The sequence below is a fragment of the Gopherus flavomarginatus genome, chromosome 1 (assembly GCF_025201925.1).
Source record: "Gopherus flavomarginatus isolate rGopFla2 chromosome 1, rGopFla2.mat.asm, whole genome shotgun sequence".
In the NCBI taxonomy this organism is placed as follows: domain Eukaryota; kingdom Metazoa; phylum Chordata; order Testudines; family Testudinidae; genus Gopherus; species Gopherus flavomarginatus.
The window spans coordinates 65,589,360-66,032,649 of NC_066617.1; the positions used below are offsets into that span (position 1 = coordinate 65,589,360).

General features: G+C 42.2%; 2 protein-coding genes across 5 annotated transcripts; both read left to right on the forward strand.

Annotated features, from left to right (window-relative positions):
- The first annotated feature begins 85,152 nt into the window (after positions 1–85,152).
- On the forward strand, positions 85,153–103,182 carry RXYLT1 (ribitol xylosyltransferase 1). 3 transcript variants are annotated; one of them, XM_050923889.1, is made up of 7 exons: positions 85,153–85,340; positions 86,808–86,978; positions 89,033–89,135; positions 91,785–92,099; positions 94,912–95,082; positions 99,195–99,358; positions 102,542–103,182. In XM_050923889.1, the coding sequence occupies exons 1-7, from the start codon at positions 85,196–85,198 to the stop codon at positions 102,553–102,555; spliced, it is 1,083 nt and encodes a 360-aa protein (XP_050779846.1). In that variant the 5' UTR covers positions 85,153–85,195; the 3' UTR covers positions 102,556–103,182. The 3 variants fall into 3 exon arrangements, with proteins under 3 accessions (XP_050779846.1, XP_050779840.1, XP_050779850.1); XM_050923883.1 differs by lacking the exon at positions 102,542–103,182 and having other exon boundaries at positions 99,195–102,264; XM_050923893.1 differs by lacking the exons at positions 85,153–85,340; positions 102,542–103,182 and having other exon boundaries at positions 86,892–86,978; positions 88,974–89,135; positions 99,195–102,264.
- Positions 103,183–158,982: 55,800 nt separating this feature from the next.
- SRGAP1 (SLIT-ROBO Rho GTPase activating protein 1) lies at positions 158,983–413,615 on the forward strand. 2 transcript variants are annotated; one of them, XM_050923345.1, is made up of 22 exons: positions 158,983–159,583; positions 280,728–280,923; positions 295,654–295,816; positions 311,682–311,744; positions 329,636–329,818; positions 330,292–330,420; positions 341,764–341,985; positions 343,080–343,181; positions 346,165–346,362; positions 346,476–346,560; positions 359,216–359,243; positions 361,279–361,312; positions 364,841–364,901; positions 365,072–365,149; positions 366,773–366,907; positions 383,255–383,360; positions 386,717–386,941; positions 389,360–389,439; positions 405,362–405,542; positions 405,892–406,026; positions 406,163–406,505; positions 410,356–413,615. In XM_050923345.1, exons 1-22 carry the CDS (start codon positions 159,517–159,519, stop codon positions 410,731–410,733), a joined length of 3,192 nt encoding a protein of 1,063 aa, XP_050779302.1. In that variant the 5' UTR covers positions 158,983–159,516; the 3' UTR covers positions 410,734–413,615. The 2 variants fall into 2 exon arrangements, with proteins under 2 accessions (XP_050779302.1, XP_050779310.1); XM_050923353.1 differs by having other exon boundaries at positions 405,365–405,542.
- Positions 413,616–443,290: the final 29,675 nt, after the last annotated feature.

Sequence of the window (443,290 nt, forward strand, 5' to 3'; positions counted from 1 at the left end):
CCATGTATGGGCCGATACTGGTGGTCGGTTCTTACCGGTATACTGGACCGGCCCACTTTCACCTCTGGTAATTATGTTTTTTTCTAAATAGAAGTGTTAGTTTGCAGAAATGTATTTGTAGCAGAAAGACATCAGTACAGCAGAAACACCACAAGGCTAATACTGCGTTTAGAAGACAAATAGCAATTGTTCTAATGAAGGAGTCAGGTAATAACTTTCTCCCATGTGCTATGGACTCATTAGGCATTTGTGAAGGTAACCGGAACAGACAGTTATCTTAATACCCCTAAAGTGGGGGGTCTCACAGGTTTGGTTCTGTAATGTGACTCTGCATCAATAATATCTGTAAGTACCAAAAATTTTGAATAGGGTGAATGGTTGCTATTGATAGACCAGTTAAATGAAATTGAATATTTTTATATCCAGCTGCAGTAAAGTAAAACTGAGAAAATATGACTCTCAAAAAAGAAAAATATGCAAACCAGAGACAGGATTAAAATATTGACAGTAATTAATAAATCAAGATTTGCATTTAGAGTGTTGGTCGTAACATAATCAGCATTTCATTGTGCTATATTGATTTTTCAGAAAGCGTGAAGGACTGCTGCATATATTACAACCTTGTCAATTGTGAAAAGGAAAATAAAGATTGCACGATGGTAAGAAACAGAATTGTATCAGAAACACACACCATAACCTGCCTAAGGACCAGGATTCTTGTAAAAATTCCACAATAGTAAACATTTTCATCATGCTGATAGGCATATCTTAGGTAATGCTTACATGTGGAAGGAATAGCATGAGTGAATGGAAATTATATGTAACATAACTTCTATGATTTCATTTTCTCTATTGTTACTTATCAAATGTCCAGTGAGTCTTGAAAGAGGTGGGCACATATACCCTGCATTCCAGAAGGAACCAATCAAGAAAACATGACTGATAAGAAGAAAGAATACAAGTGCAAAAAACGTGCATAGTTCAGTTCCTTACAAAAAAGTTACATTATGTGTAAATGCTTGTTCAAAACATCTTGGAACAAAAAGCAAACTATTATAATCTGGTACATAAATAAAAAGTTTTAAAATCTGAAAAATACTTCTCTGTATTTGTGTCCATGTGTATAATGCAAATTATATAAGCACCCATCCCTCCGAATTTTCTACCCCAGACCAGAGGATGTGAAAGGCACCCCTGGACTCGGGACAGGAGCATGGGTAGTGAAGTCTGATGGATAGGGACCCACTTTGCCACAATTTGCTATCCTTGGAAGTAGCCCTCTGATGGAGTCATGTCTGTCATCTGTACCCCCAAGTCTCATCTCACTTTACATGTACTTGCACACAAAAGGAGACAGCACACTGCAATAATCAAATAAATCAATTGCAAAGTAGCAAGGAGATAGCAAATTCTGCCAGTTGTCAAGGCAACCCCATCCCTCTGAATTCACTACCCCTGAACCACAGGAAGTGAAAGGCACCCGTGGACGGGTGACAGGTGCATGAGTAGCAAAGTCTAATTGATGGGGCACTTTGCCGCAATTTGTTGCCCTCTGTACCCCAAGTCTCAGACATATAAAAATGCACGTGCCAACAAAATGAGACAAAAATGCAAAGGTGACTCAGCACAGCACACTGATTGAATGCAAAAGTGTCTCTCTCATTTGAAAGAATCAAATACATAAATTGCAAATTGTGTCAAGGCAAACCCCCATCCAGCCAAATTTGTTACCCCTGGACCAGGTAGTAGCAAGTTTGAGGGGTAGCCAAAAAAGCCGTGTTTGTATGGCGGAAGCTGCTGTTGGTACCAAAATTGGATGGATGCTTTTTCTGCTGCTACACTGGAGTATAAAAGTATTATGGCAACCCACACACTAATGTAGAAGTTACAAGCCATACTAACATTCCATGAATGTAAATTGTAATAGCAGTGGAAAGTTTGTAGATGGCTAATGGGAGACTTACTTCCCAAACTACTTTTAACCAAAAGCTATTCAGAGTAGAGTACTAATTTAAAAATGTTTGTATTAGCAGTAATTATCTGTATAGTGAGCTATTGTGTGGTACTCTCTTTTAAAGGTGACTGGGAGCTGTGAATAAGATCTCAGTAGGGGTAAAAGTAAGTTAAAGGACTTACCCATACGCTAGAGTCCTGAGCAGGGGCGTGGCCTCAGCTGGAAGAGGCATGGTTTCAACTGAAAGAGGTGGTATCTTTAAATCAAAGTTTAAAGACCCGGGGCTCCGGCTCCAGCTGAGAGCCCCAGGGCCTTTAAATTACCCTTGGAGCTACCAGCTGCAGAGATGGCTGGGAGCCCTGAGGCTCAGAGGTGATTTAAAGGACCCGGGGCTCTGGCTGCCGCTACTGCAGCAGAACCCCAGGCCTTTTAAATCACTGCCTGAGCTCTGCTGCCGGAGCCCCAGGGTAGCAGCAGCAGGGCTTAGGTAGTGCTTTAAAGGGCCAGGGGCTCCGGCCACTGTGGGGAGCCCCCCTGGCCCTTTAAATCACCAGCATGGGGAAGTACAGGCTTACTTTCACCTCTGGACCTCAGTTCAGTATTTGAATACAATGTATTATGCTTTTCAAAAGCAGAGTGCAGCAATTCAGAAAGAATAGATGGAAAGTAACTATTGTTACTTACCACAACCATCTAGTGGTAAGTAACGTACTGATATCACTAAAAAAATGAGAGGCGGTTGATAGGTTAGAGTGGTGATAAGAATATTGAAGAACTACTGTGGATTTAATTAAATGCTTAGCTTAAACAGAGGGGTATTTGTAGAATTTAGGAGAGATCACCCTGATGTGACAAAATAATCTCTATGTCCATGTGTCATTGCAGAATCACTAAACAGCGTGCATAATATTCTCTGATCTTGAATAAAGAGGCAGATGTGGCACGTGCAACTCTGCTGAGTAGTATACACAACCCTCTAACAACCTACCTATAGTGATATTAACTAGCACTCATTTATATAGCCAGGATTTATTATTCCTTCACAAACTCACAATGACATACTAAAAAGTAGGTATCAGCAAATTTTACTGGTGCTTTTTTTTTTAATCAGCAATAACTACCGATCAAATATAGGTGTTATGCCAAAACCACACTCTGTGATACAGAAATTACAAGCCAGATATTCCATGGACACATTGTTTTATTGCTGTTTAATATTTTAAACACAGGTTGTAAACAAGACTATCATCCTCAATTTTTTCAGTAATGTAATCCAATTATATAACCTCCACCTCTTCATATGAAGATACGTCACTTCTAATGGCTATGCTATACAATATTCAGAGACCCTAAATGATTAGGGTTAGTAGATGTTCAACATCTTATCAGATTTTTCTCAGTATCAAAATACAATTTAAGAGATTAAACAATTAAATCCTTTTCAGCTTGTGGTTCTGAGAAACCCAGACCTAAATCAAGGCTAAATTACACATTTTCAGGAGACGCAAGGGAGCTGGATCACAGGCCTTTGATGCCAGAATCCCACTCTATGTTTAGAGCCTATTGTCACAATGTTTGTTCATGGGGTAGGCTCTCCACAAGTGAGCCATCAAGTGAGGAGGTCATAAAACAGAACATGACTTCAAAGGGCCAGAAAGATTGAAAGAGATCCCCTTGAGGGGCAGATACACTGCCCTGCTCCACTCTGTACTGTACCCCAAAAGCAGCACAGAGTGGAAATCATCTGCAGCTCCCAGCACCTGTAGAACTCTCTCAATACAATGTTCCCCACAATCCTGACTTAGGGGCAGGGAGGGAGCATTGCTGGAGCACATTTCATCTGTCTCCAGCTGGAAGTCAGTCCTTTGGGACTTTGTCCCTGAACTAGATTGTCTAGCCCTGTGCAAATGCATTGGTGTAGGACTAACCAATCCTCTGTGCATGGTCCTGGAAGAAAAACAGCACTTCTATCCAGGCACAAGTTTTCTAGGAACTGCCAGCCTGCATGAACCCTCTCTACACTCTAAGGGGAGGCAGGATTCCTTATAGTTGCAATTTTATCCTAAGCATATAAAACTCTGCTACAGTAGAATATATCATGAGATAGCTTGGGTTTTACCACTGTGTAGAACCTACGCATTAATCATTGATAGAGTAGAAAATGTGTTTCACTATGTATTTATTCTGTAGAAGTTCTTCAGTCTCATTTTTAAATTGCCAGTATGATGCAATGCTCTTTTATAACAGCCAACATAGTATGTTTTCCAAGAGGCTGTCACAGTGATGTGGTAATGCTATCTGAATTTAGCCTGCTAATCAGCTTAATATTAAACTCCTTGTTGGATAAATATTTAGTTGAACTGATCAAATATGCATTTGAATAGTCTGTTAGTGGGATGAAATAAACAAACAGATAGAAAAAAGTTAATATCCAGTTCAACATAAAAAGATCATTTGGTTAAGAAAATGTAATCCCAAAAATTATAAATAGTTTGCTATTTCTCAAACTACTTTATTCAACAGAAATTAGCACAGAGAAAATGCAGGAGTGGCAGTATCTTGCCATTTGTAGAAATATCTACTCTTGGAATCCTGACATCCTTATACTGGGTTGGATTGTCTCAGGAAGATTTAATGGGCAGGTAATTCCCACACGTGGAGAGATGTCTATTACTTATGAACATTGCGATGGGATATCCTGGACAGGGAAACAATCACACAAAGGCTCTTGCTGGAGGCCTTGCGGTCCTACCACACCTTGCCCCAGAAAAAGTGCTGAAGAGGTGAGTCCTTCAAGCTGCTTAGAGAGGCTGCGTAGGAAGCAGCCAGTTAGAGTAGAGAGGTTGCAGGGAGAGGAAGTCAGAGCCCAGCAGGATCATATAAAAGGTGCTGCTGGGTCTGAACAGATTCAGTGGCTGGCGGCAGCCAGAGGAGCAAGGAAGGTGTTCCTGGCTGGTAGCAGCAGTTCCAGTACCTGGACAGAGAGGTTGCCGGTGTAGTGTCAAACTACTCCCTGCTTAGGTTGTACTAAGCATGCTCAGTAACATCTGCTGAAGCTGCTGCCCTCACCTTGCCCCTACTTGGAATGAGATTCTACTACGTGCTCTTTAGAGGGGCTGAAAAGGGGCAAAGGGGGCAAATCAGAGGGGTGGATCGGCAGGGTCTAAGCAGGGGGTGGAAGTTTACTGGCCAGAGGGATCAAGCAGCTAGAGGCAGGGGTAGGAAGGGGGCTGAGGGGCAAAATCAGTGATGGCAGGGTAGGAGCTGGGGTTAAGGCCCCGGCACTCGGAGGAACAGAGGAGGTAACACTCACCCCAATGGGATGAGCTACCTGCTGTTTTGCAAAAATAGGGAGGGGGCAGAAGGGCTTTTTTATTTCCCCTCCTACAGGACAGTACATCTCAGCACAGGCTTCCCATGGCTGAGTTTTTAAAGGCACAGGCATCCTAATGCCTAGACACAGCAGCTCCTCTGTCTGATATAATGTGCTGAGGTGCCCTAGGAGACTGGATTCAGTGAAATCTTTTCCACAAACCCCCTCAAAATGGTGTGCCACAATTCTGAATATTTAAAAGAATCCTTTTTCAGTTTATACATCTACATGATGTCTCAACCATTCACAAAACTTGTCTTTGCTGCTGTGATTCCTTGAATTGCATTCTCTTCATTGTAATCCATTTTAAATATAGCTTTGCTCTTCTTAAAATGTTATTTTTATTCCTCTTTCCTGTACAGATGCATGTCATTGGGCTATTTAATTTTTATTTTAATAGCAAATGCTCAAAAATATTTATAAGTAAAGAGTTGCTAGTGGTTTTAGCAAGGAGGTCTGTGTTTCTAGTATAGTACTGGCTATGTTTCCTACTATGATTTTCAATTTGGAATTTTTAATTCTAACTTTATTATTTTTATAGCACAAGTTTATTCTGTTGGATCAAGTGACTTCCAGTCTGACTGATTTCCTGGCCTCGTGTCAAAACTTGGTTTGCATTTGATCCAATAGGGATTGCCTTTTGTAATTGTTATCCAATTTGATTCTCAAATATTCAATAAGGGAAGTATACTATCTCATATTACCTCCTTCTCAAGGGCAAAAATCTTCTGTAATTTTTGCTGAACATAATGGCCATACTGGGTCAGAATAATGGTCCATCTAGCCTAGTATCCTGTCTTCCAAAAGTGGCCAGTGCCAGGTACTTCAAAGGGAAAGAACAGAACAGGCAATCATTGAGTGATCCTCCCCTGTTGTCCACAACTAGCATCTGGAAGTCAGAGGTTTAGGGGTTATATCCCCGATCATCTTGGCTAATAGCCTCTGATGGACCTGTCATGAGGAACTTATCTAATTTCTTTTTGAACCCAGTTATAATTTTTGGCCTTCACAACATAATGAACACATATCTACAACCCCAAGATAGCTGACAACCACAAGAATTCCAAAATCACGAGTTATATGCCCTCAGGTCATGACATTATAAAAAAATTGGTAGTGGGTTCTTTATGTGCTTATTTGTTCCTGAGACTTTAGGGTGCAGTAGGCCTGGTTCCACAAAAGCAGGAGCCTAAACATCTGAATTAATTTTGGCCTATACTCATACTTTTCCTGGTACCTCTCCCAGACATTTCATATACCTAAGGCCATAGCTACACTACAAACATATGTTATCTCAAATTACTTCACCATAGAATAGTTAGAATAGACAGTATGTCACATGTGCACGTGCCTATGTGACTCATGTGTCAGCACTGAGCCTACTCAGGAGAAATGCTTTATCGATCCAGAGCATGGTGCACCATGAATAAGTATCCCACTGTGCAACTCACTGTCCACCGTACTGTATTTTTGGCAATGCATGCTGGAGCCAAAATGGGTTGCACAGGGATCAAGAGGGAACACAAGGAGCAGTGTTCACCATCCCCTACATTTATCCATATACCATATATAAAATTATACATGTTTTTGCACCTTTTTTCCCCAAATCCCACAAACTTGTGTGACTCTCCTTACTGTCTATCTCTGACAGAACCATGGAGCCTTCACGGCTCTGCACTATTGTCATGAGTTGCAAGCCCAGGGTGCATAATCCCGTAATATTTGCATAACCACAAGAATAAAAGTGGAGGAACGTGATGGTTCTATGTAGAACAGATTGCTACATGGGCATGACAACCACCAATTCAAAATTGTTGGTGGTATTCATGGAGCAGCTGCAGATGATGGAGAACCGTTCTGGGTCCAAGAAACAAGCTCCAACTGGTGGGATCGCATCATGATGCAGGTTTGGGATGATGATCAGTGGCTGCAGACTGTTTGGATGCACAAGACCACACCCCTGTGTCTGTGTGCCAAACTCACCAAAATGAGAACTGTACTGACAGTGGAGAAGTGAATATAGATTGCACTGTGGAAACGTGCAACATCAGATTGCTATTGGTAGGTTAGAGGTCTCCCTACTAAATACAAGGTGGAATATTTTAACTGTAAGTAGTTAACATACTGTAAGAGACCATTCCATGTTCAGTCCTTTGCTAACACTTCTGCAGTCAGAACACAGCAGCATTAGTGGGTTACAGACTGTTGTCTCTTACAACTTCATGTTTCCATAGCAATATTTATGAGTTGATGATTGTGATAGCCCCAAAGGTGTGACAACACATTCTTAAAAGCTGCAAGAAAGATGTTTTCAACTCACTTATAAAACTCTGTGATGATGTTGTCTGCATATGTGCATGGCTATCATTAAAACAGAAACATCCAGAAGTAGGGTGTGGCAGTTACTAGACTAATTATATACATTTGTTTATTTGCATAGGCAGTTTCTGTTGTGGGCAATCCACCTGTCAGGTCATTCACCTGATAGCTGAACCAATGAAACTGCAAAGGGGAAAATGTTAGAAATAAGTCATCTTAAAGTCACATCAAGTGACTATTCTTCCCTGCAGGAGTTAGCACATCTGCTGTGAGGGCTTCATTTGGTGACAACACTGTGGTATTTTGGAAAGAAAGGAGCTGGTATTATCAACAACTGAAGACATCTACGTTTCTTCAGAAATTTCTTTTTCATCCTTTCCATTGTCAATACATTATGAACATTCTTAATGCAGACCATATATATATATATATATATGACAGTCTTATTCGTTTCTTTAAAATGAGTAAGAAATCTTTGAAAGAAAGAGTCTAAGGTAATTGTTTATCATCCATTTTTATTATTGCTACACAATGAAGCTTTTAATTTGTAAAAAAAAAAAAAAAAAAAGAGTGCAATGCATATTAATGACAGACCACAGTGCACCAATGAGCAGTATTGCTCCTTGCACTGGCATGGCATATTTCTGCAGGTTTATTCTTGTATAGTTTTCCCTACCCCAATCCCTGTACTACTTTGTTTCTTTTTCTCGATTCTTATAAAATGGTCATTAGATTCTGATTCTGTGGCTGTTGAAACCACATTAGAGTGCTTACTCTGCTTACTACATATGGGCTTCTTGAGAACATTTAATAAGAGAAAAGTGAGTGTGACTGTAACCAGTACCCTTGCATATAGGTCAGTCAGCCCTGGGAACTGGTGGGAATGGATTTAATAGGGCCATTACCAGCAAAAAAGAAGGGATACAGTATATAACGACAGCCCTGGATTATCTTACCAGATGGGTGGAAACATTTCCACTTAGTAATAAATCAGCATAGGAGGTTGCAAAGAAAATATCATACCAAATGGTTGTTTGGATGTCCAGAGTAGATATTGTCAGATCCTGGTTCTGAATTCAATAAGAAGATAAAGACTTATTTTGAGGTTATTTTTACTATTTGTTCAACCACACTACTGGGTCACAGATTATGGTGAACATGGGCTTCACTGCCCTGTGATTTATTTTTTTTTAAATGTCCATTGTTACTGACAAGTGTTTGTGAACACACACCTTATTTTTTGCAAATGCAGCTCTTGGTCACTGCATCAGGATTGCTATAACATTTTTTGGGATATCTTCACAACCACCAAAAAAACCCACACATTATTCCAGGTAGTAATAGTAAAAGATAGGATAGTAAACCGCAGTAATAAAAAGCAATGCCAAAGAGGTGAAGGAACCTTCTTTTGGACAGGTCTCTATGTAAGTTTATCATGTAAGTTATTCTTTCACTTTAACCTGGATATTTGCAAAAAAAATGGGAACAGAATGAAGCTTGACCAACCCATGCCACCCACAAACCAATGGGCTGGCTGAAAACACTAACAAATCCAGCAAAGGTAATTTTAGGAGTGGGAAAATTAAATTACAGTACTAAGGCAAGTAGATTGCAACATGCCAGAAGATGCAACTTGCTTCTAAATTTTCAGAGTCAGTGTATTACACTGCAAATCTTTTTACTGTATCAAATGTGAAATGAAAAAATAATACCAATGCACTGTGATGGCCTCTTCCTTCCGTCATTTTGATTACATATGATTTGTCTCAGTCAAGACTGTATGTTTACTTTTTTCCTCTGCACAAACTAATGAATCACCATTTGTTACAGAGCATTTTAGAAACTGGTTGATGACATTGGGATGAATTTCTTGATGAGATTTTATTTTCTTTGTGATCTGAACTGAACATAACAAAAAAATGTCAACCATTTGACTAATGTATGGTTTTGAAGCAAGATTTCTAGACCAAGTCTCTGAGAACGACACAAACTGCATTTCAGTCCCGGCAGCTTCCATGTGAATATGTTATTCTGAGTCTTCATTTTACAAATACCCCTTCTCCGTTTGCTTACAAAAATTACCAAATTTCAGTGAACTCTGTGAAAAATACTACAAATAGTACTGCATAAATTTGAAATCTAGAAAGAATTCTGACATTGCACTGGCTCTTACTAATATTTCTAAAACACAAAACAATATACTAGAAAAAAGCATTCTAAATATGGGAAAGGAACATTTGAGGTTGCGGACTGTGTTGTTACTGAATGTGAGAAAGAACAAGAAAGGGCGGTCTGCTGCAACCTACCTATTGTGGTCCATACAAAGTTACCATTATTGTGGTATAACAAAGTTAAATTGGAAACTATCCCAGTGAAACTTTTAGGATCTATGTACAGTATCTCCCACTTAAAACCATTTAAAGGCCCAGCAACATAAGGTGCTGAAAAAGATCACAGGATAATACTGAAATGGAAACTGCTGTGGGTGACATTATGGGGGGAGTGGGGAAAGAACCCTCAAGAGATGGGGAAAATGGATGGCATTATATCTCAAACCCCATGACAGCAGAATGATAATGTGGCAATCGCAGACAGAAGAGGAGTATGTAGTGGAAGAAGTTGCAAGCAGCAATCAAGTGATGCAGATAAGATTGAGGATGGGGAAGACAGAGAATGGTTTCTGAAAGGTAATGCTTACCACACCTTTTTTTTTCTTAAATAGTTTGTTAACATACTTCCATTTATGAAGTATGTAAAGATTTTATATAAAAATGGCAGCATGCTAGAACAGAGAAAATGGAAATAATTACAACATATATAATGTGTTACTTTTTTTTTTCCTAGTAAAATTTCTACAGCCCCACCATGTTAAAAAGAGACTGGAGGCCAAAATGAGAACAACTGGTTTGTATGAATTTTCATTTCATGGCCCAAAGCCAAGAGGATGGCTGGGTGATGAGGTACATTTAAATAACAGGAAACATGGATGGTGACTGGATTGACTCCTCAATTATTGAAATTTTATCTATTCTTTCATCATGTTTTGTGGGTTATTGATGTGTTTGTTGTGTGGTTGAGAAAGCAAGTGGAAAGGTAGGCCACGCATTGTAATGGTACATGGAAATATCAAGTATCAGTAATTAAACCATAAATATGTTTGACCACAGTCATTTGAAGTCCAAATAGCCTTGAAGTGTGAATATAAACTTCTAATTGCATCATTTTACTGTACTTACTGCTGCCAAATGTGCTCAAAAGTATGTTGAGGTACATATCTGACTTTACAATCCTTCACATTTAGGGCCACATTAGTTTTGCTATATAGTTCAGTGGGGCCAGAACTTCAGCACAGGTTGTCAGTTTTTAAATTAAGTTAATCACAGCACATGGGGTCTGATTACAAATCTTTTCTTTTTATCTTGTATATCTGATTTGTAGCAGTAAGGATCCCTTGCGTTTGTGTATTTATGATGTTCTTTGTGTGCCACAATGATGAATCCATTAAAAACTTATTTGAGATGGCTTGTTCTTGTTGACACTCATCAGTAGTTTCCACTAGCATTCTAGCAGGCAGATGAAGACAAATAAAACTGAAGGTAAATATTAGTAAGCTTTCTTGCCCAATAAGGGCATAACACATTGTCAAAGTCAGCAAAGCACAGTCTTAAGAAACAGCAAATACAATGCTTTGTTGCGGAATGAGTAATAGTAACGCTGTAATGAAATTGAGAAATACAGTATAATCTACATTGCATGATTTGCTTCATTGGCAACTAACTGCATTTCTAATTATTTTTCTATCAACAAACTGGAATTAGGCCAAGTGATATATTATTGCTTTCTCTCAATGCATCAAAGCATTGGGCTATTGTGGTAAGATGTTTTCCACTGTTATACTTTTGGATTGCCTGCACTAAATATAGTAATACACAACAGGTTTCAAACACAGCTGTGTAGCAGTGATAAATTTCCTTTATTGTGGAATACCATACAAATGGAACTTCAGTGTAACTCTTGAAATTCTGAGGACCACATTTTAAAAAATAAAAGAGTGAGTATATGTAGGTAATGTAAATTTAAAGAATATAGTCTGTAGTGTTTTAATCAAGGAATTCATAATATGATTTTCTCTTGTGTTAGTAAGACATTACAAATGAGAATATCTGCATGCATGCAATGTTTTGAAAAATCATTAACAAATGGTTGAAATCATTACCAATAACATGTATATGTATTTACACTAACAGATAACATTAATGGAAACTAAAGAATTGTTAATCATTGACCTCTTGTGTGGTGAGACCACATATGTAAGATCCTTCCTGAGGAAGTGGAGGTGATTTTTTTTTTTAAAGATACTTATTTGCAGAGTTTACATGTAGCGTTAGTGTGAAACTATTTTCAATAAATGTAACAATAGGGAGGCTAATGTCTTCCTTAAAAGAAAGATGGAAACAGCATGCACTTGTACTGACCATGCTTACTAGTGGACATTGAGTGAATTTGTGTTATTCGAGAATGGCTAACTACTTCATTGAATGTGCACACAAAAAACTAGCATTTAAGATGAGTGACAAGGTGCTATTGGCAACATGGGACAGCATATCAAGTGATATCAGGCTTGTGCTATATACACACTTGTTTTCATATTATTGTGTGTGTATATGAGCACTAAGTCGTTACAACCATCTATTAGAGAGAGAGAGAAAGAATTAAACATGTACAGAAACTAAGAAAAAGAAAAACCCATTTACACAGTCAGCTACTGTACTCCATGGGTTTTTCTTTTTCTTCATCTACGAAGTAACTGGAAAATCCACAGCAGATTAGAAAATAATAATTGTGGAACATGAGAAACAGATGGGCACACCTGTGGACTCATCCTAAAAGGTATTGAATACCAAATTTTCCTTGTCATTTGTTAATCTGTATTTATGATGTCTTTTCTAAATAGAAGTATTAGTTTGCAGAAATGTATTTACAGCATAAAGACATCAGTACTGTAGAAACCACACAAGAAGCTCTGACTATGCTTAGAAAAATGGCAACTCTTCTAATGAAGGAGGAGTGGAATTATGTCACAAAAAGAGTTCTTAATACACCTACAGTGGGGTAGGTCACAGGTTTGGTTCTCTAATGTTGACTCTGTATGAATAATTTCTTTAAGTACTGAAGCTTAATGGTGAATGGTTGCTATTGACAGAACAGTGTCAAGCGGTTGGATATTATTATATCCACCAACAGTCAAGTTAAAAAGTTTGAGAAACAGACAGGTACCAAATATAATTTAATGTATACCCCCCACACCCAAAACATTGCAAACCAGTTAATTGAAATAATTGATTAATGAATACATCAAGGTTTCTATTTAGAGTTTTGGTCACGAAGTAATCATTTAAGTACATCGTATTGCTTTTTCAGTGAGCATGGAAGAGTACTGCATATACTGCTACTTTGTCACTTGCAAAAATGACAATGAGGACTGCATGATGGTAAACAGAAAGTTGTAAGAGAAACATACACTATATGTTGCAGCAGATAAATACGCAGAATATGACTGTTTGTGGTTCAAGAACAAAAAAGTCATGTCCCAACATCTTGCCACTTGCATATAGACCCAACATAATAACCTGCCTAACAGAATTCTTGTCATAATTCCACAGCAGTAAACATTTTTACCACTGCTGATAGATCTTGAGTTATTCGTATGTTGAAAAAGATTTTATAAATGTCATTAATAGAAATTATGTTTAGCATTATTAGGTCTGCAATTTCATTTTCTCACCTATTACTTATCAAAAGGTCCAGTTTGGCTCTTATAAGAAGTGAGCACATATGCCCTGCCTTCCATAAGGAACTAATGCAGAAATCTTTACTGATGAGAAGAAAGTACAGGTGCAACAAGTGTGCATAGTTCAGACATTTACCAAAAATGTGCATTGTATAATTGTTTTAAGAGTAATACTTTGGTTTTCTTGGAACAACACTGTTCATTTCAGTACAGAAAGGTGTTCACAACTGTATCTATACATATGTATAGAGCCTTGGTTTTGAAAAAAAATGTTGGAATGAAAAGTAAACTGCTCTTGTTTATATACCTGGTTGTAATAAGTTCTTAAATTTTGAAAATCTTTGTATCTCCACATTTACAATAGCAATTTCAAAATGGTAGAAAATTGTGACAGGATGTCAACATTCATCATGGCTTGCTACCTCTCACCTTGTCATCTTCTGTTCAAGGGGCAGCTAACTGTGATAGATGGCTGATGCCCTGTCAGAATTTGCTATCCATACTAGAGGATGCAAAAGGTGAGAGGTGGTAAGTTGTGACAGAGGCCCCCCATCTGTCAGAATATACTGTCCCATTCTCAAATTCCATTGTTACCAGCCGTCAGAATTTGCTACCCTATTATAAGTGCATAGCTGTGATTTGTTGTTCTAGCCCACGTTCTCCTTCATCTCATCCATCTCTACTGTTACATGCATCATGTCTTTCTGCTTCTTCTGTAAATAACCTAGCACACACTGGGGTACTGTAAAAATATAATCACCACCTACATTTTCACTACTTCATTGAGAGCATGTCATAGCAGAATTATAAAGCCAAACACACTTCCATTGCTATATATGCTGAGTAGATATGATGGGGAATCTGTGGCATTATCCTGTTAGCATAAAAAATTCATTAAATAGCTACCCTAGTTGTAGCAAGCTGTACAGCTGAGCTATAAGGGAACGCTCTAGCATCTCACAGCAAGAGAAACAGTCTATTAAGCAGAGCTTGGTCAGAGTTTTTCCTTTTTCCATAGTTTGCAAAAACCAAAAAACCTTTTGATTTCAGACTGGACAGGAATTGGATTTGCCTGCACACCTGTTGGGGGGGGGGGGTTTACTGGGACGAGAGGGAATGGAGAACATCCTGCCTGTGGGAGAGGGGAAAGGGAGAGTTGCAGCCATAAAGCATTCACGGCAGGAGAGGGTCCATGCTGCTGTCTGGCAGCATTGGAGTTTGGGTGAGGGAAACCTTCACACGTGACCTGCTACCTCTGCCAGAATGGTGTGTGCAGAGCTGCTGGTATGGGGACCAGTAACCTCTGGAGCCATCTTCTATACAGGCAGTAATATGAAGACTGTGCCACTGCTGTGGGCCAAGTGGTAGAGCCACCACCTGCACAGCACCAACACCAGCCTTAGAGCTGTTACATAAGCAGGGTTGAATGAGCTCTCCCCTGACACCTAGTGAGGAACCAGAGGAAGAGACCTGTGGAGCAGACCACATTTACAAAGACACACCTACTTTGCCTATGTGATCAGCAGACAAACCTGCTTTAACAAAGTAATTTTGGTTGCTTTTGTCTAAATATCACTTCAGTAGTCAATGCAGGGTAATCAAATGTTACCCTGATTGTAGGATTAAAGGGCAGCAGAACTGTACTTATTATGCCTAGACTGAAGGATCACTCTGACTGAACCTCACTTGCTAAGTAGAAGTCAGAGGGGTAGGGAAAAGCTCCTGCTAGGTGGTGTGCACTGTGTTTAAAGAGTCCTGGATCCCATCTGATCCTTCCTCTGTGGCGTTAAAGACAAACTTGATCAGACTCAATTTAGAATCTGTTTTTCTACTCATTAATTACTAGAGCTGAAAACAATGAGGAGCAGATTGAGTGTCACAATGAGACAATACAGAGGCTGTAGTAGCAGTAAGGTTACCCACTACTCAGTGAAATCAGTAAGCTGAAACAACAAAGAAGTGGGCTAAGTGATGGAACCTCAGAACAGTGGTGAGCAGCAGAAATAACAGTGACAGAAGCGACCTGCAGCAGAGGCATTGCGTGATCCTTTAGGGTAGGAGGTGAATCCACGTGCAGGAGCCCCTGAATTCTGGGACTTCACTGACTTCAAACAGCCAACAGTGAGTCGGTGCAGCAGAGGAAAAGGGAGTGGTGTGTTCAAGGGACACTTGTCCATTGGACTCACACTGCCAGAAGGGAAACTGAGGCAAGGAACACTGCCCAATATAATGTGGGGAAAGTTTTTACTTATGGTTTGCAGGCTTTTGAATCTCTGTTGCAGTGTTTTCCCAAATTAGTGCCAAGTTCTGATACCAGTCAGCTCTGTGTTCTTGGGGAACTGGACGCAGTATCCAGCCTGACTCATGAAGGATACCACCACCATCCAGCCTCTGCTTGAACCAAAACTGATCAGATGAAAGATTTACAAAAAGCAATGAAAAGGAAGTGGGAGACACACCTAATCCCCTCCTGAAAAGGGTGATAGGATTAAGGCAACTCCCCTAGCCTCATCTACATGAAAGATGGGACAGGGAGGCATCTCCATTAGCATACAATATGGAGAACAGAGATTCCAAGGCAGGAACCACACTGAACTCTAGGACCAGACAAGTAGGGAAGCACTGCATCATGGGGGCATCTCTGCCCCAGATGTTAATGAACCTACCCCTGCACACACCCAGCTCAGCAGTTATCAGGCCAATACTAGTGATGAATCCTTGATTGATATCCAAAATACTGAAGCTGCCTAATTACCTTGTGAGCTCCATTGAAGGACCACCACCCAGGAATGATGAGTTTCTATTGTCTAGCCTAAAGAAAACCCTTGAGTCATCAGTTTACTTGAACCATTGTTGTTTCCCTACAAAAAAACCCTACCCATGCTTAAGCGTTCTGATGCATGGATCCAAACTCTGGATCAGTTTCACTAGGATTTCATCTTCTCCTGACTGATCATACTGGGGGCTCTGCCTGTCTCCAGCACTTAGGACCCTGAGCTACCACTATCACCTGGGAACCCCGACCAGCCAAGCTTCACTGAGTAGTGAGACCCCAGCTCGCTCTGTTTTCTTTTCTACCTCAGGTATAACTTTCTAACCCTCACTTGTTTGTTCAGGTATAGTTGTCTAGATGAGAGACTTTTGTGATCTTTAATAATGAAACTATTATGTTTGTTTCGGCTCTCTTTGTGTGGTTATCACTATTATTCAATAAATAACTTTTATGGTTAAGCTGGTTGCTTCCCTCTCTCTCTGAAATTTACTCGTATTTTTTGCTTCCCCATTTACTCTGCAGCAACGCTCCTCTTACCTAAGCTAAAGATCCCTGTAGCGCCCCAAAATGCTGTGGGGTTTGCTCATCAAGTGGGTTGCTACCATTACAATTGTAACATGAAAGTAGGGATAGGGACATGCTGAACCTGTGACATACGAGGGTGGCAGCTTTAAAGTGCTGCTCTACCCAGACTACTGAGTCCAGGGGCATAAGGTTGACAGCTTGAAAGTGTCCAGGGGAACAGTCTACTTTCACAAGCTGGTCATCTCCTACTCAAATGCTTCCTCCATTCTGTTTATCCCTCTATGCTAGAGGCACATTGTCCCTCCACGTTGCATTAATGGGAGAGGAAAGTTCCTCTTTCCTTCTAGCAAAATACTTCCTTCTAGATTAGAAGGACTGTTCAACCAAGAACCAATTAGCTGAGAAGGTGAGGTAAAGCCGTCCTTTTTCCAGAGGCAGCAATTCAATTCCTGTTAAGGTTGTACTTGAAAAGTCTGTTAGCATGAATATAACATTAACTCTCAAAGGTATTCTAAATCAATCCCTACACTTTTCCTAGTGCAGGGAGTTATTTCTGGATTTTATTTAATATACATCATTGATTTTCCAAGTACTGCACAGTTTTATTAGCATGTTATATAGCTATAAAATATTGTAGCTTTGCCAAACACCACATTTGTTAACCTTTAATTTGGTTAGGGTAAAATATTCATCTAAAGCCATGTCTGAAGCATGTTCTATTTAACAGAGCCCTCAACATCAACAGGAAGTGGTACCAAACACTGCCAGCTATAAAAGTGATTACCATTTTGGGACAATTCAGAAGAGTTTTAAATGGAGGACTGACCAAAAGCACCCCAGTATTCATACTCTACACTACTGTAATAATCTCTGTACAAAATATGCCCTGTGAGGTATCATTTGAAAACTAAACTTGCCGGTCAATATCACAGTGAAATGTACGTAGAACCGTTATAAGTAAAGATATGAAATGTCCCTGTATGATGTTAGCATATGTTCAAAACCACACAGCCTTGCCTAGGCAAAAGTTGCTAAACAAGTCTGTCCTAAACAGAGGAATACGTTTACTACTTGTGTAAATTGGGGTAAACAGCATCTGCCAGACAGCAGGGTGAGGTATTGGCAGGAGACAAAGCAAAATTTGCATCTGAGCAAACACAGGTGGGAAGGAGGAGTCTGGTGGTGAAAATACATGGAGCTTCCGTCACCTTCTTTACTGTTTGAATAAACTTTGCTTTGAGGGATATTCTTCAGAAAAATCCACATCAAAGGTTCACTGGACTTTGAGAGGTGGAGAGAATCCCGAGTTCTCCCTCTTTTACATAAGATAAAGGCACTAGCACCTTCAGGCCTCTGCGGGAGATCCTAACCAAGGAAATGGGTCAGTCACCTGGAAGACTAGGGGTGAGAGGCCATCTCGAACAAAAGCCTTGAAAAGTTGCTAGATTAAGTTTTAGATGTTCTGATTATTTGCTTGTGACCATATCTAACTGTCTCATATCTGAATTCACTTAAAATTTTATGTTCTTTTGGTACTAAACTTGTTTTATGTTTTAATCTGAACCAAGTCAGTGCTGTGTTTAAACTGAACTGTTGGGTAGTTCCAGTTAAAGTACCAAAATATGGAATATTGGCTCTTTACCAGGGCAATGCCCTTTTTAATAACTGAACTGTCCAGGGAATGGTGGGGCAGTGCAGAACACACATTTTGGGGAAGATGCAGGGTGACCCAAACATAACTGGAGTCCTGAAAGAACCAGCCACGGCTGGTGGAAGCCAGAGTGTGGCAATGCTGACAGGTTGCTGCACCAGGGTTGCAACCATACACAGACACTCAGGGTGTGACCTGCATTCCAGCAGGCTGTTTTTGAGCGGCATGCATACAGTTTGGGAGCTACAGCAGCAAAGCATTGAGGCACCCAAGATTGCGGGTGCCAACCTATCACTGGATTGCACTCTGGAATGTGACAGGGACATTCTGCAAAACACTATTCTGCATGTGGAAACCTGCCCATGATTTTGGCTTTGTTCAAGAAGCAGCCTACTAAGCAAGAGTTAGCCTACAAAAAGCTGTATTTTAAAAAGCACAATTTTGCCTCACCAGGGCTAGATTATGCACTCTAGAGAACTGCATGGGGGAGTAGAAACTCAGGCTCAGAAGCTCTTGACTGCTTTGACTACCCTCCCCCTCGCCGCCATCGCACACCGTTATTAAAAGTAAGGTCTCATTCTGAAGAACTCAAACACTTTCTAGTCCTAAAAAGGCAGTTGCTGTTCAAACTTGGGAATGATGCCACCAAGTACTCACAGATGGAAAGATATACCTGACAGGGCTGTTTTTAAAATGCCAATCTTTAAAATAGATCTTTTCTTATTGTTAAGTAGGTTTTCCACCACCTAATGATTGATTCATGCTTCAAATCAATTTCAGATTTTAGATCCTTCTTCCCAGGAGATAGAGAGACCCTATCTGGGAATGCAGCCCATTGGAGCCATAAATACTGCAATATTGCCTTTGAATCCCCATAAGTCTGTTTAAAGTAACATTTCAGAGGCTTTATTGTACATTAAACATTGCTTCAATCCTCAGGAAGATGAACTTTCTTTAACCTTAGAATCCAGACTCAAACAATGCAGTGTGACGGTTCATCTAATCTCTTTTGGTGTATCTTCTGCTTTTAGATCCATTTGATTTGATTTTTCCTCAGTTTATTTTTTGTGCTAGCAATCTAAAGCCCTGTTTAAATAGTTCTAATCAACAGTTAATGTGACTGCACTGGAAAAGTCAGAATCTTGTTTTTGAAAGAACAAGGTTCACAGAGGATGAGAGAATTAGTGTTATGTTCTGACCATAATTTTATTACAAGAATGCTCTTAGAACTCCCCAAACATAATATTGTATATTTCAACATATCTCTTTAGTAACCCAACCAGCTGAGACCCGACAATAGGCAGCCAGATAAAGGGACATGTAAATCTATTAATTTGTCGTTTTGAATTCATAACTTCTTTAATACTTATAAAAAAAGCTAAGAGGTTTATAAGTCTTTGCCATGTAAATATCAGAAATAAAACATTAATTACAAAAGAACAGTACTAAGTTAGAAATTTGTTCTCAGAGGCAGGACTGCAGCTTGGATCAACTTAGCCGTACTAATCAACCACATCCAGATGTAATCAATGGCAAGGTGGCAAGAGTTCATAAGCATCATTAACCAGCCACCTTTTATCTTTCATTTGAAAAATATTACACCTCCTTTTAACAGACAAGGTGATTTAGGACTGCTGCATATACAAAGCAGTATAGAAAAGCAATAGACCTGTGCATGGACTTGGTGGGACAACCTAGGAGACTGAAGTGATTTCTACATTCCATGTATAACATGAGTAATTGAGCAGCAGCTCTGAGGACAATTCTGGTGTATCTGATGGAGTTAAGCCACCCTGATTTTCTGCATTACTACTTGACAGGACCTACTTTGGGAAATGGGTGGGGCAGTAAGGGCCACACCTAATTTCCCCGTGCTTCGTTCCTTTGAAACAGCTGACAAGATTGCTGCCCTACAAAATGATGTTGACCTAATTTACATCAGCATATGGCCACTGCAGTTATTAAATCACTTGTGCGCACACTTCACTCCTTGTGTCCGCAATGCATGTCCTCGCTAGGTGCACTTGTATTGACTGTATTGTCAGTGTAGGGCATTGCAGGAAGGCCCCTGAAAGCCATTATCAACCAACACAAGCAGTAAGGGTCCAAAACTGATGCCGTGTCAACCTAATTACATTGACAGGGACTCTTCATTGCTCGGGGAGGTAGTGTCACTAAATTGGAGTAGAGAGGCACTTGTCAGCAAGACCCAAATTTAAGTGAAGAAAATTCCACAGCTAGGTGGACACAAGGAAGCTTCCATCGACCTAACCCTTTAGTGTAGCCCAGGTGTCTGAATTGCTGATCCCATCGCTGTCGCTCACGCAATATGTAGAGCACCACAAGGATAAACAAAGATCTCAGTGGGCTATAAGTGAAAATAGACTAGCAGTTCCTAAGGAAGATACAACATAAATCTGTAGATTTGCAATGGCTGTGTCAAAGCAGCAAGGGCTTGCCCAAGATCTGCACTGATGCAATAGTCCCCTATTAGCTTGAAAAGTGACTTCTCCACTCTGAACAAGTGGTTTGCTCTGAACGGTCCCAGACGCATCAGCCAATAGGCCTCTCAGCTGCTGAGATTTTTTCCTCTCCTATTCCACCTGTCTGCAAGACCTCGGTGACTAACGTATTGCATCTATGTAATACACCCTGTGAGAACCACACCAGGGCAAAGGGACTGCCATTTCTATGATTTAGATGCCAGGCCATAATCTTATATATGAAATATCACAGAGAGGATAAGCATGAAAATAGGAAGAAAGAGCATATCATTCTTAGATTAGTGACATCTTTGCATACTGGCACTGTGTGTTTGGGGAGAGAAGCCTCGTGGCTGTTCTATTTTACACTCGCTTTCCCCAGGTACCCAGCAGGACAGCCATACATCTTTTTGACTCACTTTTTGGAACTTGTACCTTGATTCAGTGCCAGAGTAAACTGCAGCTACTTTGCACAAGGGGAGAAGCAAATGTAAAGTGGGTGCCACATACAAGGGTAAGAGTTAACACCAGCCCAACACAGGCCAGCTACTCAGTGGAGAATTAAGCCTCATGTTAAATGTTTAGCACCCCAATGCCAGAAAACAGACAAAGCTAGAGGGAATTTAGAGAAACAAATGTGACCTGCCACCACCTTCTCAGATATACCAGCCTTGACACCTTTTTTAATATTCTCAAAGGTTCATGCTTTCTTCAATGCTACCCTGTAGGCTTGAAATGCTCCTCTAAATTCTGTTTTCACAGCCTCCTTACTCATCTTAGTCAAAACATATCGAAAGATCCATTATTGTAACATCACTTACAAAATATGAATGTGTTTTACCCTAATAGTAAGTACACTACCAAGGCATTGAGTCCTAACTTAAGTAAACATATTACAGTAATTTATTTTCCTTCCTTACTCTTCCCTGCTGTGTATATCTTAGACTCACTTATTTGTCAAATCCATCATTTTTATTATATGCTATTTAAGACTTGTGTTTCTCATGTGCTATATTATAATAATAAAAGGAATTAGAGTATGCTGGCTTTTTGCAACTAACAAAAGCAAAACTTCTAATTAGAGCATTAAGCCAACATAAAAAGATTTCAGTCAGCTTTGTTCCTGAATGAAATTAGTTAAAAAAAAAAAGCTTCAATATAGCCTAAAGCTAATAAAGACCATGGTGATACAGCTTGCAACCCTAACTCCTAATGCAGACTAAACCAGAAAACTGTGTACAACCTGCCTCTTTTATACTGTGTTGGGTAAATACTTAATTCATCACAGCTGGCCCAGAACTACTACTCTGACAATCCCTGAATTTAGGGCATACAGCTGTGGTTTCTTCAGCTCAAGGAGAGACAGTTTTAACCCTTGTCTTGCCAACTGCAAGTTGAGGTCTAAACATCCTGTCCCAGAAAGGAGTACATATAGTGCCATTAGACAGAATAGTGTTGAAGGTGTTAAAGACTAAGGGTAAGACACAAATAAGTTCTTTGGCCCATATCTACAAAGTGATTTAGATGTTGCAACACCTAACTTGTAGGCACCTAGAAAATCACTGGAACCACAATGGGAGTCCCCAAGCCTGAGTTGGTGCCTAAGGCTTCTATACAATGAATGGGGAGAGAATAGGTACCTAAGAATGGGATCCATAAAAGCCAGCATGCTAGGTGGTGACACTACAGAAATGTGTCCCGTCCCTATAACAGAATTAGGCACCCCAGTCTGGGATACAGAGAGCCACATATCTCTGCTTGTGATCCACAGCCAGAAACCTCTCTCCTGGAGTCAGGCAGCTTAGGCATCCAAGGGTATATCTACACTTCAAGCTGAAGCTATAAATTCAGGGTGAGGAGACATCCCCATGCTAGCTTGATCAGATGCTAGGCCAGGGAGGGGAAGCTGGAATTTACACCTTCAGCTCACAGTGCTGACATTCCCTATGGTGTTTCTGGTTAGAATAAGTTAGGTGCCTGCCTCACTCCACCCAAAAGAGCCAGAGGCCTTATCCAGCTTATATTGTTTAGTCCAGTGGTTAGAGCAGTCCTCTCTGATATAAGAGACCTAGGTTCACTTCCTTCTCTGCCGGGAGGGAATAATTTGAAGTGGGGAAGGTGTGTCTTCTATCATTTGGGTGGGTACTCTAACCACTAGGTTAAGTGGGGGGTGTTCCTATTGAAGCTGTTCTACAGTACTTTGTGTAAATAATTAAAGCATTAATGGGAGTGGACCCTGGGTCCCCAATTTTCCAGGTGGATGCACTAACCACCCGATTATAGAGTGATTCTCTTTATTGTTATCTTTTGCCTAATGACTCTTTTATTATTTAACTTCAAAAAGGAAGAGATTGAGAAAGCTCCACGTTTTTAGATCACTCTTCTAAGAGCTTGGAGCCCCCCTACAAATCTCCTCTCCTCAGCAAGGTATTGAACCTGGGTCTCCCAAATTCCAGGTGAGTTCTCAAACTACTGGGCTAAAAGTTATAAGAGCTGTCAGCTGCTGCCACCATGGACTTGCCCATGACTTTTACTAAAAATACCCTTGAGAAAATCTTAACCTTAGTGATTAGAGACTGAAGGTGAAAAATTTTTAAAAGCCAAATTAGAAAAGATACAACTCTGGCACTGCTCTGGGAACACTGGAGCTGAATGGAGGTCCTGGATGACTGGAAAAAGGCTACTGTAGTGCCCATCTTTTAAAAAGGGAAGAAGGAGGATCTGGGGAACTACAGGCCAATCAGCCTCACCTCAGTCCCTGGAAAAATCATGGAGCAGGTCCTCAAGGAATCAATTCTGAAGCACTTAGAGGAAAGGAAAGTGATCAAAAACAGTCGGCATGGATTCACCAAGGGCAAGTGTCATAAACAGATAGTTAAGGGTTAATAGAACAGGAGTACTTCATGTCTCTTTTGACTGTAAAGGGTTAATAAGTTCAGTGAGCCTGGCTGTCACCTGACCAGAGGACCAATTGGGGGACAGGATACTTTCAAATCTTGAGGGAGGGAAATTTTTGTGTGTGCTGTTAGTTTTTGGTGGTTGTTCTCTCTGGGGGCTCAGAGGGACCAGACATGCAACCAGATTTCTCTCCAATCTCTTTAATACAGTCTATTATATGTCCAGAATAGTGAGTACTAGGTAGATAAGGCAAGTTAGGTTTATGTTTGTTTTCTTTATTTGCAAATGTGTATTTGGCTGGAAGGAGTTCAAATTTGTATTTTGCTGAAGGATTTTACTTTGTACTTGTACACTTAGGCTGGGAGGGTATTCCCAGTGTCTATAGCAGAAAGACCCTGTAACATATTCCATCTTAAATTTACAAAGATAATTTTTACTGTTTTCCCCTCTTTAATTAAAAGCTTTTCTTGTTTAAGAACCTGATTGTTTTTTTATTCTGGTGAGCCACCAGGGAATTGGTGGGGAGAAAGGAGGCAAGGGGGAGAGAAAGGTTATTTTCTCTCTGGGTTAGGATTACTTTCTCTTTCAAGGAGAGTCTGGGAGGGGGAGAGAGAAGGAGGGGGAAGGTGTATTTTCCTCTCTGTTTCAAGATTCAAGGAGTTTGAATCACAGTGATCTTCCAGGGTAACCCAGGGAGGGGAAGGGTTTACTTTCCTTGTATTAAGATCCAGAGGGTCTGGGTCTTGGGGGTCCCTGGGCAAGGTTTTTGGGGGACCAGAGTGTACCGGGCACTGGAATTCCTGGTTGGTGGCAGCGCTACAAGTACTAAGCTGGTAATTGAGCTTAGAGGAATTCATGCTGGTGCCCCATCTTTTAGACGCTAAGGTTCAGAGTGGGGATTATACCATGACAGCAAGTCATGCCTGACTAACCTAATTTCCTTCTATGATGAGATAACTGGCTCTGTAGATGAGGGGAAAGCAATGGATGTGTTATTCCTTGACTTTAGCAAAGCTTTTGACACAGTCTCCCATAGTATTCTTTCCAGTAAGTTAAAGAAGTATAGGCTGGATGATTGGACTATAAGATGGATAGAAAGCTGGCTAGATCTTCAGGCTCAATGGGTAGTGATCAACGGCTCCATGTCTAGTTGGCAGCCGGTTTCAAATGGAGTGCCTCAAGGGTCGGTCCTGGGGCCTGTTTTGTTCAGTATCTTCATTAATGATCTGGAGGATGGCGTGGACTGCACTCTCAGCAAGTTTGCAGATGACACTAAACTGGGAGGAGTGGTAGATACCCTGGAGTGTAGGGATAGGATACAGAGGGACCTAGACAAATTAGAGAACTAGGCCAAAAGAAACCTGATGAGGTTCAACAAGGACAAGTGCAGAGTCCTGCACTTAGGATGGAAGAATCCCATTCATTGTTACAGACTAGGGACCGAATGGCTAGGAAGCAGTTCTGCAGAAAAGGACGTAGGGGATACAGTGGACGAGAAGTTGGATATGAATCAACAGTGTGCCCTTGTTGCCAAGAAGGCTAATGGTATTTTGGACTGTATAAGTAGGGGCATTGCCAGGAAACTGAGGAATCTGATCATTCCCTTCTATTCGAAATTGGTGAGGCCTCATCTGGAGTACTGTGTCCAGTTTTGAGCCCCACACTACAAGAAGGATGTGGAAAAATTGCAGAGGAGAGTCCAGTGGAGGGCAACAAAAATGATTAGGGGGCTGGACTACATGACTTATGAGGAGAGGCTGAGGGAACTGGGATTGTTTAGTCTGCAGAAGAGAAGGATGAGGGGGGATTTGATAGCTGCTTTCAACTACCTGAAAGGGGGTTCCAAAGAGGATGGATCTAGGCTGTTCTCAGTGGTACCTGATGACAGAACAAGGAGTAATGGTCTCAAGTTGAAGTGAGGAAGGTTTAGGTTGGATATTAGGAAAAACTTTTTCACTCAGAGAGTGGTGAAGCACTGGAATGAGTTACCTAGGGAGGTGGTGGAATCTTCTTCCTTAGAGGTTTTTAAGGTCAGGCTTGACAAAGCCCTGGCTGCGATGATTTAGTTGGGAATTGGTCCTGCTTTGAGCAGGAGGTTGGACTAGATGACCTCCTGAAGTCCCTTCCAACCCTGATATTTTATGATTCTATGATTCATCCAGATTATATAGCAGCTGTACAATTTGAATCTTTGAAAATAGCAGTTAAAACAATTACATTAAATTAAAAACAAAAACAAGACTGCCCAGAGAGATGGGGCAAGTCACTCTGATTTCTGCAGACATATATGAGACTATGAGAACCAAAATTTAAACTCATACAATCAGGGGCGGCTCCAGGCACCAACATGCCAAGCATGTGCCTAGGGTGGCAAGCCATAGGGGGCACTCTGCCAATTGCCGCCAGGGCGACAGGCAGGTTGCCTTCTGCAGCATGCCTGCAGAGGGTCCGCTGGTCCCGCAGCTTCGGCGGACCTCTGCAGGCATGCTGCCGAATCCGCGGGACCAGGGACCTCCTGCAGGCAAGCCACCAAAGGCAGCCTGCCTGCCATGCTTGGGGCAGCAAAATACCTAGAGCCGCCCCTGCATATAATCATTATGCACCTACCCATAAACCATCACAAGATAACATGAAAGCTGGTGTTGCTCTTAGGCAACAGAATTTGAGGGAGAAGGTAGAGAGATGCCACCAGTGTCAGCTATAAGAACAAGATAATTGTCCACCCTACATTCATTGTCTAGCTCTCAGGGGAGCAAGGATGGTGTTGTGGTTAAGGCACTAGTGTGGAACAGTAGAGATGTGGATTTGATTCCTGGCTTTGCCAAATGCTGTATAACCATGGGTGGTAGATCACTTGATCTTGCTGTATCTCACTTTCCCCCTATGCAAATAGGAGTGATAATGCTTTTTCTCTGTTAGGCTGTAAACTCACTAACAAAATATAAACTTTTACTGTGTGTGTGTGTGTGTGTTTGTGTGTGTGTGTGTGTGTGTGTGTGTGGTCTACCTTGGGCTGAGTGCAATGAAGCCTCCTTCACTATTACAAACAAAGGCTTTCAATGTGCCTTATATAGAGAGGAGTAATGTGTGCCAAGCCAGCATTAAATACTAGCAATGCAAGTACAGTAACTCCACACTTAAAGTCATCCCAGTTAATGTTGTTACATTGCTGATCAGTTAGAGAACATTCTCATTTAAAGTTGTGCAATGCTCCCTTATAATATTGTTTGGAAGCTGCTTGCTTTGTCCACTGCTTGCATAAAGAGCAGCCTGTTGGAGCTCGCTGGTGAGGACTTGGAACCAGGATGGACTGGCAGCCCCCCTATCAGCTCCCCACTCCCCTGAGCAGCAGCCGCCCATCAGGCTACCAATTGCTGGCAGTTCAGCAGTCCCTCCCCTCACTGTCATATGCTGCTCCTGCCCTCTGTCTTGGAGCTGCTCCCAGGAGCCGCCTGCTTGCTGTGGGGGTGGGAAGGGGTGCTAATGTCCATAGATCAGGGGGCAGGGACACAACAGGGCTCAGGACTGAGGGAGCTGGCTGATCTATTTAAAAAGGCAGTGTACTTAGAGTGGGGTCAGCATACTTAAAGAGGCAATGCGCATCTCTATCTTTCACACACACAGGATGTGTGTCTCTGTCTCTGTCTGCCATGCTGTCTCCCCTTCCTCCATTTGTGCTGCCTTGTAGAGTATGAGGCTATATTAACAACGTGTTAACCCTTGAGGGATCAGGGGCTTAAATTGCAAATGCTAAGTGCTAGTTCATCATTTTGCAGCAAGGCATTCCCTGGGAAATATCCCTCCCTCTTCCACCCTCTGACTTCACCACCTCAACCAAGTCTTTTGTCTGGTGAAAAAGAAGTTCCCTGGAACCTAACCCCCACTATTTACAGTAATTTTTATGGGGAAATTGGATTCACTTAACATCATTACACTTACAGTCGCATTTTTCAGGAATATAACTACAAGGTTAAGTGAGGAGTTACTATAACTTTTGTGGGATCTTGTGAAGATTTGTGTCTCATAGACTAGCTTTCTCTCTCCACCTGGACACAGGACCCCCATAACCCAACCTCCTCCGCTAGCAGTAGGAGATGACTGTCTCCTACCTGCAGAGAGATTAATTACATCTTCATTGTCAGCTTCCATTTAAATGATAAAACTTTACAACAAGCAAGAATTCTTATATGCCAGTATGTATCACTGGTAATAACAGAGTTATGGGTTTTCCTAAGTGTCTAAATTCCACATTACCATGATAGCTCTCAAGAGACCTTGGACACAGATAGCTAGATCAGTGAAAGATGTTACAAAGAAAGATTTAAGGAAATCACAAAGCATTTCAAACATTCCAGAGGAATATCAATTTAACATATGTGGGCATGTACTAACAAACCTCATGTTTTGGAAAAGAGTTCCAAATATCATTAAAGATATTTCCTTCTGCCATAATCTCTCCATGTATGAGAAGCCAGCACAGCTATCCTTCTTTCAGCTTATTATTGCTAAGGAATATCTTACTCACCCTGGCTACAGGGCAGCAAAAGTAAGATCTATTGACTTACAGTATCACTAGTGAAACTTAATTCTGCTGATTTTACTACTGTAATCATTTCACAACATCACTGCTCATTAATTTCCTCTTCTGACAACTGCTGGCTGCAATGCAGCTGATTTATGTAATGATCTGAATTTGTCTTTGCGTATATGTATATTCCAGACAATAGAAATCCAGTCATGCTAGAAAGCACTTTTGACAAATGCAAGGTATCTGTAAACAGCTTATTGTATTTTGTAAAAGACATTTGAGATGAGCAAAATGTGGTGCTTTTCTTGGAAGGAGCACGCAGTGCTGGTTTTTTAAGAATGCATCTCCATTAGTGCATCAATCTTTCATTTGAATGCCATGAGATATACTGGAGGGGCCACAAATGTATTCACCTTAGTTAATACCATCCCTAGCTCCAAAATCAAGGATCATGGTTACCTTGTAGATCTGGCCAGTTTACATCAAATTAATTATTGAAATAAATGGAGTTGCACTGGTGTAAAACAGCCGTAACAGGGTGGAGAATCGTCCCCAAACCACCTATCCCTCATCTTAGAACACTAAACACAGGCCCAGTGTCACATGCTGATTTTTATTATATCAGCATATTTTCAGGGACTGTAACATCTTGAAACTGGCTGGCTCAGTTTCATGCTCCGTGGCTGATTTTAAGTTGCCTTCTTGGTTATTGTGAATTGAAACTAGAATGAACATAAGTGAATTTCCAAATGCCTATAATTGGAAAACTACCAGTGAAAATCCAAGGTGGGGCTGGTTCTCTACTGCAATATTTTCAGAAGTGGTGCTATCTCTTTTAATGATCACGTTGGTCCACTGATGAGAAGTAAGTCCTTCTGGAGCTGCTTGAAAGATGCAATTGAATATGTTGTTTTATCTTCATAGGAGGCTAGGTGGCTGAAGGAATTAATAAGACACAAAACATTTCACTTCTAAGTTTCAATGATTAGTGGTTGAAAGTCATTAATATGATGTGACCTATTGCAGAATGATAGTCTCAATCCAGCAGTTAATGCACTTGGTGTCCACCTCATGAAATTCACCATTTATGAGAGAGGCTTAATTGTCATCAAATGCAACTCTCTAGGATTCAGTGAAACCTGTTTTTTGAGGTGACCGCTCCAGAAGAGACCAGAGGAACATTGGTTAGGCACCATGCCTATGCCATTTCCCATTCTCTTCATGTTCTATGGATAGAAAACTTCATTCTCTAGGACTTTACAAGCGTGATAAATGAAAAGTGGCAGTCAGAAAGATTGATAAATTAAATCCTACCCCCTCTTCTGTTACAATGGGTGTCCTCAGGCATAGTAGAACCAACGCAGTGCCATGGCATGGGGTGGGCACTATTTGTGAGGCCTGGACGAGAGGACCACATATCCTCAATTATTGCACAAGGACTCCTTGCTCATGCATATGCAGCAGGGATGGGCCTGTGGCTCTAACACTAGCTACATCTACCACCCATTTACCCCTTCAGAGTGTAGGACTGAGGAGGAAAGATTCCTTCACACACATACCATAGCCTCATGCACCTCCCTTGTGCCAAGCTGGGTTACTCTAGCTTGCTGAGACAGGAAGGGTTTTAGCTCAAATTGTTTTTTAAAGTCTCCTTTTGATAGTCGTTTTTATGTGGTGCTGTACAGTGTTGAGATGATGTGAGATCACAGTGGGAAAGGTTAATGTTTGTACTGCTTAATAAAAATGTGTTTGGGAAAATAATCCATCTCTGGTTTGTCTCTTAGGTTTCTTATATATCCCACGCACTGCTCCAGGTGTCTTCCTTTGACTAAAAGCCAGGAATAAACACACTGAAAATAAAATAATAAAAACTTTACTTTTTTAAAAGTCACAATTGTTCACTGTACTGGGATGAAGGATCTGAGGAAAATGCTTTCCAGTACAGTAACTGCTCACTTAAAGTCGTCCCGGTTAACATTGTTTCATTATTAGGTTGCTGATCTATTATAGAACATATTTGTTTAAGGTCGTGCAATGTTCCATTATCAGGTTGTTTGGCTTGCCCTGCTCCACCAGGGGAGCAGGGTCGGGGTGCAGGGGTTTGCCCCATTCTACCCGCCCGGCATTCCAGACAGGGAGTGGGCAAGCCCCCGACCCTGCTCCTCAGCTGGTACACCAGGCAGGTGGAGAGGGAGAAGCCCCCATGCCCCAACCCCACTGCATGGCAAGAGTGCCGGGCAGGCAGAGTGGGGCAAGCCCCTGCCTCAACCAAGCTTCACAATCATCATTTGTGTGTACAGTATTAATTGTTTGTTTAAAATTATTTAAAACTTATACTGTATATGTATATCATGTCTTTTGTATTGTACAGTGGGGCAGTTGCCCCACTTTGGCAGAGGAGAGGTTAATAGCAGCCATTGAAGCGACTGTGCAGAACCCAGCCAATCAGAGAAGGGCAGAAAGGCAGCCAATCAGGGCCAGGCTGGACCCTATATAAAGGCTGCAATGCAGAAGAGACAGCAATATCTCCCTAAAAACCAAGGGAGGAGAACTGGGTCCCAGGGATAGCACCTCTGATAGAGCAGAGGGAAAGCTCCAGCATGATACAGGCCAGGCTGAGTCCCTTGAAAAAAAAGGCCAAAAAGTGCAAGGGACAAAGGGAAGTGGCCCAGGGAGTGCAAGCAGTAGAGGTACCTGGAAGATTACTGTGATTCAAACTCCTTGAATCACAACACAGAGAAATCAGGTTTGTTCCCCACCCCTTCTCTTCTCCTCCAGGTGTTCCCTTCCTGGGCTCCTGGAGAGACAGACAGATTCAAGCTCCGTGAATCTAAAACAAAGGAGTTCCACCTTTCTCCTTCCCTGTTAAGTACAGACTCAATTCCCTTGAGCCTCAACAAAGGGGAAAAAATCAAACAGGTCTTAAAAAGCAAAACTTTTAATAAAAAGAAAGAAAAAAAGTAAGTTATCTCCGTAATTTAGATGGTAAAAATTACAGTCATACAGCTTATAGACACTAGAAAGAAGCCTCTCTCGCCCAGCAAAAGTACAATTTAAAATACTTCCAACAAACTACACATTTGCAAATACAGAAAACAATCAAAAGACTATAACCGCCTTTTCTACTAAATACTCACTATTCTGAATATATAAGAGACTGTAGCAGGGAGATTGGCAAGAAACCTGGTTGCACATCTAGTCCCTTCCAGGACCCAGAGAGAACAAAGCCAAACCAAAAAACACAAACAAAGGCTTCCGTCCACCGAGATTTGAAAGTATCTTGTCTCCTGATTGGTCCTCTGGTCATGTGTTTTTGGTTCCCTGTTTGTTAACCCTTTACAGGTAAAAGAGACATTAACCCTTAACTATCTGTTTATGACAGCAACCCATTAAATCTGGCAAAAAAATAAAATTCCCTGAACCCTAACCCTCCATTTATATTAATTCTTACAGGGAAATTGGATTTGATTAACATTGTTTCACTTAAAGTAGCACTTTTCAGGAACATAACTACAACATTAAGTGAGGAGTTACTGTACTTCTATTCACCTTAATGGCAACAACCACTGAAGTCAGTAGGACTGCTCATATACATAAGTACTTCTGGATTCATGCTTTTATAAACTGTTTTCAATTTGTACAGAAAGTTTGATTCAATTCACTGTCTCATGGGTCCCAATCCAGTAAAGCACTTAAGCATGTGCTTAACTTTAAGCACTTGAGTAGTTCTGCTGAAGGATAAAGTTAAATTTTATACAGCCCAGTATAATTTAAAAATAAAAACAAAAAAGGTACTTCAAAAACTAAAGTCAGAAAAAACCTCCAAAACCAAACAAATAAACAAACCTACATGCTGGAACTAGGGGTGCTGCCGCACCCCCTGGCTTGAAGTGGTTTCCATTATGTACTGGGTTTACAGTTTGGTTAAATAACTCTCAGCATCCCTCTGAAAAATTGTTTCAGCACCACTGCAAACATACATACAGTTAGTACCTGACATTCTGCTGTGCACTAGAATTTCCACCCCAGCTAACTAATGCACCAAGTGGACAAGCCCATAGACTGCTCAGGAGGATACTTCCTTGAGTTTTATGCATGCCATTCATTATAAATTAGATTTCTTTGAGGCAGTTAAAGATCATAATAAATATTCAGTACTAGGGTACATTTTAAACGGTTACGATTCAGAGAATTAATGCATCTTAGTTAACTAGCAGTGGGAAAATAAATCTAGTAATCCTTTCTTGTCAGATTCCCAAGTCTTTTAATTGTAGGCTGAAGTAGGGGAGGAGGGAAGGATATGAGATGGGGAAGACAGTTCAGCCAGTCTGTTCAGCCAGTCTAAAATGTTTTGATCAATGGAGCTGTGTCAATTGACACCTGCAGAGTGCTTGGCCCTGTGAGTTCAGCCAGATGGGGATGTGAGGATTTGTTCAGCCAATCATTCATTGTAAAGTGAACTGACATAATAAGCATCCTACACACCTACTTATTGGCCCCACAGAGCATTTAAGTCCATCCCTAATGTTAAATATGTGCTTATGTGCTTTGCTGTACTGTGGCTATTAGGGGTCGTATTTTGTCCAGCAGCCTTTGATTTTGTGTACATAAGAATATATGCTTATTAACCTGCATGTACAGAATCTACATTTGCTCAACACAAATCTTGTAGCTAGATATGCAATAACCTGATTTGTGTGTTTAAATGTAGAGGCTGTTTAGTGACCAGCTGAATATTTGGTCATAAATAACACTATGAATTATAAAGAAAATCTTTGAGCAAGCATGAATAGAAGGAAAAAAGATGGCACAAAATCACTGAGTTGGAATAATAATATACACCCCAGCTCAGGAAGGTACCTAACGTAAGCAAACAAATAGTATCACTGACTTCAGTGGGGCTACCCATATGCTTAAAGTTAGACACATGTTGAGGTACGTTCCTATATCTAGGCCAGAATAAGGAACATTTCAGTATAAAAATAGAATTCCCAGGACTTTCTAATGTCTGTAGAGAAGACACATTTGACAAAAATCATTCCCACCCTTGAGATGCATGAAAATTGCAGCCCATGATTTTCTCCTGTTTTAGAAATACAATAGGCAGGGATTCATCTCTAGGCAACTTTGAGAATGAGGTGATTAGATAAGAATTGTGCTCTTTTATTGACATCACCATGATTATATCCCAATACGGCCAGAATGGCCAATTGGATGGTCTGCACAATCCATGACTGATCTTTTGTACAAAGATGCAGCTTTAGGTGCCTCTTTCAAGAGCAAATGTGAAAGCATTGCTGCTGATTTAAAAAGTGTTTTACTGCGATTTGTAACAATGAAGTTGTTCATACAGCAATCAGAATAATAGCACGAAGGTACTTATGCCACCTTTTTTTACGCCACAGTTTTTACTGGATTATTTGAGGCTCAATTTCAAGAGCAGTTTTGAATATGATCCTACTGCTGTTGCTTCTCTTATGGGAAAATAGGATGTGAGACAGAAAATTCTGAGTCTCCATGTAAGAAGACCCTTATAAAAAAGAACAGTTGAAACTCACTATAATCCACATTAAGGATAAGGAGTTACAGCCGTAAAAGTAGTTAGGCATCTAACTGCTACGTCAGGTGCCTGATCCAACATTTAGGCACCACTGAGATCCTCAAATCCCACTCAGAGTTAGGTGCCAGCTGTAGGCACCTAAAATTCCAGCATTAAAGTCCCTCATGTATCTAAGTTCCTGCCCGTGAGCACATGCACAGCTGCCTCAGTGTAGGCACACATCTCATGTCATAGCTCCAGTGGGATCCTCAAACTAGAGTTTCCGTGCCTAGCTTGCCTTTGGGTCCTGCTCTAGTAAGTGTTCTCAGAGCACAGATAATTAGGGTTCAAATAGTGTATAGGAAATTCTCAACAACTCTGTGAACTCAAATACTTTTCTCATTGTGCTTGTGTAGATGCCTGGAATTAAGAAAGTAGGAAAAATATTCATAAAGTATAAAAGATTACCCATGAAAACACAGATATTGTGGATGATCAGCCTGAGTTTCTAAAGTCATACCCCAGTTGAGTTATGTTACTGAATTACCCATGCAACACAACAATAACTCACAGCTATTAACATCTGACAAATGAAATGTTTGAGGAACTTTCAAGGTTGTTTTTTCTGTAGTTCCCTATGAGTTATCACTAAGATCTCTGGCTAGCATCAGACACTCAAGCAATAGACTCATAAATGTAATCTCAAATCTTCTCTTCAGGGTAGGATATAGAGGCAATCACATTCCTGATAACAATGGAAGTGGATGCTACAGTATAGAAAAAGAAGCTGAACCATGATATGTGTAATCCTCTTCAATATATAAACTCATTTGTAAACACATGGAAAATGGAAGACAGAGATCGCCAACTGATATAAACTAATATTGCTCCACTGATTTCAGTGGTATTATGCTGATGTAGACCAGCTGACAATCTGAATGGTAAATACATAGTACACAACAGCAAAGCATGAAATAAGTTAGACTTTCTGGAGGAGAAATGAAAAATATTGATATGCTGGCCAAGAAAATAATGGAACAGCTTGTGAAAAAATTACATATAGTAGATATGGAACTCTATTAAGACATTGCTAATTTGAAGGCTTTATGTATGGCATTGTTTCAGTCAACAGTTATGCCTGATAGTCTGTCTAGGAAACCAATTCATAACAAGAGTTTAAACATGTCACTTTCCTTGCCTTCACTGTGTCTAATTACATAACATTATTGGTACTACTATACACCTTATAACAAGACAAAAGGAGTATATACTTATAGTACTTAACATTAACCTTCTCATATAAAGAATAATATTTCTTTCAGCTCTTTTAATAACAGATCTCGAGCTGCATCCTCAAGTTCACCCCTTTTGCATAAGTGAAGAGTATACCTTAATTATCCATGTGCTATGGACTTTGCACTCACTGTTGTGAAGCCATAAGTCCTTTTTTATTTTCCCTGTTTTCTCAACTTAAATGTCATCTGAGTGTGTTATTTCTTTCAGGACATTTTCTTTTAAATATATCTTTAATCTCCAGTTGAATCATTTACAATTAACTTTCACCTCCAGTCTCTTTTATAGTATATTCTACTATATTTTTCATCTTTTGTGCTGGTGCATGCATAAATACATCTTCCGAGCTTTTCTGCTGCAAATGTTTGCATCAGAAACATTAGGAGTCTCTGGGCCTGGAGAGAATCCATGAGAAAGAGCAGCTAATCTATATCACACATGATATTCCCAAGTAGTTGGCTAATACAAACACACAAAGAGGAATTTTCAGTGTTTATTAGCATCGAGCAGATACACATCTCTTACTGGGTGCAACTGTGATGAAAAAGAATATGACTGTGGTCATCAACAATACAATGACTCCAAGTTTGAGACTGCAAATCAGTTTCTATTATGATTCAGCATTAGTTTCAGAACTCGCTGTTTGGGAAATTATTATATTTCTTTTTTTACTTGCTCATAATTGTATATAGCACTATCACTTGATACATTGCCATCATCATGAAATATCTAGCTCTTATATAAGACCTTTCATCTCAAAGTGCTTTACCAAGAGGTCAGTATTACTATTGCCATTTTACAGATGGGAAAGTGAGGCACAGGGAGGTAAAATGACTTGCCCGATGTGACGAAGTGGGAATGTTCTTAATGTTTTCTTTGAATACCGAGTGGGGAGTATTGACCTGGGAAGGTTGCATTGGGGATGGGAGACTTTCCTTGAGGGAGGATACCTGAGCACGTAACATGAGAACCCAGGAGGGGGGGTGGAGGCCAGGTGACACCTTTGCCCAGAAAACTGGACAAAGGCGGGGGGAGGTGCCAGGGGGAGGCTGAATGAGATGGCTGGAGGGAGGTTCAGTTTGGAGCTGGCTTGGAAAAGGGAGGGGAACCCAGACGAGGCTCTGGCCTCCCAACAGGGTTCTGGCCTCCCTGCCCTCCCCCCCCAATGGACCCAACTGGGAAGGTCCTGTTGTCTGTACCTGCAAGAACTGTCTTGGACTGTGTTCCAGTCATCTAAATAAACTTTCTGTTTTACTGGATGGCTGAGAGTCATGGTGAATCTCAGGAAGCCGAGGGTGCAGGGCCTTATCTCCCTTGCACTCCATGACACCCATCATCATGCAACAGGCCAGTAGCCGAGCTAGGAAAAGAATGCAGAGCTACTACGTCCCAGCTCAGTGCTCTGTTCATTAGGATGCACTGCCTCTGCAATCAAGATTAAAAAAATCATAAAAACAGGAAATATTTTTGAAAGTCAGACAAAATAAGCAGACCTGGACTGGCACCTTGCAAATGGGACCAAGTGAGGGGCACTGTCTAGGAGCAGAATAGGGCACAAACTGTAACTTTGAAAATCACAGTTCAGTTCTTGATTACATGTTTGGAATGAAGGTCACCACCAGCCCTATCCCGGCACACCTACTTCCATCTTTGTGCCAGCTCAGCTGAGCTGAACGGTGCCCTGGGAAGTTGGTGCGAGGGTTTCACCTACTCCCTGCCCATCCAATCTCCATCCACCTGTGTGGGAAGAAGAGTAGTACTCCAATGGCTTCTCTCCCCATCACACACAGACTGTGGATGCTGGTAAGGAGAGTAAGGGGCCACCTTATATTCCCTTACTCTCCTACACAAGTGCAAAGCAACCTTATGACTGAGTCCTCAACAACATTTACGCATGTAATTTAACATACAGATGCATCTTTCAGGGTACTGAGCATTTCCAATTTCCACCAATTTTAATGAAAGGTGAGGACACCCTGCTCCTCCCAGAATCAGTCCTGGCAATTAAGCCCCAAAGTAGGATTTCCACATTTTCTCAGAAGTCCTAGAGAAGCCTGTTATTCTATAAACTGCCTTTTCCACTGAGAAGCAAGCATCAGGGATATTAAATTTGTTCCTCTACTGATTACACTGATTTTCTCCAGTAAGGTATAATACAGTTCCTAGCTACTGAGAAGGCATCTCCAATTTATTTGGTTTGGTTTATACCTGTCTAAGCCAAGTTTGGATAGATCATTAACAATGCAAACTGTTGTCAGCCTAGCATGTCTATGATGCCTTCAAGGCTTTCAGACACTGCAGTCCAGAATGGCCCTGCTTGGGGAGCACCTACTTAGCCAGCCAGCCAAAGGGCCAGTTGGGGGCAACCAATCAAGCTGCCCACACTGAAAAATGTCACTATGATTGAAAGGAGAGACATCCCTGCTGCTTGTGCTGGTGACCAGCGCTGTAACAAGGGTGAGGCGAGTGAGACACTTGCCTCAGGCGCACAAAGCTGAGGGGCACAGAAAAGCCCCGGAGTGTCCCTGCCAGAACGAAAGCTGCTGCTGCCTATGGCCACAGGACGCCAGCAGCCAGCTGCTGCATGTCAGGAGGGAGAGAGGGGAGAAGGCACACACATGCTTCACAGCCCTCCTCTCTCCCGGCATCCACCTGGAGGAGACGCCGAGGGGACTTCCAGTGGGAGACAGACAGGATCATCTGCAGCCAGTGGACCTCACTCACCCGAGCAGCTGCTGGGGCTTCACTGAGTGTTTGACCCTGTGATCCATCCTCCTCCCTTTCCCAGCCACCACTTCTGCAAACAGAGCAAGGGGCAGCCCCATCCCCCACCCCCAGTGAGGCTATGGCGAGGGGCAGCAGGGGAGGCCACATGTAATGGCAGTCCCCTCCCCCCCAGCACCCACCACCCCCTCACAGAGCCCACACTCCCTCTTCAGCCCCCAAACTCTGTCCCAGAGCCTGCAACCAGCCCTCTGCACTCCTTCCCAGAGCCTGCACCCCTCCACCCATCCTGCACCCCACCCTGGAGCCTGCACCCAGCACCCAAACTTCATCCCAGAGACTGCACCCCCACCTCTTCCCACACACCCTCTCTTGCTCCCAAACTCCCTCCCAGAGCCTGCACCCAGCCCTCTGTACTCCTTCCCAGAGCCTGCACTCTTCTATCCATCCTGCACCCCCACCCCAGAGCCTGCACCCAGCACCCAAATTCCATCCCAGAGCCTGCACCCCAGACTCTATCCCAGAGCCCAACCTCTCAACCATCCTACACCCCAATCCCCGCCCTAACCCAGGGCCTTCACCCCAGACGTCCTCCCCGGACCCAAACTCCCTAGCAGAGCCTTAGGCAGGTGGGGGGCAGAGTTCAGGGGAGGGGGCTCTAAACGTTCTGGGCATCACCAAAATTTCTACAAACCTGCTGCCCCTGATACTTGGAGGTGGGGTGAGGCGGTGGCTGGAGGGGGGCAAATCTCCCAGATTCAAAATCTGGGACTGTGTCTGTTGGTCCTTTTTGCTGCTTTTCTGTGGGCTGGGGGTTGACCCAATGCTGCAAAGAGCGTGTTCCCAAAGGAAAGTGCTTGCTTTTTATCCCCCAAGGCCGTCAGTATGTCTGCTCTTCTCTAGTCAGCCCACTTGACAAGTTTGATTGTCCTTGGTCTGGCTCCCAGCCCCTCTCCAAGGGTTGCAGCTATCTGGAGGTGCTGCCTTCCACACCTTCCTCAGTCACACCTCATTCATTCAACAGGGCAATTGATTACAAAGTGGGGGGAGAAGATCTTATTCTACTTCTCGCAAAAAGACATTTTTCTTTTACCTAAATTATACTACCTTAGGGGCCCGCTATAACATATTACCAAGATTCAATACAAAGTCATATAAAAATTATACAAAAATGCATAATGCAGAGATTTACCTACAACTGCATTGATTGACTACTGTGTGCAGTAATATAGTGACCCTAGGGGTCTTTGAATGAGGCTTTATACTTGGGAGGGGGGCGAGTGAGTGGGCAAGTGGCAGGTGAGCAACGAGGCAAGCAGTGAGCCTGCAGGGGTTCTAACTTAATATTAATCTTTCTAGCTTTTAAGTCTCCACCTGGCCAGATCCTCAGCTGGTGTAAATTAGCATGGAATCATTGACATCAATGGCCTTATGCCAGCTTACACCAGCTGAGGATATAGCCCAGAGTCATTTTATTTGGTGTCCTTGCTTCATATATTAGGGCAGTTCCTGAAGACTAGAAGAAAGTTATTGTCCCAATATTCAAAAAGGATAAATGGGATAATCCAGGTAATTATAGACCTGTCAGTCTGACATTCATCTCATGCAAGATAATGGAGCAGCTGATATTGGACTTGATAAATAAAGAATTAAAAGGAGGGTAATATAATTAATGACATTCAACATGGGTTTATGGAAAATAGATCCTTGCAAACTAACTTAATATTTTTTGATGAGATTAGAAGATTGGTTAATAAAGGTAATAGTGTTGATACAATACACTTAGATTTCAGCAAAATGTTAGACTTGGTACTGTATGTTTTGATTATAAAACTAGAAAGATATAAACTTAACACGGGACACATTAAATGAATTAAAAACTGGCTAACTGATAAATCTCCAAAATGTAATTGTAAATGGGGAATCATCATCGAGTGGGTGTGTTTTCTAGTGGAATCAGTAGGGATCAGTTGTTGGCCTTTTGCTATTTCGGATTTGTATTAATGACCTGGAAGAAAATATAAAACTGTCATTGATAAAGTTTGCAGATGACCCACAAATTGGGGGAGTGGTATATAATGAAGAGGACAGGTTAATGACACAGAGCAATCTAGATCACTTGGGAAGCTGGACTCAAGCAAACAATATGCCTTTTATTATAGCTAAATGTAAATGTAGGCATCTGGAAAAAAAGAATGTAGTTCATACACAGGATGGGGGACTCTACCCTGGGAAGCAGTGATTCAGAAAAAGGGTTATGGTGGATAATCACCTAAACATGAGCTCATAATGCAACACCAAGGCCAAAAGAGTTGTTGAGTGTATTGGGTGTATAAACAGAGGAATCTTGAGCTGGTAGAGAGATTATTTTAACCCCTGTATTTGACAGTGGTGTGACCACTGCTGGACTACTGTGTCCAATGCTGGTGTCAACAATTCAAGAAGGATGTTGATAAATTGGAGAAGGTTCAGAGAAGAGCCACAAGACCGATCAAAGAATTAGAAAACTATGATTATAGTTATAGACTCCAGGAGCTCCATCTATTTAGCTTAACGAGAAGGTTAAGGGGTAACTTGTTTACAGTCTATAACTGCCTGCCTACATGGGGAACAAATATTTAATAATAGGCTCTTCAGTCTAGCAGAGAAAGGTATAACACGATCCAATGGCTGGAAGTTGAAGCTAGACAAATTCAGACTGGAAATCAGGTGTACATTTTTAAAGGTGAGAGTAATTAACCATTGAAACAATTTACCAAAGGTTGTGGTGGATTCTCCATCACTGAGAATTTTAAAATCAAGATTGGATGTTCTTTTAAAAGATGTGCTCTAGGAATTATTATTATTATTATTATGGGGAAGTTCTATGCCCTGTCTTATATGAGAGGTCAGACTAAATGATCACAATGATCACTTCTTGCCTTGGAATCTATATATCTCTGACTAAATCAAATTTTATTAAAAAAAGAGTGCTTGTGGGCCACACAATATCATTGCAATGAGGTTTTTATTAAACTGATTGCCCCTGGTAATGGATTAAACTGTCACTACATTTCTTAATACATATACCACAGGAATAATCAAACTTAAACAGTAAGTAGCCTGATTAATAGATATGGGTAATGTAGGACATTCCCATGCTATAAATAATTTCAACCCACTTGTTCCTATTGATAAACATTTAGATAGAACTGTCAGTGGATATTTTAACAAAACATGGAGTAAGATACATTGATAGATGATTTACCACCTTTTACCATCTAACTATTTAATTTCCTATGAGAAAAGAGGCTTCACAGCCCATTTTTCTGCCATGTGGCTTAGGAACAAAATTTCTGATAAGTTCTTAAGAGAGAGATTTTGTATTTCAGAGACAGGCAACATTGATACAAAATCCCATCAAATAAAACTGCAACAAAACAACAACAAAAAAGCAGCATTAGTTCTATTTCACTTATTCTAGGTTTAGGACAATGGGATTGACAATAGTCTTCAGCTGTAGAGCTCCATCTCCTGGCTTTAGGTAGCTATAGTAGCTGCTTCAGACCTGCAGAATTTCAGAAAAAGCTGAGACATGTTGGGCCAGATTCATCCTTGATTTCAGTGAAGTTATATACATTTGGTCCATTGTATTTAAGATGTGTTTATTTTATTTCTTCTTTCACATTATTTGATAACTCCATTCAAACTATCTGATCTTGGCATTATATAGTATGAGTCCTTTCCCTGCTTCCTCAAGTTGAACCAAATGAAATTTTCTGAAAAAATTAAGTTTTCTCACTTTAAACAGACAAAACTTCTGTTATGTAGACAATCTCAAAGCAACAGGTTGTTATCTGTGTCTGAGAGAGACAGATGCACAAATTGGAGTACATGGACACACAAAAGTATGCATGCTTCTTCTTAAAATGATCCTAATGTATTTCAGTAGATTTTTGGTGAGATCACTGTTTTGTCCCTACCTCTCTCCATGATAAATGTGGTTAGGGTGACCAGATGTCCCAATTTTATAGGGACAGTCTTGATATTTGGGGTTTTTCTTATATAGGTGTCAATTACCCCCTATCCCCTGTCCTGATTTTTCACACTTACTATCTGGTCACCCTAAATGTGGTAAACAAAAGAGTTTTTAGCCCTGTCACCTAAAATAGAACAAAGGAGTATAAAAAATAATTAAATACATTAAGTTTTTACTGGAGTATTAGAGCTGGATTCTCTATCAGCCACCACCCAGGCTGCACGAAGCAACTACATTTTGGACAGAGGTCAGGGCTCTCTTTGCCTGCGGAGGTGGCATAGCCAAGCCACCTCCTGCACATTCATTTCACCCCCACCTCTGGCATTCGGGGAAGGAAGAGACATGTGAGGGCAGGACAGAGTGGAGTTCCATTATGCCTCTCCTTCACTGGTGTAAGGTCATAAGGAAGGACATTATAACAGTTAGATGAGCTCCTCCAGGTGACACGGGATTGGGGAGATGCAACCATCTCCCTGCAGTCCCCTCTGCTCTCAAGCTGAATTCCATTCATATCAGGCCCAGAGGAGATTTTAGCCCTTAGAATCTCATTCCCAGTCACGCCCCCAAGGAATTTACCAGTTTATTCTCTTTGGGATTTTATCACAGTAGAGTGAAAAGAGAATCCATTGAGATATGTATCGCATGTGTAAAATGCAGAGTTGAGCTGGATAAAATATTTTTGGCAAGTAGCTGGAGCTACTCTGACATACACTGGCTGAGGATCTGACACATTCCTTCTTAGTTATTCAAGAGTCTTTTTATTCAAACTCCCTACATGTGTGAATGATTTTTTTTTACTTAAGCCTACCAGTTAATAATAATTCACAAGGCAATATTAGCTGGGAGTGTTTGCTTGCAAACGGGTGTGTTTCTAGTGGGATCCCACAGGGTTTAGCTCTTGGCCCCAAGCTATTTAACATTTTTATCAATAATCAAGAAAGAAAAGATAAAATCATCACTGGTAATGTTTGCAGATGACATGAAGATTGGGAGGGGGGGTAAATAATGAAAAGGGCAGGTCATTGGTACAGAGTGACCTGGATCACTTGACAAAGTGAGAAGAAGCAAACAGCATGCGTTTTAATACAGCCAAATGTAAAGTTATGCATCTATAGCAGGGTTCGGCAACCTTTGGCATGCGGCTCTCCAGGGTAAGCACTCCGGTGGGCCGGGCCAGTTTGTTTACCTGCTACATAGACTCACAGACTCATAGATTCTAGGACTGGAAGGGATCTCGAGAGGTCATCGAGTCCAGTCCCCTGCCTTCATGGCAGGACCAAATACCGTCTAGACCATCCCTAATAGACATTTATCTAACCTACTCTTAAATATCTCCAGAGATGGAGATTCCACAACTTCCCTAGGCAATCTATTCCAGTGTTTAACTACCCTGACAGTTAGGAACTTTTTCCTAATGTCCAACCTAAATCTCCCTTGCTGCAGTTTAAGCCCATTGCTTCTTGTTCTATCATTGGAGGCTAAGGTGAACAAGTTTTCTCCCTCCTCCTGATGACACCCTTTTAGATACCTGAAAACTGCTATCATGTCCCCTCTCAGTCTTCTCTTTTCCAGACTAAACAAATCCAATTCCTTCAGCCTTCCTTCATAGGTCATGTTCTCAAGACCTTTAATCATTCTTGTTGCTCTTCTCTGGACCCTCTCCAGTTTCTCCATATCTTTCTTGAAATGCGGTGCCCAGAACTGGACACAATACTCCAGTTGAGGCCTAACCAGCGCAGAGTAAAGCGGAAGAATGACTTCTCGTGTCTTGTTTACAACCCACCTGTTAATGCATCCCAGAATCATGTTTGCTTTTTTTGCAACAGTATCACACTGTTGACTCATATTAAGCTTGTGGTCCACTATGACCCCTAGATCTCTTTCTGCCATACTCCTTCCTAGACAGTCTCCTCCCATCCTGTATGTGTGAAACTGATTGTTCCTTCCTAAGTGGAGCACTTTGCATTTCTCTTTATTGAACTTCATCCTGTTTACCTCAGACCATTTCTCCAATTTGTCCAGATCGTTTTGAATTTTGACCCTGTCCTCCAAAGCAGTTGCAATCTCTCCCAGTTTGGTATCGTCTGCAAACTTAATAAGCGTACTTTCTATGCCAACATCTAAATCGTTGATGAAGATATTGAACAGAGCCGGTCCCAAAACAGACCCCTGTGGAACCCCACTTGTTATACCTTTCCAGCAGGATTGGGAGCCATTAACAACTACTCTCTGAGTATGGTTATCCAGCCAGTTATGCACCCACCTTATAGTAGCCCCATCTAAATTGTACTTTCCTAATTTATCTATAAGAATATCATGTGAGACCGTATCAAATGCCTTACTAAAGTCTAGATATATCACATCCACCGCTTCTCCCTTATCCACAAGGCTCGTTATCCTATCAAAGAATGCTATCAGATTAGTTTGACACGATTTGTTCTTTACAAATCCATGCTGGCTATTCCCTATCACCTTACCACCTTCCAAATGTTTGCAGATGATTTCTTTAATTATCTGCTCCATTATCTTCCCTGGCACAGAAGTTAAACTAACTGGTCTGTAGTTTCCTGGGTTGTTTTTATTTCCCTTTTTATAGATGGGCACTATATTTGCCCCCTTCCAGTCTTCTGGAATCTCCCCCGTCTCCCATGATTTCCCAAAGATAATAGCTAAAGGCTCAGATACCTCTTCTATTAACTCCTTGAGTATTCTAGGATGCATTTCATCAGGCCCTGGTGACTTGCAGGCATCTAACTTTTCTAAGTGATTTTTTACTTGCTCTTTTTTTATTTTATCTTCTAAACCTACCCTCTTCCCATAAGCATTCACTATACTAGACATTCCTTCAGACTTCTCAGTGAAGACCGAAACAAAGAAGTCATTAAGCATCTCTGCCATTTCCAAGTCTCCCGTTACTGTTTCCCCCTCCTCATTGAGCAGTGGGCCTACCCTGTCCTTGGTCTTCCTCTTGCTTCTAATGTATTGATAAAAAGTCTTCTTGTTTCCCTTTATTCCCATAGCTAGTTTGAGCTCATTTTGTGCCTTTGCCTTTCTAATCTTGCCTCTGCATTCCTGTGTTATTTGCCTATATTCGTCCTTTGTAATCTGACCTAGTTTCCATTTTTTATATGACGCCTTTTTATTTTGTAGGTCACGCAAGATCTCGTGGTTAAGCCAAGGTGGTCTTTTGCCACATTTTCTATCTTTCCTAACCATCAGAATAGCTTGCTTTTGGGCTCTTAATAGCGTCCCTTTGAAAAACTGCCAACTCTCCTTAGTTGTTTTTCCGCTCAGTCTTGATTCCCATGGGACCTTACCTATCAGCTCTCTGAGCTTACCAAAATCCGCCTTCCTGAAATCCATTGTCTCTATTTTGCTGTACTCCCTTCTACCCTTCCTTATAATTGCAAACTCTATTATTTCATGATCACTTTCACCCAAGCTTCCTTCTACTTTCAAATTCTCAACGAGTTCTTCTCTATTTGTTAAAATCAAGTCTAGAACAGCTTCCCCCCAGTAGCTTTTTCAACTTTCTGAAATAAAAAGTTGTCTGCAATGCAGTCCAGGAACTTATTGGATAGTCTGTGCCTTGCGGTGTTATTTTCCCAACATATATCTGGATAGTTGAAGTCCCTCATCACTACCAAATCTTGGACTTTGGATGATTTTGTTAGTTGTTTGAAAAAAGCCTCATCCACCGCTTCCACCTGATTAGGTGGCCTGTAGTAGACTCCCAGCATGACATCACCCGTGTTTTTTACCCCTTTTAGCCTAACCCAGAGACTCTCAACACTCCCATCTCCTATGTCCATCTCTACCTCAGTCCAAGTGTACATTTTTAATATATAAGGCAACACCTCCTCCCTTTTTCCCCTTTCTATCCTTCCTGAGCAAACTATACCCATCCACACCAACATTCCAGTCGTGTGTATTATCCCACCAAGTTTCAGTAATGCCAACAATGTCATAGTTGTATTTATTTATTAGCACTTCCAGTTCTTCCTGCTTATTACCCATACTTCTTGCATTTGTATATAGGCATCTGAGATACTGGTTTGATCTTGCCTCTCAGCTTTGCCCTGACCCTCCTTTCTCTCTGCCATTATAGCCCGTGCTCCCTCCTGTTTCCGACCCATCTCCCAGGTCTTGTTCCCCACTTACCTGTGGGCTTTGCTCACCTGTCCCAGTCGAACCTAGTTTAAAGCCCTCCTTACTAGGTTAGCCAGTCTGTGCGCAAATAAGGCCTTTCCCCTCCTCGAAAGGTGAACACCATCTGTGCCTAGCAGTCCTTCCTCGAATAGCATCCCGTGGTCGAGGAAGCCAAAGCCCTCCTGGTGACACCATCTTCGCAGCCAGGCATTCACCTCCACGATGCATCTGTCTCTGCCCGGGCCCCTACCTTCGACAGGAAGAATCGAAAAGAATACCACCTGCACTCCAAACTCCTTAACCCGTACTCCCAGCGCCCTGTAGTCACTCTTAATCTGCTCAGTGTCACACCTCACAGTATCATTTGTGCCCACATGGATGAGTAGCATGGGGTAGTAGTCAGAAGGCCGGATAATCTTCGACAATGCCTCTGTAACATCTCGGATATGTGCCCCTGGCAGGCAGCATACTTCCCAGGATGAACGGTCAGGGCGACCGATGGGTGTCTCCATCCCCCTCAGCAGAGACATCCTCAGGTTCGGCTGATCACAGCTCTCACTGGCCGCGGTTCACCATCTCAGGCCAATGGGGGCAGCGGGAAGCAACGGCGAGCACATCCCTTGGCCCGCACAGCTTCCTGGAGCCCCCACTGGCCTGGAGCAGTGAACTGTGGCCAGTGGGAGCTGTGATTGGCTAAATCTGAGGATGCTGCAGGTGAACAAACTGGCCCAGCCCACCAGGGTGCTTACCCTGGTGAGCCGCGTGCCAAAGGTTGCCAACCTCTGATCTATAGGAACAAAGAACGTAGGCCACACTTACAGTATGGGGAACTCTATCCTGTGAAGCAGGGGCTCCGAAAAGGAATTGGGGATCGTAATGAATGGTCAGCTGAACATGACTTTACAGTGCGATGCTGTGGCCAAAAGGACTAATGTGATACTTGGATGTAGAACTAGGGGAATCTTAAGTAGGAGTAGGAAGGTTATTTTACCTCTGTATTTAGCACTGGTGCAAAGGCTACTAGTATACTGTTCAATTCCAATTCCAGAAGGATGTTTACAAAACAGAGTTGGTTCAGAGAAGAGCCACAAGAATGACTAAAGGACTGGAAAATATGCCTTATAGTGAAAGACTCAAGGAGACAAATCTGTTTACCTTAACAGAGAGTGACTTGATCACAGTCTGTAAATATCTACATGGGAAACAGAAATATGATCGTAGAGGGCTCTTCAGTCTAACAGACAAAAGTCTGTTATAGCACGATCCAATGACTAGAAATTGAAGCTAGACAGTTTCAGACTAGAAACGAGGCATACATTTTTAACAGTGATGGTAATTAGTGATTGGAAATGTGGTGGATTCTCTATCACTGGAAATTTTAAAATCAAGGAGGAGAGGTTTCTTTTTTGTACAGTAACTGGAGTTGTTTTGTCTCTAGGAATGGTCCACTTCAGGTGTGCATGCACCCATGCATCTATGATAGGAGATTTTCAGGAGCAGCATCTGTGTAGTTCAGGGGTAGGCAACCTATGGCACACTTGCCGAAGGTGGCACACAAGCTGATTTTCAGCGGCACTCACACTGCCCGGGTCCTGGCCACCAGTCTGGGGGGCTCTGTATTTTAATTTAATTTTAAGTGAAGCTTCTTAAACATTTTTAAAACCTTATTTACTTTACAGACAACAATAGTTTAGCTATATATTATAGACTTATAGAGAGAGACCTTCTAAAAACATTAAAATGTATTACCGGCATGTGAAACCTTAACTTAGAGTGAATAAATGAAGACTTGGCACACCACTTCTGAAAGATTGCCGACCCCTGGTGTAGTTCATGCCTGAGCTCTATAAACCCTCTTGTTCTTATCTGAGGACATAGAAAGCAGGCAGAACCTGCCAGCACTCCAGTTCCTTCTCCACCACAAAATCTGGCCCTATGCCAGGACAGGAGAGCGAGTATATCATAGAATATCAGGGTTGGAAGGGACCTCAGGAAGTCATCTAGTCCGACTCCCTGCTCAAAGCAGGACTAATCCCCAGACAGATTTTTGCCCCAGATCCCTAAATGGCCCCTTCAAGGACTGAATTTACAACCTTGGGTTGTAGCAGGCCAATGCTCAAACCACTGAACTATCCCTCCCCCGGGATTGAGATATCTCTCCCCCCTCATATGAGCACCCATAGGAACAAAACTTCTCAAAGAACTCCAGTTAATTCACAAGGTGAGAAACCTCTCCTTCTTCAAGTAATTGTCTCTATGGGTACTCCACTTAGGAGACTTTTGAGCAGAGCCCATACCAAGGGAGTGGGTGCTGAGGAGTCCTATCTAGTATAGTCTGGAGAACAGCTGTCCCAAAGACTGCATCTGACCCAGAAGCACACACTATAGCATAATGCTAGGAAAGGGGATGGACAGATGTGGTGTGTCACCTTTACAACTGTCCTTGATGACAACATTCATAAGTTAATCATTAGAAGTGGACTGCGGTAGGAAGAAATGGTGCTGAAGTGAATAGCATAGCCTTATGTAATGACTTCTATTACCCATCTGTCCAATGTGATCTTTCCATGATTGTTTGAAGTAGGAAAGAAGGTCCCCATAAGGGAGGAAGTGGGAAGTAGAAGGGTGGTGCGGCGCAAGATCCAGATAATGGGGTGACTCATTTCTCTTGATAATAAATGAAATGATCTATTGGTCAAAGCTGATGACTGGGTGACTGTGGAGGTAGAGGTCAATGGTCTTTTCCTTTGGAATCTAGCACTTTTCCTAGGTGGTTCTACGGCCCTGTGATGTGTTTGAAACTGGATGGACCTTTGGGCTGTTTCTGATCTGACTGTACCTTCTTTTGATTGCAGGAGTGTAGACTCCTGGTGACCAGGGAGTCATTCTGGAGTCGTTTAAGGAGTGGAGATTCATCTGAAATGTTTCTGAAGACCTTAGGGCCTACAAACAGAAAATCCTTCACTGTATTCTGGACCTTCTTAGGGACACCTGAGATTGTAACCAGGATATGTGGTACATTAATATTGGCTTTGCTGTAGACCAGGAAGCTGTGTCTGCTAAGTCAAAAGAGACCTGTAATGAAGCTTTGGTGAGTAGCTGGTCTTCAGAGATGAGTGTCTGGAATTGATCTCTTTATAAATATTCAATAAAATGAGTGAAATATTACTGTAGTTTGTATAGTCATATTTACAAGTATGGCTTGGCAATTAGCTGCCCTAAATTGTAAGGAGGTCAAGGAGTAACTATTATGCCTGAGAAGGTCCAGCCTCTTGTGCTCTTTATAGTGTGGTATGCATCTGGAACGATGCTTTTGTTTATTTGTTTAATTCATGGTATTAACCACTAAGGAATTTGGACAGGATAGGAAACCAGGTATTCTCTGCCTTTGGAGGGCACATACTATTTCTTGTCCACTCTTTTGCAAGGGGGAGTAGCGGAATGGTGGCCAGTGTTTACCATACTGTTCCCTTTGGATCTAGCAAAGTATCACGCATTGGCTGAGGGGATGGTATGGTGGATGTCCACCAAGCTATGCTGTAACTCCTGTACCTCTTCCACAGGAATTTGCAGAAACACAGCTAATCTTTTAATGAGGCCTTGGAAAAGTTTGAAGTTGTCTGCATAGGAAGGAAGAGGAGGCATTACAGCCTCATCTGGTGAAGAAGTAGACTTATTCAGTGGCGTTACCTGTCTACCAGCCCTCTGTTCTTGCTCCCTGTGAACATAACAGCATCCCATTGCAAAAGGCCGTGGGGCTCACTGATATCTGGTAATATGTTTCAGCTGGCCTGACCAGTTGAATGTATCCCAACTCACTAATGTTATAACCTGTAATCTAAAAAGTGTGATGTCCCAACTCACTAATGTATCCCAACTCACTAATGTTATAACCTGTAATCTAAAAAGTGTGATGTAAATATCAATAGAAAGTTAATATCATACTGATCATTAATATTAGTGTGTGCTGTAAGAATGGAAGACACATTCAAAAACACAAACCTATTGGGAATTGTGTTCTTAAAGTATGTCTGCCAGGCCAGGCTAAAGTTACCTCACCCTAAACAAGGGAATGCAGTTCTGCCACCTTGAAAGTATTTCACAAGTATAGTAAGAGGCAATGGGAATGTAATTTACATAGACAGTAAACAGGACTGTCAAGCCAACAAGGGGAGGAGATAACCACTCAGCATCACAGCAAGAGGATGAGATTGTAGAAAACGAATAGATTTGCATTTTAGCAAACACCAGTAGGGGAAAAAAACAGCATGAAACAAGATTCCATGTCTCCGTCTCCACAGCTTCAATGAACCTTACTTTGGGGTTCTTCAGAAAAATCCATTTGAAAGGTTCACTGAACTATAAAAGAGAGGGGAAAAGAACCCTAGGTTATCTTTCACCCTAAGAAAACAAAGAAACTGAGCACTTTGGAATTTGTGGGAGATCCTGGCTGGGGAGTTGGTCAGTCATCTTGCTGGAAAGTAGTGTGATAAGAATTTTACCTTGAGTAAAGGCTATAGCTTGTAATTCTTCCTCTCTACTCCACACTGATTAGGCCTCAACTGAAGTATTATGTCCAGTTCTGCACATCTCATTTCAGGAAAGATATAGACAAGTTAGAGAAAGTCCAGAGAAGAGCAACAAAAATGATTAAAGAGCTAGAAAATATGTCCCATGAGGAAAGATTGAAAAAATGGGGCTCGTTTAGTCTGGAGAAGAGAAGACTGAAAGGGGACATGACAACAGGTTTCAAGTACATAAGAGGGTGTTAACAGGGGGAGGGAGAAAAATTGTTCTCCTTAACCTCTAGGGATAGGACAAGAAGCAATGGGCGTAAATTGTAGAAAGGGTGGTTTAGGTTGGACATTAGGAAAAACTTCCTGATTGTCAAGATGGTTAAGCACTGGAATAAATTGCCTAGGGAGGTTCTGGAGCCTCCATCACTGGAGATTTTTAAGAGCAGGTAGGCAAACAGCTGTCAAGGATGGTCTAGTTAATAGCATGAGGGCAGCGGACTGGACCTCTTGAGGTCCCTTCCAACCCTACAATTCTATGATTCTATGAAATCCTATGCCCTTTTGTTAATAAGCTGGTTTTACTTTTAATCTAAACCAACCCAGTGTTGTGTTTGACTTAAAGTGAATATTAATGTGGTAAACTGAAGGGTATTGTATCTTTCAAGGAACAAACAAACCGTAATCACTCTCTGAATGGTCCAGAAGAGGGCTTGACATCGCAGAACACATGGTTTGGGGAAAATGCTGGACTGGGGGAATCTTGGGGTCACATTGCCAGGTGTAACCAGAGCTGGTATATGTCGGAGAGTCACTGAGGTGTAACAAACAGGTTGCTGGAATCAGAGTTGCTCAGTCAGAGCTGTTTAACATACTGAGTGTCTGTGTGTTAGCTTATGTGTTGGCTAGGAGCATCCAAACAAGGGAACTTCAGCAGCAGAGGATTTTAAGGCACTCAGGGTTACAAGGCAAGTGGTGACACAACCCTTCCCTGGTCCAGATTGCACCCCCAAAAGTGACACTCCTCAAATGGTTCCTCCTGACAAATTGAGAGATGGGGGGTGGGATTCTGAGGAACAGGCTGCTCTCTTTCCTGATGTTCCTCCTGAGAGAGGACGCTCTTTGTACTGATCCTCTTATGTGGTCTGGGTGTTCCAGGAGGGCCAACGAGATGGGGCATAGAGCTCGTCATATCAAGGAAGGTGTTTAAGGGCTGCTTGCATATGCCTGGTTCCTGATGGCCTTTCAGACTAGACCTGTGGAGAGGAGAGTCTGAATGGTTAAATGGTGAACCCCTGAATGGAAATCTCCTAGTCCGAAGAGGTGCTTTCCCCGGTGTCAAAGGGGGAAGCTAATCTCATCAGTATCAGAGGGTGTGTCAGTAACAGAGGAGAGTGTGGGCCAGCAGAACTTCTTTCGGTATCCATGATCAGGGGTGGAATCAGATTTTTTGGAAATGAGGAGGTCTCTTGGTAACAGTAATCTGCTCGGTACCAAGCAGGCAGATCACTGGAGAGATGATTCAGTTGTTTTTGAAGCTGTCAGTTACAAGGATGGCAAAGGGCTCGATCAGAATGCCCATTGTGCTTGCATCCTACTGGAGGAGCAGGTAGCTTGGGATCTGGTGCCCATACCAACCTCTTCAAGATGGTAGAACCCTTCTGCCTGGCTAGATCTGAGCCAGGTGCCATCATCACTACTGGATGGGGACCTTTCAGTGTGGAAAGCACCAGCAGTCTTCTTGGTTGGTGCAGGAAGCTTGGTACCAAGGGGTCTGTGATTGGGACCCTCAACTGTACCATACCAGGACTGTCCTTACTGACAGATGTTTGAGGTAACTTACCCCATTTCTTCAAAGCTTCACCATCTCTTCTTTTCTGAGGCCTTTAAGGTAGTCCCTGGGGCTATCCCTTACCGGACAGAGGGGGAGCCACAGACTTCAAAGCAGCTCTCTGGCTAGTTGGCCCTGTAGTACATGGGGGTAGTCAGGCTCCAAGTCAGAGGATGGTATCATAGAATGTTCCATAAGGAGCAACTTAACTCTGTCCTCCCTCAGTTTCCTGGATCCACTTCCAAATCCAATGCAGATCTTGCACTTCAGTGGGATATGTTTCTCCCTGGGACAGCAGAGACTGTTGGAATGATTGTCACTGAGGGGAAAAGACCTTCTACAGGTCTGGCAGGGTCTTGGGGCACACCCACTATGAAAAGGAAAGATGATACCTCAAACAAAGGGAGATACTTGGTGGCAAGGGGCACCACAAAAACACACAGAGATGTGCAAGGTAAGTACATAAAGTAAATAAAGTATAAATAAAACAAAAAAAGTATAAATTTAAGAATAAAGTTGAGGAAGCTAGCTAGCACTAAGAAGGCAGACACTACAAATCAGGGGTGCTGGAACAATATTTATAGTGGGGGTGCTGAGAGCTATTGAACCAAACTGTAAACCTTGTATATGATGGAATCCACTTCAAGCCAGAGGATGTGGCAGCACCTCCAGCACCTCTACTTCCAGCACCTATGCTACAGAGCTTCATTTTAGGCCATGGGTGGTTGAGAAGGAACTGGAACAGCAGTTATATGCCTGCCTTATGCCTTCGGATCAGAGCCCAAGGGCATGTGTACACTGCTACCAAATATCTCCAGTCAGAGTACACACTTGAAGTGGAGCACTGTGAAAGTAGAATGAATTATATTGTAGAAGTAGAATGAATTAAAGAAATGCTGTATGTTCCTTTAAAGCAGGAATGAGGAATGTTGAGATACAGTTGTCAGGAAGAGGAACATTAACATATTGAACAATGAGTCCACTTAAACTGATGGTGGGACATTAACAGGAGCTTGGTGAGAGTTAATAAGGACATGAGATATGTGTCTAGCCCCAGGTAAACTTATCAGTTCTGCTCCCTTTGTAATCTTATTAATTTTGCGTCCTTTTATCTGTGTAAACAAGATGGTTTGAGCCTTGTATGGCAGTCACATTTTCTGGGTGTATTAGCAGAGCGCTTTTGCTAATAAACAGAGTGATCTAACAAATTGTGAGTCCTGAGTCTGACTTTGACAGCACTCATAGGCACAATCACTCAAAGAAAAATTGATACTTTTCTGTAGTTCAAACAGGAATTAATTCAGAGAAGTTCTGTGGCTTGTGTTATGTAAGAGGTCAGACTAGATGATCACAATAGTCCCTTTGGGCGTTATAATCGATGACACTGTTACAGGGTGGTGGGCCCCTCTAAATGAAGCAGGTCCAGCTCCCCTGTGCCAGGTCAGGTGTTCCCAGTTTGGCCAGTTAAAAAGGCAGTGCAGCACCTTGGGCTATGAAGGACCAGAGAGCCTGTTAGAGGAAAGATGCCCAGGCCATCAAAGAGACCTGGTGAATCAGAGTGGCTTGGTTCTCAGGAAGAGTGCAGGTGAGAGCTGCCTGGCAGTGACCGATTGGCAGATCTGAGCTACCAGACACCAAAGGACCACAGAAGATCCGTGATGGAAGCTATAGGTGGTTCCTGGTGGTAGACTGAAGGAGGGAGAGCAGCAAGAAGGGTTTGCCATCTGATCTCCCCAAACCATAGAGCTATGGCTGAAGGCCAGAGAGCAGCAGAGGGAGCTGCCTACTGACTTCTTCACCAGAGAGCAGAGCTGAGAGCCAGAGAGGTCTGAAGGCAGGGAAGTAGCGAAGGCGCTTACCACTGATGTCTCCGAGATGGACAGCTGGACCCAGGGGAACAATAAGAGGGTCAGTGGGAGTGAGCAATGCTCCCTGAGCGAGGATGAACTCCCAGCAGAGAGGCTGTGATGGGTCTTGCTGGGAAGAGAAGGGTTGCACTCCAACTGGAATGGCTGGAGTGGCTTTCCTGGCAGAAGAGGACCAGCAAAGAGTCTAGGTGCACTTATCGTGGTATGACATTTTGGGGTTTACTCTGGCCAGTAAAGGGTTCTTGTAACCCTGGGTGGCTTGTGGCTGTGCAGCTTTGGTTCACACAGCTCTGACCCCACCAGCCTACCAGCAGCTGACAAGCCTCATCCTGAATTTGCCCATCTTGGTTTCTCCTTACAGGCTGCACTTAGTACTCTTTCAGACCTGAATTCACCCCAAAATTGTGAGTTCCCTCTCTGTGGGCCCTCACCGAAAAAGCATTAGGTTTGCTGCCTCTACAGAGCATTCCAACCTGACAGCTTTCTAAAAACACACACTTTACTGAACATACACAGCAGTGATGATTTATAATGAAAGCCACATGTTTATTAAGAAAAGAGCATGGATGAATGATACCTAATAAAAGAGATAAAAGCAGCAATGGTTACAAGCAAATAAAAGTAAAAACCTGCATTTAAAATGTGCATTCGAGATGGTTTCTCTCACTCCCAGTCTTCTTTTCAGCTTTTCTCTAGATGGCCTGGCCAGGACCCACTATGGAGATCAAATCATGTGGTTTGTTTGTCTCCTTAAATTGAAGGACACCTTAGGGGTTTGCTCCCCCAGTCTTTATAGTCCAGTGAACCTTTGAAACATATTCTTCTGAAGGGTACCCCCAGATAAAGTTCATTATTTCATGCTGAATAAAGGAGCCATGATGTCTGGAAGATAAGGCTCCATGCTATTTCCTCCTCCACTGGTAGTTGCTACCATGCAAATTATTTTTTCCTTCTGTGATCTCCCATACAATGAGTAGCCCATTGAATTTGGGTCACACCTGGTTTCAGATGTCAGCTTCTTTCCTTTGTCTGGAGAAAATCTGGTTATCAACTCTCCCTGACATTCCTGATTTAAACACCTTTTAGTCACAGACTTTAAGCATAATACTAGTGAGTAACCATAATTTCACATGCAGCATTGTTACATATCTTTTACAATGATACTATTGACCACCCACGCAGCCACCCACGAGGCTCCCGCTGTTTGTGCGTAAGGAGCCACTTTTACCTTAGAAGCAGTAAGTCTCACCAGACTGCAGCCATTGCAACAGATTGCTACCAGCACTCCCTAAACATCAATCCCAAAACATAGACAAAGCAGAAGGACCTCTAGGATGCTTCAGAGGGATTGTTAAGAAAGTGCTTGTAAGTCCAATCTTTATTTACCATCCTAGAATATATGGGTTTTGATTGTAAATAAAGTTGGATACTTGTGGTCTGAGTGAGATCTTCTCCTACCCATTTAGTAACTGCCAGGCCAGTGCTTACTAGATGTTTAGTTTTAAGGGTTTAATACTGAATATCAGCAACATGTTGTTATAACAATATAGCAATTAAACAAACATAAAGGTATAGAGTATTAATTGAATGATTTTATTATTATATTGATATATATGCCATAGAGTTCATTGAAACTGTAATTAAAGTGTTGTCTTTATTTGCTGCGCCCCTTCATTTGCTTTTTTGTAATTCTATTATCTCTACTCTTCTCCTGTAACCACTTACTTCTAAAAAAATATATTCTTTGTTTTCGAAGAATTTTACTGCTTGTTTGCCTATTCTTGATCGGAGGGCTGTATCCATGACCTTTCAAGGGAAAGTTCGCTAACTGCGGCTCTTCCTAGAAATTCTTTAAGGCAGGCCGCAAGCTTAACTACTGGAATAGATTAATATTTGTAAACAAACATCATTGGCTTAATATAATTGAATAAGAAATCTTCCAGTAACACTGTCAACAGTCGGTATGATTTTTGTCCTTATTTTCTCTACATGTATCTCGGATGCCTTAGTAGGGTGTCACCTCAGAGGGGTTGCAAGTGCTTTGGAGAATAGGATTAAAATTCAAAATGATCTAGACAAACTGGAGAAATGGTCTGAAATAAATAGGATGAAATTCAATCAGGACAAATACAAAGTACTCTACTTAGGAAGGAACAATCAGTTGCACACATACAAAATGGGAAATGAATGCCTAGAAAGGAGTGATGCAGAAAGGGATCTGGGGGTCCTAGTGGATCACAAGCTAAATATGAGTCAACAGCGTAATGCTGTTGCAAAAAAAAGGCAAACATCATTCTGGGATGAATTAGCATGTGTTATAAGCAAGACACGAGATGTGATTCTTCCACTCTACTCCGTGTTGATCAGGCCTCAGCTGGAATATTGTTTCCAGTTCCAGGTGCCATATTTCAGGAAAGATGTGGACAAATTGGAGAAAGCCCAGAGAAGAGCAACAGAAATGATTAAAGGTCTAGAAACCATGACCTATGAGGGAAGATTGGAATAATTGGGTTTTTTTAGTCTGGAAAAGAGAAGACTGAGAGGGTACATAAGTTTTCAAGTACATAAAAGGTTGTTACAAGGAGGAGGGAGAAGAATTGTTCTCCCTAACCTCTGAGGCTAGGACAAGAAGCAATGGACTTAAATTGTAGAAAGGGTGGTTTAGGTTGGACATTAGGGAAAACTTCCTAACTGTCAATGTGCTTAAGCACTGGAATAAATTGCCTAGGGAGGCTGTGGAATCTCCATCACTGGAGACCTTTAAGAGCAGGTTAGACAAACACTTGTCAGGGATAGTCTAGATAACACTTAGTCCTGCCATGAGTGCAGGAGACTGGACTAGATGACCTCTCAAGGTCCCTTCCAGTTCTATTATTCTATTATTATTTGGTTAAAATTGGCAATATAGGACTTATATCAAGATACACACAGAGATGTATATTATCCACTAAAGCTCATTGCTAATTCACCCCAACAGTCCAGCTTCTGAGGAAATACAGAGGATGCAGAGTTTTGGTAAAGTCTGTTTCTGGATGCTCATCTTTCCCTCAAGTTTTTAAGAAATGAACTACAGAGTTCCATAGTTATTGCTACCCATTTTAGGGTTAGGCAAAGTGTTTAAATATCAGCATTTACACTTGCCGGTAGTTTTAAGAAATAATTTTAAATATTAGTTGCTATTGTGGTTACACCCATCTTTGGGGAAGTTCTGAGTTGTGTTACAGTAAAAGCAAACTGCAATGTTTTGACATTCACTGATTTTCACTAAAATGGTATAATAAATTTACTCCTTTGAGTTAGAGGGTAGGATCCTCAGCCATGTTGCAGCCTCTTTATGCTGCCTAGGGATTCCCCTGACATAGGCACTGTGATAGTCAGCCGTAAGGCTGCCAACCAAAGACCCTCCCCTCTCTAGCCTGGGCATTCTGGGTGTGCCAGAGCAGGAGGAGAGTATCAAGGACAGGGTCACAACACTGCCAAGTGTCAGGGCAATGCTACATTAGCGTAGCCCGGGAGGCTGGTCCAAATTATGCCAGGAACCTCTCCAGCTCCTGGGGCAGCCTAGACTCAGAAGCACATAAAGCTGACTTAAACCCCCCATTATCTTATCCCCCATCTTCCAGAGTAGTGAGCACTGGGCTGCTCCTCGTAGTGGCATGGCCCAGAATTCCACCTAGAGTATTTTCTAACATTGTGATCCTGTTATTTAGGCCAAATAATATGATGATTTTGCATCTCAATTGTAATGTAAGATTTGCAGAAGACAAAAAACAATAGCAGGAGCTTGTTTACTTTCTAATGTAATCCATATTCAGGACCCACTCCACCTGAAGACACTTATACCCTGAATATGACATATTGTTATTGACAGTGGCTAGAATTCAGTGAGTGGAACCAGCATAGCTTCTTCTCTGACTGCAGCCTGTCAGCATTTTCTTCTTGATCATCAGCATAAATCTACTCTGGAAGTATCTCAGAGCAGGCTGAAAAAAATGCAAGAGTTTGCCTGACCTGACCCCAACTCTACCCACTTTGTGAATTCTAATTCCCACTACAGCAAAATTCAAAGGCTCAATATACTGGAGATGATCCCTAGCTCAGAGAACAAACTTCCTGCATGATTTTGGCATTTCTCAACTCTGAAGTTTACTTCACATAAGGGTACAGGATTGGGACCATCATCCTTTAAGGTCTTCCAGTCTTCACAGGACTATTCACAACCTTGCTAATGGCTGAAGGGATGCAACTGAAGCTCAGAATCAAAGCTGAACTTTGTAATACTGAGATTTGTAACAGAGGTCTCTTTTTAGTTAAGATAGTTTTAAGTAAAGACAGTTTGAAAATTCTAGCTTAGGTTCTAAAATGATTTGACTACATTATAACTTAAAATAATAAGAATGAGGATTAAATATTCTCCTCTGCTCTTTTTTTAACCTTTTAAGGAGAATAGACATGGCATTTATTATATAACCATAGATACCATATTAACTCCTACAACAACACTGCAAAGATTAACTCCTGTCATATTAAAATTACACATGGTGTACTTGTTAAAAAGGTGACTAACACATAACGTTGGCCAGAAAATTAAAAATACTTGTCAATGTAAAACTGAAAACTCCAATAAAATTTATGATTACCAGGAACTGAATATAAAAATAAATATACATGGGTGAGATTGAAATAAACTCAGATACTGCCATAAAAATCCTTGTCAGTGCTTTGTCTGTTTTATACATATATGAAATGCACAGTTGTCAAGGTTTTTTCCCCACTTTGAACTTTAGCATCCAAAAAGTGGGGGCCTGCATGATCACTTTTAAGCTTAATTACTAGCTTAAATTTAGTACACTGCCACCAGCCAAAATATAGTGTTTGGCACACTTCCTGTTCCCCCAAAAACCTTCCCTGGGGAACCCAAGACCCAAACCCCTTGGGTCTTAAAACAAGGAGAAATAAACCATTCCCCCTCCTTTTCCCCCGCAGACTTTCCCCTCCCTGGGTTGCCTTGGGAAGTTATACAGATCCAAACTCCTTGGATCTTAAAACAAAGAGGAATTAACCATTCTCTTCCTCCTTCTCCCCCCTGCCCACCAATCCCTGATGAGTTTAGACTCAATCCTTTGGATTTTAAACAAGGAAAAATCAATCAGGTTCTTAAAAAGAAAGCTTTTAATTAAAGAAAGAAAAAGTAAAAGTTATCTCTGTAAAATCAGGATGATAAATGGTACAGGGTATTCAGATTCATATAGACTAGAGGGACTTCACCCCACAACCTGAGATTCAAAGTTACAGCAAACAGAGGTAAAAATCCTTCCAGCAAAATACACATTTACAAGTTAAGAAAACAAACATAAGACTGATCCGCCTTTCCTGGCTAGTACTTACTATTTTGAAACATGAGAGACTGATTCAGAAAGATTGAAGAAAACCTGGGTATGCGTTTGGTCCCTCTTAGCCCCAAGAGAGAACAACCCAAAACAAAGAGCACAAACAAAGACTTCCCTCCACCAAGATTTGAAAGTATCTTGTCCCCCCATTGGTCCTCTGGTCAGGTGTCAGTCAGGTTCACTGAGCTTCTTAACCTTTAACAGGTAAAAAAGACATTAACCCTTAACCATCTGTTTATTACAACAGTGTTACTTTTAAACAAGACATTTGGAGCCCTTTTTTTTCCATGGCTTATTCAGCAGCTGAACATCTAACGGTGGCTCAGTTTAAATAAATATCTTTTCTCACATTGTTACCTTAGGCCATATTGACATTTGGCAGCAGGGGGAAGAGTCACATAAAGTGTACCTGACAGTTGGAAAATGCTTTTTCCTGTCAGATCACAAATATACAATTTGTATATGCTGTAATGGAGGAGCATCTTTGGGAGCACAAGTTGAAACAAAACTGTCTTTCATTCGCTTTACACCTAATTCTTACTAGAGATGGGTCTAAACTGCTAAATCTGATCCCAGGATTTTGCAAAGGATACGGTTGTTAAGATCCAGAATTTTTGTTTAGCCCATTAATGGGAGAGCCAATGGCAAAGTTTGGATCTGAACTTCCTGAAAGGTTAGGAGTCTTCAGAAGCAGTGTTTAGGTTTGAGCCCATATCTAATTCTCCCATGCATCCTCAAGTTCTTGCACAAAGGGTTGGATCTGAAAGATACAAAGGGTGTGGCAGTGGTCACAGAGAAGCCATTCATTGTCTGTAGAGATAGCAGTGCATCAAATCTCCCATCCTTCCTTACCTGAAAACAACCTGCAAGGGAAGAATTCTTCCCATCGACAAAGTGGGGGAAGGAAATGGGAGTTGGACTTGTCCTCACTTTAGACTTTGACTACCTCTGCACACTGAGTGGATGTTTTCAGAGAACTATCCACAATTACTCCAAGATCTCTCTCTTGAGTGGTAACAGCTAATTTTTTATGTGTAGTTGGGATTATGTTTTCCAATGTACATTACTTTGAATTTATCAACATTTAATTTTATCTACCATTTTGTTGCCTAGTCACTGAGTTTTGAGAGATCCTTTTGTAGCTCTTTGCAGTCTGCCTGAGACTTAACCAGTAGGAGCGCCACCAAATCCATGTGACCAGCGGACAGCCCACAGGTGCACTGCTGAAAGCTGCCTGCCTGCCATGCTTGAGGCGGCAAAAAACATAGATCCGCCCCTGCTAGGATGTCAGCAGTGCTCTACAATTTTTGTCTACATTCAGATACAAAGAATATGGTCTACAGCAGTGGTTCTCAACCAGGGATCTGGGGTCCCCTCGTGGGGGCCGTGAACAGGTTTCAGGGGGGTCCCCAAGCAGGGCCAGCATTAGAGTCGCTGCGGCCCAGGGCAGAAAGCCAAAGCCACACCACATGGGGCTGAAGTTCAGGGCCCTGACCCCTACTACCCGGGGCTGAAATCAAAGCCTGAGCAATGTAGCTTTGTGGGGCCCCCTGTTGTGTGAAGCCCAGGCAACTGCCCTGCTTGCTGCTCTGTAACACCACCCGTAGCTTTTATATGCAGAAAACCAGTTGTCGTGGCATCACTGGGCTGTGGAGTTTTTATAGCACGTTGGGGTAGTGGGCTCAGAAAGAAAAAGGCTGAGAACCCCTGGTCTACAATATCAGCTCAGCCTTTCCAAAGAATAACATAGATATGCAATCTAACCATTTTTCACAGGCAAGCCAAACATAGCAGGGAAAAATAAAGTGCTAAATTTAGCTGTATGTATTTATAGTGCAGTGCTTATCAACTAATACTACTTCTAACTCATATTTGAGGGTTTATCAATGAATCTGGACTTGAGAAAAAACTTTCTAGAATAAATCACAAGAGGGGCTGTTTCACACCATCCTTAAGTATTGACTGAAACCTGTATATCCAGCAAATAGCTTAACTACTAGATTCCTGGAAATTATCTGTAGTGTAAGGCAGCTACTGTGCTGCTGAATGCCTCAAGTAGACCCTAACCTTCAATCAGATAGCAAGATAGCTTGAATAGCACAAGCACAGAAGATAACTGGAAGGACCAGCAGCATACAGAATTAATGTAGATTTATATTGGTTTTATACTCCTATATAGATACATTTATAGTCATATAATCACTGGTATTTCTTGGTGGAGTCTATGCCCACATCTACACTGGACTAATGTACAGTGTTAAAAAGGTGTTGACTAACATGATATTAAACACAATTTAGCAAGTGGTGGAGCTGATGATTAATCACTGACTACACAAGCCCAAGTCCACTGTGGTGAATAATCACCTGAACATGAGCTCTTACTACAATGTGGTGGTCAAAAGAGCTAAAGCAATGCTGGGAAGCATGTACAGGGCTCAGAGAATTTATTTTAGCTCTTTATTTGGCACTGGTGTGACTGCTGCTGGAATATCATGTCCAGTCCTGGTGCCAACATTTCAAGAAGGATGTTGTTAAACTGGAGAGGGTTCAGAGAGGAACCACTAGAACAATTAAAGGATTAGAAAACTTGCCTAGTCCTGATAACTAAATTGAGCTTCTTGAGGGTAGCGGTGGCTTCACTGCAGTCTAGAAGTACCTACATAAGGAACAAATGTTTAATGGCTTCTTCAATCTAGCAGAGAAAGGTATAACACAATTCAGTGGCGGGAAGTTTAAACCAGATAAATTCAGAAATAAAGTGTAGACGAAAGGGGCTGTGGGGGGACAATTCCCTCACTGACAATTTTTCAAATCAAAATGATTTTTTCTAAAAGAGGCAAAGAGTCCCATGGCATTTTATAGACTAACAGACATATTGGAGCATGAGCTTTCGTGGGTGAATACCCACTTCATCGGATGCATGTAGTAGAAATTTCCAGAGGCAGGTATAAATATGCAAGCAAGGATCAGGCTAGAGATAACGAGGTTAGTACAATCAGGGAGGATGAGACCCTCTTCTAGCAGTTAAGGTGTGAACACCAAGGGAGGAGAAACTGCTTTTGTAGTTGGCTAGCCATTCATAGTCTTTGAAAGCTCATGCTTCAATACGTCTGTTAGTCTATAAGGTGCCACAGGATTCTTTGCTGCTTTTACAGATCCAGACTAACACGGCTACCCCTCTGATACTTTTCTAAAAGATGCCCTAGGAATTATTTTGGGGAAGTTCTAAGGCCTGCGTTATATAGTAGGTCAGACTAGATTGTTTTAATGGACCCTTCTAGCCTTAGTATCTGAAAAGAAGGAACTCCATGATGCCACTGTTGGTCACTTTTCAAAGTGAAACCATAGAAGATTCTTTTAAATACCCACTTTGTGTATTTAAAAAAAAAAGTGTACAGCAAATGACTTGATCTCTTTTGGTTTTGATATTCCTAAATATTTCCTCATTTTATGCTATTGGGATTCCCACTCCAGTCTGTACCAGCCAATAATTAAAAGCCATAAATAGACATTAGTGGGAGAAACTGCAACAAATGTTTGGGGAGTGTCCAGATTAGTCTTTACAAAGATATTTATTTGCGATCAGTTTACTCAAGGTAAAACTCTAATGAGTACAAATGGCTACTCTAAACTAGATAAGCCATGAGGCTATTATGCTTGTAGTTACACAGCTGACATACAGGGATCCCATTGAGTAACACCCCAAAATATTAGATGTTATGCCTTCACTGCAGGGTTAACTTGGGATCTAACTTGGGTGTTGCCCCAACCCTCTGTCCCACATTTCCACATATATCACCCTCTCATCCACAGTTAGTGGTGCTTTCAACACATGCTAGCTGGCATGGCTGAGACTATAGGCCAGTGATGTGCAAACTTTTCTGGTCGCATCCCCTGCCCCTTACAATTAATGGAATCTGTCTGCACCCCCCTCCCGCATTACTGCACAGCCCAGGCTTCCTCAGCAGCAGAGCAGGGCCTGGGGGTGAAGCCAGTCTAGAAGCGTGGCACTCTCTCTCAACCACCTCATGGGGGCTGGCCCAGGCCTGGAGGCAGAGCGGGGTTGGGGGAGGAGTGAGGCTGGGGGTGCAGTGGGGCTGCAAGTGTGGTTCTCTTTCCCTGCTCACCGAGGGGGCTCATCCAGGCTCTTCTGAATGCCCCACAAATGTTCCTCTGTGCCCCCTGGGGGGCATGCCCCACAGTTTGGGGACCACTGCTATAGACTAAAAGTTGAGTGAGGTTTTCACTCAGGATGGTAACCCATTCATTTTACACTGAGAATTTAGGGTAAATTACTCAAGTGCTGATTGTCTTTCAACACCCTCTTTCAATTCCTCCTGTGTATCCAGAAGGACAGACAAGTTCTTTCACAGTTCACTGAGAAATAATCAAAATATCTCGTCTTACTGCAGCCCAAAGAACCATGGGATATGCCCCTGGAAATCCTAGCAACACATGAGTGAGTGCAGTACCAGTGAGGACACAATTGGGTAGGGCTTTGCAGTGTGGCCACTTACATCCAGAGTAGGCTAACCCAGGTGCCGATCACCCAAGTTACCTCTGTAGCAAAGAGGTACCCTAACTGTCAATTTCTAGATCTGCTTCTCTGTCAATGTCTCTTTCTTTTCATCCTTTCCTCTCTCTATAGCCCTTTCTGTATAAGATGATTCCCTGGCAGGCAAGCTACTTACACAAATTACAATCAGTTTTTTTATAATATGGATGCTCACCCTCACAGAATGTAGCTGCAAGGGAGCAGTGTGCAAAAAACAGAGGATCTGTGGGATTGAGAAATAAATTGTAAAGCTTCTGGGAAGATAATCAGATGGTAAATTAGGACTCTTAAATGGCAAGGGCTAACCGAAGTGGTAAGTGTTGCTTTGTGAGTAAATACTTGACAATTGACTTGTTGCAGATTTTTGGGCACCACGGTATGGTTGTAGCACAGGAGTGGTAAGTTTATTAAAAACACATTTCCTCATCGTCTCTGTTTACCCTTCAGGTGGTCTCCATGTTCCCTGAGCATCAGCGATGCTGAATTGCTGGTCCCAATACCCCTTCAAGCTGCTGCTGCAAGGCAAGTGAATGATCAGAGGGGAATGAGTTCTGGTTTCAAGCAGGGGTGCAATTTAGGGAGTCCATGGGGGGGGCTCCTGCCCCCACCCCGAGTTTTGTATAGTAGGTGTACTCCCAAGCGGAAGGAGCTCTTAACTATAGCACAGCATTAGTGCAGAATATGAGTTCTGCAGAGGAAAGGTGCCCCTGGGGCAGGACCGCAGGGAGTCAGTATTTTGTTTACAAATAGAGGCTGGGAGATAAGATTAGAAAGGGCTGGTAATTAAATTAAGGAACTGGAAGTCATTAGATGAGCCTGTAAAACAGGAATCCCTGGAGGTGGGGGGCAGGAAGGCAGGGTGTTGACCAGAGAACACAAGGGAATTCAGAAGAAATACAGCCAAGCAAGGGCGGTAGGTTTGTAGAAATTTTGGTGGTGCCCAGAATGCCCAGAGCCTGCCCCCCAAAAACTCCATCCCCCACCTGCCTAAGGCTCTGGGAGGGAGTTTGGGTGTGGGGAGGAGGCCTGAGGTGCTGGCCCTGAGCTGGGGCAGGGGATTGGGGTGCAGGAGGGGTGCAGGGTGCAGGCTCTGGGAGGGAGTTTGGGTGGGGGAGGGGGTCTGGGGTGCAGGCTCTTGGATGGAGTTTGGGTGCTGGGTGCAGGCTCCGGGCTGGGGCAAGGGGTGGGGATGCAGGAGGGGGTGAGGGGTGCAGGCTCTGAGGGAGAGTTTGGGCATGGGAGCTGGTGGGGAGAGCTGGGCTGCAGGCTCTGGGAGGGAGTTTGTGGACAGGAATGGGTGTGTGAGAAGTGGGTGGGGGTGTGAGCTCAGGGGGCTCTTACCTGGGGCTCCTAGGCAGAGCAAGCTGCGGGGCCTCCACGTGCTGCCCCCGCAGGCACTGCCCCCGCAGCTTTGTATTGGCTGCAGGGGCACTTGGGGCAGGAGCAGCATGCGTAGACACAGACCAACCCCACCCAGGGGCTGCAGGGAGGGGGCAGCAGCCACGTGGAGTGAGCAGGCAGGAACCTGCTCAGCTCTGCTGCACTGCTGGTGGTGGGTGGGGGCCCTCAACCATTTTAAATCATGGGGAGGGAGAGTCTGGGGGCGGAAGGTGGGGCCGAGGGAAAGACCCAGCCTCAAACAGTGCTGGAGCCGGGCCCTGGGCCAGGAATATTCCTGGTGCCCTGGCACCACAGGCCCATAGAACTCACCGACTATGCAGCCAAGCCCTCTGAGCCCAGGTTTCCTTCAGAAAGGAAGGAGATTTGAGGGGCGTAGATGAAAAGAAAGGGCCAAAACCAAAGGAAGGAATTGCAGTGGTATAGAGAGGTTCCCACTCTACCTGTGGTACTTATGTGGCCCCTCACAGTGTCCAACCTATTTCTCCTCACAGCCCCTTGGTGAGGTAGAGCAGTGCTGTTATTCCCATTGTACAGGTGTGGCACTGAGGCATACACACAGACTAAAGGCCAGATTTTCAAAGGCATTTAGGCACCTAGCGGGATTTTCAAAAGTGCCTAAGGTTAGGTGCCTTGTAAACCCCATTAGATGCCTAGCTGGGGTGCCTAAAAACCTTCGAAACTCTGGGTCTAAAGCACTGGCCTGAGGTGAAACAGGAAGTCCATGGTGGGAGTAAAACCCAGGTCTCTGAGGGATAGCTCCCTATCCACTGAACCAGGCTATCTCTCTGCTGCAGGCTGGGAGTGGGGAAAGGGGAAGAGGATTTTGATAGATGGGAGCAAAACCAAGAAAACCAGCTCTCTGAGACTCCAGTAAATGATCCCAGGCGGTTGCGAAGGATGTCATGGTTGACTGCATGGAAAGCTGCACAGAGGTCAGGAAGGCTGAATAAAGAGAAAATGAGAGTCAGAGAAGAGGAGATCACTTAACTTCCAAGAGGTGGCAGATTCTGCCCTATGCCGGATTTTAGAGCAATGGCTGCTGAGCAATTTTACATTTTCACTGAAAACCATTTTTTTTGTCATTTTTTGTTCTGAGTTTGAGAAACGGAAGGAATGAGAAAATGTCACATTGAGTATCAGATGTGTTTGTGCCTCAAATTCTCAGGGTTTCAGCTGTATCCAGGCCAATTCCAGAACAAAGAACAGAAATTGCATCCACAGAGTCCATAAAGTCGACGATTGTCATGATTTGTATAATTCACTGGTACCATCTGTCTGTGTTCAGCACTGTTCAGAATATGCCAGAAAATATAGTCCCTGAGCCAATGTGTATAAAATGTGTAGCCCTGGATAAGATGGCTGATATTTAAGTATGAAGTATATAGATATTGAGCACATGTTAATATCTATGAGTGGAGGTGCTAACTTTTACTTGATTGAAGACTAGAACAGGGGTTGGCAACCTTTCAGAAGTGCTGTGCTGATTCTTCATTTATTCACTCTAATTTAAGGTTTCGCGTGCCAGTAATACATTTTAACATTTTTAGAAGGTCTCTTTCTATAAGTCTATAATATATAACTAAACTATTGTTGTATGTAAAGTAAATAAGGTTTTTAAAATATTTAAGAAGCTTCATTTTAAATTAAATTAAAATGCAGAGCCCCCTGGACTGGTGGCCAGGACCTGGGCAGTGTGAGTGCCACTGAAAATCCACTCGTGTGCCACCTTCGGCACACGTGCCATAGGTTGCCTACCCCTGGACTAGGAGATTTGACCTTGAAACTTTCTTTCAAGAGGAAGAGCTGCCCAGAGTTCCTGTGCCTGTTTATTTTCCTTTCCTGCCTGCAGTGGTCCTGATATATCTTGGAAATCTCAATTTTTTTGTCTGAACTTTAAAATCTGGAACTTCTTGGTGTTCGGTTTTAAATATTCTCCTGTGAGAACTGCAACTCCATCACTGTAGTGTTGTATTTAACAGCCTTCCAGAATGTAACTAGCCTTGAAACAGAAGTGACAGCAGTGTTGCCAGCTCTCATGATTTTGTCATAAGTCTCATAATTATTATTTTCCTTAAAGCCCCAGCTCTAGGATTCAAGTGGGTATGTGGTGATTTCAGCCTTCAATCTAAAAGAAAAATTAAGTTTCTAGCCCTTATGGCTGTGGAGAAAGCTTCAAAATGTGACCCCCGTTTACCCTAAAGGCTCAAAAAGCAGATGGTAAATTAAAAATAATAGATTTGGTGTTCTTTTTCATAATCTCATTTTAAAGCCAATCTCATGATTTTTGGTGAGCCTTATTTATAATTTCTGAACAGTTGGGGTTGGCAATACTGTGAGAGTAACCTGAAAGTGTCAGTTTTACTCCCGTTTAAGGGCAGTTTGTGGTCTATTTGTAGTGGGGTAACACCCCTAGATATCCAGGCAGGTGCAGTATAAACTCAAGAGGCCTTGTCCTAGTAGGAGTTTCCAAAAATTAAATGGTTCATTGCAAGCTTGATGAACTGCAAAAAAATGATAGAAAGTAATCTAGATTTTTCTACAATTGTTGTATTCAAGAATTAGTAACAAAGTAAGAATATACATTAAAATTTTAAACCTAGCCTGTATCCCTTAAGTGACTTCACATAAGATGTGAGAATGTTAGTATTAGAGCTGAGTGGGTCTAATATTTATTTAATTTTCTTTGTTATATAGGAATTAGATACAGTGCTCCTGTTAGCTAATTTCTAAATTATTATCGGGGAGGGAGGAACCCTAGAATTTTCAGGTGTCTAAGTAGTCCCTGGAATCACAGTTAAAGCTGTCCCCACTACGACCACCAAAATATGAAATGATGCCCCTAGTTGCAAGGCCCACAACTTTGGCTCCTCCTGTTAAACTAGTTCTTATCTATAGTTGTGCATTTCTGGTCTAAAACCTATCAGAGAATCAGGACAGTATAACTTAAGTCAATTATACCAGCATTATCTATGGAACTGCATCTGTGCCACTTTCTTTACATATGCAAACTAGAATAAAATCCAGTAAATCTACTTTATCAGAATATGGAAAGACACAAGCTTCAGAGCTTCTAAAAGTATCCAAGGAGGGGGTGAGTTAGTAGAGCTAAGAAAAAGAAGCTGAGTGTGAAGAGCCATTACAATATAATATAGTTTATATTTAGAAACCTTAAACCACCTTTTGATTTTTGAGCATCTGATCTTTCCAGTTTAACTCTTGGTCTTTTCCCTTCCAACAGCAAAGTTTTTTGATTATGTGGCGAATTTTTTAAAGTAACTGAATGGATTTTAAGTGCCTGCATTATAAATTAGTAATTTAGTGTCAAAGCTACTATTATTTTGATCATTTGAATTTGACTACATAATGAAAGCACTTTGCTACTATTTCTGGAGGCTTGTGAGCTGCAATTACCATTGGTCATTTACTTGTTCTGTCACTCTTCATCCTATAGTGGGTTATTTGAAGCTGAGACGGTTGGTTGTCTTGTGTTGATGCACAATGTGAATTATGCTGAAAAATTTTGCTTTTGACAAGGATAATTTGTCATCATGGAATTTGAAGATGTCCTGTTCTTTGACAAAAGGCATGTGGAAATGTACTCAGTCAAAAGGGTCCAAACCAAAGGAATCCTAGTGTTTATATTTTATGTAATCTCACAAATCCCTAATGATTATGGAGGCAAGGAGGTCTATCTAAATTAGAACAAAATGTTTCTCTTTTAATATAGGCAGACTGAAGGAATGGGGAGGACAGAATAGCTGCAGAAAGGATCTCAAGAGAGAGAAATCACAAAGTCTATGAAACAACAAAACAAAATCCTGGGAACAGACTTACAAATCCTTATATGAACATACTTCCTGAAATGAAAGATGCAAAGGTCAATGTTTTTATTAAATGTGGGTGGTTATTATTACTGTTAATAATGAGATTTTGTCAAGATGAATGAAAATTAATGGTGCTCCTTCTATTTTTATAGGCAGAGCACACACACATGCACACACACACACACACACACATGAAAAAAACCTTCCATTGATGATCAAAATTTAGATAGGCAAAGTAAGAAATGCTGCTTGAGAACTTTGTATACTGGTTAATGTGTTTTTTCAACAATTCTAAAGCTTTAACTTCTTGAATCTCAATGTCTATTCTCATGAAATAATTGTCTGGAACCTCCTTCTACCCCCCCCCAATTCTCACAATTGTAAAAATTTAAATTGGTAAAAATAGGGGAGAGAATTAGAAATAAACAGAGATTATCCATCAAAATAATGATGAAAAATAAAAATTCTGCCAACCCTCCCTATGTCCTGTTGACTGTCAATGGGGTTTTGGCTCTGCAGTGCCTAAATTCAAGTTTTCAAAAGGTTTTAAGGTCCTAAATCAGTTAGGCACTGCAATGCTGAGCACAGCAATGTCTAAATTCCTTTAAAAATCTGAGCCTAATGCAAAACCCGTTTAAGTAAATTGGAAGACTCCCATGGACTCATCTTTACTCTTCCAGACATTTTTTTTTAAAGGTGTGGGGGGGATCCTTCAGCAAGATCCTCTGTCTCCCTCTTCAACACTGCAGGGGCAGTTCCAGTGGCTCTTCACCCCACTCTGCCCCTTCCCAGGCCAGGTGTTGCAGGGAGGGAGAGGAGGAAGAACAGAGGAGTGCCCTCTGCTGCTCTTGCGGTGTAGGAGGGGCCAGAACTGCCCTGAGCTGCTGGGCTCTTTTGGCTCTCTCCATCCCACTTCCCTTCTGTGAGAATGGCTTCAGGTTGCTGAAGGGAAAGTGGGGAGAGATCTGATTGGCTGCCTACCACTTGTGCACTTCTTGATACAGAGTAATATATCAGCTAAAGTTCACCAGAGTTCTGGAGCTTCTCGTGTCATTGTGAGACTGGCTCTGCATCTAGCCTAGACAAAATCCTGTCACTTACAAAAAAGTCACAAGAGTTGGCAATGCTGTGACTCCACCAACTTTTGTCATACATTTCACCAGCAATGACCTCTTTTTTGTTTTTTCTAGATCTTGGATAAATATATTGAATAGCACTAAGCCAAGAAAAGAAACCCCTCATTTGGTAATGATCCCCCATTAACTCTTTTTTTTGCACTGTGATAATTTTTAAACAGAATGTTGTACGACCCTGCATTGATTGTTTTACAGGGCCCTTATTCTCTGCAGTAGATTAATATTGCCCATATTTGTGTCAGAGTCAAAAAAGAAGTGAGAATGTTAAACTTAAACTAATCACATTAGTATCTTTTAGATCCTGGCCAAATGTACATGAAAAGGGTTCAGATTGCTATTGGAACAGTGATGCACGTGGTAATGGGCAAAGTTTCTGTTGGACAATAACTATGTATTTGTGCTTTTTTGCTCCTGTGTCAGATGTGGTTCTTTACTGAGTTCCTAATTAACCAGATTTACTGATCCAGTGCCTACACCTTACTATCCATATGGTCATTTTGGTGATTCTGATCTCACTGAGTCCTTATTTCAATCCAATTTGCCTGCTGCTTTATGCCTCCCTTCATGACCTTTAGATGCGTTGAAGTTCATTTCTGTATTTCATTCTGTAACAAGATGGCCTGTCCCTTAAGGGGTAGGGCTGTCAGTTAATTGCAGTTAACTCATGTGATTAAAAAAAATTAATCACAATTAAAAAAAATTAATCACGATTAATTGGAGTTTTAATCACACTGTTAAATAATAGAATACCAATTGAAATTTATTAAATATTTTGGATGTTTTTCTACATTTTCAAATATATTGATTTCAATTACAACACAGAATACAAAGTATACAGTGCTCACTTTATATTTTTATTACAAATATTTGCAATGTAAAAATAAAAGAAATAGTATTTTTAAGTTCACCTCATACAAGTACTGCAGTGCAATCTCTTTATTGTGAAAGTGCAACTTACAAATGTAGATTTATTTTTTTTTGCTACATAACTGCACTCAAAAACAAAACAATGTAAAACTTTAGAGCCTACAGGTCCACTCAGTCCTACTTCTTGTGCAGCCAATCATTAAGAGAAACAAGTCTGTTTACATTTATGGGAGATAATGCTGCCTGTTTCTTTTATTTACAATGTCACCTGAAAATGAGAACAGACATTCGCATGCACTTTTATAGCCGGCATTGCAAGGTATTTATGTGCCAAATATGCTAAACATTCGTATGCCTCTTCATGCTTTGGCCACTATTCTAGAGAACATGCTTCCATACTGATGACACTTGTTAAAAAAAGAATGCGCTAATTAAATTTGTGACTGAACTCCCTGGGGGAGATTTGTACGTCTCCTGCTCTGTGTTTTACCCGCATTCTGCTATATATTTCATGTGATAGCAGTCTCAGATGATGACCCAGCATGTTTGTTTTTAGAACACTTTCACTGCAGATTTTACAAAATGCAAAGAAGGTACCAATGTGAGATTTCTACAGATAGGTGCAGTACTCACTCCAAGATTTAAGAATCTGAAGTACTTTCCCAAATCTGAGAGGGACAGGGTGTCAAGCATGCTTTCAGAAGTCTTAAAAGACCAACTTTTAGTAGTTTCCAATGTGGAAACTACAGAACCAAAACCACCAAAAAAGAAAATCAACCTTCTGCTAGTGGCATTTGACTCAGATGATGAAAATGAACATGCATTGGTCTGCTCTGCTTTGGATCGTTATCGAGCAAAACCCATCATCAGCATGGATGTATGTCCTCTGGAATGGTGGTTGAAGCATGAATGGACATATGAATCTTTAGCACATCTGGCATATAAATATCTTGCAATTCTGACTACAACAGTGCCATGTGAATGCCTGTTCTCACTTTCAGGTGACGTAAACAAGAAGTGGGCAGCATTATCAGCTGCAAATGTAAACAAACTTTGTCTGAGCATTTGGTTGAACAAGAAGTAGGACTGAGTGGACTTGTAGGCTCTAAAGTTTTACATTGTTTTATTTTTAAGTGCAGTTATTTTTTGTACATAACTCTACATTTGTAAGTTCAACTTTCATGATAAAGAGATTGCACTACAGTACTTGTATTAAGTGAAATGAAAAATACTATTTCTTTTATTTTTATAGTCCAAATATTTATAATAAAAAATAAATATAAAGTGAGCACTGTACACTTTGTATTCTATGTTAAAATTGAAATCAATATATTTGAAAATGTGGAAAACATCCAAAAACATTTATATAAATGGTATTCTATTGTTTAACAGCACAATTAATCACATGATTTTTTTTAATTGCACGATTAATTTTTTTAATAGTATGACAGCCCTACTTATTAAAAGTCAGACTTGGCCACATCAGGGTTTCTGGTTTCAAAATGTGGTGCAACTATATTAACGAGTTAATAAACTGGACTTAAGATCAGTTCTTTATTTCAAAGAATAATATTGGGATAAATCCCAGACACCACCCCCGCATCCTCATGCCAGCTGCTTTCTGCCACTCCAGTAGTGCAAAGTAGCTGGAAACCTGATAGATCTGGTACCCTAGAGATTTCCCCATCATACGGGGAATCTCTGGCTAATACAGCGCTGGCAGTTCTATGCCACTCCATTGTGACCATCAGCCCAGACACCACAGGGAAAAACAAAGGGCCTGAATATCAAAGAATAAGCAATTGAATTAACTGGTTGTATGCAAAGATGAGGTCTTTTATGAAAGCTTGTAACGTTCTGAACTTGGGACACATGGGGATGGGGAAGGAGGCTTCAGAGACCTATGGGGATCGGGGTGCGAGGACAGGGGCAGATATGCCTCACTGAATGGGAGAGGCTTGGGGTCCCTAACAATCCCACCCCTCCCCCCCCAAAAACCCTGTTCCCACGCCCAACAACCCTCCAGGTTCACTCCAGGTTGCTTCCCTCTCCCTCAGTTCCTCTGTTACCCGACTCCCCCAAGCCTTTGTACTGCTTCTGACAAGTTCAGGAAATACAGTTCTGTATTGTAATTTAAATGAATTACTCAAAGTTCTGTATTAATATGTCTAGTAAGGAATTTATTTGCCAAAAAAAAATACCAGAATCTTTTTCTTGGCCTGTATTGTTAGACATACTTGCTGACAGATATTTTGAAATAAGTTACCAAAATAATTTAAACTGGCATGATTATACTGTCATTTTGATAAATAAAATATCCAGAATTTTGCAGTATTTTAAAATATTGTGCACAGAATTTATTTTTTGGTCCCGAATTCCCTTGGGAGTAACTTAAAACTGAAAGAGAACCCCAGTCTTGGGAAAACTAAAAGGAGGGAATTTCCCTCACCATGAATCACCATAAAAAGAAAGAAAAGCAAGCCCTGCAAACCCTATTAAAAGGAAAAGGGTTTGAAATGGACACACAGAACTGAGGGACAGTTTTAAAGGCAGGAGACTATGAACACTAGATTCTCCACACCCCCTCTAGTGCTAGGCGTCATGCTGGGAAACTGAGTAAAGGCAATAGGTAACTTTTATTAGAAAAGGTTAATGTATAATGTAAAACCTGAGGTTGAATCTGTATATTTTCTGTGTAACTTGTGTGTTTGCTTCCCTTTACTGTTTCATCTTTGAATCTGTGGTATTTCTATTAAATATAGCTTTCATTTATCTCTTTTTAACCCCAATACAGGTCTCTGTGCAAACTGTGTAGAGTGTGTTCCCCAATGTGAACTGGAAACTAGGGGCATGTTTCAGTCCTTTGGGGGAAAAAGAGGGAAAAAGTCTGAGTGTCTGGTAGTTAAGAACTTGGGATAGCTGGATTTGGAGAGATTTGGGATTGAAAGGGTTGCTGAGGTCACCCTGCAAGGAGTAACTAGGCCAATGGCAGCCAGGGTAAGACCTTTATGCTTGTAAGCTAGCTACTGATAACAGGGCTTTGAGCCATAGCAGCACAGCATTAAGTTACAAGGCAGGTGATGACACAATCCCTTACTGGTCAAGGTGATTCCCAAAACATCACACCCCCCTCACAGCACCCTGATATGGCTGAGTAGAAGAGTGCCACTGTGCTCTCATAATCCCTAGCTGTTAGAAAAGCCTCTCAGACTGTGGGCAGCCTGCCATAATCTAAAGTAGCCCTGGAGTTGCATTAAATTATGGTGGGTTGAAGTGACACTGGACAGCCCACAATCAGGGAGCCATGAAGGTATGTGAAGCCACTTTTGCACTAAACCCCTTCTATGCCAAGTAGTTTGGTCTTGGTGAAGGGTCAAGTCCAATGTCTTTAAATTCTTTAGGTGCTCCAAAACGTCTCTGTTAACCATATCTCTTGAAAGCTCCATTCCACAGTGAACAGTTGAGAGCATCAAAGCCTAAACTGGGAGAACAACTGTGTGTACTTCTAAAGAGATGAGCGTTCACATGAAAAATAGAACCCATCTAGTTAGTTCTGGGAACGTTCTAGTCACACACAGAATGATCATCTTAAGGAGAATCTTTTCCTCCAAAGTTTAATTCACCAATGTAATCACCAAAAATGTCTCCTTTATGGTTGCATTGATCATTGAATCATAAAATCATAGACCTGGAAGGGACCTCGAGAGGTCCCCTTGTAAGTATTCTCATGCTTCTTATCAAACTGTCTGTACTGGGCTATCTTGATTATCAAATCAAAAGTTTTTTTCTCTTACTTAATTGGCCTCTCAGAGTTGGTTAAACAACTCTCACCTTTTCATGCTCTCTGTATGTGTATATATATCTCCTCAATATATGTATCATTCTATGCATCCGAAGAAGTGTGGCTCTCAGTCTAAGGCACCTATCTCTCCCTACTTATTGTATTAGGAGCCTAGGCACCTATCTCAGGCTTTGTGGATTGTAGTATTGTTCCTGTGATTTTTGTAAAAGCCTAAAAGTTAGTTATGGTGATGCTCAGCATCACAACATCTAAGCCCCTTCATGGGTCACACCCTCGGTGATGTGCCCAAGGTCTCACAGCAAGCCAGTCCCAGGGCTGGGAAAAAACTCCAAGGGTACATCTATAATACCCGTCGCATCAGCGGATAGTGTTCGATGTATCAGGGTGTCAAGGTATTTTTCCCACTTTAAACTTTAGCGTCCAAAAAGTGGGGACCTGCATGTACTCTTCTAAGCTTAATTCCTAGCTTAGATCTGATAGCGCCGCCACCAGCCAAAATATAGTGTTTGGCACACTTTCTGTTCCCCCAAAACCTTCCCTGGGGAACCCAAGACCCAAACCCCTTGAATCTTAAAAACAAGGAGAAATAAACCATTCCCCCTCCTTTCCCCCTCCCAGACTTTCCCCTCCTCGGGTTACCCTGAGAGACTACACTGATATAAACTCCTTAGATCTTAAAACAGAGAGGAATTAACCTTCTCCCCCACCTCCTTTCCCCCCACCAATCCCTGGTGAGTTCAGACCCAATCCCCTTGGGTCTTAAACAAGGAAAAAAATCAATCAGGTTCTTAAAAAAGAAAGCTTTTAATTAAAGAAAGAAAAAGTCAGAATTATCTCTGTAAAATTAGGGTGGAAAATGTTTACAGGGTATTCAAATTCATATAGCCTAGAGGGACTCCCTCCCATCTAGCCTGAAATTCAAAGTTACAGCAAACAGAGGTAAAATCCTTCCAGCAAAATACACATTCACAAATTAAGAAAACAAACATAAAACTAATCTGCCTTTTCTAGTTAGTACTTACTATTTTGAACATGAGAGACTGTTTCAGAAAGATTGGAGAAACCTGGGGTGCACATCTGGTCCCTCTTAGCCCCAAGAGCAAACAAAGAACAAAAAAAACCAGCACAAACAAAGACTTCCCTCCACCAAGATTTGAAAGTATCTTGTTCCCCCATTGGTCCTCTGGTCAGGTGTCAGCCAAGTTCACTGAGCTTCTTAACCCTTTAGAGGTAAAAGAGACATTAACCCTTAACCATCTGTTTATGACATGCCCCCCAAATCTCCGACAATGTGGAACCACACTGGCGGTGATTTCTTCCTAGAACTTTAGAATAAACAGATTAATAAAACACATGCATCTTTACATATACTACTAATTATGTAAAACTACAAGATTTTCCACATTTTAAGGACACTTTTTGACCAGTTGATTCTGGGAAACTTTCACGAGAGAGTGCATCACCTACTTTGTTAGAAGCTCCTGAAATGTGTTGAATTTCAAAATCAAAATCTTGGACAGCTAAATTCCATCGAAGAAGTATTTTGTTGTTTTCCTTGGCAGTATGAAGCCACTTTAGCGCAGCATGGTCAGTTTGTAGCTGGAAAAGCCGTCCCCAAATGTATGGGCGTAGCTTTTCCAGGGCATACACAATGGCGTAGCATTCTTTTTCACTGATTGACCAGTGGCTTTTCCTCTCAGACAGTTTCTTGCTGAGAAACACGACAGAATGGAAGTTTTGATCCGGTCCTTCCTGCATTAAAACTGCTCCCACACCACGCTCAGATGCATCTATGGTTACTAGGAATGGTTTGTCAAAGTCTGGGGCCCTTAGCACAGGGTCAGACATGAGTGTCGCCTTAAGCTGGGTAAAGGCCTTCTGACAGTCATTAGTCCACTTAACTGCATTAAGCTGGGTCTTTTTGGTCAGGTCTGTTAGTGGGGCAGTGATTTGGCTGTAGTGTGGTACAAATCGCCTGTAATACCCGGCCAAGCCTAAGAAGGATTGGATCTGTTTCTTTGACGTTGAGACAGGCCACTTTTGGATAGCATCCACCTTGGCCTGTAGGGGGTTTATGGTTCCTTGACCCATCTGGTGTCCCAGGTAAGTCACTCTGTTTTGGCCTATTTGACACTTTTTAGCCTTAACTGTTAGTCCTGCCTGCCTGGTGCACTCAAAGACTTTTTCCAGGTGTTTTAGGTGTTCTGCCCATGAATCAGAAAAAATGGCCACATCATCAAGATAGGCAACTGCATATTCTCCCAATCCTGCTAGGAGACCATCTACAAGTCTTTGGAAGGTGGCGGGTGCATTTTGCAGCCCGAAAGGAAGCACATTAAATTCATACACCCCTGCATGGGTGATGAAGGTTGACCCTTCTTTGGCGGGTTCATCTAGCAGTACTTACCAGAACCCCTTGGTTAAGTCTATTGTAGAGATGAACTGGGCACGTCCCAATTTCTCCACTAGCTCATCTGTGCATGGCATTGGATAGTTGTCGGGACGAGTTACAGCATTTCGCTTACGGTAGTCCACGCAAAAGCGTATTTCCCCATCTGGTTTGGGTACCAGAACCACTGGAGATGCCCATGCACTGGTAGAGGAGCGGATTATACCCATCTGTAGCATGTTTTGGATCTCCCGTTCTATAGCAGCTTGGGCATGAGGAGACACTCAGTAGGGTGGGGTTCTAATTGGGTGAGCATTACCTGTGTCAATGGAGTGGTATGCCTGTTCAGTCCATCCTGGGGTGGCTGAGAACAATGGGGCGAAGCTAGTGCACAGCTTCTTGATCTGTTGCCGCTGCAGACATTCCAAGGTTGTGGAGAGGGTCACCTCTTCCAAACTACCGTCACACTTTCCTTCGTAGTAGACACCTTCAGGCCACTCAGCATCATCTCCCTGGGCTTTAAACTGACAAGCCTTTAAGTCTCTGGAATAAAAGGGCTTGAGAGAATTAACATGGTACACTCTAGGCTTTAGGGAGGAGGTGGGAAATGCTATGAGATAATTAACAGCTCCCAGGCGCTCTTGGACCGTGAATGGCCCTTTCCATGATACTTTCATCTTACAGGCCTGTTGCGCCTTCAAGACCATAACCTGGTCTCCTACCTTGAAGGAACGCTCTCTGGTATGTTTATCATACCAGGCCTTTTGCTCTTTCTGAGCATCCTTTAGGTTTTCTTTAGCAAGGGCTAAAGAGTGTCAGAGGGTGCTTTGTAGGTTGCTTACAAAGTCTAGAATATTAGTTCCTGGAGAAGGCGTAAACCCCTCCCATTGCTGCTTCACCAACTGCAATGGCCCCTTAACCTCATGGCCATACACAAGTTCAAACAGTGAAAACCCTAAACTGGGATGTGGTACAGCCCTGTAAGCAAAAAGCAACTGCTGCAACACTAGGTCCCAATCATTGGAATGTTCATTTACGAATTTACGTATCATGGCCCCCAAAGTTCCATTAAACCTCTCCACAAGGCCATTGGTTTGATGGTGGTAAGGGGTGGCAACCAAGTGATTCACCCCATGAGCTTCTCACAGAAATTTCATGGTCCCTGCCAGGAAATTAGTTCCTGAATCTGTAAGGATGTCGGAGGGCCAACCTACCCTGGCAAAGATGTCTGTTAGGGCCAGGCACACAGTTTTAGCCCTGGTGTTGCTTAGAGCTACTGCTTCCAGCCATTGGGTAGCAAAGTCCACTAAAGTCAGTATGTACTGCTTTCCTCTGGGGGTCTTTTTTGGGAAAGGACCCAGAATATCCACAGCTACTCGCTGAAATGGGACCTCGATTATGGGGAGTGGCTGGAGAGGGGCCTTGACCTGGTCTTGGGGCTTTCCCACTCTTTGGCACACCTCACAAGACCGGACATAACTGGCAACATCCTTGCCCATCCCCTCCCAGTGGAAGCACTTCCCCAACCTGTCTTTGGTTCTGTTCACCCCAGAATGGCCACTGGGATGATCATGGGCTAAGCTTAAGAGTTTTCCCCGGTACTTAGTTGGAACTACCAACTGTTTTTGAGGATGCCAGTCTTCCTGGTGTCCACCAGAAAGAGTCTCCTTGTATAAAAGTCCTTGTTCTACAACAAACCGGGATCGGTTAGAAGAGCTGAGAGGCGGTGGGGTGCTCCGTGCCGCCGCCCAAGCTTTCTGAAGGCTGTCATCTGCTTCCTGCTCAGTGTGGAACTGTTCCCTTGAGGCTGGGGACACCAGTTCCTCCTTAGACTGTGGACTTGGTCTTGGTCCCTCTGGAAGCGATGTAGGTGATGGGGTTGTTTTCGTTGTCGGTGAACCGCTTTCCGCTGGTGCACTATGCAATATTTCAGGCTCTGGCTGAGCCTCTTGGGTAGGGTTGTCTGCTGCTTCTGCCAGTTCAGGACCACTGGCGCCCTGTCGCGTTGGGGTTGGAGACAGGTTTGCAAGCACTGGCATCAGTGCTGGCAATGGTTCTGGTGCTGGTTGCTTTTCCATTTCCGGTTCTGGAACTGGATGCACTGTGGCTGTTGCAGTCGTTGGCAGGGGATCTGAGTCCACCACCTCTGTCTGGGTCTCTGGTAACACAGACGGGGCCCTTGTGAACGGCTCAGGAATAGGGATGGGTCTGGAAGCTTGCCTGGTTTGGCTACGTGTAACCATTCCCACCCTCTTGGCCCGCTTCATCTGGTTGGCCAAGTCTTCCTCCAGTAGCATGGGGATGGGATAATTGTCATAGACTGCAAAAGTCCACATTCCTGACCAGCCTTTGTACTGGACAGGCAGTTCAGCTGTAGGCAAGTCTACAGATTTTGACATGAATGGGTAAATTGTCACTTGGGCCTCTGGGTTGATGAATTTGGGGTCCACTAAGGATTGGTGGATAGCTGACACTTGTGCCCCCATGTCTCTCCATGCGATAACGTTCTTTCCGCCCACTCTCAAAGTTTCCCTTCTCTCCGAGGGTATTTGAGAGGCATCCGGGCCTGGGGATCTTTGGTGTGATGGTGGTGTAATGAACTGCGCTCGGTTGGGCTTCTTGGGGCAGTTGGCCTTTATATGTCCCAGTTCATTACATTTAAAACAGTGCCCAGCTGACTGGTCACTGGGCCAAAGTGGGTTACTGGAGACTGGTGAGGTGGGAGAATAGGGTGTCTGTGGCTTTTCTTGGGTTGTAGGTGGGGTCTTGGGCTGCCCTCAGTTATAGGGTTTATTGTCGGTGTGCCCCCTGGGGTATTCGCTTCCCTTGACAATTCACTTTTTTCTTTTCTGCCACTTCCATCCATTTGGCTCCAATCTCCCCCGCCTCGGTTACCGTTTTGGGTTTCCCATCTAGGATGTACCTTTCTATTTCCTCAGGAACACCCTCTAAAAACTGCTCCATTTGCATTAGGAGGGACAGCTCTGGCAGAGATTTAACGTTTGCTCCTGATATCCAGGCATCCCAATTCTTTCCAATCTGGTAGGCGTGTCGGGTAAATGACACATCCGGTTTCCACCTTAGGGCTCTGAACCGCTGACGGGCATGCTCAGGTGTTAGCCCCATTCTGATTCTGGCCTTGGTTTGAAAAAGTTCATAATCGTTCATGTATTTCCTTAGGCATTTCAGCCGCTACCTCTGCTAAGGGTCCACTGAGCTCTGGTCTCAGCTCTATCATGCACTGGTCTGCAGAGAAGTGGTACCCATGGCAGGTCCTTTCAAAATTTTCTAAGAAGGCCTCAGTGTCAGCACCTGACTTGTAGGTGGGAAATTTCCTGGGATGGGGAACAGTACCTGGAGAAGGATTGGTAGGATTGGCTGTGTCATTCTGCTTAGCCTTTGCTAATTCCATGACCTGCTGGTGGGCCTCCCTCTGGAGCTCCAGTTCTTTTTGTTTCATCTCTCTCTCTCTCTCCTGTGGGCAGCCTCTTTGGCTTGTTCTTCTCTTTTGTGGGCCGCCTCTTTGGCTTTTTCTTCACTTTCTCTCATTTCTAGCTCTTTTTGATTCCTCTCCTGTGGTCAGCTTCTTTGGCTTGTTCTTCTGCATCCAGTCTTGCCCGTTCCTGTTAAACTGCTTCCTTGGTGCTCTTTTTTTTTTACTTGTGCTGGGCACACTACCTCTGCAGCTTACTGACTGCTTGATTAACAGAGATTTTCTAACTAGCTATGCCCGAGAGCTAGAAAGAAAAAAAAACAATTCACTTGTAAATGCCTTTTGCTGGTTGTGTGCTGGCTCACAGCTTGAGCCTCCTCTTAACAAAGACCCTTGTTAAAAAAAACTTAACACCTCTGCCCTCAGGCTGCCTTCTGAACAGCCAGAAAGGAGAGAAAAAACACCTCACTGGCTTTTGGTCCTAGAAATCCCACTGCTTCCACCATGTCAAGGTATTTTTCCCACTTTGAACTTTAGCGTCCAAAAAGTGGGGACCTGCATGTACCCTTCTAAGCTTAATTCCTAGCTTAGATCTGATAGCACCGCCACCAGCCAAAATATAGTGTTTGGCACACTTTCTGTTCCCCCAAAACCTTCCCTGGGGAACTCAAGACCCAAACCCCTTGAATCTTAAAACAAGGAGAAATAAACCATTCCCCCTCCTTTCCCCCTCCCTGGGTTACCCTGAGAGACTACACTGATATAAACTCCTTGGACCTTAAAACAGAGAGGAATTAACCTTCCTCCCCCTCCTTTCCCCCCACCAATCCCTGGTGAGTACAGACCCAATCCCCTTGGGTCTTAAACAAGGAAAAAAATCAATCAGGTTCTTAAAAAAAGAAAGCTTTTAATTAAAGAAAGAAAAAGTATAAATTATCTCTGTAAAATTAGGATGGAAAATGTTTACAGGGTATTCAAATTCATATAGCCTAGTGGGACTCCCTCCCACCTAGCCTGAAATTCAAAGTTACAGCAAACAGAGGTAAAATCCTTCCAGCAAAATACACATTCACAAGTTAAGAAAACAAACATAAGATTAATCTGCCTTTTCTAGCTAGTACTTACTATTTTGAACATGAGGGACTGGAGAAACCTGGGGTGCACGTCTAGTCTCTCTTAGCCTCAAGAGCGAACAAAGAACAAAAAAACCAGCACAAACAAAGACTTCCCTCCACCAAGATTTGAAAGTATCTTGTTCCCCCATTGGTCCTCTGGTCAGGTGTCAGCCAGGTTCACTGAGCTTCTTAACCCTTTATAGGTAAAAGAGACATTAACCCTTAACCATCTGTTTATGACACAGGGATTGATTTATTGTGTCCCATCTGGAAACGATAAATCGATCCCCAAATTGATGCCCGTACTCCAACTCGGCAAGAGGAGTAAGCGTAGTCAACAGGGGAGCCGCAGCAGTCGACTCGCTGCCATGCAGATAGCCAGGTAAATTGAACTAAGAAACTTCGACTTCAGCTATGCTATTCGCATAGCTGAAGTTGTGTCTCTTAGTTTGAAACCCGGCCCCCCTCGCTAGTGTAGTACCAGGCCCAAGAGCACTGAGTCTGTCTCTTACTCTAACCATTAGACCACACTCCTTCTCAAAGGCTCTGATTCAAGAAAGAATTTAAGTATGCTCTTAAGTCCATCCCTGCTCAGAAAGCATCTAAGCATATGATTATCTTTAAGAAAATACTTAAGTCCTACTGGCTTTATAAAACATTCTATTATTGCATGGAATGCCCTCCCTGGATTTGTCCTTTAGACCACTATCCCCAGTTCTCCCGCTCCCTCTCCGCTATGGTGCTTAGAAGAAATCAGTGAACCAATAATGATTACATCAGTGGGCATTGGGAACTTTTAAATAATTCAGAGCCATCAAGCTGTGCACGTTGCAAGCCTGTGTAACTACGTGAACCACATCCTTCTTTCCCGTTCCTTCACATTGTTTATTATATTCTCATTGTCACATTTTATTTTAAATTAGATAGTGAACTCTTTGGAACAAGGACAGTTCATTCACATGTTTGTACACCTGTCACAAATGGGTCCAGATCCTGACTGGTACCTTTGGGTACTACCACAATACTTTAAATAATGTGAATATTAATAATACCAATGTGTGTCTTAAAGTTTAAGGAAAAGAGCACTAAAAAGTAAATAGACTGCAGCTAGTAAAGATGTCTGGTTTTTGTTATTGTAATATAAGTTATATGATGCAAATATTCAAAGCCAGCCTTTGGTCTTCTCAAAGCCCATGACTGCATGCCCTTCAACCTGACTTAGAGAACTAGAAATACAAAAGGAGAAGTTCAGCTTTTAAAAAATATATATATTTCTAGTTTGTTTCTTTGCCCTGAAAACACAAACCAATATAAAGTGATCATGAGCATTTAAAGGAATAAGGAGATAGTCTTCACTTCTGCAGCAGAAAGATGGTGGGGATGCTCAAGGACCCCTACACGAGCACAAACTTGTTATGTAACGGTAGTCCATTCACTCTGTGTTCAGAGCTGCCATCCATCTCTGTAAATTTATCACAATTTCATGGTACTGCTGAGACTTGTTCTGAGTTCATGAATTGTGCTGTACTGATTATAGTCACCAGAGGCTGTTATTGGCAGCTCTGGGCTGGCCTCCCCACAAGAGGGTCCTTCAGTACTTCTGCTCATTGCTGTGCTTGTGTATGGGGGAAGGAGCCACTGGGCAGGGAAGTGAGCAAGAGACAAGCCAGAGGTATCAGGCAGCAAAGGCAGCTCCATCCACCCCATCCCCAGGTGAACCAAGGGAACAAATAAAAATAAGTGTCAGGAATATTTTTTCTTTTAATTAGGCTGGCTACAGCGGAGAAGAGGTGCCAGCTACATGTGTTTGCAGTGCTGCTGCACCAATTTGCAATAGGGTCTGGATATTTTGGTACCTAGGAGCCGCTACATTTTCTTTTTCTCTCTACTTACACTGTAGATCGGGGTTGGCAACCTGGGCACACGAGCTGATTTTTACTGGCACCCTGCTACCAGCCGGGGTTCTGGCCACCAACCCCACTCAGCCCGCTGCTGGCCTGGGTTAACAGAACCCCCAGCCAGCAGCAGGAGCCAGTGGAAGCCCAGATCAGCAGCCGGTGAGCCGCTGCCGGTCTGGGGTTCTGTCTGCCACCCCGCTGACGGTCTGCGGTTCCAGCCACCGGCCCCTTGCCAGCCAGGGTCCCAGCCATCAGCACCGCTCAGCCTGCTGCCAGCCTGGGATACCAGCTCCGCTCACCCAGCCCCCTGCCAGCCAGGGTCCGGGCCTCTGGCCCTCCTCAGCCCGCTGCTGGCCTGGGGTACCGGCAACCAGCCCAGTGCTCTGCTTCTGGCCCAGGCCCAGCGCTCTGCAGCCCCCTGCAGCCCCCAGCTTCTAAAAAAAATTTTACACCCCAGGTTAAGAACCACTGCACCAAACTGATAAGAGCTACATTTTAATTTTAAACGAAGCTTCCTAAACATTTTAAAAACCTTGTTTACTTGACATACAATAGTTTAGTTATATATTAGACTTAAACAGACCTTCTAAAAACGTTAAAACATATTACTGGCACGCAAAACTTTAAATTAGAGTGAATAAATGAAGGCTCAGCACACCACTTCTGAAAGGCTACCAACCCCTGCCCTAGATGGTGGTGGTTGGGACCAGACTGTATCAGGATCCAGCAGGATCTAGGTACCATGAACCAAATGTGTTTTTCCAGGGGTTTTGTACCAGGGTGTGTCAGACTTTCCCAAGCAAGCAGAAGTGGCTCCTCTTGCTTTCTGCGCTGTACAATTCAAATGGCCCAATGCTGCCACGAGCAGCCAGGGTCTGGCTCTTGAACCGGGAGGCACCAGCGGTGGCTTTGTGCAACAGGAGCTTGTCCTCGGGGATGGGGTGGGGGGCGGACAAGTGTCGGGCCGGGTTTTGCTAGGCCACTGCACCGCCGTGGGGGTCCCGCCTCTGGCCGGACCAATTCCGGCCCGGCGCTACCCTTCCCCGCCCGCCTCCAAGCAGGCGGGGGCCACGGCAGCAGCCCCCTGCTGGCGCGTGACGGGACGGGAGGCGGGCCCGGGCCAGCCACGCGCGCGGCCCGCAGGCTGCGGCAGGATGCGGGCCACGCGGAAGCGGCTCTGCTCCGCGCTGCTGGCCGCCTACGTGCTCTTCTCCCTCTACGCGGCCTACAGCGTCTTCCTGCGGCCGCGGCGGTCGCCCGCCTCCCGGAGCGGCGCCCGGCAGCCGCGGCTCGGCAGAGGTAACGCGGCGGAGGGGCCCGGCCGGCGGCTGCGCTGTCACACGTACCCGGGCGTGAGCGGGGGCCACGCTGGGCGCCAGCTGCTGCTAGGCAGCAAGCAGAGGGTGTGAGGGGGACGCTGTGGTGCCTTCCGGCCCCTTTGGCACCTGCCCTGTGAAATATCCCCCCCGAGTGGCGAGCCTGGCGCCCGAGATGCTGGGGACCGGATAGCTGAGGCTCCTGGCAATTGGGCTTTAATACAAAGGGGTTGGGGGGAAGCTTTGCCCCCACCCGGCAGCGGCAAGAGGTGCCGCTTATGTAGCAAGCTGGAGACGTGGGCAGCCAGCTAAGCCTTTTGGGTTGGTGGGGGTTAGCTAGTAGCCACCCGTACGGTCTAAGGTGACTGAGGCGCCTGCCCGTGGCATCTGCAGGTTTCAATTGCTAGTGAGAGGCCCCTGCCCAAAACCTCGGTGTATGTTTATGTCTATGCTTGGAAGAATTAGCCCTTCAGCAGTAAATGTCAGCAATGCTAGCAGCACAGTTAGGGTGATCAGATGTCCCGATTTTGGGGTCTTTTTCATATATCTATGATCCTATTACACTGCACCCCCTGTCCCGATTTTTCACAATTGCTGGTTGGTCACCATAAGCACAATGAAGCTTTTGTTGATAAGGTCCGCTTTTTCGATGGCATGTAGATGATCCATGGTGCCGGTGTGACGACAGTCTGAAATTTTCTCCTTTTAGGGCCAATTTGTTTTGAATATGTGAGGTTTTACTGTAGTAGCAGTTGTTCTTAATCTAGCTGTCAATTCAGAGGATTAAATACAGGCCTGGCTTCTAGAGCTAGTCACTCTCCTAACTTTGGTGACAGAGTCTTTGTATTTTGTCATCAGTGAGACATAACTTTATGCCCATGAGTCACCTGGGTGGAAAATGCATATTTTCTGAGTCTTAAATATAGTTCCTATAATATGGAAAATAGGTCTCTCTTGGTTGTTTCGTCGTCCATGCTACCCCTCCCCCCCACACACACACACACCCTTTCAATCTTTCATTGCAGGAGCTGCTTACTGGAACCTCCGCAAAGAAAATTCCTCATGCCCTGGATTAAAAAATTCACAATTTATTGTGGTAGCTGCATAGATACCCAGTAGGGCTCAGGATAGCATTGTGCTTTGTGCTGTACAAGTGTAGGCCCCAATGCTGCGCAGGCAGACCTGAGCCCTGTCTACACTAAAGCTTCCACTATTGCTACCTGTGGGGAATTAGACGTCTAATTTTTGTCACTGTACGCTAATCCAGTGAGCACAGATGCAAGCTATGCTGTAGCCATGGTTGGGCATAAGTGTGTTTTGAAAATAGTCTTGCTGTGGACAGTACCTTAGAAAGCATCTACTAAAGTGAGACCTGTTATTTCTGTAACAATTAGGAGTAGACTTGTAGACCTGAGGTTGTTAATGCAAAATGTGTGTCTTTTAAACATAGAACGCTCTTCTTTGGGAAATGAAGAATGGAATCCCTGGGAAGGAGATGAAAAAAATGAGCAGATTGTTTCACAGCAGAGATATGAAACTAATCTTCAAATGTTAAAAAATATGAAATCCCAGCAAAAACAAACAGACCTTAAAGTGCAGATCTGGGGTAAAGCAGCTATTGGTAAGCATTTGTGATTAATATGTTTAATACTGCTAAGTGACCTTGCAAGTCCCTTAACCTTTCTGTGTCTCCCTTTTCCTTTCTGTAAAGGTGAGTATAACAGAGTTTGCTTACCTGTTTAAAGTACTGTGCTGTCTTTGGATGGAAGGCCTGGTATAAGCGATAAGTATTTATTATTCAGAACTGCATAAATAACACAATGAGAACTTCAGTTCTTTGGTGTACTTTGATCATTTGCTTATCCTATACTGCTGTCAGGGACTCTCTTTGCTGGATTATCCTAAGCAAATTGCGTAGTGTTGCATTGTTCATTCCAGAGCACATAGTGCGATACAAAAAACTGAAGAGTCCTGGTGAATACTTTTTCATGCTGACTTCTAGATCAGAAGTTGAGAGAAAGAAACACTATGTGGGTTGTGCAGATTTGTTCCCTTTACAGACTTTTTACTAAGAGGACTCACCAACTACATTGTCTTGTCTTTTCTTTTTTCTTTGTAACCCACCATTACATATTTGCACCACCTTCTGCCCTAGTACCGCAACCCAGTGCGGAGGGGAGGCCAGGGAATTGGGGAGAGTTGGAAAGTGAGCCTGCCCCTGCTCACCCTTCAGCGGTGGCTTCTGTCCCACAGGGCTAGGTGAGGGCTGCATGGGCTGGTAGGATCTGAGTAGAGCTGTGGCTCCATGTGCCATCTCACAAACCCAGAATGCCCACCCTGTGGAACAGGAGCTGCTGCTTCGGAGTTTGTGTTTGTGGGCTTAGTCTCCCCTGCCCTCTAAGACCTCCCCTCTGCATCAGGCTGGTAAAGTGTATGTTTTTCTAGGCCAGGGCCTACTGATAGATTAATATTGCCCTGGACACAGCGACCCATCTAGAACCTTCCCATATGTAACTTAAAATACTTTAGTGTTTATATTGAACTGATGCATGTAACTGTTTGCAGGACTAGGGCCTTAATTATCTAAAAGTGAACACCTTTTCTTGGCACTGCTAGCAATTAACTTGAAAGTTGCTCCATTTTAGAAGCTACTGCATTTCCTCTATCCATAAAACGCCAAGAACCTTGACCTTCTTAGAATGTGAATGGAACTTTTGGAGGAATTTTCATTGAAACTGCAACAATGCCATCTTTAGATGGGATTTTTTATGGTGGTCTTTTGTATTCATTGACATACTCTATGTGGGTATTTTTCCATTGTAAAAATATTCCATGTTTCCAAGGGAGAAACCTCACCTCTCTCTCGCAGCTTCAAACGGTGTTGTAATTGGGCATGACTACACTATAGTGCCTCCTCCTTGCCAAGTGTGGCTCTGCTGAGGCCTGCCTCAGTTTCCCCTTCACTCAGTGCTCCTTAGAAGACCACAGTCCAAATTCAAAGCATTCACTTTCAGGTGCCAATTTATTTATTCTTTCAAAATAGAATTCAAACAAGTCTTCATTCCAGTTTCAGCTGGCCCACCACCTCCTCCTGGAGGGTCTGTTTCCCTCCTGAATCAGGGCCCTGCAAGAGCCTTCTCATTCCCTGTAGTGTCTTCAGGCATCTGCAAACTGTCTCCTGCCCCCCACCCCAGCCAGCTGTGTCTGCCTTTATAGGGTCCAGATGCTTTCCCTTAAGCCCAACTAGGCAGCAGGTGGTCAGTCCAGGTACACTGGATCCCCTTGCTTCTTAAAGAGGCCAGTCACCCTGTGACAAGTGTACTTGTCTTAAATCTGATAATGCTTAACATTTTAACAAATATATTTACACAGTCATTTTTTGTTTTCCTGTCCAGCAGTTAACAGGACACTGCCTGCCTACAATTTAAAAAATAACTGCCAAATTTTGGCCTGATGTAGAAAATCCTCCCTTTCTAATTCCAAAGAGTGTGGATGGGTTTGTTTATTTTTTGAGGGTTGAGCAACCAATCCATGTTAATAGGAAAATTTGACATCCACATCCCACCATCATTGCCACACAAATCCTGAAAAATTCTTTTTGATATGATTTTTACAGTAGACAGGAGATGCCATATATGCACCAAGTACTCCAACCGCTCTTCATTATTTATGTAGGTCTTTACCTCTGGCAACATATTCTTGAAGGTCTGCTTGAACCTGCTGATGTGACTGCGCAGTGGAGAGAAGGAAGCATAAAGGAAGGAAAAACACATTTCAGGTACCAGTTGCATGACACTGACCTTCTCTTGTGTTAACTTTAGCAGTCTAAAACATAAACAGTGTAGGAAAAGGTGTCCAGTTGTATATTTTACCCTCCCACTCCAACAATTGTAAATATTTTAATCTGCATAAAGGGAAATGGTATAACAATAATGCTTGTTTTGGTGATTCATTCTGACCAACCATGAACATATTTATTGCCATACTTAATTTCAGACCTTGTGTTAAATATGTTCTGTATGACAGTTTGATTAATTTAAAATGTAATTTCTAGAAATTACAAGAACAATCCTGTTGCCCATCACTGCTTAGAGTCAGAAGAATTAGGCTTTGTGCAAAGAACTCAGTGGAAGCTGGCAAGGTTGGAATTCACCCTCTTCTGTGGCCACTCTTCCCGCCTACAGATTACAACTGTGGCTTTAACTAGTGATAAGAAATATTTTGTTACACTTATGGATGGGTTTTTAGAATCTTGACTAGTTAAAAACATTTTCTTCTTTAAATTATCTGTCATTTTCAGGTTAATAATACTTAACATATTTACATAGTTTCTTAATGTCTATCTCATTGGGAGAAAGGACTTCTATATTGGCATTTAAATAGGTTGTCTTCTGGGTGTAACCAGATTATCCTAACCTCTTTGAAGGAGAAGAGTTTGCCAAGTCTCCATTTTAAGCAAAACCTATTCACATTTCAGATACGTCCAAAATACAGAGTTAAAAAGTGGAAAGTACCAATACAGCAAAAATTAAAAATTGGATAGGTTAGTTATCAAGTATAAAAATTTGAATTTTCTCATTCTATCTATGATTGATCTATTTTTTCCTTAATCCGAAATAGCCCAACTTCATGTCTTCCAGTCACAATACAAAATCCACTTGTGTGATAGGATTTTGTGAGGAAGCATGAGGGTATGTTGTTAGGTGTGATGTGGGAATGCGGAGTTTTTTTCATTTTTATTTATTGGCTGGCTGAAGTAAATTGTTATCTGTATTTGACTATTTAATGTTGCTGGCTCATGGGGTTTGTGCATTATTATTATTATAGTCTGTAGGCTGCTGGGAGTGTGGGTGGGGAGGCATCTTGCTAATGTTAAGTATTGGTGGGGCACTGAGACCTTTACATATGGGTATTTTTTAGAGGTATTAACTCTAAAGACATAATTGCCAAAATATCAGTTAAAATGGGCAGGTAAATAAACTCAGGGTGTTTCTTTGTTCTCATTGATGGAGAATATGATGGCATAACAGGACATGATATATCTACCCCAAACATTTTCAGAGGAATAATTTAACATTCCTAGAACTTTTCAAATGTAAATTTAAAAAAAAAAACAAACTTTAAGAATAACCCACCTTCCCAGTTCTAAGTTACTCTCAAGGAATTTTTAGAACATTAACGCCGACTTGCTTTCCAGATTGTTTGCAGGATCAGAACCCAAGTATTTATGGACATGTTTAACTTCACATATGTGTGTTGTCCCATTTACTTCAATGAGACTACATACATGCATAGGTGTTTGCAAGGTCAGGCCTTTGGATGGTTAAACAAAGGTGAAGTGCAGTATCTGGTAGGCACTGTAATGATCTCCATTACTGTAGTAACTGAGCACCTCAAAATTTATTAAAGTATGTATCTTCACAATCCCCCTTCCCATTAGAAAAGTGCTATTATGCCCATTTTACAGGTAGATAATTGAAGCACAGAGTTGAAGGTCACATAGGAGGTCTGTGATAGAGCAGACAATTGAACACTGGTCTCCTGAGTCCCAAGCTAGCGGCCTAACCACTGGACCATCCTTCCTTTCATAATAATGTCTGTCATAATACAGTATTACAGATTTCTCATATGAAACTGAAGGTTTTCAGTCCCTATGGTAGTATTTTGTATTCTGTTGGTTTTGAAAAGAATAAAAGTTTTTGATCCATTTCACAGATGACTAATTATTCTAGGGATTCTGTCTGGTTTCAATGAGTTCATTCAGATTTTCAAGACTTTTCAGTAGTTGAATATAGTAAAGGTTCTGACGTCCCTGCACTATACCATGTTTGCAATTAATTTTTAATCTCTTTATTGTTCAGGTAAAAGGCCAACACGAGCTTTACTAAAGTTTAAATTGTCATTTTAGACTCTGTACCAGGGCCGGCTCCAGGCCACAGCGCGCCAAGCGCGTGCTTGGGGCGGCACGCTGCGGGGGGCGCTCTGCCGGTTGCTGGGAGGGCGGCAGGTGGGTCCGGTGGAGCTGCCGCAGGCGTGGCTGTGGACGGTCCGCTGGTCCCGCAGCTCTGGAGGAGCATCCGCAGGCATGCCTGCGGCAGCTCCACCGGACCCGTAGGACCATTGGACCCTCCACAGAAACGCCTGCGGCAGGTCCACCGGAGCCGCGGGACCGGCGAGCGGCAGAGCTCCCCCCGCGGCATGCCTCCATGCTTGGGGCGGCGAAATTGGTAGAGCCGGCCCTGCTCTGTACATCTGAAATTTGTCACAATAGCAAAAGTATTTTGCAGTACATAATGTCTGTTTTAATGAAGAAACAAAATCTCTAAATGCTGCAGGCAGATTGTTTACAATGCAGTGAACAGAATATGCATAAAAGTTGGTAACATATCTCATAAGAGGTCAAGTGTTTGTGTTTTATTATTCACAGTTTCATCACTGGTCCAGCCGTAGTCCCGGGATACTTTTCAGTAGAAGCTGATAATGTGGTTCTAGTTCTGAATGGAAGAGAGGAAGCAAAGATCACTTACGCCACTCAGTGGTTGCATTATGCACAAACTTTAATACAAACTCGCAAGCTGAGGCATGTTGCCATTGTGCTGCTTGGAAGTGAACAGTGTAACAATGAATGGATTCACCCATACCTGAAACGACATGGAGGATTTGTGGAACTACTTTTTGTGGTATATGACTGTACCTGGGTAAACGAAGAAGATATTTTCCAGTGGCCTTTAGGAGTAGCTACGTAAGTGTTAAACATAAACAAATTACAGTTAAGGAATCAGTTATGCATGAACTGTACATGCCTAATGTTTTTAGCAGTTAAATCTGTAACATTATTTCTGAAACATTTATAGTAAGAAGCCTTGCAATAAATGTTTACTACATTTTAATCCTGTTAGTGTTGTAGAGTGGATACAGCTATGGGAGAGTTATCTTCATCCTTTCCTGTCTTACTCATGTCTTAACAGAATTATTCCAACTGCAGAATCTCTATTATCAATGGTGATAATGCAAGCCAGAAAGCTTAATTTTCAGATCCATGTTGAATTTGCAATGCTGGCCATTAGAAAACATGTTTTTATTGGAACCAAAGGAAATTTGCTCAGGATGCCATTGACAAAAAGTAAACATGGAGCCTCCACAGTGGCAAAGAATCAATGTTTGTAAGGAAAGATATATTCAGTTTTGAACATGTTAAGATGACAATGAGGCAACTAGGAGGAAATGCCCTAGAGGTAGGTTGGGATGCAGGGGTGAGGGGGTGAGAAAAAGAGGGAGAGGTCAGAAGTGGAAAGGTAGATTTGCAGTCATTGATGTAAAAGTGGAAGTTAAAGCCATGTAAATGGATGCAATTACCCAAATGAAGAGTGGGTGAGGGAGTGACAGAGAGAAGTGGAAAGAAACAAGTACAAAGTCTGGTAGGAAACCTACAGAGAAAAACAATGGCAAGGAAGAGAGAGAACCTCTGAAAGAAGGGCTGAATTACTGTCCAAAGAAATAGCAGGGGAACCAGGAAAGGACAAAGGGCTTGGCTACGCTCAAAACTCCAAAGCGCTGCCACAGGAGCGCTCCTGTGGCAGTGCTTTGAAGTGCGAGTGTGGTCGCAGCACCAGCGCTGGGAGAGAGCTCTCCCAGCGCTGCAGGTACTCCACTTCCCCGTGTGGATTAGCTTACAGCGCTGGGAGCCGTGCTCCCAGCGCTGGGGCACTGCTTACACTGGCGCTTTGCAGCGCTGTAACTTGCTGCGCTCAGGGGGGTGTTTTTTTCACACCCCTGAGCGAGAAAGTTGCAGCGCTGTAAAGCGCCAGTGTAGCCAAGGCCAGAGTCATGAAAGCCCCAGGTGGGGGTGGGGAATAAGATGTTCAGAAGGGGAGCGTATGATCAACAGTACCAAAGGTGGTGGAGAAGCCAAGGAAAGTGAGGATGGACTAAAGTACTCCTTAGGGCATTCTGCACCAAAAAATAAAAAATTCTGCACACAATATTTTAAAATTCTGCAAATTTCTGCAAATTTTATTTGTCAAATAAATGTGGAGACTCCAGCATGGCATTGCGGAGCGCAGGCCACTGGCTGCACAGAGCGGGGAGATCACTGCAGCTCTCCCCTGGGACATGGACTCAGCGGTGAGGTTGCACCCAACCCTGACACAGAGCAAGTACCTGGCCTGCCCCAGAAACATCCTCCGGCCTTGCCCCTCCATGCCAGGTGTGGGCAGGCAGGCTTAGCCTGGCAGGATCCAACCGTGGAGGGGCTCAGTGTGGGGGAATCAAGGTGTGGGTTGAGAGGGTTCTGTTTGGGTCAGTCTGGGGTCAGGCTGCTCAGTGGGGGATCCAGGTTGGGGGGGATCTGAATGCACAGAGGCTTGTTGGGGGGGTATGGGTGCAACATTAATGGGACTCCGAGGGTGGGTCTGACCTGGCCATGGACGCTGTGCAGGGGAAGAGGAAGTCCCATGCTTCCCAGCCAAGCCGGGACTTGCAGTTGAGCCCGGCGCAGGGTAGGATCCACCAGCTGGGTCTTCCCCAGTCCCACCCCCTGCAGTGATTTACCTCTCTGCTGGCTGCCCTGGGCACCTAAAACATTGCTGGGGAGTGTCACATAACTGCTCTTGTGGCTTCCTTTTGCTTCCCCCATCAGAAAGTCATTTTTCTCTGGGGAGCAAAGAAATCTGCTGGGGACATGAATTCTGCACATGTGCAGTGGCACAGAATTCCCCCAGGAGTAAGACTACAGGCTTGTTTTGAAACTAGGTTAATTTTGTGATCAATGTATGGTTTTTTCCAAATTGTTTCCTTACTCTAATAATATAGAAAAAATATAGAAATAGAAGGGAAACTAACAGTATTATTGATCCACTCTCTAAAAGTAAAAAAGTTAGAAAGAAAATCATAGCTAATTTTGAGAATGTGACAGCTGTAAGAGGGACACGTAGTTTAATACTAACGTACAAAAGTGGGTTAAATTAGATTTAGATAATGCAAATGACTCTGCCAGCCCTTTAGCTGAACCATTGGTGCTGTTATGACTAAAATCAGTAACTTTAAGTCTAATTCACAGATTAAATTGGTGAAGATGCACAGATTGTAGGGACAGAGTTGAGTTTCCATTTGAGAGTATACCAATGGCATTGTTTTTACAGCATACACTTTCAGCTGATTCAAATAACTGAGACATCAACTCCAAAGGAACCACTAACCCAGCAACTTCAGCCAAAAGAAATGGTGGTATTGAGAATAGCTGCTATTGAAACAGATTTTTTTTTCTGATTCACACCCTAGAAGATCCCTAACTTCTTTTTGATAGCACCAAGTGGAATTATGTACACATTCTACAGAATGTTAATCTGAAAACAAAGGGATAATGATAAATATTATCCATCAGTGTTTGGCTATCTTTGTTTTTTTAAAATTCAGTCAGTAGTTAAATATTGGAATTGATTACAAAGCTATTCCAGTTCTTAAAATCTGCTGCATAAACATGAAATGGTGCAAAAACCCATCTTTTTCCTTTGACATAAAAATATTTTCATCTAATGTATGCATTGTTGTTACAGATACAGGAATTTCCCCATTGTAGAGCCCAACTGGTCAATGCTACGTTCTCCAAGATCATATCTATGTAATTTTTTAGGAACTGTGTATAAGAATTCATCTAGGGAGAACCTAATGGAAGTTTTGAAACAAGACGGGCTTGATAAACTCTGTTGGATTGCAGCCAGAGAACAGTAAGAGCTATGATTTACTTTTGTAAATGTATAGTTTGCTAGCTGAATTATTCAAAGCCCCTTGCCTAGATCATTGATGACCTAGGTCATCTCTTTTAAAATATGTTATAAATAAAATAGTATAAATAATGACAATGGTCAAACTTAAAACAATGAAAACCTTGCTGAGCTGAGATTTTCATACAGATCTTGGATGCCTTAACTCCTTGTGTGCTACAGTATTTTACATTGTGTTTGTGTCTTGAAATAGTTTGAAAGAAATATCTAACATAATACAGCCAGTCCTGTCTCCTCTCACACATACCCGGTTTTGGTGGAAGGGGCAGTGGGTATTCAAAATCTGTGTCATACATCCTGTGGATATTATCCACCTACCAGAAGAGGGAGACATGAAACCAGAGCTTTATGTCATCAACCACATACAAAGACGATGGCTTCAGCTAAACAATATCATTCATTTCGTGTCTTCAGGAGGTAGGACGGATCTGCTAACTAACTGAAATAAGTTCTAATGGTACTTTTTAATTTGCTTTTAACAACTGCTACCTTAAACTTTGGCAGAATTCGATAGATATTCCTGTAAAGAGGAGGTAATGCTTTTAAAAAATCTGAACAGTCTTTCATCGATTATTTAAACAAAAAAAAATTATGATTAAAATAAATTAATCACGATTAATCACAGTTTTAATTGCACTGTTAAACAATAGAATACCAATTTGAAATGTACTAAATATTTTGAATGTTTTTCTACATTTTTCATATATATTGTAGTCTGTTGTAATTAAAATCAAAGTGTATATTATTTTTATTACAAATATTTGCACTAAAAATGATAAACAAAAGAAATAGTATTTTTCAATTCACCTCATTCAAGTACTGTAGTGCAATCTATTTGTTGTGAAAGAGCAACTTACAAATATAGGTGGTTTTATTATATACCTGCACTCAAAAACAAAACAATGTAAAACTTCAGAGCTTACAAGTTCACTTGGTCCTACACTTTGTTCAGCCAATCGCTAAGACAAACAAGTTTGTTTACAGAGATAATGCTGCCCTCTTTTTATTTAGCGTCACCAGAACATGAGAACAGGCATTTGCATGGCACTTTTGTAGCTGGCATTGCAAGGTATTTACATGCCAGATATGCTGAACATTCGTATGCCCTTTTATGCTTCTGCCACCGTTCCAGAGGACGTTTCCATGCTGATAACTCTCATTTAAAAAAATAATGCATTAATTACATTTGTGACTGAACTCCTAGGGGGAGAATTGTATGTCCCCTGCTGTTTTACCCAAATTCTGCCATATATTTCATGTTATAGCAGTCTCTCATGATGACCCAGCACATGTTGTTCATTTTAAGAACACTTTCACTGCAGAGTTCACAAAACCCAAAGAAGGTACCATGTGAGATTTCTAAAGATATTTACAGCACTTGACCCAAGGTTTAAGAATCTGAACTGCCTTCCAAAATCTGAAGGGCAAGATGTGAATCATGCTTTCAGAAGTCTTAAAAGAGCAACACTCCGAAGCAGAAACTACAGAACCCGAACCACCACAAATCAACCTTCTGTTGGTGGCATCTGACTCAAATAATGAAAATGAACATGCATCAGCACTGCTTTGGATTGTTATCGAGCAGAACCTGTCGTCAGCATGGACACATGTTCCCTGGAATGGTGGTTGAAGCATGAAGGGACATAAGAATCTTTAGCGCATCTGGCACATAAATATCTTGCAGCGCTGGCTACAACAGTGCCATGCAAACACCTGTTCTCACTTTCAGGTGACACTGTAAACAAGACGCAGGCAGCACTGTCTCCTGCAAATGTAAACAAACTTGTTTGTCTTAGCGATTGGCTGAACAAGAAGTAGGACTGAGTGAACTTGCAGGCTCTACAATTTTACACTGTTTTATTTTTGAGATTACACCACAGTACTTGTATTAGGTGAATTGTAAAATACTATTTATTTTGGTTTTTTTACAGTGCAAATACTTGTAATTCAAAAATAAATATAAAGTGAGCACTGTATACTTTGTATTCTCTGTTTGTAATTAAAATCAATATATTTGAAAATGTAGAAAACATCCAAAAATATTTAAAGTGGTAGTCTATGATCGTTTAACAGCACGATTAATTTTTTTTAATCATTTGATAGCCCTAGTTGCAATGTATAACTAACTCTAGCTGAGACTGCAGTGAAGGCAGAACCAATAAAGGCACAGGCAAAGAAATCTGCTGAAAAGAAGATGACCATATCAAAGAAGAGACTGGAAAATAGACATAGAAATAGAGGAGGACTTGAGAAAAGGACTCGGAGGTAGACTGCCAAGAAAAGAAACAATCCTGAGGCAAGACCAATAGAATACGTTTATAAAGATTGGTGGTAAATTACAAGGACTGAGAGAATATAAATTATAAGGACTCAGAGTAGAACTAAATCTGGTCTGGCTCTGTACATGGTCCCTGGCTCAAAACATCTTTATAATGTGTTTTGACATAGGTAATGTGGTTCCGTGCACAGTCTAGATGAGGAAAAAAATGTAAATACAAGCTTTGTTTTTTGTGTGACCATCTCAATACTGTAGCAGGACTATCTTTTTGACTATTAAGTGGGTAGACCAGGGGTGGGCAAACTTTTTGGCCCAAGGGCCACATCTGGGAATGGAAATTGTATGGCGGGCCATGAATGCTCATGAAACTGGGGGTAGGAGTGACGGCTCAGAAATTAGGAGTGGGGCCAGAAATTAGGAGTTCAGGGTGCGGGAGAGGGCTCTGGGCTGGGGCAGGGGGTTGAGGTGGGGGGGGGGTGAGGGCTCCAGCTGGGGGTTCAGGCTCTGGATTGGAGCTAGAGATGAGGAGTTGGGGATGCAAAAAGGTTCTCTGGGCTGGGACTGAGGGGCTCAGAGGGGGGCTCAGGAGGGGGATCAGGGCTAGGGCAAGGGGTTGGGGTGCCAGAGGGGGTCGGGGTGCAGGCTCCAGGCAGCTCTTACCTCAAGCAGCTCCCAGAAGCAGCGGCATGTCCCTCCTCTGGCTCCTATGCATAGAGGCAGCCAGGGGGCTTCGCACACTGCCCTGTCCGCAGGCACCACCCCTGCAGCTCCCATTGTCCGTGGTTCCTGCGCATTGGGAGCTGCGGGGGCGGCGCTTGGGGCAGGGGCAGTGTGTGGAGCTCCCTGGGCTGCCCCTACGCATAGGAGCCGGAGGGGGGATATGCCGCTGCTTCTGGGAGCCACATAGAGCTACGGAGCAGGGCAAGCCCTGGGCCCCGCTCCCCAGCAGGAGCCTGAGGGCCAGATGTGGCCCCCAGGCCACAGTTCACCATCCCCTGGGGTAGACTGTCATCATGATTGAACCAAACAAATTAATTCTACTCTTAATTAGTTTATACAGTTGTTCTCATGGAAGGTTTAAAAAACCTTTATTATAAATATTAAAATGCAATTAATAAAACTAAAGGCAACAACGCTTTTTCTGAAAATTTTAGACAAAAGAACTTGAGAAGCTAATATAGAATCTAGAGAGAGATTATTCAGTATCCATGGCCTAGAATGCTGTCACACAAAGTACCTCGCACCCTCTGAGGAAATTAAAGAGATTGACAATTGCTGCCTGACATTCTCATTTCTGAACAGCAAATCCCCCTGCTAATTTTAAATATTGAGGGGGGGGAATTATTCTTGCTTCAAAAAGTCTGTCAGAGCATTCTATCTCTAAATGCCTATTTTTGAGCCACTTAATAACCTTCTAGTTTTGCTTATGAAGTAAATTGATAGGGACTTCCAGTGCAAAATATTTTTCTAAAAAAAATTCTCTTTTCGTGGGTGCTTGAAGCATTAATGCTTCCTTTAAAGGCCCTCAGTTGAAAACTGTTCTTACAGCATTTATAGCTTACAGGTGAACTTTTCTATAAATACCCCCAAAAAATTGTTTAGGAATATGTGGATTGAAACATAGAACCTTGCTGATTCTCAGATCTGTTGTTACAAACCTTGCAGCTCTGCAACATTTATATATACTAAAATAACATAGATCTCTATTTTTCATTGTAATACATCTACCCTTGAAGGGAAAATGTAATGTTAATTTTCAACTTCTGTATTTTTCTAGGTGGCAGCCTCAAGAAACAAATGAAAGTTTTAGAATCTATCAAAATGCATTGCTGCAGAGTGATCTCACATTGTGCCCAGTGGGAGTAAATACAGAATGCTACAGAATTTATGAAGCTTGTTCATATGGCTCTGTTCCTGTTGTAGAAGATGTAATGACACCAGGCAAGTGTGGAAATTCATCTATATACCACAGTGCTCCATTGCAATTACTAAAGACCACGGGGGCTCCATTTATCTTTATTAAAAACTGGGAAGAACTTCCTGCTGTTTTAGAAAAAGAGAAAAATATGAGCTTACAAGAAAAGATTCAAAGGAGAAAAAAGCTTATAGAATGGTACCGGCACTTCAAAGCACAAATGAGACATAAATTTATTAATATCTTGGAAAATTCATTTTTACCAAATGCTAAAGGAGGTTAATTGCCCCCTTTGAAAGTCAAAAATAGATCAAAAGTTTAATTTTCACTGACCTTCAAGTCAGATTTTATGTAAAAATAAAAAATAAATGAACCACTTCCAGTGCAGGTGCAATTTCTTTGAAGTCAGTAGAGTTGCACCAGCTTATCCAGGGCTGATTTTCACCCTTCTTTCCTAAATTACGTTCAGAGAGGATGCAGTCTTACAGGATAGTAGTCTGGATGGATGACATCTATTTTATTATTATTTTTTGCAATGACTATCTCTCATTCTTAGCAAGTCAATACTTCTGTGTTTTAATCTAGATATGGAAGCATTTCAGCAAATACATCACCCAAAGATAAATGTTTCACAAAAAGCATAATAAGTGGTCGCTCCCCTTCACTGATATTTATACCTTAAGCATTCTTTCCTGAAAGTCTCCTGCTATCATATTTCCTTATTTTAAAATATAACTCTATTATAGTTTTCTTTAACTGAGGAAAAAGAGAACTATAGTCAAGCAGGTCTTGAATGACAGAACTTTTAACAATATTCTAATAAAGTCTTTAAACTATTGCAGATGACGAGAGCTCTTTTCTCCCCCTCCTATTTTTGGCAGGTACAAAATGAAGCCATTTAATAATTTGGGCTCCTCCTATTTGTCTAGTGTCTTAGGGGGAGATGTTATGTATTGAAAAATTTAATTTCTGTGAAGTTTCCTCTCCAAAACTGGCCGTTGATAGATGGAATATTCCCTGCTACCCCACTCATCCTCACCACTGCCCACTTCTTTGACTAGCTTCCTACCATATACTAAAAGTATCTCCAACAATCCTGGAATAAATGGTCATTAAATCTTTTTCATCCAAAACACTTCTGTAAAGGAACATCCTCATATTTTAAATGTGTCTAAGCTCCTTACCCATCCCTGTCCCACCAAAAAGTAACAGTTTACCTTTTATTGAAAGTTTTTCCCTTTAATGTTTTGGTGATTGTGTATGATGTTGTCAGAGTATGAGTACAGTGTGTGAAGATGCATTTGGGCAACATTTTTAACAAAAACAGAGACCCACTTGTTCAGATACAGTTATAAACACAATTGTGCTTCTATCGTATAGCTTTGAGGCCAAGAATTTAGAAAGATTCAAAAAGGGATTGAGAGTAAAAATGTTCAAATGTGCCAGCATAATCTAAGAGCCTGCTTCCCATATCCTTGCTCTTCCATCTGAAGCATCTGGTTCTAACCACTGTCAGAGACAGAACACTGGACTTAGTGGACCACCAGTCTTCTCTAGTGAGGCAATTCTTGCATTTTTGCATTTGTTTGTGATTGCACCTACATGTGGCTATTTAAGGTTTTGTTTTTAATTCAGTTCTACTGTAGAGAGGGTTGTACTCTCTGCTTGTCAGATTCTCCACATGTCTGGGTGTAGTATCCCTTACTCTCATCTTTTCCCCTGTGCAAGGATCTGCAGAGCTTCCTCCACAGCATCTTGGCACAGGAGGTGGCAGGATGGTGAAGGGGTGGCACATTTTCTACTGTGACACCCTGGGTAGATCCAGGAATGTAGGGTTTCTCTTGCAGGTGCAGATCTATGGATCACTATCTGCTCCAATAAAAACAGACAAAACTAATTTATCCTTATAGTATGTCCTTTGTCTGTCCAATGAAACTGCTGAAGACTTGAAGCTTCATTACATTATAACTTAATCTTTCCATAAAAAATGGAAAAGTGTAACTAAGAAAGAAGAGAGCATACTAGATTTCCAAAGGAAAAGTAGTAGATGGTGGTTCTTAACTCAAAGAATATTTTTAAATAAAAAAGATTGTGTGTGTGTAGCTTCTTTTATCCAACACCATAGCACTATCAAAGGATAACAGGAACTGGAAGTTATATGGTGCAGAATAACTTGATTGTGAGGAGATGTAAATAATCTATGACCATTGTAAAATAACCAGGCTTCGGTTATTGGTGATTAAGATGGTAGATGTGTGTTTTGAAAAATGCAAACTTTCACCTGATTGCTATGTTTGTTATCAAGGAAACTGCTGTAAAGCTAATTAAACATGTATTGTATAAAAATGGTGTAACTGTATTTCAGTGTAGAATTTCTGATCCTTGACTTATGCAGAGACTCCTGAGAAAAAACTGTATCTGGTATCAGATTTTCCCCCTCCATTTGAAAGAAGCTTATCTTCATTCTCATCTGATATTGGGGCATAACTTCGAGGGGCTGAGCATCTGTAGTTCTCACTGACTTCAGCTGAAGTTGTGAGTTTAACAGGCTATAAGTGTGCACCTTCATGTGGCAATTTTGAGCATTCTCAATATCTGCTGAAGTTGTCAACATTCAAAGGGGATTTACAAATATAATACTGTCTAGACAAAGAGCTTTGAGTGTCTGAGAGTAGCCAAGGAGCTCTGGTACTATTTTGCTGTGTAAGAAATATTTACTATGAACTGTTGTAATCATTTCAGTGAATGATATGGCCTGGGCTGCACTATACGACTCGCAATACTCCCGTATTTTGAATGTAGTTTAGTCAGTTCTCTAAATGCTGTACTGTCTCTAAATGTAAGAATGCCATATAGTATCAATTGCATGCATGAATTCAAGAGCCAGCTCAATTCTGTGCAACTAAATAGTAAAACATGTACCATAATTTTATCTTTACCGTGATATTTTCTGTGTTTAGACTATACCACAGCAAAGCAATTTTGCAATAGATATTCACTTTTTAATGGTTCCCACAATAGCTTTTTGTGGGAACAATTAAAAAGTTCCTCTCATATAAAAGTGATGAACAGTGTGGCTTAGTAGGTTTATATTATGTCATAGAGTTTGTCTACCAGAATTTTTTTCCTTGCAAATGAGATGCCAGAGCGAATTGTTTGTGTATGTAAAAGTGTTTTATGCGAAACATTAGCGATACCATTTTTCATAGGAAATGGCTATTAGTACATGGGGGATGCAGTCTACAAGTAGAACCTCTAAAGATCATCTTGTTTTCAAAGCAAATTGGATCACTTTTAGCAAAGGTATGCATGACTGCCAAAATGAGTCAAGTTTGCTTCAAGAAGGTCTCATGCCTTTTATGTATTTAAAAATATTGAAAGAGTGTTCGGCCTGGTCCACACTAGGAAGTTAAACCGATTTTAACAGCGTTAAATCGATTTAACGCTGTACCCGTCCACACTACAATGCACTTTATATCGATTTAAAGGGCCCTTTAAATCGATTTCTGTACTCCTCCCCAACGAGAGGAGTAACGCTAAAATCGATATTAGCATATCGATTTAGGGTCAGTGTGGCCGCAAATCGAAGTTATTGGCCTCCGGGCGGTATCCCACAGTGCACCACTGGCTGCTCTGGACAGGAATCTGAACTCTAATGCACTGGCCAGGTATACAGGAAAAGCCCCGCGAACTTTTGAATTGCATTTCCTGTTTGGCCAGCGTGGAGCTCTCATCAGCACAGGTGACCACGCAGAGCTTATCAGCACAGGTAACAATGCAGTCTCCTGAGAATCGAAAAAGAGCTCCAGCATGGACCGCACAGGAAGTACTGGATCTGATCGCTATATGAGGACAAGATTCAGTGCTAACAGAACTCCATTCCAAAAGACGAAATGAAAAAATATTTGAAAGAATTTCCAAGGCTATGATGGGAAAAGGCCACACTAGGGACGCAGTGCAGTGCAGTGCAGAGTGAAAGTGAAGGAGCTCAGACAAGCCTACCAGAAAACCAAAGCAGCAAAGGGAAGATCAGGGTCAGGGCCAAAAACATGCCGCTTCTACGCTGAGCTGCATGCAATTTTAGGGGGCTGCGCCGCCACTATCCCCCCCTTGTCCGTGGATTCCGAGGTGGGGGTTATAATCTCAACCATGGATGAGGATTCAGCGGAGGGGGAAGATGAAGAGGAGGAAGAGCTTGCAGAGAGCACACAGCACTCCATTCTCCCCAACAGCCAGGAGCTTTTTATGACCCAGACGGAATTACCCTCCCAGCCCTCCCAAGCCACTAGCCCAGACAGTGAAGCCATGGAAGCGACCTCTGGTGAGTGTACCTTTGTAAATATAAAACATGGTTTAAAAGCAAGCAGTTTTTAATGATTGATTTGCCATGAGGGCTTGGGATGCATTCATTACCAGCCAGTAAAGTTACTGGAAAAGTTTGTTAACATGTCGGGATGGAGCGGAAATCCTCCAGGGACATCTCCATGAAGCGCTCCTGGAGGTACTCCAAAAGCCTTTGCAGAAGGTTTCTGGGTAAGGCAGCCTTGTTCCGTCCACCATGGTAGGACACTTTACCACGCCATGCATGTAGTAAGTAATCGGGTATCATTGCATGACAAAGCCCAGCTGCTTATGGTCCCGGTGATTGCTGGCATTCAAGAAACATCCGTTCTTTATCTCGCTCTGTTATCCTCAGCAGAGTGATATCGTTCATGGTAACCTGGTTGAAATTAAGGAATTTAAGTAAGGGGACAGAGAGATGGGGGAGGGGAGGAAGGATAGTGCTGAGCTTTTTAGCGTTTGGCCAGCAGGAATCTTCCCAGCTACCAGCCACGCGGTGGGGGGGGAGACGGGGGTGATTAGCAGTGATCTTCCATGATACCAGCCATGTGGTGGGGGGAGGGTAAACCAATTCTAGAGAATTGGATTGGGGAGGGGAGGGGTTGGCGTCTGCTGCTCCTTGTTAACAGGAAAGAGGCAGCAAAGGGAGAAGCTGTGGCTTACCATGACTGCATGCAAGCTGAATTGTGATGCCCGGACCTGCGTCTGTGTTGATCTGTAACACCAGAGCCGCAGGCACTCCATAGTAAAAGATGCAAAATGTGACCTTGTAGTGAAATCACACGTGCTATGTAAGGTGAATAGTGTTGTTCACTGTGAAAAAGTATAACCATTGTTCTGTAAAATGTATCTTTTTAAATCCTACGCTCCCTATTTTCCCCCACTCATGCAGCTGCACATTTTTCAAGCCTCCTTACTCCATCCCGAAGGCTAGCTCAGATAAGGCGGAGGAAGAAGAGGACGCGAGAAGAAATGTTCTCAGAAATCATGGAAGTAACCCGCAATGAAAGAGCTCATCTGAGGGAGTGGAAGGACGTGGTAGCAAAGTACAGGAACGATGCCAGTGAACCTGTGGATAGGAGGGACAAACGTGAGGATAGGAGGGACGAACGTGAGGATAGGAGAGACGCTCGAGATGAGAGGTGTAGGCAGGAAGATCAGCGGTGGCGGGATGCAACGCTGGAGCTGCTGCGTGATCAAACTGACATCCTCAGACGTCTGGTGGATCTTCAGGAGGAGCAGCGGGGTCACAGAGTGCCGCTGCAGCCCATGTTTAACCACCCTCAGTACTCACCATGTTCCATGTCTTCCTCACCCATACGTGTAAGAACGCATGGGGGAAGGCTTTGTGCACCAGCCCACTCCACCCCTGTGGACAGTCCAACCAAAAGGCTGTCATTACATTGAAATGTGCTTAATGGCCTTTTCCTTCCCTCCTATCCTCCTCCCAAACCACTCCCGGGATACCTTGTTAATTCTCTTCCTCTTTTTATAATTACATGCTTTTTAAACGAAGGGGGAGGGTGGGTTGCTTACAGGGAATGACTTTTAATAAAGAATACATGCTTTTTAAACGATAGTGACTTTATTTCCTTAAGCAAGCTGTAATCGAAGGGGGAGGGTGGGTTGCTTACAGGGAATGACTTTAATAAAGAATACATGCTTTTTAAACGATAGTGACTTTATTTCCATAAGCAAGCTGTAATCGAAGGGGGAGAGAGGGTTGCTTACAGGAGGAGTCAATAAGGGGAGGAAGGTTCATGAAGGGGAAACAAACACAGCAGTCACACCGTACCCTGGCCCGTGATGAAACTCGTTTTCAAGGCTTCTCTGATGCGCACCGCTTCCTGGTGAGCTCTTCTAATCGCCCTGGTGTCTGGCTGCGCGTAATCAGCGGCCAGGTGATTTGCCTCGGCCTCCTACCCCGCCATAAAGGTCTCCCCCTTACTTTCACAGAGATTGTGGAGCACACAGCAAGCAGCAATAACAAAGGGGACATTGGTTTGGCTGAGGTCTGAGTGAGTGAGTAACGTTCGCCAGCAAGCCTTTAAACGGACAAATGCACATTCTACCACCATCCTGCACTTGCTCAGCCTGTAGTTGAACAGCTCCTGACCACTGTCCAGGCTGCCTGTGTATGGCTTCGTGAGCCATGGCATCAAGGGGTAGGCTGGGTCACCCAGGATAACGACAGGCATTTCAGCATCCCCAACTGTTATTTTCTGGTCCGGGAAGTAAGTCCCTTGCTGCAGCCGTTTAAACAGAACAGTGCTTCTGAAGATGCGAGCGTCATGAACCCTTCCTGGCCATCCCACGTGGATGTTGGTGAAACGTCCCTTGTGATCCACCAGTGCTTGCAGCACCATTGAAAAGTACCCCTTGCGGTTTATGTACTGGGTGCCCTGATGCTCCGGTGCCAAGATAGGGATATGGGTTCCATCTATCGCCCCCCCCACAGTTAGGGAATCCCATTGCAGCAAAGCCAGCCACTATGGCCTGCACGTTTCCCAGAGTCACAACCTTTCATAGCAGCAGCTTAATGATTGCTTTGGTTACCTGCAACACAGCAGCCCCCACAGTAGATTTTCCCACTCCAAATTGATTCCCGACTGACCGGTAGCTGTCTGGCATTGCAAGCTTCCAGAGGGCTATTGCCACTCGCTTCTCCACTGTGAGGGCTGCTCTATCTTGGTATTATGGCGTTTCAGGGCAGGGGAAAGCAAGTCACAAAGTTCAAAGAAAGTGCTCTTACACATGCGAAAGTTTCGCAGCCACTGCCAATCGTCCCACACCTGCAAAACTATGCGGTCCCACCAGTCTGTGCTTGTTTCCTGGGCCCAAAATCGGCGTTCAATGGGTAGAACCTCCCCCATTACCAGCAGGAGCTCCAAAGCGCGGGGGCCCGCGGTTAGGGAGAATTCAGTGTCCATGTCCTCATCACTCTTGTCGCCGTGCTGCCGTAGCTGCCTCCTCCTCACCTGCCTTTGCAGTTCATGGTTCACCATAGACTGCACAAGAATGCGCGAGGTGTTTACAACGTCCACAATTGTGCTATTGATCTGAGCAGGGTCCATGCTTGCTGTGCTATGGCGTTTGCTTTCAGTTCACCCAGGAAAAAAGGCGCGAAATGGTTGTCTGCTGCTTTCAGGAAGGGAGGAGTGAGGCTGTACCCAGAACCACCCGCGACAATGATTTTTGCCCCATCAGGCACTGGGATCTCAACCCAGAATTCCAAGGGGCAGGGGAGACTGTGGGAACTATGGGATAGCTACGGAACAGCTACCCACAGTGCAACGCTCCGGAAATCGGTGCTAGCCTCGGACCATGGACGCACACTGCCAAATTAATGTGCCTAGTGTGGACGCGTGCAATCGACTTTATAATATCTGTTTTATAAAACTGGTTTAAGTTAATTCGAAATTACCCTGTAGTGTAGACGTACCCTTCTAGTTGGAGGCTCTCCAGCAACCAACTTTATGAGGATAGCTTTCCACGCAGCAAGTAGAGAAACTGAAGGGGCAAGAAGTTTCTGTCCATTGCTAGTTATTTACATTCCTAACTAAAATAACCTGGGAAACCCATGGAGATAAAATCCAATTATTTCCTGGTAAAGCTTATTTATTTTCAGCAGACACAAAATAGCTGGATAACAATGTACATACTGCCTCTGATAAAGTGGGTGTTCACCCACGAAAGCTTATGCTTCAATACTTCCCTTAGTCTATAAGGTGCCACTGGACTCTTTGTCGCAATGTACAGATTATAGCTTCCAAAAATATTTCCAGACATTGTGTGTGGAAGTGGAAGAAATAAATGTTTATTGAATAAGGTTAAATTTGTTTCTTCGGTATCCACAAAGGTTGACAATGGAGAGATGCTACTGAAACAGACTTGAGAAATGCAATTCCAACTCTGTCTGAGGCAGCTCTTGTTTCCAAGGACAGTGCTATTCCGAAAGATGGCAGAACCGGTGTTTTCCAATAAGCTTGAAAGGGAATCTAGATGTTGTTTATATAATGCTGTGAGTGTACAGGATGTTACATAAAGGGTAGGATGAATCAAATAAAGAACAGAATGCCTGACCTGATGAAACCCTGCCTAAAGGCACGACCGAATCTAGCACAGATCCCAAGGCTTAAAATGTATTTATTGGTCCAGATAACAGCAAAGCAAAGTTCAAAAATAGTTTTCATTTTAGGATATTCTGAGATCAACCCTAAATTTATCCCAATGCCCAAAACTCCATGTTATCCTACAAAAATTAGGGCAGTTCTAAGCTTGTTTTCTTTGCTTTCATCACAGATGCATAGGCAGAAAGAAGGAATTACATAGATTCCTTGTTAATCAAAAGTCCATAAATCTTGGCTGGTAATCCTCCAGATAAGGAAGCTGCTTGCAGTAGGTCAGGCAGTTGATCATTTATCATTCTTAAACACAGTATGTCTACACAGAATTTTGTAATGAGCCTCCCAGCCTCGGTTGACATACTAAGACTAGGGGCTTGTGCTAAACTCTAAAAATAGGTGTAAAGGCAGTGCTTTGAAGTTGTGGCTCAGGCTGGATCTCAAGTTCTGGAGCCTAGGAATGGGGGGGATGTAGACAAACCTGCACATGAAGATGCTGCAACAGCCTTGGTGGATCAGGATGGGGGCCGGTCAGAACTTCGGGAGGGGGCGCAGGTGGCATTCCAAAGTGTAACTCTGAAGTCATGCTTGGGCTCATTTGTTTCCTGACTGCCTCCAAGCAGGAATTCTTGATGACACATAGTGAGTGTGTCTCTAGCCTTACTGCAATAAAAACACAAATTGTTGCATCTGTGCTGTTTCTTTTATTGAGCAGTCAAACACCTTTGGACCAGGTCAACTTGCGTGGGCTGGGGCAGCAGACTCTGGGATGGAGGCACGGTGTTGGCATGACCCCCCCCTCTTCTCCTTACTCTGCTCCCACAACCAGTTATCAATGTGGATGGATAAGTCAATAAATGCATCCACGCCCACATGAGTCTTCACACAGATTAATTTGTCTTTGATCTCCTCGCTCGATCCCATGTGGAACTGGTGCAGTGGGGCTGCCTCATTCTATTCTGTGTCTGCTGTCAGCCAACAGAAAAGTGTGACATGCCTTGTGGCTGACCTCTGCCCTTGTTGGAGCTTCCACGGGGCAGCTTCAGCCAAGTGTGTGTGGTGGAGATCATCAAAAATTGTGAAGAAGGTCCAGAGGAAGTGTGATGCTGACAGACTGGAATCCTTATCTTGTTCCAGCAAGGGAGAGGCCCAGTCCAAGACTTCTATGTTTAGTAGACTGAGCAACAGTCCCACCTGGGTCCAATCAGTGGGATAGGTCCAGGGACAGAACATAAAGAGTAGGTAGCACTGATTAAGGAATCCCCCGAATTTCTGACGGTTCCTATAGAAACATTTGGGTAAAGGCACGGTGGCCCCCTGTTCCAATGGCAAGGCAACAGCCTAAGCCTGGAGTGTTGTGTTCCCTGCTTCCAGTTGAAGTAGCTGTTCCCAGAGGGCTTGGTTCTCTGCCAGAAGTTACATCACACAAGCACACAGAACGTGGTTCTTTGTTGGAAATGAGTGACCAGCTCCTGAAAATGATGCTCCGTGGGATTTGCTGGGCAATGGGGTACCAGCTCCCTCCCTAGAGGGGTCCAGGTGGTCTGAGCAAACTGTCGTGGCTGGGTCATGGGTTGACAGGTCCACTGGGTGGAGCCAGAGTGAGTAGGGCTGAAGCCATGGGTCAGAGGCAGAATTGGAAACCAGGAACCAGACTTAGGTAGAACATAAGAACGGCCATACCAGGTCAGAACAAAGGTCCATCTAGCCCAGTATCCTGTCTACCAACAGTGGCCAATGCCAGGGGCCTCAGAGAGAGTGAACCTAACGGGCAATGATCAAGTGATCTCTCTCCTGCCATCCATCTCCTTCCTCTGACAAACAGAGGCTAGGGACACCATTCCTTACCTGTCTTGGCTAATAGCCATTTATGGACTTAATCGCCATGAATTTATCCAGTTCTCTTTTAAATGCTGTTATAGTCCTACCCTTCACAACCTACTCAGGTAAGGAGTTCCACGAGTTGACTGTGCGCTGCGTGAAGAAGAACTTCCTTTTAAACGTGCTGCCTATTAATTTCATTTGGTGACCCCTAGTTCTTGTATTATGGGAATAAGTAAATAGCTTTTCCTTATCCACTTTCTCCACATCACTCATGATTTTATATACCTCTATCATATCCCCCCCTAGTCTCCTCTTTTCCAAGCTGAAGAGTCCTAGCCTCTTTAATCTTTCCTCATATGGGACCCTCTCCAAACCCTTAATCATTTTGGTTGCCATTTTCTGAAACTTTTCTAGTGCCAGTACATCTTTTTTGAGATGAGGAGACCACATCTGTACGCAGTATTCGAGATATGGGCGTACCATCAATTTATATAAGAGCAATAGTATATTCTCAGTCTTATTCTCTATCCCCTTTTTAATGATTCCTAACATCCTGTTTGCTTTTTTGACTGCCTCTGCACACTGCGTGGACCTCTTCAGAGAACTATCCACGATGACTCCAAGATCTTTTTCCTGACTCGCTGTAGCTAAATTAGCCCACATCATATTGTATGTATAGTTGGGGTTATTTTTTCCAATGTGCAGTACTTTACATTGGACATGCATCCCACGAAAGCTCATGCTCCAAAACATCTCTTAGTCTAGAATGTGCCACAGGATTCTTTGCTGCTTTTACAGATCCAGACTAACACAGCTACTCCTCTGATACTTTACATTTATCCATATTAAATTTCATTTGCCATTTTGTTGCCCAATCTCTTAGTTTTGTGAGATCTTTTTGAAGTTCTTCACAGTTTGCTTTGGTCTTAACTATCTTGAGCAGTTTAGTATCATCTGCAAACTTTGCCACCTCACTTTTTACTCCTTTCTCCAGATCACTTATGAATATGTTGAATAGGATTGGTCCGAGGACTGACCCTTGGGGAACACCACTAGTTAGCCCTCTCCATTCTGAGAATTTACCATTAATTCCTACCCTTTGTTCCCTCTCTTTTAAACCAGTTCTCAATCCATGAAAGGACCTTCCCTTTTATCCCATGACAGCTTAATTTACGTAAGAGCCTTTGGTGAGGGACCTTGTCAAAGGCTTTCTGGAAATCTAAGTACATTATGTCCACTAGATCCCCCTTGTCCACATTTGTTGAACCCTTCAAAGAACTCTAATAGATTAGTAAGACAACGATTTCCCTTTACAGAAACCACATTGACTATTGCTCAACAGTTTATGTTTTTCTGTGTGTCTGACAATTTTATTCTTAACTATTGTTTCGACTAATTTGCCCAGTACTGACGTTAGACTTACCGGTCTGTGATTGCCGGGATCACCCCTAGAACCCTTTTTAAATATTGGCGTTACATTAGCTAACTTCCAGTCATTGGGTACCGAAGCCGATTTAAAGGACAGGTTACAAACCTTAGTTAATAGTTCTGCAACTTCACATTTGAGTTCTTTCAGAACTCTTGGGTGAATGCCATCTGGTCCCGGTGACTTGTTAATGTTGAGTTTATCAATTAATTCCAAAACCTCCTCTAGTGACACTTTCAATCTGTGACAGTTCCTCAGATTTGTTACCTACAAAAGCCGGCTCAGGTTTGGGGATCTCCCTAACATGCTCAGCCGCGAAGACTGAAGCAAAGAATCCATTTAGTTTCTCTGCAATGACTTTATCATCTTTAAGCACTCCTTTTGTATCTTGATCATCAAGGGACCCTGTCATAAACAGATAGTTAAGGGTTAATGTCTCTTTTACTTGTAAAGGGTTACAAGCAGTGAACCTAGACCACCTGACCAGAGGACCAATCAGAAGACAAGATACTTTCAAATCTCGGTGGAGGGAAGTCTTTGTTTTGTGTTGTTTGTTTGTCTGTTGTTCTCTCTGGGTTCTGAGAGTAACCAGATGTACCTACAGGCTCTCTAATTTTCTGTTCAAATAGTAAGTACAAGTACAAAGGCAGTTTAGTCTTTTTGATTGTTTTCTTTATTTGCAAATGTGTATTTTGCTGGAATGATTTTAATGTGTATTTGTGCTGGGGAGAAGGCTCCTCTCTAGTGTCTTTAAGCTGAAAGACCCTGTAACATTTACCATCTAAATTACAGAGACAACTTTTACTTTTTTCTTTCTTTTATTAAAAGTTTTTCTTTTTAAGACCTGATTGATTTTTTCCCCTTGTTGAGGTTCAAGGGAATTGAGTCTGTACTCACCAGGGAATTGGTGGGAGACATGGAGAGAGAAGGGAGGGGGGAAGGTGGAATCCCTTTGTTTTAGATTCACGGAGCTTGAATCTGTATTACCTCTTGGGGAGGGGGAAAGAGGAGGGGGCAGGGTGCACTCCTCTCTGTTTTTAGATTCAAGGAGTTTGAATCACAGTGATCTTCCAGGGTAACCTAGGGAGGGAAAGCTTGGGAGAGGCAACGGTGGGGGAAAGAGTTTACTTTCCTTGTGTAAGATCCAGGGGGTCTGGGTCTTAAGGTCCTCTGAGAAGGTTTTGGGGGACCAGAGTGTACCAGGCACTGAAAGTCCTGGTTGGTGGCAGCACTACAAGATCTAAGCTGGTAATTAAGCGTAGGGGGATACATGCTGGTACCCCATCTTTTGGACGCTAAGGTTCAGAGTGGGGATTTATACCATGACAGGCCCCACTGGTTGTTTAGCAGGCTTCCTGCTTCTGATGTACTTAAAAAACATTTTGTTATTACCTTTGGAGTTTTTGGCTAGCCGTTCTTCAAAATTCTCTTTGGCTTTTCTTATTACACTCTTGCACTTAATTTGGCAGTGTTTATGGTCCTTTCTATTTGCCTCACTAGCAAAGGTTGCTCAAAGAGCAAGGTTTGTCAGAGCAGCTGGCTGGAGATACTCATAGTTGGACAGATAACTTCCTAGTATCCCCTCCTGGTTTAAGTAGTGCACCTGGAACCAACCAGGCACCCAGGAGAACTGCCAATCAGGCCCTTTGTGGCTGGCACATCCTGTTGTGCCTGGGTCCACAAGGCTCACAGTCCATCGATCACTACTCTGCCAGAGATGTTGTGTGGCAGCTTGAACGTGACAATCTGTCAGGGATTAGCAGACTCAGTTTCTAGGCTCTGGATCCTCCCCCTCATCCATTATATTAAGGTTATGTAAACATGCAGACTCATCCCTGCAGCGCCTCCTCCTGCTGGTCTCTCAGGGAATTAGCTCATTCCAGCTCTGGAGCACCCCCTGCAGGCCTGTGAGCCGCCTTACTTGTGGCCCTGTGTCCCTCCCAGGACCCTGGTGCCCCATTTACCTGAGGTGCTGCCCCCAGCAGTAACCCCTCTCTGTTTGGGTCTCCCCTCTCTGGGAAACCCCCACCCACTATCCCCACATCACCTCAGTATCAGGCTACTGCCAGTCATCATCTAGCCCCCACACCCTGGGGTAGGCTGCAGTATCAGCCTACTCATCACTGGCAAGGTTGGGTTTGGACCTGCTGCCTTTGCCTACCCGTGGGCTGTCCTCTGCATCCCCCAATACCTATTAGCCCAATGCTAGACCACAGCCTGGGACTTTCCAGGCTGGAGCTCCCTGGTTCTTCTGCCTTTCCCCAGCCCCTGCTCCACTTAGATACCCTATCTCTAGCTCCCTGCAGCCAGGCCCTTCTCCCTCGACAGGCAGAGAGAGATTGATCCTTCTGGCTTCCCTGGCCTTCTTATAAGGCCCTGTTGCTCAGTTTGGGGCATGGCGCCACCTGCAGCCACTTCCCCCAGTCAGCCAGAGTTTTACCGTGCCCAGCCCCAGCCTTCTTCAGGGCTTTTCCAACCCCTTCCAGGCTGGAGCACGTGGTCACCCCGCTACAGGTTGTATTGTGTGTAATACCTGATTTACAGGGAAACTATGTATATTCTACTGGTAACGGCAAGAGATCAGCTATTGTGGGGACACACATCAATTTGTTAGTTATAGCCGCGTGCCAATTTTCAGTCTTTCCTTGAATAACAGGGATCCGACTTTGGCTCCCCCTCCTCACTTCACCTGCCCCTCAAAGCTCAAACTGAGCTGGACTATTGTTATCCAGCTGACTCTTCTTTCCATGTGATTCTCAGATTATAAAAACATCCTATAATCTAGTGGAAATAATATTCCTTGTCCCTAATGAGAATTTTTCCTAGCTAGTGACTCAGCATAAGTGTAATTAGGGTTTTGTTGAATTTCTGCCATAGTACAGCTCTGGCTGTTATATTGCTTGCTGTCAGAAAGCATCTCTGTAGGATATTAACTCATCAGAGTGCCTGCTTCTGAAACATTTCTCGGCCATGCCTCAAGGTTTTTAGATGTCTGTGTTAAAATTTTGGTAAAATAAACTGTGTTTTGGGGAGCACAAAATAGGCACAACCTCAAATGCCCAGACATCTTCATTTTTCAGTACAGGAAATGCACTTTATGCCCTGAATGAAAGAAACTTTACATAATATTTGGGTCATGGATATCTGAGGACAATATATGCTATTTGGTGCCCATCTGTCCATCTTTGGAAATCTAGCTCCAGACTGGTAAATTTAGCTTCCTCAGTTTCTCCTATGTCTTATCTTCAAATGTTGTTGTCCTCCTTTGTATTTTCTCTGCTTTTTCTATATATTTCCTATTCTGTGTTGTCAGATGCTACCGGTGTGGTGCTTTGCTCTGTTCAATGTTGATATCAATCGGCTGCATGCATGTGTTCCCTCTGTGTGCTGTCCCAGCTCTACGCAGATAGCTGACACAGCAGACCCGAGAGAACCCCCAATGACCACAGACTCTAGTAAGGTACAAAGGCATGTCAGCCAGGTTTATTGTCAAATGAAGCACAGTAATAGTTCCCTCTAGACTTTACTCTATAGGACATACAACGAATATGTGTCCACTGGCAATGGACTCAGCTCAGTCACTGGTGGGACTTTCCACTGCCCCCTAGGCTGGACAAAGACATCCACTCAGAGGTGCATTCTTATACAGAGGTACAAACAAGTTACACATCACTCCTGACGTATTGATGTGCAACCCCTCTATGTAGCAAGGTGCCGCCTCTCACCTTGTACATGTTGGTTCGAATAAAACAAATCTATTCATCATATTACCCTTCTAGCCCTGTCATTGGGCTGGGGCAGCTTGTTCCTTGTTATCTATGTGGAGTGTGCAAGTATGTGAATGTTCTGATATCTGGTGTCCAGTACCTTTTAGGTATGTCTCTTTTTGCAGCATCAGCCCTTTCCTTGCCAGCTTCTGTGAGCAGGGCCTGCCTCTGACTCACAGCTTAACTTTGCTTTATGTTAGCAAAGTCTTGACTATTACTTTAGTTCGGGCCTTAGGCCTTGTACCGGGCCTCTGATACCAACGTTTATATCTCAGGGCCTCCTCTTACTACAGCCAGAACTCTACCCAGTATACCAGAGGTGCAGGGGGAGGGATGCTGGGTTTCATTTTAGGGCAAGATATTACTAGAAACGGACAGAGATAAAAGGAGGTGCCACCATACTGGAAATAGAAATATATGACCAGAGGAGGTCAGCTAGAGAGAAATGACAGTCCAGTGGTTCAGACAGTAGCCTGGGACTTGTGAGACCTGGGTTAGGTTCCCTGCTCCACCACGGGATTCTTGTGTGACCTTATGTAAGTTATTTGTTTTTTCTGGGTATATCTAAACTGCAAGTAAATACCTGTGGCCACTGACTTGGGCTCAGGCTGCAGGGCAATAAAATCGCAGTGAAGATGTTCTGGTTGGCTCCATGACTATTTCCTTAGCTGTAAACTAATAATATTGCTACTCATCTACGTGGCAGCTGGTGTGGGGCTGACTTTGTTAATATGTGCACAGTGCTCTGAAGAGTTAAGCTATTGCACTGGTTATTAGTATGAAATCCACGCATTGGATAACTGTTTTAAGATGTTGAGCTTCTGAGAATAGTTTTTCTAGTGATATGACACTGATTTATTCTGTCACTCTTTAGTTTCTGATAGGGATTTCATATGTGGCTCAGAAATGAATTAAAGGCGCACTTTCTTGAATAGACCTAACAACGGAGCAGGGTATTGTTCTTTCCAATGCTTAAACGAAGCACTTAGTGATGGTCTATACCTATAACCAACAAGAAATCTCTACTGCCTGTGAGAAATGTCAATCCTCTATCTTTTTTTTTTGTTAGCACTAATTAGTAACTCAACACTTTAGCTATAGATTGTACAAGGAATTTCATCCATTCCACTTAGCGTTTGAAAAGTAGATCAATAAATTACCTTATCAGAAGATGAAAACTTTCCCCCTGTGAATTCATAAGCTACTAACAAACGATTATCTAGGTTGCAACACTCCTGGGTTTGGGTTAGTGGTATCTATTCATGGTGCAAAGCTGGATGGTCTCTTGGTCCAGAAATAGTTCCTAATCCATGCAGCTGTTCAATCTCCCTGCGAAGTCTTTACCACCTTCTGCTAAAATTTATGGAAATAAATGATAACAAAATAATGCTTTCCTTTAGTATGATCCACACTCTCAGAATGAATATATGTAACTTTGATATACCCATTCTCTGTATGAAAGAGTACATCTTTCAAAGAGCCTATTACAATTTCTCAGCTGTTTAATGTAGCAAGCATAATGTAGCTTTCTTGTGAAGGGTACATTAGATGGTAAAATGAAAACAACATGTTTGACTTACAACAGTCCAGGAGGCAGAAAAGAGATAATATACTTACTGATTATTTTATGAATTTGCAGCAGAACTTGACAAAGAAATATCTGAGTTGCTGAGCAATATTTTTAGTCACAAAATAAAGATATTGTATAAAATATTTTCTTTTGACCACCCATGTCCAAATACATGTTAATATTCTGTTTTGATTACCTTATTCTTAGTGCAAATTTTCCTGTCCATTTGTCTATCTGCCAACATGAGCCAGGGGGATATACCAAGCAATTTCCTATCCTCAGTAGCTTTCGGGACAGAGCCTGTCCACTTGTGATTATTAAAGACCTCGTGACAGATTTCTAAGCGTAAAGGTGTTAACTCATGTATCTTAGATACATTACTGACATATTATGATGGGGTTTGTAAACCCCACACTAAGGCTGAGGCAGGGGAAAGGCTGGACCAGAACTGGGCCAGAAAACCTCTGCTCCTCAGGCACTACTGGGAAAGGAGCAGGATAAAGAGAGGTCCAGCAGCCCAAGCAGGGTGGGAGGAGAGAAGTCACTTCCAGGAGGAGGAGGAGAAGCTCTTACTGAGGAGGTCTGATTGTGAGTCTTTCCCGTGACTCTTTTGGGAGGTCACCCTGGAGTAAGGAGGACTACTTGCAGGGTTACCGGAGAGTCATCTGCATCAGCTTTGAGACTCTGGGTTTGGAGCAAAGGATAGTAATTAAATAGTAGCCATGCCCAAAACCGAGGGAGGGGGTTGGGTAGGAAGTGGCCTGGGGAAGTTGAGCAGGAGGTGGGCCAAGCGTAGGCTACCCTACACTGTCACACTTTCAGGTCTCAGCCAGGACGTGGTGGAGCAGGAGGGCCTGGATCGTCCCCTACCTAGCCCAGATTCCCCTGTGCCTAGCACTGGGATGGGCAGGACTGGGAAGGAACAGACCCAGCTGAATCCTGGTCAGAAGGTCTCTGATACATTGAACTAAAAGAGAAACTGGAGCAGCGGGCCCTGACCACTAGGCCAGCTAACCAAACAGATAACCCCACTATAGCTATTTCAGCTAAACTACAAATCAGTTGATTACATTCTACCTTTCTCCCCATCCTTTCAGTCCTCTAAACAATAGCTTCACTTCCTGTACTATTACGTAGCGTTGGCAGGCATGATTAGTCACATTGCATGTACACCCCAGAAGTTGCTGATTTTGGTGGTCACTGAAGTGGCTCCTAAATGAACAAGTACATCATTAGCAAAGCATGTTTGAGAGAGTGGTGTGGTCTAGTAAGCTGGCACAGAACTCGTTCTTCCAAAATTTGAGTTACGCAAAGGGAACAAGATCAGGTAGGGAATTATTATGTCTAGATGTTTCCAGTGTCAGATAATCAAGAGAAGTCTAATAAACTCCCTGAAATGGGAACACCTACGGTATTTCACTGCTAGCTATGTGTGCCAATAAAGGGCAAGGAGCACAGACTTTGCACCAGAGAGCAGCCACACAAAAAAGTACTTGTCTTCTGATTTTTCCTGTTATGGTGTTCTGTTTTCTCCTAGCATGTGTTGAATAGCAGTAATTAGGCTTAGCAATATTCTATTTTGTTAAGATAATTTATACATGATGAACTGTAGTGATATTTTGTGTGCTTGCAGATGGCTTTATCCACAACAGCTTTAAATAGAAATTAATTTCATCCTTCCTTTTTGATGAGCATGGTCCCTTCGTTCACACTGCAGGTGCCTAAAGCCATTTATGCATATTTGTTCCAGTAATTTTCCTCTGTTGATTACATTTACCAATTTTTAAATCCTAAAAAACTAATGACGTGCCTTCATTAGTGTATGCATTCTTACAGTATTTCTGTGGAGCTGAAATGGAAGCTCCCTCTGTAACTAATAAGATAAAGTACAAAATTTGTTCCTAGAACTAGATTAAAGATATACTTTGAGGGCTATTTTATGAAAGATCTTGTCGGGGTCTTGAAACAGCCATCAGAAGTGGATTTAGTGGAAGGAGCCAGAGTACAAAATTATCTCCTCCTTTTTAGGAGTCACAATGATTATTGGGATATCAGAATACTATTTTGCTAAGGCAATGTGTGTAGGACAAAGGCAAATATTTTCAGTGATTACACAGTGGTATTGTAGTGAATTATGAAAATCTATCAGAATCAGGCATTTCCTCCAGACTACTAAAGACAAAGAATACGTAGCTCTTACATGGTGCTTTTCATCCATAGTTTTCAAAGCACTTTTTGTTCTGGGAATCTTGATTCTCTGTATATTTTGCATAGCATGTATCAACACCACCAGCAAGAAGACCAGGAGGAATTTCACACAGATAAAGTATCCAATCAATATCAGGTTCTCAGCATGGAAATCACAGAAAATATCTTTGGAGATCCAGTTGGTGGAATGGAATAGAGAGCTGTATGGAACATAGGTGAGGATGACTACTCAGACCAACCTGCAAGACTATCAGATGCACTCGTGAAGAGATTTCCATCCAGTCAAAGAAGACAGATTCTCTGCTATGAAGAAAGAAAAAAAAAACACACTGCAAGGGAGACAGACAGACAAAAGGACAATGCGTTGTCTTCCCAGATCCATGGCACGGATGTGACTGAAAATTTGGATAGGCTTCTGATGTCAGCAGACAAAGCTACACTAGTGAGGGAGCATTTCAGCACTAATGGCACAGCTTCATATGCTGCCTCCCTGATTCTAGGGAACTCTGAAGGATGCTGCAGGAGAGGAACGTCCAAGTGACCTTCTCAGAGATCCGTCCTCTCCCATGAACAAAGGAAGGCAGAAAATTCTGGAAGTGAACCACGGGTTAGATGAGTGGTGTAAGGTAGAGGGTTTGGATTTTGTGGAACTTTGGGACATCTTCTATAGGGAAGGAGCTCTATATAATTTGGATGACCTCCACCTCAGTAAAAGAACCAATCTTCTAGGAGACAGGTTGCCTAGACTAGTCAGGAGGGGGTTAAACTAATAACAAAAGGGGAGGATGGACAGGGGAAACAAGCACTCATTTCACACAAAGTCAATATGCCAAAAACGAAATTAATCAAAGCACCAAGGCATGTGAACAGAAGAAATTCTTAATTATATACCCCAATGCTAGGGGCTCGGATAATAAACAACAGGAATTGGAATTGCTTGTTTATGAGTATAAATTCAATGTAGTTGGTATTACTGAAACCTGGTGAGAAGATTTGCATGATTTGAATGTTAAAATCGATGGTTATAACCAGGGCTGCCCAGAAGGGGGGGGCAAGTGGGGCAATTTGCCCCAGGCCCCACAGGGGCCCCGCGAGCCCTGGCCTAGCAGCGGTTTGGGTCTTCAGTGGCATTTCAGCGACGGGGGGCCCTTCAGTGCTGGCGAAGACGCAGAGCAACTGAAGAGACTCCCACCGCCAAAATGCTGCCAAAGACCTGGACCGCCACCGGGTGAGTACAAGTGCTGCAGCTCCCTCACTTTACCCCAGGCCCCCTGAGTCCTCTGGGCAGCCCTGATTATAACCTATTTAGGAAGGATTGTCTAGGCAAGAAGGGTGGGGATTGGCATTGTCAAAAATGGCATTACTTTTTTTCAAGTAACTGACAACTCAGAGGCAAATTATCTTGAATGCTTATGGATCAATGTTTAGCAGATAAAGCACAAGACAAGGTACTAGTTGGTGTCTGCAAGGGCCATCAAATCACACAAACAGGATAAATGGCTCCTTAAGAACCTATCTATAACGTGTAGAGGGAGGAAAAAGCTGCATTATTGTGGGGGAGTTCATTCTGAGTGATATATGGGGAAGCAGTAGATGTGATCTATCTTGATTTTAGTAAGGGGTTTTAATACAGTCCCACATGACATTTTCATAAGCAAACTAGGGAATGTGGTCTAGATGAAATTACTAGTGAGTGCCCAACTGGTTGAAAGGCTGTATTCAAAGAGTAATTATCAATGGTTTACTGTCAAATTGGGAGGGTGTATCAAGTGAGATCCTGCAGCGGTCAGTCCTGAGTCTGGTACTAGTCAATTTTTTCGTTAATTACTTTGATAATAGAGTTGTGAGTATGCTCATAAAGTTTGCAAATGACACCAACGTGGGCAGGGATGCAAGCACTTTGGAGGACAAGATTAGAATTCAAAATGATCTTGAGAAATTGGAGAATTAGCTTGAATTCAACAAGATTAAATTCAATAAAGATAAGGGTAAAGTACTACACTTAGGAAGAGAAAAATCAAATGCACAACTACAAAATGGGGAATAACTGGCTAGGTGGTAGTTATGTTGAAAATGATTGGGGTTATAATGGATCACAAACTGAATGTGTCAACAATGTGATGCAGTTGTGAAAAAGGCTAATATTTTGGAGGGTATTAACAGGAGTGTTGTATGTAAGACCTGGGAGAAATCGTCCCACTCTACTCAGCACTGGTGATATCTCAGCTGGAGTGTTGTATCCAGTTCTGGGCACCACATTTTAGAAAAGATGTGGACAGATTGGAAAGGGTCCAGAGAAAAGCAACAAAAATGATAAAAAGTTTAGAAATCTGACCTATGAGGAAAGGTTAAAAAAATTGGGCACGTTAATTCGGAGAAAAGAAGACTAAGGGGAGATGTGGTTAGTCTTCACACTGTGTCTGACTATAAAGCAGCCCAATCACTAATCAGTTGAGATTAAGGTGTTCTAGTTTGGGGGTTGCTGATAACATTCTGGAGAAGTTCTCTGGCCTGAATTATACAGGAGGACACTAGATGATCACAACGATCCCTTCTGGCCTTGGAATCTCTGAACATGTTAGGTGGTGTTATAAAGAGGATGGGGATTAATTGTTGTCCATGTCCACTGAAGGTAGAACAAGAAGTAATGGGCTTAATCTGCAGGAAAAGAGATTTAGGCTAGATATTAAGAAAAAACTTTCAAACTATAAGGGTAACTAAGGCCTGGAATAAGCTTCTGGGGTACGGGGAGGCGGGGAGCTGTAGAATTCCCTTTATGAAGGTTTTTAAGAACAGGTTAGACAAACACCTTTCAGGGATGGTCTAGGTTTATTTGGTTCTGACCCAGCACAGGGGACTGGACTTGATAACCTCTCGAGATCTCTTCCAGCCCTACATTTCTCTGATTCTATTTTGGAGGTTTCATGCTGCCAGTACTCAAACATCCTTGGAATTACTAAAAATTAAAGAGGACAATTTGCTAACTCGAGAAGCATTGCGTCCAATATGGCAATTCTATATCAAATCTCACCTTAACAAATAGAGATGAATTGATCATAACTAAAAATTCTTGGTTGCTTAAGTACAAGTGATCATGACTTCATCACATTTATTATTTACAAACAGAATAAAATCACATTTTTATATATAATATACACACACACATACATATGTACATATACATATATACACATATAAGTTGGTGCTTTAAAAGGGCCAGTTTCATAAAACTGAGAACAGGTATGAGCATAAACTGGGAGAAAACGTTTTAACAAAACATGAATGACAGTAGGGACCTGCTTAAGAATATTTTACTAGATGTGCAAAAGGCACAATCCCAAACTCGACAAAGGCGACTATATTGATTATATCTAGATTCAAAAACTGTAGGTCATACTTCCAGGATGGGGGACTCTATCCTGGGAAGCAGTGATTCTGAATAAGACTTGGGGGTTGTGGTGGAAAAATCAGCTGAACTTGAGGTCCTAGTGTGACACTGTGGCCAAAAGAGCTAATGCAGTCCTGTGATGCATAAACAGGGAAATCTTGAGTAGGAGTGGAGAGGTTATTTTAGCTCTGTATTTGGCATGACTGCAATGCTGGTGGAATACTCTGTCCAGTTCTGGTTCCCACGGTTCAAGAAAGATTTTGATAAATTGGAGACGGTTCAGAGAAGCGACATGAGAATGACTGAAGAAGATGATTCAATCTATCTTAATAAAGAAGTCAAGGTGTGATTTGATTACAGTCTATAAGTGTCTACATGGGGAACAAATATTTAATAATGGATTCTTCAGTCTAGCAGAAGAAAGTATAACATGATCCAATGGCTGGAAGCTGAAGATAGACAAATTCAGACTGGAAATAAAGCATGCCTTTTTGACAGTGAGGGTAATTAATCGTTGGAACAACTTACCATGTGGATTCTCCATCACTGACAATTTTTAAATCAAGGTTGAATGTGTTTCTAAAATATGTGCACTAGGAATTATTTTGGGGGATTTCTATGGCCTGTGTTATACTGGAGGTCAGACTATGTGAACACAGTGATCCCTTCTAGCCTTGGAATTTATGAATCTATATATCAAAGGTTAGTAATGTTGCAGTTTTTATACTGGAGACAAAAACATGGTTTCTGTGTGTTTCAGTCATTCAGATCTGTTTGCTAAAATCCCAGATGGTCTTTTACTTGCAAATATCATTAGAATCGCTCCTTGACAGAGACAGAAATGTACTAATGTATTTCTATGCACCCATGGGATATTACTTTTTGCTTTTCCTCCTGATAATCTAAACCATCAAAGCATTTTAATTTTAATCCAGTCAGGTGGAAAAATTAAAGCAGATATTTCTGATCAGCCTCCAAGCCTTACTTGCAAATAACCAGGAGAATGCTGGCAGATAGATACCTGTTCTGCACAAAGAAAGGTCGATCTAAAGTTGCATGCAGCTGCTTACAGACTTTCAGTTTTTGCTCAGCAGGGTCTCCCAAGTGACACTGCGGGGGGCAGAGGGGAAGGATGAGCAGGGAGAATCAGTTTCCTATCAGACCGGACATAAGCCGTATTTTTCCAGTTTACGGGAACACAGGACATTTTTCTCGATCACTGTGATTAAAAAGTAGTATGTGTCATAGTGCACTGATTTTATTTTGAATGTTAATAATTTAATAGCATTCACTTTTGTGCCATTTGCTTTGTTTGCTGTCATTCAGCTGACGATCATGGAAACACGTCCAGGGATCTTAATTATCTTAAATCTCCATCATTATTAACAGTTGTAGTAATGCTTGTTTTGTGTTTTATATTCAAATAAAGTCATAGCCCACAATCCTGCAAATCCTTAGGCATGTGAGTAACCCTCCCATGTTAGTTGTGACAACTAACTCAGGGGTACTATTCACATTTGTACAATTACTCACATACATTTGTAAAAATAAAAGGTATTCTTTACTTTTTAATGATTCTCAATCTGCCTGATTCTTATCAACTGTGTAAAGGACAATTTCAGTTTCAGCCTTAATAAGTATTTATCAGAGTTTAAAACTACCTAGGAGAATCATAGAAAATTGGAAGCTAAAGATGAAAGGGGTTTTTTATGAGAACAGTGTCAGAGTATTTGCTAGCCCCTTTAAGGGAAGGTACTGGCCCAGCACAACCCTGTCCCCAGTTCAGCTGAAAAATAAGGCATTCTGGGAATCATAGTTACAGGGGCTGATCGGAAATGTAGGCCTCACAGTAAGGAATGCTGGGAAATAAGCTGTATATATAAAAACTCCCTTTTGCTTAGTGAGATGAAGGAGACCTAAATGAAATAGGAACTGCTGTGGGGTCTCTCCACTTCCTTTTGATGAGCCTGGGAAGAGGAAAGGTCTAGGGGGACAGTCACGGAGCTAAGGAAAATACCCCAACAGGAACGGTTGGTGTTTTGACCACTAATTCAAAGAAATCCAAGCCCCAAATGTGAAATTAAAGGACTGTCACATAAACATGGATAGTTTGAGGACAAATACCATTGTTTAGGGCCCTGCTGCTGGAGCATTTATATAAGGGAGGGTCTCTTTGCCTCTGAGGGATCATCCTGGTGTATTGTTGTGATACCCTAATAGGACCTTAAAAGTCAATAGGTTTATTGTTACTGCTTTCCAGCTGTTTGGAACTATTATTCTTGAATGTAACATTATAGCTGATTTAAACAAACAGTCATCTCATCTTAGAAATATTTCTCATATTGCATATTTTTCTTTAGAAACTAGTACTACATAACAGCAATAAGACATGACAGGATATGTATAATCTAATATTAACACCTTGTTGACCTCCAGCCTTGGGCATAGCAACTACAAAGCCTGTTTTTGATCATAGTGCACAGCCCATTACATCTTAATGATTAAGGGCCTGAAACGGACAACAAAGCTCCTCCCCAACTTCTGTCATTGAAAAGATGTTTTCCATTTTATTGCCAAAGATGGAAAGGCCAATGAGTTCAGAGAAGAACAGATTATAGTTAATCAAATGTATCTTTTTATTAGCTGAGTGTCTGGGAGAGGAAGATCTTTCCAGTGAGTAGGGTGCTAGCATAGGAATTGGCAGACCTGGGTTCTGTTTGCTGCTCCACTACACCTGTCCTGGGCAAGTCCCTTTTTGTTTCTCTGTGCCTCAGTTCCACATCTGCAAAATAATGCTGTTCTATGTCCCAGGGTCTTTGAGAGGATAAATGCACTACGAGATTATCAGGTGCTCATACACTACCATGATGGGCGCCATATAAGTACTTTAGATAATACATACATAGATGGGAACACTGTAGTGAGTAACTAAATGTTTTCTGCTCCTTGTTAACTCTCAGCAAATCACACATTTATTTTAAGCACTTGGCCCCTGATTCTCAGTGGTATTTAGGCACCCAAGTCCTATGGAGAGGTGAGTGCCTAAATATCTTGGAGGATCTGGGCTGGTCACTATCTGCGGTAGGGCCACCATGCTGTACAATAGAATGAATAGGACTGTATTCTCCCCTCCACCCTTCAAACTACATAGCAGGAGAATGCAAGCTTCCTGAGATGCACATCTCTAGAATAGCCAGGAATCTGCTTCATCATCCAGGTACTGATACAGGCCTGTGATTTTCAGCGGTACAAATGGAAGACTCTTTAGCTCTCAAGTTATGAGGAGGAAGGGGAGTCCCTTTCCTCCTGAGCCTTCTCTGACACCACTCTCCCATGACTGTCAGCATGGCTCACAGAACTCTGCTTAGCACTCCTGTGCTCTAACCTGTTGTGTGGTCTTTGAAAGCCATGGAGTGGGAGTGACTGCTGCTCTGGGAAACAGTTTACAATGCAAATTGCATACTTTTTGCTGCTGTTGCAAAGTGGGATATGCCACACTGAGTGTCCATGCCCTTGCCCCCCTCTTCCACACAGAACACAACAATCCCTTGTGGGGACCAAGGAGGGAAGAGGGGTGGTTATCTGATGGAGCAGCAGTAGACATTTCAGTGATGGGGGTGTATGTGCCAGAGCCGGGTAGGAAAGGAACAACTAGCCATGAAGACTGGCCTGGGATTCTAGGCTTGGAATGAACAGCTGGCAGTTAGGGCTTGTTAAACCACAGGGAGGTGAAAAAGAGAGCTGCACCCCATCCCCTGCTGAAGTGGAAGAAGCAATAAAAATACAACACAGATTGTGGGGGAGAATGAAAAGTATTCTTAGGAAGGAACAGGAGCTGCTCTCTGATCTTTACCTAACCCAGGAGACTCCTGAACTAAATCAAAAACAACCTGCAGAGTTGTACAGGGAAAAGAAAAAAGTGTAAAGATGATAACAGTAAATGGCTGCTGGGATAAAGTGTCACCCTGTATATTCAGTTTGGAAAAAGCTATAATTTCATTAGGGTATCAGTATATAGGACATAGCACTTTCCTTCTCATACCTGGTGAAATCATTCACATTTGTCCTCACTCTACTATGTACCTACAAAGAAGAGCTTATCAGAGGTTCACCATAATTAACAACACCCATACAAAATAAGAGTTTTGCACAGCTTAAGTTGGAGAAGTATCCTTTTGAAAACAGCAGCATCAAACTTACTAGAGCTTGAGCACAAAGAATTTCCAGATTACTTTGAAACCACTTGAGTATCTTACAGTTGCAGAGAATAAAAGTTGCCTTTATGTAGGGTGGAGTCTCCCATTACCAACCCCCAAGGGGCGTTAGTCAAGTAAGAAAAATATGAAATATCCATTTCAGTTTGCTAAGCTAATCCTTTGGTGTGGAGACTTCCAGTGAGGTTAGGAGAGTGCGTTTTTGAGATTGTTTGCTTCCCCTGTTTTCCAAATTGTACAGTAGAACGTTATTCCTCTTGCACAATATCATTTTATCATCAGTTTTAAATAACCCTTCAACATGTGAAAATTACAGAGTACGCTGGCATGCAATATTGCCTAACAACTTTGTCAGAAGGATTGTAGGCAACGCTGCTTCTCTTTAATTTTTAAACAAATACCTTTCTGCCCCACTCCTCAAGCATATCCAGAGTTTTCTGACTAAGTCAAGTAGCATTTTTAATCACTTTTCATTTATTAATCTTACCATATTCAATTTGGATTTTAAAGATGTGACACTACCATATGGTCAGAGCTTCCTCCTAACTAGTTGCATTGACAGTGTCCACATAGCACAACAACCTACATACTCTCTGCCCACTCCTCCAGTTCAGTCCCGGTATTTTTGGGAGGGACAATAAAAAAAAAGTGAGGGGGTATGAGGGTTCCATGTATTTTTAGAGTTCTTCTTCACCACTTTCCAGGCTCTCCACTTTTTCCTGTGTAATCTTCTTTTCGTGGCATGACTGAACTGTAATTAGAATCCTAACTACTCTAAAGCAAGAATGAAGATGGCAAACTACAAAGGGTGGTGAAGGTTTAAAAAAGGCACTTTGTGGTCTATGTTAAATGTAAAAGAATGTGCTTTTAAACAAAATACATATACCAATCAAAATAAAAATTATACGGCTTTGGCATGACAGACAAAGTGACTGTCCACTAGCTTAATATTTTACTGGTTGACAACACAGCTGAAGGTATCTAGGATCTACCCCAAAAAATATTAACTACACAGAACATTTAGGAATATAGAGCACCTCTTACCCAAGCATATTTTTTTTCTTAACCCACACGCTCCCTTTGATTCTGCTCCCACTGAAAACCATTGGCCTCATTTTCCATTGGCAGAGCCAATTGCAACAAAATGTCCAGAGTTTGAATAAGAACATAATATACAAACTTCTGAATGTTCATTTTCAAAATAATAATCCACAGTAAAAGTTCATCTGATCTATTGAAAAGGTTAATCAGAATGGTATTTCTGACTGTAATACTACAGCGTCAAATGATGACTGTATATAGATTTATTTTATTTATAAATGTAACCCTTCTGCCCCTCTGAGTTGGCAGCAACAAGGGCCGTGTTCAGTATCCAGGGGTTCCGTTTCAGTAACACAATGCATAACCGGCTCGAGCCCCCACCCAGTGACCTGGGACACCCACATATCACACAACCCTGGGCGCCTCTAGGAGGCAATACTTCCCTTCTCGCAAGCACGGAGTCTGAGTGTGGCAAAATCTTTTTAATAAAGGAAGGAATCAATGCGGCATCCCATTGGAGAAACACCACAAACAGGGTTATAACACAAACCATAAACAAAAACCCACCTCCAAGTACGTTTGGCACCGTCCTTTTTCCCCTTAGGGTTTTAAGTCCAATCACCCCAAAGTCCAACAACCCAAAAGTCTCTGGTCAATGCCACCCCAGAGTTCGAGAATTTATCTGTAGAGGTCCCTCCCCCCAACATGGGTAGAAAGGGGCACCTTACGTGGTCCAGGGCCAACTGCCCTGCCTCTCCGTGGGTTCTGCTTCCGCCTTCTCCACGAACTGCTCCGCTTCACCAGCCGCTCCACTCTGCTCCTCCAGCCGTCCTCAGAAACTGCTCCGCTCCACCAGCTGCTCTGCTCCATGAGCTGCTCCAGTTCTCCCTGCAAACTGCTCGGCTCCGCTCACTCTGTGGGCCGCTCCACCCGTCCCACAGCTACTCCGCTCTGCCAGCCGCTCCGCTGTCCCGTGATCCGCTCCAGCCGTCCCCACAACTGCTCCACTCCGCCAGCCGCTCTGTTCCACAGCATAGCTTCAGGCTCCCCCACTAGTTAGCACAGTACTCAGTGCTCTCAGCTCAGTAATTTCAGCTCTTTAGTGATTTCAACTCTTAGTGATCTCAGCTCTTAGTAGGGGAGCCCCAGTGCTAGTGCACCATTAGCCCAAAGTGAATTCAGCTCAGTAACCTGTATTTAGATTCTTGAGGGAATAAAAAAATCAACTCTGACATTCCACAGTGGAGAGAGAAGGGGGTAGAACTGGTGCTTCTGGCTCCACAAGGAGACTGCACCACCAGGCACAGATACCTGTCTCCAGCCTCTCTCAATTCACTGGGTTTGGAACTCATGTCCCTTGTCTAGCAAGTACTACCCAACTGAGGGTGAGTCATTTGTCACCGAGCAGTCCCACAGCTCAGCAGTCTGGGATAGGGTAGGCGTGCCTATGCAAATACACTCTCTGAAATTCTTTCCACCAGATGTCAGGGTAGAGCTTATCCTGACTCTGCTTACATCCTTCCCCCAGCCAAGAATTTGTCGTCCCGACAAATCACATTCCCTACTATACCAACTTATTGGTCCCCTCCAAAAGGCATTAGATAGCCCACTTTCGCTTTCACAAACCTGTGTGCTAAATGTATAGGCTCCTCACTAATCACCCCAGGTGCATCGTAAGTTAACCGTCTCACTGGTCTTATTACCCTGTCTTGCCTATTGAGAATCTCTGTTGCTATGGTAGGGGGGACATCCTCTTGAGTGACGGATGGGGAGGTTTCCTGTGAGTTCCCCTCGGATACTGGCATAGGCCCTTGCATTTCTAGTTCTAACAGTGGAGGGTCGCAGGTGCTCTGGACATCCTCCATCTGTATGTCACCACTGTCCAATAGCCTGTGTAAGTCATTACACGGGGGTCTCACCAGTGGCTCAGGGATGTCAGGAATGGGCCTAAATACTTCTGCCATAGGGTTTAGGGCGGAAGAGGGTGTGCTCTCTTCTGATTCAGCGGATCGAGACTGAAATCTTGTCTTCATCCCAGGATACACCATGGTTGTGTCTTCCTCCTCAGACTCACTCTCAGATGTGCTGAGTAGGGGTAGGTTAGCTGCAGGGAGCCGGCTGTCCACGTTGGAAGGCGGCTTTGGCACAGCACCTTCGTTCTGCCCAGTTGCCGCCAATCTCATAAGGGCTGCCTACCAATTCCCCCACAGGGAGCAAAAGGTTTCTGTGCACGGTCTTTGTCTGCCCTGTACCCTCTTCAGGTTTGATCTTATAAACCGGCAGGTCTCCTAGCTTTTCCATCATTAGGTAAGGTATTGCCTTCCACCTGTCAGCTATCTTGTGTTTGCCAGCAATACCCAAATTTCGCAGCAGGACTCTGTCCCCTGGCTGGAGCTCTTGCAGACGCACCCTAGCATCATATCGCTGTTTGTTGCGGTCTGCGTTCTTCCGAGCTGCAGACGTAGCTAAGTGATAAGCATCCCGTAGCTTTTCTCGTAGTTGGGATACATATTGCTGATGGGTTTCATAGCTATCACCATCCTCTGATACACCAAAGCACAGATCTATGGGTAGTCTTGGTTCTCGCCCAAACATCAAGAGATATGGGGTGACCCCCGTAGCATCGTTCTTTGTGGCGTTGTAAGCGTGCACCAGAAATGCAACATGTTGGCTCCAGGTTGCCTTCTGCTCTGGCCGCAAAGTCCCTAACATATCCAATAGGGTTCGGTTGAACCTCTCTGGCTGAGGGTCACCTTGTGAGTGGTAAGGCGTTGTCCTCGACTTTTTAATACCTGCTATCCTCAGCACCTCCTTCAGAAGGTGACTCTCAAAATCTCGTCCCTGATCCGAGTGTATCCGGGCTGGGAATCCATAAACTGAGAAATATTTTTCCCACAGTACTTGAGCGACAGTGGTGGCCCTCTGATCGTGTGTGGGATATGCCTGTGCATATCGCGTGTAATGGTCGGTCACTACTAGGATGTTCCCAATATTCCTCTTGTCCACTTCTAAAGACAAGAAATCAATGCAAACCAGCTCCAGAGGTTTGTTGCTGGTGATGTTCTTCAGATATGCAGCCCTCGTGGGCAGAGTTTTCCTTTGAACACATCGTGCGCAGGTCTCACATTTCCTGCGAACATCTTCAGCCATCCGTGGCCAATAGAATCTACTGCGGATAAGTTCCAGGGTCCTCTCCATCCCTAAATGTCCAAAGTCATCATGCAAGGCCCTCATGGCCAGGGCTCTGTAATCTTTTGGCAGCACTAGTTGATTCCGTTGCTTTTGTAGAGGGTCTGTGGTCGTGCGGTGTAGCACTCCCTGAATCAGTTTTAGTTTGGTCCATTCTCTCAATAGTAGTTTGCCCTCTGGGGTAGGTGGGACAACCTCAGCTGGGCCTCGCCCCTCTCTTTTGGCAAGTAGTGTATCACGAATGTCAATATCTTGCAGCTGGGCTTCCTGCCAGTCAGCCGCATTGAGCATGGGCAAGGGAGATTGGTCCAAAGCGATATAGTTCACTGAAGCAGAATGCACGCATTCAGGGGGTAGGCCCAAAGTTTCAGCAACACATCCATGAACGCTCTCATGGGACTCTGGCTCTCGGCGGCTCACACTGCAAATAGCTCTCACTCCATCCATGGGTATCACAGCAAGTCTTGGTGCCTGTGGACGCCTGGACAATGCATCTGCATCTACATTGCTTCTCCCTGATCGGTATTGAATGCTGAAGTCATAGCTAGCCAAAGCGGCCACCCATCTTTGCCCTGTAGCATCCAGTTTAGCACTTGTTAACACATAAGTCAGTGGGTTGTTGTCTGTCCACACCTGGAACTGAGCCCCATACAAGTAGTCTCGAAATTTCTCAGTGATGACCCATTTCAAGGCCAAGAACTCCAGCTTGTGGGTGGGATAGCGGGTTTCACTATCAGACAGTCCTCGGCTGGCAAAGGCTACAGGTTTACACTTGCCTTCCACCTCCTGGTACAGTACCGCCCCCAGACCCTCCAAACTGGCATCAGTATGCAGGATAAATGGCTTGCTTGGGTCAGCAAATACTAGGACTGGGGCATGAGTTAGGCAAGTAATGATTTCTCGAAAAGCCCTTTCGCATCTCTCATCCCACCGTGGCCCAAAGGGTTCGAAGGGGCCATAGTGTGTCTGCACGGAAGGCCCTTTATTGTTGGTCTTAGATTAGTCCTTGCTGGACTGATATCCCCTGGTAAGATCATTGAGGGGTTTTACAATTGTAGCATAGTTTTTCACAAATCTGCGGTAATAACCACTAAACCCAAGGAAAGTCTTAAGTTCTCTGTAGTTGCTTGGACGTGGCCATGTAGTGAGTGCTATTTTATCAGGATCAGTACTCACACCCTCTTGGGACACGATGTGCCCCATATACTTCACCGAGGTCCTTCAGAACTGGCATTTGTCAATTGAAAGCTTCAAACCATAATCCTCCAGCCTATCAAGCACTTTAAGAAGTCTTTCTTCATGCTCCTCCAAAGTTCTTCCAAACACAATCAGGTCATCCAAATAAACTAACACTTGCAGTAAATTCATGTCTCCCACAACTTTCTCCATAAGACGTTGAAATGTGGCAGGTGCTCCAGAAATCCCTTGGGGCATGCGTTCGAACTGATAAAACCCTAATGGGCAGATGAAGGCTGTCTTCTCCTTATCTTCTTCACCCAGAGGGATCTGGTAGTATCCACTCCAAAGATCCAACACACAGAACCACTGGCTTCCCAGCAAACAGTCTAAGGCATCTTGAACTCGAGGCATTGCGTACTGGTCAACCACAGTACGGCAGTTTAGGGTGCGGTAGTCAATACACATCCGGATTTTCCCATTCTTTTTACGGAACACCACAATGGGTGAGGCGTATGAGCTGCGGGACTCTGTAATGATGCCATTTGCAGCCAGCTCTTGAAGATGTTGTCGCACATCTTCCATCTCGGAGAGAGCAAGCCTCCTAGATCTCTCTCTGAAAGGTCGAGAGTCATGTAGTCTGAAGTTGTGCTCTACTCCTTTTGCACATCCCACATCCCACTCATACAATGAGAACACCTTGGATCTTTCACAAAGTTTCCTTCTTAGGCGATCTTTCCACTCCTCGGACAATGGTGAATCTCCAAAGTCAAACTTTGCTGGGTCTATTGTTGGCACTTGAGTCTCACACTGGGGTTTTACAATTGTTTCAGGCTCAAAGAGGTCTGCTATCTTTTGGCCTTGCCTCACAACAACATCTCTACTTGTTTCATTAGTAATCAGTATAGTCACCTTTTCCTGGGCTTCAGCAGGTAGGGTTATGACTCCACTAGGGACCAGCACTCCTTCTGGGAGCTCTCCTTCAGCCGGCTGCTCTATCATTGCTAAATGCCCCTTTACTGCCTTTCAGCCTGGTATTCATGACAAGTACTTCTTGCTCCGTCCTTGCAGGCACTACTAAGGGGGTTGTACCCATGTACTTCAGTGCCCCAATCGGTAGCTCAGATGTCTCTTTTTTAGCGCTCTCAATTTTCCTATAGGCTTCAGCACAAAGCGTATGGATCATCAGGGTACTCAGGTACTGGTCCCCAGCCCGTTGTCTGCAGTAATCCGCGAGCACCTTGAAGAGGCTGGAGTTGGTCCCTATCAGCACAGACACATCAGAGGTCCCTTTCGGGTCAGGGCATATTAAGGCAGCGGTGTCCACCTCTTGCTTTACCCCAGCAACCTCCTCTGGGAATTCCAGGTGTACTATGACATATCCTTGATAGGGGTATTCATCCATGCTGAGGCCACACAGACCAATGCCAGTCAGTGGCTGTATGGGCAGGTGCTTAAGCATCTGTTGGTAGAATGACTGAAATATAATAGTCACTTGAGATCCAGTGTCAAGCACAGCTTTACACTCCACCCCTTCAATCCTCACCATGACCTCTGCTCGAGGCCCTATCAGTCCTGCAGGGATCCCAGCTGGATGGTCTCTTCTGGGGGAATCTTCAAATCCTCTAGGCCTAGGTGGTCTCTGTCCCCGGACCTTCTGGGAGCTACTGGATCTCTTCCAACTAGTCCTCAGCTTTTCATACACTAAGGAGGGGTTCTCTTCCTTATGGCAGTTAGCAGCACTATGCACATCCTGACCACACCGATAGCAAAAGAATTGTCCTTTCTCCCTTCGGCGAGGTGGAATGTTGACTCTAGATACTGACTTCTCTATCGTCACCGTCTGAGGCTCCTTATTCCTGGAAATCTTAGCTCGGTCAATGATGCTTTGCAGCTCAGCTATCCGTTCTGTCAGGACCTGCATTTGTTGGGCAAGTTCCTCTGTGGTGCTCACCATCAGTACCCTGGCCATTGGCAGTGGCGTTGTGCTGCCTGGTTCCAATGTTTGGGCTTCTCAACACTCGCTGGCCGCCTGCCCTTCTTCTTCTTCCCTGACCTCCTTTATCAGCTGGGAGTAACTTGGGGGATGTTCCTGCCGTTCTCTTAGTCGGAGATGAAGTAGGATCAGGTTCTGATACTGAGTCCCTCTTACAACCTGAGCCAGTCTGGTCTGATCCATCTGCTCAGCAGTCATTGCTCCCCTCATAACAGCTCTCTGAAGCAGTCTCTCCAGCCTCTGTATATAGGCTGAAATTTTCTCACCCCTTTGCTGTCTGGAATTAATGAATTTACAGTAACTGTCCTCAGGGCCCTCTACACTCCCAAAGGTATTATCAAGGGTCTCTAGGCAGTCCTTCACACTGACCTCAGGGTCAATGAGCTTCAGGGTGCGAATTACATCTAATGCTGGGCCACTAAGGCTCTCTATTAGACATCGTCGCTTTTCTACATCGGGTACGGCCCACTCCCGCAGCATTTCAGTAGTATGCTCCGACCAGAGTTCAAACTCCTCTTCCCTATCAAACAACCTTAACTTACGACAAGAGTTCGACGTAGCATAGGCCAACATAATCTTTTCCAATATATGCCCCAGTGCTTTTGCCCAATCATAGGCTGAGTCAGCCGCCCCTGAGCTAGAGGCTGCAATACTGGGGCCAAACAAACCCGACATATTAGCCATTATACAAACAGTAGTTTCCTCAAAATATAAACACAATTATTTCCCAGTAGAGTGGAACACTCAACAGGTGCTTGCGAGGGGTACTGACCCAGGGATCCCGGACGAGCCCCCAAAAATGTAACCCTTCTGCCCCTCTTGAGTTGGCAGCAACAAGGGCCGGGTTCAGTATCCAGGGGTTCCGTTTCAGTAACACAATGCATAATCGGCTCGAGCCCCCACCCAGTGACCTGGGACACCCACATATCACACACCCCTGGGCGTCTCTAGGAGGCAATACTTCCCTTCTCGCAAGCACGGAGTCTGAGTGCGGCAAAATCTTTTTAATAAAGGAAGGAATCAATGCGGCATCCCATTGGAGAAACACCACAAACAGGGTTATAACACAAACCATAAACAAAAACCCACCTCCAAGTACGTTTGGCACTGTCCTTTTTCCCCTTAGGGTTTTAAGTCCAATCACCCCAAAGTCCAACAACCCAAAAGTCTCTGGTCAATGCCACCCCAGAGTTTGAGAATTTATCTGTAGAGGTCCCTCCCCCCAGCCTGGGTAGAAAGGGGCACCTTATGTGGCCCAGGGCCAACTGCCCTGCCTCTCCGTGGGTTCTGCTTCCGCCTTCTCCACGAACTGCTCCGCTTCACTAGCCGCTCCACTCTGCTCCTCCAGCCGTCCTCAGAAACTGCTCCGCTCCACCAGCTGCTCTGCTCCATGAGCTGCTCCAGTTCTCCCTGCAAACTGCTCGGCTCCACTCACTCTGTGGGCCGCTCCACCCGTCCCACAGCTACTCCGCTCTGCCAGCCGCTCCGCTGCCACCAGCTGTCCCGTGATCCGCTCCAGCCGTCCCCACAACTGCTCCACTCTGCCAGCCGCTCTGTTCCACAGCATAGCTTCAGGCTCCCCCACTAGTTAGCACAGTACTCAGTGCTCTCAGCTCAGTAATTTCAGCTCTTTAGTGATTTCAACTCTTAGTGATCTCAGCTCTTAGTAGGGGAGCCCCAGTGCTAGTGCTCCATTAGCCCAAAGTGAATTCAGCTCAGTAACCCATATTTAGATTCTTGAGGGAATAAAAAAAATCAACTCTGACATTCCACAGTGGAGAGAGAAGGGGGTAGAACTGGTGCTTCTGGCTCCACAAGGAGACTGCACCACCAGGCACAGATACCTCTCCCCAGCCTCTCTCAATTCACTGGGTTTGGAACCCATGTCCCTTGTCTAGCAAGTAACACCCAACTGAGGGTGAGTCATTTGTCACCGAGCAGTCCCACAGCTCAGCAGTCTGGGATAGGGTAGGCGTGCCTATACAAATACACTCTCTGAAATTCTTTCCACCAGATGTCAGGGTAGAGCTTATCCTGACTCTGCTTACATGTATATGAAGTAATATCAAAACACAGTTTCCTTCCACTTTTCAAGTATGTACATAGGAGCTAATTGCTCATTCATATATTGACCCTTTACTAATTAAAAGACCAAAAGGTAATAAAAACAACATGATTTATTTTTTCAATATCAACTTCTTTTATTGGAAGTGTGATGGAAATCTGACAAAATTATACTTCCCCATGCCAAATAATTGTTTTGATGTTTGAGTAAAATATCATTAAAAACTTTATCATAGCAAACAGGCCAAACAGGTTTTTGTAAAATTTCATTGCATCTTTGCACAGCTGAATGATTCATATAATGGAATAATGCTGGAGATTATTAAATATTCTTAAGAAATGTAGTTAGCAAAATATCTATCTTGCCCACTACTTCTGTGACATCCATTCTGACCTGATATAAAGCCCCCTGAAGTCAATAGAACTATTCCAATTTATTTCAACAGGCTTCAAATCATTCCCATAATGACTAAATGCAATGCTCCTTTAAGGATGGTATCTGTGTTGTATAATGCCTAATTTGCAGGGGCCTGGGCTAATCTAGAAGAAAATAAAGTTTCTTAATAGTGAAGTCAGTGGTATCATTTTGTCCTGCACCACATCTGACCAAAAATGGAACAAAACAAGGATTAAACGAAGGGAAAGAAGAGAAAAATGAAGACATAGAGAAGAAAGTATAGCAAAGCAAATATATCAAATAGCAACATACTGTCATGTAGAAGAAGGAAAAAATTGTTAATTGCATGGATCATTGCCACTATGAGAAGATCATGATGATCACCACAATACTACACTAGTGTCTGGTAAACTGCAAGAATAGCTATTATTCCTGTGGAGCCTACCAGGAGTGCAGAGTTCCACAATGTGAACTTGATTTGTGGTTCCCTGAAGTGAGTCATCGCATGCAATATGTCCAATTTTAATATAAAGTATCAGAGGGTAGCCGTGTTAGTCTGGATCTGTAAAAGCAGCAAAGAATCCTGTGGCACCTTATAGACTAACAGACGTTTTGGAGCATGAGCTTTCGTGGGTGAATACCCACTTCCTCAGATGCATGTCATGCTCCAAAACGTCTGTTAGTCTATAAGGTGCCACAGGATTCTTTGCTAATTTTAATATAAAGACCTTTTTATTACATCACCTACAGGTTAACTATTAAATAAACAGTTGACACGTTTATAATTGGTGGTAATTGCCTTTCCTGACTTTTTGCCTAATTAGCTCAGATTTCCTACATGATCTATTCACAGGAACTGAAGGATGCCTTCAGAGTTGGAGGATGATAAAGAGGCTACACTTTTGTAAAATATCAAAGAGCTCTTCTGTGACTTCACATTCCTCTTTGCTATAAAGATAGCTCGTGGAATCAAGGCTTTAGATACAAAAAAGAAACAGTTAATACACTGTAAGGTTAAACTGGCTCCTCTCGGTGCTGACGAGGTTTTAAAATAGATCTCTTTTCTACAACCGATCCCTATTTCTGTCCCTTTTCTTCTACCTATCCCTAGTTCTCTCCTATCAAGGCCAACTTTGAAAGGTCCACAATGTCAATGGCTGTTAATAAATGCACAAAGTGTTTTAAAATAGATGACCTGAAATGCATCTTTCATATATAAAGCTATATATGGCATCATGATTGCTCTCTTTGTATCATATCTCAAAGTCATTCTCATCTAACTCTTATACCTACAACTATGAAGTAAAGCTGATTGAAACAAGTGACCAAATACAAATACGGTAGAACTATCTTATATTGATGCTTTGATAATCACGCTCTTTCCTGACAGAATAGATAGGGTGTTCCAGTTGACACCCACCACCTCATTTTAAATGTTTCAGAGCTGGGCACAGGTGGGGCTTGAGTCTCAGCGAAGGGCTTTTGACTCTAGAAGTGGCTTCCTCTACTGGTCCAACTTAGATAACTTTCAGGGCCTGACTATACACGCAGGTGCTTTAAGTGGTTTGAGGCTCTCTTAGAGAGGCGACTGTTGAGTTCCCAAGTAACAATGGATCCGTTTCTGTATATGTATGTGAATCTGCATATGTGCTTAGGGGTGGTGATAAATTAGGCACATTTCATAAATAAATGTTATAAAATTAAATAAGGTTGACCTACACACGAGAGAAAAATACAAATAATAAAACTTATTACAGGTAAGACTCTTGAGCTATACTGCTCTATACTACCTGAAGATCTGGCCCTCGGTTCCTTATGTAAGCATGAAGTTTAACAGCTGCCCAGTGCTGCATGTAGCATGCTATATGCAAAACTACAGAGTTAGGATGGTTCAGAAAGTCTACAGATATGACCAGCAGAAGATCTGTATGTGACTTACAATACTGTAATTTTAAGTGGATTCTTTTTAAAGGCTTCCAGGCATAAATGATTACTAGTGTTCCATGTTTTCAGTTTTTACCAATTTTCACTGATAAATTACCAGGGTTTTTTTTTTTAATTAAACAAGTTCAGTTTTTACTGATTTACACCCATTTATCAATCCACTCAATATTTTTGCGGTACTTATTTTTGTTAAACACTAATGCTTTCCACGATTGTTGTGTCCTGCTGCTCTGAGATTGAAGCAGTTCTGCAGTGTAAAACACAGAACACATACACAGTGGAGGTTGGAAATCAAACAACCTTAGTATCATGCTATGATTGGCTCACAAGGAGACGCTGTCCACCTATTCCTTTGAGTCCATTTAGTGTGGTGCTTAATTTAAACAATCAATCCTCCACAGATGAAGATACGGTAAAAGATAAACTTGAGATGAAAACATAAACCTACGCCTGAATGCCAACAAGAAAATCAGTGCTTAGAAATTTTCAAGAAAAGTAACGACGGGAGTGAAGACAATGTATTGCGATGCAAACACTGCAGCATTGAGGTCAGTGCTTGTACTGACAAAATAAAGGAGCATGTCAAAAGCAAGCAGTACAAGAAGCTTAAAGAAGAAAGTGAGTGTCAGGATAAACAGTCAATACCAGGAGCCCTCACCAGGGCTTTAATGAAAAGGACACAGCACAATTGTGTCAATGAATTTGTGCATGCTCTTTGTTTTGCTGGACAACCCCTGTCTGTTAGTTGCAGAGAGGCCTGTTGGTGACTTTGTGTAATAATACTTCCAACAGCAAAAACCATTCCTAATGCAGACAACCTAACTCATAAATATCTTAAAGAAAATGATGATGCTTTAGTATCTACACTGATGGAATTAAATGCTGGAAATGTGGTATCTAGTCTGATTTTTGACAAGTCTCCTGATGCTTTGGACTGTCAGATTCTTGGCCTTTTGTTTTTTTTATTTGAAAGCAAAGAAATCCACATTGTTCTGTGCTTATGTGACATTCATTCTCTCTGCTGACACCCATTTTGTTGATGCAGCAATAATTAATATGTCTGAGCTGTACCAAGAAACTTGGGAAAATGTAGCCACAACTAAACACAGAATCTGTTTGCAGAATCTCCCATTCTAAGATGGTTAAGTTTGCATGTGAGATTAAACTCAGTCAGAAACCAAAGCAGAAGCTACAGATGAAATGAAAGATATGAAATCTTGCATCATTGGATTCAGGGCCATTTTCAAGCTTGTAAAGAAGCTGAAGCCTTTGTTTTACACAGCGCAAGATGAGTACAAAGCCAATTGCTGATTACCTACCCCTGTTATGCCACATTAGTGGATGAGCTTGTACTTTGCTGCCTGTCATGTAAATCAGTGGTTCTCGGCCAGGGGTACACATACCTCTGGGGGTACGCAGAGGTCTTCCAGAGGGTAAATCAACTCATCTAGATATTTGCCCAGGTTTACAAAAGGCTACATAAAAAGCACTAGCAAAGTCAGTACAAACTAAAATGTCATACAGACAAAATGAGAAAGTAAGCAATTGTTCAATAATACTGTGCTGTGACACCTTTGTATTTTTATGTCTGATTTGCAAGCAAGTAGTTCTTAAGTGAGGTGAAACTTGCAGTACAGAAGACAAAGAGGTACAGCAGTCTGGAAAGGTTGAGAGCCACTGATGTAAATAATGCATGGACTGTGCTAAATGTGTCTCCTAGATCATCCTGAGTTTGTTGGTTATAAAGAAGAAACTCTGAAGAGACTGGTAAAGAACCAAAATGACTGCCAGATTCTCCACAGCAAGGTAATGTTCATTGCTGAAAACCTGAGACACCCAGAAAACCCTAGAGTTTTCTCCAACTATTGCCAACATGTTTGCTAAGACAGTTACTGGATCCTAACAACCAAAATCTCAGCTGAATTGAGCATAAAATCTGCAGGAGAAACATATGGCGAGACAACCCAGCTGTTTCTGGAAATCCTTCTGACCCCGGAATACGAGAAAACCAAAAAAGCATTCAAAAGCTTCAACACAACACTCAGCAAGAAATGGGAGACAACTGTGGCCCATTATCTGAACCCTGAAGTGTGTGGTGCTGAAGATACTTTTTGGAATGTTATCAAGGTGTTGCGCCCCTTCCTCAAGGTTAATTTGGCAGCAGACTATGACCATTATGCCAGAGTGTTTCAACTATTTGCCCCTAAAGATGAAATTTCAAATTTAAAAGGGGAATTTACTACTTACATGAAGAAGCCTGAGCCTGACGGTGTGAAACTAGATGTGCTGGCTTTTTGTAACAGTCATCAAGACATACTTTCCAACTTCAGCAAAGTGGCACAGTGAGCTTTGAGCATACCCCCTGAATCTATTGATGCAGAGCACTCAAAGTTTGACTACCTCCAAGACAGCAGTACTGTATGATCAACACGAGTGAGGATACTCTGAAGAAAATTATGCGAGCATACACAAACCAGGATTTCTGCAAAAAACTACTAGCTCCGAGACAAAAAAAATCTTTGTACATAAAAAAGTTTCAATTATACTGTAGTAAAATGTGTATATTATTAAAGTTTTATTAGTTTTTCTTTTTTCTCTGATTTTATTTAATTTATAAACCCAATTTCATCCCAGTTTTAATGTTTGGAAAATAAATTGAGAAATTCCCAGAATTTTTTTTTACAAATAAAAATTAAAAACACAGCACACTAATGATGACCAACAGCTACTATATAGCTCTAATGTAGGAAATTACAGGCTCGGCAGCAGTATTACAAAAAAGGATCTATATCCAATTTTGAGCACTAGACTTCAAGAAAGAGGTGAACAAAATGGAGGGAGTCTAGAGGAGAGCAACAAAAATAAGAGGTTTGGAAAATGTGACCTTTGAGGAAAGGATTGAAAGAACTGGGCATGGTTACTGTAGAGAAGCAAAGGCTGAGAGGGGGCATGATAACAGCCTTCAAATATGATAAAGGTTATTGTAAAGAGGACAGTGGACACTTGCTTCTTGTCCTACTCTTGGTGGACATGGAGAACAATTGGCTGCATTTACAGCCAGGAAGATTTAGTTTGGATATTAGGAAAAAGTTTATAACTGTATGATAGTTAAGCACTGGAATAGGTTTCCTGGTGATGTTATAGAATCCTTGGAGATTTCTAAGAGCAGGTTAGACAAACACCTGTCAGGGATGGTCTAGGTTTACTTGATCCTTCCTCAGTGCAGGGGGGATAAAATAAGTAACCTCTTGAGGTCCCTTTCAGCTTTACATTTCTATGATTCTATTTCACTATCCTGAATAATCGTGTTTTTAATGTGGTGTATGTTAGTCCTCAAGCATATTTTAAATTCTCTCTTTATCCTTCCACCATGAAAACCATTCTAAAGAAGTATCCTCTGATAATTAATTACTGGCTTAACTATTGATTATGACCCAAATTGGTTTCCTCTGATCTGCATGTGAAATGGACCCTGTAGATCTCAGTGGAAGGATGTGTCAGCTACTGTCATGGCACATCCCCTCCTACTAAGGTATCACACAGCACATGGTGGCAAATGGGCAGCCCTGGGTAGAGCCATTGTCTCCTTAACAGCTTTGTATATCCTACCAGAAAAAGGTAATCCATCTTCAAGTTTTATTACCCTTTCCCCAGAGTCCCAGGAGAAGCTGCAGTCAGGGAAGCCCCCAATGGCTCCAGTGAAGCCACGTTGCCCTAGTGGGTGCCAAGGCCAGTGCCCATGGTCTTAGGGATCTGCAGGGTGTTCCAGAGGTTCCTCCCACACCTATCCCTCTCATTCCCCAATGACATGATTTGGGGAAAACTCCATGAAGGAATCCCAATGTAGCCTTCCTTCTCCCATCCCACCTCCCATAGCTATTTTCATAGGAGAGTGATCCAGCTCTCAATTATTCAAATGTAGGCCAACTGCCTTAACAGACATGTAATCATGAAGGAGCAAACTCCCAGTAGGGACTCAGCACACAAGACAGACAAAGCAGCCAGCAGATCATCTTTTAAAGCAATTAAATGGAAACACCTTAACATCCAGATTTTGATTGAGAATAGTTTGTGCAAACCACATGGACAGTTGGTGAATAGGTGTTAAAATAACATCTCTTCACAGATGTCAGTAGTTCATCTCATTAAAATATACATAGGAATTTTAATTTCAAAATTCATTTTGGAAAAATGTTCATTTTTTTGTCCTTTTTGAGCTACTGTACACTAGCCATAGTTTACAACTACTCTCGGCCATTGTACACGTACAGACTAACTTCTCAGAAGTCCTTAGCTCACACCTCCAATTGAAGTCAAACGTAATTTTATTCTTAAGATCAGGCCCATAGCGTTCATAGGTGCTGTGACCCCTAGTGCAGTGGTTCTCAAACTTTTATATTGGTGACCCCTTTCATACTGCAAGCTTCTGAATGCAATCCCCCATTATAAATTAAAAACACTTTAAAATATTTAACACCATTATAAATTCTGGAGGCAAAGTGAGATTTGGGGTGGAGACTGACAGTTTACAACCCCCACATAATAATCTTGCAGACCCTTGAGGGGTCATAACCCCCAGTTTGAGAACCCCTGTGCGTGTTTGGAAACCAACCAGTAGAAGGAAGGACCCTTTTAAAGACAAGGGAGAGGAACTGAAACTAGGAAGTTTTCCATTTGAAAAAATTTTATACTTCGTGCCTTCAAAGAGTTTTCCCTCCAAAACTGAGTTACCAATCAGGAAGAGCTCAGATCCATATGAATGATACCATATATTTAGCTATTGAGATAGGACAGGGGCAACTGACATTCATGTTGCTGCTTTCTGCCTAGAAAAAGCAGGGGTCCAAGCAACAAAGATGCTTGAAGAGCAGCTTCTCATTTTTGCACTCTGTGAGTAGGAAAATGTGAGCAGAAACTGATGGAAGGGAATAAAAAAGGAGCTGCATCCTGTGATTACATGGAGAGCTTTATGTATCCTATGATTTCTGGAATATTTTGTGTGAAGAAAACAGCTGCTGGAGAGTTCTCCTGGAGCTGCACTATTGTAATTAGGTACTTAGAACAACAGCTGAAGCACTGGAACTTTGCATGAAAAAAAAGGTACAGATGATGTGAAAATGAAGATTATTCTTTCAATAAATGTCATTTCTGAGGTGATCAAAGAGATTGGCTGTTCTCACGCTTAGGGTCATGTCTCTGTGGTACCCACAAAGACACAATTAAAAACACTAAGTGGACAGAGCTGTGAACAAACATGAAACTATACAGTTGCCAGGCAACATCCTATGTACACTGAGAACATATACCAATGCACATGAGTTATATAGTGCTGGTGTTGTCTTCCCTGCTGCTGCCACCATTATACCTGACTCAAATTCCCATCTGCTGAGCTGTTGCCTAACTACAACCACCATACTGAGCTACCTCTTGGTTTACCAGCAACATCCATTAGCCATAAGCCCCTTGTCCCCAATTGTGAAACCTACAGCTTAGTCTGCAAAGGATACTGCTCCTGCCTCCACAACTGCTGTAAGTGAATGAGGAGGGAATAATGAATGACATTCATTAACTTTTATTAGTTAAACATGTTTTATAGGAAATTATCTAATATTGAATTTAATTGCTGATGTTTACCATAGTGGGGAAAAAATTTAAAATGTTTAGAAAAAATTCTTATCCTACAAGGGTTTTCCCAGAGCCTTCAAAGGATTCTGTAATGTGAAAGTCAAAGGAAGAAACAGTGGGTCGTTTTAGGGTGTTCTCAATTTTAAAAAAATTTCTGAATCTCTGTAATAACCGATTCCTGCTATCTTGGGGGAAAATGTTCCTGAATAAATTTACATTGTGTGTATTATATGGATAATAATGGATCAGCTTTCTCTTTGCCAATTTAAAGTGAGAAGTTAGATTAACAAAAGCAGGAATTAGTTATTGCAGGGGTTCTAAATAATGTTGCTTCATGTTATGAAAACAAATGCAAAATAATACACACACAAAGAAAAGAACTGTTCAATTTTTATTCACTGCAATCATTGGTCTCTTTACTAAAAGATAGGCTGTGGAATGTCAGTACAGCAGCCCCTAATAATCCCCATGTATCTGAGACTGCATGGACTAAACATACAATACACACACTTCTGCTAGATAAACATTTTCAGCCTAATATTCTGCATGGAAAATTGGGCCTTAAGACTAACTTGCCTAGTTTACATATAAGGCTTTTAGTTAAATATTCTCATTTCAGAGGATTAGGGAAAATCAGCTACTTGAAGAAAAAAAGTCTCCAATTATTTTCATTTTTTGAGATTTGTGGGAACACTTTGACATGAGTCCACTTCCATTATCTTTCCACATGAGGGAGCTGTGACACCTGAAATGCATGTGGGAGAATATGAACATACCAGCACTTGGCAGTTTTACTGTGGTCCCACAGAAAATATTTCACAGATACTAGATCTTGTACTTCTCTGAAAACTATGGCTATTGTTACACAGATACTATTGTCAGTTCAGGTACGACCCTGAATTTAGACTGGATAACATTAAGGCTTAACATCAACGGAAATGTGAGAGAGAGAAAAAAAAAGACAGTCTAATGAAAACGTCATTTTGCTGGAAATTAACTACCCCCTATAATACTACAATATTTGGGTTGCAAATATCAGGCTAGTGCACACCAGTAAGAAGGGGGGGAAAAAGGCAAAACAGAGAAATGTAAACATCATAAAAGATTAAAAGAAAATTAGATACTAATTCTTTCAGTTTTAATCTAAGTCAGAATGGAAAACTCTGTGGAGAGGAGGGACATATTAAATTTTTAGTGATAAGCCACGATTATGAAGTGCCTTTGTGCCTCCCACCCAACTCACCATTGTGGTGCACTGAATACTGAGCACGGGAGAGATTAATTTTCTCACGCCCTCCTCCTGCTTGCTGCTTAGCATCTCCTAATGGCTGGAAGACAAAGGTACTGGAGAAACAGCTTCTTTTTTTTTCTCCACTCCCCCTGCCTAACAGGTAAGCCCAGACATCCTTAGGCAAGGGCTCAGTCAAAGGGTGAGCCCAGATACTGACTCAGAGAAAAGATAGTACAGCTGGGGCCATCATTTATAGCAGTGCAATTTTTTAGACTTGATAAGCTAAGGTTGCATGCACTCCCTCTCTCCTACACTGCTTCCCACAATAATGAATAAGCACAGTAAGCAGATATTCCTGCTAAAATGAACTATGTTGACATTGAAAGTACCATTGTTAGGCTTCAGAATTAATACTCCATTGGGATAAATTAGGATAGTTCACAATCCTCCAGCTACTGTGGTAGGCAACAACAGTGCAACACTGGTTCACATTCACAAGGTTTTCTTCACAGTTACAGGAGATAAAAAGCTGATATTCTGAGAAATCTGAATCTCTTCCGAGGACTTCAAGTGGGAAAAAGTCAGCCCATAAACCAGGAGTTTGATCCCCTACCTAAGTTGTCCTGGCACATTCCATTTCCTGCAACTGTTATTCATGCAAGAACTTGAAATGGAGTCTGGTAATGGTAGCATGATGAAGCCTTTAATTATCTACATGGTTATTAATTATTCTTTTAAAATACATCATTTTTAATGTCTTGGTGTTGCTTTAAGCACATAGGTTTTTTTCTCCTTTAGAATTTGATTTTAACTTTTAATGTTCACATCCCAGATCCATTAGCATCACAATGTTGGGAGGTCTGCTAAGCAACAGAAGTTTTTCATTTTTAGCTGGGAACTGAGGAAGCAAACAAACAAAGCAAATGGAAAATGTAAAACCAATGGCTATTATTAGAACTGTAATTACCTGCTCATCAGAGATTTGAATTACTGCTAACATGGCCCATTAGGCTCATTTGGAAGAGCTAAAAAACTCACTGTTCTCCCATTAGGCCTGGGATGAAAAGCTAAACCAGGAAGATGCCCATGCCTCTATGTACAATTGAGTTGTTTGAGAATAAAGCGAGATAAAGAGCCAAAACAAGGCATGAACATCTAAGTGCTTGCTTGTCGACTAATTTTTATAGTATCAAAATACAAATTACAATACTGAAGTTCCAAAGGCACACAGCATGAATTGAGGAGGCATGGGCCAAGCAGCACAGAATGCAAAATGCAGTTGTGAACACAATTTGTACATTTCAATTCTTTTCAAATGGCAAGGTTGCCTCAGTCTGTTGCTGCATGGGGAGGAATTATTCAGAAGCCATTCCTCGCTGTAATTACTAATGGTAAAGTGAATAGAAGTGTTGTATGAGAAAGGAATATACTTAATTCATGGAAAGTGGTGTGAATATCTTATACTTATTATGTCATTAGTCCTATTAGCGACACTTAAAGTGAATAAAAGTTAACCAAGGAAACACTAAACTACATGTTACAACTGGAAAACTAAATATCAGTGTGCCAATTATGCTAAATTCCATTAATTTCCTCAAAAAGCCCCTTAAACCAAATTACAATATGCATCTTTTATTTTAAAACAAACAATGGTTATATGAAGTACCAGCTTGACAACCCTGTGGGCTGAAATCCTCTCCTACCTACAAGAGTAGGATCTTCATCTCAAGCCAATTACATCCTTGGCCTTTTCTGAGGCGGGTACTTTCTGTGATGAGAACCACTACTACACTAAAACTACCAGTTCATTTTATGTGCAGTAGATCATTCAATGTGTCAGGGACAGGGCCGGTGCAACCATTTAGGCGGACTAGGCGGTTGCCTAGGGCGCCGAGATTTGAGGGCACCAAAAAGCGCCCCCCAATTTTTTTTTAAATGGTTGAGCAGCCGCTGCTGCTGGGACAGAGAGGGAGTCTGAGCTGCTGGCAGCAGCCGGCAGCCCAGGGTGTCCCCTGGGTCAGGGTGCTGCCGCGGCAGCCGGCAGCCCAGGGTGTCCGGAGGGGGCAGCAGGCAGCTCCCATGGAGCTGCCGCAGTGGTGCCTGCGGACAGTCGGCTGCTCGCGCGGCTCCGGTGGACCGCCCGCAGACACCACTGCGGCAGCTCCACCGGAGCCGCGGAGCACCAGACCCTCCACAGGCACCACTGCGGCAGCTCCACCGGAGCCGCGGGACCAGCGTGCGGGGCAGCAAAATTGCCATCTGCCTAGGGCACTCAAAACCCTAGCGCCGGTCCTGGTCAGGGAAACTACTTTCAGTTATTTTCAATTAAAACTCTACACAAATGTGTACTATTAGAAGGCTTTGTGTCTCATTAGCAATCTCCTGAGTGAGTCAGTCCCCACAGTAAGCGTTTGTGACACTGGCAGACTAGGTGACACCTCATGCCAAGGCCTTAGACTCTACTAAACACTGACAAATGCATAGCTGTAACTAGTCTGGCTCACCTGTGTGTTAGTATTGTTAAAATAGGTATTATATTTATAATACACCTCTACCCCAATATAACGCCACTGATAACACCACAAATTCGGATCTAATGTGGTAAAGCAGCACTCCTGGGGGGCGGGGTTGCGCACTCCAGCAGATCAAATCGAGCCCGATATAACGCAGTTTCACCTATAATGCGGTAAGATTTTTTGGCTCCCAAGGACAGCGTTATATTGAGGTAGAGGTGTAGTTTGTTTAGTCACTATGACTTTGAGTTGCTACATGTATTAATCTCACTGGCAATATCTGTATCCTATGTTATAAAGGTAACATTTAAATGTTTGCTCTGTAATTGTGTAAGTTAAACAGGAGGGAATCATTATCAAGTGTGAAATACTAATTTACCAGAAGAGGTGTCATCTCCTGCCCAGCAAAAGAATGTTCAGACATCAGACAAGCCATTGTGGAATATCAATGGAGAAAAGACTTTGTTGATTTCTTCATGGGTGTTGGGTGGGCAGAGACCTGCACAAGCACTCATCCCATCAGCTTGAACTCTGGCGAAAGGAAATAAAAATCCTTGTCAAGAAAAAATTCTCTCTATGCTACTTGATCTCTGAAGCATGAAGATTTCTAAGCATAAGTAAGGGATCCCCAGCTGTTTGGCCTGGGTTAGCCCGAAAGAACTTACAGATTACAACAGCTGATATTACCTTTTGTAACCTAAAACTGCAACCCATGTGTGTCTGTGTTTACCTGCCTTAATCTTGTAAATAAGATCTTTTCTCTAGTTGATAAATATTTAGTTAATTTATTACAGGATTGGCTTCATGTGTTGTCTTTGATATAAAATCTAATAGCCATACTGGGTCAGACCAAAAGGTCCATCTAGCCCAGTATCTTGTCTTCCGACAGTTGCCAATGCCATGTGCTTCAGATGCAACTGACCTGGGATACATGGCTGGTCCTTTGGGACTGAATATTATGATTTTTGGTGTAAGGAACCATTTATCATACGGTAAGCTTGCCTGGGTGGCAAGATAGCCTGGAGTACCCAAGGGATCTGTCTGTGACTCCATGTTAAGGTCGTTACAGCACTTGAGGAGTTCACACTTGATTGTAAAATCTAAGTATAAAACTCAAAGCCTGTTTGGTGTTTGTGCCCTACTTCTTCAGTGTCTACCCTGAAGCTGGTACGCACTCTCGTGAACCGCTCTAGACAGCCTGACACTGGTGTAGTTGGCAAGATTCACATGCCAGAGGTCAACTGGATTTATAGATCAAAACCCAACACTTAAGTGTTAACATTTAAAACTCCCAACAAAGTTTAAGAATAGACACAATGAGTGAACCATATCATATGATGGTCTTAAGAAAAAAGACCTGGAACAGTTATGCAAGGAGAGGGGAATATCCCATAAAAAGAAGACTCAAGCTCAGGAGCTGAGAGCTTCACTTGTAAGTTTTGACCAGGCATCTGAGCAGCCTCCTGCTCCAGTGCCACAGAGTGAGACAACTGCAGTGGAACTGGGCAGATTGTTGTACTGGGCAGCCCAGGAAGAACATGAAAACTAGAGACAGATGGAAGAACTGAGGATCAAGAAGACCGAACAAGCCGAGGGAGCTGAGGAGAAAGCCCAAAGACACATAGAACAACTAAAAGCTGAGGAAAGGGTACATCGGAGACAAATGGAAGCTCATTGTTGCTCAGAATACTGGAGCAGTAACAGGAGTTTCCCCAGCCAGTGAGTATACACACTCACACACACCTAAGGGAGACAGAAAATGTCTGCCCAATTTATAAAGAAACCTGTCTGCCCTTTGAGAGACTATGTGGGATGCACAATATCCCAGAGGATAAGATGATGCCAATCCTTCAGATTAACTGGGAAAACCAGACAAGTTTTTTATGATATGGAGGAGAGTGATGCTAAGATGTATATCAAATTTAAAGAAAGTGTATGGAAAAGGTTTAATATCACCCCTGAGACCTATCAGCTGAAGTACTGTATAGAAATCTCAAAACATTTGACGGTATCACCCATGTAGAATATGTGCATAAAATGTGTATTTTTATGAGAAAGTGGATAATGGGGGCAGAGGCTGATGGTAATTATAAAAAATGGTTTGATCTGATGACCCAGGAGCAATTGTCATGGGTAGTTACAGGTGCGGTAAAGGCAGCCAAGGGTTCCCGGGGAGTGAAAATCTCAGGGGAAGGGAAATCCCTATGTCAGCCAGGTTAAGAGGGAAGGGGGGCTGGAAATAATAAACCTAACCCCAACTTTAATTAAAAAAAAACAAAAAACAAAAAAAAAAACCAACCCTAATGGAAGGCAGGTCGTTGGCCATAATTATGGGACTCCTAGCCATATAAAGCCAAATTTGCACTAAGCTTAAGGTAACCCGATAACTCACACTACCAAGCATGAGGATTTTCAAGGAGATTTTTTGTAGGCAGGGGTGCCAGAACCAGGGCATGCCCCCCCCCCACTTTTAAAAGTGGGAAGGCCAGCCCAGCTTTTTAACATGGTGTCATTTGGAAGGTCAGAGGGCCATGTTGCCCCCTGAAACTGCAAGCCTCAGGCAGGAGTGGCATAGGCAGGGGCTGTGCTTCGCAGTAGGGGAGCTGATCAGTGGTAAGAGCTGTCCAGGGAGCCTGAGCCACCATAGGGAGCCTTGGACCCTCCATCTGCCCTGGGCAGGGTACCAAAGAGCAGCCCTTGGCCTGTGCCCTCTCCCACTTCTACAGAAGTTCCAACGTCTCTGGTTGTAGGCATCAGAAATCCACTTCATGCTGATATTTTAATACATATTGATATTTTAGCCATGTATAAGCCGGTTAATGTCATAACTCACAGCCAGAAAGAGTATAGCTCTGCCTCACCTGCTTTCCCTGTGAACAGCAGTCAGGAAATAGCCTCAATCCTTTGTCAGCTGAAGGCAGCAGCTTGTTCTCAGAGGAGAGGTTTGAAGATTCCACTACCTTGCCAGAGTCCACTCTTAAGTGGGACTCAAAAAGAGTCTGAGGCTCAGCAGGCTGATCCTTCCCGGGACAAGGAGAGGAATAAAGCTCAAAATAATACCCTGGCTAGGAAAGGATAGATTTTTTTTTTCCCCTAGAAGCAGGTGTTGTAGAGAGAGGCTCCCCAAGGGAAAAAGAGGCATCCTGGGAAGGTTTGCAAGTAGGTTAAAAAACAAACAAAACCAAACCTCAAAAGCAATACGGATTAGAAGTTTTTTGCTAAGTCATTTCTCTCTCTACATCTGAATATTCATCTTAAACCTAATGTCTCTGAATACACTTCCAGGACCTATATAGACTCTTCATTTTCCCTTTCAGGGTATTCAAGCTTCAGAAGCCTCCATGAATATTAATTCTGTTTATACAGATTACAAATCCTATTGTACAGTCATAGGGATGGGCTGCATAAGAGGCACTTATCACTATACAGCATCAGTCTACTCTCTTTGTTTTTTGTTCTCTCCATTAACATTGCACTTCTTGTAGGCAGATGAGCTGGGAGAAAATATGGGAAAATGGAGCCTGTTCAATTAAACTTTTTCCAAGTCCTCTTTTAAATTGGTATGCTAGTAGGAATTTTTTCCAGCAGAATCACAAACAGGAAACACATAAGCATGGGATGCAGAATACATGTGTGTGTAGAAGATGCATGTTGCCTCCTGACTCTGCTGTGGCCTGCCTCCATTTCCCCTCCTTAATGAGGTAAGGATAAGGTCACTTAAACAGCCTTACCAAGGGAAGCCAACCATTCTACTTTACAGCAGTATATTTCCTTTTAATAAAGCCTTCTGAAAGAAGCATTTACTCAAGGGTTTCAAGGCTCTTACCTCAGAGTCCAAATAAAAAACTTAGAAGTCCCAAAACAAAAATCTCTAGATTCCAGCAGCAGGTCCTTCTGCTGTAAGGTCTCAGGTTTCTCCACTGTCTGCAGAGCTCTGCAGCTCACACCTCCCTACCTGAATAACTTTTACAGTCTTTCCCCTCCTTCTTCAAGGTATCTACCATACTTCTTTGCCTAGTGAACTTCTGGCTATATCACACTCCCTAGGAGCTTTCACCAACTGAGCTTTCCAAAACCCTTTTTGCTTTTTTTTTTTTTTTTTTTTTTTAGGCACAGGTGTTCCTTACTTATTTAACTGCTTTACAGCTACCTATTGGGTTTCTGGGAACCAGGGGGGCTGAAACCCACCCACTGCTAACAGATCCTCTCCCCAGCCTAAGGGGAGGATTACAGCTACTGAGGCAGTTAACTGTCTCCAGGTGGACCTGAGTTAGCTCATTCCCTTCAGGGGAGTCTGACACAACTAGGCTGGTCATCTGATTTCCTTCAAGGGACAGCCCTGTGACTATGTTTTATGTAGTAAGCAGAATATTAAAATTAATAGCCATACTTATAATAAACCCACACTGATTTTCAAAATATTTACATATCTACCAAAACAATGCATCAGTTAGGTAGGAATGCCCCCACTTTACCTACATTTCATTAATTCAGCATTTTGTTATATATTTTCCTCTTCTAAATGTGTGGCAGTTGCAGTTTCATGGGCTCACAGATTTAAAGGCTAGAAGGGACCATTATGCTCTTCTAGTGAGATCTCCTATACAAAATAGGCAAAAGAATTTCATCCATTAATTCCTGCAGCAGGTCCATATCTTATGGTTGCCCTAGACTAGAGTACAGAGTTCTTGCCTGTTCCTCATTTCAGAGCCTAGTTTTAACTTCATATGAGTCCCTACTTCCACTCTATATTATTTGTTAATTATTAAGAGACTAATCACAACATTAGTAGAATAGTATTACACTATACTTGTTAATGTGGTGTGTGCATATAACATGTGTTAGCTAACAAATGGGATGTTCATATCCACACTCTGCCATGTAAAATAAGTATGTACACACCTATATACTGATATGAGCATTCAAATACAGGATATGGACTTCTTGTTAAGGTTCCCATATTTTAACATTGAATTTTGTGACACTCAGGAACTGAGATGTGCTTGAAACAAAAAATCTGATCAGAGTACCAGGAATGTGTGGGGTCCAGATCCTAATTTTGTTGCCTGGGCCATTTTTATAAAAGGCTAATAGTATGCTTTGGAGTCTGTTTTCTCTTGTTTCTTCAGGTGTGAAATTCTAGCCTCACTGAAGTCAATGGCAAAACTCCCATTGACTTCAAAAGGTCCAGGATTTCATCCCTAGTGTCTGTAGTATTTATATACATACTGTGCAACATCTGTCTCACTCATTGGGCGGCCAGGAAATCTTACTAGCTTTAAATCTTAAACAGAGTTTACTGAAATAATCTGACTTGCAAGTAAATACAATTTTATTCTCTACAAATGCTCATCTTATCTGTGACAAACATTAAACAAGCTCTCAGCTTAACACTGCATCTAGACTATCATCATTTTTGCAATACCTCTCAAAATGTTTCATTGTTTTAATTCAAGCTTTGTTCTTTCATTTAGTCATTCAGTAAGATGATTGACTGAGTATAATTTTAAAGCATAATTAATTATTTCTGTCTCCTTTTCAGTGTAAAGAAAATTAGTGTCTGGTTTTGTTACCAAAGGGGGTTAATGTGTTACATTTTGTATTACACAGAGAATATTGCAGGGATATTCCACAATGAGCAATCAGCTGTAGGGTCTATTTTTGTTAGTAGCACAGGCGAGCAAATACTGTAACCGTTCATCAGGACACGCACATGAAATACAATAATGAATTTTTCAAGCCGACGAAAGCCAGAGTGCCATGCTGTTTTTCCCTTTTTTGTATTTATATTCATGAGGTATTGTAGGAACTGCTGTCTGTTTAAATACATCTTTGCTTTACCATACAGATGTGTGTGTTTATTCTAGTAATTAAAAAAACCCAATTCTCTGTTGGAGTAGATTAGTTAATCCTATATGTTCAGGTGGAAACCAAGAGCACAGTATACAAGTACTGTACCAGTTTTCTACTACTGCAGTACCGTACTTTATTTGTAATACTAATCCAATGGTGTGCTTTGCAACAATATACAGTAATATTTTTCCATAACATCCCCCTTTCAAAGATGTAAACATGCTTTACAAATATTAATTTAGAGTCACAGCACCAGTGTTGGAAAGCCAAATTCTACTATCTCCATTTGACAAAACTAGGACAAAGATACATTAAGGGCCAGATTTTGACACTGAGGTCAATAGTTTTTCCAGCTTTATAGCTATGTCACTTAGAACAGAATCTGGTGTTAGTTCAAAGTGAAATCCAAATTCCACCAAAGTCAACCTGTGGCAGAGATGGAACTAGAACCCAATATCCAGAACTCTCAGTACTGTGCCTGAATCTGAACATCATCTTCCTTTTGCCTTCCATTCCTCTGTCACAGCCATAAAAAATAATATAATAAAAAAGTTCTAAACATTCATCATATGACACATAATCTAAATCTCATGCATGCTTTTGTGTAAAGGTAAATAATCAAACAAGTAAAATAAAAACCTTCCACAACCCAATTCATCAAAGAGCAACCAGAAGAAACCATCAGTTTTACCTATAAGTTAATCAATCATAAAATGTTTCTGTCTCAGTTGCAAAGGCAAAATTTACGACAGGGCATTGGACAGATGGCTTTTTTCTGCTCTCAGTTACATGAGTGTAAATCGGGTGTAAATTTGTTGAAATTTATGGAGTTACACTAGTTTTACACCATGTAAGTGAAAGCAGAATCAAACCTACTGTATTTCTAGCCATAAGCTAAACCAGTGCCTGTTCCTTAGAGAATTATATATATACACACATGTTAATATTGGAACAAGCATGTACAATGTTTAGAAGAATAGTAAACCAGAGTGTTCTCTCTGACAGCACCTAACCATTATCCAATTAATTTATGGGGGATGGTCCGGGGGAGGTAAGAAAGCCTCTTTATTGTTAATGGTTGAAATAAGAAAATGCCATGTTCAAGGAAAACTAGAGCTTGATCCAGTTTCCATTTAAATCAAAGGCAGCTTCACACAAACTTCTGTGGGAATAGGATGAGGCCCAAAGATAGGTTAAAGAACATAGAGACTTTTTTAAATATAGCATTAATTTAGAAGGCTACCTTCAAAGCCCTGTTTCTTTAAAAACAGCTTTTCTGTAATAACCGGCTACTCCCTCTAAAGTGCCTCTCCCATACTCAGATCTGGTATTACAGAGTCCATGCTAACATAAAAGCCTAAATTCTGTGGGACTTGCAATCTATGATTGAAGTCTTTGCAGTGGAATTGCATGCAATGTAAATCAGTGCAAAATTTAGTCCAGACTTGAGCTCATTGACTCTGAAGCATCTTAAAAGAAGATTACGCCCATGTAATAACACGCAATCCTTTCCCAATCCTTGAAGAAAAAAATCGGAGTTTTCGGCCAGCTCAGGCTGGTTGCCCTGGAGTTCCGGCATAATTCAGAAACCAAAATTTATCTCTGCAGCTCACAAAGAGCTCTGACTCCTGACTTTGGCAGGCTCCCCGGCCTGCCATCGAACATGCATACATACATCTTTCAATGCCCATATATGGAAGGTGGCTCCCACTGCTGACACACTACCAAGTGAGCTAAGCATACTGAATTAACCAGCAATCATCTTGACACATGGGAGAGAGATCTCTGGAGGCAGACTGTGAAATTTGTATCTTCACAGACAATTGCTCTTTAAGAGAAACACATGTATCTGCTTCTATTTTAACAGATATGTCCATGGGCTTTGTCTTGTCTATGCTCGAAAATTTTGTACCCATTTTCCATGTACTTGTGTTAGCAGTGTTTTAAATGGTAGTGTAGGCAGGGCTCAGCTTCTTCTTTTTTTTTTTCCTACCACATCATGAAGACCTGGTCTGAGCAGGTATATCATTGCTGGAAAATTGGTACAAAATTTCTAGTGTAGATTCATCCATGAGGGTCAGCTCCCTCCAAAACACACGCATGCACACTCTCTATGCAGTTCCACTTCTATCCAAGGGCTAACTGTGGGCAGCAGCTAGGTGACATAACCTCTGTAATGCCTAGGTTCCAGAAGGCCTAGGTAGACCTTGCATTTACAGTTTCATTCTTGATTTTTCCCAGTGAAAGTGCTTAGAGCTCCTTATTCTTTCATGGCTGTTATTATGCACTTTCTATTGGTAGTCTGTTTATCTGGGTGTGATGGGGCAAGAAGAATCAAGAAGGGGCTTAACGGAGTCTTCATCCATTTTATCAGTGATCAAATAGATAGGAAAGAGTTCAACCCTTCCATGGGGCATAAAGGAGGAAGCTAGCCCTTAAAGATTGCCTGAGCTGTTAGACCTGGAGATAAGAGTTTGAAACTGTGGCAAACTACTTAGCAATGAAACTGACAGCTGTGCCCTATAACAAGGCATGCAAAGATACCAGAGGCTTCCAGAAGTAGAGACAGTTTGAGTGGATAGGTAGGCCTAGGGGAAGGGAGTTAATTTTCTCCCCTGAACAATGATATATATTTCTGCAGGAGACTGTAAACACAGTAAGAACTGGTGCTTTTGGTGGGGTCTTTCCAGCTGGGCTCTTGGCTGTAGAAAGCAATCCTGTGGTTGTAGACACTTGGAATGGGTCAAAGGAAGATTCCCTCTCTTAGCTGTAGTTTAGTGTGGGGATTAGGGATTTTTTTTTTACTTGGACCTTTGGTAAAAGGAGCTGTCCTACTAATGTTGTCTTCCTCTGGCTAAGATAGTAATGTTCTTGTTAGGCTCTAAAAGTAGGAAGAAAAACAAACTAACAAATTGTGACTATAACCCTCTGAGGTGCCTGGGGCAAGTGTTCTTCTGCGGGGCCTGTGTCCACCTAATTACTTGGAAATGAGGCTGGTGCATAGGCAGCTTACACGACTATGCCATTGCAATATCTTCAGGCTATGTTTTGTATTATGGTTCAACACCCTCTCTGTTCCCCAAGGAATTCCTAGATACTTATGACAATATAAGTATCAGAGGGGTAACCGTGTTAGTCTGGATCTGTAAAAACCAACAGAGAGTCCTGTGGCACCTTAAAGACTAACAGATGTATTGAAGCATAAGTTTTCGTGGGTGACAATATAGTCCATCTTGTTGGCAACTATATGTGCCCTTGAACCCTTTATTGTTTTTTTACTTCATTATTCCTATTTGTTATTTGAGAACTTGAGTGCAGTCAGGTGTGATCAAGGATAAAAAGGCTTTTGGCAGCCATAAGGCATGGCTGACAAATAGAAAGGATGGACTTCCTGAAGAAAAGACAACACTTGCGTAATTATGCTATCTTTCCAGCTAATTCCCCTAGCTGTTAGGCACCCTATACTCTAGTGAATCTGGCCTATCATCCTGTGACTCAGCATGTCATTAACTAACAGATGGACATAGCTACAAGCAGCCACTAGACAAAATGTGAGCATAAAGTGTTTGAGGAAAATCAGGGCTAGGTAGCAACTAAATGCTTTTGTGTCTCTTGCTGAAGGGTTATAATTTGTAGGTCAAACTCAGAACTAAATTAGTTTCAGAAACAACTTTGAAAACAGCCTTCACTGCACGGAAAAGGGTGTTTTAGCTAGGCTCCATCAGGACTGACAATATGCATGAAGTCTGAGTAACATAACTCACTTGTAGGGGAAAAAGAGGTGACATGACAAATGTTTGGAAAATAATGAATGACATAGAGAAGACAGAGAGACAAGAGGGGTAAGGTAATATCTTTCAGTGGCCCAACTTCTGTTGGTGAGTGAGACAAGCTTTTGAGCTTACACAGAGCTCTTCTTCATGTAACCTGAAGACCTAGGGCCAAGCTTCCAAGAAAATTCTGCCTTCAGAGTTTGTAGCAATAATCTAAAATTGCACCAGTCCTCTTGTAGGGTTACAGAGGATGAACCAGGTTCCAGTCTCCCCAAAACTTCAGCAATTAGGACCAGAACTATTCCCAATAGTGGCAGAGGAGGGGAGATGAGGTATCTTCAGAGTCCGGGGACACCAGTGATGTCAACAGACCACATACTTTTGTTTGAACTCCAGGTTTTTTTAATGTGTGGGCCAGTGGCATACTCTCAACTCCTCCCACCTCCAGCCATCGTCTCTGTTACCAGCTGTTCTTCCTATCCTTTAGATCTTTGGGTCACTGAGATACAATTTCTTCTAAAGTTACTAAAAAGACTTAAAAGCAGCAAAGAATCCTGTGGCATCTTATAGACTAACAGACGTTTTGGAGCATGAGCTTTCCTGGGTGAACACCCACTTCCTCAGATGCATCTGAGGAAGTGGGTATTCACCCAGGAAAGCTCATGCTCCAAAACGTCTGTTAGTCTATAAGGTGCCATAGGATTCTTTGCTCCTTTTACAGATCCAGACTAACATGGCTACCCCTCTGATACTAAAAAGACTTATGCATTTCCCCTCTCTCACTTGGTGGAAGCTAGGTCCCTACGGCCTTAATCTGCCGCAGTGATGTTCCCACCATAGGAGGTGACTCTGTGGGTGCTCTGGGGCTCAAGCACCCACTGAAAAAAAATAAAGGGTGCTCAGCACCTACAGAGCCAAATTAATCTTTTGTGGGCCCAGCCACCCAGACCATGGCTCTGACTGGCCTCTCCCTGCTTTCCCTGCTCTCAGGTCCTGCCACTCTTGGCCTCTTCCCCCAGAGACCCTGCCTGCCACTTGCTGTGGGGAGGTGGAGGGAGGGGTTAGAGAGGAGCACCTACAGGCAAAAACAAAAATCAGCACCTGTGGTTCCCACCTCCCACCATTAAAAAAAAAGTGGTGTATTCTCCTAACCTGCCAAATGACAAGGCAGGTTAATTCATATGTTAGATTTGAGTTGGCGACTGCAAGTGCTTACACCTAGACCTAGTGGAGTGATGTGGCTCTTGTTGTGAATAAGCCGTATCAGAAAGGCAGCAGCCTCATGAGACTGAGGTTATAGAAAATGTTGTTCATGATAAAGGAAATTAAACCGTTCTCATTCAGCTCGCAGGTTTTCTTGGGCTCCTCCTAGCCCTCCAGCGTCTCTTGCTGCCCGACGTTTGCGGCACCGGGAGTTGGGGGTAGAGGGCGTGAGCTCTACTGAAAACGAACAAGAAACAATGCTTTCCTATGACTGTAACGGGGAAGTGACCGGGATCCCCAAACTAAATGGTCCCTTCCCAGGCTGCTCACCTTCCTCCTCCCCTCTCCATATGGCTCCGCCGCGAAGGCGGCTGCTGCAGCTTGCGGATTTAACTTTCCACGCCAGGATCAAGGGCTTTCCATCACCTTATCTCCGCCTCACACCCCTTTCCCCAGTTAACACCCGCTCACCATATGCTCTCGGGAGAGGACACCGGCAGCAGCAGCTGATCCCACCCTCCCAAAGCCGAGGCAGGCTCTGCAGCCTCCGGGGCTGGGCTGCTCCACGGGAGGCAGCCTGGCAGCCTAGCTTGCTGGGGCCTCCTCCTTCCCCTCCATTGGGGGGCCGGGAAGGTGTGGCGGCTGCGGTTGGCCGCCAGAGGCTTCGCTCTACGCCGAGAGCCCGGCGTTTGCTCGCCCGCGGGGGGGGGCAGCGTGCGAGCTTCCCTCCCTGCCCATTGCCGGCGGGGTGGGCGGGTCGCTGGCAGCCGAGACGCAGTCCGGGTTCCTGCCCCAGGCCAGCAGCGGGAGCGGGCGCCGCGGGGCGGGAGAGACACGCCGGAGGCGAGAACTTTATCCCCGGGGACGCCGCTCCGCCCTGGGCCCGGAACTGGGGATTTGCGGCGCGCCGTGCTCTTGCCTCGGGCTAGTCAGCTCGCTGCTCTCCCAGCCGGCGGCAGCCGCTGGAGTAACCCGGGGCTGCCGAGGAGCTCACCCGGCCGCCCCGACCCTTTGTCCGCCCCACCCCACCTTCTCTGGTGCGCGGAGACATGACAGCGGTGCAGGGCAGCAGCGGGGCTCGGCGCTAGCCCTGTGCAGAGGGAGCGGGTCCCCCCCCTACTCCGCCTTGGCCCCGGGGCTGGGCTCTCTTTGCCGTGGCTGGAGGAGATGGTGCCCGCGCCAGGGTTAGTCTAGTCGCCACCGACCCAGCCCTGCAGCTGCTGGGCTAGCGCGTGTGGGCGCCGCTCCCCTCGCCGTCCGCGGAGCTCTGCTTTATGACCATTTGACCCAGCTCGTCGGAGAAACGCCGCCTGGATAATGTCCACACCAAGCAGATTCAAAAAGGACAAAGAGATTATAGCGGAGTATGAAAGTCAAGTGAAAGGTAAGTGGATGTCAATGGAGGGGGAGAGGGGAGAGAAATTTCTCCCCCCCCCTTTTTTTTTTTTTTTTTTTTTTGCTGTTGTTGCTGCCTGACACTGTTCTTAACTTGGGCTCCCTCTGAGGCTCATCGCAAAATCCAGAGCGATCACAATGAGTAGGGAGGGGGAGGGTAAAGAGATGAGTTTTAGTTGGATGAGCTGTACTGTACATGCTGATCAGAGTCATTCTGGAGTCACACTACCGATTTCACGCGCCCGGGTTTGCACATCAAACAACCGAGTGATTGCTGAACTTAATTCCCCTTAGCGGTGTCATTTAAGATAGGGGATTGCAGATGCCGCTCATGCCGCCCTTTATAACTTGTCAGGAATCAGTTTGGAGAAGGGGGGCGGGGGACTGATTTACAGCTGGAATGTTTATGAACTCTCTGGCTGAGATTATGCACCTTTCGTTAATCAGTGAGGTTTAGTAACCTTTTAAAAAGCTTGGCAGTTAAACTGAAGAAAGACAATAGCAAGTCTTGCCCTCTTCATAATGCACATGGCTTTATTTCCCAAGGATTGCTTTGTATGTTGTGCTGTAGCAGCTTGATTAATAAATGGATCTCTTCAATATTATAAATGTTTCAGCTTCAACATTAGCTACATTTTTACATCCAAGTACTGTGCTGAGAGCAGTGCAACTGTAGTCTCGGTTAAGCTGCTAATATTTCTTAGACTTTCAGTATTCAAAAGGAAAGGAAACCCATCTCTTTTTGTAAAAATATGTTTTGTGGAAGAGAGGACAATAAATTAATGATATGAGGGTGTGCATGTTCCTTGATACATATTGGTTCCTTTCCAACTGATATGGTGGGTGAAAACTTGTGCTGTTCAATGAAATGCTTATACTACTCCAGTGGATATGTATTCCCAATGGATAGCTACAGACTTGTCTTAGCTCAAAATGCTACATAAACCTTTAACACTGTCTATATTATAAAGGTAATATTTAAGCAAATAGTAACTGCTACGTGATATGCTGGGCAGAGCCTGCCCTCACATGAACCCTGCTATGTGGGTGCAGAAATTCCCTCCACATATTCAGAATTGGGGCCTGTGGATCCAAACAAGGCTTTGGAAAATGGGGAGAGAGTAACCCACAACTGTTTATGAAATCCAACAGAATATCAATAGTTGCATAGTCCATCTTCTCTTTTTACTTGATCCTGCAATGAGATCATAATTATGATATCAGAAATTCAGCGTTTTCATGGCAACCAACTGTGATGAAATAAGAAAACAGTCACCGTGTTTAGCAGAATTAAAAAGATACTGTGCTTTGAGGGGAGGATCCTCCTCTGCCTGCTCCCCTCACCTCCCCCCTCATTATTAGCTAACTTCAGTAAAAACAAAGACTGGGATAATGAAGGCATCTGGTTATAAACTGTCCCCTCAGGCGTTACAGTCCCCCCTTATAATTGCCAAGACTTCACAATGCATTTATAAACCTAATGTATTGGGAATTTTGATTTGTTCATGTTGTTCCCTTGTGGTGTCTCTTAATGTGTACAATGGTTGTCTTGACACTGCTGAAGTGATGACGCCCTTAGCAAAGCTGTTTAGAAAGATCCACTAGGACCTGTGGATGTAATCACAGCCTCTTCTTCAAAGACCTATATAACAATTTAATTCCAGATTACAGGAAGTCTTTTTTCCCCATTCTGGAATCACTTTCTTAATGCTAACCGAATATTTGTGTAATGCCACAACAGATCTCGAAGGCCAGATAAGCAAATATAAACACAAATTACAAACAAACAAACTAGGGTCAGGTCCTGACCCCCAATATGGTCTCTTTTCACTGGAGAAACCCAAAGGTTCTATAAAGGTGTCCTAGTTAGACAGCAAGGTAACTTTCAGTTAGTGTAAAATCAACAAAGCCAGCTCTGTGCCACTTGTCCAGCATAGAGGTGTCAGGGCATGCTGGGAAAAAGGGCCATGGCCCAAGCACCTTTTCCTCCAATGATATCTTGTTAGTGTTATGGCCCCTTGGGAACTGTTACTATCAGCATAAATTAAAGCTGCCCTAGAGATATGAGGATTAGAGCAGTCCCTAGAATATAGCATGCACAAAGCTGGCATATTTTGTCCTTTCCCTCCACCAAGGTCCTGTGCTGATTACAGTTTGGTGTGACCCAGGGATCATTCTGGTCCCTAAATGCTGTAGTCCCAAAAGCCATAACTTCCAAAATTTGACAACTCAAAACATATGCATTTGTGTAAACCCAGTTGCGAGACTTATCTGACTATGTTACTGGAGCAAATGGGCTTCTATTATACATCACTAGTAAAGTGTGTTTGTGTATGTGGTGATGCCACATATGGAAATGAAGATTTTCAATGTCCTACTTTACATATCTTGTTCTGCTTTTAATTCCTTGATTAAGAGTCAGTTCTATTAGGTATTGTGCCAATTAGTTTCTAGCATATGTGAGCTGAAAGTTATTACTTGCAATACTTTTCTAGTTGTATGAGTAGACTCACTCATTGTATAGGCAGTTCATACAGGAACCTCAGAAATACAGATAGAATTACAAACTAACAGAAATACAAAGGGTACATTTCATTAATGGGTGGAGCATGTGAACATACCACTCCAGTTTCACCTGGTCCCTCCTCTCACCATGAGAAACTTGATCTGTTACTGATTTGTGGTGTTCTTAAAGACTGCTTTTGTCACCAGGAATAAAACTATCACATTTGTGGAAAAAAGAAAATAGTTAAAATAAGAATCTTAAACGCTAACAAGTGTGTCAGGCTACAGAGTCTTTGCTCCTGATCTTACAGTTAGAGCCACATGGGTGGACCCTTGTACCCATGCTCAGCCTCATTGACTTTGGGGATGTTCTATGCCAGGTGCAAGGCTTGACCTAACTGCATCTGATTGCAAGGTTGGGGCCTTAATTTGTAGGGAATATTTGGAGAAAGGCCACTTGAATATAAACCTAAATTTCAGTGATTCATTGGAAGTGTGAGACCTCTGAGTATAGTGAGCAATGGTGGTTGTACTGTAACTTTGCTAAGAATAGATATTTTTATTAAACTGATTAGCTGTGTCACTTTCTAATTTAAGTAGCCTTTGAGGGCTCTCAGGATTTGGTTTATTTCAAATCCATTTTTGACAGTTGTTCTTAAGGACAAGCTTAAAATTGGTAAGGTAAGGTAGTGTGGGGCATGTGCCTTACAGATCTCTTGCTTGTTGGATAATTGAATGAAATGACTTGGAATCATAGAAGGGAACTTGAGAATTCATTTAGTACAGTTCCTTGCACTGAGGCAGGACCAAGTATACCTAGACCATCTCTGACAGGTGTCTGTCTAATCTGCTCTTTAAAACTTCCAATGTTAGGAGTTCTACAACCTCCCTTTGTAAGTTATTCCAGTACTTAACTAGCCTTATAGCTAGAAGTCTTTCCTAATATCAAACCTAGATTTCCCTTGCTGTGGATTAAGCTGATTATGTCTTGTCGTACCATTAGTGGATGTGGCGAACAATTGATCACCATCCTCTTTATAACAGCCCTTAACATATTTGATGACTATCAAGTCACCCCGAGTTGCCTTTTTTCCAGACTAACATCCCCAGGTTTTTTTAAAAGCTTTTCTCATAGGTCAGGTTTCCTAAACTTTTTATCCTTTTTGTTGCTTTCCTCCAGACCCTCTCCAATGTATCCACATCTTTCTTAAGATGTGACTTCTACAGTTAGACACAGTTCTCTAGCTGAGGCCTCACCAGTGCTCAGTTTAGGGGGAAATTACCTTGCGTGTCACATGCAACACTTATGTTGATACAGCCCAGAATATTAGCCCTTTTTTTTTTTTGCAACTATATTACATTGCTGACTCTCATTCAATTCGTGATCCACTGTAACCCTCAGATCCTTTTTATCAGTACTACCAGCTAGCCAGTTATTTCCCATTTTTGTAATTGTGCATTTGATTTGTTTTCTTTCTTTTCTTTCTCAGTATAATACTTGTCTTTATAGAATTTCATCTTGTGGATTACAGACCAATTCTCCTGTTTGTCAATCTCATTTTGAATTCTTGTGTCCTTCAAATCATTAATAACTGCAATACTCTGAATATGGTCTGTCAACGTGATTTGCACCTTCCTTATATTAATTTCATCAAAATGGAGGAAGAGACTTAGAGGGGGCCAATTGTGTTCATTTATACTTGCTTTATATACCATTCAGTCTACAATTCATATATACTCTTATGAGATCATCTGACTGTAAAATTTCAGAACTCTAGTCTTGTCTGCTTTTTGAGTGTTTGGGGCGCAAAAAGCCTTCTAAAATGATATGCACTCAGAGATACCTAGAATTAGACTCAGACTCAGACTCAGACTCTAGGACTGGAAGGGACCTCGAGAGGTCATCGAGTCCAGTCCCCTGCCATCATGGCAGGACCAAATACTGTCTAGACCATCCCTGATAGACATTTATCTAACCTACTCTTAAATATCTCCAGAGATGGAGATTCCACAACTTCCCTAGGCAATCTATTCCAGTGTTTAACTACCCTGACAGTTAGGAACTTTTTCCTAATGTCCAACCTAAATCTCCCTTGCTGCAGTTTAAGCCCATTGCTTCTTGTTCTATCATTGGAGGCTAAGGTGAACAAGTTTTCTCCCTCCTCCTGATGACACCCTTTTAGATACCTGAAAACTGCTATCATGTCCCCTCTCAGTCTTCTCTTTTCCAAACTAAACAAACCCAATTCCTTCAGCCTTCCTTCATAGGTCATGTTCTCAAGACCTTTAATCATTCTTGTTGCTCTTCTCTGGACCCTCTCCAATTTCTCCACATCTTTCTTGAAATGCGGTGCCCAGAACTGGACACAATACTCCAGTTGAGGCCTAACCAGCGCAGAGTAAAGCGGAAGAATGACTTCTCGTGTCTTGTTTACAACACACCTGTTAATGCATCCCAGAATCACGTTTGCTTTTTTTGCAACAGTATCACACTGTTGACTCATATTAAGCTTGTGGTCCACTACGACCCCTAGATCTCTTTCTGCCATACTCCTTCCTAGACAGTCTCTTCCCATTCTGTATGTGTGATTTTAGGTAGTGTTAGAGCAAAGTACATAAAGGTACAGCATAATACTGACCTTCAGAAGTCCTAGACATGTCTCAATTTTCAGTCTAACACAGTATTACATGTTTTAAAAGAAACAGGAGAAAGTTCTGTTTAGCTCAGCAGCTGAGATGTACTCTGGCTGTGCCAACTGTATTATTATCCCCCTGGAGCATCTGAGAATGAATGTACCTTCCTATCTGAGAATTATGTGTAGCTCTCTCAAGCTCAGACGTACTCATTCACTTGATTGTCTACTTCAGCCTGACTCTTGTTTTTATTCAGAGACCAACTGGTTCCTGGCACTGTTCTTAATGTACTAATTTAAAGTAAGACCAATTTGATGGATTTACTGAGGAAGCCAGAGAGTTAGACAAATAGTAGGACATATCTCTTGGGGTGTATATTGGTATCTTTTTTGTGGTGACTGATCAGCTACTGAGATTTTGAACATCTGACTTTGTCTGGTTTAAAAAAAACCAAACAACCCTTTACAAGTAGGGATGTAAAATTGAGCCCTGTGCAGAGGACTGACAAGATGCCTGTGCAGCACTTAAATTCCCTATAAGCCTGTAAAATAGGCCTAGGCACCCTTTAAGTCCTATTAGGGTATGTCTAAACAGCAAACAAACACCTGTGGCTGGCCTGGATCATTTGGCTTGGGCTATGGAGCTATTTAATTGTGATACAGAGATTTGGGATCAGGCTCAATCTCAAGCCCTGGGACCCAGCAAGCGGGAAGGGTCCCAGAGCCCGGGCTCCAGCTGGGGCCCAAATGTCTATATTGCAATTAAACAGCCCAATAGCCCAAGCCCTAGTGGGTTGACACAGGCAAGCCGTGGGTGTTTAATTGCAGTGTAGACATATCCTTACTGGCTCTCCATAAAGTAAAATTCACTTGGGGTGAATAGGAAACATGCTTACTAACTACCTGATCAAGTATCAGAGGGTAGCCGTGTTAGTCTGGATCTGTAAAAGCAGCAAAGAATCCTGTGGCACCTTATAGACTAACAGACGTTTTGGAGCATGAGCTTTCATGGGTGAATACCCACTTCCTCAGATGCATGTAATGGAAATATCCAGGGGCAGGTATATATATGTGTGCTAGCAAGCAAGCTAGAGATAACGAGGTCAGTTCAATCAGGGAGGATGAGGCCCTGTTCTAGCAGTTGAGGTGTGAAAACCAAGAGAGGAGAAACTGGTTCTGTAATTGGCAAGCCATTCACAGTCTTTGTTCAATCCTGAGCTGATGGTGTCAAATTTGCAGATGAACTGAAGCTCAGCAGTTTCTCTTTGAAGTCTGGTCCTGAAGTTTTTTTGCTGCAGGATGGCCATCTTAAGGTCTGCTATAGTGTGGCCAGGGAGGTTGAAGTGCTCTCCTACAGGTTTTTGTATATTGCCATTCCTAATGTCTGATTTGTGTCCATTTATCCTTTTCCGTAGAGACTGTCCAGTTTGGCCGATGTACATAGCAGAGGGGCATTGCTGGCATATGATGGCGTATATTACATTGGTGGATGTGCAGGTGAATGAACCAGTGATGGTGTGGCTGATCTGGTTAGGTCCTGTGATGGTGTCGCTGGTGTAGATATGTGGGCAGAGTTGGCATCGAGGTTTGTTGCATGGATTGGTTCCTGAGCTAGAGTTATTATGGTGTGGTGTGCAGTTGCTGGTGAGAATATGTTTCAGGTTGGCAGGTTGTCTGTGGGCAAGGATTGGCCTGCCACCCAAGGCCTGTGAAAGTGAAAGTACCTGATCAAGTACTTCTGTTGTAAGATGGTGAATGTTTGAAGCTGTGTGTCTAATGTTAACTAAGGATTGCAAGTGGAGCTGGTTAGAAACTTGCCAATAGAATGTTTCTCTGTTGGAAAATGCCAGTTCATCAAAAACAAAACATTTTGTGGAAATATATCTGCTTGAATTAAACTTTGTTTTGAAAGAAAATTTGAAAAAAGTGGTGTGTGTGGTCAAAACATTTTATTTTGAAATGAAAATCAAAGCATTCTATTCCTGCTTAATTTTGTATTTACGTACTATATTAGAGCTATGCAGAGGATGGAGGCTTCATTTCGCAGAGGATTTTAAATTTGGCTTCATTCTGAATTGGAATGAAAACCAAACATCCAGATTCTTCAAAGAAAATTTTTGAAATGTATGTTTGTTTTTTTATTTCAACTTTTTTATTGTATTACAATATCTTATAATATAAAATAGTTTCAAAACCGAAACTCATGACAAAAATTCATTTTGTTTTGAAAACATTTTAAATGGGATATAATGACATAACCGTTTTCGAGTTTTCTTTGAAATTCCCCAGACAAACTCTAGATATAAAATTTAGAAAGGAAAAATTGAAACAGTATTTCAATTGACCTTAAAACTCCGTGAATTCTGACTCTCATTTTGCTGGAAACTTGAAATCTATGGGACGTTGTTCCATTCTGGAGAAATTTTGGATTTCCCATGCATGGAAAAATTGATTCCCTCTCAACTGGAAGGCATCAGGAAGAATTTGTCATGGCTTTCAAAGTACAATCCAGGACACTTCCTTAACTTTTTTGTATCTGCAAAAAAAAACCAAAAAAAAAAAAAAAACCCAAACAAATCAGAAAAACCTAGCAAGAGTAGAAACTAATTAAAACTAATTGAAAATTATCATTTTGGTAATTGGGCACTTCAATAGGCTTTATACTTTGCCCTTTCTTACACCTTTTAGATTGTGTGATTTATCTGTACTATTGTTCTGTGACCTCCATTTAAAAATAAACCTTTATTTCTGTTGAAAGCAGCTGTTCAGGAGACTCAGAATATCATTTGAATGTAAATTTAAATATTAAAAAATGAAGGTCTTCCATCTTGAGGGTTTTGAGATGTTTTTGAAAACATGTAATGAATTTTGCCTTCTTACAGATAGGAAAAGTCTGTTACAAAGAAGATAAGTTGGTTGACCAAAGTCACAAAGTAAATCTGTTTGGCAGAGTCAGGAATTGGCTCAGGACATGAGACTCCCTGTCCTGCATCCTAACCATGAGACCATCCTTTTTCCATTTTGTATCTTTTGTGTTTCAATGGACATTTGGAGTGAATGGAATCTGGGTCACTTCAGTATATGTGAACAGACAACCAGTAATGTGGCGGGTCTTACCTGTGTGTGTGTGTAAAATAATAAATGATAATTAAATATCTTAAATATGGTGATTGGCTTTTGTCAACTTAATAATTAATAGTGAAAGATATAACTTCCCTCTTAATGTGCTCACATACCTCACTGAAACCAATGCAATTTGGATCCTGTACAATGGTTTCTTCTGATGTTCTTTCCAAGTGTTTTCTCCACAATATTTCATCATTGCATAGTAAAGTTCTAAATCATGTGAAGGTTCATTTAATTTCCTACTATTATCTTTTTATTGGTCACTTTTTATGAAGTAAAGTATCAGTTGCTAATAACATCAGACTGATAGCTCGGAAATGGTTCTGTGGTCAGATGGAATGGCTTCTCAATTCATCTTTCTGCTTTGTTTTCCTTAAATTAATTTCAGATTCCATGAATACTGGTTCCCTTGCCAATCAGAGCAGCTCCAGTGGTAATGGATGTCAGCATTGGAAAAGGTTGGCTAGCAGTGATAAGACTGTACAGCAGAGGTGGGCAAACTATGGCCCACGGGACCGTTCTGCCCGGCCCCTGAGCTCCCAGCCGGGGAGACTAGTCCCCAGCCCCTCTCCTGCTAGCCCCTCCCCTGCTGTCCCCATCCCCCACAGCCATGCTGGCAGTGCTCTGGGTGGCGGGGTTGTGTGCTCCAGCTGAGCAGCATGGCAGTGTGTCTGGCTCTGGCCGGGTGGCGTGGCTACCAGACATGCAGCTCTGAGCGGCTTGGTAAGGGGGCCAGGGCTGGGGATTGGATAAGGGGTGGGGGGCTCTCGGGGGAACAGTCAAGGGACAGGGAGTGGTTGGATGGGGGCGGAGGTTCTAGGGGGTGGTTGGGAGGATGGGGGGGGATGGATAAGTGTGGGAGTCCCAGAGGGGCTGGTCAGGGGATGGGGATGTGGATGGGGGCCAGGGGATGGGAAACGGGGGGGTTGGATAGGCGTGGGGTTCCAAGGGGGATCTGTCATGGGGCGGGGGTGTGGATAGGGGTCAGAGCAGGGGGGGTTGAATGGGGGTGGGGTTCCAGGGGCGGTTAGGGATGGGGGATCCTGGGAGGTGGGGTGGTTAGGAGACAAGGAGCAGGGGGGGTTGGATGGGTCCGGGGTTCTGAGGGGGGCAGTCAGGGGCAGGGGGTGGATAGGGGTCAGAGGCCAGTCTGTTTGGGGAGGCACTGCCTTCCCTACCTGGCCCTCCATACAGTTTTGCAACCCTGATGTGGCCCTCAGGCCAAAAAGTTTGCCCACGCCTGCTCTACAGCAAGAAATCCTCTGCTGACCCTTATACAGGTTCTTAGCATTGACCCTCTGCTGGCAGTGTGACATCTGCATGTTGGACAAGACTGGTCACAGTGGTAGGGGACAGCCACACCAAGCCGTGTGCAAGTGGACCAATGGCAAGTTGCTGTATTAACAGAATGTCAGTGGCCCACCTTGACCCCTGCACTCCTATGAGTAGAAATTAATGCTAACTCAGTTTGTATTTAATCTAGATTAGTTTCTAATAATCTACCCTTACTGCTCAAGTTTCAAGGAACAATGTAGCTTCTTTCATCAGTTTGCATAACCATACTGCAGTATCAGGATTCTTGGATTCTTTTTTTTCTTATGCTGACTGGCTGTTTTCTCAAACCTTCCCCCTCCCTCAGTGGCTTCACCTTGACTTCATTCTGTACCTACACCTCTTCCCTTCCCTTTTTCTTTCCCTTTATCTCAGTGTTTCTGAGACTGGGTTCGCTGCTTGTATTGGGGAAAGCCCTTGGCGGGCTGGGCCAGTTTGTTTACCTGCTCCGTCCGAAGGTCCTGCTAATCACGACTCGCACTGGCCGCGGTTCGCCACTGGGAGCTGCAGGAAGCGGTGCAGGTCGAGGGACTTACTGGCTGCCACTTCCAGCAGCTCCCATTGTCCTGCAGCGGTGAACTGCAGCCAGTGGGAGCAGGGCTGCCCAGAGCGGGGAGCAAGTGGGGCAATTTGCCCTGGGCCCCCCAGGGGTCCCGCAAGCCTCTCTGGGTTTTCAGCTGCACTTCGGCGGGCCCTTCACTCGCTCTGGGTCTTCAGCGGCGGGTCCTTCAGTGCAGCAGAAGACTTGGAGTGAATGAAGGACCCGCTGCTGAAGTGCTGCCGAAGCCTCGGAGCGCCGCCTGGTGAGTACAAATGGCGAGGGCGGGGAGCTAGGATCGGCGGCACTTAGGCTGCACTACCGCTGCTGGTTCATTCTTTGGTGGCAATTCGGCAGCAGGTCTTTCCCTCCGAGAGGGACCTGCCGCTGAATACCCGGCCCTGCCCCAGGCCCTCTGAATCCTCTGGCCGGCCCTGAGTGTTAGCTGCATTCAGCCAGACCAGTGGACGGGGCAGGTAAACAAACTGGCCCTGCCTGCCAGGGGCTTCCCCTACACAAGTGGCGATCCCAGTTTCAGAAACACTGATTTAGCTAAACCCAACTTAAAGAGTGTCACTAAAATGACGTTCTCTGCCAGCACATTGTTGACTCTGTTATACCCCTTCCTTCATCCTGTCTGTCTTGTCTGTTTAGATTGTAAGCTCTTCAGGCAGGGACCATTTGCTTCTCTGTTCAGTGCCTACTATAATGCATCCCCATGCTTGGTAGGCCCTTCAGCACTATAGTAGTAAATGTGACTAGATTGTTGACAAATAGACATCTGCCAATGAAAGATTATTCCCTATAGCTCATTTTTGTAATATTTTCCGTCCCATTTTAAATGACTGTAGTGATTGGGCTTCCATTGGTTGTCTTGAGAGATGATGCTACAGCCTGAGAGGGGTATCCTTATCAGGAACATTATTTTTTTATACTGTATTTCAACTTTCCTCTTCCATCATGATTGAGCCAAAGAGAACTTTTCTTTTCCCGAAAATTGTCCACTGAGCCACCCAATGCCTCATGAATTAATATATTCTTCAGTTTGTGAAAACTAATTGGAATGTGGTCAGGTCAGTCAGTCTCTCTTGGAAAACATCTAAATATAAAGACACCCACCAGATACGTGTTGGTGATATCCATGTTGCTTGTTGCATAACTCAACAATTTATTATCTATCTTGCTTTTTAACCTGCCCACTAATCAGTGTGCTTCAGGACTGCTTCTAATACTCTTGAGCAGTTTCCAGTAGCTGCTATTTTTTAAAAAAGGAAAGCAAATCTCTGTCCTCTCCCTCCCACTCTGACAAGAATATTTCAACTTTTTTCTCCCAGAAATGTGGCATTTCCACTCAAAATGATACCACACTAATGTGGAAGGTGGGTGGTATCTGTCTTTGAGTAGTAACAAGCTTAGTGTCAAGTATCTTGCAGACCACCTGAACTGGAAATGGCAACTTTATACCCCATTGGAAAGGGGAGGTACCAAGTATTTGCGTCTAGCCCTGCTAAATCCTGAGGTACTGGATCTCTAAATAACCATTGTATAGGGAAAAGTTACATTCGATTAATTTGTAGATATTTCTGAAACACATTAATGCTCTTCTTCCTCCAATGCCTACCTTCATGGTGAGAAGGCAACCTGATTTACAGTGCTCCTGCCCTCTGTCAGCGAGATTTCATTCAAAGTTCTCTTAGAAAATTTGGCACGTACAGAGTGCATTATGATGTACTGCGATAAAAAGGTGTCAACAGTATGAGCTGGGATGACCTGCATAATTAGTTTATGGCTTTGTTAATCTCAGGTGACCATATCAAAATGATGCTGAGGAAATTTCTATGCTACATTACATTATCTATATGTAAGTACATATCCAAATATTCCTTGATTATACTTCCTCTGAAAAAAGCAAGTATGTGTACTCATGCATATCTTAAATTGTGAGACTTCTGGAGGTTGTGGGTTTTTTTATAATCTTGATAGTGGGAGAAAATAATGGAAGCTTGTCCTTTCTCTGTCATAAGAGTTCTAACAGGATTGTCTAGAAACAGGTATTTATGCATACATTTTCAGTGAGCTTTTTTTCTTGTTTATAACTTGTATGACTAATAAAATGTATTTGAGTTTCAGTTGTAATTTCTTAAATTTTTTTCCCTACAAATGCATTAATAGTAATGAGTGGGTAGACAGTGGAAAGGTATTGCTGTTGAATATAGTATATTTAAAAAAAGAAAAGAAAAAAGACCACCTGAAAATGTAGTTTACATAAAATGCCTTTTTATCTCTAATGAGAAGCATAAGTATATTTACAAGAATTAATGATTGGAGCCGTTATGATACATTATTTCTTGTAAACCGTATTTGGAATTTGGAATAAAAACAAGTGTAGCTGACTTACTGGATGACAACTTCCAGGAAGTAATGATTGTAACCCTTTATGTAATTAGCCACCATGGAAAAATAAATGAGTGGTGCCATTTCATGTAAATAGACTGTCCAGACTGCTCAACTGACACGATTTTTGTTCATTTGAAATATTCAACATGTGTTCTGTTAACAGTATATTGCTGCTGTAATGTGCTCGGAAGCCTTGCTGCTTTAATCTACTTTTCTCTTTTTGTTTGTAAATCCACATAAATGGAGCAATACATAGTCCAGTATCCAGGCAAACTGGAAAGAAATAATTGTAAGGAAATGCACTGGTATTTTTTTATTGCTTTTGTGAATACAGCTTATTTAATTCTTTATCTTAACAAGGCAGCATGCCTGAGGAGCAAGAAATTGGAATCATTGGTTTTTTTCCCCTTCATCTGAATAATCTGTTTCCTTAATCACAACTAAAAATTGAGCTGCTCAATGGGGCAAACCAATAAAGAACTCAGGGCTGTGACAGCCAGTGTTCATGTATCCTCTCTCTCCCTGTTCACTAGAAAACAATTCAATGTATGTGCTGTGAACCAAAACAAACCCAGGATTAATTTAAGCCTCTCAACTTTACCATTGCCCTTTTTTAACAGCATATAGATATATTTTCAGAATATGTAAGAAAATAGGGAGCTTCTAGTTTCTCATTCCTCTGTTAGTGGATATCTAAATTTCAGAAGTAGCACAACACACTTTCCCCTTCACAATGCATAGATGTAATATATCTTGTATGGTAACTGGATTTCCAATGAGGTGTTAAGAGTTTATATATTCTAATTCTTATTGGCTTTGCCATGTAGTAGACTACTTGGGTCCTAGATGTCAATGTGAAAGAGTTGTATATAGTATGTGGCTTTATTCAGAATGGTTTTGTATATTGGTGTGTAATTTCCAACTAACAGTTGATTAAAATTAGTCAGACCCTGAGTGTCAAGACAGAAAAGAGAACAAAAGTGTTATTAATCTCAACAGATACTCTTAAATTAAAATCTTAATGAAGCTCCGGGTGGGAAAAGGTCTGCTGCATAGAAAATAGAAAGACTAGGGAGCCAAATATAGGGGTATGCTGCGTATGTCTGGCCACCAGTGGTCTCCTCTCCAGTATGCTCTTATCTCCAAAAGAGAAGGCTTCTCAACAGATATTGCTACATTCTTCTCCACTCTTCCAAATGATTTCTGTTGTAACAGTTCCTGATAGGAAGATTTTTATGTGCACCTTCTTAGTTGAACTTGTGACGTTGTAGTTGACTTTATAATCCCTTCCTCATCAACAATTTGTGCTGTCACAAACTAATCATTATGGGTCAAATCCTGAAGTTCTTACTTGGGGGAGAATGATCACTAATATCAGTGCGTGTTTTGCCTGACTGAAGTTGAGTAAAACTTACAGCCCTATGACTTAAGGCAAAAACTAAGCAGTAGGAGCATCTTGGCTTTTTCTCTCATTTAATCAAGTTACAGTATTCATTTGAGACACACACTTCCATTCATACTGATCTGCTGTTATCGGTATGTAACTGCAAACTATTGCCAAATACTGAATCTGGGTTTGGTTGTCAGGAGAGGGGGTTACAGTCTTCATTTGAGGTTTTTAGCCTTTTGAAAGTGTGACATTGTCGGATGTTTGAGCCTTCGAAGGTCAAGAGCTCTGAGTAGAAACCAACAAGCCTAAGAAACATTTCCATTTTCATGCTGATGTGCATAGTAATGCAACTAAAGAGAAATATGAAAATAAATACATCAGCAGAAGTGTTTTCAAATACAATTTCTAAAAACATTTTTCCTATGTGGCATCAGGAGCCCTTTAAAACACTGTCATTTAAGAGGGAGCTTAGATCCTGTGCGTGTTGGTGTCTGGTAATGTATAATCAATCTTAAATACAATAAGTTAGCAAGCTTTGTTCTTCCTTTCCATTATCAGACACATTATTTCTTTATTACAATAAACATGCTATCATCAAGAAATCTGTTTACATATGCAGACAAGTTGATCACAACTACAACATTCATATTGCAGAGATCAGGAATCCATCCATAATGAGAGATGTAGTACAGCTTATAGAGGAAGTGGAAAGAGCAAGTCATTTACTGATGCTAGTGACGATAACAGTAGCTAATGTGTGCAAACTTACTTTTTAGAATGGTAGACAGCAGATTTTGCCTGTCTTGCAGAGAGGAGCCCTGCTCTGTGAGACCTTAAACAGAAGGTCCTTATGCAATTGATTTGATAATACACTTCAGGCAACCTCTCTAAACAACTCAAGAGAGTAAAAGAGCTGCAACATGAAGCAAACAATTTTTCAAATCTCTAACTCCTTATTGTCAGTTCAGCAGAATGCTAACAACATAGGGGCAGGATGGCTCAGGAGATTGGTAATAGAATATAGAGCATATTTCATACAGGTTGCCAGCTGGAATCCAGCATAGGTTAAGTAATCACCAAATTGATGCCACCTGAAAGCTGCCAGGTGACCTACATGGTATGAGTGGGAAATCTTAGTTCAGTTTAAATGGAACAGATAGGCTTTCACTTTACAAAAAGTCTTGTGGCTGGTAGGCTTGCAAACAGACTCACAGGCCAAGGACTAAATAGGCATTTGGGCCTAGATCTAGAAAGGTAATTAGGCAACTCATTTCTGTTGAAATCAGGGCCTTTGAAGTTCTGGGCCCGAAGGTTGATTTGCCCTTGGAGGTAGTTTCTCTAGAATGTGATAGACAGACACACATTTGGCATTCTATTACTGGAAAGTATGTGCGGCTGCTCTACTTACTCTCTGGATAAATAAGGGAACTCCACCCTCCACATGCTTGTACTACTTTTTAAAGTAAAAACAAAATTGCTTTTATAAGTAATCATTTGTTTTACTAAATCAGTTTGAAAAAAAATCTAGAGGATAATTTTTTGTTCAGCACACCCATTAAAGTAGTAGATATCTTCAAGAATAAATAACAATGGATATAAAATCTCTAGAGAGGAACAGTTGTCCTGAACTAAAATAGCCTGAAAATGCAAATATCTGAAGACTGCATCCAATTTTAACAAAAATAACTGCTGAGTTGCAATATACTGGTTCATAATTAGAGGTATGTAAGCTATTATTTTTCAACAAATTTTTCTGTTTGTAGAAAATTCAAACAAAACCCTGAGGTTATTCAAAATTAATTGAAAGGTTTGTGCAACCTACTTGAGTCCTGAGCTTTTGTTTTGAGTATTCTATTTTAATTTGCTATTCATCCTGTGTAACCAGTCATCTAAAGATTCATTATATTTCTGCTCCCTGATTGCCTGGCTCCCAGGCTCTCAAACCTTTCACAGTGGCCATCTAAAAAATTTTGTCACAAAAATTTATCCCAGTGAATCTTGGTGGAAAGTAAGGAGGAGAGAGGAGAAAGGGCTCACAAATAGCACCTGAAACAAAACTGAAGCTTTTACTCAATCAAATAACACCACATGTTTGTACTACTCATCCAGCTCCAATCATAATACATTTAGTGGGAAGAAGTGAGTTGAGTTCACTTTTGACAATTAGCCAACCTATCTGTCATATTTCATCTGCCTATGATGAAGTGAACCTCACTTGTAAGCAGGCTTGACTGTACAGTTGTATACAACGTACCATAGCTCTGGTGTGTACATCAATATCAGAGGTAAACAAGAAGAATGAAACTGAATGTCAGAAAACTCTGATGAGCTTGTAAAGAGGGGTTTGAGAAAATGCTTCTGGTTTGTTTCTGAAGGGCGGCTTAAGATTTATTTTGTGTTCAGCAAGAGAAGGTTCACTTTCTCTCTTACCCATATCTAATTGCTGATTTCTAATATTTTAATTAATATTGATGGGGCATCTTTTTTTTTGTCTTGGACTGGATGCAGTTCTTATTTTACAATATTTTTCAATATTCCTCTGTCTCATCTTCATCCAAGTAATTAGAGAGATGATGTTGTAGGATTGTGATTAATATCCGAGGTTTTAAACTGTATTTAAATGAATGCACTCAAGCTCTTAGTATTTGCATTAACACGTTTGGTTTCTAAACTATGGTACATGATCTGCAGCGCACCTGCTAGTCACATGATGTTGGCTTAGCCTCCTTATTGCCACCTGCTAACTTGCATTAAGAAAGCTGAAAATAAATTACTTCCAAATATGAATTTTCCAGGCCAGCAATTGCTACGGTTGCCGCAGAGGCATTATTTGATTAATGAGAGGTTGGTAGTGTGTGTGATCATGGAGAAGTGATCAAGAAGACTATCCCCTAATGTTTTCTGCAACATGTAGTATGGAGGAGAGGCTGCATGGCAACTTTTTCCCTATTGGCAGGTGTATTTTAAGTTCCTTGGAACAAGGAAAATCTTTATGTATTTGCACAATACCTAGTACAGTAGGGTTCTGGTCTATGACTGGCTATCACAGGAGCTACTGCAATATAAATGGTAACTTTGTTATAGGAGGCGAACAATAGGACTGACTTTGGTTATAAGGATTCTGGTCCTGGATGATTAGCTCTACTATGCTCTGACAAAATCAAAACTCCTAATCTGTCACAGATGTTCAGTCTCTCCCTTCCTGGTCCAAGTTCAGGACCCAACTCAGCCCTGATGTAACCAGGTATAATTAAATTGATTTCAGTTCACTATTGAGTTATACCAGGCCTAAATTAGAACTGATTGCCACTAGTTCTACTGATAGTTTGGAAGAAGCTATTAGAAGGATTGTGGCACAGTGGAAGTGCTAGTTTCTATATAATTCATTGTAGACTCAAAAATGCCAAATGATGGGTGTATTATTTGGTGGTTTCCTTAGTAAACTTTCTTTTCCAGTGAGACTTTGAATGATTAGAAACTTGCTAATATTTACCAGTCAAGCTGCCTCCCATGCTCTAGCTTTCTTATCTGTTAGTGCACAAGGTAGACCATCGCTCTATGAAAGGTCCCATTACCATGAACAATTACTGACTAATGCAAGACTGTGATGTCAGTGGCTGTTGAGCTGGACCCATTGTATGACTTGGGGTGGGGAAAGGTGGTAATTGTCTGGTTTGGTATCTGCTTTCTTTTATAAAGTGTTTGTAACAGCTGTAGGCCTCAGTCCTGCAAACAAGGCCATGCTTAATTTTATGCACATGAGTATGTTGACCTCACTGGGGCTACTGACCTTCCCAGCATTAGTTATATGCATAAGTGTCTACAGGATTGGGGTTTTATTGTATCATGAAACGATACAGCATGAAAGAAGAGCACTTCAAGTCTTTCCTCCATTTGAATTAGATGTTCATAACTGATTCCTAGTCCCTAGACACTGTCAGTGTGCCTGCTCATTTGAGTAAGGATCTGACCCATACTTAAGACCCCCAAGCTTCTTGCTAATCTACAATAATACAAATAAGTATCTATTGAAACTAGTCAAGAACTACAACTTGACTTTGATAGAATTAGGAGGATAAAATACGGTTAGTCTTGGATGGGTACGGTAATGGGTATGATTTAATGGTAATGGATATACTTTAAAGTTGTTGCAGCGAAGTCCTTTCAGATGCATGCTATTTTACTTTCCTGTGTGCATGCAGTTAAAACAAAATAGTCTAAACAAAACAAACTTTAAATTGTAAAAGTGACTTTATCAGAGACAAAGATTTTATGGACCTAAAATAGGGAGAATAAATTATTTGAAAGTCACTGTTGTATCTGTATCACAAAATGCAAAAAGTACAAACATACTAACAAAAGGCTGAGTTCTTTGACATTTTAATCTTTTAAACCTTTGAAATATATGTGGGTATCAAAAGACTTGCTTCTAAATCCATTGGATGGTGTTTTCAGTGTCTCAAATATAGTGTGCAAAAACTGTAGCGGATAAAAAAAAAAGTGATCAGAAAGCTTAATGCAGTCAGAACATCATGACCTATTATGTAAAGCAACATTTGGCAAGGCCTTCCCAGCTGCTGTAAATGAACAGTAAGATAATTTTATCAGCTGCTTTGACTATCTTTATTACATAACCTATATATTTATGACCCTATTGATGTTTAGCTGTGAAATTGCAATATGGATGGAACAAAGATTCTATATAACAATGAAGAAGCAGAAAGATTCTTGCATCAAAAAGAAAAGCCAGGAAAATATTTAACACTTTATGTTCATGGCTGAGAAAGTTTGTTGAATCGTTTTGCAGATTTAAATATTATACTATGATGTAACCATTCAATACAAAAGGTACTTTAGTAACAGAATGGCGTTGCTGAACATTGATATATGCTATCTAAATATATGTAGGTCAATAAGCAGAATGTGATGATTTATACAAGGAATCACTGGATCCATAACTGTTAACCACCATGATCTAGCAGATATTCTTTTAATATAAGAGATTTTTTTAATCCACTATATCTAGATATTTATGACCCCTTCGCTGTAGTATTCAAGTGCCTCTCAAGTTTTTAGAAATAGCATCAGTTTCTTTCTTCTTTCCTAATCTGTAGGATGAATAGCTTGATTAGTTCACAGGTGTGGCTAGGAGTGTTAGTGAAAAGTTTAAATAAAATATGAGTTTTTCATTTAGTTTTGAAAGTGGTGAGGTCCTTGGTCATTCTTATGCCTTGGAAGAGTGAGTTCTATAGTATAGTCTAGATGTAGCTCCAATGAAAGTCATCCTCCTTCATTCACAGTCCTCCCCCTGTAGTCTCATTGTTCCTGTAAAATGCAGCTATTGAGAGAGGTCATGGTTGTGGATGAACAGGGAATTGCTCATGAATGTAGTTTGGGGGCGGTTAGTGCCCCTCCCCCAAACTGCAAGCCTGAGGCAGGCATGGATTTTGCCCAACTCCCAAACATGCAGCCACATTGGTCTGACTGGAGCTCCCCTCCCACCCCTAAAATAAAGAAATTAAACTGCGCGTATGGAATTGCTCAGTAGCGAGGGCCAATTCCATGGAGGGCTTTCGATGCCAAGACAGAAGTCTAGGTTCTTACATTGTGCCCGACAATTTCATATCTGTGCATTTGGAATTCTGGCTGTCCATTCAGAGTTCTAAGGTGTTCTTCAGTTCTACTTTCTCTCCTATTTTGTTGTTCAGGGTTTAAAACTTGTGCATCTGTGATACTTGGGAAGTTATACTTGTACTCAAGAGTTACCAGCTATCTACGGAAATACAGAATGCAGTGGGGCCTGGCCTGGCCTGGCCTGTTAGATTTAAAATTAAAGTAATGAATGGGTGAGCCTTCTGGATTATTAATCTTAATTGTTTTTGTTCTTGCCTCAAGTCAGTTTGTTGTAGCTATTATGGTGTTCCAGAAGGACACTCTTCCGTTTCAGGAATTGGAGATTTAAATATGCATTGTTCTTCTGGGTAGTAGTACTGAGCAGTCAAGTAAGAACAAAGAAACCTGTAATTGGGATAGGAGTTTGAATTGTGTTGCATTAAGTCAGCTAGATAAATAAAACAATGACTAGGGTGGAAGTAGCACATCTGTTTATAAAATTAAGTGACAAGTTTAGAATAAACCAGTAGTTTTTACTTAGGAAACTCTTAATATTTTTGAAATACTGTTTTTTTTCCCTCAGAGCATTCACAAGTCCCTTCTTGAATATATTTTTCACTTGACCCCCCCCACCCCCAACTTATCTGAATTTAGTTCACAAAAAGAATTTTCATGTAGCAACATAAAATGAATAGTCTAGTGGTGTGTGTGTGCGGCTGTAATTTTTGTTAATATTTGCATTGTAACTATGTCCCCATATCCCTAATCTTTAAATATTTTTAATCTAAAAGTTCTCAATACATTCTGTAGCATTTTCTTGAGCAAGAAAAATGACAGTAAATCTATTCTGCTCCATTCTGTAATATACAGTATATATAGAAGCTCTGTTTTGTTAAGGGCTTGATGTCAGTGAGACTCTGTGTAGGCTCAGCAGTCTGTCCACATGCAATGAACTGGAGAATTGGGGCCTACGAGAAATATTTCACAGCTACAGGGGATTTTTAATTTGGTGGTAAAGTTACTTTGAGCAGAAATGTGAACTATAAGGTTTCCACTAATCAACAAATTTTAGAGATGGGAGAACTAGCAATTTTTAAGCAATCTTTTTTAAATAATTTTTTTCATTTGCTTAACTAACATTGATTTTGATTTCTTGCTTGAAATTAACCAAGCATTATTCAGTGCTCCAACCTTGATATTTTTAAAATCACTTCAAAATGAGAGGTTTGTTAAAAATGTGTATTGCACAACTATTTTTATATCTGTCTTAGGCATTTGTGATGTGCTCAGCTCCAAAATATTTAGACACCAAATGCAGTAATGAAAAGAAATAATTGCTGATTCTCAAGCAGAAATGATTTCAAGCCTTCCTTCCTCTGGTGAGATCTTTGAGATGTGCTGGTGATAATTAGGCAAATAGGAGATAAATACTGTAGGCATTTTCATAGCCTTCTCTATTGAAGGGGTGGTGGCAATGCTTTGCAGAGAGGTCTTGCATTTTACTCCAACGGACTGAGCCAGACCCCACTGAAGCCAGTAGAAGGACTACCATTTACATCAGTAGACTTTGGATCAGGAGTGACATGGGCTCAACCTGATCTCTGGAGACATGGAATTTAAAAGTCCTGTGCCAAATATACCCCAGTCTTAAAGAACTTTCCTCTGCTCCATCAGTCAAAATTTCCCCATAGATTCAGGCATATGTGGTGGGAATGTAAGATTTCATTTTTATACAAGGGAACATAAACCTGTTTAAGTGCAAAATTCACTCTACCTAGGGAGCTGCTAAATTGCCTCCATATTATTAATATATTATGAATTTTATGCTTTATTTGCTGGTTTGAAATTGCTGCCAGTAAAAACTTCTGTAAGTGGCATCAGTTGCCCGTAGAGGTGAAATAATTTCATGTGACTTTGTGGCCAGCCATGGACACTACACTAAACAGTTCTACAGTATATTTGCTTGAGCAATCAAAACTCTTTAGTCCTCCAGTAAATACAGTGATGACATGTATTAAGTAACTGTTTCATTAAAAGCTCTTTCAAAACTGTTTAAAATGACATACTAAGAATGTGCATAATACAAACTGGTTAAAGCTAGAAAACTCAGGACTAAAATCTGACATTCCAGCCTTAGGCTTTACAATTGCTGTGGGCAAGGAAAATGTTTCCATGCCAGATGGTGCCCCTTGCTCATGGAGAAAACTGCAGGAGGGCACCAAAGGAAAAGGAAGGTTTCCTTTCTTTGGATTTTTCAAGGGGTAGAAGACTGGGTTACTGTTGATTTGGCAAGGGGCATGGCCTCCTCCCCAAAAGGATCCTGCAAATTAATACAAGTTTGGGCAACTGGGGGATGGACTCCTATCTGTGGAAGTAATAGCTGTGCTACTGTAATAACCTTAGTCCCAGATTTGGACCTTAGCGTCCAAAATATGGGGGTTAGCATGAAAACCTCCAAGCTTAGTTACCAGCTTGGACCTGGTACCTGCTGCCACCACCCAAAAAATTAGAGTGTTTTGGGGCACTCTGGTCCCTCTGAAAAACCTTCCCTGGGGACCCCAAGACCCAAATCCCTTGAGTCTCACAACAAAGGGAAATAATCCTTTTTCCCTTCCCCCCTCCAGGTGCTCCTGGAGAGATACACAGACACAAGCTCTGTGAATCCAAACAGAGTGAATCTCCCTCTCTGTTCCCAATCCTGGAAACAAAAAGTACTTTCCTCTTCACCCAGAGGGAATGCAAAATCAGGCTAGCCACTTCAACACACACAGATCTCCCTCCCACCAATTCCCTGGTGAGTACAGACTCAATTTCCCTGAAGTAAAGAAAAACTCCAACAGGTCTTAAAAGAAAGCTTTATATAAAAAGAAAGAAAAATAAGTACAAATGTTCTCTCTGTATTAAGATGATACACACAGGGTCAATTGCTTAAAAGAATATTGAATAAACAGCCTTATTCAAAAAGAATACAAATCAAAGCACTCCAGCACTTATATTCATGCAAATACCAAAGAAAAGAAACCATATAACTTACTATCTGATCTCTTTGTCCTTACACTTGGAAACAGAAGACTAGAAAATAGAACTACTTCTCCAAAGCTCAGAGCAAGCAGGCAGCCAGAAAACAAAGACCTTAGACACTCAATTCCCTCCACCCAAAGTTGAAAAAATCCGGTTTCCTGATTGGTCCTCTGGTCAGGTGCTTCAGGTGAAAGAGACATTAACCCTTAGCTATCTGTTTATGACACGCCCCCCAAATTGCAGACAGTGGGGAAGCTCACTGGCGGCGATTTCCTTCTAGAACTTGAAAATAAACAGATTAATACAACACATACACCTTTACATATACTCCTAAGTATATAACTAACAGACTTCTACATTTTAAGAACACTTTTTAACTACTGGATTCTGGGAAACTCTCACGGGAGAGTGCATCAGCAACTTTATTAGAAGCTCCTGTGATGTGTTGAATTTCAAAATCAAAATCTTGGAGAGCTAAACTCCAACGAAGAAGTTTCTTGTTGTTCCCCTTGGCAGTATGAAGCCACTTTAGTGCAGCATGGTCAGTTTGTAGTTGGAACCGCCGTCCCCAAACATATGGGCGTAGCTTTTCCAGGGCGTACACAATGGCATAGCATTCCTTTTCACTGACTGACCAGTGACTTTCCCTCTCAGACAGTTTCTTGCTGAGAAACACGACAGGATGGAAGTTGTGATCTGTTGCTTCCTGCATGAGCACTGCTCCTATACCACGCTCAGATGCATCCGTGGTTACTAGGAATGGCTTGTCAAAGTCCGGGGCCCTGAGCACAGGGTCCGACATGAGCGTTGCCTTAAGTTGGGTAAAGGCCTTTTGACACTCATCAGTCCACTTAACTGCATTTGGCTGGGTCTTTTTGGTCAGGTCGGTCAGTGGGGCAGCGATTTGGCTGTAGTGTGGTACAAATCGCCTGTAGTATCCGGCCAAGCCTAAGAAGGATTGGACCTGCTTCTTGGACCGTGGGACAGGCCACTTTTGGATAGCATCCACCTTGGCCTGTAGGGGGTTTATGGTTCCTCGACCCACCTGGTGCCCCAGGTAAGTCACTCTGTTTTGGCCTATTTGACACTTTTTGGCCTTAACAGTTAGTCCTGCCTGCCTGATGCGCTCAAAGACCTTTTCCAGGTGTAGTAGGTGTTCGGGCCAGGAGTCTGAAAAAATGGCCACATCATCGAGGTAGGCAACTGCAAATTCTCCCAGTCCAGCTAGTAGACCATCTACCAGCCTCTGGAAGGTGGCGGGTGCATTTCGAAGGCCGAAAGGAAGGACATTGAATTCATACACCCCCGCATGGGTGACGAACGCTGACCTCTCCTTGGCAGGTTCATCTAGCGGTACTTGCCAGTACCCCTTGGTTAAGTCTATTGTAGAGATGAACTGGGCACGTCCCAACTTTTCCAATAGCTCATCGGTGCGTGGCATTGGATAGTTGTCCGGACGAGTTACCGCATTTAGCTTACGGTAGTCCACGCAAAAGCGTATTTCCCCATCTGGTTTGGGTACCAGAACCACTGGAGATGCCCATGCACTGGTAGATGAGCGGATTATACCCATCTGTAGCATGTTTTGGATCTCCCGTTCTATAGCAGCTTGGGCATGAGGAGACACTCGGTAGGGTGGGGTTCTGATTGGGTGAGCATTACCTGTATCAATGGAGTGGTATGCCCGTTCAGTCCGTCCTGGGGTGGCTGAGAACAATGGGGCGAAGCTAGTGCACAGCTCCTTGATTTGTTGCCGCTGCAGACGTTCCAGGGTGGTTGAGAGGTTCACCTCTTCCACGCCACCGTCTTTTTTCCCGTCGTAGTAGACACCGTCAGGCCACTCAGCATCATCTCCCTGGACTGTAAACTGACAAACCTGTAAGTCTCTGGAATAGAAAGGCTTGAGAGAATTAACATGGTACACTTTAGGCTTTAGTGAGGAATTGGGAAATGCTATGAGGTAGTTTACAGCTCCCAGGCGCTCTTGGACCGTGAAGGGCCCTTCCCATGATGCTTCCATCTTATGGGCCTGTTGCGCCTTCAAGACCATAACCTGGTCTCCTACCTTGAAGGACCGATCTTTGGCATGTCTGTCATACCAGGCCTTTTGCTCTTCTTGAGCATCCTTTAGGTTCTCTTTAGCAAGGGCTAAAGAGTGTCGGAGGGTGCTTTGTAGGTTGCTTACAAAGTCCAGAATGTTAGTTCCTGGAGAAGGCGTAAACCCCTCCCATTGCTGCTTCACCAACTGTAATGGCCCCTTAACCTCGTGACCATACACAAGTTCAAATGGTGAAAACCCTAAACTGGGATGTGGTACAGCCCTGTAGGCAAACAGCAACTGCTGCAACACTAGGTCCCAATTATTGGAGAATTCGTTGATGAATTTACGTATCATGGCCCCCAAAGTTCCATTGAACCTTTCCACCAGGCCATTGGTTTGATGGTGGTATGGGGTGGCAACCAAGTGATTCACCCCATGAGTTTCCCACAGTTTTTCCATGGTCCCTGCCAGGAAATTAGACCCTGAATCTGTAAGGATGTCGCAGGGCCAACCTACCCTGGCAAAGATGTCTGTTAGGGCCAGGCACACAGTGTTAGCCCTGGTGTTGCCTAGAGCGACTGCTTCTGGCCATCGGGTAGCAAAGTCCACTAAAGTCAGTACGTACTGCTTTCCTCTGGGCGTCTTTTTTGGGAAAGGGCCCAGAATATTCACAGCTACTCGCTGAAATGGGACCTCAATTATGGGGAGTGGCTGGAGAGGGGCCTTGACCTGGTCTTGAGGCTTTCCCACTCTTTGGCATACCTCACAAGACCGGACATACTTGGCAACGTCCTTGCCCATCCCCTCCCAGTGGAAGGACTTCCCCAACCGGTCCTTGGTTCTGTTCACCCCAGCATGGCCACTGGGATGATCATGGGCTAAGCTTAAGAGCTTCCCCCGGTACTTAGTTGGAACCACCAACTGTTTTTGCGGCTGCCATTCTTCCCGGTGTCCACCAGAAAGAATTTCCTTGTACAAAAGTCCTTGGTCTATAACAAACCGGGATCGATTAGAAGAGCTGAGAGGCGGTGGGGTGCTCCGTGCCGCTGCCCAAGCTTTCTGAAGGCTGTCATCCGCTTCCTGCTCAGCCTGGAACTGTTCCCTTGAGGCTGGGGTCACCAGTTCTTCCTCAGACTGTGGACTTGGGCTTGGTCCCTCTGGAAGCGATGTAGGTGATGGGGTTGTTTCCGTTGCTGGTGAACCGCTCTCCGCTGGTGCACCTGAGGGTATTTCAGGCTCTGGCTGAGCCTTTTGGGTATGGCTGTCTGTGGCTTCTGCCAGTTTTGGCTCGCTGGCGCCCTCTGGCGTTGAGTTTGAAGATGTAGTTGCACTTGTTGGTGCTGGTTGCTGTTCCAGTTCCGGGCCTGGGACTGGAGATGCTGTGGCTGTTTCAGTGGTAGGCATGGAATCCGGGTCCACTACCTCTGTCTGGGTCTCTGGTAACACAGACGGGGCCTCTGTGGACGGTTCAGGAACAGGAATGGGTCTGGAAGCTTGCCTGGTTTGGCTACGTGTAACCATTCCCACTCTCTTGGCCCGCCTCACCTGGTTGGCCAAGTCTTCCCCCAGTAGCATGGGGATAGGATAATTGTCATAGACTGCAAAAGTCCACATTCCTGACCAGCCTTTGTACTGGACAGGCAGTTGAGCTGTAGGCAAGTCTACAGCTTGTGACATGAAGGGGTAAATTGTAACTTTGGCCTTTGGGTTGATGAATTTGGGGTCAACGAAGGATTGGTGGATAGCTGACACTTGTGCCCCCGTGTCTCTCCACGCAGTAACCTTTTTTCCGCCCACTCTCAAATTTTCCCTTCGCTCCAAGGGTATTTGAGAGGCATCCGGGCCAGGGGATCTTTGGTGTGATGGTGGTGTAATGAATTGCACTCGCATGGTGTTCTTGGGACACTTGGCCTTGATATGTCCCAGTTCATTACACTTAAAGCATCTTCCATCTGATGGGTCACTGGGCCGAGGTGAGTTACTGGAGACTGGTGAGGTTGAAGGGTAGGGTATCTGTGGCTTTACTTGGGTGGTATGTGGGGTCTTTGGCTGTCCTCGGTTGTAGGGTTTATGGTCTGTGTGCCCCCTGGGGTAATCGTTCCCCTTGACAGTAGCTTTCTTGCTTTCTGCCAGTTCCATCCATTTGGCTCCAATCTCCCCCGCCTCAGCGATATTCTTGGGGTTTCCATCTTGTATGTACCGTGTGATGTCTTCAGGAACACCATCCAAGAACTGCTCCATTTGTATGAGGAGGTTCAGTTCTTCCAAGGTTTGAATGTTGTTTCCTGTTAGCCAGGCCTCATAGTTTTTTGCAATGTAGTAGGCGTGTTTGGGAAATGACACCTCTGGTTTCCACTTTTGGTTTCTGAAACGCCGACGGGCATGATCTGGGGTTATCCCCATCCTGTATCTGGCCTTGGTTTGAAAAAGTTTATAGTCATTCATTTGGTGCTTAGGCATTTCAGCTGCCACCTCTGCTAAAGGTCCACTGAGCTGTGACCTCAATTCTACCATGTACTGGTCTTCGGGAATGCTGTACCCAAGACAGGCTCTTTCAAAATTTTCCAAGAAGGCCTCGGTGTCATCACCTGCCTTGTAGGTGGGAAATTTCCTGTGCTGTGGAGCAATATTTGGCGCCGGGTTGTTAGGGTTGGCTGGCACATGCAGCCCAGCTTTTACCAACTCCAGTTCATGTTTTCTCTGTTTTTCCTTCTCTTCATTCTCTTTTTGTTGTTTTTCCATTTCTTTTTGGTGTTTTTCCATTTCTTTTTGGTGTTTTTCCATTTCTCGGTGGTGGGCCAACTCTTCTTCTGCTTGTTTCCTTCGGTAGGCTATCTCTTCTTCTTCTAGTTTTCTTTTGTGTGCTGCCTCTTGGGCTGCCTGTTCTCTTTGGAAGGCTGCCTCTTTGATCTGTTCTTCTCTTTCTTTCATCTCCATCTCTTTTTGTTTTATTTCCAGTTGTCGCCTGTGTTCAGCTTCTTTGATTTGCTCTTCGGCGTCAATTTTTGCCTTAGAAGTCATGATTCCTGTTTTCTTGTGTTGGGGTGCCCTCCGGTGTTTATCTTCTGCACTGCAGGTTCTCTGTTGCCTCCTGAAGTCTGCCTAGCAACAGTGCCTTTAGCTAATTTTCCTTTTCTCTCTCTAGCTAATGTTCAATGAAGGGAAACCAGAAAAACCACTTTATTTGCATGCCTATAAGTGCTGGTACTTGACTCCTAATGGGAGGGCTATTGCATGACAAAAGACCCTTAACATGCAAGCCACAAACTGCGAGAGAGAGCAGAAAAAAAAATTCTCTCTGGTTTCCTTTTAAAACCAACTGTTTCTCTCTGCTAAAAAGCCCTTAGCAGAGAAAAGAAAAATATAATATTCCTACTGGCTTCTGGATTCTAATCCCACCGCTGCCACCATGTAATAACCTTAGTCCCAGATTTGGACCTTAGCGTCCAAAATATGGGGGTTAGCATGAAAACCTCCAAGCTTAGTTACCAGCTTGGACCTGGTACCTGCTGCCACCACCCAAAAAATTAGAGTGTTTTGGGGCACTCTGGTCCCTCTGAAAAACCTTCCCTGGGGACCCCAAGACCCAAATCCCTTGAGTCTCACAACAAAGGGAAATAATCCTTTTTCCCTTCCCCCCTCCAGGTGCTCCTGGAGAGATACACAGACACAAGCTCTGTGAATCCAAACAGAGTGAATCTCCCTCTCTGTTCCCAATCCTGGAAACAAAAAGTACTTTCCTCTTCACCCAGAGGGAATGCAAAATCAGGCTAGCCACTTCAACACACACAGATCTCCCTCCCACCAATTCCCTGGTGAGTACAGACTCAATTTCCCTGAAGTAAAGAAAAACTCCAACAGGTCTTAAAAGAAAGCTTTATATAAAAAGAAAGAAAAATAAGTACAAATGTTCTCTCTGTATTAAGATGATACACACAGGGTCAATTGCTTAAAAGAATATTGAATAAACAGCCTTATTCAAAAAGAATACAAATCAAAGCACTCCAGCACTTATATTCATGCAAATACCAAAGAAAAGAAACCATATAACTTACTATCTGATCTCTTTGTCCTTACACTTGGAAACAGAAGACTAGAAAATAGAACTACTTCTCCAAAGCTCAGAGCAAGCAGGCAGCCAGAAAACAAAGACCTTAGACACTCAATTCCCTCCACCCAAAGTTGAAAAAATCCGGTTTCCTGATTGGTCCTCTGGTCAGGTGCTTCAGGTGAAAGAGACATTAACCCTTAGCTATCTGTTTATGACAGCTACATCAATGGCTGCTGCCTCTGTTTTGCTTCCCTGAATTCCCTCTGCACCTTCTAATTCAGCTCCAGTAGGAGTCATGCTGCCATTGACTGGCTCTTTTACAACTTCTCTGTATCTGCCATGGAGCAGGCACACTGATAGTTAAAAAGCAGTTTGGAGTGCATTATCTGGGAGTTTAGCAAAGGACAGTGCATGAAGAGCATGGCTGGGCTGCTCTTCCTCCAACTCTGCTCCTAAAGCTCTTCGGGTGAAAAGAGGGGTGCAGCTGCCTTCACACCTCTGTGCAGATAAAGACCCACATGTACAGTGAATACCATGGCAGTTTTACAGTGTTGCTTAAGTTAAACATTGTATGATGAGTTGCTTAAGTGGCTCTGTAAATAAACATAATACAACTGAGACAACACACTTGAAACAATCAGGAAAGCATCCGTGTGTAGCTAGTAAATATTACCCTAATTTTAAATATTTATAGTATTAGTAACCCCCATGAAGTTTACAATAAATTCTGTAAGATTGCTTAAAACAAGAATATCTCCTTTGTTAGATCAATGATATCCATGGATTATAGAAGCATCTATTTTTAAAGAAAATTAACAAGACTTTTCCATAAGAGGTAAACTAGCGTGGACAAAAAAGAGCTGTGCATCTTCCAGATTAAGTGAAATTTAGAAATTTCACTCCAAAGCTTGCAAATTGAATGAAACTGCAAACGTTATACATCTTGTCAGAAAACTGCAAGCTATCAGTCACAGCCACAGTGCAGGCTAACCAAACCTACATCTGTGTTGAAGAAGAGCTCTGTGTAAGCTCAATAGTTTGTCTCACCCACCAACAGAAGTTGGTTCCAGCACAAGATATTACCTCACCCACCTTGTGTCTCTAATATCCTGGGACCCACATGGCTACAACAATCCATGCTACAGCTGTCATGCCATTACAAGGATGCCTGCATTACAGTCTCATTGTTTAGATTTAGGGTCAGGCCTACTGAGACCTCTTTTTATTCAGTCCTGAATGTATCCATTTTCATTGAGGCTTTCAAGACTATATGAAAGTCTCAGTGTGGCAAGATGTGATGGTGGTGAGCCTCCGTTATTTTATAAGCTGCAAGACTGTTGCACAATCACAGTTGGTCACTTCAATTGTCCACACTAGCCTACCACCAAAGTTGCTATTGAAATCACACACAACATATGGTACAAAGGGGCATTTTTTTCTAGCCAATAAATGAGCAAGTCTACTGATGCTGTGAGCTCACTTTATTAAAGGGTTTTGACAAATCGGTTTCCATGCTCAGAAATGCTACTCTTATTTCTAAAGTCAGAGTTCCTTCTTGGGTGACTAATATTATCTGACTAATAGTACAGTGGCATTTTGCAAACTATTTTCATTCAATGTGTGGATGACTGTTATACCAGGTTATATATGTTTCACACTGGCAACAGTATGTACAAGCTTGTTCACAGGCTAAACAAAGTATACTTCTATTTCTGCAATTCCGTTAAAGGAAAATCTTTGACTAATATATTAGGGATATGAGTCACTAACCTTTTTATGCTTAACATTCAAATGCTGTTACTAGTGTCCTCACATAGATTCAGGTAGTGGCTAATTCAGTTGTCATGCCATCTTTCTGACTTATAAGAAATACTGTATTTTATTAGTGGCGTTATATGATTATCACTTGTAAAAACATTTAACACTACAGGGCTTTAAATGAATGACTTTTTCCAAACACTTTTTAAATTGAAAATGATTATGTACGTACGTATTTTTTTCTGAATTTCTGTAGAAAACACAAATCACATATATGAAACTGCTTGCCAGGGAAAGAAAAAAAACAGTGACTGCAGTTTCTTGTTTCCTCCTTCTCACACCACCAGAAGAAAGAATCCCAGCACAAATAACTTGCAGATTAGATACTAGTTTTTTGAAGATACCATTAGCATGCATGTTAGGTTAACACCAAATAGTTACTACCTAAATGAATGAGGAAAGCACCTAATCGCAACTGTCACAGTTTCAGGAAGTTGCATCTGTATCGTCTCTCTGTGGTCCACTCCAGGAGTGCCAAAACAGGTCTCAGATTTCCAGCCATCACCTATCTCTGGGCTGTGGCCCTCGTCCCACTCCATTCTGACTAGACATTTTTAAGGCTGCCCAGCTCCCTGCCTTACAGTGTGATATCCCCCACATGCCAGTCTGGGGATAACAGCCAGGGACTATGCTTTGTCCCCTCTTCTAGGGCTGCAACCAGTGTATTGCCAGCAGTTACAAGTTACTACGCAGCTCCTTCTAAGCAAGCACATTTATTCTTGAGGTAAAAGCATTGCAGAGAAATCATAAGGATTTTTATTGAGTTTTATATGTGACTACTGAAAGCTTACCAGAGGTCACTCTTATGGGGCCCTACTAGTCCAAAGTCTTTCCAAACCTTCTGCAAGGGTGCCCCCTTGGACAGGTGTTCCTGTCTGTTTGCTGGATCAGAAAGAAGGTCCTGAGTCCATTTATAAGAGACCAACCTTTTTATATCAAAAAACCTTTCTTTGTACGTTGGTCTCTAGAAAGCCCAGTTTATACCAGTATAGGTAATCTCTCCCCTCTGTTTTTTGTTCCCGGGGGAGTTGTGGCAACCCTCCTTAGGGTTGCATACAGTCTGTGTCCCACAGTGATACATAAATAATTCATGAACTTACTACATTATGGTCCCCAAAGCTGCTACATGGGGTTGCAAGATTTGTCTCAGTAACAGTGGAGAGCACGTGAGTAACAGGGACAGAAGGAATAAAGACAACTGCTACATGTATTGGTGTTAAAAGTGGAACAATATTGTAGACAAGAACACTCTTAATATTAAGTTGACTAATCTGGTGAATTTTAATTACTTATTTCTGGGCAGAAACTCAACAGCCCTATACACACAATAAATTCAGATTAGTGTGGTAAATGGCTTGCCCAGCTGCACATGGAATTCTCATTTTAGTAATGGATGTGTTTCTTTTCTCTCCTCCTACATCCTCTCCTATTGAAAGTTTCCATGTAATTTAATGAAGCAACATATTTTTCTGTGTTGGGGGAACAGTGGATCTGCATAGCCACTATGGGTGGTATTTTAATCCTATAGTTGTATAGCACTCCCAGCTTATGAATGCTGCTTCTTTTTATGTTTTGGTCTGTTGCTAGGAAATGCAGGCCTCTGGTGGTTGTGTCTGAAATTTCGAAGTCCTGCATGTAGAGGTGTAGGTGAGACAGAGGGAGAGCTGGATACAAATCAGATTGCCAGGTGTCTGGTTTTCAACCAGAACACTTGGTTGAAAAGGGACCCTGGCAGCTCTGTTCAGCACCTCTGACCAGGCTGTTAAAAATCTGGTTGGCGACTCTGGCAGGCTCCTGCCCGGCTCTGCGCAGCACCTGGAGGTGGCCGGCATGTCCCACCGGCTCCTAGGCGGAGGGATGGCCACAGGGACTGAGCGTGCTGCCCCTCCCAAAGCGCCAGCTCTGCAGCTCCCATTGGCCACGCTTGTCTGAGATAAGCGCTGCCCGGAGCCTGCATCCTGAACCCCCCTCCCATGCCCCAACCCTGAGCCCCCTACCACACCCCAACCTCCTGCCCCAGTCCAGAGCCCCCTACTGCACCCTGAAGCCCTTATTTTTGGTCCCGGCCTGGAGCCTGCACCTCCAGCCCAGAGCCTGCACCCCTCTTACGCACAACAACCCCCTGCCCTAGCCTGGAGCCTTGTCCCCACCCTAAACCTCTCATTTCTGGTCCCATCCTAGAGCCTGCACCCCCAGCCGGAGCTCTCACATCCCAAACCGTGCCCCAGCCTGGAGCCCCCTCCTGCACCCTGAACCCCTCTTTTTTGGCCACATCCTGGAACCTGTACCCCCTGCCTCAGCCCAGAGCCGCCTCCCACACTGAACCCCTTGGCCCCAGCCTCGAGCCCCCTCCTGCAGCCCAAACCCCTCATTCCCAGCCATATCCCAGAGCCCTCACCCCCTCCTGCTCTCCAACTCCCTGCCCAAGCCCAGTGAAAATGAGCAACTGAGCAAAGATGAGAAAGATGGAGGGTAGGGGAAATGTAGTGGGCAGGGGCAGGGCAAGGGTGTTTGGTTTTCTATAATTAGTAAATTGACAACCCTACATACAATAATTTGGAAAAGTGTGTGTCTCAACTTGCAATCCCTTCACTGGTATGAGTGGTCTTTTAGCTGCCTCAAGTTGATATGACTGTGTCAAGGATGGCATTGCAAAGCCAGAAAATATTTCCCAATAAGACTGGAATGATACAGAGATGAATGTGCGTGGTCAGATCTGGCCAGAGCAAAGTCCAACTTTATGTTGGTTGTATTCCTTTGTTAAACAGAATGATCCAAGAATAAGATGGGGCAAAGAGGGGATATTGATCATTATGATGGCTCTGACATGACCAAGATTAATTTGATTTTTCTGATGACCTAGAACTGTTAACTTCACAACTGGTTATTCTCCGCCCACAAAGCTGACTCCTTCAGTCAAGATCCACTCACTACTTCGGTCTTGTTTTTCACCATTTAATCTTGCCTATTTTCTCCATTTCTTCTCCAGATCATATTGAAAATAAAACAAAGCAGGAGGGAGAATTTGGAAAGCAGGATACAGGGAGGGTAGAACCACACACAAGTAAACCCTAAGCAAAACCTAAATATGAATCTGAAATCTTCCTTAAATGGTCTCTCAAGACCAGCGTTCCCTTTTCTCTTGTTTACTTTATCTTCCCCCATAGTCTGTCATCACTGCTTATGATGATAGTTTAATTTAGATTGTAAGCTGTTTAGGGCAGTGCCCCCACCCTTTTATTTTTAATGTAATTAGTGTTCAGTGTAAAGGGGCATCCCTGAGTTGGATAATATAGACCTTTCAGCAGCCCAGCTAACTATAAATGGCTATTGTAACCAAGTCACTTCTCCTGCCTTTCAGAAGACCTAGCACATGTAGGAAACCAGCCAGAATTTGCTCATAAGAATGGCCATACCGGGTCAGACCAAAGGTCCATCTAGCCCAGTATCTGTCTACCGACAGTGGCCAATGCCAGGTGCCCCAGAGGGAGTGAAGCTAACAGGCAATGATCAAGTGATCTCTCTCCTGCCGTCCATCTCCATCCTCTGATGAACAGAGGCAAGGGACCCCATTTTTACCCTTCTTGGCTAATAGCCATTTATGGACTTAGCCACCATGAATTTATCTAGTTCTGTTTTAAACATTGTTATAGTCTCAGCCTTCACAACCTCCTCAGGTAAGGAGTTCCACAAGTTGACTGTGCGCTGTGTGAAGAAGAACTTCCTTTTATTTGTTTTAAACCTACTACCTATTAATTTCATTTGGTAACCCCTAGTTCTGGTATTATGGGAATAAGTAAATAACTTTTCCTTATCCACTTTCTCAGCATCACTCATGATTTTATATACCTCTATCATATCCTCCCTTAGTCTCCTCTTTTCCAAGCTGAAGAGGCCTAGCCTCTTTAATCTTTCCTCGTATGGGACCCTCTCCAAACCCCTAATCATTTTAGTTGCCCTTTTCTGAACCTTTTCTAGTGCTAGAATATCTTTTTTGAGGTGAGGGGACCACATCTGTACACAGTATTCGAGATGTGGGCGTACCATGGATTTATATAAAGGCAATAATATATTCTCAGTCTTATTCTTTATCCCGTTTTTAATGATTCCTAACATCTTGTTTGCTTTTTTGACCGCCTCTGCACACTGCGTGGACCTCTTCGGAGAACTATCCACGATGATGCCAAGATCTTTTTCCTGACTCGTTGTAGCTAAATTAGCCCCCATCATATTGTATGTATAATTGGGGTTATTTTTTCCAGTGTGCATTACATTACATTTATCCACATTAAATTTCATTTGCCATTTTGTTGCCCAATCACTTAGCTAATTGGCTATGTTTAAGAATTGGAGTTATAGATCTGTCAAATAGGTTAGAATCAGGAAGGATCCTCTTATTCAAATATTGTGATAAGATATATTAACAAAGTAAACTCCTGTCAAGCACCTCTTCATGCTTCTATCTGGTGACTTGTTCTGTCCATCAAGGCAGAGTTTCTATTGTTAATTAAGTCTAGTGGGAAAAGTGTTGGAGCTAGGTGATTTGATAATTGTTTCCTCCATCATGAGGTAGTTCCTGCAACATCACCTTGTTAATGCCCAGCTCTTTTTCCTTCACACTGTTAGAGAAAGAATCCTTTTTGGTCTTTCTGCTGAAATGGCAAAAATTGACTATAACAAAAGCTCTGAAAATAGTTCTGAAAAGTTCTTAATATTTTTAGCTGCCTTCTTCTATCCAGGCTAAGGGAACAGGGTATCCACAGGCAGCTAAAGTGTTGAATAAAATGTACTGGTTCCATAAAAATACTCTCTGTAAATCTTATAAACAGCAAACTCTTCCTGAAAAAGCCAGACAGATGCAAGCTGTAGATGTCCCAAGAGTCAAGCTTTCCACCTTTTTTACTAAGGAAAGGGCATCATCTGGCAAATTATCACTCTGCACAGCAGGACAAACCCAACAGCATACACGTCACTGTTCACCCTGTCAAATGAACCTCATTCACAGTACCATTGGAGTATGTTGCCAATTAACTGTGCAGACTCTCATAATGTACTATAGTGTATGCTTCTTTACTTGTTGGTATTTTCTAGTCTGTTAATGTTTCCCATCATTGGCTAATTACTTTTGTGACACCTTTTAAGAGAGAAAAAAAAAGTCTGCAGTTTAATACACAGCAGACTCTAAAACAGGGGTCGGCAACCTTTCAGCAGTGGTGTGCCAAGTCTTCATTTATTCACTTTAATTTAAGATTTTGTGTGCCAGTAATACATTTTAATGTTTTTAGAAGATCTCTTTCTATAAGTCTATAATATATAACTAAACTCTTGTTGTATGTAAAGTAAATAAGACTTTTAAAATGTCTAAGAAGCTTCATTTAAAATGAAATTAAAATGCAGAGCCTCCTGGACTGGTGGCCAGGACCTGGGCAGTGTGAGTGCCACTGAAAATCAGCTCGCGTGCCGCCTTCGGCACTCATGCCATATGTTGCCTACCCCTGCTCTAAAAGTAGTTGTAACTTACGGCAGATAAGGTGGCATTTATATTTACCATCAATCAGTTTGGGTTTTTTAGCCTACGTGATGGTATGATCAAATGTATACCAGTACCATTAAAAAGTGTATATTCTATAACTGAATAAAAACATCTGGGAGCTGTTCACCACAGTGCTGCTAGAACTTTAATTTCCCCCCAAAATAATCTCTCTCAGCCATTAGACCCTTACGGCATTGCCACTGTTCAGGAAAATGAGATATCTTGCTCGCCAGGACATTTTATTATACTGAAGCCAGAATTGCAATATACCCTAAAATCTCTTGCATAGTCACTAGGCCACTGTACTAATACTGGGGCTGCAATTTTTTCCTACCTGCTGGAATCCTAAACGTCCCTTTCCCGAGTGTTATGATTATCCCATTTATCTGTTTTCACCTCACATTGCATCCCACTGTCTTCTAAACCCATTGTCCTGTCCTTCTACCTGAGGAATTCTAGCAGAGCTGGGGCTCACCTGAGCCTTCAGCACTAATCCTTAATCAAATAGCCTTCACTATTGATCATTATGAGACCAAGTATGCTGCCCTGGCATCTCCCAGCCAACAACAGTGTTATTTATTTGTGCTTTTGTGGATGGATCTTGACCACTGTTCGTTTTTTTTTTTAAAAAAGAACAGGAGTACTTGTGGCACCTTAGAGACTAACAAATTTATTTGAGCATAAGCTTAAATTTGTTAGTCTCTCTAAGGTGCCACAAGTACTCCTGTTCTTTTTGTGGATACAGACTAACACGGCTGCCACTCTGAAACCTATATCATTTTATTAACTGCTTTATAAAACTGCTGTATAAAAGCAGCTGAAACATTAAATCTAAACCCTGTGATATTTTCTATGTGTTATTGGTTACCAGTTGGACAGACTCAGTGGTCACCAATAATTTCTGTGAAAGCAGGTTTCCATTCACCTGATTTTTTTTAAAGAAAACCTCACTGGATTCACTTTTCCAGCTGCTTTTATACTCCTAGTAACAGTGAATAAAAGTTGAGTGTTCTTGCGGTGAACTTGATGAGCAAGATATTGCCAGAGTAATTCATTACACTTTAATGGTTTTGTTAAACAACAGTATGTTTAACACATGCGTGAATAGGTTATGCAGAAAGCTGGAGATCAACAGGCTGTAGTGTATTGTCAAAATTGGTTGCATGGCTTAGAAGGTTAATGCTTTTCTATTTCCTGTTACTGGAAAAATTTGTATTTGCTTCCACATTTTAAGTGGCCTTTCTTCATGAGCTCTTAAGACTACTTATAACCCAAATATACCACAATGCTAAGTGTTCTAACAGCTGGAGCTTTGTGGAAAGAATGGAATGGCAAGGGTGTAGAGAAAGAAGACTCATCTAGTAATTTGAAAATAAGAGGTGATACAGTGCAGGAGGAGTGGAGAGCAAGATTGGCCTCAGAATGCTTTCTTCCTGGAAAGATGGTGCAGACACACACTGATGGCTTAACGTTTATTGTATTTTGCGGGTTTGTCTTTCAGCATCTCAACCCAGTAAAGAACCCACTTAACTAGCCTTCTTTCTTGATATACCTATGTGTTAACAGATGTAGTTTGAATTTCTTTGCTTGTATGGGGTTAACTTCAATATTAACTCACTGCATTTTTTAAATAAATATTTCTGGACACTGCTTGATACAAAAAATCATAAAATAAAAAAGCACAACAGGACTCCTAACCTGGAGCTGAGTATGCTTAAACTCTGTGAAAAGAGGTATTCAGGGTTGTGGTGCAGTATTGTCTTGCATCCTCAACACAGCTGCTTAGCAGTGATAAGGAAGCAATGCTCTATTCATGCTGACCTTGTATCTAAAGAAGCCTTGTCCTATGAACTACTGGAAGAATTTCCTGTGACATGCTGCTGATGTTGGCATTTGAGGAGGAATAGAATGAAATCTCTGAGCATGACAGATACTATATCTAACCACACAGGATTTCCTGTGCTGGAAGAGAAGCTTAGTAGAAGCCACATTTTTTCATTCTCTTCTTAATTCATTCAGAAAAAAGGGGTCAGCAGTGTGAATTGATATGGCTGCTGTTACTGTTAAAAGCTTAATTGAACAATTGCTAGTGGGAATAATGTGATACCAGGAGGACTGCAAGACAGCATTGTTTCATTTTAATATAATAAAGCAACCATGCATCTGATTATATTTAAAACTCTGGTAAAAGAATAGTTGCGGGTGGATCAACTTCTGGAGATGAACTGTAAAAAAAATTACAATAATTAAGAGTTCTGTATCACTAAAATCTAATATTGGATTAAAAACAGTACTTTTTATGTGCATCAATTTGTCGTTTTTTAATAGTAATTGGAGATATACCAATCTCCTATACATTGGTTTATTTAACACATTTATAAGAGAGACATACTGTTGGATATGCTGCCATTCATCATAAACTTCTTCCGTTATGTGAAGATCACACAATTGAAGCAGACATTGTAAAAGAGCATTGAATCTTGAATTACTGAGATTGTAAAACAAAAAACTGAGCTAGGTTGATGAAAGGAGCAACAGATGTTTCACTTGTAGGAGTTTGAAAAATAGAATTCCCAGTTGTTTTCTATATTTTGCTATTGATTTGTAATATTAACTACCTTGCATTTTGTTAGCTAATCTGTTCCCTGTGGGATGAATAAAATTGAAGTATATCGCTGTGACTCTTAGAGACATTGCAGTTATGCAGTTGACATTGATTAGATGGAGCGCTTGGGTTTTTTAATCTTCTTGTTGTACAACTTATTACAGAGAGGGTGAAATACACATCTAGGAAGATGGCCTATGCCTCACTTAAGTCCTTTTTGAGGACATGATTGGGTGGTACATACATTTTGTGCTGGCCCTCTGCACAGGGAGGAATTGCATCCACAGAGTATAAATATAGCTAGATAATTCTTGTACACTTATCACACTTGTGCTCCAGTGACACAAGCAATTTTCTAATTTTAATTGCTGTAAAACGATTGTTCAGACACTAAACTGCTATTAGTTCTAAACCTAAAAATGAAATATTTGTACTACATTTGAAATAGCTTATATAATTAACTGTAAAAGTTCTAAAGCATGCGCACACATCTATCTTAATGAAATTTTGTTACAAAAATAATTGTCAGTGTTATGGTGTAAATACAGTACTTGCTGCTTTAGTCTCTGTTTCCCTTAAAAAAGAAAAGGATCACAAACTCCTGCCATATTAACCTTTCAAAAGTACTAATAGGCCAGATCCTTCAAACTTTCTGCACGTAGCACTCTCATTGGAATTAATGGGCGATCAGGGCACAGATGGTTTGCAAAAACAGACTCAAACTGTTTATCCCATAACCAGTGTCATTTTTGCATGTTACAGCTATCAGTAGAACACTTCAGTTACTTATATAATATGTCTCTGCAGTTTGATTTTTTTACTTAGTTCTTGATTAAATTAAGCTTTCATTTTATAAATTATAGGGAGGGGGGTATATGAACCTTTCTTTTTTTTTTAATCTACCTTATGTACTGCTTTGTTCTGTCATGCAAATATTTAGAAGTAACTATTAAGCAAATCCTTTTACATATGAATTTTTACTCTGCCACATTTGGTTGTGTATTTAACTTAACAGAACAGAAGACACACACACCCCGCTCTCTTCCCCTCCCCCTCCCTCAAAGCCACTACAGACAGATGGGTACATAAACAGTTTTTAAAAGCAAATTGTACTTATTAGTTCAGATCAGTCCTAGTTTATTGGATGAACAGTGAAATAAAGCAGATCTTAAGATATTTTTAAACAAAAATGTTTTACACACTCTTCTCTTTTCCACCCTTCCTCCAATAATTATTTTAACAAAAATCTACTTTGTGTTGGGGCTGTGTCAAACCATAGACAGGAAACTGGTTTTTTTTTTTTTAAGTCTTGCATACAGTCTCTTAACCATTTTGGGGGTGGGAAAGGAGAAAGTAAAATAGCTTTAAAAATAACTATTGGTCTGAACTGAAAAATTGCTAGCCTTTTTAAGTCTGGGAACATGAATATTTTATACAGATGCACCATGGATCTTTATATAGATGCACATTTGAGACTATATCAATAAGAGATGACATCAAAATCATAGCTTTTTAATTTTATCTAAAATTACGTATTGCAATTTGAAGTACAACATCAGCTATGAATGTAATGCAGATTAATATATCGCATGCATCTTAACCCAGCTGAGACTGAGGTAATGCTGATCTGCTAGCTAAACAATCTGAAGACTTAAAGTGAAAATCTATAAATGTTCCATCAAGTGACGTTTTCTACTAATTCATAGTGAGAGTGAGTGGTCCTTAATGCTGTAGTCTTATTAACTGAGAAGCACTGCTTTTAGACTTCTAGGTTGTTTTTGCCACCTGAACAGCTATGGCTGACAGAGACCACGCCTCTACCTGTCGTGTATCTTGCTGAGATAATATGTGCCTTCATAATTGTTTGGTTGAATTGTTATAATGGGTTTTACCTGAGACTAGCTGTGAAAGTGTCTGGAATGCAGCTGCATGCCTCTTGAATAGAGTGGAAATACACTACCCCTGTGCTGTGCTTTTTTTCTTCAAGTGCTTGCTCATGTCGATTCTGTTCTAAATGTGTGCGTGCTCACGTTCCCAGTTGGCTGAGATTTTTGCTTTAGCAATATCCGTAGGATCGGTTGTGGTGCCCCCTGGAGTGCTGTGCTCATATGCTGATATATTAGGCGTTGCTGACCCTACGCTCTCTTGGTTCCTTCTTACCACCCGTAACGGTTGGTCGGAGCACCTCATCTTGCATTGCAAGAAAGTTAGTGGTTGTTTACAGCCTGTGTCTATGTTCTTTGTATATATTTTGTAGGTACTTAGTTAGCCATTAAGTGTTAGGTTAGTTGGTAGTTTGAGTCCCAGCAGGGCATACCTCCTTCTCCCAGCTTCGAGCCATGCTCATCATGCATTAGGCCAATGCCTATTAGTGACTGCCATGCCAGCTGTTTGAAGTACTATGGGGAGTCCCATAGAAAGAAAGGACAAGTGCAGATTCTGCACAAACTTTTGCCTTAGAACCCAGAAGAAGCAGGATATCGATTTGAGGGCTCTCCTCATGGAGTCTGAGCTCTGACCTTCATAGGAGTCCTCCCACTTGGACCCCATGCCGAGCACCTCAGTATTGGTGCAGAGCGCACCACCGGCACCGGGCTCCACCTGGCACCATTCCCCTTTGTTGGTGCTGAAGAAGGGGTATAAGAAGAGCCCCCCAGCACCAGAGTTGAAAGGGGCTCTGGGCAAAGTACCTGTGTCAGTCCATGTGCCTACTCCAATGCTTCACGGGAGTACTGCTGCGGCCAGACTGGCCAGCCCAGCTAGGGATCTGCCTCCAACTCCCTGGAGCTTCTGGCTTCAGCGAGGGCCCTCATTGCCCGAAGCGGCCCCGGTGGCTAAGGAACAAGCAGGCCAACCGACACCGCAGTCTCTGCACCAGGTGCCATGCTCGGCTAAGACCCCAACATCTAAGGTCGAGCCTGTCGTTGGACTGCCCCATAGCACAGTGGAGCACAGGTGGCCTAGGACCCTGACACTGCACTATCAGTCTCCAGTCAGAAGGCCCTACGAGGGGAGGGATATGGAGTCAAGGCACCAGTCGTCATACCACCAATACCAGCGAGTTTCCCACCAAATATTACCAAAACACAGGTCACCTTCATTCTCCCAGACATCGGTCCCCACAGGGATGGGATTGCGTCCCAGCATAGTCTCTATCTCCCCAGTACTGCTCCTCCTCCGGCAGGAACCGATCACCAACCAGGGTCAGTTGGCAGACTCAGGCCTTGAAGGCCCCGCTTTGGTCATTGTAAGATGCAATGGTCCGAGTCAGACTGGGACTTCAGCCCCTCAGCAAGGGGGTGTGATTTGCCGCCGCCCCGTGAGACCGGTGCAGCATTTGCAGCAGCGGCATGTCTGCAGGGACACTGAGTGTGCCTGTAATGCCAGTCCCATATTCCCACCAGTTTTCCATAGCCACCTCAGACAAACTGCCTCCAGCACTGCCGGCACTGGAGTCGGAACACTGCACCGAATCCGATGTGGGGGCAGCGCAGCAAGCTCCAACACATAAGGAGCTGTTCCTGGAGAAGGAAGGGAAACCTCCCTGTCCTCTGGCAGTGCAATCATCGTCTTCTCCAGATGAAGTGGTGGCGGGTCTCTCCCAAACAGGCGGTCCCCCAGCGACTTCAGGAAGCACTAGGCCCTCCTTGAAAGCGTGGCTGCCAATTTGAATTTAAATATTGGAGAGTTCGCAGAGGAGTCAAACGACCTCTTTAATGTTATGTCCTTCTCCACTCTGCCCTGGGTCATGCTGCCCGTCCATCCAGGGGTCATTAAGATTGCCAAATCGCTATTGCAGATGCCCTCTTCCATTCTGCCTACTTCTAAGAAGGTGGAAAAGAAGTATTATGTCTCTGCAAAAGGGTTCTACTATTTGTACATGCACCATCCAGTGGCGTCACTGGTCATGTCCACTGTTAATGAAAGGGAGAGGCAGGACCAACTCAGTGGCATGCCAAGAAACAAAGATGCAAAGAGCTTGAACTTGTTTGGCAGAAAAGTTTATTTGACAGCCAGCCTGTAATTTTAGATGTCTAACCACCAGGTACAGATACAATTTTAGCCTGTAGGATTCCCTTAAAAAATTCAGGGGGGCCCTCCTGCAGGACCATGCCCAATAGTTTGGCACTTTAGTGGACAAAGGCACAGCGGTGGCAAGAGAGGCCCTCCATATGGCTTGGAATGCTACAGACTCAGCAGCTGTGGTGATTGCCTTGGCGATGGCCATGAGACACAGTTCCTGGCTGCAGTCCTTCTGATTATCCCAGGAGATGCAGGCCACCATTCAGGACCTTCTGTTTGAGGGGGTGGGACTCTTCTCTGAGCTCATGGACTCAAGATTCCACAGCTTTAAACATTCCCAGGCCATCCTCTGCTCCTTGGGCCTTCATACTTCTTAGCAGGCCAGGCAGCTGTTCCCTCCTCTGCCTCCCCAGTCTAGGTCCTGAGGGACTTCCCAGCTGAGCACCTGCAGGAGAAAGGATAAAGACAAGAGGTCTAAGCGGCAACATCCATCATCTTCCCATTCATTGGCTCAGCCTGGCCCTTCTGGGAACCAAGGAGGCCAGAAGCTGACATTCTGAGGGTGCGCTCAAAGATGGCGCCCTAGTCACTTCCCAGGATCCACCCTAGCGCTCTTTCCTCCACTGCCTGCACCCCTTCTGGTTGGCCTAGTCTCTGCTAATCTAAGACCATTGAGTGCTTAAAGTAATATCTTCAGGTTATACCATTCTTGTCTCGCCACGAGTCTTTCCTCCATCCGGAAGTGGTCAGCATCATCTTCCAGAGGTGGGGGACTCCCAGGTGGACCTGTTCGCATCCAGGCAGAAGAGGAAATGCCTCATTTTCTGCTAGATTCAGGGGATCAACCGAGGCTCCCTGACAGATGCTTTTCTGCTCCTGTGGTTGGAGGCTCTGTTGTATGCCTTTCCTCCAGTGTCATTAATGCACAAGCAGGATAGGGTGAAGGTGATCCTGATAGCGCCAACTTGGCCATGCTAGCGTTGGTTTGGCACTCTTCTGAACTTCCTGGTGGCTGCTCTGTGACTGCTACCACTCAGGCCAAACCTGCTTTCCCAAAACCATGACAGTCTTTTGCATCACAACCTGGCGGCGCTGCACTTGACAGCTTGGCTGCTGTACGGTTAAATGTGGAGGAGCAGGAGTGCTGGGCCGGTATGCAACAGGTCCTGTTGGGCAGCAGAAAGGGCTCCATTAGAGCGACCTATCCAGCCAAATGGAAGTGGTTCGCTTGTTGGACGTCGGATAAAGGTATTTGGCCCACGCAGGCCTTGATGCAGTTAATCCTGGACTACCTTCTGCTTCTCAAGCTCCAAGACCTGTCCCTTTCATCTTTCAAGGTCCACTTGACCGCTGTCTCGGCCTTCCATCTGCCACTCAAGGGTAAATCCGTTTTCACCCAGGACATGACTGCCAGATTCCTGAAGGCCCTTGAGTGCCTCTACCTGCATGTTAGGGACTTGGTCCTTCCGTGGGACCTGAATCTTGTGCTGTCACAGCTCATAGGGCCCCCCTTCAAGCTTGTGGCTTCCTGCTCTCTCCGAACGTACCTAGAATGGAATAGACAGACATAAGCAACACATCTCAAAGAACAACAGTTACTAAAAGTAGGTAACCATTTTTCTGCATTGTCTGGGGAAATTCTCAGTATTGATTGTTTTATGGAAAGCTCTAGAGAAGGCCTGGACTGCCTTAAAGACTGACTCTTCATCTTAACCCACCATGTGAGCTACGCTGAAACTTGTTGCAAGGATGATGCTTGTGGAAATTGAGGCAGGGCATGCTCAGCAGTGGGCCAACGCCTCTGGAAATAAGCTTAAGTACAAACCTGGCCACACTGAGAGAGCTGCAACTGATTAAACTATTAATTTCTGGGCTCCTATCTGAGAAGTCCTATTAAAACCTGCAAGCATCAGAGAAACAGTATTTTGTCCTCTTATTTGGAGTGTAATTGATTTTATTTAAACTTAGTGTATTTTACAAATACCATAATGATGGGTGTCCTATAGATGCCAACAGAATAATAAAAGTCCCTAAGGGAGAGAATGCATTATTATGAAGGCTCAGATAAGCTACTGAAGTTGGTAAAGGGGCCAAGAGGAGTTTTTTGTAACTACAAATGTGAGTGTCATGAGCCTTCACCTGTTTATTGGGGGAGAGGGAAATCCTGCAGTATGTTGCTTGCTGCATGTCCTACACTGTGTAAATCAGACATCATCACTCATTACTCTGGTCATATGCTATCTTTTCAGTGGTGCTTTGTGACTGTATTGCTAGGAAAGGTTTTGCATCTCTGACTTATGCATGAAATATCTGTTTGTTTATTATCATGCTATCCTTGCTCTGTGATATTTTGATTCCTTATGGAAACTAACTACATTGTTTGTTTTTATAAAAATCTTTCTTGGTATGAGGATGTTATTTAAAATGTGGGTTACCTGACTTTACCTAGGGATGTGGTACATGACCTGCTGCATTAAAAACAAAAACAAAAAATCCTCAGAAACTAATGTATTTGAAAATTGCATACTGTGTTCAGACTTTCAGCATGCTGTTGACATGATTTCACATGCAATTGTGCATACAGATGATCAGTTAGACTCCTACTTAGACATTTACTCAATCAGGGTACTGGAAAGCTAGTTCTGCAGGAATTCTGCACCACAATATTTTAAAATTCTGCAAAAATCTGCATATTTTATTTGTCAAAATAACACTATATAATCACACCAGTTTTAGGTAGTTTGAATAAAATTACCAAAATAATCATCAGCAACTGTCTGTAACAATACAAACACAAATAAATTCACCCAGGAGTAAAGTGTTAAGGAAACCCTTACGACAACCCAGTTCCTGTTTCTCTGCCCCCTTCCCTGACACTCATACCCTCTTTCCCCAGAACCCAGCCAGGGGGCACTCCCGGTCCAGACACCAGCACCCCCACAGCCTTTACTCCCTCCAACTTCTTTACTGTCCCACTGGGGGACATAGTGCGGTGTGGCCCTGCCCTTCCTCATCCTTTGGCAGGGCTGGGTCTCCTGGGCCCTCCTTCATACCCTGGAGAATGAGGATCAAACCAGGGAGTTGGAACCTCCATTTTTGCTGGGCTGGGCACTTTGCTCACTGCTAGCTGGGCTCCGCAGAGTCTAGTGGCTCCTAGTGGCAGCCAGCAGCTCTACAGCCTCAATTCTGCAGGGAAAACATGAAATTCTGCTCAAATTTTGCATTGCCCAGTGGCACAGAATTCCCCCAGGAGTAGAAAGCACATATTGCTAGGTGAGAAAATTGCTAATAGCCACTGTTAAGAAGCTGAAATGCCTTCTAAGTTGCTAATGAACAGCTCTGGGTATGGTTTTATTTTTTAAACTTGATATGGATGGGGCTGTGAGGATGAGAAATATGAATGGCTACTGTCAGGCATGCTGCCAGGTATTCAATCTTTTGCTCGCTGTGCAGTTTAAAATTCCTGCCAATATTGGAGTTGCCAAGCAGTGCTTTTCACTGTGGAGGAAAGAGTCTTCTACCAGTAATCTGTTAAACTAGACAAAGTTTCTGAAAGAAAAGATCTATACATGAAATTTAAAGTACCATAGTTATCACTCTTGCTGAGACTATTGCTTTATATTGCCAGTAATGAGTAATATTCATCAATAAACATGAATTAGGCTATCAGCAAGCTACTAAATTTAATATTTTAATTAATGTACTTGATACATAGTAAATACAAGATGAAGAAAGAATTCTTAATACGGTCTGTTACTTTGGAACAGTAAAATCATTCTGCCAATATTAGAACTGGGAAAAATCTAGTGCAGTGGCTCTCAACCTTTCCAGACTACTGTACCCCTTTCAGGAGGCTGATTTGTCTTGCATACCCCAAGTTTCACCTTATTTAAAAACTACTTGCTTACAGAATCAGCCATAAAAATACAAAAGTGTCTCGGCACACTACTTCTGAAAAATTGCTCACTTTCTCATTTTACCTTGCAATTATAAAATAAATCGATTGGACTATAAATATTGTACTTACATTTCAGTGTATAAGACACGGGTCGGCAACCTTTCAGAAGTGATGTGCCGAGTCTTCATTTATTCGCTGTAATGAATTTAAGGTTTCGTGTGCCAGTAATACGTTTTAATGTTTTTAATGTATTCAACGAAAGCTCATGCTCCAAAACGTCTGTTAGTCTATAAGGTGCTACAGGATTCTTTGCTGCTTTTTCAGATCCAGTCTAACACGGCTTTTACAGATCCAGACTAACAGACTAACACGGCTACCCCTCTGATACAATCTAACCCTGGGTGAAATTTCACGCTGGCTATATATTTTTAGAGAGAAACAGGAACTTATGTCCCATTTTAAACTCCTTTTGCAATCTGATATAGTGAGGGATCTGGTAATGACTCCTCTACCTCATTAGTTTGATATTCTGTCTTTTCCCTGCTTTTTCCTTAAAAGTATTTAATATTTCTCAAACTACCAATGAAAATATCAGTAGCTTGCTGAATAGTCAGCTACTGTATTTTCCATTCAAATAGCACAGGGGTGGCCAACCTGAGCCTGAGAAGGAGCCAGAATTTACCAAGGTACATTGCCAAAGAATCACAGTAATATGCAGCAGCTCCCATCCACTCCCCAGCCCCTAGTGCCTTCTGCCTGCTGGCAGCCCCCACCAATCAGTGCCTACTCTCCCGCTCCCCTTGCCCACTGCAATCAGTTGTTTCAAGTGTGCAGGAGGCAATTGGGGGGGAGGAGCAAGGGCATGGTAGGCTCAGGGGAAGGGGCATTGGGGAAGAGGTGGAGTAGGGGCAAGGCATGAGGCAGAGCAAGGGGTTGAGCAGTGAGCACCCCCCAGCACACTGGAAGTTAGCATCTCTAGCTCCAGCCCTGGAATCAGTGCCTAGGTAAAGAGCCACATATTAACCTCTGAAGAGCCACATGCAACTCTGGAGCCACAGGTTGTGGCCACCCATGAATTAGAATCATAGAATATCAGGGTTGGAAGGGACCTCAGGAGATCATCTAGTCCAACCCCCTGCTTAAAGCAGGACAAATCCCCAGAATTTTTTTAAACCCCAGTTCCCTAAATGGCCCCCTCAAGGATTGAACTCACAGCCGTGGGTTTAGCAGGCCAATGCTCAAACTGTCCAAAGATGACTGTGAAGAGTTACAAAAGTGACTTGGGAAACTGGGTGAATGGGCAACACAATGGCAGATGAAATTCTATGTTGAAAAATGTAAAATAATGCACACTGGAAAACATAATCCCAACTATATGTACAAAATGATGGGATCTAAATTAGCTGTTACCACCCAAGAAAGAGATCTTGTTGTCATTGTGGATAGTTCTCTGAAAACATCTGCTCAATGTGCAGCAGCAGTCAAAAAATAGCATGTGTATGGGTTTTCTTTTATCGTAATTTCTTTGTTTCTGCCCCATCAACTTCTGACCTGGACCAGTGGGGTCCTCCTTGCTTTTAACAAGACAAATAGCTGCAACCAATCAAAAAAAGTAGATATTTGGCAACTTTTTAGAATGTAGATGAAGTGAGATAATGCATTCCCTATGCCTCTTTAGAAAACTACCGTATATACTTGATCATAAGCTGGTTCATTTTATAAGCTAACGCCCCCTAGATGGATAAGTAAAAATGGAAAAAATTTTATGACCCATTCATAAGCCAACGCTATTATTCGGGGGTCAGCAAACTTTGACTCCTGGACCATGAGACTAAACTGCTGGCGGACCGAGATGGTTTGTTTACCTTGAGTGTCCGCAGGCACAGAGGTAAACCTAAGTAAACAAAGTGTCCTAGTACATCAGCTGCTTACCCTGCCGGGCTGGGACCGCAACTGATGGGGAAATTTTTTTGGGGGGGAGAAGCTGTGACCGCCCCCCACACTCTCCCTGTCCCATCCCTTCCCACCTTCTCTGGGGAGGGCCAGGGGAGGATGTCTCTGGCCTGGCTGGAGCTGCTCCAGCAGGCTGGGCAGCGTGGCTGCAGCCTGCTCCGGCAGACCAGACCAGGTGTCGCAGCCACAGTATGTTCCAGCGAGCTGGGCCAGGCGGCATGGCCACAGCGTGCTCTGGTAGGCTGAGCTGTGCGGCCACAGCCTGCTCTGGGGGGCAGGGCTGAGCAGCATGGGTGCCGCCTGCCAGCCCCAGAGCTGCAGCTGCTTCGGAGGCTGGGGGGAGAGCAGTGTGGCCAGAAGTGGAGAGACTCTGGCCTTGCCTGTGCTGCCTCTCCTTGCTCCCTCTTTTGGGTGGAGGGGCTGTGTCCCACCTCTCTCTGTACCCGTTCATAAGCCGACCCCCTTCTCTGGTGCTTCCCTTTTTTACTAAAAAAGAATTCGGCTTATGAACAAGTATATACGGTAATCACTATCTAGCTGTTGCCAAATCTTCTTTGTCAAGCCAAATTCGTGAAGTGCATAGGTTCCCCAGAGAAAAGAAACGTACAAGGAGTTCATCTCCTAATGTAGATGCAGTGATAACTGCATCTTCTAATAAGTTTCTTTATTCAACAGAGAGGGTAATGTTTTTCCTAAGCATGTTCCAGATAAAAAGCTGCAATTATTCTGATTCTTTCGTGTCTATTTCCCTTCATACACTGTCCTCTGCTACGGCGTTAATTGAATGACTAGAGAAATTTCAAGAGACCTACAAAAAGTTATTGTAACAGGCTGCAAGTTATTTTCCATGTATTGGCTTGTAGCAGACTTTGTATGTGTTGCAACCTGGGTTCTTTGCATCTGGCCTTCAGGTTACTCTTCCTTAAAAGGTAGCTGTTGATAAAGACTCCTTACTATATTCTTCTTGTTAAAACACAAACACAATCAGTGAGAAGAAAAAAAAATTATCAACTCTAACAGAAATCTTAATAAGAGCTCTTCATCTCTCAAATGTCTGGCAAAATTCAAAGGCAAATGGGTCTGATATTACAACATTAATACTTTTGTCCCTGCTTTGGGAAAGGAAGGAATCACAAATTTTCCCATCCCGCCCCCACTAAATCTGCAGTGACAATTTATCAATCCAATGTCATTGCTGTCATCTTCAACACTGAGCTGAATAGTTGGCCCTAGCAATTGTTTGCCATTTGGTCCATTCCTGTGCGGCCGCAAGGACTTGATGGGCCGAAAGTCCAATACTGGAACAGACGATGCAGCCATGTAATACAGAGTCTGCCTCTGGGCCACCTCCACTCTTGGTTGGTGGAATTTTATCCTGGATACTCTAAGCCACCTGGAGAACGGTGTTCACTGGAATGTCTTGTGGAATTCTGGCAACATGTCCGAAAAGCATAAGACGCCAGCTGTGGACAGTGTCCCCATTAAGCTGTAGACCAGAGGGACCATAAACATTTGCATTATGAATGAAGTCATTCCACTTTATGCTCAATATATGCTGTTGGCATTTTGTGTGGAAAGCCTCCAGCTTTCTCCAGTCTGAGCAGGATCGTGTCCACATTTCACAACCTTACAGCAGTACGGAGAAGATACAGCTTGAATAGACCCTGAACTCTGTTATCATGTTGAAATTATATTGATTCTATATTTGTTGTAAACAACCCATGCAGACACTGCAGTGCCAGCATAGTCTGTGAGAGTATCTGGCTTTGCTTCTTGAACTGTAGAAGAAAACTAGGTGTTCTAGGCTATTCTAAGGGAAAGTGAAAAAACTGTGTTTATTTATCCCAGGCATTTTTATCATTCATGCAAGTTCTCTTGCCTTCCCCATGTATCTGGCCAGGTTCCTCACCAATTCCTGTGAACTGAGGATATTATCAGTATCTCCCTTGCTGTGGTGGTGATAGTATTGGTTCCACAGTAGAGTTTTTGAACAATTTTTTCCCTTTACTTTATACTCTGTTAACTGTTAGGAATTCTAGACAGAAAGTAATTAAGTGGGTTTGTCAGAAACATTTCAAAATATAGTCTGCAAAATTAAAATGAGTTTAGGGGATTTACTGTGTACCCAGTGATCCAGGCTATTGAAAGTATCTGTTTTTCCCTCTGAATCACTGCACCTCGCACATCTGTTAGGCTAGCATTGTTGTTAATCTTGAGTCAACTGTACATGACTGACTATAGTTGTTGCAATCTAGAGACACGAAGGAATTGCAGAACATGCGTAAAATGATTGACTGGTAGAAGTCTCCTTCTCCATCACTGCTTGCTTAGTAATAAGCACACTGTTAACTGTTCCTTGACCATCAGTTGAGAAAAATGCATCTGTTCAAGCCCTCTTCACCACAGATCATTAAATTATTATGTTCAATTCCTAGCAGGATAAGGATATCTACTTCAAGGTTGAATACAAAATATTCTGGACACCTCAATTCAAGAACTAAAACTTCTGTTTAAGATTACTTCAAATAAATAGGGTTTTCCCCTTGGGAATCTGTTTGGCAAGAGACAATCGCTAATCAAAGATGTCTCCTGCAAGAGCCACATTGCTCTCATAGTCTTGCTGGCCACTTCCTCAGTACAAGATCCAGGGACTTCTTTGTCTTTCCTCCAATTGTGTTCATTCACAAAATAATTTGAAAATCAGGAGTAATGCTGTTCAGTCTCTTCTCATCCCTGTTGACTTCAGAGGGCCTGGTTTCTTGATCTCCTTTTGAATAATCAGTGTGTTGGTCTTTCACTAGTTTCTAATGTGCTAAAACCATGGGAAACTTCTTTACATCAGATACAAATGTTTTGAGTTTTGATCATTTGGCATGTGAATGTAGTATTTAGAATAGCTAGGTTTCTCTGATGGTTGTGGAAAATTTTACCGAAACCTCTAAAAACACTGCTTTTTCAAGGGAAATTTGAAAGGGAATTGGATTTGTGCCTTCAGGATACTCATATTTTATGTTTCAAGTGCCATCAGAGGTAGAAGTCAGGCTCCTAGTCATTGACTGAGTTATTCTCTTTAGTCATTTTTCTCCCAAAGCCTATATTTAGATCTAATTGTGTCTACCTGGAGTTTAAATTTAGTTCTAAGATAGCTTTTGAATGTTTTTCTCACTCTCGACTTCCATCACTGTAATTTTTCTGGCACCTATCCCTTCCATAGAGAATAGTACAATTGGCAACTTTATCCATTAGACATATTTGCTTTGACACTTATCCATGAAGTCTCTCTTCTATTTTTCAGTATTACTAAGAAATGTTTAAATTTCTTCTAAGATCCTGAGTTGTAAGAAGAGAGACTGTAACATTCATGACATACAGGCAAGGCACTAAAGGTTTATCTGGTCAGAACTAAATTTTAGAATGATGCTTTTCCTCTTCTGGGGGGGAATGTAAGTGTAACTATAATCACTTGAATCAGTGACCGTTGTCCCCTGCTTTCTGAAATAGGGTTATGAAAGGACTGTGTCCCAACTTATATCTAGCGGGAGCCAACACATAAAGATCAGTCTGTTACAGTAGTTCAGTGTGTCACACCTACAATACAATAAGATGTTCAAAAAGCCTCCCAAATTATTCTGCTGAGAGAGATTCTCAACTGTATCACAGAAGACATGTTTTGTTTCCAACTAATATTAGGGTGTATTCTGATCAAAGTATTAGTTCTGGATCCAAAAGAGTGTAATGCAAGAAGTAATTTGATCAATTCTAGATAACATTGGTTGGGAAACATTGGTGGTACAGCTAGGTGAAAAATAGGGGGTTCTGTCTGATGGAAAATTTTGACTTTTTCAGCAAAATTTTGAAAATCAAAATATTTCAATTCAGAATGGCCCCACTGAACCTCATGGGGTCTTTTTTTGTAGTTTGGGTGCCTTATGTGCTCCCATTTTCTTCTAAGAATCAAGCTCTCTGGCCGTACTACATCTTTCATGATGCAGCACTTTCTTCCCTCCTGGTAAGAGGGAGGGTTGTGTGATAGGAGCCGCTGGCCTTGAGGCATCATGAGATAAATAGTGTGGCCAGAGGACTTGTCTCTCAGAGGAGAATGGAGAATAAGGCATCTGAACTACTACTGCCTGGATGCACCATGGTGCAGTTTTGAAGCACAATATTTCAATTTTTAGCTGTAAATTGAATGTTTCCAAGCCATTCTGGTTTTTGACAAAAATCAGCATTTTTTGTGGAAAGCAGGCACTTTTGCACAAAACTTTTAGTCAAAACCCAATCAGCTATATCATTTTAGATATGTTTTTGCTTCTGCATAGGTAACCTCCAGCCAGAGTGACCTGCAAGTAATTGCGCCTGTGAAGTCTTCTGAATGATCATCCTTTTAAAATTCACTTTCACTGTATGTGGACCTGTCAAATAGTTTCCAATGGTACAGATGAGTAGCGGGTGGAGACATAAGAAATTTAGTTATAAATTCGTTTCTTGATTTCAGTATTCCAATCATGAAGATGCTCTACCATACTTTATTAAAAGAAAGGTAGGCAATCTTTTTCTTCTCTATAACTTGATATTTATTCATTTTTAGGCATCTGTGTTAGTTAGGACTGTTGCTAATTAGTTCTTGGTGAAGTGTAGCTAGCAAAGACTCCTCCTGGGAATAATCGTATTACTTCAGTAGAACATATGCCAAGTTAAAATGCATGTTTTTGTAGCCCTTATGCCAGGCAGTGTAGGCAGCAACAAACGCTGGGTTCAATATCTAAGGCAGGGGCGGGCAACCTATGGCACGTGCTAAAGGTGGCACGCAAGCCGATTTTTGATGGCACACGGGGCGGGCTCTGGGGTTCTCGCTGCTGGTCCCTTGCCAGTCGGGATCCTGCCACCGGTCCCACTCAGCACCCGCTGCTGGCCTGGTTGAAGGAACCCCAGGCCAGCAGCGGGCTGAGACCCCGGCTGGCAGGAGCCAGTGACCAAAACCCCAGCCCAACTGCTCAGCCCACCGCTGAAACCCCAGAGCTGGGTGAGCTGACCCACTCAGCCCACTGCTGCTCTGGGGTTCCAGCTGCTGGCCCCTTGCCAGCCCCATTCGCCTTGCTTCCAGTTGGAGTTCCAGCGGAGGCCCCCTGCCAGACAGGGTCCAGGCCTCCGGCCCTGCTCAGCCCTACCAACCGCCAGCTCCACTCACCTCAGCTGCCGATCTAGGGTTCCAGGCGGTTAACAACTGATCACTCAGAAGCCTACGTGTAGCTTAAAGTATCCAAATATGTGCCATCAGACATTGGAAAAGCAAGGGCAAGGATCACACTAAACTAAGAAGATCTGCATTTTAATTTAATTTTAAATAAAGCTTCTGAAACATTTTGAAAACCTTGTTTACATATAACAGTAGTTTGGTTATATTATAGACTTAGAGAGAGACCTTCTAAAAAAATGTTCAAATGTATTACCAGCACGTGAAGCCTTAAATTAGAGTGTATACATGAAGACTCAACACACCACTGTTGAAAGGTTGGCAACCCCTGATCTGAAGGGTTCTTCTTAACAATACAAAACAGAACCAGCTCAACCACCCAGCCAGTAATCTGGGAAAACTAAATACTACCCTGAGCATCTCTGAGAGGTAACACTTCCCCACTCACAAACACTGAGTCAGTATATAATGAAAGAAAACTTTTATAAAAGAAAACACATTAATTTGGAAAAACACTGCAACAGTGATTTGAAAGTATGCAACCAATAAGCAAAACACCCACCCCACAGTGTCCTGGACACCGTCCTTTTTCTTTGTTTCCCATTTTTAACATAGCACTTCTCTTGTCCCTCTGCTGCACCCTACTCAGAGTTTGGAGAGTGGGGAGGCATTTGAGTGAGTTTACCTCCCAGCCCTGAGGGTAGACGGTGGTAGTGATGCCTCCACCTCTGCTCCTCAGTGTTTCTGCCATTGTTTGTTGCTCTGTCTGCTGCTGTCATTGCCATCTCTTGATCCAGTGCTGTGTTCTGAGATTCCACCACTTTGCCCAGTTCTCAGCGATTTCAACTCTGTAGTGATTTCACTGGGTAGTGGGGAGCCTCTCTGCTGGTGTCTCCTCTGAGTTGTCCTTTCACTGCAACATTGTCTCTGTCTCTGTACCAGGTCTCAGGTTCATCCCCCTTATATCAGCTTATCAGTGAGTTTAGCTCGAGTGATCACTTAGAGAGAACCAGGATACTCAAATGAGTCTAGTCCGCTCTGTCCTTAAACACTGGAGTAGGAGAGTCAAATGGCTCCTGCTATTCCATCAGGTTCCCACCCACTCTGACTCTTATTTGGATTTGGCATCCCTACCCCCTACATAGTGAGTGAGGTTAAGGTAGGGTACCCTCCATTATTTAGAGCATGCTGCCCTTTACGCATACAATAATAACAATATTTCATTACCCCAGCATTTAGTATTAAAGTCAATTTTAAGCCCAAACAGCCAGAATTGATCACTTTGATATAACAGGTCTCTCTCTGTTGATCCCCTAGGCAGAGTAGGTGTTTCTGTGCAAATACAGTCTGCTCCTGTGGTCTTTTCCACCAGTTCTTTACTAGGTGTCAAGGGAGAGCTCATTCAGACCCTGCTTACATTTTGATTGGCTGATGTTGTAGTCTATTTCCATGGTGATGAACTCAATTTTCTTTTTTCCCGTGTTGAGAAGCAGAAAGAAAGAAAATATGTAGGTAAGTGATCTTGTGGGTTGTTTTTTTTTAAGGTTGTCTAATTAGTGTGCACTCACTGCAAAATTGGGACTTGTTCGAGAATAGCCAAAGATGGGTCTGGACCAGTTTTTCAAAGATTTCCTATAGTCCATTGAACTGGTAGGAAAGTTACAGCATGTCATTTAGTGGATCAGTGCAATGTATTTAGAAACAAGACACTTCATCTTGAAGAGGTCCACTGCTGTTTAAATAGACTTCGGGAAATTGAACTGTGGTATCTAAAGTGTTTGAACATTAATTGAAGTAGATTCAGTTGCTGAAAATATAAAATATTATACACATATTTTCACTTTAGTGCTACAGTGTGTACTATACATAGATGGCACCAAGAAGATAAAAATGTCTTGTCTGACATATACGTCATCTTCTACAGTGCATAGGGAAGCATCTTCAGTCTCCAATCAACATTTTGTGTGTTTTAGAGAATGCAAAACTTGTTTGTCGTTCAATAATGTAGAAAGAAATAGAAAAGGATAGAATCAAATGAGTTGCTTTTTACATCCCTTGAATAAATATGGATCGCCCTGCTTAGAGGCATGAAGGCAAGCATGCAGTAACGGGAGAGAGGCACTTAGAGCCTGCTAAAGCCCATTAGTCAATGAAAATACTTCCATGGACTTTGAGTGGATCCCACAAGGGGTAGAGAGAGAATTCTTGATTCAGTCCTAAGTAGAGCACAGAGGTGTATATAGCGGAACTGTTCAGTAATAATGACCAGAATGTAATTAAATTTACCATCTTTGTAGGGGGTGGAAAATACCAAAGAAACCCACCATAGTAGCATTTAACTTCAAAAGGGAGAACTACACAAAAATGAGGAAGTTAGTTAAATGAAAATTAAAAGGAGCAGGCAGAAGGGTGAAATGCTTGAAAGCTGCATAGCAACTTCTTAAAAACAGAATAGTAGAGGCTCAAACTAAATGTATACCCCAAATGTGTAAAAAAACAAAACAACAAAAAATCAGAGGACCAAAAATACCGCCATGGCTCAGCAACAGGGAAAAAGAGGTGGTTAGAGGCAAAAACATATCTTTTTTTAAAAATTAGAAGTCAAGTCCTACTGAGGAATATAGAAAGGAACATAAACTCTGGTACATCAAGTGTGTATGTATAATTGGGCAGGCAAAAAAAAGTTGAAAAGAAATTAGCGAAAGACATACATACAAACGAACAGTAACAACATTTTAAGTAATCAGAAGCAGGAAGCCTGCAAACAATCGGTGGAGCCACTGGACAGTCAAGGTGCTAACGGAGCAACCCAGGAAGACAAGGCCATCCGTGGAGAAGTTAAAAGATTTCTTTGTATGGTCTTCACTGGAGAAGATATGAGGGAGATTCCCATACCTGAACTATTCTTTTTAGGTGACAAATCTGAGAAACTGTCCCAGACTGAACTGCCAGTAGAGGAGGTTTGGAAACAAATTGATAAATTTAACAGTAATAAATCACGAGGACCAGGTGGTATTCACCCAAGAGTTCCAAAGGAACTCAAATTAGAAACTGTAGTTTACTAACCGTGGTATGTAACCTATTGCATAAATCAGCCTCTGTACTAGATGACTTGACAATAGCTAATGTAATGCCGATTTTTAAAAAAGCCTCCAGAGGCGATGCTGGCAATTCCAGGCCATTATGCCTAACTTCAGTATCAGGAAAATTGATTGAAACTATAGTAAAGAACAAATATCAGATAGAGGTGAACACAATATGTTGGGGAAGAGTCAACACTGTTTTTGTAAAGGGAAATCATGACTCACCAATCTCTTAGAATTCTTTTGAGGGGGTCAACAAACGCATGGACAAGGGCGATCCAGTGGATATAGTGTACCTGGACTTTCAGAAAGCCTTTGACAAAGTCCCCCACCAAAGACTCTTAAGCAAACTGAGCAGTCCTGGGATAAGAGGGAAGGCCTTCTCCTGGACCAGTAACTGTTTAAAGATGGGAAAGAGCAGGAATAAATGATCAGCTCTCTCAGTGGAGAGAGGTAAATAGTGGGGTCCTCCTACTGGACCGATGCTGTTCAACATATTCATAAATGATCTGGAAAAGGGGATAAGCTGTGGTGGAAAAGTTTGCAGATGATGTAACATTTTATTCAAGATAGTTAAATACAAAGCTGTCTGTGAAGAGTTTCAAAGGATCTTACAAAACTGGGTGACTGATCAAGAAAATGGCAGATGAAATTCACTGTTGATAAAAACAAAGTAATGCATGTTGGAAAATATAATCCCAACTATATGTGCAGAATGATGGAGTTTCAATTAGTGTTACCACTCAGAAAAGATCTTGAAGTCATCATGGATAGTTCTCTGAAAACAGCTGCTCAGTGTGCAGCGTCAGTCAGAAAAACTAACAATGTTAGGAACCATTAGGAAAGAGAGATAAGGATACAGTAAATATCAGAATGCCACCATGTAAATCCCTTGTACACCCACATCTGGAATACTGCATGCAGTTCTGGTCACCCCATCTGAAAAAAGATGTTAGAATTAGAAAAGGTACAGAGAAGGCCAACAAAAATGGCTAAGGGTATGGAACAACTTCCATAAGAGGAGAGATTAAAAAGACTGTTTATTTTGGAAAGAAGACAACTAAGGGGGGACATGCTAGAGGTCTATAAAATCATGAATAGTTTGGAGACAGTGACTGTGGAAGTGTTTACTCCTTCATGTAACACAAGAACAAGAGATCACCGAATGAAATTAATAGGCAACAAGTTTACAACATACATAAGGAAGTACTTCTTTACACAGCACACAGTCAACCTGTGGAACTTGTTAGCTGCAGATGTTGTGACGGCCAAAAGTATAACTGGGTTGAAAAAATAATCAGTTAAGTTCATGGAGGATAGATTCACCAATGGCTATTAGGCAATATAGTCAGGGACACAACCCCATGCTTTGGGTATCCCTAAACCTTTTATTGTCAGAAACTGGCACTGGATGATGGGATGGATCATTTGATTAATTACCCTGTTTTGTTCATTCCCTCTGAAGCCTAAGAAACCAGCCACTGTTGGAAGGCAGGATACTGGACTAGATGTACCATTGATCTGACCTAGTATGGCTATTCTTATGTTCTTAAGAGCCTGATCTAAACTAAATGGAGCCTAATCCTTCAATATCGTGAGCATCTGAGATGTACTAGGTGCCTTCAACTCCAGCATAGTTAACAGAATTTGAAGTTACTGGGTGTTTCTGACACTCAACACTGGTAAGTCAGATTCTGAAAGGGCTTTCTAATACACAGTGTTCTTACACAGTACACTGAGACAACCTGGGTGGCAAGCTAAGAAAACCAGTGCAAACAAAATAGATGTATAGATTCAGCTTCCAGAGGAAATCACTAATGAACAAGAGAAGCACTGTGATTTATTTTATAGAGGAAGCAAGTGACAAAAATGAATTAACAGAGGTTGAAAAGACTGTGTAAAGAAAGCAAAATTACATTTTGAGCATTATTACTGACCAACATTGAAAACGATCATAGCAACCATCACCAGGGAGACCAGTGAAATTCTGAAAAATGCTATGGTCAGATGCGAACACTGAAAATCCGTCTGGATTAACAGCTTCTGGACCTATCAATCTCCCTCTCCCTTTCATTCATTAGATGACTGAACTATATAATGCTACTGTTTTGGTCAGGGAGCGGTGATTGCCTCAGAACAGAGAACAGAAATATATTTGACAAAACAAAAATAGAAATTGTACAAACATACACGGTATATAAGGTTTGAATGAAATTAGTGTTCTAAGGATGTCAGAAGTCCCAAAATTACATCAAGGTATCAGGATAATAAATGGCTTTGATTCACAGTTGTGATGGATGTTGTTGACAAAAACATTACTGTGTGTGTGTGTGTGTATATATATATATATATATATACACACATACACTCTCTAACAACCTACTCTGCTAGATATTAGATAAATCTAAATACACTTGTAAAAAAATTTTTACTTGCTGTTTTATAATAATTATCTACATCCTGACTTGTTTCAGGTGTCATGGTACTATATCCTAAAGCATCATGCTTTGGAATATTAAGGGTTTCTGGTTTTTGTTTTGTTTTGTTCTTAACCTGCCTTAACACACTTATGCTGCAAATAGAATGGAAATAGGCAATTGCAAATTCTGAGCCGACAGATAATTGCTTCTGCTTCCCAACTCTATTGCTGCCTAAAGTTTGTATGGGGAGTGTGTCAAGGTATGATTCCCCACTCTGAACCTTAGCGTCCAAAAGATGGGGTACCTGCATGAACCCCCGTAAGCTTAATTATTAGCTTAGAAATGATAGAGCTGCCACCACCCAAAAAGATAGTGTTTTGGGGCACTTTCTGGCCCTCAAACCCTTCCCTGGGGACCCCAAGACCCAAACCCCTTGGATCTCAAAACAAAGGGAAATAAACCATTCCCCTCCTTTCTTCCTCCAAGATTCTCCCCTCCCCTGGGTAACACTGGGAGATCCCTGTGATTCAACTCCTTGAATCTTAAAACAGAGAGGAAATTCACCTTCCCTCCCTTCTCTCCCCCTCCCAGACTCTCCCTGAGAGAGAGAGACAGTAATCCTAACGCAGAGAGAAATCAGGCTTTTCCTCCCCCCTTCTCTCCTTTCTCCCACCAATTCCCTGGTGAGTAAAGACTCCCTCCCCTTGGGTCTCACACAAGAATATAAAAAAAAACAATCAGGTTCTTAAAAGAAAAACTTTTAATAAAAGAAAGAAAAAAGTAAAAATTGTCTCTGTAAAATCAAGATGGAAAATGTTACAGGGTCTTTCAGCTTATAGACACTGGAGAGAATCCTTCCCCCAGCACAAGTACATGTTGCAGCAAACAGAGATACAATTCTTCCAGCAAAAATACACATTTACAAATAAAGAAAACAAACAAAAAACTAAACCGCCTTTCTAACTGGTACTTGCTAAATTGAACAGGAGAGGCTGTTTCAGAAAATTGGAGAGTCTGTATACATGTCTGGTCCCTCTCAGAATCCAGAAAGAACAGAGAACAAGGAAGCAGCACAAAACAAAGACTTCCCTCCACTCAGTTTTGAAAGTATCTTGTCTCCTGATTGGTCCTCTGGTCAGGAGTTAGCCAGGTTTACTGGACTTGTTAACCCTTTTCTATCTGTTTATGACAGAGTGTGAGAGAGATTGTGTGTGGGGGGGGGAGGGGGGTAAGAGTATATGGGGGAAAGACTGTGTGTGTTGGGGAAGTATACATGTTGGGGGACAGTGAGTGTCAGCATGCTGTCTCTTTAAGTTCAAACAACTACCTGAGCAACCAATCCTGAGGCAGGGGAAGGGGAACACCCCACAGCACAGCAGTCTCCCCTTTCCTCTCTGCAGCAGCAGCATGCCTGCTGCTGTGTTCCTGGTGTGGGGAAGAGCAGGATTTCCACTTTAATGATTTGCTCTTTGCTGCCAGAGCTGAATGGCATGCTCAGCTGTCAGAACTTCCAGGAGCTTGGAAAGGGGAAGCAGCCAAGTTCAAAAAAATGAGCAGAGCAGTCACAGCAGGCATTGTTACGTCGACATACTGAAAGGCAGTGTCTACACTGATGCTCTGTCATTTTAACTTTGCGGCAAAAAGCTTTATGCCTCTCATCAAGGTGGTTTTATTTTGGCAGCAAAACAGCAGAGTTTTGCCACTAAAAGTAGCTTTGTAGTGTGTACACTTCCACTGTTTTGTCGCCAAAAGCTGCCTTTTGCCAACAAAAGTGTGTAGTGTAGACAGGCCTGAGGTTATGTCTGCACTACCTCTGTGTCAGTACAATAGAACCTCAGAGTTACAAACACCCTGGGAATGGAGATTTTTTGTAACTCTGAAATTTTCGTAACTCTGAACAAAATGTTATGGTGGTTCTTTCAAAAGTTTACAACTGAACATTGACTTAATACAACTTCGACACATTATTATGCAGGAGAAAAATGCTGCTTTCCCTTGAAATTTTTTTTAGTAGTTTGTTTAACACAGTACTGTATTTTCTTTTTCTTCTTTTTTTGGCTGGGGTCCTCTGCTGCTGCCTGATTGTGTAATTCTAGTTCCAAATGAGGTGTGTGGTTGACTGGTCAGTTTGTAACTCTTGTGTTCATAACTCAAAGGTTCTACTGTATAAGTAGGACCCTTTGTTTTACTTTATTTAAATTTTCCCAGGAATTTATCAGTGTTTATTACCACAACAACAAAAACAGGTGAAAATCAGTGCAAAAAAAATTAATTTTTCTGGGTAAATATTGCAGTTTATTTTGGTGCATGGAAAGACAAGGGGAAAAAAGTATTCTGTATATTGCTTTGAATTCCGTTCATCAGTGTGGTTTGCTGCAGTTCTAAACGAGAACTCAAAACACAATGCCACTTCTGAGTTTAAGAAAACAAGGAATCTCTATTCCCCAAAATAAAACTTTTCATTTGAATAAACAGTTTACTGTTTTAGACTTAGAACTATTAACCTGTAAATATTTACATTTAATAATTGGGCCACACCATTTGCAGCGCATATGCTCAACTTCATCCTTTTTTCTTGTTTCTGATTTTTCTTAAAAACTTTTAAATATTTCCTTGTATTCTGAAATATACTGATACAGATTTTCATTTTCTTCCCATTTTAGTGTCAGATCTTTAACCATTATCTGCTTACAGCTTGAAATGTGTGTGTGGTGGGCATGAAATTCATCAATAGGTTCAGATGCTCATGCACTTCAGAGTTTTCATGTGTGTCTGTCTGCTGTGTGTATCTTCTAGACTAATACATAGCCTTACTTCAACAGGCAACTTTGCATATACACAGAGACTAATGTATTGAGACACATATCTCATGCAATGTATTGTATTTTTCTAATAAAACAAGTTATTTTTATATATTTGAATGATACAAAAGTAGCGTGAAAATCAGAAAAAAATGAATAATACTTTTTGTATTTTGCCCAGGATTTTTCAGTAAAAAGCCGTTTAGACTGAAAACGAAGGTGCTTATGTATAACTAATGTAACTCAGGGAGATGAATAAATCACGCCCCTGAGCAACATAAGTTACACCAACCTAAGCGTTGGTGTGGACAGCACTATGTCGGGGGAGAGCTACTGCTGCTCGTTGAGAGTTAATTAATTAAGTCGACGGGAGAGCTCTCTCCCATCAATTAGAGCAGTTACCCTAGAGAGCTTACTGGTGCATCATTGAAGCTGGGCTGCGGTAAGCTCTTTAGTGTAGCCATAGCCATAATGGATTAGTGTTCGCCTGCTCTCTTAAACTTGCAACAAGTATGACATACTTGAGGCTTTAAAACATTGTTATCTCTTTTTTTTTCTTTACTAGAAAATCCAAATTGAAAGGTTTAATTCTTCCACTTGTTTCCTTAATATCATTCTAAGCAGAGTTATAACTTGACTTTAAGCCAAAACTATGACAGCCTAGATTTAGCCAAATCTCATCCAACCTCTCATACACATTTCCCTCATCCTCGCCACTGAAAATTGTAAAACCATTTTGACCTTTTACTATCCAGGTGGCAGGATGCCATGCATCTGCAGACATTTTCAACCCATTATAACCTTGTGGCTAAGGTAAATATGTACTCTGAATTAAACACATCTTTTGTGGTTTAACTCAGTGGTTATGCTCTAAAAAATCACTGTGTAAAAATGGCACCACTTGCTCAGCAGATCAGCTCCCTGTTCACATATGTTCCTCCTTGCTTTAAGGAACTATGTCAGTTTTTGCTCCTGGATGCCATGTGGAACCAAAACACGCTGAGAGAGAAACTTGGATTTAAAAATTAAAACAGACAAACAACCCTGGGTCATACATCACTATCAGACTTGTTAACTAAGTTGCACAGGTGAGGCTGCAAGTGGAACCTAATGCCATCAGTTAGACCTGTGAAACCTTACTCAGAGCAGTTGGTTTATGCAGATATAACTAAGAGCATAATCGAGGACAGTGGGTTTTCACATACGTAACTGAAGGCCCAGTTGGACTGGAATCTTTATTAATGGTGATGGTGCATTTGCCAGAACACATCTTGAGTCTCTCAGAGTATGAGAATTAGCCTGGGCTCTTGACATGAGTGTTGGCCCTAACTCTCCTTCTGTCCAGACACACTCATTTCTCGCCTGAGTTGAATGATGCTTTCAAACCTGGGCTGGCTGGCATGGTTGAGGGTGTGGGTTAGAGCCCAGGTTCCACATTGACTTGGACTTGCATCCCATCCACTTTGCAGTGAGTACACAGGCTAAATCACTCGAGCGCTGATAGTCCTCTGTGTTCCCACAGTTCCGCTCTGTGCCCAGAAGGACAGACAGGTTCTCCCACAATTCACTGGGAAAGAATCATAGGGCAGTTCAACTTAATGCAGCACCCAAAACTATGAGAGATGCCACCAGAAGTTCTAGCAACACTCACAGGTGAGTGCAGAACTAGTGAGGATGCAGTAATTCAGGTAGGGCGTTGCGGGGTGGCTGGTCACATTTATGCCATCTTTGCAGTGAAGGTGTACCCTCAGATCCTAAGCTAAGGTCTTGAATATGCAGGAAGCCTCGCTGAAATCACTGAGGCTCCTTGAAGAAACAGGTTTCTGTCCATGAAGAGTTTTTTGTAGGATTGAAACGTATGTTTGTAGGGCTGGCAGGTTAAACAAAACAAACATCCTGTTTATCTATGTAAACTGAGCAAATTGAGCATGTAATATAAGTGTAACCTCTTGATGCCATTTTTACAAAGTTGTTAGTGTATATGGAGAACAGATGGGTCAAGAACTGCATTTTAAGATATCTGCAGTTGCAAGAAAAACACTAGAGTATATTAGTTTTGAAATGGCATTTAGCCATCAGAGTTCCTGGTATCCACCTTACATGAGTGATGTAGAGAGTAGCAGGGATATGAGCATAGAATTAGTTGTTTTTAGGGAGAGTCTTACCTCTGCATTTCCATTAGTTACAAAGTATTGCCTTAACTGTGAACTACTTGGCCTTCAGTTAGACTGGGACTTTCACAGGATCCAAATGGAACTGGGCATCCTTTAGGCTCCTTTTCAGAATCCCTGTGGTTTATATTTTAAAACCACAAAATTATTAAAGCATCCCCTTTAAGTTAATGATATTAAATATTTACCACCTTAAGTCCAGCTTCATGAAGGTGGGGGTTATGATTTTTTGCTCTGAAAATGAAATGTTTTTACTACCTAACTTTCATCACTTCATATGAAGTGACTCACTGATTTGATGATTTATGCTAATTAGAAACAGACTAGACACCTTAAATGCTGATTTAGGAAAAAGTAAAAATAAAATAAAATAACCTCTGAATCTTCAAAAGTCTGCTTATACCAAATAAAATATTTAGGAATGTTTTGGGGAGGATAACATCCACAAGATTAAGATATACATAGGCCATATAAGAAGGTATCTGGTACATCTGTCACTACAGTATCCTTTCAAACAAAATAAAAAATATAGCATATGCTATCAAAAACACATTTTATACTACTACACATTTTAGTCTCACAAGGTAGCATTCTTCCCACGAAAACTTTATCTCACAGAAACATATTCTTAGCTCTTAATAAGAGGAAGGGAAAAGGTTGCTACACTTGTGACCTAAAAGAATGGGTTTTATCATCTTAGCAAGAGCCACAGGAGTAGATGCATGACAGGTACATTTTCTAACAATCATCAGACCACAAAATAAACCTTACATTTAACCAGTCGAATTTAAAACCCAGATTACCTTACACTGATTATTTCATTACAATAGAATCCAACATCCCTTTCTATTGGGTCCGTTCCTGCTTCCATTGATGGCAATGGGAGCATGATTGGGCCAGTTCTTTAGCTTGCTCTCTGTATGGACCTTGAATCTCCACTGCCTTGAACTTTTTTGAGGCATGTACACCTGTATAAAAGGGGTGTAAAAGGCTACACTTCTCATGTGTAGCATTTTTTATACCCACTCATCTGCTGTAGGGAGACTTTTTCCTTCAATCATAGAAGAAATGGTACTATCACAAAAACTGTTAAATCAAGGTGCTGGGCTTTACCCTGCACATGAATAAGAAGAAACTGATCTATGTTAAGGTGATGTGGCATTCATTGCCACACCTTTATAACTTTCCCTATGGGGAAAAGGTAACTGTTAAAGCTATTAGTCTGTCCATAATATTGGAGAAGGAAGATGCTAATCCACTTCCTTTTCTGTCTTCTAAGGGTGTCTCCCAAAATCTGGGTTGTTGACCCCAAGGTGTCTTTCGTATGGGAAGATGAAAGGTGAATTATTCTAATGGACAGAACGAAGTATACTTTGTGAATTTGCAATAGGTGGAGTATTTGTGTTGGGTATGAAATCAGTAGTACCATATTAACTGAACATTAAGGAAGATGAGAAACTGTTTAGAAAAATCAGTTTAACCATATGCTGGCCTGGGGCATGTTAATACTGTGCCCTTACTTAGGGTATTTATTTGTAGGGTTCCCATTTCTCTAATAGATCCAAATGTCTTGAAATAATATCTGGGTTTTGATTCAGCTGAATGTGGCTTCTATAACAGATAGGTTAAGTCTGTTCCATCTCTAACTTTCATAATTCTGTATATAATTCTAAAATTTAAAATCTTGTAAGGGAGGAATTGCTTTCTTTCTCTTCACAGAACAAGTTAGAGAAGTCTTATAAACCACAATACTCCTTGTGACATAAGGCTTTATGGAAATATGAATGTATATAAGACATAACTGGAATATGTTTTAGGCTACATATGCCATGTAACATATCTCTGTAAAGGTTATGATCTAGTGAATACTTTCCTCCTATTTGTATGCATGTATCATTTTTGTACTTGAAGTTATGAATATCGGCTGTATATTTGTTTGATTTTAAGTAGGTTTTTGTGAAGCAGTTGGTCAGCTTCCTGAGAAAAGACTATTCTCAGTAAGTGCCCAGTCAAGAAGCCCTTAAGCCAACAATGAACTTGGAGACGTCAATCCACATCTGAGCTTTCCCAGAAATGTGGCTTGGCTGATAATGAACTCGGTCATGCATGGACATGTGACTCCAAAACTCCATTTTGTAGCTGGATTCTACACTGGGGGAGGGAGGGGTGTCCACCCACAAGAGAGAGTCTATTTAAACCCTGGGGAGACCCCTCCATTTTGTCTTCAGCTGGCTGAAGAGAGAGCCTTTCCACCCCCAAAGGATACCTGAAAGAAACTGGAACAAAGGACAGTGATCAACGGCTCCATGTCTAGTTGGCAGCCGGTTTCAAGCGGAGTGCCCCAAGGGTCGGTCCTGGGGCCGGTTTTGTTCAATATCTTCACTATCTGGAGGATGGCGTGGACTGCACTCTCAGCAAGTTTACAGATGACACTAAACTGGGAGGAGTGGTAGATACTCTGGAGGGTAGGGATAGGATACAGAGGGACCTAGACAAATTAGAGGATTGGGACAAAAGAAACCTGATGAGGTTCAGCAAGGACAAGTCCTGCACTTAGGACAAAAGAATCCCATGCACTGCTACAGACAGGGACCGAATGGCTTGGCAGCAGTTCTGCAGAAAAGGACCTAGGGGTTACAGTGGATGAGAAGCTGGATATGAGTCAACAGTGTGCCCTTGTTGCCAAGAAGGCTAACGGTATTTGGGGCTGTATAAGTAGGGGCCTTGCCAACAGATCGAGGGACGTGATCATTCCCCTCAGATGAGGCCTCACCAATGCCAAACAGGACTACTGTGTCCAGTTTTGAGCCCCACACTACAAGAAGGATGTGGAAAAATTGGAAGGAGTCCAGCAGAGGGCAACAAAAATGATTAGGCAGGTGTAGCACATGACTTATGAGGAGAGACTGAGGGAACTGGGTTTGTTTAGTGTGCAGAAGACAAGAATGAGGGGGGGATTTGATAGCTTCTTTCAACTAACTGAAAGAGGGTTCCAAAGTGGATGGATCTAGACTGTTCAGTGGTATCAGATGACAGAACAAGGAGTAATGGTCTCAAGTTGAAGTGGGGGAGGTTTAGGTTGGATATTAGGAAAAACTTTTTCACAAGGAGGGTGGTGAAGCACTGGAATAGATTACCTAGGGAGGTGGTGGAATCTCCTTCCTTAGAGGTTTTTACAGTAAGGCTTGATTTAGTTGGGGATTGGTCCTACTTTGAGCAGGGGGTTGGACTAGATGATCTTCTGAGGTCCCTTCCAACCCTGATATTGTATGATTCTATGAACTACAAGGGGTGTGAGTGATTGCTGAACTCAGACTAGAGGGAGACTAGTCTGTAACAGGAAGCTTCCTGGAACACCTCTGAGGGTAAGGTTTTATTTGTATTCAGTTTTCTTACTGTATTAGGCATAGACTTGCTTGGTGATTCACTTTGTTCTGTCTGTTACTACTTGGAACCACTTAAATCCTGCTTTCTGTATTTAATAAAATCACTTCTTAATTAACCCAAAGTATGCATTAATACCTGGGCGGGGGCGCAAACAGCTGTGCGTATCTCTCTATCAGTGTTATAGAGGGTGAACAACTTGTGAGTTTACCCTGTGTAAAGCTTATACAGGGTAAAAATGGGTTTGTGGGGGGGTTTGGACAACATTGGGAGTTGGGCATCAGATGTTAAAGACAGGAACACTTCTGTAAGCTGCTTTCAGTTAAGCCTGCAGTTTGTGGGATGTGGTTCAGTCCTCGGTCTGTGTTTGTGGCCGGCAAGCATGTCTGGCACATCCAGGCAGGGCTCCGGAGTCCCAAGCTGGTAGGGAAAGCAGGGGCAGAAGTAGTCTTGGTGTTGGCAGCCCCAAGAGGGTTTCTGTGATCCAACCTGTGTCACTCCTCTCAGCCAGTGGTTCTTTACCTTTTCCACGCAAGAAACCTCTTCCCATATATCAGAGACTTGCCTCTGATTTAGCAATGCTGGAAGGATAGGATGGTTGTGACCCTTGACGCCTGTTTGAGAGCCCTCAGGATTGTGACCCCTAAGTTGAAAACCCTGCTCTAGACCTAACGGAGGGAGAGTTCCACAACCACACTTATTTTATTCTCTTATTCATTCCCTTTCCTAAAAGCCTCATTACACCTTTAACTTCATCTAAGATAAGACCAAAGTGAATGTCTTTGGTTATATACTTCTAAACTTTGAAATTTCATGCACTTTTGGGACACCCTCAGACTCTTATTTTGGCAGACCATTGGTTACTTGTCTCCTTTTCTAAAACCATGGCAGAAAAAGCCCTGCAGTTCTGTATTCTGGGCTCACTATATGACTTTATAGAATCATCCATAAATGTAACAGACTGTTTAGTTTAAATCAAATATAATGAGTTTTATTCACTTAGGTCACTTACATGTCCCAGCTGCTCATTATAATGTGGTTGGTATTGAATTTGAAGACTCCTGTTATTGTTGAGACATTTAACTGTATGTTGGGTATTTCTCTATACAAATGCTCTCTTTGGAATGGTGCTAGTCAGCAGAGGATATTATATGTTAGACTTCAATTTTATGTGACCGTTTGATAAACGTGCTTAGGTCAGATGATATTCCTTCTCTTTTTCCTAATGTGCTATTGGTGCCACACCATGTATGTGATTTTAAGTTCTGAGTCTCTTGAAGTCTTACATTAGCTGATGTCACAATTACCAGGGAAACTGCAGTTCTGCACCCTCCTGATCTCTCTCAGTGCACCCCCATTAGGTTTCAGGCTTCAAGTCACTACCTGACTGTGAGTGGAATCATGCTCTCAGACAGGCCCTTGGGCTGCAGTCCCCTGTGTACCAATCACAAGGGAGGTTGTGTAATCCCCATCACTGGAGGTTTTTAGGAACAGGTTATACCAATCCCTGTCAGGGATGTTCTAGGTATACTTGGTCCTGCCTGAGTGGAGAGGGATGGACTAGGTGACCTCTGAAGCTTCCTTCCAGCCCTACAGTTCTATGTATGTCCAGACTCTTTGATTCTCTTTCTTCTGGGGGTAATGACTGTTGGTTAATACAGTAACCAAACAGCCTCCTTAAAACAAAATATTATTGAAAATAAAAATAGACTGTCCTCATATCTGCTTACCAGGTGCCTAATCATCTTCCACATGGGGACCCTGGATGGAGGGATTCCTTATAGACCAGAGATGGCCAACCAGAGCCTGAGAAGGAGCCAGAATTTGCCAATGTACATTGCCAAAGAGCCACAGTAATACATCAGCAGTATACACCACCACCCCGAGCACCTGCTGCCCGCCGGCTGCCCTGCTGATCAGCATCTCCAACCTCCTCCCCGTGCTTCCTGCCCACTGTGATCAGTTGTTTTGCAGTGTACAGGAGGCTCTGGGATGGAGGGGGAGGAGCAAGGGTCAGCAGGCTCAGGGGAGGAGGAAAGAAGGGGTAGGGGCCTTGGGGTAAGGGGTGGAGTTCAGGCAGGGCCTGGGGTTGGACAGTGGAACGTTAGCACCTGTAGCTCCAGTCCCGGAGTCAGCACCTATGCAAGAACCCTCATATTAACGTCTGAAAAGGTGCATGTGGCTCCGGAGCCACAGATTGGCTACCCCTGTTATAGATCCTTTCGCAGAACCTTCCTCTGTGTCCCCTTGACATCCCCCCCCCCGTTTATAGCCCATTTTGATCTGCTAACTCCACGCTGTTACACAATAAGGTTTGCAACTCTTTGGAGACATCCTTGAAACTAGCAGCTTGACTTATTGTCTTCCAAGTGTATGCTTAGATGTTCTTATCTGGAAAACCATTGTTGCTTCCCAGTTTGTTCTTCCCACAGGCTCTACTGAATTCAAGCGTTATGGCATCTAATAAACATTCCCCTGGCCCTCTATCAGTATAAATTGTAAGAGTCTCAACAACTAGGTTACATACCAATATTCTTAGATGCTTACGTAGTACTCTTATAGTATTCGTAATCTGTCATGGCTGATATCATCCATCTTTTGGATCATGGGCTGGTGCATTTGAAGCCTTCCTCCAGAGGCATCATATAGCCCCATGCTGGAACTTTAAATAATATAGCATTGCAACAGTGTGTCAACAAATGAAATGTGTTTTTATGGTTAAAAGTATCACATATTTTGCAAACTATCTCCAAAAACAAAGATTGATCAATCTTTGGGACTCCCTAAAGGCCTACCTCTGAGAGCAAAATGTTTCTGTCGTCACTAGCAAAAAGACATAAGTAACCACTAAAATAAACCATTTAGAACAAAAGCTTAAACACTTAGAGCTGGAATGTAACATGATAAATTTCCCATGAAATGTATAAAATCTTAATGGAAATGAGACAAGAATTTAATGAGGCAGTCATCCAATTTGGGTTGAACTACTGATGATTCACAAAACCTCCAATTAACGAGTTGGATAATAGAATTAAAAAGATATTGTCCTAGTAACTTTGAAGAAAAAAAGAGGGAATCGGTCACATTTATACAGGATTCTAGTGAATTAGGGGGAGAACTCAGAGAAGTCTATTTATGGCCCTTAGCACAGGGGGAAATATTGGCATAGTCTTGTTGTTAAGTGCCTAGACAAGGTCATTAGAGATCTGGGTTCTGTTTCCAAATATCTGGGGCAAGCCATTTAATCTCTCTCTCTTTCACTTCTGCACTGTAAAGTGGGGATAATACTACTTCCTTTCTCTGTCTTTATTTTAATTGTGAGCTCTTTCGGGCAGAGACTGCCTCTTACTGTGTGTGTGTGTGTGTGTGTGTGTGTGTGTGTATACAGTGCCTAGTACAATGGGGCCCCATTTTCAGTTGGGGCCTCTAGGAACTGTTGTGATATATAAATAATAGCTCAAAGTATAACTCAAGATCAGAATGCTGGTATAATCTAATTGGTAGTTAAATCAGTCATTGAACCATATGCATCTCCCAGTTAATCTTTCTCTCCATCTCCTTTTTTCATCTTGAGCCAAATAAAGTGAATTCAGAGTATTCAGCTTTCTCCAGGTCATTAAAAGTATTACTTTGTTTAATGCGAAAGAATGAAAAATAGAGCAGAAAAGAGAACCCATCATATCAGACGCATCACCCACAAAATGTGCTTTCAAGGTGAGGGGTTTTTGTTTTTATTTTGTTTTGTTGTTTGAGGGAGGGGTTGTATGGAGGGGGGGTACCATTTACTGAGCCAGAGCAAGAAAAATATGAACAAAAATCCCCTTCTTAAAAATAAGAGTAAGGAAGAAACAGCAGCTGTATCAGTAATAATATGTCAATCAAGTGTTACCATGAAAGATGCAATTTAGAGTTGTCCTGGAATATCAGCAATAGGATGAACTGTTTCTAACATTGGTAGAATTAACAGAAAATTACTATCCAATACAAAATGCTTTAGAAACTTCCAAGGGGAGATAAATCAAGCTTTTATTTTAATTTTTTATAATTGCTGCAAAAGCTCCTACATTGCTAACTGTCGTGGCTCCATCAGGAAGTCCCAACAACTCTTAATTTGTAATTAATAGATGCACTTCTGTTTTTCTATGTAGTCTGACATTATCCTTTAATGAGAGTTCTATTAAGGGCTGCATTACTCTCTGATTTTACTTAACCCCCTTGAATTGTATAAGGCAATTGCTATGCAGTGTCATCTGTTATCCTGTATGATGTTAAATAAGGGCTTTTTAAGTCCATTTTCTGCTCCAAACTTTGTCTTCTGATTTTTATCCACACCTGTCTCAAAGGTTTATTTAACCTCAGTACTTGAGTCTGCAGTGAAAGTGTTAGGGTTGTTATCTTGATGAATAAGTTTTTTCCAGCTACTGGCAAACTATGGTGGCTGTTTTTACCAGAGAAACCTGTTTTTGTAAGAGCACAAACTTCAGGCACAACCAATATATTCTCATTCACAAGTGTTTTTTTTAATGACTTTTTTTTTTACTTTATTTTCAGTCAGTTGTTAGTTTTTTATATATCTCTAATCTTGAATCCTATTTTATCATTACTAAACTTTTTTTCGAGAGGAAGTTTAATATTGACTATCACAAGTAGAATCTGGTTCTGTATTAAAGCTTAGAAGATGACAGTTGGGCTCATCAGAAGGGTTGCTCAAGGTGGTATCTAACTGTACAGGTGTCTCTTAAACTAACTTTTTAGTTAGTTTAAATCTTAACTTCTCTTGTAACAACTGGGCCCCATATGTTAGCTTAATTAAAGCAGGGACATTGCTTTTAGATAGATGGATACTTTCTCCAAAAGACAAGAAGGTCTCAGGACTTGGAACAGCATTATAAACTTTTTAATCTGTGGATCTCAAAGTGTTCAACAGATACTTATAAAACTCTCAACATCCCTGTGAGATCATTATTATACTGTACTTATTTTACAGAGGGGTAAACTAAGGAACAGAACGATTTAAGTGACTTACCCAAGATCAAAGCAAGTCAATAGCCTTACATTTCTTATTCCACATGTATAGGGAACTTAAATACATAGGTGAAGAAGGATGTTTAAAGGGGCTGGATCCTGCTCCTACTGAAGGCAGTGGCAAAACTTGTATTGATTTCAGTGGTGCAGAATTGAGTCTTAAGTGAATAATGGCCTGCCTATGTGCTCTCTTTCATAGACCTTAGAGCGTCGTGCATATAAAAAATTATTAGCTAAACTTAAAAGTAAGAACATAACTAAAACAAAAACATCAATTTCTCGCGTCTCCCAGCTCTCTCCCTTTATTTCTTAGCCTTCCTCCCCATGTAATACTAACCTGTCCTTTCTGCTAAGGAGGAATCATGTTCTCCACTCAGTGACCAAGTTTTCCAAATGAGCTTCATACAAACATATACCAAACATAGGAGGGAAAAGCAGACTTACATAATTTCCTCTATTTGGAACATAATGTTTCTTTAAACCTTAAATGGGATAAAAACCACGTTTTGGAAAATTTTGTTGCAGTAATTAGGTGTAGTAATTTAAGTTGGTGTAGTATTAGGACACTATCCCACATCTTGTGTAGCTGCAAGCTCCATTCCAGAGCCTGGCAAACAGCCATCCAAGATCACCTGGTCAGAGTCATCCCGCCACCTTTGGGGAAGGTTGCCGTAAACTCAGCCATCCCTGGAACGGATAGCAACTGCGACTGGACGACATCATCACCAACAAGGACCAGAAGAAGAAGATCATGGTGGACATCACAGTGCCCTTTGAAAACAGGCCCCCGGCTTTCCACGATGCCCGATCTCGAAAGCTGGAGAAATACTCTCCTCTGGCTGACACCCTGAGAGCTAGGGGCTATGAGGTCCAAACTTGTGTGCTGATTGTTGGAGCCTTGGGCACACGGGATCCCAGTAACGAGCGAATGTGGAGTTACTGAGAGAGAATGTGGAGTTGGTCAACGCTATGCTCAGCTGATGCGTCAACTCATGGTGTCGGACGCCATCAGGTGGTCGAGGGACATCTACATAGAACACATCACCAGACATTGGCAATATCAGAGGAATGACCTGGAGTGCCAATGAGAAGCGCAGTTGGGAAAGTAACTCCAATACTTTCCTGATGGACTGTTTTTTCCTCTAAATGGACAATCTATCCAAAATTCTCAATTACTGAGGGACAATCTTCACTCACTGATATATTTTGCTTTCCACCACCAACTCTCTGTATAACATTTTTCATGAGTAAGGTACCCAAATGCATGGATGCTAAATATCTAAAATGTAGTCTTTAAATTCATTCACCTAAATGTGGGTCATTGCTGATTATGCACTATATGTATCTTATGACTTTAAAAACAAACTTTGTGGATAATCTAAGCACTATACCCAGATGTACAGACACACTTTTCTCAACCTGTGTATTATAGAATAATTTTAACATTAGCTTTAATTTGTGGAATACCTTTTTTAAACATGGGCAGAGTTTGCAATACTCTTGAAATGAGCCATTTCAAATGTGGGGAGAAGACGGATTTACACTGAACCCTTTAGAATGCTTTAGAGAAAACCATGCTAGTGTCTACTTTCATGTTTCTCCTGCAAATGCGGCACTGATCATGGATCTGTAGAAATGCATCTGCATGCAGGAAAATCCTGTGAGATCTACATGATCAGTCTAAGGGTGACCAAATCGTGATATGCAGAAAGGTCCCCTCCTGCTACAGACCAAATTCCCAAGAAAATGCATTGTTGCCTCAATTATTCTTGGTTTTTGTTTTTTTTTGTTTTTTTGTCTTTTTTTTGCTGTATGCCATTTATTTAAATAATAATAATGGTGCCGGGACAGTTGGACATCTGACCTTTTTTGTTATATTTATATCACAATTTGGACCCTGATCCTGTGGGAAGAAGAGCCTTTTCTGTGAAGCCTTGAGTACCCTCATCTTGCATTAAGTTCAGGAGCAGTTGTGTGTGTACCCTCATCTTGCATTAAGTTCAGGAGCAGTTGTGTGTGTACGGTGCCATGTGGGACAGGCCTTTACTAGACCCTGATCCTTGAAAGGCTTATGTACATGCTTAACTTTCAGCACTAGAGTAGTCGCATTCAAGTCAGGTGCTTAAAGTTAAGTATATGCATAGGCTATGCTGGTTCAGAATTTCAGCGTCTAATGTCCTTTTGTCAAGATTGACAAGATCTCTGCTATGCCTCAGCCTTTACACAGCCTCCTTTAGTGTGTCAGGTCCCCAAGGAGTCACACTTTTCCACAAGGGTAGGACATGCAGTCTCAAAATCTCCAACACTGACCCTCCCAGCTCCAGCACTCCTAATTCTCACCATGAGCTCTGAACTGCGAGTTTGTCTGACGTGTACTCCTGTTCTGAGATTTTACCCCTTCAGGGATCAATGGTCATAGTAAGCATTTGTGGTGATACCAGGCAGACTTTTCAAAATAGAGTAAGGTTTACTAGGCAACTGGAATACAATGTCAGGAAGTCTTTGAGTTAGCACAGAGAAGCAGACTTTAAGACAGCGTTCAGACTGACCAAAGCTAGGGCTCCACCAAGCCAAACTGCTGGTGGAGCCCTAATTCTTATCACAGGTTCCTGTCATTGTCCTCCAGCTGCAAAACCATGCTGAGTTCACATGTTCCACCTGCGTGAGCCTCCTGTCAGTTGTTCAGTCATTGGGGTTCCTGTTGTCTTTCCAGGATCCTCCTTTGATATGTGTTGATTCCAGCAAGCCCTTGGTGGTTCATTCATACCACTCCAGACAGCTCTGTGACACACATACCTCATATCTCCTGTTTTGCCCCAGAAGCATTTTAACCTTTCTGCATCCATTAGATAGCAAAACCAAGCCAAATCATTCATAAAAAATATTAGATAATTCTCACTTCCATCATACCTTGATTCCATTACATAAGCGTAACACTATTTTAATTATGCTTGTGAAATCCCCAGTGTAAGAGATGTGTGGGTTAAGTGCTTTAGATTTTTAATGACACTCATGTTCTGAAAATGAGAAATAGGTGTTCTGATTTAGCAAATCTGCTGTGCTTCTGGACTCAATTTCATGACTACTTTACTGGGTTTGTGAGTACATACTGTGACAGTAAACAAGCTTTTGAATGTATCTAACATTAAAATCTAAGCCTAGTTATAAATATTTCAAAAGCAGTCCTTAAATATGCAAAACTATTCTTGTCACCATTCCTATTTGCCTTTCTTCCAATTAAGCTCCCATTTACCTTTCAGAAATTTTCCCTTCAAATTTTTTTCTTTCCAGTCCCCCCCCCCCTTTTCTCCATCTCAACTTATATTCTTCCTCATTTGCTTCCCCTCTTCAAACAATACTGATCTCTTTGGAGATCCTGTTATTTGTCATCCTGTTGTTTTGACCAGTGCTCTTGTCTTTGCTACACAGCTGCTTATCTTTTATTTTACTTGCTTAAAAAATGTGAGCCACACTGCTGTGAGATCAGCTGGGGGTCACAGTACAGAGGACATTGGGGTCCAGAGGTCCATCAGGAAATAGGAAGTACAATTTTTATTTTTCCTCTAGTTGCAGAGATGTTTCAAATCCTGATCCTGCCAGCTTTTCCTCAAGTGAATAATTCCTATTTGTGTTGTTAATCCCAATGAAGCTAATCAGGACTATCCATGTGCATAGGAGTTATAGGATTGGCTCCTTAGCTTTAGAGCCAAAAAAGTTGATTTTGCCTTTAAAAATCATGCCAAGAGAAGAAGCTTGTGTTCTGTTAGTGAGTACACTGAACAATGATGTAATTCAGTGAGTTAGTCATCAAAAGTCCATCGAACTACTGATGTAAATTTTAGGCAAATTATGTTCTGTAGAATTGTTTTGCCTGTTTGTTTTTTTAAATGTCAAATATGTCGTAATGTAATTTATGAAGACATGCCTTCAAGTGTCACCAGGAACACTTACAGGGATGCTTGCTGTACACAGCATATGGCATCACCTATGAATTATGCACAAATGACATATGGAGAATGGGGACAGCGTAAGGAAATGATTAGACCTGTTATCGTAGCAATTGTTGTACATTACTTTCACATGACTGGATAAAATGCAGTTTTACTCTAGATTGGGGCTGTGAATGTTGCTTCCAAATGCAATATATTAACAATGCATTTGAATATTTAATTGTTGCTGGATAATGTATTATTTTCAATTATCTTTTAGTTTTGGCTACAGATTTTGCTCATTGAGAGGCTGAGATTTCTCTTAGAATTAAACACAGTATTTTTAAAGTGACTACAGCTTTTCTGGGGAGGAGCAGTGGGATAAAATAGAGTATAATTTTTTGTTAATCTGTTTCATTTTAAAGCACAAGTTATACTCTAGCAAAAATCACTCTGCAGATGGGCAGCTTTTAATCAAACAAGTTTGCATTTACTGATTTCTTTTTTTATTGTCTACAAGTACTAAATATTATTAAAACCAGGTTTTCACCTGGAATAAGAGGATTTTTAATTACTCCTTTACTCCACAAATAGGATCAGTCCTTCCTCTAGTGAAAATTCAGCCCTAAACTATTAGAATTTAATTCTGTATTTTGCTAAATCCTGAACTTAGACCTGTGTGAGTGAGTAGGTCTTTGCATCCTTCACTATCCACATTTACTTAAAACCTTGACTCCAGTTCTCATTATTGTCTGATGCATTCCATATAACTTTTCCCAAGGGGAACTGGCTCATTCCAGTGCAGCCCAGCCGCGGTGCTTTTCTGTAATTGTACAATCATCTCTTGGCAGCTGGGCATACCTGGTGCTTGGGCTAGTGCATGATGATCAACTTTGAGTGATTTTGCTATCTCTAAAACTTCAATTATAATTTTTAAAATAGTGACATTTAAATTTTAAAAAATCAAAATGTGTGTTATAATAAGAAACCTCTCAGAAACACTTATGAATGGTTTGATGATCATAAAACAGAAAAGCAAATGATGGAGGAAGAAAGGAAAACCTGGAAAAAAAACCCCATCATTTGTTTGGGGGTTGTTTCCAGGCTTGCTGCATATACCTCAATTAATAGAAGCTTCAGCACCAGATGATGATGATAGTAAGCATGCCTAAAATATACCTTGTCTGTGTGGTTGCATTGCCTACTTTTCTAGGATAGGGCCATTGTTTTAAGTCTTCCCAGCTGACTGCTAGCTATATATGTTCTGTGATCTCTTAATTTGAAACATTTCCCCTAGCATCTTCTACTAACTAATCTCTTAGTAGGTGCTAGATGCTGTTAATTGACTGATCCAAAAACATTACTGTATATTAACTTGACTATTACTGCCAGTGTCAATACTAGACATTGTCAAAAAGTACATTGGTTTGAAAACTGTAGATTACCTTAATTTTGTGTTCTCTTTCTAGCCTGTACACACTGCACATCCACAAAACTATCAAGAGCTTTCTGCACTATTGAGCAGGATCCCACAGTTTTACCTTTCATTAAATAGTTTGGCTGCGTCGTATAACAGTTTCATCATGGAGAATTCCCAAATACTTCACAAACTTTATATGCAAAAGCACCATTGAAATGCTGCTATCTTTTGGAGGAGAGGGTGTCAGTCAATTAGTGCATAGCATAATTGAGAGGCTAATATGGCCCAGAACACTGTTGAGAAAACCCCTGTTCTTACAAAAGGGAAATAGGGTCATGGGGACAGTGGGAGGATGTCATAATTATGTATCTCATTGCTTCTACTCCTTGTGAAAATCTAAATTATATTCCTTGCAGAAAAAGTTGTAGTGTTAGCCTAGCCTTCCTTCCTTTGGAGTAGACAAAGTTTATTACTGCCTTGCCTTGCTCTGCACAGGCATTGACAAAGCTATATATTGTCATTGTGTGGAGAATTAAATTCCTGTCAATCAAGATGCAAAGGTACTACTTTCAGGACAGATTTTGATCTCATTTGCACAGCTGTAACTGGGGTAGCTCGGAAGTCAGTAGAATTTATCCACTTTCACTCCATTGTAATTGAGATCAGAACCTGGCCCAAATTAGATCTTCCAAGGGGATGAACCTCGCAGGATAGGTCTACACAGTGAGCTGCAGCAAGTCTCAGAGCTGGGGTCAACAAGCTCAGTCTTGCACTTTGGCACAGCTGTGTAGACATTGAGGCTGGAGTTCTGACTCTGAAGCCCACCCAGTCTCTAAGCTTCAGAGGCTGAGCTCCAGCCTCAGCTGCAAAATCTACACTGCTATTTTAGTGCGGTAGTGTATCATATTGTGAGCTTGAGTCTGTTGACCTGGCTTCTGAGGCTCGCTGCTGCAAGCTGTGTGGACGTAGCCTGAGAGGCTTCTCTCTCATGTCCATCCATATCTGTACCTGTAAATATTAAGGCAGCCTTTCTAACTATTTTGCAAGAAAGTCACGAGATTCAGCCCTTAGGTGTCCCAGTGGGTTCCATGTAATGCAGGTCAAAATTCCATTGAATGGGAAGTTTTTGAAATTTGGTTTTGGCCTAAATTTGGGACGAAAGGTTGTGATCTTAGAATTCTTCACAAAATGAAATATTCCAAAATATTTAGTTTGGTTTTGATAAATCTGAAATGTTTGTTTCAATATTTGTATATTATATTACAATATATTCATAATCATTGTATACATCAAAACAATACAGGCAAAACAAAACATTTTGATAATTTCCTGTGAAAATGTCAATGAAATCAATTTCCTGAAACATTTTGATTTCACTGATTCAGAGTTTTCTGAAGGAGAACTGTTCCTTTAGAAACCTTTCAACCAGCTCTAGTTCCATATCACACTCAGATAGTTCCATTGTAGTGGGACTTGGCCGGTGACTGTCCTAAAGTGCGGGTCTCTTCTGAAAAATTGTTCTTTTTAAATGGCACATTCTTACCCAACAGATACCTGCTTCCTGTTGGCTTTCCCTCATTTCAGCCTACTTTAAGGACACAGATAAGCTTTTACTGCTTTTTTACTCATGCACAGCCAATGCAGCTATGAAGGTGTGAGCTGTGGATTGTATTCTATCAATGCATCATTAATAGAATTGTTTACGGAGTTACAATCAATTGTACCTATGTAAACAAATTGAAGATAATGGGTGTTACACAGGTGAAGGCAGTGGGTTTGCAGAGATGCAATTTGGGGCTAATTTGGCCTGGAAAAAAAAAGTATTACTGGGAATAATGCATGACTTACTTTCAACTTGCTTGTCAGAGCCCACGTTGAATTTGCAGGGCTCGCAATTAGAAAAACATCTTTTTACGTGTAAATTGAACCCACTTTATAACGGAAACTCTTTGAGAGACAATAAACACGGAATTCCCCAATGCCATTTTAGAGACACTTTTCAGACTAGACCCACATTAAGAATTCTGTTCCTGTGGTCAGAGCAATACAGCTTGCTTGACTGTCTCACCACTTGGGCATTGTGCTACAGCAAAAAACCAGGCACTGCTAATGGAGGAATTATGCAATAACTTGCAGAAGGGAAGTGCTTGAAATATTAGGAAATAAACCAGTTAGGATCAGGAGCTGCCTGGGCTAGCAAAAAGGAAAGAAATACATGTATTTGTGGATAACGGCTTGCATGAGTAGCACTGAGATAAATTAAAAGTGTCTGGGCATGGTGATAGGAAACAAAAGAAAAAGTTGAGTGGTGGGAGGAAGAGCAATGGAGATGAAGATGTACTATGTGAGGTCTGGGAGCAGAGTTTGCATTGTAATTAGGTGTGCAGTTGTGTTGGCATTTTTTCTAAAAATTTACACTGTCCTTTGCCTTTTGAGATCCATAATAATAAAATAGTAACTTTAAAAAAGCCTTTTGCACAGTAGTTTCACCATTTTCTATTAAAATGCAGTAACTGTACTGAGCTCCTCAAATTGATTATCAGGCTTTAGGATGACAGTTTGAATAATGAACTTTATTGATAGACAGGAAATTGGCTTTAACCAGGGCTTTTCAGCCTGCTAATGTATGTATCCACTCCTTTGGGGACTGGAGAGTGTTTATCAAACAGGCAACAATAATTTAAAAACAAACAACACCCCCACTGTCCCCATCAGTTCCCTACCATTCTAAGGCATTGTTCAAAATTGTAGAGTTCAAATCTTAGTGTCACAGGCAGTGATATACAGAACGTTCAAATCCTTTTTTCTTGCAGTCTTCAAAGATGAGAGAGTTATAAACTGTGAACATATCTTACCATAAATGCAGATTGGGTGACATTTTCCCATGTCAGGTCAGAAACTTTTCATTCTTTCAAAAAAAAATTGCTGTACTCTTGTTGACTTTTGTATTCATTTATTAGCATTGTTTCCTTTCATGGCAGAAACTCTCAATGTATCCTCCATGGTAGTTCTTATTTCCCCAGCTAGCCCCAGCCACTGAGAGTAGAGGTAGACAGCTGTAGAGCTGTACTGCTTTTGAATTTAGACAATACACTGCTTGAGACTCAGCAGATGTTTGTTTTGTAGACTAAAGGGAGTATTACATGTAGGTCCCTCTCTCCTCCCAGATTCAGATAACTGTTTCTGGAATTCAAATATGCAGATTCGCAACACCTAGAACAAAATGCTTTCTCTACTCATCTTAGAAGGAAATTATTAAGAAACCTGCCCTAGTTTTTTGAGAGATTATTTTAAAAGTAAAAGAAATATTTAAGACAATGGTTAGTGTTTTGCATGAGAGTTCTATACAGGAACTGTCACTTATTCCTGGATTTCCTCCACCATTAGATTATGTCCTTTGTGGCTACAGTACTCTTGCTGGGGTAGGGGTAGAGAGGGTTGTTTAATAGAGATGTAATTGGGCACATAGCTTGGGGAAGGTGACTTTTGGGGACATAGCTCTCCTTTCACTCACAACTACTTCTATTTGTCCTGCCACATAAGCTGCTACTTTTGCTTTACTAGCAGCCTTTTGCTAATTCAAGAAAACCCTTATACTTATGCTTAAATCCATTGCTATTCAGGAAAGCATTGCCGATTGTGTGACCTGGAACTGGTTATTTAACCTATGTGTACCTCAGTTTCACCATATACATGATGGAGACAGTGATGCTTGCCTTTTTTTTAAAGCACTGTGAGCTTTGTGGATGAAAGTGTTATGTAAGAGCTAGGTGGTATATTGACTTTAGTGGGACTTGAACATGTGCTTAAGTACTTTCATGAATAAGAGATGCTTTCTTGAATTTGGCAGTCTCGCTAGTCAAGCATTTCCAGTTTCTCTCCTGCATTGGTTAGCACCTTATCTCACCTTCAGTTACAGGAGAGTGCAGAACACCAGTAACAACAACATGGATTCTGGAGGGAAGGGGAATCTTGTAGAGAATAATCAGTTAATTTAGCACAGTAATCTCTGTTCTGTCTAGGTCCTTTGTGGCTGAGGTTGTTAGGGTCAGATTAATGAACAAAGATCCTCCAACACCTTCAGACTTCTTCAGAATACATAGGGAGGGAGGAAGAAAAGTATAGAGAGAGAGCTTCACCATCGTCTCCTTGTTGCCCCTTGACAATGTGAGGGCAGGAACAGATGAGATAGGGAAGCTTTCTCCCACCCCCATCTATCCCCACTTGTATGGGGAACTTGTACAAGAGAGAGAAATGCCTACTTCCCTCACATTAGCGAATGGGGAGGCAAAAGCAACATGCTGCTGTCAGCAAAGGAGATTCTAGCACTCCATTTCAGAGTGAAGAGTGGTGTGGGGGATGTGAAGGTAGAGATCAAAAAGGTGCACTGGGGAGAGAGCACAACATATATATGAGGGAAGGAATGTGGGAGTGGGAGCACTACTCTAAACAAGGTGCCTGTGTAACACTGACAGACCCCGGTTGTCAGCGGGTGGGATCGAACCTGGGGCCTCTGGAGTGTTGTATGTGAGCCTCTACCTCATGAGCTAAAAGCTGACTGGCTGTTAGATAAGGCTGTAGAGCAAACTCATTAATCTCTCTCTCTAAGTGGTCTAGGTGCCACTAGATGGGACAACACCACACCGAGGTAGTGTGTGGGTTACACCTGCACTCTTGACACTTTAATTGTGGTGTTGTCCTGTCATGGTATAATTCCCCACTCTGAACCTTAGCGTCCAAGAGATGGGGTACCAGCATGAATTCCTCTAAGCTTGATTACCAGCTTAGGACCTGTAGCGCTGCCACCAACCAGGAATTCCAGTGCCTGGTACACTCTGGTCCCCCCAAAACCTTGCCCGGGGAACCCCAAGACCCAGACCCTCTGGATCTTAACACAAGGAAAGAAAACCCTTTCCCCCACCGTGGCCTCTCCCAGGCTTCCCCTCCCTGGGTTACCCTGGAAGATCACTGTGATTCAAACTCCTTGAATCTTAAAACAGAGAGGAAAATGCACCTTCCCCCCTCCTTCTCTCTTCCCCTCCCAGATTCTCCCTGAGAGAGACAGTAATGTTAACACAGAGAGAAATTAGCCTCTCTTTCCCCCTTCCCTCCTTTCTCCCCACCAATTCCCTGGTGAATCCAGACCCCGTCCCCTGGGGTCTCACACCAGAATAAAAAAACCAATCAGGTTCTTAAACAAGAAACTTTTAATTAAAAGAGAGAAAAACAGTAAAAATTCTTTGTAAATTTAAAATGGAATAGGTACAGGGTCTTTCAGCTATAGACACACTGAGAATATCCTCCCAGCCTAAGTATTCAAATACAAATTAAAATCCTTTCAGCAAAATACAAATTTGAACTCCTTCCAGCCAAATACACATTTGCAAATAAAGAAAACAAACATAAGCCTAACTCACTTTATCTACCTAGTACTTACTATTTTGAATTTATACAAACCTGTATCAGGGAGATTGGAGAGAAAGCTGGTTGCATGTCTGGTCCCTCTGAGCCCCCAGAGTGAACAACAACCAAAAAACTAACAGCACACACAAAATTCCCTCCCTCAAGATTTGAAAGTATCCTGTCCTCTGATTGGTCCTCTGGTCAGGTGACAGCCAGGCTCACTGTTTTTGTTAACCCTTTCCAGGCAAAAGAGATATGAAGTACTTCTGTTCCATTAACTCTTAACTATCCTTTTATGACATGTCCAGACCTGCTCTGCTCAGAGTTAGATGGTACAGTGACTTAAACACCAGCAACCAATCTATGTTAACGTTATAACTGTTGCTACCAACAGTTGCGATCCACTGAGGGCAGCAATAGTATTAGGGAAAAGGATAAACAGATTAGTGAGAGAAATGAATTCTCCTGGTTTGCTTGCCTTGTGCTTTTGATAGCACTTTGTTTAGTCAATTTCACTATGCTCCCATATAGCCAGTTCCTGCTGTTTTTGTTTTTGCAAGTCTATCATATATCAACAGATTTTTTTTTAAAGTAGAAAAATGTGAGTGTGAAGTCACAGATATTGTCTGGGACAAGTGTAACACGATACTATTTGTGACATATTTTTGGAGACTATCTGGATGGTTTGTCTTTAAGGCCCTGAGTGATCAAAACTTAATTGGCCTCCACCCTGATGAGAGAGAGCTTTCAGTGTTTCAAGATTCTGAAGGAACTTTTGATTCTCCCATAGTTATTGATAGCAAGTCCAACTCTTTGCAGGGTTCTTTTGCATTTATTTGTGGAAGCAAGTTAAGTGAACTTTTTTATGGCTTTTATAATATTTTGTAATTCCTTTCTCCTTGGAGAACTCCTTGTTTTGTTTTCTGTGATAACATTTTATGCTACAGCATTTCTTGTTCTGATGTTTTTGCTTTATAGTTTGTCCCTTTTTGAGCAAAGAGATGGCTATTTCTTTTTGAAATTCCTGTCACACATTTTCTTCACCAATGCCTTTCTGATAGTTCTTACTTTCATTTTTTGTGAGCATTCTCTATACTGGTTCCTGCACTAAAAACCACCTACACAGTTGGTCTAATCAACTGTATGTGATGGGTATGTTCTCTTTTGGAACTCTTGCCTCAGTGATTTTTTTCTGGTCAACCAGAATGCATTGTATGATATCTTCCTAGATATTTTAAGTGAAATTGTGCTTTTGTTGGGGTGAGAGTAGCAGTGGTAAGGAAAATCTTGCCAATTTTCATCTTAGTTACAGGAAAGAATCCTGTGGCACCTTATAGACTAACAGACGTTTTGGAGCATGAGCTTTCGTGGGTGAATACCCACTTCGTCAGATGACGAAGTGGGTATTCACCCACGAAAGCTCATGCTCCAAAACGTCTGTTAGTCTATAAGGTGCCACAGGATTCTTCGCTGCTTTTATAGATCCAGATGAACACGGCTACCCCTCTGATACTTAGTTACAGGAGGCATCTTGCTACTGCTGGACAGGTTGACTCAAGCCAGGTAGCTGCAGCAGGGCTGGCTCTAGACCAAATGGTGCCCCAGCTTAGGAGTGTCTTCGGTGACCCTCCCCTCAATTTGTTAAACTTTTGAATATCTTATTTTTTATTGCATTTGTAGCCCATTTCAAGACTTTGCACAATTTGCATGCATGATTTATCCCTCTCATATAAGACAATAAATTTGCACATTAGTACTTGTAAATCTGTATTTATTCATGCCATATATAAGCAAATTTAAAAATTTTGTTTCCTCTAAGCTTATAAAAGCTTTTTAACTTTTTTTAATTTTAAGAATAAGTAACATGTACCAACATCAAGAAATTGAGGTGTGGACCACTATTAAATAGTGTTACAGTAGGTGACAGCATTAGAATGTTAACCCTAGTCCTTTAGTTCAAGAGGTGCTTTTCTCACCTTTGCCCTCACAAACTAAAGCACAGCATCGGAGAGATCCAAAGACTGGCCAGTAGCATTTTCAAGCAGTAAAATGGGAAGTGATGTCAGTCTCTTATTGGCCATCGTCAATTGAAGATACGTTTTAATGAGCCTGAGCTTCGAAAAGCTGCGCTCACCACTTGCGAATGTGACTGGCAGAGTGAGCAGAATCCTCAAAGCTATCCACACATTAGGAAAAGCATCCTTCAGCTCTGTATCATGAATGAATTGGAGAACTTGGAGTGGAGAGTGTTTCTGGTGTGGCAAAATGTGATGGATGTTGTCCAGTTGGACACAGAGGTCTTTATCATTGACAGCCGATCATTCCCCAGTGTCAGTATCTGGTGAAGGTCCAGACAATTGTTCGAGTGTTTTTGTGTCTGCCAGCAGCTTACTAAGGTTATACAAAAAAAATCCAGGTCTTTTCATGGTGCTTCATTTATCTGAACCTTTCTTTGATGGACACCCAAGTAGTGTCAATGAGTAAGCAGAAAAAAACAAACAAACTCTCTCATGAGTTTTTGTCTTCTGAGCTTCCGATCACCTCATCTCTGCCCTCATAACCAAACTGTCTCCTCTTCCGATGAATACGAGTTTCCTTGAAGACAGGCTCAACTCCTAAGTTTTCTGCCATTTCTTTGGCAGCAGTGACGGGATCTTCAAATCTGTTGTGTCTGTAGGTCACAATGAAATCAAGGCAGCTTATCATCAAAGTAGTAGCGGTCGCAGTGTCCATCGACTGAGTTTGTAATGCCTTGCTTACAACATTTACTTGGAACAGGATATTGTGCCAAACCACAAATCTGAAGTTAGCGATCTGCACTGCCAGAATTTGTACCTCATATTGGATTCCAGCCTCAGTTTTATTCAACTGCACCAGTTCCATCGGGGCGTCGTAAACCTCCATCATTTGGCACCTCACTGGCCTGATGCTGTCAATATGGCTCTTTCACCAAGTGTCACTTAGTGGCTTCATGGTCAGATTTGTAACAGTGTCTGTGAGAATCTTCCACCTGATAGTTGATGCTGAAAACAGGATGTTATATCCTTTGCAGTACTCCAAAGAGAGATACTGAATCTAAAACAGATGATGCTGCATCTGACACAACCAGGTTGAGGGAACGGCAGCTACAAGGCACGAAGTAAGTTCTTGGAATTCAGCACGAGGATCCTTGCCTGGACACCCCTATTTCTTCCCTTCATGTTTGCATCATCATCATAACTTTGGCCATGGCAGTTCTGAATCTTTATTTTATTTTCATTCAGAATGTTCACAAACAGTTCTGTTAGGCCTTTTCCAGTAGAGTTGTCCACAGACAGGAAACAGATAGATAGTTTTCCTTTACTTGGATATAGCTATCCTCATCATCAACAAATCTTATTGTAAATGACATCTTTTCTCTGTGACTAATATTGGGAGTGCAGTCCATTATTATGGCTGTAGCGATGCAGACTCACCCCTGCGGCGCCTCCAGCTGCTCTCTTCCAGCATCTTGGAGCACCCCCTGCAGGCTGTTGATCTGCCTTATTGCTCAGGCCCCATGTCCCTCCCAGAGCCAGTGCCCTGTTATCTGGGGCACTGCCCCCTGGTAGTAACCCCTCAGTCTTAGGGTCTCCCCTCTCTGGGGAACCCCCACCCACTATCCCCATCTGTCCTCAGTATAAGGCTGCTGCCAGTCATCATCTAGCCACTGCGCCCTGGGGCAGACTGCAGTATCAGCCTATTCGCCACTGGTAAGGTTGGTTTGGACCTGCTGCCTTTGCCTACCCCGGGCTGCCCTCTGTTGGCCTTATGCTAGGCTGCAGCCTGGGGCTTTCCAGGCTGGAGCTCCCCATCTCCTCTGCCTTTCCCCAGCCCTGCACCATTCAGGTACCTGTCTCCAGCTCCCTGCAGCCAGACCCTTTTCTCTCTGAATGCAGAGGGAGAGTGGGCTCCTGGCTGACAGCCTTTTTATACAGGCCAGCTGTGGTCTGATTGGGGCGTGGCCCAGCTGTGGCTTCTTCCCCAATCAGCTCAGCTTTTAGAGCTGCAGCCCTCTCCAGGGCCACTTTTCAGTCCTCCCAGGCAGAAGCAGGTGTCCACCCTGCTACAATGGCATAGTACTTCACTTTGCTTTGCTGAGCCGCATCAATATATTATCAAGCACCTTCCTTGCAATAAGGTCAATCCATTCATTTTGAATTGATTGGCTGCAGTGATGGTCCATAACTTCTTTGAGTTACTTAATATAGGTGCTCACTCATGACATCATCTTATTTCCCAAGGAGCTCTACCATACCGAGAAAATTACCATTATGTTCAGTGAACAACTTATCTAACAAGCCCTGGGAAGCCAAATTATTCTTTCCAAGAAAGATTAATTGAGATCAGATGCTTGAGTACATTCTTCCAATGCTGGGTTTCTACATTAATAATGTGCTGTTTTTCTGTGTCTGTGCATTTATTAAGCTTGAGCCTGGATTCAAACCTCCAGCCATTTGGAGTAGGCTTTAAAATGGACAGATGACTTTTCACCTTGCTTCAGAGCATCATTGAAGTTACGCTAGTAATTGTACCCAGAAAGTGCAAACAGTGATTTGGCATTCTTGCAAAATATTTTGCAACAGAAACACAACACTTTGTTGTTGATTTTGAGTAAACTAGCCGATGTCAGTTAAGATTCTCTCTTTTACAGTGAGACTTTGAGAAGTGTTGCCCTTTGAGAAGTCTGCTCATTTACTGGAAATGTCATATCCTTGATTTTGCCAGCCTGTTCAAAGTTGTATGATCAGTATTGGCAGAGTTTAAGATTGCCAGCCATAAGCAGGAAAGCAGGATCTGATGTATCCATTTGTGATGTGCAATTTTTCTCACTGTTGTTCGTCATTATGCAAGACTGATTCTTCTGTGTTATTACTTTCCTTTTCATGTGAGCTACATTCTTCTTTATCATCACTCTCCTTTAAGCTGCTAGGAAAACTGGATGATTCTCCATCACTTTCCTCACATTTCCATTCCTTATCTTCAAGTAAATCTGTTAATTCGTTAGTAATAGGACTTCCATCATTTATGCTTCACTCCTCAATTTCTTCTGCACTGGAACAGTTGCTGCTGCCTAAAGCCTGGTCTATGTTGTTCTATTTCAGATATTTTGCCGTCAAATTTGCCCCTTGGTTCAAACTAGATTGCAATTGAGCTTTTTCGCTTCCTATACTGAGCTCCTGAAGGCTTCTTCAGGGGTACATTTTATTTTCTGTGGGGAAAAACAGATAGTATTAGGGAAAGCAAAAGTCTGTGTTCCGCAATCTTAGAAAGTCATCAAATGTTACTTTTTTTGCCACGCTTAACACATAACTGTCATTATTTTATAGTGTTGAATAGATAGTGATTCAATAGATATCTCCAATGTCTCATTAAATATGTCCTTTATTAGTCGCTACTTGCGCTCTTGAAGTCTTAAAACACAAGTATGCTTTCACAATTACACAATAAATTACACAATTACACAATGTTCACAATATCGCAGCTGGGCTCTCACTTCATTTCACTTCATTCTTATATCTCACTAACTGACTGGAGATGCCATGCCCCTTATATACCCATGAGGGCATGGCTGACAACATTCTAGGAGGTTTGAGGAAAATGTAGTTCTCTGAAAGTCTGGAAGATTCCATGAGATTCTACAAAGGTCCAGAACGTTCTAGGAGGTTAGTGAAAAATGAATCCACATAGAGAATAGCTGAAACATGTTATATCAAACATATTTTCCCTTTTGTTGCTAACAACAAAAACAATACCCTAGGGGCTGCAGTCTAGCACCCAGCGCCAAAATTCCTTTCCTTAAGAGTACAGTTTAATTCTATACGTCTTTGAAACATCTACCGGTTAACCAAGCACATTGAATTATAGTCTTGTCCACAGTAAAACTGAACTGAAATCCTTACAAAGGAAACAAGGTTAGACAGGAGGTAGTGTGTGCCACCAGGGACAGCTATAGCACAGAACTTTGCTGGGAGACAAATGGCTGCCAAGTTTCATCATTGTGCCATCCTTTCCTCTCCTCTTTAAAGATAACAGGATTAAGAGGATTAAGAGGTGGGGTCAACTTCTTTCCACTTATCCCCTCCTCCCACATTCACATTGCTATAGAGACTAGATAGAACCTGTCGGTTGCTCATGGCAACATGGAACTTCCCTCAGTCCTCCTAGGAAAACCTCTCCTTTTATTTACCATCTTTGTCTCTTGACTGGCAGTGGTAGTTTTTATACATGGGTATGGACTCAGGGCAAATTTCAGAAGTGTTGGGGCCTTGGATTGCATTTCTCAGCTCCTCCTTTCCTCTTGCTCTTATTTTATATTTGATGTATTTTCAGCATTGGAGCAAACGTTATGTTTTCTGTGAAAATCAACTAGTCCATTCCCTAAATTATTCAGTGACACTTACCAGCCTGTAATATTCTGTTTATAATATCTTATACAAACTGAAATGCTTGATAACATTCACTGTACCTTAGCTGCCAACAGTAATGGAAATCATCTCAGCATTATATGATTTGAATTGTAAGACAGTGAGCCACTGGCATTAGTAGTATTACATTTGCCAACAGGGCTTTGGAGCTGTGCTCCGGCTCCGCTCCAGCTCCAGCTCCAGCTCCAGGCAAAAACCTGCAGCTCCACTGCTCCGGGCTCCAACTCCGGGCTCCACTCCAAAGCCCTGTTTGCCAAGGCCTTGGCATATTGTTTTTTGGAAAATATATTTTAATGAATGACACGCTGCCTACCATATGGACCATTGACAGCACCTTTGCAAACCCCAATGAGAAATAATGGTGCATTTGATCAAAGTGGACGTGAATCATATAAGATGATTAAACCTTTTCTCATCCTTTTTTATTTTGTGTGTGAATTAATATAAATTAATCACTTTAGAGTGAGCCTAACCCCTGTGCCAGTGCACCTGTGTGCAGTTCTTTTTTCTTTGTGTATTGTGTGCAATACTGGTACATTTCTGATTTGCATGCTGTATTACAGGAAGAAGAGAGGTGAATGTTGCTATTTGCAATCAATAAGCCATTTAAGAATTCTAAATCTATTTGTCAACAGAAAACAGTGCCTTGACTACTCATGGTTAAAGAAAGTTTGTTTATTGTGGATGTTAATTTGCATGACTTGTTCACCCAGATAATTTCCTCTCTAATTCCAGTTAGTTGTAGTAGTAATTCACGTAGCCACTGGAAAGTTGTAGTACATTTTGCTGTATATTGTAAGATCATAAAATATAGAGCTGGAAGGGACTCCAGAGGTCATCTTGTCCAGCCCTCTGCACTGAGGCAGGACCAAGTAAACCTAGACCATCCCTGACAGGGGTTTGTCTAGCCTATTCTTAAAAACCTTCAGTGATGAGGATTCCACAACCTCCTTTGGAAGCATATTCCGGAGCTTAATTATTCTTATAGTTAGAAAGTTTTTCCTAATATCTAACCTAAATCTCCCTTGCTGCACATTAAGCTGATTACTACTTGTCCTACCTTCTGGTGATATGGAGAACAACTAGCCACCGTCCTCTTTTATAACAGCCCTTAACATATATGACTATTAGGTCGCCCATCTGACTTATTTTCTCAAGACTTAACAATTTTTTTAACCTTTCCCCGTTTTATCATTTTTGTTGCTCTCTTTTGGACTCTCTCCAGTTTGTCCTCATCTTTCCTAAAGTTCCTGTCAGTTTTCTGAGTTTGTTAAAGTCTGCTTTTTTGAACTCCGTTGTCCTTAAGTCTGTCATTTAATTTTGACTTTAACCCAAATTGTCTTCCACCTTTCAGATTCACAACCAATGTCTCCCTTTTGGTCAGAATCAAGTCTACAATGGCTGTCCCCAGGTTACCTTCTGAAACAAAAAGTTGTCCCCCAATACATTCCAAAGAGCTAAGATATGGGATGTGGACCTTAGGCTGAAGAGGATCCTAATAGGAGCAGTAAAGAATCAACTGATTATCCTTCATGTGGGAACAAATGACAGCTAGATTCTCACAGGAACATATCAAAACAAACTATGTCAGGCCAGGGAAGACACTTAAGGAAATAGAGGCTCAGGTGGTCTTCAGTGGGGTTCTGCCTGTCTCTACAGGAGGAGAATGAAGCCGAGACAAGATTATAATAATCAACAATTGGCTCAGGCAGTGGTGCTATAAGGAGGACTTTGGGGTATTTGACCACTGGGAGGCATTCATGAACACAGGACAGTTCTCCTGGGATGGACTCCATCTGAGGAGGGAGGGAAATAAACTTCTGGGATGGAGGTTGGCACAACTCCATTAAAAGAGCTTTAAACTAGGAACTCAAGGGAGGCTGTTGGGAGGTGCTCATGTAATCTTCACGCCTGATTTAACATGGAGAGGGAGGAAAATCAAGTAAGAATGGATACAGGAATGGAGAAAGGAACAGCAGAGGGTAGGAGAATGGATCTTAAGAGGAAGAATAGTGCTGATACCAGTCAGGTAGGTGATACTGGTAGTAGAATGACTGTACCCAACTGGGCAAGGAATGTGGGTGAAGCCAAGCAGCAACTGTTAACATGTTTTTACACCAATGTAAGGAGCCTGGATAACAAAATGAAGGAACTAGAACACTTGGTTCAGGAAGCAAAATCAGATGTTGCAGGTATAATAGAAATATGGTGGACTAGTAGTCATGACTGGAGTATAGTATTGAAGGGTATGTGCTGTTCAGGAAAGACAGAAATAAAGGCAAAGGTAATGGAGTAGCATTGTATGTTAAAGATGAGGTAGATGGTAAAGAAATTAAAAGTGATGAAATGGATAAGACAGAGTCTGTTTCTTTGCACCAAAGTCATTTTGGGGAAGAAAGCTACTAGAGGTTCCTGTGATATAGTGCTTGGAGTGTGCTGCAGACCACTAGGATCTGATTTGGATATGGATAGCAACATCTTTAATGTTTTTAATGAAATAAATACTACTGAGAATTGTGTGATTATGGGAGACTTAAACTTCCTAGATACATGTTGGAGGACAAGTGCTACTAATAATAGTAGTACCCAGACTTTCCTGGATGTGATAGTTGACTGATTTTTTCAACAAATAGTTGCTGAACCGACGAGGTGATGCCATTTTAGATTTGGTATTGGTGAGTAATGAGGATCTCAGAAGAACTGGTTGTAGAGGACAGCCTTGGTTCAAGTGATCATGAGTTAATTAAGTTTAAACTTAAGGATAAACAAAAATGCATCTGCTACAAGGGTGCTTGATTTCAAAAGAGCTAACTTAAAAAAATTAAGGGAATTGGGGAAGTGGACTGGACAAAAGAACTCAAGGATCTGAATGTGGAGGAGGCTTGGAATTACTTTATGTCAAAGTTGCAGATGCCATCTGAAGCGTGCATCCCAAGCAAGGGAAAATAATTTTAGGGAAGAGTTACCGACTAAGCTGGATGAGCAAGCATCTCAAACAGGTGATTAAGAGAAACCAGAAAGCCTACAAGGAATGGAACATGGGAGGAATCAGCAAGGAAAGCTCTCTTGGAGGTCAGAAAGTGTAGGGATAAAGTGAGAATTGCCAAAAGCCAAGCAGAGTTGAATCTTGCAAAGGGAATCAAAACCAAGTACAGGTTCTATAGCCATATAAATAAAAAGTGGGACCACTAAGCACTGAGGATGAGCTGGAGATTAAGGATTATCTAGGCATGGCCCAACACCTAAACAAAGGCTTTGGCTCAGTTTTTAATTAGGCTAATGAAGAGTTTAGGGGTAATGGCAGGGTAGGTTATGGTAACAAGGATATGGAGGTAGAAATTACCACATCCGAGGTGGAAGTCAAACTCAAACAGCTTAATGGGACTAAACTGTGGGGCCCAGATAATCTCCCATCCTAGAATATTAAAGGAACTGGCACATGAAATTGCAAGGCCAATAGCAAGGATTTTTAATGAACCTGTAAACTCAGGGATCATACCCTAAGACTGTAGAATTTCCAATATAGTTCCTATTTTTAAGGAAGAGGGAAAAGTGATCCAGGAAACTACAGGCCTGTTAGTTTGTATACAATAGTTTGTATTGTATACCTCAACTGTATGCAAGCTCTTAGAACAAATTTTGAAAGAAAAAGTAGTTAAGGACAGAGAGGTGAACGGTAATTGGGATAAAATACAACATGGTTTTACAAAAGGTAGATCATGCCAGACTAACCTGATTTCCTTATTTGAGAAGATAACTGATTATTCAGACATAAGAAATGCAGTAGATCTAATCTATCTGGATTTCAGTAACATTTGATACAATTCTACATGGGAAATTATTAGTTAATTGGAGAAGATGGGGATTAATATGGAAATTAAAAGTTGGACAAGGAATTGGCTAAGGGGGAGACTACAATGGGTCATACTGAAAGGAGAACTGTCAGGGTAGAGGGAGGTTACCCAGTGGAGTTCCTCAGGGACTGGACTTGGAACCAATCTTATTTAACATTTTTATTACTCTCCTTGGCACAAAAAGTTGGGAGTATGTGCAGATGACATATAGTTGGGAGGTATAGCCAGTATGGAGAAGTGCTGGAATATCAAAAAGGAAGACCTGGATGATATTGTAAACTGACATAATAGAAATGGGATGAAATTTAATAGTACAAAGTGCAAGCCATGCATCTAGGGACTAACAATAAGAATTTTTGCTATAAACTGGGGACTTACCAGTTGGGAGTGACAGAGGAGGAGGAAAACCTGGGTGTATTGGTTGATCACAGGATGACTATGAGCCATCAATGTGGCATGGCCATGAAAAAGGCTTATGCACTCTAGGATGCATCAGGCGAGATATTTCCAGTAGAGACAGGGACATGTTAGTACCATTATACAAGGTTCTGCTGAGACCGCATCTGGAATAGTGTGTGCAATTTTGGTATCCCATATTTAAGAAAGATAAATTCAAACTGGAACAGGTGCAGAGAAGGGCTACTAGGATGACCCAGGTAATGGAAAACCTACCTAATGAGAAGAGACTCAGAGTGTGGCTTGTTTAACCTAACCAAAAGAAGGCTGAGGGGCTATATGAGTGCTCTGTCAGTACATCAGAGGGATAAATACATGGGATGGAGAGGAGTTATTTAAGGTAAGCACCAGTGTGGACACAAGAACAAATGGCTATAAACTGGCCACCAACAAGTTAAGGCTTGAAATTCATTGAAGGTTTCTAACCATCAGAGGAGTGAAGTTCTGGAACAGCCTTCCAAGAGGAGCAGTGTTGGCAAAATACCTAACTGGCTTCAAAACTGAGCTTGATAAGTTTACGGAAGGGATGGTATGATGAGGCTGCCTGCAATGGCATGTGACCCATCAGCGATTGTCAATAGCAAATATACCCCGTTACCTGAGACAGGACAGTAGATGGGGAAAGCTCTAAGTTATTACAGAGTTTCCCAGATCTTGCTCACATGCTCAGAGTCTAACTGATCACCACATTTGGATCAGGAAGGACTTTTCCCCCAGATCAGATTAGCAGAGACCTTTGGGGCGGGGATGTTGTCTTCCTCTGCAGCATGGGACCTGGGTCACTTGCAGGTTTAAACTAGTGTAAATGGTGAATTGTCTGTAACTTGAAGTCTTTAAACCATGATTTGAGGACTTTGGTAACTCAGCCAGAGGTTATGGGTCTATTACAGGAGTGGGTGGGTGAGGTTCTGTGGCCTGCAATGTGCAGGAGGTCAGACTAGATCAGGGGTCGGCACTTTCAGAAGTGATATGCCGAGTCTTCATTTATACAGTCTAATTTAAGGCTTCGCATGCCGATAATACATTTTAACATTTTTTAGAAACGTTAAATCTCTAAATCTATAATATACAACCAAACTACTGTTATGTAACGTAAACAAGGTTTTCAAAATGTTTCAGAGCTTATTTAAAATTAAATTAAAATACAGATCTTATCAGTTTAGTGTAATCCTTGCCCTTGCTTTTCCTTGCTGAGTTTTCCAGTGTCTGGCACATATTTGGATACTTTAAGCTGCACTTTAAGATCAGTTGATAACTGGCTCTGAGAGGGACATAGGACAGATTTCATGTGTGAAAATACCTGTATTTCACATGTATGTAGATCCAAGTGCTGAAAGCATTGCAAATACAATTTTCTTCAAACAGTTAAATTTCACTGGCAGGGACATCCAGCAGGTCAGAATAGAGGTCCCATGATCTCTCTCAGTAGCTTCAAGTGCACTCCGCAGATCCACAAACTTTGTCTACAATTCTGAGCTTTTTAACTGAATGAGTTGCATTTCAAAATCTTCAACACTCATCCACTGAAATACAGACAAATCCAAGTCGCTTTTGTTGAACTTTTCAGGTTTAATTAGAAAAGAAAGCATTGGGCCAAATCGCTGGAAATCTTGAAATCTATCAGAAAATTCTGATTCCAGATCTTCCATGCACTTTCCAATCTCATCGACATTGACAGTGCAATGTGTCAATAGCTCTTTTATGAGTTGGAAGTAGCGGAAAGTAGGAGTTTGAATATCCCTGGAAAAAACTGCTAGTTTCACAACAAATACTTTCTAGGCTTCATAAAGATCCAGAACTGTTTGCCCTGCACCCTGGAGACAGATTGAGTTAGTTTAGGAGAGTGATGATATCAGTTAGAAATATGAGCTTACGCAGCCATTTGTCATCATACAGTTCGGGGTAGTTTTGTTCTTTTTCCGACAAAAAGGCCTTGATTGCATCAGAACAGTTTACAAAGTGAACCAAAACCATGCCACGATTTAGCCACTGAATGTTGCTGTGAAGTGGGATGTCGTTATAAGCACTGTCCATCTCTTCTAGCAGTGCTTGAAATTGTCTGAGAGTCAACAGATCGAGCAACAAGGAAATTCACAATTCACACCACTGTATTCATCACATTATTAAGCTCTGAATTAGAAATTTTAGCACACAGGTTTTCTTGATGGATGATACAGTGAAATTTGACTGTCGGACGGCCAATTTTATCTTCAAGTAACTTTACAAATCCCTTCTGTTTTCCGACCATGGCAGGAGCACCATCTGTTGTCACACAAAATATTTTTCTGATGTCAACTCCTCCTCCTTCAAAATGGTTTACAAAACTTTCCAGTATATCTCCCTCCTTTGTTGTGCCATGCAGGGGTTTTAGGCAACGAAGTTCCTCTTAGATTTCATCGGAAGCACAATATCTTGCAACATCTGCCAAATGTGGAAAGTCATTTATATCCTGCTCTCAACTGCAACACTAAACACTGCTGTCTCTCTCAATGCAGTCGTCTGCTTTTCCTTAATGTTTTCTGCCATTTCACTTACGCGTATCTCAACCGTTCTGGCAGAGATGGGCAGTTCTTTTATTCTAGATAGGATTGCATCTTTATTTGGCAAATCATTGAACAAAATCTCCGAACTGCTGAGAAAAACAAATTTATATATTTCCCATTGTTTTGCTAAGCACTGTCTAAACATATTGTACATTATAATCCTAGTTCTCCATTTGGGGGTAGTGGCCATCTATCTGGCTACAGGGCTATTTGCCGAAAATGTTCTTGGAAGGGGAGTAACAATTCATGAAAGTCCTGTTACTGGATAGAGAATTTGCAGCCGATGATCTCCAGCAGAAGATGCAGGAGGAGCTGTAAAGCGCCTTTCCTCCCACTCTGTCACTGACCCCATGCCCAAATAATGGATAGCGTTTGGGAAGGAATATGTAGCCACAGGACAGTCTATCTGGAGAAATCAAATTCTCTTAATGCTCTATGGGCTAGTTATTTTTATTTTTCACGTTCATTAAGAGTTTAATGATAGAATTTAAATTGGGTGGGAGCGATATGGATTGCAAGGAACTTGACTCTGAGCTTCTGTCATGAAGTATATCTGGGATATATGAAACTGAACTCAACCTTGAACTTGAGAAATAAGATGGCCAGTATTTACTGAACCGTCTAGTTTTTATGCTGGTAACAGATAGTTACCCATCCTAATACTTATCTGTATTCCATAAGATACCTGGTGCAAAATTCAGCCTTAGAATGAGCGTGCACAACTCCCGTTGGCATCGTGACAGAACAGTAATTTGCCTCTCAAACCAGGACTACTTACTTTTTTATAAAATCCTCGTTAGAGACGTTATGAAAGTCTCAATGAATTGTCAACTAGTTTTCCTTTATCCACTAATTTGTTTATATGCTCGAAAAATTCTAGTAGATTGCAGAAGTACACTTTTATTTTATTGAAGCTCCACTGGTTTCTTACTTTGTTCATTTAAGTGTCTATTTTTAATTATAGTTTCAAATTACTTATGATACTGAAGTAATACTAATTTCCAGGATCACCCCTCACATTGTTTTTTGTGGGGTGGGGGCAGAGCACAGCATGAGTAAGTACTCCTGCCTCCAGTTTTTTGGTATAGTAGCTGATTTTAGTGAGAGATTGCATATTTTTTGTTAGCAGTTCAATCACGTCACTCTTAAATTCATCCAGTGTGTATGTGAGTGTATATCATCCAGTCCTGATGACTTATTGCTCCTTAGTTTATCAGTTTGTTTCAGCACCCATTTGGACACTTCAGTCGCTAATTCTGTCTCATCTATATGTCCATTAAAAGAGTAGACTGAGGGTAGGTATATCTCCCCTACATACTTAGTGGGAAAGACTAATGTTAAAAAATCATTTAGCTTCCCTGCCATGTCCTTATAATAGAGGATAAGGGCCGCATTGGCCAGTTGTCAGAAGCCTCAGAGATGAATCTGATTTACTAGCTTATCTATTTCCCCACCACCCCTAATGCCCTTATGTTTTCTTATTTGGCCTCCCCATCTACTGTATTTTTTCCTTCCAAAAGTTTCTTTGTTCATTGTCCCTGTTTGGAGGACAGATGGACAGAGCACAGGATTTTTGCTTATTTTGTTGGCTACTTCCCTGTGTTATTGTATGTCTTTGGCTAATACCTTGCAAACCATACTTTTTTTGCCATCGTGGCTGACTATATACAAAGCTTGTTTCAGGTGGCCTTCAGGTCACCAATTTGCCATCCTGGTGCTATGGCTGTATTCTCTCCTGGTTATCTGCTATATTGATTGATTTATTTAAGGTTTGATTTTAACTTCAGCTTGGTGGGAGGGTCTGACTTCTGTTCCTGTGTTAACCAGGACCTGCAAATGCAAGGAGCATCTGCTCTAAGTCCTAATTGCCAGTCAGATATTTGTACTGCCCTCTTCTGTAATCACAGTGGGAAGGATTTAGCTGCCTGAGTGTCTAAACTTTTAGCACAGTGCCCTTACATTTATACAATAGGATTTTTTTCAGAGGAGGTCTCCAGTTAAAAAGCACGTGAAGGATTTCTCCCTTACCCCATTCCTGGTAGCTTACAGAGATGAATGTCTGTTTACTGCATCTGTTCTTGATGTCCTCACTACCATAAGAGCAGTCATTAGAGCCCTGCTGGAAATCATAGCCATCCATATGCCTCTTTGGAGAGGGATTATGTTCAGTATAGGCTTAAACTAATGAGTTATTGCTGGAAGACTGTGCAGGTAAGCAAGTTCTGCAGTGTAGCATACCAAAATGGCAGTTTTAAATTTGGCTGGGGTCTAATGCATCTTCCCTTTTAAAAAAAAATCTTTTTGATTTCTAGCAGACTTGGGTTTGATTACATTCATGTGAGCTGGTAACATGCATGTGATTTAATGAAAAGATCATCTGGGCAGACATATGTTTCCTCTTGCCATTGAATGGGTGAGTAGGGGTTCCTTCCAATCAATCCCCTCCGCTCAACTCTGATTTTTTTTTTGTCGTCACCATTAGTGGGAACCTCAGGGGAGCCATCCCCTCCTTCCTCTGTAACAATTGAAGCTAAATTTAATTGAATGTGGTTCTCAAGCCAATTTAAACTTTCCAATAGTGGGAAGCTGAAACAAAGAATCTTCCCCATGACAGTGAAGGATTTATCCTTTTCAGCTGCTGTTAGTGGATATTGGGCTGTCTCTATACAATTGAATTCAAACTTGCTTCAGTCTCCCATTGAGGTATATATTTCATTTTGTAGCTAAGAAAATATACCTTGACCCAGTTAGTGCAGTACTTAGAGAAATATTAGAAATAGTCTACTCTAATTGTTAACGATTAAAGGGCTTTAATGTTGTAATTTTAACAGGGAAATGGATGTCCTCAGTATGTTAAGATAGTTTTGATTTCTGCTAGATATGGGGTATGTTCATTCTGATGCAATTTCAAGAAAGTACTGGTACACTGATGATGCATCATCTATGACCATGTGGTGCTAGACGAGAATCTACCTCATAATCCATCCCTCTAGGGCAGTTGCCCTAGCAGCACGGTCAAGAGATTTAACCTGTCTTTACTGAGCTTTAGAAGCAAGGAAGCTGATTAAGATCATTAGGTTTTCATTACTGGTCTGATTATGACAAACTGATAATTGATTTTCTTCCTCTGCTACATACTTGTATTTCATACTATTTTCTGAGCATTAGAGAGAGAATTTATAAAGGTTGCAGTTACTAAATACTACAAATATGGGTATTCATGTTTATCAGTAAGGTCATGTTCTGTGTTTAAACACTGTTGCACTGCCATTCTGTCAGTTCACTTCCTTTATCAACTTGATTCAAGCAAATGGAAAATTATTTAAAAGTGTCTTTGAATTTGCAGTGATTTTTATGCCTTCCCTGAGATAAATTTCAGATGCTACTTTTTGTTTTATAAAAGGCTTCAACAAATTATGATATTGGATTGTCTCAAGACTTGAGTCAGTGAAGTTAATTTGGCTTTATACCAGCGTAACTGAGAGAAGAGTTTGGCTCTATCTTATTTCTAATCTGCATTACTGTATTGCTATAAGAAAGTAGTAGAAGTGCATATAAAATCTTTAATCCACATTTGATTTTTGTTTCCATTTACATTAATTTATAAGAATTGATTTACAGAAGTACTAAAAATAACTGCTGGTGTGTCTGTGTGGAGCGGGGAGAGGGTCAAATGGGACAAATGCAGAAGAAGAACCTAACTTGGAATGTGTTTAGATAATAAAAGACTGACCGATATGGAGTAAAGATTCCAGAGCAGGTGACGGGTTTCTACAAGTTAACAGCAGTGAAGCCTAAATGTGATTTAAAAGAGTAAAGTATTTCTTATTTGTACCTGTAAATTTTAACTAATTTTATTTTCCCCATTTACAACTCTATGGAAACTTGCTTATATTGATGATCAGGCATATGCTGAAAACAGTGATAATATACAATAGGATTTCCAGAGCAAGACAGGCATTCCCACTAGCATAAAGGGTGTCAGTCTGCACTTTGCTGACAAGTTTATAATGATGACCGCAAGATCTGTCAGTCTTTATATGTTGTTCTGTTGCTGCAGCGGCTGGCTATTCATTACCCCATCACATGTCTGAGAATGAGTCTGCCAGCTGTTGTTTCCTGTGTTCTCCATTTCCATCTCTTCTCTTTCTCCAGCTCCCAACATTTATCGCTCTGCGGGTTCAGACTGGTATACCAATGAGCTCAGAGGGGCACTCAGTAAAGCAGTCTTTCCTGTTTTTGGTAAGGCACCCATAGATAGGGCTAGCAGACCACGTAAACCCCTTTTCTTGAATTCTTTGGATTTCCATGGTGATGCTATGCTATGAACAAAAACTAGATTGAGTTATGTGTAGATGAGTTTACTATTTACATTATTATAGAGATAAAGGATTGGTTTTATGAGCAGTATTCTGTGAGTGCTGATATTTCACAGTTGCAAAATTGAGCTCCAAAATGTAAGATCTCATTTTAAAAGAAATTAAATCTCTGGCCTTTACAGTTGTAAAGAGCAATATTAAAATATGAACCAAGCAGAAATCAGTACAATGATTTCTTTAGAAACTAAAAGTGTCAACTATTGAGAACTTTAAGTCTCGCAGCACGCACGCGCACACAAAAAACAAAAATAACCAGTGGTTTATCTCCCAAGAACCGTCGGAACTGAACGTAAAACATATGTCTGTCTCTGTCTGTAAACAGCCTCAAACTGCCCAGCTGGTTTTATAGTTCAGTTCTGTGTTGTACTGTCAGCATAAACAACTGAAGCATATTGAAAATTAGAGGATTTTTTATTTTTAAACATTGTAATATCAAAATAAAAAACAAGGGATACTATAGTAATTGTATTAATTTTAATATTAATTACAACAAAAACCTCAATTTTTAATGTACCTTCCAGTCTGTGCCAAGAGGTGCCGCAGACACCAAGGATCTTCCTGTAGAACTTATGTCCATCTTCTCAAAGAGTACACAGGTACTATGCATAAGAAGCAGACTACTGCAGGAAAATGCAGCATTTTCATTAATCAAAAATAAACTATTATAGAACAGGCAGATAATCTGTCAGCTAAGACTAAGAATGAAATCTTAGCTCCATCAAAATCGACAACAAGGAGGAGGAAACAAGTGCCAAATAAGGAGGAGGAAAAGAGTACTTTGTGTGACATGCTCCAGCTGCAAATACAGATGCTGCAGATTCTTGTGGACCTACAGGTTTAACAATCTCCGGCTTGCCTCCATTTTGCCTCTCCTGTATAGTACCTCCCTAGACCCCTCCAACATTCCATGTGGCATCAGGGCTTGTATCCCTTCTATCACTCCGCACCAGGGAATATTAAGGACAAGCACAGCTTCGTCTGCATTGATCTGTGAGCGCCACAGTTGCTGTATGTGTAGCTAAAATGGACATGAATATTCCTTCCCCCCCATTGCTTTTTATCTCTGTTCCATATGTTTATTACGGTTTAAATGTATTTGCTTTAAACTTGCAGACAATTCTTTTTGAAATGAAACTCTATTCTTTGCAAAATATTCGTCCTCATTAGTGCCCAACATATGCTGCAAATCCACGGCAGTAGTGAAAACGCCCACTAAGTTGTTGTTGTACAGTGTGATACAACTCATAGGATCAGTGACAAACACAGTGTAATAATCATAAATGTACAACAAGCACCACAAAATTAATAGGTACATTGTCAATGTTATATTCATAGGTGGGCACCAAGCACCACGCTGTTCCTAGTAGTCCCTGCTTATAGCTTTCTGAACAGTCATGTGTTCTTAAAGATGCAAGTGTCATACATCTCTGACGAGGCAACCTTGATGTCGATGAAGCATCTACAGTGATCCACCAGCACTTGCATAACCACAGAAAAATAGCCCTTTCTTTTGATGTACTCTATGGCAAGGTGGTCTGGTGCCAAAATAGAGAGACGCATGCTGTCTATTGCTCCACCGCAATTCAGGAATCAAATTGCTGCAAATCCATCCACTATATCCGGCACATTGCCAAGAGTCACAGTCCTATGTAGCAGAAGATAATTAATGGCTCTGCACACTTGCATGACAATGGCCGTCACAGTGGATTTTCCAATTCCAAAATTATTTCCCACTGACCGATAGCAATCCAGCATTGTAAATTTCCATAGTGCATTTGCCACTCGCTTCCCCGCTGTCAGTGCAGCTCTCATTCTTGTGTCCGTGTGGCGGAGGGCTGAGGCAAAATCAACATGCAGCTCCAGGAATGTGGCTTGCATATCCAAAAGTTCTGCAGCCACTGCTCATCTTACCAAGCCTGCCTTATGATGTGATCCTACGAGTCAATGCTCTATTTCTCTGGCCCAGAAGCAGCACTCCACTATTTGCAGCTGCTCCATGAACTCCACCAACAATCTTGAATCGGTTCTCTCTATGTCCCACAGCAATCTGCCCTCCAAGAAATCATCATATTCTCCACGGCTCTTCTTGAGGCTCTGCAAATATGGGAGGGTTGTGCTCCTGGTGCTCACAATACTTATGACAATAGTGCAGAGCTGTGCAGGCTCCATGCTTCTGTCAGAGTGTGTGGGCAGCGACAAGTCCTAGATGGGTTTGTCAAAATAGGCATGAAAATTATGGGATACAGATGGTATTATGGGGTAGAGAAAGTTACATGGTGGGAACCTGACCTCACAATCCCAGTCACCCCTGCACAACTGATTTCTGCCCCATTATGCAAAACTTCCCAGAAGACAGTGCACTGATGTTGGTGAGTTGTACATTAGGATACCTACCCATGGTGCATTACAGTGTGCGTCAAAACAAGCACTCCTGGTGAGTACGTGAAGGGCTGATGCAAGGAGTCAAGTATGCATGAGCATAAGCGATATAATAACTGCAACAGTTTTATGCCAATGTAACTTGCATCAGCAGAAGTTTGTAGTGTAGACATGCCCTTTTTTCTCTTTAAAAATAAAAATGTATTTAAAATTAAATTTGAAATGTTAACTACCTATGTTAGGGTTTAAGCTTACAATCTGTTCATTTAAATTACAAAAAATTGAACGGAACATGTTTGCTGCCACTGTTTTAAAGGAAGTCAGAGCACTAAATTGGTGGAAGTCACTGCAAAGCACCCGAATCCAGAGTTTGCTGAAGTGCTTTTGACAGAAGTAGCCTCTCCTGCAGGTTTTGAGAGAATATTTTCTTCATTTTCAATTTATTCAATTAGTTCCATTCAGTGACTAGTTCATTCAAAGTTGAGAAACCCATTGGAAGCTGAAAAAGCAGGAAAGTTTGTCTTCCTCTTCCATTCTATGAATAGAAATGATGTGTGAAAGGATGTGATCTACTAGTTCTAAAATCTTAAAGGGCATGGTGACCAAAAACAAATTGGTTCCGTTCACTAACTACAAATAATAATTCCTTTGTTTAATCAGTTACTTTTAAATCCGAAACATATTTTTGATAAAATTACTTTTTTTCTTATGTATCTGGCACATTTAAGGTAGTTTTATTTGACTAATAAAACACAAATATAAAATGCTGGTTTTGTGCATTTTAGTTGAGTTCCAGTTTCCATCAAAATGCACCTTGACACAAGTCATCAATAAAAAATTAATCACCATCAAGTAACTAAGAAATGCATCATTTATCTTTTCTAATAATAAAAAGGTAAAAACTAAGATTGAATAAATATATTTGTTTAAATACATATGTATAGTTATAGTGTATTCTCCTGGTTAGCAACAAAAAGTTCCAAATTATACCAACCATTGAGAATGAACTTTTCTTTATGAAAATAACTCAAAAAGTACAAATGCAAAACAAAATTAAAATTGATCATTTAAATGAATGTTTCTTGCTTGCTGATTATGATTAAATCATGATTAAAATTGGTGATTTTCAGTGCTTTGATTTAAATCAATCCACCCTAGTTTGTTTCAGTGAGTTTGCTTGGTCAAAATATTTTCTTTACCTAGAGTGCATGTAGAAATACTCTTCCATTGTTTAGCCTTTTCATTTTAATTGACTTTTGGAAATGTGTCCCAAATAAAGACAATACATCACTTGTGGCTTATAGAAAATAGAGTAACACATGCTAAGCAATTGGACAATAGAGGTAAAGAACCCCATAGCATATAATGGGGCATAACTGTCTTGCAAGGTTCTCTTATAAAGAGATTCTAGTCCCATTTGTGTGTCAAACTGTGCTGCAAAGAAAAGGATCATTTAAAGGAGAATTATGAAAATCTCTTCCTGCTTCCACTATTGGTATGTCTATAGTAATAGGAGGAGAATTTTTTTCTTTTTCTTTCTTGTGCTTCAAGAATGTTACGCCTCTGAGGAGAAAGTTCCAAGCCTTTGTCATCCAGTGTAAAACATTCTGATGGTCTAAATCGCTTGGAGGCCAGAAAATAAGATGTGTCTCAAATTCTGACAGCTCAGGTAGCATTATTGGGTTTATAGACACCTACTACAAAACAGCCTTTCTAGCTGGCAGACATAGGTGCGCACCAGATCCACATCTACTTCCCTCCTTTGTTTTATGTATTTTTTTGATTCTTGAGTGTCAACATTTCTGATAGTTTCTTGGCTTTGTTTTTCATAGAATCTTAGAACCATAGAAGGGATCACAAGGGTCATCCAGTCCAGTGGTTCTCAATCAGGGTGCTGGGAGTATGCAGAGGTCTTCCAGGGGGTACATCAACTTATCTAGATATTCGCTAGTGCTTTTTACGTAGCCTGTTGTAAAACTAGGCAAAGTCAGTAAAAATGAAAATTTCATACAGACAATGTCTGTTTATATTGCTCTATATACTATACACGGAAATGTACGTACAATATATTCAAAATCATTTATTTTATAATTATATGGTAAAAATGAGAAATTAAGCCATTTTTCAGTAATAGTGTGCTGTGACACTTGTGTATTTTTATGTCTGGTTTTGTAAGTACAGTGAAATTTAGGTACCCAAGACAAATCAGACTCCTAGAAAGAGTACAGAGTCTGGAAAGGTTGAGAGGCATTGATCTAGTCTAACTCCCTGCCAAGTGGCAGGATTTGTTGTGTCTAAAACATCCAACGCAGATGGCTACCTAGCCTCTTTTTTTGAAATCCTCCAGTGAAGGAGCAAAGAGTCCTGTGGCACCGTATAGACTAACACGTATTGGAGCATGAGCTTTCGTGGGTGAATTTGGATGCATGTCGACGAAGTGGGTATTCACCCACGAAAATTCATGCTCCAATACGTCTGTTAGTCTATAAGGTGCCACAGGACTCTTTGCTGCTTTTACAGATCCAGACTAACACGGCTACCCCTCTGATCCAGTGAAGGAGGTTCCATGACTTTCCTAGCAATTTATTCCATTGTCCTATTGCTCTTACAGTTAGGAAGATTTTCCTGAGATTTAATCTAAATCTGTCATGCTGTAGGTTGAGCCCATTGCCTCTCGTCCTGCTCTCTGTGGCAAGAGAGAAGAATTTTTCTCCATCTTCTTTATTGCAGTCTTTCAGGTATTTGAAGACTGCTATCATGTCCCCTCTCAATCTCCTCTTTTCCAAACTAAAAATACCCAGTTCCTCCAGTCTTTGCTCATATGGTTTGCATTGCATCCCTTTCATCTATCAAAAGAGTAGCCGTGTTACTCTGGATCTGTAAAAGCAGCAAAGAATCCTGTGGCACCTTATAGACTAACAGACGTTTTGGAGCATGAGCTTTCGTGGGTGAATACCAACTTCACCCACGAAAGCTCATGCTCCAAAACGTCTGTTAGTCTATAAGGTGCCACAGGACTCTTTGCTGCTATCCCTTTCATCATCTTTGTTGCTTGCTGCTAGATCCTTTCCAGTTTCCCTACATCCTTGACACATAGGATTAATCAAAATTGGATACAGTACCCAGTTCAGGCCTAACCAGCACCAAGTAGAGTGGTACTGTCACCTCCCGTGATTTGTATGCTGTACCTCTGTTAATGCAAGTCAAAATTGCATTTGCATTTTTTTTCACATTGTTGACTCATGCTGAGGTTGTGATCCACCAAAACTCCCAGATCCTTCTCAGCTATGCTGCTGCCAAGCCAGTTATCCCGCATTCTGTATTTGTGGATTTGCTTTTCCTTCCCTAAGTGTAGCACATTGCATTTCATTTTAGCTATAGCCCAGTTCTCCAAGTTATCAAGTTCCCTTTGAATTTAATTCTATCCTCCAAAGTGTTTGTGCATGTGTATGTGCGCACACACACAATGTTGTGTCATCTTCAAATTTGATCAATATGCTTCCTTTTCCTGCATCCAGGTCATTAATAAAAATGTAAAATAATGCGAGACCCAGAAGAGATCCCTGGAAGGACGTCACAAGTGGAGTTCCATAATCTGGCATCATTCTGTTAATAGTTACTCTTTGTTTGCGGTTGTTTAACTGTATCCACTTAATGGTAGTTCTACTGAGCCTGCATTTATCCAGCTTACTTATGAGAATGTCATGTAGGACTGTGTCAGAAACCTGGCTAAAGTTCAGGTATATTATGTCCACTGCATTCTCTCTATCTACCAAATAGGTTACCTTGTTATTTACCAAGCTGGTTTGTCATGATTTGCTCTTGGTAAATCCATGCTGGCTGCTAGTGATCACCCCTTCATCCTCCAGGTATTTGCAAATTGAATCTTTTACACGTTGCTCTAGTAGCTTCGTAGGTATTGAGGTCAGGCTAACCGGTCTATAGTTCTCTGGCTCCTCCTTTTTCAAGATGGGCACTACATTAGCCGTTCTCCAATCTTCCAGGACTCCTCTTGTTATCTATGAGTTTACAAATATTATTGCCATTGGCTCCAAGATTTCTTCAGCTAATTTCTTCACCCTAGGGTGAATAGCATCAGGCCCTGCTGACTTGAATTCATTCAAATTAATTAGAAAATCTCTGATCTTTACTTATCCTGATGTGCATCCCTTCCCCCTCACTGTATATGACAACTTCACTAGTCATGTGGTTGCATGTTTTTTGTGAGAAGACTGAAGCAAAACTGGCATTGAGCAGCTCCTCGTTCTTATTTTCCATTACCAGCTCACTTTCTCCATTGAGCAGCAGACCCCCACCTTTCCTGAAGTTTCTATTTTGTCTGACATATTTGTAAACCCCCTTCTTTTTGTCTCTAACATTACTTTCCAGCTGTAACTCATTCCTTGCCTTGGCTTTCCTGATTTTGTTCCTGCACCCTCACTCTATTCCCATGTATGCTTCCTTACTGACATGTCCCTCCTTCCATTTCCTGCATGTGTCCCTTTTGGCTTTTAGATAGCTGAAAAGCTCCTTGTGTACATTGGTATCCTGTGGCTTTTCTTATCTTTTGTTTTTGTTTTGTTTTATGTTTTTTTGGTAGGGGGAGTTGCAGGGTGGAGTCCCTCAGCCTATTCCCTGCCTAAGGCTCTTGGAGTCCTGGACATTGCTCCTTACTGTTTTGACCAATGGTACTTCTGGGTTAGCTGGAGCAGGTTGCTACCGAGCAATAGCAAGTGCTTCCTCCCTCCCTCTCAGGAGTAGAACTGTGTGCTGCCAGGCAGGGACCAAAGGACAAAGTCTGCTGTTACCAAGTTTAAGAGAAGATGTAGTGCCAGTGCTTAATTGCTGGCACAAATGAGCAGTTTCTGCAGAACAGACGGAGCTCAAAATGTTATGCAGGCAGCTTGCCTGCCTAACCTATGGCCACTTGGCACCAATGCTGTGGCAGAACAGTCTAACCAAGTTGCAAGCAGGCAAAATGCCATCCATTCAGATAGCTCTGACTGTAAGCAGCTAGGTGACCATCAGCTGTGGATGTGATTAGCAGGTTTTTTATCCTCCAACAACAACAAAGCTTCTGCAACTACATACACTATATTTTTGGCTCATCTTAGCATAGTTTAGCATTGCCTGGGGAACAAAAGGATGAGAGGCATTCAAATGGAGTCCTCTACAGCTTTTTGGTTCTGTCTGCCTGGATCCCATGATTGTTCAGACCCTTGGTGAAGAGGATGCATTATTGCTAATCCAGTTTCTGGCTGGTTTAATTAAAACTAAAGAAAATATATTTTGGTTGTGTATTACTAGTTTTGGTTTCCACAAGAAACAGTGATTTATTCTCTCTTTTTGACATGGATGTTACATGTGTAATAACCTTAGTCCCAGATTTGGACCTTAGCGTCCAAGATATGGGGGTTAGCATGAAAACCTCCAAGCTTAGTTACCAGCTTGGACCTGGTACTTGCTGCCACCACCCAAAAAATTAGAGTGTTTTGGGGCACTCTGGTCCCCCTGAAAAACCTTCCCTGGGGACCCCAAGACCCAAATCCCTTGAGTCTCACAACAAAGGGAAATAATCCTTTTTCCCTTCCCCCCTCCAGGTGCTCCTGGAGAGATACACAGACACAAGCTCTGTGAATCCAAACAGAGTGAATCTCCCTCTCTGTTCCCAATCCTGGAAACAAAAAGTACTTTCCTATTCCCCCAGAGGGAATCCAAAGTCAGGCTAGCAATCCAACACACAAATCTCCCCTTGATTTCTTCCTCCCACCAATTCCCTGGTGAGTACAGACTCAATTTCCCTGAAGTAAAGAAAACTCCAACAGGTCTTAAAGAAAGCTTTATATAAAAAGAAAGAAAAATAAGTACAAATGTTCTCTCTGTATTAAGATGATACAACACAGGGTCAATTGCTTAAAAGAATATTGAATAAACAGCCTTATTCCAAAAGAATACAAATCAAAGCACTCCAGCACTTATATTCATGCAAATACCAAAGAAAAGAAACCATATAACTTACTATCTAATCTTTTTGTCCTTACACTTGGAAACAGAAGACTAGAAAAAAGAAACTACTTCTCCAAAGCTCAGAGAAAGCAGGCAGACAGAAAACAAAGACTCAGACACAAAATTCCCTCCACCCAAAGTTGAAAAAATCCGGTTTCCTGATTGGTCCTCTGGTCAGGTGCTTCAGGTGAAAGAGACATTAACCCTTAGCTATCTGTTTATGACACGCCCCCCAAATTGCAGACAGTGGGGAAGCTCACTGGCGGCGATTTTCTTCTAGAACTTTAAAATAAACAGATTAATACAACACATGCACCTTTACATATACCCCTAAGTATATAACTAACAGACTTCTGCATTTTAAGAACACTTTTTAACTACTGAATTTTGGGAAACTCTCACGGGAGAGTGCATCAGCTACTTTGTTAGAAGCTCCTGTGATGTGCTGAATTTGAATATCCACAGCTACTCGCTGAAATGGGACCTCAATTATGGGGAGTGGCTGGAGAGGGGCCTTGACCTGGTCTTGAGGCTTTCCCACTCTTTGGCATACCTCACAAGACCGGACATACTTGGCAACGTCCTTGCCCATCCCCTCCCAGTGGAAGGACTTCCCCAACCGGTCCTTGGTTCTGTTCACCCCAGCATGGCCACTGGGCTGATCATGGGCTAAGCTTAAGAGCTTCCCCCGGTACTTAGTTGGAACCACCAACTGTTTTTTGCGGCTGCCATTCTTCCCGGTGTCCACCAGAAAGAATTTCCTTGTATAGAAGTCCTTGGTCTATAACAAACCGGGATCGATTAGAAGAGCTGAGAGGCGGTGGGGTGCTCCGTGCCGCCGCCCACGCTTTCTGAAGGCTGTCATCTGCTTCCTGCTCAGTCTGGAACTGTTCCCTTGAGGCTGGGGTCACCAGTTCTTCCTCAGACTGTGGACTTGGGCTTGGTCCCTCTGGAAGCGATGTAGGTGATGGGGTTGTTTCCGTTGCTGGTGTACCGCTCTGCGCTGGTGCACCTGAGGGTATTTGAGGCTCTGGCTGAGCCTTTTGGGTATGGCTGTCTGTTGCTTCTGCCAGTTTTGGCTCGCTGGCGCCCTCTGGCTTTGAGTTTGAAGATGTGGTTGCACTTGCTGGTGCTGGTTGCTGTTCCAGTTCCGGGCCTGGGACTGGAGGTGCTGTGGCAGTTTCAGTGGTTGGCATGGAATTTGGGTTCACTACCTCTGTCTGGGTCTCTGGTAACACAGACGGGGCGTCTGTGGACGGTTCAGGAACAGGAATGGGTCTGGAAGCTTGCCTGGTTTGGCTACGGGTAACCATTCCCACTCTCTTGGCCCGCCTCACCTGGTTGGCCAAGTCTTCCCCCAGTAGCATGGGGATAGGATAATTGTCATAGACTGCAAAAGTCCACATTCCTGACCAGCCTTTGTACTGGACAGGCAGTTGAGCTGTAGGCAAGTCTACAGCTTGTGACATGAAGGGGTAAATTGTAACTTTGGCCTTTGGGTTGATGAATTTGGGGTCAACGAAGGATTGGTGGATAGCTGACACTTGTGCCCCCGTGTTTCTCCACGCAGTAACCTTCTTACTGCCCACTCTCAAATTTTCCCTTCGCTCCAAGGGTATTTGAGAGGCATCTGGGCCTGGGGATCTTTGGGGTGATGGTGGTGTAATGAATTGCACTTGCATGGTGTTCTTGGGACAGTTGGCCTTGATATGTCCCAGCTCATTACACTTAAAGCATCTTCCATCTGATGGGTCACTGGGCGGAGGTGAGTTACTGGAGACTGGTGAGGTGGAAGAGTAGGGTGTCTGTGGCTTTACTTGGGTGGTATGTGGGGTCTTTGGCTGTCCTCGGTTGTAGGGTTTATGGTCTGTGTGCCCCCTGGGGTAATCGTTCCCCTTGACAGTAGCTTTCTTGCTTTTTGCCAGTTCCATCCATTTGGCTCCAATCTTCCCCGCCTCAGCGATATTCTTGGGGTTTCCATCTTGTATGTACCGTGTGATGTTTTCAGGAACACCATCCAAGAACTGCTCCATTTGTATGAGGAGGTTCAGTTCTTCCAAGGTTTGAATGTTGTTTCCTGTTAGCCAGGCCTCATAGTTTTTTGCAATGTAGTAGGCGTGTTTGGGAAATGACACCTCTGGTTTCCACTTTTGGGTTCTGAAGCGCCGACGGGCATGATCTGGGGTTATCCCCATCCTGTATTTGGCCTTGGTTTGAAAAAGTTTATAGTCATTCATTTGCAGCTTAGGCATTTCAGCTGCCACCTCTGCTAAAGGTCCACTGAGGTGTGGCCTTAATTTTACCATGTACTGGTCTTCGGGGATGCTGTACCCAAGACAGGCTCTTTCAAAGTTTTCCAAGAAGGCCTCGGTGTCATCACCTGCCTTGTAGGTGTGAAATTTCCTGTGCTGTGGAGCAATATTTGGCGCCGGGTTGTTAGGGTTGGCTGGCACAGGCAGCCCAGCTTTTGCCAACTCCAGTTCATGTTTTCTCTGTTTTTCCTTCTCTTTATTCTTTTTTTGTTGTTTTTCCATTTCTTTTTGGTGTTTTTCCATTTCTCGGTGGTGGGCCGCCTCCTCTTCTTCTTGCTTCCTTCTGTGGGCCAACTCTTCTTCTGCTTGTTTCCTTCGGTAGGCCACCTCTTCTTCTTCTAGTTTTCTTTTGTGTGCTGCCTCCTTGGCTGCCTCTTTGGCTGCCTGTTCTCTTTGGTAGGCTGCCTCTTTGATCTGTTCTTCTCTTTCTTTCATCTCCATCTCTTTTTGTTTTATTTCCAGTTGTCGCCTGTGTTCAGCTTCTTTGATTTGTTCTTCGGCGTCAATTTTTGCCTTAGAAGTCATGGTTCCTGTTTTCTTGTGTTGGGGTGCCCTCCGGTGTTTATCTTCTGAACTGCAGGTTCTCTGTTGCCTCCTGAAGTCTGCCTAGCAACAGTGCCTTTAGCTAATTTTCCTTTTCTCTCTCTAGCTAATGTTTAATGAAGGGAAACCAGAAAAACCACTTTATTTGCATGCCTATAAGTGCTGGTACTTGCCTCCTAATGGGAGGGCTATTGCATGACAAAAGACCCTTAACATGCAAGCCACAAACTGCGAGAGAGAGCAGAAAAAAAAATTCTCTCTGGTTCCCTTTTAAAACCAAACTGTTTCTCTCTGCTAAAAAGCCCTTAGCAGAGAAAAGAAAAATATAATATTCCTACTGGCTTCTGGATTCTGTCTATATCCCACCTCTGCCACCATGTAATAACCTTAGTCCCAGATTTGGACCTTAGCGTCCAAGATATGGGGGTTAGCATGAAAACCTCCAAGCTTAGTTACCAGCTTGGACCTGGTACTTGCTGCCACCACCCAAAAAATTAGAGTGTTTTGGGGCACTCTGGTCCCCCTGAAAAACCTTCCCTGGGGACCCCAAGACCCAAATCCCTTGAGTCTCACAACAAAGGGAAATAATCCTTTTTCCCTTCCCCCCTCCAGGTGCTCCTGGAGAGATACACAGACACAAGCTCTGTGAATCCAAACAGAGTGAATCTCCCTCTCTGTTCCCAATCCTGGAAACAAAAAGTACTTTCCTATTCCCCCCAGAGGGAATCCAAAGTCAGGCTAGCAATCCAACACACAAATCTCCCCTTGATTTCTTCCTCCCACCAATTCCCTGGTGAGTACAGACTCAATTTCCCTGAAGTAAAGAAAACTCCAACAGGTCTTAAAAGAAAGCTTTATATAAAAAGAAAGAAAAATAAGTACAAATGTTCTCTCTGTATTAAGATGATACAACACAGGGTCAATTGCTTAAAAGAATATTGAATAAACAGCCTTATTCCAAAAGAATACAAATCAAAGCACTCCAGCACTTATATTCATGCAAATACCAAAGAAAAGAAACCATATAACTTACTATCTAATCTTTTTGTCCTTACACTTGGAAACAGAAGACTAGAAAAAAGAAACTACTTCTCCAAAGCTCAGAGAAAGCAGGCAGACAGAAAACAAAGACTCAGACACAAAATTCCCTCCACCCAAAGTTGAAAAAATCCGGTTTCCTGATTGGTCCTCTGGTCAGGTGCTTCAGGTGAAAGAGACATTAACCCTTAGCTATCTGTTTATGACAACATGATAGTTATTAAAAGGTCCCAGAAGTGCTCACTGTCATCATTATAGTGGTTTATAAACTAAAATTTCTAATAATGGGCATACAAGGACCACCCTCCCCCCCATTTTTAATTGCTTGAATTAATTTATTTTAGTATTAAGAAGTAAGTGAGGCAGAGATTTAAACAGACGCTTCAGTGTCCTTGACTTTTGGCTTTCTACACAAGTCTTTCAGATGGCCTGAAATAAATCTTGCACCCAGCCAATGTACCATAGAACAGGCCATCAAATAACCATTTTCTTTTGAAGAGGGGGAATATACTGTTTCTGCCAAATAAAATCCCAAGTGAATGAATTAGAAAGCAAATTTAGCCTGGTTCAAAAATTGCATATGGGAAAATTCAGAGATAATATGTAAGGTGAGGAAGTTCCACTTTGGCAAATAAGTGAATCCAAGTTAACTTGGTATAATGGACATGTTGTGAGTGAGGCTATGTCTACACTTACTGGAAATTGATGCTGCTGTGATCGATGCAGCGGGAGCAAATTAGCGGGTCTGGTGAAGACTCGCTAAATCAATATCAGAGTGCTCTCCAGTCAATTCCAGTACTCCACCAGAATGAGAAGAGTAAAGTAAGTTGTTGGGAGAGTGTCTGCCGTCGACATAGCGTAGTATATACACCTCAATAAGTTGGTCTAAGCTACGTTGACTCCAGTTACATTATTCAAATAGCTGGAACAGCATAACTTAGATCAGCTTGCCACAGTAGCATAGATAAAACTGGAGTGGTTGGAAAAGCAAATGAAGGGGGAAGCTACATCAGTTAAAGCGCTATCCTACAAACACTTAGACATATGATTAACTTTAAGCAGGTGAGTAGTCCTGCCACTGACTACTCATGTGAGTAAAATTAATCACATAAAGGTTTGCAGGATCTGGCTTTAGACTCCTCGACATAATTTATCCCATGATTACAATTTTTGCTAGTCTGTTGTAGAAAGTTCTTATTGGGGAATGTGCTGGTGAACCGTTTACATGTGTTTTTTTTAAAAGTATCATAGCTGCATGATTCTCACTCCTGGATCTTTCTTCAACAGTCAGTCTGTTGGAACTCACAAGCTCTTAAGGTTTTTTGTCCATGAAGATAGTGGTAGCCTGGGGTAGAACATGAGCCAAGCCCCTTCCAGTTGTGGCACAGCACCCTCCTGCAAACTATAAATACTGATTTCCAGAGTTGCCATTCAAATTCTTTGATTGTATGAGAGGCAAAGGTCTGAGTAAGAAAAGTAGTTCAGTGCCTCGACGTCAGTGCTGTGGGCTTCATAGCAGCCATCTAGAGGACCAAGAGTGACTGGACCAGAATGTCAAATGTAATACTGGTACCCAGAATCACCGCCTTCCTCTCTGAAGACATGAATGTAGGAGAGGAGGACTCAGAGACACTGATATGCTGCCATGTGTTAGGGGCTTCATCCAAGGTGCATTAAGTAGCTTCTGGCCCTTTCTCAGATCTTTCCCTACATCATCCAGTGAGCTGATGCTAAATACTACTTTGAAGCAGCAAGGCCCCATGTGATGGGGAGCTAATGCTTGGCCTAGCTAGTGATACTGCAGGACACTTAATTGATGAAGCTGCTTGCCTGGGCTTATGGGGGAGTGGAGGCTGGATCTGTACTGATGCAGGCAATACTGGCACTGTGTAGCCCAGTGGTCTTAGCCAACACAAGCTTTAGCCAGTCTTGTACTTAGCATCTAGGACCCAGGAATGAGAATCTTGCAAGACCATATCTTCAGAGAAGCAGAATTGCAAGATAAGGCGTTTTCTGTCATCTATTTTAAATAGGAAAGTGTGTTAGTCACCAGATAATATCTAAGCTGAAATAATTACATGGCTTTTATTCTAGGTAAACAGGATCTGGTATATAAATCAATAAGAAGACCATAAATTCAGGAAAAGTTGGGTAAGGGATGGTAGCTGGGTTGGAGCTGTATTGTAACACTCCTGGAATATAAGTTCTTAGCACTGTCGCTGAGACATTTTTTGTGTTGAGACAAATAGATCTGCATTTCTGAGCTTTCTCCTGGGGGTCAGATAATGTGAAAATAAAATGGATATGTTGTGTGACTCCAGTCTCTGAGTGGTAGCCGTGTTAGTCTGTGCCACAAGGACTCCTCGTTGTTTTTCCATTCTCTGAAGTTAATGAAAAGATGAAGGACCCTGTCCTGCAAAAGCTTATACCTGTGAGTACCCATCTGTCTTCTCAAGTAGTCCTGGGAGGAAGGGAGGGGTGTGTGTGTGTGTGTGTGTGTGTGTGTGTGAGAGAAAGAGAGAGATTATTAGCAGGATTGCACCCTAACCCTGTCACTGTTGTTATCTAGTATCTGTATTAATGCAATTATGTATTTTAATCATTGTTTAAATATGCAACACTCTCTCAGACAGGATTGAGACTTCATGTGGGCCTGCCACTGCTGCAGCTGCTTTGCCGAAAAGGGGGATGAGTCTGGATTGTTGCTATTTTGGCGCTTTTCATGAGCACTAAATTAACAAACAACAAAGAATGTAAAAATTTTGGGGCAAATAGAAAAGTTAGATTCACAAGAAGGGGCAGTAGTTATGATGGAATTACGTGTTTCTTTAAAATTTAACTAGTATTTCACGTGCCTAGTGTGCCCAATACCCATTGAGGTTAATGGCAGTTCTCCATTCACTTCTGGGGGATATCTGATTAGGCCTGAAATGCCAGGGTATGTGAAAGCTGGGACAACAGATCTCATTCTTTGCTGACCCATAACTATTTTAATCATTCTGTATCACAGAGCAGTGCATTGTACCTACTCATGCTTTTAGATTGTAAATATTTTGAGTAGGAGTCTATTATTGTTATGACACAGTTACTGTAGAATGCTACGTACGACTGCAGTGTTATGTAGTTATGAGGTAATATGACTTGGCATTTGTAATAACAGCTCAAGTCAGCACAGTAGTGCAGTTTCTACATTTCTGCTTTTACACAAGGCAGTGAAATATGATGTACAGGTAAGTTGAGCTGTTATAAATAGTATTTGCCTGCTGTGGTTGAAAATCTTACCCATTGCCTGATGGAGACTGGGACATGAGTGAAAGCTAGGAACTTGAAAAATCGACCAGAGGACACTAGGGTGTAGCTCATAGGGCACAGGCAACCACCAAAAGAAATGGCTGAGAAATATCAGTGGGGCCAGCATTTCACTTTATATCTGTGCCCTTTATCACAGTATTTACTGATTGTTACTCTGTTTAGCAGTCTGGGAGTCGTCTTGTAATCCCATCTGCTTCTGGACCTCCAAGGAACAGCCATTGCCCAAAGTTGGGGTTCCCTCTCCCAATACACGCTCTTCTCCAGGCGTTTGTTGCCTGGAGGCGGGAAGACTGCAGTGTCCTGTATGTGAAACTGCACCTTAATGTAATTTAGAAATGACAGCTAGTGCAAGAAGTGGCTTCTTACGTGCTACACTGCCATTATGCCTGTGCTCTTTTATTTGAGCTAGCTGTCAACTAGGACTATAACAGGGTTTAAAAGAGAACTAGATAAATTCATGGAGGAGACGACCATTAATGGCTATTAGCCAGGATGGGTAAGGAATGGTGTCCCTAGCCTCTGTTTGTCAGAGAGTGGAGATGGATGGCAGGAGAGAGATCACTTGATCATTACCTGTTAGGTGCACTCCCTGTGGGGCACCTGCCATTCTCCATCTTATTCTCTATCCCCTTTTAAATGATTCTTAACATCCTATTTGCTTTTTGACTGCCACTGCACACTGCGTGGACATCTTCAGAGAACTATCCACGATGACTCCAAGATCTCTTTCCTGATTAGTTGTAGCTAAATTAGCCTGCATCATATTGTATGTATAGTGGGGTTATTTTTTAAAATGTGCGTTACTTTACATTTATCCACATTAAATTTCATTTGCCGTTTTGTTGCCCAATCACTTAGTTTTGTGAGATCTTTTTGAAGTTCTTCACAGTCTGCTTTGGTCTTAACTATCTTGAGCAGTTTAGTATCATCTGCAAACTTTGCCAACTAACTGTTTACTCCTTTCTCCAGATCATTTATGATCTGTTTTTTAAGTTTTTAAAATGTTAGTTTTTGACTTGGGGAGCCTCTTGATTATCTGAGGTGCTACCTCTCTTTTTAAATTAATAGCTAATTTGAGTTTTGGGGAAACTTTTGAAAGAAATCAATATAAAGAACTTCTTATAACTGAGGAGGTAAATGCTTTGAATTTTTTCTGCATGGAACATAACTGAGAAATTAGTGTTGTGAAAATTCAGTAGCAGTAGCGCTTTCTCACGTCTTCTCATGCTAGCATTTCCTGAGATTAGGAGAAATCCATGATCCAATTCAACAATAATGCTTGAGGAGGGAAGAAATCTTTGGAAGGTAAAACCATGTTAAGGTCCGTTTTAATGTAATGCAGTAGGGATCAGGTTAAAACTGCTAGGATGTAGATCTGATTATATTGTAACTGCAGCGGAAGAAAGGGAAACATTGGTGGCTGCCATTCACTTTGAACTGGGTGTGTGTGATTAATCAACACATATTCCAGTATACTTCTGATTATTCTTTCCAGTACATTATTTAATACTTCAGTCAGCCTGTGTATATTATAATTCACTTTGTATAATTCCCTAATGTTTTCAATAAACGTCATATAAGACCAGGATATGCAGTATACTAGAATATAAACGTGGAGTTGCATGTTAATTTAGTCATAGTGCTGTGTCATCTGATGCAGGACAGCTGGATACCATAAATTGTGATTGGAGATGTCAACTAACCCTTACCAGAAAAGTCATTGATTGAATGGACGGGAAGACTGAATTCCACCCTAACTCATACAGGTGGCCCTTCCATGTCAGAATTAAAGTGTCCTAGTGGGGGAGGGGTAGCAACCTTTGCCATTCTGATGGCTATACTGTACCTGTTCATGTGTTAGTTAGCGAGCTTTGATCTCTAGTGTCTTTATGCACACTTTCACAATCTTGTATGTCATATTTTAGATTAAATGAAGCATAGTAATACTTCTTACAGCTCTTTGTGGAACTAGGGAGTTGACTTACGCTGGGTGGTTGAAGAGGATCCTGGTGTCTTGGTGGAGTTTTCCATGCTACTGATTAGTGCAAAGCCCATACAATTACTAAGGCTGGTTGTCTGTTCTTAAAAAAAAAAAAAGTTGTTGAATCACAGCCTTGTTATGACAAACAGTGAAAGTCACAACTTTCTCTTCTTTCCCCTTTTGTCACCCCTGAAAATGTCACTGCACATATTATGTTAAAGAGGAGGGGGAGGAGAAGGAGGCAAAGAAAGGATCAGGAGCAGAAGAAGAGGATAAGGCTAGAAAGCGAATTGCTACTTTAAAGTCTGGTGGAACAGATCTTGATCCTCCTGCAAGGGACTAGTCAGCCCTAGTGGAGCCCCCCTTAGATCCCCTGCAGGTGGTAAGAGTAGTAACGTCTTCACCTGGCAGCTGAGAGCTCCCCCTGCTGGAGCCACCCATAAAAGCAGATTCTGCTTCACAGGAGAGGTGCTGAGAAGTTGGAAATCATGGTTCATAAAGCAATGGAATCTGTGACTTTCTAGATAAGCAACCAGCTTTAATAATAACTGCATCCTACCCGTGCCTGTGCAACCTTGAGCTGTGTTCATCTATCAAAGATCATTCTGTTTTAAAATATTTAAAAACTTTAAGGAAATACTGTCAGCTAGAAATTTAGTCAGTTTTAAAAGGTTAAAGTATTTTCAGATACTACACCTACTCCCAATGATCCTGGCCATTTTTGTTGATTTTCCACTCACATTTTCCTATTTCTTAAATATTTTTCTCTTCTGTGTTTCTGTGGAGAAGACCTGCTCAAAGAAGGGAAATGTAGTGGCAAGATCCACTGACCTTCAGTATAGTTAGGATGTAGTTATTTTAAAAACAAGTTCAGCTTAAAGTTACTAATGATCTCTCTCTTTACATGGACCTGTCTAAGGATTTGGATTTAGTCAAAATTACTGCTCCTAAAACTAAAATTTTGGGCTTAGCAGCAAATTCATATTATGGTTTGCGAGTTACTTATGGAATTGCGTTCAGACAATTTCCCCTAGAATCAAAGGGCATTAAAAATAGTGGGCACATCAAGAATCTATTCTTGGGTTTCTCTTTTCTATTTCTGTTGTTAACCTTCCAGCTCCAATGTGTTTTCTCCTCTATGCATATGTATGCCATTGATACAGTGTTATCTTACAGTGGCTCATCTTTACTGGAGGCGTAGTTCTTTTCCAGTGACTTGAGTTCAAGTGAAATGAAAACCAAATACACGATTTTTTGGTTCACGTCCCAGACGATAGAAACGGATGCTCTCATTAATGATTAACACAATAGCTGGTGGCTCAAAGTAGATTTGGGAGAGAGCTTTGGAATAGCTCCCTCCTTGGACTACTACTCGTTTAATAATTTTCTGTGCCAACACTAGCTCACTTTAGCATACATTTTTGAATTCCAATTCAAGTATTTCTGGTATTTCATATTATATCTTAGCCTTCACCTGTCTTCTAAGACCAATACGTATGCAAATCATAGATACAATATGACTGACGTTATTGTTGTTTAAGTAGTAGTAGTTTATAGAGGCATAGGTACAATATTGGTTTTGTAATGCTCCTCTATTACAAATGTTGAGCATACTGGTCATGGATCTATAATACATTTAAGATTTTCTAAAGTCAATTTACCTATTAAATGGTCACATAATTAGGAACCAGTTGAGCTCCTTTTAATGTCCAAGAGATTCTTCCTTTTTTTAGTTCAATAGATGTTGACTCAGGCTGATCATATAGTTAAATTTGTAGTTTTCAGTATTGTTAGCATTCCTATATGATTGCAAAATGATTACTCTTTTCATTGCACTATGCTGTGATAATTTTTTTAGACTGGATTTGAATGGGGCAGTGACAAAAAGGGATATAAATGTTATGAATGTGAATGAAATCATAATTTCTGCTCTGGGGATTTTTCTATTACTTTAATGTCTTTTAAAAGAAACAGAAGGATATTTTTAGTATAGGTATTCCTATAACTCAAGAAGGATGTATTTTTACACTACAGAAATATAAACATTAAATAAACATTACCAGATGCTGTTTTCATGTGCCAATGGTGGCTACAAATCTGAAAGGAAAGCTGCTCTTTTCTCTTGCCATTCTGGATAAATATTATAGGGAACTGTTTGTTTTTTATTTGATTTTGTTTAAGTGTACCAGAGTCTCAAGGACCCTATGCACATCTGTTATGCGTTTTGACTGTCAGAAATACTTGTTTGTTCTGCCATCATAGCTACAAATGCAACACTTGCCAGCGATCGGTATACCTGTGATACAGTAATTTCCACCCATATTAAGAATAAGAAGCAAATGTGAAAACTCAGTTGTGTGGTGACTGTTGGTGACCACTCTTATGTTGAAAATAGAAGATAACTGTGGATTTTATTGCTAGGTTACTTGCACCTTATAACTTATATATGTATATAGCTTAAATTGTATTTTTTTTCTTCACACTTGTGTGCTTTATTCAGAATGTGAAGCAAATATTATTTTTGTGCTTTTTTTCTTCCCTGTTTTCCCTGACTTCAGTTCTGTGTGTTTCCTTTAGAGATTCGAGCTCAACTGATAGAGCAGCAGAAATGTCTGGAGCAGCAAACTGAAATGAGGGTGCAGCTTCTTCAGGACCTGCAGGATTTTTTCCGCAAGAAAGCAGAAATAGAGACGGAATATTCCCGCAATCTAGAAAAATTAGCAGAAAGGTTCATGGCAAAAACAAGAAGTACAAAAGACCATCAACAGTACAAGTAAGACAGGTTCTAATACTTAAACTCAATTCACTTTCCAGTGTTAGAAGTTGATTAGGTTATTTATTTTGTCAAAGGTCCAAATACTGTATTATCAGTCATCTCCCTTGCATTTTGGTCCCACTGACTTGTGGTATTGTTTAATTAGTGACTGTTCATGGCAGATTGATACAATCTCTTGATATATAAATTGCACAAATATTATCATGTGAAAGAACTTGGTGAGAAAACAAAATGTAATACACAGCTGGAAGAGATGCACAGCGTTGGATATGCAAAACTGTGTGCTGATTGTTGTAATGGAGTTTTCAGAATTTGACAGGCTCATAATAAAGGCTGATCAGTCTTCCAGGAGGTGCCAGGAAGAGGTAAAAAAAAGAGAGAAGAGGAGGGAAACTTCTTGTTGTATGTATTGTAACATATGGGCTTTGCTGCCTCTTTATTGCTGCTATCCTTAGAAACAAGGAAGAGTCACATTTCATACATGACTAATGGTTGTATATGGCTGTGCATAGACTATAGTAACTTTTGTGCAACGCAGAGCTGGTCAGATACTATTTGTCAAATAATTTATTTGTTACATTTTGCAAAATATTTCAAAAATATTATTTGTTGAAATATTCTGTTCTATGTAGTTGCCCAATTTACAGAGCTGGTTGAATAATTCATGAATATATTAATTTTATTACATGAATCATAGAATATCAGGGTTGGAAGGGACCTCAGGACGTCATCTAGTCAAACCCCATGCTCAAAGCAGGACCAATCCCCAACTAAATCATCCCAGCCAGGGCTTTGTCAAGCCTAACCTTAAAAACCTCTAAGGAAGGAGATTCTACCACCTTCCTAGATAACTCATTCCAGTGCTTCACCACCTACTAGTGAAAAAGGTTTTCCATATCCAACCTAAAACTCCCCCACTGCAACTTGAGGCCATTACTCCTTGTTCTGTCATCCGGTACGACTGAGAACAGTCTAGATCCATCCTCTTTGCCCCTTTCAGGTAGTTGAAAGCAGCTATCAAATTCCCCCTCATTCTTCTCTTCTGCAGACTAAATAATCCCAGTTCCCTCAGCCTCTCCTCATAAGTCTTGTACTCCAGCCCCCTAATCATTTTTGTTGCCCTCCGCTGCACTCTTTCCAATTTTTCCACATCCTTCTTGTAGTGTTGGGCTCAAAACTGGACACAGTACTCCAGATGAGGCCTCACCAATGCCAAATAGAGGGGAATTATCATGTCCCTCAATCTGCTGGCAATGCTCCTACTTATACAGCCCAAAGTGCCGTTAGCCTGTTTGGCAACAAGAGCGCACTGTTGACTCATATCCAGCTTCTCATCCACTGTAACCCCTAGGTCCTTTTCTGCAGACCTGCTGCGTAACCGTTCAGTCCCTAGTCTGTAGCAGTGCATGGGATTCTTCCGTCCTAAATGCAGGACTCTGCACTTGTCCTTGTTGAACCTTGTCAGGTTTCTTTTGGCCCAATCCTCTAATTTGTCTAGGTCTCTCAGTATCCTATCCCTACCCTCCAGCGTATCTACCACTCCTCCCAGTTTAGTGTCATCTGCAAACTTGCTGAGGGTGCAATCCATGCCATCCTCCAGATCATTAATGAAGATATTGAACAAAACCGGCCCCAGGACCAACCCTTGGGGCACTCCGCTTGATACCGGCTGCCAGCTAGACATGGAGCTATTGATCACTACCCTTTGAGCCCAATGATCTAGCCAGCTTTCTATCCACCTTATAGTCCATTCATATATAAAACCAAATTAGCTCATTCAGACTATTTTGCAATTAATCAAAATCCTGGTGAATGATCAAGGACAAATGCATTTAAGAGCCAATGGCCAAAAGCTGAATCTAGATCAATTCACACTGAAAATAAGGAGCAAATTCTTAACAGTGTCAGACAAGACCTGGAGATACTTATCAAGGGATGTGGTAGATTCTCTAACTCATTGTTGCAGCGCTTTGCAATTGTATCCCTTGAATCATATGATTATTTAAGAACTGCAGCAAGAAAATGAAAAAAAAAAAGTCAGGCCCTGGCTACTCTAGAAAGGGTTTGTCAGGGTCTCTTTCCCACTTTGAACTTCAGCGTCCAGAAAGTGGGGACCTGCATGTACTCCTCTAAACTTAATTCCTAGTTTAGATCTGATAGCGCTGCCACCAACCAGAGATTTCAGTGTCTGGTGCACTCCTTGTCTCCCCAAAACCTTCCCTGGAGAGACCAAGACCTAAATCCCTTAGGTCTTAAAACAAGGGGAAATAAACCATCCCCCCTACCTTTCCCCTCCCAGACTTTCCCCTCCCGGGGTTACCCTGAGAAATACTGTGATTCATACTCCTTGAATCTTAAAACAGAGAGGAAATTCACCTTTCCCCCCACCCTTCTCTCCCCCTCCCAGACTCTCCCTGAGAGAGACACTGATCCCAACTCCTTGGATCCTAACACAGAGAGAAATTAACCTTTCCCTCCCCTTTCCCCTTCCCCGACTTTTCCTGAGAAGTACACTGATCCAAACTCCTTGGATCCTAAAACAGAGAGTAATTAAGCTTTTCCTCCCCCTTCTCTCCTTTCCCCCACCAATCCCTGGTGGGTTCAGACCCAGTCCCTTTGGGTCTTGCACAAGAATAAAAAAATCAATCAGGTTCTTAAAAGAAAAGCTTTTAATTAAAGAAAGAGAAAGTAAAAATTATCTCTGTAAAATTAAGATGGAAAAATGTTTACAGGGTCTCAGCTTCACCTAGACCAGAGGGACTTCCCCTCCTAGCCTAAGTATAAATTACAGCACACAGAGGTGAAATATCCTTCCAGCAAAATACACATTTGCAAATAAAGAAAATAAACAAATCTAATCCGCTTTCTATCTATTACTTACTGTCTGGAACCTGAGAGTCTGTTTCAGTAAGATTGGAGAAATCTGGTTACATGACTGGCTTCTCTTAATCCCAAGAGAGAACAAAGAACAGAAAAAAAAGCACAAAACAAAGACTTCCCTCCACCAAGATTTGAAAGTATCTTGTCTCCCGATTGGTCCTTTGGTCAGGTGTCAGCCAAGTTCACTGAGCTTGTTAACCCTTTACAGGTAAAAGAGACATTAACCCTTAACTATCTGTTTATGACAGGGTTTGTTGGTATAGTTATATTGGCAAACTCTCCTAGTGTCGAAGCAGTGTATACCAGGTAAACAGTTCTTTTGCAGTAAAGCTTATTCCAGTTTCCCAAACGAAATAAGCTATGCCGGCAAAAGGACTTTTTCTCCCAGTATAACTGTGTCTACACTATAGTACAGTACAAGCAGGTAACTGGACTCCTGAGGCCACACATCCTGATCCACCTCTTCTCCCCAAGGCCCCAGCTCCTTCTCTGCCTCTTTCCTCAAGGCCCTATCCCCATCCTTCACTCCTCTCCCCCTATTGCTTGGTGGATAGTCTCAAGAAGCCTGCCTGCAGATAGAAGGCAGCCCCAGCTGAGCAGGGGCTGGGGCAGGTTAATGAATCTGCACCTCTCCCCTCCCCATGGTAACTGGACATTTGATTCAAGTGCGATTTAGGGTTGTGGAGTCTCCTTTTCAACCAAACTTTCAGGTCAAAAATGGGCACCTGGCAACAGTAAATGGCACCCAGACACAGAAGCCAAAAACCAGACTCTCTGGGTGACAACCTCCGTATTGGCCAGGACTCTCCTGGATGAACATCAATCTCCCATTGGCTATTGAAACCAATCCAGGATATTTTAATAGGCTGCTAAAAGTCCAGTTGATGGGGGCTGCGCAGCAGGGCTAAGGCAGACTCCCTACCTTCCCTAGCTCCGCACAGCCCCCAGAAGCAGCCAGCACGTCCCTCTAGTTCTTATGAGCAGAGGTGGCCAGGTGGTCTTTGTGCACTGATCCCGCCCTGAGCACCAACTCCATAGTTCCCTTTGGCCAGGAACCATGGCCAGTGAGAGCTGCGGGGGCAGTGCCTGTAGGTAGGGGCAGCGTGCAGAGTCTCCTGACCGCCCCGAGCCCAAGAGTTGGACATGCTGGTCGCTTCTAGGAGTCGCCCGAGGTAAGTGCTGCCTGACTGAAGTCGGCACCCCAACCCCCTGACCCATCCCTTCACCTCCTCCCACACCCTCCCAGAGCCTGCATCACCTCCCACACCCCAACACCCTGCCCCAGCCCTGAGCCCCCTCCCTCACCCAAACGCCCTCCCAGGGCCCACACCCCCTCCTGTACCCCAATCCCCTGCCCCAGGCTTAGCCCAGACCCTCCTCCCACACTCCAACCCCCCTAGCCCAGACCCCGCACCCACTCCCATACCCCAACTCCCTACCGCAGCCTGGTGAAAGAGAGTGAAAGTGGGGGAGAGTGAGCAATGGAGGGGGCGTGGCCTCGGGACAGGGGCAGGGCAAAGGTGTTTGGGTTTGTGCAATTCGACGTTGGCAGCCCTAGTGGTCACACGACTACACTAGGGCTTTTACCAGCACAGAAATGTCTGCTATAGGTGTGATTTTTTTTTTCTTGACACTGTAACCAATATAACTATGCCAGCAAAAGTTTTAAATGTAGACCACGCCTCTGTTTCTAGCACTCATGGTTGCAGAGAAAAACTTTAATCTAAAATCTCAAACACCAAAAGACAAATAAAAAGAATCTTTTAAAAAATATCATTACTTGTAAAGCAGGGCCACGTCTTTTCGGAATCATGATTTTTGCATTCTTGAGGGTTGGCATTTTATCTTTAAATCAGGATTGGATGTCTTCCTAAAAGACGTGCTGTAGCTCAACCAGAAATTGTGATCTTGATGAAGGAATTACAGGGTGAGGTTCTGTGGTCTGTGTTCTGCAGAAGGACAGACTAGATGATAGTGGTCACTTCTGGCTTTAAAATATATGAATTAGCGGGATATTTTTAAACTATCTGGCTGAAGATCTTTGTAAGTGAATTTAATGTAGTTCACCTACACTGTCAACCATAAGGGAGGATTCTGTGTACTCTTTGGCAACTCAGACCTAAATCCTGCATGGGAGGGCCTCTGATTTTGCAATACCAACTTCTGCATCAAACTGAAAATATTGTGGTAGCTTCAAGCAAAGTGGTGTTTTTTAGTTTTAAATATGAAAATGAATAATATAATTAGTACAGGAATCCTGGTGTTAATATTGTAATAAATAGAATGTATTTACATTGTCCCCATATCTTCAATGTGCCACATATTTTTGTAATGACAAAAATAACTTCTGTTGTATAAATTGTCAAGGACAAAGCTGCAGGTTTAACAATTGGGTAGTGCCAGTTGAGGGTTTTGCATGGGAGAAAGGATGTAACTTCTTTCCCTTCTAATCCTGGAAAGCATGAAAATTAAAAGTTTTATGGGATGTCTTGAACTCCTGCTTCCCCTCCCCCAGCAGCCCTTGACAGCAGCCTGACTTATAAATTGTTCTCTAGATGGTTTCCCAGTTAACACTCCATTGAGATGAATGGGGCATTTCATCACACTCAGAACTGTTTGCAGACTCACGCACCCAGCACTTTACATTTGGTTATGTCAGGAAAGTTTTCTTCGCAACTAGAAATAGTATGGCCTGAATATTGCAGGTTCATAAGATGAAATCCTGGTCCCACTGAAGTGAATGGCAACACTTCCGTTGAATGTCAATGAAGCCAGAATTTCACACACATATTTTAAGGCTAGGGACCCCAATGATAATCTAGTAAGAGCTCCATCATAATACAGGCCATAAGATTTCAGTGCAGTAGTAATTTCTGCATCAAAACAAGAAGCTCAGTACACCTTCTTGAGCTTATACTGTGATATCTCCAGCAAGCCAGTTTGCCTAATGGCCAATGCTGTGCTTTGCTTTCTCCCTGAGGGCTATAAACAGCAGTATAATGTTGCTAGTTACAACTTACCCCACAGCTCTTTCTTAGCAATACCTATATTCTGAAGGTAAATGCATTACAGAGAAAACCTATTAAAAACTGAATTAAACACACAAAATATGCCAGGAGTCTTATGGGGTCCTATTAGATCAAAGTTTTTCCAACTCATTGGCAATGGTTGGAGCCCCCCTTCGGCAGAAAGTCCCGTCCATTTTCTGGATCAGAAAGAAGGCCCTGTGTCAGTTCAAGCTCTTCCTTTTATACCAAAAGCCCTTTCTTTGTCGTCTTGTCTCTGGAAAAGCCAGCTTGAAGCAATATATGAAAACCACTCCGGGGTGAGGGTGGTACCTCTCTAGAGTTGTTCAGTCTCAGTGACTTGCTTTTGTCACCCTCCACTGTGTTTAGTTCCTGTAGTAGCCCTATGGAATAGAACACAATTACACATAAACTATTCATAGATTAACACTATATGGTCCCTAAAGATATTGCACTTTGACAGTGAATACCAAGGAAGGTGGTGAATTTTCCCTTTCTTGATGTCTTCAAATCAAAACTGGATGCTTTTCTGGAAGATGTGCTTTATTCAAACAAAAATTATTGCACTGAGTTCAGAGATCATTTGATGAAATTCTATAGCCTGTGTAATACAGGAGACTAAAGTAGTTTCATAGTAGCAAATATCCCCAATGGCAAGAGACTAGAACACTAGATGGGGAGGGCTCTGAGTTACTACAGATAATTCTTTCCCAGGTGTCTGGCTTGTGGGTCTTTCCCATATGCTCAGGGTCTAACTGATCACCATATTTGGGGTCGGGAAGGAATTTTTCCCCTAGTTCAGATTGGCAGAGACCCTGGAGGAGGAGGGGTAGTGGAGGGTTCACCCTCCTCTGTAGCATGAGGCACAGGTCACTTGCAGGTTTAAATTAGTGTAAATGGTGGATTCTCTGTAACTTGAAGTCTTTAAACCATGGTTTGAGGACTTCAGTAACTCAGCCAGAGGTTATGGGTCTATTACAGGAGTGGGTGGGTGAGGTTCTTTAAGGCTATGCACCTATAGATTCCAAGGCTAGAAGAGACCATTGTGATCATCTAATCTGACCTTTTGTATAACATAGGCAATAGAACTGTCCCAAAATAATTCCTAGAGCATAGCTTTAAAAAAAAATCCTCTCTTGATTTAACAATTCTTCTTCGAGTGATTGCTTATGTCCATTCCAATAGGTGTGTGTGTGTGCCACGTGCATAGTCGTCGGAAGTTGTTTACCATAGCAGTACCCATTGGGTTGGCTGTGGAGCCCCCTGGAGTGGCACCTTTAGGGCAGTGTATATAGGTCCCTGCCGACTTACCACCTGCCTAGTTCCTTTTTACCGCCAGTGACCGTCATTGGAGCAACTGATTTCTTGCTTTAGCAAGTGCTTCCTAGTGGTTTTCCGTGTATATAGTTGTTATCCTTCATTATCTTAGTTAGTTCATTAGTATGTTTAAATTGGGGGGTTCACCCCTGAATATTTTTCCCAGTCACCGGGGCATGCCGCAGCCTCAGGAGTTCAAGCCATGTGATAGCTGTGGTAAGCCTATGCCCAGAGGGGATCCGTATGCCGCTTGTCTGAAGTGTCTGGAAGAGGGTCATTTGTAAGACTGTTGCACCATCTGCAGAGGCTTCAAGCCCAGAGCTACAAGGGAGAGAGACTATCACCTCAAGGTCCTCTTGATGGAGTCCGCTCTCTGGCTCCAACCAGCTCAAGAGCTGGCACCGGCAGCCTCAGCGCACCCACCTCAGTGCAGGACACCTTGGCACCGAGGAAGGACTCACATAAGGAGTATCAGCACCGTTCCCCTGTGTGGAAGGCTAGCTCATCAGTGCAGTACTGATCACTGTCCCCAGTATCACATAAGAAAAAGAAGGCAGAACGGAGCCACTCCCCTGCCAAGAAGAACGGACAGGACTCTAGTGTGGCGTGTCCCACGTTGGGACACCAGAAGGCTGGTCCGTCGGTCCCAGGGGAGGTCTGTCGAGTCTAGTGTTGGTGGACTCTTGGGTCTGGGAAGTGTTGGAGGAGGACCTAGACCTCCCCTCCACAGCAGGCACTTTTGAGGCTGCATGGGATTTAACTGCCATAACGGCACAGTCCCCAGCCTCCTATTCCTGTGCACTGGCTCAGGTGCAGGCTGCACAAGCCCCAGCTGCTGCACCACTTTTGGCACCGTCTGCGGCGCCATTGATGGCACCAATGGCAGCACTTCCTATCTAGCACTGGGGCAAGCCCACCATGCTTCCCAGCACCGTTGGGATCCGTCCCTCCCTAATTGGGCTCGGACTATTCATCGGAATCAGAGGCGGAGTTGTTTGTATCCCATTGCAGCCAGTACCAGTTGAGATCCCGGCACCAGTCTCGGCACTGTAGGGTGGAGGAACACTCTGTACCAATGAGTGTCCTGGCCTCCCCAGTGGCAAGGACCAGTACAATAGTCCTTTTGGACACCTTGGGCCTACCATCAGGACCCAGGGTATATGGTTTCAGGGCAGCATCGGTGGTCTCTGTTGCCCATGCCCCTCCTTTTTGTGACATCCGTTGCCCCTGATCAGTCCAGGGCTCCCAAGGACCCACCACAGAGTTCAAACCCTGGGCCTCCCCAATCAAGTGCATGGTCAGAGATGCCTATGCTGGCAGCTCCCTGCACCAGTAGCAGCCATGATGGATGTCCCTGAGCAAGTTACCAGGGAACCAGAGGGGCAGGAAGACCCTGTCCCACCTCAAGCCTCATCTTCTTCCTCGCCGGGCAAGGCAGTGGCAGGCAGTACCACGTCCCTTCCGGTGATGGACTTGAAAGCCCACCAGGAGGATAGCCTAGAACCTCAACATGACGACTGAGGAGGTGGTGGAAGACTCGGACCCCATGGTGGACATACTCACCCTGGAGGGTCCCTCCAAGGTGGCACTGCCATTTATAAAAACCATTCAGAACACCATGAAGGTACTCTGGCAAACCCCAGCCTCTATACCACTTTGTCCCTCAGAAGGGATACGAGCACCTCTTCGTCCACCCCAACCTGGGACCTTGGTAGTGGACTCAGAAAACCACAAAGAGCAGCATGGGCAGCCAGGGCCCTCCCCTAAGAATAAAGACCCTAAGAAGCTGGACCTCTTCAGTCAAAAGGTGTACTCAAGTGGAGGGCTCCAGCTTTGAATTTCCTACCAGCAGGCAGTGCTTAGCCACCATGCGTACAACTCGTGGAATGCCCTCTCTAAATTTCAGGAACTGCTTCCGTCTGAATCTCCTCAGGAATTCACTGCAGTCCTGGAAGAGGGCAGGGTGGTGACTGGAACCTCCCTTCAGGCTTCTCTGGACTCCGCTGACTCGATGGTGCAAACCATGGTCATGGGCATCACAATGAGGCATAGCTCGTGGCTACAGGTCTCGAGACTCCCGGCGGAGGTCCAGAATACCTTACAGGACCTCTCATTTGACTGTGAGGGGCTAGTCGCTGACAAGACAGACTGAAGACTCGCAAGCAATTGTCGAGTCTCTGGGAATTCACACACCAGCACCACAGAGAAAACCCTTCAAAGCCCAGCCTCCCTCATGATTCCATCCAAGTCCCCCCAGGCAGGACTATAATTGAAGGAAGGGCAACAACAGGAGGCATCCCCGCAGTCCTCCTCTGGCCAGAGTCACGGCTCCTCCAAACAGTTCCCCAGCTCTACGCCAAACTTTTTAAGGTGCGCCTGGGGACAGAGCACCAGCCCAAATCCCGGATCCTTGCCCTCCCTTTGTGAATTGTCTGTCCCACTTCTGCCGTGCCTGGGCCCAGATTACTTCAGATTGCTGGATCCTGAGCACCATAGGGGTGGGATATTCTATCCAATTCTGTGTCCTCCCACCTGCCTTCCCTGTCCCTCTTCAGGGACCCCTCTCACGAGCAACTCCTGCTACAGGAGATGCAATCGCTCATCGCTTTGGGGGAAGTAGAGGAGGTTCCTCAGGAGTTCACGGGCAAGGGGTTCTACTCCCAATATTTTCTCATCCCCAAGGCCAAGGGTGGTTTCAGGCCTATCCTGGATCTGCGAAACCTCAACACATTCATAAGAAAGCAGAAGTTTTGTATGGTCTCTCTGGCCACCATCATTCCTTCCCTGGATCCAGGGGACTCGTACGCAACCCTCAACTTGAAGGACATGTACTTTCATATATCGATTATTCCAGTGCACAGGAGATTCCTGAGATTCATAGTCAGCAGCCTGCAACTATCAGTTCACCATACTATCATTCAGACTTTCAATGGCCCTGCACGTGTTCACAGAGTGCATGGCAGTCATGGCAGCCTTCCTGCGCAAATGCCGGGAGCCAGTTGTCCAGGTATGGGAAGACATCAAGGGTAATTCCCGAGTGCAAGTGCTGGAGCATGTGGCCCTGGCACAAACCACTTTCAGAAGGCTGGGACTCGTTCTGAATGTGCCCAATTATATACTGGTTGAACCCAGAAGATAGAGTTCATCAAGGCTCTCCTGAACCCCTCAGGCTAGAGCCTCCCTACCTGAGTCCCGGTTCCAAAGCATCAAGGGCATCATCAACAGCCTCCACTGGTTCCCAACTACCATGGCCAGAAACTGCATGAAGCCTCTGGGGCATATGGCAGCCTGCAAGTATGTAGTGCAGCATGCCAGGTTGTACCTTCGCCCTCTCCAGGCTTGGTTGGCAAGGGTATACAGACCCAGCCAGGACTCTCTGGACAGACTGGTTACTCTTCCGCCAAAGATTCTCAAGTCCCTCAGCTGGTGGCTGCAACCTCAGGTGATCTGTGCGCCTTCGCCAAACCTCAGCCTTCACCATCACTGGTCACAGACACATAAGAAATGGGCTGGGGAGCGCACCTGGGTAGTATCAGAACACAAGGCATGTGGTCACAACCAGAACTACGGCTGCATATCAACATCAGGGAGCTGAGAGTGGTTCGCCTGGCTTGCCAGACGTTCTGGGCCCATCTTCAGGGCAAATGTGTCTCAGTACTGATGGATAACACCACAGCAATATTCTAGATAAACAAACAGGGTGGTGATCACTTCTCTCCCCTATGCCAGGAAGCTCGCTGACTGTGGGACTTCTGGTCACACAGTGCATCCAGCTACAGGCCTCATATCTGCCAGAAGCACAGAACGAACTAGTGGACCACCTCAGCCACTCGTTCAACATGCATGAGCGGTCGCTCAGAGTGGATATTGCTTTTACCATCTTCCAGAGGTGGGGCTATTCCCAAGTGGACCTGTTTGCGATGTGGAGCAGCAGAAAGTGTCAGCTCTTCTGCTCCTTTCAGAACCACAGCCAGGGCTCCATAGTGGACACCTTTCACCTATGTGGACAGGTCACCTGCTGTATGCGTTCCTGCCCTTTCCCCTCATACACATGGTCCTCCTCAAGATCCGGCAGCATGGGGCTTCAGTGATCCTCATCGCACCACTGTGGCCTCGACAGCACTAGTTCACCAGACTGCTGAACCTATCAGTGGACAGGCCAATGGCCCTTCCTTTGCTCCTGGACCTCGTCTCACAGGATCGTGGCCAACTACAACACGCCAACCTGGAGTCCCTCCACCTCATGGCATGGAAACTCTATGACTGAACCAGCTTGAACTGCGATGCTCGGACTCTGTTAGGGAAGTTCTGTTGGGGAGCAGGAAGTACTCCACTCGCACAACATACCTGGCAAAGTGGAAGCATTTCTCCATTTGGTCCCTCCTCGCAAAAACCTCTATTGCCCTTGTACTAGGTTCTCTTGTACCTGAAGCAACAGGGGTTGGCAATATCATCTATTAAGGTGCATCTGGCGACCATCTCGGCCTTCCACCTGTTGTGGCAGGCAGGTCAGTCTTTAGCAATCTCATGGTAGGCCAGTTTCTTAAGGGCTTGGATAGACTTTACCCCCAGGTGAGGCAGCCTGTTCCTCAGTGGGATCTTAACCTGGTCCTTTCTAGACTCATGGATCCCCCTTTTGAGCCCCTGGCAACCTGCCCCTTATCCCAGCTTTCCTGGAAGGTGACCTTTCTGGTGGCCATAATGTCAGCCAGAAGAGTCTCCGAGCTCAGAGCGCTGACTCCCAAGCCCCACTACTCAGTCTTTTATAAGGACAAGGTGCAGTTATGCCCTCACCCAATGTTCTTACGCAATTTTACGTTAACCAGGACATATTTCAACCAGTATTCTTTCCTAAATCTCATGCCAGCAACAAAGAGCAAGCACTCCATTCCCTGGACGTCAGGCGTGCCCATGCCTTCTACATTCAACGTACAAAGCTGTTTCGTAAGTCACCACAGCTTTTTATTGCAATCGCCAAGAGGATGAAAGGGCTTCCCATCTTATCCCAGCACATCTCGTCGTGGATCATGTCCTCCATCAGAACATGCTATGACCTGGCTAAGATCCCAGCCCCGGCGTTGATGGCGCACTGCACAAGAGCACAGACCTCTTCCACTGAGTTCCTCGCACAAGTCCCCATTCAGGACATATGCAAGGCAGCAACGTGGTTTTCCATCCACACCTTCATGTCACACTATGCCATCACTCAACAGGTGAGGGACGGTGCAGCCTTCGTCAGGGCATTACTGTAATCAGCAACTCGGTGAACTCTGATCCCTCCTCCATGGAAACTGCTTGGGAGTTACCTATTGGAATGGACATGAGCAATCACTCGAAGAAAAGATGGTTACCTACCTTTTGTAACTGTTCTTCAAGATGTGTTGCTCATGTCCATTCCAAATCTCGCCTGCCTCCCCTCTGTCAGAGTATTCCAGCAAGAAGGAAATGAGCAGGTGGTGGGTTGGCAGAGGCCTATATGCACTGCCATAAAGGCACCACTCCAGAGGGCTCCACAGCCGACCCAACGGGTACCGCTAGGGTAAAAAACGTTGGACGATTCTGCACATAGCGCGTGCACACCTATTGGAATAGACATGAGCAACACATCTCAAAGAACAACAGTTACGAAAGGTAGGTAACCGTTTTTTGTCAGTGATGGAGAATCTACTACGACCCTTGGTAAATTGTTCCAGTGGTTTAAAATGTATGCCTTATTTCTAATCTGAATTTGTCTAGCTTCAACTTCCAGACACTGGATCATGTTATACCTTTCTCTGCTAGTTTGAAGGGTATATTATTAAATATTTGTTCCCATGTAGATACTTATCGATTGTAATCAAGTTACACTTAACCGTCTCTTTGTTAAACTAAATAGATTGGGCTTTAAGGCAGTTTTTCTAATCCTTTAATCATTCTCATGGCTTTTCTCTGAACTTTCTCCAATTTATTAACATCCTTCTTCAATTGTGGGCACCAGAACTAGAGACAATCTTCCAGCCGCTGTCGCACCAGTGCCAAATAGGTAAAATAACCTCTCTTCTCCTACTTGAGATTCCCCTGTTTATGCACCCCAGGATCATATTTGTCACACTTGGAGCTCATACTCAGCTGATTATCCACCAGGCCCACAAAATCTTTTTCAAAGTCAGTGTTTCCCAAGATAGAGTCCCTCATCTTATAAGAATGGCCTACATTCTTTGTTCCTGGAGGTATACGTTTACATTTAGCAATATTAAACAACACATTGTTTGCTTGCACTCAGGTTACCAAAACATCCAGATTGTTTTGAATCAGTGACTTGTTCTCTATTTGTCACTTCCCCAATTTTTGTGTCAACGAGGTGATCTAATGGTCCCTACTGGCCTTAAAATCTATGAAATATATTCTACAAGGTTTTAATACATTCCTGGTGCACAGAGGGAGAAGTTACAGAAAATGCTACTGCTCAAGCTTGGCAGGTAACACTGAAACTGAGATATCAGAGTCCACCACAAGGACTGTTTGCAAGATTTATTTTTTTTAACTAATACTTTATACTAGATGTTAATGGTGGAGGGAAAGCCTGAAATCTCAAGAGTGTGTTTTTTAGGTCATTAAGTAAATAATGACTGAACTAACTTACTTTATTTATTTTGGCATTTTGAATAAAAGGTTTGATAAACTATACGTGATTTAAGTACACGGACTGGGGTGCAAAGAGTCTGTAAGGGAAACAAAAAGATGCTGAACTACTGAAAAATGGCCATGTCCCATCAGTGACCCTCGTACTATATAACTGTAATTGACAATGTTACATGAATATTAGTGATCAAATGGAACTATGAATGCGGATCAGAGTTAGGAGACATATACTGTTACAGACATTTTTAAAACTATCACAATTAAATTCATTACAGTGAACAGTATTTGATAGACACACACACCTATGATTTCTTTCTTGTAAAGTATTTGGACTATGCTTACTGGGCGAGATTTTCAGTGCTAAGAAAAATAATTGGTACAACTCTTTTGCCGTGGCCTGTATAGATTCTGAATGTTTTATATAGTCCATCTGGGAGCAACTGCAAACTTTGCGTCAAGTTTTTGGTATTTGCAGATGTTGTAATGATATGAATTCTTTCGTTTTTCTATTTGTGCCTCATGCGGCTTGTAAAACATGCCTTAAAATACGATCTAAAGCTTGATTAACCAAATATATTCCAAGAATGGATTGACTGACTGTTTAGAAACAGATTTAGGTCCAAATCCAGCTTACTTTATTCACAAGGGTTGACCCTTTGTTGACTTCTGTGGGACTACTTGCATGAATAAAGGGAACAGGACTTGACTTCTTGCATTTATCTTGGCAGATTTATGTGCATTCTTCCTTTACAGAGATCAATTGTTCTTTAATTTAATTAAATTTAAATTGTTTGTTTCATGTTTATATATATCTTGTGGAGGATGGGTGTGGCAGGGAGATGTTTCTGGTATGTTAATTATGTAACATATATATACTCTTTAGGAAAGACCAGAATCTCTTATCTCCAGTGAATTGTTGGTACTTACTCCTGAACCAAGTGAGAAGAGAAAGCAAAGACCATGCAACTTTGAGCGATATCTATCTGAACAACGTTATCATGCGCTTCATGCAGATAAGTGAGGATTCCACCAGAATGTTCAAAAAGGTAATATATATCATGTTAAATTTTAGTTATCATTGAAAGGCAAGTGTCTAAGAGGTAGAATTTTAAGGGAAGATTCAGCAGTGTAGTAACATAATCTGCTTTAGTATATCAATAGATTTTTCATGACATTTTTCACAGGGAAAATTCTTGCTACAAATGTAGTGGGGAACATACTATCTGATGGTGACCTCCAGGAACTGAACTGCTTTAAATTCAGGAGGTGAGGAAGAAGCCCTGGTCTTTGCTCAAAAGGGTATTGTGTAGTCAGGCAGGAAGGAAAAAACAGTTCAACCTAGAAGTGACAAAAGAATGTTGTTGGATTATTTGCAGAAATGCTGTATGGCCATGGTGGTTCTTCATGTACATGCAGCTGTGTATTCCACTTAGGTGTGTGGGCGCCCAACTCACAGGAGCCAGATAATTTTGCCTAACAATACTTGTAAAGATGCTTGTGCCTCATGGCCATAGTTCTTGCCTTGGCTATATGAGGCAGTGCTGCCTCAACCCCCACTTAGTTCCTTCTTATCACCAGTGGCTGAAGTTGGAGTTCTTTGTTGTTTTCAGCCCACAATCCCTCTATTTCTTAGTGACTTTTCTAGTTATATTGAGTTAATTAATATTCTTAGTATTGTATTAGTGTTAGTTTAAGTATTTTGCTGATGATGCCCTCAGCAGGGTTTAAACATTGTCCGTCGTGTGGGGAACTGGTCCCCAACAATGATCCCCACACACACGGTGCTTACCATGCTGAGGGGAAGCCCCCATCAATGAACAGTGTTGGATTTGCTGATTGTTCTCCAAACAAATTCAGGTTGCGAGCGATCTTTGTTTAAGCAGCACCTGCTTGAACAAGCCTTTCAGCCTGCTTCAGCACTGAGGTCCTCATCAGATCAGAGGTCAGCCTCAGGTTCTGAGAGTGCTGCCGTTCCAAGCTCTGGAACTGGTGCCTCTCCAACGACACGGAGGAGTCATTCCCTGTTGAGTGTGCCGAGGAAAAAGCCACCCCAGGTGGCATGGTGATTCGTCTGCCTCCTCCAGAAGAAGCATGTATCAGCACAGTGTGAATGCCAGCACGTGGAATGGAGTAGGTCCCATCAATCACTCCCTGATACCAGGCAGTGAGGTCAGAGACCCCCTTACCATCGACTCCAGTTTCGGCCCTGGGGCTTCCATTCAGTCTGATGCCAACAAGAGTGATGCAGCACCATCTGTTTCTGTGCCAACGGACCTCCTCTGCCTTCATGTTCCGACCTCTCCCTTGGTCCAGGACTTTGCCAGTGCTGCATCATTTATAGCCCCATTTTCTGAGCAGGCCACTGAACCTGTGGGTCTGTTGGCACCATACCTCAGTGTTACCCGTACACAGTCAATGGAAGTGGGGCTGAGGCTAGGCTCGACCTCCTCAGTACCAGGAATTTTTTAGCATCCCTGCTGTCAGCTTCATTTTCATCCCAAGACAATTCTGTGGTGCCTGACTCTTCCTCTCCTTCAGTACCACAGGATTTTAAGGAGCACTAGAACCTTTTGTGGTGCGTCTCTGCTTCTTGGGTATTGAAGCAGAGTTCCTGGAGGAGAACACCCATGCTTTGTTGGATATCCTACAATCGTCTGCCCTGGGAGAGATGCCCTCCCTATTAACAGTGCACTCCTAGAGCCTGCTAAGATTCTCCGGAGTATGCTGGCTTTGATACCACCTATAGCAAAGCGCATGGAAAACTGCTACCTCATTCCAGTGCGGAGATTTGAGGGTTTTTACTCACATCCAGCCCCAAATTCCTTGGTCATAACCACAGTGAACAATAGAGCTTGGCAGGGCAGATTTATGTCCACTCCCAAGAATAAAGGCACTAAATTAATGGACCTGATGGGTAGGAAGATTCACACCTCCTCCTCCTTGCAGATGCGGATTGACAACCAGAAGGCATTGCTGTCCAAGTACAAGTTTGTCAATTGGACAGCTATGTCTAAGTTTGCAGGTTTTCTGATTTTCTTCTGCTGTCAGTTCAGCTTCCCATACCCTTTCCTCTTCATCCCAACCTACTCAGACAGACTCCAGTCACACCTTGCATCCCATGCTCAGCTCACTGTATCTCAAGATGTGGCTCCATCATGGCTGAATGAGAAGGAAATGCGGTGTTTGGTGGCTGTTCAACAAGTCCTACTCAGTAGTAGAAAGCCCTCTACCTGAATGGCCTATTCAGTGAAATGGAAGTGGTTTTTAGTATGGTTGTTGACCTCTGGAATTCAGCCAATGCTGGCTTCTATTCAGGACATTTTGCAGTATTTGCTGCACCTTCAATCATTGGGCATTGCGCGTAACTCATTGACAGTACAGCTGGCAGCGACATCAGCATTTCATCTCTCCATTCAGGGAATATCAGTCTTTTCCAGTGCCATGGTAACAAAATTGTTAAAAGGGCTTCTTTGTCTCCATCCTCTGGTCCGAGAGCTGGTTCCTCTGTGGGACCTTAACATGGGCTCCTAGTGGCTTTAATGGGACCTCAGTTTGAGCCCCTGGCATCTTGTCCCTTTCTGCTTTTGTGTCAGAAGACTGCATTCCTGGTAGTGATAACATCCTCAAGAATAGTCTGAGAGTTGCAGGCTCTGATGGCAGATCTCCTTATACACAATGCTCCAAGGACAAAGTGACAATGACCACACCCAGTTTTTCTGTCTAAAGTGGTTTCTCAGTTTATTTTGATCCATGCAGTAACTGTGTTCTTTTCTAAGCCACATTAATCTCTGGAAGAGCAGCTTCTTCATACACTTCATACTCTATATGACCCCCACTAGAGGTCAGGTCTAGCCTTCTATCTAGACAGAACTCAAGTGTTTCGTGTTTCATCTGGTCTGTTTGCATCATATGCAGATTGTATGAAGGGACAAGCAGTCTCTTCGCAGATGATCTCTAAATGGATAACGTCCTGTATTAAGACTGCATATGAAATAGCTTTGGCTACACCTCCTCAGTAAGTGCAAGCTTGTTCTACGGGAGTGCAAGTAACATCAATAGTGTTCCTCAGTGACATTTGCAGGACTGTTGTGTGGTCATCCATACATACATTTATGAACCATTATACCATTAACTCATCTTCCAGGGGGGATGCAAGTTTTGGTAGGGCGGTCCTGCAATCCTTGCTTAGGTAGATTCCAAGCCCCTGTTCCTGGGGGGATGCTGCTTGTGAGTCATCGAAGTGGAATACACGGCTGCATCTACTCGAAGAAGAAACAGGATTGGAGTCTAATCTCTGGGCATTCAGTGCAAAGGAACTGAGGGAGATTGGGATGGCTCCATCTCAATTAGGCAAGGGAGGGGCTATTGCCATGAGGCGTGAATGCTGCCCCTCTGTGGGTATGGCTAGGCAAAATTCTCCAGCTCTGATGTTCTGGGCTGCACACACCTAAATGGAATACACGTCTGTATCACATCTCATCTCAGAGAACCCCAGTTACAGTAAGTAACTATTTCTTCTCTGCCATGAGAGTGTCTCTGGTTCAAGCAGAAGGGTCTTGGGTTCCAAGAATTAGGTTTGTGATCAGTTTGTCACAAAGGTGATGCCTGGAGATAGGGAAGTAGCCATGTGCTGTGCTTCCTCCCCATATTTAATTTTTGTTTAGTTACATAGTTATTGGGATTTCAGTGAAACTGCTTTGTAAAAGTTTTACAGGTATTCTGTTTAAAAGATTAATAGCTTCATGATAAATGCATAGTGCAGTTTCCTCTCTGGATAAGAAAGGACAGTAAGGCAGCCTCAGTTTGATGTTTGTGAGTGGAGTCTTTAGCCATCATCAGTAGTGTGTTCTACAATAAAACAATGTAAATGCATGATCGTCAGTAACTGTGTGATTCTGTAGGCATTGATCCTGGGTATTACAAAAATGAGTTCTAAAAGAATTAAGGTTAAAGATATACAGTCACCAATTGAATTATGGTGTTTCCTACTGGCATTCAGGATACATGATTTCTGGTTCCAGAAGAGGCTTTCATTTGACACAGTCCTGAAAGTTCCCGTTTCACTGGACAAACGGAGGCTATAAATGGGGATGGATGCAGCTGGACCCAAGAGCTACTTAGAGAATGTATAAGAAGAATGAGGAGGAAAGGGGGTGAAAACAAATTCATGTAGTATGATGATGTGCAATAAAACCTGTGGTAGAGATAAAACTAAACTAAAATTAATTGCTTTCTCACTCTTCCAATATCTTGATGACAGAATGTTCTGTCAGATGCATGAATCTGTTGTACACAAACCACTATTTTTGCTAATATGGAAGATATACAGATGTTGAACAACTAATCAGGAAAGGATTTTTAATCCGTTCCAGCAAATAATATATATGCTTACATCTCATTGACTTCAATGGGAATGCCATAAGTAGAAGGGTTTCAGTACTGGGCCCATTGTTACAAACACAGGTGGATCAATTTAAAGAATTAAGACTCAAATTTCATAAGAGGAAATTTCTGAGCTTTTCATAAATATTGACATCTGAAGCTAACACTGGAGCCTAATCTACACTAAAATGCTCCTAGAGCAAACTCAGCTTATACCTGCCAATATAAGTGCATCTGTACTAGGGCTTTTGCGAGCATAGAAACGTTGCCAAAAATCACACCCCTAATTGACGTTGCCACAGGAGCAAAACTTATAATGCAGACCTGACCTTTATCATTTAATATTTTTCTTTTTCAGAAACATTTACAGACAAGTTCTGCTGCTAAATAATTTGAAGATTTTAGTGTTTAATTGCTGTGTCTAAAAATTAAATTAACTGCCTGTGAATCAAGTCTACTTAAGCAGTAGTTTTTGCTGAAAAGATTACTGCTGGCTTGTAGCAATCACCTTGATTATTTAAACATCCTATCACCAGCTTCTGTGTTGCAATTTTGAGGATGACAAAAAATGGCAGGGGAAATGAGTATTACAAAGCATTCATTTTAATGTATAATTGAGATATCCCTCTGAAATCAGGGTGTATTTTTGGATGCTGAATGGTCCATAAATCATTAACTCTGACCTAGTTTTAAAATACTTTGACTACCTCTTTTATTATAGAAAATTATGCTGATTCATCATACTCACTGGGCTTTCCTGCCTCTCTTCATTACCTTTCAAGCAAAACAAACACCCTCTCCTTGTATGCTGTTCTCCTTGCAGCCACAAGTAAACTCCATATTGAACTAAATTTTTTCTTATTTGCTCAGAAATTCTTCATTTATTAATCTTTTGATGTGTCCTTAGTCTTCCCTAGTAGTTTGATACTTATCGTATAACTAAAGTGTGCAAGTTGAGTAGAAAGAACACCAGAAGATGAACACAATAGTTCCAAAATGAAATTGCTGATATCAATCAATATCTGTGGGACAGACTTTTTGTTCTGCAATATAAACCACAAGTCTTCCCTGGATAGGAGGCACTTCTTTCTTAAAATAAAAGTACATCATGTAGTTGTAGCCATGTCGTCCCAGGATATTAGATAAATAGAGAGATAAGGTGAGTGAAGTAATGTCTTTTATTGGACCAATTTGTAATACCTTTTCCAGACTTGAAGAAGAGCTCTGTGTGGCTCGAAAGTTTGGCTCTCTCACCAACAGAAGTTAGTCCAATAAAAGATATTACCTCACCCACCTTGTCTGGCTTGTAATACAAGGAAACACAGCAATTAGACTGCATATTTAAAGATATATCTTGATAACAGGTCATGCTTTAACTAAATAATTTGTATTATACAAATATCAGGGAGCAGCCGTGTTAGTCTGTATCCACAAAAGCAATGAGGTGTCCAGTAGAACCTTAAAGACTAACAGATTTATTTGGGCATAAGCTTTCAGGGGTAAAAAACTCACTTCTTCAGATGCATGGAGTGAAAATTACAGATGCAGGCATTATTATACTGACACATGAAGAGAAGGGAGTTACCTAACAAGTGGAGAACCAGTGTTGACAGGGGCAATTGAATCATCAAGGTGGATGTAGTCCACTCCCAATAATTGATGAGGAGTTGTCAGTGCCAGGAGAGGAAAGATTGCTTTTGTAGTGAGCCAGACACTCCCAGTCCCTGTTCAAGCCTACATTAATGGTGTTAAATTTGCAAATGAATTTTCGTTCTGCAGTTTCTCTTTGAAGTCTGTTTTTGGAGTTTTTTTGTTCAAGTATGGCTACTTTTAAATCTGTTATAGAATGTCCAGGGAGATTAAAGTGTTCTCCTACTGGCTTTTGTATGTTGTTATTCCTGATGTCCAATTTGTGTCCATTTGTTCTTTTACGTAGAGACTGTACAGTTTGGCCAATGTACATGACAGAGGGGCATCGCTGGCACATGATGGCATATATCACATTGGTAGATGTGCAGGTGAATAAGTCCCTGATGGTGTGGCTGATGTGGTTGGGTCCTCTGATGGTGTCGCTAGAGTAGATATGGGGACAGAGTAGGCAACAAGGTTTGTTACAGGGATTGGTTCCTGGGTTAATGTTTCTGTGGTGTGGTGTGTAGTTGCTGGTGAGTATCTGCTTCAGGTGGGGGGTCAGTGTGTAAGTGAGAACTGGCCTGCCTCGTTGCCTACTCTGTCCCCATATCTACTCTAGCGACACCTTTAGAGGACCCAACCACTTCAGCTTTTAGTTTACTCTTAATACACCTTATTTTCCTTTTAAATCCTCAGATGTGTTTATTTGGTAAGGGAGACTGAAAATAAGCATATAATCTTTTCCCAGTTTAATTAAAGTCCTCCTTTTATTCATGCTTTTACCACAGTTGCACGATTAATTCTGTGACACTGACAAACAAAACAAAAAAACCTATAGAAAAAGAGAGCTGGAATAATTAGATTAATCTGTCTCTGGACCTTGGTCTGGCTCCTTGATTTCAAAGCCTTCTCTGTCTAGGCTGCAGCCATTGGTTTGTGTGTCTTGTTTCTAAGCAGGTAGGCTCCAATTAGTGCTTAAGGTACACTGACATCTATTCTTTTTTCAGCATCAGTATCAGGCAGTTACATGATTGTAATGTCCTTTTAGATCATAGAAAGCTCCAGGAGGTTTTAGCTTATTAATTATAATCTTTCAGTTTAAATGCTGTAGAGATACTCACATGCATCCGACGAAGTGGGTATTCACCCATGAAAGCTCATGCTCCAATACGTCTATTAATCTATAAGGTGCCACAGGACTCTTTGCTGCTTTTATAGAGATACCCAGTTATAGCATTTTGTGCCCAAAGTTACAAGATCATATTACTTGAAGTCTTTGGGCCCATAAGCCTCACTTCTTTGTCAAGAGGAAAATTAGGACAGTCCTAGAGAACAGAAAGAAACAAATCAAGGGAAGTAAAAGATGGAAAACTCCTGAGGAGCTTTAACCAATATATATGGCTTGGAAATATTCAGTTGTGTACATAGCTTATGGTATGTTGCATATTTGTTTGGTATAATGAGATGATAAACAGTACTAATCAGGATCATATGGAGATAGCCTATGTTTGAACTTGAACAAATGGTCCTTGTGAAAGGAACAGAACTGTTTTTTTTCAGCAGAGAATGTCATGCCCTGGAGGTCTTTCCTTGATTGCTTAAGCTTTATATTCCTCTTTCATAACAAGAGACATCAAGCAGCTGTCCATGGGCAAGTCTCCAGGCTGCAATGGCATTCTACCTGAAGTGTACTAATGTGGAGGTGCCATATGAGAAGCTATAAAAACAAATACACCTAGAAATCAAGTCAATACTAGCTGAACACTGAGCTGTTGAAGCAACAGGAGAGAAGAATCCATCCATAACAAGAGATAAGAACTCAGGCCTTTAATGTTAGAAGCCCTGGTCCCAGAGAGTCTTGCTTATCCTATATCTAGATTTAATACACAAGAACATTTAATTTAAATCTTCTCCACAGAGGTTTGCCACCCTCCTTATTCAGTCTTAGAGCTGGTATACACTGAAACGTTACATTTCTATAGCTGCATCTCTCAGGGGTGTGGATTTTTCACACCCCTGAGAGACGTAGTTAAGACAACCTAACCCCCGGTGTAGACAGCACTAGGTCAAAAGAAGAATTCTTCTTGACCTATCTAATGCCTCTTAGGGAGGTGGATTACCTATAGCAATGGGAGAACCCCTTCTTTTGTTGTAGCGAATATCTACACTGAAGTGCTCATAGACTTTAAGGTCAGAAGGGATCATCGTGATCATCTAATCTGACCTTCTACACGTTGCAGGCCATCCACCCACTCCTGAAATAGATTCCTAACCTCTGGCTGAGTTACCGAAGTCCTCAAATCATGATTTAAAGACGTCAAGTTACAGAGAATCCATCATTTACACTAGTTTAAACCTACAAGTGACCCAGGCCCCATGCTGTGGAGGAAAGTGAAAACCCCCCAGGGTCTCTGCCAATCTGACCCAGGGGAAAATTCCTTCCCAGCCTAAAATATGGCAGTCAGCTAGACCCTGAGCATTTGGGCAACACCCACCATGCAGATCCCTGGGAAAGAATTCTCTGTGGTAACTCAGAGCCTGCCCCTTCTAATAGCCTGTGTCAAGTCGTTGGGGATTTTTGCTACTGGCATTCGCCAATTGGCCATATGCCATTGTAGGCAGTCCCATCATACCATCCCTTCCAAAAACATATCAAGCTCAGTCTTGAAACCAGTTAGATTTTTGCCCCCGCTGCTCCCCTTGGAAGACTGTTCCAGAACTTCACACCTCTGATGGTTAGAAGTCTTCACCTAATTTCAAACCTAAACTTGTTGATGGCCAATTTATATCCATTTATTCTTGGGTCCAGATTAGTGCTTAATTTAACTAACTCCTCTCTCCCCCTTGTATTTATTTCTCTGATGTATTTAGAGAGAGCAACCATATCTCTCTTCAGTCTTCTTATGCCTAACAAGCCAACCTCTTTCTTCTCTCATAAGATAGGTTTTCCATTCCTCAGATCATTCTAGTAGCCCTTCTCTGCACTTCTTCCCATCTGAATTCATCTTTCTTAAGTAGGGGAGACCAGAATTGCACACACTATTCCAGATGAGATCTCACCAGTGCCTCATACAATGGTACTGACACATCCTTGTCTCTACTGGAAATACAGTGCTATAGGGCCACAGCTGTGCTACTGTAGCGTTTTAAGTATACACACAGCCTTAATTTATTAGTGGAGATTCTGCTGCAGCTTTCCCCTAAGACAAAACCGTAATGGTTACTAGAATAATTGTGTCCCATAATGTGTATTATGGGAAGTGCAGTGTCTTCCAGGCACACTGACATCATTTTTTTTCTCAGACTGTTATTTCCAGGAACTGATTCCACTGCAGATTATCTTTTTTTTGTCTGGTATCATCTTGTATGTTTCTCCCACTTTTTCTCAACAGTGAGGTCAAAAGCAGCATTTTTTTCCCTGTATTTAGTCCTTTCTCGGAAGGAAGAAGGGAAGGGAAATTCAGGAGACCTCTTTAAAAAGCCTCAAGACCCAAAATGCCTGAAAAATACAACATAAGGAAATATTTCAAGAGGAAACTCTGGAAATGATACTTGTAAAGTCAAGGGATGATCAAGCATCAATAAACATATTCACACATTTCTATGGGGGGACTTACTTGTGGGGGAGGAGACATCCTGTTCCAAAAGTAGTAAGTCCTGATTATGAAACTGATCTCCTTTTTTTCCCTGTGTAGGTTTTCAGGGTCAAAATTCGGTTAGTTTAATCTAATTCAGTATTTCCAACTCTCACTATTTGATCATGACTCTAGTAGTTTTGGGAGGTGTTGTTTACCTGTCTCATGAAAACATGATGAAAGACTGCCAACTCCTGAATTTTACCCTCTTCAAAATGGCCAGTATCATCTTTTTACTGTCAATGGGTCTGTTATGAGCCAGGTGAAAACCTGTTATGGATTGAACTAAAACCATATTCACCCTGATTTGTGAACATGCCCTTCACTGAAGATAGTTGAAGAAAATACTTAGAGGGAACACACCTAAAACACCTAAAACCTAATGGAATCTGCCCAGAAACTAGCACCAGGTGGGCAGAGGGTTCCACAGGGTATTGTGACCAAGTGTGGGAGGGGAGGTGGGAGACGCACACAAACTGGGAACAGACAGCTCAGCTAGAGGGGCAGGGCAAGAGTGAATAGTAAAAAAAGCCAAGCACAGCTTGAGTACAATTTGACCATGGAAAAAGAGAGAGAACTTCTGAGTTTTTTGGCTGAACGGGCTTGGGGCTCTAAGCTAACAAACTACTCCTTTTGTTCTTGGTTTCTCATGCATTTGGAGAAACAGGACTTTGTACATTCTTGTAAATAAACAAGATTGCATAAAAGAGAATACCAGACTCCATCAATTTCTACTTCCAACTGGCACATCCCCAGGGACCCAGAATTTGACTTGTTGAAAAGGGGAACAGATCTGAAGCCAGCAAGATGGCTGCCATTTCCCTACAGTCTGTCTGCATGTGGAAGTGAGGGTGCCCTTTATAAAGTTGGCTGCCACTAATTCATAATTGATGTTCGGTGTGCTGGATGAACCCTGAACTAATTGTATCACCATTTTGTAAAATAGGAAAAATGTTGGAATTAGGTGTAGCGCTGGCTGAAACTTGGGTTTTCTGGTTCATTGAAAATTTCAATATGGTGAAATTTGTGTTCTAATTTAGAACAAAATCAACCAATTTTACAAAAATTTCCCATGAACTGGAAATTTAAAAAAAGATGTTTGGAAAACATTGTCATATGGTGTTTCCGGAAGGAAGTATGCTCCTTTGGTCCTGACAGCGGCTGGCTGAGACTGATAAGAATCAACTTCAGTCAGCAGCTGCCAGGCTAGTTGGGGTCTGCAGCTCCATGGCAGCCCTACTGTGTGGACTGTCCTGAAGCTAAGACCCCCAGGCTCCTGAGCCAGCTGGCTCACCAAGCTACAGGAGTCTGACAGCACAGGAAGACAGCTGGCCTGGGATTCTGGAAGCTCTTGGATCCCTAGTCGCAGGGCAGTCCACGTGGTTGGGCTGCCCCAGAGCAATGGACTCTGGTAGCCCAGAGTTCCTTGCCCTAGGGCAGTCTGCATTAGTCCAATTTAGCGCTTAAGCTTTTCTGCCTTTTAGTTGCCAGCATATAAAAGCAATGCAGATTGCAATTTTATGTGCAAAATGAACACCACCATAAGACAAACTCAAACAGCAGAGCTCAAACCTATTAAAATGCTATGTTCTTGCAGATCTTGTCAGGCAGATGTGCTTCAACTGAACAATAAAGGAATAACAAAAACCAACACATGTGAAGAGTATCTCACAGAACATTTATACAATGATACTGGCCATTGCTGTGTTAATAAGCAACTGCATTAATACATATACACATAATCTTTAACCAGATTTGTGTATTTGTAATTTATAAAAACTTAATTTCTTTGGACAGAAACCATAATGAGCTGAGATGAACATATCTCCAGTGTTTACAGTAAAAGAGGTTGGGAAGTGAAGTACAATAGATATTTAAATTCCATAATCTTGTAATTAACTGGAAGTATGACTACCTGCCAGCTCTAGTTGAAAATTATAAAAACACAGGATATATAGAGAATCTCTGCATCATTTTCTTCTCATTAAGATTTAAAGGAATTACATTTAACAATTAAAGGCTAGATAAGCGATTAATCACTGCAAACTGGTAGATCTGGGCCAATTTTACTTTGGTTTAGCTATCTGTCTATAGAGAGTCACTACAGTTGATGGTGTAATTTTAAGACTGCTTATGTATGACTTTTTCTGAGAGTAACAAGCTGAATCATTTCAGAGAAATATTCCATGAATAGTGTCACTGAATGCTGTAACTGATGGTAAAATAACATGTCCCAAACATGATGTTACAGCATTCCAGGAAAAATTCAGCATAATGAACTATAAAATTGAAATGAAAACCAGTCAAATAATAATTTAGGGTTCAGTGCTGCTCCGATTGAAACTGCTGGAAATACTTGCGCTGAGTCAGTGGGAGCCAGCCATTAGTGTGTAGTAAAATGTTAGGTGTATGAAACGCAAACAATAAATCTAATGAAATCTTGATATGCTATCATAATGCATATTTGCCAGTGCTGTGTAGTGTTTGATGCAAATGTCATTAGAGAGAGCAACACATGTATTGTTTGGGTTTCAAAATTTGTTGGCAATAATTTTTTTCTCTTGCAGTTTTAGACATTAGGTGTTAGACTTTCTGTTTCCCCAAAAACAATTCCCACCTCCCCCATGTCAGGTAGTACATCTTGCATATATGTGTGCCTGTGTTTAACTAGAAGCATGTGAGTAGTCCCAGTGATTTACAGGTGCAAGGCACTGATTTGTGCATTTTCTGGATACATAATATTTACTGTACCCATTAAATTAGGAACAATAAATATATGGGGGGGTACATTTTTTGTGACATAGAGTAACACCATTTGAAGATAATCTGTATACTTTGAAACTGGATTAGGTCTGACTTAAATTATAAACAAATCTTTTACTAAACCAATTAAACACAAGAAGACCACTATTTAATCCATTCTTAGGAGGTTGTATAAAGGCCTGTGGTCTATGCTTTTCTCTAAAGTTGTTGGATCCGTTATATCTTGAAAAATTTAAGCACAATGAGGGTTACACCTCAGTAAATTTCTTGAGGCTTTAGCGAAGACCAAGGCTTCTCACAACTTGTTTTTAGGACCTTGAGAGACTGGTAAGAAATACTGACTTAGCTCCAGGAAAAGGTGTCCTGTATTTCGCATACTGTAATTTGGCTTTGCTGAGGATAAACTCCCAGAAGAAGGTAACATTAAAGCACACTAAAGTACTGCAGGAGAGGAGAATAAGTAGCATGACTGAACATGAGGAGGGAGCTGTTAATAACTGAAAAGAAATGCACTTCACATCTGAGGCACACACACAATATATATTACACACTAAAAGCCTTGTTACTGGCCCCTTGAGCCAGTTTTTCCTGATGTTAAATACCAATGCAAAATGCATTAGTTCTTGAGAATTAGTCCATTGGACTGCTAGGAGCTAGGGGTTAACAAAATCCCTTCACTTATTTCTTCCCTCTCCCCCCCCCCCACAATTACAATGGCTAAGTCAGAAATACACTGCACATCAGCGCCATTACAAGGTTCACTCTGCTTTGAGCAGTTTCCAACCTCTGTCTGCCCGGGTCCCTCTTGTGATGAATTGGTGGAATGGTTGCCATATTCTGTATCCCCCTCTATCCGTTACTCTTCACAATTGCTACTCTATGTCCTTTCTTCTCGCCATTCTCTGTCTCTCTGCTTTCCTCAGTCTATTCTTTTCCTGCTCATCTTGGTGTGTTTTGTTTTTGTTTCTCTTTTTTACCTTCTGTTTTATAATTTTAGCTTGCAACTTTTAAAGCTCTATCTCCCCAGTGGACTTCCCTCTACCCACCCCTGAGCCCCATTCATCCAAAATCTATGTGCTGCTTGGGAGTGGAGAGAGGGTCATGCCAGGGAGTGGTCATTGGTAGTTCTGTGGAGCTGAGCTACTTGTGAATTTGTGGCTGTGCTGAGAACTGCAGGAGCAGAGGAGAAGTTTGAGCCAGGGAACTGCTTCCTGACACAGGAACATATCCCATGGCTATTTGCTTTAAGGCCCAACAGAAGAGCAGTAGGAAGGGCACGTGGTTTTCAAAGAGCTACCAGATACTTTAACTGCAACAGTGTTTGCAGTGGGCATGTTGTATTGGGTTGCTTTCTCTTTGCCCCTTCCTCCCCTTCAATACACCCCTGAAACTAGTCTGAGCACTTACCTGCCAGATTAAGAAACACTGCTTTAGAGTCAACATTACTTTGGGTTTTGATTGGTATTCAGGCGGTAATGGTGACTGAAAAATATGGATGTCTTGAGTAGGGGTTGGGAACTGACCTTGCCTCAGGGTTTCTCCATGGATTTGTTTCCAACCTCAAGTCCTGCTTTATAGTCTGGCTACTACCATGTTGTTTAAATATCTTGGTCTGCAAAAAATATTTTTAACACAGGCCGATCATATTTAGTTCCATATAAAAGGTTACCTGAAGGAAAAAAGCTCTGAGTTCTGTGAAGTGATAGGCAAGCTGCATCATAATCACTCTGGGCTACTATAAAGCAGGATTGTTAACTTTTAGAGGGAATGTGCCAAATAAAGCAATGAAAGTAGTTTAGAATTTTTTTAGAAAGCTTTTACTGTGTTTCAGACTAATGATTTACAATATGTTGCAATACATCATGTATTTTTATGTGGTGTACTATAAACTATGTAGCTTGTAGTACTTGCTCTTTAGTTATCATAACATAAAATGCATTAGTCTGGATTTTGCAAAGACATTGAAGTAGTAAGCCTTGTTTGCTAGATTTTCAAATGGAAGAACCTACTTGAAGGAGAGATTCGGTATTAAAATATGCCAAACTTTCAAAAGCATAAAGAATGAGAGAGATTGTGGTGTATCTGTATACCAGAGCTTCAGAATTGCTGTCTAGATGTGGAACTGGATTCTGTTATGCCTTAGTTACCAAAGCTGATTGTCTTACGCAACATGAATCTTGCTAACCCTTTTCCATCTTTCAAGCTCCCAGAAAATTATCAAAAATCATCTTGCTTTAAGGCTGCTAATAAAAATTGAAAAATGATGGTAAGGTGTGATACTGCTTTTAAACATGGGGATGGCGTGGGGAGGGGAAGCAAATGAAAAATGTTTGTTCCAGTAATTTTGTTTGTTTCATTTTCTTGGAAAGTATACTTGATGGCATGTATCCTCTGGCTCTTTGGGGAATTTGGGTGTAGTTTAAAATGTGTGTTCAAGTACAGTTATTCCTACAGGTGTTTCACTGATATTTCAGTATGCCAGTAGCTCTGGATGTGAGTTGATACGCTGCAGGTGATTTTCCTTCATTTTACATATAAGAATATAGTGCTGTTCACAGCTAAAAACCTCAATCTATTATGAGATTGGTTTTCATTTGATTTTTAGGCTAAGTGTTGGTTATCAGTTTACTCACAAAAAGCAAAAATGTGTTGAGATCCCACACTGTAGTTTAGCTAGGTGCTATGATGATAAGCACTAAAGGAAAAATATTACATAGGCAGTTTGCCAGAGTCTATGAATCTTTTACATAGTTGCTTTCCAAAGACTGCTGTACAATTGCCTGCAACTCTTGCACAGTTGCCACAATTTTCGTCTACTGAACGGTTACATGGACAAATAACAAAGGAATTTATTTGAATGAGGCTCCAGTTAAACTCTCCTGTTTTGACATACTTGCTTTCTTCACTAACCAGTGCCAAGTATTTCTCCTTTTTGGGTCATAATAAATGCAAAGACTCAGTGCAGAAAAGTTAAAGCTGTTTCAGCTCTCTGTTCTGTGGGAAATTATGCAGCTGATTATCTGTTTCAAAGAGGAACTACAATTACTGCTTGAATAAATATTTAGATAAAAGCAATAGTTGTATGTACTGAGAAACAAAGGCTACACCCGTGATGGAGATAGATAGAATATCCTAGGATGTTTTGTTCCAAGTGGTTTATTATATATGTGTATCATAACGGTTGTAAAACGGTATACAATTTTTAAAAAGCATTATAACATTAATCCTGAACTTTAGCCTTTGTGTTGGCATCTAATTTCCTGATACTTCATGGGAATCACACTCTTAAATCACTTCTCGATCTCCTATTAGAAAATTTCTCTCCAGCTGTTGTCCGTCTCTATATCATTGGATCATTAATTTTTAGCGTACTGGAATTCTGTCAAAATGCCATCTTCACAATCTCTATTGTGCTAGCTTTCAGATATGAATGAATGATGAATGCAAATTTCTGTGGAGATTTAAGTGCCTCTTCGTAATAATTTCTTTTTAATTACAGGGCAAAGAGATTGCATTCCAGCTTCATGAAGATTTAATGAAAGTTCTAAATGAGCTTTATACGGTAAGCACATTTAGTTAGCTTCTGTTGCAAGAATTATTCGTACAAATCGATTTCTGCACACTGTAAGTGTCCCTTTAGATGACACCCATTGGTTCTGAAATTAGGAGTGGTGCTGCATCCCTTGGTGTAAAGTAATAATAACAAACACTAAATACATGGTTTTCATCAGGAGCACCCCCACTATAAAAATTGTTCCAGCACCTCTTATAGCAACTCGCACCAATAGAAATAGCACAGTATTTTTGTCCAGGCAATGTCCAACCAGTTGTTTTTCCTCTCAATGTGTTTAGTTGAGCTTTATACATTTCCTGAATTAGGTAAATATGCTTAGTTCAGTGCACACCTTATTTATCAGCTGAAATGTTCTGTCTTACATGCTCATTATAGCATTTCTCAATCATTCATAACTTTTTTAAGCATTGATCCTGGAAACACTTACATTGTAAGCACCAAGTAGTCCTACTGAAGTCATACCACTATGCCATGGCTTCTAATGAATATTGAATTCTGTCACAATATTATTGTTTAAAGCGTGGGTTTTGTTTTAAGTAAAGCTGTCAGCGATTTAAAAAATTAATCGCAATTAATTGTGCAATGTTAAACAATAGTAGAATACCACTTATTTAAATATTTTGGATATTTTCTATATTTTCAAATATGTTGATTTCAGTTACAACACAATACAAACTGTAGAGTGCTCACTTTTTTATTACAAATATTTACACTGTAAAAAACAAAAAAAATAGTATTTTTCAATTCACCTAACACAAGTACTGTGGTGCAATCTCTTTATCATGAAAGTTTAATTTACAAATTTAGATTTTTTTGTTACATAACTGCATTCAAAAATAAAACAATGTAAAACTTCACAGCCTACAAGTCCACTCAGTCCTGCTTCTTGTTCAGCCAATCACTAAGACAAACAAGTTTGTTTACGTTTAAGGGAGATAATGTTGCCTGCTTCTTATTTACAGTGTCACCTGAAAGTGAGAACAGGCATTCACATGGCACTTTTGTAGCTGGCCTTGTAAAGTATTTACATGCCAGATATTCTAAACATATGTATGCCCCTTCATTCTTTGGCCAGAGGACTGAACTACGTACGTCTCCTGTTTTGTTTTACCTGCATTCTGCCATATATTTCGTGTTATAGCAGTCTCGGATGATGACCCAGCACACGTTCATTTTAAGAACACTTTCACAGCAGATTTGACAGAATTCAAAAAAGGTACCAGTGTGAGATTTCTAAAAATAACTACAGCACTCGACCCAAGGTTTAAGAATTTGAAGTGCTGTCCAAAATCTGAGAGGAACAAGATGTGGAGCATATTTTCAGAAGTCTTAAAAGAGGAACACTCCGATGTGGAAACTATAGAATCCAAACCACCAAAAAAGAAAATCAACCTTCTGCTGATGGCATCTGCCTCAGGTGATGAAAATGAACATGTCAGTCCGCTGTACTTTGGATCATTATCAAACAGAACCCATCATCAGCTTCGACGTATTTCCCCTGGAACAGTGGTTGAAGCATGAAGGGACATATGAATCTTTAGGGCATCTGGCACATAAATACCTTGACGCCAGCTACAATAGTGCCATGTGAACGCCTGTCTTCACTTTCAGATGACATTGTAAACAAGAAGTGGGCAGCATTATCTCCTGCAAATTGTAACCAAATTTGTTTTTCTGAGTGATTAGCTGAAGTATGACTGAGTGGACTTTAATGCAGGTTTTTTTACATATACAGCAGGAGTTAAGTGTGGGACGGGGAAGGGGGTTGGGGCACAGGACGGGGTGAGGTGGGCTCTGAGTGGCCCTTACCTCGAGGGGACTCCCTGGAAGCGGCAACATCACTCCACCTCCAGAGCTCCCATTGGCTGCAGTTCCCATTGGCTACGGAGCTGGCACTTGGGGTGGAGGCAGCGCACAAAGCTGCCTGCCAAGTCTCCACCTAGGAGCTGAGCTGGGGGATGTCGCCACTTCCGGGGAGGCATGGAGCCAGGTAGGGAGCCTGCCAGCCCCACCAACCTCCCTCCTCTGCCCCAGGAACCCCCTTGAGCACCTGGGCTGTCCCCAGCCCAAGATTTAGTCAGGGATATATAGTTGAAGTCATAGACAGGTTACAGACCATGAATTTTTGTTTACTGCCTGTGACCTGTCCATGACTTTTACTAAAAATACACGTGACTAAAATGTGGCCTTAGTCATGAGCAATAAAGAGCAATAAACAAAACCCATACAATTATTGCAGCCTTTTCAGTGTGAAAGAAGTGAAGGGAAGCAGTTGAATTTGGTTCAGTTAGGTGAAAGATGGACAGGTATTGATCTCTCTCTCCTTTGGTTTGTTCTCTTCTTTGCATTTTTTTTTAATGGAGTGATCAGTTTCCGCTCATGCTGTTGTTAAAATTAAAATCTTTGAATGCTGACTGACATTCAGGTACCCCCATGCACCTCTGAATTCCCTGAATAAGGAGAAGGATTAAAGTTTTTAATCCACTGAAAATGGTGTATGAGGAAGGTTTTATAACCTATAGCATAATTGATTATTTTATAAGAAAGGGTCATTAAAATTAAATGACTTTCCAGGTTTAAAAAGCTGCTGTGCTCAAAAATGGGTTAAAGACCATCAGAGAGGGAAAAAAGTGAACTAATTATTAGCTGAAATATCTAGTAACTGCCTCTTTGAGGAACAGGCACGGTCAGTGTAAATAAATTATGTTTTAGGATTTCTATTGGTTGAATTTCTCAGTAAGGACCATATCATGTAAATAGATATGCTTGGGCACATCCCTGTACCTGTGCAGAGCCCCATTGATTTCAGTTGGGCTCCACGTGGCCTCAGGCATCTGCCCAGGTGTGTCCATCTGCAGGACCTAACCCTTCACAGAGACTCCAGCTGGTAGGACCAGAAGCCGCCAAAGCAGGGAATTATCCTCCTTTAGACATTCCAGGCAAACCTTTCTCTGTCCCATAGTGATTGGCTGTTTATTCTAACCCTTCCCCTCTCTCCTCAGTCTCCTCACATCAGCTTCACTCCACTCCTGCCCCACCTCCCCGCCACCTGCGTCCCCCTGCCTTTCCTTTTCTTTCGATTTAGCTGACCCCACCCAAAACAAAACTAATCAAAATCGTGGCACTAACGTGATGTTTGCTGCCATCACACTGTTCACTCTGCTTGTGTGTGCTAACCCTTTCCCCACTCTACATCTGTCTTGTCTATTTAGACAATAATATCTCATTGTTTCCTTGCACTCCCCCATCTGTCTGTGTTCATCTGTTAAAGCAGCAAAGAATCCTGTGGCACCTTATAGACTAACAGACGTTTTGGAGCATGAACTTTCGTGGGTGAACACCCACTTCGTCAGAGGCATGTGATGAAGTGGGTATTCACCCACGAAAGCTCATGCTCCAAAACGTCTGTTAGTCTGTAAGGTGCCACAGGATTCTTTGCTGCTTTTACAGATCCAGACTAACACGGCTACCCCTCTGATACTTGTTCATCTGTTGTCTCTTATTTTATACTTAGATTGTAAAATCTCTGATGCAACAACTGTCTTTTTGTTCTGTGTTTGTACAGCACCTAGCACAATGGGGTCCTAGCACATGACTAGGGTTCCCTAGTGTTATGATAATACAAATAATAATCATTAATATAATAATTCTAACAAGCCTTAAATAACTTTTTAACTGTGAGTTATGTGTTAGAAAACTTTAATACTCTACCTGGTTACTTTAAGATCATTGGCTGGAAGCAAAATATTATTCCACATCCGAAGGAGAGTTATCTTTTGAATGACACAAGACAGTACCATCCACTCCAAACATTTTAGCAGGAGTTCAGGCAAGCCTGGCCACTCATACTTCCAGAATGCCCAAACTCTTTATACAGTACAACCTAATCTATCCCAAGGTTTTGTGGGACATTCAGAACTTCTTGATAAATGGGTTCTGTTGACTGGGGCTTCTCTATGGGGATCCCTGCTGATTTTTGTTCAAAATTTTATAAATGGAATCTTTAAAAACTTAGGCTTGATCTCATGTGCAGATTGCTGAGTAACTGGTGCAGGAGTAGTTTTGGAAATAGTTCTATACCAGATGCTCTAAGCTTTCTGTATTAGTGAGGGAGCCAGAAACAAAAGACAGTTTCAGAACTCTTCATTGGAAATCAAGTCTTGCACATCTTCCCAGGGAAGTCATTTTTAGCCTGTTCCAGGATGGCCCTCAGAAAACCTGATCTAAAGCCTGCTGTATGCAATGGGAATATTTCAATGGTCTTTATATTCGCTCCTTAAAGTCAGTAGACAATGCTAAAGATTTAGAAAGAGAAAACTAGCCCAAGAGGAAAAATGGAAGAGAGGTCACAAAAGAATCCAAGCTATATGTCACGTCCTATTGAGTATAGAAAAGGCTTATAATTTTTAAAAATAGCTCTTTTTGCTCAAGGGCATTTTAAGAATTTGAAAGTATGAGCCTATAATGAAACCCCAAACTCTGACCTTTGAGAGAGACTACACAGTGATGTTGCTTCATGTTCAGTATGACGAAGTTTAGAACTAAAAAACATGTAAATGAGATGAAATATCTCCAAAATTCAGGCACTCTCTGGAATACTAAAAACCTACTGATGCTTTATGGAAAACAATCTTTTAGAGACCATTATGCTGATTTATACTTTCTCTATTTCTCTTTCCCTGTTTTCATTACTATGGACGTCTCTATGAAAACAGGCTATTTGTTGCTTAGGATTTCATCTGTTCCTGCTGTTTTCATAGTCACCCTCTATTTGTGATATAATTAGTGTTATGATGTGGTAAACAGGATTGAGGTAATAAACAGCAGGAACAGATGTTCCTGGCCTCCAGTGGATACCCAAAGAACCATGTTGATTTGGGGGATACATAGATTCTGAGTGGTGAGTCCCCGTTTTTCCCCCAGTGGGCAAGAAGAGCTTCCCCAGAGGAATGATCTGTTGAAAATCCCAAAAGGGAAACTTCAGTGTTCCTCTCCCATAAGCCCCTACTTGTGACTTCTTCTGTGGGAGGAGCCATCTGGCCCATTGTGTGAAATATTCTTGTACCTCGTACATGATATTGAAATTATTAGTACATACATACGTGTATTATTTCAAGACAAATGGTCTATGTATTTTAATTTATTTCAATAATATGAGGACTCAAATTCCCACTGGTTTATGTGCTTGTTCTTATATTATGATTCAAAACATTCTGCAGAAAATAATCAAATATTTATAATATAATAATAATAGGAGCTATACCTATCTCCTAGAACTGGAAGGGACCTTGGAAGGTCATCGAGTCCAGCCCCCTGCCTTCACTAGCAGGACCAAGTACTGATTTTTGCCCCAGATCCCTAAGTGGCCCCCTCAAGGATTGAACTCACAACCCTGGGTTTAGCAGGCCAATGCTCAAACCACGGAGCTATCCCTCCCCACTTCATGGTGAAATATTGCAAATTCAGTACATTAAAAGTGACAACTATTTTTAATTATGTATGTACTTTCCTTTTACTGTGCCAGTCAATCAGTGTTTTCATGTTTCCAGCACCCCACCTCAGCTGCTTCACTTCTCTCTCCAGTTCCACTCTCTGCTTTTCCCTCAATCAATGTAGATTAGTAATTAGCTGAGTTTCTTCACAAGTGTATAAACTGTTAGAGCTAAATATCAGATCTGTCACTGCCGATGAGACTAGAAAGTGGGGATATAGTGTGTTCTGCAGAGGTAAATTCTGGGGCCTAAGAGACAGGCCTGGATGGTGTCAGTGTGTACCTCTATAGATTGTGAGCACTGCACTGGAACCTGAAGGATTGCCCTCATTAAGGTGTGTGTGTTAGATGAGGAGGGAATATATTTCCAACTTTTGCTGCTGTTTGTTTGGCTGGAGTGACCAGTTTTCATATATTCCCAGGCCAGAAGGGATCACTATGGTCATCTAATCTGGCCTCCTGTATAACACAGGCCACAGACTTCCCCAAAATAATTCCTAGAGCAGAGCTTTTAGAAAAACATCCAGTCTGGATTTAAAAATAGTTAGGAATGGAGAATCCACCACAGCCCTTGATGAATTGTTCCAGTGGTTAATTGCCCTCACTGTTTTAAAAAAATAAATAAATAAAAGTACACCTTCTTTCCTGTCTGAAATTATCTAGCTTCAGCTTCCAGCCATTGGATTGTGTTATACCTTTGTCTGCTAGACTGAAGAGTCCATTATTAACATAAAAAATCTTGGAATCTGTCATTTCCCACTAGCTCTGCCCATGCTTCATCAAAAGGCTGCAGACATTCCAGTATCCACAACCCATAGCGGTACACACTCATAACTCCCAGGCCAGGCTTTTCAAGATCTGCCCAGATTCACCAAAATGAAGACACTTCTGTCAAGGTATTGTGCTAAATAGACATTGTAAGCAGAGGATGACTTCTGTTTATTGGGTCTCATAACCCCCCACACCTTTTCTGCCCTCCATTTGACCCAGCAAAGTCTCTATTATCAGCAGAGTCATTGCCTGGATTCTCCAGAATCAAGGTTACTCTCTTGACACATGTCAAGCTCTCACTGAAATACTGAATGTCAAAATAAATTTTTGTGTGTCTTGCTGTTGAAAAGAGCATTAATTGAGAGCCTCTAATTGTGTGGGAGATGTGACTGTGTACAGGGCCAAACTAGGTTGGTCCTGGTCTACACTACAAAGTTAGTTTGACGTAAGCCACCTTGCATCAACCCAGTTATTCATGTGTCAACGCTTAACTTTGTCTCCCCCTGATGTAAGCTAACTATTATGCAAACACCATCTCCCCAAGTGACATTGAACCGTGGTTGATGTACTGAGGTCAACGCAACGCGAATGTAGACACTACGTTACCTGTGTTGACATAGCATTCTGACTTCCAGGAAATCGTCATGTTCCCGTTGGCTCTTCTTGCAGCTCTGCAAATACTGGAGGATTGTACATCCTGTGCTTGCAACGCTCATGACAACAGTGCAGAGCTATGCAGGCTCAATGCTTCTGTCAGAGATAGTGGACAGCAACAAGTCCCACATCGGTTTGGGAGATTTTAAAAATAGACATGAAAATTATGGGATAGAGATGACATTACGGGATGGAGAAAGTTGCATGATGGAAACATGACTCCACAATCCCAGTCACCCCTCCAAGACTTCTGCCCCACCATGCATTGCCAAAAACTTCCAAAAAGACAGTGTGCTGGCTGGTAGCAAGTTGTACATTGGGATACTTACCTACCTACGGTGCACCTCACTGTGCATCGAAACAAGCACTGCGAAGTGCCAACACAAGATGCTAACTGTGCATAGACACAAGCAATGTACTAACCATGGGGCTTTAATGCCAGAATAACTTGTGTCGGCAAAAGTTTATAGTGTAGACATGCCCTAAAGCATAGGCACCTGTGGAACCTATGTGCCTCTATGGCTCATAGTCATTTGATTACATCATATGCCACATCTACCATTAATTAAAGACATGTTTAATCCACCACGTGGTCGTCTGCCTTCACAGCACCCATTGTGAATAAGTTTACCGGGTGAAATATTTATGGTGGATGACGTGGTGAGTTTCGGGTGGTGAAGTCTCCATCCTTTGAGGTTTTTAAGGCCTAGCCTTGACAAAGTCCTGGCTGGGATGATTTAGTTGGGGTTGGTCCTGCTTTGAGCAGGAGGTTGGACTAGATGGCCTCCTGAGGTTTCTTCCAACCCTAATTTTCTTCTATGATTCTTCTTCATGGTCCATAGAGAAAGCGAGAAATAATTATCTTATCTTGGACCCCACTCAATTTCAACCTGAGTTTGATTTTCCGCAAAGGCAACAGACCCTTCTGAACTGGCTTTGTACCAGACACGGAATTTGTGCTGAAGTGGAATTTTGGTGTCATTTTAGATGCAGTCTAGTATGTCAGTGTGAGCAGCCACAAACCCTGATACACATCGTTGAGGACTGCAAAATGACTAAACTTTCTGGAGGTCTTTGTGCATTAAATATCATTGATAAGAACGCTGTGGTTTGGCTTGACTGGATTGTGTATGCCAAATAAATGAATCAGAGTATCAGCTTTCATTTAAACACAGTAAGTCCTTCTAGACCTTATGGTAGGGGAGACAAGTTTGAAAAGATCACCGGAGTGTAATTTATGCAGTGATGTCTGCCTGAAACAATAGCTTTAAGAGGTGTTAACTGCTTCTTGTACCTCAATGGACATTTGCTGCTCTAACTGAGAAACTGGGCCCTAGGAATGTGGCTGTGAGCCTAGGGCCTTGGTTTGCCTTAATCCAGCCTTGGCCATATACAGTTTTAATAGATTCAGAGGGACTGAACTAAGTGGTAAATAAACCGTGTTTAAACCTGGATTTAGAATGATTGTTTTGGTGCTTTTCCACTCCAGTCAAGCCATTTGGCAGAAGTTAAGTGATAATAATGACAGGCAATATCTGCTGTTTATATCAAAGAGCAGGAATTTTTGAGGCATCCTAGAATTACATGTTGGTGTCCTGTACTCAGCTGACAAAACCTTCTGCCCTGACAATTTTCATAAGTAATACAAAAACCTGCGGTATGCTGAAGTTTGAAAATATGGGGACAGTGCAAAATAAAATAAATTTATTATTAAAATAAATAACACAGGCTGCTGTACCAATTGTATATTTCATTGCCTTATGTAATTCATTTAAAATCTCCAGTGTTTAATTTTAAAGGAGGTTGCTACAGAATTTTCATTCTGCTGCACAGGAGTGCCACAGAATACAGTGATGTTACACAGAAGTTATGTCCAATTTATTGCAGAGTACAAGAGATTTGATAAATAGTGAGGTCAGTAATGCCACGATGGCAGGAAAACGTCAGTGATATTTCCAGGGCTTGCATCAGAGATTCGTTTGGAAGTGAGTAGGATTATGAAAATATCTAATATCCAGTCTACCAACAGTCTTCTGAACACAAGCGTGAGAAACCAAGGAAAATGGGAAATTAGTATAAGATTTTGCTTTACTTCTCCAGGGAAGTGCCAGCTGGCCAGATTAATGAATTACACACAAACTCAATTTCCAGTAAGAAATACTACTTTACTGGAGGCAGTTTTGAAATAAATCAAAGACAGTAATTTCAGCAACGATAAGTTGGTATTCTATTAAATGCCTATTGATGTGTACACAGCTGCAAAATGAGGACAGACACATGCATGGAATTAAGTGGCAGACCGCAACTTTAACACAGGGAGGGGCACTTCCCACCCCTCACCCATACTTTTCTATACCAGCCATTTAATTGGTTCCAGTGCAGGACTTACCATAGAACCTATAAGGCGGGGTAGGCTCTCTTCAGCCCTACCCTGCAGGATGTGGTTCTTTGAGTCCTAGCACCCTCCCCCATCCCCACAAGAGGGACCGAGGGTGCAGCAGGGTGAGGACCTCAGCCCACGAAGGCCAGAAGGTCTCATCCTGTCACATGAGCCCAAGGCTCAACACCAAAATCCCAGGTCTTTGACCTCTAGAAACTTTTTTTATTGTTAGCTGCACTGGAAACCAGCCACAGGGAGTGCCAGCAACAAGCTTGGTCACTCTCCACGCAGCTACGGCACCTGCTATCGCACCACTTGCTCAACCCGTGCCTGCACATGCCATAGCCGTACATCAGCACCTCCATCAGATGGATATACATCATCATCCCTGAAAACTTCTGGGTGATTGTAATGGATGTCCCCATGCTGTATCATGGAACCCCCTTTCTTCAGGAATATCTTGGTGACCCCATTATTTACTTTCTTTCTAATCTTGCCCACAAGGCTCGGTCTGCTCCTAGCCTTTTGCTGTCAGTGAGTGCAGAAGTGGTACAAGCTGATCCCACTGCATGCCTCTTCTGGATGCTGACAGCTTCAGCACTGAAGCCCAGCTGAGATCCGTCTGCTGTCCTGGCAGCATCTTGTGGCCCTACTGCAATATAGGGTGCCCACAAATCCAAACATTGCGTACACTCTGGGTAGCTTCTAAAACAAACAAGCTCATTCCCTGCCATCGTTTCCTTGGTGCAGGCATAAGTCCTGTAGCCCTTGATTTCTAGTGCTCTATTGCCTGCACCTAACGTGGGTCAAAACCCTCTGCAGCTACTGACATCGCTGCCCTGATTCTCAAAAATAACTGCCAAATTTACCCGGGTGAAGACCACAGTAGTGCAAGGTGTTTTTCAGTATGGTGCTGAATTGATACCTTGTCAGGAAGCTGCCATCACCACATGAAAACAACAGAGCTAGTTGCAGGCCCTGGATTTTAGTGAGACTCTTATCACCTTTACAGGGAACAGGTGCTCATCTGCACGTTCCTTCAACACCACGTAGGCCCCTCTTCCCTTCTGGTCTGTTTTTGAGTACTGTAAGCACAAGAGTTGCATATCTGTTACATTAAAGCACGCTGGGACCTATCCACAGCACCCATAGCCACCAGCTCACTCACTGTCAAAGCGCCAAAGGTGGCAACAATAAATGCCACCTTAAATAAAATGACCTGCCTCCCACAGCTGCGGTCCCAGGCAGAGCCTTTGGAAACTCCAACAGGGTGGATAACCTGTCATCAGCCTAGCACACATCCCTCCAGGACCACCCTTCTAACAGTTTCCTTGCTATGAAATGCCTGCATGGGTCTTGGAAACCCGCCAACCTACTCCAGAAGGATAGGCCCACTAGCTGGCCAGAGATAGTGAAGGGAGCCTACCTGTGGTGGGTCAAAGGCACCACTTGTTGTGACCCCTGATGTGTGGGTATAGGCTACCGACAGTGAAGCCCTGTGTGTGCCCTAAATTTCTCTAATTCTGAACAGCTCGCCTTATAGGTCCTCAGGGTAACCAAGTTTTCAACTAGTTCTACTGCTGTCATGAGCCAAGATCCCAAAGTTGTTGGGGCACTGGCTGCAAGTCCCTGCTGGGCTTGTTCCTGTGTAACCTTTCTGCCAGGCCAAGTTGACAGCAGCAAGGGCCAGGTTCAGTACATAGGAGTTCCCTTTCAGCAATACAATGCAAAACCGGCTCAAGTCCCCACCCAGTGACCTGGGAAAATTACATACACACACCCCTGGGCGCCTCAGAGAGGCAATACTTCCCCTTTCTCAAGCACAGAGTCTCAGTGTAGCAAAAATCTTTAACAAGATGAGGTTTAACAGCTCAGCATTAAATTGGGAAAATACCACAGCTAGCGTTCATTAACACAAAACCATGAATCAGAAGACCCACCCCCAAGCAGATGGGGCCATGTCCTTCTCCCTTTGATTCTTGAGTCCAGCACCCCAAAAGTCACTCCTCCCATAGTTTCTGTCCTTGGTCAGTGCAGGCCCCATAGAGTTCAGAAGTTCATCTGCAGAGTTTACCTCCCAGCTTGGGTGGAAGAGGGGGCAAGTAAAGGGGGCATCTTATGTGCTCGTGTCAATGCCCGATTGCCACACCTCTCCATGGGGTTCTGCTGCAGTCTTCACCCTGGGCTGCTCCTCTCTGCTAGCCGCTGCTCTCCACTAGCCATCCTGCTAGCCGCTCAACAATATATCTTTAACCCACCCACACACACACACTTAACACAGCTCTCAGTGATTTCAGCTTTTAGTAACTTCAGCGCTTTAGTGATTTCAGCTGTTAGTAGGGGTGCCTCGGTGCTGGTGCACCACTAGTCCAAAGTAGGTCTAGTGCTTAGACCTAGGTATCAGCAATTTCAGCTTTGCAGTATGTATCAAGACTCCTAATGGAGTCAAAATTAGCTCTGTTATTACACCATAAAGAGAGAAGGAATCAAAGTGCTGTTTGGGGTCCTCAGAAGTGGCCTATGCTACCAAATACAAACACCTGTCCCCCACCATTTTCCAGTCACAGGAGGGTTTGGAACCTATGTGCCTTGCCTAGCAACTGCTACTTAGTTGAGGGTGAGTCCCTCCATCAAATGCCAAGTACAGTTCTACTGGCCTCAATTCGCATAACCAGTATAACAACACTTTATTACTCCTGCCCCAGTAACAAAGAGACTGGGGATCCCACGGCAGTCAAAGTGACCATATGGGCAAGCAGTCCCATCATGCTAGGCAGAATGGGTGTGCCCATGCAGACAAGATCAGCCCCTGAAGTCCTTTTCCACAGCTCATCACCAGTTGTCAGTATAGAGCCCATTCTGACTCTGCTTACATCTGCAGTTGGTCATCCTGAAAGCAAGAGAGCATCGGTAACGCCATTATCCACTTTTGGGGCATTTACTGAATGATAAAGGATGTTAAACCACCGACCGTGTGAAACAAAGTCTGTCACCAGCCTCATTTATTGTCTTATATGACAGGAATAAATCATGCATGAAAATTGTGCAGCAAAGTCATTAAATGGGCTACTAATGCAATAAAAATAAAGTATTCAAAAATTTAACAAATGGGGGGCGCCAAAGACGCTCTTCGCCTGGGGCGCCATTTGGTCTAGGACTAGCCCTGGACACAATTCCAGGGCTACACTCTGTTGGGTCCCCCATGTGGCTCCCAGGGGAGTCATAATGGAATCCCTCCTGTAGCAGACAGAGCCCCCATGCCAAGGGAGGCAGTGGGATAGATCCTCTGCCCCTGGGGAAAGGGGCCCCAGAATTTACCCAGCATTATCAGCCTTCCTCTGCAACTTGAGGACTGCTGCTGCTGCTGCTGGAAGCAGATGAGCAACCCTTTCTCTGGGTTCTACATAGTCCCTGCGCTGGTCTAAATCCTGAGATCTGGGGAATGATGGTCAATTAGCATCCTTCTCCCCTAGCTGGCTAAATGACAGAGGCTCCCGGGGGAGGAGCTACCTATTGTCCTCTAGCAAATGTCCCCCTTTCACCACTGGCCCAATAAAGTTCCCCCACCCATTGATGCAGATGAGTAGCATTCTCATGATAAACAAGGGACTACTATTATGCAGTTTTATTATAAAATTAGATTTGTTCCTTCTCTCAGCAGATAATGCTAACATATGTTAACTTTCTAGTGTTACATCTTGGTGCTCTGGGCAGCTCTGATAGTTGAGGGATGGGAAGTTTTCAAGAAAAGAAGTTTAAATTTTTGAGCAAGACCTCCATCCACTACTGTGAAAAATGCAGAGTGATGGGAACAATCCTATAACATGATAGCAAAGAGAAAATGAAAAACAGCCTTTTCACAAGAAAACTTCCCTCTGTCTCCCCACAAAACCCAGTTGTCTTACATAGTATAAATTACTTTCTTACTGATGGATCTGCACAATTAATTTGTGCGTTTAACAAAAATAATTATTCAATTTGTCTGTAATATGCCCTTCACCATGATGCGTGAGTTGCATGTGCCGCCCTCAATCTGCATACTGAACTCCTATCAATGACATTGAGACTTCCACACTAAAATCAAGGGTAGTATACAATCTATTTCTTTACAAATAGAACACTTGTAATTTCGTGCAGCATAACCCTTTCCAGACACTTTTAGGCTGACTTTGTTGTGGGTCAGAAATCTTTATTTTAAAATGGCTGATCTAGTGTAATGCTTCTATAACACCTGCTAAATTGGCAGAATTAAACTCCGTTTTATTTTATAGGAAGACTGATATTGCATTTAAAGATGTCTGTCAAATACAGAGTAGGAGTACACTGTATCTGTCATGATGACAGCCTCGCATCTGTGAAATTGTGACCTTTCTCTTCCTCTTCAATGAACACTTGATGGCAGATCAATAACCACTTTTGGGACTAATTAAAGTCACTGCAGTGACAGATACTCTGACAGTATGGCCTATCAATTCAACAGTTTGTCAGGAAATTGAGAGGAGCATTGTACATTTCACCAGGATATTTGTTCTAAATAATAGATTGAGGGACCCAGTTCAGAACTCTTTATACAAGAAAATCTCACATTGACTTCTGTAACTAAATTGGACCCTAAGAATTGCCACTGAAATATCTAAGTATTGATGAGCAAGATGGATAATGTATTACTGATTATTTTTTAAATTCTGTTTTTAATTTTAAAATGTTGCTATTAGAGAGGAAATGCATCATAAATCTTATTGAGCTTGTCTTTGCATTAACTTTGAATTTTCCAAATTTATTGTGGATTTGCACAAAAAGAGTAAAACATCTATATATTTTTGAAATTGCTATTTCCTTAATATTTAGAAGTGAAGGTGTTTGTTTATCTTATAGGGAGGGCTTTTACTAAAGAAACAAAACAATAAGAAAATAAATTAATCAATCCAATAGAGAGAGAATTCTGATGGACAGCTTTAAAATTATTGGCTGTACTGAGAATTTGTAATTCATTTAAAGAGACACTGACTGGCAGTTTAGTTGCAAACTATAGAGTGTTTTTACATATTCATAACTTTTAAAAAATAAACATTAGGGGGTTTTTTTGTTTGGATTTCAATATTCATATGCAGTATTTGCAAAATAAGCATTGCAACATTGCACTTCTGCATGAGAGCCAGACTTCCAAAAAAATTAAACTAACGAGTCTGTTTGCTGAATTTAGAGTCCATTCCATAAGCTTTCAGTTAAGCAGAAGACTTCGGTAAAAACCTGCCTTGCCCATCTCTTCTATTATTTGACATCATTTTAGATCCTCTAGTGCAAAGAGAGAGAGAAAACATCCCGCAAAACATGGTAGAAAATTTAAAAAAAGAGCAAACTGTGCAACTTCACATGCAAACTTCATGTTGTCTTATTTGTGGGAACAACACCAAAAATGTTTGGGCCCAATCACCCCTCTAATCTCTTTCATTTTGTTCAAATATCTGTCTGCTGTCTCTTCAATTGAAGTGTTGCTGGTATTACTGATAAACACCCACTGGCAGAACCTGGGGATGACTGTGCTTGTGAGCTCTCCAGAGAATTGCCTGAGAATGATGTAATAATAATGCATGAGATAGGAAGTGCCATCAACAAAACACACTATACACAAGCTAAATGCACAGAGCAAGGGCTGATCTGTATGCACTTTGTGCACTGATTTAACATCTGTTAGAAACTGATATAGATAAAGTGGTATAACCTTCCAGTGAGGATGCAGACACATCAGATATATGTTAATGTCAGTATTGATATAACTGCATATGCACTCGGGCTGCACCAATTTAACTGAATTAATTTCTAAACCAATAATGTTCTCTTGGTGCAAACACTATATGTAGTCCAGCCCTTGGTATACTGCAAAAACAGACGAACGCAAATCTCTTTCAATTCTAGTAATTGAATGTTTCACGTATAACAATAGCAGATACAATGTTTTCAGATGGAAATGGGAATTTCAAATGGACTCTCTATTCCTAAGGAGACAGTCAAGGCCAGGCTGCAGGAGAGGGTGGAGTTGACATAGATTTGCTTTTGAAGTAGTCTCTATTGGGCTGCTGTGGATTCTGTAATCATTATGTGTAAGGAGAGGTTGAGATGTCCCTGGAGAGAGCTCCTTCTTCATGAGGCTTGAGGGAATGGCACTCTAGCTTGGGCTTATTGGAGTCCTCCGATAGAGCTAGTTCCTAGCAATAGTGGCTCCTGTACTCCCTTAGTGCAGCTAGCTGGAATGTCACAGCTTCTGTTTCATGTGTAAACAGTTGGTGAGGAGTGTGAGAGACAGTTGTATCTCATCCACTAGACTACAGGGGCGCTCTGGAAAATTGCTTCACATCTGAGTGCCTAGTTTGTTTGTAAAACAGCACTACTTAGGCTTAGCCACTTTTGTCAAGTGCCTTGAGGTCTGCAGCTGAAAAAGTGATAAGTGTCATTATGCTCTTTTTACTGGCAAAAGAATAGATAGAAAAACTAAATGACTTTCCTGTTTGGCCCAGATGATGGGCTAGGCCTTGACCTAAAAGAACATAGTTCTCATTCTGGGGCTGGCAAGCTTTTGCTGAAAAACATCTTGTTGGCCTTCTATAAAAAAAAGTATCTTCTAAAGGCCACAACCCATATTTTTAATTTCCTTTTCATGTCATCTTTAATGGAATCTCATCACTTGCTGTTCTTTTCAGTGTTTATTTTACAAAACAAAATTCTTGAAAAATTATGATCTGTTGTATTTTATCAGTTTTTATTTCATATATATAATATGAATCCCTGTGCATAGATTATTTCTTGCTGTTAGTAAAAATGCCAAATGTAATGGGTAAAACATAACATTCAGTTACATTTAAGCAATGCACGATTGGGACTCAATAGGCCCGCATGGTGTTCCCAGCTCAGCCACTGCCCTGCTGTATCTCTGTACCATTGTCTGTCTTATCTGTTTAGATTGTAGGGTCTTTGGGGCAGGGAGTATCTCTTACGATGCATATGTATAGTGCATAGCGCAGTGCCGTGCTGTTCTGAGTGCATCCTGCTGTAATATAATAATATCCATTCCATATATTAGGTATTTTGGCATAGAAACTCATAGACTCTAGGACTGGAAGGGACCTCGAGAGGTCATCGAGTCCAGTCCCCTGCCCTCATGGCAGAACCAAATACTGTCTAGACCATCCCTAATAGACATTTATCTAACCTACTCTTAAATATCTCCAGAGATGGAGATTCCACAACTTCCCTAGGCAATCTATTCCAGTGTTTAACTACCCTGACAGTTAGGAACTTTTTCCTAATGTCCAACCTAAATCTCCCTTGCTGCAGGTTAAGCCCATTGCTTCTTGTTCTATCAGTGGAGGCTAAGGTGAACAAGTTTTCTCCCTCCTCCTGATGACACCCTTTTAGATACCTGAAAACTGCTATCATGTCCCCTGTAATCCTATGTTTGCAAACGTATTCAAAAAGCAACTCATTTTGAAATGCTGTACAATTTTTTCTGTGTTCATTAAGGAAGGAAGTGAACAGTCTGCTGTTTTGTTTTCAATATAGATCACGTTTTAGTTCTATCAACATCTTAAGTGCTAAATAATTTAGTACTTACTTACATTATGGACAATTAGAGTTCTCCAAAAGCTTTTTGATTTTTTTGCACAGAACTTTAAAAATACATCTCTTCTACATTCATCTGAAATAGCATACAGCAGGCTGCTGAGAATCTGTGCTAAGCCAAGTTTCAGCTGTCAGATGAGACTAATTCACAGTTGAGCCTATCCAGCTGGGAGTCATCCTCAATGTCTGCCAGCCTATGGAAGCTTCTTAGGCCTTGTTGACTATTCAGCTACAGAAGCTGCTTCTGTTCCAAGAGGGTATTTCAGGATAACTCCCCAAGGTGGTCTGTGTCTTCAGCACATCCCACCTACTGAAGCAGGAACAGCCAATTTACTTCCTGCTGGCGAACTCATCCGTGGAGAAAATCATCTGCGTGGCCTGGCCCAAAGGTGATATCTGCTGGAAGAAGAGAGGAAGTTATCTTGAGGATTCTATGTTTTGTTCTTTCCCCAAAACCAATATAGAAACCAAAAAACAGACAGGTGCATGCCCACTCTACTTTGGGGTGGTGGGTTTACTCCATTGCTGAAAAGTTTGTTCTGAGGTGCATGTTACTTGCTTTTTTCCCCAGGGTAAAGGTGAGGGAGAAGTCAAACCTGCTTAAATTAGGACTAATTTTCCATCACCTTCTCCTTATCCAGAGTAGTTAGAACAGTGCTTCGGAGATGCAAAGTGCAGTATAAATAGCAAACAGAACAATAGCAATTCTAATGTCATGTACAATCAACCTTGAAAGTAAGTCACATGAGCAAGGCATGCATGCCTGCTGCTAACTCTTGAGATTAAATTAAATGGAGCAGGAAGGAAAAATACAATCTAAACGCTGTTGGCAAAGATATTTATTCAAGACTTCATAAGATGGTGTTTTTATTCAGGGGCCCTGTGATTTTTTTTTTTTTTTTTGTTTATGAGAAGCTTTTTTATATCCATTGCCTCTTAACTCTTCTTTGACGGTCTCTTCCACAGGTCATGAAAACATACCATATGTATCATGCAGAGAGCATCAGTGCAGAAAGCAAGCTGAAGGAAGCAGAGAAGCAAGAAGAAAAACAGATTGGGAGGTCAGGAGACCCTGTCTTTCATATTCGACTAGAGGAGAGGCACCAGAGGAGGAGTTCTGTGAAGAAAATTGAGAAAATGAAGGAAAAAGTAAATAGGGTTTCATTAAAAGCTTGTTATCCTGCTTAATTTGAAGTAAATTCAGATCAGTTCTGACATTCCTTTGAAGCTGTAGCTTAGATGTATATGTTTCTATAGAATGGTTTTAGAGAGAGATTGTCCATTAAGGAAATATGCGGCATATGATGAGATTAATCTATGATAAACTAGAAGTAGCTAGTTAGATATATTAATGTTATAAACTAGTAGTAGCTTACAGAGAACTTGCAATTCAGAGATAGTGAGTGTTTTTACTCCCAGTAATTTCCTCATTACATGGCTTGTTCATAAATTACATTTTCTGTTGATGGGGTTTTAAAATTGTGTTTCTGTTAAATTCGTAGCAAAAATTGAAGTTTCTTTCTAGTTGATAGTAACAATTAATGCACACATCTATTTTGCTGCATGATAAAGTTGAGGTATTCAAACTTTCTCACTATATTAATACACAATTTCTTTCTCAGCGTAAAGCAAAATACTCTGAAAACAAGCTGAAATCTATTAAAGCCCGAAATGAGTACCTACTAACCCTTGAAGCAACCAACGCTTCTGTTTTCAAGTATTATATTCACGACCTTTCCGATTTAATTGATGTAAGTACTTGATGTTTATACCTATATTCTGTTCAGGAATAATATATATTATTTTTTTTCTGCTTTTCATCTTCCAAGAGGAGGTGTACAATGTTCAGTTACATTTGTCACTGATCATACAGTATATTGATTACTATAATATTTCATAATGTAACCAATAGGTTTTCCTTTTAGTTTTATATTTTACAAAAACAAATGCCGGTAGGAAGCTGAGTTCATGTCTTTAAAATTTGGTGGGCAAGTAGGTGACTGGAGAAAACATGGCAACGATAGCACTAAACACAGAATTGGTTGGACATTTCCACCTTCTGGTGGGAAATGTTTCTGGAACAAGAATGAAGAATTTTAATGCTGCAAGTTAAAAACTTTAAAATGTGGTTTTACTCTGTAAAGTGACCATATAAAAATGATACCTTACTCAAAAATCCCTGTTCTTTATGTGTACTCAGTCTCACTTATGTTAATTTTAATGGCAAAAAATACATTTTTACTGATTTTTAGTCCTGTTAGCACTGCATAGCCAACAGAGCTACAACTGAGTATACTGGATCAACTCCACCTTGTGCATTATCAACACAAATGTTTGACAAGTTTCAATGAGCTACATCTGTGCAAAGTCATTGAAGGCAGTGGGGTTACATGGATGTAACTTATATCAGAATTTGGCCTGCAGAATCTGTAGGCAAGTGATGGAAGGAACCCAGCTTGACTCCAAGCCCAGGGTGAGGTTGTAGGCCTGGCATTTAAAAAAAAATGTAAACTTATTGTATTAGATACAGAAAACTTTGAGACAGGAAACATTGGATCACCATATATATATAATCACTTTTCAGAGTAGAACTATATTTTAAATGGCATATATGTTCACAAATGTCATGCACTGATGTCAAGATGTTCTATACTATAGGACAAGCTCGCTAGACTGTGTTTTATAGCATGGGTTTATTGCAGACCTTGAAAAATATACATGACACCGACTAGCCAAAGTGAAAAATACCCACTGCAATTTAATGGACTAGAATAGCTGTGTAGTTGTGTTTAATTATAACATTGTAAATCAACTTCCTTTTAATATATATTTTAAAATGTAACTTAAATAATCTCTCTTGCTTTCATTATTATTTATTTTCCTTCACAATACCTTTTTCCTTTCTTTTTTGTAAGACATGGCATATCTTTTCTTGCTGTGTTTTCAATGTCAGTTATTTCCTCTTTTCTTTTTTTCAGTATCCTCTTCTCTTCCTCTTTCTTTTACTCTGTTGCATGCTCTCTCTTCCCCTTTGTTTTGTCTCCCATTTCTCCCAAAATATCTCTCCCTCAGCACCCATATTTGTCTTTTCTGTTATTTTCCCCACCCACATCCATCCATCCACTCACCCCAATCCACCTCCTCATGCATTGAAAAATTTACCTGACTCCTAATAGTCGGAAGATTAAGCCAGAGGACTAATCTAAGATTAGAGGCTCCTCTATACAGGGATAACTCTTCAAGTGAGAAATCAAGCTCTCCCAGACTCTTAGATTGCTGACCCTGGACCCTGTTTGGGGGCTTCATTTTTGTAGCCTCTAGCTCAGGGGTAGGCAACCTATGGCATGCATGCCGAAAGCAGCACGCGAGCTGATTTTCAGTGGCACTCACAGTGCCCAGGTCCTGGCCACTGGTCCGGGGGGCTCTGCATTTTAATTTAATTTTAAATTAAACTTCTTAAACATTTTAAAAACCTTATTTACTTTACATACAACAATAGTTTAGTTATATATTATAGACTAATAGAGACCTTCTAAAACCGTTAAAATGTATTACTGGTACACGAAACCTTAAATTAGAGTGAATAAAGAAAGACTCGGCACACCACTTCTGAAAGGTTGCTGACTCCTGCTCTAGTCAGTAGGTGTCTGACGAAGGTACACCCCATTTATCTGCTGGAAGGAGGGAAGGTAGATATTTTTTTTGTTTTTCTACCACCACCACTACAGAACCTCCTTTGCAAGGGCGCTGGTGATGTCTCTGCTAATCATCCCCTTCTCTGGCCTCTGTTTTTGAGTCATCCTCCCCAGAGAATAGTTCCAGTGCCTATTTCCAGTTTTGGAAAGAACTTTCTCAAGCTACAGACTGGAAAATTGACCTGATTCTGTCAATTTCACTGATGTCCACAGAGTTTTCAATAGCAGGAGTGAAAACTGACCAGACCAAACAGTTTTCACTGACTTGGAGGAAAGATACTGCCAGAAGCAGAAGCACTGAAGCTGTTTGTCTACAGACTTACAAAGACAGAATCACATTGGCTAACATTTGAGGCTCATGTTTCAAAAGCTATTGGCACAATCATAAAGACTGGATTTTTTAATGTCAGAAAACTTTAAATCAACAGAATTTAGTGGCACTTGCATGGGAAAGACACCTGTTCATAACGGATGAGTATCTTTTCAAGCCATGGGTTAATATATGCCATAACCATTTTAAATAGGCAAAATTGTTTTAAATATGACCATTCCTTAAAGAATTTAAATGAAGGATTTGATTTTGGATGGCCTCTATACCATTGATTTATGGGTCTCAGCTATAATTATGTGTAACTGGAAATTGGTTCAGAGCCATATTCAGAAGTTGTTTAGACATGAATGTCTGAAAGACACGTCATTTAATCAGAATATTGTCTATATAAGAAGTCAGTATAGATTTTTTAAGTGTTTACTATTTCCCAAAGGAAACAGTGTTGTGTAAATGGAAAAGTTCTCACAAGGTTTTTAGTTCACAATCACAATATGAAACATGCTTCCCACCTGTTACAGTGAATTTAAGAAATCTCATGCTGTAAAAATATTAATGCAATGTTACAGTCCTGACTTAAATTTACAAAAGTGAGGAAATTCAGTGTTATAGTTGCTTCTTCGCTCTCTGTCTTCTCTACCTTGTTGTCACCTGTCCTCCCTCCTGTGCACCCTTGCATGTACACACTATGAAGTCAATTCTCCACTGCATCTAATTGCTGATCATACAGGAGGAATTGGGGGTGGGATGGAGCTGGTTACACTGTCTGAGTTGTGCAAAAGGGCCAGAGTAATATGGAATCTAGTCCTATGTTGGGGGGGTATGTATTTGTAGCAACGCAGTGACTCACTGGCACAGCACCTCCTGCTGGTCATCCTGGGAATTAGCTCTCCAGCTCCAGAGTGCCCTTCACTGGCCGATGTTCTGATTGCCTCAGGCCCCTGTGTCCCTCCTGGATCTCAGTGCTCCTTAACCCCCCTCAAAATCCCCACCCCTGGGGGTAGGTGGGACTCTTGGCCTGGGCTCCCCAGAGCTGCTCCTCCAGGGCCACCCCTCCTGGACCGCACGCTTCCTCTCTGACACTTCCCAGCCTCAGGCCATCTCCCGGGAGTGTGCCTCTGCCTTCTGGCGGGCCAGCTCCACTGCCTCCAGCCACGCCCATAGGTCTGCATCCCCCTGACCCTCCATTTGCAGGGTTTGGGACCCAGCCTCTTGCTGGACCCACTCGCTCTCTGTCCCTTGGCTGAAGACCTGCCTGACGACAGTCTGGGTCCCAACCTCCCACGAGGTCCCCTCCATCGCAGTTGCTGCCTTCGCCACCTCCTCCTGTTTTAGCCCTTCTGGGCCCCCAGGTACCTCCTTCAGCCACCCCTCAGTTCCTTTGAGGGGGCAGTGTTTCCTAATGTGGCCTGGTATCTGGCAGCTCCAGCAGGCTCCCTGCCTCCTTGCTGCCCTGGGCCTCTTGTGGTCCATCTGGGGTTCCGCCCTCTCGCTGGGACTGACCCCGACCCTCCGTGTTGGGCCTGGGCACATCCACTGCATGTGGCCTCGTTGCCTACAGGCCCAACATGTCGGCAGCCGCCTGGATTCCTTCACCCAGCGGATTGTCCTAGGGACTCGCCCCTGTTCCTCCCCTGGGTGAGACGCCCTGCCCCCATCCCAGTAGGGACAGTCCCATCTTACATGTCCATTCCGCCTGCAGGCATAGCAAGTCTGGCGCTCTGCCACAGGCCTCCTGGCCCTGGCGCTCAGCTTCTCATGCCCTTCTCCCCATTTCCTCTGAAACTCCTGTCGGAGGAGTTGTACCAGGGCCCGCTGTTCCTCCGCCAGCTGGCCCAGTTGTTCATGGAGGGCCCACTGCACCTCCCATATTCCCTTTTGGGCCTCCTTGATCCCCTACAGGTCATCTGCCCCCACCAGGGCGTTGACACCGGGGCCGAACGAGGGATGGCACCTGGGGTCCCCACATAGAAAACCCCAGTGCATCCAGGATCCATGTTTCCTGCAGTCTGGGCAATAGTCCAACAGTCCTTGCCCTGCCCCTTATATCAGGGATGGACTGCCTATGCCTGCATTCTCCACCACCTTGTAGCAATGTGATGACTCACCGGCACGGCGACTCCTGCTAGTCGTCCTGGGAATTAACTCTCCAGCTCCAGAGTGCCCTCTGCTGGCTGATGTCCCTCTTGCCTCAGGCCCGTGTGTCTCTCCCGGACCCTGGTTCGCCTTTACCTTGGGTGCTTCCCCCAGGCAGTACCCCCGTAGTGTCTGGGTCTCCCATACCAGAGGAACCCGCAACCCTCTATCCCCACCTCGCTTCAGTGGCTACTGCCAGTCACCATCTAGCCCCTGCTCACTGGGGCAAACTGCAGTCTATACCACTCATCGGCAAGGGAGGTTTGAACCTGCTGCCTTTGCATACCCTGGGCTGCACGTCTGCAGCCCCAGTACCCTTCCCAGTCTTTACCAAGGCCTGCAGCCTGTGTGTTTTCCAGCCTGGAGCTCCCCAGCTCCTCTGGCCTTTCCCCAGCCCTGCTCCAATCTAGGTACCCTGCTGTGCTCCCAAGTAGCTGGGCCCATCTCTCTCCACAGCTAGAGAGAGACTCTCACCTAGCTCCTGGCCCACAGCCTTTTATAAGGCCAGCTGTGTCCTGACTGAGGCATGGCCTCAGCTGTGTCTGCCTTCCCCATCAGCCTAGCCTTCTGGCTCCCCTTTCCCAGGGCTGTTTTAACCCCTTCAGGGCCGGAGTGGGTGACCACCCCACTACAGTATTCAATACATAATACTGAGTAGCAACCCATGCCACTAGATACATATATCTTGCAGTGATGACTTAGCTATGTGCAGGTGTACAACGAACTATTTTGTATACTGATTGTAGTAAATTATCTAATTATGCAAATAAATTAGCACAGACGAGGTATTCTGTCAGGTTGGCCTACCACATGTACACATTTCTGCATTTGAAAAGATCTACAAAGTAAATAATTTCTTTTGGGAGTATTGCAACAGAATGAACAGGGTTAAATTTTTCACGTAACAGTTCATAGTGTTTATAGGACCCTAAAATATAATACAACTTGATTTTGGCAAATTCATATGGATGATCCTAAATTGTAACTCTTTAACTGAACCCTGAACTCAGTTTGAACTCTTCAGTTCATTCATTTCATTAACAAAGCTTAGTGCTTCTTTCTTAAAATGCTGCTGTGCAGTTAATCTTATTAAGCCTTCATAAGAAAAGCCAGATAAAAATGTACCTTGAGTCTTAAGCATTTGTTTTGGGGAGCATTTTATGAAATAAGTTTTGAGGCCAACCTTGGTAAAAGGAGTGGTAGGATAAAAATTATTTGATATGTATAACTGTTTCTATTTCCTTTTTATTCAAGCAGAGGTATTTGGATGTCTCTTAAATAGATTATTTCCCTTCTATTGGACTTCCTGTAGATCTACTTCATATGCAGGAGAGAGTGTACATTTGACTTGTATTGTGTGGAAAAACTGAAAGAAATGTTTTTCAGCTAGGCTGAGCAAGCTTCATTTGGTTAAAACTAGAGATTTCTGAGCAGCAGTCCAGTATACACCCCTGTTAATCTGAGTGCTTGTACTAACATCTTTCCATATGGTGCATATCATTGTTCAGTTATTTGAAGATTGCTAAGTCATTCAGATTACAAGATTTGTTTGTTTGTAATAGGAAAGTATGAGCCCTTTTTCAGACATTTCAAGCATCCACATAATCAATCGGTAAATGCTGAAGAAACAGCAATGGAATGTAGGCCATGCTTACAGGGTGGGGGACTCTATCCTGGGAAGCAGTGACTCTGAAAAAGATTTTTGGATTGCAGTGCATAGTCAGCTGAACTTGAGCTCCCAGAGTGACACTGTGGCCAAAACAGCTAATGCAATCCTGGGAAGCATTAATAGGGGAATCTCAAGTAGGTGTAGGAAGATTATTTTATCTCTGGATTTGGCACTGGTGGGGCACTGCTGGAATACTATGTCCAATTCTGGTGCACACAATTCAAGAAGGATGTTTATAAATTGGAGAGCGTTCACAGAAGAGCCATGAAAACAATTAAAGGACTTGAAAACCTGTCGGATAGTGATAGACTCAAGGAGCCTAATCTATTTAGCTTAACAAAGAGAAAGTTAGGGACTGACTTGATTACAATCTATAACTACCTACGTGGAGAACAAATATTTAATAGTATTTGCTCTTCAAACTTGCAGAGAAAGGTATAACAAGATCCAGTGGCTGAAATTAGAAGCTAAACACGTTCAGACTGGAAATAAGGTGTACATTTTTAACAGTGAGAGTAATTAACCACTGGAACAATTTACCAAGTGTCATGGTGGATTCTCCATCACTAACAATTTTTAAATCAAGATTGAATGTTTTTCTAAAAGCTCTGCTCTCGGGGCTATTTTGCGCAAGTTCTTTGGCCTGTGTTATACACGAGGTCAGCCTAGATGATCACAGTAGTCCCCTCTAGCCTTAGAATCTATGAAAACCAGTTTAAATGTTCCTTTAACATGCCTTTCCCTCAGTTGCACCCCACTTATAGCTTATCTGTGGTCAGCAAAGTATCAGAGTACCGGGGTGCATTCAGGTGGGTTCTGGAGGTGACTGAGTGGCACCTCGGCTTCAGCTTGCCGCTGCTGTTTCTACTGCTGCTGTTGCTCACCGCTGCTGCTTCTCTTCACTGTGATGTCGTGTTCTGAGGTTCCACCATATAACCTAGCTCCTGGTGATTTCACTGAGTAGAGAGGAACTCGCTGCTGCTGCCTGCCTGTTCTGCGTGGTGTTTCACCACAACACTGTCCCCCCACCAGGACTAAGCTCCCTAGAGCAGTTTGTTAGTTTGATTTCAGGTCTAGAGATCATTGAGAGGAAACAAGGTCTCTCAATTGAATCCAGTCAGCTCTGTCTTTAAACACTGGAGGGGAAAGGTCAGATGATAGCTACAACCCTTTAAACAGAGTCTACATTGTGTGCCCACCCCATCTGGCTTTCACTTGGACTTGGCATCACTATCTGCATTTAACAAGTGAGGTTGAAGTTAAGCAGTGGCATAGCCAGATTCTAACAGCAGGGGGAGCAAACACATTAAAAAAGGTGCCACCTGCCACAAGCGGCAAAGAAAAAGAAAAGAAAAACCCAAGTCTTGCCACCAAAGACTGAAGAACCCGCTGCTGAATTGCCGCCGAAGACCCGGAGCAACTGAAGGACCTGCCACCGAATTGCCGCTGAAGACCCGAAGCGACTGAAGAACCTGCCACCGAAGTGCCGCTGAAGACCCAGACATGCCGCCCTGCTGGGAAGCACCCCCGAGTGAGTGTAAAAATTAAAAAGGCCCCACTTTGGGGGAATGTGCTCAGTGGGAGCAGCCGCTCCACCCCAGCTATGTTACTGAAGTTAAGGTGACACCTTCTCAGTTAGGGCATATTAAGTACAGTTCTGCTGCCCTTTGTTCATAGAAAAAGCGTAACAACATTTTAGTTAACCTGTGTCCAAATATAAAGTGAACTTTAACCCAAAACAGCCAAAATTGATCACTTTGCAAAGCAGGTCTGATTACTGATTACGTAGGCAAAGCGCTGGTGTCTATGCAAATACAGTCTGCTCCTGAAGTCTTTTGCACAGTTCCTCAATAGATGCTACAGGAGAGCTTATTTAGATCATCTGTCCAGCTTCAATGGCTACCCGTTAGTTGGCTATGGTTCTCTTTAACCACAAGGACTTCTGCTTCCAGTTATTGATGAGTGAATCTCACAGAGGTTCAGAGGTTGAGTTCAGTTTGGATAAATGTCAAAATGTTTTGGTTGCTTATTCAAACTTTCCAAATGTCTTGGCTCTGCAGAGTCTGAAAATCTTGAGAGAATGTGCTTTTGTGAGAGATTTGACAATTCCACTCCTAGCAGTGACAGCAGTTTATCTAAAAGTGTCAGAATCTTAACAGTTTTCGTTCTAGAAATGGAGGAAGGTTAAGAAATGGTGACTCATATCCTTTCCAAACTGGTTCAGCCATCCCTATTTTTCACTTGTGGTTGCAAGTCCACTCTGGTGGTAGATTAAACCTTTCATCCTCTCCTTTCTTAGTAGTCTTTGGGATACTGCCTGAGGGAACCTTTCATGGAGTGCAAAAACCTCTGATCCATCTCCAACAAATTGTGTTTTGGATTGGGGCATTGTTTGAAAATATATATGTATATTTTAACCCAAGCCTGGGAGTTTCCAAGCTTCATAGAGTTTGTTTGGTTTTGTTTTGAGGGGGAGGGGTTTAGAGTGTCTGGATTTTCTAGTTAAACAAAACTGAGGCAAATTGTCATTCAGTCCAATTTTATTTTTATTCACATATTAATTTTGAAGCACAAATCCAAATTCAAACATTAAACTCTATGTACAAATCTACTGTGCGGAAGTCTCTGGTTCAAATTCTGGTCTCGTTCTCTTGCTGGCAGTAAGAGTGTTGTGAAGTGTTGAAGGGGTTATCCTGCTTCACTTGAGAATCCCTTCAGGTTGATTCAGAAGCAATGCTGATAAGTTTCAAAGATAGTGCCAGGCAACCTTATTTACCCAAACAAATGATGATTGTGGTTTTTGTTCTTGTGGTTGATTATGATTGCTCAGTGCATTTAGGGGTGAATCCTGGCATCTTGGGGACTATCTGAGGCTGAAGGCTGCAACCCCATTTTCACATGCTTGTAATTGTGATTTCCTCTATAAATCAATAGGTTATTTCATTAATACAAATCTGAAAGTTCCTGTTTTCCTAAATTCAAATTATAACTGCTTGTAGTTTTAAAACAAGTAACTAACTGGCCACTATAGTAAGATTAGCCATTGCCATTTGTATTTCTTTTTCCTCTCAGTTTAGCCTCCCATGAGTTTTCGCTGGAATTAATACTCATAAAATAAAAACAGCTGGCCTGATCTTCTTTCTTACCATCATTTTTTGTCTGTCTTTTCATCCAAGATAGTGAGTTAAATTTAAAAGCTTATTTAACACAGAACATAGGGAAAAACAGAGAGAGGTAATTCTGATACTGATTTTGGTTTCAGTAAATGTAACACAAATTTCCAATGTGGAGGGGAAAGGCTGTCGTTGGACATGCACTTGACTGAGATTGAAATCCTTCTTTTGTAGACTTAAAATGGTTCATGTACTGTCTTTTGGGTGGCCATTATCCCATCACCAGTAAATGACCTGCAGTAACCTCTAAGCTGAAAGCTGTTGCTGATCACAGCAGTTTTGTGGTCAGTAATGTGAATGAAGCAAACCTTTTTTGTCATAGATTTCAGAGCAGAATCTGATCTCTTAGGACCAGTGATTAGAGTCCTAAACATGGGGCAAGGTGTGAAAGATTTGTTTCTACTGAAGGTGATTTTTACACTCAGCTATGGTAAATAGTTTGGAAATTCTTTGTATAGATAAGACATAGGGATCAAAGCATAATATTACTTTCCCTAAGAGACTATAACAGTTAGAGGGAGGTGTGTATGCATGAATACACAATGGGCTTGATTCGCCCTGCTGGCGTGGGGTGGAATGCAAATTGCCTTTTTGCCCCCCTGCACCATTCTACCTATGGGTTCTGTAGAGGGAAAACAGCTTTAAACTGCAGCTGGGCTCCCAGGGTGACTGAAGACGACTGGGGGATGCACTGAAGTAGCATATCCCCCAACTGCCCTAGCTATGCACCCTCCCTGACTGGTGCCAACCTCCCTTAAGGCTGTAGTGTATCCCTGGGGACACCTTAGTCAGTGGCTCTCAGCCTTTCCAGATTGCTGTATCCCTTTCAGGAGGCTGATTTGTCTTGCATATCCCAAGTTTCACCTCACAAAAAAACTACTTGCTTACAAAATCAGACATAAAATTACAAAAGTGTCACAGCTCAATGTTACTGAGAAATTACTGATTTTTCTCATCTTTACCTTATATTTATAAAATAAATCAATTGGAATATAAATATGTACTTACATTTCAGTCTGACACTTGAGCCTGTTTTTCACTTGTGAGCCTTGTGTGAAGCCAGAGCCCCAGGAAGTGTGGCTGAAGCATGTTACTTAGCTTTGTGGGGCCCCCTGTGGCATGGAGCCCCAGGCAGTTGCCCTGCTTGCCGCCCTTTAATGCTGGCCCTGCAATTGCGACTCCCCTAAACCAACACCTCAACCCCCCGCTGGGGTCTGCAACCCCCAGGTTGAGACACACTGACCTTGTTGAATTTAAATTTAGTTGAATACCCCCTGGAAGACCTCAGAGTACCCCCAGGGGTACACGTACCCCTGGTTTAGAACCACTGCCTAGTAGATACTGGACATTTTGTTCTGCTGCAAACACCTCCTGACAGATGTTCTGAAAGTGTAAACCAAGGCAGGATCAAGCCTGAAAGCTCATCTTTTCTGTAAAAATAGGTGTTGATGAATAGTGTTTGCTTAGATATAGCTTTAAAATATTGATAAAAGATGGAAAATGCAAATCAATGCATCAAATTTACTCTGTTTTAGAGGAGAATTTTGTTCTGATTTAAACCAAAAAACATCTCAAAGAGAGGAGAGTGCTTTGGGTGTTAATCTAAGCACAGGACTGACAAAAAGGAACTCTAGTTTTAATTCTGACTATGCCACTGACTTTATTAGGTTGTCTTGGAGAAGTTATATAAGGCCAGATTAAAAAAAAGTCTGTTTCATACACAGAAATGATATTGAAATACCCATTAGCGTGTGCAAACTCTCATTTTTCTGTGCAACTGTGGCAGTTGCACATGTATATCCAGAAACATTCACTTACTCCTGTGTAGAGGCCTCTGACTTCCCTTTCAAAATTGTCCCTTAATCTCTTTGCTTCCATTTTTCCATCTATCAAATGGGAATAATAGCTACTTATCACCTTGACATGGCTGTTGTGAGGTTTAATTAGTTAGTTTGTAAAGCTCTTTGAAGATGAAAAGAAAAACTCACTGATACTGAAGTTCTAATTGTTGTTATGCATTTTTTTATATCATGGCCTTTGCGATTTGTCTCTACTTCTTAAAAAAAAAATTTCTCTCCTTGTTGTGTTGTTAGTGTTCCGATCTTGGATACCATGCAAGTCTGAACAGAGCCCTAAGAACATATCTCTCTGCAGAGTATAACCTTGAAACCTCTAGACATGAGGGCCTAGACATCATTGAGAATGCTGTTGACAGCTTGGAGCCACGAAGTGACAAGCAGAGATTTATGGAGATGTACCCCACTGCCTTTTGTCCGCCAATGAAATTTGAATTCCAATCTCATATGGGTGATGAGGTCAGTAGTTAGTGACTTCTTAGAGACAAATAGGGTAAATCCAAACCAATAATTTCTGTTTCTGCACAAAGGAAAACTTCCCTGGTGTGAATTCTGAATTATTTTCTGCAGGATGTGGCTTTTATCCTCTTCTACAAAGAATCTAGTTAAAGTGAAATGTAAGCCAGTATTATTTATGCAGACACAAATGGATCAGCAAACAAAACCTTTGGCAGATCTGGAAACATGCTATTCAGAGCTGCTCAAAATAATTCTGATGCAGGAGCACTCCTTTGTTGTTGTGTTTTGTATTACACTATAATGACGTTGGCTCAGATTTCTCTTTGCTTCCAAGATGTGCCCAGCACAGGAACAGAGGCAATAATGGCTTTATATCACCAGTGGGGCTTCCCAGTGCAACTTAGAGGGGCCTCAGAGCTGTTTTACACTGCACTTGGAGCATGATATCTGGAGATTGCCAGAATACAAGTGGTCTTCAACCATGCCCCAATTTTCCACAACATTAGGGACTGGTGGAGGCATAAAATGCTACTGCATCTGGGGATTTCCCTTCCACAAGGGAAATATTGGATGCTCCAGGCTGGAGCACCCATGGGGAAAAATTGGTGGGTGCAATATACCCACTGGCAGCTCCCCACACTGTCCCCCCACCTCCATCTCCTCCCTGAAGAGGAGGCGATGAAGAAGCGGGGCCAGGGTGAGGATTTGGGGAAGGAGTCCAGTAGGGGCAAGGAGTTGGGGTGGGGACTTTGGGAAAGGGGTTGGAATGGGGGGCAGGGCAGGGGTGGAGTCAGGGCAGGGGGGCGCGAGCCCCCACCGGCGCCAGGAGAAGTTGGCACCTATGCCTATAGCAGCCAAAAGCCATATTGCAGAGGAACATCAAGGCTGCTGTCTATTTTCATAGACTATTGAGACTATTTCTACATCTCATAGTACATGCAAATCTAAATTTAAAGTATATATTCTCCAAATCAATTATTTTATTACATTTTTAATAGTTTCAACAGCAATTCATCTGGCTTTAAAGAGAGTGATAGAAGCCAGCGTTGGTGAATTGAAATTTTCTCTAATAGCCATTTTTGATTCTCTGTTAGGTTTGTCAGGTCAGTGCCCAGCAACCGGTACAAGCAGAACTTATGCTCAGGTATCAACAGCTACAGTCACGACTGGCCACACTCAAAATTGAAAATGAAGAGGTGAGATTTGTCTCAACTTGTAAAGTGTGATAAACAGCATTTTGGGAGAGGGAGGATTTCTACCATGGGAGGCACGCATCATAGCTCCAGACAGCTCCGCGTGGCCCACCCATGTTCCTCCCCAAGGCCCCTCCTGCTTGCCACTTCACCCTTGGCCCCAGCCCAGGCAGGCTGGGGCTAGGGTGGCCGACCTGTGAGTGGGATTTGGAGTGGCTGGGCCAGCACTCCGGGGCTGGAGGCACTTGGGTGGCCCAGGGCTGAGGGTGGGGGGGGGTACTCTGGGCCCCATTGGGGTGATGAGGGGCGGAGTCTTGGACAGAAGGACGGGGTCTGGCCAGGGGCTAGCCTCCCCAAGCCCATGGTTCACCTGCCACCCCTGATTTCCACTGTGTGAAAAACTAAGATACATAATTTAGACCAGTGGTTCTCAACCTGCAGCCCAGTCAGCACAGAGCTGCAGCCTATGTGAGATCCTCAGGGCCACACAGGTAGTATTGGATGCGGCCCACAATGGTAAATATGTTGAGAACCACTGATTTAGACTAAAATAGTTTAAATCTGTACACAATGTCAAATATCTATCAACATTTCAGAGGTTAAAAACTGTACCCCAAAGGTGATATTATGCCTTAATACATCTCAAATGTATCACCATCAGTCAGAGGAGCTGCACAGAAGGTGTACAGTGCAGAATTTGGCCCTACAGATCGTTGAGTCACCTGTAGAAATAGATCAAACCAAAAATACCTCCATGATTTGGTACAAACATCCATTGTTCTTTTAGTAAAGGCCTGGAATGAAGTCAATAATGAGTCAGAATCAGTTATAAGTGATTTAAAAATGCTTTCAATGAGAATTCATTGTGTGTGTTTGAGCCTATATCTATCGATTCCTTTACATTTAGGATGCATTGAAAATATTCTTATTTAAGTGGATATTTTTCAGCTTAAAAAATACATGATGCTCAGTGTTTCAGCTAATTCTTCTCTTTAATTGACCCATATGTGTAGCACATTAATTTTGCTTTTTAAAGAAACACTTATATTCCAGCCAGTGCATTTATTTTTAAACCAAATATAGTTCAAGTTACTCACATTTAGGTGGTTGTGGTGGTTTTAAACCAATGGCATTTATTGAAACTACTGCACTTTCCTTGTAACTGCTCAGTCCACCTTTACCGAAACTAATGTATTTAAGCGAAAACCAGCATGTTTCAACTCTTGGCAATACATGTGCATGTCAGCCAATGAGTCTTTGTTGAAACTAGCACAGTAAATTTCCCCCTTTTCAGTACCTCATAGCTAAGGTCATTGGCAAGCCGCTGCAAGGAATCTCCCTTTGCAGCTGTTTGCATGGATTTGTTTTTATACAGAAGAACACAGATTCTAGATTTATTCATGTTCCATACATTTTGGATTTTCAAGTTTTAACATTATTGTTTTTATATATTTCTAGATAGATAAAAACTGTTACTTTTATTGTCTCCTATAAAATGGAATTTGTCAGTTTTGGAGGCAGTTGCTGAGATTCAAAGAAGTATTATTAGCAGAATTACTGAGATCTAATTATTTAATTCCCCTTCCCCTCTCTCTACCATGGTTTTAACAAATGGCTATTCCCCAGAGTGCTAGCTCTGAAGGATGAAGGAATTTTGGCTGAGTTCTATGGCTGCAAAGGCAGAATCTTTGTTATGCTCTTAGCTAGAGCTGTTTATACATGGTGATATAGAATGCCTTTCCTGATGATGGCTCACCTAGTAAAAGAAAGTTGCTCTTTCCTTTAAAAAGAATAAAAAACACCTAAGGGCTCTTCACACCACTCTGGCAGCATGTGGGAGCCTTAAACTGTGCATAAATTATACTTGCGCCCATTTTAAAGAAGTGTAAATGAGAATCTGTTCCTAAAACTAAAAGCCATGGCATTTTCTTACTCTATTCAGACCCTGAAGGCCTGAATCAGAATCCAAATACTTATGTAAACAAACATACAATCATTTAATAAACTATTTAAATTCAGAAAGTAACTCAGATTCACCATTCAGGAAATGTGGGGGGAAAGCAAGATTAAATTGAGAGAAGATATGAAAGGGTGTTTGATTGTTCACCACATGCGTGCACAAATATAGGGAGAAGCAGGAGGCTCATGATAGTAGGCCAGGGCATATGACTGGGGAAGCATTGTTTCACAGAGTCAGATGTGCTTGTGCAAAGGAGGTGTATGTACGAGTGACTTTATGGAGCAAGGGCGCAGGTCACCAGCTTCACCTCCAAACATATTCACTACCGAAGAGCTTGATGGTACACACACTGTCATCTGGATCTTATCACTTGACTTTTCATTGTGGGGATGCAGTGTATCTCTTGTTCTGTTTCTAGTCATCTGTCCACTCTGAATGGCCATACTAGCTACCCAATTCTGCAGCTAGTAGGAAATGCTACGATAGCTGTGTGAACTGTACCTTCTTCCATCTTCTCTTCCTCCATATTGCACCTTTGGGTTATAGACATGATCTTTACAACCCATCGAACCCCGTACCAACATAAGGTTATTGTTGCACCAGAGTTTCTCATGGCAGCACACAGTGCACTGCCAGCCATGCCATCAGATGTGCTCAATCATATTTTAATCTGGGGAGCCGACAGTTCAGGTTAGAGTACCAGTACTGTTTCTATTCACTACCACTTTTTTTCCTACTTTATTGTTCAGAAGCCAAATTCTGAGGTTGTTACTCAGTCAGCAGGAGAACAGCCTATATTTGCTTATAGTAACTTATTAAAGCATAGAGACATATCTAGGAACCAATTATCTCTTTTTTCTATTCTACACCAGTGTAGAACATGTCACTTGCTATTGTCATACACCGCAGTTTATTCACAAAGCATGTAAGAGTGAATTCATTTCAGTCACTAGTTTCCATTGTAAGCTGCTTCTAGAATTTATTTATCTTCCTTTCTATTCCATAAATTGCACTTATTCACACCAGGTTAAGAAAACGACAGAAGCTACTTTGCAGACAATACAAGACATGGTCACCATTGAGGACTATGATGTGTCAGAATGTTTCCAGCACAGTCGCTCTACAGAGTCTGTGAAGTCAACAGTTTCTGAGACGTACATGAGTAAGCCCAGCATTGCGAAAAGAAGAGCTAACCAGCAGGAGACTGAGCAGTTCTATTTCATGGTATGTTGGTTGCTTCTTCAGCCATGTGATCTGGTCCAAACACCTATAATAAGTGTTTTCAAAAGGAATTGAAGTAACAGATAAAATTAATCCATTGATCTTCATCTCTGCAGAAATTCAGAGAATTCCTGGAAGGGAGTAATCTCATCACAAAGCTGCAAGCAAAGCATGACTTACTGCATAGGACACTTGGAGAAGGTAAATGATGCAGAAGATACTGAAAAGCAATTCTAGGGTGAACCCACTAAAATATTTAAAGTGTATGCAGTGCAAAATTACAAAGCTCAGAGTCCTAGTACCCAATATATAATACAGGCCTGATTTATTTACCAGTCATAATTCAATGCAATGGTTAGAGCCTTTTCCTGCACAAGAGAAAGCTATAAACTGGTTTTATTTCTTGAACAAATATTAGTTTGTATTTTACAAATATAACAATGTGGACAAATGAATGCATTTGGGAATGAAACTATTGAATGAAACATCTGTGTTCTGATATGAGAAATAATACAATACTAGGCACATGCTGAATCAAAAGCTGTGCAAGACGTACTGTTTTTGCTTCCTGAATTTTTTTGCAGAGAGAGTTTTGTAAACATGTAAATGGCAACATTCTGTAAGACCCCTATCCTGCAACTGGAGCCACTAGCACAGACTCTCATGCCCCGCAGAGCCCCACTGTGGCTCCACTCCAGGAACGGGACCTACCCTTGGGGATCTGATTGCAGGATCAGGTGGTCCTCAAAAGAAGAACTAGGGAAGTGTCACCGACTGGCACACTGAAGAACCAGGGAGGGGGAGACAAGCAAATGAACCCATTTACCACAAGACAGCATTAGCGAGTGGGGGCCCAAGAGATGGGAGGAAGCAAAATGCTGGGGAAAGCAGAAATAATGGAAATTTTGTGATAAAATCTGTTCTCAAAAAATGTTCCACCTGTTCAGTCAGGATGCTAGATCCAGATTTGCATCCAGGTCACATAGTTTGAATAAAAATCCAGACTCAGAAGGAATCTAAAATTTTGATAGCATCTGGATCCTGATCACCCCAATCAACCTATGTCTTCTTACAGACAGATCATGTACCTGGGGTTAATATGGGATTTATTTGTCAAAGTTAAATAGACCACCATTAAATCAATTATCAAGTGGTCAAGCCAAGCAGAATCATGAGTAGACTGTTCAGGACATGCAGGTGAATGAGAGACAGATACTTGGGATGGAATTAATTGTACGCCACAACCTATTAATTATACCTTGCGGAGGGGAACTACAGTGCCTGCCCTATGCTCTCACAGGACTTTAACCACAAACCAAACAATAACTTGGGTACTGCAGTGATAGAGGCCACAGGGCTGGGGACTGTTTCATTCCGCAAAGACTCCAAGTCCCTCTCCTCTGCTGAGAACAAGGTCCAACAGTGAAATCCTGGGTCTTGTTTGCATCTGGGAGCTGGCCCTTTTAGTCTTTATGCACACAGGACACCAGCCACAAGTTGCAACGAGTCAGTGGTCATACCAACATTACATAAATTTTGGAATTCTTCTGCTTTCAACCCAGTTGTGCCTCCAGGAGGCTGCAGGGAAGGTGGAAAAACCCACTGGACCTCATGCCAGTTTGCCCTAATGGGAAAAATTCCTTTCTGATCCCTAGAAACAGGTGACTGGTTAGACCAACAGCATCATAAATGGCACAGCTCCACCTCTACAACAAATGAAGGGGAGGGAAGGGCAGCTAACAGTAGAGTGGGTGTTTCAAAAGTCTCCTAAACTAGCTTAATAGGTGGGGGAAGAGAGGTGCATTGAGCAGCCCGCCATTCAGGTGGGCCCATCTCCCCTGGCCCAGTTAATGACTACGTGGAGGACTAAAGGAGAAGGGAGCAGTGGGACAGCCCCCAGTCTGCCATCCTTGTACTTCGGTCTTCTCTCACTCCCTGCTGTCCCTGCTGTACTGAAGATGGTAATTAGAGAAGTTGTCTTTTGAGTATAGATAAATCCTATAACAAGCAGTCTTAAAATTCTTCACTGGTTTCTTTAAACAGATACATGGTCATCCTGAAAAAGGATTCTGTAAAGTCTAGATTATCCAAAAATTAACTTAAACTTCCACAGCTGTTTGGGAAACTGATTCCTCTCAATTTTTATTTATTTATTTATTTAGAGAGAGAGAGAGAGAGAGAGAGAGAGAGAGGGAGCGAGTGTGTTGGTAATTTATCGTTAAACTGTGACATAAATTGATAGTTTATACAGACACAGTTTCTATGAATTTTGGTGGAAAAACAAATTGTGCATAAGTTGTAATGCCATGTCATGTATTTCTGACAAAACTGATTTTGTAGCCTCTTGAGATGGTACTACATTAATTAAAACTAGATATGGGTACACCTTGTATACATAGAATAGATTGAAAGAGAGAGTACCGTTATATAAGGCGTTGGTGAGACCCCATCTGGAATACTGTGTGCAGTTCTGGTGTCCCATGTTCAAGAAGGATGAATTCAAACTGGAACAGGTTCAGAGACGGGCTACAAGGATGATCCGAGGAATGGAAAAACTGCCTTATGAAAGGAGACTCAAAGAGCTTGGCTTGTTTAGCCTGGCCAAAAGAAGGCTGAGGGGGGATATGCTCGCTCTATATAAATATATCAAGGGGGTTAACGTTAGGGAGGGAGAGGAATTATTTAAGTTTAGTACTAATGTAGACACGAGGACGAATGGGTATAAACTGGATATTAGGAAGTTTAGACTTGAAATTAGACGAAGGTTTCTGACCATTAGGGGAGTGAAGTTCTGGAATAGCCTTCCGAGGGAAGTAGTAGGGGCAAAAGACTTTCCTGGCTTTAAGACAAAGCTTGATAAGTATATGGAGGGGATGTTATGATAGGATCGTTAATTTGGGCAATTGATCTTGAATTACCACCAGACAGGTCTGCTCAATGGTCTGCGGGGAGATGTTGGATGCGATGGGTACTGAGTTGCTGCAGAGAATTCCTTCTTGGGTGCTAGCTGGTGACTCTTGCCCACATGCTCAGGGTTTAGCTGATCGCCATATTTGGGGTCGGGAAGGAATTTTCCTCCAGGGCGGATTGGCAGGTGCCCTGGAGGTTTTTCGCCTTCCCCTGCAGCGTGGGGCACGGGTCGCTTGCTGGTGGTTTCTCTGCAGCTTGAGGTCTTCAAACCATTTTTGAGGATTTCAATAACTCGGTCCTGGGATAGGGGTTGTTATAAAATTGGATGGGTGGGGTTCTGTGGCCTGCCTTGTGCAGGAGGTCAGACTAGATGATCAGATTGGTCCCTTCTGACCTATGAGTCTATGAGAAAAGGAAGCTATTTTGGATGTACCTATTATATGGCTTGGTAGTTAACAGAAACATGTAAAGCCTTGAGTTCTCTTTTCCCTTCGCATACATTCATGTAGCATATGATTCTACCTTCATGACTTTCATTGTCCCATAGAATTGTACTGGAACTCTCATGTAATACCACCCTCAAATACAGTTCCTTTGTGGGCACATTTGCTGGAAGTGGCTGAGCCCTACCGAAATTAGGACAAAACTCTGAGCAAGTGGCAATGCTTTGTCAGGTTGGGTATGTCCTTAACATCACTATATTGTAAAACTAAGGTTATGTCTACACTAGGAGTGAGGGGTGTGATTCCATAGCTCACATAGACATACTCATGCTACCTTTCATTGAGCAGGCGCTAAACACAGTGATGTAGCCACGGTGGCACAGACTAGCTGAGCCAAGTGTTTATCATGGGGTTCAGGCAGGTTTTACTGAACACAGTTAGCCCATGCCACTGCCATGCTACCATAGCTATCCTACTGAGCTAGCACAAGTATGACTACTCAAGCTAGGGAATCTCACCTATAACACCTACTGTAGACATAGACTAAAACAAGATAAACACTGCAAGCAAACGTTACCTGAAGCCAGAAGACACAGCTTTTTAGCTGAGGTGATTGGCTACCAAAGTTAGTTTAGTTGCTAAAGTTCAGTTTTTGTTTCAGTATTTATTTATTGTGGTGAACCTGTATCTTCAGATTTGGAAAAATAAATAAGACATGTTCGTCTTTGAGTGCTTGCTCATGTCCATTCCACGTTAGATGTGTGCGCAGTGCATGCACTATTACTGGAAATTTTTCCCTCAGTGGTATCTGTCAGACCAGCTTTATTACCCTCTGCTGCCGCATGCTTATGCACCAGTATAAGAGGCACTGCCAGCTTCACACCCTCTCTGTTCCTTCTTACCACCTGGGACGGTTACTGGAACAGCTCCTCTTGCTTCGGCAAGGCTTTTTTTTCCTCTTAAACTTAGTATGTTAGTGTAGTAGTAGTGTAAATAGTATTCGTGTAGATAGTTAGTCCCCACCCTTTAGTGTAGAGGGGCTCCCTTTTTCCCTGGGGCCAGGGATGCCCCAGTCCCTGGGCTTCAAGCCTATGCCAGTGAGCGACCTACACTCCAGTTGTCTGAAGCCTCTGGGAGAGACTCGCATACAATAACGCTGTCAAATCTGTCGGGACCTTAAGTCTTGTACGAAGAAAGACCGAGAGGATAGACTGAGAGCTATCCTAATGGAAGCCGCTCTTAGACCAGTGTCGGAGCCAAGCTGATTGGATTGGTATCATAGTATAATTCCCAATTCTGAACCTTAGCATCCAAAATATGGGTACTAGCATGAATTCCCCTAAGCTTAATTACCAGCTTAGATCCTGTAGTGCTGCCACCAATCAGGACTTAGAGTAGAGTGCCTGATAAACTCTGGTCTCCCCCAAAACCTTCCCTGGGGACCCCCAAGACCCAAATTCCTTGAGTCTCACAACAAAGGGGACTAAACCATTTCCCTCCCCTTCTCCTCCCGTCCAGGTGTTCCCTCCCTGTGCTCCTGGAGAGAGATACAGATTCAAGCTCCCTGAATCTAAACAAAGGGATTCCCCCTTCTCCTTTCTTCCTCCCAGATCTTTCCCGCCCTGGGTACACTAGGAGATAACTGTGATTCAAACTCCTTGAATCACAACACAGAGAAATCAGGTGGGTTCCCCCCCCGTTTCTCTCCCCCTCCCTTCTCCTTCCCTGTTAAGTACAGACTCAATTCCCGTGAGCCTCAACAAGGAGAAGAATCAGACAGGTCTTAAAAGCAAAACTTTTAATAAAAGAAAAAAAAAGAATAAAGACAATCACTGTAAATTCAAGATGGAATATTACAGGGTCTGTCAGCTTCTAGAAATTGGAGAAACAGCCTCCTCCAGCAGAAATACAATTTAAATTACTTTCAGCCAAATACACATTTGCAAATAAAGAAAAAACAAATAAAAAGACCAGACCGCCTTTCTATCTTTGTACTTACACAATTGGAATAGAAGATTAGAGAGCCTGTAGGTACGTGTGGTCACTCTCAGAGCCCAGAGAGAACAAAGCCAAAGCCAAACCCAAAAAACACAACAAAGGCTTCCCTCCACCGAGATTTGAAAGTATCTTGTCTCCTGATTGGTCCCCTGGTCAGGTGTTTGGTTCCCTGTTTGTCAACCCTTTACAGGTAAAAGAGACATTAACCCTTAACTATCTGTTTATGACAATTGGGCACCAAGCACTTCAGTGCGAAGCACTCCTCTGGCACTGCATGTTTCTCAGCACCATTCTTTATCTCCAGTGCCAAGGAAAAAACATAAGAATCAGCACTCCAAGAGAAGAGACTCCCCAGTGCCTAGAAAAGGCAAACAGGCGGAAGGCACTGGAGTGCAACCCACATCAGGCTACTCCTCCATCCCCAGTCCTATGGCAGCACAGTCAACTCTGACCCAAGAGCAGTTGAGCTCGGTGCAGGAACACCCTCCCCCCCCCAGCTGTGCCAGGAAGTCATTGCTGTGCCAGTGGGATTGCAGTGCCTTCTACCCTAGAGGCCTTTAAAGCAGCCAGGGACTTATTATCTCTCCTGGTGCCACCGACCCCAGTGGGAGAACCGCCTGCTCTGATGAGCATGAGCAGAAAAGAGCATGGAGCTCCAAGCTCTTTCCCAGCAGCAGGGCCCTTGGTACCTTCCAGGGGCAAGCCAGCCCTTCTTTCGTCTGTGAGCTCATCCCCGGTCTGGCACCAGTCCCCGCACCCATGGTACCAACTGGCAGAAGCAAGGGGTACCGCTCCCCTGTGGTCACCTCAAGAGGCCTCTTCTTTGGAATCTAAGGTGGTGTCCTACACCCATCCCAAGAGTCGCCAGCAGTATCCATCCTACATCCCACCGGATCCTGATGCAGGTCCCCCAACTGGCACCTGGCTGGCAGGGCAGTGGCTGATGTAATGGCCGTTCTGGAGCCTATGGGGTTTTCCCCCAGTACCGGAGCTGTCATCCCACCAGTCCTGCTCAGGTCTGAGAGGCTGGCTGCCGCACTGCTCCATTTGGCACCAGAATCCCACTCTAGTACCAAGTCTGTTACCGACGTGCAAGATGTGGGCCTGATGGAAGTAATAGGGGCAAAAGAAAAGGAGAAAGCTCTTCATCCAGTACAGGCCTCTTACTTTTCTTCACCGAGTCTGTCTCGGGTCCGAGCAGGAGAGCCCCTCAGGAGCTTTTAAAGATAATAGCTGCTAATCTGTGACTAGAGGTTCAGGTGTTCAAGAAGTCCATATCCTCACTGACATTTTGGCTGAAGCAGCGCCATCTAAGGTGGCCCTACCCATCAATGAGGCTGTTATAGGTCCAGTCAGAGCCCTGTGGCAGATCCCATCTTCTCTCCCTCCCACTTCAAAGAGGGTTGAGGAGAAATACTACGTGCCAACCAAAGGGTATGAGTACTTGTATTCTCACTCTCCTCTCGGGTCCCTAGTCATAACAGTGGCCAATGAGAGGGACAGACAAGACCAGGCAAGTTCTACCCCCAAACAGAAAAACTTAGAGTCTAGATCTGTTTGGCAAAAATTTTATTCAATGAGCAGATCGCAGCTTCGTATGTCTAACCAGCAAGCCCTGCTGGGGCAGTCCGATTACAATATGTGGGACTTTGATGAAATTTAAAGACTTACTGCCTCATGATGCCAGGCAAGAGTTTTCTGCCCTCTTAGAGGAGGGAAAGAACATATCCAAAGACTCACTCCAGGCAGCCCTGCACACCGCTGATGCGGCAGCCAGAATGATGGCTTCCACAGTGGCTATGAGGCAATGCTCTTGGCTGCAGTCCTTGGGGCTACCACAGGAGGTCCAACAGTCAATCCAAGAACTCCTGTTTGAGGGTAGTTCACCATTTTTTGAGCAAACAGACACAAAGATCCGTGGCCTGCAGGACTCAAGGGCTACCCTCAGATCACTGGGTCTCTATGCTCCAGCTCTTTTGAGGAGGCATTTCAGGCCTAATCAACTGACCCGCTTCTCAGCTCTGCCACCACAACAGGACCTGCTCAAGAAAAGGACCAGGAGTTAGAAGTGTTGTCAACCATTCCCATCCACCTCAACCTCACTAATGGGGTCGCATAGATACTGAGGAGGTCCCAAGCAGAACTTTTGAAGGCGCACCTGACATCCGATTCTGCTCCTGAATCTTTTGGTTTTGGACCAACTTTCCCACTTCAGCCCAGTATGGTCCTTCATCACATCAGACCGCTGGGTGCTGAATACAGTGGTGAACAGTTACTCTTCAGTTTTCCTCCACCCCTCCCTCCCACCTCCATCCCTCTTCAGGGACCCTTCTCCGGAGTAACTTCTAGCCCCAGAGGTGAAAGCACTCCTACAGGAGGGGCCGTGGAAGAGGTGCCTTGAAACTTGAGAGGGAAGGGGTTTTACTCCCGATATTTCCTAATCCCTGAGGCCAAGGGCAGGAGGGGTTCTTTGACCCACCCTGGACTTGCGCCTCCTCAACAGTTATTTTAATAAACTGAGGTTCTGTATGGCTTCACTGGGCTCCATCATTCCCTTCCTGGATCCAGGAGACTGGTATGCCACCCTTCACTTCAGGAACACCTATTTCCATCTTCCAAGGCCACAGAAAATTCCTCAGGTTCATAGTAAACCAGTCCCATTACCAATTCACTGTCCTCCTGTTTAGACTGTTTGCAGCCTCCTGGGTTTTTACGAAATCCATGGCAGTGGTAGCAGCCTTCCTTAGAAGGCGAGGGTCTAAGTCAACCTGTACGTCGACGACTGGCTGATCAAGGGCCACTCAGAGGCTCAAGTAAAGAACAGCGTCAGCCTGGTCCAAGCCACTTTCTGAGCACTGGACCTGTTGATAAATGGACAAAAGTCGACTTTCATTCCAGTCCAGAGAATAGAGTTTATCGGGGCCGTGCTCGACACAGACTTGACACAGACCAGAGCTTTCCTTTCAGAGGCTCCATTCCAGACAATGTCAGATCTGATATCCAGAGTCAAAGTCCACCCCATCACAACAACCAAGGTTTGCCTCAAGCTCTTGGCACACATGGCTGTGTGCATTTACATGGTACAACACGCAAGGCTGTGCCTCAGACCACTACAGACATGGCTAGCTTCAGTGTTCTCACTGAACAGACATCACTTGGACTCGGTGCTTAGTGTTCCAGCCCTGGTCCTCGCCTCCCTTGGTTGGTGGAAGGACTCCTGGTTGGCATTGGGGGGCGTTCCTTTTGTCCTGTTGGTGTCTCTAGTTTTGGATGCTCCCATCTAGGTTGGAGAGCCCATCTCGATCGCCTAAGGACTCAGGGCTTATGGTCCCAGGAAAAGCTTTCCCTACACACAAATGTCAGAGAGCTCAGAGCGGTCCAGTTACCTTGCCAAGTGTTTCTTCCCCAGATCATGGGCAAAGTAGTATGAGTGCTTACAGACAACATGGCAGCCATGTTCTACATTGACAGACAGGGAGGAGTGTGGTCCTCCACCCTGTGTCAGCAGGCCGTCCATCTGTAGGACTTCTGCTTGCAACAATCCATTCACCTCATGGCTATCAGTCTTCCAGGAGCCCGGAAAGCCCTGGCAGATCACCTCAGCAGATCTTTCTCCTCTCTCCACGAGTGGTCTCTTCACACAGAGAGTACCGGGTTAATCTTCCAAAGGTAGAGATCTCCCCAGGTAGACCTGCTTGCAACCAGGCAGAACAGGAAATGCCCTCAAGTTTGCTTGCTTCATGGTCACAGCCCAGATCCCTTTCAGCCACCTTCCTGCTTCCATTGGCAGAACTCCTAATCTATGTATTTCCTCCAATTCCTCAGGTCCTTCTGAAAATCAAGCAGGATAAGATGACTGTTATCCTTATAGTGCTGGCATGGCCACACCAACATTGGTTCAGCACGCTGCTACACGTCAGTAATGCCTCTGCTACCCTCCTACTCCATGCAGACCTGATCTCGCACAACCATGGATGTTTACTCCACGTGAACCTCATGGCCCTTCATCTGACTGTATGAAAGTTCCATGGTTGAACCCAGAGGAACAAACTTGTTCAGAACAAGACCACCAAGTCTTTCTAGGTAGTAAAAACCCATCTACTCGTGCTACCTACCTGGCCTAGTGGAAGCATTTCTCTATATGGTCTTCCCAACAAAGTCTGTCTCTTACTTGGCCTTCCCTTCAATCTATACAGGAATACCTGCTCCACCTAAAATAGCAAGGTCTGGCCCTTGCATCTATCAAGGTACACCTAATGGTGATCTCAGTCTTTCACCTGCCAGTGAGTGGTAGGTCAGTTTTCTCACATGAGATGTCCATCTGCTTGTTTAAAGGGTTAGAGAGACTTTACCCAGAGACTTGCGAGCTGATTCTACCCTGGGATTTAAACCTGCCCCTGTCAAGAGTCAGGGGTCCTCCCTTTGAACCGTTAACATCATGTCCTCTGCTGTTTCTCTTCTGGAAGGTCACCTTCCTGATAGTGATTACCTCAGCCAGAAGAGTCTCAGAAATCAGGGCCCTTATGTCAGAACCACCATACACAGTGTTCTTTAAGGAAAGATTCAGCTGTGTCCCCACTTGGCCTTCCTTCCAAAGGTGGTTTCACAGTTCCATAGTAACCTGCCAATTTTTCTTCCCAAAGCCACACGGGAATTCAGAAGAGCCACGGCTTCACTCACTGGATGTCAGACATGCCCTAGCCGCCTACATTGAGAGGATTAAGCCGTTCCGTAGATCTATGCAACTCCTTGTGGCAGTAGCAGAAAGGATGAAAGGCCTGCTGGTTTCAGCCCAGAGAATCTTATCCTGGATAGCCTCCTGTATTCGGGCTGCTACTAGCAGGTGGACTTTCCACTTCCTGCCGTCTTGACTGCTCATTTGACAAAAACTCACCTCATCAACTGTGTTTCTGGCCCAGATCCCAATTCAAGATATCTGCTGGGCTGCAACCTGGTCATCAGTGCATACCTTCTCCTTCCACTATGCCATTACCCAGCAGGCACGAGATGATGCCAGATTTGGCAGAGCAATGTTGTAATATGCATGTCCATGAACTCGGAGGCCACTCCTTGGGTACTTCTTGTGAGTCACCTAACATGGAATGGACATGAGCAAGCACTCAAAGAATCAAAAACAGTTACTACTTTTCCGTAACTATTGTTCTTTGAGATGCGTTGCTTATGTCCATTCCACAATCCACTGTCTTATCCCTCTGTTGGAGTTAGCCAGCAAGAAGAAATTGAGACGGTGCAGGGCCAGCAGGGCCCATTATACTGATGCATAAGCGTGTGGCACCAGAGGGAGCTAGAGCTGGCCCAGCGGATACCACTGAGGGAAAAATCACTGGCAACGATGCACATGGCACGTGCACTCCTAAAATGGAATGGACATGAGCAACACATCTCGGACAACAGTTACAGAAAGGTTAGTAACTGTTTTTTTTTAAATCGTGTCAATAACAAATATAGGAAACATACTAATTATCAAACTGGTTCAGTCCCGTGGCCCATCTAGTCCAGTATTCTGACTCCAACAGGAGCCAGTACCAGTGCTTCAGAGGAAGGTAAAGGAAACCTCACATTAGGCAGAATAATCCGCCCCTTGCAGTAGATCTCATCTTGATCTCCAGTAGCTAGAGATGGGACTAAACCTTGAAGTCTGAGGGTTTTTTCTAGAATTTGTTTGCATTAACTATTATGACTTTAATATTCTTTTTAACCATATAAATGTCCAATCCCCTTTTTAATCTTGTTAAATTTTTGGCCCCAATGAAATCCTGTGACAGAGTTCCACAGTTCCAAATATAGTGTTTGAAAATGTTTTTCCTTTAATTGATTTTGAATTTGCCACCTTTAAATTTCATTGACTCTCCCTAGTCTACCTTCTCTAGACCATTCATTATTTTACATATTTTTATCATGTCCCTTCATATTCATTTCATTTTAAAGGTAAACAAAACAGTCCTTAATTCTCTCCTCACATGAAAGATTTTTCCATGCCCTGGATCATGGGTGGCAGGTGGACCTCCACTTTGGGGAGGCTAGCCCCATGGCCCAACTCCTTCCATACGAGGCCCCACCCCCCACAGCTGGAGACCTGAGCCACTCACACCTCCCTTCTATGGCCAGAGAAGCCCCTGGCCAGCCGGAACCCTGAGCCCTCACCACTCCCGCCACCAGAAAAACCCCAGGTCAGCCCTCGCCGACCGACCAATCCAAGCCCCAGCCAGAGCAGAATCAGCCAGCCCACTGACCCGAGCCTCGGCCAGAGCAGACCCAGCTGCAACGGCCAGCCCGGGACCAGAGCAGACACAGCCCAACCTCCCGCGGCAGCGGCTGCAGCCACGGAAGGCAGAGCCTTTCCTGGCCTATTATACCTGCCGCCCATGCCCTTGATCTTTCTTGTGGCTCTCCTCTGAACCTCCTTTAGTTCTGCAAAATATTTTTTAACATGGAGTGACCAGTAGTATGCGCAGAATCCAGATGAGGCTGCACCACTTATTTGTATAATGGCACTATAATATTTTGCATATTTTTCACCATCTGTTCCTATGTATCCTAACATCTTATTTGCCTTACTGACTGCTGCTACCTTCTCTAGACCATTCATTATTTTATATATTTCTATCATGTTCCCTCATTTTCCTTTCTAAGATAAACAATTTTTATCATTGCAAAAGGTTAACAGCAGAGTGACTCAATGTTCCATGTTAAGTCCTATTTAGTTTAATATATTTAATTATCTAGAGGGAGGGAGATGAGTGGTATGAGCAGTGAGGTAGAAAAGTTTGCAGATGACTAACCTAAATAATTGTGTCAAATCCAGAGAAGACTCAGGAACTTCAGAGGGCTTTAAACCAACCTAAGTGAATGGGCAACCCAATGGTAAATTAAATTAATTATTTATAAATGCAAAGCAGTGCTCCTTGGGGAGATAAAAATTAAACTACTCATACAGCTCATGGATATAAATTAACTATATCAACTCAGGAAAGTGACTTGGGCCTCACTATGGACAGCTAAATGTGCAGCATTGACACACTCTTAAGAGAATAAAGAAATTGTTATTAGCAAGCAGTTACAGTCAAGAGCTCTGCATTTTTGGCATTGAACAAGTTTAGGCACCAGCTCAGATGCAGTCTAATCCTGGCACAGCTCTATTTAATATTGATTTAGTCATTAAAATACATGAGTGTAAGCAATGGAGGCTATTTGGAATTTTGCATCACATTATTTACATTACCAAATGGTTCTTTAAGAGAAAATGTCTGAGAAGTAGCTTTATACGTGGATTATTTTGGGTTATTTAAAACTATGGAGATGGACGATAACCTCACATTGCCCTGAGTCATCATACAGTTGTAAATCTTGTGAAATAAACTTGGGTTAAAAATAATTTGGGATGAATAGTAAACTGGCAAGCATAAGTATAGTTACATACAAAAATAAGCTTTTATTTCCATAAGCTACAACTGAATATTTCCTTGTTCATTGAACTCCTCTAGGTCACAGAGCTGAATACATGACCACAAGGTAAGATTTTTTTTACCTCTTTTGTGTTGTAGGGAACTACACAGATAATAAAGTTTCAAAAATCATCTATATGAAGAATGTGACGACTTTGAAACCTGAGTATTGTTAAATAAATTGTATAAAAGCATACTTGCACCACACATTCTAGCATCTAACTAAGCTAATGCTGTGACTTCAAATTGATAAAGGACTGACTTGTCCATCTTTTTCTGGAATTATAAAGTACTTTTGTGAACTGTTTGGTCAATGTCAAGTATTGTGAAGAGAAGAGAAGCCTTCATAAAATCTCATAAAGTTGAAACACATCAATTTAAAGGTTAATTTTTTGCTTTGGTGACTAGGAATGAAATCTTTTTTAACATTTCTGCACTCTTATGGTGTAATGCAATGTTCCAGATTGTCACTTTTGCAAGATCTCTCTTCTCAGGTATAGTTTCTATTGCTACAAAAGCTTTACTGTGGAAACAGAAGTTTTAGGGGAGAAAGATTTCTTTAAAGATTAATTAAAAGTAATTTCCAGTAATACATCAGCCCAGAGTCTCACCACCATTTTTTTTAGGTTTTAAATTAATTTTGTCTTAACTTTTAAAATGGTTTTCGGTTTTCTATTGGTGCCTGAAAGAGCCATAGAAACAAGGGAACCTGACTGAATATATAGGGACACTAACTACACACTGAGTACTGTCAAGTGCACAAAATAAATTGTGAATTAGAGAAGAATACTTATTTCAGTAATCTCTTTTGGTTCTAGTCATCCCATATGTTACGTGTAACAGTACTGTGTGAACATTTAGCAGACAGAAGTGCATCATGGGTTTTTCATGTTGATGTTATTCCTTTAATTCCTCTAGCTAAATTGTAGTGTATTTTGTTTCTTGTGAAAAGAAATTGTCAGTTTGAATCTGAGAGGCTAATCTGTTTAACAGTTACTGGCTCCAGATGAAAATGTCCATGAATTGTTTTTTGAAGTGCCTGAGGAAAACAATGCCCAGCTTTAATTTTCATTTGAAGTTTCTCCATCATGAGGCAACTTCTCTGCTTAATAAAAGAGATGCTTAGAATGTTGGTGTGTCATGCTGTGGTTGGCAGAATAGATTTCCGTTCCTGCTGCACATTTCGAGGATGATAATATAAAATAAGACCATTCCAATCATACACTTTCGGGGGAGTGTACAATAAAACTTTAAAAGAGGATTTGTAAGGGATGTCAGAATGATCAGTGAGGAATTTCCTTTTAGCAGGATTTTTCCTCTCTTTATTATGTTACACTTAAATCTTGTGAAATGTCTTTGTTTGACAAGTACAGTTTTTTTGTTTTCCTTTTTTTCTCTTAAAATGTTTTATTACTTTTCCACGCGCTTACAGATATTTTATTGTATGACTTAATTCTACCTTTCTCAGTAATCATATTCCCTTCCCTTAGGCCTCCAAACCTTCCCCCTAAACCCCAGAAACACAGGAAGCCCAGACCCCGATCACAGTATAATGCTAAGTTGTTTAATGGTGATTTGGAATCATTTATCAAGGTACTGGCACCAGCTCTCTGGGTGGCTGATCTCAACACTTCTTGCTGTAATGGTCAAAACCTCATGTAAACTGAGGCAGATCATGATGTTCAAATCTGTCTTGGGGCTCTTGCCCAGCTGATCAATATAATACTTCCTAAAGTCAGAGGGAAACAGAAGAATACAATATTCACATTGAACTTCCTTACAATTTATTTAATCCAAGTATGGATGGTAGTGGCAGCCTGGTTTTGGTTAGGAATTTGCAGTTCATTAAAAGATAAAAGTTTAATGCTATATCCCACAATCTGCCATTATTTCCTACCGACAGTTTTAGTCACTTCAAATAAATCAGAACCCTATGTACAACCAATATTACACTGGGTCTGAAATCCAGGTTTTCATTTTCCATGACTTCAGGAGTTCATTATATTGGGTGAAATTGTGAGAAGCGTACTTCTGTATCTTGTATCTTTGCTGTATTTACTGTCTTCTTCTTTTTCTTTCTTTATTTCTAATAATGCTTCTAGCCGAGGACGAAGGAACTCTCACACCAGACACCAGGTATAGCTCTAGTGAAAAGAAAGCTGACTCTTCCTCGCTAACAATTGCATTCATGCCTGGCTTTAAATTAATTTTCCAGTTGACCTTACAGGGGAGGTTTGCATTAAAAAATTTAATTGTTTCATAACTCAGTTTTAGCTGCCATAATCCTCCTAGAGAATGACTATGGAGAGATGAACTATAAATGTACAGATATTCCCGTATTCATTAGCAGGCACTTGCTCCCCACAATGTCCTGTGTTGAATGAGAATAAAACTTCAAGTGAACTGTAGTAGTAAGGTTTAGGTAATCAGTTTACAAATTTTAAAAATGTTTTTCAAAAAGATGACTCCTGGAAACTCAGCCTGGGATCTGAGAGTCAAGCTGGGTTCTTTTCTTCTTGTATATCATCACTGGTAGTAAATATTTTGCAGGACAAATTCCACCCTCAGTGGCACAAATATGATCCCACTGTCTTCAAATTGAGCTTTCGGTGACACCTAAGCAACTGCACTGAAGACTAATGGTATTACACAGATGTCATTTTGTGATATAAAGGCATAATTGTAAATCATAGCACTGGGCAAAACATAAACATCATTATCATCAATTATCTGTGCAAAGATACAAATAAAACAAAAATTAACACACACACATATGAAAAAAATAAAGTGTATTGCCTTCCAGCACAATCCAGATCTTGGAACAGGCACTATGATACAGACTGAGTGAGAGCTCAGCCACAAGAAAAGAGGCTGTTTCCCTGCATGTCCGGTCTTAAAAAAAAAAGGTAGCCTAATGACCGATTCAGTAAGGCCGGGGAAAGGGTTCCTAGTCAAAGAATGAGCTTTGTGTGGAAAGGATGAGTCATTTTTCCTGGCCCCACAACAGAATTACAGCTAGAAAAAAATGGCTCATTACACAAGACATGGTCATCAATCTGAAATATGTGCTTGTTAATAGCAAATATTTGATCTGAATTAATGACAGTGGAAGGGATCAGTCTTGGTGACATCTAGCCAAAGCAGATTCCTTCCTCAAATGATTTTTTCCACCAATGGATCAAAAATCTATCGCCTGTTACATTTGATTAGCAATGAGCTGGACAAATGTGAAAACTAAGACTGAATGCATGTTTTAATGTTGTGAGGCTACTCCTAAAACAGGCATTAAAATAGTCATGTTTACTCTGGTAATTTCTTACTGCAAACAATACCCTTTTAGCAGCTTTACTTTCCTTGTATAGATAAGTATGCTAGGAGTAAATGTGATATATGTTCTAATATTTTGCTGTTCTGTAATTGTTGTAGTATTACTAGGTTAGCAGCTGAACTGTGCAAATCTTGTGCAAATGAATTTATCTGTTACTGAATCGCTACACAACCTGAAATGTAAATTTTGGTGTAATTATTTTTGTTGTTTCTTAGCCATAACCCTCCCTTTGCCCTTTTATTTTTTAAATAAAATTCTAAAATTTACATTATTTAAAGTAGAATAGTTGCTGGAATTATGATAAATAACCCCATTAAAGCATTATAATGTTGCACACCAAAGCAATTGTTAGGTTGTCTCAGCAATTCCATTGTAGATTTTTTCCCCAAACATATAATAATAATATATATATTTGCCCATTGTCTTCCAGTAAGAAACTAGACACACAAATTGCAGAAGTGTGGCATATAGAATCTTTGCCTGGGCTTAATTCTTAGCTCTCCCTTTCTCACTTCTAATTTAGTTTAACATGAAACTAAAGGCTACTTTATAAGAAGAAAAAAAAAGGTTGCGTGTTGTGAGTGACAGAGGATTTTTTTGTTTTCTTTGTGGTTTTGTAACTCAATCTGTTTTTATATTAAATTTTGAAATAAATTAGTTCATATTTGAGATTCATTTTTCTAAAAATATTGTAGCCACCAAATAATGATTTTTGCAGGTATCTTTTGGTTATGAAAAAAGTTTATTTTTCAAGCATAAGCAGTAACTACTGTATTTTTAACCATATATGGTTCATGTCCTCAGTGCATATTTGATGACTCCTTCAGAGTCCTTAATCTCCATTGGGTAAATAGTATCCTATTTTTAAAATGCCAAAATACAGAACCCAGCAAACAGTAACCACTCTCTTGGATCTGATCCTTTCGACACCAGCAGATGTTGCATATGTCATGAACAACGCTCCTCCATCTCTGTCTCTCATGCTGTTTGCCAGAATGGCTACCTTTTTGTGTTTTTGAAACTTTTTTACAAGACTAGGTTGAGCCTGTTGAGAACAGACTGTTTTTTGTTTGATCCCTACCCTTACACCTGTCCAGTTTGGGTGACCCTAGCAGGAGTTAAAACTCCCACCAGCAAAGCACTCGGGGTCATTGAAATACACATGCCTTCCACCATGTTAAATCCCCAGAGAAGGAATTCTTTTGGATAATCAGTGGTTTGAAAAATAGTCAAGTTAAACTTAAACTTAACTGATCTAGAATCTGTGCATATTCAAATACTTTCTGTTCCCTCCCACAGATTATTTTTTAAATGGTCATATTTAATATAAATCAAAAAACCCTATATTTAGCTAAAGCCATGTTTGTGATTCAAGCACCGAAGAAAGGCAAGACATTTTAGAAATACAGGTTTTGATCCTGCACACAGATCCATACTGTTGCTTACTCTTATTCAGAATCCCGCTGAAGAGAACTTGGGGATCAGGCCTAAATTTCTTACCCTTCCTTTCAGGTTGTATCACAAATTGAGGAGTAGGTTCTAACTGGCACCGAAAACAGCCATAATGGATCCCCACACAGGAGAACACGTGCTTCTAAAGCTGCATTAATGTGTATCTGTATTCTGGCTGAGACTCAGCCCTGTACACAAGCTCCTCAAACAACAGTCCTGCTAAGGGTAGGAATACACTGCACAGGTAGCTGTCGGTAGTAGTAATTCCCAGGTCAGGAAGTAGACAGCACACCATCCCATGCTATCCAGTTGGTGGCTTTTACTGCAGACAGCCTATGGAGCAGCACTTCTGACACCTCAGAGCCAGAATAGGGGCCACTAACTTCCTTTCCCTGGCCTTTCAGGCCTGGTAATATGAGCAAGCATCTTCAATAATTTGGCCCCCGAGTATATAAAATTCACTCCAGTTACTAATGGAAAAATAAGCTAAATTAATGCACACGCTTCATTTTCAAAGCATGATAATTAATGTTAATTGTATATTTAAAAGGAAATTCATTGTTTAACTCATTTTGCTCCAAGGGTCTAAAATAACTGCATGAAATGAGGTTTCATGTGTGTTAAGATAACCACATGCAATGAGATAAATTGAGGATAAAATTTCAGCCATCAATTAGAATTTCTTTGATATGATGATTTGCATAATAACCTTAATATAACTTTTTTAGCCTCCTGGCAAAAGTGGGGAGATAGTTTTGTTTGGAAGGGGTTGTTTTAATCAACACCACTGAGTCAATCTTGAATTATCAATAAAACCCATTTTCACATGTGATCTAACTTCTGTCTCTTTCAGTTTGTGTTTATATTCTTTTTGCTTTTGCCAGGATTCAGGACAAGTCATTCCCCTCATAGTGGAAAGCTGTATCAGATTTATCAACTTATATGGTAAGCTCTGAAATATGTCATGTCACTTTATTAGCACTCTGGCTATTTTGCATAAAGTATATTTTGCATAATGATTTTACCCCCTCATGTTTGTCATTTACTTGTTAAACAGTAGATTAAGTCTTTAGCATATGATCTCATTGCTCATCTTTTCTTCCCCTACCCTTCAGGTCTTCAGCATCAGGGAATTTTCAGAGTGTCTGGTTCCCAGGTGGAAGTCAATGATATTAAAAATTCATTTGAAAGAGGTAATTGAATTTTCATCTATATGAGCAACCTGAGATCCATCTCTTGAAAAAAAAATCTGTTACAATTTAATAATATTCTTGGATATTTAAGCAATTGTATGTACTGTATTCACTGAACTTCAAGCTTTGCCTAACTATATATTTACTTGCCCAGTATAGTAATGACTCTTTCAGCATTTTCACTTTATTCTGCCGCTAGGCACATAAGATTATATTTTGCTACACAAGTACACAAGATTTGTGACCCTTGCACTGTCTGTAACAAAATGTATTTTACCAATGGTGAACTGCAAAGGATGATTTGTTTGTCTTTTCTGTTTTTATTATCTTTAAGGTTCCCAGAAGAAGCAAAAATATTAAATGGATAATCAGATAATATTTAACACAATTTGAGACCACTGTTACTAGATCTTGCAGAATATGAGTGCTGGACTTTCTGGTCCCTCTGCCAAAGTGACATCACAGCCAATACAAACATAGGTTGAAAAAGTCATTCCATTTTAAACCTCTATTTTCGTTCCTAAGGCAATTTCATCCCAGAGGATAATTTATAAGAAAGATGTGAGAGAATAAACAGAGGTTTTAAATGTAATTGTCTTTCAACCTACTTTAAGTCTGTGACTGTTGTGATGTCACTCACTGTGGCAGAGGAACCGTGATCTGAAGGAGCTAGCAATTCTCAGATTGTGTTAAAGCATAGTGTTAATTACATTTTTCTAAAAAAAAAAAAAAAAAAATAGCCAAGTCATCTCTTTTGGTATTTTACAACCCATTTTTTAATTTCTAGCATAACCTTTGCAAATCATCTTTTAATAAGAGGAACCCTTGTAGGAAAATCTGTCTTGTGACTAACAGCAAGAAGAAAGAGTAGATGATATTTTCACTCTCCAATATTAACTGCATACCTTGTAAAATCAGATATGATATTTGAGCAGATATGTGCAGTAGCTGTTTTTATATGATAAATGATGCCACATCCGTATATCTGAGGATGTTAATGGATTGTTATTGTCTATCTTTAAAGTCCGCCTTATTAAAATGAAAATTGTTTCACTATGGAAATGTTCACAAGGTCATATAATATCAATAAAGCTAAAAATGTTTTAACATCCAGTTTAGTTTTTAAATGATGCAGTATTTTGTTGTGAGTTTTAGTGGTTTTGATTCTGTACATTGAACTCATACAGCTGCATTGTGCACATCTTCTTGAGTTTCTGTGAATGCTTTTTCAATACAAAGAGAGAGGTGCAGCTCAAATAAATCTCTTAGTTTTATATATTCTATACAAGCTGCCTAGGAATAGTCCTAAAAGTCCTATTTCACTAAGAATGATCACATTCTTTATTTCACTAATTGCAAATCATAATCTGTCCCAAAATATTCATTCTGAACGTCATGATCTATGGGATCACTGGGTTACATAATTTAAAGAAAGATTTATTTCAGGCTGGAGTTTTGGGGGTTTTTTCAGTTTAATCACAGGGCAGGATTTCTAAACCAATGTTTATTATTTTACTACTGTGCGACATCCCACACAGTCATATCAAATCTTCATTTATTTATATGAAATACTATTAAGCAAGAATGCCTGTGCATGTTTCATTTACTCTATTTATTTTTAAGGTGAAAATCCTTTGGCAGATGACCAAAGTAACCATGACATTAACTCAGTTGCTGGAGTACTGAAGCTCTATTTCCGAGGGCTGGAAAATCCTGTCTTTCCTAAGGAAAGATTTAATGATCTTATTGCCTGTGTCAGTAAGTAAAAATTCCTATTTCATTCTCTATAGAATTATATGTTCCTAAATACAGTAGCCGCCTAGAAAAAAAACCTGATTTCACTGATTTTTCTGAAACAATTTGTTTGCCATCTGCAACACTCTGTGTCGATTATTAGTCATACTTGCAGCTGTGACTGCTCCCTTGTTCCAGAAGGCTCAATGTACAGTACAAGTCTTTGTTTTCAGTACAGCAGGAAGACAATCTTTCTTAGTATATGAAATATTTAAATTTACATACACTGCCATTTTCTTCTAATCTTTAGGGCAGAACAAGGGAATGATGCCATCAGTCTGCCAAGAGAATGCATTACTTCGAGCAATGGTTTCACTCTCTTCTGTAGTCTCATGCAAATGGTGGTGAATAACTATTTAATGACCCAACAGTGTATGATTCTGAGCACCACCTGTGAGATACTTAGTGCTCTCAATTTCCATTTGCTTTTCGGGGAGTTGGGATACCTCAGCCCTTTGCAGGATCAGGCCCTTCAGAGGATAATAGTTCGCATTCCAGGTGATGTTCTTGCTCTGTACACTAGGTAAAGGGAGGAAATCAGTATAAAAGGGCTCAAAAAGCCTTAGAACCTGCTGATGAAAAATTCCCTCAGCACAGGAACTGAGACAGACAGGGCAGGCTGTCGTCAGAGGACTTCTTCACAACCCCCAGCCTGAAAAGCGTGCCATCACAGGGCTGGAGTTGGGAGGAGGTGGAACCGCAGCACCTAATGCTGCAAAACATCTGGGCAGTACTGTTGCCCATAGGCAGGCAGGGACAGGTTACTGTAATTTAGGCAACCTTTGATGGCTGGCTGAGTTACACTGGGACACCCTGTGGCCCTGGGACAGCCCAGGATCAACAGGGCACAAAACATGGCTTCGTGAATTCCATAGTTAAGGTCCAACTCTTGTGGAAAACTTTCCAGTTGAGTCTGTTATGAAGGGGGAGAGGCAATGTCATGGGTAGTTACGTTCAATCCCATGGGGGAAAGGGGGTTAATTAGGACAGGCACCTTGAACTATACTGTCTAGTCAGTGGGGAGCCAGCCCAACATGCAGAACTCCAGGATGATGTGTTCAGGTGCCCTGTGTTGCTCAGCAAATTGGCAGTTGTGCTTTGTACTATGTGGAGTTCAGTGTGTGGTTTCATTTCTAGATAGGATAAATGGCAGTAATCTAGCATGGAGGTTATTAATGAGTGGATCCCTGTGATAGCTCTGTCACTTGGGAGAGGGCGCAGTATTTTCGTCATGCTTAGATGGAGGTGGGCACATTTTTTCTACCATGACTATTTGAGTCTCCAGCAGCACTAAGGGCCCCAAAGCTGCAGACTAATTTAACAATCTGAGGACAGTTTCCCCCAAAAGAAGGAGATGTGAGAGAAGACAAGTTCTATGAAACATTTCATTCTTTCTATCAGCATTACCTCAGTCTTTCCTGGGTTCACCTTTAACCAGCTGCTCTTTATCCAAAAGCAAATGTCATGGAGTCAAAAATTTAAAGGTCAGAAGAGGGACCATTCTGGTCATCTAGTTTGACTTCAGTCATAAAACTTAACCCAATGATTCCTGTATTGAGTCCAATAGCTTCTGGTTGAACTAAATAATAGATACTAGAAAAACATCCAATGTTGATTTTAAAACATCAAATAATGGAGAATTTACTACATCACTTGGTAAACTGTTCAAATGGTTAATTGCCCTCATTGTTAAAAATTTGCACCTTATTTTCAGTTTAAATTTTTCTCATTTCAACTTCTACTCTTTAGATCTTGTTATGCCTGCATTATTTTGATTAAGCATTAAAATAGCTGAGAGATAGTGGTGTTTACGTGTAGACCTGGTTAGGTCCATATACTGCTGGCACTTCAACTTATGTCATCTCACCAGCTCTCCCAATGGCTTTAAATAGATTTGAATAATATTGAGGAAGAAGATTGAGCCTTATAGCTCAAATGAGGGCTTTGGAGGTGGAAGAACAGTTGTCCAAAACAGCCTGTTAGGTTCTTTCCAAGAAGAGGGACCTGAACTGTTTAAAGTTCCTTTCCCTCCTTCCTTTCCTTCCTTCAGCTTTGGTGATTGATGGTAGAGGTCTGGCAGAATGAGTATAGATATGTGTTCCTTGTCAGTAGAAAGGTCAACTCCATAGCAACACCATTTTGTGCCCTACAGCTTCACAGAGAGGGAACCAGGTTCATGTGGCACTGGAGATTGGTCTATCTTATCAGTCAGCTTATTTGAGAAAAGTGAGGCTGGGCATTGGGTGATAGTTTGTGGGGCTTCTAGCATCAAACAATGGTTTCTTTAGTATGACTACTACATGTCTTACGGTAGGCAGTAAATTATCTTCCTGAAAGGAAGTGTTGACAATCTCTGTTATAGTAAAAGCAGCTAAGAGTCCTGTGGCACCTTATAGACTAATAGACGTTTTGGAGCACGAGCTTTCGTGGGTGAATACCCACTTCGTCGGATGCATGGGTATTCACCCACAAAAACTCATGCTCCAAAACGTCTGTTAGTCTATAAGGTGCCACAGGACTCTTTGCTGCTTTTACAGATCCAGACTAACATGGCTACCCCTCTGATACTCTGATATAGTACAGCTCCCAGAAGTTCCCTGTTGTCTCTTTCTATCCAGGAAGAGCAGAGATCAGAGTCACAGATGGTAACCTTGAATGATGTCACTCCTTTCCTTGGAAAGGGTGTATTGTGTTTCTTGTCCTGCACTTGGCTAATTCCTCTTGTGGTTTATGAGGCCATCTTGGATGTAGGTGACCTTCTTTGGGACAATTCCTCACAAAAAGAGGTACTGTGTCTTAGGGTTGAGTAGAGCCAGTCTGTATTTCCAAAATGATTTGGAGCCCAGAAAAGTTCTGCTGAGCTTCACTTTTCTGCCTCAGTGGCAAAGAAGAGGTAGGCTCTGTTTGCCTTTGTTATGGCAGTGTCATAGGTTTGTAGAAGTTCTGTCTGCCACTGACTACTTTCAGTTATTTCTTTCACAAGTCGACTGAGAAAGATGACTGTCTGCATTGGTGTGGGGGGATTGAGAGTAGGTGTTTTGGTAGTAGAATGTCTTTAGCGGTGTTCTAGAAGTGGCTGTAGGACCTGGCTAATTCATCTTCTCCTTGGCCGGTTGGTTGGGTAGAGTTTTCTGTAAGTAAGTTTGGCAGGATCCAGAAGTTTTTCTGGGTAGATCATAGTGGTTTCATCTTGTTTTGGAATAGGGAGAGTTCTTATTCCTGTCTGGAACAGGAAGTAGTCTGATCAAGTTAAGGGGATGGTTCTTGCGTTTATGTTCACAGCCAGCTCCTAGGATCCAGTCCAAGGATAGTCAGCTGTGAACCTACATCTGGAGCTTACCTGTGAAAAACCTCAGGTGGAAAGTTTGGATATCTTTCTTAAAATACTTGTGTGTGTTTGTTTTTAAACACAGTTATTGAGTATCAGTGAAGCATTGAGGGGAGGGATAGCTCAGTGGTTTGAGCATTGGCCTGCTAAACCCAGGGTTGTGAGTTCAATCCTTGAGGGGGCCACTTAGGGATCTGAGGCAAAATCAGTACTTGGTCCTGCTAGTGAAGGCAGGGGGCTGGACTCAATGACCTTTCAGGGTCCCTTCCAGTTCTATAAGTTAGGTATATCTCCATATAGTTTATTTGATTTGTACGAAATTCATGGTCTGACTACTTCATCCTTGAAATATTACCTGCATTAAAATGTTTGCCCATCACAATATTTATATATTTGCTTATTTTTGACTTGTTTCTGTTTTCTGCTATGATAAGGCAGAAATGAGTATAGTAGTTCATATGAAATATTATTTGATTTCAAAGCAAAATCCTATTTATTCACACATTTTTAAAGCCTAGCTTTTTAATCCAAGGCAATGTCAATTCATGTCGCTGAGCAACCCATATTGGTGTTTGTATGCTCAAAAATAGGTGCGAGAACAAAGGAAACCAAAGCAGACTCCAAACTTTAAACTAAGATTGAAGTAAGCTAAAATGAGTATAAGGAATTAAAAGCATTACTTGGATTTTTAGACAGACATCATAGAAGAAACATAGCGTAAAGCTCAGTGCAGATGTTTCAGCCCTCCAGAGAACTATTGCACTGAACAAGGCAGATGATGGCTTAAATGTTCATACTGAACTTTGCACTTTTATTTCTTCTCTGATGTCTTGAGAGCACCTCAGCTGCAGTAGTTTTAATTCCTTTTGTTGGTGTGAGTTTTCAGACCCTCTTCAGGGTTTTAATTTTGTCTCTACACTTGTATACCTTGTTTGTGTGCTGGTTTTCAGAGTATCATCTGTTTATACAAGAAGAAACTCACTGATTTTGGAACTTACTATACCCCACTTGAATTTTGATGGAATCTAGATATTTATGTTTATAAAATCCTAATCCAGTCCCAAACGCAGTTTTTACTGTTGCTTTTTTAAATCTTAGATATCATATAATCTGCAATGGGGCAGACAGTTCAGGCAGAACCCTGCTCCCAGTATGAATTGTAAATCCTTCCGGGCAGGGATAGTCTCTTTCCTGTGTCTGTACAGCCCCAGCACATTGGGGCCTCCATCCAGGTTGAGACCTTCAGGCACTATCATAATAATATAAATATGTATCACTATTACTAGAGGCAATGGGAGTTGTGCTAATTATTTTTAACAGGAGCAGGCACAGGCCCTTTTCCTGTAAGAGAATAGAAATTGTTAGAACTTGTCGAGATCACTGTATAGCAAGTAGATTTTGGAAAGCTTTTATTTTTTAATGAAGCTTGCAAATGCTCCACTTCTTATTAAATAGAGTTTCTGTTAGTACAGTATGCAAATGAATATATCATTTTCACTTGGTGTTCTTCCAAACAGCCTGTGAAGATTAATGCAAATTTATTTTACAGTTCTGTTTACAAAGATTCCTGTGATTCACAACAAAATAGGATATAGAAATTGATACATAAAGTTGGCATTCATTTAAAAATATAAAATGGCAAAATGTTACAGATATTATCTTAAAATATAATATTGCTAGTGAAAGAACCTTGGAAGCGGAGTTGTTAGCTATGGATGTCTGGATGTCAAACATGTTTGAGGCTACTACCATAAAATGAAGCTTTACACAATGTAGCCACTGAGGAATTTTTTTTTTTGCATTAATGCATACATTTCCAAGTAAAATAACATATTGTTATTTAATGCTTTTTCTTTGCAAGTGCTTTGGAAATGGTGCTACAAAAGATTCAGTGCTTTCTGTGCAATTTTTCCCACATAAATTTATAATAATTATATACTAATTTGTTTTGATTTTTAAACAGCTTTAGTTTAAATTGGGGACAAGTTCTGATTGTTCCAAAGCTAGTCTGCAGCAAGTGATAGGGCATAAGGAACTTGCATCATTATGGGCTTCTCTATACCAGAAAGCCATACTTCAGCTGCTTCTGCTGCCTCAGCAGAAGGGTGGACACTACTGCTGGTATTCTGAGGGTATTGAATTCAGCCTGTTTCAGTAGATGCTACTGAAGGCAATATGATTGACTCCTTCCTTCATACTCCGGGGCCAGATTTGGCCACTGGAAGCACTAGTGATGAAGTAGAGGGATGGCCAACTGTATCTTGCACTCTCGTTAGTTCCTTTTCCTGCAGAATGTAAATTACACTTATTTTGCACACTCGCCAACTGCCACGTCAGCACAAGATAAATCACTTTTGTCACTTAGAACCTACAGTAAAACCTGCCTTTAGTGACCACCTCTCAGGAGAGACAACCTGTCACAAGTGACTACTTGCAGAGGCCACGGAACACCACCACTGTCTGCTGTGCAAACCTTTGAGAAGAGACCACCACTTTTGCTAACTCCCATGAGTGGTTGCTCTTGGCAGGTTTTACTGTACTTACACTTACTTTATGACCAGCATACTCCTCATATGAAACTTATACCTCTGTTTTGGTCACCCCTGAATTTGGCCTTGAAAAGGTAAACATTTGCCTTACGTTACTGGGGAGGTTGTGGGAGAGATGAAAATAGAGCCTGACCTCAGTGATTGAGTTTATAACCACCAGGCTAACTCCACTTACCACATTCTGACCACTAAGTAGTGCTCCATTGCAAAATGCTTCTGTGCTCAAATGCAAACGTTTGTGGTTTATATACCTGAGCATTTATTGCCTGTTAAATGCTCCGCTACTTTGGGATTATTGCTTAAATATCAATTTACCTGATGTTGTCTTACGTTTTTTAGACAGGATATAGTCTTGTCTTCTTTTATAATTTAATATAGTTTTATTTGGTTTGGCTTTTTTAGTTGATTTTTCCCCTTCTCTGGTCTACTTTATTCCTTAGATGCAGGTTGTTCATGCATTTTACTTTAAGTACTGTTTGCAAAAACCTCAAGGTAGTTCAACGTGTAGTTAAAATGCGCTGTCACTTCTCAAGGAAAAGCAAACATGCACACTGGTTCTCTCTATCTCCAAAATGGACAAAGATGAGACTGCATTATGAACATTTCTAATGATTTTTGAAATATAGAGATTTTGAAAATAGAGTTTTGTGTAAAAATTTGAAGCTCTATTACACAGTAAGTGAATCAAGTCAATTGATAGGAAATACACACAACAACCCAGTGACCAGATTCAGTACAGCACAGCCTACCTCACCCCCACTGCATACCTGCCTATCGTATGCAATCAGCAGTGGCTCCAACCTCTCTGTGCTTCTTCCATTAGGTGTTACGGCCTCTAGAAAGCACAGTCTCAAAAAGACAATGGTCCCTGACCTGGTCCTCCCACAGTGCTGCCCTATTACAGCTGGTTCAGAGATCTCTGAGTGTGTGCAGAGGCCCTCCTATGCAGCCACTACTTCTACAGTTTCCCTCTCCCTGAACTCTAGGCTTCCAGGGTGCAAGGCCCTCCACACCATTGTAGATTTCACTCTTGATGAAAATTTAGTTGGCTGCTGCAAAATATCCACCTCTCCACTTGACATCAGTTCCCCTGAGGTGGTTTCATATGTGTCTAATATTCCTTCCCTCTCCAAGCACCTCCCTTCTTTGCCTCCTTCCCCACACATAGAGGATAGATTAATTCCTAATGAGGTTATCCTTGCCAAAGCCAGGCTAATTGCCTGGACTTAAAGGTGGGGTTGTTGTTTTGTGATCTTTGACTCCTGGGTCATTCCTCTAATCATAAGTTCTATTCCCATTTCTGCAACTAACTCTCTGCATTATTTGGGCAAGTCACCACATAGGTTGCATATCACAGTTAGTATGTTATATTATAATTTAAATCAGCTTATATACCAGATGATTGGAGGATAGCTAATATTATGTTAATTTTTTTTTAAGTCTCCAGAGGTGATTCTGGCAATTACAGCCTAGTAAGCCTAACTTCAGTACCAGTCAGATGGTTGAAACTGTAGTAAAGAATGGAATTATCAGACACACAGATGAACAGGATTTGTTGAGGAAGAGTCGACATGGCTTTTGTAAAGGGAAGTCATGCCTCACCAATCTATTAGAGGTGTGGATGTAGTATACTTGGACTTTCAAAACAACTTTGACAAGGTCCCTCAGCAAAGGCTCTTAAGCGAAGTAGGCAGTCATGGGATAAGAGGTAAGGTCCTCTCATGACTCAATAACTGGTTAAAAGACAGGAAACAAAGGGTAATAATAAGTGATCCGTTATCAGAATGGAGAAGGGTAATAGTGGTGTCCCCAGGGATCTGTACTGGGACCAGTACTGCTCAACATATTAATAATTGATCTAGAAAAAGGGATAAACGGTGAGGTGGCAAAGATTGTGCGTGATATAAAATTACTCAAAGAGTTAAGTCCAAAGCTGACTGCGAGGAGTTACAAAGAGATCTCACAACACTGGGTGTCTGGGTAACAAAACAGCAGATGAAATTGAGTGTTGAAAAATGCAAAGTAATGCATATTGGGAAACATAATCCCTACTATACATACAAAATTATAGGAATCTAAATTAGCTGTTACCACCCAAGAAAGCTATCTTGGAGTCATTGTGAATAGTTCTTTGAAAACATCCGTTCAATGTGTAGTCAAAAAAGCTAACAATGTTAGGAACCATTATGAGAGAGATTAAGAAGACAGTAAATATTATAATGCCCTATATAAGTCCATGGTATGCCCACACTTTGAATACTGCGTGCAGTTCTGGTCATTCCATCTCAAAAAAGGCACATTACAATTGGAAAAGGTACAGCGAAGGGCTACAGAAATGATTTGGGGTATAGAACAGCTTCCCTATGAGGAGAGATTAAAAAGACTTGACTGTTGAGGTTAGAAATGAGATTACTAAGGAAGGGCTATGAGAGAGGTCTATAAAATCATGAATGGTGTGGAGAAAGTGAATAAGAAAGTGTTGTTTACCCCTTCACATAACACAAGAAATAGGGGTCACCCAATGAAATGAATAGGCAGCAGGTTTAAAACAAACAAAAGGAAGTACTTCACACAACTCACAGTTAATCTGTGGAACTATAGCCAGGGGATGTTGTGAAGGCCAAAACCATAACTGGGTTCCAAAAAAGAATTAGATGCGTTCATGGAGGATGGGTGTATCGATTGCTATTAGCCAGGATGAAACACCATGCTTTGGGTGTCTGTAAGCCTCTGGCTGCCAGATGATGGAACTGGATGACTGGGGATGGATCACTTGATGATTACCTGTCCTGTTCATTCCCTTTGAAGAATTTGGCATTGGCCACTGTCGGAAAACAGGATATTGGGCTAGATGGACCATTGTGCTGACCCAGTATGACCATTATTATGTTCTAAAATAAATGCTTAGGTTATCTTATCTGAAAAATGGAGAAAAATGCCAGTTCACTTCAGAGGAGTGTTGAGATAGGACGAAATTATGGTTCTTGAGAGTCAAAGTAATGAAGATGAAGAAGAGGCCTTTGACATGCAAGCAGAAGACTCGCTGTACTTGTGTGCAATGGGATCTACCTCCTTGGCACTGATAGAGCCAGTAATCCTGTCTCACAGTAACTGATCTGCTACTCTTTGCTATGGCCACACAACACCACCCCCACCTCCAGACACATCCCCTTCATGGGGAAGGCAACACAGTTATGCAAGAGGGTTCTTGCATCCACTCCTTTTCCCCCATAGAAGCAGCCAGAATTTAGTCCTTGGTGTTTGAGATCCTTAGGTAAAAGATTACAATGTATAAAGCATTCTCATCTATCTTTCATTGTAAACAAAAGCAAAGATTGTGAGGGGGATATCAGTGTTCCTGAAATAAACAATGGAAAGCAGCCAAACTCACAGTTGTGCAGTGTTCAGATTTTCAGTAGAGCATGTTTTCTTCACCGAACTGGGTGAGAGGTAAGAAAATTGGGACAATTTTACTAGGAATGAGTTAAAATATAGGCAGCTAATTACAGCAATGGACTGTAATTCTGTAAAGACTTACAGAAACTGTTTTACACTGTGTCATGACAAGTAGCGTGCTGCTGGAATGTGATAGGACCCATACTATGAAACCTGATGTTCCCTTTTTGCTTACACTGTCTATTTCCCTTGGCAGGCAGTTTTGAGTAAGGCTATGTTTTAGTCATGGGTGTTTTTAGTAAAAGTCATGGACAGGTCACAGCCAGTAAACAAAAATTCACAGGCTGTGACCTGTCCATGACTTATACTATATACCGCTGATTAAATCTTGGGTGGTCTGGGGGGAGGCAGCCCTGGGGAGTGGGGAAATAGCCTGGGGCAGACATCATTGCTGGGAGGGTGGCTCCATGCAGCTCCCTGGAAGCGGCAACATACATGTTCCTTCGTAGGCAGAGGGATGCCGGGGGGGGGGGGTGTCCGTGCACTGCCCGTCCCAAGAGCTGGCTCTATAGCTCCCATTGGTCAGGAACCACAGCCAATGGGAGCTGTGAGGGCGGTGCCTGCGAACAAAGGCAAAGTGCAGAGCCGCGGACCACACCTCTGCCTAGGAGCTGAGGGAGGTACATGTCGCCACTTCTGGGGAGCCTCCCAAGGTAAGCACCGCCTGGAGCCCTCACTCCCTCCTGCACCCCAACCCCCTATCCCAGCCCTGAGCCCCCTCCCACACCCAAGCTCCTTCTGCTTCTGGGGTAGAGGGCGCAGTGGCCCGAGACTGCCCTAGCAGTACCCGGGTGCAGCTGGCCCATGGGCTGCCCGAACTGCTCAGGCGGCCCCCAGGCCAGCTGCACTGGCTGCTGCAGAAGTCATGGTGGTCCTGGAAAGTCACAGAATCTGTGACCTCTGTGACAAACCCATAGCCTTAGTTACAAGCTGCTTGTTAAGCAAATAAAGGTACAATTTCTGAAAACCAGCACACCTAGCCCCAGAACTGGAATGCTGGGCTATGTGCTGCTCTCTTCCATGAGAAAAGAAATACTGCTCAGCCCAGGCTGTAGAGCTTCGCTGCTGCTGCTATTGCAGGAGCTTCTGCAGGCCCAACCCATCCCTGCTACAGGGAGTGAAAAGAGAGGCTGGAAGAATCTGTTTGTGCACAAGAGAGTCCCAAAGAGCTAGACTGCATGCAATCAAATCCCTGTTCACCCCAACGCGAATTCCCCCCACTCCATCACACACACCCATTCTGCTGGGGAATCGTCCACGGCTGCAGATGTAGGAGCAGTGTTTGCCCTGTAGTTTACCAGGCAGAAGTATTTATCTTCAAGGAAGTGCTATTGAGGTGCATCACTTTTGTTTGAGAAATGCACATTCTGCTGCTGTGATGCTCTGCTTGTCCTCAATTTATGGTATGAAAATATCAACTGTTAGAAACTGGATTTTTTCCCTAAGGGGAGAAATATTTAAACACTGATCAACACACATTTTACATCTGAAAATGAGACCTAATTTTGTATAAAATAAGCACATCAAAAGACCAAAAATAAACATTGAGAACGCCGTCTATAATTAGCCCTGATATTTTAGGTAAGTGATTATTTTAAATCTCTTCTGTGAAAAATCTTGTATTCTGTAACACATGGTTTTTAGCTGTTGGCTTCACCCCCCAATTCCTCATTTCACAGTTTCTTAATGTTTCCAAATGTCCATTGCACTGTTATTAGGTGCTATTAGTCTAATATTCTACTAGGACTGTGTTTAAATTATGTGAATGGCACTATTATTTCTTGGTTGACTTAGGGGGCATTATTGAAATGTTAAATTGCTTTTAGCAATGTCATTTACACCAAAATTATCTTTGAGAGACGAGTTCAAGGATTTCTTATTCAGAATATAGGTTTGCTACTTTGAAAGATGTTTTGCTTTTCAGATGAAGCCACATGTTCATTCTGAACAATGTAGAAAATAATACATGCCGATTTCTGTTGTAAGGCAATAGAAACCAATGCTCTTGTGCTGCCTCAGTCCTGCTTCACAGCTGTTGGTTTGCCTGTTTCAGGAATATTTTGATGGACCTAAATGAAATTATCTAGGGAAAACACATCTAAGCATTGTACTTTGTATTTTTGGATTAACACGAGAATGCATTGATTTAGAATTGACTTTAATAGATTTACAGCTAGAGAGATAGTGTTAACAGAGAAAACTAAGTCAGGAAGGCTTTACAATCAGTGATCAGAAGGATATTTTCAATATGCAAATTCAAATACAGAGAATAAGCCAGTGTTAGGAACTGATGATAGAGATTCCTAGCCTCCTAATATTACTTTTTTACCCTTGAGGGGAAAATCCTCTTATTGCTGTTTTGTGAGCTACCTTACTTAGGATATGTCTACACTATGAAATTAGGTCGAATTTATAAAAGTCAATTTTTTAGAAATCAATTTTATACAGTCGATTGGGTGTGTCCCCACTCCAAGACCATTAAGACCATTAACTCAGCGGAGTGCGGCCACAGCACCAAGACTAGCATCGACTTCCAGAGCGTTGCACTGTGGGTAGCTATCCCACAGTTCCAGCAGTCTCCGCCGCCCATTGGAATTCCAAGTTGAGCTCCCAGTGCCTGATGGGTCAAAAACATTGTCGTGGGTGGTTCATGTCGTCAGGCTCCCCCGTGCAAGCAACGGCAGACAATTGTTTCGAGCTTTATTTCCTGGGTTACCCAGGCAAACGCCATACCATGGCAAGCATGGAGCCCGCTCCGCTCACCGTCATTGTATGTCTCCTGGGTGCTGGCAGACGTGGCACTGCATTGCTACACAGCAGCAGCTCCTTGTCTTTTGGCAGCAGACAGTGCATTACGACTGGTAGCCGTCGTTGTTTCCTGGGTGCTCTTTTAGCCGACCTTGGTGAGGTCTGTCAGGGGCACCTGGACATAAATGGGAGTGACTCCAGGTCATTCTCTTTTTTAGTTTCATCTCATGGAGATTTAGTCCTGCCTGCAGTCGTACTGCACCGTCTTGTAGTGAGCAGCCGAAAGAGGAGGATGGCTAGCAGTCGTACTGCACTGTCTTCTGGCGAGCACTCAGGAGACAACGATGGCTAACAGTCGTACTGTACTATCTGCTGCCAGCCTAAGATGTATAAGAGAGATGGAATGGATCAAAACAAGAATGCAAACCCCACCCCCTTTGTTGATTTTAATTCCCTGTAAGCCAAGTCGCCCCTCCCTCCATCAGAGCAACGGCAGACAATCGTTTCACGCCTTTTTTCAGTGCAGATGCCATAGCACAGCAAGCATGGAGCCCGCTCAGATCACCGCCGCAATTATGAGCACTGTAAACACCACGCACATTATCCTGCAGTATATGCAGAACCAGAACCTTCAAAAGCAAAACCAGGCAAGGAGGCAACAGCAGCACAGTGACAAGAGTGATGAGGACATGGACACAGACTTCTCTCTAAGTACAGGCCCCGGCAGTGTGGACATCATGGTGTTAAAGAGGCAGGTTCATGCCATGGAACACCGATTCTGGGCCTGGGAATCAAGCACAGACTGGTGGAACTGCATAGTGTTGCATGTCTGGGATGATTCCCAGTGGCTGCAAAACTTTCGCATGCATAAGGGCACTTTCATGGAACTTTGTGACTTGCTTTCCCCTGCCCTAAAGCTCAAGAATACCAAGATGAGTGCAGCCCTCACAGTTCATAAGTGAGTGGCGATAGCCTTGTGGACGCTTGCAACACCAGACAGCTACCGGTCAGTAGGGAATCAATTTGGAGTGGGCAAATCTACTGTAGGGGCTGCTGTGATCCAAGTAGCCAATGCAATCGTTGACCAGCTGCTGCTATCAAGGGTAGTGACTCTGGGAAATGTGCAGGTCATGGTGGATGGCTTTGCTGCAGTGGGATTCCCTAACTGTAGTAGAGCGATAGACAGAACCCATATCCCTATCTTGGCACAGGAGCACCAAGCCAGTGAGTACATAAACCGCAAGGGGTACTTTTCAATGGTGCTGCAAGCACTGGTGGATCACAAGGGACATTTCACCAACATCAATGTGGGATGGCCAGGAAAGGTACATGATGCTCGCATCTTCAGGAACTCTGGTCTGTTTCAAAAGCTGCAGCAAGGGACTTTCTTCCCAGACCAGAAAATAACCACTGGGGATGTTGAAATGCCTATAGTTATCATTGGGGACCCAGCCTACCCCTTAATGCCATTGCTCATGAAGCCGTACACAGGCAGCCTGGACAGTAGTAAGGAGCTATTCAACTATAGGCTGAGCAAGTGCAGAATGGTGGTAGAATGTGCATTTGGACGTTTAAAAGCACGCTGGCGCAGTTTACTGACTCGGATAGACCTCAGTAAAACCAATATTCCCAGTGTTATTACTGCTTGCTGTGTGTGTCACGATATCTGTGAGAGTAAGGGGGAGGCATTTATGGTGAGGTGGGAGGTTGAGGCAAATTGCCTGGCTGCTGATTATGCGCAGCCAGACACCAGGGTGGTTAGCAGAGTACAGGAGGGCGCGGTGCGCATCAGAGAAGCTTTGAAAACCAGTTTCATGACTGGCCAGGCTATGCTGTGAAAGTTCTGTTTTTTTCTCCTTGATGACTCCCCCCCCCTTTGGTTCACTCTACTTCCCTGTAAGCTAAACACCCTCTCCTGCCCCCTTCGATCACCGCTTGCAGAGGCAATAAGTCATTGTTGCTTCATATTCATGCATTCTTTATTAATTCATCACATAAATAGAGGGATAACTTCCAAGGTAGCCCAGGTGGGGTGAGGGGGAAGGGAAGGACAAGGCCACACTGCACTTTAAAACTTATTGAATGCCGGCTTTCTGTTGCTTGAGCAGTCCTCTGGGGTGGAGTGGTTGGGTGCCTGGAGGCTCCCCCACCGTGTTCTTGGGCATCTGAGTGAGGAGGCTATGGAACTTGGGGAGGAGGGCACTTGATTACACAGGGGCTGTGGCAGCCAGCCGTCTGTGCTCATGCTCCCTTTCCTGAACCTCAGCCATATGCCAGAGCGTATCAGTTTGTTCCTCCAGTAGCCTCTTGCCACCTATCATCTTCAGCCCGCCACCTGTCCTCGCATTCATATTGTGCTTTCCTGGACTCTGACATTGTCTGCCTCCACGCATTCTGCTGGGCTCTTTCAGTGTGGGAGGACTGCATGAGCTCAGAGAACATTTAATCGCAAGTGCGGTTTTTTCGCCTTCTAATCTTCGCTAGCCTCTGGGAAGGAGAAGACGGGTTTGTGCTGCACGTTAACCTAACTAATGACCCCGCACACACACACAATTCTCTGGGATGATCACTTCACCCTACCCCCCACCATATGGCTAACAGCGGGGAACATTTCTGTTCAGCCACAGGCAAACAGCCCAGCAGGAACAGGCACCTCTGAATCACCCTATTTCAACCAGGAGACCATGAATGATATCACTCTCTTGAGGATAACACAGAGAGATAAAGAATGGATGTTGTTTGAATGCCAGAAAACACCGGGAACATACGCTGTGTTATGCAACAATTCATGCTACTGGCCTGGCATGGTAAAATGTCCTACCATGGAGAACAAAATAAGGCTGCCCTCCCCAGAAACCTTTTGCAAAGACTTTGGGAATACATCCAGGAGACCTTTATGGAGATGTCCCTGGAGGATTTCCGTTCCATCCCCAGACACGTTAACAGACTTTTCCACTAGCTGTACTGGCCGCGAATGCCAGGGCAATTAATCATTAAAAACACTTGCTTTTAAACCATGTATAATATTGACAAAAGTACACTCACCAGAGGTCCCTTCTCCACCTGGCGGGTCCAGGAGGCAGACTTGGGTGGGTTCGAGGGGTACTGACTCCAGGTCCAGGGTGAGAAACAGTTCCTGGCTGTCTGGTAAAATGGTTTCTCCACTTGCTTGCTGTGAGCTATCTTCCTCGTCCCCAAAACTCGCATCCCAGTTGCATGCTACTCCATTGACGTAGTCAAAACACAGTGGTGGGGTAGTTGTAGGGGCACCTCTTAGAATGGCATGCAGCTCATCATAGAAGTGGCATGTCTGGGGCTCTGACCCAGAGCGGCTGTTTGCCTCTCTGGTGTTTTGGTAGACTTGCCTCAGCTCCTTAAGTTTCACGTGACACTGCTGCGGGTCCCTGTTGTAGCCTCTGTCCTTCATGCCCTTGGAGATTTTTTCAAATGTTTAGGCATTTCGTCTTTTGGAACAGAGTTCTGATAGCACAGATTTGTCTCCCCATACAGCGATCAGATCCCATACCTCTTGTTTGGTCCATGCTGGGGCTCTTTTGCGATTCTGCGACTCCATCATGGTCACCTTTGCTGATGAGAGCTGTACTCACCTGCAGATCGCCACGCTGGTCAAACAGGAAATGAGATTCAAAAGTTCCTGGGGCTTTTCCTGTCTACCTGGCCAGTGCATCTGAGTTGAGAGTGCTGTCCAGAGCGGTCACAATGGAGCACTCTGGGATAGCTCCCATAGGCCAATACCATTGAATTGCGACCACACTACCCCACAGTAACCCAAACTCGACATGGCAAGGTCAATTTCAGCACTAATCCCCTCATTGGGGGAGGAGTACAGAAATCAATTTTAGGAGCCCTTTAAGTAGAGGAAAAAAAAAAAAAGTTTCGTTGTGTGGACAGGTACAGGGTTAAATCAATGTAACGCTGCTAAATTCGAATTAAACTTGTAGTGTAGACCAGGGCTTAGAAATCTGCAGTAAGATAGTTTTTGGCAGACTTGCTGGACATATTTAAAGCATCATCTGGTTATTAGGTATTAATAAAGCTGCTCAAAAAGGGGAGGGGAACTTGATTTTTTTCCAAAAATTTCACTATTTTTTTTTTCAAAATTTGATAAATGTTGACCAGCAACATATATTAACATAAGAATGACACCGTTAAGCTAAATGTACGGTTTTCTCCTAAAAGGACCTGAAAATATTAACTTCTGCCTTACAGGAATAGATAATCTCTATGAGAGGGCTCTTCACATCCGCAAACTCCTCCTGACTTTACCCAGGTCTGTCCTTATAGTGATGAGATACCTATTTGCCTTCCTTAACCAGTAAGTACCTTAAAGTTCCTGTCAAAATGCTGCATCTTCATCCTATTTCCACTGCTGGTGTCAAAATGTCCTTTGTCGTCGTCTTAGTCTGCATGAAATTTACATTTTAGCTTCATTTAACACAGAAGAGGGTATTTTAATTGGCAATGAAGACAGAAGGAAAAGGTTCATTTTCATTCAAATTGAAGTTACTTTTCTTCTTAACTGACCACAAGGTCATGGTAAGACTGATAAAAGTGTTGCCTTGAACGGAAGGACTGCAGCTAGAGCTGAAGCTGTAAAACAAAACAACTAATAAAATATATCCACATTAAAAATAACTTGCATAATTTAGATGTGAACTTTTTTAGCTGCACTCCTATCTTAAGCTGATTTTAACTTTCTGATTGGAAAAAATGCAACATACTCAAACAGCCAAATCACCTGCTAGCTGGTGGTTTGATGCTGTGGTGGAGCAAGATCCAAATTTCCTCATGTGTGTCTTTTGGGAAATTCACTGGTGCTCTTGCCCAAAATAATGATGGTGCTACAGGTGCTCAGGAACCTCACCTCTTTCCCTTCATACTGAGACAGTTGTTGGGGAGATGGGGGTATCAGAAACTGGCCCATTCTGAAGGAAAAAACTGGGCCAGAGGAAAGTGTAGTGTGGGAGAAAACATTTTACCTGTGTCCCCTTTCTGTTTTTTTCCTAGTCCTGCTATTTTCACTGTGATATGCTCTCTTTGATCAGTGTTCTGCCCTGTTTCTGGCTTTTTCTGTTTCTGTACTGACTGCCTCCTGGGACTTTTGTTCTGCTGCTCCTTAAACCCTCCTTTCCTTCAGCACTGTAATGCGTGTGTTGGGTTGAGCTTTTACTATGTCTTCCAGGATGTGAATGATAAACTGTGTTATTAAATGTTAATATATTAAATCTACAAGTTTCATTGTTAGGTTTTAATTATGTGTGCACATATTGTTTATTTGTTGATGCTAACCTTCATTGTACTTGTCACCAAATAAGTGATTTTCCACACACACACAGTCTTTAAATATAAGGATTTGGGCCAAGTTATTTTTTCCACCTGAAAAACCCCAGCTGTATCTCTTGAGAATGGCTATAATAAGGGTGTGACAACAAGCAGTGCATTTAAGACTGCTTTTTATTTCCTGACCTCAGTCACCTAACATGGATCAGGATTATAAAAGGTAATACATGTTATATGGTCTGGGTCAGTATTCATTGACCTCAGCCGTCACTAATCCACAATCATTGCTGCTCTTTGATAATCTCATTCTCCTCACTTAATTTTACATTCACCCTAGTAAAATCCCAATCCTCCAGTCTCCACTTTACCTCCCATTCCCCAGCAGCAATGGACCTACTACCAGCACTAGATGATGATATGCTTACTGAGAGTGCATCTACACTTGAGCTGGAGGTGGAATTTCCAGCTCAGGTAGACTGACGTAGTGTGCTAAAAATGGCAGTGTAGCCACAGCTGCATGGGCTAGCCATCTCACGTACAATCCCATCAAAGCGCTAGGTACATACTTGGGACAGCTAGCCCCTCCCACCACCCAGTCTGATGTGACTATGCTATTTTTAGTACACTCACTCGATCAAAGCTAGGGCAGGTGTGTCTATCTGAGCTGGAATTTACACCTCCAGCTCTAGTGTAGATATACCTATAGTGATTGAGAGATCAGGCCCTTAGTTAGCATATTCCTCCTTTGCCCATATTTGCTCAAATTGAGTGGATCTATTGGGGCTGCACAAAAAACACTTTGCTGAAATAAGTCTCTTGTACTATATTCCACCGTGTGTTTTCGAGAACAGAGGGGCAACAGCATGTAACCTCTCATATTTCATATATCAATTATAAGCACCTATGTAGCATAGTTCATGAATAATCAGTGACTAAATCTCCTTTGTAATTTGTAGAACAAGATTTATGATATCTCAGAGTAGCACACAGTACATTAACGAAACATGACACAAAAAAGGGATAGAATGACTGATTTTACAAGCAGATTTTGCAGGACTGGAGGGGATCATTTAAAATTCTTGACTTTTTTCAGTTTGTATTGATGTCACAATGCTGTTGCTATGCAGCAAATGTTTTCTCTAGAAAGTCTAGTTTAAAGCCTTTTAAGCTGGTGTATTTAAAGATGGGCAAACATAGCAGCTGCATCTCTAATCCTGCAGGGTGCCAAGCAGTATTGAATCAGTGAGAGTTACGGGACTTCAGGCCTTGTGGGACTGGGCCTTGAGTCCTTAAAAATGACTAATATGGGGAGCTGTAAGCCTCAATCCTCAGCTACTGCTGAAGAGCACACAGTTCAACTTGCAAGGGGAAAGGAGGTGTGTGTAAAGGTAGCCTTTGTAATTCTGGGCCAGGTATTCATCAGGCTGGTCCTCTAGCACGGTGGTTCTTACCAGGGGTACACACATAACAGGCTACATAAAAAGCACTAGCAGAGTCAGTACTAACTGAAATTTCATACATACAATGACTTGTTTGTACTGCTCTATACACTGAAATATAAGTACAATATTTATATTGCAATTGATTTATTTTATAATTATATGATAAAAATGAGAGAGTCAGCAATTTTTCAGTAATAATATGCTGAGACATTTCTGTATTTTTATGTCTGATTTTGTAAGCAAGTAGTTTTTAAGTGAGGTGAAACTTGGGGTACACAAAACAAGTCAGACTCCTGAAAGGAACACAGTAGTCTGGAAAGGTTGAGAGTCACTGCTCTAACATAACTTACAAGCAATATTCCCAAGGGGATGACATGGAATCCAGCGTTGAGCAAGATGTAGGAAAGCCCCAGCCACACTCTGAAAAATCGGCCTCCGATAGAAGCAGACAGGTGGAGTGGCATAGCAGCAACCAGAGGATCCCTCTGTGACCATCTTGTGGTCAGCTATGCTCTGTTTCAGATATTGGAAATTTTGTTATATACATGACTTCATAGTAAAGGAGAGTTCCTTCCCTCAGAAAGCCCTTAGCTCTATCTCACCGACAATTGTTTGCATTTTTTATTTTTTAAACTTAAAACAATGTCTTTACTATAGATCACACAGAGTCCCTTAGTAAAGTTTTCCATGGCTAAAAAATGATTAATTCAAATTCATCTCCCCCTCCCCCAGTATCAGTCTATTCTAAGTTCTCCCAGTGTTGTATATTGCCAGACAATAGAAGAACAAATTCATTTGTTTTGCTATGTTGTACAGAACTAAGTGTCAAAAAGGGTGGGGAACATTGCATTGTGCTGACAATTTAAGGTTGTTCTGTGCTAGTTTTCAGAATTAGGATAGTCACAGAGGAAAAGTCTTTCTTTTCTTTTTCTTGATTCTTCTTCCAAAGCCTTTCTCAGTACAGTGATGAGAACATGATGGATCCTTATAACTTGGCCATATGTTTTGGCCCAACACTGATGCCTGTTCCAGACATACAAGACCAGGTGTCATGTCAAGCTCATGTGAATGAAATAATCAAAACAATCATCATCCATCATGAGGCTATTTTCCCAGATGCTAAAGAGCTAGATGGCCCTGTTTATGAAAAATGTATGGCTGGAGATGACTACTGGTAAGTCAGAATATTATCTTCTGTCTTCATACCAAAATGCTAGGACTCTATTTTACATGAATGACTCCCATGATATAAGAGGTTCTGCATAAATAAAAGAAATATGAAAATGAAAAAATTCTAATGCGTGGAAGGTTCACAGGAAAGTAGTACTGTGAAACACATGGGGCAAATATAACCATGATGATTTCCAGGGCTTCCTAACTAGAAGACTTCAATGGAGTTAATTTAGGATTCTGAGAACTATCATATATGTGACCATCAAGTAGTTGACAGAGGTCTACACGTCCAATTGGGAGTGCGTGGCCAGATGGTGTAGTCCCAGTCTTGCATTTGTTGAAGGGTTCCATAAAGAATTTCAGTTCACAATGGTTTCATCATTAAGCCCAGACATATATACACTAAATTCAGTACTGCTAGAAGGGAAATATCTAGTTACCCTCTTATCTATTTAAATAAATTGAAATTATATCTGAAGGGAAGATGTGTTAATTCCTGTAACAGTTATGATTTTATAACATGGTCTGAGGATTACATTGCTTCTGACTTTAACTTTATAGGTAGGTAGGTAGATAGATAGATAGAGCTGTCGATTAATCACAGTTAACTCACGATTAACTCAAATTAATCACAATTAAAACATTTATCATGATTAAGTGCAGTTTTAATCACACTGTTAAACAATAGAATACCAATTGAAATGTATTAAATATTTTGGATGTTTTTTCTATGTTCTCAAATATATTGATTTCAATTACAACACAGATTACAAAATGTACAGTGCTCACTTAATATTTTTATTACAAATATTTGCACTGTAAAATTGATAAACAAGACAGTATTTTTCAATTCACTTCTTACAAGTATTGTAGTGCAATCTCTATCACAAAAGTGCAACTTAATAAAGTAAATTTTTTTGGTTCTAACGCCACCCAAAAACAAAACTGTGTAAAATTTTGGCGCCTACAAGTCCACTCAGTCCTACTTCTTGTTCAGCCAATCGCTAAGAAAACAAGTTTATGTACATTTACAGGAGATAATGCTGCCCTCTTTTTATTTACAATATCACCAGAAAGTGAGAGGAGGCATTTGCATGGCACTTTTGTAGACCGCATTGCAAGGTATTTATGTGCCAGATATGCTAAACATTCATATGCTCCTTCGTGCTTTGGCCACCATTCTAGAGGACATGCTTCCATGCTGATGCTCATTTAAAAAAATAATGTATTAATTAGATTTGTGACCGAACTCCTTGAGGGAGAATTGTATGTCCCCTGCTCTGTTTTACCCTCATTTTGCCATAGATTTCATGTTATAGCAGTCTCGGATGATGACCCAGCATGTGTTGTTCATTTTAAGAACATTTTCACCACAGATTTGACAAAATGCAAAGAAGGTACCAGTGTGAGAATTCTACAGATAGGTACAACACTCAACCCCAGATTTAGGAATCTGAAGTGTCTTCCAAAATCTGAGAGGGACAAGGTGTGGACCCTGCTTTCAGAAGTCTTAAAAGAGCAACACACTGATATGGAAACTACAGGACACAAACTACCAAAAAAGAAAATCAACCTTCTGCTGGTGGCATCTGACTCAGATGATGAAAGTGAACACGTGTCGGTCCGCACTGCTTTCGATTGTTACCGAGCAGAACATCAACATGGATACGTGTCCTCTGGAATGATGGTTGAAGCATGAAAGGACATATGAATCTTTAGCACATCTGGCACGTAAATATCTTGCAACGCCAGCTGCAACAGTGCAATGCGAACACCTGTTCTCACTTTCAGGTGACATTGTAAACAAGAAGTGGGCAGTATTATCTCCTGCAAATGTAAACAAACTTGTTTGTCTGAGCGATTGGCTGAACAAAGGGCAGTACTGAGTGGACTTGTAGGCTGTAGAGTTTTATGCTGTTTTGTTTTTGAATGCAGTTATTTTTTTGTACATAATTCTACATTTCATCTTTCATGATAAAGAGATTGCACTACAGTACTTGTATTAGGTGAATTTAAATACTATTTCTTTTGTTTTTTGCAGTGCAAATATTTGTAATAAAAAATAATATAAAGTGAGCACTGTGCTTTGTATTCTGTGTTGTAACTGAAATCAATTTATTTAAAAATGTAGAAAACATCAAAAAAATGTAAATAAATGCTATTCTATTGTTTAAAAGCGTGATTAATCATGATAAATTTTTTTAATCATTTGACAGCCTATACATAAACACACACACATATATAACATTGAAAATAGTGCTGTTTGTTTCATAAGAAAATTTAAGTGATATTTACTATAGAAATAGATTAGATTACTCTTGTTAGCTTGGGGGGGAGGTTTATGCCAAATATAGCATCCATTAAGCACGGCTTCATGTGCTAATTGCCTGTACCTGCTTAACTTTGTGCATTTCTGCAGTGATAGCCCTTATAGTGAACATGGTACATTAGAGGAAGTGGACCAGGATGCCAGTACAGAGCCCCACACCAGTGAAGATGGTACGTTCTTTATGTTACATCTTTAATCCTCTTTTAAATAAATTACATTTACTGGTTTTTCATGCAGGAGATACTCTCTTTTCCTCACTGTCTCTCAATCAAAACTAAATTACTTTTGGGAGGATGCTCTGCTGCTTACACCTTCATTTTTAATCTTCAGTTTTTGTTTGTTTTTCACTATTATGCATGTGTGTTTCGCCAGCTGTTTCCTTGCACCTTTCCTGGCTTACTCAGTTACAGGAAGGGCAAATGGGAAACTACTTCAGTCAGCACAAATTACGTTCTGATGTAATGTTCCCTTTTTAAGTGGCCTTTTACCTTTTTTGCACAAGATAAACTGATCCAAGCCATGTCTCTGAATATTTTAGCTTAGAGAATTGCATTGATATTTAAAACCACAACTTTCTAGAGGATTTAAGGACCCCCAAAACTATTACACCAAGTCATTCACTATAATTTTGGCTCATGCTCACCCTTGTTGGACTAGGCATCGTGGCTGGCAGTGAGGGCCCAGTGGAATAAGCATCACCTATCAAATCTCCTTTCTTTCAGCACATTAAGACTTAGGCCTTGTCTAGATAGAGAAATATAATGGCATAGATATTCCACTACAGCTATGCCAATATATTTCCCCATATAGCAAGCCCTTAGTGGCAGATGCCTCTTTCCCTTGTTTAGGTTAGCACAGTGGATAAAGCAGCTTGTGATAACATGGAGGCAACCGGTCAGGGGCCTGGGACCAAACAGGAAAGGGAAGGCAGATAGGGCCTGTAATCTGGTGGGGGAAATAAAGTAGTTGCAGGAGGACCCGTTCAAGGGGGTAAGGTAAGCAGCAGAGTGCAGGAAGGTCTCCTTTGCATTTTCAGGAAGGAGGGAATTACAGCAGAAGAGCTTGTCCGGGAACAAAGTGGGGAAGAGTAAGAGGCCAAAATGATATCATTGATTTTATTTAGGAGATCAGAAATGTCCAAGTGTGGGGTCAAAAATAATAATTTCAAGGATTGGAAAAAGGGTCCTGTTGCCAGCCCCAGACCCACCATTTATTTTGAGCACCAGCCACAACTTGGCAGTATGTGTCTCTGCCTGCCTCCCCTCATATACTAAGACAGTTTCTCATGTTGCTCAAAACAGACTATTTCAGGCTCCTATGAAATGCTCAGGATTGAATAGATGACAGATCAGGAGGTGAAACACTTAATGATGGAGGATTCTCGAAGAGAAACTTGATTTTTCTGACATACATACAGAGGTGTAAATGATGGAAATTCAGATTCATAAATGTGCATTTCTGCAAAACTTTTCCCTGCACAGGAGAATGAAACTGAGGGGAAAAAAATGCAACAATCAAAAGTTGTTTTAATCCCTTTGTACACAGTTGTAAAATATTAAATGGCATCTGAAAAGCATGGACAGGCAAATCTTGACCACGTGAAAGTAGTATGGTACTTCATGTGTGCCTTGATATCAATCCTGGATGCAATGACTGTAGTAAAGTTGTAGCATAGCATTATTGATTGAGACAAAATTGACTGGAGTAACTCTCTCAGTGGAGCAGAGGTAGCCAAGAAAGGATTAAATTACTTGATCTAGTTTTGTTTATCAGGATGGCCAGCAATTAAATCCTAGCTTTTGCCATTCCTTTGTTCGCTACTTTTTGTGAATTGAACACAGAAAGTGGACAGTCATGTTGTGGATGTGAATTTAAAGGAGGGAAAAGATAACACAAAGATTTGAACTTTATGGTAATGCTTGGGCAAAGATGATGACTATGTAGTTGGTGTGACTAGACCAGTGCATGAAGTGAGAGGCCTCCACTTAATCAGCTAGGTCTAATCAAGTTTTTCCACCAGTAAAAAGGTTTACCTTTAGATAAGCTAATTTTTTATAATGAAGGATGGTGTGACAGACCCAGACCAGTAGGGTACAGGAGTCTGGTAGAGGGCAAATATACTGGTCACTGGATGAGTAGTTTTCTGTTCCCTGAGTGACCAGAGCAGGGGCTGCACTAGAGTAATCAGGAACCTGCTAGAACCAATTAAGGCAGACAGGCTGATTAGATCACCTGCAGCCAATCAAGGCAGGCTAATCAGGGCACCTGGGTTTACAAAGGAGCTCACTTCAGTCAGGCGAGGAGGAGTCAGAGGAGAGGAAGTGTGTGAGAGGAGCTGGGAGCAAGAGGCACAAGGAGCTGACAGTGAGAGGGTGTGCTGCTGGAGGACTAAGGACTACAAGCGTTATCAGACACCAGGAGGAAGGTCCTGTGGTGAGGAGAAAGAAGGTGTTTGGAGGGGTGCTGTGGGGAAGTAGCCCAGGGAGTTGTAGCTGTCATGCAGCTGTTACAAGAGGCACTATAGACAGCTGCAATCCACAGGGCCCTGGGCTGGAACCCGGAGTAAAGGGTGGGCCCGGGTTCGCCCCCAAACCTCCCAACTCCTGATCAGACACAGGAGAAGTTGATCCAGACTGTGGGAAAGATCACTGAGGTGAGCAAATCTGCCAATAAGCACAAGACCCACCAAGGTGGAGGAGGAACTTTGTCACAACTGGTGTCAGGAGTGGGATTTGGTGTGCACGGCGTGGCAGAAGGAGGGTGATTTAAAAAAATAAAAGTAGAGAGTTTTTTTTTTCACCACAATGGATGACTTAGTACGGGCATTGATACAAGCTACGGCGGCCCTGCAGGAGGCTACCTGTGTCCAGGCAGCCACCCAAGAGGAGGCAGTGCAGCTGCAGCAAGAGACTAATCGCCTGCTGATGGACCAGGCTTCTCAAGACTGGGCTATGTTGCGGGAACTGGTAAACCAGGTAAAGACCCTTACAGAGCTGAACCGCGGCCATGAAGGGACGCAGATCATATGGGCCAACCATTGGCTGCACAAAATGACACGGGAGAATGATGTAGAGGCATACCTTCTGACTTTTGAGAGGACAGCCCTACGGGAGGCCTGGCCTTGAGATCAGTGGTCTGGCATCCTTGCCCCATTCCTGTGTGAGGAGGCCCAGAAGGCTTACTATGATCTGCCTGAAGAGACTGCAGCAGACCACCCCCAGCTGAAAGCAGAGATCCTGACCAGATCTGAGGTAACGACCGCAGTGCGGGCCCCGCGGTATCACGAGTGGAGGTACCAGGAAAACAAAACCCCGTGGTCCCAATTGTATGGTCTCATCCATTTCACACGAAAGTGGTTGCAAATGGAGTCCCAGAGTCCGGAAGAGAAACTAGAGGTTCTGGTCATCGACCAATACATGAGGGGACTACCACCAGACCTTCGTGCCTGGCTAAGTCAGAATGAACCCTCCACCTATGATGAGGTTGTTGCACTGGTAGAGAGGCAAAGGACAGCGAGGGAGCTGACCCGACCAGTTAAGGAAGAGGCACCCCGGGTTAAACTAGCAACACCAAGCCCTAGAGCTCGGGTGACTGAGCCACCAGGAGGGCCTAGGTGGAAAAAGGGAGGGGCTGAAGCCCCACCAGAAGCCACAAAGAGTCGGAGTACGGAGGGAGAAGAGAATCATGATGTTAGATTGCCCAAACCAAGAGATCGGGGAATGCCTAGGGCTCCATACAGATGTTATGCCTGTGGGGAGTGAGGACATACAGCTGCACAGTATCCCAATGCTGAGGAGCCGATGCAGTGTAACCTGGGGAACTGGGCAGACCCATGCTCCCTAATCCATCTTGTGGGGATCTCACTAACCCCACATATGTACACCAGGCCAGTGAAACTAAATGGGGTAGAGACCACGGCACTGGTTGATTCGGGGAGTACTATCACGCTTGTCTCGGGGAAGCTCATCAAGTGTAGTCAGCTGCTGCGGGCTAAGCGTACAGGGATAACATGCATCCATGGGACAGTTGGTTATTACCCCACCATCCCAGTAAAACTCGAGATTCAGGGGAACACTACTGAGGTAAAAGCAGCAAAGAATCCTGTGGCACCTTATAGACTAACAGACGTTTTGGAGCATGAGCTTTCGTGGGTGAATACCCACTTCGTCAGATGCATGTAGTGGAAATTTCCAGGGGCAGGTATATATATGCAGGCAAGCTAGAGCTAATAATGTAGTTCAATCAGGGAGGATGAGGCCCTGTTCTAGCAGTTGAGATGTGAAAACCAAGCAGTAGGTGTAGTCCCTAAACTCCCATACCCGGTACTCATAGGGAGGGACTCCCCAGGGTTTGGAAACTTACTCCCAGTAGGAGGATTGGAGGAAAAGGGGAGCCCTGAAGTTAGTGAGGCATCCACAGTAGACTGTCAACCCCCAGTCTTCTCTGAAATATCCCCAGATTTATTTTCTGTTCCCAGAAGGGTAGAAACTCAAAAAGGGAAGGGAGGGCAGCTAAGGCCTTGGGAACCCGAATACTGACTCAAAACCAGAGGGTCACTCTTATAGTTAGGTGGACCCAAGCAGCTGAAAAGGAGGCCACCCAGGAGGGAGAAGCACCTGAGTCTGACCCCCACCCTAACGCTTCTGAACCAGTAGAGGCAACAGAGGCTGGGCCCCTAGATCTTGGGCAGATTAGCCCCAGGAAAGGAAATTTTGGACGGGACCAGGCCGAAGACCCAAGGTACGACAACATTAGGAAGGAGGTGACTGAAATAGATGGGGTCCCCGTGGAAGGGAAAACCCAGGGACTAGGACCTTACTTCATAATGAAGAAGAATCTCTTATACCGGGTTGCACCAGTACAGGGGCAGAAGGTACAGCAGATCCTAGTACCTCAAAAACACCAGAACGTTATATTAAGTCTTGATCATAGTCATATTTTTGGGGGGCATTTGGGAGTAGAAAAGACCCTGGCACAAGTCCTCCGATGGTTCTTCTGGCCCAGAGTACATGAAGAAGTGCGGAAGTACTGTGCGTCCTGCCCGGAGTGTCAGCTGCACTGTCCCCATCCCCACCTGAGGGCACCTTTAGTACCCCTTCCCATCACAGAAGTCCCCTTTGAGCAAATAGCCATGGACCTAGTGGGACCCCTGGAGAAGACGGCTCGGGGCCACCAATATATACTTGTTGTTTTGGACTATGCTACTCGCTACCCAGAAGCCGTCCCCCTGCAGAACACAGCCTCTAAAACGATAGCCAAAGAGCTGGTGGGGATCTTTGCCCGAGTAGGGCTATCAAAGGAGATATTAACAGACCAAGGAACCCCATTTATGTCAAAGCTAATGAAGGACCTCTGTATGCTGCTCCATATACATACCTTGAGAACTTCAGTCTACCATCCGCTGACTGATGGGTTGTTAGAAAGGTTTAACCGAACCCTCAAAGCTATGATACGGAAGGTGGTGAATCGGGACGGGAAGGATTGGGACACCCTACTACCCTATCTTATGTTCGCTATCCGGGAGGTACCTCAGGCCTCAACTGGGTTTTCCCCCTTCAAGTTGTTATATGGGCGTCACCCCCGTGGCATACTAGATATCGCCAAAGAGATCTGGGAAGAGGAACCCAGTGAGGGGAGAAATATAATAGAACATGTAATACAGATGTGAGACCGGATAGCCCAGGTCACCCTCATTGTACAGGAACATTTGGAAAAGGTACAGGAGGCCCAGAGAACCCATTACAATCGCCAGGCAAAAGTCCGACAGTTCCAACCAGGGGATCGGGTGATGGTGTTGGTACCCACGGCAAAAAGCAAGCTTCTGGCCCAATGGCAGGGACCCTATGAGGTGATTGAACCCATGGGGGAAGTAACCTACAAGGTGCGGCAGCCAGGACACCGAAAACAAGAACAGATTTATCACATCAACCTTCTGAAACCCTGGCATGCACAGGAGGCGTGCATAACTGTCCAAAAAGACCTAACCCAGGAAAACAAGCCTTCCAAACAGGTGAGAGTGTCTCCTGATTTAATACCAGACCAGAAGAATGAAGTATCTGAGATGACCTTCCGGAACCAAGATGTGTTCTCGACAAAACCGGGTGAAACAACCGAGACATATCACAACATCATCACGAACCCTAGGGCCAGAATAACAATGAGGCCCTATCAAGTGCCAGCGGCCAAAAGGGAGGAAAAAAAAGCAGAAGTAAAAAAATGCTGGCGCTGGGGATCATTGAAGAATCCCACAGTCAGTGGTCCAGTCCAATCGTGCTGGTGCCCAAACCTGATGGCACCACAAGGTTTTGCAACGACTTCTGGCGACTAAACGAAGTATCCCAATTCAACGAATACCCCATACCTCGCATAAATGAGCTAGTGGACCGTCTGGGTAATGCTCGGTATTTGACTACTCTAGACTTGACAAAGGGGTACTGGCAGATTCCCCTTGCGGAAGACGCAAAGGAAAAGACTGCGTTCTCTACACCAGAGGGTCTTTTTTCAATATACTGTCTTCCCTTTTGGACTACATGGAGCCCCAGTACTTTCCAGCGCCTCTTGAACAAGCTATTACGCCCACATAACAGTTATGCTGCTGCCTACTTGGACGATGTGGTCATTCATACCCTAGACTGGGAAACCCACCTAGAGAAGGTGGAGGCAGTCCTTGATACCTTCAGGTGAGCTGGCCTTACAGCAAACCCTGCCAAGTTTACTGTAGGGTTTACAGAGACCAAATATCTTGGCTACATTGTGAGAAAAGGTCTGGTAAAACCCCAAGCGAACAAGTTGGAGGCCATCCAAAATTGGCCCCAACCACATCACAAGAAACAAGTCCGGGCATTCCTAGGTGTAGTGGGGTATTACCGACAATTTATCCTTCACTTTGCCACAAGGGCAAGCCCCCTGACAGACCTGGTGAAAGCCTGTGGACCTGATCTGGTGAGATGGTCTGATGCAGCAGAGGAAGCATTCACAGACCTATGGACTGCCCTCTGCAGTAACCCCATACTGATAGCCCCTGATTTCACCAAGGAATTTATCCTGCAGACAGATGCTTCGGAAGTAGGGTTGGGGGTTGTTCTATCACAGATGGTCGAGGAGGAGGAACACCCAATTCTCTACCTCAGTAGGAAACTCCTTCTGAGAGAACAAAAATATGCAGTGGTGGAGAGAGAGTGCCTCGCCGTAAAATGGGCCATGGAAGCATTGTGCTGCTACTTGCTCGGGCACAGATTTGTCCTCGTGACCGACCATGCCCCTCTTCAATGGATGCAGCGGAACAAGGAGAAGAACACAAGGGTGACCAGGTGGTTCTTATCCCTCCAACCTTTCTAGTTCCGTGTGCAACACAGAGCAGGGAGCCGTCACGGCAATGCTGATGGCTTGTCACGTGTGCACTGTCTGGCTTCCCAAACTGCCCAACCCCTTGGTGTTGAGCAGGCGGGAGGGATATGTGACAGACCCAGACCAGTGGGCTGCTGGAGTCTGGTAGAGGGCAAGTATACTGGTCACTGGATGAGTAGTTTTCTGTTCCCTGAGTGACCAGAGCAGGGGCGGCACTAGAGTAATCAGGAACCTGCTAGAACCAATTAAGGCAGACAGGCTGATTAGATCACCTGCAGCCAATCAAGGCAGGCTAATCAGAGCACCTGGGTTTAAAAAGGAGCTCACTTCAGTCAGGCGAGGAGGAGCCAAAGGAGAGGAAGTGCGTGTGAGTAGCTGGGAGCAAGAGGCACAAGGAGCTGAGAGTGAGAGGTTATGCTGCTGGAGGACTAAGGAGTACAAGCGTTATCAGACACCAGGAGGAAGGTCCTGTGGTGAGGAGAAAGAAGGTGTTTGGAGGAGGCCATGGGGAAGTAGCCCAGGGAGTTGTAGCTGTCATGCAGCTGTTACAAGAGGCACTATAGACAGCTGCAATCCACAGGGCCCTGGGCTGGAACCCGGAGTAAAGGGCGGGCCCGGGGTCCCCCCAAACCTCCCAACTCCTGATCAGACTGTGGAAAAGATCACTGAGGTGAGCAAATCTGCCAATAAGTGCAGGACCCACCAGAGTAGAGGAGGAACTTTGTCTCAGTGGGTATTTTCATCAAACTGGTGCTGTTAACTGTCGTTTTGCACACACATTCGTGTGTTTCTCCCTTGAATAAAAGTGTTTGCAATACCATATGCTGTGATTGGTAACAATTTTACTTCGATCTTGAATCACAAGGCTCAGATAACTGATCTTTTGTGAGGGAACAGGAAAGCTTCTACTAAAGGAAATTTTTGAATTCAGTAGATTTATTGATTACTAGTTTGTCACACCAGGACCCTGATACACATGTGTATGAGAGTAAGGTAATGTTGAACTGAGCTTGCTACTGCTAACTGGACATATTGTACTTTTGCATTTCCTCTGTTAGGAGCTGGACAGAGCCTACTCTAAAAATGTAATTCTTTATTATGTTGTAAATCTAGTTAGTTTTATACCGAAGGGATTTTTTCTATCAAACCCTCTAGTCCCATAACAATATTGGGCAATTGAAATGTAATCCAAAGGCTATAATTAAAAACAAGAGGATTTATTTTTCTGTTTTGATTATTTTCACTATAAGAACTACTTGCTGTATAAGGTTAAATTACAAGTAAGTCTCTCTATACCTACAAGAAGTCAGTTTGCTTATAATGACGAGGCTGAGCAATTGTGGGGGAAAGTAAAGATTTATTTATGGAATTACAAAGCTAAATTTAAAAAAAGGCAAGTATATATAAAAGTGTAGGAATAAAATTAGCTTATCCTCTATCCTTTGAAGGTTTGGGGCATACAATGATGAAGCTACATACATCCTTAACTGTAAACACGTGAGTAGTAACAGTGACTTTATTGGGGCTATTCACATGCTTCTCCGAATCCAGGTCATAGCGAAGAGTTTTTTGTAAAGTTAAAAAGCCTTCACTGTAAGAATTTTTATTTACATTGTCTATTTAAAAGAAGAGCATTCCTGCTAACTAGCATTTTCCCCTAAATCTTAAAACATGAATTTTTGTGCATTTCAAAGAGTTCACCTTGTGCTTCAGACATTCGCCTGAAAAATAACACTTAGAAAAGAGTGTAAGATTCAGGGTATACATATTTATGCTTAATAAGCAGTTTTTGTGCAATTTTCTTCTGAAATTCTTTAACGTTGAAGATATTTTACTCTAGTTGGATGAATATAAAAGTTAACTAGATCTGTTTCCTAAGGAAATAAGAGAATTTCCTGAGGAAGTCTCAGACACATGGGTAATTTCTAATATAAAACACAAACCTGCTAGCATTTTTATTGCTGTTCATTGACCACTTATGATGCCTTACATTTATAAACTAAGAAAGTAGTTCTCACACAGATGGGGGTATTAAAGGACAAAAAAGGGTGAGAGTTAGTGTTGTTGCGTCCCTCAATGGTCACCCTTGCAGATTTGCCTACTCTAAAATTCATACTATGATCAACTTTTTGCCAAATTCTGCTGTAAGTAATTCTCAGTCTTGTTTCCCTTTGTTGTTTTCCAGTGAGAGAACTGCCAGAGAACTTGAGGATAGATCGTTACTGTAAAGCCACAGCCCTTTGATAAGGTGTAGAATAGAGCATAGGGATCAGAATGTCTTTTGCTTAAGACAAGCACAATGCATGTGGGAGAACTGGAGGAGCACAGAGCAGGGGCTGTTCTGATGCACCCAGTGAAAGGTACAGTGGATATTCTCATTTTGCTGGCTCAGCTCCACTTGCCTCACTGGTGTGGGGTATAGAGTGGCCAGGTGCCTGGTTTTTTACCAGAAAGTCCAGTTGAAAGGGGTACCTGACAGTTTCCTGCCTATGTTGGGTGACTGCAGCTCCCAGCCCCCAGGTGAGTTCCTCCCAATCTGGGGGTGGGCACGGAGGGAGGGGAAAGAGGAGTGAACTGGGGTGGGCCAGGAGCAGGGCCTCTGGGGGAAGAGACAGTATACGAGGTTCAAGCACTCCTGCTGGAATGTCTGGCTTTGGCACCCTAGGTCTGGGATGGGATGGCATAGCCCCACCCTCATGTCGCCACCTTTAGAGGAAGGCTAATGCTGTGGTTGGCTCTTAAAGTGCAGGGATAGAAATAGCAACTAGCCTTTGTGTTTCTTACATCTTTTCCCTTACCACCTGCTGGACCTGTACAGAGATATTTACAGTCTAGCTAGTGATTTTTATGTGGAAGGCACCATAATGTGTCACTGAATGGCAGTAATAATATTAGCAGAATTTGAGGTCATAAGTACAAAACTGGGAACAGAATCCCTAGAGCTCTTCCCACAGTTCTTCAGCTTGTCCTGATATTTCTCCTTCTCTTTGTCTGAATCACTAGGGATCATAGCTAGTGATATCTCAGATGTCATCATATATTTTTAGCCATAGTTAGCAAAGGTAAATGCCTTGAAGTAAAGGACAGAGCAGTATAATTATATTTCCCTCTGAGCTGTCTTAATTTTACTGTTAGACCACATGGCTCAGTATCATGCAGAATTTCATTTACAAATCTATGATTTGTAACTGTTGATTAGCTCTGTTCCCTTTCCTTTAGTTGTGAAATGGCTCCCTCCAGTTCTCAATAACCTTGACATTATAAATCTTTTGCCTTTTTTTTTTATGTCCAAATGGAACTGTCAAGGCATTTCTATATTAATAGTCAATGTTCTACTTGTTAACATGTGAATTAGTATTTGAAAAATAAAATCTGAGAACTGTCTGCTGCAGAAATGTGCTGTTCAAGTAAAGGGCACATTTTTCGTAATGAAAGTTCCTATCAGAATAAAAGATCAATTTATATGAGCTTAATACAAGAGTTTCATTAAGAAAAGCAACTCTATCAGCTATACACCACATTGTTCTGAGAGAAAGTATAGAGTGTGTTACATAGGAACACAAATAGCATGTCTCAGAAGTCTCACTATTTGTAGATTAACAGTTCAAACAGCTGTTCCCAGTGCAGCAACTTCCCACAGGTGTCTGAGAAAGCACGTCCGTCTGTAATGAGGTACAGGAAAAGGAAGAATTCAACATTCCATAGGCCTGACTCTCTTCATACACTAGGCTTACATAGGTGTGGAGTTACTTCTGATTTACTCTGGTGTGCGGTAAATGAGAAGAATCAACGCCTGAATACTAAATCTTTTAATATCAAACAGTCAATTGAACTCTTAATTGTAGTATGGCTCACCCAAAAAGGAATTGCTATATCTGATCAACACAGTGGTCCAATATCCTGCCTCAGAGTGCTCAGTACCAGATGCTTCAGAACATAGGCACCAGCTCCGTGGATGCTCCGGGGCTGGAGCATCCATGGAGAAAAATTAGTGGGTGCTGAGCATCCACTGGCAGCTCCCCGTGGCCCCGCCCCCCTGCTCCAGCTCTCCTCCGCCTCCTCCACGAGCGCGCCGCCACGTCCTGCTTCTTCCTCTCCCTCCCAGCGCTTGCACCGCAAAACAGCTGTTTCATGGGGCAGGGAGGGAGGGTGAACGAGACGTGCTGGGGGAAGGGGCAGGGATTTGTGGAAGGGATCCAATAGGGGCAGGGAGGGCGGTGGAGTTGGAGTGGGGGCTTTGGGAAAGGAGTTGGAATGGTTTTACAAAAGGTGGATCGTGCCAAACCAACCTGATCTCCTTCTTCTTTGAGAAGGTAACAGATTTTTTAGACAAAGGAAATGCAGTGGATCTAATTTACCTCGATTTCAGTAAGGCATTTGATACGGTTTCTCATGGGGAATTATTAGTTAAGTTGGAAAAGATGAGGATCAATATGAAAATTGAAAGGTGGATAAGGAACTGGTTAAAGGGGAGACTACAACTGGTCATACTGAAAGGTGAACTGTCAGGCTGGAAGGAGGTTACTAGTGGAGTTCCTCAGGGACTGGTTTTGGGACCAATCTTATTTAATCTTTTTATTACTGATCTTGGCACAAAAAGTGGAAATGTGCTAATAAAGTTTGCGGATGACACAAAGCTGGGAGGTATTGCTAACACAGAGAAGGACCGGGATATCCTACAGGAAGATCTGGATGACCTTGTAAACTGGAGTAATAGTAATAGGATGAAATTTAATAGTGAAAAGTGCAAGGTCATGCATTTAGGGATTCATAACAAGAATTTTAGTTATAAATTGGGGACACATCAATTGGAAGTAACAGAGGAGGAGAAGGACCTTGGAGTATTGGTTGATCACAGGATGACTATGAGCCGCCAATGTGATATGGCCATTAAAAAAGCTAATGCGGTTTTAGGATGCATCAGGCGAGGTATTTCCAGTAAAGATGAGGTGTTAGTACCATTATACAAGGCACTGATGAGACCTCATCTGGAATACTATGTGCAGTTCTGGTCTCCCATGTTTAAGAAGGATGAATTCAAACTGGAACAGGTACAGAGAAGGGCTACTAGGATGATCCAAGGAATGTAAAACCTGTCTTATGAAAGGAGAATCAAAGAGCTTGGCTTGTTTAGCCTAACCAAAAAAAGGTTGAGGGGAGATATAATTGCTCTTTGTAAATATATCAGAGGGATAAATATCAGGGAGGGAGAGGAATTCTTTAAACGTAGTACTAATGTGGACACAAGAACAAATGGATATAAACTGGACACTAGGAAGTTTAAACTTGAAATTAGATAAAGGTTTCTAACCACTAGAGGAGTGAAATTCTGGAATAGCCTTCCAAGGGGAGTAGTGGGGGCAAAAGACATATCTGACTTCAGGACTAAGCTTGATAAGTTTATGGAGGGGATGGTATGATGAAATAGTCTAATTTTGGCAATTAATGGATCTTTGATTATTAGTAGGTAAATATGCCCAATGGTCTGTGATGGGATGTTAGAGGAGGTGGGATCTGAGTTACTGCAGAGAATTCTTTCCTGGGTGCTGGCTGGTGAGTCTTGTCCACATGCTCAGGGTTCAACTGATCACCATATTTGGGGTCGGGAAGAAATTTTCCTCCAGGGAAGATTGGCACAGGCCTTGGAGGTTTTTCGCCTTCCTTTGCAGCGTGGGGCACGGGTCACTTGCTGGAGGATTCTCTGCACCTTGAGGTCTTTAAACCACAATTTGAGGACTTCAGTAACTCAGACATAGGTTATGGGTTTGTTACAGGAGTGGGTGGGTGAGATTCTGTGGCCTGCATTGTGCAGGAGGTCAGACTAGATGACCATAATGGTCCCTTCTGACCTTAAGTCTATGAATGGGAGCGGGGCCAGAGGCAGGGGGGTGCAAGCACCTATGGGAGCCAGAGAAAGTTGGTGCCTATGTTTCAGACGAAGGTGAAAGGAAACCCTGAATACGCAATTATGAAATAACCTGCCTATGGTGAAGTTTATTCCTAACCCCCATCAATTAGAGATTGGCTTGTGCCCTCAAGTATGGGAGTTTATACACCCTCACTTTTATTTAATCTTATATAATGTAACAGCATGTTCTTATTATTCATACAAGCATCTGGTCTAGCTCTACTTATGAGCTAATCTTGCCTCACTATTTGGCCGGGGGGCGGTGGGAAATTAACTAGATAATCTTGAGGTCCAACCCTACATTTTATGATTTGAGGAATATCTTTTTACAGTGAGCTCCACAGGCTAACTTTGTGATATGTATAAAAATATTTCCTTTCTGATGTTAAATTGTTGCCTTTCAGTTTCATTGCCTATCCCCTTGCATTATGATGCAGATAAACAGGAGTGTTTGATTTTCTTTCTCATAACTAATCATTAATTTGTATACCTTTATCATGTCTCTTCTTATTTGTCTCATCTTTAAACTATATAGTCCCAATCTTTTCAGTCTCTCTTCAAGTGATGGAAGCCTTTCCATACCTATAATCATTTTGTCACATCTCTGGTCCTCTTTGCTTTCTGTTTATATAATTTTTTAGATAGGGTGTCTAGAACTGAACACAATATTCCAGGTGAGAGCATGCTACTGATTTTATATAGTGCCATTGCAATGTTCACTAATATTTTCTAGCCCATTCTATATACGTCTTACCATTTGGTTTGCTCAGTGTGCATTGGTGGTCAAAAAAGCAGAAGTTTTCATTAAGCTAGCCAGTCTTTTCCCTGAATAAATACAGTTAATTTAGAAACTAGCAATGAGTATAAGTAATTGAAGTGATTCCTGCCACTGTGCATTACTTTGCATTTGTAACACTGAATTTCACTGCCATCGTCTCACCTAGTTGTGTGTAGGCCTCTCTGAAATTCTTCAATGTTTGCTGGTCTTGACTACTCTAAACAAGTTGTTATCTGAACTATTGCAAGTTTTTAACCTGATGGACTAAAGATAGCCAACTACATGACAGTCCTCTACAGGTTGGGCAAGTTATTTGGAAATAGCTGCAAACTGTAACCTTAATAGGGCACAAGGATTATATTTCCACATTGCAAGATGGAAGTTAATTTTAAAAAGACATTCCAGCACATAACATTAATGAATAATAAAGGGGCAGGAGTCTTCATTATAAACCAAGTTTTACAGAGTATTACAATGAAGTAATTTAAATTTGCACCAAGCTAAGACGTGATACGGCAGTCATCAGCCTAGCTGTTAATATCTTTCTAAATTTTGATTTAATTGTATAAGGTAATTTTCATTTTGGATGGCTTTATTTTTGAGCTCCTCAAAGCAAACAAAATGTATAATTCAAAAACTGACATTTTGCGGACATTAGTTCTTAATGCTTTGGTTGGTATTTTGATACTGAGATAAATTTAACCTGACAAATGTGATTTCACAGGCATTAGTTTTTCATAACTTTTTAGAACAAACTAGACATTGCCAACATCATACAGTAAAATCGTAGCTGTTCCATCAAGGTCCAACTGAAAAAGTAGCAGCTTCAAAGACATCAGTTAAGATATTATACTCATTGGCCCCAATTCTGCAAATAGATATGCTAACAAGGGACCCTTGAGGCTGCACAGAGGCCCACTGATGTCAGTGGACTCCGCACAGGTGTTTGTAGAACCATATCTACTTATAGGATAGGGGCCATTGTCACTATGAACTTTGATATATCAGGAAGTTTTGATGGGAGGGAGGTTTTAATTCTCATTTTCATCCTTAAAATGATCTCTATGAAGGTAAGGTTTTTAAATCTGTTCTTGTGGAGGGAAAAGCTTTACCGCACACGCTCACTCACTCTTTCTGCAGGGACCAGTCAAAACTGCTGTAACCTATGCTTGGCTGCTCACAGAATCCATCCCAGCAGCCAGTGATCACTGGGAACAGAGGGACACCTACACTTTGTCCTCTTTCTCCTATCTGTGGCCCCATCCACTGGCGTGTAACAGAACTATCCTAGCAGCTCTATGCCATACAATGATTCCTCATACTCAGATGTACTCCTAAAGGAGTTGGATCTGTCAAGTGTTTGGTGACTTGCACAAACTGGAGATTCAAAAGAAACCAGAGAAGGCCCAAGAACAGGTCCCTGTATTTTGTTAAATATGAGGTATACACTGGATCTGTACTCTTAGCACAGAAGTGACAGAAATTCTAGCAGAGTTCTAAAGCTATTAAATTGACTGAGACAGCTCATGCCTAGAGCCCTGCAAATCTGCGGATATCCATGGACCATGTTTGCGGATCGGATGGGAATACAAATTTTGTATCCGCACAGGTCTCTACTCATGCCTAGTCTTGCTGAGGAAATTCCTATCTATTGATTCCTTTTTCACTGCCGATTGTTATAGCACATCTCTTTGGCTTGTTCACCTGATTTATCAGGTTCCCTCAGGTTTGGTTTTGTTTTTTTATTGCCTGTAGCTATTCCCCACCCACCATACAGCTTTTTATATTAGGAGACAAGAGCTCCGCCCACTTTCAAATGTTGAGCATTGAATGAATTGTGTGCTCTCTCTCATATTCTCTGTCTAGAGGTCTTAAAAGCAGCCCAGTTGCTTTATACTTGGGGCACACAGACACGGCCACTGCCTGAAGTATGTCTTGGTTCAATATCTGACTTGTGTAAGCTTTGTTTGGATATGAATGCTGAGGGATTACATTTTACAAAACTGAAATAAACAGATAAGTCTGTTCTGGAGTCTGAGATCTTACTTTTTTCCCCTAGAAGGTGAGCCTATAGAAGCTATAGCCAAGTTTGACTACACTGGAAGATCTGCACGAGAACTCTCCTTCAAAAAAGGAGCCTCCCTGCTTTTATATCATCGAGCATCTGAAGACTGGTGGGAAGGAAGGCATAATGGAATTGATGGCCTAGTACCTCACCAATATATAGTGGTGCAAGATATGTAAGCATGTCTAGTTATATTATATACTTGAGTGATTGCTCCTTCTTGGGAAGAAGCTTGTTGAACTAGCTAGTGGGGTATCTCCCTAATGGGAGAGTGCTTTGAAGGCTGTGAAGTGCTTTGAAGGCTCATAAACACCTGGGAGATTTTGCCTCCAAACTAAGCAAGAGGTGACATGGGTGAAGTCAATAAATAAATAGGTCATCAATGAGAGTACAGCAGCTAGAGATGCAATTATATATCTAGTTTTAATTCTATAAGAGGACAAAAACAGAAGAGCCATGATGCCTGCTGTCCTACGTACCTCACTTCCTGGAAAGTGACTTCTCAATCTATATCTTCCTTTTAGGGATGATACCTTCTCAGATACACTGAGCCAAAAAGCAGACAGTGAAGCCAGCAGTGGACCAATAACTGAGGACAAGTCCTCATCCAAGGATATGAACTCCCCAACTGATCGTCATCCTGACATATATTTAGGAAGGTAAAGTTAACATAGTAACATTTCTGCATTGCTTTGCAGCCATTAGATTGCTTCTGGGCTTATGCAGTGGCAGGATTTCTTCTCACACACCTTGTTAAAAATGCTAACTTATCCTATGATTTCTACATTTGTGTAGGCAAAGAAAGAGATCAGAACCACCTCCTTTAAGACGCCCAGGCAGGACCAGTGATGGCCATTGCCCAGTACATCCACCACACACACTCAGCAACTCAGCAGTGGAGCTAGGTTCCCCCAACATGGCAAGTCATTGCAGTCCTCGAGCCCTTCTTCACAATCGCAACCTCAACGCAGACAGCCCCGAAAGACGACGTAGACCTGGGCATGGAAGCCTCACCAACATTAGTAGGCATGATTCACTAAAGAAGACTGATAGTCCTCCAATTAGAAGATCTACATCATCTGGTCAATACCCAGGTTTCAATGACCATAAGCCACTGGACCCAGAGTCAATAGCTCAGGTTGGTCTCTTTTCTTTGCCTTGGTGAGGAGCATGGTCAAATGGATGTAAATGAACTTTTGACTTTCACAACACAGAGAGTTTATTTTTTTATTGAAAAGCTGGATCAGAAAAGTATCACACTTAACTTTTTGCCATGAGACCCTAGGACAGAGATGTGTTAAAGAATCATGGGAGAAAGGAGGGCCAATAGGAATAAAAGTTGCAACAGCATTACAGTGAAAATTTTCAGTTGTACTGAAATGAAACTCTGTGCCACTCAGAACATAGGGATAATGTACAGTTACTGTTTCTCAGTTATGTAAACTTATGTGCTCTGATGGAAGTGGGTTTAGCTGTCATAATTACTGTATGATTTCTGAATCTTACAGTATGCAAATCTGTGCTCCAGTTGGCTACTAATGTCCTCAGTCATTTGAAAACATAGGAATTTGCATTTCAGAGTCTGTTTTTTTAACATAGCTTTTGTATAAATGTTGAGATTTTTAACTCTTGTAGTTGTGCCTATGGAACATGCTAAGTAAAAGTACAAATAAATCTGAATAAATAGACTGTGCCATCCGTGTATATGTAGGAGAGGTGGCTAGTCTTTTCTCAGCAGCACAGAGCTGAGAGGGATAGAATAGCTGAGACAGATAGCACACTTCAGCAGCACAGAATTAATAACTTGCTTCTTGGTGCTAACTCAGTAATAGCCATATCTAGGGCTAATAAATACTTCTGTCCTACTCAAAGCTCATTTAGTTTAAAATATGGTCATTATGTAAACACTCAACACCCTCAAATTACCATCTGATTACAAGAGCATTTAAAATAATCCTGCACTGACATTTCAAAATGTCATGTAACTTTTGCTTCCAAAGTCTCTGCTGCTTATGAAGTGGGAATCGAGTGTCTCAGTTGTTGTGAATGACTCAGACATCAATTTTCATTGCTCTTATTTCAACAATTTCTAACCTTTTAAATACTAGGTTAAGCTCTGTTACTTCTTTACTGCCTGGGAGCTATGCACAGCCCTATTTGGCTTTAATTAAATCTGTACACACCTAGACCAATTATTATTTGACAGAGACAGAACTTGAACTTTGACTAAATCATGTAAATGCTGCTATGAACAAGCATGAAACACTTGACAGTTTTTTTATTTAACTCACTTGTGCCTCACCAACACTGAAAAATTACCACAAAACCAATCTTGGCATGTCCTTTTAACAGATGTATTTTAAGAATAAATCTAAATGTGCAAATCAAACATATGGAAATATGCTCATAATGATCTCACTAAACAGTATCTTGCATGACAACTTCTAACCATGTCTGATATTCTTCTTTGTGTTCCTTAAAATTTAAACTACAAATATGAGGACATTGGGGGGCACATCATCATTTGTATGTTAAAAAAAATCTATTGAATGAACAGGTCATAACAGATATGTAGGGCCCTTTGTTTTCCGTTTTTATTTTTATTTTTCCTGGAAATTTATCGATGTTTATTACCACAACAAAAAACGGTGAAAACCAGTGCAAAAACTGTTATTTTTTTCTAAGTAAATATAAGTGTTTGTTTTGGTGGACAGAAAGAGGAAAAAAGTATTCAGTAGATTAATGCCTTGAATTCCGTTATTCAATATGGTTTGCTGCAGAACTCAAAACACAATGCCACCTCTGAATTTAAGAAAACAATATAGCTCTAATCCTCAAATAAAATTTTTCATTTGAATAAACAGTTTACTGTTGTAGACTTAGAACTATTTACATTTAATAATTGGGCCTCACAATTTGCCATGCGTACACTCAACTTCACCCTTTTTGTATTTTTAAAACTTTTGAATACTTCCTTGTGTACTGAAACATATTCTGATACAGATTTTCATTTTCTTCCCATTTTAGTGTCAGATCTTTAACCATTATTTGCTAACAGCTTGAGATGTGTATGTGGTGGGCGTGAAATTCATCAGTAGGTTCAGATGCGCACGCACTTCAGAGTTTGCATGTGTTTCTGTCTACTATGTGCATCTTCTAGACTAATATATAGTCTTACTTCAACAGGCAACTTTGCATATATACAGAGACTAATGTAGTGAGACACACATCTCATGCAATGTATTGTATTTGCCTAGTAAAACAAGTTATTTTTTATAAATTTGAATAATACAAAAGTAGGGTGAAAATCAGAAAAAAAAAATGAACACTTTTTTGTAAAGCCTGGGAATTTTGTAGTAAAAATCAGTTTAAACTGAAAACGAAGGGGCTTACATATATGGCAGTTTTCTGCAATAGCGTCAAAAGAACTGAGTAGTGTTATTGTGGGCAGGGATTGTACGTAACCTCTCTGGGGGGAGATGTGACAGATATTGCAGCTCCATGCAGTATCTTAAGGGTCCATTGTTTTAAATTAATGGTTTGACTGTTTTCTACACCATCAGAGAGGGCTACTGCAGCTCCTCCAGGAACTAAAAACGGTGGATGATGATTAAGGCAAATCAGCCAGGTTATAAGCCCCGCAGAGAAGTGTCAGCTCCTTGGGAGGCTCACATATATACTTCAAACTAGATTCTCCAGAGACTAACGACAAAGAGAGGACTTTTGGATAAATAGCCTGAGTTTAAACTGACACAGGGTCTGATCCAGCAATTGACAGGACCTTCTGTCCAAGATGGGGCCCCAGTCCTACTAGGGCCCTCTGCTAAGCTTTTTGCCTGCTGATGTGAACTTTTATGTTTTCTTTGTAATGCTTTTTACCTTAAGAATAAATATGCTTGCTTAGAAAGAGCTGTGTGATAGCTTATAACTGCTGGCAATTACACTGGTCACAGCCCTTAGAGAGAAAGCAAAGTGCAGGTGCTGGCCTTTTCAGATAGTCTGGCTTACTGGGGATATCACAGCATTGGCAGGGAACTGTGCAACCTTAAAGATCCACCAGTCAGGAGGGAATAATATACAGGTCCCCACCCAAACGAGGTGATGGCTGGGAACCAGAAGCATAAAATGGGTACCTTTGAAGGGCAATACAGGTGCAGTTGCCCTGAAATTGTGATATAAGCAAGCAGAGCTCACTGCCACAAACATGTTTTAAAAGCTGGAAAGGTGGCCATTATCTTTCAAGATGTCCCTAATTTTTAATATTAACCACCAACTTCTCTCTCCACCTAACTGAAAGTTATCAAAAGCACAGCTATTTTACCATTTGTCTTGAATTACATCTTTATTTTAAAAAAGAGAGTTATATAGGCCAGGATTTTCAAAGCCAGAGTGGATGTCCAAGTCAGTTTTCCAACTTCAGTTTTACTTTCATTAAAAAAAATCCCTGTGCGAGAGTATTGTTCCTGAATATTTCAGGGTAAGATGAGGAGTATAGCACATAAGCTCTTAGGCTTTACATTTATCTAAATATTGTTGCAAATCAATCAAATATTTGTTCTCTTAATAGTAATTTAACAGCAAGCAGCAGAGTATGTTTTTAATGGCCTAACTGAATTTTGACCCTCTACCATTAAGGTAATTTATGTTAAACCCAAGCTGACATCTTGTTCAGGAAGGCCACTTTTAAATGAGGTTGATGTAAATACATGCAGTGTTGGTGTAGCCGTGTTGGTCCCAGGATAATAGAGAGACAAGGTGGGTGAGGTAATATCTTTTACTGGACCAACTTCTCATGTGAGAGAGAAGATTTTGAACCTTCTTTTTCAGCTCTGGGCTGTAAATGGGCTTAACACTGCTTCATAATATTTGTTAGAAATGAATAGATGGTTTATAACTGAAGTCATGCATTTCTCAAACTTCTCCCTCGGCAACTACCCTTTGCATTCAGTATTTAATAACTTGCTGCTCTGTCTCTCTGCTCTGACCAGGATATTGAAGAGACAATGAACACTGCTCTGAATGAACTCCGTGAGTTGGAACGTCAGAGCTCTGCGAAACACGCCCCCGACGTGGTGCTGGATACATTGGAACAAATGAAAAACTCACCTAGCCTGGCCACCTCCACAGAATCACTAAGCCCTCTCCATAGTGTAGTGCTAAGGAGCACTGAGCCTCAAATTCGACGTAGCACTAGTTCTTCCAGTGATACCATGAGTACTTTCAAGCCCATGGTGGCCCCCAGAATGGGAGTGCAGCCAAAACCTCCAGCTCTGAGGCCAAAACCCATTGTTCTTCCAAAAACAAATCCTACCATAGGACCTTCTCCTGCTTCCCAAGGTCCAACAGACAAATCTTGCACAATGTAAAAGGCTAAGCAATCCAGGAGGTGGAGTGTGTTACAGAAAGGAACGGATTAGTGATAGAAGTCAGGGTTCCATAACACTATTAGTTCATGTTTATAACTGGAGATGTTTTGTTTGTCAATGTTTTTGAATGTAATGTCTGAACTAGTATCGTTAACATGGGCATTTGTATTTTGTATAGTTTCAATTTTTAAAAAAAAACTGGACAATTGTGTGTCATTTTAAAACACTTGAAAACTTGATGCTGCACCATTTGTAATAAAAGGAACAGATCAGAAATGGCTTCCCACTTTGTACAATATTTCATAGTCTTACTGTAGTTTACTTAATAAGGGATCCTATACAAAGGTAACTTGAAGGAATTCGTAAGTGGATATGGAACCCTTGACCACTACATCACTGGTTCAAATCCCAATCTGGTTAGTAAAAGCTAAAAGTTAGCATCTGAGGGATTAGTCAATGGCCTGTGTGAAGTGTGTATGTAATCTCAATCCATATAAATTAAAATAACACTTCCACAGTTGGCACTAAGTATTTAGCATATTTTTGGTAGTCTTATCAAAGGCCAAGTGCTGAGTAAGTATGGAGACTGAATTACCCTCTTTCTGACCTCACTCCAGGTCAGAGTTAAAGTATATTGCCTGGATGGTATGAAGTTTCTAATACGCCACTTGTGCTGTACCTTTCTTTTGAAGCTAAAACTTCAGTCCCCAGGACTGTCAGACACTTTTCACAAGCACTAAATTCACTTACAATTTACAATTCAGTGAACCAAGTAACTGCAGCTATACAGGTCTGGGGATCTTTCTGTAGTGTAATAAAAGATTGAAAGTATCAGTGAACAATAATTCAATAAAACATTCCTTGGACCTTGTTGCACAGTATCTTATTCAAACAATTGGAGCTGCAATAACCACAGTTTCAAGCTGCTGTATCCTCACTAGTTATCCTTCACAGTGCAAACACTGTGCATGGTTTCTCTATGATGCTTACTAAACTATTCTGCTCCTGAGATCTTAGATAACGTCTCTCAATTACACAGGAGGTTGTTAGAACCACAGAAATCTCATTTGCTACTCTCTAGACTAAACCTAAATAAAATTTGCGAGAACCAATTTAAGAAAAAAAAAAGTCCATACCTTTCTTGGATCTGGGTGTGAGTGAAGATTTTATCAGCTTTGCTTAGTGCTCCATTATTCAATTTTCTGTTACATGTGAATTAGTTGGACAGCTGTTTTGCACATTAAGCCATTTCTGTAATTATTTTTCAATATTACTTGCCCAATCTATAGGATCATTTATAGCAGGTTTTTAATTTACACAGCCATGCAAACTATTTATAAAGAATACCCCGTTGGCTGTTACCTAAAATACCGTGGCCAAGAAACAATATCAGCTGATGGTCATCTATAAGAATAAAACTAGCTTCAAATAAGAGTTGTCTTTCCTCATAGCATGTGTTACATTAGGATCTTATCATTCTTCCTATGGAGTGTTTTAAGTTGTACCACTCACTATATGGAAACATAACTGGGGAGAGGGAAGAGTTATGTCTTGTAACAAAGATTTGATTAGTGTATTATAGTCTATATAAAGTCATAGAAGCCATGTCCTGTTGTCATTTGGGAATTTATTTATTTCCACTGTGGTGTACTAATTGTAATCACTTGATAAGGAACTCCAAGCCCTGGACAGGACAAATATCCCATAAACTGCATTTGAGAGCAGTGCTGTCAGGGCCATTCATATTGTTGGTGATATTTGCAGCCCAAGGACGGGTCCAAAAAAATCCAAGGAATCTATAAATATGTCTGTTTGGGGGCTACCACATATATAAACTCTTAGCTAGCACAGTGGACTCTTGAGGTGTCAGTCAGTTTAATCCACTGAGGCTACCACTGTATAAATAGGGTTACAACTTGTCAAATTTATGTTTAATCTTGTATCTCTTGACTGTACCCTGCCGCCTATAGTCCTAAACTCCAGAGCAAGTTTCTGACTGAAGCTAGTCCCCATTAAAGGTTGGCTTTAGTCTATTGGTATGTTCACCTGTCCAGGACCAGAAATTATTTTCAAGTAGTTCCCAAACTTATTAGGATCAATGGAACAAACTGGAATTCCAGCTCTAATTTCCATAACGTTTTTAGTTTAGTAATTTTTTCAATAACAGTGTGGCATAATTGAGATGAATATCTGTATCTTTAAATTATATAGGGAATTTTGTATGTTTAAATAACACTACTGGACTCCATAATGCTTATTATTAGAAATTGTGTAGCAAAAGAAAATAGTAGAAACAGTGCATTTAGTGAATGCATCCACTTAGAGCATTCACACAAGTTAAATGTGTAGTTTGATGGTTATTATAGATCCTTAACGTATAGTAAGTGGATATGTAACAGGAAAGACTGACAACTACAGACCTACTAAGGGGTAACTCCTGCACACCTAATCAAATCAGTATTGTCCTTTACTGTCAGTTTGATAAATTGCAGTACTGATAGCTTCCTGCTTGTTGACTGTTACCTAATTGTGTCAATGTACATCTGTAGTATGTACATGTGAAAGTGCCTTTAACATTTTAGAGGAGCTTTAGCCTTGCTCTTGTACTGTTGCATTTCCATTGTGTTCACTCTTGCTTGTATACTGTTGCATTTTCATTGCATTCATCCCTGCTCTTGTACAGCCACATTCCCTCCATTTTCAAAAAACAAAAAAAATTAAAAATACACAGTTATTGAAGAAAAAATGTACTGTTAATCTGTTGTGACAATGCACTTTTATGTATAGTACTGTACATTTTGGCATGTACCATCACAGGCTTCAGTATACATTCAGGTTTGTTCCCCATAGTGTATCTTTATAATAAAGAAGATAGTTCTGTCTGCATTTGTATAGTCTAATGGTGTGCAATCCTCAGTACAGTTTTATGTGTATCCCCAAATGACCTTTTCCTTCTTCGTAATGTGAAATCAAGAGGCTTGAGAGGTTTCCCCCCACCATTTCCCACTAGTTTTATCAACCCCATTAGTCTTCCCAATTTCCATTTTGCCCCTCTTCCCCTTAGTGGCCTTTCCAGATGAAATCTTACTGTGAGACTAGGTGACCAGATCAGAGGCACCTGCATGGGCCTTCATAAAGCCCTGCTTTACCTCCATAAACATCCGCTGACTTTTTACCCTTCCCTAAAACTTACCGCTGTGGCTTCGTGCCAGCTGCCAACACCAAGCCTCATTCTAAGATCAGCTGTCTGGAAGCTACAATACTTGTTCTCCTTCACTAAGAGGCTGAAAACCTCAAACTGGAATAGAAGTGGCGATTAGGGGCGAGATGGAGCTCAATCTGGGTTACCCCCGAGCAAGCGCTGTCAGTTGTGCCAAAGGCCATATGTTCATTTTATAATTGGCTTAAGCAGAAACCGTTGAAATATCTCATCTCTTATTTGGAAGCTGTGGTTACACTCACATTAGTTTACGAGAAACACAGTCAATGTTTTATCCACAAACCACACATGCAGTTGGCTTTAGATTTTTCTGTCAGCCTGTCTCTATGGGTCAGAGGACTCTTACTCAAATAGACCTTCCTGAGGAATGGCCTATTTTTAATCTGGGAGATGTTACCCTGCCAAGCTCTTTCTGACCTACTTTATCTTCCTACCTCTTCCAGGGCTTTGTGGAAGCATGAACACATAGAGCACCCAAGCTGAAATCCTGCTTAAAAATAAGTCAGCAGCAATCAGAAGGCCCGGAATTGTCTTTTCCCTGGCTGTAGCACTCGAGCTGTAATATGGCAGGGGAGAATCACTTAATAGGCTACAGCAACAGGCAGCACTTCCAGGAGTTCTCTTCCCATCTTCCAATGTTCAGAGGATGCCAATCAACAGGAATTAAGCATCTGTGGCTGATGCTTTATGCAGTAGTAGGCTTACCCATCAGCCCATTTTGCGAGCCTTTGCATTCCACTGACCATACCTACCTTATGTATTTCTACTCATCCCTTACTACACAAAAGTAAAGATTCAACCAGGCACAGCAATGTCATACTTTACTCAAGGCCTGTATACTCCACAGCAAGCATGACCTAAATTCTGTAGCAAAACCCCATGCTACAGGGACTGGGGATTGTGCAGCAATTTCAGATCAATTTTATGTTGACATTTTTTATTAAAATCACTAATGCAATCACTATAATATCCCTATATTATTTAACTTCATACCCTTCATTTTTAATTTTCAATATGCTGCAGAATTTCGTATTGAAAATGCTTAACTATTCTAGAAGTTGCCAGGGAGCAAGGAAGACGGAGACGGGAGCCTTTGACAGGTGAGTAGGGGCCCATTGGAGCTTCTGGCAGTTGGGAAAGTGAGGGGTGCTGTTTGGTTTGCTGGGGTAGGCGTGTTATTAGAACAGTAAAATGATCTGCCATGAACTAGTTAATGATGACACTGAAAATTACATCATTATGGCAGTTCACACCACTGAAAACTAGTGTTTCAAGCTGCCTGCCCAGTCAAGTGGCCAGTGCTGCCTCATTTTCACTCCATTCATGTTTGGGGTTGGGGCGGGTGTTTGGATCCATAAGCATGAGAAACTTATTTTAGTTAAAAGCCTGGATGCTGGAGCACAGTTCTGCAGGAAAGGACAGATTGCTGCTACAGTGGAAACCTAGACTCGATAAGGCTCTAATTCTAGGGATAGCTCCTGTATGGCCAACAGGCACCCAGGTCAGTGACTGCTCCACTGTCTGAATGCAAAAAGAGAAAGTTCTATCATAACACAGCAAGTCTGGAGGAGACAGATAGTGGGTTATATGGTGTGAAGGTCTCAGGAAGGGGATTTAAAACTGTCCTGGCAAAATTGATTATCTGATTAACTACATTAACACCCCTAGGAGGTAGAGGTACTGTGCCCATTTTACAGATAAGAGAGCTGAGGCACAGAGTCAGGAACTTTCCTATCATCATCTAGCAAGTCAAGGGCAGTTGGTAAAGGAAACCAAGACTGCACCCTCACAATTCTCTGTTCTTGCACTCAGAAACCTGCCTCTTCCTTCTAGAAAGGTTCACACTAAAGTCTATAGCATGTCACAGAGATCAGCCTGTCCAGCAGGATTCAAGACTCGCTTTACTAAAGCCAGATGCTTTTCAGTGGATGGCACAGGCTGAAGCTGAGCCGGGCCTGGAGCAGGGGGCCCGCAGCTGGGGCAGGGTGCAGTGTGTCTCTGGGCAGCTGCTTGTGCAGCCTCAACCCCACTGGTAGCAGTGCAGGGAAGGGGGGGGGAGCAGTGATGTTGGGGAGGGGATTTCTCCGCCCCCTCCTTTCTGCAGACAGTCTAATGTGTCTCCACTTGCCCTGCTCCTCTAATCGGAGCAATGAGGTGTCATGTGCTCACTCTGCAACCCAATCAGAGGGCAGCACTGTCTGAGCCCTAATTCAAATTCTTCTCTGCTTTCCCTGGAGCCAGCAGGGCTGGTTGGGCCATAGAAGTTGTGACTTGTGGGCCCTGGGCCCTACAAGGCAACCCAGCTGACAAGTACCTAATGAGGTTCCGCAGCACCTGCTTGTGCCAGGGCACTGAGCACAGCATGCCCCTCCCCCATATCCTCCACCCTGGCCTCGTGCCCCCCACCCCTGAGCAGTCCCCGGAGCCCTCTCCAGCCCCCTACCCCAACCAGCCTCTTTCCCTCTCCAATCTGTCTCCAGGCACCTGCTTCTGCCACATAGTAGCCCTGGGGAGATACGGGGAGGCTGGGATCTGGAGTCTCCTTGATCACTCCCTTTACCCAGAGCTTCCTTCCTGCGGCTCTGCTATCCCAAAGGAGCATCGCACCGCTAGCTGGATCATTGTTCAATAGCTTCACCTCCTGGCTCCGAGCTCAAAAGTACTCACTCTCGCACCTTGCTTTGCTGCCCAGATCCCAGCCCCTACCCATTCCTCTCCCTCCCAGCCTCTCTCTGCTACTTAGCTCACTTGGGAGCAGGGAGGAATGTTTGTGGGGGAGGGTGAGTGGCAACACCAGGTGGCTCAGACCAGCCCTGTACATCCTGTTTTCAGTTTAGGGAAATGAGGGAGCTGGTGGGCAATCGGGAGTTAGAGAAGAGGAGCTGGACCTTAACTGTACCGTGACAAAAAATAATTGACTACCCCGGTTCTAGTGCAAAGGATCAAATACCATCAGTTGCTCTACGGTACCGAAGAGTGATAGGGAGATCTAGTTTTAAAAAGCACATACACCAAAACGCTGCTCACCTTACTGATGTGCTTAGTCCCATGTGATTCAACAGGGCTATGTGCAGGAGCAAGGCAAGCAGAATTTGGCTGTAAAACTGTGGAATGGGAGAGTGAGCTCTGCCAATACTCTGTGCTACCCAGGAGAACACAGTACAATACCGTAATATCATTGGAGAGTTGGGTTTTCCTCGCATTGTTTCCAAAACGTATTTGTGAGAGAAAATGGTTGGCGCAAGACATGCACACCTGATGTTGAAGTAAAGCTAGTTTGTGGCTAACGTACTGCTCAATGACAGTCCATCCTTACTAAAAAATTGACTCAGTAATGTTATCAGTCAATCTCAGTTTAGGCTACACAGCTGAGGGTTGTTTATTTTTTAATTAACACTATTGATTTTTCCAAATATTGTAGTAATGGATTAACAATGAGAAGTACAAACTGAATCAGTGAACGATACAATATTAAAAAATGGAAAATTATGCTGTTCTAAGCCAGTCACATGCTTTCAGGGTTGAAATCAATACTAGATAGTACAGTGGCATAGATAAAATAAAACAAAAAGCAAACACTGTCCATCCTTATTCCCATGGAGCATATTGGGTTTTTTTGTTTAATATCTGCTGTGTACATTTTCAGTACTATGCATTAGAATCTGTAAACATTGACCAAACTGAGAAAGGGGATTTCCCATTTATTTTAATGAATTGTTTTCCAGGAGAGTTAAATCACTGAGACCAACATTCTGCTCCATAGTGGAATAGAATGACCATTTTTTAAGTGTCTTTTTGATCATTAAGGAAGTAGCATTAGCATGAAGATTGACTCTGAAGTAACATCGAGATTAAATTTCAAATGCCCTAACAGTGAAGAGCATCTAGCTCTCTTCATAACTGCTGATAATAAATCATGCTGAACAAGGCAATGACTCCCAGATATACTGGCCAACGAAATATGTAGACCAATATTTTCAAAGGCACTCATTACCATGGTATCCTGGCATGACTTTATACAACAGAGTAAAAGCAGAAAAAGTGAATACAAAGGATAGTCCTAATTTTCTGCCTTCCAAACAGAATTTTACTTTGACAGTGATCTCAACTCTAAAAAATTGTTTCAAGCAAAGTTTTGTTCCTACAGACATTCATGGAAAGTGAATTCCAGCACTTTAGTGAAGATTTTCTTTTAATTACAAAATGAAGTTTGTTTTGTGGCTGAATTAAAATTATTCTGGGCAAGCTCAGTTTATCAAAGGTTAGGTCATCCAATCAAGGAATGGACACAATACCAATTCAGATTTAGGTGACCCATCACACAATGTGAATACAGAATAGGAGTAGCAAACAGTTCAAACTATCACAGGCTGTGAATGTGCACAAAACATTCACTCAACCTAGTAAAAAGGGCTAAATTTTCCGAATAAAGTATTTGCTGCAAATTGTTCTTGTAGGTCTGGTTAAGATACAGTATCTCCTAAAGCAGGCAAGAATGCTCTTCTTCTCCTGGTGATCTCCAATACCACTTCTGAAAGACCAGGCTGAGGTGATAGCCAGGCAGAGGGCCCAATTACTGGGGAAGTACAGTACACATAGTTAAGAGCCTGAACAAACAAATACTCAAAAGTGAAGCAAGACTCTGGCTCTGATGAAACTCTGTTGGGAATTAATTCCATAACCAAAAGCTCTCTATCAGGAGCTCATGACCCAGGGGTGGCAAGTTGTATGGGCCCATGGTGCCCATGCTCCAGGAATATTCAGAGCATGGAGCCCTGGCTCCACCAATGTTCAGGGCCGGGTCTCTTCCCTGGCCCCACCTGCCGCCCCCATGTGCCTCCTGGCCCTGCCTGCCCCCCGGGGCGATTTAAAAGAGCTCAGGGGCCCCCACTGTGACCACCAGCAGTGCAAACAGAGCTAACGCTGCTTCCAGCCTGCCCTCCCACAGTGCGCCACTCCCGGAAGCGGCCAGCACATCCCTGCAGCCCCTGTGTCTCTGTATGCTGGCCCCACCCTGAGCGCCGACTCTGCCATTGGAACTGTGGCCAATGGGAGCTGCAGGTGTGGTGCCAGTGAGGAGCAGCATGCAGGGACCTCTGGTCCCCCCCCCCCACCAGGAGCCACTGCCAGAGGGGTGTGCGGGTCACTTTTGGGAGCCACCCGAGGTAAGTGTCACACCCCTTCCCCACACCATAATGGTTTAACAGAAATGTAAAAAGGGGGCTAGGCGGGCCCCAGGACTGAATCTTGTACAAGTCTACAAGCCAGAGTTTTTGAGAGGGAAAAGAGATGCTGCCAAACACCACCCTTTCTGGATATATCCAATGGGTATGAGCACAGCAAGTTCAGTGCAACTCCATATACCCCAGATGGGTCTTATAGATATGGATCTCATGGTTACATCCTTCAAAGTCTTTTGATAGAATAAAATAAGCACTGATGTTTTTCTTTCACCACCATCAGTAAGACAGCCATTTTGGGATGCCGAGTCTGTCTTTCTACCATAACCTAGTCTGAATCCCAATTGGCAGGGCCTTGGATAATGACAACATTCAAGAGCAGCTTGGCTCAGCCCACTACCATGTCCTTAGTAATAACCTTTCTCAGAAGGCAAGACTGAAGACAGGATGATAGTTTGCGGGTTATATGTTTTAAGGAAACTGGCAGGTTACCCGTCATGAAGGAATAATTGACTGTTTTAATTAGTGGTGTCCCCAGGTTTTTTTTTTTGCTTTGTTCACTAACTATTGAACGGCCTATATCTGATGTGGTGGCTCAAATTTTACCCGGTACATTTAAGACATCTGCTTGTTCAAACGTACCAGGAATAGCCATATGCAATTGCATAAAGGCGAGTGTTCCAGTGCCAGATAAAAACACCAGGCAGAGAACCACATTTGTGCAAGGCATAAAACCTCTTACAATGAGACTGTAATTTTGGAAAAGACTATATATAATACTTTGTCATTAAGCTTGTGTCTGGGAAAAAAAATACTATTTTAGTGCTGCTTACATATCATATTGAGTACAGATTCCAGGAATAATTTGCTTTGTTCAACCTGGTATCTTGACAGAAGTTATGAAGTGATGCTCTTCTGTCCTAGGTCATTTGTAATTCAATCTTGTTTTCTGGGAGACACTACTCTTCATATCTATCAGGTGTGTATCAATGCACTGCAGTGAAAAACTGATAGCAGACTCGTCCTGCACTTTAATAATGGGTTAGCATGAGCGTTTAACAAATATAGATGGAAGACGAAGACTAGATGGGAAAGGAACTTGAATGAAGAATGTTTTGAAGACAACTGGGGGGACAACTGAGAGTAAACTAAGACAATAAGTCTGAGTCTCCTCTCACAGTGGTGAAAAACAGCTGTAAGTCCATCGAGATCTGTGATTATGCAGCTGTACAACTGCTGTAAGTGAGAACAGAATCCAGCTTGTGGTGGTGTGGTGGCCCCACCCCCATGTGAGAGGGGCTAGAGTAGGCCAGAGTGGCTGTGCAGGCCAGCAGCCAATCAGGAAAGGTCTTACTGAGAGCCAATCAGGGCTGAGATTGGAGATAGCCAATCAGGGCTCAGCTTGGACCTATATAAGGGCTGCCCAGGAAAGGTGCAGGTGGTCTGTCCCAGACCTTCTCCCATATAGGGCTGTCTCCAGAGCAGGAGACCAGCACTTCGGACAGAACATTGCTGGGCAGGCTTGGGGAGAGCATAGTAGGGCTCCAGCCCAATACCTGCCAGACTGCAGGCTGTGATAGAAAGGGCCTAGAAGGTGTGCGGGGCCAGAGGGGAAGTGGCCCAGGGACAGATGGACAAGGGGAGAGAAGGAGGCCAGGAAGGCTGCCACTAAAGGGTCCCTGCGTTGGGACCCAGAATAGTTGGTGGGCCCGGGTCCCATCTTCTTCCTTGTACTGCACCTGGCCATGCAGTAGGGAACTAGACTTTGGAGGTTGTCGTTGACCACTGAAGCCAGTGCAAAGACTGTTGCTAACCCCTCTTTTCCCCCAGAAGGGGGTGAGGATGGACTAGGGGGCACAGCCAAAGGGCAGTGGCCTGAAGAGGATGCCACCGAGTGGGGAGCAATGCAAGTCCAGACAAAGACAAGGAACAAATGACAGATGGAACACCACCAGCAGAGGATGCTCCCCGTGAACTGAGCTAATTCCTGGAGGTAACCAACAGGAGATGCTGCGGTGGTGAGTCCCAACCCCGTCACACAGCTCAATATAAATTAATATGAGAGAGAACATTTTTCCTTGCTGTTATACCAATTATATTAGACCAGTAAAAACCAGCAGGATCTTATTAAAGGGGACAAGACAAAGATGCTACATTTATTATGATAACAATTTGATTTATGACTAATAACTAATATCTTAATTCTTATACACACACATTATACCTAATACCTATACACACACACACAGATCCATCAGATGTTCTGCAGCTGCTGCATAGTTACCAGTCCTGAAGATAGCTTAAGTTCATAGCTTGATTTTGTAGCTTGTGGCGGCTAACTGGCCAGGAAAGCCAGGCACAAGGACAAGCTGGATCTCTGTTGGGCAGGCACTGATGTCCTTCCATGTTGGCAGCAGAATGTTACCCAGAGTCTCTCATCTCACCCTTTTTTTTTTATAGGCTTTTAGTTTGGATTCAAAGGCCTTGTCTACACCACAAAGTTGCAGCGCTGGTGAGGGGGTTACAGCGCTGCAACTTAGGAGGTGTACACATCTGCAGGGCATTACCAGCGCTGCAACTCCCTGTTTGCAGCGCTGGCCGTACACCCGGTCGAACCTTGGGTGTAGAGGATCCAGCGCTGGTGATCCAGCGCTGGTCATCAGGTGTAGACACTCACCAGCGTTTTTCTTGACCTCCGTGGAATAAGCAGGTATCCCAGCATACCTGAGGAAGCCTCTCTGGTAATCAGGCAGGTCTCCTTCCCCGCGGTGTGCTCTCGTGTTCCCCGAACTCCCCCCGCAAGCAGGTCTCCTTCCCCGCGGTGTGCTCTCGTGTTCCCCGAACTCCCCCCGCAAGCAGGTCTCCTTCCCCGCGGTGTGCTCTCGCGTTCCCCGGACCCCCCCGCAAGCAGGTCTCCTTCCCCGCGGTTTGCAGGGGGGTTCGGGGAACGCGAAAGCAAACTGCAGGGAAGCAGGTCTCCTTCCCCGCGGTGTGCTCTCGCGTTCCCCGAACAAGGAGGCCTGCTTGCGGGGGGGTTCGGGGAACGTGAGAGCAAACCGCGGGGAAGGACACCTGCTTGCGGGGGGGTTCGGGGAACGCGAGAGCACACCGCAGGGAAGGAGACCTGCTTCCCCGCGGTTTGCTCTCGCGTTCCCCGAACCCCCCTGCAAGCCGCCCAACAGCGCTGCAGCGTGGCCACATCTAACACCACTTGCAGCGCTGGTTGCTGTAAGTGTGGCCACTCTGCAGCGCTGGCCCTATACAGCTGTAACAACCAGCGCTGCAAAATTGTAGATGTAGACATACCCAAAGTCTATAGGTCTTGCTGTGTCACGCTGCCTCTGGGTTTAGATTGATCACCCATCAATTGCAGGCGTGACTTTCAGCCTTGAACCTGGCTTTGATCTTCCTTCTGTTGTCCTTTTCTTTTTAGGGTGGATGCTTCTTACTTTGTTTAGGGCTGTTGTCTAGGTCTTCAGCCATTGGTATTTGAACTTTATCTCATCAGGACAGGCTGGGGCTGGAGGTTGATTCAGTCATTCATACATACTTCATTCACACATCTAAACCAAACTAATAAGATTACAGCAGGGTTTGCAAAAATGAAGGTTGGAGGAAGCTTTTACAAAATGGAGTGAGTGTTTTAAAATGAGGTTTGAATTACAATATGGAACAGAAGTTACAGTGTAGGCAAGTGTAGTGTGGATGGTGAACAGAAGTTACATTAATAAATTAAAAACAATTTCATTTATCAGTTCTACATTGCAACATTATTAAACAGAATCTACAGCATCTGCACCACAATTAGCAATAAGCATTTATCAAGACACCAACTACTTAGGTAGTCAATCTTTGATGAATGCTTATTGCTAATTGTGATGCAATTCTTTTTAGTAGGTTTGCAACTCACCAGTATAATTGTTACTCTCTCCCTGACAAACATTTCTTAGAGCTGCTGCCTTCAGGACAACTTTCTTGGCTACCACAAAGAAAAAAATATATTACAAGAGTCAAAACATTACAGGCTTCAGCTCACAAATCCTCTAGTTCTTAAACAAAAATCTGACAATCATTTTAAATTTAACTCTATTGTGAGGTTCAAAACCTGAACCACTATTATCTCTGATATGATTCTTTTTGTTGTTGAAGCAGAAGACTCAAGTCCATTTCTTTACAACAGCTGGCTTATTCCTTGGCACTGAAGTTTAAAGGGAGAGATCTAATCACCAGGTTTCTGTTTCTTCTAGGGGTAAGTGAAAATAGGAAGGCTTGTGGGCAGGGAAGAAGCTCCTCTCTGAAGTGGTTGCCCAAAATAATATTAAAGCCAAACATTTTATCCTATGCATAATACATAATTGGGGAGAATAGTAAAGCTGCTGCATGGTGTTTTTTCTCAAACTGCTGCCATCAACTGGCCTCACATTCCTTCCCTTTGTCTCATTTTTTGCACACTTCCACACTTCCTCCCTCCCGCTCTCCTTTTCCCTTTCCACCTCTACCACTCCAACCAATTTTGGGATCAAATCATGCCTCTACCCTTCTCCATCCCATCATCAAATACTGGTGCAATGTTACACCCCATATTCTTTATGAAAATATGCTTATTATATGGCATAACAGATATTTTATACAAGATGAGTCTTGTAAGGTATCATTGGAAAGGTTATAATTTATTGAATGTTATTATCCAATTTGAATGCATGTATCACTTCTGTATCTAGAGTTAGGAATATTGACTATGTAACTGTGTGTGTGTGTATTTGGGAAACCCCCACCAGATAACAGGCCATCAGGAAGAAACCATAAGATTTTGAAGGTATAATCTCTCTCCTTCCTGAGAAGCATCCTGGGACGTAGCTGTGACACTACTACATCAGGTGGTCCTGTCACCTGGTACTAAACACCATCTTGGACTTCTAGTAATTTTCCCACTAAGAGCAGCGGGAGGGCAAGACTGGGAAACAAAAGATTCTTGCCTTATGTAAAAGCTTATTTAAGGCAAACAGGACTCTTCTCCATTGCTTTCCTGCCCAGACAAAAGACTGCGAAAGTACCTGAAGAGACAAAGGAACTAAGCTGAGGGAAAGGCCTGGGCTGAGTCCAGACTGAGAAAGAAGAGTCTCTAGTCTGGAATAAGAAATAACTGGAACTCTAAGCTACAGAAGCTGCATCCTGCCTAAATCAACATTTAGGGTGAGAAATTACATTTTGTAACCAGGTTTTTTTTTATGATCTTAAGCTTAGTATGTGTGTTTTATTTGCTTGGTAATCTGCTTTGTTCTGTTTGCTATCCCCATAACAACTGAAAATCTGCCTTTTATAGTTAATTTGTTTTGTTGATTATTAAACCCAGTTTGTGCAATTTCTAGCAGGCCGGGGGGGAGGAGAGAAGAAGTTGTGCATATCTTCCTCCACATTGAGGGAGGGGACAAATTTGAGTTTGTTCTATAGATTTCTCTACAGCGCAAGACAATATTATTTTGGGTGAACATCCCAGAAAAGGGGTCCAACCTGTCACAACTGGCATCTCATCAACTTAAATTCAAGGGTGGGGGGATTCATCTGGAAAATAAAATGAAGGGCAAAACTATGTGAACTCTGGAATTCTGGTAAATGCCTCATTGAATGCTGTGCAGTGTGAAACAGGAAGTGTTTATCTGAGGAAATGATTATCTCAAGCCCTTGATTCCTATTCACTGACTTTTCCTTTGGCATTTGATGCCACAAAATCCCTACCAAAAATAGTTTACTAGATAGAACTAAATTGTACAATATTACTGCCAAGTCACTTAATATGTGGGTTCAACAAGATTATGCAGACTGCTTGGGAAGCTGAAGGACTATTTTTCATGGACTCAATCATTTTTCAGTGACTATTCAGCCTTTTGTAAAGAACTGGAGAAAGTTTTTGTTTGTTTAGAAAAGGAATAAAATAGTTATGGATTATTCCCTTGTATCCTGTATGATAGCCATTTTTTCTCTTCCCCAAGGAAGCTATAAGGTTTACTGCCTAACAGATAACTCCAGGGGAGGAAACAGTAAAGGTTCAACCATTATGGTAGTTACGGAACATTTGCCTCTACAAGGAGTTACTCTACACAACAGAAGAGAAAACAGAAGCTGCACTCAGGGATTGCAGCTGCCAGTCAGCAACAGGAAAGAAATGTCCGGGGGAGCACAGGCAGAAGAGAACCTTGTGGCAAGCAAACATGTGAAGGGGGAAAGAGGAGGAGAAGGGGAGTGACAGCAGAGAAGAATCTGCAGGAGAAGTTGGGGAGTGGGGGCAAAAGAATTGATAGGTGGGGGGAGATAAAATGAAGCATTAGAGCAGACAATGTGATGAAGAGTGTCGTTCTTACTGGAAAAACGTTAATCACATTAAAGACAGCTAAAATATACACACATTCCCTTTTTAACTGCAAGATAAGCAGTTGCTGCAGTTGCCATAGGTATGTTATACAACCATAATTGGAAGGGGAGGTAGCACACATAATCCTGCATAAGAGGTGGTCTGTGCAATTGCTGATGGGGGCAGGAAGGTGTCCACAAGATAGAGTCTGACTAGTGTTGACTACAAGAGAGATATTCAAGGGCACAAAGAGCAGTTAGGCACAAAACTTCCCTTAAAAGTCAGCTGGCACTTGTGCCTCAGAAAATCGCTGTCTACACCATAAGAGAGTTTAAGAATCTCTGCTCTGTATAGTTTCATCAATAAGACCTACATGACTTTATACTGGATATCAGTAAAGCTCCCTAGACAATTGATGCTTTCAACCCACAATAGGGACCCAAAATGACTTGAACTATATTAGTGGGTGTTAAGACCCTGTCTGGAAGCCTTATGACAAAGTGTTATATATGAGATAGATACATGGGGACGTTCTACTTATGGGTGTTGCACTTGTTTTCACTTGTTGTTTTTTATTATGCAATATCCTTTATGTAAATACTGCAAATATTTTTATAAGGAATTTACAAGTATGAATATGCAGTTCTTAGTCTCATTCCATTTCACTAGGTGAACTAAAGGACACACAAGTATTTAATAGAATATTGCTGATGAGCACACATTAAAGGAAAAAACAATACTTCAGTGAAAAGGAAGATGAAAGGGATAAATCTGTCAGTGAGATGAAGCCACAGTGATAAGCAGGATATTAAAAAATAATTGAGCAATGGGAGATGCAAGCCCTGTTCTCTTTCCATTAAGGTAATTGTGTAATAAATATTAAGTTACCATAATAAGGCTTTAAGATTTTAACTAGATTCCTCAATCCCAGGTGATTCCACTGGATTATGTAGTGACTGAGGGCAGCTACCCTAAAGTACAAGGGAGGGTTTAGGGGCATTTGGAGGAATAGCTGGTTTGTGATTTCAAAATGGAGCAAGTCATTATACAAACTCATATCTCCCTGAGCTGCATTCCCAGCATAATGCATGTCTTCTTGCTGCTGGTTCCTGCCTTGAATCTCAAGCTAGGATCAAGCACCTGGTAGGTAGGCCACATCATGAAGTTAAACAAGACTGAAGAGGAACCAGTATAGGAGCCAGAGCATTTCTGTGAAGGGAGGTAAAGTCAATGGGTAGCAAGCACAAGGCTGTTAACAGTGGGACAGGGTCCAATGGAAAGGACTGGGGAGGTTGAAGGGCTCTTGTTCTCTGGGCGAAGTAGTAGTAAGGAGGAGAGAAGCAGGGCACAGACAATCCAGGAAGTTTTTGGAAAGTGTAGGGGACAATTTCGTGGTGCAAGTCCTGGAGGAACCAACTAGGGGCAGAGCTCTTCTTGACCTGTTGCTCACAAACTGGGAAGAATTAGTAGGGGAAGCAAAAGTGGATAGGAACTTGGGAGGCAGTGACCATGAGATGGTCAAGTTCAGAATCCTGACACAAGGAAGAAAGGAGAGCAGCAGAATACTAACCCTGGACTTCAGAAAAGCAGACTCACTCCCTCAGGGAACTGAAGGGCAGGCTCCCCTGGGAGAATAACATGGGGGGGGGAAAGATTCCAGGAGAGCTGGCTGTATTTTAAAGAATCCTTATTGAGGTTGCAGGAACAAACCATCCCGATGTGTAGAAAGAACAGTAAATATGGCAGGTGACCACCTTGGCTTAACAGGGAAATCCTTGCTGATCTTAAAAAAAAAAAAAAGCAGCTTACAAGAAGTGGAAGATTGGACAAATGACCAGGGAGGAGTATAAAAATATTGCTCAGGCATGCAGGAGTGAAATCAGGAAGGCCAAATCACACTTGGAATTGCAGCTAGCAAGAGATGTTAAGAGTAACAAGAAGGGTTTCTTCTTGTTGCTAACATACCTGAATAAAGTCAAGGAAAGTGTGGGCCCCTTACTGAATGAGGGAGGCAACCTAGTGACAGAAGATGAGGAAAAAGCTAAAGTACTCAATGCTTTTTTTGCCCCCGCCTTCACGAACAAGGTCAGCTCCCAGACTACTGCACTGAGCAGCACAGCATGGGGAGGAGGTAACCAGCCCTCTGTGGAGAAAGAAGTGGTTCGGGACTATTTAGAAAAGCTGGATGAGCACAAATCCATGGGGCTGGATTCACTGCATCCGATGGTGCTAAAGGAGTTGACGGATGTGATTGCAGAGCCATTGGCCATTATCTTTGAAAAAACATGGTGATCGGGAGGGTCCTGGATGACTGGAAAAAGGCTAATGTAGTGCCCATCTTTAAAAAAGGGAAGGAGGATGATCCAGGGAACTACAGGCCAGTCAGCCTCACCTGGAAAAATCATGGAGCAAGTCCTCAAGGAATCAATTCTGAAGCACATGGAGGAGAGGAAGGTGATCAGGAACAGTCAGCATGGATTCACCAAGGGCAAGTCATGCATGACTAACCTAATTGCCTTCTATGACAAGATAACTGGGTCTGTGGATGAGGGGAAAGCAGTGGACATGTTATTCCTTGACTTTAGCAAAGCTTTTGATACGGTCTCCCACAGTATTCTTGCCAGCAAGTTAAAGTAGTATGGGCTGGATGGATGGACTATAGGGTGGATAGAAAGCTGGCTAGATCATCGGGCACAACAGGCAGTGATCAATGGCTCCATGTCTAGTTGGCAGCCGGTATCAAGTGGACTGCCCCAAGGGTCAGTCCTGGGTCCAGTTTTGTTCAGTATCTTCATTAATGATCTGGAGGATGGCGTGGACTGCACCCTCAGCAAGTTTGCAGATGACACTAAACTGGGAGGAGTGGTAGGTACGCTGGAGGGTAGGATAGGATACAGAGAGACCTAGACAAATTAGAGGATTGGACCAAAAGAAACCTGATGAGGTTCAACAAGGACAAGTGCAGAGTCCTGCACTTAGGATGGAAAAACTCATGCACTGCTACAGACTAGGAACCGAATGACTAGGCAGCAGTTCTGCAGAAGAAGGACCTAGGGGTGACAGTGGACGAGAAGCTGGATATGAGTCAGTGTGCCCTTGTTGCCAAGAAGGCTAATGGCATTTGGGGCTGTATAAGGAGGGGCACTGCCAGCAGATCGAGGGATGTGATCATTCCCCCCTATTTGACACTGGTGAGGCCTCATCTGGAGTACACTATGTCCAGTTTTGGGACCCACACTACAGGACGGATGTGGACAAATTGGAAAGAGTCCAGCGGAGGGCAACAAAAATGATTAGGGGGCTGGAGCACATGACATATGAGGAGAGGCTGAGGGAATTGGGATTGTTTAGTCTGCAGAAGAGAAGTATGAGGTGGGGATTTAATAGCTGCTTTCAACTACTTGAAAGGGGTTTCCAAAGAGGATGGATCTAGACTGTTCTCAGTGATACCAGATGACCACCAGGAGTAATGGTCTCAAGTTGCAGTGGGGGAGGTTTAGGTTGGATATTAGGAAAAACTTTTTCACTAGGAGGGTGGTGAAGCACTGGAATGGGTTACCTAGGGAGGTGGTGGAATCTCCTTCCTTAGAGGTTTTTACGGCAGGCTTGACAAAGCCCTGGCTGGGATGATTTAGTTGGGAATTGGTCCTGCTTTGAGCATGGGGTTTGACTAGATGACCTCCTGAGGTCCCCTCCAACCATGATATTCTATGATTCTAGGGCTCCAGATGGAAAAAGACAGAAGGGGGACTGAAAATGAATTCTCTCATCCCCAGTGTCCCAAGGGCATGTTATAAATATATTTTCTTGGGTGACTGTTTGTAAAATGACCTCATTTAATTCAAAGTAAATTGTCCTTTGAAAACTTCAGTCCACTACAGGTACAGTTACTTTACAATTCATACTGTAGGTACTATATGTAATTTATTTTAAGCTCTAGCCTATACCCTAGAGCACTAGAATTATTAAAAATTCATGTCCATTCATAATAGTTGCTCACCATTTACGTGAGTTTTCTGTAAAGTTTACCTTTAAGAGTTCTGAAGGCATATTTCATGACTAAAGTCCGGGCTTTTGGCACTTATTGAACCGCATTCACCCTGAGAACGAGAGGGGAACATTCCCACACATATCCAAACAAGCAGCAAGCCAAAAAGGGTGTACCTGCTCCAAAGAGCAAGAACGAAGGACATAGTTATACCTGCCCTGTACTTGGAACTTAGACATTGTGGGGACATTTATTTTGAATGAATTTGGGTTACAACTTTTCTAATTTATTTCATAAGTAATGCCCTCTAAACTAGAACATATCTTTCCAGTCCAACTGGGTTCTGTGAACCCAAAATAACAGTCCAATTGGGTTCTGTGAAATTTCACATGGAAGCAATGGTCTCAAGTTGCAGTGGGAGAGGTCTAGGTTGGATATTAGGAAAAGCTATTTCACTAGGAGGGTGGTGGAGCACTGGAATGGGTTACCTAGGGAGGTGATGGAAACTCCATCCTTATAGGTTTTTAAGGCCCAGCTCGACAAAGCCATGACTGGAATAATTTAGTTGGAATTGGTCCTGCTTTGCGCATGGGGTTGGACTAGATGACCTCCTGAAGTCTCTTCCAACCCTAATCTTCTGATTCTATTCTATGACTTACATCCATATTACTATACAATTATTTACTCTGCATAGCATCTTTACCAAAAATGTACACAAATAAATATACAGGAGAACACAGGGCAACAAATGATGGAAAACAATGCTGTAAAGATATTATATAGCGAATAAATTAAATCATTCAATCAAAAGGCGAACAGCAAATAGGGAAAGAAATTAACATGCACTCTGTTTTTCTACTTTAACAGTTGAAAGCATCATTAATACAATACTTAGGACAGAGAGAAAAAGAGTAGAGGTGGATGGGAACTGGATTTTCTGTTTGCAGTAAATTCCACCAGTTTGAAAACAAAAACAGAACCAAAACAAAGACCAAAAAAACCCCAACCCCCCCGCCCGCACACATTTTGTGGGAGATTCAGAGCTGTTGATTAACTGTTTACTGCACTGTATGTGACCCACATGAAACAAGGGTTGAAATTTTAAACTATTTTATAGTTTGTAAGTCCGCCCATTTATTCTGCTACAAACTTTTGATACATTGTTTATTTAAGTAAATTCATTAACTTCCAGTGGTGCCACCCAATAGTTAGCTATTACAGTGCAAATACCTATGTTTTACAATGATCTACTGAGAACCTCTCCTTTTTTTCACTTTTGGATAGGGAAGTTCATTAAACTGCAGAAGTGTTATAAACATTTTTGTCTTGTTCTGTTTCTGCACTGTATTATCATAATCAATTACTTTTGTATCCTGAGAAATGTAAGAACTGATCCTGTTCTCTCTCTGTCAGGTATCCCCTTTGCACGAGTTACAGCAGGAAGGAGAGCCTGAGAACAGAAAAAACTCAGTTCTAATCCTGACTTTAACATAGATTCTCTTCACAGCTTTGGAAAAGTTTCTTAACTTCTGCCTCTGTAAAATGGGGGTAAGGTGTTTTGTGGGTATAAACATGTCTCTGAGGAAGTGGGTATTCACCCACGAAAGCTCATGCTCCAAAACGTCTGTTAGTTTATAAGGTGCCACAGGATTCTTTGCTGCTTTTACAGATCCAGACTAACACGGCTACCCCTCTGATACTATATACCATGGTAACATTCCTGAGAGGAGCTCTCTCATATACTGACTAAAGGAAGTCATTTTTGCTCCTTTGTATCAGAATTCTATATTATATTAACCTGAACAAACATTAATCCAGTAGAATCTCACTAATTCATCTTAAATAATCATTTTTAGTATTTATATAAATGTCTAAAGAACTGGATAGGTACTTTAAAAATGATTGGCCATGACACACTGTTTACATGTTACCTCCTGTTTTTTCCCTTGATGGGACACTGTCAGGTCAACAAATTCTGACTTTAATCCTACTATTAATCTACCTCACTGATGCTATTAAGTATAATGGAGTCTATTTTGTAAATAAATAATAAAAATAAAAATGAAATCTTAGTAATACAAGACCTTACTACAGCATCTGCTATTAAACCTTTGATAAGAGGTGAAGAGATACCACCACATTTTTGTGCGACTTTTTATAAAACTGATGGTTTAGTGAAGCGCAGATTAGCAAGGTGTTACTGTATAGTATGTTTCTACAAACTTACAATAGAAAGTGTTACACCAGTGCTATGGGCTAGCATCATTTTGGGGAGCCTTTTTAAAGTTGTTCACAAGGGAGAAATAACATCGCTGCTATTATTTGTAGATATTTATAAGGATGCTCCATTAAAGATGGAACTTGGTTCCAGGAAATTGGAAAGTGCACGCCACGTGTGTGTCTGTGACCGACCTCTTACATCAGTCACACACGGAAGTTACATGCCAATCAGTGGTTTTTAAAACAAAAGGGACATTTTCTTTTAATGAATTGAACTTCTGTTCTTAAATCCAAAGAAAATCAGCCTCAGGTACAAACCCTGATCCTAACCCACCATTCTGCAGGTCCAAATTCTAACAAAAATTTTCTGAGCCAATATCACTCCTGTGCTGAGGGGTCATAAAAGCAGCTGCACTGGTATAGCCAACGTTTATTTTCTGAAAAGCACAGAGCACAATAAGATGTTGAGAATCTATTAGAAATGTTCATCCTATTAGTATGACTAATTTGCATATCTGTTTCCGAATGTTTTCTGTTCCCAGGTTGTCTAATGTGTGCATATAGGAAATATCTTATGAAACCAACATACACTTCTTGTCTGAAGTAGTGCCAACATTATTTTCAAACTGCACCATCTTGAGGTGTATGGTTTAGACTGGGAAACTTAAGTGTGGGAAGGGTTTAGGACTTTTAAAATAGTTGATTAGCTGAGTGAGTTGTTTAGTTTTTTAAACCAATCATCATACTGAGAAAAGTTAAATATACAGTTTTTTAGCCTTAAAAAACAAAGCATGATGAAAATGAACTACACTCCTAACGCTTGCAAAATTCCATCTTACTGGCAAAAAAGTTTAGTAATATATTTTTAATAGTGCATTTAATAGTTCAGTATCTGATCATCAAGAGAATTTCTGGAAAAACATTATTTCTTCTCTAGGACAGTTATAATATTCTGTGGTTCATCTTAGACTTATTTATATTAAGTAAGAATGTACATTCTGCAAAATGCCTTTTTTTTTAATCTGAGAATTCAGTTTCCTATACAGCAGAGAACTGGCAACTGACACCTATCCTGTTTGTTTCCAAGGGGTTAAAATAAGCAGTGAGAATGAGTTACCTTGGGTCTCCTAAGGAAAGGGATTGTTCAAACCAATACAATTTATGTACAATGTACTTTTCCTGTTGATGACCTACATGCGAGTCCCCAAGGGAAACCAATGCAATGTCCATGAGATGGGGAAAAACAAAATGTGTTTTTTTAAAATGTGGATAGTACCAGAAAGCAGAGGCAATTCAAATAAAACGGCAACAATAAAACAAAACATGCAGCACTGTGTATTAAGAAAAGAACATTTAAAGCAAACTTATTTATGCTCATTCACAATCTAATATTTTCTAAATTGTTTTGTTTAATACCCAACATCCTGTTAGCTATATGAGTATTGTAGGCAGATGCAGATAGGAAGAGCACATGCAAGATTAAGGAAAAATCTGAAAATGGCCATACTAGTTGAATTTCTGGTTAACATGCCTCACATAATATGGTAGTCATAGTATTTTCTGGTTTAGCAGAGTTTTTCTTAAACTTTATAATTCTGAAATAAAACCTCTGCATCAGGATTCAGAAGATAAGAAAACAACTATGAAGGCATATGTATACATTATCTGCAGTGGATTTAGGTTTTTAAGAAAATACAAGGTAATATGATCAAGTTTAGAGACCAAAACATGCATGCATCAGGCTCTTGAAAGAAATTGACAAAAATTCCACTTCATCACCATGACAACTAGTAGTACATCATTGCCATAGTAACCAGCTGAATATCATTAGTTTTTAAAACAAACACAGTGATTGGGTGAGAAACATACTAAAGAGAAGTTGTTGCCACTGTCATCTGAAAGTGATGATGAGCATTCATAATTTCCAGTTAAAAACCATTTCCCAACGCCAGTGCACAGTGACTTAAAGCAGAATATTTAAACTCCTATACAACAGTTTCAGAAGGTCCCTGTCTTGAATACATCAATATTGGAGCAGATGCTTCTTGTCTCATAATATCCCAGGAATATGAAGCTGTCATGATAGGCAACCACACCCTCTCTCATGACTTGCAGTTTAATTTTATCATCATTCTATGTTATAGCAACAGTAACTAAATGTAAGTCAGACACTAGCAATGTACTATCTTTCATATTCTATTGGCCTATGGTATAAAAATGCCCTTCACAGTTAAAGCCACTATAGAGTACAGTTTATTATTTTTCCTATTAATTATGAGGCTAAGATGAATTGCCCCAATGATTTATCAGGAGGTGTATATTATTGTAAGACTATTCTATTAAACTGTGATGCATTATTTTTTGCACAATGTGTACATATACACAGAGCCACTGTGCCTGTTCAAAGAAATCATCTTGTTTACCAAAGAACAGTTATGCTGGCTTGTTAACAAAGTGCATCTACTGTCCATTACCAGAACCCTTATTATAATTTTTTTAAAATACTGGTTGGAGCCAGTCTGCTGCCTTTCTGACAGAGTTCCACACTTCTACATAGGAATATACTAGTTAGAGATGGAACATACCTAATAAATAATAATAGTTTGCATTTTATGTATTATAACCACAATACTTAGCTCTTGTATAATACTTTCCATCCTTAGGTCTCAAAGCACTTTACAAAGAAGAGTAAATATCAGTATCTTTGTTTTACAGATGAGGAAATAAACACAGGATGGTGACTTGACTTACCCAAGGTCACACGTGGAATCTGTAGCCATGTCAGGAACAGAACCTAGGTTTCACAGCTCCCTGCCCCACACACTAGACTACAGATCAGGTATGATATTTGGAAGAGAAAGTCTGTCCTCCTGCAGGGAAAATATCTCCACATAGGGAGGAACTGTGGTTACAATTCTCATTGCCTCATTACCTTGAAGGGAACATTTAATAGATTAATTTATTTCCTTTTTACGGGATAGGAGGGAAAGGGGAGATCTCCAGTGCAATCCTGAAAATCCTAGTAGACACAGTTCATCTCCTCTTTCCCCCACTCTCACCCTTGGGGGCTCTTCCTCACAACAGCATCCTTTGGATTAACATGGAAACAAACACCACCACTTTTAATTGGCCAGAAGGGTAGTAGTTCAAGTAAACAGGGCATTTTTCTGTGGCAGTCTCCAGGACAGTGCAGCTCACAGTAGATAATCAGATTGTCCCAACAAACAGTACTGCACACAAGCCTTAACTCACTTCAGAAAAGGGCAGTTACATCAGACACCCGAATGCCTGAGTGGTCAAACACACTCGGCCTTAACATTACACTTCACAATGGACTCACTGTAGATACATCCTGTCCTGTAGTATCACTTAGAGCAGGGATCGGCAACCTTTGGCACGTGGCCCGCCAGGGTAAGCACCCTGGTGGGCTGGGCCGGTTTGTTTACCTGCCACGTCCGCAGGTTTGGCCGATCGTGGCTCCCACTGGGCAGGTTCACCATTCCAGACCAATGGGGGCGGTGGGAAGCCGTGGCCAGCACAGCCCTGGGCCTGCACCACTTCCTGCCACCCCCATCGGCCTGGAACGGCAAACTGCGACCAGTGGGAGCTGCAATCGGCTGAACCTGCGGACGCGTCAGGTAAATAAACTGTTCCGGCCCGCCAGGGTGCTTACATTTAAAAAACAAGTTCTCTCTATACTGTATTACCCCTGAGTTGTCTGGAAATAATACATTAGGCCTTCTGCTGAGCACAACCATGTTTTCAAAAGAAACACTTTCCTTTCCTTTGGGGAAATTAAAAACAGATTCTTCTGATGGAGTCAAAAGCGAGTACGCACTTTCAGACAGAAAAATCTTTAAAGCTTTCTTGATGGACTAATAATTTGTGAATAATTGAGTCAAGTGTTTCACTCACAAAAGAGAGAAATGAAATTTATTTGTGAAAATTCAGATTAAATTGACAGGCTAAATTAAGGTCCTCTATTTTACTACTGAACTAATACCTGTCATTGTTTACAGCAGACATAGAATTGCATCAAACATTGGATGAAAGACACTAAATTAAGTGTTACTAAGGAACAAAGTGTATAATTCAACCCTTTTTTAAGCTTTTATGTTAACCTGAAAATGTTCTTGTATTAATACCGCCTTCTAGTGGTAGTTTCTGTGCTGCACTTATTTGAAAATTCAGTCTTGTTTGCTAAAGTTGATTTATAAAAGTTACAAAGAACTAGTAGCTCATCTGAATTGAATTTGCTGATCTCAGTTCAGTTCCCAGCGAAAAATATAGTAACTGCCACACCATTCCAAGCCAGTGGTCCATCTAGTCCAGGAGCCTGTCTCTAAAAGTAGCCAGTATTAGAGGCTTCAGAGAAAGATGTAAAAAATGCTATTATGTACAATTATGGAATAGCCTGTCTATGAGGAAGTTTCTTCTAGATGCAAGTGGTTGGGTTGTGCCCTGAAGCATGAGGAGTCAAAAATCTAATGAATTGTTTTTATCCTATCGCGTATCCACATCACAAAAATCACAATTTCAGTTGACAAGCCTGTAGACAGTTGTTACAGCAGGGAAGCCAAAGACTGAGCTACCTTCCCACCTCATAGAATTGGTCTCCATTAGTCAGGAGTGAGGTAGGTCAGCAGCGGAATGGGCAGAGAACATAAGAATGTCCATATTGGGTCAGACCAAAGATCTATTTAGCCCAGTATCCTGTTTTCCGACAGTGGCCAATGCTCGGTGCCCCAAAGGGAATGAACAGACAGGTAATCATCAAGTGATCCATCCCCCGTCACCCAGTCCCAGCTTCTGGCAAACAGGCTAGGGCCACCATCCCTGCCCATCCTGGCTAATAGCCATTGATGGACCTAACCTCCGCGAATTTATCTAGTTCTTTTTTTGAACCCTGTTATAGTCCTAGCCTTCACAACATCCCCTGGCAACACTGCTACTTCTGGTACTGTATCTCTTGGGTAAATGAACAGAAGACTTAATTTTCTAGGCCTATCAATCCAGTACCTTTCCCAAGCTGCAAATTCAATTTTTTAAAAACTATAATTACTTTTAAAATAATAAAATGTTTTTCTTAATACATTTTGAAATTTTTTTCTAGGTTACCAGTACGATGGAAAACAGTAACCAAAAGTAAATTTTACGCAGCTAGAGAAAAGAACTAGAATGCTCCTTTCCTAATGTCCAGTTACTGTAATAAAGGATTTATATTAGAGATGGGCCCGCAGTACAGAAGCCAAATCTAGATTTAGAAACCTCTATGTCCTGAGGTGTTTGGGTTCCAGATTTCAGTTCAGTCCAATAAGATGGCAAAATTGCATCCTGGCTCCAGATTCCAGTAGTCTGAGCCAAAGTTCATATATATTTATAACTAATATATAGCAATGAACAATGCATATTGTTAGAAATTCAGCTACTGTCCTTCTTGCTGTGGGCTACAGTTAGCAGTTCAGTTGGGCCTGGAGATAGACCCATATGAGTATTGAATATGTTTAGTGTCAATCGCATGACAGTACTCCAAATACTTAAGATAGACAGACCACATCCCTTCAAGGAAAACAGAGTTTTGTTTTTAGGATAAAGCCTTTCTCTTGTGTATGGGGAAGATGCTGCTAGTATTTGTGAAGTTCTTTGAGGACCTCAGCTGAAAGGCACTATGTAAGTACCTAGTATTATTTAAACATGGTAAATGTTTGGTGTGAGAGAACCGGTATGCTAAGTGTACAGGTAAAAATGGTTTATTCTAGCACCTGCCTACTTATGTAACATGATGAATGAGGGAAATTTGTTCCCAAAATCTGTTCTGATTGTTTAAAATTTATTATTGCTCACATCTCAGTATATATTCATGAAAAAGAGGGAAAATAATAGTAACACTTAGTTCTCATACAGCACTTCTCTTCCATAGATATCAAAGCGCTTAACAGCCTTTTGCCATAAAGTGCTTAAAAGAACGTAAGAGTGGCCCTACTGGATCAGACCAAAGGTCCATTGGCCCAGTATCCTGTCTCCTGACAGTGGCCAGTGCCAGGTGCCCCAGAGGGAATGAACAGAACAGGTAATCAACAAATGATCCATCCCCTGTCGCTCATTTCCAGCTTCTGGCAAACAGAGGCTAGGGCAGGGGCAGGCAAACATTTTGGCCTGAGGGCTGCATTGGGTTTCGTAAATTGTATGGAGGGCTAGTTAGGGGAGGGGGTCATGTCCCAGCCCCCACCTCCTATCTGCCCCCCCCAGACTCTTGCCCCATCCAACCCCCCCGTTCCCCAACAGCCTCCCCAGGACCCCTGCCTCATCCAACCACCCCTTCTCCCTGTCCCCTGCTGCCCCAACCAACCCCCCCCTCCTTCCTGACTGCCCTCATTCAACCCCCTGATCCCCCTATCCATCCCCCCACCCTCTGACCACCACCCCAAACTCCCCTGCCCTCTATCCAACCCCCCTGCTCCCTGCCCTTACAGTGCTGCCTGGAGCAGCGGTGGCTGGCGGAGCTACAGCCATGCCACCACCATGCAGCACAGAGACCAGGTCAGGCCCCAGCTCTGCAGCTGTGCTGCCCTAGGAGCTCCCAGCCCTGCCACCCAAAGCATTGCGCCGGTGGAGGAGCAGGCAAGGTGAGGCTGCGGGGGGAGGGGAAACAACAGGGTGGGGACAGTGGGGAGGAGCCAGGGACTAGCCTTCTGGGCCAGGAGCCGGGCAGGATGGTCCCGTGGGCCACAGTGTGCCCACCTCTGGGCTAGGGACACCATTCCTGCCCAATTGCTATTGATAGACTTATCTTCCATGAATGTATCTAGTTCTTTTTTGAACGCTGTTATGGTTTTGGCCTTCACAACATCCTCTGGCAAGGAGTTCCACAGGTTGACTGTGCATTGTATGAAGAAATACTTCCTTTTGTTTTAAATCTGCTGCCTATTAATTTCATTTGGTGACCCCTAGTTCTTGTGTTATGAGAAATAAACACTTCCTGATCTACTTTCTCTACACCAGTCATGATTTTATAGCCCTTGATCATATCTCCCCTTAGCCATTTCCTTTACAAGCTGAAAAGTCCCAGTTTTATTAATCTCTCCTCGTATAGACGCCATTCCACATCCCAATCATTTTTGTTGCCCTTTTCTGAACCTTTTCCAATTCCAATATATCTTTTTTGAGATGAGGTGACCACATATGTACACAGTATTCAAGATGTGGGCATACCATGGATTTATATAGAGGCAGCATGATATTTTCTGTCCTACTATCTATCCCTTTCTTAATTATTCCCAGCATTCTGTTTGCTTTTTTGACTGCCACTGGACATTGAGTGGATGTTTTCACATGCAGAGAAATATCTCAGTACTTTTGTAGCAAATAATGCATACACATTGCTAAAATTTTGTGTCACTAAATATTTTATCCTATCAGCAGTGAGCTGCAAAAATAGCAGCATATTGCTCTACTTTTCCAACGTCAAATGCTAACTCAGAACAAAATATGCCCCATTTAAGTAATGGTATGCAGTGATGCTCACCTTAAGCAACCACCCAATACAACATCAGCAAAAAGCAGTTATCTAGCAGAGGTGGTTACCACCTAAGGATTGAACAAAATTGTTCTGGAAACTTTGTGGATACTTCAGAAGGGTCACATGTAAGAGGCAGGTGTTCACTGCAGGTAGAGCATAGTGCAGATTTTATGGTATATAAAATATATATGGATTAATGTAAAATTAGGCCAACAGTTCACAAGCTAGAGTATAGAAGAGTCAATGAAAGTTCCTCTGAAGTTTGGTCTCCACTGCAGTTCTTTTACTTGAGCTATTCCCCCGCCCCCCTACCCCCACTGCCTCTTTTCTAAAGCTACTGTTATCTGCCCCCACCACATCTCCTAGTGACCTGCCTCCTCCTCTGATTCAGCTTTGCTAGTCTTCTCTCAGCTTTATGAACTAAGCTGCATTCAGATCCCAGCTATGACCTAGGGATCTTTGTGTGGGTTACTGCAGCACCTCCTTTGAAAAACAGCATCTGCAGCACAAGATCCTGAGATAGGAATGCATCTTTGCTCAGTGCCACTGCAATGAAACTAGCAAAGCTGTCTTCAAGAATGGGCCAGATAACTGCTAATATTTTTATTAAATAAATAAAAATAAGGTGTAAAGGTGGAGGGAGGAAAGAAAGTAAGAAGGGGTTGCTCCTGGGAGTCAGAAGAGAGAATAATTTTAAAAAATACATCTGTGAGGCTACTGATCCTAAGAGGAAGGATTGGTCTGTCTTATCTTTGGGCTCAATCCCCTTCTAAAGTAAGAGGGAAAGGCAGGCCTTTTGATTTTGGGACACTGCTGCCCCTTTGATAGCATTTGCAGGGCTCTTGGATCCTTTTCTTATAGCTGCTGCACCTATACAACCTTGGTTAGGGGATCACTGCCTCTGCCTGGCCGACAGCAACAGATTGATCTGGAGCAGGAGGTACTGCAGCTGTGCACAAAAGGGATTCCTAAATAGCTGATATGAGCTGGACCTTTGGGACAGCAGCTGGGGGAAGTGAGACTGGCTCATGAGCTTAGTGTGTGGTAACAGAGCAGAGAGAACTGTAAGTGTACCCGATAGGAGAAAACAATAGGATGGAAGATAGTCATGAAATTATTTACTTATATTTATTTATAATGTGGATTTGTATACAAAAATTAAGTCAGTGAATTAGGTAAACCTTGAGCTTTGGTGCTTTCTGATAGGATATGGGGGTTGCTGTTTTTCCCCCGTCAACATTAAAGTTTGAATGGCAGGAGTGTTGTGCTCAGATTAAAAACTCCCTAGAGCACAACATAAAGCATCTCACCAGTTTCAACTCTCAAACTGCTCTGTTTTCATAGCAAGGAGAGGAGTAGGACAGATATTTTATTTAAGGAAAATAACACTGTACATAAAAACCTTATACAACATAAGTATTAAATATGTAAGAGAACTGAGAATACTTTTTGCAGTCAAATCCACCTCTCCCTCTACCCCAACCAGGCCAAGTAGTTTTAAATTAACAGTTCTACCAGAACCCTTGTTGACTCAGGAAGTGACTGGTATATGGAGTTTGGAACGTGAAAAGCTTTTAGGTTGCTATTCTAAGTTTCTTGAGTGGGTACTGAGTAGATCAATGCCTCAATACCTGTTTTAATCTTTTAAATATAGCCAGAAGTGTTGGCTCCAACTCTGTTTCCGTAAGTACATTTACACTTTCTATGTAATGAAAGAGTCTGTACAAGTACATTAGCACTTAAAAAACTTACATACTTAATTCAGGGAGGTCAAGAGGAATGTGTGGCAGATGGGATGTGATCAGGCCATTCACCCACTAGTCCTTACAGCCCAAACTCTCTCATTTTCAATATTAAAGTCAACCCTGCACACATTTTGCCAAGTAACCACACTTGTTGCTTTGACCCTACCTACTCCATATTTGGGAGTTTGTTTTGATAGTGCAGCTTTTTATTGACATCCCACCAGTACATATCGTACAAATTCTATCACCTCTTTGTTGTGTGATGTGTCACTTAGCCTGTAAGCTCTTCAAAATGGGAACCAGGCCTTATTAGTGTCCACATGAGGCCTAAAACATTTTTGGACATTTAATACATCCCCACCGAAAAAACTGTTTTTAGATACAACTCTTCTCCCACAATTCTTTGGACTATAGATCTGCCTATCAATTCCATCACATTGCTCTTGTACACCACTGCCTCAATTCCTTGTCTGCAGATGTCTCCAGAATCTCCTAACCCTATGGCCTAAAAAGTCTCTGCACTCCCCATTCTACTACTTTAAGGCCTTGATCTACCAGGACAACACTGCAGGCAGATGCTGGCACTCAGAGCCCCACAAGTGTCTGCCTACAAAGTTCTCCTTGCAGAATCCAAACCTAAAGTTTGCATAGCACAGTGAGAAGTTCTCTATGTGCCAACAATTAAGCATTACGTGCCAAATGCTGCAAAGTTCAGAACTCCAAAATTCAGGGCAGTTCGGAGCTGGGGCTCTGGTTTAGCATATTAAAACAGGGAAGGGTCCAAATGCTAAGTTCAGAACTAGACTTCACTAAAGTACTGGAGTGTTGAATTACATTTATGCACAGGAATTCAGCATTATTTGGAAGAAACTATATCCAACACTCATCATTTAAAAAAAATTCTCTTTTTACAAGTGTGGGTGGGTGGGTGTGGAGGGGGTCTTTATCCACAGATATTTGAAATTTTGCTCCAATACTATAGTTTCTATGTTCCTGTCCCACTAAACACTGATTACTTTTATGAAACCAAACAACTATGCTACACAGATAGGGATATATTTCATCTACAGTATTTTATTTCACTGTGTTTCTATTAAAAATCATTATTGTTGTTCTGTGTTTTGCTAAAACGCTGAAGAAATTTGAGAGAGAAATCCATCTTTCAGATTTATTTCTCCAGCTTAGCAGCCTGAATGACAAGTGTTCATGCAATGGAAGTTTATTTGCAAATCCTGCTATTCATGTGCATCTGCATTTCATACACTGCTCTAGAAAATGTGTTCTTTCCCACTTACTCACGGAAGGGTGGGTTTAGCGCTGAACAGCTGCTGTGAAGAAGTATGTTGTGTACCAGTTAACATTTTAACACTTAAAACATACACACTTCCTGTTTTTTTGTATATTCAGAATTTGTAGCAACACTACAGTCCCAACACCCTGGACAGAAATTCCTTCTCATAGACAGCAGGGATCCTCACCAAGCCAACCCATCCCTCCCCCAGACATCACTGTTTCTAATTTTCTTTGAATCCCTGATACCACAACCATACAATGCTCCTCTCAAAGCTCTACACAATTTCCACTCCCAGGCCATATCCAACACCCCCCCAACCCACATATCCAATGCCCCCCCCGCCCCAACTTGACCTCCCAGGCCACATACAATTCTCCCTCCTCTCCTCAGCAAGGTCCCACACATTTACCCCACTCCTCCTCTGGCAAACACCTGTGCTCCTCACAGCAGCCAACACACCAGCCTCTCAACTCCACCATGCTCCTCTTGCTACAGCTAAATCTGCAGCAGCTCTTACCTGAAGCCTTCACTGGGCATCATGCTGCTCCTATAACTGCTCACCCTTCCAATAAGCCACCATGAATGCAGGTAGGAAGCAGCAACATGACTCTAACAGGCTTTTTTACAGTGCAGGAAGGCCTCAGAGCCTTTAGCTTCCCTCAGAAACAGCAGAGGGTGAGCTGGTGAATGCAGCAGGTCCCGCTACTCCACCACAGGTGCTATTGAACAGAGAGCCCTGTAAGGAGAAAAGCACAGGTGCACTCAACTAGCCAAACGCAGCAACTCTGCTGGCAGCTGCTGCTCTGCTCCCTATGAACAACAGGTCGGTCCCTTGCCTCTCTCTCCATGACCTGTGCAGGCACAGCTCAGACTGCTGCTCTCTGCCTCTCAAACACCAGCAGAGAAAGTATTTACACCCACACCCCTCCACCAAAGCCCTAGTTGCTATCAGGGGTAAAAATAGCAGAAAGGGTTTGTGCAACAACTCATTACCCTAATGAAGGATGAGGCCACTGCTGATGACAGCACCATTGCTCATATT

Bases quoted from the DNA above. Each gene is read 5' to 3' on its own strand.
- RXYLT1 (XM_050923883.1), top strand. From the start codon at position 85,196: ATGCGGGCCACGCGGAAGCGGCTCTGCTCCGCGCTGCTGGCCGCCTAC. The intron at 89,136-91,784 runs GTACCAGTTGCA...TATTATTCACAG, and splicing joins GAAGGAAAAACACATTTCAG to TTTCATCACTGGTCCAGCCG. The intron at 92,100-94,911 runs GTAAGTGTTAAA...TTGTTGTTACAG, and splicing joins TGGCCTTTAGGAGTAGCTAC to ATACAGGAATTTCCCCATTG.
- SRGAP1 (XM_050923345.1), top strand. From the start codon at position 159,517: ATGTCCACACCAAGCAGATTCAAAAAGGACAAAGAGATTATAGCGGAG. The intron at 311,745-329,635 runs GTAAGCACATTT...TCTCTTCCACAG, and splicing joins TTCTAAATGAGCTTTATACG to GTCATGAAAACATACCATAT. The intron at 405,543-405,891 runs GTAAGCATGTCT...TCTTCCTTTTAG, and splicing joins TATATAGTGGTGCAAGATAT to GGATGATACCTTCTCAGATA.